The sequence below is a fragment of the Ctenopharyngodon idella genome, chromosome 8, assembly GCF_019924925.1.
Source record: "Ctenopharyngodon idella isolate HZGC_01 chromosome 8, HZGC01, whole genome shotgun sequence".
Lineage (NCBI taxonomy): Eukaryota > Metazoa > Chordata > Actinopteri > Cypriniformes > Xenocyprididae > Ctenopharyngodon > Ctenopharyngodon idella.
Genome location: NC_067227.1, coordinates 24263532 through 24703871, shown reverse-complemented (window position 1 = coordinate 24703871; position 440340 = coordinate 24263532). Strand labels below are relative to the sequence as shown.

Genomic DNA, 440340 nt, shown 5'->3' with positions numbered 1-440340 from the left:
ATTCTTCTCTGCTATGAAAGAAAGGTGTGACCAGACGTCCCGTTTTTCCCGGGACAGTCCCATATTTCAGCTCTATTTTTAGTGTCCCGACTTATTAAGAAAAAAATCATGTTTTGTCCCATATTTCATATCTTTCCTAAAAATTCATTACGACTAAGTGGTCATAGAAGAAGTAGTAGTGTTCTGTCACATGAGAACAGTCCAAACAATTAGTTGTAGAACAAAATTACCATCCAATCACAATTCGTCATTGATTAACTTGCCGTTAGTGAAGGCGGGATAGGCGGAATCGTGCTGAATGACTCCAAAATCCCTTTAACACAAGTCATTTCACTCGGCGGCCATCTTTGAAACGCCTTTCGGGCATTCAAGTGCAGCTCCTATCTCTTTGAATGGGGAAACATCAAATTCTCCAAAGCTGTTTGCCAAGGCTTTCGATTAAATTTCATATTTAAAATCACCAATGAAATCTGACAACAACAGTGACTCATAAATTTTGTTTCTAAACGCTCGAATCATGACAAAAAACGGTATTTTTCAGGCTGGATCAAGCTAATGCGCATGCGCAGTCCTAAATGCGCGTAGGGTGAATTCAGGTTGATTGGGACACTTTTTCCAAGTCATCTCAATGAAAATCAAGTCATCACCCTGAAATCTTAAGGTGCGTTCACGCCATATCGTAATTTCTGTAACTACGAGATTCTGGTTCGTAAAAAGTGTTCACGTCCTCGTAGAGCTTGTAATTACAGCTTGTAAGCTGGGAGTTTTCTGAAAGCTCCCACATGTATATCACGTGGCCGCTGTACCACCTGACCGCTGTTGATTCATTTAGGCGTTGATAGTGGTGCCATAGAAACGCATAATTCCCAGTCAAAGGTCGTGAACAGCTCTGAATATAACGACACGTGTTGTTATCTCAAGATTCCGGTAAATACGAGGTGGCCTGAACGCAGCATTATGTCTCATTTCGGATCTGACTGTTTCTATAGGAACCGGAGCTTCTAACGGCCGCTCCAGTGACTCGATGACTTTACCAGTCGGCGATTGGCTCTTATTTAGAAGACGGGACTTATTCCACCATATTGCGCGTTGCACTTTCTTCCATTCAAAACAATACAAGTGACGCATCTTGTGGTATTCTATAGCAAAGTCCCTTTAACACAAGTCATTTCACTCAGCGGCCATCTTTGAGACGCCTCTTGGGCATTCAAGTGCAGCTCCTATCTCTTTGAATGGGGAAACATCAAATTCTCTAAAGCTGTTTGCCAAGCTTTCGATTAAATTTCATATTTGAAATCACCAATGAAATCTGACAACTGTCTCATAAATTTTGTTTCTAAACACTCAAATCATGACGAAAAACTGTATTATTCAGGCTAGATCAAGCTAATGCGCATGAATCATTTTACATAAACTTATACATGTTAAATAAACCTACTTTATCTGAAAAACAAGTTTATTTAATTTGTATCTCTATTGTATTTGTCGCATTGTTTGTAATTTAATTTCTTTTTTATATAACAATAATTATATAAAAATAAAATTTCATATTGCCCACCCCTTGCTCACCTGTCCCGTATTCCACCATGAGAAATCTGGTCAGCCTAGGTGTACATTACACTTTTTGCAAATCACTTTGGGTGTTCCTGCACACACAGGAACCCTGCATCTTCCCTTTATGTCACGCATTATTTGCCAACGTGAGGTGTTGTCCAAGACATCCTTGAAAAGTACCCCTTATCGCACAGCATTGCCCCGAGGCAACAAAAAGAAAAACTGAATTTCTGAACGTGCAAAATAAAAAAATAAAACAACATAAAACCTGACAAAAGGCTTCCCTACACCTTCATACACACACACATATTTTTTTTATGTACAGTTCATATCATTTTAAATTTTGCCAGGCTGTTATTGGAAATAAGAACCTGTTCTTAATGACTTGCCTGGTTAAATAAAGGTTAAATAAAATAAAAATAAGATTACTAAAGCAAATATTCTTGCCTTCTTCTCACACCATGTGCTCCTGTGACCATGTGTCAGAAAAGGATGTCCCACCTTCAAATGGTACTTGATAGTGAGTCCCACACCTTACTGGACTGTTCTTTGATACTTTTTCCGACCTTTCTAATTGGTTGCAATCATTTAAAGAAAAATGTACTAAACATAGGGCTTAATAATACTGGATTGTTAGTTTAAAAGAAACGTCAGGAGAATAGGGCCATGGATCACAACTCCCCCACATGCTATATTGCCTATTGCTTACTGTGTTATCTAATTAATATACATTATATTGGATTTTCACTGTTCTTCGATGTCTTAAAAACACTTAGCCTATATTGTAAAATGTTTAGTCACAGGAACAGTATAAAAAGTCACAGTGCACCAATGACTGTTAAAACTTTAGCCTATCAAATTATGATCTTCTTAGAAACTCTCATTAAAAAAAAATTTCCCCTTGGATTGACAGAGTTTCGTGTTATTCCACTGTTATGTCCCCTGTCGTGTTATGACACTTTATCTATAATTCTGACTTTTTATCTCATAATTCTGACTATTTTTCTTGCAATTCTGAGAAAAAAGTCTGAATTACGAGATAAATTTGCTATTGCAAAGGAAAAAATCAGAATCGAAAGTTTATTTTTCAGAATTGCGACTTTATATCGCAATTCTGACTTTATAACTTGAAAAAAGTCATAATTGTGAGATAAAAAGTCGCAATTGCCTTTTTTATTTTTTTTATTTCATGGCAGAAACAAGCAATAATGCGATTTGTGTTTGCATTTTGGAGAACGTCAAATGTTTCTTTTTACAATGTGTTTTTGCAGCGATGAGCAATGTAGCCAATCACGTTTGTTGATCTCTTGAACAAAAACGGCAGAGTTTTTTTCAGTGCTGAGTTCTGTACGCTGGAATCCTCACGAAGTAGGCACAATGCAAGAGATTCATTGTGCAGATAACTTCTTTGGTCATAACAGAACTTTGTGAGATCGCGATGAAGTGAGATGAGCGACGGCTTTTTTGTGATTATAAATGGACCGGTCTTTGCATGCTTTCTAGGCTATATAATTAATTTCGAATATGAATAAAAGTTTTGTTTTTCGTGCTTCTAAGACCGACAGGTAATTCTATGCTGTTTCGGAAGTGACATCTACATAAATACGGGATTCACTCTCGACATAGTGACATAGCACGGGACAAAATATATCAAAATAGATACACATTAAGAGCGTAATAGATTAATAGAAAATATAAAAATTTTCTTATCAATATAATTCTATTCCAATTATTTTAATGACTTAAATCTTACATGTCTCACTGTACATTGCTTATTTTGGTGGAGCCTCATAAGAACCCTTAGTGATTTGATTTTGGAACCTGACCTGCCCTCGAGTCATTTTTATATGACTTTGGTGGACTTTAGAGGAATAAAGTACTGTTTTCTAGAGTAAGGAATGATTTGTAGTGCTGTGATGATATTACTGTAATTCAGTTCTCCATTCTCTATTATGTTCTATTAATGAGATGGTTTGATATATGATACGTTAATGATCATCAGTATGCAGCAGATGATATTTGATCATTTTATATGTAGTCATTTGATATTTCTGTCTGGGTTTGGCTGACACATCATGAATGACTTTTAGTGTGACTCATAAATCATAAAGCAATATACAGCACTGAGTTCAGATGTGTATAATTTTTTGTAAAAATAAAATAAAATACCATCTTACTCTGAAAATTTGGACATGACACTGAATGCTCATATCAAACAGTGACACTGAAACCTTTGGTCTTATGAAGATCAATAGGAGCATTAAAAAAAAACACCATACAGGCAGGCACTTTCATAAACTGATACAGCAGACAGTAAACCAGCATGGTGATGTATTATTTTTGATGCATTTGCTTTTAAACTCAGCCTCAGCAATTTATTACAGTGCATTAATTGATGAGAAATTCCGGGTTGCAATATATCAAACTCGCATTCAGTTCCCTTCGGTCTGCAGTGAGATGTCACTTAAGAAACCATCATAATCCATCATTTTTTTATTTATTTTTTATATTTATTATGGAAGCACAGTGACTGACATATTAAACAATGCTTATGATTTCTAAAAGTCTACCATGCCAAATGACAAAACAGAATCATTATTTTGGTAATCTAACAGTCAATTCTCACTCTATCACATGCATTGTCACTATATGGATCTCCATTTGTTGTCAGCGAGGTCATCGACACCATTAATTTCATGGCTTATGAGGGGCGGCGCAGGTGTCTTAGAATGAAAGGTTAGTAATGTGAACTGATTTCAGCATAGAAGGCACAGCCTATCCCAAACTGCCAGCATACGGCCTGGGTGTAAAAGATACCATCTTCTCTTCTAAAAATGGAATGCAATGTGGCAGAGCTTCTCACGGGAGCAGAGGTTTGCTGGAAGCTGTAATTTCGTCTGGAACTGTGGAACTGTGCGGAAATGGAAATACATCTTTTTTTGTATTTCATATATACATTTTTCAAATCTCACATCCTTTCTCAATCCTTCACTTTTCAGATTTATAACTGCTCTCAACCCTTTGATTATGTGAAAATGAGACATATTGATTTATGATCTATATATGTCTTGCTGTTTCGTTTTTCAAAGAATTGAATTCCACATCTGTGTGCACATGACGATTGATACCTCGAGTGTTGCTACAGAATGCTATTTTACAATTTCCATGCTTTCTCATCAATATCAATGTGTTTAAACCATTACTTTGAAAAATCATTAAACTTTTAGAAAGAAATGCAGCATGGTTTTTAGAGTTTAATTCATTTACTTAATTATTTTAGGTAAATATCTTGAATGAAGTTGGCATGATTTAAAATCTGCCATCATTGTAATAATTACCTTTATAGATTATAAAGAAGATTTCTTCAGTTGTCTTACGAGTTCTATGCAAATATTTTCCTTTATATTATTTACTGTAAATAGTTCAATATGTAAGCAATAAGGTAGGAGAGGCTGTGCTGTATTGTGAATAAGTAATGGCTGAAGGGCATTGTAGGCACGTGCCTGCAACCCCTTCAGCCGTGACTTATTCATGATAAAGCACTAGCCTCGAGTACCTTATTGCTTTTATAAAATGGTTACCACACAATACAAATATTAAAGCCAAAAATATGTAACAATGCAACTTTCATGAAGTAAACTCTTACTAAAAGCCTTCCTTCCGCCGGAAAAAATAGTCCCTGATCGTGAAAAGCAACAGAAGTTACATTATTACGCCATTAGATGGCGGCAAAGACTGTCTTTATGAGTGTGTCAGTCAGTAGCGAAGACTTTTACATTGAAAAGCCTGAATTGTAGTGAACACGGAACAAGACGCAACTGACAAATGCTTTGACTAGCTACTGTCAGTCACGGGAAAACCCCTTAACTGTTAAAAGGACAAGAAAATACATCGGACATTTAAAGAGATTTTTTATTATGAACATAGGAATTACCTGAAGGAAAATGCTAAATCTGAATGCAGGTAATAAACTCGCTCACTCGATCTCTTTCTCACAATGCTCTTCTATATAATACAGTAAGCTTCAATGAACAATATCAATTGAGAACATACAGTTTATGTTGCTAAGAGTGGTTGCTAAGGCAGGGTGTTGTGTAGTGATACACAGAACCGTTGGGTGAAGCGGTCATAGCCGTGTTTTATGGTGAATAAAACAAAGCTATTGACCAATCAGAATCAAGGACAGGAACTAACCGTTTTATAATATGTATTTAATTTCATGTTTTCTAAATGTTGAGGTAATAGAAAGTGGAAATACATGCATTAATCCAGCTCAATCATGTAAATGTTTGGTTATTCTTCAGCATTATTTTCTTGATCCAATCATTTTACATTGAATGCTCTGACTTGTATGTGGTTGTTTTGTCTGTGAAAACAAATTAATCAAAAGAAGCCAATGATCTGGAGTACCCAGGATGAAATTTGCTAATTTCCTTCATTGAGCGTGGGTGAAAATTAGAAAAGGGTAAAGGCATCTGATGGGGATTGATTCAGTGTTTGTTGTCATTGGAGACAAATGAGAATAAGATTTCGTTTACCTTTCTGTCTGCCTCATTAGCTAGTACATTTGATTAAATCACTCCTTGAGGCTGAGATTTGTGGCTGAGGCTGTGGTGACAGAAAGATAGTTGGTGATGTGTTTGGCATAAAATTAAAGCTTATCTGAATTAAATAGTCTTTCCTCTCTGATGAGGTCACAAACCGCTGCTCTTCCAGTGGATGGACAGATACAATTTCAGAAAGATCACGGAAGATTTGATTGCTGCTTTTTCTCTCTCTGTAATAAATGCAGCACTAGGCCTATTTCAGGAGTTTATTTAATAATTTGAAATACTAAACAGTTTTTATCACTGAAGGCAAACAGACAGCAAGAAATGTTTAACAAATAAATATAGATATAGCAAGGAATGAAAGTAGTCAAAGGATCTCACAGAACTTTATTAAACAAACAAGTAGGGGGGAAAAAACGTATTTCCAAAATTAGAGTATCAAAACCAAAAGGGAACAGATGACTCCTCCTGATATAATATATCCCTGTGATGGTCAGGCTGAATTTTTATCAGCTGTTATTAAAGTCTTCAGTGTCACATGGTGAAAAAAGAAATGTTAATTATTCCAAAGTTATGACCGGTAATGTAGCCTATAGTCTTTTTATACTTTGTCATTTTTCAGATCAATTCAAGCTTCAAAGGACCAGATTTCACCTTACTTTCTGAATGCCAATTTTCACATAAAACATTTACAGCATTTTAAAAAGTGGTAGATAAGTAATGGATTTTGATTCCATGCATTAATCATTAAAAGATTTCGCTCTAGCACCCAGCGCTGTCTATTAAACATTTCAAAAGTCTTCACAAACAGTCTTATCCACAACAATCCATAATTATTTCTGTGTTACAGTAACTCAAGTTATCAAGTACTGGGATGCAAGTTTATAATTTGGATAAACAGTGATGTCTAGGCCTAGAGTAAATCACCTTTTGAAAGTAACTTGTCATTCCGTTCAAATAAAGATTATATCAATTACATCGTTGCACAGTAGATGGCGACAAGTGACTGTTTAAAATGTATATTGAATCATTCGTTCAAAAGATTCGTTCAAAAACGTCTATAGGCTTGTACGAGATGCATCGGCACTGCGCAGACCGATCGGCGCATGACATCAAAGTACCGCGAGAGCGTTGTACTTTGATGTCATACGCCAATCGGTCTGCGCAGCGCCAATGCATCTCGAACAAGCCTTTTATGAGTGTGTCGTTGAATCATTATCAAACCGATACTTAAATAGACTGCAGCAATTAACATTTTAATAGAACTGCTGGTAAATTACTTGTTATTTTGATTAGTTTTCTATTCAGAATTGTGGGAGAATCGTTCACATTATTTTAAAAAAAAAATCGTGATTCTCAGTTTATCCAGAATCGTGCTCTAACTCTTACTACACTGTGGTGTAGACTACTACTGTAGTCTACACCACTACTCTGCTGCACCCCAGAAATGTTCAGGAATGTCTCCATGAATATCCCTGCGCAAGCTATTTTAAGATCCTGAAGCAGATGGAGCCAACCAAAACCCAACAAGTGTCTGGCCTTTTTACATGGCACCCTGAACAGATGAGCTGTCTCCTTATGAGACAGTGGTGATCACACAGAGAAGCAGGGGACACACTTTGTGAATGTTAATATATTCATAGCAATGAAGAAAGGCACTCACCCAGAGTTTTACAAGGTGAGCAATCCTAAAATTGTTTATCTAAGGGCACCTCAGAATAAACAGAGAATGGAGCAGGTGTCTGTCTTACCTGAGGAATTAATCCAAAGTTTTGTAGCCAAGCTTGGACTATATCTGGTCTCAATTTATCCATTTATTAGGCTACAGCTGATAGCTTCAGTGGAGAAAAATACCTCAAATTTCAATCAGGCTCTCAGATCAAACTGAATAGATAATATGTGAATATTCAAGATGGACCATTAATAAATAACTTTAGAGCAGTCATTTCATCCTGAAAAAAAAGTATCAATGTTTCCACAAAAAATATTAAGCAGCACAACTGTTTTCAACATTAGTAATAATAAGAAATGTTTCGTGAGCATCAAATCATCATTAGAATGATTTCTGAAGGGTCATGTGACACTGAAGACTGGAGTAATGATGCTGAAAAACACATGAATAAGTTACATTTTAAAATATATTAAAATGCAAAACAGTTATTTTAAAATGTAATAATATTTCACAATATTAGGCTATTGATTTTCCTGTGTTTTTGATCAAATAAATGTAGACTTCTTACTAAAGCATTACAAATGTTCACTTTTAAATGGTATCCTAGCCAACAATGGCTACACATAGCATACATTTCAAAAGCATTTTCAAATAACATTTCATTAAGTAGAAAGTGAGATTATTTGGTGAGTGTACGATAAATAGATGCCGGTCACATTCACCTAAAGAGTAGCTAATCATAGCAAGAGTAAGGTGCTATTCGCTTTTCGTATTTAATGGTACGATAAAAATTATATTAGCGTAATTATTTTTGTCTTTACAAAACATGATATTACAAGTAGGCTATACCAACAATTAGGTTCTGTTAAAAGTTTTTAAGATTTTTTGTTAAATTCGCTTGCATAATGCTGAAAATTATTGACGATTATTATTATTATAATTATAATTATAATTATTATATAAATTATTATACGAACTCTTTGAAAACAATCACACAGGCTGATACATTTTAAAAGTCGACATGAAACGGAAGTGATGTATATCAAAGTGAAAAAGGCTTCTTGAACAAAAAAAAAAAAAAATAGGGCGGCACTTCATTTTGTCCAATGGGTATTGGGCATGTTACTGTGATGTCATGTGATTGATAGGTTGTCTCATCCTCGCGCAGGTATCAGAGAAGAGAAGAGATGTCACTGCAAGAGGGAGGGGAGAGTTATTTTGATTAAAGATTATGAGGGCACATGAATTTAACAAAAAAATATTGACGTCCACGCATAAATCATTTATAATAAATACTGCAATATTCCAGTAAAACAAGAATTGTCAATTTGACATATATGCACATACAACTAGTTAAGAGACATACTGTATGTTGCTGATCTCTGTTTTTGCCTATTATATTCTTTTTTCAGTTATTTGCAAAAGCTGCATCTTAGATACTGTACTGTGTCTTGTTTTGGCTCTCGTCTGAACAAGCTGTGCCTGCAGTGCCACTGATATCACAAGCACCTTCAGTCCATTTATTCTAGCCCAACAGCATTCCACAGTTGGTGTCTATTCTTAGAGTTTGCTGCTCAGCAGTGTTTGCCAGAGGTGGAGGACTCGAGTCAGACAGAGTCGCAAATTTTAGGACTTGAGACTTGCTTGACAAATATTAATAAAAGACATGACTTTACTTTGACTTGACATTCATGACTTGAAACTTGACATTCATGACTTGAAACTTGACTCAGACTTGAGTTAAATGACTCAAAATAACTTGTCTGTTTTTAGAACGCACCACAACCTACCCAGACAGCAACATATTCTGGCCCAGATCCGGCCCACATCTGGTCCGCGTATAATCCACATGTACCAGATGTGGGCTGGATCTGTGCCGACACTATGTTGCTGTCAGGGTAACCATGTGACGCAGCAGGCAAGCAGGGAGAGCTAACGTAAGAGCATGGACAGTCGTGACTGAGCATTGAAGGCGCTACGCCAAGAATAATTAAGTTAAAAAAATAACGTTTTGGATATGTTAAGTGGTCTTTGAATTGGTTTTGATGATCACGCTCTTATTCATTCAAATGCTTTTAAACCATTTAAGCGCACCAAAAGAGAAACATTTTTAGCAGTTTTTGCCATTTCCAGACGTTGTACTTTAACAAACTCCTCCTAGAGCTTTAATCAGATCAACATCGTATTTGGTCAGTCTAATCTTAAGGCCTTAGTGATGTTGAATTTCGAAGATCTTGAGTTTTCGCTGAAGGGCATGTCTGTGGCAGCCTGACAAAGTTTGATGTTTCGCCATGAAAGAGGAAGCTGTTTTAACTCAGGCATACAGTGTCCGATCTGCCCCAAACTTCACATGTGTTATTAGAGTCCTGGCCTGAAGACATCTACATGCCAGTATTTGGTTAGTCATAGCGCCACCTGCTAGAAACATGCTTTGCACTGTAATTTACTCCTGGAAACACATTTGTATATGCCATGATGTACCAAACATGCTAGAAACACGTTAAATCATGCAACACTTGGTTAAGTGCTAATGTATGCGATTAATGCCACGAAACAGGAAGTTGTTTTAACTCAGGCATACAATGTCTGATCTGCTCCAAACTTCACATGTTTGATAATAGTCTTGGCTTGAAGACATCTATATGACAATATTCAGTTATAGTCAAAGCACCACCTGCTGGCAGCAGGAACTGTGGTGCATCAAAATGACTTTGCCATATTTCAAAGATATCTGTTTTATTTGGTTATGAGATTTCAGTGATGGCTGGTTTTGTTCGGTTACATCTCAATGTCGGTCAGTTTTGCTCCTTCACGAGATTTCAATGACAGTCGGTTTTCATTGTCAGTCAGTTTTGTTTATTTACGAGATCTCAACACAGTGTTTTGTTTCATGACAAGATTTCAGTGATGGTTGGTTTTGTTCCTTTGCGAGATCTCAGTGACGGTAGGTTTCGTTCTTTTACAAGATTTCAATGACAGTTGGTTTTATTTCTTTATAAGATTTTAATGACGGTCGGTTTTGTTCTATTATGAGATCTCGACGACGGTTGTTTTTTCCCCCCATTTTTTTCAGAAATTTCAATGATGCTTGATTTTGGTTCATTACTAGATCTCAGTGACAGTCAGTTTTGTTCCTTTATGAGATCTCAATGGTTGATGGTTTTGTTTTATTTGGTTATGAGATTTCAACAATGTCTGTTTTATTCAGTTATGAGATTTCAGTGAAGGTCATTTTTTTTTTGGTTACAAGATTTCAATGACGGTTCAATGAAAATTTACTTAATTTTTCTTTTGCAAGTTTTTGCACACATATTTTTTAAGCAAATTTCAAATATGGAATTAAGTAACTCTTCTTAACTAAGTTAAGTAAAATTAACAAAGAAAATACATAATTTTAACTTGGCCAGTAATAGGTTGAGTAACTTCTACTTTGTTGAGGTTTCTTTTGCAAAACATTTTACTCAAATAACATTGAATTAAACCACACTTCTAAAATGTATGCTTTGCTTAGAAACATCTAAATAAATAATACAATAGATATTGTATAGACACCCTATCTACATATGAGAAATAACACTGCACCTGAACACAGAGACCTCAGTACTTGGTGCACAATACACAATGACGGTAACATTTGATGGCTCATTTTTGAGTGTGAATGTGCCATTTTGAGTAGAAAATGTACTCCAAATGTCACAAAATGGCAAGTTACTAACCGTAACCACAAAAGCAATGATAAAACAGTGTAAATACAGCTGGAAAACAGTGAAAAATTAACCTCATTAATTATTCAAGGCCCAGTGCATGATGGGAACACCAGTATCAGAAAAGCTGAGTAGTTTTAATAATTTTAGTTTTATAATGTTGATATTTACGCTTTCATTTCTACAAGCGTAAATTGAGTGCTAATATAGAATTTACTTTTTTTATTCTTGCCTGAACCAACTTTTTCATGTAAAAATTACATTCGTTTTTTTTGATTACAAATAATTTTTTTACAGTCAGTGTATTATGAGATCTCGATGACGGTTGTTGTTTTTTTTTCATGGGTTTTTTTTTTTTCTTCTTCAGAAAATTCAGTGATGGTTGATTTTGGTCCAAGATTTTAATGATGGTCTTTTAAGAGATCTCAATGATGGTCAGTTTTTACAAAGTTTCAGTAACAGTTGGTTTTGTTCCAGAGAGAGTTTTTTTGTCCAAAAAATCCTCTATTGTGCGGTGTCATTACAATTATTTAACTGCTCCCCAAAGATTATTCAGGGTGAAAATCGGGGGTGAAAATCTGGCTTAAATGTTGATGTTGACAACTTGATGATGAAGAGGTTGTCATCATCTAGTGGTCTAAACCTACACAGAGTGTTTTTTTTTTATCATGTTGATGTAATGCAGTTAATTTCAACTTAATAATTGTATGTTATCGAATGCATTGCAGCATGAAGCATGTCACCATTGTTGAGATTTACATTTCTACATAAGAGGGTCTATGGTTGGAAGGATGTTTGACAAGCCCAACAGCATTTAACCTGAAGCTTTCACTTGCACACCCACTGAAGCTAAGCAAGGTTGAGCCTGGTCTCTTTCTGGACGGGATACCTCCTGGGCGTCTGGGTAGCTGTAGGGAGAGGTGTTAGAAAGGCCAGTGGGTCTGATCAACCTGTGGCCTGAGTGGGTCCTAATGCCCCAGTACAGTCGCAATAAGCTGTACTGTATGAAGGGTGTCACCCTGGTGTAAAATAGTCCATACAGCACGTCACATACTGCCCAATGCCCCAGTACAGTTGCCATAAACTGTATTGAATAAAGGGTGTAACCCTGGGGCAAAAATAATCCCTACATCTCATACCATGGTAGTTAGTTAGTTTCACATCACAAATGATATAGTACTTTGAGTTCTTACAACTTACATGGAAGCACTCTATTTTTTTCATCAATCATTTATTTATTTCTGTGATGCAAAGCTGAATTTTAATTACTCATTACTCCAGTCTTCAGTGTCACATGATCCTTCAGAAATCATTCTAATATGCTGATTTATTATCAGTGTTGGAAACAGTTGTGCTGCTTAATATTTTTTGGAACCTTTGATACTTTTTTCAGGATTCATTGATGAATAAACGGTTAAGAATAACAAAATTTATTCAAAATAGAAATATTTTCTAACAATATAAGCCTTTACTATCACTTGTAATCAGTTTAACACATCCTTACTGAATAAAATTATTAATTTTGCTTTCAAAAAAGCAAAAAAAAACACAAAAAAAACTTGTGAACAGTAGTGTATATTGGTACTATTGTTACTATTGTTGCTATTTTGGAAAGATTATATATTGTTACAAAATATTTCTAACCGCAGAAAGATTTCAATACACACCTGTGCAGTCTGAACCGCTCCTACCCCTGAACCCCTGAACGAAAAATGAAAAATCAAGCCGAATTCTTGTTTTTCGTTGTGTTTGGAAAAAAATGAAAAACGAAAAAGGTGCAGTTTTTAATTTTTCCGAATTCCATATTAAATCAAAAAACGAATGACCAAAAGATACACTGACCGAAATGAAATCTCGTCACAAAACAAAACCAACAGTTTCAAACTCAACTGTCATTGAAATCTCATAACAGAATAAAACTCGTAACAGAACAAAACCGACCATCATTGAAAACTGAGTCTTTGAAATCTCGTAACTGAACAAACCGACCGTCACTGAAATCTTGCAAAGAAACAAAACTGACCGTCATTGAAATCTCTTGATGAAACAAAACTGACAATCATTGAGATCTTGTAAAGGAATGAAAGTGACTGCTATTGAGATCTCCTAAAGGAACAAAACAGACCATCATTGAAATCTTGTAACTGAACAAAACAGACCGTCATTCAAATCTCGTCACAATACAAAACTAACAGTTTGAATTGTTTCAAACTCAACTGTCATTGAAATCTTGTAACGGAACAAAACCGAGCATCGTTGAAATCTCATAACCCAATGAATACAGACCATCATTTAAATCTCGTAATGCAACAAAACAGACCATCAATGAAATCTCACAAAGAAACAAAACCAACCATCAATGATATCTTGTAATGAAATGAAACCGATCGTTGTTGAAATCTTGTAACTGAACACAACTGACCATCATTGAAATCTTGTAATTAAACAAAACCGACAGTTTGATTTGTTTCAAATTCAACTGTCTTTGAAATCTCATAATGTAACAAAACTAAAACTGAAAACTGAAAATCTTTTCACAAAACCAACAGTTTGAATCGTTTCGAACTCAACTGTCATTGAAACCTCATAACAGAACAAAACCGACTGTCATTGAGATCTCGTAACAAAACTGACCATCAAATAAATCTTGTAGCGGAACAAAACCAACTGTCAATAAAATCTTGTTAAGGAACAAAGTCGACCGTCATTAAATCTCATTTGGGAACAAAACTGAGTGACTTTGAAATCTCGTAGATGAACAAAATCGACCGACCATCATTGAAATCTCATAACCCAGCAAACCAACAGTCATTAAAATCTCGTAAAAGAACAAAACATACTTTATTGATATCTCATAACTGAACAAACTGACTGACAATGAAAACCTACTGTCATTAAAATCTGGTAAAGGAACAAAACTGATTGTCATTGAAATCATGTAACCGAACAAAACAGACTGTCATTGAAATCTCGTAATGGAACAAAATTGACACTGAAAACCGACCGTTATTGAAATCTCGTCACAAAACAAAACCAACAGTTTGAATCGTTTCAAACTTAACTGTCATTGAAATCTCATAACAGAATAAAACTGACCATCATTAAGATCTCTTAATGGAACAAAACCGACCGTCATTGAAATCTTGTAAAGGAACAAAACTGAATGAACCGATTCGCAACTGAACAAAACCGACCGTCACTGAAATGTTAACTGATTACAGTGTGATCTCATGTTGCAGTAAAACAGGGTTTGTAATTCAAATGACATCTGTAATACATGCTATTTCACAATGATTAAAAAAACACATCAACTGATCGCATTTCAGCTTTATTTGCTACCACAAACATGTTTGACAAACTCACTGTCTCAGCAGTCAGTAAAGACAAACATATTTTAAGAGTTAAGCCCAATTAATGGAAACACCAATCACTATTATGGTGACTTCAAATGAAACAAACATTGGTGTTAAACTTCTGTTAATTCTCAATAAGAACTTCTATAGACGAATGACAGAAATAAAGTCAATCTGAGCTGTTTCCCAAAAGCATGGTAAGCCTAAGTTGATCACAGATCCATTGCCACAAAATGGAGCTACGATCAACTTAAACTTACGATGCTTTTGGGAAATGCAGCCCTGGTTTGTAATATATGAAGCTGTAATGCTGTTTGTGGAGTTGTTTAATCCTCCTCTGCTGAGATCTGGAGAGATTTAAAGTCTTCTTTTATCTTCAGTTGATTTCATCTAAGGCTGTGGCTGAAGTCAGTTATAGCTCTTGTGTTTCTATTTGTCTCTTTTTTTCTGTTCTCTTCTTCCCTTCAGTGATTCTGCTTGTTAAATAAATAAACACGTATATGTAGCTAACATAGGCTATAGGCTATGCATGTGTGCATTTTCACCTCCTCGGTGATGACATTCACTGTCTATAATTCACTTTGACACCGATCCCTTACGGCATCAATGCACTTTAGCTATGTTCGTTATTCACATACCTACTGTTCTCTTCTTTTTAAAGAACGTCAAAAGATGCGCTTGAACCGTTCCCGTTCTCTTTTGTCATTTTTTCAAGAAGGGGGATGCCATCCCCCCGCATCCCCCTTAAATCAAGCCCTGCTTATTAGACCAGTTACTGGAGTCTTAATAGATTTGTGATTGTTACAAATAATCACAGTAAGAGAAAAAAAGTTGGATTCTGTTATAAACTGGATTTAATCATTAAGTAAATCTAAGATATAAAAAGCAGACAGCTTATTGGGCTTGTTTTCCAACATATTTCACTGCATATGCAACAAATCAAAATGTGAAGGTTGCCTAAACCAGGGGTTTTCTATCCTGAGTGCTGCATTGCATATTTTGTATGTTTTCCTTATTAAACGCTTGATTCAGATCAGGCATTAAAGGCATAGTTCACCCAAAAATGAAAATTCTGTCATCATTTACTCACCCCCAGGTTGCTATAAATTTCTTTACAGGTTGTATAAATTTCTTTGTTCTGTTGAACACAAAGGACGATATTTTAAAGAATGTGGGAAACTGAACAGTTCTGGGGCACCATTGACTTCCATGGTAAAAAAAAGTTTCCCACATTCTTCAAAATATCTTATAATAAGCCTGTTTACAAACTTTCTTCAAAATACCTTCCTTTGTGTTCAACAGAACAAAGAAATTTATACAGGTTCGGAACAACTTCAGGGTGAGTAAATTATGACAGAATTTTCATTTTTGGGTGAACTATCACTTTAAGGCATGTTCATCAATTTACATTGGCATTAATAACAACACATTACTGCCATCAGGTGGTGAAATGCAAACGTTGGCACTTGGCATCCTCAGTAATTTAATAACATGCATTTCCACAGCTTGTGGTTAATATTCATTTTTTCAGTTTTATTTCATTTATTTCATTTTTGAAAGATCTGATATGTTAAAATTATGTATTACTTAATCCAATCAAATCAAAGTTAGTCGTTTGTTTACATATATTTTGGATCTTAAATAGGGTAAATGTAGTAGTCTTTTAAGATGAAACAATGCAACTAAACCAAAAACATTTGAGACGTCTAACCTTTGTTACTACATGATTTATATCTAGTTACATGGCCGCCAATCATTGTGGTTGCCACAAGGCCATACTGTACATAAATGCTTACAGAACAATTTCTTATTGTGTCGAGCAGCACAGGAGAATTTCAAAACACTGGCACATTGTTTTCTGCTGATTTACTTCGTTCTCAAGTGTTTTTCTGTGCCTTCCCAATGTCTCCTATTTTCCCACCAGTATTACGATATGTCCCACCTCCTGAGGTTGGATTGGCTTTTGGGAGATGATGACACGCAGCGATTGGGCAATTGAGGCGTCACTCATACAATGGACCGCCTCTGCGTGCGCAGTGTCCCACTGCTGATGGCGCTGTAAACACAGTGACGCGGCCGTTGCGTGGCCCATGCAAATCACAGATTGGTGTTGTATATGTGGACGAGTGCGAGAGACGCTATATTCACGTCCACAGCTTCATATGCAATCACATAAACAAAAGACACGCGAGGACTGCTCGTCGGAGGTGCAATGGCAAGGAAAAGTGCAATTCCTCCTTCATACTATGGTAAGAGAGCAGCAGTTTGTGAATCGCTTTTAATCAAGTTTTTGCAGTGAGACCAGTGACAAAGGGAACTGACCTAGCGGTGCTGCTGGTGTCAACTCGATTCTTTATTTTAAGTGTTTGGCTGTTCTCTCTCGCAGTTCATATTTTAAGAACCTCTATCCAGAACAAAAGGTCCACTGATATGTTTTCATCCTGATAGTTACTTTGTTGTTGCAAAACGGGATGATGTGCAGACAAAACATAGGTTCGAATTCTGAATTCGGAAAGGATTTAATTGTTACGTTATAGAAGTGAACTGGGAAGCAAGAATTGGGATAATGGAAAACATATATGATGTTTACTGAGATTTTTGTGTGTGTTTTTGTGCTGTGCAAGTCCTCATATTACGTGTGGTACTCTTATAGCTTAGTATACAACCAGTCAATGTGGAGTAAAACAACGTGATATATGGGTCAAAACACAAACAAGCCGAGACCTTGTATATATTGCAAATCATGGGAGTTGAACACATAAATAAATTAATGGCACTCTTAAGAAATATGATCAAATTATCCTACGCTCACATGAAATGAAGATAATAACGGTGACTATTTTAGCATCCACACCAACAGACGATAACGTTCTGTTTATTATAAAGTCTGTTGGATTCTGATTAGCCGTCAATGTTTTTATCTTAAAAAATCATTCTGAAAGTGATTCCAATGATATTGTTCCGTGTCGTTATTGTTATAGCTGTGTTGGAACTTCCCTATTCTCATAGAATTAGAACGATTATTAAAACTTTATAATCATAGTTATCGTCCTTGGTGTGAACAGCCCTTTATACATCTGTTTTATTCTACATGGAGTGGGTCGCCCCCTAATGATCGCCGCCATGTTGCCATCACATGACCAGTTGTTCTGCTGCTTTAAAAAACTTTAGCTCTTTAAAGTCGGCTGGATTCTGATTGTCTGTCAATTTTTTTACCGTTCATGAGCTAAAAAAAAACGTCCTGAAAGTGATTCTAATGATATTGTTCCTCTTTGTCATTAACGTTTTATGATGTGATTAAATTGCTGGAGTTGCTGTTTGTAATCTGCACATCATTTTTTTAGTCTGAATCCAAGAGTGTGTTATACACACATATATGAATGTGTTTATTATGAGACAGAGAAAAACAGATTAATAAAACTTAAGTGGCAGCAGTTAGTAAACAAATTTCATGCTCAATGATAGGTGTCATTTATGCAGTCCAAAGCCACTCTTTGAGAATGTAGTCGGTCTGGAGTCAGATTTACTTCACATTCCTCCATAGAGTACCTCAGGGATGACGTGTTTTTGTAGGCAAAACCCGGAAGCGAGTTAGCATTTTAGGACTTCCGTTTCCATCGCCCCGAAGTCAATGGGGTTTTTTAATGGGTTTTTGCTAAAGGTCTGTGGTTAACAAAGCCTCTAAATATTTTCACGTTTTGATCTATGACATAAAAACACACCAATTATAACCCACTTGTGATTTTTTTTTTTTTTTTTTTAAACCTTTATTGTGTCTTAAAAATGGTGGTTGCTAACAAGTTACTAAAAGGGACTACTTCCTTTGGTGGGGACTTTAGACATCATCATGACAAACAGGACATTTGGACAGCATTTCTCATGAAAAAGTGGATAAGTATTCATACACAGCGCAGATCATAATCAGTGAGCATATTTTCAAATAAAGTTGCTTTCTAAATAAAGTTTGAGGAAGCTTGGTGGTGGTGACGTTGATCCGCGATCATGGTGTGCTGTAGTCCGTTTATAGCCTATTGTTAGCTTTTTATATCTGACGACTTTATTTAGACTTCAAAATGTATAAATGTTGTGTTAACTTGATAGAAAAAATGTGTAAGTGTCATAACCCTTTGTTAAACACAGAGCTTATTTTTTGCGATTTTCCAAAAGTCTATGGGAAAAATGCATTGGCTTTCGATCGAGGGAACCCGTGCGCCGCTAACTTCCGGGTTGGCCTACAAAAACACGTCATCCCTGAGGTATTCTATTGTCATCAGATACCTTTCACATTGTTCTAAAAAAACAATCATTCAAAATCCCCCATGAGCTTGAGCAGAGCACTTATAGGCCCCCCTAGCCATTTAACACTACTGCGCTAAATATTTTTCAGAGGCAATCTGTCTAATTATAACGCATAATCATGCCAAAGGGATGCATCTGGTACGCCTACGCACCCACAGCCATTCAGCATAGCCATCCAAATAGAGTTGTAATTATTATCATGTGATATACTGCATCTGAAACTCTATTTTTAAAGCCTAGAAGGCTCACCATGGCAGTGCTGTTGAAGTGTCAAAGAACGAAGTTTTCTTTGTCACGTAAATTGTGCAGGGAGCAGCTGTTTCTTTGACTCGCTTGGGCAGGGTCAGGCTCTTTGGCCTTTGCCTCATGTATTGTTAAGTTCCCACGAGTCCCCTATCAATCACAACTATTGTCAGATAGAATTGCGAAATAGTCTGAGAGATATCCAAATCAAGGAAAAAAGCCATCAGATATGATGTGGAGGCATATGGTTGTTTCGAAGAGGCTTGTGTTTTTTGTCAGTGCATCAGTCTGGCATCTGGTTTCTTTCCAAATTTGAAAGGGGTTCTGGTATGTCTGTATTTTGTTTTTTTGTTCTTGTGTGGTTGTTATCATGGCAGTGGGAGTACTGTACTGAGATGATATACAAAGGCAGTTCATTTGAAGCTGAACTGTGTGGTTTCAAATGTCTATGGCAGTGGAGCATTTGGATGGGGTGGAGCTTTGGCTGACCTATGTTTGGGTCAACTGTTCTGTCTGTTTCCTTTAAATACACAACTCAATGCAAATGTACTTCCTGTGAAAACAGACATTTCTTATATTGTACAATGAATTAAAAAGATTAGGATCTATCTACAACAATGTGACAATATCATCGTAAAGGAATAGTTAACCCAAAAATCATGTTGTTCCAAACCCGTATGACTTTCTTTCGTCTCTGAAATACAGTTTAGAAAACTTTTAGTATACGTTTAGTATATAAAAATTCACCATAAAGGTATCATAATAGTTGTCCATCCATATGACTTATGTACAATTTTCCAAGTCTTCTGAAGTCATAAAATAGGTTTGTGTGAGGAACAGGCTGGTCATAATTCTTCTTTGCCATAACTGGATATAGTGCTGTTTTTCAGATGCCTTGTTGCGATAAACCCTTAATACTTAATATTTTGCTGTCGACAGATAATTCTAGTTAAGAAAGATTGAGCAAATTTGTCTTTTAAGCTCTCAGCAAGAAGTATAGAAGCCTCCCCCTGGATGTGGAAGGATCTTATTAACAGTTCCTCAACAGGACAATCTTCCCTTAAGGACTGAAAGCAAATTATATTCCTGCTTCAGAGGTTGCTACAAGAGGTACATTAAAGATGTCTGGAATTATGTAGCTAATAGAGAGGACAAGTCGGTGCATTCATGTGGGACCAGATAGTCTCTTGTTATCTCTTAAGAGTTTAACACAGAAGATTCTCTTTCATGTCCACTGCCTGTGGTACAAAGCAGCTCTCAGTGGCGCATGCCATAGTCCACCATAGTTCAGAATGAGCTCTCTACTGTGAGCCTGGGACATTAACAATGACAGATTCTACTGAAGCGCCACGCTAAGGGATGAATGGCTCATAATGGGTGTCATCTCCCTTTCCAGTGCCTTTATAAATGACTAGGAAGTTGTATAGGTTCTGCTAATGAAGCCTACATGAAAGACTGGACCTGTATGAAAGACTAGTTACAAAAAGCATCTTTTCTGGGTCTTGATCCAAGCTAATTTTGAATGGAACTTCCAAAAAAAAAAAAAAAAAAAAAACATTGTGTGTTAATTGTAGGTAGAAAGTTTTGTCAATGCTGTGGCAGAAATCACTCTTTAATGTCAGTCCAGTCTTTTTCTCACTGTTGTAAGGCTTCAAAACACTAGAAATAATTAATAAAGTGCACAAAGTGTAAAGACCACTTTTATGTGCCCTGTTTGAAGCTTGAAATCTTTAGTCCCCATTTATTGTAATTGCATGTAAAGAATGACCAGTCTTCAGAATTTTTTTTCTATAGAAGATAGAAGAAAATTGGTTACACTGCAAAAAAAAAAAAAAAAAAAAAAATTGCTGAAAAAAGCATTTATTGATTAACCATTTGTCTGTTTTGGATTTCTGTTTTACATTTGCACAAACTTGTTAGTGTGAACTTGTTTCGTAATTGATTAAGTTTGCAACATTGAAAGTTAATGAACAGAACTGAAACAACATTACACTAAATTGAGCTGAATTAAATTACACTATTGTCTTCTATAGGGCTGCGTTAAAGCTGAAATTGAAGTAGTTTCATAATTGATGGATTATACAATATTACAGCAATTATTTTCCTGTTTATTAATTTGAAGCTGAAACCTCAAAAAAAATTGCTGGATGATGTAGGGGTGTGTCAATATAGACATGATTAATTGGTAGAAATTTGTTAACCAGTTGAGATTTTGGACTATCGTCTCTATCACAGTTGCGCAGTCATGTGACGTTGTGCTGTGGCTTAACGAGAGCTCATCATTTGCATGCATTTTTAAGCATTGATGTTTAAAAACAAGTGATTTTAAACCGCTGAAGCACAATATGCAGCGAAAGAGAGCTCATTTCATTATATACATTTCTGAGCGCAGTCTGAGAGATGCGTGCACATAAAGCCGCTGCGCATACTTATATGTACTTTCTTTGAACATATGTACTTAATATTCTTTCTTTGCCGCCAAATTGGGCTTGAATGGTCATATACACACACTTATGTGTCAAAATGCCCGTCTTTGCGAGTATCACAGTAAACATAGTCATTTATGTCTTAAATGAATGTAAAGAGTTGAGAAAGAAAGTGACAGCAGCCTAATAAACCTGCTGCTGTCTGTGTCATTAATGTTAATCAAACAACAAAAGACAAAATGAAAATCACTCACTGCTTTTGATTGAATCACTTTTGTAACTTTAATAAGAATTTGTATTTAAGTTACACAGTGAAGACTGTGGTGTTTTTTGTACATTGAATTACTTTATACAATTTATGTAGAATTTTTTATTTCTGCTTGAATTTTTTCAGGTAGGTCCATTTCATTTGTGTCTTTGTTCTATTGTAGATTTGTCCTATTGCTTGTGATTTTGTTTCTTTGTTCTTATTTTATCACTGACTGTTTACTTGTTTTCAGTAAGCTTGAAAGTTTTTTTTTTTTTTATTTACTTGGGCTAGTATTAATTTTTTTTATGATATTGAAATTAGTGAGGAAAATTAAGAAATTTCAATGGTATCAATCATTTTGATATCATAACCTTATTTAAAGCAAAAGTAACTATATCATGATATATATATATAGCGAATTAAAATTCTCATATCGTAATATAAGAGTTCATATCGCCTCATGAGTTCATAGAAGGTCATATCACCCACCATTAGCATGATGCCTTTGGTTGTAAAGATGCAAATCACATTTCAGACAGTATCCAGGAGTCATATTCACACTCACACTGTCAATGTCTATACTGTCCGTCTGGTGCTCAAGGCTAAAGCTGGTGTCCTTGAGAGATATGCAACCAGTTTTACTCATTTGAACAGGCACTGGCAGGCACTGCATTACATTTACTTTGTGATAGGGACTAAGCAACAGAACAACATCTACATACATGTGACAGATTTTGATGTACTTTTGAGGCATTTTGCCTAATAAACAAACAGCCAATGTGACTTTCACCTTCTCTTTAGTACTTGACTTTTTACATAAAGGTGCCAGAATTACCTCCAATTAACTTAAATTGAAATGTAACTAAGTGTTGGTATTATCACACAGTAAATTATCAGAGTAGAAACAGCTGAAGTGCCGTCTCTGTTGTCATTAAGTAACAGCTCTCATTTGAATAACCAGTTTGGTGATAAATTAAGAACAGCTCTTTGATTAGACATAGTAATGAAGCAGCCACTTGAAAAGTAAAGCATTTAAACTCCAATCCTCTTATTTGAGTATAGGCAAGTGATAACCAGCATATATCAGCAAAACACAAGTCTAAAGGGAAGGGAGTTTCTTGCATCACCAATCTGCTCTGTCTGTCACTCTCTTCACTTTGCCCGTCCATCTGTCCCTGACGGTTTGCGTGTCTGTGTCGCTGTCTGTCACTCAGTGTTTGTGATGACATCCAAGTAAAGTTTGAGTCAGAGAAAGTATTTTATATATATATTTTATAGTGCATTTTTGTGTGCTCATTAATTAATAAAAAATATGTATATCATATTATTTTGATTATTATAAATAATATCAACATGACTACATGTATTCTTTTATTAGTACTAGTAGTATTTTTACTGATGTGTGTATAGTACAATAACTATTAAAGGGTTAGTTCACCCAAAAATGAAAATTGTCATTAATTACTCACCCTCATGTCGTTCCACACCTGTAAGACCTTCGTTCATCTTCGGAACACAAATTAAGATATTTTTGATAAAATCCGATGGCTCAGTTAGGCCTCCATTGACGGCAAGATAATTAACAATTTCAATGCCCAGAAAGCTCCTAAAGACATATTTAAAACAGTTCATGTGACTACAGTGGTTCATCCTTAATGTTATGAAGCAACGAGAATACTTTTTGTGTGCTAAAAAAACAAAATAACGACTTTATTCAACAATGTCTAGTGATGGGCGATTTCAAAACTCTGCTTTATGAAGCTTCGAAGCTTTACGAATCTTTTGTGTCATGAAGCTTCGAAGCTTCATGAAGCAGTGTTTTGAAATCGCCCATCACTAGATATTGTTGAATAAAGTCGTTATTTTTTTTATTTTTTGCCGCACAAAAAGTATTCTCGTCGCTTCATAACATTAAGGTTGAACCACTAGTCACATGGACCGTTTTAAATGTGTCTGTAGTAGTTTTCTGGGCATCTGAAAGTGTTAATTATCTTGCTGTCAATGCAGGCCTCACTGAGCCATTGGATTTTTCAAAAATATCTCAATTTGTGTTCCGAAGATGAACGAAGGTCTTATGGGTGTGGAACGACATGAGGGTGAGTAATAAATGACAGAATTTTCATTTTTGGGTGAACTAACCCTTTAAATATAAAATTAATATAGTTGAAATGTATTACTCATTTGTTAGTAGTGTTTTTTTCTTATTTAAACAGCAATGCTGAAATTATAAAATTATATAATTTTACAGATTTAATGACAGATTTAATGAAATGTGCTTAAAACCCATATATTGATCAACCGCCCATATTTTTCCTCTAGCTTTATGTTGTAACATTTGCACAAAATATTTATTTATTTTAATTATTTATCCATTTGTGTATTTAATTTATAGCAGTTTGTTAATAAATTTAAAACTGACAATTTTAAACCAATTCATTTGAGGTCATGATTGAGATGCAGCATATGTCAGGGACTTGTTTGTGACTTAATGCCATGAGGTGGGAACTCCATGTTCTGCTAGGAAGAAGAAAAAGTAACCACACAAGAGTTTCCATTAGACTAAACTCACACTGTCTGCACCTGCACGCCTTCCCAGGCTGTTCCTTATGGAGAAACACTGAAAGAGGCTTGTGTTATGCAGCAAGGCCTGCAAGACACTGCTCTCAGTGTGTGAACTCATGTGTGTGCATGGAAAAAAAGCTTAGTGGAAGTAGAGGATGAGAGGAAGAGTAATAGAGAGGGAGATGAGACTTCCAGAGACTTCACTGAGCAGTTCAAGGAATTACTGTACCCCGCTATATATATATATATATATATATATATATATAATGAAATTACACTGTTTAAACTGAAAGTTTATGTCAATCTTCATTTTTAAAAATACGAAATCAGACTGGAAGGATGTTTGTGATTGAAGGAGTCGTCACTGTTGGAATTAGTGTCACTGTCTGTGCCTGTCTCGCTTGGTGGTAAATGTAATTTAGTTTACCTGGGAAGGATTGACACCAGCTGTTCCTTAGTCACAGTTCAGCTGATGCAATTATGCCATGCAAACTGACTAAACACTCAGTCTGTTAAATGCCGGACAGATTATAAATGAGATGGAGAAGTAGGGATAAGCTGTTGATCTGCTTTCTGAGGCTGCTGTGATATGAGATGTGTCTCAGGGGACGGCCTGTTAGCTGAGTCAAGTTTATTGCCACTCTTCTCGTTACAGTCAATTTGAGTCTTGGGGTGGGGTGTTGTTGTTGTTGTTGTTGTTTTTATTCAGAAGTTAGACAAGACCAATAAATCTGTCCTTAAATTATTTGAGCTGACATTTTGTAGAAAGCTTTCATTTATTCTCTACTTAACCAAATGAAACACTTTTCCCTAAGTTCTGAAGATAATTACAAGATAGCTCTTTTTTCCCAAAATTAGCTGTATCTATCCATTCTTGAGACATTTTTGTGTCTTGCATTTGAGAGGCATATACTTCGAGAGCGTTCATGAGCACCCTTCTGAAACCTAAAGTCAGATGGGACGCCCTACAGACAAGCTTGCGATAGGGCAAGCAATGCTGACATTGTTTTTCCCATAATACCTCAGGGGCATTTTCCTGCTGTCCTGACCTGTTTGTCCACTGCTGCATGGCCACAGTGTCTTATTAATTCTTCATTCCTCTCTCTCTCTCTCTCTCTCTCTCTCTCTCTCTCTCTCTCTCTCTCTCTCTCTCTCTCTCTCTCTCTCTGTCTGTTCCTTTTTCTTCCTTCTCATTGTCTCTTTTGTCCATCACTCTCTACTTTTCACAATCATTTTTATTCTTTGAGTTTCTCACAGACTCATCATTCTTCTGACTGTAAGTGTAACTGTAGTAAGTAAAGGGTGGTCGGTAAGTATGATAAATTGGTATAAATTTGACAGCCAGTAGAAATGTTGGATTATCATCTCTGCGATGTTGCAATGTTGCGTCTTCATGCATGTTTATCCTTTGCATGCGTTTTTAAGCTTTGTCATTTTAAATTATCAAGCAATTTAAACCATTTAAGTGCAGTGAATATAAAAGAGAACTCAATTTGGTACTCACACTGTTCTGAACACAAAAAGCCATCCGTTAAACAGTGTGTAAATCCTGAAATGTCTTTTTTGCAATTTATTGTGCTTAAATAAAGGAAAAAAGTTGGGATAAAATCAGATGTGTGTCAGTATCATTTTTAAGCCTTGTAATTTTAAACATTCAAGCATTTTATTTTCCAAGCAGTAAAACATGAAAGATTTTTTACCTAAACTGGAAAACTGAAAAAGCTTTTTTCAGTTTTTCTTTTTTCAGTTTCCCTTTTTCTTTTTTTCTCTTGTATTTATTTGTTCTATTGCTTGTTAATTACATTAACTCTTCTTATTTTATTATGGACTGTTTACTTGCCTTCGATTACTTTTTACTGTACATTTAGTTAGGCTAGTATTAGTTTTTGTAACAAACTCATTTCCAGCAAAAATGTATTACTACTTCATGATAATGTTGTCATGAAATAAAATTACTCATATTGTGATATAAGAGTTTGGTCATATGGTCGATTTGGTCATATCACCTCATCCCTAAGTCAGTAGTTTGGAAGGAGTGGACATTCCTTAAATTCACACCATTAACAGCTCAAGATGTAGTTCAGCCCTCGTGATAATAGAGAGACAGAGAAGTGGAGCTGACTACTGCTTATTGGAGCTCATCCAAAATCCTGTGTGCATTGTACTTCTTTCTTCTTCTTTGCCAAGGTTAAGAGGTCCAGACTGTTTTTGCAAATGGTGGTTGTTGTATGAATGTGAAAGATCTTCTGTGGTTTCTCAGAGATGTGTTAACAGAGCTGTTATTTTTCCTATCTAAATGGCCACAAACTGAACCAATCAGAAGCTTCTCTGAAATGTTTGTTTAGTGGTAATGAGTGGGCATTAAAGCCCCACCCACTTGTGGGCAGAACAAATCTCGGTTACCATAGTTGCCCATTCATGTCTATAAGGAAAATTAATTGAAATGTTCAATATTTGTAATACTGAATAAGTCAATATGGCTATTTTTAGAAAGAAAAAAAAGTTTTGCTGTTGTTGTTTTTTTTTGCACAAAAATTACATATCGACTCTTTATTAATAAACCTTTTGGTGGTGTCAATGTTTTGGGAAATGTGATTTCCAAATAGAGAATCTCACATGCTTTTGACTGGAACTCAGCAGGACTTATTTAATAAATATGATGGAACTATTCATGAGGAGAAATATTTAATATCTGAATACTGAATTAGTCAATTTGGCTATTTTTAGAAAGAAAAACAAACTTTTTTTTAGCACAAAAACACATATTGATAGCGTGAAAATCTATATGTAATTTATAGTGCATTTAACATTGATATAAATCGTTTTCCACACAATATATAAAATACTATCATAAACAGCCATTCTTTTGCACATTGATGTTAAAAATTAAAAAAAAAGAAATAGATATAAATTTTTTTTATCCAATTAACTGAATAAATAATTGCCAGAGTAATCAATTATAAAAATGATTGCAAGTATATGTCTTTCCCTCTACTCTCGGCCTACTGATGCCTTCATAAACATCATAAAATTTTAACCAACCAAGCGGCTTAAATCAAGCTGGTTTGCTGGTCTTAGCTGGTTTCCCCAGCCTGGTCTTTTGGATGGTTTTAGAGGGGTTTGGGGACTTTTCAGATCAGCTGAAGACCAGTTTAAACCAGCTAAGGCTGTTTTTTTTTTTTTTTTTGTCTTCCAGAATGGCATCACTGTCTGATCTCCCAATTCAAGCCACCTAGGCATGCATCATCATATGTGACGCCTGACGTCTGTACACTCAGCTTACTGGCACTGATACTACCAGACTTACATGTTTGTTCTGTGCTGTCAAAACCTGCTTTAGACAGTCAGTCTATCCATTTAAATTTAAGGATTTTATCTATTAATTGTGTTAGTAGAACATCAGATGTTAATTAAACTGAGATCAGAAGTAATGGCATGTTTGGTGATGTACCAACAGCACTTTCTGAGTCTGTGTGTGCGCAAAGCTTTGAGCAGGTGGCTGCCATGCTGTTGTCTCATTGTGTTTGGTGTGTCAGTGGATGCTACCAATCTGAGCCGCGAGACACCAGTGCTGTTTCCTTTGTGAGCGTGAGCGAGAGAGAGAGAGGATAAGGAATGAGTGAAGGAGTGGATAGTGTGAGAGAGAGGCAGATGGAAGCAACGCAAACGCCCACCAGCCTGATTTCTCCTCCACCTCCTCTCGCAAACACGGCTTTGTGTGTAATGATTAACCGATTGCAGAAAGGCAAGAAGATACCGCCTCAGCCCTCATAGGAAGTGACACACGCACAGTAACATTATATAAACACACAGTGTCTTTGCTCAGAGAACAGTAAACATGACTGGACCGAAAGGAGGATACTACAAAGCAGAATTGGGTAGGAACTTATTGCAAATACTTTGACAAAGGGAAATGCTTTGTCTCAGAATTATTTGATGTGTTTTTTAAACTGTGGCAGGTACATGCTTTTGTTTGCCTGTGCTTTGTTATGGCTCAGATGCACTCCTAAGGAATTGTGGGGCTGTTCAGGCTACTTGATCGAGTGCTTTGTTTTCATGAGCGGCGGTGATGATCATTGTTTCAATGTGGGCTTGTTCTGATATCAGTTGATTTGTTTGCTCTTTGACCTGGTCAAAGCATGCCTATACATGGTTCGAGCTTCCTGATGAGAATAGCAAAAATATGAAATGCTTTTGGGGCGCTTGAGGTTTTGCAATTGTTATGTTCACTATTTGAATGTGATTGTGACACTTTGTTCTTGTGTTACAGGGGAGCCACACAAATTTGACCCCACATTCAGAGGACCCGTTCACAATAGGTAGAGTAAATCTTACTTTCTTTTGATGCTTTTTGGATTTTCGATTTCAGGCCGCATATATCACTTCATATGTCACTTCATGTACACGTATCCTTATTATTATTAGTAGTAGTAGTAGTAGTAGTATTGGTATATTGGTATTTTATTTATATATATATATATATATATATATATATATATATATATATATGTGTATATATGTATGTATGTATGTATACAGTCAAACCAAAATTTATTCAGACAACTTGAACATTTCATTCATTAATATAGTTTATTCACTATTGTTTAAAAAAAATGGTAATAAAATATGACAAGATCTCAGAGTTAAACTGTGTCAGAAAAAATTAATCTTAATTATGTCAGATAACACTTAAGCAAAACATGGTCAGGTTAAAGTGTCTGAATAATCTTTGGTTCCAAATTTTTATCAGTTTTACTGGTAGTCCACTGTATGAAGAATTTTTGGGTATAATATGTCACAGTTTACTTTATTTTGCTATCCTCACTTACATAAATGAACTATAGTGTCCTGCACCCACTAGTAAAAATATATAAAAAAAATGTCTAAATAATTTTTGGTTTGACTGTAAATATACTTATGTGTATGTGTGTGTGTGTGTGTGTGTGTGTGTGTGTGTGTATATATATATATATATTTAATTTCTTTCCAAAGGACAAAATAACAACAACTACTAACAGTTTTGTACATAAAAAATGCTTACATATCTAAATGGGGACTTCGTATTGACTTCCTATTGTTTTAAAATAGGCCAATTCTAACTACTGTAAGCGTACAACCCATCATCAAAAGTAACCCTAAAAAACAACTTTTGGTATTTATAGAAGTGAATAAAGCCATTATTTAGTCTTTGATGAATAATTTTTACTTTTAAGACCTCTACAAAGGAAGGTTATTTTCATATTTAGCTAACTTCTGGCAATATTTTGCAGCAATAATGCCCCCAAAACACACAAACACACACTCAATACGTTGTCCTTTTGTCTGTCCCTGATTTGCATGTGTCTGTTATTGATAAAAATATTGACTTCATTCATGGACCTGTCGCTCCGCTGGCCTGTTTCTCGCTCTGATCCAGAGCTGCTGGTGGATCAATGGTTAGTTCAGCAGTGATAGCGGACAGCACAGCTTTCACCCCACCGGAGCAGAGAAATCAATGACTGTTGCTCATATGTCTTGGGTTGTTGTGTCTCATTAACATGTGTGCTAAATAAGATTCAGAAGATTGTGAGGTAATTCTACTATTATTGGACAACAAGTCAAGGGTTTCAGTTTATTTTTGTTACTCTCTATACAAAGTGACCATCACAGTGTGCAGCTCAGCGTGTTTCTAATGGGGTTTTCCTGTGCTTAGTTTGTATTTGTAAGGCCTGGCTACTGCTAATTAGGGTTGACTGATGTAAAACGCTTAAGCTCTGTTGGGTTAGCACAGTGTGTGGAGCTTTTATTCAAAGTAGGGGTGCAACAGATCATAAAACACACAGTTTGGTTTATATTATGGTTTTTTGAGTCACAGATAGGATCATTTTTTGGATCAGCAAAAAGAAAAGAAAGAAAAAAAAAGGGGGGGGGGTGGGCAGATCTAACTTTGCTGTCCATTTATGATTGTAAAGCACTTTGGGTGCACAGTAGTACATAAGAAAAGTGTTATATAAATGCCTCATTCATATGTCCATTCAAGCATAAGGAGAAGTGAAAGAAGAATCAATTCAGCGTTCGTCCGCTGTCTGAAACGCGGCTTTCTTTGTGCGCTTTGAGTGTGTGTTCACAGAAAACAGTGTGAGTACATAGTTGAGTTCTCTTTTGCTTCTTCTTGCGCTTGAATGTTTCAAGTGGCAAGACTTAGAAACGTGTAAATGATAAACTTTCACTCTATGATAGTTAAATTTTACAACTATTCCATGATTCACATGCGTACTGAACCGTGGGGCCTGGTCCGTATGGATCACAGATCAACTACGATCTGTTACACCCCTAATTCAAAGTCCCATATTATGCTATTTTAAAGTTCTTAATTTTGCTTGGGGGTCTCCTACAATAGGTTTACATGCATCCAAGGTCAAAGAACACTTGAATTTTCTCATAATATACATTGCAGCATCACCTCTTTTCTTACAATGTCTGAAACGGTTCGATAATAATTCAGTCTCTGTAAAATCCTCCTTTCTGAGCTCTGATTGGTCAGATGGCAAAGGTCGGTTGTGATTGGTCTACTGCTTACAGCTCGTGTCAGAAACGAAACGCCCATTTCCATATCTAAATTTCACCTCTGGAGGCTTCCTCAGCACTTGCAAACACAGTGATATGAACAGGAACGATGACGTTTACCGTATCAATTTGAGCCCGAGTCCTCATCCTTTGTAAAAGCTTGCAAAGAGGATTTTCTTTCGCAGTGCAGAAAACAGTGTCTTCTCGACATGTCAACAACAGGAGGGCGCGTCAGATTAGACATTGTTCATGGGCAGCCAATGAAGACCACAGGCTGGCATTAAACAAATTTGTTACAAACCTACGTAGGTTTGTGCAGGAAGTAAGACTGGAATTACTGACAAATCATTTCAGCCAGTTCAGAATCAGGTTCTTTCTTTTGGGAGACAATAACTCCATTTATCGTGTACTTTGATCTTTGAAAATTTGCAGACCTTTTACATTCATACATCCGATAATCTTCTCCTCCAGTGCACAGAACTGCTGTGACTGGATCACTGAGAACCAGATCAGTTCGATCCAGTTAATTCTTTTCAATTTGTTCTTTTCGATCAACCTATAAATGATTTGTTCACAAATTATTATTGACTCGATCTGGTCACAGCAACTAATATTTGGTCTGTTCCTCACACAAAGTTATGATGTGACTTGCAATAAAGTGATATAGTCATGAGCGCTATTGTTATGGGTTTGTTTGTTTGTTTTTTCCTTTCATTTTTAGGTTTGCTCATAATGAACTGTCATTATATGAAAAAGAGTTGCATGAAGACTTGTGTTTTTGAACAAAATAAAACAAAAATAACAGCATTTAGGATTATTTTTGGGGGTAACTATACCTGTGACTAAGCTTTTTTTTTTTCCTGATTTATATTCTTAGTTGGCCAACTTTCCATCAGTCCATTAACAAAATCTCACCAAAAATATCGCCCAAGCTGTATTGCATTAAATGTCACTGACTCCCAGTAATGTGTCAGATCCACACCTTTGTGTGAAAGAGGCCCGACGGAACCGCCCACTCCCCGTCTGTGTTGAGTGGAATATAAATATAAATATAGCTCAGGAAACGCTTTTACAGGCGATACTGATGGAACTGTGGGTTTGTAGTTTACACATCAGACACATCACTCATTTCTACTGTCCTCCACATTAGCTGTCCACTCAAAGCTTCTGAGTACTGTGAGTTAGTGAGATTTGGTTTAGTAGAATCAGTACTAAAAGACTGAAGATGTCCCAGTTAGCATACGTATACTCTACACTACAAGTATGTACTTTACTGGTAATCCATGCTTTTGAGTGTGTGGTATTAGGACACATTACCACAACATAAAGTCTTGTCTAAGTTCTACAGACTTGTAGCGTAGCGTATTGTTTATATTAGCATCTAGATAACTCATTGGCTTAAAATTCACTATTACTTAAAGTAGGCATGAAACAGAAGTTGTGATAGTCTTTTCTTCTCTATTGTGACATATAACCGAGTGAAATATCTTCTTGAACAAGAAAAAATGTAGGGTGGGAATTGATTGAATAGTTGTGGTTTGCTATTGTTGTGATCTCATGTGAGTGACAGGTTGTCCTGCCCTCATGTGAAAAACATGTCATCAGAATGTGTGCGGATAAATCATTTGTAATAAACAGTGTTGGGGGTAACGCATTACAAGTAACTTGAGTTACGTATTCAGATTACTTTTTTCAAGTAACTAGTAAAGTAACGCATTACTTTTAAACTTACAACAAATTATCTGAGTTACTTTTTCAAATAAGTAACGCAAGTTACTTTGTTTTCCCATTTATAGACTGACACCTCTCCAGTCCCCATGTTGAGAGAAATCAGGAGTACAGAGGCGTTGTGTGCGCTGTGTGAACATGATGGTTATTCTAGACTAGTTCTAGACTAAATGTGAGCAAGCATATATTTATTTATTTACTTCTTCTCCTGCGTCCTATTCTTCTGCATTCCAGAATGGCAGCATCTATTCTGAGGCTTATTCATTTCACTTTTGGTGTGAAAGGGCTTTTACATTTGCCTAAAACAGAACAAAAATAAACAAACAGCCCAGCCGAGATGAGGAAAAGTAACGCAAAAGTAACGTGTAACATTACTTTCCATAAAAAGTAACTAAGTAACACAATTAGTTACTTTTTTAGGGAGTAATACAATATTGTAATGCATTACTTTTAAAAGTAACTTTCCCCAACACTGGTAATAAATACTGCAATATTGCATAAAAAACAAGACTTGGTTAATTTTTTTTTTTCAGTATATCTTCTAGGCATTTTTACCTAAGTATGTTTAGTGTACAATGATTTAGGATGCACCATCATTATAATTTTAGTATTATTTATATTCTATTATAGTATTTATTAATAATTCATTATTTTTTTATTTCAGTTTTATATTTAATAATATATATATATATATATATATATATATATATATATATATATATATATATATATATATATATATATATATAAAATATTTAATTTTATATAATATATTTAATAATATATAAAAACTTTTATGTGATTTTGTCTTTTTTTATTCTTTTCTTTTTAATTTCAATTTACCTACAATTTATTTTTTATATTTTATTTTATATTATTGTAGTCATTTTAGTACTTCAACTTAAACTTTTTTTTATTTCAGTTAGTTTCCAAGGCATCATTTCTCATTTTTATTTATTTTTATTTTCTTTTAAGTTTATCATCTAATTATTATATTTTATTTCAGCTTCATGTTGGTTAACAAAAACTATTTTTAATTAGCTTTAGTTTTAGTTAACATTAGTCATCCCCTGTGCACTACTTCATTACTTCCATACTATTTAGGCTGGATAATATGCGAATGCAGCACATCTGTTAATCTCTTCGTTGCCCTGCTGTGACCTCACCCTTGTTTCCTCTGTCTGCAAATCTGTTATATAGACCAGTTCTTTTCAACTAGTTGGTTGGCACTCAAAAATGGGTCACAAGTCTGATCTGTTGGGGTTACAGTCAGCATGGAAAAAACAATAGCAAATACAGTATATGTGTGCTGTGTATATATAGTTGTATTTTTTAACATTGTTGTAGATAAAAATGTTATTTTTTTCATAGATTGAGTGTTCACAATAGTTATAAGGTTTATTTTACAACATTTGATTAATTAAGAGATTATAATTCATTAAAATAATTATCAAAAATACTATTATGAATGTAAATATACTGTGATTTATTCATTCAGTGCTCTCATTCTCTCCCTTACATTCTGTCTTTCTCACATTCCCACTGCAGGGGCTGCACAGACGTGCTTTGCTGTGTGATCTTTGTCATCGTCATCCTCGGATACATCGTTCTGGGAACAGTGGGTGAGTTACACTCATTAATGTGTGCTTCAGCAGAGAGGGTTGCGTAATGCGGCTCATGAATCCAGTGCTATTAAGCAGCCAAATAGAAGCGACGGGGGAGCGTCAGTCGTAAACAGCAGCCTAATGCGGTGTCATTATGTTCAGTTACACTGCCCTCACCGTATGTGGCTGTTTTTATAAGGACAGTCATTTAATCCATTCTCAAAAAAAGCAAGAGAAGTCACACGAACCCATTCATTCACTGTGACGTTTGATAGCTTACATCATTCATGGTTTAAATGTGGAGTCTGTGGTTAAAACTGTCAGAGGCTCTTCTCTTGTGCCGTTTCTGGGAGACTCACAGCTTGCTGACTGTTGGATATGTCTGTTTTGGAAACATGCCACCGGTGTTATATATATACAGTGGCGCCCAAAGGTTTTGCATTGAAAATCTGGGATGCAACATCTAATTTTAAAACAACATTTTTAGTTTTTTAGAATTTTAAAATGGGATCATGTGACACTGAAGACTGGAGTAATGGCTGCTGAAACTTTAGCTTTGCCATCACAAGAATAAAAAGCATTTTAAAATACAAAACAAAAGTTATTTTAAATTGCAACTATATAAAGTTAAAGTGTATATTTAATATATATTTATTATATATAAAATAGTGTGTATGTATGATCAATTTCACAAATTTAATTTTTTATATATATATATATATATATATATATGGTTAGTTCCTGTCATTGATTCTGATTGGTCAATAGCTGTGTTTTTTTTTTTTTTTTTATTCACGATAAAACACGGCTATGACCGCTTCACCCAACGGTTCTGTGTATCACTACACAACACCCTTAGCAACCACTCTTAGCAATGTAAACTGTATGTTCTCAATTGATATTGTTCATTAAACTTACTGTATTATGTAGAAGAGTGTTGTGAGAAAACGATCGAGTGAGCGAGTTTATTACCTGCATTCAGATTTAGCATTTTCCTTTAGTCCTATGTTCATAATAAAAAATCTGTTTAAATGTCCGATGTATTATCTTGTCCTTTTAACAGTTAAGGGGTTTTCCCGTGACTGACAGCACTAGTCAAAGCATTTGTCAGTTGCGTCTTGTTCCGTGTTCACTACAATTCAGTCTTTTCAATGTAAAAGTCTTCACTACTGACTGACACACTCATAAAGACAGTCTTTGCCGCCATCTAATGGCGTAATAATGTAATTTCTGTTGCTTTTCACGGTCAGGGACTATTTTTTTTTCTCCGGCGGAAGGAAGGCTTTAGTGAAAGTTAACTTCATGAAAGTTGCATTGATACATATTTTTGGCGTTAATATTTGTATTGTGTGGTAACCGTAACCGTTTTATAACTCTGCTTCGCGTCATGCCTAACAACACCCTTTAGCCGTGGCTTATTCACGATACAGCACAGCCTCTCGTACCTTATTACATATATATATGAAGTAATAAGTGAATTTGTGAATTGATTTCCTTCCATTGAAGCACAGCGTTCTTTGGATCATTCTCAAATCATGCTAGATCACATGATCATTATGTTTTAACAAACTTGTGGAGTTCAAGCAGCTTGTGTGCTGCTGTGGTTATAGTAAATGGGACAAACCAAATACCAAGACATTCTGAAATTGAGGTTAATTTTTCAATTAGGCTTATTCATTCAAATTATGATACATATTCTTTAGTCGTCTCAGACTTTTGGACCCCTCTGTACATTTTGGGTCTGTGGAGTGTAAGGCTTGCTGTTTCTCCCAGTGCTTTTTCCTTTCTCACACTGATCTCATTCCACTTCTCTCTGATGCCTTATTGGTTTAATCCTGACTACGCTAAATTAATATGACTGGCTTTTCTGTTGCCCTTTGAAGTGCACTGACATCTCATGTGACCCTTTTAGACTTGAGGTGACATTCCATGACCCCTGAAGCTCAAATTCACTTTTCCATGCAGACTTAAGTGGAGACAATTAAATAATCAGGCAGAATCATTCTCCACAGAGCTGCAGTGTGTTCGATTCACTGTGCATTTGAATCGCTCATGTTAAATTACATAAAGAGCCTCTTGTGCTCTAAATTAAATATGGGGTTTCACTTTATTTTTAGTTTGTTTTTCAGGCATCTTTTCTTGTTTGTCCTCTTTGCTTGTGCCTCTTCCTGCTCAACAGGAACAGTGGGTGTAGTTTCAGTGCCATAAAATACTGAGGTTGCTGGTACAAAAAAATAAAAGACTGTTTTAAATGTGTTTTTTTAATTATAGAAATTATTTGAGATGCCTGATTTAGATGACATTGCTTGTGTTATATTTTTTTTAAGCTTGGATGCATGGGGATCCCCGGAAAGTGGTCTACCCGACAGACAGCTATGGGCAGTTCTGTGGACAGCGGGATACTCCTAATGCGTGAGTATGAGTCAGAGAGGAGTGTTAAAGCAATTATATTTTAATTAAAAAACTAACATTACATTATATTATATTATATTATATTATATTAGTCATTCATAAGACATTTAGGTTTCAAAGCTGGATTGAAACACCTTCTGTTTCTTCCCCACAGAAATAAAGCCATATTATTTTACTTCAATATTTTACAATGTGCCAATCCTACAGTCCTCATTAACCTCCAGTGCCCTACAACTCAGGTAATACAGACACTTTTGCAAACTGTCTGTCATTCTTTCTAAGCTAGATTGCTCTGTATTATAGCACGTCTTGTTTTATTTGTAGCTGATGTTTCTCTTCCTCTCTTGTTCACCTCAGCTGTGTGTATCCAAGTGCCCAGATAGATTTGCCACATACATTGACATGCAATACAACTATAGACGCAATAAGACCTACTGGGAATACTACAAGCAATTCTGCAAGCCGGGATTCAACAATCCTGATAAGGTACCATGTGGATATCCATAAGAACCAGAACTTCGTTTAAATTCAGAGATGATAGAACAAAAACATGCACACTGGCTTTTGATAAAAGTTTGAATATTCTTGAAAAAGTCATGGAATTTTAATATGTATTTTTCCCCCAAGCCATTGAAATGAATAAAATATTATTCATTCAAAGTCATAGACATATCTATAGTGAACATATATAGGCTATATATTTATATATTTTTCATGTTACTCTCTGCTCTAAAATATTTCTTTGTCTAAAAATTGCTAAAGTCTAAATGATTTATTAGCAAGTTGATCTGAATTTCACAAATGCTTGGAAAAGTCATGGAAATTTATTAGTTAAAAAGAGGGTGAGAACCATGTTATTTCTGGAGGAATTTGTATGCCTAATTATTGTCAGATACTTTAGCACTTGTGATGACGATGGTTCATCTTAGCAAGCCGATATGTCAGATGTATCCTCCAGCAGGCGCCACATTTCCTTTGCGTGTCAGTGCGTAAATGTACTAACGCAAACCGTCAATGGTCTAATTCTGCTGAGTCACTGGATTTTCACACATGCACATTTAGCCAGGCTTGACAGACTGGAGAGATATTGTAGAGAGCAGAATGCTGTATAAGGATTGTTTTATTAAAATATCTTATTTTTTTGTTTTCTATCGCATTTGGCAGGCGGTTTCTCAGGTGCTACGGGATGAAGATTGTCCCTCAATGATTGTGCCAAGCAGACCATGTGAGTTTTTATTTAAAAACAAATATTTTGGGAAGAATGCATAGTAAAAACAATGCTTTCTGTCCTAAAATGTTTTGTCTTGGTGCAAAATTTCATTCCAATAAATTTAAATGCACATCAGCACTAATAGTGTTTCAAGAGAATCTCAAAAGTTTGAGGAGTGAACTAGTTCCAGAACAAAGAAAACCCAACGTATATGTGTATAAGTGCGCTAAATTAATTCATTTTATATATATATATAATTTTTTTTTTTTTTTTTTTTTTAAATGTGTGTTCACATACACAGACATATATTAATCAATCTGACAGCTCTAATGTGAATATGAATAGAAACTTGTGCAGCAGGAGATCAAGAGTTTCAGTTCAGGCTACTGGACCTCTTTGAAGCCATCATACATGCTTCAATGTACACATTGTGAGTAATATAAGAGATTGAAAAAGAGACAATGTCTCTGGCAAGGCTGAGAAGGTCACTGTGTCCTCTCCATATCGGCAGAGGAGGCACAGAATGATACAAAACCCTGGGATAGCTGCTGCTTATCACCTCTTAGAAATTCAGGCCTTGAAGTCAGGGTGAAAACACAAGTGCAGACAGACACAAAGCATGTCCTCAAAACAACTTTTGAATACTGTATATAAATACTTAATGTTAATTTTGCTTTATTCTTTACTGTCTTTCAGTTCTCCAGAGGTGCTTTCCCGATTTCATCACCAGAAACGGGATGTTAACTGTTGCAAACCAAACAAGCTTCAAAGATGGACATGGTAAAACCAGAAGTGTCGTCGATCTGAGAGATGCGGCAAAGTAAGATTCACTTATTAGTAGGGCTTAGCATCACTCATTTAAGGTTATAGCCTTCTACCAGCCTGTTTAATAGCTATTGAACTGATGCTGCACTGTCTGTCTGGCTCCAAAATAGCTCTTATTCAGTGTAGGAAGACTAGTTAGGCATGTCAAAACAGCCATGCTGTGACATATGAGCTTAGTTATGACAGTGTATCTCTAATATCAACTTTAATAACACGTAACATTCTGTTGTCAAATATTGGTATATAATGACCGCTGAACTATATCATTTACATACGTTGTTATATTGCATATCATTTAAAAACTGCTAGTCTCCATTACCACTCCATGGTCTCCTTCTCACATACTCAACATTTCATGTCTATTTATGTATTTATTTGGTTAAGTTGCTGGGCTACAAGTGAAATAATATACAACTAGCTGGTCATTAACACACACACAAAAAAACCCACTTCACTTTACATCAGGGTCCTAATCACCCTGTCAGAGTTTATATGAGTCCGATTTTAAATGAGTGTACACTACTGTTCAAAAGTTTGGGGTCAGTGAGATTTTCTTCATATTTTTGAAAGACGCTTCTTATATGCCAAAGTCTGCATTTATTTGGTCAAAAATAGGTATTTTTATAAATATTAGTATAATTTAAAATAACAGTTTTCTATTTTAATATATTTTAAAATGTAATTTATTCCTTTGACGCAAAGCTGAATTTTTAGTACCAACACTCCAGTCTTCAGTGTCACATGATCCTTGAGAAATCATTCTAATATGCTGATTTGGTGACATTTCTTATTATTTTCAATGTTGAAAACAATTGTGCTGCTTAATATTTTTGTAGAAACAATTATACATTTTCTTCAAGGATTTTTTTCAGGATTCTATTTCAAATAAATGCTGTTTGAAAGTGTTAATTTCTCTCTCTAATAAATAAATAAATAAATAAATAAATAAAAAATAAAATAAAAAAGACTGATCCCAAAGATTTGAATGGAAGTGTGTTTAATATTGCATCTTGATGTTAAAAATATCTGCTTTTGTCTTGGTAGATACAACAGGTAAACAAATAATACAGTTATTTCTAACATTTGTTCCTAAATATACTATCTCTCCATCCAGGCAAGAGAGGACAGTTTTATCTGGGTATGACATTAGGCCTTACAAAGGTCAGAGAAAATCTGGCCTTTTAAGCCATGCAAATAAGTCAAGCTGTGCATGTTTGCATGAGTTCGCTGCTGCCATAATAGCACTGATGTAAATGCCTGGGGTGAAAGGTCACATGGGGTATATTCTTATTTTGGCAGGCAGGTTTCTTGTAACTAATAGACCACAGGACGTGTTCTACGTCTTTAGCCGTTGCTTTGCATCTTGCTACAATGTAAAATTTGTTAAAATATTTCCATCTAGCTGTTTTTGAATGCAAGAATGTGTCCTGTGTGAACAGGCTTTAACCAGTTATACTTTTGGATTGAGTTTCACTCACAAAAACAAGCACTTTTATGCTATAATCTGCTGATGCTTTTTACAACTCTTTACCTGATTGCAGAAAGCCACAGTTTTTGCTTCCCCTGTGTGTCTTTTGTAACATGCTCAATGCTTCTTTTTTGTAGCAAAGTTACAGCCATGCAGCAAGGAACAGAAAGGTCTTCATTTCTTGTCAGCTTTGAAACTTGACCTTGTCCTTCGCTTATCTTCAAACTAACCTCCCTCACCACACATTCTGCACCTGCAGCATCTCAAAGAATCTGTAGAACAGAAAAAACACCTCTCTCTGTTTTTTCCCGTCATCAGAACTGAGGTCATTGACAAAAGCTCACTGCCTTTCAGATGGCTGTCTGCTGAAAGAGCTTTTAAGAATATACAGTAGTTGCAAATGTAAAGAAGGAAGGAAGGTCGTTTTGCAATGAAACCAGATTGGTTGTTTTCGGCCATGCAATATTGAGCGTAGGAGTTTGAAATGCAGATGACACCAACTTTCTCTGCTGTTGAGAAAGAAACACACTTTTCATTAGCATTACTTGGTAATCTCTGTTACCCAGTGTTTGGAAGTGCCTAACTAAACCTAACTATATTTTTTAGTATGACAGTAGCAAGCAGCAAGCTACTTTTTCCAGCAAGTAGCGGTATGACATGACAAAATGCTGTGGGGTTTTTTTTTTCACACTCAGGTTTACAGCCAAATGAACTTCCACAGTCTCTCATATGAATCTTTCACATGATTCTTTGAGTCCATGTGCAGATGTTTGCACTGCATTTTATCGTAGCAATATACAGATATTCTAAGTTGTTTTACAACAATTATACAACATATTTAGCTAGCTAGCTAAGTGTAGACTACTGCATTTATAGTAGCTTCACTGTTGTTTAACTAAACTACTTTAAATTTAGTAGCTTGTAGCTTGACAAGCTAATAGCTTCCACAACACTGCTGCTATCCTTTTCAAAACTACCTTACTTCTGTACAAATCAATAAGCATCAAATATTCATGTAACTAGCTTACAAGTAATAAAATCAAATCCATTAAGTACACTACCATTCAAAAGTTTGGGTCGATTTTTGTTTTATGTTTTTTGAAAAAAAGTCTCTTCTGCTCACCAAGGCTACATTTATTTAAACCAAAAATACAGTAAAAACAGTAATATATTATTACAAATAAAAATAACTTTTCTATTTTATATATTGTAATTTATTCCTGTGATGGCAAAACTGAATTTTCAGCATCATTACTCTAGTCTTCAGTGTCACATGATCCTTCAGAAATCATTCTAATATACTGATCTGGTGCTCAAGAAACATTTCTTCATATTATCAATGTTAAAAACAGTTGTGCTGCTTAATATTTTTGTGGAAAATGTGATAATTTTTTTAGGATTCTTTGATGAATAGAAAGTTCACAAGATCAATATTTATTTGAAATAGAAATGTAACATTATACGGTAAATGTCTTTACTGTCACATTTGATCAATTTAATGCATCTTCGCTGAATAAAAGTATTCATTTCTTTAAAAAAAAAAAAACTAAAACTTTTGAATGGTAGTGTATATACAGACATACATAGAGTGTGATATATTAATTTTTATTTTGACCTGAATGAAATCGAGACTGTGATGGTTAGAAATAAAGTCCAGAGACTAAAAAAAAAAAATTTGAGAAAATTAGATGTGATCAATGACCTTTTAGACAGAACGGCTTATTGTACAGACTGTACTTCTGCCTCTCACAGCATCTTTTTCAGTTGTGTCAGATAAAATAAACAAAGTCTTAACCCTTGTCCTTCACTGTGCATGAAAAAAAAAGCCTTTTTTCATGAATGGAGGGCAATAGAACAAACTGATGTCTTCTTACACCGGTAACACTTGTGTGAAACATCTGGTAACACCTGTGTGAAACATCCACTTGACCCCTGTTGAACTGTAGTGTGTCTTTGCTTCTTAGTTTCATGAAAAATGGACAGTATGTGGCACGTTTATGAGAGAGAGACACAAACCTCCTCATATACTGCTCTGTACAGTCAATAAAGTTGAATGTGCAGTTTTTTGTTTTTTGATGGTTTTCTTGCTCTTTTACAGTGGCATCACCAGCCTGTTGGATGCAAAGGAAATCGGCATCAAGATCTTTGAGGATTTCGCCAGCTCTTGGTTTTGGATTCTAGTGTATGTATTACATTAGTGTTTGACCTTGAAACTAAATACAACAGATTATTTTGTTGTAGCTGATCTGTTTTTATGGTTGTTTTTAGTGGTCTGGTGATTAGCATGCTGGTCAGTCTGATCTTTATTCTGCTGCTGAGGTTCACCGCTGGCGTTCTCTTCTATATGGTCATCTTCGGGGTCATCGCGGCTGTGGGCTATGGTTGGTATTGACTATAGAACCCTACAGACCAAAACTCAAAACTAAACTAAACCTAACTCATATGAATCAAGCTGATTTTTCCAAGTCTTCTGAAGAAACACAATCACTTTATATAATGAACAAATTTAATTAAAAGTTTTATTCACATAAATAATATTATGTGAATATACATAGTGCACTCAAATATGGTAAAGGAAAGTTCAAGCATCCTTCCTTGACGTGCAAGAACCAATGAGGTTCTTTCTCGTGTGTTACCAGCACATTTTAGCTTCCACAAGAACCAATGAGGTTTGTTATTGCGCGTCATGCAAGTACGGTTTTGAAGCGTCAGAATTTGACAATGGAGGGACAGAAATCTCTCTGATTTCATAAAATATATCTTTATTTGTCTTCCAAAGTTAAAGGGTTAGTTCACCCAAAAATTAAAATAATGTCATTAATTACTCACCCTCATGTCGTTCTAAACCCGTAAGACCTTCATTCATCTTCAGAACACAAATTAAGATATTGTTGATAAAATCTGATGGCTCAGTGAGGCCTATTGAGAGTAAAGCCATTCAAACTCTCAAGGTCCATAAAGGTACTAAAAACATATTTGAAACAGTTCATGTGAGTTCAGTGGTTCTACCTTAATATTATAAAGCCACAAGAATACTTTTTGTGCCCCAAAAAAAACAAAATAACGACTTTTCAACAATATATATATGGGCCAATTTCAAAACACTGCTTTATGAATCTTTTGTTTCGAATTAGTGATTCGGATCTCCTATCAAACGGCTAAACTGCTGAAATCACATGACTTTGGTCCTCCGATCCACTGATTCGATTCGTAAAGCTCTGAAGCAGTGTTTTGAAATCGGCCCATATAGATATTGTTGAAAAGTCTTTATTTTGTTTTTTTGGTGCACAAAAAGTATTCTTGTCATTTTATAATATTAAGATAGAACCACTGAACTGTTTCGAATATGTTTTTAGTACCTTTATGGACCTTAAGAGTTTGAATGGCTTTGCTCTCAATAGAGGCCTCACTGAGCCATCGGATTTCATCAACAATATCTTAATTTGTGTTCGGAAGATGGACAAAGGTCTTACGGCTGTAGAACGACATGAAGGTGAGTAATAAATGACATTATTTTCATTTTTGGGTGAACTAACCCTTTAAACAAAAGTCTTATGGGTTTATAAAGACATGAGGGTGAGTAACTGATGACAGAATTTCATCATTTTTTTGTTGTTGAACTATCCCTTTAACTAAATGATTTGTTTGATAAGTGTGTGAATTTCTCTACACTATGGGTTCACCCACTGTGTCCTGACTGTCACTTACAGGAATATGGCATTGTTACTGGGAGTACAGTTCTCTCAAGGGGAAGCCGGACTCTGATATCACCATCTCAGACATTGGGTTCCAGACTGACTTTCGGGTGTACCTGCAGCTGAGTCAGACCTGGCTCATATTCAGTGAGATTTCTTCAGTTATTCCAGTAGACAAGTATTTGTAGTGCAGTTTAAATCAAATAATAAATCTCAAACCAAGCAATGCACCTGCACTGTCAAGTTGATGAAGGTTATGAAAAGTTCAGTTTGATGGAAGAATGACAGCTTGATATTTTACCGCAGTGATCTCCTTGGCTGTCATTGAAGCTTTCATCATCTTAGTGCTGATATTCCTGCGGAACAGAGTTCGTATTGCCATCGCTCTTCTGAAGGAGGGCAGCAAGTTAGTTTCTTTCTCTTTCTCTTGTTTAATGCCGGTGCATGTAAATGGATAGAATAGATAAACATCTGAAACAAAGCTGTCAAATGTTGTTTTGTTTGTTCTCATCTCTTTCTTTCCTACAGGGCGATTGGCTGCATCATGTCAACACTCTTCTATCCCATCATCACCTTTCTGCTGCTGGCTCTCTGTATCGCATACTGGGCTGTTACAGCTGTGTATCCAAATCTCAATTTAATTGAATGCTGGATTAAGATTAATATAAAATATCTTAGATATATTATATTATATTATATTATATTATATATATATATAATATTTTAAATGACAGCCTTCAGCTTTAACTTGTTTGTATTTTAGTCTCCTTAACCATAACTTTCAGGTTCCTGGCATCATCTGGCGATGCAGTCTATAAAGTAATGTCAACACTACCTGACTGCAAGTATACCAATCTCACCTGTGACCCAGAGGTAAGCACTAATCCTAATGTAAAGCAGTAATGTAACAGTCTGCTTAACCAGTGTACAGCTTTTTATTGTACTATGTTTGAGTATTGAGCCCATTTCTATTGATTCAGATCTGGTAACTGTGTCATATTGGTGATTGTCTGTGTCTCTTTGATGTGTTTCAGACCTTCAGTAAATCAAACGTGACTAAACTGTGTCCGGGCTCCCAGTGCACATTTGCTTTTTACGGTGGGGAGAGTTTGTACCACCGTTATATCTTTGTACTTCAGCTCTGCAATTTACTTGTCTTCCTCTGGCTGGTGAATTTCACCATCGCTCTGGGCCAGTGCACCCTCGCTGGGGCTTTTGCCTCATATTACTGGGCCTTGAGGAAGCCAGAAGACATCCCACCTTGCCCCTTGGCTTCATCATTTGGCAGGGCTTTAAGGTATGTTGCTATCGATGCTTTTAGAAGCTTGTAGGTGATTGTGTCTGTGAGTGTGAAGGGCTGTTGGACTGAAATGAAATGTTCACTTTAATCACATTACAATGTTATTCCAGGTATCACACGGGCTCTCTTGCATTTGGAGCTTTGATTCTTTCCATCGTACAGTTCATCCGGATTATTCTGGAGTATCTCGACCACAAACTGAAAGGTATAAAATTACATTCAAATTTTCATTTGTAACTGGTTTGGTGAAACTGTATTTTCTATATATATATATATATATATATATATATATATATATATATATATATATATATATATATATATATATATATATATATAATATATAATACAGCCTTGGTAAACATTAGAGATTTCTTTCATAAACATTAAAAAAATGACCCCGAACGGTATCAGTATAGAATACATTGTGAATAATGATGCTGCTCTTACTTCTGTCTTTGTCGCAGGTGCTCACAATGCATTTACACGCTTCCTGCTGTGCTGCCTCAAATGCTGTTTCTGGTGCCTTGAGCACTTCATCAAGTTCATGAACAGGAATGCTTACATTATGGTGAGTCATCCCACTTTTTCTAGGTGCAGGCATTTCATAACTTTATTCTATATATATATATATATATATATAAACTAAATGCCTTTTGAGTGCAGATACTTTTAAATAGTTTAATTTAAGCAGAAAAGGCAATGTTAAACCCGAGTTGTGGAGACAGACCGACTGATAGGTCTGTCATTTATTGTTCCTTCTCCTTTTATTCCTCAGATTTCAATATATGGGAAGAATTTCTGTGCCTCAGCGCGAGACGCTTTCTTCTTGTTAATGAGGAACGTTATGAGGTAAGACTGAGACATTCCTAATGTCATTGTCAAGGTGTGAAGCTGCAAGGACTTTCTTTTAAACACACCTGTGCAATAATTTGTTCCAGTTATTGTGACATTTCAGAGATGTTTTTAGAATGTTATTGTTGAAATGATTTTTGTTCTTGCTTCAGTATTATCAAAGGATTTTCAGTCAAATTTCAGTAAATGTTGCCTCCCTACCATAAAAGAAAGCATAATTGTGAAAAATGATTTCAACAATATTCGATTAATAAGTCAGACATGAAAAAAATAATTCTCACACAGCTTGTATTTGGATAAATATCAATTACATTGTGAATTGTTTAAATATTCCATATAATTAAGTATCTAATTTATGTAACAGTTCTAAGATTTTTTATTATTCTGTCTCTCTCTCTCTCTCTCTCTCTCTCTCTCTCTCTCTCTCTCTCTCTCTCTCTCTCTCTCTCTCTCTCTCTCTCTCTCTCTCTCTCTCTCTAGAGTTGCTGTTCTGGACAAGGTGACTGACTTCCTGCTGTTCTTGGGCAAACTGCTGATCTCAGGGAGTGTGGGTGAGTGACCCTTTTATCTGTATCATACAGACAGGGAAACATTAAGACTAACAAGAGTCTGAGGACTTTAAACCAACGCACACAGACACTGCATGGACCTACTGCCTACATATGCACATAAATTAAACTATAAACACACAAATTATTGATGATGTCACATTGTTTGCAGGATCTTTTTGTTTGCTGATGTTGTGAATGTTTTTCTGCAGGTGTTCTTGCGTTCTTTTTCTTCACCCGCCAAATACCAGTAATCCAGGAAGAGGTGCCGTCATTAAATTACCATTGGGTCCCTCTACTGGTGAGTGAAAGCATTACAGTATGCTTGTGTTGTGGAAATTATGATTTTATTTTTATAAAGATATTTCTCAGATTTCATTCTTCTGCAGTCTTTAAGACTGATTTATTTATATATATATATATATATATATATATATATATATATATATATATATATATATATATATATACAGGTGCTGGTCATATAATTAGAATATCATCAAAAAGTTCATTTTTTTATTATAAATTATTTTTAAAAATGAAACTTTCATATATTCTAGATTCCCTACATGTAAAGTAAAACATTTCAAAAGTTTTTTTTTTTTAATTTTGATGATTAGAGCGTACAGCTCATGAAAGTCCAAAATCCAGTATTTCAAAATATTAGAATATTTCCTAAAATCAATCAAAAAATGGATTTGCAAAACAGAAAAGTTAAAGTTCTTTAAAGTATGTTCTTTTGTGCACTCAATACTTGATCGGCAGGACATATTACAGCAAATGACTTGCTCCTAGCACAAATTACTGCATCAGTGAAGTGTGGCATGGAAGTGATCAGCCTGTGACACTGCTGAGGCACTATTGAGCCTTCAGATCATCTGTATATTGTTGGATCGACTGTTTCTCATCTTTCTCTTGAAAATATCCCATAGATTCAGGTCAGGCATATTGGCTGGCCAATAAAGCACAGTAATATCATGATCAGCAAACCACTTGGAAGTGGTTTTTGCACTGTGGGCAGGTGCTAAAGTCCTGCTGGAAAAGGAAATCAGCATCTCCATAAAGCTTGTCAGCAGATGGAAGCATAAAGTGCTTCAAAATCTCCTGGAAGATGGCTGCATTGACTTTGCACTTGATAAAACACAATGGACCAACACCAGCAGACGTCACGCCCCCCCCAAATCATTATTGACTTCAGAAACTTCACACTAGACTTCAAGCAGTTTGGATTCTGTGCCTCTCCAGTCTTCCTTCAGACTCTGGGACCATGATTTCAACATGAAATGCAAAATTTACTTTTATCTGAAAAGAGGACTTTCGACCACTGTTCACTGTCCAGTTCTTTTTCTCCTTAGCCCAGGTAAGATGCTTCTGACATTGTCTCTGGTTCAGAAGTGGCTTGGTAGTCCTTTTCCTGAAGATGTCTGAGTGTGGTGACTCTTGATGTGCTGACTCCGGCTTCATTCTACTCATTGTGAAGCTCTCCCAAGTGTTTGAATCGGCTTTACTTGACAGTATTGTCAAGCTTGCGGTCATCCCTGTTGCTTGTGCACCTTTGCCTACCCAATTTCTTCCTTCCAGTCAACTTTGCATTTAATATGCTTTGATATTTCACTCTGTAAACAGCCACCCCATTCAGTAATGACCTTCTGTGACTTACTCTCTTTGTGGAGGGTGTCAATGATTGTCTCCTGGACCATTGCCAAGTCAGCAGTCTTCCCCATTAGTGTGGTTTCAAAAAACAAAAGATACCCGGATTTTATACTGTAGGGATGGTCATTTAATGAAACTCAAATGTAAATATTCTAATATTTTGAGATACTGGATTTTGGACTTTCATTAGCTGTACGCTCTAATCAACAAATTTACAAAAAAAAACTTTTGAAATGTTTTACTTTACATGTAGGGAATCTAGAATATATGAAAGTTTCATTTTTTAAAATAATTTACAATAAAAAAATGAACTTTTTCACGATATTCTAATTATATGACCAGCACCTGTATATATATATATAAACACTGCAATTTTCCATTTAAAAAATAAAAAGCAAACAACAATTTTTCATTTTGATTTCATCGTGAATTTCTCTTGTAATCTTTTCTTTCTATACACAGACTGTGATATTTGGATCCTATATGATTGCACACGGATTCTTTAACGTCTATGCCATGTGTGTAGACACATTGTTCCTCTGCTTCTGTAAGTACACCTTATTAAATCTGCAATATTCACATACTGGTATGTGTGTTTGGTAATAAATGCTGAACATTATGATGTTTTCAACTTAAATACATATGCACTGGTCTTCCTTTACCTTTATTCTTCTTTTCTGCGCATGATCTTTTCTGTTCTCTATTTATAATCCTATTGTGATCTTTATGTAATTATTCTTTTCATATCTTCTTCTCAAACTGCAAGACTGCTCACTAACTCTTTCTTCTTTCTTTTATCTCTTTTCTCTTGCAACACTGTGTCTTTCCTCCTTCACTCTTCCATTCTTCCGTCGTCTGATATGCCGGGACACCCTTCAGGTGAAGATCTCGAAAGGAACGATGGTAGTCCTTCCAAACCGTATTACATGCCTCAAGGCCTGCACAGGATACTTAAAAAAAATGACCAAGCAGGCAAAAAGTATGCTGTGTCCTGAATCTGTTACCTCAGTGGGACGTGAAGAACAGTGGTAGTACTGTAGCACGCTGCATCTCTCCCGCTTCTGGGATATGGAATCAGGAGCCCATAGCATTTATAGAAGCGATCTCCTCTCTGCACTCTCTGCTGATACTGACTGGCTCTTGCTATACTTTTTTCCTGTACTTTTTCCCTTCCGTTTCTTTTTGCTGATATTCTGTCCATCATTGCCTTACACATTGTTTGTCTTCTGGAGCAAAGTAACTGATTTAAAGTCTGATAATATTCTAGGTAACCAATTATGAAAGCAAGTTATTCTATATATTTATTCTCTAATGAGAAAAGATCTTGTATCTTGCTGTATCATTGTCTTTCTATACAGCCGTTTGTTTTCGTGTCATTTCTGGTTTATAAGCTCATGCAGTACATAGTATGTGCATGTGGATGGATTGACTCTCAATCCATGGGCCACATGATTTTAATATTAACTTTGTGATAATCTAATGGCAAATGCTATTGTATTGAAGGAATCATAATAGATACAGTGTATATTCTCTTATAACCATGTTTTGATAGAATCTATGAATTTCCAGGTGTTCTGATGGCAGTATTTAGTAAATGTGCCTAGTTTAAAAGGAAGAGTACTGCTCTCCTTTGGTTTTTTTGCAATCAATCTGAAAGTTTTTCAAGTTCAATTTATAAAAGGAACATAAAAGCCATTTTTGTAATTTTGTAATGTACAGACAGTTTTGATGCTGCATCTACTCTGTGAAGTACAGTACAAGTTGTCTTTTAATGGGGGAAAGTTTTGTAAAAATGTTTTTTCCAATTAGAATAAAGCTGAACTAAATATTATTATTGGTTTTGATTTTTTTTTTTTTTTTTTTCATTACATTCTCAGTTTAAAATAATTATATATATATAATATATATATATATATATATATATATATATATATATATATATATATACACATACACACTACCAGTCAAAAGTTTGGAAACATTTTTGAACGAAGTCTCTTATGCTCATTAAGGCTACATTTATTTCATAATAAATACAGAAAAAACAATAATATTGTGAAATATTATTACAATTTAAAATTATGGTTTTCTATTTTAATATACTTTAAAATATAGTTTATTTCTGTGATGCAAAGCTGAATTTTCAGCATCATTACTCCAGTCTTCAGTGTCACATGATCCTTCAGAAATCATTCTAATATGCTGATTTGATACTCAGTTATTATCAATGTTGAAAACAGTTGTGTTGCTTAATATTTTTTTGGAACCTGTGATACTTTTTTCAGGATTCATTGATGAATAAAAGGTTAAAAAGAACAGCATTTATTCAAAATATAAATCTTTTCTAACAATATAAATCTTTACTATCACTTTTTATCAATTTAACACATCCGTGCTGAATAAAAGTATTAATTTCTTTCAAAAAAAAAGAGAGAAAAAAATTGACCCCAAACTTTTGAACGGTAGTGTATATTGTTACAAAAGATTTCTATTTTAAATAAATGCTGATATTTTTTTACTTTTTATTCATCAAAGAATCCTGAAAAAGTATCACAGGTTATAAAATAATAAGCAGCACAACTGTTTCCAACATTGATAATAAATCAGCATATTACGATTTCTGAAGGATCATGTGACACTGAAGACTGGAGTAATGATGCTGACAATTCAGCTTTGCATCACAGAAATAAATTATATTTTAAAGCATATTAAAATAGAAAACCATAACTTTAAATTGTAATAAAATTTCACAATATTATTGTTTTTTTCTGTATTTATTATGAAATAAATGCAGCCTTAATGAGCATAAGAGACTTTGTTCAAAAACATTAAAAATAGTAATGTTTCCAAACTTTTGACTGGTAGTGTGTGTGTGTATATATATATAATTTGTGTGTGTGTGATGTCCAGAGGGAATATTTGTTTTTAATAAGCCAACTTCGATTAAATCATCAAAATATGAGGAAAATATTTTGTAATTTTTTATGCCTTTTTCAGATATATAGTATAACTTTGTCCAATTAAGTTTTCCTTCTATCCAAATACCCAGCATTGCCTCTGATCGTCTCCAAAATCACATTAACAACTGGTTGGCATTAATATTGCTTGTGCTTCTGTTCTCAGTGCTTGATCTGGAGAAGAACAACGGCTCGGCAACCCGGCCGTATTACATGAGCAGCAGCCTGCGAGCCATCCTCAACAAGAAGAACCACAAGAGGCCAAAGGAGAAAAAGAAAGGCAGAAAATAAAAGGAGCAAGCAACAAAAAGGCACTGATCTGAAAAACAGACACTGCCGGTTGTTGTTCTGTTTGCTGACCATCAGCGTCCTAAATGGACTGCTTTAAGCAGTATTCAGTCATGTCCGTAGGCAGCCTTTGTGTTATAAATCTTATTAGAAGCCCAAAAATACAAATACAAGAGTCTTCGATCTGATCAGCATCTTTTTGTTATGTTTTCATTATGAAGGTAAATATAATTGACAATTATAATTGGCAACTAAATCAGCTGCGATTATTTCCTGTTTATAGGTGTGTGGAAGTGTCTTGCTTTCTATGCATTTTTATAGATTTAGTAATTTTTTAACCGATTCTTGTCTTTTATATGACCATTGCATTCTGTTAGCACCCATTTGGGGTGAAACTGCCACTTTTCTCATATTGAGAAAATGACCGGTAACACATTTTAATTGCTCTTCACTAGATGAATTTTCCTCAACTTTTATAAGTTGCTGATTGTAATTGCAGTTCAGCTGAAGTGCCTTACTCCAACACTCCGTTAACAGCTCTTTTAACCTCAACCACATGTTGATTTGAGCCCTTTTCTGCTGTGCAGAGCTTTAAACTCTTATTTATTCCTTCATTACTGCTCTTATTCATCCATCCAAACTGCATTTCTCATCAGATCGATTGCTCTCTAGCAGTAGGTTACAACCCTTGCTCCTTCAGAGTGATTTCATTTTGTCCGTTCACACTTCATTATAGCCAAGGAAGGACTTCAATTTATGTTAATAACACCTTGATATGAATATGTGTGCAGAATGTTAGTAGTTATTTTAGGTTGACTAATTTCTCCTCATATTTTGATGTTTTTTACAATGTTACAATGTACACATTTTTCCTCCTTATTTAAAAGGGATATTTCTTCAAATGTTTTAATCAAAATCCATTTTTTTACCAGTTTTATGTTAAGAACACTTGAATGTGAACGCTAATACAGTGAGTGCATGTGCTGAAATGTTATTCGGCTCTCATAATTCATTTAAATTGTATTTTTTTTTTTTTTTTTTTTTAACACTTGTCTTATCTTATTAGTATGTAACTTTATTTAATTCTCTTCTTTTACAGTGTGGTAAATGTTTTTATTATTTTTGTGACCATATATTGTGCTAATTTGTAATGCATAATAACACTATGGTGTAATCCACGTGCATGCAAGGTTAAATTCGGAAATAAAGTATTTCATATAAGTATTTCAGACATGACAAGGAGTTATTTTTACTTAGACCACATGGGTTAGGAACAAAACACATTAATAAATGAAAACATACAAATGAATACATTTAATACAAAGGTGTTAGTGGCATAATTATTGTTATAATAATTGGCACAACATTTACAACTGAATTGTAAAATGTTTAGCTGCTGCTGACTGGTAGGTGCGTTGATTGGTTGGACAGTAATGGCTGATAGAGTAGAGATGGAGTGTGAACTGGAGATAAAAGAGAAACAAATCCATTAACAAAAGCACAAACACACAGGAACAAAATTTATGTCATCTTGACACTAGATACCTTTTCCCAGTCATGTCACGTCTCAAGTCTTTTCTTCCAAGTCAAGTCTTTGCTTCCAAGTCAAGTCTCAAGTTTTTGAAGTCCAAGTCAAGTCTTCAAGGTCTAAGTCAAGTCTCAAGTCTTTGAAGTCCAAGTCAAGTCTTCAAGGTCAAAGTCAAGTTTCAAGTCTTTGAGGTCAAAGTGAAGTCTCAGGTCTTTGAGATCCAAGTCAAGTCTCAAGTCTTTGAGATCAAAGTCAAGTCTCAAGTCTTTGGGTCCATGTCAAGTCTCAAGTCTTCGAGATCAAAGTCAAGTCTCAATTCTTTTAGATCCAAGTCAAGTCTCAAGTCTTTGAGATCAAAGTCAAGTCTTAAGTCTTTGGGTCCATGTCAAGTCTCAAGTCTTCGAGATCAAAGTCAAGTCTCAATTCTTTTAGATCCAAGTCAAGTCTCAAGTCTTTGAGATCAAAGTCAAGTCTTAAGTCTTTGGGTCCAAGTCAAGTCTCAAGTCTTTGAGATCTAAGTCAAGTCTAAAGTCTTGGGTCCAAGTCAAGTTTCAAGTCTTTGAGATCAAAGTCAAGTCTTAAGTCTTTGGGTCCAAGTCAAGTCTCAAGTCTTTGTTCTATTTTTTAGTAATAGTTCTTTCAGCTAGTTATCGTAATTAACTGTATGAGGCAAAATCAGTTTTGAAATATTTGGATTAACTGATTGCTTTTCAAATTAAATGACACAAAGATTATCACAAGGTAAGACTTAACTACACTGTTATTGTTTTCGCACCATTCAATCTACAGCGCCCCAATCATTGAATCAGTGAGTTGTTGACTCAAGAACAGCTGCAGTCGGATCAGTCCGATTCTCAAATGAAATGTTCAGTGCTATTTGAGAACTAATTCAACAGGTTCATGGGAAATCTGCTCGTTCATCAATCTGACATTGCTATTGCATCTCAGATTGGGTATCGGGTGGCGATTTCTTCAGTTCGAAATGGGGAATGATATGTTTTTGCTTTTCCATTTGCAGTTTTCATTAATATTCATCAAAAACAGCAAATTATTCTAGTATTTCTGTTGTATCAGAATAGTTTTCCACACTAAAAACTGATAATGTACTATTTAAAGAAAATTTGGCTTATTGTACTACATTTCCTCAAATCTCACCATCGATGCAGATGCTGTGTAAGGCTGTAAGCATGGATGTGTCTGTATAATGCAGTTCATTTAGGTCGGAAACCGGCCGGAGTGATGACAGTCCTCCTGTCAATATTCCTGAATGAGGGGGAGAGATGTGCTTCTTATGACGGGCACGACAGTTTTGAAACCACACCTGACCAGAAAGAAATTATTTAGACAACATACGCATTCTCTGTCATATACGGTAGCAAATAGTAAACAATGGTAACGTTTTTAAGTTACAATTTATAACAGCTCAATTTAGGCACTTTAGAAATTGCTAAAGAAATGTAACCTGAATGACACGTCGGCTAAGCCCAGTCTGTTCAGCAAGTCTCTGAAGTGTCTGTGCATCTGGGTTATTGTCCTGAGCAAACTGAGCCTGCATAACCTGCAAGCCACAAACAGAGAAATAATGCCAGCAGGATCAGAGTCAGTAAGGCAGTGTGAAATCTGTACATTTTAATTTGAGTCACATTTTAATATGAGTCTCATTTTAAACCCCAGAAGTATGTGGGACATAGTGAACAGCGAGAGTGGTGTTTTTGTTTACCTGTAGCTGGTCTGAAGTGAAACTGGTACGTGCTCTTTTTGATGGCTTTTGATTTATCTCACAACCTGTAGGCAATGCACCGTCAAGACAAATGGTTTTCCCTTGTATAATAAAAGGTAAGGCACAGGCGTAATTATTTTTTCTGACCAAGCATGCTACAAACTAGAAGACAAAACCAGAAGCCCATCTATCAAAACCAAACAACTTTTTTCCCCCCGAAGATTTCTTGGGCTGTATTATTTTTACCAAAACTATGCAAATCATGTCTAATCCTGACATAATAATAGTCTGAAGAGTCTAATTTTTTAAATGGAACAGTTTAGAGAACCTTTAGACAAAATCTTTAAAAAAAAGTTTGCATATTTTATGTTTTTTGTCAAGTGTCTTATTTGATATATCAGGCCTTTATGGCTCATATAGTATAATATAGGAGAATATGGAGCTCATACTGAAAAAATGCCTAATTTTTATTCAGAGGCCCAAACTGAGCAAAAATATGGGATTTGGTGCAGTTGCTCATATGACCAAATAATATGAAATTCTGATAACTTGTAATGTAAATAAATTGGATCTTTAGCAGACTACTTGCATGAAATGCATTTAAATATCAGTTACTACTCTGTATCTTCTAATAATATTTCTTAGTAAAATTATATTGTTTTATGATCAAAACTCAACAGCTATTATGTGGGGGGCAAAGCTTATAATGCAATGTAATCCAATGATGATTCCTCAAAAGTCTGATGTACAACATCATATTTGATACTCACATTATAACATGATTTGTCTAGCAAGTATATATAACATGTATTATTATGTTTACTTTATAAAAATCAGTAAAGATTTCACAGCAAAAAGACACATGTACCACAACCTGAAGATGTACTTTTTTAGAATTATATTAAAAGGCCTTTTACTTGCTAAAAAGTATAAACTATCAGTCAGATGACAGAAGGCATGTAGAAGATTGTGTACAACAGTTTTTTCAGCAGCGTTTTGTTCATGTTGATCATTTAGAGGCCTTATAAATGTGTTTATCAAATATGACAGTAGGCTTTAGGGTTTTAAAGTATGTTGCCTGTATGCATGCAGGACTCACCTTTTTCAGAAGCCCCTTTGAGTTTGTCCAGCATGCTGTCATAATGGACTCGACACAACAATTTTTGCCCAACCAAAGCAAACTCCTCGCCTGTGGATAGCTGCCTCTTACAGGAGAAGCACAAGAAGCATGCCAGGTGGTAAACATTTCCCTTTGCCCTGCGTACCCAATCTGTGGAGTGAACCGTTTCCCCACAGCACGAGCACCATGTCCGATACCTCCTGTCAAACAACCATAATTATGTTTGAATTAGGTTAAATACATACTGAAACATCTTGTATGCATATACTGACAGAGTAAGTACCTGAAGTAATCTAGTTTGCAGAAGACCTCTCGCCCTCTAACATAGCAGGTTGTGTGTCCGCTCAGAGTGGTTTGGCACACACAGCATGAAAGGCATCGCACATGCCAGCACAAGTCATTTACCTGCATTCAACATACCATGGCGTAAGAAATTACATTACATTAGAATCATGCAGCATATAAAATTGTAAGTGCAATGAATAAACATTTTTAAAGGAAATAATCCTTCTCACCTTAAGGAGATGCCTGTCTAGGATGTCATCTCTACACCCCGTGCAAACTACTTTGCCTTGGAAAGCATCAGATGCCATTTTTTGGGGTAAAGCAGATGGAGAAGCGGGATCTAATAGGCCACTCACAAGTTCTGATGAACTCTGCAGAAACAGACATTATATTTTCAAACATACAGCAAATGTTATTGGTTCAACACAATTGAAAATTATATTTAAGCTTTGCACTTTTGTAATGCACAGTTTAGCACATTTGGGTAAGGGAAATACATATTTAAAAGTATAGCCTATTAAATGTCTAATGCGTTTAATTCATTTGGCTCTATTAAAATGTATACAATTAATATTTTAACACACATATCAAATGTAGCGCCTACATCTATGGTTTAATAGCATTTTCGATCAATATATCAGTAAAGAAAAAATCGCATTTTTACCGCCGAAAAAAAAAAATCCTAGCGTTCGCTTGAGGAGGTGACCATAACAACCGAGCTCTTGCCCTTATTTTGGGGATCTGTATCGTTACACCGGCAAAGCTAGGTAGGTTATTGGCATTATTTAACGGGTTATTATATTTTGTATATCACAAAACCTTTAAAAATAAGTATTTTAAGTATTTAAGGCCGCCAAAAAAACAAAAACAAAACAAAACAAAAAAAACGGTTTGCGAGAGCCGAACCTCAATGAATCAAGACAAAAAAATATGACCCTCTACATCCTCTATATGACACTGACTGAAAAAGGTTTATGGTTCATCGGTGGCTTCAGGTTATGTTTAAGCAAAATATATAGAAATATTTACCATACAAACGTCGCTTGTAACTTCTCTGCACTTGTTGGTAAAATCCTCACTGCGACCCGTAGACATGACTGTGGTGAATGCGCTCCGGATTTCCAGAGTCCTCACCGAAACAGCCTTTAAATGTACGCGCTCCATCCCATAAACATCATCCACTCTTCTCTTCACCATGACAACCGCAACAATTAGCCAACCAAAACTACATTTAGACTTTAAGAATTTCAATCACTATTAAAACACGTCCGACTCTTGGAGAAGGCTAATGGTTATCTGTGCAGTTTATTATGTACTTGAAATCAGCATTAGGGATTCGGAAACGGTTTACACACAATGCCTTAACCCCAAACGTATCAATTACGCATGCCAGTCAAAACCTCTGAAGAATCAGTGGAAGAAGAGAATTGATTTATTTAATAACAGCAATTAAAACCACACATTTGGCACAAACGCGCAACCAGAGCGACCCAAAGGTGAAGAGGTCTCATTAAACTCTTGACACTTAATTGCCGCGATTTCAAAGCGGGTTCTTTTCTTCTTCTGGTATAATTTAGGGGAAATGGTGGAAATATTTCTTCCGAACTGCATGGAGCACATCCCACCGGCACAAAAAAAAAAAAAAAAATCAATTTATCATTATGACATGTATAAAGCGCTTTCTAATTGTTTATTTGTAGGTATTCCAGAATTAAACAATAGGTGTTGGCCTAAAGCAATTTCCGGGAATTAAAAATGAGCTTTTTAATTTTAATTGTAGGCCTACCATGTAATTTTAAAGTCTTTATGCACCAGATGACAGACAGTTATTCTGCAAAACCTACACACTTTTTAGGACACTTTTTATCATTTGAATGTTTTTACTTTATGTTAACAGGTTACTTAATGACTTAAAAGACAATAATGTAAAATAACAATTATACTTAGTATTATATTATATTATATTAAGCTAAATTTTTTATATTATAATAGCCTACTTATTATTATGATTATTTTACTAAATAACAATAAGGGATAATAAGGATTATCTGTTCTTTAGTCAAATACTTAGCTACTTTCAAGTTTATGGGATCTCTTTTTATTAATTTTAACCAAATTTCAGCATCTGTGCTTAACGACTAATATCTATTTACTTCATCTACTTAATCACAGGCATTTAAACAGACAATGAAAACTATAATGAAAAAGATTTAAAAATATATTTGTAACTAAAAATATATTTGTAAATATAATTGTAAACTAAATCAGTGAGTTTGGCTTTTCCCAGACATAGCATCCATTTTCATATTATTTTCTTTTTTTTAATTTTTTTAATTTATTTTATTTTTTTTGAGAGAGAAAGAGGCACTCAGCCTGTAATGTTGTTTTAAGTTATGGGGTTCTGGGTGTCTCGGTGACACAATTTTTAACTTATTTAATTGTTTAAGTTTTATTATTTATATAATTTTTTACAAAGTGTGCCAATAGAAATTCTCATCTGTGCGCTCCGATGAGGCCTTCAGCCTGCGTGTTTTGAGTCAAGGGGTGTCGTGATTTCTTCAGGACTGCAGTGTCTGTCTGTCCAATCAGAGAGTCGTGGAAAAATGCTCTAATCAGGGAGTGATTGCCTTCTCCACAATCACAGCATAAATGTCCAATCTAACACTGATTGCACTTGCTGCAGTGCCACCCACTACACACCCAAACGCTACGACAATCCCACAGATGCCATCCGACACACACACACACACACACACATTCCATGTTTTATGGGGACTTTCCATAGACGTAATGATTTTTATATTGTACAAACTGTATATTCTATCCCCTACCCCTAAACCTACCTATCCCAGACAACTGTCTGCCTTTGTTCATTTTTCAAAAAGCATAATTCTGAATGATTTATAAGCTGTTTTTCTCTTGGAGACAAAAAAAAGAATGTCCTAACAAGTTCAAAAAATGACGTTACTATCTTTGTGGGGACATTTGGTCCCCACCAGGGCCATCACTAGTGGGACGAAAGGTGGTGACGATTCTAGGGGCCCTCAGCCTTGGGAGGCCCTCGATTTCAACCCCCGAAGCGCGATTTCAGCTGAGGGCGAGAGGGACCCCACCCCCAAAACCTCATATTTTAGACAAAATTTTTGTCAAAATGTTGGAAATTATGTCACCGCATTGAAATACTCTGAATATTTCTCTCTCTCTCTCTCTCTCTCTCTCTCTTTGGTTGATTCCTTCAAAAACTTGTAGAACATGGACAGACAATCTCCAGTGAAAACGCTAGAGGGCATCAATGTACAGTCTTAAGGCTCATTGTAACCTGACCTACATTAAATATCCCCACGTTTAGGTCTAATAAAACATTTTTACAAAACCATAACATCTAACAAAAGCAGTATGTTACATATATAGCTACACAATACATGACATAATGATTTTTCACCATTCAACTTTTCCATTTCAATCTAATAAGCCCTGTATTTTTTTATTGACATTACAGATATATTTTCACGTCAATTTGACTTTAAGACGTATCAATATAAACTTATTTATGTATTATAATATCGCATATAAACAAAGCGCAAAAGAATGCGTAGAGTTATTGGCATCGTCACGTGATTCACCATGGCAACGCTGGCTGTCATCAGTTCCGCGCGAGGAAAGGTGTTGAGTATTCAGAGCCGGGCAGGCGGGATGCACACATAGTTTTAATGCCCTCTGGATTAAAGAAAGCTCTAATATTATCGCTTGATTGCTTGATTCTTACCAAAGATCATTACGCGCCGACAAAATGAGTCATCTGAACCCAGGGTGAGTAACTAAGCTAGACCAACTTGCAGTGTTGACTGAAATGTAAAATGCTCCATCTAGCTGTCCTGTCTTAGACTGCTATTTGCATTACCAAGCAGTATGCATAATAATGATGAATTTTCATCTTTTTTTTTTTTTTTTTTTTTGGCAAGACACTATATGACTAAACGCTCCTGTTACTGTGGAGATGAAACAACAGCAATAGATCAACCACTCCACAAAGGACAGGCAATACTGTTCATGCATGACTTAAGTGAATGTTGTTTATTTCTTAAACATACTTCAAATAGCTAGCTGTCATACTAAACATATGTCTGAAATGATAATTAAGACACATTTAATTAGATTGAAGTCTAATTAGATTTATTCCATATGTTTAGGCTTGTCTTGCACCGACATCATGTTTTATTTCTGAACAGTTTTGAGAGGGATATGAATTCAGTGGGGGGCCATGGGTTAAGTGTGCTATCCATCCACACTCAATTCCAATAGAAACCAGACACCGGTAATGGTATCTACTTGGCCTGAGGATTGGTGTACAGGTTGTGTTGTCTTCTTTACAAACGCTCAGGGAAATCAAATCTGTATCGGAAAAAGCCAGGCAGACAAACAGTCGAGCATTTCCAAGACTACACTTGACACAGATGTAGAGTGTTCACCTCAAGCTGAAATCCTTGGCACTGCTGGCCTTGAGGATCACTGAATCATTCCATCAGCCTGGTCAGGCCCGTCCTTACATTACAACTCCATGATGCCTGGGATGAGTCATTATATGAATGTTTTAATGTGCCAGGTTAGGCTGGTTTCTACTGGGAGACTTTTTATGCATTGTCTTTTTCTATGTAGTCTTCTTTCAGCTTACAATAGCTTAACTGACAAACATCTGACTGGATACTTCAACAATGTGAGAATACGAAGACATCTTCAGAAAGTTGGGCTGGTAAGAGAGTCAAGCTAGAATATAATGATGTTATGTATATTCATTGGGACCTAGAGATTTGATAGTTGCAATATTTACAAACTAACATCTCTCATATGACTCAATCCCTGTTATATAAGTTAATTAAAGTAATTAGCATTCTCATAATGATCTCTTTACCTGTTAAAAGATGAAAGGAAAGCACTTTTATGTTATACAAGATCAGATGCTTCAGTCATTGAATGCAGGTGCATGTGCTTCAGATCACCCGGAGCGGACGGATTGTTCCCGATAAGGAGTACAGGCACAAGCTGATCCAGCGAGCGCATCAGAGACATGTGAGAGAGTGTCTGGCTCAGGCCATCTTTCACAAGGTGCTAGACATGGAGGTGAGAGCATTATGCAGTCCACAGGTGCATTATCAGAGGCTCTATAAGCCTAGACTGTTGTGTTGTGTCATAAAGTAAGGGTACTGCTAAAGTAAGATATCCTATTCACATAGTAGTCTACATACAGTACTGTATATTCATCTCATTGTATAAAAGTACATAAGACAAAAAACATTTGGATGTACACTGTTCTAGACCTTTGTACTACTCACATAATTAAATTAAATTTATTAAGTAATATTGTATAAATATGGATACAAAATATGTAAATAAATCCTGTACTAAAATAAAAAAAATAAAGATATTTCACTTTTCCACTGTTTATTCAGCGCCTTCATCAAACTGAGATCAAGAGAAAACTTGAAGAATTTGCACGGAGGGAACGAATCCACAAAATGAAGGTTTGTCATTTTTACAAAACTCAAACTGGCCTTGGTGACGTGGTAATAAACTACATTTTGTGATTTAACTTTTTGCACTTGATATTAGGCTGAGCGCTCCAAGAGATATGAAGATGAACCAGTGCTAATGCTGTCACCTCGGCCACCCACGGGGCCAAAGATCTCACACGCACGGCATTCTGGGCCGGAGGGAGAGCATTCTGAGTCAACAGAATCTGTAAGTGGCCCATATCAGTTAATAATGGGTGAAATAGCTTTACAAACTAACCATTTTCTTTCAGTTTACATAACATACAATTAACAGGTAACACCCACAATAAAGTGCACTTTACATTACTGTTCTCCTAGTGATGTGATATTCTGCCACTTCTGCAAAAAGATATTATGGATTTTATATCTGCTTTATGTTTATTCTAGATAGGTACCTGGCTAGTCCTAATGGTCGCTGAATTGTAGATTCAGATTATTTGTTTGCTCATCAGGCTCTGACATGTTTAACAGAGTGTGAAATGAAGTGGTGTGGTTGTTCCCATCATAAATGCTTGCCTGTTGACGTTTTAGGTGCCTGGAGAGTTACTGCTCCAGCAGATTGATGACACATGAGCTTTATTGTTTGCTCTGGTTTCTCTAGATACCTTTTTTCAAACCCATGTGTTAAGATCTCAGTTTTACTAGTTTAAGTTCTATTTAAAAATAGTAGCTTTCTATTTAAAAAAAGTAGTTTTTACTTAAATCATTATTTTTATAATTAAAGAGGCAATATTATTTCCTTTTACAAAGTCTTGATTTTGTTTTTGGGGTCTATAGAATAGTTTTTCATGCTTGAATGTTCAAAAACACATTATATTTCACATATTTTACATTATTGCAGCACCTCTTTTCCCAGTCTGTCAGTAACACTCTGTTTAGTTCCTGTCTCTATGAAGCCCCTCCTTCTGAAAAGCGCAGTGTGCTCTGATTGGTCGGCTGTGATTGGTTAACCGCTTTGAACGCGTTTTTGAAATGTCCCTTACCATAACCGCGAGTTTCAACACACTCAACCATGCCCCGCTCCTTTTTTGTGTGTGTGTGTGTGTCTTGGGTGGGAATTATTTACATGAGGAATATTGTGACTTTGTGCTTTGTAACTTTTCAGAACTTTTTCATGCCTAAACAGCAACATTACACACTAAAGAAAGCTGAAAATGTAAAAAAGCATAATAGGTCCTCTTAGATGCAATTTTGTGAAGAGAGTTTATATATATAAATATATATAATGCATAACAAGGGTTACATTAGTAGGACATGTCTATTCAGCATATTTAAAGTTTGGTAAGTGGGTTGTCTTACTCCTGTAGCCGAGTTCCTCAAGGCCCAACACAGCTCCAGGGAAGATGCAGAGGCCTGTTCGACTCAAGCCCCTGAACAGTAACAGTGCCACGGCCTCTCTGAAGAGAACCTCCCCTCGACACAGACCCCCGGAGCGGGACTCCTCTAATGACACCGATCAGCCCCTCAGTTATACGGTGAGAGCATCCTGAGGTCCTAATACTTAAATGCTTGCTTACAAACCCCTCATCATGTGTCATTTACAAATACAGTGCAAATCACATTCAGATAACTAATATTACTCATTTGCATACAGCTCCACTGGAGTATCGAAGACCAACGTTTGTGTGTGTTCCTGTAGGAAAGAAAAATCACAAATTAGATGTCTTTAATAGCTCTATGGTTACTTCTAGAGAGAAATAAGAATAAATGGTGAGCAAAAGTTTTTATCTTCAGAGGAAAAAGGCCCTAATAATCTCACTTGTATCTTGCCTAGTGTTTCAGAAAAGATCTCAACAGTGTCTGAAATTGTTCTCAGATTTGCAGAGATATTAACATTAGTTTTAAAACATTAAATCAATACTCAATTAATACTTTAATACTTTAAATCATTAAATTAATACTTTTATTCAGAAAGCACACATTAAATTGATCAAAAGTGACAGTAAAGTCATTTATTATAATATAATGTATAATTTATTTTTAAAAAATACACAAAACTATTAATCAGCACAACTGTATTTTTTACCAAATAAATGCAGCCTTGTTGAGAATAGGAGTCTTTATATATATATATATATATATATACAAACTTAAGTCTATGAAATCAAAATTTAGTCTAATATTAATATTAAATATAAATATTTCTCATACATTTCTCATACAATTATCAAAGGAATCTATGATATTTACATTAATTTTTTTGAACAATTTCACTTTAAGTCAACAATTTTCTCATTTGTTTGTTTATTTCTCCTACAGGTGCTGGTCATATAATTAGAATATCATCAAAAAGTTGATTTATTTCACTAATTCCATTCAAAAAGTGAAACTTGTATATTATATTAATTCATTACACACAGTCCGATATATTTCAAATGTTTATTTCTTTTAATTTTGATGATTATAACTGACAACTAAGGAAAATCCCAAATTCAGTATCTCAAAAAATTAGAATATTACTTAAGACCAATACAAAGGAAGGATTTTTAGAAATCTTGGCCAACTGAAAAGTATGAACATGAAAAGTATGAGCATGTACAGCACTCAATACTTAGTTGGGGCTCCTTTTGCCTGAATTACTGCAGCAATGTGGCGTGGCATGGAGTCGATCAGTCTGTGGCATTGCTCAGGTGTTATAAGAGCCCACGTTGCTCTGATAGTGGCCTTCAGCTCTTCTGCATTGTTAGGTCTGGCATATCGCATCTTCCTCTTCACAATACCCCATCGATTTTCTATGGGGTTAAGGTCAGGCGAGTTTGCTGGCCAATTAAGAACAGGGATACCATGGTCCTTAAACCAGGAACTGGTAGCTTTGGCACTGTGTGCAGGTGCCAAGTCCTGTTGGAAAATGAAATCTGCATCTCCATAAAGTTGGTCAGCAGCAGGAAGCATGAAGTGTTCTAAAACTTCCTGGTATACGGCTGCATTGACCTTGGACCTCAGAAAACACAGTGGACCAACACCAGCAGATGACATGCACCCCAAACCATCACTGACTGTGGAAACTTTACACTGGATCTCAAGCAACATGGATTGTGTGCCTCTCCTCTCTTCCTCCAGACTCTGGGACCCTGATTTCCAAAGGAAAAAAATTTACTTTCATCAGAGAACATAACTTTGGACCACTCAGCAGCAGTCCAGTCCTTTTTGTCTTTAGCCCAGGCGAGACGCTTCAGACGCTGTCTGTTGTTCAAGAGTGGCTTGACACAAGGAATGCGACAGCTGAAACCCATGTCTTGCATACGTCTGTGCGTAGTGGTTCTTGAAGCACTGACTCCAGCTGCAGTCCACTCTTTGTGAATCTCCCCCACATTTTTGAATGGGTTTTGTTTCACAATCCACTCCAGGGTGCGGTTATCCCTATTGCTTGTACACTTTTTTCTACCACATCTTTTCCTTCCCTTCGCCTCTCTATTAATGTGCTTAGCTAGCCTCTTTTGCAATGACCTTTTGTCTTGCCCTCCTTGTGCAAGGTGTCAATGGTCATCTTTTGGACAACTGTCAAGTCAGCAGTCTTCCCCGTGATTGTGTAGCCTACAGAACTAGACTGAGAGACCATTTAAAGGCCTTTGCAGGTGTTTTGAGTTAATTAGCTGATTAGAGTGTGGCACCAGGTGTCTTCAATATTGAACCTTTTCACAATATTCTAATTTTCTGAGATACTGAATTTTGGATTTTCCTTAGTTGTCAGTTATAATCATCAAAATTAAAAGAAATAAACATTTGAAATATATCAGTCTGTGTGTAATGAATGAATATAATATACAAGTTTCACTTTTTGAATGGAATTAATGAAATAAATCAACTTTTTGATGATATTCTAATTATATGACCAGCACCTGTATATAACTCCTAAAAAAACTAGACAAACATAACTATAAGAACTCCACTAGGTCTCCAGGGCTATAAACAAGCAACCTCAGCAATAACATTTTTGTCTCTCTGGGTTGTTTTATAGCTGGACAGAGACGCCATGAGACATTTGACCATGACAGACTGCTCTAGCACTGTCTCGCCCTACCGTCTTCCTGTCATTAACAACTATGTGACCCCTGTGCCACCCCTCACGAAGAAAAAAGAGAGAGGGCTGAGAGCAAACGGCACACTCAGGGGTCGAAAGTTAAGACCCACTACGGCACCAACAGCTGCTACAGAGGTCAGTATGTTGAAGATATTTACTGAGTATTCAGGGACATGAAGGTTGACATAGCCATTAAAATAAATCTTCGCTCACATATATTCTGCTATTATTCTGTCTGTAGCCGTCTTCTCTCCAGAGGACATCAGCCCAGAGTAAAGTGACAGTAAGCATGGTATACTTTGGGAAGAGTGTTCACCTGTCCCATGATTTGATGGACCTCAGAGATGAGGTCAAGGTCTTCCAGCAGCACTGTGGAGGAGAGAACCTGTGTGTCTACAAAGGGAAGCTGAGCGAGGGAGGTAGGTCTCTGTACACCTGTGCTTTGTAATTCATATCTTAAGGACACCATGCATTGAGTTACACTACTGATCTAGGGGCTTTTGATAATGAATGGCTCTTACCTGGCAGTGTTGCATATATTACAATATATTATGCATTTTTTATGTGATTCTCCTCTTTGATTTTAAGACTCACTCATCAAAAGCAAATCAAAATGAACTTTCTTTGATTACCCTTACTTGTAGAAGTGTTCCAATTTGTGTCAAGACGTCACCAAGGATTTCCCTTCAGTCTTACATTCTTCCTGAATGGCCTGCAAGTGGATCGGCTCAGCTCCTGCTGTGAGTTCAAACACAGGAAAGGCGCTCGGCTTGGGGGCAGACATGGACACTTTGGATTTTGTGGTGTGGAAGGAGCTTCTCCTTGCTACAAGTAATGATATTACATTTCTATAATGATATTTTTGTGTTTAATGTTAAAGGGATAGTTCACCCAAAAATGAAAATTGTGTCATCATTTACTCGCCCTGTATAAATTTCTTTGTTATGCTGAACACAAAGGAAGATATTTGGAAGAATGTTTGTAACCAAGCAGACCTCACCCCCCTTCATTACCATAGTAGTATATATATATATATATATATATATATATATATATTTACACTACCATTCAAAAGTTTGGGATCAGTATGATTTTTATCTTTTTGAAAAAAAAGAATACATTTATTCAGCAAGTTTTTACAATAAAGACATTTATAATAATACAATAATGATTTACAATTTATTAAACATTTATCCACAAAAACATTAAGCAGCACAATTGTTTTCAACATTGATAATAAGAAATAATTAAGCACCAAATAAGCATATCAGAATAATTTCTAAAGGATCATGTGACACTGAAGACTGGAGTAATGGCTGTTGATCATTCAGATTTGTAATCACAGGAATAAATTAGATTTTAAAATAGATTAAAATAGAAAAGTTATTTTAAACTGTAATGATATTTCACAATATTACTGTTTTTACCGTATTTTTGACTAAGCGGCAGCCTTGTTGAGGATAAGAGTCTTTTGTAAAAACATCTTACTGACCACAAACTTTTGAGAAGTAGCATTATATCGACCACCACACTCCTTATTTATCATTATTGATTTTGGTCGTTTAAAAAACCATATTGGTCCATCACTAATCAAGATGCATTATGGTTTTGTCTGATGTAATTCATCAGGTGTATTATTGCCATGGGCTTGGATAAAAAACCCACACCTCCTCAAAAAAGAGTGAAAGAGGAGCTGCCCACCTCTAAATCCCCTGATGCTAAGGAGGCCACGGATGTAGATGAAGACATAGACACACGTTCTAATGCAGAGCCTGACACACCTCAGGAAATGGAGACAGAGCCTAATGGAGAAACAACAGGGAAGAAAAAGACCAAAGATGGTACAAACTGCAAAAAACACAATCAACAACAAATATATTTGTGAAACAACTTGTAGTGATGTACATACTGTTTGATATATCTTTCTGTCCTCAAGACTCAACTAATTTCTGCAATTCTCCAGCTGTGATCCTTAGATAGTCTTTGGACACTCAAACTATCCATTATAGACATTATGCATTAAGACATTATAGACACAGATTCGTAACATCACCAGTTGATTGGAACTTCATAATTATTTATTGACTTGATGGTGAAAATGGGAATTTTCAATGTTTTAGCCATTTTGTAAAGCTCAACAATCTTTTGCTGCACATCAAAACTATGTTCTTTGGTTTTACTCATTGTGATGGCCTTTGCTTTACCTCATATTTACTCCTGTAAAACAGGTCATGGCTGGATAATTTCATGTTCCCAGTCACCCTTTGCGATGTTTTACTCTTGCTTTTATTTTACCCTAGAATTTCTAGGGGTATCAATAATTGTGGCTAATGTGTATTAGAGAAAATATTTATTTCATAATGATGTTTTCCCCCCACTTTTATTTTTTTACTTCAAAGAAAGGTTAAATTTTTGTGAAATTTTTTGAATGAAAAATCAAAAAGGATAAATGACGCAGATTTATTTTCACAGCCTTCTTTGATCATATTTACCAAGGGTGTCAATAATTCTGACCATGACTGTATATTGTTAAAATATATGTGTAATACATACCAAATAATTTTAAATGAAGGGTTTTTTTATATTGCATCTTTAAATGAATTGCTTAGACCATATTTACGCTATGCTTTCATATAGACTATGAGGAAGATTTTGAGGCAGATGATGAAGGGCCAGTTGAAGATGGTGATGAAGTAGAGGAAAAGCCATCTTCTGCTGCCAGTGGTGGAGAAAAAGAACCTGAGACCAGGGATGAAAATGACATAAATGAAGTGAAAAGCAACTCTGACAGTGATGACGCCAGTATGTCGAGTTAGTATTACTTTATGGTCGCTTTTTTCAGCAATATTTGTCAACACCTAATACAGACTGTTTGTGTTCTTAAACACCTAATACTCAGAGATTATTTGTCTTCTTCCTTCAGAGGTCAAAAGGTCATCATCTGTCTCATATGGACGAACATCCAGCTTGTCCAGCAGTGACAATGACAACAGTGAAAGAGAAATTGTGGAGGACACCAAAGAAGTCACCACTGCTAATGTTTCAGAGGAGAGCTTACATGCAGAGGAAGACCTCACCACAGCTGAGACCAAACCGGAGGAGACAGAGGTCACAGAGTCCAGCGACATTACATTACCTCAAGCTGCAGCGGAAGACTCTGGGACACAGGATAGTCCAGTGGATGGCATGGAGAAGAGCGACCTGGAAATGTCAGAAGACACAGACAAGAAAGAGGGAACTGAAGGTGAGCAATCTGGGGAGGATGCCAAACCTGAAGATAAGCCTCAAGAGAATGAGCCGGAGAGAGGTGAGTGTCTGCATGAAAACTAGTGCTGTGTGCCTGTCATCATCAGACATTTTGTTTATGCATGTTGGCTTTTTCAACATCAGAACTGGAGGGCCTGTTTTTTTATTCACAAATAAACTGTTTGATTGCTGCAAGATATACAAAGTGTTTAGTTACTTCACACAGCATTTTTAATTAAAGCTAAAGTGTAATTTGTTGGATGTTAAAATACTTTTCCCCGACTTAATAAGCAGAGTCATCTATTTTACATTTTTGTTTAGTGTCGCTAGTTGCACAGAAATTACACACTTGAACTTTAACCAGTTAGTAACTTTGGAAAACATGATATTTCCTGAAATAGTTTACTTACTTTCACTTGAGGTGAGGATAGTTTAGATGATGGCATGGTTTATTGCAAGTACATGACCCCACTAATGACTTTAGTTCTGATTGTGTTAAAAGCAGAACATGTGTTACATACTTCTGTGTGATTGTCAAGGCCCCTGAGAGCCCAGTTTGTTTAACTCTAGGGTCTTGCAAACATTGCATTGATTGGTTTTGTGTTTGCTCTGTGGCATTAAATGTGTTTTTGATTGCATGTTATTTGTGTTGCCGTAAGCATACTGCTCAGTATAAACCTCTGTCTTGACTTTCACAATCCATCAAGAAGGTTTAGACTTATTTTTTATATACTTCTTATATTTCAAAATTGGCCAAGACACTGCAAAACAACCACATCTATAAACAGTAGTATGCATTACGTGTTGGCTCTTGAGGATTTGCCAGTTTAATGACTGGGAATACAGAGCAGTGTTTTCTATTTGTGATTTTATGTTAAGTTTCTGATTTCAACATGTTTGAACCATTTAAAATGTGCATATAACCATTTTTGATGTGTTTTCTATTATACGTGGTTAAATACACTGTTTGGCCTAATTGGTACACTTTGAGATAATGTTGTGTAAAATCCATGTGTATTCCCATCAGAGATGGTTATGGATCCTTTTTTGGACACCTGTCCTGTGTGAAAGCATTTAAGTAATTTCTCCTGCATGCTGTGTTCCCAATCAATGTGTTTGCTGTGCTTTTAATAATAAACCTTTGAGCAATTGTTTTTGTGTTTCATTGTTTTTGTGTTTCATTGTTTTTGTGTTTCATTGCTTCTGTGTTTCATTTCTAAATACATTTAAAATTAAATTCATCCTACTGAGTATGTGACTGTTATTCATTTAGTTAATTTATTTTGCCATGGATGTCATATATCTGTCTCATTCCCCGTGACTATAAACAGCCAAGTCAATGCAAGAGAAGTTGGCTGAGGCCATTTTCAAGGAATCTCAATGTAGTTCAGAGCCAGAGTTTAGTGATACAAGCACAGAGGAAGATGAAGGCGCCTCAGTGAAGACCCAACAGGATGGCCAAGGTAAAAAAGTTGATGCCCTCTTTAATTGGGCAGTCTATAGATCATATAATGCAAATTACTTTTCTTTCATTTATTTATTTCCAAAATATCACTAGTAGAGACAACACACAACAGAGTAGTTCCTGCAGTGCTCAGACAAAAACATTAAAAGTTTTGTGTTTGTAAGTATGTATAAATCTGAAATGTTTTAATTGTAAATGCTCACTTTTACAGGAACAGAAATGGAGAGTTTCACTTCACCACAACCATCAAACACACAGGATGATATTCCAGAGAAAAGTGAAGCCAAGACCCGGGAGTCTGTATGTGAGGAAAGAGTACAGGAGGCTCATGTCCACACAGAAGAAGAAATAGGAGAGACGCAGGAGCCAACTTTAGACATAGAAGAAATGCAGAAGGAAGAACAAAGTGAGAGGACAAATGAAGTTGAACAACCAGATGAAAGAGAGGAAGTAAAAACTGAGACTGAGGACATGCAGGAGAAAGATAAGGACGGGGACAATACAAATGCAGAGGTTAATACAGAGTCTAATGAAGAAGAGAAAGACTCATTAGTGCAGGAACCAGAGACACATACTGAAATGCTGGACGCTGGAAATACAGACACTGAGTTTCCAGAGATGGAGGAGATGGATTTGGTATCTCATACAGAGAATGATACAGAAACAGGTGCAGATGACACTCAGAGGCAGCGAGACGCTGATGACGCAGATCAGAACATAGAGAGGAGGAGCGATGGACAGCCAGACAGAGATGAAAGAGAAGACCTATCAGATGAGGCTGGGGATGATAGGTCACCTGGGGAAATGGCACAGAAGACAGATGGCAAGGTGGATTGTGAGGGCTCTGTTGGTAAGGAGGAAGATGGTGAAAAATCCAGTGAAGAGAAAGATGAGACAAAGGTTGAGGATACAAGTGAAGATTTGGGAGTAGAGGAGTCAGAGAAACCTGGGAATGAAGAAATCCAAGTTGGCGAGAAAGAAAATGAGTTAGAGTGTAAGGAGGAAGATGGTGAAAAATCTATTGAAGCGAAAAATGAGACAAAGGTTGAGGATACAAGTGAAGATTTGGAAATAGAGGAGGCAGAGAAACCTGAGAATGAAGAGATCCAAGTTGGCGAGAAAGAAAACGAGTTAGAGGTTAAGGAGGAAGATGGTGAAAAATCTAGTGAAGAGAAATATGAGACAAAGGTTGAGGATTCAAGTGAAGATCTGGGAGTAGAGGAGGCAGAGAAACCTGGGAATGAAGAGATTCAAGTTGACGAGAAAGAAAACGAGTTAGAGGTTAAGGAGGAAGATGGTGAAAAATCTAGTGAAGAGAAATATGAGACAAAGGTTGAGGATTCAAGTGAAGATCTGGCAGTAGAGGAGGCAGAGAAACCTGGGAATGAAGAGATCCAAGTTGGCGAGAAAGAAAATGAGTTAGAGGGTGACCAAGAATCAAAAGTAGAAGATAAACAAAATAAGGACAGTACAGAAAAAGACAATGATGGTGTGAATGCTGACCATAAAGAAAATGAAGATGGAGAACTGTCTAGTGAGGCTCTAAATAGACTAAATGAGTCACGGGAAAGTCAAGATGTGAGGGCAGAGGGTAATGAAAAAGAGGATGATGGTGTGAATGATGAACAAAAAGAAACAGAAGATGGAGAACAGGTTAGAAACATACTTAGCGATGGAGCCGAGGAAGAAGGGCCAGAGAAAACGAACAGTGAGGTTGAGATTGAAGGAGAAATCAATAAAGGGAAGGATGAAAAGATGGAAGATAGGTCTCAGGAAGGGGAAGAAGAAGAGGACAGGAAGATGGATGAGATGGCAGAGGGAACAGATGGAAATTATGTAGAGAATGAGGCAAAAGACAAAGAGCATGAGGATGAGTTAGAAACAGGAGAAAAGTTGATAGAAGAGCCAGAGAAGGAGATGGCAGATATAAACGAGATTAGTGAGAATACATTAGAGGCAGGAGATGGTTCTGGTGAGAATACAGTCCAAAAATTAGAAGACATCTTTGAAGACCAAAATGAGGAATCAGTTTCACAGGAAGAACAAAATGAAATGGGTTCCAGCAGGGCGCCCAAGGATGACACAGAGGCCAGTACCAAGGAAGAACTAAGTGAACCTGCTGAGGTGAATAATGACCTGCAAGATAGTAACATAGATGCTGAAAATGGAGAGAAACAAGACGTCGGTCTTGAGGAGGCTGAGAAGGTGGAAGATTATCTCCAAGAGGAAACGCAAGATAAATCAGAGGGTGAGACAGGTGATAGTGCTCAAGAAGTTATAGATGACAATGAAAAGCCAGAGACTGATAAAGATATGAAAGAAGAAGAAAACGATAATGGCAAAGAGCATGAGATAGAAAACAAGTTGAATGCTGAAGTTATTCCCTCAGAAATAGAGTCTCAGTTGGGCGGTGAACATGAGGACCAGGGCAGTGACAACCAAAACGCTGACAAAGAGGATGACAAAGAAGAGGCTGACAAAGAATCAGAAACCTCTGCAACAACATTCATAGAAAACATAACTCCTCAGATAACACAGACGATAGTCAATAAGGATACAGAAAGTGAGATTGTCTCAGCAGAAACTAAAGTTACAGCAGAGGAACCAGAACTGAAGGGTACTGATGATGAACTGAGAAGTAGAGATGCTCCTGAAGGGATGGACAGTGAGACAGCGCAACCTTTGGATCTAGTGAGTAACTGGATTAACATACACCAAGAGTCAAAGTATTTTCAGACGTTCATCGAACCCCTCGATGAAGAGGGTCTCATCTCGGAAGAAACCGAGGAGAGACTAAACGGTGAAGTGTTAGATGCTACAGATGCACCACCAAGTACTGATATTGGGGGCCTTGATGAAACACTCAAGAGTAGAGATGAAACTGCAACTCCCATAAGGAACAACCTCAATGAGTACACAGAGTCTGTAGTCGAAAGCTTGAAATCAGAGACTAAAGTTGAGGCCGTAGAAGCAGATGCTTACAGTAATCACTCTAAAGACAGCATACAATCTTCAACCAAAGATGAAAGAGTCCAGGAGGCTGGAGATACTAGAGGTTCTTTGGTCACTTCCTGGTCTAGAGAGAGTAATAATGAAGACACCATTCAAAAAGACACTGCTAGACAGGAAACTTTGACATCAGGTGACGTCATAAACATGGGGACAACAGCAACATCTGAAGACATTCAAGACAAAGCCCCATCTGAAACAGAACAACAGAATGTATCTAGAATTGTCGACCTGAATGTAAAAGAGTCCGAACAATGTGATCAACAAAATATGACTGATGAAACCAAACATTTAGCCCAAACAGAGGAAGCAAGTAATAAAGAGACCTTGGAGAGTTTGGAAGACAATTTGAAACCTGAGCATGAACCTCAGTCAGAGAATATCGAGCCACAGAGTCCGACAATCACAGTAATTACAGACCTCACAATTGTCAATAAATCGGAAAATGGGAGCCAAGATGACACAGCAAGTGTAGACTTCCATTCCAGACAGTCAGATGGAAGCAGGAACGTGAATGGAAACAGGAGAACAAAAGTAAGTGATGGCCAATTCAAACAGACTCTAAGCACAGAGACCTTAAGCACTTTCTCATTGGATGACTCAAGATTTTTTGGGCCCGCAGGATATCCGAGATTAACGACTGCTCACACGGAGAACAGTTATTAGTACAATAGTAAATCCTTCACCTAACCAAGGGGTGTCCAGCCCTACTCCTGCAGGCTATTGTCTTGCAGAATTTAGGTCTAACCCCAGTTAAACACATTTGAACAAGTTAATCAAGGTCTTCAGGATTACTAGAAACTTCCAGACAGGTGTATTGGAAAAATCTGCAGGACATCAGCCCTCCGGGAGCAGGATTGGACACCCCTGCCTCAACCCATATTGATGGGATTGAAATAATGGCACTTCCTTTTCCTTATCAGAGAACCATAGTGAGTCCTGTGTGCTTGGTAGGGAAGCTATCAACATCCCACTGAAAATAGACACCGTAGAAAGCACGCAGCACAAATAATTTAATTATTCATGAAGTGGAGCCCTCCAGTTGGTTAGGCTGCACTAGCAGTATACCGACACACTTCAGACATGCATACCTTAACTAAAAGACTAATGCCTGCACTTTCCTCCGTGTTCCTAATTAATATCCGGAACACTTTAATTTGCGGTTGCACAGTGTGATGTGAATGACATGAACACCTTGCTGATTTCTGGCATTAGTTTAATGGTGTTCTCATGATTTTACACTGGATTAATCATCCATCATCAGTTCACATACATTGCTATGATACCTTCTTTCTTTCTATTTTTTTTCTTCTTTTATTATTGCTCATAATCATGCAGACCATGAGAGTTAGAATCAAAACTTTAGATGTTTCAAACCCAGAAGCAAGGCCAAATTGCTCTAATAGTGCCTGTGTTGTTAAGTGACATCAGTCGTTTAAATAACCTGTCAAGCTCCTGTTTCATTCGTTGGCTTTTTTGTCAAAAAATGGTTATTGCTTTTGAAATTAGAATAAAAATGCTGAAATACACGAATGTGTGTCCTGATCTGCCAGATATCACTTTAAACACATTACACATTAAAACACCAAACACAATATTAAAAAAAAAAAAAAAACATTGTACAAAATTTTTTGACTCTTTAAAATCCAAACTGAGATAATAGTGTGTATGCTGAATGTAACACCACATTATGCATTATTATTATACAAAAAAATAATCTAAATTGAACGTGTGTCCTTATACTATATGGATGTTCTTATGGTGTGGTCACGTCGGAATTACCGTAATTACAAGTTGACAATTCCGGGATTCTACTAAGAGCTGTTCACGCACTCTGACTTGGAATTATTAGTTTCTATGACAACAATTTCAATTTCAATTCAATTTCAATTTCTATGACAACACTCATCGCCTATATGACTCATTGTGAGGTTTTGATGTTGATTAACATTTGTCGTGCCATTTTGGTTGTTTAAATAGATAATGTCACAGTGGTTGAGTGGTAAAAGTCAGAGCTCTCAGAAAATTCTGAGTTTGACAACGACATGAATAGTGTTTTTTAAGTCAAAACTCATGATTATGGTAATTTAGACATGTCATGAATGCGAATATTTGTTTGCGTGTGATGTTCTTCAGAGAGTTGCTGCTTCTAGTTGCTGTCCTCAAAACTTCCATTGCTGCTGCATGAATGGAAACGCATGGTGCTCATGGGATCTGACACATACCCTGCGGGAATAGCACAGAACACAGTGACTGACACACACTCAAATGCAACCACCCACTTGTTGCACCATATGCTGAAAAACACGCACAGAGTGCTCTCATCTTTGTGAAAATGTAATTTTAACCTCAGAATGAATTTACATGGATTATATCAACATGATTGTTGCCATATTCCATGTGAATTAAAATGAAAAACAAAGTTGCCCCCCATTAAGCTGTTACATAAACAGATGAATCACACATTTGATAACTTCCAGTTGGACACAAACCGTTTCTGTCGATGGGTGGGAACTGCATGTTCCTCCTCAGCTCATCCAGAGACAAACCCTGTGAAGACCTCCGCCCAGAGCTGTCCAAAAAAAAAGAGAGGCTTGATTCAACAATGAGATTAGTATTGGTTTACGCTAAAGACCACAGAACAATCACGATTCTTCTGTGATATGAAATTTTAATGAATCTAAATAGGATACACTTCTGTTTCTTTGTTGTTGTTGTCATATCAGCTCAATGAGGCCTTGCAGGGTTTGTCCTGCTCAGATGATCCTCTATTGAATTTGTTTTCTCTTTATTCATTTACAGTGTCACTTTAGCCTGATTTATTGCTCATACCACCAAACTGCTTACATTGCTAGATCTAGTTACATAAAACATCATATTGCAAAGATTATGTCTAATTTAGGCTCCAAAGTCGGAGTCCCTTGTTGAAATTTCTTTGTTGGTGGGTTTGTTGACAGTTGCCAGGTTCCCCCACAACACACACACATTCATCACCACCCATAAAGAATTAAGAGGTGACCACCAGCAAAGGTTCTCAGTGTGAATGTCATGCAAGTTTCATTGCAGTCGCTTTCTTTTGTTTTCATGCCTCAGTTTCCAAGCAACAGTACTTTAGACTGTACAGAAGTGTTGTGGTTGGACTGCATGGCACTGACCAAACAAAAGTGCAAGGTGACCTGACTCCTCCATTAATGCATAGGTATGATGTAATGGCCTCTATTTGTTTTTTTTTCGGTAATGTCTCTATGTAGTTTGGCAGTAGGTTGGTGGATGGGCTCTTCTTTTTGCAATATCATGGTCTCATTCTTGAATAGTATGTATGTTTGTGGTAGACTTAGGGTGCCTGTGTGTTTGTATGTGTACTTCTGGGTCCAAAATGCATAGGCACGGGCATTGAGGGCGTATTCCAATTCGAAGCGTGAACGGAGGGCAGCCACGTGACTTCGTCCAGGACTGCCACGTGCTACAAGGCTGTCCATGGAGGATGAGGGTGAAAGAGAACCACTGCTGTTACTGGAGGCTGGAGACATAAGCTGGACACACATAGAAATGCATACGAATATGTATTGGACAAAGAGAACAATGTTGTATAGTGGATGAGTGTTACGTGTATGCAACCTACCTCCACGTTGCACAGACATTCCTCTAGTTTGGCAACCACCTCAGAAAACTCAGGTCTTTCCTGTCACAGAGAGTCAAAAATAGGGGATTTTCATCAGAGAGGTTTGTTTAAAGTACAGAAACATACTGTATCTCTGGCTATTCAAGCAGCTGCTCTGCTGAACAGCATATATAAACTGATGTTAAAAAGTTTGGGGTTAGTATTTTTTTTTTTTTTTCTAAATTAGGATTTAGAAAGGATTCATTAAATTGATCAAAAGTTACAGTGAGAGTGAGGATTTTTGCATTGTTACAAAAATCTATTTCAAATAGAATATAAATACTTTCTATTTATCAAAGAATAATATGAAAAAGTTTATTATGGTTTCTGCAAAGATAAAGCAGTAAAACTGTTTTCAACATTGATGTTAATAAGACATTTTCTCAAGCAGCAAATCAGCATATTAGAAAGATTTCTGAAGGATCGTGTGACACTAAAGACTGCAGTAACGATGCTGAAAATCCAGCTTTGTTATCACATGAATACATTTCATTTAAAAAATATTTCACAATATTACTGTTTTTACTGTGCGGAATGTCATGCACAACACAATGGGGCTGCAATGACGAATGACAAAATAATCTTATAAAATTCATACACTACACAGTTGAGTGTATAGCATAGTGTATTGTGCGTCATATGGGGCGCAACTTGTGTATTTATAGCCCTCAGTTTCAGTTGTTCTTGGTCCATTTTAGTCTGTGTTTAGTTGGTTCTAATTCACCTGCGTTCCAATATTCTCCTGTTGTCCTGTGTTTTTTTGTTTTTGTTTATTGTTAAATAAAGTGACAGCTGCGTATAGATCCTGCCTCACTACTATCCTTGCTGCAACCAACTGTGTCAATTCAGAAAATTTATATATATATATATATAGTACAAGCTGTAAAAATCCTGGCTCTTTTAATGTGTTGTTTAGCACAAGCTCTGTGATCTACAGAGAATAGTGTCAAGCTGCGCTTTGGACCAGGGCACATTCTTAATAAGCACGCTTGACACAGTTTCTGCCACGCACCTGAGGGACCAGCGCTGAGAGCATTGCAAAGACGCTGTACATGAGAAAACACCTGGCACAGGTTTGTTGTAGAGAGACATGGTAGGCTAGCAACTGGATGCTTATCAACAGGAATAGAAATACAACTTGTCCTGAGCTAATGAGATAAGGGGTATTCTGACTGATTATAAACAGACTCAGAGGCAGAGAGGTAGTTCATGAATGGATTTAATAGGGCCATATAAGGCAACAGAAAATAATTTGTTAAATTTTAATAAATTGAATATTCCTAAATTAGGTTAAGCTCATTATTTCAGCTTTGATTCTTTTTTTAAATAATATTTTATATAATTTTGTGCTTCTCACCACTCTCACCTCTTTACTTAAGAAGCAACTAAATTTGATAAAATACCAAATCACAGCTAATTAAAGTTCATAGTGAATGTGCATATCTTTTGACATGTGACCTCTTTTTTTTTTAGCATATTTATGCTAGATGTGGGTCCCTTACCTCTGGACAGACATTCCAGCCCCTCATCAGCAGTGTTGAGATGGGTTTGGGGATTGAGTATCCAATCGGAGGACGGACATGATGATACGCCATATCTGCAGCAGCTGCAGCTGTAAAAAATTCACACAGATTTGAGACATTTTTAATTAAAATGTAATCACAATTATATTAATATAATACTAATAACATTTTGTTTTGTAATTTCACTTGATTTTCAAACCATGACAATTCAGGTGAAAACTCATTTGCAATTCCAAGTTAAAGAAAGCTTGTATACCAGCTTTGGCTAATGTTCTCACAAGGTTCTCTCAAAGTTATAAACAAACGTTCTTCCAGTAACGTTAATAGAATGTTCGTTTAAAAGTTATCAGATATAAAAGTTATAATGTTCTCAAAATGTTAGCACAAAACATGAAGCATTGTTTTAGTTGGATGTTTGTCTAACATTTTTTAAATGTTGCTTTTTGTTTCAGAATGTTCAGAGAATTTTCAAAAGTAACATTCCCATAAACTTTGAAGAATGCTAAAATTATTTGCATAACCAAGAAAAAACATTTTTAAAACATTTTAAAAAACGGCGATTTAAATGTTCATTCAGAAATAACGTTTTCATAACTCATTGGGAATGTTAGCAAAACGTTCTTAGTACATGTTAGCTGGAAACCCGGTCTAAAGGGCATTGTGTGTCAGTATTAGCTATTACAGTAGTGAATAGAGAGGTGCAGTGCCTGGTTTGAGATGTGCAAATGGAATCTCGCCCGTGAGCAGCTCCCATAAGCAGAGGGCATAGCTGAACATGTCTGCTTTCACCGTGTAGCGTGTACATTGGGTAAACACCTCTGGGGCCATCCATCGCAGGTTCTGCACAGCATCAGGGAGCAAAATGACGAAAACAAAACAAAATGCCTGCTAACCCCAAAGGACAGGCACACATGCCTCCCTAAAGACACACTGACGTACTTAACGTGACGTACAAGAGAGCCAAAACCGCAGTGTAAGCACTAAGTAGTTAAAATTGCTTACAGAGGATTTGTAGGTAGCTATTAATGCATTACCTTTTTGAGGTGTTAATTAATAAACAGAATTAACCAAGAACACAGAATGCCTGTACCCCTGGTTGTTTAGTCATATTGTCCTCATCCACAGACAAAAGGAAGCGAGACTCTGCAGAACAATACAGAAGCATTTTCATTACATAAAAGTACATTTCATTCAAAAGTAGTTTTTTTTTTTGACTCAACTGTTTTTATTCTAACTAAATAAAGTGAGGTAAGACTTGGTTCAGGTGTCATGTTAAGTGTGTGTGGCTTTCTTTACCTCCAAAATCAGCCACCACAGCGTGTCCATCCTCATAGAGCAGAATATTATGACTGAAAAGATATCACTAGGTGAAGGGAGGTTTAAAACAAAGAGCTCAGAATACTGTTTCATCATCGCTGCCAGTATTGACAGTCTAAAAATATACTGATTATCATGTAATTGGATGGTTTTAACAAATGGACCGAGAAACGCCAAGGTTATTGAACGAAGCATGTGATGATGATGGTGACTAACCTGTTGAGATCTCTGTGAATGATTGGTTGGGTCAGATTGTGCAGATACTCCATGCCCTTGGCCACATCAATGGCAATGATGAGCTTGGACTGCAGATCAATGATTCTGGATGTAAAGACATCATTAAGTGAACACCTCCTTCCTGCCACTGATCAATGCACACTCCCATCGTTCCAACTCAAACAGATCAATGAGATGATGATCACCTTAAACTGCATATGGAGCACTAAGAAGAAATCAGACACTTATTGGCATTGATGCAGGTCTTAATGTATAAACAGATCTGGGATTGCTTCAAATTTCTCTTCTGGTCACATTTTATGGAAGCTTGTTTCCGCCACGAAATAAAACAATTTAAAAGGTAATTGTGACTTTTTATCTCAAAATCCTAATGACTTTTCTTCTTGCAATTGTGAGTTTACAACTTTTTTCTCAGAATTGCAAGATATTATAATGTCAGAATTGCAACTCACAATTGCGAGTTTATATCTTGCATTTCTGATTCCTTTTCTCAGAACTGTGAGATATAAACTCACAAATGTGAGTTATAAAGTCCAATTCTGAGGGTTAAAAAATAATGTCAGAATTGCAAGATACACATACGCATGTATATACGCATTTCTGACTTTTTTTCTTGCAATTCCGAGTTTATATCTCACAATTCGGACTTTTTTTTGCAATTCTGACTTTTTTCTCGCAATTGCGAGTTTATATTTCACATTTCTGATTTCTTTTCTCAGTATTGTGAGATAACTCACAATTGCGAGTTGTAAAATCCAATTCTGAGGGTAAAAAAAGACTTTTCTCAGAATCCCCAATTCTGACTTTATAACTCGCAATTGTCTGTTATAAAGTCCGAACTGCAAGATATAAACACGAAATTATGAGTAGAAAGAAGTCAAAATTGTTTATATCTCCCAATTCGGACTTTATAACTCGCAATTGCGAGTTTATATCACGCAATTCTGACTTTTTTTTGCAATTGCAAGTTTATATCTCACAATTCTGACCTTTTTTTGCCATTCTGACTTTTTTCTCACAATTTACGAGTTTATATCTTGCACTTCTGACTTTTCTCAGAATTGTGAGATATAAAGTCCAATTCTGAGGGTAAAAAAAAATGTCAGAATTGCAAGATATATATCGCAAAATATATTTCACATTTCTGATTTCTTTTCTCAGTATTGTGAGATAACTCACAATTGCGAGTTGTAAAATCCAATTCTGAGGGTAAAAAAAGACTTTTCTCAGAATCCCCAATTCTGACTTTATAACTCGCAATTGCATGTCATAAAGTCCGAACTGCAAGATATAAACTCGAAATTGTGAATTAGAAAAAAAGTCAGAATTGTTTAATTCTGACTCAATTCTGACTATAACTCGCAATTGCGAGTTTATATCTCCAAATTCGGACTTTATAACTCGCAATTGTAAGTTTATATCTCCAAATTCGGACTTTATAACTCACAATTGTAAGTTTATATCTCCCAATTCGGACTTTATAACTTGCAATTGTAAGTTTATATCTCCAAATTCCGACTTTATAACTCACAATTGTAAGTTTATATCTCCCAATTCGGACTTTATAACTTGCAATTGTAAGTTTATATCTCCCAATTCGGACTTTATAACTCGCTATTGTAAGTTTATATCTCCCAATTCGGACTTTATAACTCGCAATTGTAAGTTTATATCTCCCAATTCTGACTTTATAACTCGCAATTGCAAGTTTATATCTCGCAATTCTGACTTTATAACTCACAATTGCGAGTTTATATCACGCAATTCTAAGAAAAAGTCTGAATTGCGAGAAAAAAAAGTCTGAATATATATATTCTTAAAATTACCTCTTCTGCTCGTGCAACAGCGAGAACAGTGATCCTCCAGACACATATTGCGTTACAATGGCAAACTGACTAGGGTCGTCTAGACATGCCCCCACAAACTGGATCACACAGGGGTGGTTTAGACGACACAGGATGGAAACCTCCCGACAGAACATATCAGTGTCTGACTTTGAGCAGTACGTGTTTGCACGGTACCTGTGGAAAGTTACGAAGGTCATGCAGTTTGCTTTGTATACGTGATGTGGACAATTAAAAAAAAACAAGTAAAATGCTCTTACCGTTTAATTGCAACTATCTTATTGCGGCACCTTCCTTTGTAGACCTTTCCAAAGGAGCCTATGGTTGCAGTGTTTTAGTCGATTAGAGTTCAGTGGGGACTCATGGAGAGCTAATATTTATTATTAAATTGACATACCTGATCCAATAATCTCGTTAAACTCCAGTTCAGAGAGTTGAAGGTGGAAGTTTGATGGAAGACTTGCTCTCAGGAGAAGCACATCTGCCTTCTCTGAGGGGAAAAGAGGGTAAACAGGAGTTTGTTTTATATCCTCACATCAATCATTTTATGAAACTCTAATCATGTTTCATTTAGCTTATGTTGTTGACATATGCCGATGAGTAATGAAAGATGGGTTATGTTATTTGTAACATCTGTGGCAGATAAAAACTAAAGGCTTAAACTGTAGCAATCACGCAGTGGGAGGATGTTTGGAGACAGTTTCTGACTCACTGACTCTTGGAAGATTTTGGTGACTGTGGGTAGCAGTATTTCAGGACATAAAAATAGTATCATAGCAACAGTGATTCTGTGCGTCAGCTCTAAGTGTGTGTATGTGTGTTTGTTTTACCTTTAGTCATACTTTTGATCTTTCCCAAGGGAGAGGGGACAGAAACATAAGACCCATCTGCAACAGACACAACTAACAAAAATGAGCTTTTCTTTCTCATACTTTCCCAAAAATTCACAACAGCAACAGAATTTTCCTTATAGCTAATTCACAGTACAGATCTGTCAGGCCACATGTGGAGAGTGTTTCATACCCCCTCCTGGTTGAGAATACTCATTACAGGGGGAATCGTCTTGAGGCCGTTTGTAGTGTTTTAGCAGAGTAACAATGGCATCGTGGCCTAAAAAGAACATGCAGACATGGATCATAACATGTATAAAGTAAAATGTATATTTGTCAGTCACATACATGAATATCAAGGCTTTTTTTTCAGTTTTAGCCTTTAGAATTAGAAAATGTGATAGATCAAGAGCATAAATTAAATTGTGATAGATAGATAGATAGATAGATAGATAGATAGATAGATAGATAGATAGATAGATGATGGATGGATGGATGGATGGATGGGATAGGATGGATGGGATAAGATGTATAAGTATGTACCGAACTAACCTTTCTCATAGGCCCACATTAAGCATGTCTGTTCATCCTTTTCTCCACTGGAACGGCTGGGGTCACAAGCCACCAGATTCATATCTGCCCCATTGTCCAAAAGAAACTGGACCAGTCGGATGTGTCCATGGAAACAGGCACTATGCAGACCTGTTGTTTCAAAGGTCAATCAGAATACCAAAATAATTCACAACATACAACCTGAATTCTGAAAATTTTGGGACATTTTTTTAAATTTGAATAAAATGAAACCTAAAAGACTTTCTAATCACATGAGCCAATATTTTATTCACAATAGAACATAGATAACATAACAAATGTTTAAACGGAGAAAGTTTACACTTTTATCCACTAAATGAGCTCATTTCAAATTTGATGCCTGCTACAGGTCTCAAAAAAGTTGGCACGGGGGCAACAAATGGCTGAAAAAGGAAGAAATTTTGAAAAGATTCAGCTGGGAGAACATCTAACCACTAATTAAGTTAATTGATATCAGGTCTGTAACATGATTAGCTATAAAAAGGATGTCTTAGAGAAGCAGAGTCTCTCAGAAGTAAAGATGGGCAGAGGCTCTCCAATCTGTGAAAGAGTGCGTAAAAAGATTATGGAATACTTGAAAAACAATGTTCCTCAACGTCAAATTGCAAAGGCTTTGCAAATCTCATCATCTACAGTGCATAACATCATCAAAAGATTCAGAGAAACTGGAGAAATCTCTGTGCGTAAGGGACAAGGCCGAAGACCTTTATTGGATGCCTGTGGTTTTTTGGGCCCTCAGATGACACTGCATCACTCATCAGTATGATTGTGTCAATGATATTACTAAATGGGCCCAGGAATACTTCCAGAAACCACTGTCGGTAAACACAATCCGCCGTGCCATCTGCAGATGCCAACTAAAGCTCTATCATGCAAAAAGGAAGCCATTTGTGAACATGGTCCAGAAGCGCCGCCGTGTCCTGTGGGCCAAGGCTCATTTAAAATGGACTGTTTCAAAGTGGAAAAGTGTTCTATGGTCAGACGAGTCCAAATTTGACATTTGTTGGAAATCACGGACGCCGTGTCCTCCGGGCTAAAGAGGAGGGAGATCTTCCAGTGTGTCATCAGCGCTCAGTTCAAAAGCCAGCATCTCTGATGGTATGGGGGTGCATAAGTGCATACGGTATGGACAGCTTGCATGTTTTGGAAGGCACTATCAATGCTGAAAGGTATATAAAGGTTTTAGAGCAACATATGCTCCCCTCCAGATGACGTCTATTTCAGGGAAGGCCTTGTGTATTTCAGCAGGACAATGCAAAACCACATACTGCAGCTATTACAACAGCATGGCTTCGTCGTAGAAGAGTCCGGGTGCTGAATTGGCCTGCCTGCAGTCCAGATCTTTCACCTATAGAGAACATTTGGCGCATCATTAAACAAAAGATGACCACACACTCTTCAGCAGCTGGAAACCTATATCAGGTAAGAATGGGACCAAATTCCAACATCAAAACTCCAGAAACTCATAACCTCGATGCCCAGACGTCTTCAAACTGTTTTGAAAAGAAGAGGAGATGCTACACCATGGTAAACATGACCCCGTCCCAACTATTTTGAGACCTGTAGCAGGCATCAAATTTGAAATGAGCTCATTTTGTGCATAAAATTGTAAAAATTTCTTCATTTAAACATTTGTTATGTTATCTATGTTCTATTGTGAATAAAATATCGGCTCATGTGATTTGAAAGTCTTTTAGTTTTCATTTCATTCAAATTTAAAAAACGTTCCAACATTTCCGGAATTCGGGTTGCATAACACCTGTCTACAAACATGGAGATGTCAAGACAGATGATGAAAGCAGAAATATTTTCCAATTACTGTAATTATTACTGACGCAAAGCATAGATAACTGCTGTCATCCTACCTGTGTGTCCATCTCGCCCCTGATGGTTGATGCTCATGGCATTCTGACTGAGTAGGTACTTGACCATTTCCAAGTTCTTGCCGTAGGTGCACGCACTACAGAGTACAATTAGGCCTCGATTTAGTATGTGACAATAGGATCAACAGGGATCTAAACCTTATTACAGAGGTGTAATAATAGCAAAATAAACAAATAGAGCAAATAAACAGCAACATCTCTTCTCTGATGACGTGTTTACTGGCACGAGGGCAGGACAACCTCACATGAGATCAACCAATAGAAAACCACAACCATCCAATCAATTCCCCATGGACAAAATCAAGCCCCATCCTACATTTTTTCTTGTTCGAGAAGCCGTTTCACTCAGATATACGTCACAAATAAGGAAGAAAGAACTAATCGCAACTTCTGCTTCATGCTTTAAAAGTGGTTAATTAAAATGTGGAGGAAATTGAACAAACTGAGGTGTTCAGGATGAATGTTACCTGTGAAAAGCAGTTTCGCTGAAGATGTTCTCCTTAGACAGACTCTCAGTGCCAGACAACTGAATAATCTCTTTCACCGCTTCAAACTTTCCATTGTAGCAGGCTCTGAAAGGAATTATAACACTCAAATCAGAATCACTATGCTGTCTGAGTCACAGATGATTTGTTGAGTTTAACTGCCACCTTGTGTTGTGTGTGATTCACTTCTCAGGTGAACTCACAGGTGGAGAGGTGTGTCCCCGTAGATGTTGACAGAGTGTGGGTGTACGTCAAAGCTGCCCTGCAGTAAGAATCGGACAACCTCTTGGTGTCCAAATCGAGCACAGAAATGAAGGGGAACGTGGTCCTCGTTGTCTTGAGCATTGGCTGTATAGAGTCAAGATGTAAAATTCATCAATTATTAAAACAAGTTCTAAAGAAGGCAAAAGTGTCGTTATTCAGCTCCAGTCAGTTTAATGTTGATTCAATTCAGTTTTAGAGTACAATCAATAAGCTCTCACCATCAGTTTTGCTGCCATCATCCATCAACAGTTTGACAATGCCCAGAAAGCCTTTAGCTGCGGCCAGGTGGAGCGGCCTGTCCCCTACCTCTCCACTCGCATTGACATCAGCCCCAAACTTTATAAGAAGCTTGCACACCTGTCCCGCAAGAAAAAAAAAAGATCATGAGCAAGCCATTAAGTAGATCATGGACATTTATGATACAAAGAACATCCTGACCTGCTCATGGCCAAAGTATGCTGCAATATGCAGAGGGGTGAAGAACACTGCATCTTGGACGTTGACGTACGCCCCGTGTTGCAAGAGAATATCAACGGCCTTGAGAAAAAGTAGAGAACCTTTTCACTTCATCTTTTCAATAAAAGGCTTTAGCAAAAAATAAATCAGTAACAAATACAGTACAAATGATCTTTTAATTCACCATGAAACCAAAATTTACTATTCTTGTTTTTTTTTTTATGGAATATTGCAGTATTTATTATAAATATCACATCATTACATCTTTTTTTTTTTTTTTTTTTTTTTTTTCACGTGCCCTCCTAATCTTTAGCCCTCTGGTGCTGTTTGGTCATTTTTGACCAAAAAAAATTTACGTTTTTTTTTTTTTTTTTTTTTTGAATTTTTTACTTCATCGGAATGGTATGAAACCTGGTAAAGGTTTTGGCACTTGCTGTGTGAACACACACACAAAAATTATGGACATGATTCAAAAAAATTAAATGGTCCTGCAAAAAATAGTAACACTTATACACTCTTGTATTGTTCACAGTCAAAAATGACCGCACTGGAAATGAATGGGAGACGAATTTCATCTATTGGAAACGTTTGGTACTGCGCACAAACAAATTATTACTAAAAGCTAATTTTTTGAGATATAAACCTCAAATTTGGAACACTGCTTGTTTAGATTTATGGCTTTGATTTTCTCACAGTTTTAGAGTAAAATGTGCTTTAGAAAAAATATATTTTTCATATAAATATTGAAAATGGTATTTTTGTGCATTTTTTATAAAATTTTATAACTATTTTCAAGTTCACTTTTTTCATTTCAGCAATAATCTGCCAAGTGTCTTCTTTAAAAAGAGACCAAACTTAAGTCTGTGCTCCAAAGCATTCAAGATTTATGACAGTTTAAGTTGGAAATTTAATTTTCAGGTCCATGCTCAAAAAGTGAATAAATGGATTATAACTACTGCATAAATATAATTTAGCACCATAAAATCCCCTAAAAAAAACAAAATATTAATTAAAAAACATTAGTGAACTAAAATATAGTACAATGATTTAATTAAAATATTTCGAGAAGCGGTTTCGCTTGGATATACATCACAATTGGAAAAAAAAAAACTTACGCAACTTCTGTTTCATGTAAAGTTTAAACAGTTTGATCATCTGAGGCAGCTTTTTGGACATTTTAGTCTAAATGATAACTTTATTGTTCTCCCTTAGGTCTACTTAAAGAGGCAGTCCACACAAAAATTAAAAATCTGTCATCATTTACTCCCCCTCATGATGTTCCAAACACATAAGACTTTGTTTAATCTTCGAAAATACAAATTAAAATGTAAATAAAAGCATAAATTAATTCCGTTCATCATATAAACAATCATATCTCTTCACATGATTTGGATTAAACTGCTTAATTTTAGGTTGCCTGTATGACCTTTTTAGATCCTCTAAGTTTTGTTTACCTGGGCTTTCGATAGAGAGACAGAAACCTCTCAGGTTTCATAAAAAATATCTTTTTTTGTGTCTCTCCGATTAACCAAAGTCTTATACAGTAGGTTTGGAACAACATGAGGGGGAGTAAATGATGACAGAATTTTCATTTTTGGGTGAACCATCCCTTTAATCTTAACAATAGGCATAATTTAATTTCACATGACCATCGCACACGGTCTCTGACCTTTAGAATTAAACAAGCTGTTTCTGTTACTGCACCTTTAATACTTTATTGCATGCATTATTCAGCTTACTGAATGAGCGTTGATGTGTAAACATGGGCGGTCATATGTTAATGTGCTCATATGAAGTCATCATAACCATCAACATTTCTAAATGACCCTGTTTAAAACCCTATAGTTAATATGATTTAATTTTAGGTCCAGCACGCACCTCAAGATGGGCAGCCACAGTGGCTATATGTAGGGCCGTGAGAGCTCCGTACCCCACCTGCTGGATATCTGCTCCACCATGAAGCAGTGCGGTGACCAGTTCAGCATTATCCTACATCACAGAAAGAAATACCAAGTTATCACATCTTAAATCTTTATCATACACATTTTTAACATAATTAATTCCTAGCACACAGTATTTGGGATTATTTACAAGAGGAAAAGCATCCCAGAATCCCAAATTAACCCTTGAATGACCTTGAATGCAGCCAGGTGCAGAGCAGTGAATCCATTCCGAGTGAGTCTGGATGGACGCAAACCTTTCAGCATGAGGGTCCTGATGTGAGCTTTATTCCCTGGTAGTGGAAAAAGAAAAGCAATGAAATGTATGAAAGTACCATAACAATTGAATATAATGCATCAAGAAATTAAACAGTGGGAAATTAAGTAAAAAGTAAGTACAATATCCTTATTCAACACTAATATGTTAATCCAAAGGAAATGTCAGGTAGAATGAGTCATGTATAATGTTCTGTATAACTTTTTAACTTGTTTTGCTCTACCTCCACATATGCAGCAGAGATGCAGCAGCGACAGTCCACCCTCTGTGCGATAATTCAGGTTTACTTTATTGAATGCTTCATCTGAGCTGTATAAATTTGTTAAAAACACAGTGAAATCAGTAACTCTACATGCTCACAACAAGCTTAAACAGATCTTCACATTTACTTTCTCATTGTGGTAGTGTTATTATAAAAGTTCTGTCATGACAACTCTCAGTGTTTGGCATGGCAATGGATATACAATGTTATTATGTCTGGCCTAGGCGGAATAGATCTGCTACACTGCTACTGCTGTTGATTATTTCCGCTACTGCCAATACATACATGACACGCTGCTGTTAGTAAGACATGCTGCTGCTGTACATAGCATACATGAATTACCCATAGCAGATCTATACAGGTGGTGCTGGGGAAGGAGGAGGGTTTCTGAAAGCACGCTGCAACTGCTACAGCAAACGCTGACCAAGTATTTCAAAGTTGAGCTGCAAGCTCATTGGCTACTGAAACAGCAGGAACCAATCAGCTATGCCCTATAGAGAACGGTGCGATTGCAAGCAAATTGAGTTAAGGACCTATCAGCCTGCGCCATCCAGAGTTTCATGACAGAACTTTGTATATGTCCGCGCCTTAAGCCTTATTTGTGTACATTAATAATAGTTCACTACAGTGGAGTCACAGCTATTAGATTTAATCAGTCTCACCTGAAAACATGCTTGAGTTCCTTAAACTCCTCCTCTTTAATTTTCAAGTCCTCCTCCAGTCTCTCAATTATAACAGCGTATGACTCACTCACTTTCTTTTTCCACTCATCTAAAGCAAAACATTGAATCAAGACCGCAACAGTACATGAACACAATAAACACCCACTGCATATTCCAATGTTTCATACAGAACAATAATTACTCAGTCAATGGAGATTGTAAATGTCAAAAGGATTTAAAGACTGAAAATGTTAGTCTTAATCTATTCATGTTAACATTGACATGAATAGCATGAACAGAACTAATCAAACAGTCAATTAAAGAAGCTTAATGTTTACCTGTACAGGTTTGAGTGGGTCTTGATTTATAATTCCCCATTGGACAGGTTGGTTTGGACTTTTATATGCAGTTAGCAGAAGGGAAAGTCTCATGCAGTGGTAACACAATGCTTTGGCACAATAGAGGAGAGTCCGATAAGGGATCACAGCCCCTGCTAAAAATACATCAGCTTCAGTGCGGAATGTGTGACAACAATGACAGCTGACCTCTCTGAGGATCTGTACCTATTACAGGGTGAAGCCATGGCTGATTACTCGCTTCAGACAACAGCTGCATCAAGACTCCTCTATATATCTCATCGATATATCTTTCCCTCTCTGAACTTATATCTGACAAAACTACATGATGTTATGTTTTGTAAAGGAAATACGCTACACGTTTAAAAGTTTGGAGTCAGTAAGATTTTTTAAGATCTCAAACTTTTACTCAGCTTGTATGCATTAAATAGCTAAAAAGTGACAGTAAAGATATTTATGTTTTCCATTTCAAATAAATAAAAAGATTTCTATCTCAAATAAATGCTGTTCTTTTGAACTTTCTATTCATCAGATAATCCTAAAAAAAAAAATGTATCAGTTTCCAAAAAATATTAAGCAGCAAAACTGTTTTCAACATTCATAAAAATGTTTCTTGAGCACTAAATTGAACATATTAGAATGATTTCTGAAGGATCATGTGACACTGAAGCCTGGCTGCTGAAAATTCTGCTTTATTATCACAGGAATAAATGACATTTTAAAATATATTCAAATAGAAAACAGTTATTTGAATTGTAACAATATTTCACAATATTACTGTTTTTACTGTATTATTGACCCCAAACATTTGAATGGTAGTGTACATTCCAGATACATAGATTTACATTCAAAACATACATTTAAAATGAGCAACTTTAATGATGATTAAAGACCTTCTTTTGAGATTTCGTACCTGATAAACTTTGGCCTTCATAATAGTGTTTGGTGAAGACGCTTCAAGTAAGATGAAAATGTAAAACATAGTAGAAGCAATAACTCTGAACACACAACATTACAATGAGCTAACACAAATTTAAGGGGGTCACAAATTTAATTAGTGTCTAATGCTATTTTATGCATTCTGACTTATTTACCCTGTTAAAGAGTTGGATTCTCTTGCTAAACATGGCTAAAGTTCAAAAGTTATCCAGGGATAATGCAATGGTATATTGTGTGAGTTTAAATACATTTGTTTAGCTGACCATCTTCGCCCAAGGCACGCCTCCAGGAGCTCGGCTGTTTTCGGAAAGACTCGGTACAGCATATCTTTCTTTTATAAATCTGATAAAACTAAAGACTTTTTGGAAATATGAATAATGCTATACTACTCTATAGGTTCTCAAGATTAACATGAGATTGGCCGAAACTGTGTGTTATGTACCCTTTAATAAATAAACATTGTTCATATTTAGAGAAAACAGAGTGTGAAAACTGAAATCGAATCAATTAAAATTCAGTAAAACAAATCTGAAATCATTTTCTTTTTTCTCAGTATTACTGCACTTTGCCTTTTTGGCAGTTTACGTAATGAAATTAGTGATATTTCACGCACATATGCTCAAACAGAATTACTTAAATTTACCCTAAGAATGTCTTCATAAAGTTCCTTCCTAAATTTCAGCATTTCCTCCAGGTTCTTGTTCTGAAGAGTTTCCTGTAAAGAGGTCAATATGGTATTATTGGGAAGAGTGAATTTGGTTCCACTATCCAATGCCTTCACCATCCCCAGTGACATCACAAATGAATCCTTTAGATCGGAACACACTGGGAAAATGCAGGCGTTCCATAAACTGCACATAGATGTGTCTCCTGAGAACCTGATCTTTTCGAGACACAAGCCCCAGAGTCCAACGCAGTCCTCCAGATTAACCTTAAACAAACTCAGTGCTTTCATATCAGCAGGGTTGGATACATTTCTCTTTAGATCATCTTGAATACCAAAAACCACAGTCACAAAACCTGTTTTACCATCCAGGTTTACAGACAAAGAGTGCAAGAAAGTGTCACTCGGCACGTTTAGATCCGTGCCAATCCAGCATCCGCTGATGATAGAATTAGTACCGACTTTAACCTTAGCATCCAGTCTGGAGTATTCCACAACACTGCCCTGGGATACGGTCACAGTGGGATGCAGGATGCTATGCATCACGCAAGCTCTAGTTTTCTCTGATGGCTCCAAGTCACGCACGCTGAAAGCGGCAGAGAGAAGGCCGAGTTCTGCTCTGAGACAGGGGTCAGCGGTGAAGTGGAACAAGTATTCCTCTGTGGTGCCGACATGATAGAACTTGGAGTTGTTGAGCAGGATGACGTTAAGTGCAGTGCCTTTGAGACGACGGAAAATCTTTCTGCGAATCTCAACAAGACCTTTTTCCTTCTTTGTGACGTTGGCTGTGTTTTCTGTGTAATCCACAGTAGCTCTTTGTCCCAGGGCTTGAAGAAAGTCCCCATAAGCATCGATTTCACATGTCAGAGGGCCAATTTCACTAAACAAGGTCAGCAGTGTCATAGCGGTCCCGTAATCAACATAATAAGTGCTGTCGGTGTAAACAAACTCCTCTCCTTTCCGCTCGCATACTGCTTTGCATTTGCGCATCTTTTCGATGTTTGGCTTATGCAAAAATTGAGAGCAATTTCTGTATTCCATGTCACAGATTCTGGTCATCTCTGCTGGTTCTAGAACAAAAACTCCATGTGTGGTACCAACAGAAAGAGGGGAGGGATGTGCTAAGGCAGTAAAACCTGACTTATCAAACACAACATTCTCTTTGTCAGGAACACTATAGAGCTCTATATCATCAGCACAGGTTACCAGAATTCCTGGCTTCATGTGTGAAGGGAAATTCACATACATAGCAAGTTTAAGCTCCAGCATCTGATATAAAGGTTTTCCCAGGGGCAAAGCTGTAAATATTTTACCCAGGGCACTGGCATTGGGCAAACGTTGACTGAATCCTCCTGCATATGTAACAAAATGAATAGATAAATAAGTACATATAATACAATAATTCAAAGTGATTGTCCATTTATTTATTAAGTAAGTAGATGTGTATTTATAAAGCAAGATAATGTACAGTCAGCCAGTCATTATCACAGAATTAACCCCTTTTTAGGTTAATATACAAGACCCCTGTTTCATTTTGGGATTTATTTTGTCCTAACACCTACCGTACATTATCCTTTACAAACACAACCATTCAAAAGTTTAGGGTCAGTAAGATATTTTTTAATTAATGCTTTTATTCAGCATTAAATTGATTAAAGAATGACAGTAAAGACATATATAATGTTACAAAAGTTTTCTATTTTAAATAAATTCTGTTCTTTCTGAACTTTCTATTCAACAAAGAATCCTGAAAAAGGATTATTAGATAATAATTATAAGAAGAAATATACCTTGAGTGATGATGCTGAAAATTCCATCACACAAATAAAATACATTTTAAAATATTTTGAAATAGAAAAGAGTTACTTTAAATTGTAATAATATTTCACGATATTACCGTTTTTATTGTATTTTAGGTCAAATAAATGCAGCTTTGGTGACTTTCAAAAACATTAAAAAATTACTGATCTTAAACTTGTGAACGGTAGACCCATTAATGCTCATTAACAATCGACAAAACGCCAGAATGTGGGATGATAAATATGAAATAGAGTAATATAGTACCTGCATGAATAAGGATGACTTTAAATCCAGACAGGGACTTTCCATATTTATCATGAAGACACTGCAGTGAATGTAATGTGGACCCACCATTACCTGTATGGACAGATGAATAAACAGTTCTTAAAAATGTGCATGAAATACAATTTAAAAAAAACACGTTTTTATATATCGCACCAATCTTGCATCCTGAAGGATCAGCAAACACATGATAACTGATGCCAAGAGGCAGTTCTTTCCTCTCCAGTTTCTCAGTGATCTGAATTTCATAAGCAGACCTCTGGTCCTCGTCCACTGCAGTAATAACCACAAGATCCCAGAATTCATCAGTCTGAACTTCTGTACCTGTGGACAGAAACCCTCATGAGCAGCAGACAAGTGTCAATATTATCAGCAACACTAATAAAAATTTTTACAAAAAGTACTGAAAAAGGGATTGCAAAGAGTACCATGTAAAGTATATGAATAAAGCAACCACTCAGTAGCTATATCTAATAGAATCACTTTACCATGGTACCATCACCGTACAATAAAATCCAAACAGCTTTAAATTCTATATGGAAAAAGTAGTTTGAAGATATAATAGAAACTTTACCTCTCAATTGGTTGAATTTTTCAATTTTCTCTTTGGTGGATTTTTGCAGATGCACGTTTACGAACTCTGCCATTATGAGACCAGTCAAATACTGTCTGTATCACTACAATGAAATCTGAAACTTTAATAAACGACAAATATGAATCAACTGACGATCAATGATAACACATATATGGAAACATCTGTGAAAATAACGAGTTAATTACCGTGTTTAAAAGTCAGAGAATCTCACTTAACTTGTGTTTACACAGGCACTTCCGGGTTCCAGTCATGTGACAAACGAACTCTGACGTCTATGTTTTTTTTTCTCTCGCTCTCTTCATCAAAACCATTTACATTAAACTGAATTAATTATTCAAAATATTCAACTCTCCCCACTTAAAATTAATATTCATTTTATTTTATTTGTAATGTAGTGTGAGTGGTTTACAAGAAAATGTTTGGAGAAGATTCTTGTATTTCCAACCATTGTTGTCATAGCAACTTTTATCTTACATTCATTCAGCCAACAAAAGAGTACAATTGAGAGCCAGGCACACAACCATGGTAAGAACAAACTCAACAGCAGATTGAGATTTAAACAGTTTAATTTAAGTGAAACATGCAAATATGTATTTGGGAAAGTACTAACATCATGCAGTGTTGACAATAGGCCTAATTCAGGATGTTTTGTTTCCTTCAGAAAATGGAAAAGATATGAATTTCACAAAGATGTAAAAATGGATTCGCTGAAAGCACACTGGGCCTATTTGTTAAACTGCTCCCAGTCCCTGATACTGGATCATGGCTACTGGACATCAGAAGGTGAGAAAGACCCGAAGGATATTGTGATGGTCAGATTGAGCAGTTTGCTTTTAAAAAGTCTGGATCAGATTGGATCTTGCAGAGCACTGAGGATTTGCATCTTGGCTGACAACTTTCTGACTACGATCGAAGCTCTGATGGCATGCACTCACTTGGTGAAGTTAGATTTGAAAGGCAATCAGGTATTTACTTCATTTAATTGAACCCTGAATATTTGATTCACTTTATTTAAGAAGAACAAATCACTAATAATCATCTTTGTGCTCAGATCATTCAGCTCCCTGATGCTTCATATTGGAGTCATCTAAAAGAATTACAACTTCTTTATCTACATGACAACAACATATCAACCTGGAACAATATTAAAGGCCTGTCAGGCTGTTTAAACCTGACTGCTTTAACTCTCTATGACACCCCGCTCAGTTTAAAGAAGAACTTCAGGCACTGTCTGGTTAACAGCATATGGTCACTGAAGGCCTTAGATAACTTTGTTATCTCTGATGAGGAAATCATCCAAAACTGGTCCCTTCCCTTTCAATTCAAAGCAATGAAGCAACACTTTTGTGTCAATTTGTACCCATCTACAAAGCTGGTTAGTGCTCATTATTGTCTTCTTAGTTTGCTGTGTTTACTGTTGTGTCCAAATCATATTTTGATGTTTTCTTTTTCTTCAGAATTCATTTGAGACAGAGATGAAAGCGGTGTACAAGATAATCAGTGAAATAAACAGGATTCAGGCCATTTATTCTCCTACACTTATTATACAGCGCTGGATCCGAGGCCATTTAATTAGAAAAAGTCTTGGGTAAATATATTATGTGGCAGTGTTTTTGATATCTTGACATTTTCTATGTAACATTTTATGCTTCACTATAAAGTACAGAGAAATTACTTACAGGTAGAGATATTATTTGGGATATTTGATGTTCAGTGGGTCTAGAAGTTGGTTTTTAAGTGGAATTCTGCATTGTCAGACTTTGTAGTACAAAGAAACATAAAGCATCTGTGAAACCATTCATCAACCATTCATCAGAAAATGAGCAGGAACCATCTCAGTCTCAGAAAACCAAGAAGGAGGACACAGATGACAACCATGATCTAGTATGTGCTATATTTCACTGATGTACACTACCATTCAAATGTTTGGGGTCAGTAAGATGTCATAAGATGTTATATTTAATCATATATTTGATTAAAAAAACAGTAAAAACAGTAATATTGTGAAATATTAGTACAATTTAAAATAGCTATTTTCCCTTTGAATATATTAAAGTATAATTTATTTCTGTGATGGCAAAGCTGAATTTTTAGCATCATTATTCCAGTCTTCAGTGTCACATGATCCTTCAGAAATCATTCTAATATACTGATTTGCTGCTCAAGAAACATTTATTATTAATTTATTATGTGAAAACCATGATATATTTCCCCCCAATATTTTTTAATGAGTAGAAAGTAAAAAAAAAAAAAAAAAACCCATTAAACAAAATAGCATTAATTTCAAATGAAAATCTTTTGTAATATTATGAATGTCCTTATTGTCACTTTTGGACAAAAGTGCTGTATTCTAACATGTAGTTATGTTTCTTAGCCAAAGGAAAAGAATACAGAGATCAAAAGACTTCATGTTAACCTCAATACGCTGATGCAAACTATCTACCCAGAGGTAATGTGACAGCATAAGTATTAACACTGAACACTACAGTATATCTAAAATAGACCATTTAGTAATCATGCATTGGTCACTTTTACACAGGTTTTGTTGAAAATTGCTGAAACATTTGACAGTCAACAAGACATAGAAGTACCATACAACACCCCTGAATGCAGAAGTCTGAAATCTGAAGTCCAAATAAGCACATTCGACCAAGGTACAACAAAGTATTGGCTTTAATTAGCTCTCTTAAAGGGATAGTTCACCCAAAAATGAAAATTCTGTCATCATTTATTCACCCTCAAATTGTTCCAAACCTGTATGAATTTCCTTCTTCTGCTGAACACAAGAGAAAGTAAGTCAAAGAAAATAAGTAAAAAAAAATATATTTTGAAGAATGTCGGTAACCAAACAGTTGATGAGCCACAGTGACTTCCATAGTATAAAAAAAAAAAAAAAAAAAACTATGGAAGTCAATGGGGTCCATCAATTGTTTGGTTACTGACATTCTTCAAAATATCTTCTCTTGTGTTCAGCAGAAGAAATAAATTCATACAGGTTTGGAACAACTTGAGGGTGAGTAAATAATGATAGAATTTTAATTTTTGGGTATCTATCCATTAAATTAGATTCACCAAATGCCTCTGTTTTTTTATATTCAGATAATAATGTGACTGGTGACCTCTATATTGAAGAAATTGAGGAAGGAACCTTTCATGTTTTGGGACTGAAGGCTTTGGTTCACCAGAGTGAGCCATTGAGTGACATGTTGTGGTCCCGTAAAGCTGCGGGACAGGACATCCGCGAAGCCATCAGCCATTTTCACACTCAGAGACCTGGTCTACAGCCTCACTCACCTGCCATTACTTCAGGGAAGCATCTGATTGGTCATTGCCATGACAATATCAGTCTCACCCCCTTTAAAGTCATTGAAAGAGCCCATCATACATTTGACAAGGCCAGAATACAGAGAAACCTTGCAGAGAAGGTAACCGAGCGCCACATTGACCGTGAAGTAGCCAAAGGCCGCAGATCCGACTTCATGGAGGCTCGGAGGGCAGAAGTGCGTCTGCGTGAGGAGCGTGAAAGGGCGGATATGGAGAAAACTCTCACTCTACAGAGAGCCAGGCTAGAACAGGACGTCCATCATGCACGTCAGAAACATGCCCAGTTTCTGGAAGAGAAGAAGAGGAGGTTCCAGGAGCAAGAGATGGTTTGCAGTTTCAGCCAACAGCACAACTCTCTAGCGAGGGCCGTACTTAGATACAACACGTGGAAACGTGGTAACCAGCAATAGATGCATGTATGATTTTGATTATACTCAGTTTAACATGGAACATGACAATTGAATGTGTGTGTAAATTCAAAAGCAGACTTACTGTACTATAGTATAGAACAGTATAATATATTATAGTACTCACCAGAAGATGTCTGCAAAGATTATATATATAATAGATATTGAGATCTGCTCCTCTTTTCAATATCCAAAACATTACATAACAGGGATCCAAAAATACTCTCCTAATACACAACCACCCCCATCCGTCAGGCACAAGTCAAGAGCAACTAGTACTAAAGCCACAGTCTAACTTTACATAACAAATAATTCCACATTAACTGAGTCACCATTACACTCATTGAAATAGCACTTAAGAAATATGAATTGAATGGCATATTTTAGCAGGAGAACATAAGCAGAATTTTTGCTGTATTTCTCAACATTCATAGTATAACAGGAGGATCTTTAAATCATCTTTTAATGCCAAAGCCAGTTTCGCTTGAGAATGAATAAAGATGTACCACACTAAATTGCTACATGTAATAGTATTTATGAAAAAAAATCAAAAAGCATCCAGAATTCCAGCAATGTGAAATTCAGTGTTTTGTTCTGGCCTTACATAAAAAGATAGAATCTAACATTTGTAAATGACGACTGAAAATCTATGCAAACTTGATTGTGCATGTCACAGGAAGTACCACATATCGACCTTGCCACCTATTTGAAGTTTATTTGTTTTATTCTGAGTACTAAAGTCATTGAGAACGACAACAGTGCAATGTACTAGCTTAGTCTTCTGGTACAGGCATCTATAGAGATTTTTACAATTGCACATGACCCTGAATTCTAGCTTATAGTCTAGAAGGTGAAATATCTAAAAAAAAAAAATAGGATCTATTTTTTAAATAATATTAATACTCATCATGTCTACATCACAAAATAATTTCTACTATATTCACGATCTGGTGTTTTAACAGAAAAAGACTTCTGATAACAATGCTAATGCCTTTTTCTGAATTCATGAGTTTTATGAACCTACCAGTTCATGATCTTTTATACTGAAATCAAATGTAAATGTCTATGTCATCCCATTTCTACAGTGAAACCTTGACCCTAACCATTTTTTTCAGAAATGAAATCAATTTCTGAATAGCACAGAATGTCGACTTCAACTTCTCCCAGAGTTTTCTCGCAGGGTGGAGGTGGGCAGAGAAGCCAGGCTGTCTTTATTCCCCTCCAGGAAAGCGCTACATGAGGCAAAGGTGCGGTAGAAGCTGGAGGAAAGCCCAGCGATGTCAGTGGAGATATAGGGCAGCACGCCAGGAGTGGCCTGGTTGTAGTAAGAAATCTGAGAGAAATGCATACATAAGCACGTAAGCCAGACACACTTAACCTTTAGTACTTAATACACCTACGTGGCAGAACCAGGAACCACTCTAAACATGAGTTATTATGTACATGTATATTATTTCAGTTAAAGAGATTGTTATGTTTAAAGCTGTGTTAATTCTTGAACTTTGACTCATTCAGTCATTCATTATAAGTGTCCATTAGGCTTTCTGTGTATTTATTACCTTAGTGAAAGAGCTTTCCTCTTCCCAGATACTGAACCCAGCACAGAGCACCTCTCCTCTGTTGTAGTCTTCAGTAGGAGGGTGTGCAGGCAGGGTAACAGAGCGCAAGGCAATCAAGTAAGGGTCTCTGAAAAGGACAAAGATATAATAACTTATGTTATATTGTCCTTTGGAAAGACACAAGACAAAATACAGTCTTTAGGAATTTTGGGGTTTACCCAGAATCACAAGGGCACCTCCTAGAGGCCAGGAGGATGAATTCCTGGACTTTGCCTCCTTTAGTCACAGAGGGAGTGACAACACGGTAGATGGTGTCGTCTTCATGTGAGTCGGTTATCACTTCACACTCTCTGTATTAGAGCACATGTATTATGTAAGCAATAAGGTACGAGAGGCTGTGCTGTATCGTGACTTATTCATGATACAGCACTAGACTCGAGTACCTTATTGCTTTTATAAAACGGTTACCACACAATACAAATATTAAAGCCAAAAATATGTATTAATGCAACTTTCATGAAGTAAACTTTAACTAAAAGCCTTCCTTCCGCCAGAAAAAATAGTCCCTGACCGTGAACAGCAACAGAAGTTACATTATTACGCCATTAGATGGCGGCAAAGACTGTCTTTATGAGAGTGTCAGTCAGTAGCGAAGACTTTTACATTGAAAAGACTGAATTGTTGTGAACATGGAACAAGACGCAACTGACAAATGCTTTGACTAGCGCTGTCAGTCACGGGAAAACCCCTTAACTGTTAAAAGGACAAGATAATACATCGGACTTTTAAACAGATTATTTATTATGAACATAGGACTGACCTGAAGGAAAATGCTGAATCTGAATGCAGGTAATAAACTCGCTCACTCTATATAATATATATATATATATATATATATATATATATATATATATATATATTATATACTTTATATAATTCAATATTTTCTGTTCTGTACATTTTGGTTGTTTGGGAAGATGAATAATATAGTGAGAATGTGAGATGTAGTAATTGCAGATAATTCAAATGTTACATTAGTGAGCCATTCTCTTGAGATTCCTCACAGTCATGTTGATATAATTTACATTGTTGTTCTTCAAATTACAGAAAATGCATTTGACATACTGGTAGTGGTGATCCCATGCCTTCCTTCGCCTTAGATCAGAAAGTAACAGAAACACCTGCTCAGCTGCCACGGCCACATGGGTCTCCACCTTAAAGCACAACGTCTGGTTCTCCTCCAGTGTGTATAAACTCACCTGGGCACAAAGTTTCAGCTCATAAATTTCTCTCAATCCTCTACAGCATTTTTGACTGCTCAAGTCACCCATGTAATCTCAAAAGGACAAAATGAAAACTTTAAAAATAGGATTTACAAAGCGTATCCACCTTGTTTTTCTCTGAGGTTAAGACCCAGTTGGTCCGGGCAATTAGCATCTTTAGTGCCGAAACATTATTGTAACTGAGGTACATCTGCCAAGATATGGAATAGTCATATGATTCAGTAAAGTATTTTGATTATATCCATTACATTTATAGATCTTAGAACAGGTTAATGTACCTGGTTACTTGGGTCCCAGGGAACCGAGAGAGGAACCTCACTTTGCTTGCAGGATATTATGTACTTCCTGTAAGAGGAGAGCATACTCATGTGATCTAGTGTACCATGCTGGTCTGCATGCAGGAATTTTTATAGCTGTAAAGTAAACTTTGAATATGACATACAGCCAGAGCTTATAAATAGCACTTGATATCATAAGAATATGACAACATGTTATAATAGAGACAATCTACAGGATCCTACCTGTCAAGGCGAATTTTCTTTCTGGCTATGGCTTCCTGAAAGCGCCTCTTACCATCCTAAAAAGACAGGATGAGGAGATTAGATTTATATTTTAGATTAGAAATCATAATCTAAAAAACTCCATGTTTTTATGTCAAACAAGCACTTCAGTTCCAGCATTCATTCTGTTTCACCCTCTTGAACACATCCAACAATCTCCTCTGTCAACAAGTTTAACTCTTCCAACATACGAGGGATTATAAGAATGTTGCAGCGCTCACCACAGGCTCGGGCCGTATCCTTGGCAAAGTGCGTGGCTTCCTGTCATTGTCCAAGACCTCAAAGGTCATGAAGGCGGTGTTGATGTGTCGCAGGGGCTCTCCACCCTGATAGGCCTCTGCACACACTCCCACCTCCATACTGGAATAGCACACACAACATAACAGTTGTACAAGGATAATATATATATATATATATATATATATATATATATATATATAGCCTCGAGTACCTTATTGCTTTTATAAAACGATTACCACACAATACATATATTAAAGCCAAAAATATGTATCAATGCAACTTTAATGAACTTTCACTAAAACCCTTAACTGTTAAAAGGACAAGATAATACATTGGACAATTAAACAGATTTTTTATTATGAACATAGGGCTGACCTGAAGGAAAATGCTAAATCTAAATGCAGGTAATAAACTCGCTCACTCAATCTTTTTCTTGCAACACTCTTCTACATAATACAGTAAACTTCAATGAACAATATCAGTTGAGAACAAACAGTTTACGTTGCTAAGAGTGGTCGCTAAGGGTGTTGTGTAGTGATACACAGAACCGTTAGGTGAAGCAGTCATAGAAGTGTTTTATCATGAATAAAACACAGCTATTGACCAATCAGAATCAAGGACAGGAACTAACCGTTTTATATATATATATATAGTGAAATATTATTACAGTTTAAAGTAACTATTTTCTACTTCAATGTATTTTAAAATGTAATTTATTCCTGTGATGGCAAAACAGAATTTTCAGCATCATCACTCCAGTCTTCAGTGTCACATGATGCTTCAGAAATCAATCTGATATGTTTATTTGGTGCTTAAGAAACAATTCTTATTATTATCAATGTATGGTTGCTGCTTAATATTTTTTGTGATAGATTTTTTCAGGATTCTTTTATGAATAGAAAGTTCAAATTAACAGCATTTGTTTAAAACAGGACTTTTTGTAACAATGTAAAAGTCTTTCGTCAATCAATTTAATGCGTCCTTGCTGAATAAAAGTATTAATTTCTCTCCAAACAAAGCCTATTAACAGTGAACTTTGAATGTTTGGGGTTACTATATACAGGTGCTGGTCATATAATTAGAATATCATCAAAAAGTTGATTTATTTCACTAATTCCATTCAAAAAGTGAAACTTGTATATTATATTCATTCATTACACACAGACTGATATATTTCAAATGTTTATTTCTTTTAATTTTGATGATTATAACTGACAACTAAGGAAAATGCCAAATTCAGTATCTCAGAAAATTAGAATATTGTGAAAAGGTTCAATATTGAAGACACCTGGTGCCACACTCTAATCACCTAATTAACTCAAAACACCTGCAAAGGCCTTTAAATGGTCTCTCAGTCTAGTTCTGTAGGCTACACAATCATGGGGAAGACTGCTGACTTGACAGTTGCCCAAAAGATGACCATTGACACCTTGCACAAGCAGGGCAAGACACAAAAGGTCACTGCAAAAGAGGCTGGCTGTTCACAGATGAAAGTAAATTTTGCATTTCCTTTGGAAATCAGGGTCCCAGAGTCTGGAGGAAGAGAGGAGAGGCACACAATCCACGTTGCTTGAGGTCCAGTGTAAAGTTTCCACAGTCAGTGATGGTTTGGGGTGCCATGTCATCTGCTGGTGTTGGTCCACTGTGTTTTTTGAGGTCCAAGGTCAACACAGCCGTATACCAGGAAGTTTTAGAGCACTTCATGCTTCCTGCTGCTGACCAACTTTATGGAGATGCAGATTTCATTTTCCAACAGGACTTGGCACCTTGGCACAGTGCCAAAGCTACCAGTATCTGGTTTAAGGACCATGGTATCCCTGTTCTTAATTGGCCAGCAAACTCGCTTGACCTTAACCCCATAGAAAATCTATGGGGTATTGTGAAGAGGAAGATGCGATATGCCAGACCCAACAATGCAGAAGAGCTGAAGGCCACTATCAGAGCAACCTGGGCTCTTATAACACCTGAGCAGTGCCACAGACTGATCGACTCCATGCCACACCGCATTGCTGCAGTAATTCAGGCAAAAGGAGCCCCAACTAAGTATTGAGTGCTGTACATGCTCATACTTTTCATGTTCATACTTTTCAGTTGGCCAAGATTTCTAAAAATCCTTTCTTTGTATTGGTCTTAAGTAATATTCTAATTTTCTGAGATACTGAATTTGGGATTTTCCTTGGTTGTCAGTTATAATCATCAAAATTAAAAGAAATAAACATTTGAAATACATCAGTCTGTGTGTAATGAATGAATATAATATACAAGTTTCACTTTTTGAATGGAATTAGTGAAATAAATCAACTTTTTGATGATATTCTAATTATATGACCAGCACCTGTATAGCCATAACCATCCCAGTGGTCTGCTAATTTTTCTTCATATAGTGGTACCTTTTCTTGAAAGCATTGTTTACGATTGCCTTCAACACCAGTCTGTCTCCAATGTGGGAGGGGCCACGAAAGTGGAACATGTCTATGCTCCGCAGAGTTGGGTGAGCATTACACAAACGACTAGAGGAAAAAGCATACAAAGTATTATAGTACAAAACACCAATGATTTCTTTACTAATCTTTTTCTCTTTGACTGTAGTAGAATAGTGACTGTACACCTGGCAGAGATGGTGGCTACATTCTCCATCCAGGCCATGATTTGTCCACCGAAGGTGCTGACCTGGTGATTGGCATGAGGCGGGAGCACCAGCTCGACGCTTTCTACCCGAGTTCGCTCTGCAGGCACTGCATCCTGGTAATCAAGATCCTCGCTCACTTACAAACAAATAGAGCACCACTTATCAGAGCTAGTGCATCTTACAGTCTATTTATTCTACACACTTCAAACCACGTGACCCTTTATAAGCGAACGGTGAAGGTTTACTGCACACATATATGCTTAAATGAATGTTGGCGGAATACTTATGAAGAGACACCAAACAAACCGAATGACACCTTTAATCAGAACACAACTTCTGATTCATGACTCATTTCCTGTGGCCTCTCTTCAAAATCTTGGAAGCAAACAAACACACCTGGAGAAAGTGAGTGAGCAATGTCTCTGCTCACCTGTCTGAGAGGAGCAGCTGCTGAGGAGATCGATAATAGTCTCTGCATGGATTAGTCTCATCCTCCTGCGCTCGGCTGCGAGGCTGTACTCCATCTGCTCTGCCTGCGTGCGTGGATTCGCCTGCTTGAGCTGTACCTGTGCAAATCCAAAAATTGAACTGATGAATTACAACTCTAATAAGACAAGGACCAAATCCAAGATCTTCTTCACAGATCTGATTCAAAGGTGTGCCTAAAAAGTCTGCTCTGAATTGGTTTGACTTGATGTTTCTTACCTTTCCTGCTTCGGTACGACGGGCCACAAAGGTGGCGAAAGCGTGGCAGACCTTCCAATGTCTGTCACTAAAGAGATCTTCACAGCTCACAGAAATCCCAACCTGTGACAAAGACCGACATCATCAGTCTTAAGTTTAGTTTTATTAATTTAGCAGAAGCTTTTGTCCAAAGCGAATTACAAATCAGGAACACTGCAAGCAGTTTATCATAAGGGTCAACAATATTCGCAAGTTTCCAGTATAAACTACTGTAGATTAGCACACAAGCTAGAGAAGAAGTGAAATGCAGTGTTTTGGTTGTTTATTAGTCAATGACCAAAATTCTACATGTTAATAATATCAATAGATGTTTGATTTCACATAATAAAAAAATAATTGTGCGCACTAATTTGCAATAAATAGTCACCTTTATTTATATACTGCTTTATACAATACAAATTGTTTCTAAGCAGGTTTAGGGGCTGTTCAACACATTTTCCCATTCAACTGCGGTACTTTTACATTATTTTTCTATGTTAACACGCACTAGACAGACACGTTTGACCGTTGCGTTCGCGTCTTGCATCTTTTGCAGCATCTCACGCATGACAAAGTGTTCTAAAAACGCAGCGCTCAAGTTGAAGGGATAGTTCACCCAAAAATGAAAATTTTATATTTATCTGCTTACCCCCAGGGCATCCAAGATGTAGGTGACTTTGTTTCTTCAGTAGAACAAAAATTATGATTTTTACGCAACCGTTGCAGTCTGTCAGTCGTATAATGCTTGTCAATGGTAACTCCATCTATAAGAGTCAAAAAAACATGCACAGACAAAGCCAAATTAAACCCTGCGGCTCGTGACGACACATTAATGTCCTAAGACACGAAATGATCGGTTTGTGCGAGAAACCGAACAGTATTTATATCATTTTTCACCTCTAAAACACCACTATGCCCAACTGCCTTGCGCATCCGGTTGGTGAGGTCTGAAAACGCGTTCTGATGACGGAAGTGATGTCTCACGCTTATACTTCAATGAGTGCGAGACATCACTTCCATTGTCAGAGTGCGTTCAGACCTCACCAACCGGATGCGCAAGGCAGTTGGACATAGTGGTGTTTTAGAAGTAAAAAATGATATAAATACTGTTTGGTTTCTCACACAAACCGTTCGTTTCGTGTCTTAGGACATTAATGTGTCGTCACGAGCCGCAGGGTTTAATTTGGATTTGTCTGCACATGTTTTTTTGACTCTTATAGATGGAGTTCCCATTGACAAGCATTATACGACTGACAGACCGCAACGGTTGGAGTTAAAAATCATCATTTGTGTTCTACTGAAGAAACAAAGTCACCTACATCTTGGATGCCCTGGGGGTAAGCAGATAAACATCAAATTTTCATTTTTGGGTGAACTATCCCTTTAAAATCAGTTCAACTTTTAAAAAATGCATCTCAAAACCTTGCATTTTTCCCCATTCCACTGCCTGCGTCTTGCGTTTTTCAAAGCAAAAACGTGTTCTGTGTTAACCGGCTGACAGTCTAAACTGTGATAAACAGAATTAAATTCTTTTTAGAATTAAGAGAGGCCACAGGAAATGATGCAAACAGAATTAAATTCTGCTGTAAAGCAGCTCTAAAAAGACAAGAGTGTAATTGTTTAGCTGAAATCAGTTCAGTGTTGATTCAGTTTGGTTCAATAACTCTGTAAAGTTAATCCATTGTGAAATTAGTTCAATTAAGCTATAATGCAGCTCTGCAGAAAACAGTGGTGTCATCATCCAGCTCAGTTCAGTTCTCATCCAATAGTGTCAGTACAGTAAAATCAATAATATTGCTGAATAATATTAAGTGAATATTAAATAGTAGTAGATCCCACAAACCTCCATGCTGGATGTGAAGGCTCTGTTGACTTTAGCTGTAATGTTTACAACCTGTCCAACCCTGAAGAAACAGCAAAACATATAATTAAGCAAAAACATATTTCAATTTGAAGTAATTAGTTCCTGTAAATGTTTTACCCTATGGTTGTTTCAAAGTGAATGTCATCCACAGAAGCTGTGATACAGGAGCAACCAGCATGTCTCTCAGCTGGAAACAAGAGAGCAAATATTGATGATTAATAAATATTTACACCCAAAGAAAGTATTTAAACAGGTTCATCTGAAAAGCAAACATGCAAATAGGTAATTCAGAAGGATGAAAAAAGGTTCTGCGCTACCGAATGAAGAGACAACAAACAGGCCAGCACAGCTCATTTTGAGCAACATTAAGGGAAGCATGTAAAGCTGTTACCAACCACCATCTGTGCTTTTCACAGTGCAACAAAGGTTTAGCCACATTCTCAGAAGAAATGCTTTTGCCTTTTATCAGTTAAATATGATTAAAAATCATTCCAACTGCTATTAAACTTTCTCACCAGCCAGTTACTCTGTTTATTCACAGTAAGAGGATGGAAATCACAGTCTAAACTGTACAGACTCCTCCATCTGCGATGTCTAATGACACTTGGTACAAGCATATGGTGTGGGGGTGTTTACATGAATACTGGAGGTGACGGCAATGATTCAGAGTGAAATTAAAGCACCTTCAAAAATGTACTTGAAATAGTTTTACTGGATCATTGGCAGGGAACTGAAAATAAAATAAAATAAAATAGTCATGGTTTCATTCAAACAGTGACAGCAACTCAGTTTGTCTCTATCATTAACACCCCTAACGAACCAGACAGGCAGGCGGTGGAGTCCATCCACTTGAGCAGCTGCCCAGCACTGAGTTCGCCACAGTGGTTTGCATGGCAGGGAAGGACTATCTGGCTCATCTTTACTTCAGTTGGGTTCCTGTACATCTCCCCATTCTCCAGAATACACATGGCCTCTTCCAGCATCATAGGATCACTGGTCTCGCTCGCCATAACTAGGGCTCTGTTGGAGCAATTTATCTACATGTTAAGATGTTTATTTGTATCCACATTTGGTGGCAATTAAAATTATAGGCAAGAATATCACTGTTTTAAGTCATCACACAAGCTCATGCTTCTTTTTAAACCTTTCATATTATTATGTGATTCCAAATGCATGTTATACAATTCAGTGACTAAATGTGGCTTGTCCTTTTTGTTTGTTTGTTACTGTGGAATTTTGAGTCAGTTCAAAAAGGATTAGTCATACCAATTTAGTAAAAAAACACTTGCAACAAGTTTATAATCAGAGAAAAATCCTTTTGGAATTACTGCAGACCCTACGAGAACAGATTATGCTGCATGAATAAAAAATTCTAATGTAAATTATAGGAGATTTTTAAAAAACATCAAGAAACGTATTCTATCACCCAGGCTGTGTGTATTACGCTACACACTGAATTTCAGTTTATCTTCAGGTGAAATAACCTGCACACTAGTTAGCCAAACACTATCTTACAGGCTTTTTAAGATTTCCAACCTGTAATTCAATTTTTGTGTTCCATGAAACATTTGAAAAATAAACGTCTATACGTCTATGTAAAAACAAATTATTTAAAATTATTGGAAAAACAGTTGTGAACGTAAAAATAGCTCGCGCCATGTGCAATTATAACATCAAAACAACATGAAGTAGAAGAACTGGAGCCAGATCAGAAACAGGACAAAGCCGTTTTTGTCTGTAAAAAAACTACGTGCCATAAGCGATTAATACGCTAAACTCGTTTCTGTTTGTAGCCTGTTCACAGTCAAATAGTTCAGTTATTAAGAGACATATAACTACAGAACACGTTACAGCTGATATTCCGCAATAGTTTTCAGGTGGAATTTACAATTGAAAGCATAAAAACTTAACCAATCATATCAGTGTGCCGTTATCCAGTTCTTATATAAATACGGAGCACTTGTCATGTGTCAGAAAAAAGTGAGTCATGACCTCTAACAAAAACTGACTGGCGTAACCTGTTGACATAATTATGCTCATTCATAAATGGTTTTCATTGTTATTGAGGTTGAGACAAGATATGGCAGACTACATAAAGGTTTTAGCCGTTTTTTTTTTTTTTTTTTTTTGCCTAATTACCTATAGACTGTTATGCATCTTAATCTAATTTTTCTAATTCAAGAAAAAAAATAAAAAAAAATAAAAAAATAAACCCTGAATAGACACGATCTTTCACATAACATTAAGATGCATGCATTTATCTGCTGATTTTTATGCAAAGCATATTATTACGTTTTTCTAAAGTTTGCACAGGTTATTCTGTGTCATTTCAAATGCCAACTGCGTCTGAACTAAAACACCTCTTGGGCAACAGGCTGGTAATGAAAAAAAAAAAGAAATGAGCAAACTTACGTGAATAGATGTTAAACCACTCTCATTTGCACGAAGGTGTCTGTGTGGTGTCTGAATCTTTGCAAGATATATGAAGATAAATAAAAAGACATTCCTATTCCCAGTAAAAGTGCCCACACTGCGCTCGACTGTTCCCATAAGCCCTATGAAGTTCCAGTGACCACTGTGACGCCCGGAAACTTTTTAAGGTAGACTGATCCCATTACTCAAGATCAAATCTCTGACCTTATGGAATTAGGGTGAAACAATAGGCTAACTATATATATATATATATATATATATATATATATATATATATATATATATATATATATATATTGAGAAACAAATATAATCAGCTTACAGGGTTTTAATAAATTAGTTAATTTAAGAATTTGTAAACAGACCCGAAGCCAATACACATCTTTTTAGCCTATGTAATTACTTATAAAAGCATTTCTCAATCTAAATTTATTGCAAAGAGTGCAAATATGATTAGGCCACTCTCACTAATGTAAAATAGGCTATATAAATAGGCTAACTGAAGTTATATTAGAAAATATGTATAATAATGAATTTTACATTACATTTTAAGGCTATTTTCTTTTTTTTTAATTTACGTTATCTTAAGGCTATTTCAATTATTTCCAAGCCATACTAGTACTTATAAGTGAATGATTCAGCTTTATTCCATTGTTCGTGTTGCGATTTCTCACAGTTGTACTATCATAGCTCGCAACCCATTAAGTTAACAGAGTAAACAAATACAGAGCTAATTAATGTGGAGCGCCTAATGCAACCCATCTTTAAAGAATCACAGGAAATTGGAGGAAGGAACTTTGGTCGCCGAGCATACGTCACTGCGGGGGCATCACGCAAGAGAAATGGCGCCCTGCCATTGGCTACTTGCCCTTGTCAATCAAACAACACAATTCCCCCCCCCCCCGCCCCAGTGGTCAAGGTTGGTTGAGAAGGCGTCAGTGTGTTTAGTTTGTGCAGTCGAACCTGGAGCAGTGACAGATGAATTGTCGAAAATAGGGGAAAAGCGAACGCGGGCGAGTCTCCCGTGCACAAAAAAAAATCATGTTTCCTAAAGGCAAAAGCTCCGTCGTGCCATCGGATGGTCAAGCTCGGGAAAAGTAAGGTCTTTTGAACATCGCCCGTCGTGCGTGTGTTATTGTGTTGGATGTAGCCTATTGTTAGGGCAGTATAGGCACGACTGCATATGGAGCGTATGCTGCTGCTATAGGCTTGTCGTGAGAGCGTTGAATCGAAAGTGCCCGGCCGTGCGCCATTCTGGGGTCCCCCTATGGCACAGAGCTTTCGGCTCTGGTCATTGTGATGTGATCCAGAATAAAAACCGTGTCTTTTTAAATCACCTATTTGAAATAGTTTCTGCATGCGGGACGGGCGCTTCAGTGTTCCTCGTTTCATTTTGCCACAGACGCCAGTCTTGGAGGGGAGTGGGTCCCGTCTTTTGTTTAGTTTTTATGCATTTTGCATGTTCTTGAGGTGCAGCCTTGCTCAATGGTGGTTTATAAATAATAAAATTAACTTAAATAAATTTAGTAATGTATATTGTGAATATTTCTCTTATTTTTTTGTTAATATAATTATTATTTTTATAAGTAATATATATATATATATATATATTTACTATAAACACTGTTTTAGCGGAAACCAGAGAAGAGTGTGAGACAATATTGATTTCTTGGTTTTGTCCTCACTGACCATATTATTATTTATTTGTTAATTGTTGCTTTAATAACTTAATATTGTATTCTTTCTTTTTTATTGCAGGTTAGCTTTGTATGTTTATGAGTATTTGTTACACATTGGTGCTCAGAAGTCTGCGCAGACTTTCCTGTCAGAAGTAAGAACCAGAAGACCATACTTCAGATGTTTTTACCTCCACACACTTGCAAACATTAAAATTGGAATGTCTTGTACACTGAACCTTTAAAAGACACAATTATTTTCGAATCCATTCTAGATCCGATGGGAAAAGAACATCACGCTGGGAGACCCTCCTGGGTTCCTGCATTCCTGGTGGTGGTGAGTATTTTGAGTGTAATATGTATCTATAAAAAAAGGAGTATTTGACCCAAAAATAAAAATGACATTATTTACTCACCCTCATCTCGTTCCAAACCATGACTTTCTTAATTCCAAGGGACACAATGAGAGAAATTCTGAAGACTAAAGCTTCAAAAAAGATGCAGAAGTATCATAAAAAGTATCAAAAAAAAGTTTTATTTTGATTTTTTTTTTTAACCATATGATAGACTGAAATTTATTGTCCACTAAAATCTTTAGATTTTTTTCTCACACAAAGCTAATGTATTGTATGGTTCATTGTTATTGCACCGAAAACCATCTTTAAATTTTCCCTGTGGAAGCAAAAGTGATACAGGTTTGGAATGACATGAGGCTAAGTACTGTAAATGATGTGACTTGAATTGAATGAACAGTTCCTTTAAGTTGACCATTAGGCATATGCAGACTTATATGACTTTTTCTCTTTACCCCAGTGTCTTTTGGGACCTCTACTGTGCAGCTCCTGAGAGGAGAGACACATGTGAACATTCAAGCGAGGCCAAGGCTTTCCATGACTATGTGAGTATACGAAAACGTATGCAGATTCGAGGACAAAATTGCATTTCTTGTGCCTGTGACTTTGGAAGAGTCTCTGTGTTGTATAATAAGAAAATGTGTACAATGACCTGTGTAAAGGATGTAGTAATCATCCCTACAATAGCAATGATGTCAGCAGGGTTTTCTATGGAATCATCACTGTTTCTAGACGAAGATGCCATGTGCCTTGGACATGATGTTTGGCTGATTGGAAATCAAGGTCTGCGTGACCAAAGATTGAAGCTAGGAAAGCTCTTATTATTAATAGATATTACAAAATTGCACTTTTTAAAAATGGATTTGTAGAAAATGGCCTTTACAATGGAATGAAGTTACTAAGAAATCTAATAAAAGCATTTTTAGGGAAGTTGCACTGAGACCGATCAGTCCTAGTTTTGGATGACATAAATGAGACTGTAATAAGTGGGGAAAAACCCTTTGTCATAGTTTAGTTACAATTTAAAAATGTAAAACTTGTATTGTGGCATCTCTAATTGTCATTTCTCTGTGTTCCCGACAGCTAATCTAGAAATAGTCCGAATCTTAGGCCAAAATCTCCAGCTTTAGCTTCTTATAATTTATATATATTTTGAAATTGCACTTTTTTTAAAATAGATTTGTAGACCAATGCCCTTTACAATGGCATGAAATCACTATCAAATCTAACTAAATCATTTTAATGCAAGTTGCAGTGAGACTTATCAGTCCTAGTTTTGGATAACGAATGAGACTGTAATAAGTGGGGAAAAGTCTTTGGTATTGTTTAGTTACAGTTAATATGTAAAACTTGTATTGTGGCATTTCTAATTGTCGTTTCTCTATATTCCCAGCAGTTTGTGTGGGAATGATGCGACTCTTATGCGAAAACCTCCAGCTTTAGCCTTCTACCAATAATATATGGTTGCTGTTGTCTAGCAGCCAGCTTTAGTGAGGGGCCACAGGTCAGAGGTCATATGCAGAGAGTGTAAAAATCAAACCCTTGCTCTTCTGTCTAGACACCCTAATCTGAAAAGATGCTGCCGTACGGGACATATGAAACATGATCCGTCATTCGAAAATTAGCTGCATGTTCAGCATAGTTGGATCTGCAGGAGTGTTATAGGGCATTATGTTTTAAAGTCATCGTGTGATCGCCGCTGTCTCCTGCCTTTTGTGCCCAGCTATGGTTGGGACCGTGGCGTCAGGTCTGTCCTCTCTTATTCTCCAGAGGGTGGGGGAGGAGGCTGCGCCCTCTTTAAACAGTGGCCATGTTGTCTTCATGCTGTGTCAAGGGAAACACTCCCCCTCGGGCTGCGGTGGGGATGGAGAGTGATTGATGGCTGTCATGGAGCCTGTCGGTAGGCAGATTGAAAGGGAGGGAAGAGACAGATGGAACGAGGAGCATGGAAGCAAACTTGGAGCAAAAGGGAGGGATGAGCTGTAGAAAACAGGACTGTGTTGCATTATTTTAGGGCATTTTAGTGATATAATGTTGTTAGGTTGCTGATGGAGGGCTTTAGTCAGGGTGGGACAACCAGGAATGTTTGTTTCCCTGGCTTAACTCATCCACTGGTTATGAGAAATTTTGCTAATCCTAAAGCGGCATAAAATTCCCACCCATTTCACTTCTGTAATATGATTTTCTGAGTGGAACAAGACATTCAGCTGCAAAAATTGATTTCCCCCCCCCTTCATTGGGAATTGATTGGATCATGAAAAGTAGGCATTCTATTTCAGAGTTTCCTTTCATTTTGTTGGATTGCTTACCTTCCGAAACAGGAAATGGCAGCCTTGGTGACATCAGCCGAAATAGAAAAGTCATTTTGGGGGCGGAGCAAGTGATTGTGAAGTCAAACATTAGTTTTCTTTGGAATGACATACACTGCAGTGTTTTTTTTTTTTTTTAGTCATATTTGTATATTATTATACTATGTATTAATATTTAGCATTAATGTTTATTGTTAGATTTTCAGTTTTTCATTTTAATTTGAGTAATTTTGTGCTTTTTTTTTATTTTTTATTTATTTTTTTTTTTATTTATTTATTTTTTTTATAAATATTTCTATTTACTTAATAGGTTTAGGTAACTATAACCGCACTGATGCACTAATGAGCTGTGAATGATGTGTCCAGAAATATGTATTAGGATTTTGATTTCATGTGAATTTTAAAAATAAAAGTCCTGGCCCTTGAGCTGTGGACTTTAATAGTCTGAATGGAAAGCGTAGCTGCTCCATTGTTACGGATCAGTCTCGGTCTGACTCTTCCCATTGGCCTGTTCTGATCTGTGTTGCTCCATTAGGGTCAGCTGCTCTTTTTTTCTTTCTATCTCCTTCCTGTGGTATTTCACAGCGCACTCTGAAAAGCCTTGCTCGGTTAACTCGGGCTGAAGTGTGACAGGCAGCAGACCACACTGCTTTTTCCACTGCCATTATATGCATGATCAAATCCCTGTTGTGCTCTAAAACCTAGTTCTTTCCTCTTGGTTTTGTGGATTTTACACCAGTCAGTTGTGGCTGTGCCGTTAGCTTTATTGCTTGCTGGTAGAACACAGATTTATGAGTGCTAGAATGCATTAAGCTTAAGATTTATTCTGTTTTTCCTAGGAAAAAATCAGTGCTTAAGATGTACAGGTGTTTTTTTTTTTTTTTTCTTCTTCTCATCTAATGTATCCTAATCTTTTTTTTGTTTTGTTTTTGTTTTGTCCACAGAGTGCCGCAGCAGCCCCCAGTCCTGTTCTTGGGAACATGCCACCAGGAGATGGCATGCCAGGTGGACCCATGCCCCCTGGATTCTTCCAGGTTAGATCATCTCCTTTGATCCTTTTTTTTTTTTTTTTTTTTTAAGATGCCACTGATTATAACCTTACATAGACTACCAGTCAAAGGTTTGGACACAGTGAATTAATGTTTCTCATTATTTTAAAAAGTGTTGTTTTTATGCCTATGTACACACGTATACACAATCCTGGGCAAAAAAATGGGCTAAAATGGCCAAACGCTAAGCTTTTAATTGTCTTAACCACAAATTATTGGTCAGGAAATTAGCAAAATATAAGCAAATGCACTACTTAAAAAGCCATCGCCGTCTCAGAAACACATCAAAGACAGAATTAAGTTTTTGGCAGAATGTGGGAAGTTGAGTAGAGTGATGAATCGCAATGAAACACAAGTTGCATGGTGATGCTCCAGAGTGGTGCCTTTGAAAATCTGGTGAGAAATATAATAAAAAATGCATCTCTACCACAGTGAAGCATGGAGGAAGAGGTGTCATTGTGTGGGGAGCCTTTTTAGCTGCTGATATTGGTGAGCGACTTCACTGTGAAAAGTCATTTAATGCTTTGGAGTACAGGAGAATATTGCACAATGACTTGATTCCCACAATTGAAAAGAAGTTATCTAAAGAGGAATGATCATGATGTTATTTTTCAACAAGACAATTCTCCTGCCCAAAGTGCAAAGACAACCAAGAAGTAGCTTAAGAACAAGTCCATCAGGCTCATGTTTGGTCCTTCTTCAGAGTCCAGATTTGAACCCTATAGTGAATATTTGTCTCACATTAATGAATATTGGTCTCACGTTAAACTCAAACGAACTGGGAGACATTTTTCAACTACTCATGAACTGTTTGAAGCCATTAATATTGAGTGGAAAAACACTGACTGTTCTTCCTGTAAAAAGCTGTCTGCAAGTTTACTCACGGCTAAAAGTAAACAAAGGGAAAAGCTTATCTGTGCTAAGTTACTTTATCTACAGTATTTGTGCAATTCTTGCTTATTTCCTAAGCAGTGATTTGTGATTAAAATGGTTAAAGGGTTAGTTCACCCAAAAATGAAAATAATGTCATTTATTACTCACCCACATGCCGTTCCACACCTGTAAGACCTTCGTTAATCTTCGGAACGCAAATTATAGCCAGCAATGACATTTCCTCTCTCAAGATCCATTAATGTACTAAAAACATATTTAAATCAGTTCATGTGAGTACAGTTGTTCAATATTAATATTATAAAGCGACAAGAATATTTTTTGGTGCGCCAAAAAAACAAAATAACGACTTGTATAGTGATGGCCGATTTCAAAACACTGCTTCATGAAGCTTCGGAGCGTTATGAATCTTTTGTGTCGAATCAGCGGTTCGGAGCGCCAAAGTCACATGATTTCAGCAGTTTGGTGATTTGACACGCGAGCCGAATCATGATATTATATAATATCATGATTCGGATCATAATATTTTATAATATTAATATTGAACCACTGTACTCACGTGAACTGATTTAAATATGTTTTTAGTACATTAATGGATCTTGAGAGGAAATGTCATTGCTGGCTATGCAGGCCTCACTGAGCCATCGGATTTCAACAAAAATATCTTAATTTGTGTTCCAAAGATGAACGTAGGTCTTACGGGTGTAGAACGGCATGAGAGTGAGTAATAAATTATATTATTTTAATTTTTGGGTGAACTAACACTTTAAGACCATTAAAAGACCCTTTTTGTGTGTGTGTGTGTGTGGTTTTTTTTTCTTTTTCTAAAATAATATAATATTACTATTTTATAATTATTTTATGACATAAAATTATAAATTTTGTATATACATATATAAAATATACAATACATTATTTTATAATAATTCAGGGATGCAGTGATATGAAAATTCTGGGCCTAAACCGAAAATTCTGGATGCACTTGGCCAAAAACCGCAACCAAAAATGATTCATTAAAAATGATTTCTTATTTTAAATTGGCTTTTTTTTTTTTTTTTTGTATAATTGTATTAATATTAGACTTTTTTTTTTAATGAAATTCAATAATTTTAATGATACGGAGTTTAAAAAAAGCTAATAAAATAACCACACCTTTATTGAAAGTAACACTAAAATTGGTCAGAAAATATATTTAAAATAAAATATTAATATATTGTTCTTTGTTCAGTTCTAAGCAACAGAATCTGATTTAAGTTTTTTTTTTTTTTTTAACAATTAGCCAAATAATGTGTAGTCCTACAAAACTATTATCAGAGCATGTGAGCAGAACATAAGGGGAGCGGATCAGTGAACGAGAGAGTAGCGTCATTTTACCAGCGTTGCCCAGCATGGCTATACCACACCATGTTACAGCAGCACAGTAGGGTAAACAGAAACATGTATACCACTACATAGAAATTATGTCAGTGTGTTATTTGAGCAGACTAAACATGTCTTCGCTTTACCGATGAGCATGAGGGGTACATGAGTGGAGCATTCGCATGGGCCTTGAGCAGCTGAGCGGAGCGCACTTGCATAGAGCATAATATTGAGCGGAGCGTCGGTTAGCGGCATATATTTCGGGCGCTTTTCTCTTTCAGCCAAAAACCGAAAATGCCATTTTTGGCCGATAATTTTTGGCGGACAAAATTTCGGTGCATCCCTATAATAATTCTAAAAATAATTATTAATTCTATAGGATACTGTGGGAAAAGCAGCCAACAAGTTTCCAGTATTCTCGGTAACTCCTTCAAAATATACAAAGTTAGTAGTGAATACAAGTTTTAAAATGATGGCACAGCTCTGACTAGTCACTGTTGAGTCCAATGTTGGCTTTTCCTGTTGTATTCTTCATAAATGTTAACTTGTTCTCTTACTTGTTCACCCATTTCATTTGTTTGAACTTATCTGTAATGCTTTGCTCTTTGTGTGAGTTTAGCTGTTCAGCCACCATTCACTTGGTGAGAATCCAGAACACAGGATTCTCACTGTGTTCTGTGGTGTTGTTCTCTTTCCAGCCCTTTAAATAGCCTAATGAATCTCTTTTTTTTTTTTTTTTCTTTCTCTTCTGTCTGTCTCTCTCATTATCCCTGTTTCTCCAATGCCCTTTTTATCACTTGCTACATATCCCTTGCTTCGTCTCTCGCACCTGCTCTCCTCTCGTGTGGTCTCTTCACTTTCTTAGGGCCCTCCCGGCTCCCAGGCCTCCCCTCACGCTCCTCCTCCCCCTAACAGCATGATGGGACCCCACGGCCAGGTAGCGGCTCCTGTCTATTCACGGACTTTCATTTGACCGGTTCTGCCCTCTGTGTTGTTTCTCTCTCTCGCTGTTTTGCTGTTAACTTGCTCTGCTGAGCTGTGGATATCCCATGTTCTCGCAGGCATCCTTTTTGTCGCAACTTCATTGGATTCAGACAATATGTCAGTGTTACAGTTTTCTGACAAGTTGATTTGTTTTGCAGCCTTTCATGTCACCTCGCTTTGGTGGGGGTCCAAGACCCCCCATCAGAATGGGCAACCAGGTGAGTTCATCAACATGAAATTGGTGTCAGTTATTGTAGCTTAAATGAAAATGTCAAATTAAATGAATGTTAATTAAATTTGTATCTAAAATTTCCAGCCCCCCGGTGGAGTTCCAACTGCCCAGCCAATGCTCCCAAACATGGATCCCAGACTACAGGGTGAGCCTTCATCGCTTATGACATCTGAGGTATTTTAAAGCGGCAAGACAGCATTAACTTATTTGACTTCTCCTTTCCCTATCTAAAGGGCCGATGCAGAGGATGAATGTTCCTAGAGGAATGGGACCCATGGGCCCCGGCCCTCAGAGTTTTGGAGGAGGGATGAGACCACCACACAACTCAATGGGCCCTGGCATGCCAGGAGTGAATATGTAAGAGCTTTTGTGACAACATATTCTACCATTCAAAAATTTGGGCTCAGTAAGATTAAAAAAATGATATTAGCAAGGACACCTTAAAAGTGACAGTAAAGACATTTATAATATTAAAAAAGATTTCTATTTCAAATAAATGCTGTTCTTTTAAACCTTCTATTCATCAAAGAATCCCCAAAGAATCACATTTTCCACTGTTTTCAACATTGCCAATAAGAAAAATTTCTTGAGCTTCAAATCAGCGCATTAAAATGATTTCTGAAGGATCATGTGACACTGAAGACTGGAGTAACTGCTGCTGAAAATTCAGCTTTGCCATCACATGAATAAATTACTTTCTAAAATTTAATAAAAGAGAGAGTTCACACAAAAAATAAAGTTTTGTCATTACTTTCCCTCAAGTTGTTCCAAACCTGTATGAGTTTTTCTTTTTTGGAACACAAAAGAAGATATTTTAAAGAATATTGGTAACCAAGACAGTTGACGGCACCCATTGACTTCCATAGTAGGAAAAAAAAATACTATGGAAGTCAATGGGTGCCATCAACTGTATGGTTACCAACATTGTTTAAAATATCATTTTTGGATGAACTATCCCTTTAACATTAAAATCTTAACAATCCCAGACTTTTGAATGGTAGTATATCATGTAAATTATTGATTAAATTAAAACTGAATTCTAATACACATTATTTTATTTTATTCCAGGGGCCCTGGAAATGGCAGACCACCATGGCCAAATCCAAATGCCAACAATGTGAGTCAACTTTGTTTCTGTATTAGTCTAATTTTAAGTATTTTATCACAATTATTATATTTATTAATATAATGGAATGCTGCATGCCTAAACATACGTCTGTCTGTTTTGTTTTAGATGCCATATTCATCACCATCTCCTGGTGCATACGGGGTAAGAGAAGAATTCCCCATCTACTGTACATTTATTATAATTACCATAATAATACATGAAGACTTTGAAGTGTGAATCTAAAACTGTAATCCATTTGTTTCTCCAGGGTCCACAAGGAGGGGGGCCTCCGGGAACACCTGGAATTGTTCCTAGTCCAGCAGGTCTGTTTGAGAGCCTTTCATAACCTTCTTTATTGGATTTAGTTTATCTCTAATTTCCATAGATGTCAGATTTACCACAGGGTTTGCTTAAAGCAGAATATCTCCATCCTATTAATGAAAGATTTCTCACCCTCAGACTCCAACAATTCCAGTGAAAACCTGTACACCATGATAAACTCAGGAGGTGGAGGGCGCAACAGCGTAAGAGACAGACCTGCTGACTCATTTCTCAGAGGCACACTGCTCAGTAATTGCTTAGTGTAGTACATTAATGCAGCAGAAGTGCCTTTGGCTGTGTTCATGTTACCCTTTTTCATCTTTACTGTCTGATGACAGAACGTGTCTGTTTTTTTTAATTTCCACTGGTTTTGTCCAGTTTCCCATAGGCCCAGGCTCTGAGGGACCCCTAGGGGCCATGGCAGGAATGGACCCGATGCATATGAATGGAGGTAAAGCTACTGTAAATACCAGTGTTGGGCACGTTACTTTTAAAAAGTAATTAGTTATAGTTACCTGTTAATAGTAACTATAACTAACTAGTAAGTTGCATCATTATAAAAGTAACTAATTACCAGGGAAAGTAACTATTGCGTTATTTAAAAAAAAAAAAAAAACATATTAAATATAAGTCTAAAAATAAATTTTGCTTGATCCGACTCGTGACTCATGATCCGCTCTTGCTCACGACATGAAATTTCTCTGTACTGTACTACGTGTTGGTATTAGCCATTAAAGAAAATGTAGAATCAATTTTTATGTTTAAATATGTTATGTTTTAATTTCATCTATTTGATTATGAAAAGTGAACAGCATGAGTAAGATAGAATACATCATAAGATGTGCAATATATCGGGAAACATTGAGTGGGTCAGACATGATTTTGACCACTTCATTAAGTTTTGTTTTGTAAAAAGCCTTTCTTTAAAGTGAATTTCGTTTTGTAAAAATTGTATCTTAATTTTAATCAGTGTTTCCTCAACCAATTGCCTGGATTTAATAAATAAGAAGCAAATATAGCAGACAATTTAATCATGACATGGAGGCGCAGGCGCGATCACTTGCATGTGAACTGGAGCGCGTCTCATAGGCTAAATGAACCGAAACTCAGCGTATAGGCTGCTTGCCTCATAGACATGAGAAATATACTATCTATAGAAAGCTTGAAATGTCTTAAACAAAATAATTCAAAACGAAAAGAAGTAGGCTACTCAATGATTATGTAATCCGAATGAAATGCGCATTCTCTCTCTAGGCGCGTCCACTGCGGAGATGAGAGTCAGCAATGTCAACTTCATCTTTGCAGCCGACACTGATTCAGAAAACATTACTTTATTAATAAACAATTAAAATGTCTCCTTACTGTTTTTGTCACATTCATAATCATTACTTTTGCCGGTTATTTATGGCAAGCTTTATGTGTGCGCTTGAGTGCTATATAGCCTATATTACGTAAACGCTCATTATTATGGTTTATTCTCTCCAGTATATAAGAAATTAAATTAAAGGGATAGTTCACCCAAAAATGAAAATTTGATGTTTATCTGCTTACCCCCAGGTCATTCAAGATGTAGGTGACTTTGTTTCTTCAGTAGAACACAAATGATGATTTTTAACTCCAACCGTTGCCGTCTGTCAGTCGTATAATACTTGTCAATGGCAACACAATCTATAAGAGTCAAAAACATGCACAGACAAATCCAAATTAAACCCTGCGGCTCGTGACGACACATTGATGTCCTAAGACACAAAACGATCGGTTTGTACGAGAAACCGAACAGTATTTATATAATTTTTTACCTCTAAAACACCATGTCCAACTGCGTTGCGCATCCGGTTGGTGAGGTCTGAACGCGCTCTGACAACGGAAGTGATGTCACACTCATTGAAGTATACACAGACCTCACTAACCGGATGCGCAAGGCAGTTGGACATAGTGGTGTTTTAGAGGTAAAAAATTATATAAATACTGTTCGTTTTTCGCACAAACCGATCGTTTCGTGTCTTAGGACATCAATGTGTCGTCACGAGCCGCAGGGTTTAATTTGGATTTGTCTGTGCATGTTTTTGACTCTTATAGATTGTGTTGCCACTGACATGCATTATACAACTGACAGACGGCAACGGTTGGAGTTAAAAATCATCATTTGTGTTCTACTGAAGAAACAAAGTCACCTACATCTTGGATGCCCTGGGGGTAAGCAGATAAACATCAAATTTTCATTTTTGGGTGAACTATCCCTTTAATATAAATGTGATTAGTCAATTAATGGCTTAAATGAACAACTACTAGTCAACTAGAAAACTTATTTCACATATTTTCTATCCAGCATGTCACAAAGGGTATTCTGGTTGGAGCTCGCGCTCCACTCGCATGCTCTGACACAGATACACACACAGCATCGTACATTATTATCAGTTTAAAATTATATTTGTGTATGACTAACCTGTGCTATTTCTTTACAACAAAACGTTTTGCAGGTCTATCATCTCTAGTCACACACCAATCATCATCAGTTAGCCTATGTGTCCCACCCCAACACACACCCCAGAGAAAAAAACTTTGCAGGTCCTATGGCTGAGAAAGAGCCTACTCGGATGAAAACCGCTTCAGTGACCTCAATAGTAACGCCACATTTTTTTTTGTCAGTAATGGTAACAGCGTTGTAACGGGGGGAAAAAGTAATTCGTTTGATTACTGAAAAAAGTAACGCCATTAGTAACGCTGTTTATTTATAACGCCGTTATTCCCATCACTGGTAAATACACATATTTGAAAAAAAAAAAAAAAAAAAAGTTATATCCATTTGCAAACAAATTTATGCTTGTTTCTGTCTTTGTAGGTTCAGGAGACCTGGATGGACTTCCAAAGGTGATTATAATCTTTCTAATTGTATTATTTTTCCATCATTGTATTTGGGTCACAATGAGATGTATTTCAAATCTTGCTGTAAAAGACTGTTTAATAGAGTGCTGCAAGAATGGGTCCTAAAACCTGGAAACAAGTTAGCATTTTTGAACTTTCGCAGTTCCATCGTCCCAAAGTCAGTGGGTTTTTTAAACAGGTTTTTGGTTAAATGCCTGAAATTGTATTTAGGCTTCAAAATTCATAAACAATAAAGATTGTGTTAATTTGTGCAGATTATGTTGATAAACAAAACGTTTAAGAATCTTAAACTTTGGTTGGTCACAGAGCTTATTTTTTTACAAGAATCAAAAGCCAATGGAAAAGTGGCTTTTTGTCATTGGAAGGGAACCAGGGTAATGCTGTCTTCCAGATTGGCTTACAAAATGCGTCATCCCTGCAGCACTTCACTGCTTATTTAATTTGCCAACTACTGTACATCTCATCATCAGAATTCTCCTAACAATATGAGTGGCATGAGCAATCCACCCGGGACCCCTAGAGATGAAGATGTAGGAGGCAGCTACCTTCACTCCTTCCAGAATGAGAATGTAAGATTCATTAACTTTTACATTCCTTTACATTTATATACTGTATTATTGTTTTGAAAATACTTGCAATACATTTCTTCTTTTTATGTCCTTTGTTATAAAGTTTGCACAATCCAATACAACCTCCAAATCGGAACATGAGTTAAGCTAGCAGGATTTTAGACCAATGAGATCACTGGGCGGCCCCCCCCCCCCCCCCCCCAAAACAAATCTTTTTGGACAAACCTTAGCAACTTTCAAATGTCGTCAGTACTGCCCTGCGAGCGCGACAGCCTTGCTTTTCAGCTGCAGTCACACCAGGGTTGCCAGGTTATCACAAAATCAGCATTTTTGGTGGGGTTCCCCTGGGAAAGTTCACATTCCAGGGGCTAAATATCATGGTATTTGGGGTCGCTTCAACCCACGGACATGAAAAACAACCCGCGGCAACAGTGTAAAAGTAGCAACACTGAGTCTCACCTCTCTCTGTGTCTGCTCTGTTTAGTGAGTGGCTGAGGAGAGCAGCACTGACTGATATTGTTGTGACTTATGCGCTGTGACAACTTTCTCTCTGAATTATCATTTTACATGTAAATATAGCTGAAATCACAGCACAGTCACTGTCTTTAACGTACATGTATAGTGGTTTTGGCCGAGGACGTCGCGGTTATAAATCAGGAATTTTAGCAATGCAGTGGAAGTGACTGCTGATCTACGAATCCCTACATCATACTTTCCGTTGTCTGACAGAAAATACGTAAATGAGAACCGGGGGCGTTAGAAGAGAAAACAGATGTGAAGTACCGACATAAGGCTAGACATTTTGTGACTTTTAAAGCAGGCTTTAGCTACTTTCCACTTCCGTTGAAAATAGTTGGCAACACTGACAAAAACTCACTTTATCATTTTGCAACTAGTTAGGGGACAGTGTGAAGTGTATACATGGAGTGATTGTTTTTCTGTAATGTTTTGCTTCAGTTTTTGACCTTTTTAGGGTTTTTTTATTTTTGTATTTACAGCAGTACTCTCCTTCCATGACCATGAGCGTCTGATGCCAGTCTGTTTGCTCCGTTCTGGAAACTCCCAGTTGGCCACCGATGACATAGACAGAGTACATGTACAGGAAATGGAATTGGGTGGGACTGCCCTGCATCCTCACAAGTGGTCTCATGCAATATCAAAATGATTTTTGTTGTTCCTTTTTTTAAATGGCTAGCAAATCTTTACTCCTCTCTAAGATCAGAACATCTACATGTGACTCAATGCTCCTGGATTTTTTTTTTTTTTTTGGTTCTCGTTCCCCTCTGAGGCCATCTCTCATTAAGAAGCAAAGTATGGTTACTGCTGACATATTCGCTGGATGTGTATACGTTTTGTGCCGAAGAGGAATAATCTCAGTTCTCTCTCTCGAAATCCGACATCCACATCCAACTTCAGCATGGTTTACACGTACGAAACTTCCTCCGACTTTTTTGACACTGAACTCTCATACGTGGCCTTGAATTCTGTGAATATTTTATTGCCTTTCGATGACCTGTTTTTTATTTTTCTCCAGTGAAATGCATCAAGTGGTGAGGAAATTCTGTCTTTTCTGAACGAGGAAAGACTCGAAGTTGTATTTTACTCGTACACTGTCATTTTTGTCTTCAAGCATTATAAGCAGCTGCTTTAATGGAATAACTGCATTGATGGGTCCCATCCTGAAGATAACTTTTATTTGTTTTGTTTTCTGCACTGATTTCATGTTCTTATTTTTCTGAAATTTAACTGCTGTCTCAATCTTTGGTCAAAGACTGAATGATACGATGATCCTCTCAGATGCTGACCCTGACAAACATACTACCTATGAGACCTTCTCAGAGCTTCTCAGGCTGGGTGACTGGAATTCGCGCCTGGATGCGTCTCCCTGCAAAAATGTTTGGCCGTCATTGCGCTTGATTGTCATGATGAATTTGTGATGGTTAAAGATACCCATATCGTGTTTTTCTTTACTTTTTTTTTTAATATATGTAATTCCCTGCCATGTGCCTCTTGTTTTAGCTCTGAATGGGTTTCATCCCGAAAGGATGTGGCTTTTGTAAGCCAGACTCTAGTGTGTTTGGGTTTGTTTTGTATTAGGTTTCATTTGAGCGACATCAGACAAAGTCATAATACAGTTAGAATGGTAACTTATTCTATTTATACAGGCATTTGGTCATTGTTTTACATTTTAGTAGTTGTATTGCACGGCTTTTGTTAGCTTGTGCATCATACTTTTAACTGTGGGCTGAATAGGCTTGTTTGTATATTGACTACTAAATTATTTGGCTCCTTTCTGGGGATTTTTGTCTTATGTTTTTCAATCATTCATACTAATGCAAAACGGAAAGCAGCGTTTCTCCCCTACCTTCAGTTTCCAGCTAATCGCTTTTTAAGAGAAAAGGGAAAGCTCAATGTGAAATGATTTTAACTTTGGAAAATGATGTAAAGCTGTCGATGTTCCCCGACTTCTTTAGGGTAGCATCTCTTCAGAGGGCCAAGATCCAGCCATTTGATTTCCATGTAAATCATTATCTTTGAATCAGTGAACCAGTTTCGATGTAAGATAAAGTTGTTCCCAAATTGTCTTAAGCCTCTGTCTGTTTTCACTCATTGTACAGTGTATGTAATGTTTTTAACAGGGAGGGCATGGCATAAGAACCCATTTACGAAGCTCTTTACTCGCCTCTTCTGCAAAATGTCAAGCAGGGTCATAGTGGACAATGCTCAAACAGGCTGCAAGGGTGTCATGCACTACCTGTGAGGCAGAAGTGCTTCATAAGAGCTCTAAAGGTTTTGCCCAACCAGCTGGCACCTGGAGATGGGTGTGAGAGTGACGTTTGTGTAAAAGAACAGACTCAGCAAACCAATGATCATCCTTAAGAGTCTTCAGTTTTTCTTTCTCAGCAACTCTCAAATGGTATTATGAACCTTTCCCACAGAACATTTTTTTTTTTTTTTTTTTTTCTATTGTTTTTCAATGTAAACATGCATTAGATCAGTGGTTCTCAACCTTTTTGTATCCAAGGTCCCCCCCATGGACCCCAACAATATTTGAAGCCCCTACCCCCATGTAGGCTAATAGGTTTCCTCCGGTACACCTGCTGTAATTCATTCTATTTTGAAAACTATTTTTAATTTATAGAAATTAGAAGTGTTCAGAGATTTACAAAAATAATTTAAAGTTTCAGAATTCCAGAAGTTTTAAGAGCTGAATGTTTTTCAGTGACCCCACTCCTTAACCAATAATGAATTTACACAACTCTTCCAGTCATTCGTGATTTTTAAAAACTCAAATTCTACCTGATAAAAATATTTTAGAGCTGAGCTTAGCAAAAAAAAAAAAAAAAATTCTTTATAAATACCAATGGTGTTTTAAGATTTTATTAATTTATGACTTCTCCAGGTCTAAAAATCTAATAATCAAGCATTTTTTAAATTAGGTTTAGGATTTTTAAAATTAAGGTTTCCCAGACTGTAGGAACTCTGGTTCTTCAAAGGGTGAATAAAAATAAAAAATATCTTGATTTTTTTTTTTTTTTTTTAATATAAAGTTGTTTTAGCTTATTTTAATGCTTGTTTTGTCTTATTTTAAATTGTAAGTCATCTTGAGGTTCCCTTGGAAATTTGCTGAGGCAATTCTAGTGGGCCTTGGCCCCCCTGATTGAGAACCACTTCATTAGATGGATGTCTTTGACTGATTAACATCTTGCATCTTTTGTACTGCCTCATGTTTATTTATTTTTTTATTCCACTGCCCTGCATACTGGAGAGTCAGTGAGGAACCACAACAGGATCCTGACTGCCAAATACAACATGTGACATGAGTCCAAAGTACAAATGCAGTCATAAGGTTAAGGTCATTGTGGCTAAAGAATGGTGTTTATCATTCATGAATATCTAGTTTAATTGCTGAAGCCTGTATTACAGTTTACAGCCCATAGATTAGAATTAAAGTCACAGTTCCAATAACTTAGGACACTAAAGAGACCTTTCTACTGACTGAAATACAGGTGAAAGGTGTCCAGGGTCCCTGCTCTCCTTCATGAACATGTCATAGTCCTGCTGCAGGGAGGCATGAGGACTGCATGTGTGAACAGCAAAAAACTGCAATGTCCGTAATGTAAGACGCCTAAGACAGTGCTACAGGCAGAGAGAAAGGACAGCTGATCGTACTTGCAGTGTCAAGCTACGTGTAACACATGTCTCCTCAGATGTGTTTGAGAACTTGGTGGAAAAGTGGGGTAACATCTCACAGCAAGAAATGGCAAATCTGGTGCCATCCATGAGGATGAGATGCACTGTAGAACTTAAAACAGCTGGTGGACACTCGCCACATACTGACTGCTACTTATATATATATATATATGTTATATACAGTATATGCTGCTTATATACATGCATTTGTGATGTATCATGTAAGCATAGTCAGTAGTAGATGGCATCAGATTTTATATTTACATGTACTGTAGATTAGCAGTGTCCAAATGTAGACTAGGATTATTATTACTAGCAGTCATTTGAATAGCAGGTCAATAATAGATTTATCTGTGATCAGTTTGATGAGATCTACTGGATGAAAAGTTACTGAAGCTATTAAGTGTATACCTCAGCTACCATTTTTGTGAAGCTGTTATGTCTTTAATGGGTTCAGTGACTGCAGTGTGCAACATGTTCATACCTGCCCCAAAATGCAAACTATCCTTCCATGACTTGTTACAGTTCAAGATAAGGTTTTCACTGAAGGACAAGCACACAACACTGATATGAAACGAAGTAGTCATGCATTATATAATGGTATACAGATAAACCGACTCTTATATGATATATATTTTTATTTGAATAGTTGTTGAAAACACTGCTCCTTAATCGTGTTTAGAACAAGCGACTGAATCATCAGTTTACAGTTCACACTGTTTTAGCCTGTAAGCATCATTTACAGTCACATGTTCATAAAAACAATTAGAAAAGCACAGATGTCCTTTACAATCTCTGCTGACAGGCATTTATATGGTCTTTGAATACAATGCTGGTATGATAATCAAGTATTTGCAATAAAGTAGAAAATATATATATCAAATGTTTAACAAAATGTTTTGGTATACAGACAGGTTATATATTCCATAAAAAAATATGTTAATGATACGGTCTCTTACATTTTACATCCCCCTGTGTTTGAAACTTCAAGTTACAGAGACCAGCTGGTTTATTCTGTATCTGTCACAAGCAAACACGGGGACTTTTCAGAAAAGAAATTTCAGAATTTCAAATATATAAATGCAGTCAAGGATATAACTCTTCTTCCGCCTTTATTTAATTTTGTCCAGAACTTTTCGAACCTCTTCAGGGTTATACCCCCAAGGTCCGATGCCACCCTGTTAGGAACAATGAAAATGCGTGTGAAATACTGTGGACTTCCTGATGAATATATTTAGACACTGGCACTCAAAAATGCAACAAAAGCAAAATAACAGACCCAAGCGACTATAAAACCCTTTGCCCCATGCCGTTCAGCTCATTCCAAACCTTTCACCTCTATAAACTCGTGAAATCTCTTACTGCAAGAGGAAGAGTGTGTGTAAAAGTCTCTGGCCAAGGTTAAAATGTTCTAAAGGTTTCACTTGCAACTCTCTACTGCTCTCACGAGAGCTGTTATGAAGCTTTGGAGGTATTTCCTGAACTGTGTGCAGTTTGAAGCTTCTCCGCATTGCAAAACGCTCACCTGATAGAGAACTTTCCCACTCTGAATGACATAGAGCCGCTCTGGCAGGGCTCCGTATTTGCTGGCAGTGATGTTGGTCATCTCGTCCACAACCACAGGGCAGAGAGGGTCTTCTTTGACCAGGGTTCGGGCCGCAGCCAGTCTCTCCTCCAAGTTTTTGTGCACACTGATGTCGACATTGTTTACAAAGGCCCAACCATCTATAAAAAACAAAAGCATTTTGCTTATTGCGTAACATTTATCTCTCAATCATTTCTCTACATATGAATGCCTCTACAGTGCATCCGGGCAGAGGTTACATCAAACCATATTGTTAATGTCATATCAACACAATAGCAAATTTATTGAAATATTATTGTCATTACCAGTTGCATGTGCCTCAGCAAGGTAAACAACGAGGAAATCTGCCACATTACTAAAGTCCTTGACAAGCTGTTTAAACTCATCAAGTTTGTAGAGAAATGGGGGTCATGTGCAACTTCCAAAACTCAGAACCAGTGGACGGTTACCTGTGAAGAACCCAAATGAACAGACTGCATCAATAATAAGGCTCTATTCCAATAATAGTAATAATAATAACAATTCATTAATAAATAAATGATACTGGAACACAACCTTAGGACTGAGCAGTCAGATTAATTTTCCGGTAATAATAATTATTATTATACATTAATTAATTAATATATTAGTGTAATAGATCCTTAGGAATGGTCAGTCAGTTTAATTATTCCAATAATAATAATAATTTGTAAAATGTATTTACTGTACCTTTAAGAAAACGATGAATACTCGTTTTCTCTCCGTCCAGAGTGAATAAAGCTGTGTCTGGAGCTGCGTACCCCTCAAACGCTTCCAGGCCCAGCGAGCACCAGTTCACTGAGATCACGGTTTTAATGAACACCGGAGAAAAGAAAGATGGACCCCAGTCTTCATATTTGAATTTGGGATTTTGAGTCATCGTAAACTTCTCTCCCATTTTTAGATGGATTTTCTTCATCAGCCGCGGGGAAAAGATTGACAGGAGTTTCAATAGCGATATTTGCACGATCGCAAACAATATCATGGCCACAGCTGAAACATAAACAGAAACTTTTTTCAGCGCGTATCCCGCTGTGGTCCCCATCGTGAGAACGATTTATTAGTCCACGCGTCGTGGTGTCAACACAAAGCTACATAAACGACAACGACATCAAACTTTGCTTGTGTAGCAAAAGCGTACCACCCTCTAAAACAAAACGCCAGAATCCAGGATCGAATCTTACTAGGCTAAAGGCTTCGCTCATGATTATTAATTAGGACAAGCTTGCTTGGTAACCTTCCTCTAACTTAATATTCATTCATATTTTTCATAAGCCTTTCTCATAGGAGGATTCGTTGATTCGCCAGCTGACTAAATAATTACATACGAACCCTTCAACAAAACAGTTAGTTCTACTGGATAAACGTCGCCCTAATTAATTAATATTCATGAGCCACCTTCGCCATAGTAGGATTCTTAGCTTCACTTAGCTCTGTATTGATCATGTACATGTAAATAAAAACCTTCTATTGTAGAAGTAGGATCATAGTTGATCTATTTTCAATAAAAATATAAAAAAATAAAACACCATAAATACCACAATTATACATATATTAATATATAATAGGCCTACGAAAAGCTCCAGTGTTAGTTTCTAAAAATGTCCATAAGATGTCACTGTTGACATGTTTGATGACAACTTTTTTTTCTATTATTTTTGTCTTATCCTTTAAACAGAAAGTCATAAAAATATAAGCTATATATTTTTTTTCGTTACTGCCACATCGTCCTCTAGGTAATTCGCCAATGAAATATTGATCTGCCTATTCTTGATCTTGTTTTGTCTATAACATAATCCTGTGTGGTGATGGGTCTAATCTATGTCATAGCATCTTATAAGTTTAAAAGGTCCGTTTTAGTTGTGTAAATGCAAATTATTATTCCCAGCTTGGTGGCTCAAGATCAATTTCACCATTCACATCGCATCCATCCAGTTTGTTTCTGATTGGTCCCTCCCCTTTCAGCAGTGTATATTCATTGGCACCCCGAACTGTCAATCAAAGCATAGACGCATGTTTTGGTTTTCAGAATTGATGCTATAGAAAACTCATAAAATTGCAGCTGAAACGGGAGAGAGGATGCGGTCGGTAAGAACACATTTAACAGCCTGTTGGACGCAGAAGTTGACAGTCAACATTCAATCAAAATATCCTCTCTTTCTTGCTTTGGACGGTTTAAATAGGTATGTTTTACAATCTACTACAACATATGAAAACATCTAATTATTCATTGTGTTTTACTGTGTCATAGCTAAAGGTTTATTTGCTCTTTGTCTATCATGTTGCTTCAAAGTCATTTGAGAGCTAGCCTGTAAGAGTTTGTTCCTTCAATTTAAGCTCAAGTTCATGGTGTTATCCTTCTTCCCACAGGTAAAAGAAACGATAAAGGACTATTATTATACGTGGACTGACATGCACACTTGGAAGTCAGAGGTCCAGATGCAGAAACCTGCAGCGCTTTTTGGGATGGTCAGTCATCAAACAGATTTTACCGAGCTGACTTTCTCCATGTTCAGCAGTAAAACAGACATCTGCCCGAAACGCGTCTCTTCTGACGGCGGTGGCTCGAATCCCGCCTCGATACAGATGCGCTGCGGATCTGAAGATCTCAAACTCCACGCGCATCACACATCCAAACTTCACTGTTTCACCATGTCACCTGGAGATGGTATGTGAGCGTATTTTATCGTATTTTACAGATATTTTTTAAAAAATGGGATTGGAATTGCAGTCTTAATCTGTATGGATTAAAATCAAATCAACCGTGGTTGAGCATAATTAAGAATGCAAATATAAAATAGCAATAAAGCATTAAAATAAATTTAGTTTATATCGGCTTTAACTTCTAGGCTAATTGAACACAGATGCCAAATGTCAATCTGCACAACAGAGCCAAAAGCCGTTAGTTTTTGAAAACCTTTGACGGTTTTAAAACAGCCTATAGGCTATATTTAAAAAAAAAAAAAAAAAAAATTATAATAGGCCTACATATTTAATAAAAACAAATAGATTATAGCCTACTAAATAGATTAGAAATTAGGCTAATACATATACATAATATACAATTTGTATGGATGTATTCATTTATTTTGTTGCGTAACAACTAGATTGCCTAAAAATTGAAAATCAGACTCTTTTTTTCTTTACCTTACCTTACCTGTTTAAAAGTGACATTGATATATGGTCATACATTAGAGTGCGTAATAATATGTGGGCGTAATTTACAATATAGTCTATACGTCTAAGCGCAACCGTAAAACTGCACAGAACATCGTCTTGTAGCCTATTTTGACACATTTTGGGACAGTTCCTCATAGCTAGAGGTTATCGTGTCTTGGAGTGTGTTAAATGTTTCGCGGATACCAATGCGACCTTTAAAAAAAACTATTAAATAACAAAAAAGTTCATTTTCAGATTGTCGAGGATATATTAAACTCGCACGCGCAATCTTTTTTTTTTTTCACGTGACAAAATTGATAGCCTATATTATTTTATTATTACATACTTAAAGAGATAGTTCACCCACAAAGTAAAATCATGTCATCGTTCTCATCCTTATATTGTTGCAAACGTAACTTTCTGTGGAACACAAATGCGGTGGAATGTTAGGGATTTACAGTTTCAGTCACCATTCACTGTCATTGCATCTTTTTTCCATAAAATAAAAGTGAATGGTGACTGAGACTGTCATTCTCCCTAACATCTCTTTCTGTGTTCTATGACGAAAGAAAGTCTTACAGGTTTACACATACCACATGTGGGTGAGTAAATGACAACAGAATTTACATTTTTTTGGGTGCATTACGTGAATACCATCATGCATTGGGAGAACGATGTATGCAAAACATACAGAGTGATTCAGTAACCTCGTTCATTTAGTCATAAAAGCATCTTAATACTTACTAGTTTTCTTTGTAGAAGGAACACACATTCTATTGATTATGCTCTTCAGTATATGCATGCATATGTGTGTTTAGATTTGTGTGACACTCTTAATGCAAGCAGTGTTGAGCCATGCATCCCTCAGAAACCGGGCTCTCTGGTATTGGACTAGGGTGGTCACCCTGTTTAGATGATGCTACAATGGCGTGGGATTGCGGGGGCTGACACAGTTAACCGCTTACTTCAGCTTATGATTATACAAATTTGACTTATATTAGTAATCATACCTTGTCACAAAAGAGACTCAGAGGGTTTGATTATGATGTTTGCCTGACAAATTCAAACCAAATGTTTCTCGAATGTGTCTCAGCATTTATGAGACTTGGTTCCACTGCTCTCCCCCGTCCAAAGTGAATCATTTCAATGTCTATCAGATGCATTTGACAGATGGGAACACTAATGTTTTAGATTTGCTTATTTGAGCATCCTACTTTGCATGCTGGAAAGGAATGGAATGAGACTTTTCTGAAATGTTTTGAAGTAAGCATGTATTGTGTGTTGCGTGATCTTGTTTCTGAGAACGTGTTTGAGATATTATCTTAATCGTTTCACATGTGAAATTATTATTTTTTTTAAATGTTTGACTATTCTTTTTTTTTTTTTAGCATTGATTATTTGATTCTGCATTCATATGTGAGTATGTTGTGAGCGTAGGCTGTAACTTTAAGACAGAATTTCATCCGTTAAAAAAAATAATTGTTGATCATGTGCTCATTTCATTTCAACTGCAGTGGCAGAACATGCTTGATTGTACAGAAAATGAAGTGATATGGCAGAAAATGTAAAAAATATTTAACCTTACCTTAACTATAAAGTCTTTTTTTATATTTTTTTCTAAAGAAGCATTTTCTTTTTCTCTAATTATTCTTGCACATTTTTTAGAAGGAAAGTATTGCTGCAGTTAATTATCAGGGCTCAATTATAAGGATTTTTTTTTTTTTTTTTTTTTGTGCAGGCCAGTCAGATTTATACTTACCCTATATATAATTCTCTTTACAGATAGTAGATCATTTACCAGAATTCTAATTTACAGTAATACCTAAAAATATGCCATTTTTGCACTATAAGTATTTGCTTTCTAGTAAAAGTCAATTTGTAATCAAGCACATAACAAAATTTGATTGCATGTCATATGGCTAACTTACTGATTTTTGCTGAAACCCATATATGGCAAATGGTACAAAATGATACCGTTTTCGTTTTTTTTCCCAACCCATTTAAGTTTATGCTTCCAAGACATTTATTTAAATTATTTAACTGTTTTGTAGTAGTTTGTAGCTCTTGCCATTTTAACAAAACCTTGTGTAGATATGTTATCAAACAAGATAAAATTACCTGGGTGATGCCTTTATTACAGAAGCATTCATGTTGTACAGTTATAGTTATGTACAAAAGTCATGGCCATGCAACCAGTGAGTTGGCAAGGTTTCACACATGTACATGATGAACATCCTAAGAACGCAGCGCTAGAAAATCTCTCTAACATGGCTAATCAACTTGTTCTTTGGCTGGATAACTCAGTTACTGATTTGCGGTGCATTGGTAAATATAATCGGATCATTTTTCACATTTCTACTTTCTGAGCTGGAGTGCTTTTAATCGTCACAATGGTAACACTTTGGTTTGGGGAACACATATTCACTATTAACTACAACTTTTGCCTCAATAAACTCTTAATTTACTGCTTATTAATAGTTAGTAAGGTAGTTGTTGTAGCGTTTAAGTATAGGTATGGGGTAGGATTTAGGGATGTCGAATATGATCATGCAGAATAAGGCATTAATTACTATTATACTACGGGGCTGTTGAATGCTCGAATCTGATTGGTTGACCAACGTCAAAGTGTGCAGTTATTTTCAGGGAAACGCACGGCTAAAGTAGTTCTAGCAGGTCTTGACCACATTGCAGTTCCATATCACTTTGCCAGATGATTTCAGTTATTTCAATAGGTCCTACAACTGCAAAAGAACCAAACCTCCCAACGACACTGACCAAGCAAATAAATATAGTAAACAATAGGATGAAAACGACAAATTATCGTCATGGTTTTTGCCACAAAATACGTTTTGTGTCCTGAAAGCGCATACTCTCTTGCGCTCTCTCTCGCTCTCTTTCAAACGTACACATGTACTGTATAGTACGGACACGCATTCGCACAGAAACGTTTTGTTAGCGCTGCTCTGATGAATTAATTAGTAAAATAGTTTAGCATCTTAAAAGCTACATGACATTTTTCACCAGCGAGGTAATAACTGTGCAATTCTTGAGGTAGATAAACTTACAGTTTCGCTATTAGTAGAGACACTGCTGCCGTTAGAGAGATGCACAGACTCAGGTTAATTCACATATGCTTATTCTCTCTCTCTCTCTCTCTCTCTCTCTCTCTCTCTCTCTCTCTCAACTGTGTTAATAACTGTATCAGCTGTATTATTCTGCTATCAAGGCTCAAGCCTTTGTTACTCTGAAATGACATTTTGGAATTAGCAACGGAGGCTTGGGATGAGATGCGTAAGAAATTAGTCCCACACACAAGAGTGTTTTAAGGACAAAAACCTGACAAATGTCTTGAAATACAACATCGGAAGAGTGGCTTGAGGTGTGGTAACCGTAGTATAAGCGGAATAATTGACTCCGGGCCATTGAATTCTTAGAGAATAATGCACGCCTGCTTCGCGTCATGGCCGCATTTCCACCTCGGGTGTGCATTATTTTCTAAAAATTCAACGGCCCGTCGTCAATTATTCCTTACATAAACAGCCAATATGCAAGCTAATAAGCAACTAGTTAAAAGTGAGAATTGTTCCCCATACTAAAGTGTTACCATCGCAATGAATGATAATAAATCGAACATTCTGAAGTCGCCCTATTAAAATCTTCACAGTCATTTTTCAGCATATAAGATTATCATTATAAGTGTTGCTGTGATTGTCTGTGCTTGTGTTTTTCGAACACAAGGTAATACTTAGTATTCACAGACAAACTCCCACGTCGAAGTGTTGATTCAGCTCATGAAAAAATGAGTAATTGACTCTAAAGGGAGTCATTGCTATAGTGTTTCGGGTTTCTATGGTAATGGGTCTACTCCCACACACATATACAAACTCAGCACCGTTTGGTCACTCTAAAATGTGGCATTTGCACTCATAAGTTGAATTCCTTTAGCTTGATGAAGTTTCCTGTGCTTGCTAGGCTGATATTCTGTATGTCTCAGGATGTGTGGTGCTGCCATTATTAATTGTTATAAATGATTATAAACCCCCAGATTGATCAGATTCAGAAGTTCTCATTTAGGGGATTTATAGGTGGATGCTTTATATACAACATCTAGCTTTATTGGTTTCTGTAAACATGTGTTGTCCACAAGATTGCTTTGTTTTAGTTGCTGTGGCTGACTGCACTCGAGTTTAAAAAAATGTTGACGTCGGTGGTTGCATCACTGCTAAACTGCTGTGGACTTTTTGTACTGCACAATTACCTGCTCTCCCCTCAGCGTTTTCCATTCGTTTCTCTTGTCTTTTGGCTTTCTCTTTCACACTTACACACTTGATCTCTGTGCAGTTGTGCTCTCACTCCCACACATCCTACTCGACTGCGGCCCACGTCTTTTGGGGGAACTCCTATGACATCAGAATGAGGCATGGATAAATTGATTGTGTGGGGAAACTGTAATGTTTGCAGCTTGTTCCATTGATTCACAAAGTCCTCAGGATCATTGCGCAGTGCTATTTCATCCTGGTCGATGACATCACAGAGCAAACGTTTAACAAGTGAACATTTTTCAGCATCAGTCACCAAGAGTTTAAGAGCCAGCTTGCTGTAATGGAAGTCATTGAATCATTTCAGGTCTCTAGAGGACCTTCTCACGTGTTGATTCAGCTTAATTTGCCTGGGAGTTTACAAACGTATTTTTGAGAGAAAGATGCGGTCAATGAGGCATAATCTGAGGAAAGTTACGAAAAACATTTTATAATCTAATCGAGTAGCGTTTGATGAAAGACACTCTTGTGGTTTTAGAAGATTACAGCATCTGACACTCAATCATTATGGCCTGGGATCATTCCATTGTACTTTTTCAAATATTCTGTAAAACCTCAACGTACTTAATCAGTCCTGAGGTAAAACATTCAGATGTCGGCGACCTTTATTACTGGTTGGGTTGTGACTACAATTTAGGCTTTTTATGGCACCTGTGATGTCATAGCTCATGTCCAGTTTTGTTTTATTTATGCTTGTGGGATGCGTAATACTAAGCCAAAGAAATGGCCTGAATCATCCTTCATTTCAAGGGCACCCTCGTCCTGCCAATACAACCCTCAAACCAATAATTCTGTTAAAAAAATATTATCTGGTTTGAATAAGTGTCGAAATATCGCTGGAATACCAGAGGAAATGTGCTCTGGACCTGGGCTTAAACGGAGGAAAAACAAAATTGGCTCCGATGTGTCATCATAAAGTGTATTTTTAGCTTGGACCATGTCTTGAGAATCACTCATAAAAATGCACCCACACTCTCCAACCTTTTTTCCCTCTTGCTTTTTGATATAGGGGTCGAATTCCTGCCTCATGTGAAATGGATCTGATTGTTTTGCCTACTCGCTCTGTCTCCCTGACTCCGTACTGAGATGAAGGGGCTACTCGCTCTCGGCCTGTGCCAGGGGGACATGCCACAGCTAACCGCACATCTACATGGGCCGAATTACTCATGCATTTTTAGACGGCAGCAACTGTGTCTCCAGACTTCTCAGCGCGTGTGACCGAGCACGCGGGTGGTTTTTTGATTTACATTTCGACAGTGGCACTTGCTGTTCTTGGCCCCGTGCTTGTTTGCTTCATCAAAGAAAAATCCGCTCCGTGGCGGCGCTGATCGCAGTGCTTAAAGCGGACGTGCGGGCCCCGGCTTCCCGTAGCGGGACGCTGCAAGACGGCTAGGTGGCCATGACCCTTTGGATCCACTGTTGATTTAGTGTTAAAGGTGACGGATGGCAATCGACACCCCGCTGGTTTTTGTACCAATACAGCTGTTTTTCTGCTCCGCCCAGTTCACTTGCCTGTTTAATAGAACATAAATATGGATACCGAATCCAGTGCCAAGTTCCCTGGTGGGTCTTTTATTAGAAGAAGTATTATTCTTTTATATCGAGAAATACCACAAAGATTACAGCAGATTCTCGGTACAAACTAAATCTCTAATTTACACAGAGGACGTAGTGAATGTAGACAGATTCATAAGACGTTTTTTGCCAGTCGTTAGACCTTTATTTTTACAAGTCTGGGCGTCCAATCGAGCACTGGCTTCGTCCGAATGGTCGAAAACAAACGCACAAACATTTATTCCTTCATTAGCGGAGAGCAGAAATCATTCCAGTAGGCACGGTTATATCCTCTCTGTTGTTTAGCAATTTCACCGTGCCAGGAAGCTGCCATGGGGCAGTGCCCATTCAGTCTGTGATCTGATTGGCTGGAATGACCCTTGAGAACTATGAAATACATTATAAAGTCTAATAGTGCAGTTTATATACTTTATTGCTGGTTGTTAATAAAGCGCAGGGTTCTGGAAGAATTAGTTATTCTCTCGTCCTCTAGTGATCCAGCACCAACCGAGTGTAATATTACATTACGCTCAGGGATTTCTGAAGGCTAATAACCTGACATGGGCCCTGAATGCAGATTGTTTAGAATGAAAACACTTCACTTTTACGAACAGATCTGGATTATGTGATGGGAGCCATTCATCTTTAGAATCGTTGATGGCTGTAAATTTTATATATTTGTGGTGTTTGTGTGTAATGATGGTTGAGAAGGGAATGTTAGTAAGATGGAAAACCTTTGTGTATTTATTATTTTTCAATGCCTTTTTGTCTAGTGAATTTCTTCTATAGCCACTTGCAGAAATAACATTTCCCAGCTGAGCATGTGTCAAGTAAACTTGACCTTTTACAGTTCAAAGGCCAAAAAAAGGAACTGGCAGACATTAATAAATATTCTGAAAAACATTTCGCTGTGAGCACACAAAATACCACTAAAATATCATTTATGTCCTCATTTTCTTCAACAAAGCTAATATTTTTGTGAATACCAGACATAATAGACTTCATGGAGTAGAACTAATAATTTTGCCCTGTTACTTATCGTATTTTTGTCTGTCCATTGACAGTCCAATCAGATTCTTCTGACCTTAAGGGCTGGAAGTTTTTTCCAGGCATTTCAGAACAGTCTGCAGTCATGAATCGGTAAGCTTTGAGCATTCCTACTTCCTGTTTCTGTCATACTGCTGTTGGATTACTCGGATGGGAGACATGCTCAGAGCAAGGTTAAAAGAACACCGAACATTATTAAACTTTTCTCTGTCAGACAATTTTGTCGTCTCATCTCCACACAGTGCTCTGGGGTGTTTACTCAGATTTAAAGCATAAATTGAAATCAGCAGTTTGGCAGGTTAATATTTGGAGAAAAAGATGCCGGCGAACGATAAGAGGACACAATTTCCCACGACACAGACCGTCCCATCTGTTTTTTTTCCTGATCCTTCACTTCATTTTAATGTTATGGGAAAAATTTTATGCGAAAAACAAGAACTTTTGACCAATAATTGCTACGTGCCTTGTAAAAATTTAGGCCAGACTGCGTCTGCAGGGCACGAGTGTCACAGCAATGGCAGACCTGCATAGTGCTTTCACACTGACAGCGTATGTGCTGCATCTCTATACAGAAAATAAAGTGAATTTTATGTTACAAAACTGAGTATTTATTTTATTAATGGCCGTAAAAAAAACAGGAGCCATTTAGAATTATTATAAACTTGATTGTCACCAAGTCAAATTTAGTTCTTATTCAGAACAGAGTTTATTTTGCGTTAACACTATTTATTCAACTGAATGTACTGCACGAAACATACAGCTCATCCAGTGTAACCCTATTCCCGAACTAAAGTGTTTTTTGAGTTGATGATACAACAACGAATCGATTAATGCAGACGAATTAATTGCGCAACGATTAGTGTGCTGTGCCTTAAGGTGGCACCACTGTGTTCTGCGCACAGAGAGAAAATGCTTGAAGAAGAAGTTTAAAAATAAACATACAACATAACTACAGTGACTGGGTTCTGTCTGAATTTCTTTACGACAGATGTTGGGAAGATTATGCAGTGTAATCTTGTTCCTGAGCAAATAACTCGTATGTTCCGGTTCTTTTTAGTGAATCATAAACATACAGCGCAACCAATATAGTCCGATTTGCAAACAAATTACACAAATGACTCAAATGTGACTGTTCTTGCTAATAAATCAAACACAGACAGATTACAACTGACTGTGTAACCTAAATGTAGTTGTTGACTGGTTATTGGTATTGTTATTTGTGGTTAAGGATACACAATGCATTTTGTCAGTAGTATTTTATATATATATATAAATAATTAAATAAATGTTATCACATTTTTGTTTGTTTAGCTTTGATGTTTAGAATATTAATCAATTATTGGACTTGCATTAAAAAGTCTATAACAAACCTTTTGGAAGAACTTTTTAAATGAATTTATTTATTAGTGAAATTCTCTCATCAGTTGGAAATGGAATTGCATTTTTCCCAAAATAGTTATTACTTAAAACACTATTAGAATTCATAATGGATCATTAAATTCTTTACTATTCCCATCTCTCCCTGTCACTGCATGCAGAACTTGCATCATCTTTTTTTTTTTTTTTTTTTTTCAGAAAATGCTGATTAGTTCACTCCATTATTTTTTTTGTGTTGCTTCATAGAAGCCTTTATTGCAAAATATTGTGATTGATGTTTTGAGTGCATTTTCAATGTGTTTTCTGTGATTTCCACTCAGCGTTGAAACTACTCTCAGTGCTGGAGCACCGCGCTGTTCACGTGGTGAGTGCAGTTAACATGGATGCCTATGAAATACTGTAAATACGCAATTCAGATGTGGGATGTGTGACAGGCTTTACAGTTTAACGTATAAAGAGAACCAAAATCCCTAATAAAGCATTTGAGATATGGTTGCAATAGCTCATGAGAAAGCAGAGCATGAGAGGAGAGAGACTAATGCGTCCCGGCCCTTTAACAGGATAAGAGGAATCTGAGGAATGAATGTTGACTTCAGCTTTTTACAATTTGCACTGAGTTTGCTGACTTATCACCTACCACAAATATTTCCCCCACTATTTCACCCTTTAAGCCCTGACCGCAATCTCAGATGAGTTTTCCAGGGCCTGGCCTGTGCCAAACTTTCCATTGGAGTCACCCCTTTATGTGCATGTGTGTGTATGAGAACATACTCATCATGCTGCAGCAAATGTACCATAAAAGTTAAGATACTTCTCTAGTGTTGACATAGCATTAATTCCACTGTCAAACGTTCCATTAATATGAGAAATAAGACATCCCATTATGGCAGACTGCTCAATTTTTCTTTCAACCGGCCGTGCACTTCTAGAATGCACGAGAAACCCTTTCTTGGTGCATTTGGGTGCAAATCAGTTTGACTGTACATCACGTTAGGCACTTAAAATAGGCATGAAAGACAGTTTCTTCACTATTGTGACGTATATCCCTGTGAAACGGCTTCTCGAACAAGAACAAATGTAGGGCGGGACTTGATTTTGTCCGTTAGGAATTGATTGGATTTTTGTGATTTGCTATTGGTCTATCTCATGTGAGTGACAGGTTGTCCTATACCCTCGTGCCAGTAAATATGTCATCAGAGAAGAGATGTCTTTGCAAGTGGGAAGGGAAGTTAATTTAATTAAAGAACCCCTGTGGTGAAAATAAAATGTATAATGTTGTTTATATGTCTATGTGGTGTTTTTAATATGCTTTAAGACAAACCATGTGCAAAGTCATAAGTCAACACCATTGCTGAGTATTTTCTCTTTAAAACTGCGGTTTACCAGAGTCAGTCTCAAAAACGTGATTTGAAATCGCCCTTGTTCTCTGTCACAAATATTTTGTAATCAATCCCGTCAGTGTGCGGACGGGCTTTAGCATATCATTAACTATGCCAAGAAGCAGGGAGTTCTCAAGAGAAGCCAGGTTATCCCGCTATATTTTTCGGTTGATATGAAAAATCGGGTACATTTAGCAATATAATTATGTATATGATGTATAATACGATGTTATGATGAACAAGAAGTTCAAAGTATTTCTAAAGATACTGATTTTTAGAAGGCTGACTGAGATGGCGAACGGGAACGTTTGTGTAACATTAGCAACACATTATTAGCTGTTTGATAACAGTCAAACAAAAGTCTAATATTAATTACCATTATGTGTCTGACATTGTAGAGAGCGATACATAAAATGCATTACCATTCTAATACATCGACTTGTAGATGACCCTGTATAATTCACTGTTCCACTTCTACTTCTGAATCAGTTTCTGGTTAGATTTGTTACCTGAATAGTAAAATAAAGTAAAATAAACTTAAAATCTTTACATTGAGTTTTCTCTAATGATTGACTAAACCAACACTAAAATGTAAGTGAATTTAACTGAGTTTACAGTACTCATACTTATTGGTTTTAAAACTCAAATGGTTTACGGCAATCGGTTTCCTCAAATAGTTTGAGTTACCATAACTTATCGGGTTTTACAGCGTAAATGGCTGAATTAAACCAGTATTTCCACTTGCCATTGTGCAGTGTTTACTACAGTAAAGTTGACAGAGTGGATCAGGTATTCTGAGTGGGGACGGGGCTAATTTGCATATTCATGGTTCCTCTGCAATACCTCTAAAGCAAGGCTGCAGATACATTCAAGCAATTTTAAGGCATGAAGTTTTTTTTTTCCACAGGAATTTTTTTTTTAAATATGACATTTTGGTGATCTAAGATGAGTTTTAAGGGATAAAATTATTGACTACAGGGGGACTCTAAAGATTACGAGGGCACATGGATAAAAAAATAAGGATGTGCATGGATAAATCATTTATAATAAATACTGCAATATTCCATAAAAAATAAGAATTGTCAGTTTTTATTTCATGATGACTATAAAGATATCTAAGGGACGCTACTGTTGGCAGTCAGAGGTAGGAACGTAACCAGTGCTGATTGGAGAATCAGGAAGTACTCTCAGTGAGCTCCAGGTCACATTTGTAAGTGACGGAGCGAGGAATGCTTGTTGAGCGCATCTGTCACACGTAACCTTCATGTCTCCTGCACGTGTGTTTCTTATTGAACTAACACATGTGAGGGAGGTTATACATTGTTGGATCTTATGGAAATGTAAGCGATGAGTGTATGTGTGTGTGCTCAATATCTCCGTGGAGAAAGTGGAAACGAAAACAATCTCAGCCTAATCAGAACCAGGTCACTCTGTTGTCCAGGCCATGCTTGACATTTATGGCCTTCCCTTGGCTCCACGTTCGCGCTTTACAGCAGGGCCGGTCCACGAAGCTATGCTTCACCATATAACTGATTTGCTAGTGTTCCTAAATCTACACATAAAGCAATGCCTGACTTCACAAGGTTCCTATTTAAAGAAAAAAGATGACACAGGCAACAGGAAACAGTTGTTATATATCACTTGCAGTTTCTGACAAGAATATTCAGAGGAGAAAAAGAGAGAAATTCTGGCTGGAGCCACGGTATGTGTTTCGAGACACTCTCTCTCTCTCACTCTCGTTTTGTCCTTTTTTTTTGTTGTTTACTTGATTCTTGCCCTAAAAAAGTAAAATGTTGACTAACACTGAAAAAAAGTGAATTAGGTGCTTGTGTTGTGAATGACCTAACAGCTTTACTTTTTAAAAACTGAAATGAAGTAAGGCCGTTTGAAAGCTCTGACAGCCAGGTGCTGTGGACTTGGCCAGCGATTTTAGTTCTCAGGCCAGCTGGAAAATGAGTCCCAGAATTTATCTGCACCCTTTTCCCTTGACAAATTATTTTATTGTTCTCGCACAGTTGGTTTGCATTTATTCTTTTGGCTAATGATAGGTTAAGGCAGAGTGATCTGCTTTCGCTGTGTTACATGGCGAACGCACCCCAACTGGGCCTGTTCCCGCAATGACAAAGCATATTTGCTCTCCACACTGACAGAAAGATCGATTGGGAGTTTAATGCTCAGGAACTTGCGGCAGAAAGATTCATCAAAAGGGATTTTCTGATCTGCGACACAAAGAAATTGCATTATGATGCAAAAATCTTGCCTTGGGATACCTGAAAACCTAACCTTCATGCCTAAAGGTCACATCTTTTGCAGGGCTTAATTGGATTACAGGGCCGTTCATGTTGTAAGAATGTCCCTGCCCGCTGCAGATGGAGAGATATCAGCATTATAACTGTCTGCTTATTGCACTCTACCTGACCCGAGCACAGTAGACGAGAGCTAGCCCGCTAATCTTTTACAAATGCTGCTAGTCTCCAAGACCAGGCTTTCTCAAAGATGACCGAGTCAAAACAGACCCTGTTTCTCAATGAGCCTCCATTGAAAATATGTCTGAATCAAACAGTGACTAACACATACCTTCTGTCTGCAGGGTTACTTTGCGAATGAGAGCGAGCCTTACCGGAGACGTTCGCGCTCATCTGGAGGCTCTGGTTTCCCTTTAGAATCGGCACACTTATTTTCAAGGATGTTACAGAGTGGAGACAGTGGACTGCCTAGAGGATTGTATTGTCATAACAAGTCTGCGAGCCTTTACATTGATTGACGTTTCAGCCAAGTTAATGCGTGACGTCAAGAGCATTAGCTGGAGAAAGTTATACGTTAAAATTCCCGTTCATCATGGTTAATGGATGGGAATTTGAATTTTGTACATTTGAATTCTTGTCATGTGACATTTAACAGCATTTAATTTTTTGTGGGTTATTTTATAGTTTTAAAATAAAATTGTATAAATTTGAATTGTAAAAATGTGGCATTTAACAAAAATTGAACTGTTTTATGACATTTTATAGAATTGTATTTTTTGTTCTGAAGTTTTTGAGGTGAAATTAGCTGTAAATATTCAGATTATAGTTTTGCATAAAGAAGAAATACAAAACTTCAAGTTCAAAATTATAAAATTCATAATAAAAGTTGAACTAAAGTAAAGTTCTCTGGCTCTGTGAAACAACCTCAAATTTACAAAATTTAAATTCATATCTATAAAATATGCCACAAAAATCCAATTTTGTAAATGTCACATCTAATATTCTGGTTTACAAAATTACATTTCTATTATTTTGTAATTTTTGTAGCTCTATAAATGGCATGTTGAAGGATTTAAAAACAAATACATTTTGTTACAATACTCAGCTATGTTTTTCTGCCACTTAATAAAAAAACAAAAGGTAACTGCAACTTTTTATCTCAAATTCTGACTTTTTTTTTCAGAATTCTGAGAAATGAACTCGCAATTGCAAGAAAAAAGTCAGAATTGTGAGTTTATATCTCGCAATTGTTACTTTTCTGTCGCAATTGCGAGATAATATCACACAATTCAGATTTTTTTTTTTTCTCCGAATTGGGAGATAAACTCGCAACAGTAGTCAAACTCTTGAGGAACAAAAAAAAAGTCAGTTCATAATTCTGATATTTTCTCTTGCAATTGCAATTTATATCTTTCAGTTCTAAGAAAAAAGAATTGTTTATATCTTAAAGTTTATATTTCACAGTTCTGACTTTTTAACTTGTAATTGTGAGTTTATATCTCTTATAATTCTGGGAGTAAAAAGTATTATGAGATGTAAACTCGCAATTGTGAGAAAAAAAGTCAGAATTGTGCGATAAAAAGTTATGATTGCTTTTTTGGCGGAAACAAGCTCCCATAACCTTTGAATGTATGTCAACGAAGAAAGGTGAGTTTTTAGAACCAGATGGTGTAGTTACAGCCTCTACCAGCAGGGGCTGACATACTTACCAGATCTTGACTACTTGTATCCATATGGATCTTGACATTTACTTCAGTATTTATGCCAATTCAGTCATTAAACGAGCAATCCCGTCTTGTTACAACATGTTTTGAAAAACATCTTATCAGTGAAGCATATGGGGAGAAATGACGTTAGACACGCAGCTTAATTTCGAAGGACTTTTGGTTCTCCCACGCCCTCCTCCTCTGCCTTTTCGATTGGAAGCACGGAGGTTTCTAAACATGTTTCTCATTCCAATTCACCAGATCGCTGCCAACCACACATCTTGAAGAGGACTTTGAGTTGTATTTTCATATGTTCTCTTTGTTTACATGGGGTTAGCCACATCTTCAGATCACTTTGTGCCTTAATTGACTCCATATAGTTTGGATATAGTGACAAATAGAAGGATTGTCTTTGAGGATTACTTGATGGCAGAGAAATGTAGGGAAGCCAGCAAAAAAAGACTTGCGTAATAGCTTTCGATGTACATGTTGTACAATGCTTTCTCATCATTATCTCAGTGATTTGTTTTGCTTGCTTGTACTTTTTGATAAAACTTACATTACGTCAGAACGCTTAATGTTAAAAGCTGTTAAAATGATGAATGAGTGAGTCTTTGAGAGATGGATTTACAATGTGCGAGTGCTTGCAGGGTACAAGCTGTTAAGTGTGCCAATTTAATATTTTTAACTAGATGTTCCACTGTGAAATAAGTGCTTTCTTTCTTTTACTCTTTAAAAGTTAGTTTTAAAATCAAATTATGCACACAACCCTGACTGAACAAACAGCAGTCTACATAAAGGAAGTACATTACATACATACTTTTAGACCAAATATAATCATCCAAAAGGCAAAATGCGGTCAGCTATAGGAGGAATAACACTAAAAATTGTAAAATATCTAGGTTTGAAACATGTCATCAAGGCTTATTAGACTTGCCGAAAGACTGGCGATGCCCAGTTGACCACCAGCTGCACGTCAAATCACGTTTGTACAGCTTGTAGATGCCAGCTTTCTACAAGCCTCAAGAGTTCAGAAAGCAGAAATCAAGTCCAATAATTGGCTAGCAAATCATTAGGATATGTACACTACTGCTGGCCAAAACTCACTCGTTTAAGAGCACACAAAAAAGGCTGTAGGAACCCACCATGGACCCATTTTTAACATGTTTGTGTTAGCGATGATGTAAAATGGCAAGAATTCATATTTCGCCTCAAATTTTGCTTTAGAAAAAACACTTGAGTTTTTTTTTTTTTTTTTTTTTTTCTCGCAAAGGAAACAAATATTTGCATTTCAAAGCTCTTTCAGAGTGAAATAAAAAACAAACTCTTTATGGGTTTGGAGTCTTTTTTGGAAAAGTCTAGGGATGAAATGAATATGATTTATAGTTCATAAACGCAAGGCTAATGCCAGGTTGTGTGAAAATGCCGGTGTTAAGTCATGCTTACAGCCCTGAGAGGGAATAAAGATCCGCAAAACACTAGCTAACTGACTTTCAGCGATGTTTACGATATATTAGCAAAGCTCTGGATCAGGAATTGAACCGTGAACTTGTTAGTTGAGCCATAACTCAAGGCGTTTTGTTGTAATGACGTTGTTTACCACATGTAGTTAAGAAAAGATGGCTATCAAGCAAGCAGAGAAAACACCAGGGCCTGTGACCCGAGAATAGGTTTGCTCTTAAACCACGCTGACGGTGGGCCAGTCTTCTCAGCTGGATATGACTCGCTGTCTGCATAAATACCCTTTTATTTACCACCTTTCCCTAAACCCTATCGGTGGACTAAGATTGAAAGAATTTCCATTAAAATCACCCCATGATGCCCTGCTTTTTTATGCATGCCGCCCCTGCTCTCCCTTTGCCTTTTTTAGGTTCTTACAGCCCTCATTTCTCAAACCAGCAGCAGGCGTGTTATTCCTGACCAGGGGCTCCTGTGCTGACGGATGCCCTACCTTCTCTTCTCCTCTCTGGGGACGTCTGCATTGTGAGGGCCCCGTTTGATGTGTGATGATGTATATTGTCTGCTGATCTGTCCCCTCTCGGGTTACCAGGGGCCTGAGTGGGACAGCAGTTGTGGGGAAGCTATAAAAGGGGGTCAGTTTAGAATGATCCTGTGGTTTGTGAGGACGATACCCCACAAAACAAAAAGAGTCACATTGTTTTGCCCACTTCCGTTCAGGGATATGTGTGGTTTGAAACTCTATGCTGTTTGAGGGTGGTAAAAAAAATAGGCATCCTTTTGAATATTCTGAGAATATGAAATGTGTGTGTTGGGGCCCCCTGTCTTATTTCTAAACTTTGTATGTCAGTTCTTATACATATTGAACAGTCAGTTGTTTAATTAAACAAGAATATTTCCATATTAATATGCCTGTGTCATGTAAACACCATATTCCAAATATAGACTGTACAGAATATCGTTCAAAAGTAGGGGTTGGTAAGATTTTTTTGTTGTTGTTAAATGAAGTCTCTTATGCTCACCAAGGCTGCATTTATTTGATCAATTGTGAATATTATTACAATTTGAAAACATATGCTTTTTATTTTAATATTTTTAAAATTTGTATTTATTCCTGTGGTGGCAAAGCTGAATTTTCAGCAAGTCTTCAGTGTCACATGATCCTTCAGAAATCATTCTATATGCTGTATACTGAATATACTGTATATGATAGCTTAGAATAAACCCCGACAGGTCTTGCATCAGCCTGAAGAGGTTTATTCTGTGATAACAACTGGCTGGATGTACATTATCCCGCTTATTACACAGCCAGATAAGTAAATAATTAGACATGAAATATTGATACTAGCTCTTTAAACGCAAAGCCTTCGCGGAGAGAGCAGTTGCTAGCAAGCGGCAAGTTTAAGCTAGACGGACATTTAAGAGATACGGTAACGTTACAGTCATACCACATATTACACGGCATTTCGCCACATAAATAATTATGGGGATCAGAGATATTGATCAGAGATTAAACCGATTTTAAATCATACGTTTACTTACCTGTTTGTTGTCTTATAATCCATTACAGTGAACAAAACAATAGTCGCAAAATGGCAGCAGCTGCGTTTGTGTGAAACGAGAGAGCGAGTACGTGGTACCTGATGATATAACTGTACACAAAATATTGATTTGACTGTATTTTAATATTTTATTTAATATTTTATTAGCTCACCAAATGCAAAACTTCCACGAGGAAAAAACTTTCCTATAGCGCTACAGACTTCAGTTAGCCTATCTGTTTTTAGCGGTTGTTATCGGGGAATAAAGGTGCGTTCACGCCACCTCGTAATTCCTGTAGTTACGAGATTCTAGCTTGTAAAAAACATTCACGTCCTCGTAGAGCTCGTAATTACAGCTTTGTAAGCTGGGAGTTTTCTGAAAGCTCACAGGTGTACCACGTGGCCCCTATACCACCTGACCGCTGTAGATTCATTTAGGCGTTGATAGTGGTGCCATACGGTGTGTTTGACATTGGCTGTGGTTGGATGCAACCGATCGGTTAGAGTAGCCGGGAAGGAGCTGAAAACGGAAACGTGAAGTCGGACACTTTCTGCTTCTCGTAGTGACGTTAATAAATGCAATATTTGACAAATACACTGATGTTTCAGAGACATTTTCATTCAGTACTTTATGTACTGCTTACAGCGTCTGTTTTTACAAGAATAAAGTTCAACATAAGCATATATTATTTAAATACCAATGTAGTGGGGTCTATGTTTTTTATCGTTTTATTTTGATAAACATTACACAATATAACATCACGACTACATGAAAAGCTTTAACTGTTATAAAAATACAGATTTGTGAGCATTAGTAGAACTGAAGGTCATGCGGTGAATCCGGCCAATCGTGAAACAGCTGTGTCGTCATCAGAGCTCGTGCAGCTCCTCTTGAGAAACTGCACTGGCTGACTCAGGCGGCTGATCTCGAATTGCTCTCGCGGTACTTTGAAGCCATATGTCACAGTCACATGGCATCGGTGCTGTCTCAAGTTGGATGAAATATCTTACCGGCATGGACTGCTTCAAGCGTAACATACCGCTGGATGTTGCGATTGACCAATCAGAATCAGGTATTCCACAGAGCTGTGTAATAATCACTGCTTATCTTTGACTGGATCATTGAATCATTGAATCGTTGGATCAACTGATTCATTGAAAAGGTCCAACGTACAAGAATGATTCATTCACCAATCAGACAGCGCTACTTCACCCATTAATGTACTGTATGGCTTCAGAAGGGTCGTCTGGACCACTTTTCAGATGCATTTGTGGTGCTTTTTCCTTTTTTAAGCTTGTAAGCTTCATTGTAATTGCATAGAGAAGAGCATGGAAAATTGCCTTGAAATTTTCTCCTTTTGTGATCTGTGAGAAAAATTTTCATTTCTTAGTGAATTATTCCTTTGACCAAAATCTGGACCTTAATTGGAAAATTATGCTTTTGTAAACATGTTTATTTATTTTGAGCTCTCTATGATGCAATATTCATATTAGAAAGAATCAAGAATCAGCATGGACTCAATTTTGACAGTTCTATTTATTTGTGAAGTCACCTTGGGTTGAATTGCCCTATTGTGTTCTTCAAAGCCCGAAACAGTCTTAACCGTGGCTATGATGCTTGACTGAGAAAGAGCTTTGATAGCGACTAAGTTAGTTTACCATTGCGGAGTGCAGCCAGCTCAGTCATCTGCTGTGAATTTGCAGATAACATTTGTTTGAGGATATCAGCAGGGATTATGTTCTTGTTTCGGCTTGGACTGGTCATCTCCACACACTGTAATAGGAAAGCATGGAGCTTGAAGCGGGAAACATGAAACAAGATGAATAATCAAATAAAAATAAAAGCTTTTCCTTCTCTGCCCCTGTTGTCAAAGCAAATCATGACTCTTAAAAAAAGTCATGGAGCCAAGTCATTTCTTAATCACCAAGACTACTCAGTGTGTGAGCCTGGTAGTAAGATTTCATCCCGATCCCTGCCAGAGACTTCAAAGCCAAACCAATTATACCGAACGCTTTGAACATCTTATTCTGAAAGAAAGCTTCCATTATTTTATTTTTTTTTCCTCCACTAAAACAACCATAACAAAAAATAGGAAATGAAATATGATTCTCTGTTGTGTTCCTCATGTAACCATCTGGTTTTTCTATCTAATAACAAAGGATCCCTTAGAGAATTGCAGGCTGGGCTATGCTGCATATATAATGATATAATCATTCTCAAACATTGTTCTATTTATTTATGACACATTTACAAACTTCTCTCATTATGCTGTCAAGGGGGTTATACAGTATATTAAAAGTTTGATCAGTCTCTCAGTCTCATTTAATTGGTTAAAAATACAGTAATATCAGAAATATTGTGAAATATTATTACAATTTAAAATATCTATTTTCTGTTTTTATATATTTTAAAATGTCATTTATTCCTGTGATGGCAATGCTAAATTTTCAGCATCATTACTCCAGTCTTTAGTGTCACGTGATATATAATGTCACATGTATGCCTTAAACGGGTCTTTAACGACTCGGGACGTCATTCACTGCAGAACCTGATTTCACCAAGTGCAACGTGTTCCTGGATCAACATCTTTGTTGATCCTGGAACAACATTCTAATTAACCAGTCAGATTTGATGGACAAGTTTACGGTTTATGTCAAGTTTAGACTTACAATCAGGGTTTGGTGCTTCTACATCATTGTTATTCACCTATCATTTTTAGGGATAACTTATGAGTTGGGATATGGTTAGGATTAAATTTTTGGACAGGAATTTTGTTCCAGGATCAACAAAATATGCTGACCCTGGAATGTCTAACTCTGCAAAATCAGGATGTGCTCATTCACTATCCTCCCCCTCATTCATTTTTTAAAGTTAGATATCAACCTTTTATTCCTCATTCTATTCATTATAAACAATATGCAAGAAAAAAAAAAGTCTGTTTTCTAATTTTTTTTTTTTTTTGTAAAAAGTGTATAGGGTCACTAGCGACCTGAGGTATGTAATAGTGTAAGTATGTTTATTTCTGCGCAACAATAATTGAATATCTGATGCAAGTGCAAGTGCAATTCACCTTTATTTCTCAAGGTGGCAATGTCTGATACACAATGATGATGTGACGTTTCACTCATAATTACTGCAGGCATAAAACAAAAGAATACACAAGTATCTTCAGCAAAATTTGAAATGGCTCAGCAATTTACTGCAGAGTAAGCAATGTACACAATTAAATATTAGTTTCACTGTCACTTGATGGTAGATCTGGTGAAGACGCTGTCAGCGGTGGTAAAATAATGGTAAAAAATTAATTAAGCATCTGCTCAAATTGTACCTTTCCAAATTCCAAAAGTTAACAAAATATGCTTTATTTTATTCTTTTGTAATTGTTATTAAAATATCAAGAGAGTTTTATACTATTGCGGCATCCATGTTAGATCTGGGTCACTAAAGACCCGAATATGTAATAATTATTGACGAATCATTCATGCATGTAAGGGTTGAGAAACATTTCTTATTATTATCAATGTTAAAAAAATAGTTGTGCTGCTTAATATTTTTGTGGAAACGGAGATGATACAAAGTTCAAAAGAACATAATTTATTTGAAATTTGAATCTTCTGTAACATTATAAATGTCTTCATTGTCACTTTTGATCAATTTAATGTCTCTTTGCCTAATAGAAGTATTACTTTCTTTGAAATATTTTTTTTACTGAAGCCAAACTTTTGAATGGTACATAATGATGTATGTTTATAGTCTTCTTTAGCTTCAGACAAGTGTACTAGCATTTGCAAAGAGGATATGTGATGTGTGCTTGTGAGGTTCCTCTCATGTTTTGCGGTTGAATTTGGCCACTGTCATTTGAGTGGAACTTCCTGCCATCTGCATTCAATCGAATTCTCTCACAGTTTCAGGCTTGCTTGTAAATATTGGAAGCAGCCTAAAGTGAACGCCATACTCGGTTATGTGGGCCAATACAGTTGTGTACAGAGCGTGTTTTTGGCTGCAGGCAGCGACAGGACAGCCATCAACTCAGCATTGGTGGATTTGTGTGAAGGGCAGAGTGGATAATCTGACTTTTATTTCTAGTCAACTAAAATTAACTAGGCTGAAAGTGTACAGTAAAAAGTCCCTTCGTCACGTATTTATTGGAAATGGCGTGCTGACCATTAGCTGTCATACCTTAGGAATGCTTCAAATTAAAATATTAGCCTTGACTCATTCAGTACAGGAATTTGTGCTTAGAATGTTGGATACTGTACAAGACTGCATTTCACTTTTAATTACAAGAGCCAGTTTTCATAATAAGGATTATGCGAGAACTGTATTATTAAGTCACAACCCTGACAGCCTGATTTAGTGTGAAAAGATATTTTGCAAATGGAATTAATTTCACATAATCTTTGCAGGGAACACAAGAGAATTAAAATATGACATCAGAGGGCAAACAGAGAAACCGAAGCATTTTGCTCCAGAAGAAAAGCTCTATTTCTGTTCAAACATGGCCTGATTGTTTTGTCTCAAAGCTTAGAATAACTACTGAGACATATAGAAACAAAATAGTTGCATGTGCACATATTTCTACATCAGTTGTACGCATACACACACACAAAACAGAAACGGCATAATGCAACCCATACAGTTTCACTGTGGCAGTATCACAGGGCCTCAGATGTCCTGAAGTTCTTGTGTTTTTACAGAGCCCCAAAGAGCCGTCAAGATCCCATAAAAGCCAGAACAGCAGCCTGTGATGAGGAACCTTGAGTCTTAATGTTAAAGCTGTACGTTTTTACAGCACAAGACACAGGAATGTACCACAGCCCCATGCTACTGATGCATTTACATTGTAATCACCCCCAGTATTTTACACTCTATAGATTTCAGCGGGCCTGATATAAAATTGTTTCCAGTCACCTCATCCTGTATGTACATTGCAAAACAAGAGCTCTATTTATGAACCCGTTTCTTACTACTGTTCATTGTAAAACAACTTTCTTGCTTTATTTTTACAGTGCCTTATTTTGAAAGGGACATGACATGATTTAGTTTTAAATGGTAATATTGTGAAATAATATTACAATTTAAAATAACTGTTTTAATATATTTTAAAATGTAATTTATTCCTGTGATGCAAAGCTGAATTTTCAGCATCATTACTCTAGTCTTCAGTGTCACATGATCCTTCAGAAATCATTCTAATATGCTAATTTGGTGCTTAAAGGCACAATTTGTAAGATTTTTGGATTAAAATATCCAAAAACCACTAGAGCAATGTTATATATTTTGTTGACTTGTGGGCTTACATTATCCCAAATGTTTCCAAGAATGTTTAAATCCAGAGAAATAAGCAATTTTAACCAGGTCCGTGCGTTGCCTATCAATTACATCATACCCGCGTTACCCTTGATTTCCGGATTTATTTTGTAGAAACCATGGAAACACCAAAGATGCTTTAATATATTATGTGTTTTATTAGACAGGTGAGCAGCTGTTTGGATACATTCATCATCGACAGTAAACTAATCATGTTATATAGCTCAACACAGTAAGTCTTATTGTTTAAATCTCGTTTTCTTGATTTACAGCGAGTACCATGTTTTACCATGCCTAATATCTATCTAGCTTACTGCAGTGTGCAACAAGTATCTCATAGTTGCCGCCGAGTGAACGCAGAGTAGCACTATAACAACTTTCAACACACGAATGTATCTAAAGCCCAGAACACACCAAGTCAACGCCGACAAACTAGTGGCGATGAAAACAGACTGCGGGGTTGGCTTACGTCTGCAGCGTCTGGGTCCAAAGTTGCCCTGACACAAAACCGACACTCGACACCCGACGGCCAAGTAGCACATCCGTTCTGCGCCTGCGTAGGAGGAAATGCCTTTCCGTACCAGCAGGTGGCAGTAGCTGAACAACCAATCAAAATGATCAGATGGTCTGACTGACCGACGAGCTCCGACGCTGATTCAACAAGTCGAATCGGCTGAAAAAAAGCCGATGAGGACCAACTTCAGTCAACGGTGCGGAACACACTGAGAAAACTTAGTCGGCCGACAAACAAAAACTGCCCGACAGCCGACCGTCGGCTTGGTGTGTTCCGGGCTTTATATAATAAAACAGTGCTGCTTTACCCCACATATGCTTGACCGGAAGTAGCAGAAGCGGCGACTGCAGCATAATAAAAGTTCCGCTGCTCTCGAGACATGTTTCGCGCTCGTCTCTCATTATCAATCGCTCCAGCAGCCTCATTTCTGCTCGCACATCACTCTGCCCTGCTCTGCTTCATGCTACAGTAACAATAATAATCTCATCCATGAACATGATTTCTGCCCGAGTCCCGTCCCGATTCTTTTCCACCAGCTGTAGACATGAAGACAACACCTCCCATGATTCCCCGAAATCAAGGCTTCATCAAGCTACACTTTTGTTTTGAATAAGCGACCTCTAGCGGCGAAAATTTACATAGTGTGCCTTTTAAGAAACATTTCTTTTTTATCAATGTTGAAAACAGTTGTGCTGCTTAATGTAAACTGATGACAAAGTTCAAAACAACATAATTTATTTGAAATAGAAATATTTTGTAAGATTATAAATGTCTTTATTGTAAGTATTTCACATTCTTGATTTAAGTGGGCCTGATGTAATATCGTTTCCAGTAACTTTATCCTGTACTTAGAGTAAAATGAGAATTTATGTTATGATTTAGTTGTAAGACAATAGAATAGAAGACAGTGCAATGAAGCCATGTCTCATTGGACTCTAAAACTGTTTGACATGGCCATAGCTCTAAAAACAACCCCACATTTAAAAGTTAACCATCCTTGCTACTTGTGATGATGACGAACATTTTTTGATGATGATCATGCTCACAATGGCTGAAGATAATGATTATTATGGCAGCATTGAAGATGACTGTTGATTTTCAGCATCATTGAACATTGATTTTGAAGGATGATCTGAATGCTTGTGGCTTTGGAACGTTTTAAAAGCCAGTTAGATGGCAGGAGTTGCATTGTACCTTATTTGAACTGATGAGAGAATACGCATTACGAACTGAAAAGCTGGAGCCATGAACCCCATCCCTGGCACAATGGGCACCACCACAGCTATGCCAGGTTCTCCAGCACCACCCTGACCCAGCCTCACCCGCTGCTTACTGGAAATCGAAGCGATGGTGGTCCAGATCCACCCACGTCAGTCCACAGAGGACAGACTCGCAGGCTCCTCCAGTGACAGCCAGTCACCAGCAGGTGGTGACATGCCCAAGTGGAACCCAGTAATTACAATAAAGGTATGGAAGAACATCAACAATGATCATGATGTCTGGAAGCATGTCAAGAAGTTTGTCACTGGCCTGATCACAGACAGGACCGATCAAATTTTTTTTGTGCTAGGTGTGTGTGTGGGTTTGTGTATGGCTGATCCAGTTTTAAAATGGCCATGTAATGCTTTAATCACTGAGCGCCTTGATTTATAAGGTTCTCTTGTCCAAGCGTGCGGTTTAGGCATTGGACCGTAGGAGTAGTGCAGGCAGTGTTTTGTGTTTGTTTGTGTTCAGTAGTCTGCGGTCAGTTCGGACTGTTTTAGGAGCCGAGGCGATTACGAAATCAGTGGGCAGCTGCGTCTGTCCCTCTCACGAGCAAACAATTCTTCATCTTTTGTTTGATGAACTCTTGTGTAAAGTTTCAGCAGATCTTTAAGCAAATTATTTACCTTAATATATCTTAATTTTGTCTCTGCAACTGAAAGTAAAACCTTTCATGTGGTTGCAAAAGAGAAAATCCTACACAATGTGCTGTAAATAGTTTCTTAAAGGAATAGCTCACCCACAAATAAAAATTCTGTTATTATTTACTCAACATCCATATTGTTCCAAACCCATAAGCTATTTTTTTTGTCCATGGAATCTACTGTGCAGCTTTTTTGTATATGACAAATAATGACAAAAAATGACGAATAAACTACAAATAACTACTTTTATGATATTTCATTGTGCTTTTAATGTATTTTTTCCACTTGGAACTTGATAGACATTGTCATTATGAAATGTATGAAATTTCTCCTTTTGTTTACCACAAAAAAATAAAAGTATACAGAATATTAATTACCTTAGATTTTTAGATGACATTTTTCTACTAAATGTGGACTAAGTATTTTTTGCCATTGTTTTTTTTTTTTTTTATATAGTTTTACACCAAAAAAAATAAAAAATAAAATAAAATAAAATAATAATAATAAAAAGATTTATTCTAAATAAGGGTGGTTTCTTCATAAGATGGCCTTCATATTTTTTTCTTTGCTTTTCTTTTGACATGAATCATTAACTGAAGAATATATTTTTTGCTAAATATGACATTTTTGTCCTTACTAGTGAAACACAAACCAGGATTTGTCTTCATACAGAAACTGCCATAACAAACCAATTTCATCCTCATGAAAATCCTGGTCTGGTGGTACCAATAATCTAGCAAGAAAAACAAAGTCATTTCAGTCCCACATAATTTAATCAAGTTTTTTTTTTTTTCACTGCCATGCACCTGTTTAAGGGAACCTTTCTCCAGACTTTATTTTTCATTTTCTTGTGCCCTCAGGTTTTCAATCAAACCTTCATTACTAAGCAAACAAATAAGTTCCGGGTCTGTGTGGAGACACAAATATAGACATGAGTTATGAGATTTAAAGATGGAAAAGGCTCTTGTTGATAATATGCAACATCTGCACAGGACAGTGCAGCCGTGTTGAGGAGCGCAAGAGAATTCAGTATAATCCCACTGCTCAGGTGTCTGCTGACCTTGTCCCCTAAAGAAAAAAAGAGGAGAGGACCATGAAAGGGGAAAAAAAAAAAAAAAGTGAGAGAAGCTGAGAAATAAAATATGAAAAAGAAACTAGATTTTTATATATATAATGTCCTTGCACATGCAAAACTCACTGGCACTATAATAGACTGTTGTAGGTGGCTGCCAGGGTGTTGCTATGAGGTTGTTAGGGTGTTCTGGGTAGGACTGCAGCAAATAATCAATTAAAAAAAAAAAATTGTCAATTAATCGGGTATGTGCACCGGACACAGTAACTCGGCAGCATCAGTTTACAAAATGCATTTGTATAGAAAATACACATTTGAAAAATGGCGGATGGTCACAGAGTGAGTTTCTGTGGGAAAAGTGCACAATCCAATGAAGCATTTAATAAGGCCCTGCATCTGAGGCTTATAAGCACTTTCATGTTGGTTCCTGTCAGGTACGTGTGCTGTTTAATGTGCTTTAGATGTCCAGTTTATTTCCCCAGTGTATAGCTTATATTTGTTGGTTATATTCTTAAAGTATTAGCTCACTTTCAAATGAAAATTACCCTAAGCTTTACTCACCCTCAAGCCATCCTAGGTGTATATGACTTTCTTCTTTCTGATGAACACAATCGGAGAAATATTAATAAATATCCTGACGCATCCAAGCTTTATAATACAGTGAATCGGGGTCACGAGTATGAGCTGAAAAAATGCATCCATCCACATCTATCCATCATAAATGTGTACTCCACATGGTTCCGGGGGGTTAATAAAGGCCTTCTGAAGCAAAGCCATGCGTTTATCTAAAAAAAAAAAAATCCATATTTAACAAGTTATGAAGTAAAATATCTAGCTTCCGCTAGACCGCCTTCCGTATTCAAGTTACGAAGAAAGTGTAAACTGGCAGTTAAGTTTTTTTTTCTGTAAGTTGAATAGGGAAGGTGTAGGACGTACAGCATAAGCTTTTTGAACTGTGAGAGTTTTACACTTTCTTCGTACATTGAATACGGAAGGCGGTCTAGCGGAAGCTAGATATTTTACTTCACTTACTTGTTAAATATACACAACCACCCTATAATGGTAAAAAATTCACGCACTTCTTTTTTTAATCCTCATAAATCATAAGCAGTGTCTCAGAATAAGTCATTTGCAGTTTCTATGCAATGTGACGTCACATTGTACAGGTCCCGCCCACAACTGCTGATGGGCTCCGTCCTATTAGCATAGACCCTGAGTGAGCTGTACACAGTCCGCTATGTTTATCTCCTCGTCAGACCATTTAATAGCAGCATTCATGTAAGAAATGTATTATTAAAGCTACTAAAGTTATTCAGTCAAAAGCAGTGAGTGATTTTCTGTTTTTCTTTTGTTGTTTGATTATATTAACAGCATATATAGCAGTAAGTACTGTATATTATGCTGCTTTCACTTTAAAGGCTTAGTCCACTTTCAAATAAAATTTTCCTGATAATTTACTCACCCCCATATCATCCAAGATGTCCATGCCCTTCTTTCTTCAGTCGAAAAGAAATTAAGGTTTTTGATGAAAACATTCCAGGATTATTCTCCTTATAGTGGACTTCAATGGACTCCAAACGGTTGAAGGTCAAAATTAGTTTTAGTGCAGCTTCAAAGGGCTTTAAACGTGTAGGACATACAGCGTAAGCTTTTTGAAGAATACGGAAGGCGGAATGGCGGAAGCACTTGCAAGGTGATCATTTGTGTATATAAAGCATATACATTAGACTGATATGCTTTAAAACACATGCAGATAATAATCATGATGATGAATAACTGCAATGTCACGTGGGCGTGACCGCAATAGAGATGATAATCAAAACCAAACATGTTTTAGTTTTTGGCAGAGTATCTGAGGCACAAGCTGTGAAGGCTCCGCCCTCTTCTGGAAAGTGGGGTGGGGAGCAGCAGCTCATTTGCATTTAAAGATACATGCACAAAATTAATCCATTATCTAAATAATTGTTAGTTGCAGCTCTAGTAGGTTTCTAAGTGGTTTCCTCACCAAGTCTTTATGAGATTATATGATGTAAGTCTGTAGGATTTTGTTCTTTTTAGGTCCACCAGGCTAAACTGTAGAAAAATTGTCAGACCCCTTTGAAAAATAGAGCTTCTTTTCTCAACATGCTGCATGAAATGAGGTATCACAGATGTCAACGTTTAATCCCTAACCCGAAGTATGATGCCCACCTTAGCTAGCCCCACTAATGGGTTAATAAGGCAAAAAAGGCAAACAAATACAGGAAGAAGAGTGCATCAGAGAGTTTTGATCATTATTAACTATTTAAGTGTGGATGCTTTGATTTATGGTGCTAAAGTGGCCTGAGTAGAAATGTCACAGTGCATTTCCAGACGCATCTATCTTGTGGTTTGGCAGCTTGTTGTTCTGTAGACTCACATGTTTGACGTGCATTAGAGTTGATACACACATACGTGTGCCAGCACACACATGCATACGCGCACCCTTCTCCCATCCCCTCTCTGAAGCCCCCGTCTTGTTCTGCAGTATTACTGCATCTTCACACATCTGCTTTCCATTGCCAGCATCTCTGAAGACTTGAAAACATTAAATGCTGGCACAAGCTCGGTCTCACTCCAGCACTTAATGCTGCACTTAGGTGACTTGAAAGGCAGGAGGCGAGAATTGTAGAAAATGAAGTGTCACCGAAATAAAAAATCACCTGAGATTACCACCAATTACATTTAATAATGGCCGACCCATCTGCTGATCAGATGGAGGGAGTCCCCGTGGTCCAGTGGGGTGGGGGGTGGGGGGTTGCATTGTGTCTTCTCCTACTGTATAGTACTGTAAAGCAGCGATTCGTAACTGGTTTTACTTCACGATTCCAATATTATTTTGGGCATCAAGTGGGGCTTACACTAGTAAAAATAAAATTGTTTATCGTACAAAATGTCAACAAAAAATTCAAACACTGTCTACATACACAACGTTATTCCCTGATAACTATGACATTCAAGAAAAACATGTTTACATGAGATTTTAAATTATCAGGTTTTTCCCCAGTTTTGATGTCAGACATGTGCAAAAAGTAAAGTAATTGGAAAAGGTATTTAAACTACCATTCAAAAGTTTGAGGTCAGTACAGTTTTTTTTAATGTTTTTGAAAGAAGTGTCTTATGCTCACCATTTATATGATCAGAAATACAGTAAGTAATATTGAAATTTAATTACAAAAATTTTATTACAATTTAAAATTACTGTTTTCTATTTTAATATTATTGTTATCAATGTTGAAAACACCTGGGATGCTTAATATTTTTATTATTAATAATATTTTTAATACTTAATATTTTGGAAACTGTGATACTTTTTTGAGGATTCTTTGATGAATAGAAAGTTCAAAAGAACAGAATTTATTTGAAATTGAAATCTTTTGTAACATTATAAAAGTGAAGCTCTGTCATGAAACTCTAGATGCCGCAGGCTAATAGGTCCTTTAACTCAACCTGGTCGTAATCACATCGTTATCTATAGGGCACAGCTGATTGGTTCCTGCTGTATCAGTAGCCAATGAGCTCATGTGCTCAAACTTCAAATACATGGGTAGAATTTGCCTTAGCAGTGCAGCGCGCTTTCAGAAACCCTCCAAGTCCCCAGCACCACCTGTATAGATCTGCTATGGGTAACTCATGTACGCTATATTGTACAGCAGCAGCATGTCTTACTTGCTCACAGTATCGTCATGTATGTATTGGCAGTAGCAGCAGCAGCAATAAAAGCAGCAGCAGCATAGCAGATCTGTTCCGCCAAGACCAAACATATCAACATTGTCATACCCATTACCATGCCAAAGACTGACCTCAAAATTTTTTTCCTATCATTTATAACCTTAACTTGATAAAACAACACTGTTTAAGGGATTTACATGACCTTACACTTCAATGAAATGTATTAATATTACCATGATCTGCATAGACCTAAAGTATGCAAAATAATTAACATGACAAATAGACAGTTTTGTAAAAAGAAGTGTGATTTGCCAGTCCCGTATGTTATTAATTTCCAAATGATAGAGGAAGGTGTGCCAAATAATGTAGAACTTGATTGGAAGCTGAGACTTTGACGTCTACAACAAAAGATATGGCAAGTGTTTTCTCCGACTTTTAAAAAGTTGACTAGTCTGGATAAGATGGATATGTAGCATGAGAGTGTTTGCCATATAAAACAGTTTTGTTACTTGTTCAGAGTCCAAAAGCCTTATTCTTTTATATGTGTGAAACAAGAATGACAATGGAAGTGTTTTTCTCTCCTCGGTTGGGTTCTGCTCTGTGATTGTGTTCTTGTGTTTTTGTGAATGAAGCCAGCACCTCAGTCTGGTCTTCATCAAGGAGCTCTGCTTTACCCTCAGGTGTTATTGGCACAGCACGGCAGTGATCTCACACCCAAGATTGTCATTCCTTAATGGCTTCTGAATGCTTGCAAACCTGCTCCCTCCTTTACCCTCTCACATTTGGTCAAGGATCAGAGGTCTTCTGAGAGTGCTGGAGAAACATCTTTCTCTGTGTTCTGTCTGTCCTCCAGGTATAGACAAGAGCCAGTGTGTTGGAACCATCCTTTTCAGTTTGATTTTTTTCGTGACAAGGAAAGAAGCTCTTTTGAAGGTTTTTATTATATATATCAAGACTTTTATTTTTAAGTATCATGTCTGCATCTGGGTAGCTGACATAGCAGTGTTGTGCAATGCTGTGCTTTATCTAAAACTAATTTCAAGCAGCATATATTATATTATATTATATTATATTACATTATATTGTATTATATTATACAGTTACTTCTGGTCCTCGAATTTGATTGGCTGAGAGGTCTTTCCAGACATGCGATATCAGGAACCGTTTCACCGTTTGTATCACCCTGCTTGCAGCATTTCTCACAGTGAGTGTCATGATGGTGGACAAGCAAACCCACCATAATTTTACAAATACTACTGTTGTTGTGTCACAGAGTTTTGGGGCGAAAATGTAGTTGTTTAAACTTCAAACATGTGGTTTATTTATAAAGGTAGCGCCTATTTGAAAATTTGCATTTACGTTTTCGGAGATGAGAGCTTCTGGGTGTCAGCGGCCGTTCAACACTCATGTACCCCGCCGAGAACAGCCTTACCTCGGCCAGTTCTTCTGGAATTTGCCGCTGGTTCTGATGTCTCTATAGTGGTTAAACATGAGATATAATTAATTTTGGGTATATCTAATGTGCAAGCTTCTCATTAATCTATTATTTGTTCCAGAGCAAAAAGTTTAGGCTGAGGGCAAGGTTTCATAACTTTATATTTTTATATAACTTTAATGCTGTATCAGATTGCTGCCTTTGTACTTTTGACTGAATTGCTTAAAAACTTTTAAAATGGCTATCGTTATTTATTAAATATTATTCTTCAATAAATACTATTTTATATAAATAATAGTAGTATTTAATAGATTTGGTATTGAGAAACGGTCAATGTGTTAGTGATGGTGATTTTGACTTCATGGCAGGTTACATTGTTACGTCATTAAATGGTGAGATTAGATTAGTTACATTAGATTAGTTACATCTTTATGGGTTGAGTCAGTAGCAAAGGCTTTTATATTGAAAGGGACTGAAACAAGGTTGTAAACAAGAACATTATTTTTACTTTCAACAACACCATGTAAGACGGAACCAAACTGACCAGGGTTTTCATGGGAAATGCCCATAACCATTGAAAGTATTCTACGACAAAGATATCGCTTTCCTCAGCATATTATGAATATGAGATTGACCTGAAGAATGAATGCTATCAGATGCACTCGCTCATTCGATCTCTTTCTCATGCTACTCCACATAATAATTTTAGCATGTAGTTTATAGCATATAGCTTTAAAGTATTTTATGTAATAATTTGATATATTCGTTACTAGTTCTAAATTGATGTTTTCGAACAACTTGAGATTTGAATCCGTGGCGGAAAGAAGTAGCTGCACACACAAGAGTGTTTTTAAAACACACCGTTGTTGTTTCTCATTTATTTACACACGTGTGCCGTCGAACTGTTCTATAAACGTACGGCTTGGCCTGTGGCCTCGTGCCTATTGCCGAATCACAGCCATGCTAATATAAAGCCATATCTCACTCCTACTCATGTGATATTGCTCATATATTATATTATCTACGGTTACCTCTAATGTAATAGATTTTATTTTAATGGCACTTAAATAAAAAATACGTTTTTTTTTTTATTATTTTTGAGAAAGCAAATGTCAGAGCCTTGGCCTGCTCGTGTTGCAGATGTAGGTTTGAATCTGGCCTCCCCAATAATTTCCTTTCCACTGTCTCCATCAATAAAAAGTGGAATAAAACCCTAAAATAATACTTTAGAATACAAGAAAACATGAATTCCGTCATGTATCTGATGATACATGATGTTTTAGTACAAGTAGGTTGTGGATTCCACTGCTCTCTGAGAATTAAAATCTCTTTCTTTTTTTTCCTCTCTTTTGCTCTTTGTCCCAGCTTTCACAACGGGAGCTTTCACAGACTTCCACCTTCTGACCAAAACCCAGAGCAATACCCAACAGTGAATTACCATTGCAAATTCAATATAAATCCAATCTAACATTCTGTCCAAGTTTCCAAATGTGGAGAAGCTTCTCTTATGCAGCCTTGCCGTGACTAATTCTGTTAATGTAACAAAGCATCATATCTTTAAAGCTTTCCCATAGTTCTGTCCATATAGAGCAAGGCTTTTAGTGTGAACTTGGATCTGACTTGATGTAACTTGGCAGCACATTTTTGGAGTTAGACAATAATACATTAAAAGAAGCATATGGAGTGTGAAGTATTCTGATGCTGAGCCATTTGCCTCATCTTCTGCAGGTTGGATGTGCATTTTCTGTGTTGCACAAGAGTCTCAATTGGGGAGAATCATCTAAACTCCAATCATCACCTTGAGCAAAGGCATTTAACCTGCTATTCATGACTGTTGTTATGCATTTAATCAACAGTGCTCCAAAATTTCACCAGCTATTTCAAAAAATTTGTGTCTTCATTTCTTCATAGTTACTTAAAAAGCTATTTTGGGAGGTTAAAGGGTCTCAGCTAAAGGGCTAACAGCAAAATTGTTTTTACAAGCTGCCTCATGTGGCTAGAATTGCATCCCAGATATGATATTGAGCAATTTTGAAAATCTGTAAAACAGATTTGTGTTGAAAATTCCTGTGGCTTCTGGCTATATTCTCTCTGCACCTCACATCAGCAATATAGTTTACCTCTACTTGACTTTGTGGCATTTGAAGGCTTCTTGTAAAACCGATTATCAGTGTCACATATAGGGATCAAGTCTAAAATATGTTTTAAATACATCATTTCTATTTAAAATGAGGGCACAGCATAGTAGCTTACAAAGGAATGCAAGAATAGGAGGACGTAATTAAAAGAACGTTAGTTTTTGTGTGAAACAAACTATCCCAACGTCATTGACAAACCACTCAATCCTCTCCAGATGAAGCAAGAAAGCCCATGGCTTTAGCTCAGCGAGCATTGATGTTATACACAAACACAGTTTGACATTCCAACTGTGGGATTTTTAAGCCAAGAAAAAATGATCCAAGATTTAATAAACAACCATTATTATTCTTTGAATGGATGTGAAAAGTGTGTTTCTTCTGTTTATTGAGTTGAGTGGATCCAGCATGTGCTTTACAGGACCTGCGTGTCTTGTGACCTTCTGCTCCATCGTTTCTCTTTCTCTCATTCCTTCTCGCCTCTCAACACTCATTTCTTTGTTTGCCTCTCTTTTTTTTCCCCTTTGCTTTAAAGCAATTACTTGTCACCTTCTCGTTTTGTGTACTTGGAAACAATATCTTACCGAACCTCCTTTGTCTTTGGTTTGGCTTTATCCTCATGTTTAGATGCTGGTTTTGATCAGACTCCAAAGGGTGATGCATTATTAATATCATCATTGTGAGCAAATGAAATTTCTGAAATTGAGTTAATAAAAACTTGAAAGATGCGGTCACCCACACTGGAGTCAAAAAGAGTGTCGGCTTTCCTTCTGTGAATATTTCCAAACACTATGAAACCATATTTTATTTTGATTACATTTGCTATACACTCAGTTTCTCCTTGTGCAATGACACTGACTGTATCTCACTTACCAAATAAATAAATGGACATTATGTTGATTTGAGTTGAAAATACTGGCCAATCAAAATCAAATATTCCAGAAAGCCATGTAAATGGATTTAAAAGTTTGATAAATGGTTTAAAGATGTGTAATTGTTAATATACCTATTGTATTTCCCACCTGTTTCAGTGAATGGAGGATGTATCTCATTCTGTTCAGAGAAGGAGAGCGCTCCTGAATTGACAGCAGAAGAAGGAACCTTGCTGCGCTGTGGGCAGAACCTGCCAGTTCAGTCTGGAGCCCAGTACCACCACAGCAACCACTGTGAGCAGCCCGCACAGAGCCTTCACCTGCAGGAGAGCCCCCACCGAGACACCAGGTGAGACATCCCAGCACATTTGAGCACTTGGATTGGTCAACAAGAACAGTCGCTACAGTAAAACTTACTTTAATGACAAAACAGTAACTAAATGTGCTATTTAAAATGTTGTTTAAGTGAAGCATAATGTTATTTACATTTCAGTTTTGACTTAGAAGTTTGTAAATAATCCACTACAGATCTGATCTCCATTACACTGGCTGTTTATTTGTTTAAACAGTGAAAGATCATAGTAATTTTTTGTATAACCTAATTAATATTCATGAGTGAAGCATTGCCAATTTTGTGACATCACATCCAGTGACTGTGAATGCACCGCCTCCCACCTACACTACAATTTAATTGTTAAATTGATCAAAAGTGACAATAAATAAAAAGATTTATATTTCAAATAAATTCTGTTCTTTTGAGCTTTCCATTCATCAAAAAATCCGGGAAAAAATCCACATAAAATATTAAGAAGCACAAACGTTTTCAACATTTATAATACTAAGAAGTTTTTCTTGAGCACAAAATCAGAATATTAGAATTATTTCTGAAGGATTATGTGACACTGAAATTCAGCTTTGCCATTACAGGAATAAATTACATGTTAAAATATATTAAAATATAAAACTGTTATTTTATTCCTTTAGAAGCATTAAAGGCTTAGTTCACCCAAAAATGAAAATTATGTCATTAATTACTCACCCTCATGTTGTTCCACACCCGTAAGACCTTTGTTCATCTTCTGAACACAAATTAAGATATTTTTGATGAAATCCGATGGCTCAGTGAGGCCTGCATTGACAGCAAGATAATTAACACTTTCAGATGCCCAGAAAGGTACTAAAAAAATATTTATTACAGCTCATGTGAGTAGAGTGGTTCAACCTTAATGTTATGAAGCAACGAGAATACTTTTTGTAAAAAAAAAACAAAATAACGACTTTTCAACAATATCTAGTGATGGGCAATTTCAAAACACTGCTTCATGAAGCTTCAAAGCTTTACAAATCTTTTGTTTCAAATCAGTGGTTCGGAGCGCCAAAGTCTCTTGATTTCAGTAAACGAGGCTTCGTTACGTCATAAATGTTTAGAAATTTCAATGGTTCACCACTGGGGGGCGTGACTTTGGCAGTTTGATATGCGATCCGAACCACTGATTCGAAACAAAAGATTCGTAAAGCTTCGAAGCTTCATGAAGCAGTGTTTTGCAATCGGCCATCACTAGATATTGTTGAAAAGTCGTTATTTTGTTTTTTTGGTGCACAAAGAGTATTCTCGTTGCTTCATAACATTACGATTGAACCACTGTAGTCACATTTTAAATATGTCTTGAGTAGCTTTCTGGGCATTGAAAGTGTTAATTATCTTGCTGGCAATGCAGGCCTCACTGAGCCATCGGATTTTAGCAAAAATATCTTAATTTGTGTTCTGAAGATGAACAAAGGTCTTACGGGTCTGGAACGACATGAGGGTGAGTAATTAATGACAATAATTTTCATTTTTGGGTGAACTAACCCTTTAAAATAGTCTTACCAACCCTGAACTTTTGAGCGGTGGTGTATTAGCACTTTTTTTGTTTTAAACAAACTAAGCCAATACGCTGATCTAGTTTAATAAAAAAAAAAAAAAAAGTATTTGCTTTCGACTTTTAAAGAGAGTCTCTGCCATTTTATGGTGACATTATTTGTTATCTGCAAATCAAAAAATGTAGGTTGTTTTATTAAAGCTTAATGCAGTGTGGAACAAGTCAAACAAGCCCGTCAAACACTGCAGTACTGATGACGCTTCTTGGCTGCGTTTGTTTTTTAAACGGCTAGGAAAAGAGACTGCCGTCGGTTTCTGTTGGCTTCTGTGTAGCCACAGTACAGTTGAAACCCATCTTTTCAGTGAGGGATGCTTTCCAAAGTGCTTTCACTCAAACACGCCATCCAGCTCTCCCAATATTGTCGCTGAATGTCACTGCTCCAGCCAAACAGGAAGTGGTGAGCCTGAATGGACCGACTCATGACAAACTTGAGGCTTCAGTTCAGCCAGTGCGCTAGCATTAGCGGTTTCCCGCACCAAGTGAAAAGGGGACTTAGACAAAATCCTTCATAGGCTGCCGGGACAGAGGGCCCTTCTCACATCATTCCAGAGCTTTGCACACAAATCCATAATGAGCAAACTGACAGGAATTATTATGTGGAAGATCACAGCGACGCACTGGGAAATTTGACCCCCATTCAAGGGGGGCAAAGATTCCCACTATAATGGGGAGTATTGTAAACACAGAGCATTTAGAGGCCCACTATTATACCTCCAAAACCAGGTGACTTCGGTTTAGCCCACATGTAGGCTTCAGTTAACCCCTATTGTGTCATCAAAGCCTGTCATACGCTGAGCATGACAGCCTGCCTGTATTCATCTCTCTCTTTTCTTATTTTTAAATACCCATTCATAACTATAGTTCAGGCCAAATTTCCTGCTTCATTTATTCATGGAATTGCTCGGGAGCATTTGTGGTGGATCTAACCGGCGTTTAAAGTACACCGCAGTGGAAACCCATCAAATGTGACAGAGGGGAACATAAAAAGTAGCTTCTGATCAGCACAAACCAAACATTATAACCTAATAAGAATCTGTAAGAGTTTGCAAAATGAATCTCCAATCACACCGCTTTTGGTCAAACATTGTCAGTGTTAACAGAGATGTTTGAGAGTACAGGCTTGCCAGGACCGGAGCACAGAGCTTGTCTGTTTCCGTGGTGTCTGACAGTGCAGAGTTGGCAGCACTTTGAGAAACCCTGGCCTTTATCTTTCAACAAGCCGGGCCGCTAATAGTGTGCATATTCTTCCTGCTCCGTTCTGCCTAAACGCTCCTCATATTCCTCTGGGTGTGTTTCATTCTCCCGCAGGTCTGCTGGCTTTCAGACGGATCTCAGCTCGTCGTCTCTGTCCGGTGGCGTCAATGGGTGTCATGCTTTGCCATCGTACCCCATCAAACAGGAGGGCTACAAGCTGGGATCTGCCCTCAGCGACTTTTCAGGAGGGATGGGAGCAGGTCGCAGGGAATTGGACCGTCCGAACAGCAGTGATGGCGGCGATGACAGTAACTTAGCAACTGTTCTGTCGTTGTCAGCAATGGCGGTGACTGTGTATCCATTTAATAATGAAGATGGCTCCTCCCCACTGGCTTTGTCCCCGAGCTCGCGTCACTCAGCAAGGCCGAACGCGAGCGGACTGAAGAGACGCTGCCTCTTGGTGGCCTCCCAGTCAGCCTCAGAGGGAATCGATATTGCCGCCAACATCTGCTCCTCCCAGATGTCCTGCGTTAACGGCCTGCGCACCAATTCGTCGTCGCCTACCGCCACCACGTTCTCCCACAAGCCTCTCCCCGCACCCAGCCCTCAGCTGCCATCACCTTCCACCTCGTCCTGCCTCCTACCCCTGTCCTCCTCGTCGTCATCCTCCTCAGTGTCATCAGTGGAGCATTGTGAGGACGTAGCCTCCATGCAGCCGGGGCCCGGCGTGGTTAACGGCAACGGGCTTGGACTTCTCATACAGCCCGGTGCTCTGCTGGACAGCTGTACGGCGACGCTGAAACAGGAACCGGTGGATGATTTCTCTCCAAGTGAGGAGGAGCTCTTTCAGCATCACTATCACCATCTGACGAGCCGTGGAAGCCACTGCATTGGGCATTCCCACCATCACCACCACCACCACCACCACCAAACAGGCCCCCCACGGCCACCCATGCCCCCTCCCTACCACCTGCACCAGTACATGGGCTCCGGCCCAGGAGCTCTACTGCATCTTCAGAGCCAGCAACAGTCTCCACCCTCAGGCCTGCTGGCACAGCCCAAACCCACAGGCCTGGTCGAACAGCAGGTGAGCGACAGGGAGGACGTATTTAGCGATAAGCAGGTATGCCGCTGGATTGACTGCAGTGCGGCGTACGAGCAGCAGGAGGAACTGGTTAGGCATATCGAGAAGGTCCACATCGACCAGCGAAAGGGCGAGGACTTCACCTGCTTTTGGGCCGGATGTGTCCGTCGCTACAAACCCTTCAACGCCCGATACAAGTTGCTCATCCACATGAGAGTTCACTCTGGAGAGAAACCTAACAAATGCATGGTGAGTGTCCACAGTTTTTAACTGGCTGTCAAAAGTGCACAATTTTCAGCAGTTCCCCATAATGAAATTCATAGCGTCGTGATTATAACTGGCAGCTAAAATGGCCTTGAAAAGGCATAGGCAGTATTTTGGACTGAATTGTTTTAGTTGGAATCCTCGTTGACTTTAATTTGAGTGGAAAGTTCGTGAAACCGAATGCCGGTATAATTATTTTTAATTAAGAAGGTCAGTTTTAAAATCAGTTTTTAAGTATGTATTATCAGCAGAGGACAAATAATTCTTTCATTAAGCTTTATTAAATCAAATCTCTTTCTAAAGGCCCCACAAAAGTGTTTTCACAAATCCATTTTTATGTCAGTTTTATGCGAGAAATAGATTTGGAAGTTCTTTCCAAGCTTCATTTTTTGTAACAGCTTTCAATGGACCACCTATGCCTATTTTCCTCAGCATTTTTTTTCACAACCATATCACATGGCATGAGAAATTATGATTTCAACTGAAAGCGCAGCTAACTTTTCCACTGACGGGTTTGGGTATTTAATTGGACCTGTAGTCTAGCTGTAAAAATAGTGTTGTGGTGAAACCCAAGACATCCAGGTAAAACTCTCAAATTCCACAAGTCAACACACTAATCAATGTCAAAGTGCCTTTTCTAACATTCTCAGCTCAAGTGGAAAAATGGCTCCAGCTCCACCAATGCGCAAGTCCAAATACACAATTAGTCCACAATTTGTGTAGCGTGAAACTCTGTTTGTTTTCTTAAGATCTCTCTCTCTCTTTCTCTCTGTCTTTTCTTTTTTTTAAATGATTGAGATCTTAAAAAAAAACCTACACATCTGTTTAACATAACCAAATAATGCGTGCACTTGATCCCTTTAAATAGGAGGTTTAAACATTTAGCCATCCCACAAGTATTAAGCAAATTGGCTCTTTATCCAAACTAAACACTTGGAAAAATGTAGTAGTCTGTAAGAACGGAGCCGCAGAGATGACCAGCGAAATTCCCCTCTATTGCTCAATCGGAGAATCTTGGATTTCTTGTCAGATATATTCTGTTTCATATACAAGACTGTCCAAAATGGCTTTTATTTTACAGATACTTTAAAGTCGGCCTATTTCTCTAAATCCCAGGATACCTTTTTGTATCAAAATTTTCTGTTTAGCCGTGTCAATAGGAGACAGCTGTACACCAATATGTGGAGTATGTTACAAGGGCAACATTTATATTAGCTAGCATTAAGTAGTTCCGTTGAGGTTATTAATGACAAGTTTTGTTTATTCTCCAGAGGATGTTGGTTTACTCTGAGCTCACAGCAGCTGGACTGACAGATGTAATTAGATCATGTAAATTCCTTCTAAAACGTGCAACTACATTTTCAGCATTGCTGCGCACTCTGCGGCATGAAAGTGGTAGTTCTGGAAATCATTTTTGTGACTTGTTGCATTTGCTGTTGTATATGCATTATTGTTTTGTTGTTCATAATCTAATCTCACTTTTTCTGACTTGCTCATACTTGTACAATAGTGCTGTAGGGGTTCTGTTCTTACTCTCAAAACTCTGCCCGGAGTATGTGGCAAGACCAGCCTCGGTGTCACAGCCTGTCAGCACAAACAAACACTCATTTTATTTAGATCGATACTAAGCAGATGCTGAGATAGGAACAAACCCATGTATTGTTTTAAAATGGCTGGACATTGTTTCTGGATGTAGTGAGGGCCTCTCCCTGAGTCAACTCTGTCAAAGTTTAGTCTCTATTTTAAGGCAGTCCGGTGGCCTGTGCTAGAATCGCATTAGGAAAAAAGAAAAATTTAAGTAAAACGTCAACGTTTATTGAGTTATTCCCAACCCGCAGTACGTATAGCACGGGTGGTAATTAAGAAGATTTCAGGTCCTTGGAAAGATTTTGATTTTGTTTTGTTAAACCTATAAACAGTGTTGGGGGTAATGCATTACTAAGTAATTAATTACTTTTCACTTAGAGAAAGTAAAGTAAGGGATTACTTTTTCTGTAATTTCTTTACCGATACTTCTGATGTAATTGCATTAAATCCTGTATAGATTGTAGAACAATTCCATGTAAAACAATAGTGGATTTAACATCAAAATTTAATGTCTAATGTTAAAATGTATGTTTTTAATGTAACCTTCTCCTTTTAAATGCTTTGGTCAGTTCAAGAATAATTTATGCAATTTTAAATAATTTATTTAAAATAATTAAAAGAGCAGTTTCATGTCTATCCTTTTCTATATTGTTCAACTGGTCGAGGTTAATATGGGATTTAGAAAGTAATTAGCAATAAGTAATACAATACTTTTTAAAGGGAGTAATTAGTACAGTAGTACAGTAATTACACGGTAATTACACTGTAACTACACGGTTGAAGATGTAATTAGTAGCTAGTAATTAATTTTTTTATTACTTACCCACCACTGCCTATAAAACAGAAATTGCAACTTAGGGCTGTCAAATTTTAATTACTGACCTATTTAAATTAATGTTTTAACATGTTAACATGTTATGTTATGTGTTTGAGTTTGTGAGGATTTATTATACTGGGTGAGTCTATTTTGCACAGTTTTGATTGTTTTTTTATTTAAAAATGAATTTATACTAATGCTAAATTATATAATGTGATTTTGCCATTTTTATAAGATTTTAAATTAGACTCACACAAACAGAGTGGTTCTGAATGAAAACTCATCTTGATTCATTCAGTACCTTGTAAACACTAGAGAAATAAAAATGGATTTATTTATTTACACATATTGCCTAGTTGACCCTGCTCAGATTCTGATACATTCTCATTTTTTCCTCCGAATCGATGCCTTCCTGTGACCTCCGCAGGAAGCAGCTTTTGTCTGAAACATGTTGCATTTGTGGCCCTTGTGCAATATACAAAGACATTTTGGTATTCTAACTATTTGTGCAGAGGAAACCGATGAGACATTTTGATTTAGAAGCAAATGCTTCAGAAAACCCAGCTAATCCCTTTATTATCTTTCCAACTACAGATTCCTCAGAGAGCGCACGAGGCACGATTTCCCTGCATCCAAACACAACACTCCTTCATTCCTCTCTCTCTCTCTCTTTCTCTTTCTCCTTCTCTCCCTTGCTTTGTCTTCTCTCCCAGCTGTGCTGCATTTGATTTGTATCATGCAGCGCCTTGGCAGGAAAAAGTCATTATCACAAACATAGGACGGGGTTCTGACTCTCTGCTTTGTCACCGTCCATACCTGGACGCGGTTTTATGCCCCGGCACGTAAAAACGCAGCTACATCTGCAAGCACTGAGCACGGCAGACCTCTTAAAACCGCTCTGCGGAGTTTGAGAGGCTCATTTCGGTTCACCCTCTCCAATTAAAAAGCACCGCGGGCTGTTTTGTGGTAGTCGGACAGCAGAGGAGAAGGCATCTAAAAGGAAACAACATAATCTCACTGCAATATCCTGTTGTGTTTCATGCCTAATTCAAGTGTTGTTTTAGTTTATTGGTTTTTTGCCCTCCTTGTCTGCATTAATATTAAAAATTTATCCAGCGACTACTGCCCCGACACTGTCCCAGGGCTCTTATACGTCAGCGCTGTACTGGATTCAACTTTGTATTTCAGATCACCTATCCCAGCTCATGAAATTCATGTAAATGTTCATCAAAGCGTATCTGCTGATAATACTCATGTTGCTTATCCAGTTGATCATGTTTGATGAGCAGATCCATGCTACATCGTTGAACATTGCGGATTGTTTCTTTATTGAATTTCCTCTTGAATGTATTGGATTAATCCTATTACATTAATATATTGGCTTTGGTTTAGCGTGCTTGCATTCGACATGAGGTTTTCTTGCCATTTTCTGCAGTTTGTGCCTGCTGTGACAGGTTTAGTAAATGGGCTGTGCTCTGTTCTGTATTTTTATGTGGTTAGTGTTTACTACTGTACTAAACGGTCACTGAGTTCTCATAGTCATAATAACACTGTATTAATTCCTCTGACATTTTAGATTTTACTACTTTGGCTTTTCCTGCGTCATCTATGGTGACATTCATTCAGACATACTGTATGTCTGATGCAAATATGTCAGTGTATTTTGGAACCAGATTGTTTGTTCAGTCATTTCTTTCTTGCATTTTTTTGTCGTCTGTTTTTTTTTAAAGTGGTCTTCTCATGTCTTTTCATGTAGAGTTTAAAATATTAAATCAAACATTTTCCTCACCAATTTTTTTTTTGTTTAATCAGGGGTTGGAAAACTTTTTGCCGTATTCAGAAAATATGTTTTTTAATTATATTTGTAATAATAATAATAATAAATTATTAATAATTATTTAAAAATATAATTCAATTATTACTTTACTCTTATTGATAGTTTGCCCATTATTACCTCTGAGGTTGCCAACCCCTGTTTTAATGTTTTTCAGTTGTGAAATATTCAGGTCACATAGGTAGGGTTGCAGGTTTTTGCAATTAATTTTGTATTTGTGACTATGTTTCTGAGCAATACACACCCATTTGCTTGCATTTCTCATCTCTGTCGTTGTCACCATCACCAGACAGTTGGTCATTGAACATTTGGCTCACAAAAATATATGTATTTATTTTTAAATGACATTTGGTAATGTTAACAGATATTAGGATTTACTTCCTAAACCACTCCTTTTTGTTACCTCATCAAAATAATTGTGGAGCCACCCTTTCGACGCATTCGTTTCAAAGTTTGACCATACAGTCCTTTGCTTGAAGGAAAATTGGCTCAAACAACCTGCTGGAAAAAAAACATAGATCATGGAATTTCCTTTTCCCCCGTCTTTGCTAGTGTGAAACCGGCAAACGTATATATAAAGATTTATTAGACTGATTTTTGGATGGGTGCTCAAAATTCTCCAGCAGCAGACGGCCCAGACCTTTGCCAAAATTGCGTGTTTTGGAGTAAATGGAGGCTTTTGTGAGCAATCAACACAGATGCTGGAGATGAAACGAGTCACGCCATTAGCTAATTAAAACGCATGGCCTGTGCATGAGCTGACTTTTTCCTCTGAATGCACGGCGAAACCCGAGCTGTCTGGATTCTGCCCCAGCAAAGGCAGCAAGTGGCGTTGATACTAATGTGGATGTACTAGAATAAGCTGCTGACATTTCTGCCCTGTCTATTTAACTTAGCAACTGCCAACTCTCTAAGCTCCATTCTGCTAGCAGGTAGCGACAGTTACCTGCACTGAATCAGCAGGACTCGAGGACTGTTTCCTATCTGTTTCCACTTCATTTGCCAAAGCTTTGCATTCTAGGCGAATGGGATTTAAACAGTGGCTCGAGGAGGTTATGCTTTTTGGGATATTTAATGGGAAGGTGGATTGAATGATTCCAGTACAATCATTGTTCATATGAGTTTTCAGAAATGTCATAAATTTCACTTGAATCCAAGTTTCCAGATGGTACGGCAGAAGAATGCACGTGGTCAGAATCGTTTTTGCAATTACGGCTCACAATTTGCAACCTTCAACTCGCTAATGTTTCATCACATGAAAGTTACGGTTGAATTATATCTTTAATTTCAAGATCAACAAATCCAGCTCTTTTTTTTGCTTGCTGTCAGATCCAATCTGAGACTCGATTGTCTTTTTGTCATGCTAACAGCTAAGCAACGGAGACCATATGTGATACATATATTAGCATGATGAAACTGCTGGCATAAAATGTCTGAGATTTGTCAGGAGACTGATGTTTTGGCAATGGAATGAAAGGCCTGGGAATTGATGGATCGTGCTTGTTTTCCTTGTCAAATACGCCAGGCCAAGTTCTTGTCAAGCCGTAAAAGGTTTCCAGTCATTCTGTATAGTAATGCAATCCAGTCGCTACTCCTCTTCTCTCTCTTCCTGTCTTACATTCTGCCACTTAAACATTCTTAATAGCTACTTAACCCATAATCGTTGTCAAATATCTGGTAGCTTTTTTTTCCTGCTAAATAAACTTTTTTTAAGCTGGCATTATGGGACGCATTCACTTCATGGCTGTAGGGCTTTAAATGTGCATAACCAGCTATCAAAGAGTGAAATATCCATACATGTTTTGTGCTAATTACATTTGTCTGGAATGCTATATTTTGAGTAAGTAATTTCCCGACATTTAATTATATACCTGTAATGTGAGACAGACACTGATGGCCACATTATTTTTGCATTGTGTCATATCTGTCCCGAATCCAAGTGCTTAATCAGTTTAACCCTGCAAGTGGGGCGTATCGTCTACTAATACACTGAGGGGACCAAATACAGCTAATGGCCAAAATTTCCTCAGGCTTTTTGAGTGCTAGACCCTGCTAGACACAGTCCCTATGCTACATACATGTATGGCTTTCTACACAGGTGAATAGGCTTAATTTAGTCCCATCATCCTAACTATGGAGTAAAAGACTTGTCTTTCTTTAGTCATCTTATAATGGACTTTCCAGTAGAGTTGTGAAAGGTAATTTGAAATGATCTCCATTAAGTTAATATTTGGAGGTACTCCTTGTCAGAATTACTCCCGGGAATATCTCCATAAAAAGGTGGATTGTTGACTGAACTTTAATTTACTATTCCCTGATTCTAGCTTTGTAAGATATGAGAACATTTATTGCCCTTTTTTTGGTTTATTTACTGCACAAAGTTGTGGAAACACTCAAGTTTTTTTTATTACTATTGTCCTATTTTCCCTATAGTACTTTTAACTTATATTAGCGCCATATTGCTTTTATTATTCGATTTCAGTATTTTTATTAGCCCCATATAACCTCTGTCTGTATTTTCTGTAATTGTTTATTAGCATTGCAGCACAAACGTGTGTAAAATCAGTTGATTTAACATGATCCAGCCAGGTGACATTAAAAAAATCTGGTGGACAGTGTGCCAAGAAAATATCAAGCTGTTGTAAAGTGAAGTGTTGCTAGTTAAAGACAGATATTTGGCACTCAGTAGTAATGTTCCTGCACATTTGAGCTTATTTTATCTTTTAACTTTTTCCCCTCCCAGTGTTTTTTATTTTTTTTATTTTTTTTAAGTTGCCAACCAGCACCAGCATTTTTTTTATTTTATCATTTTCACAAAACTTTCATGGCCCCCAGAATATTAACACTTGAAGGTGGGTAGGTTTTATTAAAAAAAGCAACATTTTGAGCAAAAAGCTGAGAAAATCTTGTTTTTGTCAAAGACTATGTCCGGATCGGATTCAGAATGATGATCAAAACATAGATGGAGTAGATCATGTCCATCAACACCCCCAAAGCTTGCACAGTCCTATACCTCTTCCTGGGTTCAACATTTCATTTTGTAACGTTAGGCAGTTTTGATTTTATATGCTGTTTAATGTTTGATGTTTGTTTATTTTACATGCGCATAAGCAATGCTTCTATCGCTTGTTTCGGCTTTTTCTTCACCTGTGTTTTGATCCAGAGATCCTGTACTCTTCCAGAACTGTATAAGGGGCCGTTCACATATGTGACCCTGGACCACAAAACATAAGGGTCATAAGGGTCAATTTTTTGAAATTGAGATTTACACATCATCTGAAAGCTGAATAAATAAGCTTTCCATTGGTGTATGATTTGTTAGGACAATATTTGGCTGAGATACAACTATTTGGAAATCTGGAATCTGAGGTTGCAAAAAGATCAAAATATTGAGAAAAACGGCTTTAAAGTCGTTTAAATGAAGTCCTTAACAAAGCATATCCACTCACAAAAATAAATATTTGATATATATACGGTAGGAAATTTAAAAAATATCTTCATGGAACATGACCTTTACTTAATATCCTAATGATTTTTGGCATAAAAGAAAAATCGATAATTTTGACCCATACAATGTATTGTTGGCTATTGCTACAAATATACCCGTGCTACTTATGACTGGTTTTGTGGTCCAGGGTCACACATGTGAAGCTTATAATTTTACATGATTTCTTTTAGTGCATTTTTTGAGCTGTAAAATGGTTCTCATGATTTTTACAGTTGTTGTAGGCATAATATTATCATGGTGAAAAAGTTGTAAATTGTACTTTAGTTGTATCTTTCTACACTAAAAATAATGTTAACAGTTAGTATTTTAACATTTTTGAAAAAAACTTATATTAACTTATATTAAACCTAGAATATTCCTTTAATAAAAAAGGACATTTTTCTCTAACATTTTGGTCACAAGTAGGGTAATACATAGGTTTTATTAATTTTTCATGAAATGTAAGTGCTAAAAATGTTTTATAGTGCTTTTATTTCATTACTTACACATTAGAAATGTGGTAATAAATTTGAATAATGGTGATTTAATGTCTCAGTGCGGGCCCTCTATGGCCTAAATGTACACAGGGCCAGTCATAAATGTGTTTAATTTAGAGTACCTTCCTCATTGTCACTATAGAGAGCATGTTGACATGGAGCTGATGCCAGGTGCCATCTGCCAAACACTCCTTAGAATAAATAACAGTAGTCAGGGTGCTATTTACATCACACCCAGCCTTTCCGCAAACATTCGCCATAAACCCCATCATGTAAACAGAGCATGGACGGTTTTGAGTTAAGACTGAATATCCCAGTGTTCTTAGAATGGGTTTGTTGAGATACAGATGGGCCATGGGACTTAGCAGAACTGAGAGACATGTTAGGATCCCAAGTATCTCTCAAAACCAAACCAACCCAGTTAATAAACAGCCACATAACTAGAGGCTTTATGGTGCCCCTCTAGTCCGAAACCACGTCCCATCTGCGGTCTGAACAGAGCCCAAAACTAAGTGTGGGAGGCTTGTGACAGCTTCTCTCTTACAAACTTATGGGCTGTGACAGCGTTCTGTCTAATTTGTCATCTGCTGTCACTCACATAGATGTAACCAGAGCAACAACTTCACCAAAAGCCCTTTCCATAAAACCCCTCGCCACTGCGACCATTATGGGTGTGGGTATGCAGTAAGAATGTGGTGCGCTGGAAAGACGCTGTTTCGGTTCCACATTTCAAGTGGGGTGTTATATAGAGATCTGGCAGGACGTGGTGCGCTTTACTGCTGACTCACAGCTGGATTCAACAGTCCAATTAGAGCTCTTCCCATGAAACTATTCATACCCCGCCAGAAGAGCTGTCCACGCTTTCTCAAAGCGCTTGTCTGTTTATATTGTCAAGTTCCTACATTCATTTCTACTTTTGGTATATGGAGGTATGGCTCCATATACCAAATATGATAATAACAATTATTGATAATAACAGTAACTTCTACACTTCCTACAAACATGAACTTTAAAGGATTAGTTCACTTTCTAGCCCAAGCTTTACTCACCCTCAAGCCATCCTATGTGTATATGACTTTCTTCTTTCTGATAAACACAATCGGAGATATATTAATAAATATCCTGACGCATCCAAGCTTTATAATGGCAGTGAACTGGGGTCACGAGTATGAGCTGAAGAAAGTGCATCCATCTACATCTATCCATCATAAACGTACTCCACACGGCTCCGGGGGGTTAATAAAGGCCTTCTGAAGCGAAGCCATTGGTTTGTGTAAAAAAAATATCCATATTTAACAAGTTATGAAGTAAAATTTCTAGCTTCCGCCAGACCGCCTTCCGTATTCAACATACGAAGAAAGTGTAAAACTCTCACAGTTCAAAAATCTTACACTATGTCCTACGCCTTCCCTATTAAACTTACGGAAAAAGTGTAACTGACGTGACGCCAACACTTTCTTCGTAACTTGAATACGGAAGTCGGTCTGGCAGAAGCTAGATATTTTACTTAATAACTTATTAAATATTGATTTTTTTTTTTTACACAAACGCATCGCTTCGCTTCAGAAGGCCTTTATTAACCCCCCAGAGCCGTGTGGAGTACACGTTTATGATGGATAGATGTGGATGGATGCACTTTCTTCAGCTCATACTCATTACCCCTGTTCACTGCCATTATAAAGCTCAGATATCTTCGATTGTGTTCATCAGAAAGAAGAAAGTCATATACACCTAGGATGGCTTGAGGGTGAGTAAAGCTTGGGCTAATTTTCATTTAAAAAGTGAACTAATCCTTTAACCCTATTCTTTCAGCCAATATTACTTAATATTACCAGAATTACACTTTGACTTGTTAACATAGTTCTTTATTATAGCAAAGTGCATTCTCCAAATGTTTCTAATTCAATGACTAATTTAACTTTTTCACATTTTCCCAAGATCATTTATTTTCACTTTTTAATAATGTTAATATTTTTTCCTGCATGTGCCCATGAAAGTGTGGAAAAATGTTTCCACTTCAGAGGTAATTGTCATATAAAATTTAAAATAGGAAATAGTCACATTGTGAAGTATTTTGTTTGCTCTGAGGCTAAATAATTACATTTCACATCTACTCTGTCGTTCAAAAGTTTAAGGTCAGTATAATTTTTTGAAAGAAATTAAGCAAGGATTCTGCTCTTTTGAACTTTCTATTCAATAAAGAATCCTGAAATAATATGGTTTCATTTCAACATTTTAAGCAGAACAACTGTTTTCAACATTGATAATAGTTTGAAATATTTCTGGAGCACCAAACCAGCATATTAGAATGATTTCTGAAGGATCATGTGACACTGAAGACTGCAGTAATGATGTTGAAAATACAGCTTTGCCATCACAGGAATATATTAAATTGTATAATATATATTAAAATAGAAAACAGTTATTTTAAATTGTAATAATATTTCACAATATTACTGTTTGTACTGTGTTTTTGATTAAATGAGGCTTTGGTGAGCACAAAAGACATAAAAAAAAAAAATCTTACAGACCGCAAACTTTTGATCAATAGTGTACAATTTGCCAGACAGTATTATCCAAAGCAACTTGCATAGCATTTTTTAAATCAGTTTATGCACTCTTTGGGAATCAATCTTATGACCTTGGTGTCGCTGTTCCAACAGAAATGTTTCCATATTAAGGCTCCTGCTCCATTTGTGCCTGTGAGTTTTCATCTAGATAACATGCGGTCTGTTATTGTGTGCGGCTCATTGATGTGGATTCCCAAAGATCAGTAGCACAGACATACAACTCTTGTTTTGTTCATTTCGGTGACAAAACGCCAAAAACTTTTTTTCCAAACTATGATTTCATTCCTTTACTAAAGGTCTCATGGTCCATTCTGATAAATTCTACATGACCTCAAAGCCCATGGCTCATTAATTCACCCCTTAAATTTGATTTAAAATGACAGGTTTGTGAAGCTATAAAAGATTCAGTTTCTTAACGGACTTGAATGTGACCATAAAGAAACGCTCCAAATCTCTGTATAATATCCAGCCATTGTTTCCACAGTAGTGAAAAATTAAGAAAATAGCACGTTCTATGGCTCCTTGAAGGCTCAATATCCTCTTCAAAGCTTAAATACAACCAGAACAAGTGACACGGATGAGCCAAATTCATATTTCAGCATAGAAAAGCCAAGACTTAGATTAGGTCATGCACAATTTAATGCAAAGATGGAAAATGGATATTAGCGTCGAAAAAAACCACTGCTTTGTAATACCGTCAGCGTCTCACTTGCAAATACCAAGAGGGGAGCGAGAGCCAGACCTGGACTCATATTACTGCTAAGGTAAACAAGTACGTGATGAGAAATTTCAAGTTAAATACTCCATAAATATGAAAACGTTTACTGTGGAATATCACAGGACACTGAGACCTTGTTATGTGGGTCTTTTTTTCTCTCTCTCTCAATTGAGTTATTGATTTTCTGTGAGGTATTTGAATAAAATTTGGATACAAGTTCTTAATTTCTTTTCTTTTTTACTTTTTTCACAAATTTAGAATAGTTTATCTTACTGTTGCTCTGTTAAATTTCCATTTAATAATGACTTGGTCTTTGTAAGTATTACATATTATTTTTTTAGTGCAAAACATTGTGCCTCATATTCCACTGTGATTCCACATGATTTAATGTGCAGTCATACTGTATGACGTATCATTATTAATAATGTGTTTTGAAATATGACCTGATAAATTGCCCTTGCACTTGCACTTTTGAAGAGAAAATAACAAAACAAGAAAATACTGAAGGGGAAACGCAACATTCAGGCTCCCAAAAGACAACAATGCAAGCTCTCTCTATTGTAGTTAAATTTCATCACATTTCTGGAGGGCGTAAATGTTCTGCTTCTCAATCCAACTGTGCTAGATGTCACTCGACCTTTCTACATTGTCAACCAAAACTTAACAAATTTAACATGCCATCTTGACCTATTGTCCATTTGAATAGTTTTGTTTTGTTCATGAATCTGACAGAGCCTTTGACGCAGAGATGTTTGACTTGGCAGGCGCAAGGCACTCTGGGATGTGTATTTGTTGTCATGTCGGAGATATAGAGTAGCTTAGAGAGTGGGCATGAGACAGAGCCAGCTGTGTCAACTCTGAACATTATGCCAACAGGGTGGAGGGCGGAAAGTAAAGGCGAGAGAAAGACCGTCGGTCAGGAGAGTTTATAGTTTACATGTTCCTCACAATGTCATATAACGAGAGATGTTGTGAAATGTGGCCTTTTTTGGTATTTAGCCTAGAGTTTGGACGACGTTTGAACTTTAAGAAGTATGGCATGACCCTGACAGCCAACTTTTTCAAATAAAGAGCTCATATGTGAGAATTATGAGTTTGCGTGATGTCACTTAGAAAGTTCAGCAAGTGTAATCCCAATAAATCGAATGTAAAAGGCTAAACTCACACTCCAGCATATTAAAAGCTACGTGTATTACTAGTTAAAGAGGAAGATTCTGAGCAACTGCAGTCAAAGTATCTGTCATGTTACCCCATGTGTTGTGCCAGCGCTGCTGGGAACCGAACGCTAGCAGGTGTCAGTGAGTAGATGGGGACTGACGGTTAATGGACGCTGAGATCCTTCTGTGTGTCAAATGCTGGATTTGCCCCTTCACAGGCATGAACACGCTGCACATATCATGTTGAGGAGTTTCATTGCATCTCACTGTGTGCTGGTTCATGTTGCACGAAACGGGGAGATAATTGATGGCTCGGTGGTATTGTAAAGGCACCGGGGCGAGTGTAATACTCTCTAATTAGCTATTAGAGATACTTAGAATGAAGGGAGTGAGAGGCCGGTTACTGGAGTGACAGATTGTGCCTAGTGTCCATCAGCGCTTTGAGAGCTTTCACAGTGCGGCCAGAGAAACCGAGAATGCTGTTTGGTTTCTTTGGTGTTCGGTTTAACAAAGAAAACACGGATTAAATAAATTTGACACTAATTTAATGGTGCCAGGTCTTTAGGCCTGTAATATGTAGGGTAAAATGAGGGAAGATGGCCCACTTAAGAACAGTGTGCATTTACTACTAGTGATGTCTTTAGTATGTGCAGGATGCATCATGCAATATATTTTTAAGCAAAATAAATTGAAACTTTTGCTAATTTAGTTTTGATGGCACAAAATTAAAAATCAGTAATGGGGTAAATGACCCTCTTTCCGTGACACAACTATTTTTGCTGAATATGTATTATATAAATGTGTGTCTGCATCTGTGTGCATATAAATTATGTTTTTGCTAATGTACAAGACTAAATTAAAATTATTCTGTGTAAAATATTTTGACAGTTTAGTTAAATTTAAATCAAATAACAGAATCCAGTAGATGGGTCACTGTTCAAAAGTTTGGGGTCAGTAAGATTTTTATTCTTATCAAAGCTGCATTTATTTGATCAAATAAAACAGTAATATTGTAAAATATTACATTTTTTTTTTTCTATTTTAATATATTTAAAATATGATTTATTCCTGTGATGGCAAAGCTGAATTTTCAGCAGCTATTAATCCAGTCTTCAGTGTCACATGATTCTTCAGAAATCATTCAAATATGTTACCTTTCTTATTATCATCACATTTGAAAATCACAGATGTGCTGTTTAATGAAGTGTTGAAACCACAAGACTCTTAAAGGGGACCTATTATACCCTTTTCACAAGATGTAAAAGTCTCTGGTGTCCCCAGAATGTCCCCAGTCTGTGAAGTTTTAGTTCAGAATACCCCACAGATCATTTATTATAGCTTGTCAAATTTGCCCCTATTTGGGTGTGACCAAAAACACGCCGTTTTTGTGTGTGTCCTTTTAAATGCAAATGAGCTGCTGCTCCCGCCTGCTTTCCAGAAGAGGGCGGGGCTTTAACAGCTCGTGCTTCAGTTGCTCAACAACAACAAAGCAGGAGAATCTCACGCAGCCAAAATGACGATTGTCAGTAACGGTGTTCAGCCTTACATTGTTCACACCGGGGTCGGACACTGATGGAGAGACTCAGGAAGAAGTTACAGCTTTTAGAATGAAACTGGACGTTTCTGAATAGTTAGTGGATAAATTAATGTAGTTGCTGTGGAGTTGATTCAACTCATCAACTAGCATGTGCCGTCATTTTAAACTTTTGTGCAAATCCCGCATTGAATTGACTCTCGTTTGTGAAGCAGTCCGGTGTAAAATGACGGCATGGTAACAACACTGTACTACAACAACAACTTCCTCTTCTCTAAAGCAGCCCAACATGGCCTCACCCTCTTTGTTGCATGTTCCCGGGGACAGGGTTTATGTAAATCCTTGAAAAGCAATTTCTGTAAAAGAAAATATCTCCCTTTGCATTGAACTTTGAGCATCATAACTTTGCAGATGTTCTTTATGCTCAAACAGCAACATTACACACTAACTAAAGTTAAAATAGTGAAATCATAATCAAGGACCCCTTTAAGATTCTTTGATGAACAGAAAGTTAAAATTTATAGTATTTATTTGATATAGAAATCTTTTGTAACATTGTAAATGTCTTTACATTTATTTTTTATGGAAAGATTTACATTTAATTTACATTAATTTATTGTGTCCCTGCTGAATAAAAGTATTTTTGATAACTTTATTTCAAGAAAAAAAAATCATAGTGATCTCGAAGTTTTCAGTGAACAACGTTTTTTAGTGATCCCAAACTTTTTGCATGGTATTGAACTTCTGACTTTATAATTCTGTGAGTAATGTACAATCCTGTATTCTTAAATGAAGGGATGTCATGGCAACAGACTATGAATTCAGACTGAATGTTTTGAGAAGGGTGTAGCTGCAGCCTGGAGATCTCCAAATGGGGTGGGAGCTCCAAAACAGGGTGGGGCTTTCTCCTATTGACAGACAGAGACATCACGACACATATTTTTTTCCCAAACTAGTGGGGCTGCCCTGCAGCCGATTCCAAAGATTTCACTGGTCATGTCAATCACAGTGCTGATTTTCTACACAAATGCTACAACAAATACTAAGCCCTAACCCTAACCACACCCTAACCTTAACCAATGAAATTAGCTGCAGGGCAGGATTTGCACTGTAAAATGACAGTTCAGGAGGTAAGCAGTCAAGAAGATAATAGGCTCGTTCGGGATGCATCACCCCTGTGCAGATTGATTGGCGTATGACATCAAAGTACCGCTAGAGCGTTTGAAGAGCATATGACTCCTTATGCTTTTGAATTGCTCTCGCGGTACTTTGATGTCATACGCCGATCGATCTGCACAGCGGACTGCTGCCTTGCCGGACAGCAGGACCTTTTTAGTTGCGCCCAAGGCCACTGCCTCTCATACCTTGCGAGTCTCAAGTCCCTGGACGCCCCCTTTTCTTTGGCATTTAATTTACTAACTTTTATATAGAAATGTAAGTCAACGACATTTGGCAGAAGTGAAAGTCTTTGCATGTGGAGACTCCGCCCACTTTTGGAGTTCACGCTCCGTTTTGGAGATCTGCAGTCTGCAGCTATATCTACTTGAATTAATCAATTTGCTTGTAGGTCATGATGTTTGAAATCATCTGATTCATGGAATCATTGAGTAGTAACAATGAATTATTAAAAAAAAATATATCTGCCTCAATTCTGAGGGTGGCATCTTACCTTAACATTTTAAGGATCTTAATTTGAGATAAGATGTAGTGACATATATTGTGACAAGGAAAAGTAAAGGTAGGAGAGACGTCTTGCCTTGTGTTTGGGATTCAGGTTCCCTCTAGAGAAGATCCAGTATCCCAAGCTCATATTAAATAGCCAGCATCTTCACATTGTTTCAATAGAAGCTGGCATTTTAAAAGAAAAAATCCATTCAATAATAATTCCTTACATTTATATAGCGCTTTTTCTGGGTACTCAAAGCGCTACACATATGTGTGTGGTGATACGTGTGCAACGCCAACCACTTTTTTAAAATCAGAATGTATTGGTATGTAGCCTGAAACATGGCTATGCATTTCAGAAGAGTGCTTACAGGTGTATTAAATTATTTTTACTACACTAATCTGTTTTCAGGATGTATCAATGAGCATGCCACCCAGTCATAAATAAAAATTAATGCAGCAGGTGAGGGACGCCAGAGAAAGTTCGTGCTGGAGTTACAGGTTAAAGGCTTTTAGGAAGGAAGAGAACGTGTAGAAGCAACAGTTGACCTGGAAGAGGACCTTCACTCATTTCTCCCTCTGTAAATCTGAATAGGTCCAAAGAAGATCACAGCTAGTTTTGGTAGACACTATGTCTTCTGGCTGGTAACACTTTGACGGTGCGCCCCAGAACGACTCTGGGTTAAGTGCTCCCATAAAGACCCATATGTTTCCTGTATGTTCTCGTTCAGGATTCCCACATGTAGCATAAGTTGCTAATGTCTGACTTCCATAGCGGCGAGGTCAGAATCCATAATACACCTTCAATTCAATTTCCTTCAAAAACGTTGCTCAGAGTGGGGTGGGGGGTGCGTAATGACTATGCGAGAGGCCCAATTTAGTCATCATAGGTTGCTTCCTGTGAAGGTCCCATCTACAATCTACATGGGTTTCAATCTGGTTTAACCAGTGTTGCATGAGAACAAAAAAGGCTGTTCGGAGCAATTTTGCTAGTCATTTACATGACTACTTCCTCCACCGGTTTATCAGCCAAGCCTTCGATCCCATCTGGACAACATTTGTCAGCTGAGGATTTGTGTATGCATTACATTAGGTATGAATCAAATATTTTGAAATTTGAAAGTAACGGACGAAAGAGCAACAAAGAAAAATCAAAGATTCTTGAGAATAATTGAATGTGAATTCACTTCAGCGCCGTTCCAAAAGAGAGCGAGAGAGCGAGAGAAAGAGAAATTAACCAGATCTTTGATTCATATTAGGCCTCCTATTAGCAACAGATGAAGTTGGCTGCTAAAACGAGTGGCGTTTGGATGTGGAAATGATATGTGTAAACTATGTAATGTGAATGTTTTAGCTAAGCTGTGTTTAATTTTGTACCCTGATGAAGTGCATGAGAAACCTGTCTCCCCTTAGCTGTCTCATTGAATCATATGGATATAATTTCATCCATTTACGTTTTTCTGCTCTTTGCTGTGGTTGCCAGGGGGCATTTGGAAACAGGCAGATTAAAGGCACATGTTCACTTTCGCCTGTAGTTTTTAGCCACTCCGTCTGAGCTCCGCTGTTCTCCGTGCCGAAAGAAGTGTCGGCGGTTTCTCTTTTACAGGTCACAGTTACTCCAGGCGCTCAGCGGTAAACCTCGTAACACCTCTCGTTCTCCAACAGGAACCAGAATCGATTTCGTACAAGTGCTGATCACAGAACATCAACATAACAGACAGACCCTGTACTGCAAATCTGAGAGCTCTGAGGCAATTTGAATGTCACAATGAATTACAGAAATTGTGTCAGGCTGTTAGAAAAGAAGTCATGGTGCTCATTAAAATTTGCCTTTTAGCCCACTAATTACGAGTAATAATGTATTTAATGCTTGTTAGTTGCTAAAGGTTTTAATGTCTGAATAAACGCATGCCTGAGGGAAGGTGAGATTGGTAGTTACAGTATAATGGGGAAATATGTTTTATGTTTCAGAGCACCTCTGAATGTTAACGGGAACAGCAGTGGACCTTTGACTCCATGGGAAAGAATGTGGCCTGAATGTAATTCCCATAATAAGCACATTTTCTCTTCCTCTCAATCCAGGTCACTCCATCAGAGCTCTGTGTGACGTCATTAAGGGACACGACACTGCCATATTTTTGCGCAAAAAATGTGCCATAATGGCTGGCTTGTATTCTGCAGGTATTTAAGGGTATTAATGAACTGTTTTTTCTTCCGAGTGCTTGTGTACACTACGGGCTTTTAGTTGCCCGATGCCTCGTTGGACGTTTTCTGCCGCAATCACGTTTCATTTCCCATATAGTCATCAGGTTGGGGTTGAACGGCCTCCACCAGCCTCTGCGGCCCGCAATCATCCGTGATTGGCTCTGCGCCCCTGACACAAATGTCAGCCTGAACTGTCACTCTGTGTGTGTACAGCAGATCCTGAGGCCCACTTCGGAAAGATGGCGTCAGATGACTTACCACAATCCACTTTCAACGGTTATCACTCTGTTTACCCTCACACAGGCCTTCAGAGGGGAAAGCTAAACACGTTTATGCCAATTAATGTGATTAGCGTGCTAAACTGTTTTTGCAAATAAAATCAAAGAGTAGTTGAGACTTAGGAGCTGTCATGTTTGGTTTATAGCGGTTTAAAAATGCAACGTATATTTAGTGCTTTTGGAGTCTCACTTTTCTCTCTGATTTTTATGATAAACGTCTGTTTGTATCTCAGAAACTTCACATTCCTCGGTTTGCATTTGGGGATGTTTTGATAGATGTTGACGTCAGTTGTAAAACTGGTTGCATTAGAATTATTTGGAAAATAATGTTCTGTACTTGGCAAATACAGGTGCATTTTTGTGCTATTATATAAAAGAGAATGTTATTTTCTTATAAAGTTGAAAAATAAAATGCCAGAGACATTAAAAAAAAAAAGTGGAGAGACAATGAGAGACATTAAGAGAGAAAAAGAAATTCCTCCCAGTCAAATGGATTAAACTCTGGCAGATTGCTGTGTTTGCATGGCATCCCAGAATGCTTTGCTGTGTTTGCAAGGTATCCCAGCATGCTCCGTACCTCGCTCCATTGGCAGCCGATCCTCATGCTAATGGTGGGCCTTACACGATTAGCAGGCTTCTCTCTATGGACCTATAAATTCAATTTAGCCTGAAATTTGTATTACGTTAAAGAAAGCAGTGAAAGAATGATTATTTCCCCTATACATAAATACACACATTTTGGGACATACATAATCGCAGTGTTTATTTTGAAAACTCAAGTTTTCGAGACACATTTTAGGAGTCTGCACGGGGCATATATCTCTGGTGTGATATGTGAGTATGGCTTGCTTGGTTTTCGGAGACTTTAAGTTCTGTGTTGTGGGTATATTCAGAGATGTTTTCATGCTGTTGAGTAATGCAGGCACAAATTGATATTGTGGGGTCTGAATGTTTAAAAGCCCCAAGCGATTGTGTCTCAACCACTGCGCCGTTCCATTGTGTGAGCTGATTATTTGAATGTGTAAAAGTTTGTGGCCAGTTACAGTTTGAATTGATATTCCTCAGATATTCTGGTTAGTTTTTTCTAAACCCCAAACCCTAAGTATTAAACCTCTGCAATTAATTCTGCTTGAACTAAAAGAACTGAACTGAAGACCGGAGTAATGGCTGCTGAAAATGTCTTTTAGGAAGACAGGGCCGGATTATCCATAGACGGGATTGGGCGAGTGCCCTGAGGCACCAGTCAATACGGGGGCACCAAGTGATTAAGATTAGGGATGCACTGATCCGCCTTTTTCGCTTCCGATACCTGGGATTCAGTATCGGCTGATACCGATACCAATCCGATATTCAAGTAATAATAAAAAAAGTGCTAAATTACATAATAAACTGTATGCCTCACTGTGTGGAAGAAAGTGGGATCATTCTTTCGTGCAAGGTATCAGGCTTGACTTAAACATTACTTTCCTAACTTTGTAAAACAAAATAACAAGCAGACACAAATGTAGTGAATTATTTATTAAATAATTGTGCATCAGTGAAACAACTGTAAATAAACCAATAGCTTCACTAGCTTGGTAGACATTCAAAATAAACAGGAGTCCAGCTGATTCCTTCATCCATGACTCATGGCTTGTTTTTCATGAATGTTTGAGTCATACATGACATAAACTAAATATATTTATATAAATATAGGCTATACTATAAGATTAAAAGACATTTCTTTTAAATTTATAGCGGAGTTTTTTTAATGAGGCAGCAACATATGATAGATAGGACAGAACAAAAAAAATGCTATTAACAATCTTTCATTGCGCAAAAGTATTACAATATGAACGGCTCCCATACATAGCGGCACAAAGCCCTTATGCGCATCCCGTGTGCAGAATGATGCGCTTGAAGCATCATGGAGTCACAGCGCGCAGCGGCAGCGCTCCGCACTGAAAAGTTCAAAGCACAAAGTGAAGATATATTGATGCATATTGTATTACCGGTATCGTTGTCTACAGATGAAGTATAATAATAGAAACATTTATTCGTCTTGGAGAGAGTTTCATTGTGTTGACTGTCGTAACCGAACGCGACACGCAGTCTGAAAGCTGAATGGAGAATGACTGACAGCCGCAGCGGAGGGAGGCATTTACATGAACTTTAACTTAACGACTTAAATATTTATCTGTACCTCAAATTAAACTATGGAATGGCTTCAGAACACTTGGAATATAGTGCACGGAAACTTTATGGTGCTTTTTAATGTTTTGTATGCCTTTTGTGGAGCTTAACAATATCACAGAATAGTACAAGCACAATATCGGATTTGGATCGGTCCCATCCGGCCGATACCCGATCCGGCAAAAATGGAAGTATCGGAGCCGATACCTGATCTGAGTATCGGATCGGTGCATCCCTAATTAAGATAATGACTAGACCTTTAAAAAAAAATTCATGTTTTGTATATATATTATTTTGCTGGAAAGATACGGATACAAAATGAACAGTTAATGATATATACAGAGAGAATATAAAATATATGCATATAAAAAATTGCGATTGGGTCAGGTCACAGTGTATTTACCCCCTCCCAGTCAGAGTCAATCAAAATGGATAGGCAGCATCAGCTTAGCGGTTGTGCGAAATGTAAATTAAAAAAAAGAGAAAATATCACAACACATAGCCACCTTTAAAAAGTACATGCAATATCAAGTTTTTTGGAAAAATGGATGGGCTACAGACTACTTTCCCAAGTGTATTCGTTGCACTCAGACTGCTCTTTACCCCGTTGCCAACTGCGAGGGCGAGAGATCCTTCTCTCAACTTAAAAGAGTGAAGAATGAACTCAGGACAACCATGAGACAGAAGCGGCTATCTGCAAACTCCCTGCTGGCTATTGAATCCGAACTAGTCAGGGGACTTTGAGGATTGATGCCGCCTTTACGTGCTATCGGAAATTTCATAATTCCCATTTAAGAAGTCGTGTTTACACGATTGTTGCATTCTGTGCTTTGTTGTCAGAATGAACAGGACTCATGGAGGACACCAGGTTTATTCTTGCCTATTTATTGGGAAAATCTTATTAAAAACCAAAATTATAGGCCTATGTAGTATCCCATGCACTGACAACCATATAAACATTCACAGTGCTATCTAGATAGTCCGCTTGCTGACGATTCTGTAATTTCGGTCAAATGCAGGGGAGGGTGACCACATTTGAAGTGGCACTACACTGTGTTAATCCAGGCCTGCTTGGTGAGCATGTTTAATGTTCAAAAACATTTCAAAATTGTATTGACCCCAACATTTTGAATGATAGTGAATGTTTTTTTTTTTTTTTGAATGTCATTTTAGGATCGAAAGTCTGAGCCTGGCCTCACGGCAAAACGTCTCTGATGTTTATGAAGAACAAGTTTACCTCGGATACACTCTTTTTTTTATTATTTCTAGTGTATGTAAATGTGTGTGTGAAAGTGAAGTGTTTTTGCTTTTTTCCACCTTCTTTTAATGTGCCATGTAAGAATTCTGCACTCACAGATACACACACTGTATAATCCAGGTCACTTAATATATCCTGACCGTGGCAGTCTAAGGTTTCGCCCCGTATTAAATGGCCTGGACTCAATAGCAAGCCTTTTGCGAGTGATTGAAGGAGGCCAGAGCCCGAATGATGTTCTGAGGGCCCATTAGAAGAATGGAAGGCTCTTTCCTTCAGTGAAACTGGAGCTGCGATAGAAGCGGGGGCCTCAGTTAGAGGTCAGTGGACAATAGAGAGCAAAGCTGCCATGTCAGGTTTCACTCTCTCTGACACCTCCATAAGCCACCACTCTGTCCCATCCGAGGCTCCTCATTGGTGGGCTGTTGACGTTTTGGGGTGGAGCTAAGAGATAGGGTTGTATAGGATGTATGAGACATCGTGTACTATCAGTGTGTCCAATGCCTCATTACACAGATGCCTTACAGACAGATTGCAGAGGACCATCCTGTGATGACTTTAGAAGTAGGTGTGGCATAGTAGTCAGCTGGTCTGTAATTTTGAGGAATTCTGATTGGCCAGAATGAAAATGAACTACTGAATCTGAATTGCTTATTCTGATTCAATGTTTATCTGAATGCATTGTTCACACTTATGCACATATTAAAGTCAAGGCCTTATAAACCATCGTCCTCCGAGAAAGATGGCATTTCTGAAAAGTACATTTACTGTTGTTGTCTCTCTCTCTTAGTTTGAAGGGTGTAACAAAGCCTTCTCGCGGCTGGAGAATCTGAAGATTCACCTGCGGAGTCACACAGGAGAGAAGCCGTACCTGTGTCAGCACCCAGGCTGTCAGAAAGCATTCAGCAACTCTAGCGACAGGGCAAAGCACCAGCGCACACACCTGGACACTGTGAGTACATGAATATACCCCGACCTGATGCTGTATGTCATAGCTGAAACCAGAAAGACAAAACACAAGCACTGATCTTTACAGACACCATCCTGAATATAGAAATTAGCAGTGTTGGGGAAATACAAACTAGTAGTGATGCTACTGACTTTATTTAAATAAATTAAGTACAGGAAGTGCAACAGTTTAGTTTTCAGTTTTTAGTTAATCTTTTAATCTTAAAAGGTCCCAAAGTCCCTTTCAAGGAAAGTCTGTTCACTCGGCAGCCATATTTGCAATGCCTCTGGGCAGCTATTTCGGGCATCCAAGACCAAGTCCTATCTATTTGAATGGGGGAATCCTGAAATCTCAAAAACTGCTTGGCGAACTCACAATTAAATAACATATTTCAAATCAGCAACAAAATCTGACATGAACTGTCCCATAAATGTTGTTTCTTATGCTCAAATAGCGTTAAAAAAGCTTATTTTTCAGGCTAGATGGGCCAATGCACATGTGCAGTGACGCAATGCCTTTATCAATGAGCGATTGGCTCTTTTACTTAGAAGGCGGGACGTATTCCGCCGTATTGTGCGTTGCAGTTTCTCCCATTCAAACTAATAGGAGTGAACCGTCTTTCTATATCTATAGTCTTTGAAGGTCCTCACCCTCATATGTGGCTTTTTAAAAAGTTAATTCTAAACACTCCTCCGTCTTATATGAAAACCTTCATTGTTTTTTTTTTTGTTTTTTTTTTTTTTTTTTGCCAGAGAACTATTGCATAATTGGACATTTATATACAGTACTCAAAAAGATATTGCTCTCTTACATAGGTGATGTGATGCTCCCAATGTGTTTAGCTGCTTTTGTTAGTAGCTTGTAGTATTGCTAACTATTTTTCAAAAGATTATTCAGACTGTATAACTTTTTTAGCTTCTCTTAAACTAAACTAAAGGGAGATCCATGGGTAAAGGAGCTTTAAGTTCAGAGCAAAAGTCCCAACCACGTAAGTTCCCAACCAAATGGACCTTACATACAAACCTGTAAATGTGCTGTTTGCTGCCTTTCTTTGACCCAAATGTTAATTTTGCATGCACAAAACATACATACGGTTATGTCTCTATGGGTTGATGAGGGGAAACACGTTCTATCATACGCCGTTTAACACCATGCTCCGTTTGTGATAGCAACGAGACATGGCAGAGAGAAGCACGTACGTCTCGCATCCCACTCCAACAATGTGAGGAAAAATAAAAGTCAGGGAAAGCTTGAGTTAGTAATTTCTCACTAACTGGTAGAACCCTGTGCTGTATCACATCGCAGTACAGCTCCTGCGCTGCGCTACCGCCACACTGCCATGGCCAATTAGACCCTCGACCCCAGATGCCCAGTGCTACACATTAACTTGCCTATGCGCCCTGTCACAGCCTTCCACACGCCTCATATACAGTGAAAAAATCACTTCGACTGTAATGATATTTATTCTTGACGGCCTTTTTTCTTTTTTCCATTCCTAAGCTTTCTCGTTTTCTGTTTTTGGTGAGTTTAGACGGCAGGGGGATTATATGGCATTGCACAGTGAAAACAAATAAATGCACAGAGACGAGCTGCCCTGCGAGCGGCTTGTAAAAACAGTGTTATTTAGAGAATGAGGGAAGGTAGGAAAGGAGAGCTAATAAAGGAAGCCTATCCACTTTCACTTTAATGACTGCCTCTTTTTTAGAAAAAAGAGCAGTGTAAAATGCATGGGAGAAAATCACCTCTGCATGTTTTGGACCGTGAGAGTGTGTTTCAGTAAAGTTTACCAGTGAGAATTATGTGTACACTGATATATATCTTAAAATGTACGTTTAAACACTTCAGCGCTGATAAAATGTGCAAAATAACGTAAAACTGGCTCAGTAGTGTGTTAACTGTAAACCAGTTAATGAGTGTTTGTACAGTACCTGTATACCTGCACATTTACCGATCAATCTGTATTCTTCTTTCCTCTTCCTGTGTCCTCTCAGCTAAAAGGTAGGATACTGTCTTTCCTCTTGAACTTTGACTATTTATAAACTCTCAAAATAAACTTGTTATTGCACTTGTGTTTGTCCATTTACACTCAATTTGAAAGTGTAAATATTAAGGCTGAGTACAGAAAAGAAAATATGCAATGGGTTTCAAAGTCCACTTGTAAAAATGATTTTTTTTTTTCTCTAATTTAATGAAAAACTTTTAAATAAAGAACAGTATTTGTAACCTAGAAGTAGTTCAGAATATTAAATATTTGTATTCATTTTGCAAAATAATATTTCTTTGTTTTCATGTTTCCAAAAACCTTCTATTTATTTCCAAGTTTATATAAAAAAAGTTTATATTTAGAAACACATTTGTTTTATATTTAGAAATTTAATACAGAATTAGTATGGAAGCTTGTTTCCACCCTTGTTTCCACCCTGAAAAAAAAAGGTAGTTGCGACTTTCACAATTGCTTCATATCTCACAATTGCGAGATATAAAGTCAGAATTGCGAGTTATAAAGTCAGAATTGCGAGTTATAAAGTCAGAATAGCGTAATATAAAGTCAAAATTGCAAGTTATAAAGTCAGAATTGCAGGATATAAAGTCAGAATTGTGAGTTATAAAGTCAGAATTGCAGGATATAAAGTCAGAATTGCGTAATATAAAGTCAGAATTGCAGGATATAAAGTCAGAATTGCGTAATATAAAGTCAGAATTGCGAGTTATAAAGTCAGAATTGCGAGTTATAAAGTCAGAATTCTGAGTTATAAAGTCAGAATTCTGAGTTATAAAGTCAGAATTGCGAGATATAAAGTCAGAATTGCGAGATATAAAGTCAGAATTGTGAGTTATAAAGTCAGAATTGCGTAATATAAAGTCAGAATTGCGAGTTATAAAGTCAGAATTGCAGGATATAAAGTCAGAATTGCTTAATATAAAGTCAGAATTGCAAATTTTATAAAGTCAGAATTGCGAGTTATAGTCAGAATTGCAGGATGTAAAGTCAGAATTGTGAGTTATAAAGTCATAATTGCGTAATATAAAGTCAGAATTGCAAGTTATAAAGTCAGAATTGCGAGTTATAGTCAGAATTGCAGGTTATAAAGTCAGAATTGCAAGTTATAAAGTCAGAATTGCATAATATAAAGTCAGAATTGTGCGATAAAAAACTTGCAATTGCATGTTATAATGTGCAACTGTGAGGGGAAAAAAGACTTCTCAGAATTGCAAAAAACTTTTATTTCCTTAGAATTGCCAGTTTATATCTCACAATTCTGACTTTATAACTCACAATTGCATGTTATAAAGTCAGAATTGCGAGATATAAACTCACAGTTCTGAGAAAAAAAAGTTTATATCTCGCAATTCTGACTCTATATGATTCAATTGTGAGTTTATATCACGCAATTCTGACTATATAAGACGTAATTGTGAGTTTATCTCATGCATTTCTGACTATATATCATGCAATTCTGACTTTATAACTCGCAATTGTGAGTTTATATCTTGCAGTTCTGAGAAAAAAAAGTCAGAATTGTGAGATATAAAGTCAGAATTGCATGATTAAAAACTCACAATTGCAATGTCAGAATTGCGAGATAAAAACAAGCTTTGGAAACAAGCTTCCATAAATTAGTGACTAAATAGACTTTCAATTTTAAACCTGAACATTTATTTTGGGAGTTCAAAATAGTTGCTTGTCTACATTGTCATGTATTTTTAGTTTCCATGTCTGTTCATAAATGTTCTGCACTGTATTTAATGTCTCTTATAAACTATTATTATAGCTACTCAATTATGAATGCTGACATAATGTAATGATTAATGTCTTTATGTCCATAGCAGTGTGTTTCCATGTCCTCTTTGTGGCTGAACTGCATATAATTATGATTCTCAGACTCATTGTGCATTTCCTGTTTCAGAAACCATATGCGTGTCAGATCCCAGGCTGCACTAAACGCTACACAGACCCCAGTTCTCTACGCAAGCATGTGAAGATCCACTCTGCCAAAGAGCAGCAGGTGCGTAGGAAGGTAAGGATAAAAACAATCTCTTTTTTTAAACTTCCTCTGTACAGATCATCTCATCAGCACATCAGAGTCTAATTAGCTCTTTGGCTCTTGCCATCGGCCTTGAGAAACATTTCTAGTAGATATTTTTCATGGTCAATTGTGTCTTTTTCACGGCTTGGTGCAGTTGGTTCTACTTAGGATTGTCTTTTGAAAATCATTTCCCCAACAATAGATCAACTCTGACCACATTTCAGCATCTACATGGTGAAGAGTGCATTCCTCATTAAAGTGGGTAATTATAAGCAGAATGGCCTCATTGTTGCACTGGTCTAAACGACAGCTGACTGATGCGTTCTTCTTGCTTGCCGTTGTAAGCGGAAACACATGTGAGCGTGTACCATTGTTAATAAGCTGTGCAGCGCTATACCCCAGTGGCCAGATGTTGTGGGCTGATGTCAAACAAACACTCCCACTCCATCTATCGCGAGCGACGCCTATTATAGCAAGCTGCGGCAAAGCATCGAAGCTCCATTACGTTTGACGAATGGCTGGGAGTTTTACACAAAGATCTCAACTGGAAAACGTGTGGTTTGCACTCTTTTGTAATATTCGAGAACTGCAGCCCATTTGCGTGTAATTAAAAAGTGTTTGTTTTATTTCTAATTTGCAAGTTTGTGAGCTTTTATTTTGAAAATCTTAATTGCAGTGGAATTAAAATGACATAACACTTTCAAGTTGCATGTCACGGCTCATTTCGGGCTATTGTTTATTGCGATGTATCGTCTCCAGATTCAGTCCACTCATCACGAATTCATGTGACCGTAGATAATTTTCCAGTTAAACATAATTCCATGCTACAATCCTAGCTTTCAAAGTCAGTCCAATCGTCCTAAATACATATGACTTCCCAAACTCTAAACAAATGTCGCATATAACGCATGATTACTCCCAGAACTTTGATTTTGTTGCTTTATGAAGAGAAAAATCAGTCTTGCATGCTAGTCTCACCACCAAAAAAGACCTCTCCACCACTCTGCAGCTGATAACGTAGCGTCCCAACCTGTACTTTGGACGATGGATGTGAATGTGGGGTATGTCCTTCCCCCCATCCACTCATGTTTCCAATCAAAGGTTCCTGTTTGCGGTGAAAAACTGTTTCTCTCTAAGCTTTTCATTTCCTACGCTGGCCGATGGGGCATGTCACTATAGAATGATGTGTTTGTTTGTTTGTTTAAATTGAAGACTTTTGTTTCACACAGGTTTTTAATGTGATTCCCTCTTTTCAACATGGAGAGCATCATGCTTTGATATTTATATTCTAAATATTGCTAATCTTGCACTCTTTATATCTTTTTGATTGACAGCTAAGGGCCTGCCCCCATTTAGAATCAGATGCTCTGAGTGAATGTCTGTCAATCCAGCATCTGCATGGCCCTGCCCCTTCCCAGCATTCCCACTGCCCTGCCACCTCTCAGCACTCTCTGAATGGGAAAGAAGGCCGTTCCCCAGCACTCGGGCAGGAAATATACACAGGTATGGCTTACTTTATCCTCTATAACAGTGGTTATCAACCAGGTGGCCAGGGCTCACTAATGGGCCTCAGCAAACTTCCATGGGGGCCTCAAGATGATTTAAAATGATTTAAGTTAAGACAAAACACGCTTTAAAATTAGCTAAAACAACTAAAAATCAAGATATATCTTTATATTTATAGTATTTAGGTTATATGCACAGTACATCTTTCTAGTTATGCCAAGCTCTAAAATATTTGGTAACACTTTAGAACAAAGGTCCATCATTAAAGGGTTAGTTCACCCAAAAATGAAATTTCTTACATTATTTACTCACCCTCAGGTCGTTCCACATGCATAAGCCCTTCGTTCATCTTCGAAACACAAATTAAGATATTTTTCATAAAATCCGATGGCTCAGTGAGGCCTGCATTGCCAGCAAGACAGTTAACACTTTCAATGCCCAGAAAGCTACTAAAGACATATTTAAAACAGTTCATGTGACTACAGTGGTTCAACCTTAATGTTATGAAGCGACAAGAATACTTTTTGTGTGCCAAAAAAAACAAAATGACGACTTTATTCAGCAATATCTAGTGATGGGCGAGTTTAAAACACTGCTTCATGAAGCTTCGAAGCTTTACAAAACTTTTGTTTCGAATCAGTGGTTCGGAGCGTGTATCAAACTGCCAAAGTCACGCCCCCCAGTGGTGAACCATTGAAATTTTGAAACACTTCTGACATAACGAAGCCTCGTTTACTGAAATCACGTGACTTTGGCAGTTCGAAGCTTCATGAAGTAGTGTTTTGAACTCGCCCATCACTAGATATTGTTGAATAAAGTCGTTTTGTTTTTTTGGCGCACAAAAAGTATTATTGTCGCTTCATAACATTAAGGTTAAACCACTGTTAATTGTCTTGCTGTCAATGCAGGCCTCACTGAGCCATCGGATTTTATGAAAAATATCTTAATTTGTGTTCTGAAGATGAACGAAGTTCTTACGGGTGTGGAATGACATGAGGGTATTAAGTGAGTAATTAATGACAGAATTTTCATTTTTGGGTGAACTAACCCTTTAATAGGTAGCTATGCAGGAAGTAATGCAGGACAAATGTGTAGTACTACATTAACACTTCAGCTACTACTATTAACTAGTATAGTAATAAGCTTAAAGGGTTAGTTCACCCAAAAATGAAAATTCTGTCATTAAGTATTCACCCTCATGTCATTCCAAACCTGTAAGAACACAAATTAAGATATTTTTGATGATATCCAAGAGCTTTCTGACCTCCGATAGACTGCAACGTTATTACCACTTTCAAGGCCCAGAAAGGTAGTAAAGACATCGTTAAAATAGTCTATGTGACTACAGTGGTTCAACCTAAATGTTATGAAGTGATGAGAATACTTTTTGCGTGCAAAAAATAAAAAAATAACTTTATTCGACAATTTCTTCTCTTCCCTGTAAGTCTCCTATGCTAAACCCAGTGTAGCACTGCCAGGTTCTACGTCAGAATGTTATTGGCCGTCTCCTGCGTCAGCATCACACACATGCGTCGTGGTGCTCACTTGAACAGCATCAGCCAATATGAGCCGGTGTTCTGACGTAGAACCTGGAATCACTGCACTGTGTTTTTGCGCAGAAAAAATATTCTCATCACTTCATGACATTAAGGTTGAACCACTGTAGTCACATGGACTATTTTAATGATGTCTTTACTACCTTTCTGGGCCTTGAAAGTGGTAATATTGCAGTCTATCGGAGGCCAGAAAGCTCATGGATTTCATCTAAAATATCTTAACGAAGGTCTTACAGGTTTGGAACGATATGAGGGTGAGTAATTAATGACAGAAATTTCATTTTTGAGTGAACTAACCCTTTAACTAATCAGTAATTAATAGCAAACTTAGGACTGAGATAGTCCTTATTTGGTCATCAATAATTACTGAATAAGATTAGCCTTATTAACTAACTATTAACAGATTATAAAGAATCACCAATTGATTACTAATCACAACATTAACGTGTCTGAGATGTAATCAGTTGTCACTAGTAGTTCTTGAAGATTGTCTGTTTTACTCTGAACATGGTCATAAAATGCATCATAATTTCTCATAATAATTTCTCTGCAGGAACTACTAGTGATCTAGACCATTATTTTAAAGTGAAAATGGGGGGTCAAAAAGGTTGAGATCCACTGCTCTATATGCACTTGCACACTTTCTTTTGATAGCGATGTGGAGTGGGTGTGGCACAAAAGAAATTGGGTGGAACGGAGGAATGAATGTTTCAATCGTGGATTATAATTGTAATTAGTGGTGCTTGATAAAACAAGCATCCCTATTATTTTTGCTCATACCATGAGTATTAAACTTGGGTGCAGACTCTGTTTATACTACGACCACAATGATAAGTGGCTTGTTACTATTCCAGGTGATCAATTTTCGCCTGCTGAAAATCAGGCAAAAAATATCTCACAGATATGGGTCTCAGACTGCTGTTTTGACTGTGTCCTACACAAACCAGCCAGAAAACCTTAGCAAACACATAGCACACCCTAGCATTGTGATAGTTAGTTTTAGACAGTCACCACTCAAATTTTCTTCAGAATCTAGTTCTAGTTCCAAATATGTTTAAATAATCCTAATAATAATATTTTTAAAGTAATCTGAAATGTTTAAATAATTATACAAATGATTTTAAAGATTATGTTGATAGTAATTTTAGAATTTATCTTGGGAGATTAACTGGTGCTTTCCAAACCTTGAGAGAAATGATTGTATATCTTGGTCTATAGCATCCATTACTGCTTGTTTTTGTAGGAGCATATGTGCTGTCTAATTTATGTATCCTGGGATGTTTTGTAGAGATGGGTAGAGGACTGTTCCCTCCACCCTAGAATGTACCAAAACCCAGATGTGTTTAAGTGTACGTTCACTTGCAGAACCATTTATGTGATCCAAAACCAATAAGCTACGATTTAACAGCTCAAATGGACATGACAGAATAAAGGGGATTGTAATGTTATGAAGACCATATGCTATGATAATATTGCAAACAGCTGCAATGCACGATCTACGTTAGATGTGAATTTTCCCATGCTACTTCCAGTGTTATGCAATTCACGCTAAATCAGAGCTAGAGGACACTTACCTTAAAATACCCGGCTATAACTCTTGACTCTTTGATTTAGAGAGGGAGGTCAGAGGTGAAGGTTTTGCATGTTTTGTTTTGTGTTTTTGTGTTTGTTTTGCATTAGTTAAACCACAGTAGTTATAGTCCTCCCTGCAAGTAAATTTTCTTGTTCTTTGGCTTGTTCTTGTTCTTGCTGAACATACTGTGGTGCAATAGTTAGAAGAGGAGATTTCATGAAAAGCCAATACCTAGAAAACTAAAGGGATAGTTCACCCAAAAATGAAAATGTTGTTATCATTTACAAACCTTTGTCAACCCAAACCATTTTTTTCAATGATGGAACACAAAAGAAAACTTTCTGAAGTCTGTTGCTCTCTTTTTTCCATGCAATTACAATGAATGGGGACTGAAGATTTCAGTAATACCTACCTACAAACAAGCACAGCATACTTGGAGGTTTTTTTTCCTTCAAATATCACGTTTTAAATAGGCATTTTTATTAGAATCTCATTAGAATCACGACAAAGCTAAATGAACTGAACGTGTCCCCTCCTGGTTACCGTACATGGTGACAGAATTTTTGTGTGTGAACTATTCCTATAAGAGCAGTGATTCAGGCAAGACAAATGTAGAACAGACCCTAAATGTCTGTGTGAGAGTAATTTGAAGGACAATTGCAGAACTCACCATCATTAAAGCATCCTTGTACAAAACACACTTTGCACAGCAACAGCTTAAATCGCCCTCAACGTGTGCCAGGGAAAAATAGACGTCCTGGCTTACACCGTCTCTCATTCACTCAGTTCAAAGGGGATAAGTTGCTGCTTCAATGTGCAAATGTCTTTAGCCTGAAGGACCTGTTATGTTACTGTGGCTGTTTGTTCTTGTTTAGAGGAGAAGTTGTGGTTGGGTCTGGCCAAGATGCCTGCATTTAATGTTCCTGATGTTTCTGCCTCTCCTTATGCTTTGTTCCACGGCCAGTAGAAAAAGCAAAGCAAAGTGGAGAGCGGGTACCTCTGTCATTTTGTAATTTGCACATATAAAGTGCGCTCTAGTCCTGTGTTGCGTCTTTGTGTAGTTTTGCATCTGGCGGTTCCATACAATTTTGTGCATTCTCTGTGGCTGCTTGAACATATGCTAATCAGTTCTTAGTTATATAGTTATATATTGTGATAAGGTTGATCAAGGCTAACATTAATAATTTCTGTAATTTAATTTAATTTTTTTAAATGTTTTATTCTTAATTTATATATATATATATATATATATATATATATATTTGCACATATACATACTATTAAAATTATTTTATATTAATATAATTTTCATATATATTTGATATATTTTTGTTTCATTATATATTTATATTTCTCACTACAGATGATATCACAAATACACATATTCTTGAAATATAATGTATGTATGAATGTATGTGTGTGTATATATATATTAGTGCTGTCATTCGATTAAAAAATGAACTAATTAATAACAAATTTTTTCTGTAATAATTGCGATTAATCGAACCTAACATTATAGTTTTTAATATATTTTTAAATTGTAATAATTTCACATTTAATCTCCAAATTAATGTCGAAACAATATAAAGACAGTATATTTTAAATATTTGATCAAACAGGTAGGAAATCTGTATGCGGCCAGCTTGAATGAAGTGACTTTCTGTGCGCACAATTCATGTTTATGTCACACAGACAGGAGATTCACAGACAGCGTGTCAGTACAGATTTAAGTTCTTTTTTCCGTCTTATTACACTTGAATGGTTTAATAGCACTTGAATGAATGATAGCATGATCATATAATGTAACACTAGCTAAAAGATGACGAAAAAAGAACGAATGCTGTGTTAAATATTTTTAACGCGTTAAACTGAAAAAAATTAATCGGATGCGTTTACTTGCTCATTTTGACAGCACTAATATATATATATATATATATATATATATATATATAGAAATTCATGATTATTCTCAGCCATTAGAGTCTGATTCTGCCTCATGGTTGACTCCCCCTCCCATCTCTCCAGCAGATAACAACTAAAGCAATCATGGCCATTACTTGTTGAATGCTTCCCAGTCTGGTAGCAGATGTTAGGGCTAAAGGGGAAAGCATTTAAGGACTTTGATTGATGATTTTGAGTAATGAATCAAGTTTGTAACCAGTTCAGAAAACTGTCAGATAGGCCCCGCTTCCACTGTAAAGCAGTTGGAGAGGAACACAAAGAGAAGGGGTGCTGTGACGAGCCGATGAGGACTGTCGATGCACAGCCGTCCCCCCAGAGGGCTTCTGGGAAAACAATTACTGGGCAAATTCAGAGGAACACATTAACAGCCGGAGCAACCGGGATCAGTGTCCGCCTGTCAGTCTCACAGGCTGCACAAGAAGCCCGGGGACGGAAGAAGCCCCTTTACGGAACGAGCAACTATCATTTTCATCTGGCCTGGTTTGCATACAGTAGTATAATCTATGGTGGGATGACATTTGGACCAGTTGGATATCTGATCTATGTCTGTTACTTCCATTATAAACTGTGGATGGAGTTGATGTATCTTCTGTTTTTTTGCTTCAAGGTTTTGTGTCCTTGGCTAAAGATCCAGCCCACCTGTTCCATTCATTTCAATGCAAGTAGCTTATAGTAGATCTGTCTCTGCTTGTTATTTCTGCCGTTCCATTAATTTATCCGATCTGTCAAAGATATGTTCAAAATAGCAACAGTCAATCAAATCTATCCCGCACGGCAACATACATCATGTACAGTAAATTGCTAACAGCACAGAACATTTCATTTCATCCAAAGGGACTTGGTGAGTTTTTGTTGTCATAACAAGCACTTGTTGCCATTAAGGGCTGTTTTGTGGAGATTTAATTTGGTCAATGTGCTGTTCTTGAGGGCTCCTTGAGGTTTATCAGGCATGTTTTGAGCATTAGTTTTGTTTGTCTTCCAGGCCTGTACTCCGGCCCCAGCACGACACACAATGGTGCCCCACTTGAGTTGCTCTCTTCTGGACCTGACCTGCCCCCCAGGCAGCCCCGCATGGACCGCGACATTGGCAGCCCCCACCATCTCTCCCCACTGTCTGGCCTTGAGAACACCCGGGAAGGGTGAGTACCTATCCCACCAAGCCTCACGTTTACTCCCAATTGCTCTGACATGCACGTAGGTTGGATGAGATCAATGGAGATGATGTCAGAATGGATAAAGGTTGTCATCATAGTTACAGATATCACTGTAGTCATCGTTACACAAAATGGCTCTAATCCAGTTAGTACGCAGTGACAAAAAGGCTGTTCTGAACTCTTTTGACCGAATTCTAAGTCAGCATTGCATGGAGACAATCTCAAAAAGACAATCCCACAATGCATTGCAATATGCTCTGTGAGCAATCCATCCAAGATGCCTGACAAGTGAGAAAAATGATGATTATACTTTAATCTAATTAAAGATTACTATATAATGATTCACTCAGTAATCACTTTCTTTGTTCCCGAATGAATCAGTGTTTTTGAATGAATCAGTTGAGGGAATGATTCATTGACTTGCTCAAAAAAGAGCAAGTTACTTGTTTCTTTTCTGGAATTAATCATTGGCTGAATTCAGAATAATTAGCATACTGCTCTTCCTGTCTTTGCCATAAGATATAGTACAGATACTAAGTGGTATGCTGAATCCAGCCTGTTTTTGGTATGAGTGATTCATTGATTCACTCATAATGATTGTCACTTGTTTAATTACTGAATGAATCAGTTTTTGGAATGAATCATTTGAGTTGTATCATTGATTCACTAAAAAAGACAGGGTCACTTGTTTCTTTCTCGAATGAGTCAGTGGCCGAATTCAGAACAGCATACTAGCTTCTATTCTAGCCATATAAAGAGATAAGCAAGTAAGTAGTAATGCTAGTATGTTATTGCGAATTCAGCCACTGTTTTTGATTCATTCCTGAATGAATCAGGGTTTTTGAATGAATCATTGAATAAGTGATTAATTTGGCTCACTCATAAAGACACTCACTTGTGTTGTTCTGGAATAAATCATGCTGTGTCCCAATTCGCTTATTTGTACAGTGCCCTAAAAGTATATACTGTTTTCATGAAGAAAAATAAGTATTGTGCTAGCAACGCCACTTTTGTGGGTTCGATATGCAGGCAAAACAAAAACATGTATACTTTGATTCAATTTTCTGGCAGAAAAAAAGATTTACAGTGTTTTTGAACGAATCTGTTTAGTTGATTCATTTACTCACTTAAAGACAGTCATTTGTCGCCACCTACTGGTATAACAATGTAACCTGCAGAAAGAGTCTGAAAAATCTTCACTAATAATGCACAGACTGACTGTATGTCTGGAACACTGACAATAATTTGCAAATGAATAATGAGGAGTTTTTATTTTTAAGACCATCTTATTGCTTTGGAATAGCTAGTTAAGTCTGGGATCATGTTAATATTGCAATGCCGTGAGGTTTTCCTCACAACAGGAGATTATCTTTGGTAATGTGTTCCGTCTAATGTGTTTTTCACTGTGTGTAAGAACCATATTGATTTAGGGGCCTGGATTTATTTACTATCCAAAGCACCACCGCAGATTTTTCCCTTGTCCATACGGAACGCTTGTTTTCATTGTAACACTCTCCCAAAGCACACACCCTACGACGCATTTAATGCTCTTCCCTTGCTCTGACTTCAGTGTGTATTTATCCAGCAAATCTAAGTTGAACCAATGTCACCTTAACACAACATAAACCAGTTTTGAGGTGTCAGTGTAATTAAAGCAGGACTGTGTTCCCAAAAAGATTTTTTTCCTCCTGCTCCTCTCTGTCCTCAAGCTGTGTTTAGTGTTCTGGAACACTCAGAAAAGGAATACAAAGCCTAATATGTCCCCAACAGGACTGAGGCCTGTTTCCCATTAAAAAACCCTGATTTCCCCCTGGACCAGTCAAGTTGAGCTGTAAATCCAATGTGTCATCAAGATGCACAATGTGTATAGTGACAAACAGAGATGCTGGAAATGAGAGAAAATACATCTGTTGTTTTTAAGCACCAGATTTAAATGAGATTTTTCTGTTCTTTATCATAGTTAAATGAAAGCAAAAGTTCAGTGTTAAGTAAATTAACTAATTTCACCCACATCTGAGAATAGAAACTTATTCAAGAGCTTGTAAACAACATGACTCTATTGAAACAACAATGAGTTGTTCTCCTTCTCCTGTTCTTTTTCTCTTCCTGTTTGCTCAACTGGTAGCGCATTGCGCTAACAACGCCAAGGTTGTGGGTTCGATACCCAGGCAACACAAAATCATGTATACATTGGTTCACTTTTCTGTCAAAAAAAAAAAAAAGATTTACAAACATTAACAGTGCATTCAAAGTGATGTTTTTGCTAGCATAAGCCCATTGGATAAATCAGTTTCTAGCAAAAATACTTGAGCACCCATGATATGTGCCCAGGCAGCATTGAGTTGTCATGTTCTTTAAAATCCCTCTGGAAGGTGATCTGTTTTTCCAGGTCGCAGAAAGAGCGCAGAAAAAGCTCAAGAAAATTAGCGAGCCATTTTAAAGCTCCACAAATAATTACTGCTACTTGGAGAGGAATGAGAGCTGAACGAAACCGGCTCAGGGGATACTCATGTAACACTATACGCTATTGCATTGTAGATCATGATGACATATTCAAGGCTCTGCCTTTCACTGTTGCTGAAGGTCAAAGTCTGTGAAAACGTAGGATTATACACACCCTTCACACAAAGCATGAGATGAAGGTGGACGTGAACTTTGTTTTGGAAGTAGTGAGAGTATATGTGGAATTTGAAACGTAATAGTATTTTTATCCACCTAGTAAGTCAAGTGTCAGCTGTAATATAAGAGCTTCCTCATACAGGCGCGCTGACAACGCAGCATTAAGAAAATGGCCGCCGTCTTGTTTGCGGAAGTCATTAGAGTTTGGGTTCCTGATCAAAAATGTGTACGCACATATAGCACGCTTTATGCCGTCCATCTCTGCCAGGACCTACAACTAACCAGGTATGAAACGTCTACTTACATTTGAAGATGGAGCATTTTGATTTACATGTTTAAAGCCTAGAGTATACACTCGGCTGCCAAAGTCAACAGCAGCTGCCGCTCTTGTTTTTCCCAAATGGTTTAGCAGGACGTTAAACATTTTGACAAAATTATCTAACTTGCTTGACTCCACTGCTGCAGCCTCTGACCTCATTGCTAAATGTGTTTACCCTGGCTGAAATGGCCCATTTAGACTCCTTTTACTTCGCAAATACTAGTGTCATTTTCTGAAGCTAATATTAAAAAATATGCCAGTGAAAATACATCTAGTGGTCTCCGTTGTGTGGAGTTTGAGATGGAGGGAGGCAGAAGTGTTCGTAGCTGTGGAACGTGCTCACCAGCTTGGAGGGCCGAGGGGCTTAATGTGTGGCATCAGCACCTCAACGGCTTCATTTACATGTTTTGTAGGTGACAGTTTTACAGTAAAATTAAGAGCTGAACCTGGTGTTCCTTAATGGTAATGAGAAACAGGTTTGTATTAATGAGAGGATATAAAAAAATCAAAAATTTTTATGAGAGTATGTCTTACATACACTATCGTTAAAAACTTTGGGGTTGGTAAGATTTTTAATGTTTTTAAAAGAAGTCTTTTATGCTGACCAAAGCTGTATTTATTTCTGTCAAAAATACAGTACAAACAAACAGTAATACTGTGAAATATTATTACAATTTAAATGAACTTTCTTTTTTTAATATATTTTAAATTACGCCAGTCTTCAGTGTCATATGATCCTTTAGAAATCATTCTAATATGCTGATTTGGTGCTCAAAAAATATTTCTTCTCATTTTCAATGTTCAGTGCTGCTTAATATTTTTTTGGAAACCATGATACACTACCATTGAAAAGTTTGGAGTAAGTAAGATATATAAAAAAGGAAGAAATTAGCAATTTTATTCAGCAAGGATGCATTAAATTGACAAAGTGACAGTACAGGCATTTATATGACAATAAAATAAATACATTTTTCTATTTCAAATAAATTGTGGTCTTTTGAACTTTGTATTCAAAGAATCCTAAAAAATGTATTAAAGTTTTTACAAAAATATCAAGCAGCAAAAAGATCTATTACTAATAATTGAGCACCAATAATAATTGAGCACCAAACCAGCATATTAGAATGACTTTGCCATCACATGAATAAATACAATTAAAAAAAAATTTAAAATAGTATTTTTAACTGTATTTTTTATTAAAAAAAAATACAAATCCAAAATACAAAAATATTAATCCATAGGGTATACATACATAATCACCCTAGGGCTGTTGAGCAATTAAAATTTGTAATCTAATTAATTACACAATGTGCAGATTTATTAATCTAGTTAGGGCTGTCGATTTAATGCATTAATTTAATTAACTGGTTACGAAAAAAATAACTTGTTAAAATTATTAACGCACCCGCCCCACCCCAGACCTACGTAGGTCATCTGACATTTAGCAATATCACACGAGCAATGACTGGAATCGTGCAAATGTGATACTGATTTTATACAACAGTTCAATGAATAAGAAGTTAATATTGTGTTATATTTTAGACACACTATTGTCTGTTTTTGTTACCTATAAAGCCATAGTAGAACGATTGTTCCACAGCGGTGTTTGTGAATGAATTCGCGTTTTGAACGATTCAGGGGAAACAATGATTCAATGACCCATTCAGAGCCATTTACTTTATTCCTGAATGAATCAGCCATTTGAACGAATCGAATTAATGAATGACTCAATGGCCCTGTTTTTTTTTCCACCTGGCATTAAGATGTGTTTTGGTCAATCAGATCATAAGTAGACGACTCTAAATACAGGTGTAAATGGGGTCTAAAACATTTTGAGATTGTCCACTTTCGACCACTTCCAGATGTAGTCGAAAACGCATTCGACCGGAATACTTTCGTAGTGTAAATGCTCATGTGGTCGAATGTGTTCGAACAGTGAGTCACAAAAGTCTGCCTACTCTCCGCCTACTGACCTAATGTGTAAACATTATGGGAAGCGCGCTAACCAGAGAGGATTTAAACTTTGTCGGCTGAAGACCCAAGTTTGGTTTGAAGATGAAAAACATACCAAGCACAATGCGTTCTCACCATTCCTGATTTTCAGAACAGTGTTCAGCGTAGGAAAGTGGTTGAAAGTGGACAAAAGTGGATTAAAACACCAGGTGTAAACGATTGACCAAAACACATCTTAATACCAGGTGTAAACAGGGCCAATGACTTACTCATTTAGACATTTACCGCCACCTACTGGCAGTTTTAGTTTCTAATTTAGAATATTATTTCATAAAAAAAATTTCATATTCCTTATTTATATTTAAAAAAAAAAAAAAAAAAACATTAAAGGTATTTTATAAATGCTGTCATCATTTACTCACCCTCATGGCTGTTGTAGCCTAAATGTTTGTGTAATAAATTGTATGTTGAATCAAATATATTTCTTCTAAAGCTATATTTTGTAATGTCTATTTGATGCTTTTCTCATTTAACACAATAATGACTTTAAATTATCTTTTGGGGGTAATTGGTCAGCCAAATTTAATGTGTGATTAATTTGCAATTAGATTAATTAATTAGATTAATTCATTGCCACATTGTGTGACAGCCCTAATATAGTACATATATATATATATATATATATATATATATATAGTCAAGCCATAAAAAATCAAATTCCTTGAAGTTGAGTCCATTTCATTTTTAGTTTTCAGTATCACCCTATGATCTAAACAGTAGCTATACTGACACATTGTATCTTAAGCTAATTTCCCTGCCTGACTGCACATTGAGCATTTGAGCACTTTAGCTTTTGAGTGTTTAGAAACAAGCTGGAGGCTCGGATCAGTAAGGGCCTGATCTCTCACGAGTGGCTTTAGTTTGCTAACCAGAACCAGAAAGGTTCCCACCGACCCGTGCCAAGCCAGCGGCCAGTTCATTCTTCAATCAGAAGAGCTTACCGTGAGGCAACAGGGATATCCATGCTCGCTCATACACGCCGTCTCCCAGCGGAGCACAACCTGACAGGTGAGACAAGACAAACTGGGAACAGAGCACTCATCTTCATGAATCTTCATTCAAAAAGGATGTGAGGGAAAAAACTCCTATCTTGATCTCTTTTGTCTCTAGCCGACTCTAGAAGGATTTGTGTCTGTATGAGCATAAGGATTGCCTCACCTCTGAAACCAGCACCCCTGTTGCACGATTTGTAAGGTCTTTGACCCCTCTAACAGGGATTAAACTGGAACGTGACACTACAGGGTTTGCAAACGAGTCAACGACAGAGCTTTTCATGAAAATCGCAGCCTGCATTTAATAACAGTATTATTCCATCATCCAAAATGTAACGTTTCAGTGTGTGTAGGCAGTGTAAAATTTACTTCAAACTCCCAATGCTGGTTTGTTCACATCAATCTGTGATTTTTTTTTTTTTTTTGTGTGTGCGTGTGGTCAAGTTGCTATGTCCCACTTGGACCGCTTTTCTTTGATCCTTTTGGTGGTTACTTTCTGAGCCAGACGTAAAGTAACTGTGTTCTTTAACATGGAGCACGTCCAGTGAATCATATTCATGAAGAGTCACGTTCACTGAATCGTGTCTGCTGAGTAAGGACTTACTCATGTCAATTGAGTGAAGCTCTGGGATATTCACAGAAGTTCCCATGGAGTCACATTCACTGAATCACAGTCAGCATTAAACACTTTGCCTTTATTACTCAATCTTCTACTTTGAAGAAATACCATTTGTAAACACTTTGTTCACAAGCAAACTATTAAGGGTTTGGTCATTATGCTTTGAAGTCCCTGTGAAGTCGACTCATTGCTTTTTCTAGATAGTGGACCCAAGTTTCCTATATCCCATCACTCTTAACTCAAAACACCCCATTCAAAAAGTCCCAAAATCTGTGCTAAATGCAATTTTACTTTACACAATTGCCCATCTTGCTGGTTCTGAGTGTTGTGGAGGAAATGTTTATACTGTAATTTGTTTAATTACTGCTGCTGTGATCAATAGAAAATGTCAACATATAATTTTTATATATTTTTTTTTTTACATTTTATTTTAAACGTCAGTTGCATGAAAAGTGGTATGTTTGTGGTGAAAATAATAATAATTATTTAAGTATGCCTATTGTATACACTAAACCAGTGCTTGAAGGTGCCCTAGAATTGAAAATTGAATTTACCTTGGCATAGTTGAATAATAAGAGTTCTGTACATGGAAATGACATGCCATGGAAAAACAGGCAAATCTCAACATAACACCGACTGTGACGCAACAGTCGGGGTCATTACAATGTTCGCCCCCAACTTTTGCATATACCAGCCCATGTTCAAGGCAGTATTAATGTCGTGGAGCTGCACGGCTGAATCATCAGACGTTCTGCAGGTATCGTGAAGCATGCAAGCAATGACAATAGCGAAAATGGCAGATGGATCGATAATAACTGTTCATGATCCATGATATCATGATATATGTAGTGATATTTGTAAATTGTCTTTCTAAATGTTTTGTTAGCATGTTGCTAATGTACTGTTAAATGTGGTTAAAATTACCATTGTTTCTTACTGTATTCATGGAGACCAGAGCCATGTCGTTATTTTAATTTTTAACCCGAAAATGCTTGTAGTCTGTATAATTCATAACGCATCCTCATTCTTATCAAGTCTCTCCAACTGTGTGTAGCTTTAGCCCCGTTAGCCGTGCAGCACTATCAAACTCATTCAGAATCAAATGTTAGCAAACATCCACAAAATACATGCCATACTTACGTGTCAGTCGGTTTTGTTCCTTTGTTATTTTACGAGATTTCAAAGACATTTGGTTTTGTTTCGTCACAAGATTTCGATGACGATCGGTTTTATTCGGTTATGAGATCTCAATGATGTTCGTTTTTTAGTGATGCTCGGTTTTGTTCTGTCATGAGATTTCAAAGACAGTCGGTTTTGTTCCTTTGTTCTTTTACAAGATTTCAAAGACTGTCTTTTTTTTTGTTGTTGTTACGAGATTTCAATGACGGTCGGTTTTGTTCGGTTACGAGATCTCAGTGACAGTCAGTTTTCATTGTCAGTCAGTTTTGTTCTGTCATGAGATTTCAACAACGGTCGGTTTTATTCGGTTGTTCTTTCACGAGATTTCAAAGGCTGTAGATTTTTTTTTCGTTACAAGATTTCAATGATGTTCGGTTTTGTTCGGTTACAAGATTTCATTGACAGTCGGTTTTTAGTGTCAGTCGGTTTTGTTCTGTTATGAGATTTCAATGATGGATGGTTTTGTTCTGTCATGAGATTTCAAAGACGGTCGGGTTTGTTCCTTTGTTCTCTTACGAGATTTCAAAGACAGTCGGTTTTGTTTTGTTATGAAATTTCAATGGCGGTTGGTTTTCTTCAGTTACGAGATCTCAATGACGTTCGGTTTTCAGTGATGGTCGGTTTTGTTCTGTCATGAGATTTCAAAGACAGTCGGTTTTGTTACTTTGTTCTTTTATGAGATTTCAAAGACTGTCGTTTTTTTTTTTTTTGTTACGAGATTTCAATGATGGTCGGTTTTGTTCGGTTACGAGATCTCAATGACAGTCAGTTTTCATTGTCAGTCGGTTTTGTTCTGTCATGAGATTTCAAAGACGGTCAGTTTTGTTCCTTTGTTATTTTATGAGATTTCAAAGACAGTCGGTTTTGTTTCGTTGCGAGATTTCGATGACGATCTGTTTTGTTCGGTTGCGAGATCTCAGTGATGGTCAGTTTTCAGTGTCAGTTGGTTTCATTCTATGACGACATTTCAAAGACGGTCGGTTTTGTTCCTTTACGAGATTTCAAAGAAAGTCAGCTTTGTTCGGTTATGAGATCTCAATGACGGTTTTGTTCTGTCATGAGATTTCAAAGACAGTCGGTTTTGTTCCTTTGTTCTTTTACAATATTTCAAAAACAGTTGGTTTTGTTTCATTACGACATTTCAAAGACTGTCGATAATTTTTTGTTACGAGATTTCAATGACGGTTGGTTTTTTAGTGTCAGTCAGTTTTGTTCTGTCATGAGATTTCAAAGATGGTCAGTTTTGTTCCTTTGTTCTTTTACGAGATTTCAAAGACTGTCGTTTTTTTTGTTACGAGATTTCAATGACAGTTTCAATGACAGTTAGCTTTGTTCGGTTACAAGATCTCAATGACAGTTTTGTTTGGCTACGACATCTCAATGACAGTCGGTTTTCAGTGACAGCGCGCTTTGCTCTGTCATGAGTTTTCAAAGATGGTCGGTTTTGTTCCTTTGTTCTCTTATGAGATTTCAAAGACAGTCGGTTTTGTTTCGTTACGAGATTTCAATGACGGTCGGTTTTGTTTGGTTACAAGATTTCAGTGGCAGTCGGTTTTGCTGGGTTATGAAATTTCAATGGCGGACGGTTTTGATCCTTCACAAGATTTCAGTGACGGTCGGTGTTGTTCAGTTACGAGATCTCAATGACGGTCGTTTTTTTTCCTTTGTTCCTTTACGAGATTTCAAAGAAAGTCAGCTTTGTTCGGTTACGAGATCTCAATGACAGTTTTGTTCAGCTGCGACATCTCAATGACGGTTGGTTTTCAGTGACAGTCGGTTTTGTTCTGTTATGAGATTTCAATGATGGATGGTTTTGTTCTGTCATGAGATTTCAAAGATGGTCGGTTTTGTTCTGTCATGAGATTTCAAAGACAGTCGGTTTTGTTACTTTGTTCTTTTATGAGATTTCAAAGACTGTCGTTTTTTTTTTTTTTGTTACGAGATTTCAATGATGGTCGGTTTTGTTCGGTTACGAGATCTCAATGACAGTCAGTTTTCATTGTCAGTCGGTTTTGTTCTGTCATGAGATTTCAAAGACGGTCAGTTTTGTTCCTTTGTTATTTTATGAGATTTCAAAGACAGTCGGTTTTGTTTCGTTGCGAGATTTCGATGACGATCTGTTTTGTTCGGTTGCGAGATCTCAGTGATGGTCAGTTTTCAGTGTCAGTTGGTTTCATTCTATGACGACATTTCAAAGACGGTCGGTTTTGTTCCTTTACGAGATTTCAAAGAAAGTCAGCTTTGTTCGGTTATGAGATCTCAATGACGGTTTTGTTCTGTCATGAGATTTCAAAGACAGTCGGTTTTGTTCCTTTGTTCTTTTACAATATTTCAAAAACAGTTGGTTTTGTTTCATTACGACATTTCAAAGACTGTCGATAATTTTTTGTTACGAGATTTCAATGACGGTTGGTTTTTTAGTGTCAGTCAGTTTTGTTCTGTCATGAGATTTCAAAGATGGTCAGTTTTGTTCCTTTGTTCTTTTACGAGATTTCAAAGACTGTCGTTTTTTTTGTTACGAGATTTCAATGACAGTTTCAATGACAGTTAGCTTTGTTCGGTTACAAGATCTCAATGACAGTTTTGTTTGGCTACGACATCTCAATGACAGTCGGTTTTCAGTGACAGCGCGCTTTGCTCTGTCATGAGTTTTCAAAGATGGTCGGTTTTGTTCCTTTGTTCTCTTATGAGATTTCAAAGACAGTCGGTTTTGTTTCGTTACGAGATTTCAATGACGGTCGGTTTTGTTTGGTTACAAGATTTCAGTGGCAGTCGGTTTTGCTGGGTTATGAAATTTCAATGGCGGACGGTTTTGATCCTTCACAAGATTTCAGTGACGGTCGGTGTTGTTCAGTTACGAGATCTCAATGACGGTCGTTTTTTTTCCTTTGTTCCTTTACGAGATTTCAAAGAAAGTCAGCTTTGTTCGGTTACGAGATCTCAATGACAGTTTTGTTCAGCTGCGACATCTCAATGACGGTTGGTTTTCAGTGACAGTCGGTTTTGTTCTGTTATGAGATTTCAATGATGGATGGTTTTGTTCTGTCATGAGATTTCAAAGATGGTCGGTTTTGTTCCTTTGTTCTCTTACGAGATTTCAAAGACAGTCGGTTTTGTTTTGTTATGAAATTTCAATGGCGGTTGGTTTTCTTCGGTTACGAGATCTCAATGACGTTCGGTTTTCAGTGATGGTCGGTTTTGTTCTGTCATGAGATTTCAAAGACGGTCAGTTTTGTTCCTTTGTTCTTTTACGAGATTTCAAAGACTGTAGTTTGTTTTTTTTTTTGTTACGAGATGACAGTCATGGTGACAGACATGGTCTGTTTTTTTTTTGTTACGAGATGACAGTCATGGTGACAGACATGGTCGGTTTTGTTCTGTCATGAGATTTCAAAGACAGTCCATTTTGTTCCTTTGTTCTCTTACGAGATTTCAAAGACAGTCGGTTTTGTTTCGTTACGAGATTTCAATGACGGTCGGTTTTCTTCAGTTACGAGATGTCAATGACGGTCGGTTTTCAGTGATGGTCGGTTTTGTTCTGTCATGAGATTTCAAAGACAGTCCATTTTGTTCCTTTGTTCTTTTACGAGATATCAAAGACTGATGGGTTTTTTTTGTTACAAGATTTCAATGACGGTCGGTTTTCTTCAGTTACGAGATTTCAATGACGGTCGGTTTTGTTCGGTTATGAGATCTCAATGACGATCGGTTTTCATTGTCAGTTGGTTTTGTTCTGTCATGAGATTTCAATGACAATCGGTTTTGCTCCTTTACGAGATCTCAATGACAGTCAGTTTTCAGTGTCAGTTGGTTTTGTTCTGTTATGAGATTTCAAAGACAGTCAGTTTTGTTACTTTGTTCCTTTACGAGATTTCAAAGAAACTTAGCTTTGTTTGGTTACGAGATCTCAATGACAGTCGGTTTTCAGTGACAGTGGCTGCATCTGAAATCACGTACTGTTGAGTAGGTACTACATTTGAATTTAAATTTACTTCACGACCGTTGAAAAAGTACATTCTATAAAGTGCGAATGCGTTTAGTATGAATGAATTCGGACATACTACAGTACATCCGTCATTTTGTTATTGTCACATGACCTACCAGCGTCAGTTACATCCCTTCAACTTCATTCACAAATCCTCTCCCATGGCCTCATGGGATAGTAAAGTGTCCATCGTATGTGCACTTCAGAATCTTGCCGGAAGTAGTAAGTCATCCGGGTACTTTTCGCCTACTGTTTTTCGAATACTGTGAATTCGGACATACTACTCTGTTCGCATACTGCTTTTCACGTACTATATAGTAGAAAAGTATTCGATTTCGGACGCAGCATCAGCTTTCTATTTTTTTTTTATTTATTTTTTTTTTATTGCATAACAAGAACAGTAACAACATACATTTACAGAGGATCACAGTATATTCAACTATTATCTATTACATTCATAATAGCATCAAAGGAAACAAGCATCAGCTTTCTATGGGAACCTAACAGGAGCTGCAGTGACGCGATGATTTATCAATCAGCGATTGGCTCTTTTACTTAGAAGGCGGGATGTATTCCACCTTATTGCGCATTGCAGTTTCTCCCATTCATAACTAATAGGAGTGAACTAGGTTTTTGCAATACAAACACTGTGCTAAAGAGCTAGAAGTAATATTGTGAAATATTACAATTAAAAAAAATACTGTTTTTTTATATTAATATAAATGTAATTTATTCCTGTGATGGCAAAGCTGAATTTTCAGCAGTCATTACTCCAATCTTCAGTGTCACATGATCCTTCAGAAATCATTCTAATATGCTGATTTTTTTCAGGATTCTTTGATGAATTGAAAGTTCAAAACAACAGCATTTATTTGAAATAGAAATATTTTATAACAATGTAAAAGTCTTCCAGCATCAGTCCTCCACCTCAATTGGACTTTTCTTTTCTTATTTAAATCCAGGCAGGCACTATGAGGTTGACTTAAGTGCCAAATGCTTTTCTATCACTTTTGAAGATTAGGTGAACATGATTTTTTGGATGATCCATAGGTCAGCGGCCATATAAAGCTCTTATGACGTGAGAGACAGGCGGTATAGTCACAAAACGAGCCCACAGAGGTAAAAGCAGATGATCAGTGAAGGTAAATACCGAAGGGAGAGATTAATCCTACATATGAAAGATTCCCCTCATTCCTGGAGCCTTAGCGAGCTGCAGCTGGCAGTGATTATAGCATGATTCACTTTAGCTGCACATAGAGGCTGCTTGTAAAAATATGAACAGTATAACTGTTTCCTGAGCTTGTGCTGACAGCAGCTCCCAGGGGAACGCTGCCGCCGTGCTCTCGCAGAAACACATGGCCACACGTCAGATCACAGCCAGCGACTAGATCGGAACAGCTTTCCTGCATACAAACAAAAGCTAGCCCGCTAACGCTAATTCCTAAACGTATATGCTGCATGCCTTGTGAAATATGTTTGCGCAGATTTTGAGTCTGTGTGAGGAGAACCCTGTGACTCATAGGGTTACATCCGAGCACAGTTAAAACAATTTGTGGACTATTAATTTTTTTTAATGCACTTGTGATGAAACCGAGTCCTAGGAATGTGAATTTGGCTAACAGTGAAAAACGACATAATGGTCTAACATATGTAACAGCCAAGGAAGTCCTTATCAGATTCTGGGCAAATGAACAATGGGAAATATCACTCCCACATGAGGCCTGGAGCATAAATAAAAACGAATTATCATGTCATTGGAGTCCAAATTCTACATTAGCGTTTTGCTAGGTCTTAAATCTGTGGATGATAGTACAAAAGACAATTTAAATGCTATTTATTATGTGTCTGTTTAAATGCTTTACATGCATCAAAGGTGCACTCACTCAGTAAATTTCCTTTCTTTTACTTGTTTTATAATAGTAGTTTTAAAAAATGCTTAAAATCACTTAAATGAGATTGAAGACTCTCATCATATCATTGGCCTAATAAACATAGATTTTTTATATAGTTATTGTTTAGTGTGGATGGAGCATACTGAAAGGCCTGTGCCTTTTCTTTTAAAATAGCCACTAGTTAACGTCAAAGCAATGAACATAATTTGCTGCTTGCTAGTCAGTTGCACATGGTATTGGGGAAGGACATTCTCATTATAGAGAGCATTTTATTGGACAAAAATTGGTGTAGTGCAGGATGAGTCATCAGGTTCATTTTCCTAGATGAGAAAGACTGTAAATATTAATGTGTTCAATACTGTTCAAAAGTTTGGGGTGGGGGAGATTTTAATCTTAAAAAGTCTCTTATGCTCACCAATGTAGCATTTATTTGATCAAAAATGCAGTAAAACAGTAATATTGTGAAATATTATTTCAATTTCAAGTAACTGTTTTCTTCTTTTAATACATTTTAAAATGTAATTTATTTCTGTGATGCAAAGCTGAATTTTCAACATCATTACTTCAGTCTTCAGCGTCACATGATCCTTCAGAAATCATTCTAATTTGCTGATTTGGTGCTCAAGAAACATTTATTATTACTATCAATGTTGAAAACAGCTGTGCTGCTTAAATTTTTTGTGGAAGCTTTTTTAAAATCGATTTTTCACCGTGTAAATGTCTTTACAGTCACTTTTGATAAATTTATTGTGTAATTGCTGAATGAAAGTATTAATTCCTTTTTTTTTCTTTTTTTTTAATTTCACTGAGGTTTTAAACAGTAGTGTTTATCTTCTAAAAGTGAATTTTTTAAGTGTTTAGCAGTTGACTAGCATATACAGTAGATGTGTTTTAGCTTTAAGGAATAGTTCACCCAGAAAATTATCCCGTAATTTATCTCATAATCAGAAGGTGTTTATTAACGCACTGAAGTCGTATTGATTAATTTTATTATGGATGGATGTGCTTTTTGTAGCTTCAAAAACTCATTTTCAATGTTTTCACTGGCCAAATTATTTGCATTTAAACAAATTTTGATTTTGATGGCTGCAACACACTCCAAAAAAAGTTGTGACAGAGGCATGTTTACCACTGTGTCACATCACCTTTCCTTTTCCTTTCCCTTTTACATAATTTGGGAATTGAGGACAGTAATTGTTGCAACTGGAATTTTTGCCAGTCTCGTCAAGAAAAGACAGCTGCTCAACAGTCTGTGGTCGTCTTTGTCTGATTCTCCTTTTCATGTTGGGCCATACATTTTCAATAAGAGATGGATCTGGACTGCAGACAAGCCAAGCACATCCACTGTAGAGTGTCTATGAAACCACTCTGATGAAGCATGTGCAGAATAAGGCCTAGCCTTGTCTTGCTTCCCAGGAAAGATGTCATCTTGATGGCAGTATATGTCTCTGTACTATCCCAATATATGCCTTCACGTCAATGGTACCTTCACACATGCAAGTCACCCATGCCGTACTCCCATACCATGACAGATGTTTGCTTTTGCACCTTTCGCTGATGAATGTCTGGAGAGTCCCTTTTTCTTTGGGACTGAGAACTTGATGTCTGTATTTCCCAAAAACATGCTGAAACATGGACTCGTCTTACCACGGCACACATTTCCACTGTATAACTCTTTTTCTTAGTACTTTTGTCAGTTAAATAAAGGTTCATAAGAATTAACAAATCACAGATTCTTGATTATATTGCATTTTACTTTTCTGGAATTTATAAATACCGATCTCATATATTGTTAGCGAGACCGAACAGGCAGTAAAGTGCATTAATTTTTTATTTCTGTTCCTCCATGTCTTACATTACAGCTGTGCATGTCCTCATAATATCTCTCCATAACTGTATCATGACGGGCATCTGTTTGTCATACTTCTGTTTTAAAAGGCGATTCTTTGAGTTTGTTTTTGTTCTCTGTTCATTTCTGAAATTCAGAATATGACTCTTTGATGTGTGCACTAAAGGCAGAGGGCCTTGACTTAGGGGGGCAGGAACGACTTCACAGGGCCGTTGGTTGGCACTCCGTGTCTTGCTGCAACTCGGTTTTGCATATTTGAAGACTTGCTTGTGACAGCTGCATCTAATGGCACTAACAAAGCCTTTATTTGTTCCATTGTGTGCAAGCATGAACAAGCTATCATAACTTCCCCAGAGCCATCACAGTGTACAGTAAGTCAGGGGCATGTTATGGAGAAGTGGCATCTGGAGTGAAGAACAGGCTTGTACTCAATCAAAACCAGGCTCACGACTTTCCATTATAACAAGAATTGGAATAGGATGAAGCATGTTAGAGTAAATAAAAAATAAATGAATAAAATAAATAAATAATGTTTCACTTGAGGCTATGTGACTCTTTTTCTGAGGTAATCCTTTCAGATCTTTCTCAGGGTTAAAGGTAAGATGGGGTGAGGCTCTAAAGTTACTTTTAATAACATTCAGAAGACTCTTGTAATAAAAGTTGTATACTCCATATTAAATTTAATGGTATATTTTTTGGCCTGCTTATCTTCCACCATTAATCTTAATAGTTAGCGTTCACTTTCTGTCTTCCAGGTTATCTGGAGCTTTGTTGTCTCCAGGGATCAGTCTGCTGAAGGCTGCTACATCTCCTCCACCAACACTAGAGAAGCAACAGAACTCCTCTTCCAACCAGCAACACCTCCACACTCATCATAAACCCTATGCCACCTTCCACAACCTGCCTTCAAGTGAGGGTACGAGACCTTCTGTGTCATTTTCAGAGATTGTTTGATCTGATTTTACTGGCTGGTAGTCTTGTTCAAGTATTCACACCATTAATCACATTAAAAGTCCAGCACTTATTGATTTTTTGAGTATAATATTTGATACATCAGGCTTTTATTGCTCATATAATATGATATAGAGCTCATATTAGAGGAGGAAAAACACCTCAGTTTTATTCAGAGGCCCAAACTGAGCAAAAAATATGCAATTTGGTGCAGTTTTTAATATGGCCAATTTAGGCCAAATGTAGCTCAATGAGCTATTAATAACAGTATTGCAGGCAACTTGCATAAAATGCATATAAATATCAGTTGTCACTCTATATCACCCAATAATGTGTCTTTGTAAGATGATATTTAAATGCTAGTTTTATGATCAAAGCTCTATAGTTTTTATTGTGGTTGCAAAACATATAATACAATACAATGAGAGATGTTCAAATAAACGTTCCTCAAAAGCCTGATGGATCATATTTAGCCATGTTTCCAGCAAAATTACCCAGAACAATTTGTCCCAGGAACTTTTTCCCCCTAGACCTGTTGCTGACTGCGTTTCCATTGCAGTTTAAAGTACCGTGAAGATTAGTCCGGTGACGTAGGACAGCTCGCGACTTTCCAGTTCCCACTGGATTTCATCCTCGCCATATAAGCTTAATAATGCCTGAACCTCGTCGTCAGTCCATCGGTCGTATTTTTTAAACTCTATTGTTGATTCGAATGGCCAACAACTCTTACTGCACAGACCGCAACAGACTTTTAAAAATGGTGATTGAAATAAAATGCAGCATGGAGTCAACCAATCAAAATGCTGCGTGAAGTCAACCAATCAGCATGTTCAGCGTCCAAGTCCCACCCCCAAAAGTTCCTGAACTTTGAAAAAGTACTACCATGCGAGCAGGGACTTTCTGAGGGGAAATTTTTACACAGAGCTTCATTTATACCCTGATCCCTGCGGTCAAAACACACCAAGTACCACCCCAAAGCAGAGTCCTGCACGGGTCCTGTTTGATAAACCTGCTCCCACCCCGCACTCGCAGTTATTAACAGCACACCCGACCTGATATCCGACAGAAACACTAATTTTAGCCCGCACCCGACCCAACCCGTTTGACATAAAAACCGCGACCCGACCCGCACCCGCATTAAATCTCCTACATCAGGTAGACAAAACTATTTTTCTCATGTAGCCTAACACAAGCAATAAAACCAACATTAGGCATTATATGTCACTGCATCTAATTAAACATTGCATTAAACAACACAAGTAAAATAACAGAACAAAGAATGTTTTAGTAGGGCTATTTAACTGTAAGCTTAAATATTTTATCAGATTCACTCGGCATTTAAACACGGTTGTCTCTTCTAAAACTAAGCAGTGTTTACCTGGCCGCTGGTCCTCTTTGAAGCAGCGTCGAAAATATTCTAAAACTTTTATTCAATTTGTAAATAGCCTATATTAAATACATAAAGCGAGCAAAGCGCGCTCCCTTTAATAATCACTAGCTTTCAATCAGATGCCGCGCGACTGGCTACAATGCCCAGCACTGCAAATCCTGCTGTAATTAGAAGCCTTTAACGGTCTTCAGACAGAGCGTGAACACAAATAAGCACGGGACCATTTGAAAGCAGCTGTCAAATGCACCGAATTGAGTTGAAATAGTCTTGGCTATTGGACCCGCAGTCTACTCTTGCCTACCGCGCGTCCGACCCGCACCCGCACCCGCCCGCGTGCAGGACTCTGCCACAAAGTCCCTAGTTCCTGGGGAAAGTTCCTGCTGTGGAAACACAGCTTTTGGTGCACTTTAACGTGATTCAAAAATCATCAATGGATAATCAAGTAAACCTAAGTTGTTTCAGTCCAATAGGTGTTCGTCTTGAAATATTGCTAACACTATAAAAGTTCTTCTTACATTTACTTTATAAAAATCAGTAAAGATTTCACTGCAAAAAGACACATGTACCACAACCTGAAGGGGAATGTTTTTAGAATTATACTAAAAGGCCTTTTACTTGCTGAAAAAGTATCAATCAGACGACAGAAAGCATGTAGAAGATTGGGTAACACTTCATTTCAGTAGTCCACTTTAGACATTCTACCAACTATAAGTAACTTTGCAACTACATGTGAACTATCTCTCAGAGTATTAGCAGACTGTCTGCTTAATATCTGCTAACACTTTATTTTGATGGTCCCCAACAGACATTCTACTGAAACTTTGCAACTACATATCAACGTATTCTACTAACCTGAACCCTAACACCTAACCCTATAACCTAACAGTCTACTAATACTCTAAAGAGAGTTAGTGAACCATCGAAATAAAGTGTAACCGAAGAGTGTGTACAAAAGGTTTTGAACGTGTTGGTAATTTAGAGGCCTTAGACATGCGCATCAAATATGATACAGTAGGCTTTAAATTGTTAAAATGATGTGCACAGATAAATTATTTATAATACTATAAACACTGCAGTATTCCATAAAGAAAGAATTGTTTTCATGGTGACTCTATAAGCAAGTACCACTCACAGCACTCATCCCCTGCCTTTACTCCTGATATATTGAAATATACCTGTTTAAAATATTAGCACATGAGTATTTCATGTCAGAGAGAGCCACATCAGTATGAGAAGTGGCATAGTCTCTGCAGTGCTCTGTGTATTAGCCAGAACATGTGGGCTGAAAGAGACGCCTGGAACCACAAGAGGAAGCTTTTTGCTCTAAAACCACCCAGTCCAAAACAGCTAAGCTGTCTATCAAAAGAACTGCTCTGAAGGAGAAACGCTCGACTTCCCTGTCAGGACACAGATGTACATGTGTGTACCACCTCAAAACAAGACCCCCATCTGAGCAAGACTACTTGTTGAACACTTCTGGAAGCAAACTCGGAGAAAGAGGGAAAAGTCCAAAAATAGAAATACAAACGGGAATACAGGCTGTCTGTGGCTTTTGCTTTATTGCTAAAGAGCTATTTTAAGTTTTGAATCTAAAGCCACAATTGAATGACATTTCATTCAGATGCTCATGTATTGTGTTTGGATGTTTGTGCACAGATTACCGTGGCAACTTCCAGAGCTGTTTCCATTTTGGCGACAGCTACAGAATGGACCAGTCCATCAGCGGCGGTCATCAACCTGCAGAGTCTCACAGCTTCAACACAAACCCACACAATGGCTTCCACATGAGCTGTTCCACCAGCACCTCTTCCACAGGTATTTTGGTGAAATATCTTGGGCAAAAAAAGGCCCATTTTCTATTGCCAACAGTGTAGTGATGTGTAAAGCACATATCACAAAGAAATCACTTTCAAACTAAGCAGCTTTCTGTTGGACAACGCTGTAAATTCGTGTAAACAAACTTGAACCCATTGAGAAATAGTGGGGAAATCTTTCACCCTCACCTGAAATTCCTGATTGTGCAGATTATTATTGAAATGACAAGATTTCACCTGTGAAAATTTGCAGAACAATGCTAAATGCGACTGCACTTTTACCTCCACAAATCCTTTTATTATTATGCAATATCACAATAAAATGTGACTGCTAGAAAAATGTGAAATACTGTAATTCTGTGTATCACGCGCTGTCTGAGGCGTCTTTGTGCACACGCTTCGGATCTGTCAGTCAGCGCGAGTAAGATCGTTTTGTTTACATCAGCATGAGTTTGAAAATCACATTTCATTGGTTCGGACTCATGCCATCGAGAATTTGCTATGAATATTCACAAAGTTGGAATACTGCGCTTTACAACAATAGGAAAGTTACTCCTCTCAGAAAACATACAAATAAAGATACTTTTAGATGTTTAATTGCTATTTGGAGCATTGGGATCGCTAGATGAGGGCTTAATGAACTCATTTTTGTAAAAATTGACATTTTTCACTTGTTTTGCCTGTAGCTCGAAATTAGCCTGTGCGTATTCCAACTCATTTTGCCAGCATGGGTCAAAAATGAAGCACCACTGATATTGTCAACTATCATTATCCATTAGCGCACCAGAGATTCATTTCAGGACTAGTAATAGGCAACATGGTTAGAAACAGGTCAAGTGATCTGGGCTGTGTTTCTCAAAAGCATCGTGAGCTGGTGGCAACGGTTCTACAATCTACTTAAGCTTACAATGCTTTTCAGAAACGCTGCCTTTGCTAGTTGTTGTCTTCTAGTGTTACTCTTTCCTATGTTACTTAACTATTTGTCTCCAGTGTCACTACCCTAAAATTATTCTTGATATTAAACTAGAGTATTTAAAATGTGCAAAAACTGGGCAGTACCCTACCTTATCTACAAACAAAGGTTCTTTATTGGCATTGATGGTTCCATGAAGAACTTTTATCATCCATGGAACCATTGCATTCCACAAAACATTCTTTATAGTGGAAAAAGGTTCTTTAGATTATTACCTTCACATTTCAAGAACTGTTCACTGAAAACTTCTTAGGGTGACTCAAAATTGTTCTTCTATGGCATCACTGCAAAAACCCCTTTCAGAACCTATTAGTTTATATTAGTAGCATGATTAGAATAATTAGCATAGCAACTTTAGCATAATTTACTGAGTAAAGTACTAATATGCGCTCTTTAGGAGTAAATTTAGTGATTATATAATGGGACAATTTGTGCACGTTTTTTGAGAGCGTTTAATGAAAGTATAACACATTTTTTTTCATGTTCCCTTTTTCTAAAATGCAAAGGTTTCAGTTTGGTGCCAGACATCATCGGGTCGGGTTGCCAGTTCTCTCCGGGCACAGAGGAAAATGTTTTCTTTCAGGTGGGCGGCTTCGATCGCGGCTTGAGCCAAATGTCTTCAGTGTACACCGAGACGTAGAATCAGGTCATCCTGTTGGCCATCAACACAAATGTCTTCTTTCAGACCAGTCTTCTTTATTCTTTTCTTCCATCAACACAGTTTCAACCTGTCAGATTCCGTTTTTCTCCAAATTCAGTTTTTTTTTTTTATTATTATTAAATGTCCTTAAAATGCATTGTTGAATCACCTCATTGGACTGAAATATTATCTGCTTCCTCGATGACCCAAAAAGCTGCTATTCCATTACAATGAAGGTTAAATAATGAGGGCTCTGTGTTGTTGAGCGTGTTTATTTTTGTGGGATGTTATGAAATTGTGCTTTTTTCCTCAGTGTTTTGAAAGATATGTTCAAAGTCTCATGAGATACTCCCTTGTCGTCATCACGGCATCACTAGTCTTAATAAATCCAGCTGGTCAGCTCTGATCCAATTGTGATTTTGGAACAGTTTGATAGAAACTTCAGAACCACCACAGCTCATCAATGATGAGTTCCACATTTCCCTCTCAGAGCTCTTTTTCTGATTTGTTGGCTGTTGTGTTGGAAACAATTATTTAGTGTTGCTGTGTTTTGTCAGTGAATGTTTGCAAATGTTTGTATTGCTTTGTCATTTGGTTGTCATCATCCCAGATAAACAGAGTTCTTTATTTTGTAATGGTTGATGGCTTTAATATCTACCAAACTTTAAACGTATGTATAAAATGTACAGTTTGTTTAATATTAATAATGATGTCAATCTCTCAATCTCTGAAAATAAATGACTCTTGAATATTGCAGTCTAATGCTCATCGAGGTATGTTTTCAGTGTGGTAATGTTGAGAGCTTGACTAATCAATAATGGTGTTACTCACATTGAATATCATTAAATTATGTTTAAATACTATAAAATATACTGGGGACTCAAATAGCAAGACATTTTGCAATTTATGTGCATATGTTCCCTAAACTTCTTAAGTTTATTAGAAACTAGTCTCAAACATATGATGGACTGAGCAGAAAAAAAACTTAAGACTATTGCAGACTATTGTTAGGGGAAGTCTGCCCCCTTTTGGAGGGGATGAGGATTCATCACAGAAAATCAGTCACAATGTACACTTAAGTTGCAAATGTTTACTAAATATCAAAAGTAAATGAGGCAATACAGCAACCTAAAAGCCTGAGATGGTACATTTTATTGTTTCATGTAATCAGGGCTCTACTCTTATGCCCTTAAGATTCACATTCAAGATTGAATCACTTTATTGTACATGTACAAAATTTATTTTAGGCTATATTTAAATTGGACTCTCAAAAGATGAGCTAAAGTGACAGTTGAAATATATATATTGAAAGAAAAACAATAAATAGTAGTTAGTAAATAGTGTACTGTGCAAGGGATACAGTGACCGTACTTGGGTGTGTGAAAGTGCAATAAATTTTATTTTGTGCAAAATGCAGTATTTTTAGGGAAGTAGCCGATTAGGAAGTAATAATTCACACTGGTGACCTGAAGAATTTTTCACATTCATAGTCATTTTCAGCCTTAAATGCTTGTACTGTAGTGCCCTGGTTATATTGCTTGAGTCTATTTGCCTTTCCTGGCTTTGATCTTCCGGAGGTAGAACTCCAGCTCTTTCCCTTCCAAGATGTATCCGTCTGCTCTGCCGCACTGGCCGGGCCTGGACGCAATACAGGCTGAGGAAGCAGACCATTAAAAAGCAAACTTAGACAGAAGCACTGTGACTCTTTGACTAATTAAACAAAGATTTGGCCACTGGTTTTGTGCAACATGAAAAATAAACAGATGTCAAATGAGCACAAGAGAGCATAAAATGCTGATAGCGTGAGTTTCTTGGTCTTGTTTCTTGTTCTAATGGGACATGCCTCAAATGATCATAAAAATGAGAACATCCTGTGACATTACTAAATCAGTTGGTGAGGAGGACACATACTGTTATGTTTATTTGTTTTGGACTATGAATTGGATGGACTGGTGCGGATTGATGAGTGCTGTTGAAAAACAACTGTTGGCCATTGATCAGTTTAAGAAAATGGAGATGATCGTGAATGTCTCAAAGTGTCTCAAAGGATTCATGATGGAAAAAGTGTGGTAAACTCACCGAGAAGCTTTCCCTGCAGGAACTGATCCTCCAGCAAACTGCTAATCTTGCTCTTCTTCCTGCGGCCATCAATCTTCTTCTGAACCTTCTTTGACCGTTTCTTGTTCAACATCTCCTCTTCTTCTGGAGTCTGAGGGATGAAGATGCATATGTACATTTACAAAGGCAACTCATCCAGATACTTAGTTATCTCCCATTTCTGTTTATACAGTTAAAAGCTTCAAGAAGGTTTATCTGGGAAAGATTCTGATGTTGTACATGGTGTGGATTGTTGGATTAAGGCCCTGGTCTTTAATTGTATATCTGAATTTGAATATTAGAGCTAATTTCGAAAAGAATATTTATTTATTCTAGCTTAAGATCCCATATTAACCCACCTCTAATGTTGACAATTTTTAGTCTAATAGTGCGTTTACATTGACGTTGATTAAAGCGCTGCCGGTCTGTTAAAGGGTTAAGTTCACCCAAAAATGAAATTTCTGTCATTAATTACTCTCACTCATGTCGTTCCACACCTGTAAGACCTTTGTTCATCTTGGAACACAAATTAAGATCTTTTTCATAAAATCCAATGGCTCAGTGAGGCCTGCATTGACAGCAAGATAATTAACACTTTCAAATGCCCAGAAAGCTACTAAAGACATATTTAAAACAGTTCATGTGACTACAGTGGTTCAACCTTAATGTTATGAAGTGACGAGAATACTTTTTGTGCACCAAAAAAACTAAATAACAATGATTTAATGATTTCAAAACACTGCTTCATGAAGCTTCGAAGCTTTACAAATCTTTTGTTTCGAATCAGTGGTTCGGACCGTGTATCAAACTGCCAAAGTCACGTGATTTCAGTAAACGAGGCTTCGTTACATCATAAGTGTTTCGAAATGGTCCACCACTAGGGAGGCGTGACTTTGGCAGTTTGATACACGCTCCAAACCACTGATTCGAAATAAAAGATTTGTAAAGCTTCAAAACTTTATGAAGCAGTGTTTTGAAATTGCCCATCACTAGATATTGTTGAATCATTGTTTTTTTGGCACACAAAAATTATTCTCGTCACTTCATAACATTAAGGTTGAACCACTGTAGTCACATGAACTGTTTTAAATATGTCTTTAGTAGCTTTCTGGGCATCTAAAAGTGTTAATTGTCTTGCTGTCAATGGAGGCCTCACTGAGCCATCAGATTTTATCAAAAATATCTTAATTTGTGTTCCGAAGATGAACGAAGGTCTTACAGGTGTGGAACGACATGAGGGTGAGTAATTAATGACAGAAATTTCATTTTTGGGTGAACTAACCCTTTAAGGCTGTGACACACCAAGCCGATGAAAGCCATCTGTGTTGTCGCCTCATGTCAGCTGCATCTCAGAGAAAAGCTGCGCTTGAACGCACCAAAAAGGTTACAGGCAACTTTCAACTAGTACCTGCAGAACGTGCCTGTGTGTAAGGAAATAACTGTCTGTATCAATAGTCTATATTCATCATTCAAAAAGGGAAACCAAAAAAGTAGTGCAGATAGACAAACCGTAAACAAAGCAGCGCTTATTTACCATTTTGAATATCAATCATGCTGATCACTTTCTTCATTCCGGGCAGCTCATGTCGTTATGAAAATATTTGCGCATTTGGAATGTTCAGGTAAAATGGATGCTAGTAGGCGTCTGCAGTATTTTGATTTGGTACGCACATATGCATAATGTTGAACTCTGCTCAGCTCTGTTGCTTATGTCAACATTAAAACACCAATGCAATTACAAGCTCCTCAAAAGTTTGCATTGTAGCAACCGTGTAAATATAATATAGGAGCTGGTGGTTTTGGAAAAGCTCTTGTCATTTTTATGTGCAATATGCATTGCAGACAGTCCATGAATATTCTGAGGCTGAGACGCCTGAAACTCAAATAATAGATATGCTCATCTATTTATAATGTCAGCTATGAAATGAAAGCCTACCAGTTTCGCCCCTTTCTTGCGGCCCAGAGGGATGATGTAGTGAGCTTCATACCACTGCCTGTACGGTGTGCTGTCCACCAGAACAATGCAGTTCTTCACCAGGGTCTTGGTTCTCACAAGCTCATTGTTGGAGGCATTGTACACAACGTCAATGATTCTGGTTTTGCGAGTACAACCTGTGAGTTAGAGTGACAAAATTAGATGCAAGGCAAAAAAAGAAGAAAAAAGCCAGAGAACCTCCAGAGTAGGATTTTACCATGCAATGTCATGTTTAGATTTGGCCATAGAGAATAAATAATTCACATGGCATGATGAATGCCATGTGTAAAAACCGAAAAATGTCCATACAACCCAAGAGACAGACATTCAAGAACAGGTCAATTCAACAGTTTTCCCTGCTCAAGCAAATTGTTTTGTTTAACAGTAATGTGTTACATCAGAAACTTCACACAAAATTTATGAGAAAAGTTCCAGGCACCACTTCCATGATCTCAGTCTAAAGGAACCTCGTGGTTTTAATACTTCTAAATGCGCTGAAACACCAACTCAGTGTCCTGACAACAAATAAAAATATTAGTTAGCAAGACATTTGTAAAGCTACCGAAACCTGCCCCTAACTTGACCCGTATCCCACCTCAATAGCAGCAAAAGTGTTTTGCAATACAATACATTGTACTTATTTTTTTATGTAAGTACATAGTCAAGGACACCTAATAGAGAGAGAGAGAGAGAGAGAAGAAAGAAAGAAAGAAAGAAAGAAAGAAAGAAAGAAAGAAAGAAAGAAAAATGTTTTCTGATGAACAGAGATGTGCACTCACACTCAGAGCCCCAGGAGAAGTTCCCGCTGTCCAGTCTCAGCGCGCGGTACTTCTTATTGCCTCCCCGCACGCGCACTGTGTGAACACGGCGGGAACCGATCTAAAAAGTTTCCAAATAATTATTACAATTATTTATTTTTATACTGTTGTTAACAACATATTGTATAAGACCACTTTGTAATGTAGGCTGCGTATCTACAGTCCGCAAAACAAATCCATATGAAATTACGCACATATATCACGAAGCTAAAAAGACTAACGTTATAGTCTTTGATGCGCGTCAACTAAACTCTCGCACCTTCGTGTTTGCAGGAGGGCGACCCAATTCATACTTTCGTTTCTTATGGTAGGGCTTCCTTTTTCCTCCGGTTTTACGACGCTTGTGCCAGTGATCCCTGGAGATACCTGAAGAGAACAGATATAAAAAACCCAAACAAATTAATTTACAAAATTATAAATATCATTACTTCTAAGGCCTAAAATTCAACTTTCTTGCTGTAAATAAACTGCGCACGAACAATAACTACAAATCACCTGTCGCGAATATTGCGCGGCTTGATTTGAGAATATTTTTGTGCGTTCAATAACTTACTATTGTGATTTTGACCATTGTGTTTGTGGCGCAAAAGCAATACTTAACGAGCTACAGGTTAATACTGCTGACTTAGGCGATTATTAGTCATGAGCAGAAAGTTCCGCCGCCATAATGCCAGTCCTGAGCTGTTTATTCACGTTTCAAACACTTAATATATTCATATGTCCATATTGTGATTGTAAATTTATAGACCATATAGTGCTGACGAGGCTGAAGGACCTGAGTAATTGAGGTGATTCACTCCTTATAAATACTTACCCATTTCTGAGCCTTTGACACTTTCTGAGCGTATCGCGAGAATTCACGCGAGAACATCTACGCAGTCAAGTTACGTACATACTGTAGTGCCATCTAGTGCACTTCACTATTGTTAATAGATATATGATAGTACAAAGCTGTTTTTAGCACCTGATGCAAAACACAATTAATAAAGTTACATCCTAGAGTGACTTAAAATGAGATTACACTTTATTTACATTCAAGTTATATTTTATTTGATGACAAAGCGGGAGATTTCAATACACACATACAAAAAAAGACTAACAAGACATGTCACACCTCTACTAAACAAGTTATATTTACAACCCAAAATAGATATGAGGATACAAATCCTTTTAGTCCTGATGACTAAATGTTGCTGAGGCGATGGAAAAATAGTCTATCAAAATGTGGGTGATTCTGCTCCTCAGCATGTGGACTAGCTGTTAAGACTTCTTGCTCTTCCTGGTTATGTAACTCTGGTAGTAAAAGTTGCTGAAAAGTATGATGAGGCTGATGCAGTATGCAAACACAACTGCATTCATGGAATCAGGGAAGTCACACTCGGTGAAGAGGTTGTATCCAGTGTGAAGAGTCAGCAAGACAAACTGGACCTGTAATGAGAGGTTGTTCAACAGTCCTGCTGATGTGTTATGAATGTTTATTTACACTTATGGATCCTTAAGAAAGAAGTATCAAGTGGTAATTCACTAACAGGACATATCTATCTAATTTATTTTAAAAGAAAAACATGGGTTTAACAAAAATCTCTGTCTAAAAATCTTTTCAAATGACAAGATTAGCAATGCGTGTGTGTTTATGTGTATTTACCAGCTGCAGTGAGGTGAGGTAGCGCTTCCACCACAGATATTTCTGCATGTGAGGCCCCACGGCGGCCAGGCCATAGTAGGAATACATCACAATATGAACAAAAGTGTTCAGCAGCCCGATAAAAAATGCTGAATGAATAGGCGAAAAGGCACACAGTCAAATTTATAAAATACAAGGTATCCTGTTAAAAAAAATTACATGCATAACATAAATGTTAACATTTAATGGGTTTAAAAAAATAAAATCCAAAAGGCTAGGAAATGCACACACACACACACACATATACACATACACACACATATATATACACATATATATATATATATATATATATATATATTATATAATAGGAGTGCATATTAACTGTAATACTGATAAAACACTAATATTGATTTTTACACTGTAAAGAAAAAAAAATGGCAGCACAGGGTGCCAAACATTTACCATTAATGAAAATAACAGTTAAAAATAGTTAAAAAAGAAACAGTCAGAAGTGTCTGCCAAACAAAAACTGTAAAATTCAGGTAAAATATCCTACTTCATATCCTAATTTTCTTTAAAATAGGTATTTCTAGGATTGTTATTGTGAAACATTCTCTGTAAAATATAAATATCTTTCAGTTAACAATTAGGAAACAACAACACACACAAGCTGATATTACTATCACTGCATCAGCAACTACACAATTAATGCTTCTAAACAAAGCAACATACACCACAACATCAGTGTCTAAAGCACAGGCTGTACTCTTCAGCACAATGGTAACCTCAAAAAACTCAGACAACAGAAACAGAACATCAAAAACTAACAGATCTTTCTAGATCTCAGCATCTTCACTTATTACAAACCAGTCTGACTTTATTTCTTTCTTTCATTCAAAGCTTCTTATTAAGAATTAACTGATGTTTAGATGTTGATGTTTTATTGAAAATAAAGTTTGAAGTCACCGTTATGGAGGTAAGCGTTTGCTTTAGTTTAGCTCTTGACTCTTTAAACATTAATTTTTCTCTATCTACTGTAACTGTTTCTATAACAAAAGTTGCAAGACAAATAACTAAATGGATGACTAAGTTTTCATGAAGTGATCTGATTTACTGATCTCACCCAGAGTCTGATCTCTGAGAATATTTAGATTTAATAACTTCACATGATTGTAGCCCTAGTATATTACCACATAAAATCCTGTCCTGCATTAATATTTTGAACATTTTTAAGTCATTATGCAGAAATTATTTGAACAGGATCATGTCACAGACATAAAAAATCAGCGTATGAACCTCAACAATGGTGACAAAATTTTCAGATAAACAGATCAACTCTGAACATCACAAAACAAGCTGCTAAAGTCATAAAAAGCATTTTGTTATCACCATTGTTGAGGTTCATACGCTGATTCATGAAGTCTGTGTTAGTCTAAAAGACAGCTGAAAACACTTTCCATAATGAGTTTTAAAATATCTGATTTTTGTTTTTTTATCTGATAGTTTCATAGGCTACAAAACTAACAGCTAATATACTCAGACTCTGGATGAGATCAGTGGTTCAAGCCACATGATGACTGAATCATCATCAACAAGTAATCAACTTCATCTGACCAGAATTTCTCTTGCAATTTTACTAGAATAAATGTGCTTTAAAAATACATGGTTAAAAACAGCCAGAAAAAAAAAAAAAACTGATGTTATAAAGTCAAGGTTCAAGAGCCCAACTAAAGCAAATGTTTACCTCCATAATGGTGACTTCAAGCTTTATTTTCAGTAAGACATCAAACCTAAACCTCTGTTCATTCTCATTAGGATGTTTTGTATGAAAGAAATAAACAGTTGAAAAAAAGTTGTTAATTTAGAGATAATTTTACAGAGTTTTGACTACAATTTAAAATAAAAGAAAATAACCTGAAAAAATCAGTTATTTTCTGTAAAATTAGTTGTTTTTTTTTACAGTGTAGCTTTTTAACTGACTGAAACGTTAACATAGCATTAACCATTTATTAGTTCAATATTTTTGCATGTGTTTGTATTATTATTATTTATTAATCTGAAAAAAGTTCAGGTACATATTTTTGACTTACATTGACCTCCCGCCACAAATTTAACTCCTGCCCACCAGTTGAAGATCATCGTTCCATGATGATACACATGTAGAAATGTGAGTTGGCTAATCTTTTTTCTTAGGATGAAAAAGACCTGAATGTGTGAATTGAGAGAGAAGGCATCTTTTTGTATGCATGTCTACACTGGGTGTAATTATCTGCAATAATCATATTTGTTAAATTAGTAAAACTTACTGTATCACTAAGCTCAATGACTTTAGAGAAGAAGAACCACCAGCATACACTGGCCATCTAAAAAGATAAAATAAAATAAAGTAATGTTTAGGAAACAAATGCATCTTTATAGGAATTTAATTATGATTTGCAATACAGGAATTATTGATTATTAGCCAGACAACAGGGTTTCCTGAACACCAGACATAATCACCCTCATTCCCAGTGGACTGGGGCTGTAGTCCACAGGTTGACACAGATAACTGTAGTTTGCCAGCCAAGAGGTGACCAAGAACTGTGGAAAGAAAAAAAAATAAATACACTGGTGATAACAGCAGGTCATGAGCAGATGGATCTTTTTAAGATTTGATGACTTATTTGTCTTTAAACTGGTCTTTCAAAAAACTTTTTATAAAAATGCAACTAAATTGGATTGAACTATAATATACCTCATGGAACATGTAAACAGACAAAGCGACCATGGAAAAGTTGTACACAATAAGCACTGCTTTTAGGTTCACTGGTTCCTTGTGTTTCATAAGTTTGGGTCCAATCCAAAGAACACCAAGATAGCACAAAAATATACAGATGATCGGTACAGGAGAGTAAACTAGAAGCCATGGGTCCGTCCGCTTATCTGAAATAAAATAACAAAAAAAACACAAGAAGCTTTGCATATCAGTGCATTCTACAAATTATTATATTTTTATTTTATGATGTAAAGTTTTTATGTATTGTTATTATACAAATACTACTGCATGAAGATGGCAGCACAGTAAAAGAAACGACAATAAATCATAAATAAAAATGTAATTATAAATAAATGTAATAAATTATAAAAGTATAATAAATCACGCTCATAAAATATGAAATAAATCATACCCCCATTCTCTAGAATCCAGCGGTGCATGGATTCTACTCTCTGCCACGTGGTTTCCATAGAGGACACTAATATAGGATTGATCTATTACTAAAATGAAATTTCCAAGACTAGCATTAGACAGTGTAAGAGGGAAAACATATATTTCAAATTTTTTGCATCCTTCTACAATAGATCGAATTAGCGTAACATATCTTGTGTTTGTGCGTTATTAAGAAGATCTGATATAATGAAAATGCAAAGATTTGAATAACTTCCTTGTTGACGAAGACTGTTTGAACAGTGTTTTGAGTCATAACTTATCCAAAACGTTCTTGCAATTACTGCAACTTAATTTTATTGAAAAATTTTATTGAAAAAAATGAAATTTAAAGTGCATGGTGCGTTTTTATTATCTTCAATTATCGGGTTTTTTTTTTTGCCGTATATGGATTATTTTATATTTTGACAACAGTTTGCAATCAACATAAATTTACCGGTAAACTTACCCGAGGACAAATACAAATATCTCGCACTGTGTGGAAGAGTTGAGATCAAGCGCACGGTCAGATGGGAACTTTGAACTTTCACAAAATTATTTGAGTAACATGGGAAATAGTGTGTTATCAGCTGTTATGCAAAAGTGCACAGAACTATTGAAAGAAAAACTTTGGACTGCACCCAGTTTTAACAGCTCATATTTCACAGTTAAAAGCCCCACCGTTGGCGAGTAAAACAGACATATTAATATGAATTTTAAACAAATAGACCAAAGGATAAAACGTTAAACGTTCTGAAGCTGTAAAGCCTTTTTCACATATGTATTATATTATAAACAATAGCATGTTCGTTTTAAAAACATATGTCTTAACTCTTATTTTGACAAGCCAGTGTTAGACAGTGAAGCGCATTCAGGGCGCAGATAATGAAATGAACATGACCATGTTATTTAATTTACCTTTCTGAGTCTGGCTACAGGCTGGTAAATTTATAAAAAAAAAAAAAAGTATGCTGCAAAATTAGTCAATGTAGTGATTAATATAGTACATAAATATACTGTGAAATAAGGGCAGGTTTATTTAAAAACAGCTCAGTCTTTTACTCTGGATACCAATAAAAAAGAGACACTGTTTAAAATCAGGGTTATTATACATTTATTATTTACTTAAAAACATACCTCATAACAATGAATTAGCTCTTTAAAAATAAAACAGAGCTGCAGGTAATATGTGTTTATGTGACTCTCTTGACATGATGGCAAATTTACATGATAACCAGATTATACAATAATGAAAAATCCTATAACTTAATATACAGAGTAGTTTCTGTCAGCAGGTTTGGCTTTAAGCTGTTGCCTTTGAGGTAGAAAAGAATTTACTGAGGCAGAGTTGTTTGGGTCCTCCATTAGTTGGCTTTTTTAATTTGTTTGACCGTTTCTCAGGGCCGGATTTTCTCTTCTTTTCCTTAAAGAGTGTGAAATACCAGGACAGGACAAGAACATTTTTGAAATCAATACCAAACAGTGGAAAATATAAAGCACATGCAAACTCAGGAAAACATACCTTGGTGTCCACCTTGCTTGAAGATTCATAGAGCTTCATAATCTGTGTAATTAAATATACAAGATTTACATACATATGAATGACAGTAATAACAGCAAATATATAAATATACACATTTCTTGTACACACAAGTGAATTTAACTATCATTTGACAACTATTCCCAACAAACTCATTACAAAGTCTTTCATTGTCCTTCATCTAGCCTTATTTTAGTCTATCAGATCTTAGTGTAGAACTAAAAAAAAAACTTTTTTGAAAATTAAAACGGCCTCCTCCGGGTTAAGATTCAGTGTTATTTTAGTTTTATTTATATACTATAGTATTTATTAATATTTTTAATTAGCCTTTATTTTTATATTTTCAGTTCATTTTAAAGTTTTAGTAATTTTGTTCTGTCATTTTTATATTTCTATGTACCTTTATTTTTATCCCAGTTTATTTTTTGATAATTTTAATACTTCAATTTAACCTTTTTTTATTGCAGTTAGTTTTTTCAATCTAATATTTATATTTTATTTTATTTCATATTTATTTCAAATAGAAAAAGCTATTGCTATAGTTTTAGTTTACTATAACAACTCTGGCTAGTTTGGCTTTGCTGTGACACCCATAACAAAAAAAACACAAACCTTTTTAACCCCAGTGGATACAGCCGCCTCATGCAGAGCAGATTTACTGAGCCAGCAGGTCTTCTGCTCTCGCTCTCCTTCTGACCAGTCAGACACACGCACGGAAAAGACAATGTAGGTTTGATGGATGTGGGAGAAAATATGAACCACCTGACAGAGAACATGGAAGATATGGTAAATGTCAAATACGTGCATTGTAACAAGTGCACAACATGCCCAAAGATGTAAATCATCTTTAGTAAATTTTGATCAGTTTGAAACTAAGCACATACGATGGTGGGAAAACACCCACCTCTCCCACAAACTGCACTGAGTGAGTGTCCAGGGATGTTTCCAGAAGTTTTTGCAGCAGGTCACATATCAATCCTTTATATTTACTCTTAGGGACATCAGCTTCCAAGAGCATGCTGGGTAACTCCCACATCCCTGCCAAGAGTCCTGCAAGAGTCCAACAACATGCTGGTAACCCAAACTTGTGCATTTTTATTATATTTTCCTGGAAGAAATTAATCTCTTTCTAATTCATCCAGTTGAAACTTTCACCTTTGCTTGGTCTTTGAGTGAGCAGATATTCCATCCCTTCTCCGTCCCGCTTACGTTCCACTATACAGGTTAGGGTTTGCTCCGCACGTGGAGCCTTTTTAGCAGGCTTTCTTGGATAATTCTGCACCCCCAGCTGAGGGTCCCAGTCCTCTGATAGACACAAGTTACAGCTGCCAGCAGCCACTGTCAGAGAACATGAACACACATTAGACAGGGCTTTTAATTTGATGAGCTGATGTATGAATAAAGAGGATATACTTTCTTCAACAGAAAACTTACAACAATTCTCTATGTCAGGAACAGAGGTACTGAGATTTGAGGCAAGTTTACTCAGAAGTCTTTTGGAGTCAATCTCTTGTTTAATGCTCACCTACAATATAAAAAAGACAGAAAAACTGATAAATAATAGGTTATTTGACAGTTTTACAAGGAAGTATATTGGTGATAGCTGGTCAGCAGTACCGTCTTAAAGGCACGACAGTGGGTCTGAATGGGACACTGGCTGCAGAGAGGGGATTTCGGGGTGCAGACTCTGGCCCCTAACTCCATCATGGCCTGATTAAAATCTCCAGGTCTCTCTCGGTCAACAAGTGTATCAGCTATTTTCCTGAAATAGGCCAATAATCATCACAATTAAATCCAACATTTTACAACTTCAGGGCTCCAAACTAACATTTGAGAGCAGTGGCACCTGTGCCACTAAGATCTACAGAAGGTGGTGCTGGGCAGGGGGTTTAATCATAAAGGTAATTTAATCATATTACTATTGTTATGCATTAATAAGTGTAGTTATTTTTATTGGAAATGTGACAGTAAAAGCACTGGGCTTGAATTGAGATGTAGATAAAATTAACTTTTATTGACAAGAGTAACAGGCAAAAACTTTTTTTTATTAAATTAAATGTACCATACTGAACTGACTGACAGCTTCAGTGATTATAGAATGAGCGCTCTATACTTGCTTTCTGTGTAATTCAGTCAAAATTTGAATCAAAGTTTTTGTTTTTCATGAGACTTTGTGACTTTTCCTATTTTTTCCCCATATATTAGGGAGTGAAAATGGCTAATAAGCCAATAAGTGCTCCTCTGCCACCATCTACAGGTTATACTGGTAATTTCATGTCTTTTAAATAAAACTTTGTTTGCCACAAAGTGTTCCTTCATCTTTAAACTTTTAGTTTTACAAATAATCACATTAAAAATAACATTAAAATTAAATCATATTTAGAGATTTGAAGTGTTTGACAGTGCGACCTCTAACAAAATTTAGTTGCACCAGCAGGAAAAAAAGGTAGCATTTTAGTCGCAGTCTGGAGCCCTGAACTTAGATCTAGATTTGCTTAACAGTAAATCAACTTGATGGATCGTTTAGTACCATAAAGCATCGGTTACAGTGGGACTGCTGCTGTCTGCTCCTATGGCTCGAACGCGACACAGAACTCGAATGACATTTCCATCAACTGCACCAGTCACCTGCAGAACAACAAACACCATTGCAACAAAGGAACAAACATCATTTACAGCAAAATATCCACAGTGTTTAATACCCCGACAATCCAATGCTGCCCCAATGGATTTCAGTGGATCACACAAGTAAATAAATTCAATTAAGAACCACATTTGAAAGTGGTCAAAATCAGATGCATCAATTAAAAAAAAAAGGTACCTGTCCAAGTGCTATAGAACCAATCGCCCCGGCGGTGTAACGTCCGACCCCAGGCAGCTGTTTCAGTAGTCCCGCTGTGGTCTTTGGCATCTGTCCATTCAGTTCTGATACCACCTATTTTAATGAATTATGTATAAATTGTATTTGTAATATGTGCAGATTACATAAATATAAAAAGTAAAACATCTAAATTTTATCTAGATTCTGGATTACTATGTTTAAACCTACTTTCTGAGCACCTTCATGAAGCCTGCGTCCTCGAGAGTAATATCCAAGACCCGCCCACATTTGGTTCACTTCCTGCAGAGAGACAATAATGAATGCACCACTGTCAGATGCTCAATGTCTGTTTATTTTGTGTATGTCTATAGATTAGCCATCACCTCCAGAGTAGCTGCAGCAAGTTTTTCCACAGTCGGCCATCTCTAAAAATAAAGACGTAGAAACAGCATAAATATGTGGCAGCTGTGAGAGGAGAAATCACACCAAAGGAGCTTGCCTACCTTCATCCATCTGTTATAGTAGTCTATCACTGTAGCAACTTGAGTCTGTTGTAACATGATCTCTGAGACCCACACTGAGAATGGCATGAAAAAAAAAAAAAAGAATTAATAATAATAGTAAGGATTTAGGTTATGATCATCATGACATTAAAACCCTTAGTTTCATACCTGCATATGTCCTGATATTAACATCTGGTTCTGTCATAGCCTGTGTGGATTACAGCATAAGAACAAAACTGAGAAAAAAAATCCTAATCAAAATTCAAAGTTTTGCTGCTCCTTTTTAAAAAACAGTCAAGAATTGGTTTAATATTTAGAATGTTAGAATGCAATTAGACAATTTTAACATTTTGTAGTAGTGTTTGTAATGGTATTTCCTTGATTTTGAAGCATTAGTTAAGCCACTGACACAAGTTTTTAGCACTGCACCCCACAGCCAACATTTTGTGGAAAATGTTTCATATGCTAAACTTGAACTGAATAATAATTTACGTGGATTTATACATAGACAATTCCCACATATGTATGTTACATATTTTTATGCCTAGAATAATATTTTTTCCTGCAATGTGTAAATGTGCTTAAATATGAAAAATAAGTGCAGGTAGCTGTATATGATGGGCCCTTTATAAATATGTGTGGTCACGTGACTGAGAAAACTATGTACATCGTGTTAGATTATGGTTTACTATTTAAAAATTAATAATATTAGATGCCTTTACCAATGTTCTCCATGGAAGCTCTCTCTTATTTTGATCATACCACTGCAGAAGATGAGAGCGGAAAAGAGAGATTTCAGATGGATCATGGAAAAAGTGGCATGATGAAGGTTCAGTTTCAGACGGTTCCTCTGATGGGAATAAGAAATCAAGACAAACTCAAACATTACAAAATTTTAAAGGCAAACATGGCGTTGTCTATGTCTCTCAGTAGCACACAGATCATCACAACTCACCTTCTTTAACGATAGGCTTTGATTTCTTCTTATTGCTGGATTTGACCACCTCTGTATTTTCTAGAGCCGCTCTCTTCCCCTTCTGCACTGCTGATCTTAACCTGCTCATAGCGCCGAACGAATCTTTCACTAATGTTACTTAAAAACAACCGGTGGGACACTTAAAACTTCCTTAAAAATTCAAATTAAGATCAAGCACAAATTGATCAGCACATAGGTGCTATTACAGAAAAAAGTACATCGTTGTGTTAAAACGACATGTATAGTACCGCTGACAGTAAGTCTTTAGATAGATATACAGTAAGGGACGCAATCTTCCACAACATGCAGCATTACCGTTCCCGCCTTCTATTTCACTTCCTGAAGGGCGGGGCGTGTTTGAACCAATAGTTGATTCTAGAACGCCTCGTCACTGCATATTTAAGAAATGTGGGCGTGGTCAAAAGCCTGTGTGTGCTGACTGAATAATGAATCTTCACTTCAACCTTTTCTGGCCTTGGAACAACCCAGAACGACAGAGCGGGGTCCTCGTTACATACTGTATAAAAATGAGTGTTGCATTTCAACCCTAACTAATGACATGGATATAGTATCATATTAATTTGAATACTATCATTTGCATATTTTATAATGCTTACATCACATAGCCATTAAAATCTTATTATATATATATATATATATATAATGCATAAGTTTTGTAAAGAAATACAGAAGACTGTTTACTATTTTTGTGATCACTTTTATTGTTTTATGTATAAAAACACCATCATCAATAACAAAATACCACAAATAATTTTGTTCTTATTTTGAAGCTTGTTTCAAGCAGTGTTCAAGAATCTGAAATCTGTTCCTCAAGCACTGCAGAAAAATAAAGGGAAAATTAAAGGACATTGTGATATACAATAATTTTCAATGGCCAAACTTAAGCAAATGTGTTTTCTTCATTCAAATAATGATAAAAACATACAACCTAGCTTTCTCTCTCTTGTGATTTATCAACTCACCACATGAAATGTTTACTTTATTTGATCGTAAAATGTCAGCTTGAATGTCATCCATGTTTAAATGCAGTTCATCAGCATTGTGCTGTAAACGATATGAAGAAAAACACACACTTTAAACAAAGTAAATTATACTGACTCATGGTTTTTTAAAAGTGAAAATGACAAATTATATATATGGTCCCCGTGAGGAAAACAGCTTATAAATCATACTAAATTATGTTTTTTGTAAAAATGCAGAAAGCTTTCTGTGAGGGTTGTGTTTAGCGTTAGGGTATAGAATATACAGATTGTACAGTATAAAAATCATGTCTATGGAAAGTGTGTTTGTGGTTCATGTAAACCCTATGTTATGGGGACAAAATAGGCATTTTTGGTCCCCATGAGGAAAACAGCTTATAAATCATACTAAGTGATGTTTTTTGAAAATCTAAAAATGCAGAAAGTTTTCTTTTATGGGTAAGTTTAGGGGTAGGTTTAGGGTTAGGGGATAGAATATACAGTTTGTACAGTATAAAAATCATTACACCATGGTCTGACTGAATATTCTGATTGGCTGGAAGGTGTGCAATAAAACCATTTAATGCACAGGTAGTTCCAAGTCAGTTTAATCACCAATCGATATTAATGTGTTTATTGAAGCATATACGTCACTTGCAAACACAGAGATCGCGCTGCACACATGCAGAAACATTCAGGAACACTGAAACTTATCAACACTACCCCTCGACTTTTATTAATAAAATAGCTTTGCTACTGAATCGCTACATTATATTTCTCAGCAACGAGGGGGTAACATCACTGTTAAAGGAATTCGCCTCGGCGAATTCCTTTAAAGGAATTAAACTCACAGCTTCGATGTTAATAGAGAGGGATGCTGCACAGACTATAATCAATTTATATTTTAGGCGATAATTAATTCAAATAAATACTGTAATTCATTCATTCAAAAAATTTAACTACTTTATCTCTGTGTCTAATTCAAAGCGGGCAGAATGCTATCTAATGAGCCATAACTGATGAAAATAACCTTCATTTTCACACATCTGGTCAAATACTGTGCTGCAAACATCAATAACAGCTTTAAGTTGTCATTGTTGGCAAATGACCAGGGTATAAGTGGAATAATACATGGCTAGCTTTGTGTCAAGTGGTTCTTGAGCTCCTTGTTGTGTCAAGTGGTTCTTGAGCTCCACATTAAAATCGTTTAATGCACAGCTAGCCATGGATTATCCATTACTTATGTTTATGGAATGTTCCCATAAAACATGAAAACCCGTGTGTGTGAAACAGTAAAACAGGAAATGACCTCACCATAAAAGACTCAAACAGTGTGCTGCCCATTGCTCTGCGTACATGCTCTTCCACCACTGGATACATGCGCACAAAATGCTAAACAGACATTACACATTAATATCATATTCTTGCTCAATACTGCTATTTACTTATGTCTGATGCAGAATGAACATGTAAGTGAGTGTGGATGTTTTAATTGTACCTCCAAAGCCAGACTGGCTTGTTTCTGGGCATTTGCATGTTCCTGGTTACCCACTGCATACAGTAAGTGATGGATCACTCTGAGAGAGAGGAGTTCTTTAGATATCTCCTCACTTCTCTGTGCCAGAATCCTGTAACATGATGTCAATATAATGTACATAATAAACACACAGCATGCCTTATATAATATTTTGTATGCATTTTGTCTTGAATGTATCTATCTGTTTGAAGTTACTGATTTTACCTGATGGTTTTTGCAGAAGCTGCTTGCTGGAGGAGCACAGGGAATGAATCAGTCATTTTGGCCACCTCTGTACCTAACAAAACACTCAAACTGTTTCAGCTGAATGTCAAATACAACACAAGACTCTCAGGTTTATGACTCATGTCAGACAAATCAATAACTGAGAAAGATGTTAATTCAAGCCATAATCCATGTTTGTTTCTCATCTCGTCTGCATCTGCTCCTTATAAATTTACAAAGCCCAAAAGGTAACAATTGAGAGGTTTAATTCAGGACGTCTCCATGATGCAACGTGGTCATAATGCAAAGCAGTATTGTTATTGGAGAACCACTGTTTCAGTTGCAAACAACAAATACCCTGGGAGTTACACAAGTTTTATGCCTTGCTTTAATTAAGAGAAAATGAGCAACAGATCATACCCTCCAGGATCTTGTGTTTGGGGTTTCTCTCTTTAGCTGGTTTGAGAAAAGCCACCAGACCCCTGAGTAGAGCCGGCCTAACCTCTGATTGCATGAGCTCTGTTATCAGTTCTATGGCTGGAAGTAAAAATAAAAGTGAAAATGAAACTGTGAGCTTCACAGAAGGGTAGACAACAAATAATGCCAAATTTGAAATGTACACTTGCCTTCATATTGTACTTCTAAATGCAGGGACCTCAGCAGATTTAGTAAGGGTTCCACTATGCTATGATGGGCTGTTTTTATAATGGGCTGGACAAAAAATATATATATAAATGTTGATTTTAATATTGATGTTTGATAAAAAAAAAAGTTAATTTTACCTTAATACAAACATACAGTAGTGTCCAAAAGTGATGTCTGGCCTTTTATTCCAATATAATTAAAAAAGTGTTAAATATTTTATAAGCATATTGCATAGTTGCGTATTACGGAGCCCCGCACATGACATGCATGAAAAAAAATAGTAGACTAAATTCTGCGCATGCTTTACTAAGTTGTTCCCTTGATTTAAAAATCGTGCACACGATTTAATAATTCGTTCCCTTGATTTGCTAAATTGTGCACATGATTTAGCAAATCAAGGGAACTAAATAGTAAATCGTACACACTATTTACTTTTTTTTCTTGCATGTCAAGTGTGGGGCTCCGTACTCCGTACCGTAGTGTTTGGAGTCATTTGTTTTATTTGTGATAATGCAATGAAATATGCCAAATTGTGAAGGCATCTTTTTTTGGTCAGGCTGTCATACAAAGAAATTATGAACATATGCGAAAACAAGAGAGAAGCAACAAAATATTAATAACTGATTATGTTGCAAACAAAAGGATACCATGTTAGGATAGAAAGTGTTTCTGTTTTCTGGTGTTTGTGTATTTGCTTTATTTATTGAAAAGCTGTCATTTTGCATTATATTCGCCATTATTTTTCCCTTGTTTTGAAGTTTTACTGCTAAAGCCGAGCTTTTCATTGTGTACAGTAATGTAATGTACAGTATACTATAGGTAAACCATTATGGTTATTTTGACTGCAGTCAGTTAGTCTTGTACCTGCTATTGGCAGAGAGGAAAACGCCCAATGCTCTCAACTGAAAGTCTAGACACGTTCCAAACATGTAGCTGGAAACAAAAAATGTAAGGATGCATACATGGCATGACTGAAATCTCACAATTAAACCTGTTGAAGTTTTAGTCTGACATTCAGGAGGTATCTACTTTTTTTAGAGCACAGATAGGTTAAGCATGACCATATGTGTGTGGATACGTTAGTCATACAAAGAAATTATGAACATATGCAAAAACAAGAGAGAAGCAACAAAATATTAATAACTGATTATGTTGTAGTCAATGTACATGTATGCTTTTTCCTGTGAGCATTTGTTTGCATAGTAAAATAAAACCTGTAGATGTAGTTTGCCTTTTTTGCCAAATAATTTTGTCACATAAACACCTTAACCATGTTTATTGTTTTGTTCCTACCTCATATTTAAAATATTTAAAAAAAAATAAAATATTTTCTTCATATTTTGATGGTTTAATCAAACTTGTAGGGTCATAAAAAACAAATATCCCCTCCGGACATCACTTTTGGCCACTACTTCATATACATATATACAATAGTACACATTTTTTTTTTTTTTTTTTTATGATTAAAAAAAAATCCTCTGGTGTTGATTGCCATCCTGCGACACTGTTATACCTGAACTATACACAGGATCTGTAAAACAAGCTGCTGTGCTCTTGGTGAGGTGCAGGTCAGCAGGGCGATCAGGCCCTTGTACACCTGAATCTGGTATTTGGCGTTTCCATGGGCCAAAGACTCTAGCAAGGCGGCGGCCATCCCCTGAGTCCTCTCCATCTCAGACTTGGCCAAACATTCAGCTACGGCCTTCACACCTGTCAATCAGAGAAGAACAGATGCGAGAGATTAAATCAGTTCATGGGCCAGTATGTATAATGTGTGTGAGTGTGTGTGTGTAAAGATGTCAGAACTTGCCTGTCAAAATCCCCAACCTTCAAAACATATCCAGATTGGATCATGCAAGGTTTTAACCTCACAATATTTTATGGAAATGTTGCAAACTCTCATTCTTTAAAATGTCACTGAAAAATGAGCTGGAACTGTTTAACTTTTTTACTGTCAGTTTGTTATGTGTTTGTGCAGTGTGAGTACCGTAGCTTTCACAGATAAGCTCTTTATATTTCTGGCCCGAGTTGGCGATGATCTGGAGCAGGTGAAGAGCCTCGGCCTTATCCTCTTCTTTGAGTTTGTTTTGCCCGAGAATCTCAAGCAGGGTCAGCACTCCACCCACCTCCAGAAACTCAATCATGTACTGATGACTGATCATGCATGCAAACAAAAGGATACCATGTTAGGATAGAAAGTGTTTCTGTTTTCTGGTGTTTGTGTATTTGCTTTATTTATTGAAAAGCTGTCATTTTGCATTATATTCGCCATTATTTTTCCCTTGTTTTGAAGTTTTACTGCTAAAGCCGAGGTTTTCATTGTGTACAGTAATGTAATGTAAAGTATACTGTAGGTAAACCATTATGGTTATTTTGACTTTGCATATTTGAACTCTATATTCAGTGCATTCAGTGCATTCTTTTACCTGCTATTGGCAGAGAGGAATACGCCCAATGCTCTCAACTGAAGGTCTAGACACGTTCCAAACATGTAGCTGGAAACAAAAAATGTAAGGATGCATACATGGCATGACTGAAATCTCACAATTAAACCTGTTGAAGTTTTAGTCTGACATTCAGGAGGTATCTACATTTTTAGAGCCAGATAGGTTAAACATGACCATATGTGTGTGGATACGATAGTCTTATCCAGGCAGTGAGCCGAGCAAGGAACAAGCTGGCAACTTGAGCAAACTCAAGCTCCAGTTCAGGGCACGTCTTTCCTGTGTTCTTGGCCAGAAAGTCCCTCAGCATTCGACTACGCACCGTCTTACAGCCCTGGTCCCACTCATGGAGGAAACTCATCACCTGACTGATGGATGCCTGCTCTTTACTGCTAGACATGACTCAAGCATTTCACAGACTGTGGAGGACGATGAAAATATGAGCTAATGTAACATACAAACATATTTGTACTGTACTTTTGGAAATTGTAATTAATAGATTTAGAACATAGATTTGAGATATATTCATTTAATAATAAATTCAGACGTGTAAAAACATAAATACGCGACAACTTGCCCCCCAAAATAAGTCATTACGAGATACAATGTTTGTGAAAACTAGTTTCCCCCCCCCCAAAAAACAGTATAAGAAGACTGTACATTGTTTATGTCTAAATATAAAAAAAGATAATAAACGGAGAATTACGCCAAAAACCTCAGTTATCGCATAATGTCAATTTCTCCATTATTAGAAAGACGAGAACGTAATTACTTTGCCGGTATACATTTTCTTTACGGTAATAAAACAGCTTTCGTCTGATTGTGGTTGTTTCCCATTTGCTGTATAACGCACACTCGAAACAGAAAATTAAATTCATTACTTTAGTATACAAATCTTAACAGTTTTATATCAGTTTTGTTTACCAGGTAACGGCGTATTTACAAACCACGGCATGAAACCATCCTCACCTTCACTTACGCTGATGTTTGCGGTTTCCATGGTTACTTACGTTTACGGTGTCCGTTTGGGAACATTCGAGGTCAGAGGTGTGAAAATGTGATTCAATAATGTAGTTTATTTATAACAGAATCGGTGAAGAGATTATTCACTTTATTTCTTTCTCTTTTACATGAAATTGAGTGAATTAGTTCTCTTTGAGAAAAAAAGGGAACAGAGAATTAGGAAAAAGAAAAGATAAGGGAGAAATTCTTTAATATAATTTTAGTTTTATTTTATTATATTTTATTTTAGCTAAACCACTTGAACATTTTATATCCAACACAAATGTATAAACATGAAGGTGAATACATTTAAACCTGTTACCTGAGAATCAAACCTGCTGTAGTTTAGCTCTCTACAAAGATCACAAATATTGAAAAACAATAATTTCTCTATTATAGAACTAACATGCTGATGATAAACAATCTATTGTCATCAATACACTTACTCAACTCATTTTGGGTTACCATACAGTTTTCTCCCTTCATTATTCAAGGTGCAAACAGAGAGTTTAGAGGAGTCCTCAACTGAGAGTGAGATGTTTAACCCTTTAAGTGAACTTTCAGAGTCCACCATGAGAATTAACACTATAATTGCACCGTACAAGGCTGGAAAAAAGGCTTTGTGTCCTGTGTTGTCGGGCAAAAAGGTAAAAAGTGCCGCCTATCCTTTCCTATTTCTTGGCATCTTGCACCTTCTGAATTTCCTGTTGGAAAAAAACAACTCATTTTTGTTTATAAAATTAATAAAATGATGCATGTCAACAATCTTTTTACAGGGATGAAATAGTTTTACCTCAATAAGAACACTTTTGAGTTTCTCATAGGCTTCTTCCAGGTCATCATTAACGATCACAATATCGAAAACTCCAGGTTCTTTACCTGCAGAGGAGAAAATGACAAGGGGATAAAGGTCTTCTCTCAAACACAATTGATTTACTGAGAGTGTCACTTACTGAGCTCCATGTCAATCCTCGCGGCCTCCAGACGCTTCTGTAGACTGTCCTCTGTCTCTGTTTGTCTGTCCCTCAGACGCTTTTCCTGTACAAAAATATACTCTAAACCATCTTCCTGTATTTTATGACAATTTAAAAGCTGTATAAACCTGAGATCTTTTATCAACTTACCAGGATCTCCATTGAAGGTGGCTGAATGGAGATGTAAATGGGGTTTAGATCAGTCTTCTTAATGTTTTGTACTCCTTGTATGTCAACATCCAAGATGCAGATGAGGTTTTGTGCCTGAACGTCCTCTATGGATGATTTGCTGCAAGTGACGGTACATTTGATGAACAATAACATTTAATTTTTTGTTGTTATGAACAACACAAGTTTACTTACAGCATACATAAGCATACAGATGACAATTTCCAAAATAAAATGTACCTGGTTCCATACATATTCCCAGAAAACTCTGCATTCTCAATGAACTCGCCCTTGTCAATTCCCTCTTGCATGCTCTCTCTGGTGACAAAGTGGTAATCTGGGGTTGAGGACAGAAATAAATGAAGATTCACTGTAAAACTAACCAAATTATGACCGCCAATAAAACATACTTGCATTGTCAGTTGGTCTGTTGCTAGTTAGCCTATCAAATGACCTGAAAGTGTGTTTATTTGACATTCTAGATTATCAGGTACTAGCAAAGGTGACGTCTAAAGCATTTTCACAGCTAAACAACAAAACAACTTCTGTTATGGTCAGCAGGGGGCGCCAAATGTTTATTTCAGAATCTCCGTTCGTATGAAAATAGTATAGTATCTTACAAAATGGTGGGAGTAAAACTTCTAAAATATAATAATAGTTAGTTTCCCTCATGAAATATATTTATAATCTCTTTTTCTCTCTCTCTCTCACACACACACACACACACACACACACACACACACACAATCCTTCAAGTAAAGCCCATGAGAAAGCTCCAACGCTGCATGGTGCTGGATTCATACCATTCTGATGGTTTAACTCCACTACAGCACATCAGACGGGATCTAAAGCGGGACGGGAATGGTTCTGCAGACAACACAAGACAAACAATTCACAGCTACAGGAGGGTAAAACACTGACATCATCCGTGGCAGCACCCATTAGCATAACAAAGTCTGTGGAAAAACATCATAAGAATTACAAAACAATGAAATTAGCAATGGTTGGTTGTAGTTGCATAAAAAATCCTAGATTCTGCATATCTCTTTTCCACATTAAAGTCTCAAATAATAACATAATGTATTTTTATTTAAGCTATTTTTCATCTGTTGTTTTTCAGTATAGCTATCCTTTGCTAACACCCAGCTAACAAAAAATAAGTAGGGCCTACTAAGACGCTTCGCTAATGTTCATATTAAGTTATGAAAACGTTACTTAAATGTTATCTGAACATCCAGATTTTTTTAATGCTTTAAAAACGTTTTTCTTTCTTGGTTATACTAAGGTTAAAAACACATTCAATTTTATCATTTTGCAAACATTATGGAAACGCGTTCGTTTTACGTTCTTTGAACATTCTGAAACAACTAGGCTAGTAACATTTAAAAAACGTTAGATGAACGTAAAAAACTAAAACCTTTCAGAAAAAAAAATTTCCATGAACGATGAATAAATTGTTTTTATGCTGACGTTTTGAGATTTTTGTTCACAACTTGAATTAAACATGCCAGAACATTAGCCAAAAAGTTCTTAAAATTTTCCCTGATAGCTGGGGAAAATACAAGTAAATTTTAATAATTTACTTGTATTAAAATAATTACGCAGAGTTTGCCCAAGTGACATATTACAGATTTTATATAGGCTATATATTGTTATATTATTTCATTGTATATTTTTTATCTTCAGGTTACCAATTAGAATTGTTTGACTGTCGCAAAAAAATAATTTTAAGGTTCTGTTGTGATGCTAATGATTTGTCTCTGGGTATTTGTGCTGTGGGGAAGCGATGTCATAGTTATTCACATCACATGGAAAACCACTAGGGAACACAGGGGGCTATTTTCAAAGGCTTTTTACTCCAAAGTGCACATTCATGTCAAAGAGAACATGTGATGTTAACAATCATAGCTGTCATTTTTGCCTAAAATGTAATTGGTATACAAAGTTTTAGATTTGAGAAAGATGAAAGTAACCCCCATTACTCTCTCATCACATTAAATATGTGAATTATCAGTGATAACCAATTACGACCAATAATGCAAACCAAATCTACACCTTCAGATGTCTCAGAGGATAGGATGTCTGCTACAGGAAGTAATGTAGCCCCCAGAAGCAATGGGAGACAATTCAGCCCTATAGAGAAAACAACAAAGGCACATTGGGGAATAAAAAGAGAAATTTACCCCTGTGAAATGTGGTGATATGTTTGGAAATTAATCTAAACAGTTCACCTGGGAGTAAGAAGCAGCAAAGAAGTGTGAGTAAGACAGTTTTGGAATAGGGTAGAGGACTGTTCTAATTGAATGGGAATGTAGGAGGAAAGACTTTTTTTTTCACTGATAAAGCAAGCCTTTCAATTATTATACAGAAGTTGTGAAGTGGAAATCCTGCCCTACCTTTTCCATTTTCCTCTCCTGGCCGAGGATTTCTGGTGGTGTCTAGAAAAAAGGTGGTCAAGTTATCAAACTATTCGTTCAGAATCTTTGGCATCTGGTTACTTGTCTACTTTGTCTCTAATGCTGATACATACGAGAGACACTGAATCCAAAAACCCCTTCATATTCCTTCATGAGTCTCTTCAACAGGGTGCTTTTCCCAGCTCCTGATGGACCGCTCAGAACTACAGGCCTGGGTCCTGACATTTCTCTGCCAGAGAATCAGAACAGATGCATTTGTTTGTTAAAGTGCATGTGACATGTTGGCCGCTTACTGTATGATATGCTGACTTGATTTTTGGTCAATAAATACACAAAATTTCAATGAGCCACAATTCTAATAGGGTTATGGGAAAAACTTTTAAATGGTTTAAATATACACATTTTTTAATGCTTTTGAAAAAAGTCTCTCTAAGAAATATGAAATATGCTCATCAAGGCTGCACTTATTTGATCAAATATACAGTAAAAACAGTAATATTGTGGAATATTATTACAAAATAAAATATTTTAAAATGTAATTTATTCCTGTGATTACAAAGCTGAATTTTCAGCATCATTACTCCAGTCTTCAGTGTCACATGATCCTTCAGAAATCATTCTAATATGCTGATTTGGTTAATAAGAAATGTTAACAGATTAATAGTTTTGTGGAAACCCTGATATTATTATTACTCTTTGGTGAATATAAAGTTCATTTATTTGAAATAGAAGAGTATTGTAACATTATAAATGTCTTCCAAAAATAAAATAAATAATAAAAAATCTTACTGACCCCATATTTTTGAATTGTATATAGCATAATTAAATGCAACCAAATGCAAGCAATATTGCATAAACAGGACAGCAAAATAAAAAAGCATATCAACTTTTACAACTGAAGTGAAATGCTTCCCATATCTTTTGACGTCAAAAGCCATTTGTCCAATAAGACTCTACAGTATTTCGGTGTAAATCCATCTGTCACTACCAAGCAGCCAAATTAGATAGATGCCAACATGGACAGGTTGTGTGACGTGTCTTCATTGCCAAAAATGCAAACAAGTAAATGTTTAAATTTAAAAAATGTAAAATAGAATACATTAAATATGGGTTCTCTTTGCAAAGAGGATTTTGTGCTGTACATTTGACCATGAAACCATCAAAATTCAAGAAAGATATAGTTTATACTGTTATATAGTTATAGTGTAGCATGCTGCATTCTTACATTAAGTACTATAAAAGATGTATTCAAAAGTCATTTATACTTAAAGTATACATAAAAGTCTTTATTATTAAATCACATAAAAAAATAAAAAAAAACTTCCATATTGAACACGGATTAGGTCTAGCAGGAAGCTTTTGTCTTGGTGCCCAGCAGAGAGAGAGAGAGAGAGAGAGAGAGAGAGTGCTATAAGCTAGAGAAGCCGACATGGACAGACACTGAGCCTATTGCACGGCTGCGTTTCTCCAACAGAGAAGCTCAGGAACTAATCCACTGATCCAGGTGATTAGTGATTCTGTTTTGAGGTCTCTGGACTGGGCCTTGTAATGGAGAATAGGACACATCAAGTAAAACAAAAGACAATTTTCTAATTTCCAGACTAAAAACATTATTATTATTTTTTCTTTTTTTTTTTGCATAGTTTATGGAAACATGGAAGTTTTTAAAGTAATTCTAAAAATGTCAAATGTGCTGATGATGTTCTGGGCGCCTCAAAACAGATTTAAAAAAACCTGATATTTTGAAAATAATGCGTCTTTAATGCAATTTAGCAAAGCATTTACATGATAGCAAAGGATTTACATGTTCGTGTAAAGTACCATGAAAATGTCTTAATGAAGTCAGGTTAGGCCAATGAAGAGGATTACCCAGCATAAGCCAAATGACAAAGGCCCAGTGACCTGATGCCCATCTTAATTTTTTCTACAATGTCTGTCTGGAATCATGTCCGGTCCATTTTTTAGGGACTCTGCAGGAGACTAGACAAACCAAGTGGACACTCAATCTGATCTGGGAAAACACTAAAGCGACATACAGCGGTTCTCATGTTGACTGCTCTCTGTTTATTCTATCAAATATCCCTGTTATGGATCTCCTTGAGACTTGATATCATATTTTGGCTACTGTATGTAATGTTTCTGGCTCAAGCACACAAGTGTGCTTATATTTTCAAGGCAATATGAAATTTTAAAACTAAAGTTTACCATGATACACACACACACACACACATTTGATGGTGAATTTTAGTTTAGTTTTTTACGTTATTTTAATAATAATGTTCTTCTTTAAATTACAATCACAATAAACCAGAAATTTTGAACACCAGAAAAAAACCAAGACTGCTCTTACCTTGTCTGTGCAGGTTAGATGGTGAAGTGACTATGTGTGTGTTTCTAACTCACTGACTAACTGCCACAGCTTACTGCCAGCTACAATTACCACCTCCTCCGTTGACTCTCAGCCAATCAAATCGCAGGTCTTGTGTATCTGTTGTTATGAAAATAATGGTGGGTTACTAATCATACTAAACTTTGAAAAGCCTTTAATAGTTTAGTAATCCTTTGTTTTTTTCTGAGCAATAGTGAAAATGTTCAAAAGCTTTTTGCCAAATCCTGTTTCTATATTAACACCCAGCCTGAGAAATATTCTATATATGGCTAAATAAATATAAGTATATAAATAAATATATAACTAAGCCCAGTCTTGACTATAACGTATTAACCTAGAATTGTAATATACTGCAAGACATAAGACAAAACTCAAACGATATTATATAATTGTATAATATTATATAAATATTTGAATATGTGAATATAAAATTACATTATATTAAAAAAAACCCAGAAATTATGCCATAAAAGTGATTATTTAAAGTGTGCTTATATTTTTATGGAATTTTAAAACTTAAATTCAACAACCATTAAATTTATGAGTTCTGATCTATCAAAAAAAAAAAAACAATGTTAAATTATTATTATTAAAATTATATCAATATTAATATATATTAAATTATCCATAATATAAAAATGCATAGATAACTAAAACATTAGTTAGGGTTGCTGGGGCTCTAAGTGTAAATATCCCCAAACTTTGGATTTCTTTGTGTTTTTTGTCACATTAGGGAGTTTTGAGGTAAAACTCACTGCGATTGCAGCGCAGCAGGTAATTTCCTTTGCATTAGACACATGGCTGGGCTAATCCAATGCTAACCTAAATCCACACAGACGAGTGTCCGTATACTGCTGCTAATTAGAGATATGTCGGGACATCAGCCTCAGACATCCTTTTATGGGGTCATTCATTAAAGGCATCTTTAAGAATGCCTATAACGGACCGGCCAGGTGGTAAGATACTCGTGATGCTGATAAAAATAGACTGAAAGGCAAGAGGAAATGCTGAGGTTTTTCACCTGCTATAGCAATGCCATAATCATGGCTTTGATTTCCATGAATGCAATGTGAGTACTATAGCTTTGAATAAAAGCATCTGCCAAACGCTGTCATTAGGTCCAGTCACAGTGATGGTGAAAACCATTTTAGAGCACAGCAATGACATTTGGTAGACAATAACTTTAGTTTTTATTTTTTGTCAAAGAAAAACAGATGAGTCTATACAAAATACATAATCATAAAACAAAGCTGGTTTTGTGTTTCATTCTATTTCAGTTCTATCAAAAAGTGCTTTACGATCTTTCAGTTACCGGTTGTAACTTGACTAGAGAGTCAGAAGTAACAAAACTATTGCTAAAATACCACAAAGGAAACTCTTTTTCTGTTAGTTCTGATTTGAGTTCCTTGAGTGCTAATGTCATAGCCTATAATGACTCTGTCAGGAGACCTTTATTCTGCTTGGCAGTTGAGAGTGAGGGCTAAGCAGAGATCAACCTCAACGTCCATATACTGCATTAAGAATCAACTCGACTAAGGGAGGGGAGCTTCTTGATGCAACTCTGCTGTACATACAGTACAATACATATCAATACAAATATCAGTGTAATTCATTACAAGAATGTAGACAATTACATCTACACAGCATCTTAGATAAAAGTTGAAGTACAAGAGCAAAAAATGTGGAAAATATACAGGGAACTACCTCAACTCAGAGTATCTGTTGCTGAACCTTGTAGTAAAAATTTTTATTTTTTTATGCATGTGAACAGTTTGATAAAATTAGCACTTTTTGAATTTACAAACCTTGTGAGAATGGCTTTGTAATTTTGCATCATATTTAGTGTCTTGATTTCATACATGCTTAGAATAAGGGCATCAAAATTGCATGAAATAATGTTTTTTTAAATGCATGAAATAAACAATTACACTATATCACATGAAATGGCTGAAACGATAATCATATTTAAAATATCCCATTCACTATTAAATTACAGTTACCTAATTATGGAAAATAAATGTACAAGATTCATTGCTTTTTTTGCACATTCTACACAAAACACAGTTTATGAATGATTCAAATGTTAACTGTTAACCATTTTGAATATATCAACACTGCTAGATTCAAATTAGAAAAGAATTCTTCAGTGTAAACATTCACAAAACTATTGGACAGGTTGCTCTATGAGAATAACTTAACAATATTTTATAAAACAAGGTTTTGTACATATAAACAACTTTTTTTGTGAGCAGTTTTACTGTCCTTACAATATTGTTACAAGATTTATACTTCATCAAGAAATGAACACAGTGGTCTTCATGTAACCGGGTTGCATTCCGACAGGAACTTTTTAAATGATTCTTTTGGGCAAGACGTACTTTAAGTTTTGCATGGGCCCAGAAAGGTTCTTCTCAGTAAAAGAGATCCGTTTGTGTAGAGTGCAAACAGGCAGATGACAGGACAGCTATAACTCTTCATAAATACACTCGTCTCAGGTCCCCGGGTGAGGTGATAGTGTTGCACTGTGGACACAGTTTCTTTGCTCCCTGCGAGAAAAAGGGACCAATGAAGATAATTTAACAATCAAAAACAACTGATACTGACACACAGGGTTGACTTGTTCAAGTCACGTGGTTGTGCTGAAAATCTTTTGTTAAGTACAGTATAATACTGTTATTTATCTCACCAGGGTGCGAAGCCAGCATTCCTCACAGTGGACATGCCAGCACTGGATAGAGGTCAGAGGTACTGTGTAGGAGTCCTGAAAAAATCAGGGGGAAAAACTTACGTTTACACAATAAAATTACAGAAATAAGACAAATGTAAACTACATCATCTTAATCTTAAGTTATATTATTATGTTCATATAATTAGTGTAATAAAAGAGCTTTAATACATACTGTCTTAATTCTGAACAGTATATCTTTTTGATTTATTGATTAAAACAAAATATAATTGAAAAAAAAAATCACAAGTTCGTTTGCCCATGTAATCTTTAAGCTATTAAGGGTAAACGCATTTGGCTTGATGTCCCGCAGTGGAGGGGCTCGAGGAAGCAGCTTTAACTTGAGCTTAGATATGCCCCCCCAGTGGGACTACTAATGTTTGGAAGATGAGTATGGTAGCAAATTGCATAAATTATGTTGGTGGAGCTGGGGAGGTGGAGGGCTGCCAAAACAGCTGATGCCGGAGCAAGGTGAATGGCATTTAAAGGGTTAGTTCACCCAAAAATTAAAATTCTGTCATTAATTACTCACCCTCATGTCGTTCCAAACCCCTAAGACCTTCATATATCTTCAGAACACAAATTAAGATATTGCTGATGAAATCCGAGAGCTCTCTGACCCCTTAATAGACAGTAGAGACAGTGCAGCACTTCCGGATTCTATGTCAGAACGCCGACTCAGTATTGGTCGACGCCGTACACGTGAGCAGCACGAAGCATGTGTGTGATGCTGACGCAGGAGCTGGCCAATAATGAGTCGGTATTCTGACATAGAACCTGGAAGTGCTGCACTGTGTCTACAATGTTAACAGCGAATGTTGAATGAAGTCATTATTTTTGTTTTGTTTTTGCACACAAAAAGTATTCTCGTCGCTTCATAAAATTAAGGTTGAATCACTGTAGTCACGTCGACTATTTTAACTTTGTCTTTAGTACCTTTCTGGATCTTGAAAGTGGTAATTAAATTGCTGTCTATGGAGGGGTCAGAAAGCTCTCGGATTTCATCAAAAATATGTGTTTCGAAGATGAACGAAGGTCTTACGGGTTTGGAACGACATGAGGGTGAGTAATAAATGACAGAAATTTCACTTTTGGGTGAACTAACCCTTTAATTGAAAGATTAGATGGGTTCACTCCTCCCGGAATTACGTTTAGGAACGTCACTTATATGTAAAACTTATATGGTCAGTAAGAGTAAATACTTTAAAAGAAATTAATACTTTTGTTCAGCAAGGGTGGGTTCAGTTGACCAAGTGACAGTAGAGACTTTTACAAGGAATGTGGAAAAAATCTATCACAGTTTCCACAAAAACATTAAGCAGCACATATTTCTGAAGGATCATGTGACACTAAAGGCTGCTTAAAAAATCAGCATTGCTGTCACAGAAATAAATTAAATTTTAAAATATATTAAAATAGAAAACAATTATTTGTATTGTACTAATATTTCACAATATTACTGTTTTTTTTTAGTGAATTTTTGGTCAAATAAATGCAGCCTTGGTGAGTATAAGAGACTTCTTTCAAAAACATAAAAAAAATGTACCAACCCCCAACTTATGAACGGTAGTGTGTAAATAATTCATATAAAGTACACATATAATTAAATTATGAACATTTATCTGCAATTAGTTATTACTATGCTTTTAGTCCTTTTTGAATAAATATGTAAATAGCAGGTCAATCTTACCATGCAGATGAGACACTTGAATCTGTCCCCTCGTGTGAACTGCTTCTCTAGATCTCTGATCCGTGTTTTCAGGGCCTCCAGCGTACTGAGGGAGGGGTCATCCGATAAGCTAAACGAAACAAAGAACAAATCCATCAGAGATTGATTACAGAGTCACAGCATGCTGAGGGCTTTGTCGCTGAAGGCCACATGTTATGAATTCTAAATTACACATGAACGGTAATCAGAAGACAGATTGCATCATTAAATGAGGTGCATTCAGAAGCAAATTCAACATTGTAATACATGAGTGTGCACGTCCCTAGATTGTATTGCCACAGTAAAATATGAAGTGTGCAGACTGCATATGTGTATGTTTGCGTAATGGTTGCCAAATTTGATTGGTTAGCCACAAAAGAATGGCTAAAGTAAAAACAAAAACAACAGAAATTTGTAGTAACTTGTAGACCTAATAAAAGTATAATATAATTCCAAAAATAAAACTTTTAGTGTGGGCAAGAACAGCATAAGACGCCCCGTTCAAGATGCAGCACTTCCCACAGCAGGTGAGGGACTGACATGTCAACGCATTGTGCAAACATTGTCTCAGTGTAATTGCTTTATTAGCGTGTCCACACAGGGACGGGCTGCAAGCGCCCCGCGGCGCACTGTCATTTGTCAGGAACGGTCCTCCTTCCCGCCTCACTAACCCTTCCTCACTCAAGTGTTTCCACTTCCCCACAATTAAATAACACTCGCTCAGAGCCCCCTAATCCCCGGTAGGAACATCCTGGCCAACGCATCCCCATTTAATCAGCTCTCAGGAATTGAACTATGACAGCAGGGGGTTTAAGTGATCCATCAAAAATGCCTCATGTAATAGCCGCCAAATATAAGCATAATGAATGCTGGTTTTTCTCTTGTAGCTGTCTGGTGGAAATATGAAATAACTGCCCTCGTCCTCAGGCTAAATACCTATTGGAAAGTGGTGACGGATCAGGCACAAAAATATGCTGCAGACCAGAAATCTTACAGAAGCTTATGCCTTTTATATATATATATATATACACCAATCAGGCATAGCATTATGACCACCTTCCAAATATTGTGTTGGTTCCCCTTTTGCTGCCAAAACAGCCCTGACCCATCGAGGAATGGACTCCACTAGACCCCTGAAGGTGTGCTGTGGTATTTGGCACCAAGATGTTAGCAGCAGATCCTTTAAGTCCTGTAAGTTGCGAGGTGGAGCCTCCATGGATCGGACTTGTTTGTTCAGCACATCCCACAGATGCGCGATTGGATTGAGATGTGGGGAATTTGGAGGCCAAGTCAACACCTCAAACTCATTGTTGTGCTCCTCAAACCATTCCTGAACCATTTTTGCTTTGTGGCAGGGTGCATTATCCGGCTGAAAGAGGCCACAGCCACCAGGGGATACCGTTTCCATGAAAGGGTATACATGGTCTGCAACAATGCTCAGGTAGGTGGTACATGTGTCAAAGTAACATCCACATGGATGGCAGTACCCAAGGTTTCCCAGCAGAACATTACCCAAAGCATCACACTGCCTCCGCCGGCTTGCCTTCTTCCCATAGTGCATCCTGGTGCCATGTGTTCCTCAGGTAAGTGACGCACACGCACTCGGCCAGGGATTCAAAATGTGATTCATTAGACCAGGCCACTTTCTTCCATTGCTCCGTGGTCCAGTTCTGATGCTCACGTGCCACTGTTGGCACTTTCAGCGGTGGACAGGGGTCAGTATGGTCACCCTGACTGGTCTGCGGTTATGCCGCCCCATACGTAACAAACTGCGATGCACTGTGTATTCTGACACCTTTCTATCAAAACCAGCATTAACTTCTTGAGCAATTTGAGCTACAGTAGCTCGTTTGTTGGATCGGACCACATGGGCCAGCCTTCGCTCCCCACGTGCATCAATGAGCCTTGGCCGCCCATGACCCTGTTGTCAGTTCACTGTTCCTTCCTTGGACCTCTTTTGATAGATACTGGCCACTGCAGACCGGGAACACACCACAAAAGCTGCATTTTGGCCCTTGTCAAACTCACTCAAATCCTTACGCTTGCCCATTTTTCCTGCTTCTAACACATCAACTTTGAGGACAAAATGTTCACTTGCTGCCTAATATATCCCACCCACTAACAGGTGCCGTGATGAAGAGATAATCAGATAACTTAACCTGTCAGTGGTCATAATTTGTTATGCCTGATCGGTGTGTGTGTGTGTGTGTGTGTGTGTATATATATATATATATATATATATATAAAAATTTTTGGTGTGTGTGAGAGAGAGAGAGAGAGAGAGAGAGGCCTTGTTATTTTAATAGTGATGATGCAACATCTCTAACCTGAGGGTGTACATACAAATATGTAAAAAAAATCACTGCCATATAATACATTTATGATCATTTAAAAAAGTATTTCATAGTTTCCGTGCAATCTGACACTCCTCGACTGATAAATGGATCATTCAAGCTGATTAATGATTTACTCCGTAACATAAGTCAAACACGCTTCAGTGAACCTGCCAAAATGTAACTCCGCTGAGAAAGAACTGATTTGTGTGACTCTTATTGAATGGGTCAGCCATGTATAATTCCTCATGTGTCCCTTCCATGAGCAAACCTGACCTCAGTTGCACGATTAGTAATGTATAAAAATCTGTCCCAGCGCACACAGAGGGAGTTAAAATCTCTTATCCCAACAGGATTTAAGAAGTGCTGTATCATGATCCAGCAGAGATCTCTTCCAAGAAAATGACATGGATGTTGGAGAGTCTGGGAGGGAGGCGGAAAAAGGTGGAGGAGAGTGGGTGAAGGAACTTAAATGTACATCTCCCATATGTATATCTCCCATATGAGCATTACAGCTCAGTGTGTCTGAAATATGTTTACAAACCACTATGCCACAGCTCCAACAGCATTTGTATACCAATTCAATCAATTAGGATTGGTTTCAAACTATTTCCACTGATGTATACCCAAATAATGCACCTAAAAGTGTACATTAAAGCGATGAAATGGAAGTCAAATTCAAAAGTGAAGGCAGATTAACATGAGCTTGCAGGAGGGATTCAAGCAGACAAAGTAACTGGAGAAGTCCGGCATACGTCATTCGAGAAAAGTTCATTTTCACCAGAAGGTCCAGTTATGTTTACATTACATGGTAAAAAAAAAATAAAAAAAAAATACAAAAATGAAAAATGCATGGATGAATAGTTCACAACGAGATGTATAACATCCATTTAAATAATAGAGTGAATTTTCATTTCATGCCGATTTTAAGGTACACTTACATCTCTAACTCGCTGTTTTTACAGGTTCTTGGAGATGTTGTGCTTGTATTGTTGTCAAACTCTCCATTACTTGTAGTTGGAGCTTCTGCAGACAAGACAATGAACACCATTATTCATTTAATTTATGCAATATATGTAGCGTCTTATAGTGTGTGTGTGTTTGTGTGTGTGTATTCCGTACACACACACAAATATAAATATATATATATATATATATATATATATATATATATATAGTAGAACCAAAAAGAAGCAAACTACATTTACACCTGGCACAAAAGCAATAAAGATCTAAATTAGAGTGAAAACATCAACTACATCAACTACATCTCTTAGCTCACCTGAGTTTGCAGACTTGGCTTGTTCTGGAGATAACCTGCAGGCTGTCTCTCCACTTTCAAAGCAAAAAAACAAGAAACTTTATTACTTTATTGATAAAGTAGTTGAAAGCACTAATAAAATGTGTGCTGTTTGTGTCTGTACATACTTTAAAACCGCTCCTCTTAATGCCTGCCTCTCCTCTGCGTCTCTGGGTTCATTTCCTGAACAGGGAATTACATCTGCCTCTGTGTATCTGAGATCATTTGCTAAGGAAACATTTCTTATTATCAAAAAAGCTTTCACGAAAAAACAAAAGATCAATGCACTTCCTTGCTGTGCCACTCTGACAGCATTGAGGATACTGGGCTTTTCCATACTCCAAAGTATCATCACCATCCACGTCCAGATCCACATCACTGTCCTGGTGCTCTTTCAATGTACTGCCCACCAAACCTTAAAACATTTAAAATAAGCATTCATTAAATGATGGAAAACAATAAGCCTTAAGAGTGATATTACAAAACAAGAGCGCATTTCACATGCCAAAGGAATAGAGAGTGTGTACTTTAAAAATAGGTTACGATACAAATGAACTGCAAAGTGCTAATAAAATAAAAAAGTGTTTAAAAAGGACTGTATGACCTCTGATTTCTTTGTGATCGACTTTGTCTCTGTTTTTGACCCCTGGCTAAGGTCTTTTACAGTAATCTCCTTCTCAAGAGGTTAACACCACTCCCATTACCTCACGTGTCTGTTGTGAACTAATCACACACACACAAGCTCTGTTGCAAAACCAAGTGAGTTGCTTTGCTGCTTACATTTGCGGTCACTGAACCTCATAAGTGACAGATTTGGTACGCTGTGCATAGGCAATAACTCTACAGATCGACTTGACTTTTGCATTTAATTTCAAGACTGAACAGCACTTAAAGTGTAACTTTGCCGATTTTTACACTTAAAGTGTAAATTCGAACAATGTTTACTCATTCTCTGTGTTACCTAGACTGAGAAATTCATGTTTATTTGTCAGCAAAAGGACTTTTGACAGCTCAAGAGATTTTGTGTAAACTACAGATAATACATCGACATTTTTGTATCCCCGCCCACAGAGTAGTCGGATCAACAGAGGGTTATTAACAGAACAGTTATTGTAAGTGTAGGTTTATCACAAAAAAATTGTATCGTATTATGTCTACTCCTTAAACTGACAGAATGGCAGTTTCTTTCAGTTTTTCCCTCTGTTTAGCCTAAAAGACTGTGTTCGTGGTCATCCAGTTTGAAATGTTGACTACAAACACTGAGATTTTTCTGATTTTCCGTCACGGTGTTCTCTCCGTATTTACAGTCTTTGCAGCCTTTAGACTTGACTATTACTCTATTTTAGCATATCACTAAGCTTACTGCTAAATTCAAAGCATAAAAATATAGTACGCTTAGAGATTGGATAAAATAATCTGTTTTTATTTGCACTGATTTTTTAATGATACATTTTAGTATTGCATATTTTTTTCCCCATTGGGCTGACTTCTTTTTTGTAGGCAGTTTTAAAACACAGCAAGTCTCTTCTCTTATTTTATCAGTTTTTATTATTGTTTATTTTGCTATATATCCTAGTCATTGTTAACATGTATTCATTACTTCCATAAGCTCATTGTTACTACCTAAATTAATACATTGCTTAAATTAATACATTGTTAGCTAACTGTGTGATTTGTATATGTACATTTCTGAAATCACATAATTTGGACTGTCAACTCTGATAACAGATTGCTCTAAATTGTAATGTTGACATGCATTTTCTGTAAAGCTGCTTTGAAACGATATGTATTGTGAAAAGCGCTATACAAATAAATGTGAACTTAATTTTTTCTTATCTGATACCTAACTAAAATCTGACTACTTTTTTGAGACATTTGAGTATTTAGTGTGTAGTTCAATTGCTGTTCAGCGTTTGTGTGTGTTTTGTACCTCTGAAGCCTCTGAGAACAGAAACCATCTGTATTCTTCTCTGTTCGGCCCATTCAAACTCCCTCCCGGCTGACAGCATGGAGCCATCTTCAACAACACAAACACCATCTCTCTGTAGAAAACACACACATATCAGTATCTCTAGTGAAAATGTCTCCACCAGCCTCGAGACACCGCTTTCATCTGCTACCTGCCATGAATGCCCTCTTGGCTTTAGGTCACAGCTGAAAGAATCAGAAAATAAAAGGAAACAGACATTTCACATGCAGGTTTATAGTTTGTCTGATCCTTCTGGCCACATCTACCTGTCTTATACATCATACGGCTGACTTAGCAGAACAGGACAGCTGACGGCATGTCTTCTGCCGCCTGTCAGTCAAATACAGACATCGCAAACAGCCTGTGATCTGTCAGTGAAAGCAGATCTAGAGGAACTACAGACTACAGGGGAAGGAAGGTTAATTGTTTTGAATGAGACCTACAAACACATGCACAATGACAAATGAGCTGCATTTCCATCATACCTGATCTTCCTCTGCTTTCCGTCTTTTCAGTTTCCCAATGCGTGCTGTAAAAAAAACAACAAAAAAGCGGATTTTTATTGATGCATGGTACTTTTCATATTACCTTATCTGAAAAAATGAAGCATAAATCAATTGTTTTGATTTGTTTTTTCCCCACTGGCAGTTTTATGATGGAAATATATACGATCTCAAGCTGACATAAACTGATAAGACAGAAAGGCCTCTGTGGCCTACAAGAGATAAATAAATGGCAAGGGAATTGGACTGATCTGTTTATCTGATTATAAAATAAAGACAAATAAAAGATTTCTCTGCATCTCCTTCTCTCGAACACACACACACACACACACATAGAGGAAGTAAAATTCAGGATAGTGGAACGGTATCCACCACTCCATTAAAATCTCTGTTTTGCTGAGCTGCTAATGATGTTAAGGGACATTAATCTTTAGGAGCCTCTGCTCATAATATAGTCAAAAAGCACAGTAGAAACAGAGCTGAGCCTCTTACAATCACAGTGAAGTTGACCATAACGGAGAGAGGATCATTAATTAGAGAGAATCTGATCAATTAGCTTTGACCAATCGTCCAGTGCACCTTTTTTGGATGTTAATGAAATAACATAAAAATTAACAGTCCTGATAAATGATCAAAAATTCAACATGATAGAGTACCAATATTTCACAGTACAAAGACTTAATACTCTGAGTATTACCGTGCCAAGGGCGTAATATTGCATTAAATAGTATATAATTTTCACCATCTCATGATTCTACAATCATTTGCTCCTTGAAAGATTATTTTAAATCAGTGCTGTTTAGTATCCAGATAAAGCCTCTTTAAATACTGCAGTTGTGTGGCATGTATGGAGAATATCTTACCAGACAGTGGACAAGAAGATACATGTGGGAATCCATAGTCAGACCAAAGATGAATAGTTTTCACTTTCTGTTTGGCGTAGCACCTGCACCAGCAGAGCTCCTTAACTGTTAACATATCAAAAGATTAAAAAGGTCAATAATCTGCTCTGCTTGTGAGGGTGCTAGGTCAAAGGTCAGGGTGGTGCTTTAACTGTTTGAACTAAAGGCCATGACACACTAAGCCGACGTAAAAGAACTAGTGGCGATGAAAGCTGACTGTGTTGTCGTCTCGCTTCGGCTGCGTCTCGGCCAAAAAGCTGCGCTTGAACACACCACAAAGACTACAGCCAACTAGCATATGCGTTCTAAATAACTGTCTATATCAGTATCAATAGAACAGATTCGTCATTCAAAAAGGGAAACCGAAACTAGGACTGCAGATATACAAAATGTAAACAAAGCAGAGATTGCTTAACATTTTGAATATCAATCATGCTGATCACATTCTTCATTCCAGGTGGCTCATGTTGTAATGAAAATATTCACGCATTGAAATGCTCAGGTAAGATGACATAAGCCTTGACTTCTTTGCTTGATTTAATCCATTTTGCTTTTATTCTCTTTTGATTTTTAGACTCATTCACTAAGCTGAACAGCCAATCAGAGTGATCGCTCTCACTGACGGATGCTGATTCAACATACTCAATCAGCCAAAATGGCCCCAACGGGCTCTAACTATTGCAGATGGTGCGGAACACACCGCAAAAACTAGGCCGGTCGACGCTAAACAAAGGCCCGGCGTTGGTCAATGGCTGACCGCTGGCTTGGTGTGTCAGGGCCTTAAGACTGAAAGTGTACCAGTGCTGTCTGAGGACAATTTGTGATCATGAAAATCAGTTTCAAAGATAGATGAACATCTATTTATGGGATAAAACTGATTTTTTAATATAGAGAAATATGAATTTAGTCAGATCCAAGGTCTTAATGCATGTTTATAACCCTGCAAAGGCAATGACTGAAATGCAAAATAAAAAAGAGAGAATATTGTGAGATACTGAAAGTCATTGACAACATACCATTGAGTCTTGTTTGCCTGTTTGCTCGTACTCGCAAAAATGTCTGAAATGAAAAAGAGAGGAAGAAAAGAGGACACTTCAATATCCTTAATTTCAATATCATTACAATAAAGGGTTTAAAAAAAAAAATTTCACTGACGCTGCATTCACACGGGGCGTCAGCGTCAACGCCTGACGGAGGGCGTGTCTGAAGCTTGTGTTGACGCGACCATAATAGTGATAACAGCCAATCGCATTACTTTCTGGTGCAATTGGCTAGTGACTGCTCTAGAGTGTCTGCATAAGGCAATCTGATTGGCTGACGCCTGCGTTGGCGCTTGAAAAGTTGAGAAATCTTCAACTTCTGCTGCGAGCAACTCGAGTGAATCGACGCGACGGAACCCACGATTCAGTTCAGCAACGCATGACGTCACCCATTCAAAGTAAACGAGAAGCGTTAACGCCGACGCCCCGTGTGAATGCAGCGTGAATGTCCAGTTCTCAAATATTTCATGGTACAGAAGTAAATGGGTTATGAACAGCAATTCATGTAGACTTTAATATGTTTTGAAACTTTTTGATGCTAAGATATGATGATTCTCTGCAAACCTAAGATATAAAGACCAATTTATACAGTATTGTGCAAAAAAGGTAAAAATAGTAAGTGTAAAGACAACATTGTTTGAAAAATAATAATTCACTTTTATATTGTCATTCCACTAAAGCTAAATGAATTATAAAAATAATATGTGGACAATATTTACTTTGTTAGTTTTTTTCTCACTATTAGAGTATATTTAGAGTACCCTAAAACATTTTTAAACATTTTACATAATAATATTTTCCCAATAAAGTGAAATATTCAAAATTTCTAAGCAGCCCTTAGAAAGCAGAATAAAATTACAATGCACTTTTTTTCAGAACAGAAACATTATTTTAAATTCAATTAAAGTCCAGCAGATGGCAGCACTACACTGAGGGCTGTCTCAAACATTTAATTGACATGTAATCCTGGAATGGGTAAAGTCCACTCTTAAATTAGTTTGATTCAGCCTGTAATTAATTAAAGTTCAGTATGCTCCTCAAGAGAAGTAGACGTGTATATAACATGCATTTTGTACTCACCTGGTACCTGTCGGAGTGCACAGCCTCATCAGCAGGACGTGGAGAGGAGGCGGAAGAGGAACCCTCTCTCTTTATGTGCATAGAAAACAGAGACTGAGAGAGGTGGAGTGGTTATTATTGCCCGTAGAGATAAATAAATTGTATGTAACAAGTGTTGTGAAGTACATTGGAGAGAATGTACCTTGGGCGGCCCAGCAGCGAGACACTCCTTTTGTGCAGGACCCTGACTGTAAACAGTAGAGAGTGTTATTAACACATATTTCATCACCACAATCCCATTACCAACAAAACTCAGCCTTGTTTTAAACACAAAGTGTGAATCAGAATATGCAAACATGCTCAGAAACAAGGCATCAGGTTGCATACATTTCCCTCACAGTCAAATAAAAATAATATATTTATAAAGCTGTCCCCATTCAGGTTCTGTACAGCAGGAAGGCTCTAACACACCCTGGGGCCGAGTTCAATTTGACACAATTACTGTCCACAGCTCTGTCACTAAGCAGATTATGGCTATAATTTCTTTATTGGAGAAATCTTTCATGTGTTCAGAGTGGCTAATGTGCCGCCCTGCCTCGTCTGATGCTGATAGCAAACGTTGAGGAAACGCATTATTAGCTTGCTATGATTTTCGCGAGGACTGCCTTGAGCTTGACTGGCTGTGAAATGTCAGGAACAATGTAACAGCTTGTAATTTGTGATGTTGCAATGATGGAGGAGACAGGGAGAGGGGTGGAGGCATGGTGCACATGCCCAGAGGCTGTAGATAAATATGCCATCAAGACCTGGAAGCATTTAATGTGCCTTTGGAAGGGACAGGCTACAGGGTTTGTGTGCGTATGTGTGCGTTCATTGTCTCAATCTGCTTTAATTCTGCCCTTCCTCCATCTTTCCGGCTCTTGTCTCCAGTTTTGATTTCTTTACTATGGGCGGCGATGCATTTTCATGAGCCTGGATGAGATTTGAGTAAGAGTGACAGAAGAGCATGCTGACTGTCAGCGGCACTTTACTGTCTACATGTCCCGGCCGACACAAAGCGACTGAGGCAGTTCAAAAAAAATCAAATCAACCCTCGACTGATCGGCTGATGATCTCAGATTGAGCTGGACGGATGGAAAAACAAAAGAAGACATGAGCAAAGCAGAGGGAGGTTGATAGATTATTGATTGTCTCAGTCATTATATGGATTGTATCATGTTCATTACAAAGGAACATGACAGGTTTCATTTTTGCCCTCTCTATGAGAATAGCAGGGGGGGAAAAGTGTGATAGCAGACAGAATTGGGATACTCTGTTTATTTAATTACTCTACCTAAATAAAGTTTAAATAAAACTTTATTTATTATAAATAAAATAAAAATCATAAATAATAAATTATTTATTTATAAATTATTTATTTCTATATTAGTCTCCACCAACCCCATGAATGGAAGAATTTGTTTCTATATGATTTGTATAAATAAATAAATAACATTATTGTTTCATTTTTATTAGGATTTTGGACTATGGCAACAAAGTACATTCAAGAATCACAAAAACTGAGAGAGCACTGGGATATTCTATTTTATTTTCTTACTCTATTTAAAAAAAAAGGTACACAAAACTGTATTTTTTGTAAATAAAATAAAATAGAGTTGATTTTTTTTAGATATGGTTTGCATAAAAAAATAAATATTAGTATAAAAATATTTATTTCTATAATAGGCTCCACCACCCCCATGCCCCTACAGAGAATGGATGGATGAATTTATTTCAATATGGTATAAATAAATAAATAGCTTAATTTTATTTAGGATTTTGGACTATGGCAACAAAATACATTCAAAAGCCACAAAAAATTTTTTTTTATTACTCTATAAAAATTAAATGGTAAATAAAATTGTATTTATTATAAATAAAATAAAATAAAATATTATTTCTTTATTATAGTGTTTGAATGAAAAAAAAAAAAAAAGTAAAAAAAAAAAAAAATTTGTTTTTGTAAGGATTTTAAATTATGGCAACAACACATTCAAGAACCACTTCAAAATAAATGAGTAGAAATAATGGTTGTGAATCAGGAAATAAAAAGCAAATTTAAGAGAGTTTCAGGTGTGTACCTATTGTGCAGCTGCATTAGATGCTCCATTTCCTGCTCCATGTGTTCCTGCAGCTCTCCTGGCCGCAGCACTGCGTGACAGATCGGACACATGGGCGTCTGAGTGTCATACAGGCCCTTTATTTTACCTTGAGAGACAGATAAGAGATGGAAGCACAAAGACATGCTTTATTATTATAAACCTACAATGAGCAATAACGAGAATTCTTTTCGATGATAAAAATCATCTAGTCCAGGCAGATTCGTTATCTAAATAAAGCTCATCAATACAGTCATGACATCGAGTAGCAGTAACTGTCTCATAGCAAAGTCATCAAAGGCTAACAAGTGGCCAAATGAAAGCAAACAGATTTAAATAAAACATGGATCTGCACACAAGTGCTGCTTGGAGCCATGCCCTTGAGAAAGTGACAGTCGGGTGTGACAGTCTCTTTTAAAATTTCATCTACGGTACAGCTCAAATAAATTCACAGACAAGTACTAACTGCTTGCATCTCTGCCTAAAGGCAACCAACATCAGTAAACAATGAAATCCCAAGGCCCAAATTGAATTTATAACCACATTACCTGCACAGATAACGTCTGCAAATAACAAGATGATAAAAGGAATTTGATTTGAAATGTCTTTTTTCCCTCCTCCTGCTGGAGAGTCTCTCATGGGGGGCATTTGAGAGAAACTCCAAAATGATAATGTTAAACCTTAACATGGATACACTGTCTTAATTAATATACACAGAACAAAACCTAAACACCAAGGTGTAGCTTGAAACTGAAATCTAAAAATGAAAGAAATTACTGTATTAATTACTGATATTTTATTGTTGCATCATAAAAGCCTATATTGCTGAAGACTGGTAACAGTGCACAGTTAATAGTTATTTTTGGGAAATAATATTCTGAAAGTTTTTTAAATTAAATTAATTATTTTAATTTAGACTACCATTCCAAAGTTTGAGGCTGGTTTTTGAAAGAAGTCTCTCACCAAGGCTATATTATTTGATCAAAAATACAGTAATATTGTGAAATATTATTACAACTTGAAATAACTAATTATATTTCTGCAGAATTTTGAGCAACAATTACTCCACTGTTTGGTGTCACATGATCCTTTAAGAAATCATTCTAATATGCTGATGTTGAAAACAGCTGTGCTGCTTAATATTTTTGTGGATACTTTTACCATGATACTTTTTTTCCAGGATGGTTTGATAAATAAAGTTCGAAAGAACAGCATTTGTTTGAAAAAGAAATCTTTTGTAACATTATAGATGTCTTTACTGTCACTTTTGATCAATTTAATGCATTCTTTCTAAATAAAAGTATTCATTTCTTTAAAAAAAAAAATCTTACTGACCACGGTAAGATATGGATGGTCCCGTTTTTTCCCCAAGTTATAGGATGACTGCACATGCCAACATCCATATGACAACTGTCATCGTCATGATGGAAGATGAATTCTGAGACGGCCATGAACTGACCTTTCCAAAATGCCACATTTCATCCTGGCTTTCTGTCACATTACGACAATATGTCAGAGGCCCGAAAAAGACAATACTAGAGGCTTGTATTTCACAGAGCTGCATGCAAAGGGGTAAACAGTCATATTACTGGAGGCCAGATGAACGTGGCTCTCTCTGTAATTGATTGACGTGAACTGTATTGGTTGCAATGGCTTTTTCAAAATGTCATAATTTAAAATTCAGACAGCCAACGAGGTTTGAGACCACATACAGTATCAGTTTCTTACGTTCAGTAATCCATGTAGAATGTTTTAAATATGAAAAATTAAATTATATTCTAATAGAATAGAATAGAATGTGAAGTAGGGTTGTCAAAAGTACAGACTTAGGTACCAAGTCAGTACTGAAATTTTAGAAATGTGACAATACCAGCATTTTGTGTGCTGTTGAGCAGATTCTTAAACACTGATTGGCCATTGTGTTTGTGCACTCAACAGATGACTGTGATTGGCTACAATGATCAACGCTTCAAAAACATGTAAAAACATATATTTACAACATGTTTTTTAAGCGTTGATCATTGTAATTAATCCCAGACATATCTTTTGAGCGCGTGAACACAACAGCCAATCAGAGGTGTTTAAGAATCCGCTCAACAGCGCTCAAAATGCTAGGGGGAAATGCTGGTATCGTCACATTTTTTAAATTTTAGTACCGACTTGGTACCGAAGTCGGTACTTTCGACAACCCTAATGTGAAGTCAAGTAAAAGGAGGTCCCTTAATGGTTTCTGCCATGATTTTGCCTTTCAATAACTCCATAATGGGCGCGACCTTTCAGTAATCCGAGGGCATGCGAGAGGCAGGCGACTGGCAGGGGGCTTGTTCCCTGGCAGACTTTCTGAGGAGAGTGGCAGTTATAAAACAGAATTGGCCCACTCCACACCTGCCATGAAGCCCCGTCAAGTAGCCCGAACCCGTCTGGTTTGTGTTTAAGACATCAAATGTTTCATTTTATACAGGGGATTTCATCGTTCCTTCAATATGCTTTCTGAAGTGCAGGGGAGTATGCAAGCTCCAGTGAGTGTTTTTATTGAGGAAAATAATGGGCCATTGAAAAAGGCTATTTAATAGGCAACATAATAGGCAATGTAGCAACACATCTGCTGTGGAAAGTCATTTCCTTCATTTTCAAAGGTATTTTCTTGATTCAGACCTTCTTTCATTAATCAGCTTAGAAACAGCTTAATCACTCTGGCACTGGACCAGGTACACGTGGAAAAAAGTCCAAGTTTGCTGTTATTGAGGGTGATCAATGTCTGAAATGAAAGGCAGAGTGGAAATATTACCACGATAAATCCTACAGAGCTCGGCCGCAGTTGTAAGAGAGACGTCTTGCGTGTTCGATATTATAAAGCGACCTATTAGATTAAAGCGAAAATGGCTTCCATTAACATCCTTACTGTCAAGTCAATGAGCTCATTCTGTTCTGTTCCTGCCCGCATACTTTTACTGGCCAATCAGTGTCTCATTAATGAATATTTACTGAATATTCAAATATACCCCCGAAACAATTCCAGCCAAACAAAAATAATGGTACACATATATCAAAAGACTATAGAAATTAAAACTAACATGACTATGCAATAACAAACATACTGAAAGCAGCTAGTAAAGAGTACACAGAACTTGGAAATATCTGATTTAGATATAAATGTCTTCTCCAGGATATTATTAACGATACATATTATTTTAGTAAACATAAACAACAACAAAGCACACAAAAAACATGGAACTCTAGGCTGAGATACAGAGGAGAGTGATCAGTGTCTCTGAAATCCCTCCATCATAAATGTCCCCATAAAGATGAGGGATAGAGATCTATACAGCTGGCCGATAAAGCTGTGGCACTCATCACTCCAGAGAGCTGATTGCTGCCTTTAACTGTGTGCTGTGCCAAAGAGTTCAGCCCTGGAGAAACATTTAAGACCAGGTTCAGATCTACAGGAAGACAGGTAAGTGACAACAAATACAACTGATTCCCTGAGCTCAGACTCAAGTGAATCTCTTATGAAATCTCTTTGAATTTACACATTTAAAGCATAAAATATCATGAAATTTATCATGTAATTAAATAAAATCATGAAACTTATGTTTCCACCATGAGATAAGCATTAGCTTTTCTTCTATCCCAGCTAACCGGGAACATTCTCAGAACTTCCCAAATGTTCTAGCAAATTTCACTCAAAATTATGGATTATTGATTGGATGGAGGCAGATCGTCTGAATGTGAGCTCGGAGTGTTTTAAGAAAGGGGCAGGGTTTAAGCTAACTAAATGATTGGAGAAGACTGGCATACATCATGAGAAGTCTGCAGATTTACCAAAAGATGGAGCTTGATTCCAAATTATTAGGTAAAAAAAAAAAAAAAAAAATTATTAAATTCATTTAGAAAATAGTTTGGATGAATTTCCATTTCATGCCAACTTTAAGATAAAGGAAGGGGTTGAAAAGACAAATTACTGTATTTTCTGCCCAATATGTTATGTAATCTTAAAATAATTTAACACAACCAGACTTGATTGTGTGACCAATATCCTTTTGAGCGATCTTTTAACAAACCTCTGTAACCACCACTTCAATGCTCATCTCCAGAAAATCAATACAATGTGTCTGGTTTGTCAAGAAAAGCAGGTATTTAAGCATGAAATCCTTTTAAGATACTCAGGAGAGCTGACTACAGAGAACCATAGATAGATTTAAATCTCAAAATATGTAGATTTTTGTGAAGGACATTGTTACAAACTATTTTTATTTAAAGAAAGGGTTTTTACTTATAATTAAAGACATGATATATCTGTGCAGCTGCTACTAAAGAAATGTGCTGTAGATTTTTATTAGCAGGCACCTAGGCTACAGTGTGTCTTTTCAAAAGGTTATTTTGATAGTAATTGATATTGAGGGTGGGAATTATTCTCTAGATCTCCTCAACAGGCTTAATTAATGAGCATTCAGGGAATCTTAAATAACAGAGACAGTCAGATCAATAGTAGTGATGAACAAGAGACCACTATGTGAGAGAGTGTGTGTAAAAGACAACGAGAGAAAGACAACAAGAAAATAACACAGGGGAAAATGAATGGCGTTGTGTAAGGTCAGGCCTTTGGAGGAACAATTACGCAATACACACCGCAGCAATATGATGCAGTCAGCTTGATATTCTAATGACACTCATTAACCATCATCCATCCCATGTGTCATGACTCAAACTGTGGTGAGATGGTCATAGACTATCATTCCCTTCTGAGATAAACTCCCATTATTTGACGGGTGTGTGCTGCCTTTTTATGGTCTCCCCGAGAACTCATCAGCAGGAGTTACAGGGCTGTGAAGGCAGACACTTCAAATAAACCAAGTCTGAGAAACTGGCCAAATGAAGATGCACACCTGCAAACCAGAGGATAGGAGAGACAGTCTTGTCTGAGGTCCACACAGACAGAGTAACTAAAGTATCTGTACTACACCTGTGTGTGTGTGTGTGTGTGTGTGTGGGTGTGTAAACACATGGATACAAATGTGGAAATGAATGACTGAGTGCATATGTATGCACATACCTTCTTTGTGCAAATAAGGGAATGCAAGTGCATGTGTATTTATGTACAGGAGTATCATGTGACTTTTTTTTCTAGAATTTGTTTGTGTTTAAATCCTGACTTAATAAATAATTATATATTATATAAATAATAATTATATAAAAGAAGTTAAATCGTGACTGAAGTTGACAGCCATGAGATCACCATCGAAAAGAAGACATTTTAAATTTTGATAATAAAAAAAAGAATAATAGTAAATTTGTGGTTCACAGGGGGGAAAAGTTTTGAGATGGTGATGACAGAACTTTGAATTTAAAGAAAATCTGATTGAACTGACCAAATTTAAACATGTAAATGGATGATTTCTGCCACAGCGATTTAGATACTTTATTTTACCTACAATAATTGTGCAACTTAATTATCAAAGTACCACTTTGCAAAATTGTTCAATTTATTAACATTAGTTAAAGGGTTAGTTCACCCAAAAATTACCCCATAACTTACTCACCCTCAAGCCATCCTAGGTGTATATGACTTTCTTCTTTCAGCCAAACACAATCAGAGTTATATTAAATAACTCTTCCATGCTTTATAATGGGAGTGATTGGAGGATGCGTTTTTAAAGTCCAAAAAAGTCTTTCCATCGATCAAAAAACGTATTCCACGTGGCTCCAGGGGGTTAATAAAGGCCTTCTGAAGGGAATTGATGCATTTGCCTAAGACAAATATCCTTATTTAAAACTTTATAAAGTAAAATAACGAGCTTCCGGCATGACAGCCATAAGCACTCGACGTACGTCCAAAAAACGAAGTAGTACACAATAGGCTGCGCAGAACGATCACCATATGACATCAAAGTACCGTGAGAGCTCTTGGAGAACATACGACTCCTTATGCTTTTGAATCGTTCTCGTGGTACTTTAATGTCATACGCCGATCGGTCTACGCAGCACCGATGCATCTCGAACAAGCCTACTGACATGACGTATTATGTGTTATAACATAGGACATAGCGTAGTACGTCGTGTCGTAGCGTAGAACGTCATGGCATTGTGTACTACGTTTGGACGTATGTCGAATGCGTATGGCTGTTGCGCCGGAAGCTCGTTATTTTACTTTATAAAGTTTTAAATAAGGATATTTTTTCTTACACAAGTGCATCGATTAGCTTCAGAAGGCCTTTATTAACCCCCCGGAGTCATGTGGAGTACGTCTTATGATCTATGGAAGCACTTTTTTGGACTTCCTCTAATCACTTCCTTTATAAAGCTTGAATGAGCCAGGATATTTTTAATATAACTCTGATTGTGTTTGGCTGAAAGAAGAAAGTCATATACACCTAGGATGGCTTGAGGGTGAGTAAATTATGGGGTAATTTAAATTTTTGGGTGACCTAACCCTTTAATGCATTGGGTATCATGAACTAAAAACTATTTTAAAGCATTAATGGATGTAGGTTAAAGTTAATTTCTATAATAATAAATTTTTTACATATCAAGTGCCGTAAATTAACATTAATGTATGATCAATAATGAACAATGAACAATAATATACTTATAAATTAACATTAACATAGATCAATAAATACTGTAAAAAATCTATATATAAAAATGAGATATATAACTTTATAACTCGTATTAAAAAAAACATCAAAAATCTAAGCGTAACTCAATCCGAATGCTTCTGACTATGTATATTTGTGTATTCATTTGTGTAAGTGTGTGTGTGGGGCCAAACCCCAACTCTCCACCTGAGACAGCTCTGTCTGCACGGAGCGTAATGGGCCAGTCGGGAGTCAATGAAGTGACAGCTAACACCTCATAAACCTTGAGCTTGAGGGGCTGAGCTGCACTAAGCCTCACTGTAAAATACACGCACAAACAATTAGAAATGCACACACACAACCAAATACACAAACAAACATTCTTAAATACACACAGACCCATGTATCAATACACAAACATTTTTTTTTTTTTTTTTACATTTTTGTATCTTGCTGTTTATGGTTTGGCCACCAATCACACAGGTACGGTGCTAAGCTACACTGTATGTTGTTATTATTACAAATTCAGAATAACCATATGATTGTCAATATGCTACCTCAATATAAGTCTCACCCACCCTCATTCAATACATTCTTATGGAGCAGGTGTGAGCAGCTCAAACTAATGAGGCAGATAGACCATAATAATCCATTTGAATCTAATGCAACATACTCCCACATACATGCTGATAAGATCAGATAGCCTTGCACTCGCTGTGTCAAATACAGCTACCCTTACAAGGTAAAGAAAGCCTGTGATGCTTTGAAGAAGATCTTGTTTTGGAATAATACAGATTTTGTGACAGCTTTTGGAGGATGTGATCAGAGGATCCTCAAAGAGGGTAACAGGGCTTTCACAAAAGCCGGAAGCACTCTGAAAATTAATAATAACCCAAGGATGAAAGAGCAAAATTGATCACCCTGATTAAGCGCACCTGCAAGTTATCTGAATAACACCATTAGTGGACTTGATTAAAGGAATTGATTAAAGGGACTGAAAAATGAAAATCATTATTTACTCACCCACCCTCATGTCCCGTATGACACTTTCTTCTGTGGAAAACAAACTCTTTTCTATGCAGTGACAGTGGATGGTGACCAAGGGCTGCCAAGCTCCAAAAAAACATCATAAACAAAATTTAAAGGCTTAGTCCACTTTCAAATAAAAATTTCCTGATAATTTACTCACCCCCATGTCATCCAAGATGTCCATGTCATTCTTTCTTCAGTCGAAAAGAAATTAAGGTTTTTGAGGAAAACATTCCAGGATTATTCTCCTTATAGTGGACTTCAATTGGCCCCAAATGGTTGAAGGTCAAAATGACAGTTTCAGTGCAGCTTCAAAGGGCTTTAAACGATACCAGACGAGGAATAAGGGTCTTATCTAGGAAAACGATCTGTCATTTTCTAAAAAAAATTAAAAAATTATATACGTTTTAACCATAGAGACGCTCGTCTTGAACTTGCTCTCTTCTTCTTATTCTCTATTAGAATTCTGGCAGTGTAGACGCTGCTAAGTGTATTACTGCCCTCCACAGGTCAAAGTTTGAACTAAATTGTCATATACAATATGCTAGTGCAAGTATATAACAATTATAACTGCCAGAATTCTAATAGAGAAGAAGAAGAAGAGAGCTAGTTCAAGATGAGCATCTATGGTTAAAACATATATAATTTTTTATTTTTTTTTAGAAAATGACAGATCTTTTCGCTAGATAAGACCCTTATTCCTCGTCTGGTATTGTTTAAAGCCCTTTGAAGCTGCACTGAAACTGTAATTTTGACCTTCAACCGTTTGGGGCCAATTGAAGTCCACTATAAGGAGAATAATCCTAGAATGTTTTCATCAAAAACCTTAATTTCTTTTCGACTGAAGAAAGTCGAAACTTTTTATTTGAAAGTGGACTAATCCTTTAAGTGTTATATTCCAAGTCATGTGATAGCTTGAAATTAAAGTTATTCACTAAAAATCTCTATTCACTTTCATTGTATGGAAAGAAGCAGCTTGAACTTTCTACAATAAATACTTGCTATTGGAAAAGCCAAATGAAAGAAAAGGGGTGAGTAAATAAGATAATTTTCATTTTGGGTGACCTATCTCTTTAATGATTTCACTCTTTGAACAGTCAGATGAAATCTTTGGATCAACACAGCCATGCTGACACACATCCACACAGAGACAAGTGTATTTATCTGGCTGGCCTGTGGATGGTGGCACAGTGGTTGATTTTCTCATTTTATTGGCCACCGGGGTAGAACAGGCCTGTGCTTGTTCAGAGCCAGCCAGCGAGACACAGTCAGGCTAAGCACACAACTGCCTCACTGGAGTCTCTACCAGTGCCAAACACAGAGAGAGAGAAACTCTAACATTGGACAGGATGGTTGTAAGGTTGCCCTCCACAGAGGAAATAGCTGACAAAATGATTCAGAAATAATTGGGTGAAAGAAAGGAAATTTGGTCCATTTCATTTTGGTTTAAAGACACTGAAATATGTAATAAAGGGATATAGTCTTGGGTGTGCAAAATCCCAGGTAAGAAATAAATTACCTAAGAGTTTAAAATGAATTGCGAGGATGTGTTACCCAAGATCATATAATCAGATGCAAATAGTACTTCCTGAAAGGGATCACTGTATGTTCACAATTTGAAGAGGGAATGACCTTTCGAATAGCGCCCCCTACATGCAGTGACCTTCAAAGGTGTAAAAATGAATAAAAAAAAAAATGTCTATAGTTGCATGAAAACATGTGAAAGAAGCAAAGCAGTCTTGGTTGTTAACACAATTTCAACTGCTGAAATTCCCAGAACCTGACATTAGTTAAATCTGTACTATGTGCCTTTTTTCATGACGGAGGAAAAAACACAAACACTTTGTTATTAATGACAGTCCTCTGACCTTCGTTTAATAGCAATTCTTGGTTTCCACCTGCTGTGGAAGCTGTGGGAGGACTGGGCCACCCAGTCTGAAGAGAGTTTAACACAGACGAGCTCCTGCAGCACAGAAAAACATGACTTCATCTTGAACGTCTAGAAGCCCATTACGGGCTGAAATAGCATCTGTGTTTTGGACGGCATTCGACCATGTATGCTTGGGAATTCGGTTCTTAACTCAAACAGACAGTTTATGTAAGACATTATATGTCAGTAGGGCTTTGGCAGGTTTTTAATCCTAGAAGCACACTGACTGACAAATCTAGTTTATATATATATATATATATATTACATGCATTGTTGCAACAACATGCATCAAAACTATATATTCCTCTTCTAGTCTTTCTTCAACAAGGTCCAATCAGATTGCCAGAATCAATATGCAACTTTTGGGTTAGTTGCATCAAATTGCATCATGAGCAGAACTAAATACAGTATATATTAAAAAGGAAAGGAATTGCGGTTGGTCGCTTTACAAGGCCAAAATAAGCAGCGAATTGTAATAACTTTGATAAATTAAAAATTTAAATTAAACTTTTCATAGTAAGAATCTGACCTTACTGATACAGAATACTGATAGAGTATTTGTGTCTGTGGCTTGTCTGGGGAGCCAAACAAAAGCAACAAGAACCCAAACAAAAGCAACAAACCATCACCCTATAAAACTTCACTCTGCGAAAGGCCACAAAACAAAGCATAATTCAAGCAACCAATGGGAAAACGGCCACCAGGCAACCAATTCAGCACAACATCCTTAACCCCAGCCCACTAACATGCCCTGAGCTTGTTGCTCCACTAACGCTGCATTGTTCAGCTCATTAAGTAGCTAAAGGCTAATTAGACAGCTAACGAGTGGAGGGTAGCAGTGCAGAGTGGGGAGGGTGCAAGAGAATCACACTGCGTTGTCTTGGAGGCAGTAAAACCATGAAGATTGAGATGCAAGAGACTGAACAGTCACTGATGCAGCAAAGGTGAGAAAAATATATTAGGAATTTTTAGTACATTTTTTGTATATATATATATACACTATACACTATATTGCCAAAAGTATTGGGACACCCCTCCAAATCATTGAATTCAGGTGTTCCAATCACTTCCATGGCCTATCTGCAGAGTCAATAGCTATGGACCTCCAAACTTCGTGTGGCCTTCAGATTAGCTCAAGAACAGTGCGTAGAGAGCTTCATGGAATGGGTTTCCATGGCCGAGCAGCTGCATCCAAGCCTTACATCACCAAGTGCAATGCAAAGCGTCGGATGCAGTGGTGTAAAGCACGCCACCACTGGACTCTAGAGCAGTGGAGACGTGTTCTCTGGAGTGACGAATTACGCTTCTCTGTCTGGCAATCCGATGGACGAGTCCGGGTTTTGCGGTTGCCAGGAGAACGGTACTTGCCTGACTGCATTGTGTTAAGTGTAAAGTTTGGTGGAGGGGGGATTATGGTGTGGGGTTGTTTTTCAGGGGTTGGGCTTGGCCCCTTAGTTCCAGTGAAAGGAACTCTTAATGCTTCAGCATACCAAGACATTTTGGACAATTTCATGCTCCCAACTTTGTAGGAACAGTTTGGGGATGGCCCCTTCCTGTTCCAACATGACTGCGCACCAGTGCACAAAGCAAGGTCCATAAAGACATGGATGAGTGAGTTTGGTGTGGAGGAACTTGACTGGCCTGCACAGAATCCTGACCTCAACCCAACAGAACACCTTTGGGATGAATTAGAGCGGAGACTGCGAGCCAGGCCTTCTTGCCAACATCACTGCCTGAATTCACAAATGCGCTTCTAGAAGAATGGTCAAAAATTCCCATAAACACACTCCTAAACCTTGTGAAAAGCCTTCCCAGAAGAGTTGAAGCTGTTATAGCTGCAAAGGGTGGGCCAACTCCATATTAAACCCTACGGATTAAGAATGGGATGTCATTAAAGTTCATGTGCACGTAAAGGCAGGCGTCCCAAAACTTTTGGCAATATAGTGTGTGTGTGTGTATATATATATATATATATATATATATATATATATTATAAATAAGATCTATATCTTATTAAATGTTATTAGATTAGTTTTTATAAACTATTATTAAAAAATTATTTAAGTGTTTTTAACAATTAAAATCATTGAACAGCAATACCATTTTTGACAAAAAAATTAGCATAATATTTAGATGTGGTTCCATATTTAGCTTGTTATCACATAATATTCTCCCATTACAAAAAAAATTTAACATTCCCTAAAACTGTGACATCCAGGAAATGCCATTATTTGACATTTTCTACAGCATTATGGGACATTATGGGAAAAATCTTGTTTCTCAAATTTTACAATTATTATTGTGTTGACTACATTCATCAGGGTCAAGTTATTGTACAAAAATGTTCAAACAAATATATAAATATTTATAGATGATAAAAATGTGCAATATATAAAATATATTTTTTAATTTTACATATTTTGTATAATCAATTTTGATGTTTATGTAATGTTTACTGTAAACAACCTCATATAATGTGCAAACCTCATTTAAAATGAATAGAATAGTAAAACAGCTCATATAATATTTAGTTTGACTACCGAAATTGTCCTGAAGGTTAACTAGGCCTTTTGCTGAAAAAAGATTTTTTTTTTTTTTTTTTTAAAGAATTCATGCCTTACTATGTTGTACCATGTTATTTTTTAAAAAAGTGGCATTATATTGTACTTTAATAAGGTCCCATATGTCCCATTTTATAAACTGTCTGTCTACCTTTTTACATAGTAGTCAATGGGTGACATTATTTCAGGTCATGGCCAGACAGCGTCTCTGCCTTGTTCACCTAGCCAAGGATAACCAAACATACAGAGCCTTCAGACAGCCCTGAGTAAATACAATAGCCGATGCTCCTCATCTACCCAGCCTGCCAAAGTCATTCTCTGGGTGTTTACGTGTGTGTGCTCACCTCATCCTTCCCCCATCAATACCCCAGCAATCCCACGAGCCAATACTCCGTGTCTGCTAGCACAGAGGAACAAAGGCCACTGCCAGCTGAGCTGATATAGATCCACAGGTCTCTGTTCTTGTTCAATCAGGTCATGAAACAAATCAGCAGTAAGGGCACTTTGAGCTAAAAGTTCAATCTCCCATCTCATCTGCTCAGGACGCAGCTAGCGAATGCCCTCTTAGCATCCGGTAATGAGGCTAAATTCTCCTAATTTTGGACAAGGTCTTGCCCGAATGCCTACAGTAACAAAGCATAACTTTAAGACTTTCAAATACATTTCTGATTAAGAGTAATCAACACAAAACACGTTTAAGGAAGAAAACCACAGATATGCTCTGGATGGTGCGATGGCCTTTTCATTGCGCTAACTCATGGGAATTGTTGAGTCATAATGAGACTGAACCTTTTAATGCCACAGTGCTTGTGTGGTCCCATGGGCTAATTAGGCCAATTAGCATACTAATTGCCACATGCAAATCAGGGGCATCTCAAGCAACAGAAGCTGAAGAACACTGAAGCTTATGGACAGCAGCCATCTTTCAAGCTAATTCCCTGTCCACTCTGTGACATAGCCCCTCGTTAGTACCGCAGTAAAAACATAAGAGGCACATAAAACATTATATACTGCTTGACTGTTGTTTTCTTACCAATTAGCAAAGGACTGATTTATGGTTATGACACAAATCCCCAATAGATTTAAACTACATTTCCCCAGGCTCTTTCACGCTCCCATGCAAATACACACATATAACAAGGTGCACAGGGGTCAGTGATGAAATAAGACTTTGTAAACCAGTGAATCAAATATTTGGTGATATGAATACTTTGAAATCAGAGCCAATGTTTCAGAATGCTGAATATGGATTCTGAAAAGCATGCACTGATATAAAAAATAAGATTTTCAAGTTACAAGTAAATTTAGTCTTCACACAAATCTTGTTAATTTTGCACTTTACAAGAAGTAACACTTTACAATAAGGTCTCATTTGTTAACATTAACTAACATGAACTAACAGTGAGCAATACATTTCTTACAACATTCATTAATCTTTATTAATGTTAGTTAATAAAAATACAGTTGTCTGTGTTTGTTCATGTTAGTTCACAGTGCATTAACTAATCTTAACAAATAGAACTTTTGATTTTAAAAAATATATTAACGAATGTTGAAATTAGCATTAACTAAGATTAATAAATGCCGTAGAAGTATTGTTCATTGTTAGTTTATGTTAACTAATGTAGTTAAATGAAATCTTATTGTAAAGTGTTACCTTAATTTATTAGTGTTTTTCAAGATGTGACATCTGATGATGGAAAAGGTAATGTAAATGTAAAAATGGGGAAATGAGCATGCATAAATAAATATCCAATATTGGCAGACATTGGAAAAAACAATCTCTAATATCAGCAAATAACCAATATGGTAACAATAAATCATGCATTTCTACTTTTGGGGGGTTCAATCAAAGTAACTGGAAAAATATGAGCTTTATGAACACTGCATTCTTCTATTATATTAGAAATTCTCACAAACACTCTGTGCTTTATATTAAAACAGCATTGTTTTATGTGAAACCAATTCACTCATTACACACACAAGAAATGTGCCATGTGTCATCTTTTCGTAATATCGTCTAAACCTCTAAAACTCAGCTCAAGTGTGGTTTGCGGTGAGCCAGCTGTGTGTTTAGTGTGACTTGTGTAAAAAGGCTGAATAGCCATTTGGATATTATTACAAACATCAGCCAAGCATCAGTCACTAATGACAGCCCCAGATGTTAGAGGCCCTACAGGTGGACTGAGTTTCAAGGGTCATTCACAGAAACAACACTGTGCCCAAATCGGTGCTCTCTAAAGACCTCCACATACAGAAAAATGTCAGTCATGAACAAATCTAAAGTTGAATAGTATCAATCAAACCTGATTATCATTTTTAAACAGTCATGTCAATCGCTGCCTTAATGCAAGGCTATGCACATGCTCTTAAACTAAACGGCGTACGCATTTAAGAGATATACAGAAAGACAGGATGAGACGGAGAACACGGAGCAGTTGCCCGAGAGGCAGATGTCAAGCCATCGTCTGTCTGTTGTCTTTGACTCTGTCGGCCCTCTGTAATGACTATTTAAACCCACATTCTGCCCTTTCTGCCCTCTGCATTTGCTTGAGTGATTTGTGGGCTCACGGGACTTGAGATGTACTATTTTGTACTGAGCCAGCAATCGACAGACTTTGCTTCCCTCCCTCTCCACCTTGGCCTGCCCCACATGCTTCCAGTCTTCCTCCTGCCGGTCTTTGATGTGAGATCAGAGAGAGCCGCTTTGGCACACACAATGCTGGTCAATCAGGTGCAGGTGTCAAGAGCTGTCTATTGCCTAAATAAGTCCAAATTGCACTTAAACAGCATTTAATTAAGATTTTCTTTTGCCACACCACTGGATTAAAACACAGGCTGTTAACATTTTTTAAAAAGGTTGCCAGCCAGTATCATTTTCACATAAATTTTAATGGCCCACAGAATATTTCCTTGAATGAATATTTGAACATTCAATATATAAAAGAAAAAACAGAACCTCTGCTTTTAAATGACAACAACAGCAAAAAAAATATTCTAGTTTCATGCTTTCTTTTTTGATCAGCACTTCATAAATAAAGCAACATTTTGAACAAAAAAGCTGAGAAAATCACATTTTTATCAAAGACTACGTCCAAATCAGATTCAGAACGATGATCAAAACACAGATGGAGTAGATCGAGTCCACCAACACCCCCAAAGCTTGCACAGTCCTATACCTCTTCCTGGGTCAACATTTCATTCAGTAACGTTAGACAGTTTTGATTTATTTGTTGTTGAATGCTTGATGATCGCGTTAACTTACATGAACGCAAGCAATGCTTCTATCCCTTGTTTCTGCTTCTTTTTAACTTGTTTTTAGATCCAAAGGTTCTGTACACTTTCAGAAGATGCGTAATAGCGCCCCCTACCATATAACAGTGAAAACATGGATTGCTGGGAAATTCTGTCAATAGTGGGGAAGTGTTGTGTCATAAACAGTGTTGGAGAAAGAGCTGCCATTCTGAATTGCAGAAGAATAGGATGCAAGAGAAGAAAGTTCAACACTCTTGCTTCAGAAAAAACATCAGTTAATAAAGTGAGATTAAATACAAAGTATATTTGTGTAATTTAACATTTAATTATTGCAAGTTTTATTAATATTCTGAGTTTTCATTTCACTGTTTTTATTCCTTTTAGTGAATACTTAATCTGTTTTTGCATAAATGCATGCTCACATTTAGTCTAGAACTACAATAACCATCATGTTTACACAGCAAACACAATGCCTCCGCACTTACTCCTGTTTCTCTCAACATGGGGACAGAAGAGGTGTCAGTCAATAAATGAGAAAATAAAGTAACTTGAGTTACTTATTTTAAAAAGTAACTCAGATATTTTGTTGTAAATTTAAAAGTAATGCATTACATTACTAGTTAATTGATGAAAGTAATCTGATTACATACCCCCAACACTGGTCATAAATGACGGAAAATTCTGGTAATTGATTCATTACTCAGTATATTATTTAATTAATTAAAATGCAATCCAAATAAAAATGCAATAGGATTTGCATAGGATTACTTTAAAAAAAAGTGCAGAATTTTGTTTATAATGCCAGGCAAGAAGCTGTTATTGTAGCTCTGACTGAGCCTCCGGGGCTAAAGCCCCTATTTTATTTGTCTCACGTTCCCAATAACACATAAAAGCCCTGGGTGGAGTAGCGCTGCTTTAACAAGAGCCCCAAGAGTCTGTGAAGCCCTCAGACGACAAGCATGCTGATCCTGCCAGTAATGGGCCTACAACCCCCTTGTTTGGCATGTTAATGAATCTGATCTGCAGTCAAAAGCCAAAACAAAAAGAGATTTTTTTTTATACTGGAGGTTTAAGAGGGTACAACTATGATCTCTCAATGATAAAATATTTGTGGTAAGGTGTTTGTCTAATGCCAATAAAGAACATTATTAGGCTTGACGTACTGACATATTCAAGTTTAATAGCAGAATTGCTGTACACGAGCACAAAAGTTTGCACATCTGGTTACTGTTTGAACATACAAAACATCGCAATTGAAACCTATTAGGCATTCATAAACTCTGAAACTGAACTGGATGTAACAGTTATTGTGTTAAATATTTAAATTATCAAATAAACCTTACATCACCAAAAAAAAAAAAAAAAAAAAAGGAAATGCAGTAACTAAACAGCAACTAAGAAATAACTGAGCTGGGCTAATTGGAGTTTGTTTGAAGGCTGCTGTGATGTACAGTATGGGTGGTACACAGACCTCCCCTCTCATTCACATTCCTTCCATCCAGAGAAGATGAATTAGGAAGAAAACAAGAGAAGAACATCAAGCCTCCCGACCAGGATGAAAGCACTCCCACTTAAGAGAATATTAGGAGAGTAAACTACTTTAGCAGCAGGAGGTGAAATATCAAATTAGCCTCATTTAACATCAAACACAATAAGTGAAAGTAAATGACTACTTTTTTTTTGTTTCACCTGCAAAAATAAATTCCACACTTATGCTCACATGTACGTTATATATTACATAACATTATTATATTATGTAATTTATAAACACATAATAAATGTGTAATATAATATAATATAATATACTTTGTTGGACTTTTTTTGCAAAACCTGCTGGTCAAAATATATATTTTCCTCTTCAGAAAACAACTAAATAAACGGCCCTTGCAAACCTCTAACTTTAAGGACAGAAAGAGGATGAGAGGAACATTCAGCAGATCAATACAACACCGTGGCTGCCGGACAATCTCTCCAGATTTATGATCTTTATGGCAGCCAGTTGAATACAGTCCATCTGCAGTTCTCACAATGAGCCACATTTTATAGCATCTGCCAGCTGTAGCTCATACATATGCTCTTTTTTGTCCCATACAGGCACCCTTAATTAGGCCGCCCAATCACTTTACTTCATATGGGCTGTACTGCCATAGAGACAAGAATCAACCTCTCTTGGCACTCTCAGAATAGAAGGCAAAGCAGTGATAACATTTTTAGGGTCTGGACAGATTTATAATTTTACCCTCCCCTACCATTCAGGTTTGATCATGGGGATTAGAGATAGTACCTGCTGTGTGATAAGAAACAAAAGACTTAATATTTACAATGGAAAATTCAATTCACCACCCCAGGCAATAAAGTCAACCCACAACAGGGTAAGGTGATGTACACCTTCACCTTGGCCGTAGATTAGTTGGCTTCTTATTACGTCTCATCTGTACTAATAAGCAGCAATAAACAGGGGGTTATTCTGGTTATAAATTATTCTTGTTTTTAAGCACCAGTCAGTGGCGCTGTCCCACTGATAAGCTTTATATCTTCTGACTTTTGTTTGCCTCTGTCTCTCTCTTTGAATGAGGTGATCCATGTAATTTCCAACATCAATGAAAACCAGACATCTTACAGCAGCCTCTGGCACAGAGAGAATACACGACAAATAGCTTAAATAATAAAACTGTCATTCTGACTGCGAATCACCAAATCACTTGAGATAAACTGGCAGGATGGTCCAAACAACCAATTAGAACCGGAATTCCAAACACTGACAGCTCTGTCTCCCATGGTTTCTTGGGAAAACCCTCCAAAGTTCAACATATTATGGAATGGCACTCCTGTATTTCAATGGGAAATTTAACTTAAAGGCCATCTTGTTTATTCTATCTAGCGCAGATGTGTTTCTACCTGTTCTGCACATTCGCTGATCGCACGTCTAACAGAAGGGACAAATTCATACAGTCTGACTGGATCAGATCAACCCATATCTTCAACACATGTTTAGCTTTGAGGTAATTGATAGCAAGAACGTGAAACTCACTTTGTCAAGCTTATAATACTAAGGGTTTCTGCTTAAAGCCTGCTGATGACTTTGAGAGTTATTGATGCAAAACATATGATCCCAAACTAAACCTGAACATACTGCCATATACTGAAAACCTGATGTTTTTCACCATCACTGAATATTTTCTCTTTTGAGATAGATAGATAGATAGATACAGGACTTGCTACTGCCAATACATACATGACACGCTGCTGTGAGCAAGTAAGACATGCTGCTGCTGTACAATATAGCGTACATGAATTACGCGTAGCAGATCTATACAGAGCTGGGGAAGGTGAAGGGTTTCTGAAGGCATGCTGCACTGCTAAGGCAAATGCTACCCAAGTATTTGAAGGTTGAGCACGCAAGTTCATTGGCTACTGATACAGCAGGAACCAATCAGTTGAGTTAAAGGACCTATTAGCCTGTGCCATCTAGAGTTTCATGACAGAACCTTGTATATAGATAGATATATCTTTTTTACAGAGCTTGCAAATAAATTGTTACTCAGAAAGTAGAATATAAAGGGTTAGTTCACCCAAAAATGAAAATAATGTCATTTATTACTCACCCTCATGTCGTTCCACACCCGTAAGACCTTCGTTCATCTTTGGAACACAAATTAAGACATTTTTGATGAAATCCGATGGCTCAGTGAGGCCTCTCTTGCCAGCAAAATAATTAACACTTTCAGATGTCCAAAAAGGTACTAAAACATATTTAAAACAGTTCATGTGACTACAGTGGTTCAACCTTAATATTATAAAGCGACGAGAATAGCGACAATTTTTTTGGAATTGTGCGCCAAAAACAAACAAACAAAATAATGACTTTTCAACAATATCTAGTGATGGGCGATTTCAAAACACTGCTTCGGAGCTTTATGAATCTTTTGTTTCGAATCAGTGGTTTGGAGCGCCAAAGTCACGTGATTTCAGTAAACAAGGCTTTGTTACATCATAGGTGTTTCGCAATTCCAATAGGTCACATGACTTTGGCAGTTTGATACACGATCCGAACCACTGATTCAAAACAAATGATTCGTAAAGCTTCGAAGCAGTGTTTTGAAATCGCCCATCACTAGATATTGTTGAAAAGTCGTTATTTTGTTTTTTTGGCACGCAAAAAGTATTCTCGTTGCTTTATAATATTAAGGTCGAACCACTGTAGTCACATGAACTGTTTTAAATATGTTTTTAGGACATCTGAAAGTGTTAATTATCTTGCTGGCGATAGAGGCCTCACTGAGCCATCGGATTTCATCAAAAATATCTTAATTTGTGTTCCGAAGATGAACGAAGGTCTTACGGGTGTAGAACGACATGAGGGTGAGTAATTAATGACATAATTTTAATTTTTGGTTGAACTAACCCTTTAAGTGACGTTCATTACAAGAGGATTAGTTAAAACATTTCAAAATGCACTTGCATTGTTTTCCATTTTGTGACTTTCAGTCGAATAAAAGACTATTTTTCCAGTCATATATTTAGTCATTGAAGATTAGTGTTAAAAATGCTGTCTCGTCTCGTTCTCGTGAGACTTTGAGAATGGCATTAATATAGAAAAGTATTGCGGAAACCCAGGCACATTTAAGTAAAAAAAGTGAAAAGCTACTTGCACTAACATTCTGAGTCTGACCATGCAAATTTCACAAGTACACTGTCTGAGAAAGTTTATGCCAAGCACACACTGCCTAAGCCCAGAAAGCAGCAGGGCACAAGGCATTTACCCACACTTACTGTTACTCTTTCTTTCTCATCAGCTCTTGACCAAAAAATTTTAAAATGCCTCCCGAAAAAAAATAAACATGATTCGGCCCAGTGAAGACATCTGTCCTTCGAAAAGAATATAAAAGATCTAACTGTTTAAACAGCTGTGAGGATACTCTGTCCTTTTGAACATTTTTGAGAGACAAGCACTGAAATAACACAGTGCTTGAAGTCATGGCCCAAGGGTCAGATATTAGACAAATGACAAATCTCTTTCTGATGACACAACACAACCTGTGTGCAGGTTATCATGCCACATGAATCTAAACTCTGATTTAAAGTTCATGAACCTAAATTATTTCCCAAGCATAACACGCTTACTTACTAATTATGTTAGAAATAATTTGTTTTAAAACATATAGACTCTTAACGAAAATGATAAAATAAATAATTTATATACGTGTATATATGTGTATATATATCTTTTTTTTTCTTCTACATTTTCTGAAGAGACAATGTGGCCAATAGGCAACTGCATGTGTACACATACACAACCCAGTCTAATTTGGTGTATTGAGGTGTATGGATATGCACCCTATCCTCTGTCACGCTCAAAACAGAGTATGTCGGTAACCCACTTCTAGATGAGGCAAAAACTTTTCTAAAAGAACCTTGATGTGGTGCTCTTCTTCCCTACAATATCTCTTCTACCTGTCAAAGTCAGTCATTATTTTTCCTATTGACATTCATTTCTGATATAGCGTGTCTCATCAGCCACCTCTGTCGTATCTTTCATGTTGCAGGTTCTACCCCTCCGCCCCCACGAGGAGTTCTGATGTCCTACGAATTTAAGCTTGAGAGTTTTTTTTCCCCGTCCCGCCGCGCCACACGAACGTGGGGTCCTTCGCCTCGGCGGCCAATTACAGAGCAAGGTAATGAGCAGCCACGTTCTCCTTACAGCCCAGATTGACACTCTCTCCCACTCATTTGTCAACAAATCAGGATGGATGGCGTGGGGGCGATATTGAGCCGGAGGTGTCGCACTCAGAGACGCGGTTGCCGAGCAGCATCTCCTGCTCGTTATCATTGACAAGTTGTCTAGAGCTGAGAGATTTGCGGATCCTTCGCCTTTGTCATCTCAAGATCATTTGTTCGTGATTTGGTACTTATTCCATGCATAGCCTAACGGTTATAGCCTACTCAGTTAGACTAGACCTACTTTTGGCATTTGTCTGTGGACTGCATGGGACTTATATAACAAAATCAGGAGCTGTAAGTTACACTTAACACATACAAACAAAACTTAGTTTTACGAAAGTCTTGCTTGCAGATCTTTGTGTCCTCTCAGGCTGATCTGTATTAACCTGTATATTGTTTACAACACATTCCAATAGCACCAATAAATATTTATTTAAAAAAAAAAGTGGAACAGTGGGCTGTGCACATGCTCAGGATATATAAGGGCTCTTGGCTGCTGTCCCAATCCCATTCTCCCTTTCCTTTCTCACTGCTTTCCTATCTGCATGTTACTATCCTTTAAGAATAAAGGCAATAAGACCCCCAAATTTATTTAAAAATTTAGTTTTATTTTATATTATATAATTAATAATTATATATCATTGTATTTATTAAAATATAATACATATAATAATATCTAATTATTATATTATATATACACTATTTATTATATATTATAATTATATTTTAAAATACATATTTTTAATTTAATATTTTTGCAACATTAATAATGATACACTTTTTCCTTTTTTGGGGGGGGAGGGGCTTTTTGCCTTTATATATATATTTTAAAGCCTATATATATATATATATATATATATATATATATATAGATAGATAGATAGATATAGATATATACACACATAATCTGTAACTACACATGTGCTGTGCCACAAAATAACAATCTATTTGCATTTGAATCACAGACACTGTGATGTGAGATACTTACTTGGTTCTTTGTGCTCCTCTGGGCCAGATGAACCCTCTGCCAACAGCCCAGACAAGCCAAAGAGCTTCTTCCCAGCATCCTCAGCTACCTTCAGGGCATTTGGAGAACCAGCAGGGACATGAGCACCCCCAAAGTCAAAATCTTTCCCCTCTACATCTGTGTAGCGGAGGTGGGGTGATGCCTCTGGATCCAGACAGCCTTTCAAGCGCTTGGCAGGAAGGAAGGCAGACTGGTAAGCCCCTGCATCACGCTCCTCAGGTGGGGAGGAGAACGGTCGGAAGGCCCCCACGGCTCCATGGTTGAGCATACCCAGTGGTGAGCAGTCAAGGTTGGGTGGGGCAAACTGTGGGTGAAGGTGAAGCAGAGGGGTGGGAAAGTCTCGAGTGGGAAAGCCTCCTTGCCGATGGTACACGGAGGCAAAGGTGTATGAGCCGCTGGGGAACGGAAGGTGCATGTCCTTTTCCAAAGTGACTGGCACTCCAAACGGCCGAGGGGGCTGGCAGGGTACAGAGGCATCTCGTCCAGCCTCGGCTGTTGATGCCAGGACCATGAGGGCAGGGGAGGTCAGCGGATTGGGCATGTAGGAGGTGTTCTCCATCTTAAAGGCAGTCCGATGGAGGTCCATTTGAGCAGTGTAGTGTCCACCCAAACTCAGTGTAATGTGATGAAGAGGCCTAAAGGGCACTGGACTCAATGCTTACAATGCTTAAGCCTTACAGACCAGTCATTCTCTGACAGAAAGCTGTTGGGGGGAAAAAAGTCAGTATTATGATCCTGCAAACAACTTCAGGTGGTCAAAAGAAATATCTATATTTCAGAGCAATTTTTTTTTTTTTAAGATATGTCACATGACTGAGACACTTCATGGATAGAATAATTAGACTACAAATGAGTGTGTGCGGGAGGCATGTCATTGTGTGAACTTAAACAATGAGATGTTATTAACAGAAGTAGTCTATACTTTAATATTGCCTTAATGCCTTAAACAAAAATTGCAAAACAGATAAAGATAATGCAAAATAAATTATCTTGGTAAAATGCATTTTCATGCAGAAAATCACTAGGCCTACATATAATGATTTGTTTAATTATTTTTGTTTAAGTGTCTAGTGTATTAGAACTGCCATTCTGCGTTAATTAGCATTTATCAATTTTAAACATTCTGTGCTGTTCACGAAGAAAAAAAAAAATCACTTATGGTCATTTTTATTAATGTAAACTTCCGATATTACTCTTTATTATTTAATTGGTAATCACAAAGTTTTTACCTCGTTTTAACATTTTAAGATTAATGATGTTAGTGAACTTTTCGGATTGCTAATTTTAGTGGGAAAAAAAAATAACTAGACTTTATTAGGCTATAACAGTAAATTAAAAACCGAATACATTAATTTAAAGACCGAGATATTTATATACGGTCTCGGTCATTTGGAAATAATTTAAAGACAACACTAACAGCCCGTAATAATAATAGTAGGCCTAATAATAATAATATTTAAAACAAATATAAAATAATAAAAAAACTTATGAAGGTTTAGATTAAGTTAATTCAAATGGTAATTAATTAAACACATTGTTTTTATAATAGAAATAAAACAAATAAGAAACTTTTTTTTTTTTTTAACAACAGTTCGCATAACGTGAGTGATTTTCTTCAAAACAGTGAATAAGCTTTAAAATATTGCTTTTAAGACGTGATAATGAATCTGAAATCTGCTTTTGACTACATTCGATCTAAAAAGGCCTATTTCATTTCGGTTTCTGCCAGATTTTAAATTTACGTCAAAAGTTTAAGTGCAACCTTTAATTTAAGACTTTATAACTTGTTCAGGTCACAGGTGTTGTTCAGTTCAATGAAAGATGTATGCAGATGAATGAGATATCTCTCGCAAAAAAATAATAATAATAATAATAATGTCATAGGCTACAAGTTTCTTGAACACCGCGTAATTATTTGATGCATTTTACACTTAAAGTTTCAGAACACTCTGGAAAAGTTAACTAATGCTTAGCATACAACAACAACAAACAGTAATTGATCCTTATAAAACTAAGAATCTAGAATAACACAACAAAAACACTTGCGAAAACATAATGTCCACCCATATATCACATCAGTAAAATATAACAAAGAAGGACTCATTATAATACTCACAATGAAGTCAAACATCTTAACCATCTCAGTCGGACATTAAACTGTTGTTTTATCCAAGCTCAAGTCCAGATGATGTCAGTCAGAAGAGTTCGCAGATGACTGAAAGAAAAAAGCGCGAAAAGAAACGTTAGAAGCTTTTTTGTGTTTTTGAGAACAATCGCGGAGGTTTAAAGAGTTGAGCTGTTTAGCGGCCACCGCTGTGATATAGATTATGCAGATGCCCGTGATGTGTCAACATCCGATCCGCGCGCACTTCTGTTAATGCGCGCGAGCCACTCACTGTACCGCCACGCGCTCTCTCGTTCTCTCTCTCTCTCTCGTTCTCTCTCTCTCCACCCTGTCCCGCTCTGTTAACTTTAAATTTATCATCTTCCACCTCCCTGTCCGACTTGGATATTTTGTCAAATGTAGATCTCCATTCTGCGCCTCTACAGTGAATGATGTCTGTTCATCTGAGACATAAATTTGAACACCAAAAAATCCAATGCCTCAAACATACCTTTTTTCTATCTGTATTAGGCTATACGGACTCAAAACGCTACCACGGGTGTCCATCTGCTGGTTAAACATCATATCGCACCTTTAGTGGTAAGGTCATTCAATTCACTTAAGCTGGCATCCTTCAAACAAAGTGTAAACTGTGGCACAAATAAAGCTGTGAAAAAACTTGGCCTGTTGAGTGTAAGAATGCACAAATGCGTCTTTAATTATGTTATTTTAAGGGATGCCAACACACAGTGCTCTTCGGCCTCAGAACAAACGACCACCCAAAGTCACCCAGATTGGCCAGAATGTCACGTTGGTGAATCTGATCTGACATGATGCCCACATGAATCATGCATGCAAACCAGTGTAAATAAGACACACAAACAGCAAGCCAAATTATTACTACATTTTTCCTCATATCAAAAGTTCAATTGTTGAAAGATGTAGAAAATTTATGAGAAAACTTTCCTGTATCACTTCTGTTTTAGATCACTTTCTCATTTACATATAGCTACACTCTAAAAAATGCTGGGTTAAAAACAACCCAAGTTGGGTTGAAAATGGACAACCAGCGATTGGGTTGTTTTACCCAGCGGTTGGGTTAAATGTTTTTTTTTTTTTTTTTTTTAACTTAACCTAACTATTGTTTAAAAATTACCATATGGCTGGCTTAAAATGAACCCAAATCGGAAATTAAAAATCAGAAACATAATTAGAGTCAACAATAATAATTTAAAAGGTGAACATTTATTAATAAGCAATTTAATAAATGTTTATTGTTTAATTATTATTTGTTAAACTTATTAATAAATGTTCATTTATTAAACATATTAATGTTAATTTCCAACATACTTTGGGTTTATTTTAAACAAGCAATACAGTAATTTTTAAACAATAATTGAGTTACCCAGCAGATTGGGCAAACATTTAATCCAACCGCTAGGTTGGGTTGTTTTTAACCCAGCATTTTTTAGAGTGTACATTATAAATATAAATATTATAATTCTTTACATATATTTATTATATATAACAATATATATATAATTTGGTTAATGTACAGCATAAATAAAAACAAACACATTTGTTGGAGATATTGGCCAATGTCTCATATTGAGAAAAGGTATGGAGATGGAACATAAAATAATCCTAAAGTTACTCTCTTATAAACAACTAAGGTATTAGCTTGAGTAAATTAAATCACAGTTTAATAGAGGTTTCAGACTTGCTAATTATGACTTCCAAGATCATTAACAAAGTCTTTTAAGTCTCTTGCTTCATAATCCGAGTCCTTAAATGAAAATAAACGAATAAATCCGTATGCTAGAAGGCACGTTTTTGAATATTGAGTCTAACTCTTCTTTTTGAAATTCATTTATTCAGTGGTGAATCAAATTAGTTCAGTTAATTCTGCAAAGCCATGAACCTAATTGGAGTTTAATTGCCATTTTTAAGTTTTCAGGGACAAGCGAGAGAGTAGTGTGGGTAAAGAGGCTTCATATAACATCATGCACTGACAGAAAGCTTTATATCAATATTCGTTTTTATCAGTTTTGGAGGAGTTAAGAATGAAAATGTTCTTTTGTCATATATGTGTGTGTGTAGATAGATAGATAGATAGAAGACTGTAAAGGGAAAGAAAGAAAGAAAGAAAGAAAGAAAGAAAGAAAGAAAGAAAGAAAGAAAGAAAGAAAGAAAGAAAGAAAGAAAGAAAGACATTGGTGGCAGACTCAGGATGGAGAACTGTAGTGAGTGTCAAAGTGATGAGCTGTCTGCACTGCCTCACCATCTGTGCATATGTGTGCGCGTGAACCGAAGAACTCCCAAAACAGGCAGAAGGCTTGAGTGTGACAAGGAATACAGCGAGACGCATTATGGTGTCCATCATTGATCGCTTCCTCCCAGGAGTCTTGGCGCCTGCTACCAGGAAACAAAAGGTTAAAATATGATACTCCCCTGTTCTCTCCCCCTCAGTGTCCCAGCAACACCTCTGTTTACAAATTCACAGCGCATTCTCTTTCACTCAGAATATCCCGCCACCACATTTCCACAACAGATTCGAAACAATACAGTCTTAAAATCTGACATCATACACTCATAAAAATAAAGGTTCCAAAATGGGGTTTTGCAGTGATGCTAAAGAAGAACCATTTTTGCTTCTCCAAAGAACCTTTCAGTGAAGAGTTCTTAAAAGAACCATTTTTTTTTTAGTGTGAAGGGCATTTAAATAATCTAAAAAACCTTTTTTCCACTAGAAAGAACCTTTTGTGCAATGCAAATGTTCCATAGGTTCTAAAAGGGGGGGTTCACAGTGATGCTGTAGAAGAACCATTTTGGGTTCCCCAAAGAACTTTTCAGTGAATAGTTTCTAAAAGAATGTAGAGAACATTTTATTAATCTAAAGAACCTTTTTCCACTATAAAGAACCTTTTGAGCAATAGAAAGATTGGTGAAGATTCTTCATAGAACCCTTGATGCTAATAAAGAACTTTTATTTTTAAGAGTGTAGAGTATTTTCTAAACAAGAAAGACACTGGAAAAACAGTTTATTCTCATTCTGCACTGAAATAATTTATGCCAACATGCATAAGGGTTTCTAAAAAGGACAGCAAATCCTCATGTCTTTTTGGTCAAGGAAAACAGTCTGGGCACACAGAGCTTAGAGGGCTGATCAGGAGTGTATGGGCTGTGAAGTGAGTAACAGTGAGAGGCAATGACAGGCTGAGACCCCCAAACCCACTCCCTCCTCCTCCCCACCTCCCCTCTCTCCTCGCCACAGGGCTGACATTGACATGACACTCCCAAACTAATGATCAACAAACACTCCTTGCCTGAGCGCAAACGGTCTTCTCCCTTCCTCACAGTGTCAACAGTGATTAACAAAGACCCCGGCGTCACTACAGACAGAAACACCAAACGATGGTCTGAGGTTGAAGGTGTAATGCACCAAACAAACACAACATGACCAGCTTTCTCATAACGGGCTACTGAGTTACCGGAGGGACTAAAAGCAAAAATACACAAGACTATATATTGCTTTATTTCTCAAATGCAGGAGAAGTGTGTAGGAAAAGTCATTATCCTCACCCGTATTCATGTCTTCAAAAGCCCTACAGACATACCGGGCCGCACTTCTGTTCTCTGACGTTACTACATGTTACCTTTAGGACACAGAGAAGGAGAAAGAACGATATTATGTCCCTCCACAATTACCAAAGCTAAGCGAATATTAAAATGTCTGGCTCCATCAGTCGGGGCTATCGTGATTGGTATTTTAACCTTTGACTACAGTACAAAGGAACCAGCTCTTGGAACCAATATTGGAAGGACGGAATCTAATTCTGGAATGATCCTTAGTAATGAGGGGGCCGCCGTGGGGGCTAGATAATGCATATATGAGATATTATTTTGGGGCTGAAAGTGTTGGGGCAGAGGGGGCTCTCAGAGAGTTGAATAATCACAGGCAATGAGGTGTAGCCGCCGTGATAGAAACACCTTACTGTCTTGCCCGAGGACAGCACTCTTAAATCAAACACAAATGATTTTATCACATGCAAATACCCCTTAGGTTTTTTGTGCGTGTGTCGTGGGGCTTTATTTTCAGATTTTCAGTGCAGTGTGAATTTCTGTCTCTGACTTAAATGGATGGTCTGTCATTGAAGAGCTAAAAAAATAATAAAATCTTAAAGGTGATGTAACATTTTCAATGTTAAATACTTATAACCTTGATTCCTCTGAAAAGTATAATGTAGCGCTTACAAAAACATTGCACTGTTTGAGCACACCGACCAGTCTAATATAACAACATTGGGACACAGATATTATTTTGGGGGCTGATATTATCAATGGAATGAGTTGAATGAGGGATTTTTTGTTTGTCCAACCAATGGAAGACGGGATTATTTTTGCTGTTTCATTCAGTGTTCTTGTTAACTAAAATTAACTATTAAAACTTTTGAAAATCATTTTCATTGATAGAAATAAATCTGAAATAAAACATAATATAAATCTTAGATCAAAACATGAAAAACTTAAACTTAAAAATATTGCCTTGGCAAGCTGGCACAGATATGAAAATATCACTGTGGAAAAAATCATTATATATATATATATTTAAAATAATTAACATTGAAAAAAATAATATATTAATAATAATATTAAATAATAATAATAATAATATTTTTTTTAATTTTGGTATAAATTTTAGTAATTTTGTTTTTATTATATTTTTATGTATGTGTGTGTATAAATATATATATATATATATATAAATATAATAAAAATGACAAAAGCACAACAAAATTACTAAAACTTAAACCAAAATTAAAACTGAAAATATAAAAAGCTAATTTAAAATTTTAATAAATACTATAGTATTTAAATATTACTAAAACAATGCTAGTTCCATTTGGTGATGCTAATAGCTCATAAATTACTTTCACCTTTAATGTTTTGACACCTTTATTCACCCTCAGACAAATCAAATGATTGCTCAACACATGTATACAGACCCTAAATCAAATAGCAACACGTCAATAACATAAAAAACCTCATTGGTTATTGCATGTCACATAACTTATCGTCACGACACAAGCACCAACAGAAAGCCATACGAGTTTAAAAAGACATAAGGATGAGTAACTGATAAGAGAATTTTCATTTTTAAGTGAACTATCCCTTTAAAACTCAAGTCTCCCACGCCCGCTGTCCCAATTAAACAATTCCGGCTGTGTGAGTGACTGGCGGGGGCAGCGGAGACAGGTCTTGCTCTGTTAAAGCCACACTCGGCTAGTCTACCGTCGCCCAGGACCTTCGCCGGCTCTATTCCCGGCCCCTAATCAGTGTGTGAGCGTAATATCAGGCTGGGTTAGGTGTCACCATGTTAGAGGCGTTAATGGAAGAGCTCCATCCACTCAGCCGGGGGGACGGCATTACCGCGGGCTGTCACAGTCGGCTGAGGATTGGGACAGTATTACTGCTGGCTTTCATACAACGTTGGTCACTAAACTAATGGGGGCCCCAGCGGAGGAGACGAAGCTGGGAGAGATGGAGATGAGATGGAGAGGCGTGGGGGAGGAGGAGAGGAAATGAGAAGGGGGAGTGGTAAAAGAGAGGGAGATGGAAAGGAGGAGAGGGTAGTCTAGCACCTTCTCCTAATTTGCAGGCTCTAATGTAGAGTGGGAAAGCTCTAGATGCTGAGAGATTCAATCTGATGTGATTTAAGAGGGTGAATGAATAACTTTCTTGAGAGTGTCGAATCCCCGTAATGATAAATGTTAGGCCGAAGACACTTCAGAACAGCACTTACCCTAACGGTTCACAATTCGGCGGCATTGGCCTCTGTGAAAGATATCTCTATGCAGGGTACAGATATGCCAATTCATTTTGTGTCCAAAGATTTGACAAGCTAGACTGAGTCTGAACAGCGTCGGTCAAACGCTCCACTGCTGCCAATCTCTCTCTCTCTTCTCCTCCTCCTCTTCCACCATGACTCCTCAATCTTCTTTTCTCCAGAGATCCTTAAGCCGTTCGCCAAGAAATCGAAAAGTCAAGGCAGCAACAAAGACTGTAATATCGAAAAAAGAGCTAATACCATTTTAAGTATCTGGAATGAAATGAAAGCCTATATATGCAGCTTCGGAGCGAGAGATAACACCTTGAGAATGGGTGACATCGAGTGAAAAAGAACTGAGGTGGCGGGGGGATCAGTGGCCTAGGCTCAGAGTTGAGGAACTGACACTGTCTCTAATACAAGTGTTTAAATATTTGATGCACTGGGATAAAGAGGGCTCCCCTTTGAATGAAATTGAGTGTCTGCTGGAGAATCTATTACCTAGAGTCTGATGCAATTTGACAGTGGCAAAGCAGCCTGGGTGTTATTCTTCAATGGCTCCCCAATCTCCTTTCATTACTCCTCTTAAATGTTTCTCTGTCGTGCTTGACTTACTTCTGATTACAGCCTCTTTCAAGGAAGGAAAAGAGAAGGGGGGACGAAAAGGAGAAACAGAAAAGGGGGCCAGGAGGGCCCAATCTGGCATACACAGGGCTTGCGATTGCGTAGACTGATTCAATCATACAGAAGGGCAGACATTTGTAGTTGTATTATATTTTTGTGCACAACAGATCTTCTCTGCAGTGTACTGTTGACTGTATCTATGGGACAACAGATAAAATAAAACACCATTAAGCGTGAAGAGTCAGTTTATAGTGTACAAGACTTAAATATCACACGTTTATTAAAAAAGACACATTAAATTGGCCAAAAGTGACAGTAAATACATTTGTAATGTTAAAAAGGATTTCTATATTTCAAATAAATGCTGTTCTTTTGAACTTTTTATTTATTAAAGAATCCTATACAAATATTAAGCAATAAATTGTTATAATGTTTCACAATATTAATCAAATAAATACAGCTGTAAGGGTTATGTTAGTTCTGTAAATTCATTTAAGTTTTACATGACACCATTTTCAGTTAAAAACTGTAAAACTTTTTATGCATTTTGGCAGTTCATTTACAGGACAACGGCCTGAAAACAAACTTTTGAAAGGATTTCAAAGTGCAAATTTTAAAAACGATACTGTTATTGTCTCCATGTAAACTACAAAAAATCTAATTTGTGAAAACAGTGACATCACGTGCATGCATATTATGTGATCTGTCTATAGGTGCGTAGCACTTTTTTAAAAAGTGACATTGCCAACTACTGGCCTGGCAGCATAATACCGCTTTTTTTAGTAGTTGTGTAAACGTACTGTAAGTTTGGTTTTGTTCTGTTTGCCTGTGTTCCCAGTGATTGATTGTTTGCTATGGTTACCAATACGTTTTTTTATTAGTCCCACCTGTCTCTTGTTTAGTTCCTCCTCGTTATCCCCGAGTATTTCTAGCCCTCAGTTGTTTCAGTTCTTTGTCTTGCATTGCACTACAGTTAAGTGTTCTCCAGAGTCCTCTGGTGTGAATTATCTTCATTGTTTTGTGTTTATTTAAAAGAAGTACTGCAATAGATCCCTCTCCTCTTCATTTGTCTACCCAACTGTGACAACAGCCTGGTTAAGCATATACAAGAGACTAATTTCAACACTAAAACTCTTACCAACCCCAAACTTTTCAATGGTAGCGTAGATGCAAATACCATGTAATGTTTTATGCAGTTAGGTCAGTCACAAAAACAACAAACCATGTCAAACATTTGTAAAAGTTATTGTGTTTATGTGTGATCAGTATAGAAACCTGTTTCCACATCAGGGTAAATAAATAAATAAATAATTGCAATTTTATATTTTGCAATTGTGACTATATTAAACCTTATTTAATCTATAATTACCTTTGTATCTTATTTTTCACTCTGAAATGAAAATGGGCTTCCATAGATCAGTGTGACACATAAAAACAAACTGGCCATGAACATTCTAAGTAAAAAAACTCACCTCTTGACTTTCTGATGTCCTTTCCTAGATAGGTGAAAAAGCATGTCATGTCAGCTATACAAATACACTTTGGCTCATAAAAATAAAGGTATTCCCTCACATCACATAATTAGCCTTGTGGCTTCCCTGAAAAATATCAACACCGCAAAACAAGAAGCTGTTTGGTCTATTTGATTCAAAATATATTCTTAATCCTGCAGTCTCTTCATGTTGTGAATCTCTGGTGCTGTGAGTTGATGTGCACTATAACAAGCTGCTGCAATAAACATCAGTTTGGATTTCTCTCTATCACCCAGCAGCACCTGCTTTGGCAGTTGGCGTGCAGTCAAGCAGACTACCCAGGTGTGCATAAAAAGACAACGGCATCCTCCAGGACTGACACTGATGTATGGCTTGTTAACACCGCCGCTTTCTTGTATCCTTCCTGATACCCATTATGGCAGGCTTCACCCAGTGCTGGCGCGTGAGTTGCCTTTTCTTCAGCAGATCAATAGTTAATGGCACTTTGTTCCACAAACCAGGAAAAGCAATTAAAAGCCATTGATCATGTGCCACATCAGTGTCATTAATATGCATGTCTCCTTAACCTTCCATATGGAGGAGTTTAATCTGCTTCATCCTCCTCTTACCTTAACATGGTGATGCCAAGGACCTCCAAATAAGATGCTCACCTTGCAAGAACACAGACATATAAACAAAACTGAAAACTTGATTTTCACCACATGGGGTGTTTTTTTTGTGTGTGTTTGTTTTAGATGTATAAAACAAAAAAGGAAACATTTTCAATTAAATGCTAAATTATTTGTATAACACTTTTCACAAATATTATTTCAAAGCAGTTTTACAGAGAATATTGCCATACCAAATATTTGAAACAGCTGCTATGGCTGCCAATATAGGATAAAATAATCTTCATTAAAGCAGCAGTCTGTAAGTTTTGCCTCTTTGTCGCCATCTCTGTTTGAAACATGCAATTGCAGTTATTTGCGGAATTATCATCTTTACTTGGGTTGTGCATTGGCACGGCTCCTCAGCACGGATGAATCTAATGTTTTAAGGAGAATGTGTAGCTCACCGCACCAGTGTGGATACTGTACTTCAGAATCACAGATTGTAGTCTTGAAGTTTTGAACACTGGCTGGTTATGTACTTGCTCAAAAATTGATTTTGGATCATTTTTAACCAAAAAAAATTATGGACTGCAGCTTTAATCTCACATTTTTGAACCCGTTTTAAAAAGCTGAATGTAACCATAACACTATTGAAATAATAAATCAATAATTAAATAAAATTAAATATATAATAATATTAAATTAAAATATTACATTTAGTATATTGGTAAACATTATCACATTAAACATATTCAATTAATATCAAAATCTTATGTTAAATTTGGCAACAAAAAAAATTGTAACATATTTTGGTTTCACTCAACTCTTCTACAGACCCCTAGCACCCTTTCCCAGACTCCATTTAAAAAACCCATGGACTAATCTACAATAAAAGACTATACAAATTCTTACTGTTTGTCAACTTGATTTCTGCTTTGCACAGATGTGCTTCTCACATAAAAATGCACATCTGGGTTGGTACAATAAAGCAAGAATTGCACGTGTACACACAAAAATACAAGCACACACATTCTTGAATGCATAGTAGAGATCATGGGATCATGACTTTATAGATTGCATCCAGTTACATCCATACATATCTGTGGTAAATTACATTTACCAGCCTCTAAATTCCTCGCTGCTCTGAGGAGAGAGAGTGGTCAAAGCGGAGAAGGCCTCTGAACTGCAGCTTGCTACCTCTCAGCTTTGATTTCCTGCCTGGTGTCGCATCTGTTTTTACTGACGACAACGTTACAGGCGAGAGGTGGCAGGTAATCAGTGAAACAGGGCGAGAGGAGAGTCAGTGGTGGCCAGCAGTATTGCAGGAGGCAGGAGGATCAGATGTGAGGTGATCTAGAAGATTTAAATCCAACGGACCCAAAATATTTGAAATACATGAAAACAGACAAGGCGAATTATACGGTTCATTCAGCCATGCACAAAACAATGCCATGTGCATTATCTCCTTAGTGTGCAAATAGCTTTGGCAGTCCACTCTGATAAGTGAACCCTTAGCATGTTTAATTCATGTATAGAAAGACTGGCGGTGCGGTATGCCACAGCCATTTTTAACCTTTCCTCTCTTTGTGTGTGACTAATGTAGCAGACATCAGTCTGCTGCTCTTTTTCAGGCTTGTGTAAAATGTTAAGTGGGAGCATGCAGCACCTAAGGGGAAGCTATTCCTGCCTAATTACCGCAGTACTAAGGACATCTGCGTGTTAGCACATACAAGCTGCTGTGGCACATCACTTCACTGTCATGATGAGGCCCATGGCCTTTGCCAATGCTTGGCAAGGGCAGCCTCATTCCATGTCACCACGAATTAGTGGAGGCAAACTCTGACCCTTAAGGCAATGTCACAGAAGGGAGGGGGTTAAAAACGAGAACTGTCAGGAACCTTGTGGTGCACGTCATACTGACCTGTTATATGTGAAGATCATGCAAAACCTGGGTTTTGAAGTAGGTATCAAGACAACCAGGGGTGGAAAAGCACACATGTAAAATCAAATACAAATTGTTTCCTTCAGTGTAGCATATCAAATATAATTCTGACATTCATTAATACACAACTTTGCACAACTAATATTACATATTAGAAACTGAAATAAGTCACACTTACCAAATTGTCGTCATGTTCTTCTGCACTATTAGAACTATGATGAGTTTAGTTGGGCCGGAAGTATAGCCTGTAAGCAAAACAACCTGGGTTCAGTTCCGATTATGGGATAAAAAAAATTAGTTCATCCTTGTTTAATAATACAAGTAAAATTGCAATTATATGAATTTTCTCTCTAAAATTTGTAATGTTACTCTTTTGAAAAATCTGCAGTCAGTCCATTCTGCAGACACCTCACAAAACTGTTTGTGGTGCACTTGGTTACGTTTAGAAATTTCAGACGAAAAATTCGGGTATTAAAACTTGATTGGCTTTATATGAATTAAATGATGTATCTTACTGAAATACATAGTAGAATGAAAGATTTTCATTATTTAGGGGTCATTTAAGTCCACTTTTACAAGATGTAAAATAAGTCTCTGGTGTACCCAGAGTGTGTATGTGAAGTTTTAGCTCAAAATTCCCCACAGATCATTTTTTATAGCATGTTAAATTTGTCACTTTGTGAGAGTGAGCAAAAACACAAACGTTTTTGTCTGTGTCCCTTTAAATGCAAATGAGCTGCTGCTCTCAAGAAGAGGGCGGAGTTTCAAGAGCTCCTGTTAGCAGCGCTGATTACCTCAGACTCACTGAAAATGTCTGAAACTGTTCAGCCTTTTATGTTCAAACCAGAATCGGACAATGATGGAGAGACTCAAGAAGAATTGACAACATGTAGAATGCAACAGGACGTTTCTGAATGGTTAGTTGATGAATTTATGTAGCTGATGTGGAGTTAGCTATCTTAAAGTTATTGATTAGCATATTCTGTCATGATAATCTATAAATCACTCGTGTCACGTGTGGGAACTGTTGTAAGGTCCTACAGAGCCAGAGAATATATGCTGCATGAAGATAGAACAGGTATAGTTTAGTTTAATCACGGTTATAACTTGTGTTGGCATCTTGCTTTTATGACATGCTATTGCATTTGTGTTACTTACTGTATTGCAATAACATGACCTCACCCCTTTGTTGCGTGTTCTCAGGGGCAGGGTTTATGTAAATTTTAGGGTTAGTGATGTCACTAACCCGGGACGAAGCTCGTTGTAGTCCCTACCAAAATATCTCCCTTTGCATTGAACTTTAAAAAATCCACATCGTTTTATACATATTTTGTGAATTGTATATGATATCTGTATACTTTGGGGCAATGGTAATCTAGTAAGGCATACAAGTCTTAATACCCAGGGTTCCTTTTAAAATACATTATTGCAGGTCAATAATTTGACAGAATATTTTCTTTCTTTTTTACTCAGTGAAACATAATGGGGGATGTTTTTTTCTTACACACAAATATTTTAATCATAGCTTATTTTTAATTTTAAAAATAGCTTAATATTTTATATTTTATATGATTTACGTATCAACTGTATGACACATTTCCATCAAACTAAACTAAATAATCTCTAAAAAGGTGAAGTTGAATTTAGAATAAATGAATTTAATTAAAATTAATTAAAAATACGAACTTTTAAAACTTAGTTCTAAATAATACAATTAAATTGGAAAGCAACTACATTTGATTTGGCAATAATACAATAATACTTAACATATTTAAATAGATCAAATTTGTTTAAATATTATGTTTGACAGGACTGGCATTTAAACCCCTCTGCACCTTTTTCCTGCTACTGTTGAAAAAGCACAAGAAATGATTCCTCTTTCTGCCCTGTGGGTGTAATGCAAGTCATAACGGGCACCAAGAAATCCAGAACAGAGAGGAACACAGTGTCTCCTGTTATCCCGTGTCCAAGATAGGCGGCGGTTGAGGGGGAGGGCTGTGAGAGGCGGCGAGGCATCACATCTCCTCCATTTAATTGGCAAGGGAAATGAGTTGGGATATGGTTAGTATGAATCCAGTCAGTCAGTCACATAGTCTGTTACAGGCACACTGGCATTCCGAACTGGCTCTTACTGTCCTGATGGAGGTGTCAGGTCAGTGCCGAGCACGGCCCCCCTCTGGCTCTAACGCCTCTGTCCCGCTCTGTGCTGTCCAGGTGACGGTGATTGTCTCCTGGATTCTCATGGCGGGACGACTCACCTGTCACTAACTGGTCACAAAGCATTTACCTAGTGACAGAATTCCAATTAGACTGTGATAGAGGTGACACCGGAGAAAGAAGGGCGGAGGTGAGATGCAAAGGCGAATGCAGAAAAAGAGTGAGGGATGGAGGAGAGAGAGAGAGCTTATGTTTACACACTGAGAATGAATATCACACGTTACCCATTTCCCCAACATAAACTTTCAAAGGACTAAAGCAAAATATCATGAGCTGTATTGCAGTAATCCTGTCTCTCTCAAAACCATTGTTGACACAGCAACTAAATAATCCTTTGGGACTAAAGGTGGCAATGGAGGCAATCCCTGAAGAATGTTACCTCCATCTTTAATAGGCCTCCAGCAGCAGATGATGTTGATCCTCACCTCTAGAATGTTAAGACGTGTGTTGAGGTTTGTCGGGATATCGTCTGGCAGTAGTGTCAGAGGTGAGTGTGCCTCTGTGTTGTGGATGACTGCGCATATGCTCGTGACACAGTTCTAATTATTGTAGACAGGATGTCATCACCTCACACAGATAGGGTCGTTGTGGTGGATCATATGTTGATATAACTGCAACACATCTGTATTATTCTGTTGACCCATATTCTAGGAAAATGGCAAGCATGAATAAACAAGGACTTAAAGGGACAGTTCACACAACAATTTCAATTCTGTCATCGTTTACTCACCCTGAAGTCATTCCAAACAAATTTCTTCTGTGGAAGACAAAAAGAGAGAAGTTTATCAGCATGTTAACATTCTTTTACAAAGCGTCGACTTGTAAAAGAGGATCAGAAGGAAAAAAAAAAAAAATATATATATATATTGGCGGAATAGATCTGCTATGCTGCTGATGTAGATTATTGCTGTTGTTGTAGATTATTGCTGCTGCTGCAGAGCAAGTACAGGAACTTGCTACTGCCAATACATACGCCGATATGCTGGCTCGATCGTCTTTCATAGGCATACATGATAGAAAATGAGTTCGTAGTACTCGGTGTAGGAAAGAAGCTATTTCATTCAGTGTGTCATTTAAAAAAACTGGAAAAGCTGTACAGTTTCACAAAACCTTTATTTTCACAGAAGGAAAAAAAACATTAGCCTGTAACTCGCAATGTCCCTGAAATGACTGAAAATTAATAAATTAAGCTGGTCTTTAGACTAACGCACGAATGACTCCACAACATTTCACAAAATGAAAGTTGATTATCAACAGCAGAAGGGCCAGGTCTTCAGGTAGAGGAATGAATTATGAATTAAATGATTTCTGATTTATGACATTATTTCATGAGAAAGGAAATGAAAGGATGGACAGTATTGTTATCAGTATCATGACAAGACATACTTGTGAGAAGGTGTTATTGGTCATGCAGTTGTATAACTAAATGACACTGCCGTGATATTTTCTACATTGCAAAGCATAATATCAGACTTTTTGATACACTTTATTTAAGAAAAACAATGTGTTCCTCATTATTTTAAAGTGACGCCTGGAGTCTGTTGCTATAGTAATGAACTTTCACTCGCATCTGACTGACATAAACGCGTTTTTATTTCAGTGCTGTTGTTGTTAATGTTATGGTTATTTTAAACAGTTTTGTAAATTCAGCTTAACAGCATTAAGTGCACACATATTTTAGACACTTATGTTTTGCTAAGTCCATGCAATAAATGCACGTCCTTGAATAAGTGATGTTTTACTTCTGTTTCCGTTGCAGGTGTGGCCAAAATTAGATTGGAAAACATCACATTTTGACTCATTATATATATATATATATATATATATTTGAAACAAATTTGTAACATTATAAATGTCTTTACTGTCACTGACCCCAAATTTTTGAACATTTGAACAGAATATATAACTATTACAAGCAAAAATACTGAGCTCTGGTGTGAACCGGAGAGTTGATTCCAAAAGACACTTTGAGAGAAGGAGCTAGTATGCGGGATACAACATACTCTCTCCATCTCTTTTCTTCTGCCCTAGTTCGAGAACTGAACCATAACGGATACTCCATAACAACTGAAGAGAGAGAAGTAGCGCTCCATGTCCAGATCGATAGTGAATTAGCCAGTTCGCTCATCTCTTCAGTGGACTGTTTTGGTGGATCGATTTCTGGCTGCGTAGGGCAGCTGAGGTGACGCTGGCCAAGAGCATTGTAAAACTTTTTTGAACAACCCACTGGCTGCATCCTGACCTCACAAGTGAGGGGAGTACGTTTACATCCTATTCCAGTTTGAGGAGAAGGAGTTATAACGATTGCATCCGTCTCACCACACATGAATGGGAGCGTGAAAGTGAGCGAGTGTGACATTAAGCAATCCCTGCCGTTCTTCACTGGTTCCTGTGGTTTAGAAGCAAGCCAGGTGTGTGTGTTTGTGCTTGCATGTTGGTGGTTTGTGATGGATGAGCAGGAAGGGAACTGATGGATGAGTCAGTTCTCTGTTGGGACAATATGATGAAGACTATGAGCCTACATACCCCAAGAAAGAAGTCTCATCTCTGGCCCTTCCCACAGTCCATTACACACAAGCATGCACTCTCTCTGCCCACTGGTGATGGAATAATGATTCACTGAGATGTATTGACAGTATGCTGGTCTGAACTGATAAAGAACAAGACCTGTGACTGTACTCCTTGTATTAAAAATACCAAACCAATCATTTAATTAATATTAAGTAGTTAGGTAATAAATATTACAGACAGGTGTCCATACATATTTCCAAAATTCTAGGCAATTTAGATTCACAAGCTCTGGATTTGACTCATTTGGGTATTTTTCAGTTACAATGTCTCTGTTTCTTACAAACAAAAAACACACACATATACATATATACACTGCACCCCAAAAAAGTCGCTGTTTAGATTTAAATAGGCAGATGCTTGAGAGTCTATGACTGGATCATTATTGCAGTGATTATTGTTTCTAGCATGTTATATGTTTGGCAACAGTTCTTCTAACCCTAATTGATGGAGTGTGTAGCTTTTCATTTCTTAAACAACCATGTACGAAGACACATTATAGCCATATTCCAGGATGACAATGTCAAGATTCATTAGGCTCAAATTGTGAAGGAATGGTTGGGAGGGAGCATGAAGAAGCATAATTGTATGTTGTATTTGATTCACTAAAAATAACCTGTTCATAAGAATCATTTGTTTGTGAATTGGACTACACTGGCCATGTTTTATACTTTTGCAGGTGCAGGTTGTGAAGACAACTCAATAGAAAAAGGTTCCTTGCTATTATTTCATGGTACACTTTTTTGTTTTTATTGCATCCCATTCGATACAGACTTTAAACTCACATTCACAACTCTGGTAAAATATGATTTCTAGCGCTGTACAAATAAATTTTCACACAGCCACTGAAAAGAGAGTAAAAGATCAATCTTGATATTTTAACAATCAGGATCATTCAAATGAAAACTGTGATTAATAGAAAAATATTTTTTATTACTCAGCCCTATTAAACCTGCCTGAAATGTCAGCTATGATGTTCTTGCTCTGAATATGAGAATTTGAATGGCTTTGACTGGTAAAAGAAATCTGTTTTACACATACACGCACTCTGCGCAAATGCAAACAGTCAGATAAGCACTTTTATCTGTAGTGGTGATAATGGCTTTTACAAAATCCCTCTGCTGCCCTAGATTAAAAATCCCGACAGGAGAAGTGTTTGCTATCTTCCCTTTATCTCAGTCACCTCACTGTGTCTCATACCATCAGATTTCTCAGTGTCTTGGTGGCATCAGATTCCTCAGCCAATCTATTGTGGCCTCACAAGGGGAAGTGCGGGCCATTGTCCCATGTCGTTCTATCGCAGATTACTCTTCGCTGTATTGATCGAAATGCTTTCGGGTTGCTTGTCACCTTGGTGATAAATTATAAGTGTGTGTGTGTATATGTGCTATGTGTGTACATGCCCTTTATCTCTCTGAGAATTTGATAAAATGTGATTGATCTCTCTTGATGCTGCCAGAAGCTAAAGAGGCCCTAGGTGCAATTTTATCATCTCATAATCAGATGATTCGCAAAAAGCAAATCAGGGAATCTTTTATCCCTCAAGTAGAAAACTGGATTATTAGGGAGAACAAGAGAGGAAAGCCATACATTCGGCTATGTGGGACAGTCTAAACCTGTGGTTCTCAACCAGGGGACCAGGACCCACTAGGGGGCTTCAGCACACTTCCAAGGGGGCTGCAATATGTCTAAAAGGGATAGTTGACCCAAAAATGAAAATTACCCCATGATTTACTTACCCTCAAGCCATCCTAGGTGTATATGACTCTCTTCTTTCAGACGAACCCAATCGGAGTTATATTAAATAATGTCCTGGCTCTCCCAAGCTTTATAATGGCAGTAAATAGAGGATGAAATTTTGAAGCCCAAAAAAATGCAACCATCCATCATAAAAGTTAACCACACGGCTCTGGAGGGTTAAAAAAAAAGGCCTTCTGAAGTGAAGCGATGTGTTTGTGTAAGAAAAATATCCATATTTAAAACTTTAAAAACTTAAATAACTGGCTTCCGGCAGACAGCCATATGCACGTTGACTTACGCCAAAAGAGTAACCCCTGACGCAATGTAGGAGCAGCGTAAGCTTTGACGCCTCTCGCTGTTCAAACAAATAGGGCTGTGCAACAAACTCAAGCTCCTCTTCTCTTATAATTCGTGCCCAGTGTTTTGTTTTGCTCTCTCCCCTGCGATTCCACATTGATCAATACGTCATGCGTCTGGTCAGAGTTCACTCTTCCACCGTAAATCGATGTGCACGGCAGTCTGTCAGAAGCTAATTATTTTAGTTTTTAATGCTCTATTTACTGCCATTATGAAGCTTGGGAGAGCCAGGACATTATTTAAGATAACTCCAATTGTATTCGTCTGAAAGAAAAAAAAGGCATATACACCTAGGATGGCTTGAGGGTGAGTAAATCATGGGGTAATTTTCATTTGTGAGTGAACTAACCCTTTAAAATTATTTAAAATAAGATAAAACAACTAAAAATCAAGATAATCTAACATCATATTTTTTTTATTTTAATTAGTTCCATCAATGACTTTTTTATTCAAGAACCAGGGTTCTCATATACATTTTTCTAGTTATGTCAAGCTCTAAAATATTTTATCGGGTAAAAAATTCCTGTCAAGATCGACTGGAAAAGTCAATTAATTGGTAATAAAAAGTCTAAACGGTGAAGAACATTCAATTATTGAAACTGCTGGAATTATGGAACTTTTTATTATTTTCTTTAATAATTTCAATATATTGTTCTCCTAGTTTCTGTAAATAAATGTCATTAAAACAGGGTATTAATCCAAACTGGGTACAATTAATACTAAATAATTCTGTAGAGCATAGGTTACTGTAATGTAATTGTAAAATTCTAAAGCAGGCAACTAAAACAGATTCAGAGTGGCTCAGCAAAGCTAAACTTCACCAAAGTCGAGAGAAACTACACAAGTTTGGAGATGTCCTGAGCAGAAAACATTTTGTGATGCTCCTTAGACCACTGACTACCAAAAATAAAAATAGAGCCAATTACTGCAACATCCTCTCTGAGGGATGTCATGATAGGTTGTCAATAGGCAGGCTAAGTGAATGAGTTTGCATTGTCAGTGCAATGCATTCTAATTGACTCCATCTCCTCCTAGTGGCAGTCTGATACTGAAGTGGGCAGACTCGAGTTTCTCATTATAGTGCAAGTAATTGTGGTCTGAGTGGGTCTGTGGATTCAGTTCTGCAGCAGTCTGACAACCTCTGTGCGCTAGAATGAGTGTGTGCGTGTGTTTTGTGGGACAGATTGGCTCTTCTGCAACTGATTGTGGAAGTAAATGAGTCTTCATCTACTCGAGAATGTCTGTCCCTCAGCCAGAGTGATAGAGAAACAAGAGTGGTTAACTTTCCTCTCTCTGTTTGTTAAGTTTTAGGGCTCTGCAATGCAAATTGAAGCTTAAAATAAGCCATAGGAGATGTGCAGAACAGTGTAAAAAGTTAACTTTTTCAATATTTTGTCATACTTTGTGGGTATCAGCATGCATCTGTGTGACAAACAAGCACTCAACATGTTTATAAATGAAACGGACTTTAACCTAAAATCGCCATACAGCAATATTCCCCTCCAGAGGAGACAGAGACATTTTTTTAACAGTCCTAAATCATAAAAATCCAGCTCAAATCCAGCTATATTTCAATAAACCACAAGCCAGTTTCAGAAAAACACAGAAAAAGGCCTCCCACAAACTCATGGGAGATGACAATGAAGAAATAAATCAAATTCTCTCAAACAGCGTGCAAATGGCATCACACCACGGCATAACAATAAAGCCTGGGCATAGATGTTGTTCAGATGGGAGATGCTTATGGGGTATGGATGTGGGGAGCTTCTCGCTGCTGCCTCACGGCCGTGACTGTCATTTGGCTATTATTATGAAGAGTGAATGTAATGCCTGGCTGTATGAATAGGATTGTCGCGCTGATTGTGATGTATAGTTTTTCATTACCATTCCCTGGCCTTTGCCATCCAGCATGTAGGAAATCCTATTTATCCCCTAATTTGTAAGCCCCCCAACCTTGGCTGATAGCAATCAGAGCCTGTAATTGTGTGCGCCGCCGACGGACAACGTAAAGGGTGACAGCGCGAGAAGGCAGGGGAGGGGTGGTGAGAAAGAAATAGAAAAAGTGACAAAGAACGAGAAAAGAGACGGAAAGCTGACCTGAAAGCTCTTTTAAAGCATACATAACACTCTTCAAAACAGAAAAAAGGTCTACTCGAAAGCCCCTGTTGCTCACCACAGGACTGTTAGAATAAATATTAAAGAAATATGCAAAATTTACAGTTTATAAGTGTATTAAAGGGTTAGTTCACTGAAAAATGAAAATTCTGTCATTATTTACTCACCCTTATGTCATTCCAATTGTGTAGGTATTTCTTTTTTCTGTGGAACACAAAATAACATATTTGAAAAATGTGTTTTTTGGCCATACAATGAAAGTCAATGTGGACCAAAATAAGTATATTAGAAAATCTTCTTTTGTGTTCTGCAGAAGAAATAAAGTCATACATGGGGTGAGTGAATGATGATCATTTTTGGGTGAACTATCCCTATAAGTTGCTGAACACAGCCAGCCTTTAGTACCGTGCATTTAGCCAGTTTAAACGGTTTTTATTAGTAGCTTTTTAAGTTATCAAGACAAACACTTCATGCAGTTCACACTGCACTTACAGTCTGCCTGCGCCTCTAATGAATGCATAATTGACTCATTTCTATGCACTGTGCCAAAAGGGATCTTTGCATTAAATGTGTGATTGCGCCCTCTATTAGACGTCATTAAACTAATTCCAGATCTGTCTTAATAAGACTTTATGAGCCTTTCTTAAAGCTCTAATTCTCCTCTCTGCCCTCATTCACTACAAGTCAAATATTCAAAAATATGAAAATTGCAAATTATATACTTATTTTGTAATCATTTTGTAATAGCTTGATAATGGACTGTGAATGTTAAAGTATAAAGATGAAGACTTGCTTATGATGTTTCTATGAAAGCCCATTTCCGCCACATAAGAAAAAAAAAAATCAAAGTCATAATGAAAAAAAAATTAGATAAAAAGTCATAATTATGACAAAAAAAATAAAGATTGTGAGATAAAAAGTCATAATTATGACACATGTTAATTTTGGCATTTAATGACCTAGTATGCCTTCATTTTGACTATTTTTGTCATAATTATTATGATTTACCAAAGAATGATTTTTTTCTTATTTGACATAGGTTTAAGATGTTATATGAGAAGCATGCTAATATGCTATCCCAAACAATCATATACATCTAATTCAACATGTAAGGTTTGCCTTGTTAACTGTTATAAAGATGCTTTGGTAACACTTTATCTTAAAGTGACATAGTAACATGTTACTACATGCACTTACTATAGTAATAACACTAAATTATGCATAATTATAAGTAACTAACCCTAAACCAAACCCTAACCTTAAGCATAACTCTATAGTAAGTACATGTAAGTTCATTAATATAACTTGTCATAATAATATATATAATATGTACTTGTTTAAGTAAGTACAATGTAACAACGTCACCTTAAAATAAAGTGTAACCGATGCTTCAAACACAGCCTTATCCAAAACATGCACACACTGAATCTGATGTGCATTTTCAATGCATCTTTTCTTACTACAAGCACCCTGAGCTGTAATTAACCCCTCAGCTCAGGATTCAGGCTGAACGTATTGATTTTCTCACATAGGGAAGGACTGAAGATTACACTTTAGTGCCTTTAGTGAACAGATAAGTCAGCCTCGCTCACCTAAGGCTATGTCAACAACAATCTGTTTTTAAGAATAGAGGGAAAAGCAATTAATATCACTGAACTCAAAAATGAAATTCAAATGATGTTTCAGAGATATGACAAAGTCTTGACAAGAGGTACCAAAGTCTTGCATACTTTATGGCCCAAGCTTTATTCTTGGGTTTAATCTCTCGCTGAAATTGACAGCAGAGGAAGAGGCCTGTCATCCGTGATAGCTCAACAGCATCTTGGGGTTGAATCCTTTAAATCTGCCACTTTCCTTGGGCTTAGCCCTGCGATAACCTCTCTCAGTGTACACACGCAAAGCCTGTTTCAACCGCCAACTAAATTTCCACACACTTTGATGGCAAACGTAACCCTGGCTCAGGCATTTTTGGGATGTAATATGATGGTTCCTAAAATTAGCAGGCTAGGTTAGCAACTAGCATGAGTCGTTTTTACTTTCACTTCTTCTCACCACACTTCAGTGCTCCTCCGCTGTGGCATCAGCTGCAGGAGCTAATGAAACGTCAGTCTGATAATTGAGGCAGTGCTGGTCAAAGGGATGGAGCAGAATAACTACTCTCTGTCTTGCTCACAGCCATCTGGTTCATTGGCTTGGCTGCTAGATAGGACAGAAACAGCTTTCTCTCAATGAACTAAACAATGTTTTACTTAACAGTCTGAGTAAAAGCTTGTCAATGTCACTTTAAAAGCATTTCATTTATACTGTTAATACTTTCTAATGGTTAAGGTTCTTGTTTTCATATATTTGGATGCACCAATAATTATTTTCATGTTATGACCGGTAACTGATAAATGGCCAATATTAAAACTATAGATAAAATTATAAATTACCTAATATGAGTGAATTTTGGCATAACAACATTATAATCTATAGTATAAAAATGGATATTCATTTTGAGATTTGCTAAAGATTACATTTACCTGTTATGAAAATTCTGTCAATTAATTACTCACCCTCATGTCGTTCCACATCTGTAAGAACTTCGTTCATCTTTTCGGAACACAAATTAAGATATTTTTGATAAAGTCCGATGGCTCAGTGAGGCCTTCATTGACAACAAGATAATTAACACTTTCAAATGCCCAGAAAGCTACTAAAGACATATTTAAAACAGTTTATGTGACTACAGTGGTTCAATCTTAATTTTATGAAGTGACAAGATTTTTTTTGTGAGCCAAACAAAACAAAATAATGACTTTATTCAACAATATCTAGTGATGGGCGATTTCAAAACACTGCTTCATGAAGCTTCGAAGCTTTACGAATCTTTTGTTTCGAATCAGTGGTTCGGAGCATGTATCAAACTGTGAAAGTTACGTGATTTCAGTAAACAAGGCTTCGTTATGTCATAAGTGTTTCGAAACGTTTCGAAATTTCAATGGTTCACGTGACTTTGGCAGTTTGATACACGATCGGAGCACTGTACCACTGATTCGAAACAAAAGATTTGTAAAGCTTCGAAGCTTCATGAAGCAGTGTTTGAATTGTTGAATAAAGTCATTATTTTGTTCTTTTTGCCACACAAAAAGTATTCTCGTATCAGACCACACAATATACAGACTATTGTTCATAGGTTTGGGGTTGGAAATATTTTTTTATGTTTTTGAAAGGTCTTTTGAGCTCACCAAGGCTGCATTTTCTGTTATATGTAATTTGTTCCTTTGATGGCAAAGCTGAATTTTCAGCATCATTACTCCAGTCTTCAGTATCATATGATGCTTCAGAAATTATTATAATATGCTGATTTGGTGCTCAAGAAAAATTTCTTCTTATTATCAATGTTGAAAACAGTTGTATCACTTAATGTTTTTATAAAAACTGATTTTTTTTTTCATGATTGTTTCAAGCTCAAAAGAACAGCATTTATTTAAAACAGAAGACTATTGCAACATTATAAATGTCTTTACTGTGGCTTTTGATCAATTTAATGCGCCCTTGCTGAATAATAAAAAAAAAAAAAATCGAACATTCCTGCATGACATTCTAAGAGCATTACATCTGTCCACAGTTGTTTTCCCCTCATACCAAGAAGTCCATGTGAGCGAACAAGTTTTCTCCAGAGACACAGAGTGTCCCCTTTTAATCACCTTCATTTCTAACTGTCTTAGGGGCATGGATATGGAAACATTGTCCAAAGCAGACTGGGGGTGGTTAAAACTGGCCGAGAGCATGACTACTAACAGGTGACTGGGACAGTAACCTCATCTAATAGGTAAAAGGAAGCTGAAATGAGCTACACTGACCTTTCCCTGTAGACGTCCACTATTGCTTCTCAAATTTGAAGTCAGCAAGGTCCACTGTAACCGAGTGAAACTCAAATAAAGCATTTCATTATCTTTCCTGGAGATGAATTCACCTATGTTGATATTCAAAAAAGAAAAAAAAAAAAAAATGTAGAGATCAGACAATGATTGTTAAATGAGTTTCACCCTATCAGAACATGTACTTTGGAGTTCAATGAAAGCTCATTATCATCATCCGACTGTGATGGAGATCTATGCATTTTGATAGAGTGATGAAAACTGTATGAAGCCTCGCTCCCTCGATGACAGACCTCAAGTCGTCTTTTTCTTGACTAACTCTTCTCCATCATATCCCTAGCACATCTGCTTCTAGGCGTGCTCTCAGACAATGACATATAGCCACAATTAGCCCTGGAAAGACTTCAATTATGATAAAAACCCTTCACCCCTCTTAGGCCATGATTAAAAAGCTCTCCTCCACTCCAGTGCCTCTGATAAAGAGCTCTCGTTTCACACCATCACTTCTTCGTCGGGATAATAAACCACTCCGCCAGGGTTCTGCACGATGCCTTTTACCTCTTACGTCTGGTGTCCCACTGAGGAGGAATGCTCAGTCATTTACATTTTCACATTTGTAGCAATGCAATGACCCTGTTTGGGCTCCCAAAGACACATTAATGTGAACGTAAGCTGTTCAGCCTGCATTCAAGACAAAAATAAACAAGAAAAACGTTAAGATGAAAGACATGAGACTGCTCACATGACCTTCAGCCTCATCTGAGAATGACACAAATGCCCATACAAAATTTTGGAATGAGATTTGCTTAGTAACACGTTTGATAAATGGATTTGCTGTAATGAGATGGAGCCATCACAAAGTCATGAAAAGAAACCTAGAGGAAGAGAGAGGGGAAAAGAAGGATCATCTTTCGGCTGTGTTCTGTCAAGGGAGAAATTACACACTTACTGATTTTTTTTTCCCAAGGATGGCCACCATAGATCATACGTCAGGATTTACGATCCAATTTCCAACATGAAATATAGACACCAAGAATCAATTTTACCACTGTTTTTCACTTTCTCTCCTCTCAACAGATCACAGCTGCTAGCTTTCCTCAGGTACCATGGAAGCTGCTTTATCTACAGTCAGACAAGAAAGATAATTCCTTTCCAGTGGACACTACACTTACCTCTTGTTTAAAACAATGTTTAGTGAGCTTGTAAAATAACTAAAACAAACAAACAAAAAAAAATTGAATCCAGTTACTTACTCCCTTTAAGTCTGTGCGTAGCTTGGTAACCTGCAAGGCCTTATGCTTTGGCTTCTTTAGAAACTATTTTCATTGATGGAGACAAAAAAAACTAGGTAGTGCCTGAATTTTGCCATAATCTTACTCCATAATAACGTCTTGCTTATAACTGATATATAAAAGAAATATCACATTGCTAATAGTGAGTAACAGCTGTTGTAGTTTGTGTGATATTGCTTAAATTATACCTTAAACTATCAAGTTTTAATAACCGTTCTCTGAGAATAGGGAAGTCCACACCACAGCTATAACGATAAGCACACAGAGGAACGATATTGTTGGAATCACTTTCAGGACTATTTTTCCCCCGCTGATGAACAATAAGCTAACGTTAATCATGAAGTTAAAAACAAAACAAAAATACATTTGAATAAAATAGAGATAAACAAGCTAACTTCTAAATTAAAATATATTGTCTTCTAAAATAAGTTATAATAGCATTAATATTAATAAATAATTGTGTTCACACAGATATCTTGTTCCAAAGAAAAGGAAACCTTTCAGTCAGAAGGTCTTCCGATGTTACTGCCTGAGTTGAGAGGCTGACTACCGCTCTTTACTGTCTGGCATAAATATGTCACGGGTTATGCAGAGTTGACATGTAAATTATAAATGTTTCCTGTCATGTTCAATACTGTAATGAATTTACTGGAGATGTCTTTATCGCGGCGAATTCATGAAGTGGCGATGACGAGCGGCAGAGCTCGCGCTGTTCACGTTATTGATGCGCGCGCTTGACAGCTAATTTAAAACGCACCGAGTGCCTCACAAATGCGGAGCAAAATACCCGAATCTCACGAAACAAATCAGGGATATGTTTAGTCAATGCTGTCACCTTCATTGTCTTAGTCAAATGATGCTGAGAATTTTACCTTAGCTTAACGTTTTTAAAATTACATTTCTTGATCTAAACCAGTTCCTAACCTAATTATCAACAATATTACACCGAATCATGGTCACAAGACATTTATATTCTAACTACTAGATGAAAATCAATACCAAAAATTTCCCCTTTTCATTACACTAACAAATTAAAAAGGGAAACACTTGGGAAAAACATTTATTAAACACAAGGACATTTTACAGGTAATAAGCTCAATGTACAAGAGCATTGGTGAGACTGTTTATGACTCTTCTGAGAAAACACAGGATTGCAGATGAAAAACAGCACATCAGAATGGCAGACGTAAAGACAGCAGTTAGACAGCGACACCTCCAAAAAATGAAACATTTTTCCACAGCCTGCTGTTTCAAGACGCAGCCAAAAACAAACACCAGTTCAATAAATCCCCTAACAGGATCCAGACTCATACCATCTGTCCAGCATACGTTCATTTCAGACAGACAAGCAGACATTCTTTTTTCTCCCTCTACTTGCTTCTGTCTTGTCATGTGCCGATTAGCTCTCTCTGCCAATTTACAGTTCATCTGGGTTTGGTCTGCCTGGTTGGACAGAGGAGGTGGTATAATGGAATAGGTTGTCAAGGATGGTCTGTGTCATGGTACAGGTTTGGTCTGGAAAACGAAGAAAGGAGGGAAGCGGCTGGGATTGAGGGGTGGCGGACAGGGAGGGTAGTCATTGTGCTGAATACATTAACAAAGAGAGTGGTCATCAAAAGAGCAGATAACGGATGACCTACAACCACAAACTCAGCCTCTGACCCCAACCAAAACAGGCAATCACTTAGGAGAGCTCCAGACACCTCTCTCCCCTCTTCCAAAAATGTCCAATCGAGTTTACAAAGTCATTTATGTCACGGTTTCTTCACCTTCTTGATAGATGAGGAACTTGAAGCAGATTCTCTGCGTTTGCGCTGTGCAAAGAAGAACACGAAGAAAACCATATTCAAATAATTATGCTGTCAACACTGGAATTTTATGAAAGAATCATTGAAAAATGCTTGTCAATTTTTAATGTAAAAAACAAAAAAAACTTTTAATCAATGGATCAGTAGTTGGTCTATAGTATTTGTGAGTTTTAAGCTAGTATTTAAGCTAGTATTTATGTGAAAATAAATTAAGGTCTCATGATGTTTCTAAATATCTGAATGTGCATTAACTAATGATCTGATAAGCATTTTAATATTGGAAAATTATTGTGTTACCAGTCACATCAGGATTATTATAAGAATTCACAATAGATTCTATGTTCATGATAGTTTTTCTGTGTTGATTATTTTTAATATTTAAAAGTTGATCTAAAAACTGCATGATGATGCTTGTCGGGGTCTTTTATTAAAGTAGGCATATCATAAATTACCAATCCAACCATTTATTAATTCATGGCAATTTACAGAAAGGCATTTAAAGGAACTTCCCCTCTGAAAACTCACCGAATTTGGAGTGAGTGGAGCTCCAACCACATCAATAATCTGCTCTTTCGCTTCAGTTTTGATGTCATCAGCGCCAAGCCAGGATTGACTGTCAGGGGCTCCACCGCTCTCACTCTGTGGTGTGACGGCACCCCCTGCTTTTAGAAGTGCATCATAGCGGTGCCGCAACATCTGCTGCTCGTACTCACAGTTACTGTAGGCCTGCTTCAACTCGTACACCAGGACCAGGTCGCTGCGGAGTTCATTAAACATCTGCACTATCTCCTCTGTGGGCATAGGGTTGAGGTCTGTCATGGAAAGGGAAGGGATATGTTAGGAGACTTTCTAAACTGAACTGTAATAATAAGGGTTTGTTTCAACAATCCCAATATTGATTTAAAAGTTCTTAAGATCAATTGTTTACTCTATGCTAGTGTTTTTAGCACCATGGCAAAGAAGTCATATTTTACCCGAGTTATAAGTTCAAATTGAATGTCATGAAAATATGAAATAATGGACGAAAATACATCTTTCTATTGAGTCTGCATGCAATAGACAAGGTTCGTATACCAATAAATTTCCACGACATTTCCATGACTTTTAGTCAATATTTATAACCTAATGTTCCATGAAAGTCTACGCACACATGAACAATCAGAAAAAAAAAATCCATGTTCAAATTTATTGTAGCATATCTTAACTAAAAAATAATGACTATTAATGCTATTTGCTTGTTTATTTGTTTTAATAATAAGTACAAGTTGCGACTGGATGCCCGAATGCCATGTATTGTAGTTTATTTAACCAATTATCACCAATAACCATCATCAATTAAACACATTAGATTATACCGATATTCCTGAAACAAATTTCCATGACTTTTCCAAAACTTTTTTGGGTTTATTTATTTTTCCAAAACTTTTCAAAGCCTGGGAATTGCTTTTTTCCAGTTCCATGACTTTCATGTTTTCATGCCCGCACGAACCCTGAATAGCATACAGTATGAGCAGTGTAGTCCAAATCACAAATGACTCTTTCAAACCAGTTCTTTTTAGTGAATCAGTAACATACAGCGCAACCAGTGTAATACGATTCACAAACAAATAATCTGACCATATAATGCACATTATTGATTAAAAATGAATAAATCCCAAATTAATCTCAAAATCTCTTAAGTCTCAAATTTCTATACTAATTAATGGGATTTTTCATTAGTTTATCAATTAAAATAACTTTATACATGGTTATTATAATATTACAAGAAATATAAATGCAAGAATATTTCTTTAATATGCAAGTAAAATTGACATTACAACTGAAATTTGCCCAAATTACTCCAAATATAGTAGTCAACATTTGAAGTGGATCAAGTTGTCCTAAGAAGAAGGTTTTAGGACAACTTTGATGAACGGTTTTGATCCACTTCAAATGTTGACTACTGTAGAATTAAAATCAGAATTGAATCAAAAGCTTGTGAATCAGAATCAGTATCATTTTTAGATGGAAACCTGTTTATTACAGTCAAAACGACTAGAGAAACTATACGGTAGGTAGGAGGGCAGAAGAAATGCTACTTAAAACGCTACTCACCCACTCCTTGCTCTGTCAGGATCTGTTCAATTGCTTTTATTTTCTTCTGTCCAACTGAGCTGGGCAGCTTCATCTACACACAAATCCATTAGTTAACAAAATCTACAACTACAAATAAACTTTCAGTAAACTTAAGTTGTGCTTGTGTACTCGTGTCTGAATCTATGAGGTCTTTGGAACTCTAGATGGAACATTAACACCTTTAATCTCAGATGGCTACATGGCAGAAAAAAGTGGGAGCAATGGAATAAAAATGGGGTCATCTTTCATTCATAATACCCCTGGAATGCACTTCAGAGAGGGCAGATCAAAACATGTTTATGCACCCAAGTCTGACTAACAGATGACCAGCCACCTCTGAGTCATATACTACCCCAGTCCCATCCTTAATGCGTTTTATATAGAGCGACCTCCCTTCATTACTCTTTAAGAGGAATGCCTTCCTGTGGGTAGATTACTCTACCTATGACTGTGTGAATCAATCAACTCCTGGCTAATGAGAGAGAAGTTAAACGCCATGTATCATAATATTCTGCATAGATCGTATATTAAGAAACGGATCAGGGGTCAGTTTTGTCGAAGCGTGTAAGTTGATCTTACTCTCTGGCTCCGTAGTGAAACACCAGCAGATTTGAAGTCGGGGAATTTGATGCCTGCAGTTTCAGGAACAGCCTGCCATTGGACAGATGCATTAGTTGGACAGGGCATTAGAGGAGAAAGTGCTAGAAAGTTTTAAAGTTCACAAATTTTTTAAAATGAAAACTTCTTTCTAAAGAAATGCACGCAAAAAAAAAAAAAAAAAAAAAAGTGCAAAATTTGGATGACCGCTATTGAAAACGCTATTGGCAACTTTGAATTCAGACAGTTTGATGAGTATATAAAGAGAAAATTACAGGTTTTTCCATCTCTCGTTTCTGAGGCAACTTCTTCTTGGTGGCTTTGCGTTCAGCTCTGCGCATCTCGGTGGTCGTGTCAGCAGCTGTAATGAGCTTCTGGAGGTCCTGGGCCTTCTTCTCACGCTCCTTCTTACGTGTCTCAATCTTTCTCAACTCTTGGATCAGGTATTCCTCTTCTGCCACCTACAGGAAGGGAAAAAAGTACATATTCTAAATTAGAAAGCTTGTACTTAAAGGCTATATTCAGACTACCAACAAAAATCAGATTTTTTGCATATCCAGATTTTATACAGATGGGATTTTAAAAGTCTGGACAGCAAAAAAATAAACCTCATGAAATCAGATTTTTTTCAAATCTGATTCAAATCACATTGAGGCGGTTTGAAATGCGATTCCTATCAGATTTTTACAGATGTGTCTCAGTCTGGATGCTCTGGCTGCTCGAATTTCCAATTGCCTTTTACGTCACTCTTAATGCGACGCGATACCGTCAAAATCGGTGGCTGAAATGCTGGAAGTATTCATACGGTATGTCCTAAGATTTCAGCCAAGACTACAGCAAGGAACATCACAATATATACCAGTTCTGCACCGCGACTCGACAGGGTGCTTATTTGGAGAATGAGATGAGGCACTTCCATTTTGAAAGCCTCATCACATACGTGGGTACGCCTACGTTGTTACCAAAGCAACCCATGCAGATAGGTTGGTTATGTCTGGACACAAAAAACTTATTTGATCACTTGCAATTAATAGTGCAGACAGTCTGCCTGAAAATATCTGATTTGAAAAATAATCCAATTTGCCTGCAGTCTCAACATAGCCAAAGAGGCCATATTATACCCTTCTACAAAGTCTTGATTTTGTTTTTGGGGTCTACTAGAAGAGGTTTCATGCTCGAATGTTCATTGTTGCAGCCCCTCTCTTCCCAGTTTGCCAGTAACACTCTGTTTAGGTCCAGCCCCTCCTTCTGAACAACGCAATGTGCTCTCATTGGTCAGCTGGACCAGTGTGTTGTGATTGGTCAAGTGTTTTGAGCGTGTTTTGGAAAAGTCACGCTCCTTAACATAACCATGAGTTTCAAGACACTACTAATGCCACTCAACCAGTCCTGGCTTTTGTGTATGCCTTGGGCAGGAATTTTAACTAAAAAATATTGACATGTATGTTCCCACAAGAAAACTTAAGTATACAATCAAGGCGTTTCAGGGAGTTCAGAAACAGCGCTCACTGATATAGAGAATAACTCCCTTTGGAGTAGACCTTTTTCATGCTCAAACAACAATAAAGAATGTTGAAAGTGTAAAAAAAAGCATAATAGGTCCAATATATCACTCTTGTAATAATGGTTATGAAGATTGTGAAAAAGGTCGGTCTTGGTCTGAGCAGTCTCACCTGTTCTGGAGTGCGGCTGAAAAGTCTCTCAAGCTGCTCTTTCCTGCGTCTCTCATGACCAGCATCGAAGATGTAAATCTTGGGCTCTGTTCCTGTTCCAGCCCGAACCTTTGTTAGTTTGCCACAAATGCTGTAATAACGCTCTTTAAGATCCTCCACAGAGCGCTTCTACAATAATAACATTGAAATCAGTGAAGAAATGTGATTAGAAGGAAGCAAAATGTAACGTGGTCAAATTACTATTTTATTTTCAACAAAAAGCAAAATCATGAAGAGGAATTTACTCTGTACTGTTGGTGATCATAGCGATCATGGATAACAATAAACCGCAGGTCGAAACGTTTGCACAAGTCGAACAGGTGATCCGTTTCAGCTTTCGTCCATCCGTCGTCATGAAGATACATCTGATACTCCTGCTCTGAGTACACAGGCACCTGCACAGTCTTCAAACAGCAATACTAATTTTCAATAACATGCAGGGAGAGGAATTTCAAATTCAAAACAAGAACAATACACATCGCTTCTCTCTTTCCTCTACTAATATCATTTTCTCTTTTCTCCAACACTGTTCAACATTATCTTCTCTTTCTAACCTTGTTGAAGCGAGCAAATGGGTAGTCCTTTCCCTCCTCTGCTGCACGTCTCCAGTGATGGAAGATGGCTCCATCTTTTCTGGCTGGATTAGAAAACGGCATCCACTTCCAGGGCCGCACCTTCTTACAGCCCAATTTCGCTTTCACTGTCCGGTAGCCTTGCGTAGTATCACTCGGTAACAAGGGAGGGGCATCCCGACTGAAATAAGGAAAACGTTAATTATATGTTGTCATAATTTAATGTAAGAATATCAGCATCCATGGACAGCATACAGGGCTTTTGACAATAGCCTAGTTGGACCAGTACCATTTCCATAACACAACAAAACAAAATACATTTCATTTTTAGTAATATTTTTATGTGCAAGTCAAGATATATATACACTACTGTTCAAAAGTTTGGGGATTAGTAATTTTTTTTTTTAGCAAGGATGCATTAAATTGATCAAAAGTGACATTAAATACATTTATAAAAAAAAGATTTCAGTCCCACTTTATATTAAGTGTGTATAACTACTATGTAATAACATTTAAACATATCCATGCCACCAAACCAAATCTTTACCCATATCCCTCAGAAGTATTTTGCAGCACAACATGAACACTATAAGTACAGTGCACGCATTTTTTGATGCAAATACACAGTAGTTAAGACACCTAATATAAAGTGACAAAGATTTCTATTTCAATACTGTTCTTTTGAACATGCTATTTATCAAAGGACCCTAAAAAAAATGTATCACAGTTTCCACAAAATATTAATCAGGATAACCAAACCAGTTTTCAACCATGATAATAATAAGACTTTTTTTTGAGCACCAAATCAGCATATTAGAATGATTTCTGATGGATCATGTGACACTGAAGACTGGAGTAATGATGCTGAAAATTCAGCTTTGCCATCATAGGAATTAATTACATTTTAAATGTATTAAAATAAAAAAGTTATTTTAAATTTTAATAATAGTTCACAATATTTCTGTTTTACTGTATTTTTTATCAAATAAATACAGCCTTTGTAAGCATAAGAGACTTCTTTTAAAAAACATTACAAAACTTATGAACTGTAGTGTATATTTATTTAACAAAAATACATTTGATTTTTAATTTGCAATAGCTGAAAATAGCTATAAACTCATAACTTTTAATGCACAATTGATACAATGTAATATGATAGTCTTTTTTTCTGTCATTTTAGTAATTTCAACAAAACAATAACAATGATACATTCAAACAGCAACAGAACCTGTCACTACTTTGCCTTTTTTAGAGGGCAATGCAAATAAAATCTCATAATATGTCGAGGTGAAGAGGTTAAGCCGAGACAGCCATCTTACTTTTTGTCTGAATACAGCAAGGCATAAACTTCTCTGTGCATTCCTTCTGGTCTCTTGAAGGTTAATGTCTCTGTTACTTTCTTGGCTTTTTTCTACAAAGATAAACAGGATGAGAACAGTCTCAATACATTTGTCAAACTAACACCCATCTATTTGAATTCAATAGTTTGATGGTGGTGGTTCTCTGTGACAGGTTACCTTGTCTGAGTTGATGAAGTCCTTCTTGCTGATGGGTCCTGAATCATTGTCTCCTCCTGTCAGCTCCAGAATATCCCTCACGTCAGCACCGGTCGCCATGGTGAGGGACTAATAGATTAGACAGAATGATTAGCAAATAGATGCATATATAAAACACTTATACAATGAAGTGGTTGGTTTGCTTTTGAAAGCAGACAAATAAGCATCGTCTTTGTTATGAGAGCTGAATGAACCACTGGCAGCAGTACATCTGATAACTATCATTACCCCTCAAACACAGACAACACGTCAGGGTTAAATGTACAAACTTGTTTGTTGAGTCTGTGTGAGCAGGTAGATGATAAAATAATAAATGATAGCTTATTAACTGAGCGCTAATGAACTCGAACATCGGAATCAATGAGCTTACAGGCGGGAACCGTATTGAACTCATATAGTACTCGCAGAACGGCAATTACGGACTGTAAGGTTATTAAAAGTGATGTTTAATCTTACCTGAGAAAAAAAAAAGCAGTCTGTGTATCTAAAATATATATGCTTGTCTTTATTTGCGGCACAGTGCTAGCTAAAATGCTGTATTCATCGGCGGATGCAGATCTCCTCTTCGACGGTGGGCTCCTCTGTGCCTCATGACACAGTTGTGTAAATGATCGCCTCCTATCGGACAAAAGGATGCAGTGCATCTACAAGACTCTAGCTGAACCGCATACTAGCGTACTACTCTTACTACTTTTACCATATCTTTCTATGGCAGAAATAGGAAGAGTAGTATGCTAGCATGCGGTTGCGAATTCAGCATCTGTTACTGTCACTGTTCATAAAATGCCTTACTTATGGGTTAGTGTGTTTAAAAATATAAATCATCACTGTATAAATCCAAACTACAAAATAAGTTTTACAGTGTAATAAAACGTTTATTTTAAGTGCATGGAATTTTTGACAAAAAAAAAAAAAAAACTCACTGCAGAGGCAACTGCAATCCCTATATTATCCTTACCAGTCCAAAACCAATACAATCCTTATACATAAAGTAAAATTTGCATAAAAATGAGAAAAATATCTGAGTGATTAACAAAATATTGCTTTTAACCACATCACATATAATACAAGAAAGTTATCCCTGATAGAGTGGTGGCATATAATTTTATTAACACCAAAAAAGAAAAAAGAAAAAACAATATACTGCAATAACCTGTTCTACATCTTACATTCATTCATAGACAGAACGATAGATAGAACGATAGATAGATAGATAGATAGATAGATAGATAGATAGATAGATAGATAGATAGATAGATGTTTTCAGTAATTCAAGCTAAACATATCAAACACCTTTAAAACTGTTCAGAATATTGTATTATCACTTTTTGAACAATACACAGCTTGCATACGGAAAGCCATAATACGCATATATTTACACTATTGTAAAATAGTGTTTAAGTAATGCGTCACTGTTTGAATGATTACAAAGCAATAATTGAAGAAATGTCATGCAGATTGCCGGATTACACCTGTCGAAAAATGTTTTATCTAAAGAAATATAATTGATTATCATTAAAAAGCTTAAAAAAAAAAAAAAAAAAAAAACCTACAAAAGCATTTCACAGTTTCACACATCAATTTCAGCCTCCAAATATGTTCTGTCCCTTGAATTATGAGAGGGGCAGTTTAATTTTTGTGCGGACGTGATCTCGCTTGACCTCTCTTTCCCTGAGATAGGCCTGCAGCTTGTCTGCTGAAAAACAGACCACAGAGTCGGTGTGTTTGGAGGGAGGACGGTCTCCTTGTATCCAGGGGTTTTGGAGGCACTCTGCAGCTGTTGGTCTTGCCCTGATGAAACATAGAGCCACATCAAATACTGCCTACAGTACGTCTACATACTAACTGATTCAGTGTGAAACTGATGGAAAGTCATAAATATAATAATACTATTTTTATCTTATTAGTTGTTTGCCATTAAAGCATCATCAAAATATGACATGAAATCTCATTGTCTGTTATTTGGACATAAACACTCAAAATAAGGAAACATCGGTTGTGAGTCTATGAATTTTACCAGGCTTTGTTGCTCAGGGTGTTCTTCATGAAGTTGATGGCTCCCTCTGAGAGTCCTGGGTAACAACGACTGAACTGGATCTTTCCTTTTTTGATGTTTCGATCCCTCTCCCAATTTAAATCAGCATGAAAGGGACTGTCTGCACTCAACCTACATGGGGCAAGTAAAGAACACTGAGGAAATCAGTTGACAATGGCTAAACAATACGGATGCTCTAATGGCCCTGTAACTATTCCTTATTCGGTTACAGTTTTACTGAATTAAAGTACTTACATTATAAAAGCCAAAACACCAACAGCCCAGATATCAGTTTCGGGTCCAACTCCTTGTCCTTCTAAGATTTCAGGAGCTTTAGGAAGGACAATATAAACTAACAAACAGAACAGAAAATATTTTTTCATATACTAAATTGGTTTGTTTTTTTATAAGATACTTGACACTTTTTTCTTTTAAGATGCCAAGCACCTGAAAAAAAAGCATAACACACACACTACCATTCAAAAGTTTGAGGGTAGTAAGATTTTTTCAAAGAAAAGAAAGAAATTTGTACTTTTATTCTGCAAGGATTAATTAAATTAATCTAAAGTAACAGTAAAGACTTTGATAATGCTACAAAGACTTCTATTTTAAATAAATGCTGTTCTTTTGAACTTTATTCATGAGAATCCTGAAAAAAATGTAACAGTTTCTATAAAAATATTAAGCAGCACAACTACTGTACCTTGAACAATGAGAATAATAAGAAATGGTCCTTGAGCACCAAATCAGCATATTAGAATGATTTCTGAAGGATCATGTGACACTGAAGACTGGAGTAATGATGCTAAAAACTTAGCTTTGCCATCACAGGAATAAATTACATTTTAAAATGTATTAAAATAGAAAACAGTTATTTGAAATTGTAATAATATTTGACAATATTACTGTTTGTACTGTATAAGTGACTGAATAAATGTAGCCTTGGTGAGCATAAGAGACTTCTTTCAAAAACATTTAAAAAAATCTTCCCGACCCCAAACCTTTGAACGGTAGTGTATAATGATTGAATCAAAGCAAAATGACAATTTCTAGATACATATTTACCTTTATTATCTGTCATTTCTTTGATGTGTTCGATGTTCAGCGCATGTCCTGGAGTGAAGGGCTGAGCGGAGCCCAAATCCACAATCTTCACTACATTTCGGCCTGTCACAAGCATGTTGTCTGACTTTAGGTCCAGGTGTACAATGCGTCGGCTGTGCAGGTAATCCACAGCGCTCAGAATCTGCTCTAGTAGGTCTGTCACATGTGTTTCTGAATATAGATTCCTATACGCCATCAAGAGTAAATGGTAAGGTCAATTTTGATAATATAATTTACCAGAACTCTTTAAATAGTATTATAACTTTCACCTTTCTGCAAGGTTATAAAGAAGCTCTCGTCCTGAGCACAGCTCCTCTATAAGCACCAGGCAGGTGGGGGTGAGAATGGCCGACTGCAGCTGGACAATCCGAGGGTGACTCAGCCGGCGAAGCAGTTGATATTCCCTCAAAACCAATTGCCTCTGCTCTGGTCTGTAGGGGGTCATCTTGGCTGCCAACATCTGAGAGCTGCGGCTATCCTCACACTGCGTTACCACACTAAAACGGCCTCTGTCAAATGAAACACAAGATAGATTGTTTATTTACTTACTAATTGTATCTGTCTCTTTGGTGTCAATAATTATGTCTTAGTAAATGTTGTTAATGTAAATTAGCAACATAAAAGGATTGTACTGTAAATAATGTCAATCAATGTTCTGTAAGCAATTCAAATCTAAGGCTGATTCACACTGTCCCACCAAAAACCAAAAGGGTTAAAAACACACCGATCCAACTAAACCTAACTACAACTTTGGAAGTGTTTGGTGGATCAGTGTGATCTAGTTTAGATTGAGTTTACCCCATTGTTATCAAGAAGCTGCAAATGTTTAAATGCATATATTAATATGCAGTTAAGTACAGTACCTGTTGATTTCAGACAGGAAGCTATAAGACTTCTCAGTGCCAAGACCTCCAGGTACAGTGACCTTTGACCCAATAGATTCCATCTGAATGAGAGGATTGTGAGACTCTGCAAAAATAAAATAAAGTATTATGCCACCTTGATTTTAATTTCTTATTGAATGTATTATAATGCATATTCCACTATTTATAATAGAGAGACCACTGTAATCTTTAAACACAAAGGTTGCAGGTTCAATCCAAAGTTTGTGAGTGACCCAGAAATAGAACATTTACAGAGACCTGATTTAGGGTCTGGTAATAATTCATCACTCTAGATAAAAGTAAGAATTATTTTCAGAATGTTGTACCTTCATAAGGCGTGGCCATAAAAGCAGGTGGTGAAGGGTCACTGAAAGGTGCCAGCCCTGTCTTGGTGTTATAGGACACTCTGAATATATATCCCGGTCCTCTCGGAAGGGCATTAGCTGTGAAACAGCTGTCTGTGACATTCTCTGACAATGTTCTCCACTCCCCACCTAATATAAAGGAGAATAAATTCTTTAGGAGGTATCATGAAAATAAACATGCTGAACACAAATGCTCATTATATATAGGTTGAGTCTGATTTTAATCTCTTTTGCTGACGTTTAAAATATATTCTTACCATTTACACTATACTGAATACAATATGTGACAGGCTCTTTGGACGGCACAGGTTTCCAGAACACAAGAGCTCCACCCACTGATAGCTGAATGACATCTGGCCTGGATGGTTTGACTGGACTTTCTGGTAGAACATTGGAAAACAATTTTACAACTTTGTGAAATACACTACCATTCAAATGTGTGGAGTCAGTAAAAAAAAAAAAATATATATTTTTTTTTCTTTAAAGAAAGCTTATTAGCATGATTTCTGAAGGATAATGCGACACTGAAGACTGGAGTAATGGATGCTGATAATTCAGCTTTGCCGTCACAGGAAAAAACACAGCCTCGGAAAGCATAAGAAACTTCTTTCAAAAACTTTACCCCAAACCCAAACTTTTAAATAGTAGTGTATCTACCACAATTTATAATTATATGGAAAAATTTAGTGTTTTTTAATTGTATATATTGGTATTAATGATACACAACAAATGATTAAATCCAGATGACTAAATCACACAAAAAATATTACCTTTGGTTTTCTTAAATATCGGCACTTTCAGCGAGAACAATTTGGACTTCTTCTGAGGACTTTCAGATGAGGTGGCAGCAGGAACTGTGGCAGGGTGAGTCATTTTGTCTGGTATGACAGGTGAGGGGTTCTTCACAATTGGTCCTGTTAGAAAGAGTTTGAGTTTTAAATATTATACACAATCAAATGTTGTTTTGACAACTGAAGAGTGAAGTATCTGCTATCCGATATTATAAGTGTGTTCAAGCATTAAAAGTAGCCTACCGCCTTTCTTCTTCTCTATGTCATCCTTGCTGCACTGTCGGGTGAAGAGTTTTGTAATGCTAGATGCTGAAGCTCGCATCTTCTTCCTTAGATTTAGAAGAGGGGTCTTAGGCTGTGAGGATGCTCCTTCTCCTTGTTTCTTTTCCAAGCCCTCTAGCTGAGGAGAAGAATGGCTAGCCCATGAGTGCTTGCGGAAGATCTTCATGAATCCAGGCTTGGAAGATTTCCCACTAGGGGGTTTGTCTTGTAGAGCTGGGGCTGAGGCATGTCTTTGAAGCACCTCTTTGCTTTCTCGGCCTGCTACCGCAGCCTGGACAGGAAGTGCCGAAGAGCTTCTTCTTAGATGAATGTCACTCTTATTGCGCATCTCATTTAGTCCAGAGCTTGAACTGTTGGTGCGGCGTCTTGGCGGGGCTTGCGGGAGGTCTTGGCGAAGAGATCTCAGGACCCTCTCCATGTCTTCATCCTCAGAGTCCTGTAGAAGAGAGCATAGAGATGTTTTTCCAGAGGATCCAGCGATCAAGGTCTCATCATGGTGGTGTCTGTAAGAGAGTTCTTCATATGAGCCTACCCTGCTAGATGCCTCTGAAACGTGGTCAAGGGAGCATGCTAGCGAAAGCTGTGAGCCATCCATGCTCTCCTCATCACCCAAATGTGCTGCTTCTGTTTCCATGATCTGCAATTGGATGTCATCCTCACATGAACTTTTTAAGACTGGCTGATGTCCTTCTTCGGGCTCATGGACCTGCGCTCTCACCTTCCTCATAACAACTGGGCCCTTCTTCGACAAAAATGCAGAGCGACGGCAGAGTTTCCTTCTCACTTGGACTTCTTCAGTTTTTGCCTCCTCTTCATCAGTGGCATCTGGTTTCTGGCTAACTTCAACATCATGCTCGTCCTCTCCCTGCACCGTTGAAGCTGGAGAGCGTTGCATGTACACATCTAATGATCTGCTTCTTCTCTGCGTGTGTATGTTTGGATGGGCAGCACTCACTCCACTATCAAATGAGCTGGACTTGAGGATAGATGAATGCATTGAGCCTCTTCTTTGGTTACGATTAGCTTCTAAGTCTGGGGAATCTTCTACATACTCTATTAGGGGCTCGTTCAACCTGCCAGAGAGGCTGGCACGTAGGGGTTTACGGCCACGCTCTTGCTTTTTAGCTTGGATTTTATCCCGAAGTGTCATGTGACGAGCAGATATGGGCGAGAGCTGCTCAGAGCTGCAGTAAAACGTGCTCTTGATGAGGCTACGACGTGGTATGGGAGGCCCACCAGCCAATCCTTCCTCTCCTTCAGAGAGGTGAAGAGAGGGGCTACTGTCCCTTCGCTCCAAGCTTACCGGCTCTGTTAACGGTGTGTTCATTGGAATCACCAGCGGGCCACTGTGAACTCTGTCCTCACCAATAAGCACATCTTCCTCATCCCGTTTTAGAATTGTGGGTGTCTTTGACACATGAGCGTATGGGTCATATTCATCTTCTTCCTCCAAATCATCTTCATCCTCTTGGCTCATCTGCTGGAAGAAGTCCCAGGCATCTGCCTCATCATAATCTGAAGAGGATCCACTGCTTAGGGAGGTGCTGCTGGGCTCCTGGGGCTCCCTTGAAGCTGTAATCGAAACGTCACGCAGAGGAGCCTCTAACAACTCTGGGATTGGTCTCAGAGTCAGAACCGAGCCGAGACATGTTAAAGAACGCTGAGAGAAAAGGGAAGAAGCATGGAAAGAGTAGAAAGACATGAAAGAAGAACATTTTCCTGGACAATCAGTGGCAGAGGAAATCATTTAAAATCATACCTGCCATTTTCTTCTCGAAATAAAAGATTTTAAATTTTTGGTATTTATGTCCTCTGGTTCTTCATCTTCATAATAACCCTAAAAATAATTATATTTATTATTTATTTATTTGTGCACACTGCTTATTTTATGTTTGCCTGATGGTATAAACATATATGAAACCACTTACCTGAAACCACTCGTGACTCAAACACTCAGATGCAGATGGTCTCATTCTATGAAGGTGAAATAAAATAACTATCAACTGCTGCTCAGAAAAAAATTCAAATACACCCATCATGTAAGCAGATCTTACTCTGGGTCTGGCTGTAGAACCCTATGTAGGAAGTCCTGTGCCTCTACACTTCTGCTTGTGATCTCAGGTGTGTCCCAGTACAGCAAACCCTCAGCAACCTTCATCAGCGTGGCACGGTCGTTCTCACCGAAGAAAGGACAGTGGCATGTTAAGCTGCCCAGAAAAAAACAACATTATTTTCCACCAGTATAAATATTTATAACTTTCATTGCCACAAAAAATTGCAGCAAAACTAAAGGAAAATATCTGTTTTCAATGCACTCACCATAAGTAAGTAACCACACCAAGAGACCTGAAATAAATAAAATATCATTAACCAAGAAGTAAAAGACAGAACTGCATTTCTGAACATGACAAATTCTGTTCACCACAATTTGCAACAAACCACAAAAATTTGATACCAGATATCAGTGGCTACTGTCACAGGTTCTTGGTGAACAATTTCTGGAGCAACAAATTCAGGTGTCCCAAATGTGCTGTATTGATGTCTGGAGTTGTCAATTTCCTGGCAGAATCCAAAGTCACAGATTTTGATGTCTTCTGTAGCAGGGGACACCATTAGGATATTGTCTGTCTGCAGAGAAAATATTTTTTTTAAAGGTTAGACAGCATGTAAGAAGGATGTCAAAAGATGTCTTTACCATAAACACCAATTGGTTCAATTTTAGAAAAGGACTGTCAGTGACTGTAAAGTATGACTTTTAGTATCATATCAGTGAAACTTCTTGTAGTATATTGAATCTTTAATTAATGCCACTTAAAACAACTCTTATAAAGTCACTTACTTTGATATCCAGATGTAGAATGTTCATACTGTGTATATAGCCAATGCCCTCCAGAACCTGCTGAATATATAACTGGACCTAAAAACAATTAATGATCATTATAACTTGATCATTATAACTTCATTTCTGTGTGAAAGGGTGACTGAAATTCAGTGAATTATCTATATTACCTCCCTCTCTGTAACCGATCCCTTTAAAAACAAATGATCTAGTAACCCCTGTGTAGAACATCTGTGGGAGGGAAAAAAGAATGCTACATATTTGGCATATTTGATTCAATGAATGATTCCTAAAAATCAAAATGATAATTATTGACTAATTAAAAAAAGTAAGAAAATCTCACAATTCTACAACCAACACCAGGGTGCGTCTTGTGGAGAAAAAGTCCAAGAGGCATGCGAGTCTGCAGTGAGCTAGACGGGACAGTAGGTCTCTCTCCTGAAACGCTCTGGTCCGTGTGCTGCTTCTGAGTGGAAGGAACTTAGCAGCAAAACATTCGCCACTCGCCCTATGCGTTACTTTTTTAACCACTCCAAAAGTGCCCCTGGTTATCCAGAAAAAAGCGGATAAATGTTAATAAGGGCTGTAGCAGATGTCATAAAACAAATCAAATAATACATTTACCATTATGACATTTTGACAAAAAATGTTAATGTTAGATTACATGAACATCAGCTCAAGATTGTTATTCATTATAAATCAGTGGGCCTTTAATTCCTTGATTGAGGAAATTACCTTCCTATTTCTTCATAAACTTCATATACAGAATGTAGTTTCCGTCTTTTTCCAAACTCCACTTCTCTCTCCTCCTCAATTTCATCTGGACCTGCAAAGGAAACCGTTCATTTAAATTTGCTTAAACACATTTCTATGTGGTTTCAAAATACGGAAATGCATATTTAGTAGGGATGCACTGATACCATTTTTTAAGGACTGAGTATGAGTACCGATACTTTTTTCCTAGTACTCGCCGATACCGATACCGATGCCTATACGTTTATGCTCTCTCTCTCTCTCTCTCTCTCTTTTTTTTTGGTTTTCCAAGCACAACACAGTGAGACTAATGAATGTAGGACAGCTTCTTTATTATTACTCTAATGAAAAAAGTAATAATTTTTACGTGCTTGTCACAAACTTAAAGAACAGAAATTTCACAGTGTCCAATAACCTTCAAAGGGCATAATTACCAATATATATAATTGTTGTTATATAAAAAGAAATTTACAAACAAATTACAAACAATACAACAAATACTACAGAGATACAATAAACTTAAATAAACTTGTTTTTCAGATACAGTAGGTTTATTTACCATGTATACATTTATTTAACATATTTTGTTGTTTTATTAACATTAATGACAAATATAGGCTACGGTCCCTTTAAGACCGAATCCATGGATACTGACACATATCCTGTTTTCACCCAAATGTTTATGTCCACTTAAGCCATAACCTACTGTATTTACGTGAGATACTCCACACGATGGACATTTTGACAACTATGTGTGCATTTGACCATTCAGGTGCAAGGAGAACTGATCGCGCGCTGTCTGAGAGAACTGGGATTGCGCGCAAGAAAGAGAGAGAGCGCTTCTGGTCTGTGTCATTCAGCGCGATTCCGCAATCTCGGCTTCACTAATCGATAACGAATTGTGATTGAAAGCACGCATTTCGCAATGTGTGGGTTGTCATCAATTTTTAAGTATTTCCACACCTCTGAGGCTGACATTGTTTTTGCTGCTGCAGTCGGTGTCTCTGTGCACGGAAAATTCTGTCAGTTACGTCACGTGAGGTATAGGTCTTTGGTATCGGGGGTATTTTTACTTGTACAAGTACAAGTACATGAGCTTGGTATCGGTGCATCCCTAATAATTAGGATTTGTAAAGATAAAATGGAAGGAAATAATAAATCTCTGCAAATTACCTGCATCAACACTGAGTTTAGCTTGGCAAGACGCTTGTCCTGCACTGTTGCTAGCTATGCATGTGTAGGTGCCACAATCTTCTGTTTGAGTACCCAGCAAAGTGAGAGAGCAACGTGCACTACTTTGGACTATTTCTGTGTACTCATTGGATGAGATTTCCTTGTCATTCTGCAGGAAACCAAATAAGTGCATTCTAATGCAGTAAATACAAGTTAAGGATTATTATGTCCCATCACATCATAATTATATCAGTATGCATTGCTACTATTTTGTTCTTATAATACCTTAAACCATTGAATCTCTGGGGTGGGTTGGCCAGTAATAATTGCAGAGAATGTTGCAGGCTGACCAGGCCGGACTGTCAGGTCTTCAATGGCCACTTGCACAGCTGGAGGCTCTGAGAAAATAAATGATGGGTTGACAAATTTCTCTGGTGATAATTTTTCAGGCAAATTATTTAAAAACCACATACAGTCTTTACCTGTCAGCATCTCCTCCTCTGTGTTTGAGTAAAAGTGTTCCTCAGGCTCTATAGGTCCCTCTTCCTGTGCCGCCTGCGCCTGCCTCTCCACATCATCCTGTTCTTCAAGAGTTTGTGTATCTTCAACGCCAGCAGCAGGTCTTCAGAAGCACACATTTTGCCACAAGACATTAAAATGAGATTATCGATTATCATTCAAATATCACTGCTTATAGTACCATAGTGTACAGCATGTATGCAACTATATATAAAGGCAATGTTTACAGCCCATAGATAACACAGAGTGTACGCAAACTCACAGTTCACGATATCCAGGCTGAAAGAGTATATGAAACAGGTTCTTCACAAAGGAACTGGACCAACCTTCTGATTGGGGCTCTATTTGAAAACAATTAGGCTGTCAAACTCACTCTATTTGATTTTACATACACTAACATTCAAAAGTTTGCCAATACGATTTTTTAAAGAAATTAATATTTTTATTCAGCAAGGAAGCATAAAATTGATCAGAAGTTAAAAACAAAAAGTTTAAGACATTTACAAAGTTAAAAAAATTGCAGTATTTCAAATAAATGCTGTTCTTTTTATTAAAGAATCCTGAAAAAAATTAATCATGGTTTCCACAAAAAGTTAAGCAGCACATCTGCAATGTTCAACACTGATAATAAGAAATGTTCATTAAGCACCAAATCAGTATCTTAGAATGATTTTTGGTAGATCATGTGACAATGAAGACGGCCGTAATAGCTGCTAGTACAGCTTTGCCATCCATCACAGGGATAAATTATATTTTAAAACATTAATATAGAAAACAGTTATTTTAAAATTGTAAAAATATTTCACAATATTACTGTTCTTACTGTACAGTAAGAATTTAATTGCAAAATTAAATACATAATAAATAACTTAACTTAATGCAACCTAAAATAATTCTATAATTTAAAATCTTAAAAATCACTTATTTAATTAATCACTAAGGTCTGTGGTGGTACAGTCAGCTTCAAATAAGGAATGTAGTGGGATATTTGTTTGCATTTCTTCTCTAAACTCAATTGTGAAATAAGAGAATCACTTACCGTTAAAATGACAGGTATAAAAACAGAGCAAGACGTGTCATTGCCTTTCCCAACCAGTGTTTTAAGTCACAGATCACATGTATAAACAGTCACATTGCCTCACAGGCAGTGCAAAGGGACACTTGGCCCTATCTGCAGCAAGGCTTGAGTCTTAGCACATAACCAGCTTTGAAGATGGACATGGCATGTTAGCGGACGAGGAAACCGTGAGAACATGTATATAAACAGATATGAGGAATGGACAAGGAGAAGAACAGAGACAGAGAAAGCAAAAATGGGAGAGTACCATACATGCAAAATGTTGGGGCATCTTGGTGAAGACACTTACATGATGATTTTGATCAGATCTTTAGTCTCCTGCTCTGTGACTAAAAAGGAAATGGGATGGAAAGTGTGGTGTTAAACAGGATATGAAAATGCACATGATTGATAAGTGTTCAAAACCGGCTTATGAACCACTTAAAGTATGTGGCATAAATGAAAACATATGACCACATAGGTATGATATAGTAAAGAATGCTTTATGATATACGTATGATATATGAAGTAGCGTGCAGTTTCATTTAATCTCAAATGAATTAAAGACAAATAAAATTAAACCATACTGTTCAAAAGTTTGGGGTCAGTAACACTTGTTTTTATGGTTTTTATACTTTTGTTCAGCAAGGACACATTAAATTGATCAAAAGTCAACAGTCAAGACATTTACAATGTTACAAAAATTTCTTACCAACCTCAAACTTTTGAAGTAGTGTTTTGAAGTACACTAAAAATGTAATATTATAATGTAAGTAGATGTTTCCAATGACACAATGCAATGTAGATGCCTCTATGAAGATGTCTGATGATGTTTTTGATAGTTTGAGTGATCCCCTCAAATGTTTCTTCCAGACCAAGAATCTCTTGAATATGGGAAACAAGTGGTTAAGTATATTTTATTAAATATATGATTTTGATTTGCTAATGGTCTCCAGACCACAGAGCTAGTTGTTAGAGTGGAATGGACATTTAGAAGATCTGGAGTTCAAGTGACGGAACATGAGGAATGGGTGGGAACGAGGGAAGTTGGAGGTGATTGTGGTATGTGTTCCTTCAAAGCCTACTGGTGCCCACCAGTCTTTGCGGGTAAATGCTTGCCTTCTCTGCCTTAAACAATTGCTGTTCACCTTCCCCTTCGTCCTACCTGGAGTTGGGGTGGTTTGTGATTGTTTTTGGGTGCTGACTGTCACAGCTAATGGTGTTGGAGGGCAGAGTTCAGCTTTACACTTGGCACTGCCCACTTCATTCAGTAGCTGTATCATATAGACAAAGAAAGAGTATTTGGATTCATACTCTATATAACATGAAGAAGTCACTGAAAAGTAGTAAAAGACTCTGGTACCTCACACTGGTATTGACCCAGATCTGCCTCTTCCGCTGTCTTTATGGTGAGAGTAAGAATTCCTGTCTGGACATCAGATTGAATCTGATGTTTCTTGGTGTTTTCAAGCTGAATGCCATCCTTAAACCACCTGTACATATAGATTTTGTGAGCTCTTTTATAACTATATACATGCCATTACATTCATTTGAGTGGCTGGAACGAGGTTTACCTAATTGACGGTAAAGGATCAGATTGTGTGGAGCACTTGAACTGCACATCTTGTCCCTTTACAAGCACTGAGTTTTGTAGTCTGGTTGTGAAACTTGGAGGCACTTTGGGAAACAAAAACAACATGCTTTTTATTTAATTTTTGGTGACAAATTCTTTTTACTACATTATACATTACATTACATTACATTGAACATTAGCGTTCAAATGTTTGGGGTCAGGGAGATTTATTAATATTTTTGAAAGTCTCTTACGCTCACCTTTATTTGATCAAAAATACAGTAAAAACAGTAAAATTGTGAAATATTATTACAAGTTCAAATAGCTGCTTACTATTTTAATATATTTGAAAATGTAATTTTCAACAGCCATTACTCCAGTCTTCAGTGTCACATGATCCTTCAGAAATCATTCTAATATGCTGATTTGGTGCTCAAGAAACATTTGTTATTATTATTCATGTTGAAAACTTTTTAATAAACTTAACTTTTTTTAAACTTAATATTTTTGTGGAAACAGTGATACATTTTTTAAAGATTTTTTTAATGAACAAAGTTCACAGCATTTTTTAAAAATAAAGATCTTCTCTAACAATGTAAAAGTCTTTGCGCTCACTTTTGATCAAATGCTGCATGATTGCTGATTAAAAGAATTCATTTATTTTTTTTTTAAAATCTTACTGACCCCAAACTTTTGAACAGTAGTGCATATGTCAGACATGGCGATAATAACCATTTCTCAAAAACATACCATCAATCATGACATTAGCCAGAGTGCTTGCATTCCCTGCAGGATTGGTTGCATAACACATGTATTGACCTGAGTCCAACACTGTGACAGCAGTCAGTACAAGATAACAAGCACCCAACTGTCCTTCTGATGTAATGTGATGTTCGTCATCCTTCACAGAATGACCATCTGAGGAAAGCACATCAGCAGAACCCGTTTATATATTAAATGTAAATTGCCTATATTTATACACACACATACATAGCATTATTTACCTTTATACCACTTTATTACTGGTTTTGGTGTGCCAGTGACCTTGCAGACTAGTTTTACAGTTTGTCCAAGCTTTGCTGGATAGTCAGTAAGATGCTGCTCAAAGCACGGGGCACCTGTAAAAATAAACAAAGAGGTGTTGCAAAAATGCAGTGAAAACTGATTTATTCATAAGTGTGCTCTCTTGCGTCCTAACTTACTCCAAGCGGGCTGTTTGCTGCGCTGCTGCAGGTCTCTCAGATCTTTGAGCCAGGAGAGGCGGAGGAGGATGGATCGAGCTTGCAGAATGATTTTTCTCACCATTCCCCGGTGCTCGTGCCAAAGACCAAATGACCTGTCATCTCCTTCCACTGTATCCTTTACATCAATATCACTCAACTGTGGAGAAAGCAAATGTGTTTGGAATGGATGTGAAATGGACTGCAGTGATTAGTGCTGCCATAATATACATGATATTACATATGCAGTGTACTGTACATGAGTCTTCAAATGCAAGGTAAACTTGCATGTAGCATGTAGAATAGACTGTAAGACTTCTTCGTTACTAAAAATTCTGTACTAATAAATGTATATTTGATTAAACCTTCATTTTATTCTTAAATATGTAGGCCTCAGTGTATGTGCCAAGTTCTCTCTTTGGCTTGCAGAATACAATACAGTCTTTGAAGAGAAAGACATGGCGGTGATGTCCTCTCAGAGAGATTTTGACCTCAGGAATCTCCTCCCATACTATAAAATGGCCCTGTAAAAAAACATATGACACTATCATTAGCAGAATGATACCTTCTATTCTTACTGACGCTTGTCATCTTGTCAACCTGCAAATGAAGACGTTCAGAATATGATGAGACAGTACCTGTCTAATGGGTTCTCCAAGCCCCTTGAGAGGTGCTGGGTAATTCTCAATCATAGACAGATGATGCAAGTTCTCTGCATGCCAAGGCAAGCTGGAAACCATGGCAAAGGCGTCCTCTAACAGGCAACAATTCTGTCCGCTTTTTGCTTTGTTCCTGATAAGCTCCTAAAAAGACAGAAATGGAAGATAATTATATGCTGTATTGAAAGCAATAATTTTGGCTGATCTTTATATATATATATATATATATATATATACACACACACTACCGTTCAAATTTTTGGGGTCAGTAAGATTTTTTTTTATAGAAATGAATACTTTTTTTAAAAAGGATGCTTTAAATTGAGAGTAACATTTATAATGTTACAAAAAGATTTCTATTTCAAATAAATGCTTTTCTTTTTAACTTTGTATTCATCAAATAATCCTAAAAAAGTATTGTTTTCCACAAAAATATTAAGCACCACAACTGTTTTCAACATTGATAATAATAAGAAATGTTTCTTGAGCACCAAATCAGCATATAAAAATGATTATGTGACACAGAAGACTAGAGTAATGGCTGCTGAAAATCCAGCTTTGCCACCAAAGGAATAAAATACATTAAAATAGTTATTTTAAATTGTAATAATATTTCTCAGTATTACTGTTTTTACTGTATTTTTGATTAATAAATGCAGCCTTGGTGAGCATAAGAGACTTCTTTAAACATTAAAACAAACATTTGAACGGTTGTAGAATATATATAAATCATATTATATACTGTGTGTGAAAGAAAATGATAAAGCTATCACACCTTAAGTACTGTCTTGTATGTTTGAATTCTTTCCATTGGTCTCTGCAAATACGTGCTAACATTAAAGACCTGGGTATCCAAATGTGCCAACTCTGTGTTTGCATATTGCTGGAACACAGTAGAAGAAGAATTGTTGTTTATTTACTTCACATCATTTAAAAGAAGGAGCACTTTCTGCCAGACTGAAAACCATATATCCTCTTGCCTTGAAGAAATGCTGTGTGTTTTTGTCTGAGATGCAGGCCTCAGCTTGGGGCAGGCCTGTAATGAACTGGAGATACATCTCAAAGTCTGGTGCATAACTGACAAAACACTGGGCTACATCATCATCTGAGAAGCACATCTCCAGCTTGGGGAGAATACAACTGTGATGGAGAGACAGAGGGACAAATAAGTTAAACCACAATGTGAATGCATATTGTATTGTATTGTATTGTGTTGTATTGTGTTGTGTTGTATTGTATTGTATATTATATATAAAAAAAAGAGATGTCTTCACCATTCATGGAAACTTGCAATATCCCTGATATTACGGAATATGTACTCTTTTTGACTGAGTATGGTGAGAGGAACTTGAGAGCTCGTCTCTAAGTACTGCAAATGGTGCTCCACAAAGAAGTTCATTTCCTGCACAAAACAGTTCTCACCATCAAGGAGTCCCTTGATCAACCGACTGGAAGTAAAAAAGAGTCAAGATAGACAATTTATCTTTTTACAAAAAAATGTAGCTTTTTAAAATTTTTACTTTTTAAAATAGACAAAGTCATTTATCTGTGAAAGTGTTGTTATTGTTAATTAAAATGAAAACTATTTAAAATCATTTTCAGTCATTGAAATAAAGCTGAAATAAAATTAAACAGATGAAAAACCTAAACTTAAAATACTTAAATATTAGAAATGTTGCCTAACTCAAATAAAATAATTTTAAGTTGAAGTGCTAAAATTACTAAAAATAAAAAAATTGAATAATAAATATATTAAAGCTAGCTAGAAATATAAAAAACTAATAAAAAATAACAAAAGCACATAAAATGAAAATAAAAAAATGAAAATATAAAAATAATAAAGATATATGAATACTATAATAGTACTACTCAAAATATTAATAAATACTATAATAGTATATAAATAATACAAACACTGGTGGTTTCTGGCACATTCTCAAATTCACAATATGTTTATGTTGTAATGCTCTCTAGTGGTGTTTGATAAACTTCAGGTTGACATTGCCACATTCTAGAACTTTGTGTATTCTACTCAGTTCCTGAACAGAAACACTTCAATAACACTTTATGTACATAATATTGACAATGAAAACATCAAATAATGTCTTTTAAATGATTTTGTATGTATTACATTACACAATAATTATGTTACATTATACATAAAAAATGAAAACTTTGGTAGCTGAGGCAAAGGATATTCCATTTATTGGTCTATAGTTTTATTTACCTTTGGATCAAGCCATGCTCATCCTTTGAGAACATTTTTTTGCCTTTCTCAGGGGATTCTCTTGTTTCTGCTTCATAGGCCAATGAAAACATTTCCTTTGAGAAAACAAATTGAAAGATTATTACAATAATCAAACAACTTTTTACACCAATTCATTGCTATTTCAACTATACACACACACACACACACACACACACACACACACACACACACACACACACACACACTCACTCACCTTTGTTTTCTTTTCTAGGTATGCCGGGGATACCCAACCCTGACGGGATGGTGTGATCTTGGTTGGCTTTGTGCGGACAAGCCACCTCACAGGATGGGATGAGTCCAGGACCTCCACAAACTGGCCTTCCTTTAGTACAAAAGCTTCTTTGTTTCCTCCCAGAGGATGACAATCGGTTTTGGCCACATAAATATCAAATATCTGCAGAATGTACTGTATTTCAGTGTTTTTTCCCACTTGTTTCTAAAGCAATCTGAGCTACAACATGCATAAAAAGTGCCTATAAATGAAGTTTATTATTATTATTGTTAGTTTATTATTAAGAGACTGAGTTAATACCTCTCCTCTGTCATCATCTCCATCTGACTCAGAGAACGACTCATTATTTGCAGAGGACTTGTAGGAATGTATGCGTTTGGGAGACGGTGTGTGACTCAGTGAATCACAACCTATGCCAAATACAAATGCAACAATACAGTAAAACAGTAATCTTCTTAAAATGCTCTTGAGTGCATATTATTTAATTATCTCTGGACTAACAAACAAACCAAGCACCTTGCAGCACCAAGAGAACTGACCTTTCCCTTTCAGCTGGTCTGTAGTCTTTGGAGGTTGTAAACTAACACTTCTTTCGTCTTCAGAAGTCTGAGTAGTAGGAGCCTCATGTTTTGACTTCTCTGCCTCTTTTCTCCTGTTTGAGAACATATTAAATACATTGCAAAGTATTATCCCAAAGTACAGAAAAAGGGATAATGCTTCTTAGCTGCCATCTTTCTTTATAAGTAAGAGTACTTGAAAGGTCTTCACAATGTTAAACTTACCTAGATTGGTATTCTGTCTCAGCATCAGGGGCTGTGTCATAATCTGAGTAACATGATACTAGAGAGGGGAAAGAATTAAGTTCAGCTACTATTGATGTACACATATTTCGGTTATCTGCAGGTATTAAAGGCTTTATCAGCTTCAGTCAATATTAGCTATATTCCTCTGTTTTTATGTTGATATTACTTTTGCAGTCATCTAACATTACAGTTAATCTTTAAGAAAAACTTTTTTTGCAAATCTGTTATCATTTTTTTCATACTGCAAATTATAATGTTGTAATGCCTTAATTTACTTATAGCATTTAAAATGAATTATTTTTGTTTTTAGTGTTTAACTTTTACTTCATTTAGGTTTTTCAGTTAGTTGGCATTAATCGGTTATCTGTCATAATATGAAATAATTATACTTTTATTGGTCTCAGCCAGAATTTAATATCAGTGCAGCCTACTATTGCTACTATTATCTAGAATGATAAACATTTTGAAAGAGACTGATACATAGCAACTCACTGGAGCTGACTGAAATTAGACTTCTCCTTTTCTCCTGGATCTTGCTGTAGGTGTCATCTGCCGGTAGGTCATAGACGAGCCTCAACGACTCCTCTTCGGTGTTTAGGACTGGAGCAATCTCTTTATCAGAGACAATTTCTGTACCTGGTGTTTGTGCAGTCTGAATTGTTTGTGATGGCTTCTGAGGTTTACCCACCATCACATTCCCATTGTAACTAATTGCTCCAAACTTGTTTGCAACTTCACATGTGTAGATTCCAGCATCTTTGTTTGTAACCCTAGAAATTTCCAGAAAACACCTACCATCTGCATTATGGGTGATTCTGTACCTTTTCCCAGGCCTCAGATCTACTCCATCTTTAAGCCAGCGCACAGTGTCGATTTTACCTTCCACAACACACTCCAGGAATGCAGTACCACCAAGATCAAGATTCTGGTTCTTGAACACTTCTTTGAAGACTAGACGCATGTCTTTCCTAGTTTTGTAACCTTTGAAAGCAGCTTGTATCTTAATGGCAGCCTCACGCATCTCTGGCTCATCCACAAAATCTATGTCTATACCAGGAGTGTCCACATTATCATGCTCAACTTGAGAACTCTTCTGTTTGTCAGTATCCACACTTGTGATCTCCTCAGGTTGAATTACAGATTCCCCAGAAACGACCTGCTTTACATCTTTCTGATCTCCATTATCTATGTGTGGTAAGTTTGGTTCAACTTTGGGTGACACCTTCTGCACATCCTTAAAGGACACTGTTGTAGCTTTCTCTGCAGGAATTATTTCTTCTTTTAATTTCTGGCTTGTAATGGCAATATTTGTTGCTTTTCCTGTAACATTCTTTGGTATTTTTCCATGATGTTCTTCCACAACCTGCTTGACATTTTTCAGATCTCCACTATCAATGTCTGGTATATTCGGTTCAGCTACCTGTGAATCTCTCTGCACATCCCTAATAGACATTGTTGTGGTTTTCTCTGCAGGAATGATTTCTTCTTTTAATTTCTGGCTTGTAATGGCAATATTTGTTGCTTTTCCTGTAACATTCTTTGGTATTTTTCCATGATGTTCTTCCACAACCTGCTTGACATTTTTCAGATCTCCACTATCAATGTCTGGTATATTCAGTTCAGCTACCTGTGAATCTCTCTGCACATCCCTAACAGACATTGTTGTGGTTTTCTCTGCAGGAATGATTTCTTCTTTTAATTTCTGGCTTGTAATGGCAATATTTGTTGCTTTTCCTGTAACATTCTTTGGTATTTTTCCATGATGTTCTTCCACAACCTGCTTGACATTTTTCAGATCTCCACTATCAATGTCTGGTATATTCAGTTCAGCTACCTGTGAATCTCTCTGCACATCCCTAACAGACATTGTTGTGGTTTTCTCTGCAGGAATGATTTCTTCTTTTAATTTCTGGCTTGTAATGGCAATATTTGTTGCTTTTCCTGTAACATTCTTTGGTATTTTTCCATGATGTTCTTCCACGATCTGCTTGACATTTTTCAGATCTCCACTATCAATGTCTGGTAAATTCGGTTCAGCTACCTGTGAATCTCTCTGCACATCCCTAACAGACATTGTTATGGTTTTCTCTGCAGAAATTATTTCTTCTTTGAATTTCTGGCTTGTAATGGCAATATTTGTTGCTTTTCCTTTAATATGCTTTGGTATTTTTCCATGATGTTCTTCCACAACCTGCTTGACATTTTTCAGATCTCCACTATCAGTGTCTGGTAAATTCGGTTCACCTACCTGCGAATCTCTCTGCACATCCCTAACAGACATTGTTGTAGCTTTCTCTGCAGGAATTATTTCTTCTTTGAATTTCTGGCTTGCAGTGGCAGTATTTGTAGCTTTTTCAGTAACATGCTTTGGTACTTTTCCATGATGTTCATCCACAACCTGCTTGACATTTTTCAGTTCTCCACTCAATGTTGTGGTTTTCTGTACAAGACTTATTTGTTCTTTGGGTTTTTGGCCTGTAATGGCAATACTTGGTGATTTTTCTTTAACATTCTTTGTTATTTTTCCATGATGTTCATCCTTGGATTGAACCTTTTCAATTTCTGGTCCCAATTCAGATTGGACATTTTGCTTCTCGTGCATTTCATTTTTATCCAATGATTTCTTTTTCGGTTCCTTCTTTTCATTCGTATGGTTGGGATATTCATCAACCTCTGATGGCTTATAGATGATGTCCACAATTGTCTCTTTCTTTGATTCCTTATTTACAGTTGAATCCAATTTAAAATACTCGTTCTTTTCCTTTAAATTACATGGTTGTTCTTGAGATGTTTTGAAGACTGGTTGATCTAAGCCATAATCTGGTATATTTAAAGTGGTATCTACAGTTTGTTTTATGTCCATATCTTGGTTCTTTGCTTCTAAAACATGTGGCTGGTAAACCTTCTCCTTGGAGAGAGATAGTGTTAGGTCAGCATGTTTTGATGCCTCTTTGGTCTCCACAGTCGGCTCCATGACAATATCTTGTTTCTTGCCCTTCTTGTCAACATTTGGATCTTTAACATTCTGGTTGTTTGCTTCAAAAACACTGCACTGGTCTTGGAGTGAAACATCTGGATGTGCGGCCTTACTCTTTGACCGTGGTGGAGGCTGGGGAACGTTTCTAGGCGGTTCCTTGCTCTGTTTATTTGTATCTATGCTTGGCGTTTTCTTCTGAACATGCCCTGAGATCTTTTCATTGTGCTGGTCCACAGAAATCTCAGTAACCTCTTTGGAACCAGTGTCCACCACTTTTTTTCTCTGTTCTTCAGGTGCATCGGTTGTAAGAGAAGTAATTTCAGGTTCTTCCATGGTGCGACTAGACACGTTAACCATTTTGGAACTCACATCTTCTCCCGTTTGTCTCGCCAATGATTTGATCTTGACGTCCTGGTCATCTGTCAGTTTCTCACAGAGATCCTGGAAGTGAACCTCTGATGGCTCTAAGATAGAGATGTCTGATTCGTCAATGACCACAGTCTGTTTCTTATGCACTAGACCACTGTGCGTTTCTTCTATAATGTTTTTCCCTTTTGATCTCAGTGGGGCTTGAGGGATGTCTTTACTTCTAGGGGAAGCTTTTGGTGTAAATAATAGACATGCAACATTACTTAATTATTTTGATTTTTAATTACTTACTTATTGTTAAAATATTGAAATAAATGTACCTTTTATAACAAGAGAAGCTGTTGTCTCCATCCTAGCAGCACAGCATTTGTAGACACCACTGTCCAGACATGTTAGATCATGGATTTGAAGGTGTAATTTAGAGCCATCTTGTTTCATCTCATACTTGTTTCCTGGTTCTAGCAACACTGTTCCCTTTTTCCACTCTACAGGAACTCCAGCTTTAGAGAGCTCACAGGTCAAGAGCGCTGTTTCACCTTCCTCAGCTTCAAGGCTTTGAAGGATTTTGCAGAAGTATATAGGTTGCTCTGTACATGCAGATGTAAAAGTTTGGGTTATTCAATGTGAAGTTCTACATGGACAAAGCATTAGAAACTGCAGATGTTTCACTAAAATAAGCTCTGTACCTTTCACTGTAATTGAACCATTAGTCACCAGGCTACCAGCACAACATTTGTAGGCCCCACTGTCCTGAGCTGTTACTTCATGGATATGAAGCTGTAGTTGACGGCCATCCTGTTTAATCACATATTTTTTACCAGGCTTAAGTATCACTGCTCCCTTTTTCCACTGCACTGAAACTCCAGGTTTAGAGAGCTCACAGCGCAATATGACTGTGTTGCCCTCCTCTGCTTCTTGGTTTTGGAGCTCCTCAGAGAAGAATAAAGGATGTTCTGGAGAGGGAAAACAAAAATGTTAATGGACACATGAACAGATTAATGAATTGATTCCTCTATAAAAAAGAAAAAGAAAGAAAGATGGAAAATGACATTTAAATTAATTCCCTTACCCTTTACTATGAGAGAAGCAGTCGTCACCATGCTACCAGCAAAACATTTATAAGAGCCACTATCTTCAATTTTCAGGTCATATATCTGAAGCTGCAGTAGACAACCATCTTGTTTCATCTCATACTTGTTTCCAGGTTTTAGCAACACTGTTCCCTTCTTCCACTGCACTGCAACTCCAGGTTTAGAAAGCTCACAGGTCAGGGTGGTCGTCTCACCTTCCTCAGCTTCAAGGCTTTGGAGGCTCTTGCAGAAAAATATAGGTTGCTCTGGACATGGGAAAATTAAAATACATTGGTAACACTTTACAATAAGGTCTCATTTGTTAACATTAGTTAATGTATTAACTAACATGGACTAACAATGAGCAATACATCTGTTACAGTATTTATTAATCTTTTTTTAATCTTAGTCAATAAAAATACAGTTGTTCATTGTTTGTTCATGTTAGTTCACAGTGCATTAACTAATCTTAACAAATACAACATTTGATTTTAATAATGTATTTGTAAATGTTAAAATAAATGCTGTAGAAGTATTGTTCATATTTAGTTCACATTAACTAAAGTAGTTAACTAATGTTAGCTAATGAAACCTTATTGTAAAGTGTTACCAATACATTTTATGCTTTTTAAATTTGTGGCTTTATTCACAAAACATGCTCTTAATGAATTATTAGCATATGCTGGTTCAATACCAAGCAATGTTGTCAGAGTAGTACATGGAAAGAGTATTAGGAAATTCAGAAGTTTCTCTAAAACACGTTCCAAACCTTTCACAGTAACAGAGCAAGTAGTCACCAGGCTCCCAGCACAACATTTGTAAGTCCCACTGTCCTGAGCTGTAAGTTCATGTATATAAAGCTGAAGTTGACGACCATCCTGTTTCATCTCATATTTTTTACTTGGCTTCAAAAGCACCGTTCCTTTCTTCCACTGAACAGAAACTTCAGGTTTAGAGAGCTCACAGCACAATATTGCTGTCTTGCCCTCTTCTGCTTGTTGGTTTTGGAGCTCCTCAGAGAAGAACAATGGCTTTTCTGGAGAGGGAAAACAAAAACATATATGCCTTTACATGTTCATCAAAAAACAAATAGACACACATGAACAGATTAATGAATTAATTCTTATGTCGAAGTTCAAAATATAGAAAAATGGCATTTGAAATATTAATTTTCCTCAGTGAATCTTAACCTTTTTGACCCCCCCATTCCACCCACCCATTGTACATAACAATATTTGAAGGGCCCCCCACTCACAATTTCTACCCAATAAATTATTTTAGAGCTTGGCATAACTAGAAAGAGGTAGATTTGTTACAAAAAATAAAAATTAAAAAAAAAAATACTAAAAATATCTTGATTTTTAGTTGTTTTAGCTTATTTTAACAGGCCTATTTGTTTTGTCTTATTTTAAATTATTTAAGTCATCTTGAGGCCCCCTTGGAAGTTTGTTGAGGCCCCCTGATTGAGAACCACTGACTTACCTTTCACCACAAGAGAAGCAGTTGTGACCAGGCTTCCAGCACAACATTTGTAGGCCCCACTGTCCTGAGCTGTTAACTCATGGATCTGAAGCTGTAGTTGACGGCCATCCTGTTTCATCTCATATTTTTTACTAGGCTTCAAAAGCATGGTTCCCTTTCTCCACTGCACTAAAACTTCAGGTTTAGAGAGCTCACAGCACAATATTGCTGTCTTGCCCTCCTCTGCTTGTTGGTTTTGTAGCTCCTCGGAGAAGAACAATGGCTTTTCTGGAGAGGGAAAACAAAAACATATGCCTTTACATGTTCATCAAAAAACAAATGGACACATGAACAGATTAATGAATGAATACTTGTCAAAGATTAAAATGTGGAAAAATGCCATTTGAATAATTCACTTACCTTTTATCACAAGAGAAGCAGTTGTGACCAGACTACCAGCACAACATTTGTAGGCCCCACTGTCCTGAGCTGTTATTTCATGGATATGAAGCTGTAGTTGACGGCCATCCTGTTTCATCTCATATTTTTTACTAGGCTTAAGTATCACTGCTCCCTTCTTCCACTGCACTGAATCTCCAGGTTTAGAGAGCTCACAGCGCAATATGACTGTCTTACCCTCCTCTGCTTCTTGGTTTTGGAGCTCCTCAGAGAAGAACAATGGCTGTTCTGGAGAGGGAAAAAAAAGAATACGTATATATTTACATGTTCAGAAAAAAAAAAAAAAACTGGACACATGAACAGATTCCCTGCAAACATGCCCCTGCGGGGCCCATGCTGGCTTTTTGCAGGCACAGTGGGCTAGGGCCAGCCCACACCAAACCTAAACAGGCTCAGTGCGGGCTTGCCCAGGTGAGGCCCACAGCTTTGGGCTCACTGCAGGCTCTCTGTGAGCAGTCCACACTAACGAACTGCCCACATTAAGCCCATGATGGCCCAGTGTGGGTCAGCCCCTTCAGGCCTAGAGAAACTTTTGTACCTTTGGGCCCATGCAGGTTTTGTGTAGGCTGCCCACTTTCGTTTCCCATGCTCTGTTTGGCTGTGTTTTTATACAGTATTTTCTGTTTTCTTAAATTACATACAAATGTATGTAAAATTACAAAAATAATCTGTAATTAATACAATAACAAAACAGTTAGATGATAAAACAGTCAAATGACTGGCAGTAAAGTAAAATCTCTTTATTTAAATAAGCTGAAAATACTGTCACATGACCAGCAGCAACAGAACATTAAACACCAACAGATCTGTCTAGATCTCAGCATCTTTACTTATTACAATCCAGTTTGACTATTTCTTTCATACAAAACTTTTAGATGTTGATGTTTAATTGAAAATAGTCCATTTTAAAGTCACCGTTATGGAGGTGAGCGTTTGCTTTAGTTGGGCTCTTGACCCTTGACTTTTCAACATCAGTTGTTCTCTGACTACTATAATTGTGTGTTTCTGAAACACATTTGTTTTAGCAAAACTTGCAAGAGAAATTCTGGTTAGATGAAGTTGATTACTTATTGATGATTCAACCATCGTGTAGTGATCAGAATCAAAGAGATATGCATTTTACAGAGTATGATTTAGAGAATAGTTGAGTGGCAGATGCCACAGTCAGTCATTGATCATTTCTTTTTTTAACGATCATTAACTGTTATTTTTATTAATGATAAATGTGTGGTCCCCTGTGTTGCCAGATTTATTGTTGTAGATTAATAGTGCAGGCCCTGTGTGGGCCCAGTGAGGGATTCCTGGGGGCTAAGTGAGGGCTGCCCGCGCAGGGCCAGCGCTAAGGGGCCAACGTTTTGCCAATGAGCAAATTCTCAGGGGCCCGTAAAGGGCCAGTGCAGGCTTGTTTGCAGGGTTAATTATTTCCAAATTCATTTGTATGTTAAAGGTCAAAATGTGGGAAAATGGCATTTGAATAATTGACTTACCTTTTACCACAAGAGAAGCAGTTGTGACCAGGCTTCCAGCACAACATTTGTAGGCCCCACTGTCCTGAGCTGTTACTTCATGGATCTCAAGCTGTAATTGACGGCCATCCTGTTTCATCTCATATTTCTTACTTGGCTTCAAAAGGACTGTTCCTTTCTTCCACTGAACAGAAACTTCAGGTTTAGAGAGCTCACAGCACAATATTGCTGTCTTGCCCTCTTCTGCTTGTTGGTTTTGGAGCTCCTCAGAGAAGAACAATGGCTTTTCTGGAGAAGGAAAACAAAAACATATATGCCTTTACATGTTCATCAAAAAACAAATGGACACATGAACAGATTAATGAATGAATTTTTCTCAAAGATTAAAATGTGGAAAAATGCCATTTGAATAATTCACTTACCTTTTATCACAAGAGAAGCAGTTGTAACCAGGCTACCAGCACAACATTTGTAGGCCCCACTGTCCTGAGCTGTTACTTCATGGATATGAAGCTGTAGTTGACGGCCATCCTGTTTAATCTCATATTTTTTACTAGGCTTAAGTATCACTGCTCCCTTCTTCCACTGCACTGAATCTCCAGGTTTAGAGAGCTCACAGCGTAATATGACTGTCTTACCCTCCTCTGCTTCTTGGTTTTGGAGCTCCTCAGAGAAGAACAATGGCTGTTCTGGAGAGGGAAAAAAAGAATACGTATATATTTACATGCTAAAAAAAATAAAAAAATTGGACACATGAACAGATTAATTATTTTCAAATTCATTTGTATGTTAAAGGTCAAAATGTGGGAAAATGGCATTTGAATAATTGACTTACCTTTTACCACAAGAGAAGCAGTTGTGACCAGGCTTCCAGCACAACATTTGTAGGCCCCACTGTCCTGAGCTGTTACTTCATGGATCTCAAGCTGTAGTTGACGGCCATCCTGTTTCATCTCATATTTTTTACTAGGCTTCAAAAGGACTGTTCCTTTCTTCCACTGAACAGAAACTTCAGGTTTAGAGAGCTCACAGCACAATATTGCTGTCTTGCCCTCTTCTGCTTGTTGGTTTTGGAGCTCCTCAGAGAAGAACAATGGCTTTTCTGGAGAAGGAAAACAAAAACATATATGCCTTTACATGTTCATCAAAAAACAAATGGACACATGAACAGATTAATGAATGACTTCTTATGTTAAAGATTAAAATGTGGAAAAATGCCATTTGAATAATTCACTTACCTTTAATCACAAGAGAAGCAGTTGTAATCAGGCTACCAGCACAACATTTGTAGGCCCCACTGTCCTGAGCTGTTACTTCATGGATATGAAGCTGTAGTTGACGGCCATCCTGTTTAATCTCATATTTTTTACTAGGCTTAAGTATCACTGCTCCCTTCTTCCACTGCACTGAATCTCCAGGTTTAGAGAGCTCACAGCGCAATATGACTGTGTTGCCCTCCTCTGCTTTTTGGTTTTGGAGCTCCTCAGAGAAGAACAATGGATGTTCTAGTGAGGGGAAAATAAAAAAATAATTCAATAATAATATCCAACTGAAATTTTAACAATTTCATTTCGTAAAAATACACACCTTTCACGTCAAGAGATGCTGTGGTCACCAAGCTACCAGCACAGCATTTGTAGATGCCACTGTCCTGACTGTTCACCTCATGTATTAGAAGCTGTAATTTACAGCCATCTTGCTTCATCTCATATTTGTTTCCTGGTCGAAGCAACAACATTCCCTTCTTCCACTGCACTTCCACTCCAGTTTTAGAGATCTCACAGCTCAGTATGGCAGTCTCACCTTCTTCTATTTCTTGTCTTTGGAGCTCCTCACAGAAATACAGAGGTTGTTCTGAATGCAGAAAATATAATGTTAATGTTAATTAATGTGCATTCTAACAACTCATCTACATTGAATATACTATACCTTTCACTTCCAGAGATGCTGAGGTCACTAGACTACCAACACAGCATGTGTAGACACCACTGTCCTGGCTTGTGAGCTCATGGATCTGAAGCTGCAGTTCACCACCATTCTGATTTATTTCATACTTTCTTCCAGGTTTTAGGAGCACAGATCCCTTCTTCCAATTTATGCCAGCCCCAGGTTTTGAAAGCTCGCAGCAAAGAAAGGCAGTTTCCCCTTCCTCTGCTTCTTGACACTCAAGCATCTTGATGAAGTACAAAGGTTGTTCTGAAAGCAAATATAAATACAGTATGTATACAGTAAGTTCATTTTTTTTTTAAATACATATTTTATTATTGTGCTTTCTGTCCATGAAGGGTCACTTGAATGCATTCATAGGTTTTCATCAAAGACCTGATGACATTCAGTCTAAAAATACAGAAAATCAGAAGGGGACCCTCTAATGTCACGACTCTCACCTTTGACTACAACTGATGCTGTGGTAACCAGGTTTCCAGAGCAGCACTTGTATGTGCCACTATCCTGACATGTCAGGTCATGGATCTGTAGCTGTGCTTTGCAGCCATCTTGTTTCATCTCATATTTGTTTCCTGGTCTCAGTCGTATTGCCCCCTTCTTCCACTGCACATCAACTCCAGGTTTAGAGAGCTCACAGCAAAGGAAGGCTGTCTCACCCTCCTCTGCCTCCTGGTTATGGAGTTCCTCACAGAAGAAAAGAGGTTGCTCTGAAAAGGAAGGGCAAATTGAGGTTAACCAACTTTGCAGGAAACTGTTTGCATCTCTTACATACAGCATACATATAGATATTCAATATCGACTGATATTGGTAAATTTAAATATAAACCATAACTGTTATGGTATACTGTGCATACCTACCTTTGACAGCAACATTAGCCCGTGTTTCTAGGGTGCCAGCCCAGCATCTGTAGATGCCACTGTCTTGACTTGTGAGGTCATGAATCTGAAGTTGTACTTCATTGCCCTCTTGCGTCATTTCATACTTCTGTCCATTCTTCAGGAGCATTGCCCCCTTCTTCCACTGTACTGGTACTCCAGGTTTAGAGAGCTCACAGCACAAGAAAGCTGTTTCACCTTCCTCTACTTCTTGGTTTTGAAGCTCTTCGCGGAAAAACAAAGGGCGCTCTGTGGTATAAGAGGAGAAGAAACAGTGGTAAAAAAAATAAATGATCATTATGCATAAAAATGCTTGTATTTAATGAATGTATGAAATGAATTCCTCTTATAAAGTGCCACTGAATATTTTCACTCATTTATTGACATTAAAATCCTCAACATCAAATAAAAAATATATAGACAAGCAATTATTTTGGTTCATACCTTTCACAGTAATACTGGCCCTTGTCTCAATGCCATCAGCACAACACCTGTAGGCCCCACTGTCCTGACTTGTGAGGTCTTTGATCTGTAGCTGTAGCTCACATCCATCCTGCTTCATCTCATATTTGTTACCCGGTCTAAGCAGAACTGCTCCCTTCTTCCACTCAACTGCAACTCCAGGTTGAGACAACTCACAGCACAAGAAAGTAGTCTCACCCTCTTCTGCTTCTTGGTTTTGGAGCTCCCCGCAGAAAAACAAAGGACGCTCTGAAATGTAGTAAGCCAAGAGCCCTTAAGTATATGTGCCATTTCCAATAAATATTGCACAAATACACTTTGTATACTGATTTGTACAGAGTCAAGTTGAATAAGCAGTAACACTTTACACTAAGGTTTTATTCGTTAACATTAGTTTATGCATTAGATAACATGAACTATGAGCAAGATATTTTTACAGCATTTATTAACCTTTGTTAATGTTAGTTAATAAAAATCAATAGTTCATTGTTCATGTTAGTTCACAGTTCATTAATGTTAACATACACAATTTTGATTTTAAAAATGTATTAGTAAAAGAGAAGTATTTTTCATTTTTAGTTCATGTTAATAAATGAAACCTTATTGTAAAGCATTATCTAATAAACATTTCAACAGGTAAATCTACCATAACAAATTCCATCTCTGAAAAATATTTTTGTGACTGACAACAACTGAAATATGGTGGACTAGGAGTGCCAATTAAAAATAAAAATAAGGAATTATCAATTTATTAATTAAAAAATAAAAATTTAAATAAATCACATTTTAAAAATATGAAAATGCATACAAAAATTAAATACTGTTAAATACTGTTAAGTGTATCAAATATTATTATTATTATTATTATTATTAATATAATAATAAATTATTGTTAATGTTTTTATTAAAATATGTCTAACGTTTAAATGGTCATACATCAGGTTTAAAAAATCTATCTATCTATCTATCTATCTATCTATACATATACACTATATTACACTATATATACACTATATACACTATATTGCCAAAAGTTTTGGGACGCCTGCCTTTATGTGCAAATAAACTTTAATGACATCCCATTCTTAATCGGTAGAATTTAATATGGAGTTGGCCCACCCTTTGCAGCTATAACAGCTTCAACTCTTCTGGGAAGGCTTTCCACAAGGTTTAGGAGTGTGTTTATGGGAATTTTTGACCATTCTTCTAGAAGCGTATTTGTGAGGTCAGGCAGTGATGTTGGCGAGAAGGCCTGGCTCGCAGTCTCCACTCTAATTCATCCCAAAGGTGTTCTATCGGGTTGAGGTCAGGACTCTGTGCAGGCCAGTCAAGTTCCTCCACACCAAACTCGCTCATCCATGTCTTTATGGACCTTGCTTTGTGCACTGGTGCGCAGTCATGTTGGAACAGGAAGGGGCCATCCCTAAACTGTTCCCACAAAGTTGGGAGCATGAAATTGTCCAAAATGTCTTGGTATGCTAAAGCATTAAGAGTTCCTTTCACTGGAACTAAGGGGCCAAGCCCAACCCCTGAAAAACAACCCCACACCATAACCCTACTCCACCAAACTTTACACTTGGCAAAATGCAGTCAGGCAAGTACCGTTCTCCCGACAACCACCAAACCCAGACTCGTCCATCGGATTGCCAGACAGAGAAGCGTGATTCGTCACTCCAGAGAACACGTCTCCACTGCTCTAGAGTCCAGTAGCGGCGTGCTTTACACCACTGCATCCAACGCTTTGCATTGCACTTGGTGATGTAAGGCTTAGATGCAGCTGCTCGGCCATGGAAACCCATTCCATGAAGCTCTCTACGCACTGTTCTTGAGCTAATCTGAAGGCCACACGAAGTTTGGAGGTCTGTAGCTACTGAATCTGCAGAAAGTTGGTGACTTCTGCACACTGTGCGCCTCAGCATGCGCTGATCCCGCTCTGTGATTTTACATGGCTTACCACTTCGCGGCTGAGTTGCTGTTGTTCCCAATTGCTTCAACTTTGTTATGACACCACTAACAGTTGACCGTGGAATATTTAGTAGTGAGGAAATTTCACAAATGGACTTATTGCACAGGTGGCAACCTATCACGGTACCACACTTGAATTCACTGAGCTCCTGAGAGCGACCCATTCTTTCACAAATGTTTGTAGAAGCAGTCTGCATGCCTGGGTGCTTAATTTTTTTACACCCTGTGGTCATGGAAGTGATTGGAACACCTGAATTCAATGATTTGGAGGGGTGTCCCAATACTTTTGGCAATATAGTGTGTATATATATATATATATATATACACACACACACACATATATATATATATATAAAGTTAGAATTTTCTAGTCTTTATAGTTAGAACAAATGTGTTTCAGGCAGTTCCTACCTTTGACTGTAAGAGTAGCACTACTCTGCATGTCTCCTGTATTGCACATGTAAATCCCAGCATCCTCTTTTCTGACTTTGTGAATTAGAAGAATATTACGCTTCCCGTGTTTCAGAGGTTCATACTTTTCCCCAGGGAGCAGAGTTACATTATTTCGCTTCCAGGTTACAGATGTGGAGGAGTCAGAAGTCACACAACACAGGGTGGCAGAATCTCCCTCAAAAATGGTCATGTCTTTCAGGTTTTCCTCAATGAAAACTATAAATAGAGAATGCACTTTACAGTATGAAGTTGAAAGAATACATTGCATTTGATATACAGTACTTTTCTATATCAATACTGTATGTCTGCTGTTTAATAATAAAATTAAATGAAATTGTTTGCAATGAGGATCCTTACACTCACCTTTAGGTTTGCTGTTTACGCGCAGATGAGCAGAAGTCTTTTCATTTCCCACCACAAAGGACACAACACCTGACTCTTCTGGTGTGGTCATAGTGAGCACCAGTTGGTGTTCTTTGCCACATATACTCATCTGATTCATCTCATTCTCCTGCAGTACATTGGAACCAAGCCACCAAACCCCGTCAAGGATGTTCTCGTGAGAAAGCTCACACACAAAGCGGGCGCTCTCGCCTGCAGTAACCGTCAAGTCACGCAGTCCTTTCACAATCCTCACACGCTCTGTAAAGGAAACATTAACCAAATAAAGGAATGCACAGGAGTCCTTGTAGTTCATTTGTGTTTGAAAGCAAACTTAATTTTATTGTTAAAATTATGTAGGCTTATTATGATTTACTGTACCTATCACTCTGAGGGTTGCAGAGGTCTTCTTGCCTCTGACGCTGCATGTGTACACGCCTGCGTCCTCCACTCTTAGTTTCCTGATTTCGAGCTCCTGAGTGGCACCTTTACGGTGGAGGGTGTATCGCCCACCCTGTGTGATCTGATTTGCATCTTTTCTCCAGGTCACTGGGGCATTGTCGCTAGAGAGTAAACAACTAAACAGGACAGATTCCCCTTCTATTGCTTCTTGACTCTCAAGCTCTTTCTCAAAGAACACAGAGGCAGCAGCTGTGAGAGATGTGAGGAGAAGTATGATCTCAGCTCAAAAGTATTTAGAGTATTTTGCAAATTAGAAATTGTTTATTGGTAGAAAATGTTTATTGCTAGTGTTTATGATATGAAATGATGCGTGTATGACCCTGTGATTCATGAAGGGTATCATACAGGGTTCATGAAAGGATCATGAGGGTATCAACAGTGTTGGAAATGGCCGAGATGCAGTTGGAGGACCATAAATGAGGAGACAGGGGGGATTTGAAGATTTTTTTCCATCATTCTAGGGCAGTTTTAGATGACCAGATTCTATTCAAATGGAAATATACATACAGTACATTACCATTCAAAAGTTTGGGGTCAGTAAGATTTTTTAAATGTTTTTGAAAGAACTGTCTTAGGCTCACCAAGGCTGCATTTATCAAAAATACAGTAAAAACATGAAAGTACAGTAATATAGTGAAATATTATTTACAACTGGAGCCATTGCTCCAGTCTTCAGTGTCACATGATCCTTCACAAATCATTCTAATTTGCTGATTTGGTGCTCAAGAAACATTTCTTATTATTATCAATTTTGAAAACAGTTGTGCTGCTTAATATTTTTGTGAAAACAGTAATATTTTTACAAAGTTCAAAAGAGCATTTATTTGAAATAGAAAGCTTTTGTAACATAATAAATGCCTTTACTGGCACCTTTGTTGAATTTAATGCATCTTACTGACCCAAAGCTTTTGAAAGGTAGTGTACATATCCCCCCCTACCCCCACCGCGATGATTTGTCCGCTCCACCCCCCACCCCGGAACTCGATTTTAACCAAAACGCGATCTAAACCAAACACGATTTCAACTGAAGCAGACAAACTCATTTCCAGCCCTGGGTATCATATAGTGTTTACAGCACTGTAAAAATGTTGTCAAGATATTTGGTATAGACACAATGTTAGCATGTATGTAAGGACAAAACTATTCTATGCATGGTTTCTTTGTTTAAAATTTTGATTTGGCGGAATTATTATTCAAAATTCAGAACAACCCTGTGTGAACTCAATGAGAAGGTCATTAAAGTGGCACTGGACCTACCCCTAACATTAACTTCAGCTGTTGTCTTCTGGTCTCCAACAATGCAGCTGTATTCCCCAACATCCACAGGAAGGGCGTTTTTAATGTGTAATTCGGCAACCAATCCCTCCTGCTTGATCTTGTATTTAGTTCCATTGCTAAGCTCCTCATCACCTCTCAACCATGTTACTGGTACCCCAGCCTTGGACAGCTCACAATGCAGAATAACAACACCTCCTTCAGGAGCCTCTTGGTTCTTCAGGTTTTGTTTGAATGTTACTGGCGTGGCTGAAGAGTAGCACATTAGCATGTTAGCTCATAGTGAGCTCAAGCGATATTAAAAGCTCATTTTTCTTTAAAACCTTCATCCATACCGAACACTCTGACCGTGGCTTTGGTCTTCTGCTCCCCACAAATGCAACTGTAGACTCCACTGTCTTCAGGTATGGCTTTCATGACGATCAGCTGCCTTGTAACATCACATTCCCTGATTTGATACTTATACCCAGACCTGAGGAGCTCTTCCCCCTTCCTCCATTCAACAGGACATCCAGCTTTTGAGAGCTCACAGTGTAATACGAGTGTATTTTCTTCCTCAACTTCCTGATTTTTCAACTTGACTTTAAAAGTGATAGGTGGAACTGGAAGCGTCAACCAAAAAACATATGCCTGATTATTTCACAACAAAACCATGCAGGCCCTCAAAGCACAGCGAAGCAGAAGACTACAGCACAAGAAGCAATAAAAAAATCATAACAGCAAGCCAAAAAAGCCCAAAATGTGCCAAGACGCCTCTGCAAAAAGTCTGCATGCCTTACCCTTAACGGTTAGCTCAGCAGTTGACTCAGAATCCTTTGTTTTACATGAATAGCTCCCAGCATCACTTGCTTCAACATTACGTATGACCAATTTGGTGAATGTTCCCTCTTGCTTCATTTCATACTTGTCATTGGGTTTGAGAATAACTCTTCCCTTTCTCCAGTCGACTTGAGTGCCAGGTTTGGAGAGCTCACAGCTTAACACAGCTTGCCCACCTTCTTTAGTTACTTCATTTTGGAGTTCTCGTTTAAAAGTGACAGGTAGAGCTATGAAAACCATGAAAAATGTGTTCAAATTAAGTTTGAGAATGATTCGAAGAGAGTAGTCAATCAATATTTGGTCTTGCAGTAGTAGAGCGTACCCTTGACTTTGACTTCTGCTGTCGTCTTTTCCTTTCCCATAGTGCAGCTGTAGGAGCCGACATCTTCAGAGTTGACATTCTTGATGAGTAGTTCAGCAATCCTTCCCTCGGTCCTCATCTGGTACTTTTCTCCTACTTCCAGCATCTCTTCACCCCTCCACCATTTCACCGCAGCGCCCGGTTTGGAAAGCTCGCAACGCAAAACAACAGTGTTGCCCTCCACCACTTCTTGATTTCTCAAGTTTTGTTTGAACGTGATTGGGAGAGCTAAGAAATTGTAAATATATATTGTGTCACCTAAGCAGAATATTTGACAAAATTGGCAATTATTTAATCGCTTGCTTGAGTTTCGTACCATTGATTTTAACCGTTGCTTTGGATGTCTGATCGGGGCATACACAAAAGTAGACTCCACTGTCTTCAGGTACAGCTTTCCTGATAACAAGCTCCATTTTAGTTGCAATCTGTCTCATCTGGTATTTTTCTCCAGGCTTAAGAACTTCCTCTCCCTTCAACCACTCCACATCAGCACTGGCCTTTGACAGTTCACAGCGCAAGGTGATGTTGTTCCCTTCTTCACCCTCTTGATTCATAAGTTCTTGTTTGAAAGTGATGGGTAGAGCTATACAAAGCAAATGTTGCATATCTGATAATGTGTCTTATAAAAAATTTTCATAGCTTATTTTTAGCAAAAATTAGCTAATGCTCAATTACAGGAACTTGCATTTGAAAACTTCCTGGAACACATTCATACCATTAACTTTGATGGTGGCTTCAGTCTTTTGATCTCCGCATACACAGCAATAAACTCCACTGTCTTCTGGTTGTGCCTTCCTTATTAGCAGTTCTGCTTTTGCTTCTTTGTGTCTCAATTGATATTTTTCTCCAGTCTTGAGCATTTCTTTTCCTTTCCACCACTCTACTTGAACTCCTGCCTTAGAAAGTTCACAGTGCAAAGTGACACTGTTCCCCTCCTGAGCTTCCTGGTTCTTTAGAGCTGCTTTAAAGGTAGCAGGGAGTCCTTCAGAAAGCCAAGAATTGAGAAAGCCTGTATTCATGTATTGAAAGTCATAGGATCTTCAAATGTGTGAATGTTGTGTCTTCCCACCGAAGTATAACCAAAAACTTACCAGTGGACACTTTTTGTGCTCAATGAACTTTAATAATTATCAGGTAAAGTCCTAAATAAATGCAATTTATTGGGGTTCATTTTATTACTTCATAACCACCCCATGCTGTAACGAATTGGGCAAGATCAAGATAAAAGCTACATTTCTACGTTACAGTTTTAATCAACCAATAATATATGAAGGGATTTCTGATAACACGACTCTTCTGATGTCAAATATGGAGTGTAATTAGAGGGTATGATTTAAAAATCATAATGTAATGAAAATCCAACAGTGATTTATATCACTGTTGAGAGATTAATTAAACCTGTGCAGTGGGCTTATGTAATGCCATGACAGCATTCTATAGACCTTAATCAGGGTAACGCCACATTTAATTTTAGACAGGAATAAAAACAAGGCTGTGAGGGAAAGAAGTATAGTGCGTTTAATGAATTGTACTGCTGTCATACTGATTGTTCAGCTGACAAAACGTCTTTCAGAAAAACGCCATAAAACAGTTTTAAAAAGTTGTGAAAATTACAAGATCTAGGGCCTTTTTACAGTGCTTGCCAATGTAAAGACTCTAAGTCCATCCCTCACAGCCTCGATTTCACAGCCTTGTTAAATTCAATATGGCATTAAACCTGACTATGGACAATAGTAGCTGTGGAGGAAATGGACATTTTAAATGAAATGGAAGAACTTGATCACTCAGTGCTAGAAAAAAGTCACATGGTCATGAAAATGAAATGCATATGAAAACCATAATGTCAAAAATTCAGCAGTAATTTGGATATTACCTTGAACCAACAATTCTGCTGTTGATTGTGAATCTTTGGTTTTGCAGGTGTAATTTCCTGCATCACCCTCAACAAGGTTATTTATCACCAGTTTGGTTAATCGTCCCTCCAGTTTCAGGTGATATTTGGCTCCGGCTTTCAGAATTACTCTACCTTTCCTCCATTCGACTGGAGCACCAGGCTTTGAAAGCTCACAGGTAAATACTGCACTCTCACCCTCTATAGACACCTGGTTCTGAAGCTCTCGCTTGAATGTAATTGGAAGAGCTGAGAAAATATTGTCATTTTTGTTCTTTTAATATGAACCATTACCTCACAGGCAGAAATCATATGATATATACTCCATTGTTCAAAAGTTTGGGGTCTGTAAGATTTATGGTGTGTTCACACTTGTAGTTCAGTTCTTGGTTCTTTTGGTCCAGACCAAAAAAAAAAAAAAACATTAAGTCCTGGTTCTCTTAGCGTTCACACTGTAATTTTTAACACTGAACTGAAAGATACAAGGCTTTTATAATGTATGTTTTGCGACGGAACTTACTGAAAATCCAAAACAATGCTGTATGCTGGGCTAAATGCGCTTGTTATATGTGCGTACGTAAGATGGTATTTTTACCAGCTGAGAACTCTTGAAGAACTTATAAAATGTGTAATTGTTTATATGTCTTTGGTCCGTGTTTATATTATAATTGAACTGCACCAGAGTTTGTTGGGAAGTGGCCCTTTTCAGGGGTCTCGGTCCACTTGTTTGGTGCGCACCGGTGTTCGAATGGCAGCGTTCACACATATTCAAATGAACCGCACTAACAGAGCAATCGCACTAGAGTTAGTTTTAATCAAACCAAAACTGCCAAGTGTGAGCATACCCTAAAATGTCTCTTATGCTCATAAAGCCTGCTTTATTTGATAAAAAAAAAAAACAATAAAAACTGTAATATTGTGAAATATTATTGCAATTTAAAACTCTAAGTTTGACCCCAAACATTTGAATGGTAGTGTATTGGGGTGTAACAATATATCGTGTCACAATATATCGCAATATAAAAATGCCACAATATGTATTGTGGATAGTGACAATATGTACTGTGTATAGTTCGCCCAAAATGAAAATTACTGTATGAGAAAAAATTCAAGTTTACAGAGTTTTAGTGTCAGTTCTACATTGAACTACTATATGTAATGTTGAATATAATGTATAATAATGCAATGGGGGAATATTTGTGGGTCCTGACAATGCCAAATGTCTTATGTTACCAGTAAAAGTGGCCTCCATTATTTTAAATAAATCTAGTCAATGACAGAGTGCAAGCATATTCATATTTTTCTGTATTTTCAGCTTAAGAATCATGAATATTTTGTTAAATTCAATGTGACATTTAACCCTACCTTTGACTTTCACTTCAGCTGTGGTCTTTTGTCCTCCAGTCACACAGCTGTATATTCCAGCATCTTCAGGGAAAATATTAGATATTTCCAATTCAGCCGTCCTTCCATTCAGCCTCATCTGGTACCGTGGCCCTGAAAGGAGCGGTTTATCTCCCCTCCACCATTCCACAGGTACTCCAGCTTTGGAGAGCTCACAGTGTAAGGTTATAGATTCCCCTTCCAGAGCTTCTTGGTTCTTAAGATTTTGTTTAAAAGTTGCAGGAGCACCTGGGCAACCACCATACGTGTTTTTATAATAACATCAATTTTGTATTAATAACAAAAACTCAATGAAGCAAAACCTTACCAACAATTTTGATTGTAGCTTTGGTCTTTTGGTCTCCACAGACACATCTGTAGACTCCACTGTCTTCAGGCACGGCCTCACAGATGATCATCTCAACTGATGTGTCTCGTTCTCTCATCTTATACTTCTCTCCAGCCTGGAGCAGCTCATCTCCATTCCACCATTCGACTGGGACACCGGTTTTGGAAAGCTCACAATGCAATGTTATCATCTTCCCTTCTTCTGCTACCAGGTTTTTCAGCTTCTCTTTGAAAGTGACAGGTTGAGCTACAGAACAAAAAGTAACAAATAATTACATCCTTATTTTTATTATTATTTTTTTGTCCTTTCTACTTTGGCAAACGAACAGGCGGAAGAGAGTTTCGGGCCAGCTGACTGTACAGTCACTTGTATATATATGTATATATATGTGTATATATTTCTACATATATTTTACTTAATATAAAAATTCATTGCTAAATGATCATTATTTTGTTCTGGGACCAGTAAAAAATTGGCAGGTCGAGTAACAGAACTATTGGCCTGACTGGTCAAGTATATAAAAAAAAAAAATCCTTATTTTGGATGATTGACTTGTGAACTAGCTTACCACAAACAGTAATGTTGGCTGATGTCTGGGCAGTTTCACTTGTACAGCTATAGACTCCACTATCCTCTTGGGTCAAATTGAAAATCTTCAGCTCCAGCATGCAGCCTCTCTGCCTGATCTTGTACTTCTCTCCAGACTTGAGCAGGTTGTTCCCCTTTCTCCATTCAACAGGGGTGTCTGGTTTGGATATCTCACAATGTAAGATTATACTGTTTCCCACCTCAGCTATTTGATTTCTCAACTTCTGTTTGAACGTGATGGGTTGAGCTAAGGAAATATAAAAGAATATATAAGCTCCATTTTTAGCATTCAGATCACTGAAGAAGAAAAATCTTCATATTCAATATCTTGTCTTACTTCGTATGTTGATAATGGCTTTGGTCCTTTGATCTTCACACACACAGATGTACGTTCCACTGTCCTCAGGCACTGGATTTCTGATTACCAGCTCTAGTATGGTGACTATGTGTCTCATCTGATACTTTTCGCCAGGACAGAGAGTTTGTTCATCTTTCAACCATTCCACAGGGATTCCAGCTTTAGAAAGCTCACAGCGTAATGTCACATTTTTACCCTCCTCTGTCTCTTGGTTCTTGAGCTCTTTAACAAATGATATAGGAACCGCTGGAAAAAAGGGGATGGTACAAGTGAAGCCACAAGATAGCTGATTATCAAAGACAAATGTTATGAATTCATTTTCATAGTAATCAGTACCATTGACTATAACTGTAGCCATAGTTTTTTGTTCTCTGCAAATGCATATGTAATTCCCAGAGTCTTCCGGCTTCAGATTGTGTATTGTAAGAGAAATGCAAGATTTCCTCTGTCTCATGTAGTACTTCTCACTAGACTTTAGCGTCTCAGGTCCTTTGCGCCAAACAAACTGAACGCCGGGTATAGAGTATTCGCACGTCAGCGTCACACTCTCTCCCTCTTTGACCTCCTGGTTCTGAAGCGCTTTTGTAAACTCAGCAGGGATAACTAACGTAAAACAAACATAAAGATGATGTAATTTTAGAAAAAGTAGTAAAACTAAAACTTCCCACATGGTAGATTGTGGAAAAGAGACATCTGAAATACCTTTAACAGTCAAAGTGGCTTTACTGCTGACCGATCCTGCATCGCACTCGTACACCCCTGCGTCGCTGTCTTTCACATCACGGATGGCCAGCCTGGCCTCATTTCCAGATCGACTCATTAAGTACTTTGAGGAATTCCAGATTAAACAGCCATCTTTGTACCAAACAATATGACATGGCTTTGAGGTCTTGCATAACAGCATCAAACTTCCTCCTTCAATTGCTTCTGTGTCCTCCAATGCTTTAGTTATCGTGGGGCGTCTCTCTGTTATTCAAAATGTTTGTATTACAAAGACATATTTCAGATTTATGTTTTACATTATTCTAATCTGCGTTGTATTTTCTTATGTTTCACATTTTTCGTTTTATGATAGACAACATACAAGACAAAAAAAGTTTACACATAAGCCTCTTTGAAACTCCTTTTTTGTTATAAACCTCAAAATTATATATTTTATATAACATTATATATAAGAAATTATATATATCATTACCTATTTATAATATCAAAGCAGTAAAAGACTAGTTTCATCTCAAAATGCCTTCTTTTGAGCATTTTTAACGGCAATCCACGATTTCAAGCTTATATGCCACATGCATCTGGTCAAGTGTCATGATTTATAATAGTTACCCCTGACTAGTAGTGACGCGTATGATCTTTTGTCCCCAGCCTCAAAGGAGATGGTGCCAGTGTCTTTACGTGCAAGCTGTTTGAAGGTAAGAGTGTGGTAGCCACCAGGCATCATCTTGATTTCATTAAGATCATTAGTGTAGAGTAAGGTCTCATCCAGGTACCATTTAACGTCAGCGTAGTCACTAGGGCAGATTCGGCACTTGAAGACGATGGTATCTCCTTCTAGACACTCTTTATCTTCTAGCTCATCCACAATGACCACTTTTTGACCTAAGGGCCAGATTCATATAAAAAAATTCCATAGATCCATAAAAACTTTTACAATTCATAAAGTGACTATAAAATAGTGTCCAAATACTTTATTCTAGTAAAGCATCTCAGATTAACTTTTTTTAAAAGTATATAATTCTGAAAGCATTTTAAACCATTTGTTGTTTGGCTACCTTGAACAGTAAGTAATGCTCTGCTCTGCATTGTTCCAACATCACAGGTGTAGACCGCACTGTCACTCTTCTCCAGACTGAAGATGGTCAGAGTAAGGACAACATCCTTTTTCTTCATTATGTACTTTTGTCCCGAGCTGAGCACCGTCAGGCCTTTTAACCAGGTCACGGTAGTGGCGGGCCTTCTGGTTTCACACTCCATGATCACTAAGCCTTTTTCCTCAGCACGCAAATCCTTCAGTTCCTTCGCAAATGTATGTTGCAAGTCTAAATGCATAAAGACAAAAGAGAGAATAACAGCGTAAATGACATTCAGCAGAATGAACTGAACTTGCAAGAGCAGTGGCACTGGGAAAAATTAATAAAGAAGTGTATAAAATGTGACTTTATAATAGGGAATAAGGAAGTACTTACCTCTGACATCTAATCTTGCCCTTGTAGCAATCCCATCAGCCTCACAGCAGTACTCTCCTGAGTCCCTTATGGCTGCATTATGTATAATGAGCTTCACCAAATAATCCTTTTGGATAATTTCATATTTTGGGCTGACTCTAATTAATCGCCCATTTTTCAGCCATTTAACTGTCGCATCAGGTTTGGTGATCTCACAGCTGAGCTCTGGATCTTCACCGGGTGTCGCTTTAACATTTAGCATATCCCTAAACACTCTCACAGGCTTCTCTGAGAAAACAGAAGAAGCAGAGAGTAAGCAATGCTGAACTTGGAAACTTAAATTATTTGTGATATTTAAAATATCACCTTTGACGAACAACATAGTCCTGCAACTGAGATCTTTGATGGTAAAGACCACTTCGCCGGCATCAGATATAATAACTTCCTGAATGCTCATTGTGTATTTGCGCCCCTTGTTAGTGACTATGATCCGTCCATTGCTGACAATCAGTTGGCCATTCAAGATCCACAATGCTTCATCGATGATATCATGGGACAGGACACACTCAAAACTGCAGTTTTCCCCTTCCAGCACAGTTGTTGTCCGTATGCGTTTGGTAATGGTAATGCGCAGGTCTGAAAAAAGTCCCTCAGTTTAAATAAAATGTATTTTTTTGTAAATTATTTCAATTAGAGATTATGAAACTTACCACGAACTATGACTTTCGCTTTAGTTTGGCTGCAGCCAATATCACAGCTGTACTCCCCTCCATCGTCCTTTCTCAGCTTGCGAATTATAAGAGTCAATGACTTTCCCACATGGAGAATCTCATACTTCTCATTGGCAGTCAGAGTTTCACCATCTTTCCTCCAGACAGGAGTTACAGATGGCTTGGAAACCTCACACTGCAGAAGGACTTCACCACGCTCCTCACCAGCTACATCCTCCAGTGACCTGAGGAAGACTGCTGGCTTCTCTAAGAGACACATTAATGGCCGATATTAGAAATTTACAACAAAGAAAATTAACACTCACTATTGCATGCTAGTGAATTTAGGCATCACAACATTATAATGTACAATAAGAAAAACTGATTTTTTTTGCTATAGAACCTGAAAAAAAATATCATAATAATAGAGGAGGGATGCTACGGAGCTCCGAAAGGGACATGGTGATAGAAAAAAACATGCGATGGAAGTAAATGTACATGTGTCTGAATGTAGAGAAGTTGGACATCAGATTATTCGAAAATCCTGTTCTCTTAGTCCCATGGTAACTGAAAACCTCACCTCTGACTCTGAGGAACGCAGACTCGCTGATATCAAAGGTTTTGAATGTTACACGGCTCTCTTGAGGAGCGAGTCGCTTTAGAATCAGACTGTACACTTTTCCAGAATTCTGGATTTTGTTGATGTGGTTGGTGTATAGTATTCGGTCATTGAGAAGCCACTGGACACTGGGTGACTCGTGACTCAGTTCACAACTGAATACTGCAGACCCATCTTCCTCAGTCTCTACTTGCTCCAGGTGTCTTATGATCTTTAACCTTTTAACTGCAGGAAAAGAAAAAATATTTCTAATGTACTGAATGTGTCTTATCTGTGCTCTAAAGATGCTTCACGAAAAGCTACTCGTGCATATGGAAGACTATATCAGAGAGTGCAGATTGTGTCTTATTTTGATGGTGTGAGTAAAATTTGCAGGTATATTAAACTCCCTTATATTGCATCTAAAAGCAGGTACCTTCAACACTGATTCTTCCTCTTGTCTCTGAGCCACCGGCCAGACAGCGATACTCTCCTGAATCTATTGCTTTCACACCCAGGATGGTCATCTCAACCCGGTTCTTTTCTCGCTTCATTGTGTACTTATTGGAGGCAAACAGGGGGGTTCTACCCTTGAACCAGCGCACCACTCTGGGGGACGGACAGAACTCACAGCTGAGAGTAACTGACCTGTTCTCCTTCACCTCCACATCTGAAATGGGCTGTTTGACTATCAAAGGCCGCTCTATTAGGAAAGTGTAAGCAAGAAGGCACATGATTCACAAGCCATATAATACAAATGCATGGCTCTATGCTCTAATTTAGGGATGCACTGATATTAAATTCCTGATAAGCAGAAAATGATATTTTAATATGTTATGGCCGATTAACGATAAATGGCTAATATTAAAATAAATGACTAGTTTAAATTAATTCAAAATAACACTAAAAACTAAAATTAATCATTTTAAATTCTACAGGTGAATTTAATCACAATATTATTATGGGTATCCGTTTTGAGACCTGTTAAAGATTACATTTAACAGTATTATTAAATTATTAGTTAATTTAAGGATTAAAGTTAAAGCATTACATGACTGCAAAAGTCTTCATGCACAGATCTGATCTTTTGACCGATTTCTTTGTACCGTCTGGTTACATTCACTTTAGAAACGACTGGTATCCGAGATCTGTGTTTACATTATTCCCCACCCAAAACAATTCTGTTGGTGATCGATTTACTATGCGACATGGTTGACCCTCCGGTTTTGAATGGTTGTACTAAAATTATTTATGTAATTCACGTCGAGTGGCCATAATTATTTGCCAGCATGGATAAGTTTACAGCTGTCGTGGATGATTTAAAACCACATTTAGAAGTGGCTCGTAATGGATGCGAAAAAATTTGGATTTTTGTGTTTACACGTGTGCAACAAATTCCGATTCGTGTCAGATGTGAGTAAAAAATAAAAAATTTTGTGCCAGTGTAAACGCAGCCTAAATGCAAAAATACTGGACAATTAAATGACCAATACTATAATAATAAAAAACTTGTAATATTGGCCGAATAACTAATATGGCACCAATTTATTGTGTACCCCTACACTGAATATTTGAGATTGACAAGATAATTACCTGTAACTGTGAGTTGAGCTTCTGACTTGCTCTTCCCCGAGGAGAACTGCACAGTGCCACACATGCTACTGTCAGTTTGGGTGAAAATAAGTCTGTTCGAGGTTCCTTGTCTCTCAATCCTGATTTCTGGACAGGGAAATAGTATCTGCCCATTCAGGGTCCATTTTGGTGCCCTCTCTAATTTAATACTGGTTTCTACTTTAAAACGAGCCTCCTTAGGTTCCATGACTTCCACAGAACTGAGTCCTTTTAAAATGCTGATGGCCTGCTCTGTAAAAATAGATCAAATATCCAGTGGGAAAAAATCTTAGCTAACATTTCAAAGGGATAGACTAACTTGCATGAATTAAAAGTAGACTAAGAATGATTCTGTTAAATCAATGATAATATTGAAACTGGATAAGTGAATTGTATTTAAATTATGCTCAAATTTACTTTAGGGAAAAAAAATACTTCTCACCCTCTACAAACAGTTGGCAGGAAGTCCTCTCATCAACAGCATCACAGACAAAAGTGTCTTCATCTGAGGAGCCCACATCATCTATGATGAGTTGTCGGTACACACCTTCACTGATAGTTTGGTACTTCCTATTAGGCACAATTTCATGGTTTCTTCTGTACCATTTAACCACAGCATTGGCACGGGAGACCTGACACTCCAGCAAGGCACGGTGTTTGTACATGGCAATCTTCACTCTCAGGGGCTTCAAAAAATGAACTGGAAGCTCTGCAATGATCATCCTTATTAAATTTGAATACTATTGAAGAAAACGGATAAAATGTAATGCTTTTTTTTACCTTTGACTCGTAGTGTTGCTGTTGAAGAGACCCTCTCAGCAGTGAATCTGATTTCACCAGCATCTTCTGGTTTGACTGATTTATAGGTCAGGGAGTGTATTTTACCTGTTTGTATGATTTGAAGAATTTGTGAGAATTTGAAAGACCAACTGAAAATTACATTTTAAACTTTAAAGGCAAAAGACTTTTTGGTCATTCTCAAAAAAATAGTCATATTCTGCCTTAAATTGTTTTGAAATTTTAAACAATATAACTCCAATAACTAATTTAAATTAACTACATGAAAAATATATATATAATATAAAGATAAATATGGTAAATATGGTTTTCAATATGGTGCACAGCTACATACACAGCTTTTTTATTTTCAAAATATTGTATTTTCAAAAGTTTTTAACATTGAAAACATCAATGGAAAGAAATCAAGGGACAAGTTTTTTTATAATTATTTACTTATTTTGTTTTGCTTTTTTTTGCAAACTTGTTCTACTGTGCAGTAATGCTTAAATAATTTTTTTAAAATAATGCTTTTTTATGCTTTCATATGAAGTTTGAAATGTCTTTTTCATGACTGAAAAGCCAGGTGAAATGGTTTTACCATATTTTGAGAATGACTCTGTTATGAACATAATGACATCCACCAGAAATCAAAGTGTCACAAAACCTTTCACACATACCCTCACATCTTATTTTAACATTGTCTCCAGCTCTCAACCGGCTGTCGTCCTTATACCACTTCCCATCCACATCTTCCCAGTTGACCTCACAGATAAATGTCACACTCTCCCTCTCAGACACACTGGCATTCTGAAGATCCTTCACAATCTTTATATCCCTGGCTGAGAGAAAGGAGACATGATAGTAGCAAACTGCTATCACAGGCAGATTGCTTGGTAACATTTAAAATGACAAAGACCACTTCTCTACTGTAAATGTACATTTAAAACTATCCAAAACATTTGAGATCTGAGGCGTCCCACCCATTATCATTATTAGCCCTTTATATGACATGAACCCTCTAAAGCAGGGGTGTCCAGACTCGGTCCTGAAGGGCCACTGTCCTGCAGAGTTTCACTCCAACCAGCTCCAAAACACCGGCCTGTAAGCTTCTAGTATGCCTAGTTAGACCTTGATTAGCTGGTTCAGGTGTGTTTAATTGGGGTTGAAGCTAAACTCTGCAGGGACAGTGGCCCTCCAGGACCGAGTTTGGACACCCCTGCTCTAAAGCCTACTGTATCATATTTTATATGCAAATTTCTAAGGCCTTTAAATCAACATTATCGAAACTTTGTAAAATTTACTACATGCTTTCTGTCATCTTTTTTAGCAAGTAAAAAGGCATTTTAGTATAATTCTCAAAAGTCCGGCTTCAGGAATCTTTATTGATTTTTATAAAGCAAACTTAAATAACATTTAAATTTTTCTTAATATTTCAAGATGAACACTTGTTGGACTGAAGCAACTTAGGTTTTACTTGATTATCCCTACATCATTTTTTTTTTAGAAAAATCAAGTTAATATAGGCTATGAGTATGATACTGTACATCAAATATGATACTATAAGTCTTTTGAGGAATGTTTATTTGTACATTTCTCAATCATGTTGCATTGCATTGTTTTGCTCCCCTCACTAAAAACTACAGAGCTTAGTTCAGAAAACTAAGCTAATTTTATAAACATTATATATATATATATGTGTGTGTGTGTTTCTTAAGGTTCAATAAACTGTTCTATTTTTTAAAAAATCGATTTTTCTTACTAATATTTCATATGTCAGGAGTTACAGGGTTAAATACAGGGTTTGGTGGTACCTTTGACTGTCAGCATAGCAGAGCTTTCAATCCCTTCAGCCTTGAAGCTGATGACGCCCATGTCAGCAACCGTGACCCGCGTCAACGTGAGTGTGTGTTTTTTCCCCTGCGTGGCAATTCGACACACAGGCCTGGATTTAAATGGGACTCCATCCCTGGTCCATTCACCCTTGACGTACGCATGACTGAGGACCACCTCAAATGTACAGGCTTCCTTCTCACACAGCGTCACATCCTCTAGCCCTTTCACCAACTGAATTCTATTCACTTTAGACAAAAATAGAGGAATTGTGAGTGTTTCTTTAGTGCGTTACCACGGAGCCCCTAAAGTGACATTTGCGGGGGAAGATTATAAACTTGCGCGCGAGCACGACAAACTGTCGCGGTCTCCTGTTATCTAGCTTTGCTGCATCGTGCTCGCGCCAAAACACAAACTGAGTTGTGCTCACGTTAATGTCTCAGCTTCCCACGAATGTCACTTTAGGGACCTCGTACCCTGCTAGTATAAAATACAGCATGATGATATAAAAATATTCAAAATGCTTAATTAAGAAATGATTCTTACATGCCATGTTTAGGAACTTGTACTCTCACGAGCCTGGCCAGCAACTTCAAGATTACTACTCCAGTTGAACTCTAAAAAAAGTGTCATTTGTTACTCATCGACAATATAAAGACTGAAAAAGAACTATGCTTATTATTATTTCCACGTTCATAATTTCTGTATTAATTTAGTACTTAAAATGCATTGATGGGTTTAATTTTATGTCAAAAACACTTGTGTAACAGAAAGAGATCTCAATAGTGAATGCAACCTGTGGCTGCTCTTATTATAAGAAATATGAAACTAACTGACAGAAATAATGTTCCCTTACACTCTGTGTAATTAGTTAATAACTTGGCATGCACTGATGTCTCTGCCACTCTATCTTATATGGACATGTTATGTCCATATGTGCAGATACAACTAAATCAAACAAAGACAGACAAATCTAAATCAAAAAGACAGAAATCAAAATCTAAATCAAGACAGACAAACTCCCTGCACACTTCTTTCTCACATTACTAACAAACAAACGCCTCTCCCGGTTGTCCCATTGGTATGTCACAATTCTTCAATTAATAGTTGGCCTCAAGTGTATAATGCTTTGAAACATGACACCCTCCTTGCATCCTTGAGATTAAAAACATCAAATAAGTCATGAATTTCTTAGTTTTTTGTATTAATCAGTCTATAGTTAAATCAAAACAATTGGGAATTTATAAAACTGGAGATATTACATACTTTAAGACTTCAGTATCAAATCTTTTTTGTTGTTGTTGATGATCATGCACCAGAAAACTAGGTATTTAAACAACAACTTTAAATCAGTCATGAGAAAATCATGCATGACCAGACTTTTAGAGAAGAACAAACAAATCTTCCATTCCACTCACCATTAGCTGAATTTGACATTTCCCTCACATTAAAGTCCATAAAAAACACTTCAAACCATAATATTTGAAACTAGTTACAAAAATACCAGAAAACATCAGTCCGCACAGGATTTTCTGTAGTTCACGTAAATTCCTTGAAGATTATCCCCCAAACTTTGACCAAAGATACCCAGGTCAGTGTGCTATCCCGTTTCCCTTGGCAGACAAGCAGCTGAAAGTGTTTTTCTTTTTTTCAGCTTTCCCAAAGGCTAATACCAAACAGCTGACATATCTCCAAAATAGCTGTGCGTCATTATACATAAAGATAGAAACATCTTGGCTACATGGAGCAAGTCCTGCCTGCTAGCATTGTTTTCATCCACCACAGATAACTGATCATCTACCTTTCTCAAATGATGCTTTGGTTCATTAGCCTATTTATCATGGCCTGGTTTCACAGACAGGGTTTAGATTAAGCTAAGATTAGGTCTTAGTTTAATTAGGACATTTAAGTAGCTTTTATAAACTTGCCTTAAAAAAAAAACAAAAAACATTACTGGTGTGCATCTTGAGACAAAACAATGGCACTGACATATTTCAAGATATGTCAGTGCAAGTTGCTTTCAGTTAAAACAGCTCAAACATGCATTTTAGTCTGGGCTTAAACCTTGTCTATGAAACCGGTGGAAAATCTCTTAATTGACTATATATCCCTTAACAAATTCTCAGGCTTGATTCAGAGTTGATTCCCAGTGAATGAATGCTTCTTTTCATTGATTAATGTTGTGCTGACCTGAAGTTATTCACAGTAGCACAGGTTCCTTAGTTCATGAATCACTCTGAGAGATGCCAATACAACTGAGTTGGAAAGGTCATGGGAGATTAAAAGATACTGTCATTCAGATGTGAAATTACTTGTTAGATCTGAATGCCAATTCTGCAAGACTGTCCAGTGTCTTTGGTAAGAAGCATTTAAGCTGTCATGCGAAAAGAACAGGATTCATTCTGACAACTAAAGCAGTCTCAACATGCATATGCTCTATTGCCAATTCAAAAATTATTTGAGATTTAAAACATCTTTTTTGTAATTTTGTCAATTAAGCACATCACATTATCAAATTTGAACATCACTGACATAAACTGCACAGATTTGTCCTGAGTTATCTTGATGCATGATGTTCATAGTGAAATGTGCCATTTTTATGTTACTAGCAGCATCAAACAGAATTGATTTGATTGACAGTCCAACTGGCTGGACATAATAATTAGCTCAACCAATGGCATGAGTTTGGGGGAGAAACTACTTGTTTCGCATTCCCATTTCAACTGAATAAACCTTGGAAGTCTGTTGCATTTTGCAGGTGCAAAGTCTGTCAAACGAGTTGCAGACATCCACCATGCATGTGTACAAGTAGTTACAACTCAAAGTGACAGGGATGCGATATCACTGATGGCCCGAAGACACCGTATAAATAGTAATTTGTTAACGAAACAGAACCATGCGAGGACGTGTTAGGTGAAATTTGAACTTGACAAAACAGCTGAACACTTCACCTAAGCTCGCAGGGCCTTGTTTGGAGCCCATCTCTGCAAGTTTCACATGTCCTTTGGTTTTGTCTCTCTCCACCCTGCTGACAACAGATTTATCGAGAGCCATAAATCAACTTTGCACTTCATTTGCACACATACCATTTGAATTAATGTAAATAGAGACAATCAATTTTATAGACACATAAATAACTTGCAACAGTGTTTTTTAATCATGCTTTAGAAATATATATAAACGTAAAGTGATTTGGCTAAATTCAATCCATAGTACCCATGATGACACAGTTGGCACGTGAGTGTAACTAGAGAGAGAGAGCGAAAACAGCATGACCTTCAGGATATCAATGATGTTGATGCTATTGTGCAACTTGTTCCTGCTTTGCATTAAAATCATAAGTAAAATGAAGCACCAAACCTTAATTTTAACTTTGTGAAATCACATAAGTTCTACTTCAATGAAATATGCAGATCTACATGTTTACCAGCACTGAGTTACGCTGCTTTGACAGAGTGGCTGTCCATTTGTTGATCTGAAATAATCCTTTAAACCCTAGTCTGGGGGCTGTCTCAGTTTCAGCCCAGACCAATCACAGATCCACATGTCTAACTGGGGCTACAAAATCCCCTTCTCCCATTAGTTGTCCTTGACACATCTGAAGCACATACTGTCTTTTCACCTCTATGTATGGACCCCAACATCGCACAGCAGACACGAGGAAGAATTCTTATGCAGGGAAACCTCTTAGCTTCACTTAAAATACATAAATAAATCACAAATACATTTTTAGCAGGCTGGTGCACTTGCAGAGGTCTTGCCAGCAAAGTGCAGCTTGAATATCTATAGAATACTTGAATTAAGATTGTATAGGTATGCACACTACCGTTCAGAAGTAAGTGTGTTTGTTTTTTGTATTTTTATTCAGCATGGATGGATTACATTGAAAGTAAAGAATTTTAAATGGCTACAAAAACATTCAATTTCAAATAAATCCTGTTCTTTCTGAACTTTCTATTCATCAAAGAATCCAGACAAAATGTATCACGGTTTCCAGAAAATATTAAGCAGCACAACTGTTTTCAACATTGATAATAATGAGAAATTATTCTTGGGCACGAAATCAGCATATTAGATTTCTTAAGGATCATGTGACTGAAGACTAGAGTAAAGGCTGCTGAAAATTCAGCTTTGTCATCACAGGAAAAAAAAAAAAAAAAAAATGACATTTTAAAATAGAAATCGGTTATTTTAAATTGTAATAATATTTCACAATAATACTGTTTTCACTGTTTGTTTTTTATTCTAATACAGAGACTTACCAGCCCCAAACTTTTGAACGTTAGTGTATTATCCCTTTAGATATAAATTTGCAGGACAGATTGTGCTTTACTAATGAAGACTAATGAAGAGATGGACCACCAAAATGGAAGCCATGTAAAGGTTTGTAGTTACATTGGCCATTTTCAACCGACCACAATACGAATTTTACTCATTACAATTACTGAATCTAAATTTATCCTGAGATCCACATTTTAGCCGCCATCATATATCTGATTGTTATATCAGAATAATGTATCATCATTACTTTGCTTTTGAGGCTTAAGCTAGCATTTACACTTTTTGACAGTTACAAAACTGTGCAGGCTTTATGCAAGTTTGTTAAGGGCGGAGAAGTACGTGTTAGATACGACAAGCCCTCTGATCATGTTTTTCACACTGTGGTTTACATGCTCTTAAATGGAGGATGGTATCTGTGTATTTATAGAACCACAAACCCTGTTGTGCCACCTCCTCAATTTGGATTTGGGAACAAAAAAAATATGTATACTGTCATAAGATAATGATGGCATAAGCAAATCAATACATTTATTGGTCAAGGCAGGGAAATATGCTACTGTGGTTGATCATGTTAACATTTATATTGTTACTTTTTTCCTTTCTTCTTGCCGCCTTTGCCTCCTGTTTTTGGGGACTCTTCATCACCCTCTTTCCCTGAGGCAGCTTTAATTCTCTTCCTTCCAAGGGGAGTCTTGGCATACCAGTTCTGTGGGGGAAAAAAATGCAAAAGAGAAGACTGAAAATAAAATGAATATCATGAGGGTACTTTCCCTCTCAGGTTGAGTCTATAAACCAAAATCTTTTTGTCAAGTGAGCTATCAACTTCAGTGTGCAGTGAGAAGCCATGCTTTCAGACATTTGAGATATTTTACTTACTTTTAGTGCCTCTTCTTCTTCCTGAAACACAGGGTCAATTCTAGCAAGTGGAGGCACAAACTCTGAAGCAGTTAGTGGACGTTTAGGCAATTGCTGAATACGCCGTACAGTCACGATGCTACGCACCACCTGCACCATGTGACCCTGTGTGTAGCCATCAGAGATCTTTGCCAGAGAACTGAGGTCCAGGTCGCTGGTCATTTCTCCTCCATTCTTTTGTATCAGCTCTTTCCACATTACTGTGAAAATATGTAGATGCATGATTGCAAACACTGCAATTTTGCTTATTATTCTTTTATATATACAGTATTTTTTAGATTTACAATACTTTGGGGTCAGCCAGATTTGTTTTTTTAAAGAAATTAACACTTTTATTCAGCTATGCATTAAATTGATCAAAAGTGACAGTAAGGACATTTATAAAGTTACAAATGATTTCTATTTCAAATTTGAACTTTCTATTCAGAATCCTGAAAAAATGTATCACGGTTTCCACAAAAATATTAAGCAGCACAACTGTTTTCAACATTGAAAATAGTAAGAAATGTTTTTTTGAGCATCAAAACAGCATATTAGAAGCCGGATTTTACAATCATGTGACACTGAAGACTGAAGTAATGGCTGCTGAAAATTTAGGTTTGCCATCACAGGAATAAATTACATTATTACAGTTTTTAATGTTTTTATTTTTGATCAAATAAATGCAGCCTTGGTGAGCATATATAGACTTCTTTCAAAAACACATATACTGTACTGTATACACACACACACACACACACACACACACACACATCTCATAATATATAATTACAATTGCTGACAAAATCTACAAAATTAGCCTACCATATCTTGATGCATAGTCTGGTCGAGGTATGAGTATGATCTTATTGTAGAATTTGCACAAGGATTTCAGGTCTGCACTGTGTGGATCATTTGTCGTTCCTACGATTAAAACACAATCTTCTCCTTTGATGGACTTGAGGATTTTGGGCAAATCTTTCTTCAGACGTTTCGGATCTAACTGTGTATGTACCAGAATGAAACAGCTCATTAGTTGTCATTTCACCACTAAACAGATCATAAGTAGGTTACACTCTTTACCTCCTTTTCATCTTTTGGTACTTTTTTGTAAAACATCTTTTCAGCATCTCCAATCCATATTACAGAGGGCTGCATCAATCTGGCAACCTGCAACGAATAGAGTCAAAACACATGAAAATATCAATACTTAGCAGGCCAGTTTCACAGATTTAGGCCAATATCAAACTAAACTTTACCTTAAACACCAGATGCAGCATCATCTGCAATCCACTCTTGCCAGGATATTTTCCAGCCACGTTTAAAGGTGAAAGGTCGAACAGATTGGCCCCTGTCTCCTGGCAGATGGCATGGACCAACATTTTCTTACCCACCCCTGATGGCCCTACTAGCAGGATAGTCTTCACCAGGGGAGCCTTCTCATGAACTGCTTGAGAACCTAGTACAGAACAAGGAAATGTTTTCAGCTGTCCATATATAGCCAACATATAAAGAAATTTATGTTGAAGTGGCATTTCTGAAGTAAAAATATGTAAATCCTGAGCGATTCATTCACTCACCTAATGGTAAGACAGCATAAAGTGCTACAACTTGCCGAACATCAGATAACGATGGCATAGGCTCAATGTCAGACTGTCGTAGAGTTGTGCCAAGGTAGCTATAGTCCCCTTTAATAACAGAGCAGATGTGTCCAGATGTGTTATAATGGTTGTGAATATGATTATTAAATTGTATATACATGGATATACATTTTTGAACCCATTTAAACTTCTGAAAGGGTCAAACTAGCATTAGAAGTGTTTGCTTTTTTCACCATAAACTAAATTACCTAGATAATCTTTTAGTTTAACATTATCTGCCTTTTTCAGCAATTCCTGTTCAACCAGCTCTTCAAACAGTGACTCGGTTGTCCTAAAAAAAAAAAAGTTAACAGAGTTCAATATACACTACCATTCAAAAGTTTGGTGGCGGTAAGATTTTTTAAAATGTTTTTATATTATCTTTTTAAGCTTACCAAGGCTTTGATCAAAAATACAGTAAAAAGTAAATATAATTTAATTAATAATTACAATTAACTGTTTTCTATTTTAATATATTTTAAAATGTAATTTATTCCTGTGATTGCAAAGCTGAATTTTCAGCAGCATTTACTCCATTCATCAGTGTCACATGATTCTTCAGAAATCATTCTAAAATGCTGCGTATTATTTAACATTTAAAGGGAAAGTTCACCCAAAAATGAAAATTCTATCATTATTTACTTATGTACTCATACTCATGTAACCTGTACGTATACTTTCTTTCTTCTGTGGAACACAAAATGTGAATTTCTGAGAAATATTCTGGACCACGTTTATGGTGCTTTTGTGTGTTCTTTGAAGTTTGAAAGCCTTAGTCATCTTTTATGGCATAAAAATAAACATCCGATACAATTATTTGAATTTTATCCTTCTGTGTTTCATGTAAGAAAGAAAGTCAAGTCAGGTTTGAAACATCATGTAGTAATTAAAGTCATGAACTATCCCTTTAACAGTAGAGAATTCCAAACTTCCAAATAAAAACTTCCAAACAACTAAAACAATAACTAAAAAACCTATCCGCTGTAAGGTCTTTATCCTTCTTCTTCTTTCCACTTTTTGATGCCTTCTTTTTCTGCATAGACAGAAACAAAATGTGCGTAAAGACAGTATAATGACTGCTGCAGGCAGAGGCAACATCATTTTCAGTTTCTTCATTTATAATATGTAACGTAAGACATCCAGTCAATCTCTCTGATGTTCAATAAATCCTTGTAAACAGTAAAGTGATTTACTGTACCTTTGCAGCACCCTTGACCTTTCCGCTTTTTTCTTTATCCACAGCCAGCTTCCAATTAGCCAGCTCCTGTCTCATCAGTTCATCCACCTGAACAAGCAACAAAAACCAATGTCTCTAAAAGCTAGGATTAACATTAATAAAAATGAGAAAAAATTGTCAGGGACATGTGGCCTTCAATGTTTGATCATAAGGAAGCTCTGAAAAGAAAAACGGCAGCAAATGAAAAACAGCACGTACGCAAAGAACAGTTCAACATCAGTAGCTATCTTTTACAACAAGCTATAAGACATTCAATCAGTCACCTGTTTTCTTATTTCCACCTCAATCTCTTTTCTCTTCTCTTCTTTTATCAGCTCCAGCTCGTGCCTTTGACTAAAATTCTTGGACTCGTTTCTGTTTTGCCAAACCTCTGCAGATCAGATGAGATAGTCACACCCTTTCTTTTGACACTGATATGTTGGTATTGTAAATTTTTCATTCTTCAATTTTCCTTGCCAGAAAATGTCTTGTGTTCCGTCTTAAGATCTGCCAGATAGGCAGAAGGAAGCATCTTCAGTCCAGGCTCTTCCTCCTGTGACAATAAAGTTTTATGTGAAATAACAGGAAAAACAAGGGAAACTACACTCAATGAGAAATACAGTATAGATACTTGGCACTCATACTGTATTCAGTGATGTTCTTTTCAGTGTTTTCCTGTTTAGAATTTTTTCATTGGTTTTCTGTCACTTTAAGTGAAAGTCCTCTCCTCAATTCTTACCTCGTCTTCGATATTCCCTTTCTTTCCTTTTTCTTTTATCTCCTCCTTGCCCTTTGGCTTTTTGTTGGCATCTTCCTCCTCTTTTGCTGCCAGCTCTTCTGCCAGCTTTAATCCAGACATTGACATGACAGATTTTGTCAATGAAAACATGACAAACACTTCATGCTGTAAATTCCAACTTCATTTTATCATAATCATAAGAATACTGAACAGGATGGAAGAACATCCCAAAAATATATACAGTGCTCAGCGTAAATGAGTACACCCCCTTTGAAAAGTAACATTTTAAACAATATCTCAATGAACACAAAAACAATTTCCAAAATGTTGACAAGACTAAGTTTAAGATAACATCTGTTTAACTTATAACATTAAAAGTAAGGTTAATAATATAACTTAGATTACACATTTTTCAGTTTTACTCAAATTAGGGTGATGCAAAAATGAGTACACCCCACAACAAAAACTACTACATCTAGTATTTTGTATGGCCTCCATGATTTTTAATGACAGTACCAAGTCTTCTAACCAGGGAATGAACAAGTCGCTGACATTTTTCAACATCTATCTTTTTCCATTCTTCAAGAATAACCTCTTTTAGAGAATATGGAGGCTGATGCCCCATAAGTGTTCAATTGGGTTCAGATCAGGAGCCACTAAATCACTTTCATCCTGTTCTTCTTAGAAAAATCCAACAGTGATCTTAGATGTGTGTTTAGGATCATTGTCATGTTGGAAAAGAGCACGACGACCAAGGGCACGGAGTGATGGTAGCATCTTCTCTTTCAGTATAGAGCAGTACATCTGTGAATTCATGATGCCATCAATGAAATGCAGCTCCCCGACACCAGCAGCACTCATGCAGTCCCACATAAGGACACCACCATGTTTCACTGTAGGCACCATGCATTTTTCTTTGTATTCCTCACCTTTGCGACGCCATACAGTTTTGAAGCCATCAGTTCCAAAAACATTTATCTTGATCTCATCACTCCAGAGTACAGAGTCCAAGTAGTCTTCATCTTTGTCAGCATGGGCCCTGGCAAATTCTAGGCTGGCTTTTTTGTGCCTGGGCTTTAGGAGAGGCTTCTTTCATGGACGGCACCCATGCATGCCATTCCTCTGCAGTGTACGCCGTACTCTGTCACGGGAAATAGTCACTCCAGTTTGGCTTTCTACTTCTTTAGATAACTGCAGTGAACTTGCATGACGATTTTCTTCACTCCTTCTCATCAGAAGACGCTCCTGTCGAGGTGTTAACTTCCGTGGATGACCTGGACGTCTCTGTGAGATGGTTGCAGTTCCATTTTTTTTAAAATTTTTCTACCACTTTTGCTACAGTATTCTGACTGATAAGTAAAACTTTGCTGATCTTCTTGTAGCCTTCACATTTCTAGTGTAAAGAAATTATTTTCTTTCTCAGGTCTTGTGACATTTCTCTTCCATGTGGTGCCATTGCTGACAGCATGAAATGGGAAGGGGTTTGAACACCCTTTTATAGTCAACTGTCTGCTGGACACCTGTGTAATGAATAATTAGACTCACCTGTGGTTGAATTCTTGTTAAATTAGACATTTGTAATCTAAAATTTAGCTTTGCTCCAGAAACTTTCAGTGGGGTGTACTCATTTTTGCATCACCCTAATTTGAGTAAAACTGAAAATTTTGTTCTCTAAGTTATATTATTAACCTTACTTTCATGTTATAGTTAAACAGATGTTATCTTAAACTTAGTCTTGTCAACATTTTGGAAATTGTTTTTGTGTTCATTGAGATATTGTTTAAAATGTTACTTTTCAAAGGGGGTGTACTCATTTACACTGAGCACTGTAATTATTCTGAGCCTTTTCTATATAGAGTTTTTGGTCAAAGATAAACATGTATTGACATATATTACTAATTATGTGAACACATTTACCTCCTCAGGTGTTTTTTCTGCGAATATAAGAGCTGAACCTCCATCCTCCTCCTCTGGGTAGTCAGGAAATGAGCCTGTTGCATCACTATTCACAAGGACTCATGTTACATGTTGGTAAAAGATGCTCAGTAAAACACTAAGGTAATGGGTGTTATGTGTAACAAACTTCCATATTCTTTAAAACAGGCTTCAGGTCATTTGTATGTGCTTTGTTAAATATAGAGCTGTTTTACTCAAGATGCCTTCAAAGGAGCTACCAAAGATAAGCATAACCAATGTACATTGTATATACAGATTGATATCTAAAAGTTTTTTATCTTTCTTCTTCTCACTAACATTCAGATATTAAAATTGATTAAAACAGCTAGATTAACTGATTACCTTAAAAGTCCATAAATATTACCGTCAGTTCAAACTGCTATTTACACTTTCTCCAACAACAATGATATAATCAGACCTGTTTTCCTGTTTGTTCCTGTTTGTGATGCTCAACATAAAGCCTATATGATTTTTATGGTGATTCATGGTTGTGTGCAGCCATTGGCACGAGATCCCACTCACCGGCACTCTATGAACCACTGTCGAATCTGATCTTTCATGGTCTCCTTCATTTCTGGGCCCTCCACCTCCCTGAGCTGATAAATAACGGATCCGATGGACTTCTGATAGTCATCCTCATGTTCCTCTTGCCTGGTCCGCCTGTTGGCCTTGTTGTTCTGGGCAGCCAGCTCGTTTTGGGATGGATAGGACAGTTTTGGATCCATGGCCTGAAGATGGCACAGCCACAGAATCACATGAAACAGTATTAGAGTTCCATCTACTGGTTGCAACATGGTGGTGAATCAAATCAAACATATGTTTGATGTATTTATGACTATTAATACAAAGCACATACTTTTGTTAATGTACTTTTCATGTAATACATTGAATTGATCAAAAGTGACCGTAAAAACTTTTAAATTGTTACAAAAAATCTATTTCAAATAAATGCTGTTCTATTCACCTATTCATCAAAGAATCTTGAATATATATATACATACATGTCATGGTTTCTACAAAAATATTAAAGAAATAGTTTACCCAAAAATGAAAATTCTAGTGTCATCATTTACTCACCCGAAAACATTTATTTTAAATTGTAATAATATTTCACAATATTACTGTTCTTACTGTATTTTTGATCTCATATATACAGCAAAAATATTTAAAAAATCGTATTAACCCCAAACGTATGAACAGTAGCATACACAATTTATCTTACCATTCCAAGGAATATCATTTCCTCCTCACGCAGCCTTTTTGTCTTTTTCCTTTGCATGAAGCCTCTCCACACCTTAACAGAGATTTTAATTAGTTTAAGAAATGTACTGTATTCCTAATAGTTATTAACTAAAATACAACTATTTTGTGTGGACATAATAGTATATTATACCTTCTGGATACAAACTGCAGCCTGGTCAGTGGTAACTGCCTCTTGTTCGTCAGCTTTCTTCTGTCTCTCAGAGTCTTTATGGATCTCTCTCATGAATTTTGCCCTCAGTCGGCCTTGCCGTGCTCTTTCAGCCACTTGGATGACTTTAATGGCCCTCTCCAGAGTCAACATACGCATTACATGAGGCTGGGAGAGGCAAGAGAAGTCATGTTAGAGTATGAAACAATCTAACTATTGTCATTTATGATGAAACACAAGCAATTTAACTCACTCCTGTCTTTTCTGTAACATCCATTTGGTTTAATATAGCAGCAAACATTCTTTCTCTGTCCTGCAGCACTTCGTTCCGCTCACAAATGAAATACCTGGGAATTGGGATCTCAAGGTCCTCCTTTGACAAACATGAGATTTAAATGAAGATTTATTAAATACACTTCTAAATCTTTACAGCATAAATTACGCTCTAGCCAAACTCACAGGGGTTAATTTCAGGTCCTGGATGATGTCATCCATATAGTGGTACTCTGAAAATTCCTTTTCCACCATTTCGTTCTTGAGCTCCAGAACACGTCCCATCACACTGTCCAGCACCTGCCTAATCACACGCCTCTTTTGGGGGTGAACGCTTTGGTCATAGGCCTCTTCCAGCTGCCTGAAGATCTGAACATAGCGGACGTACAAGGTGGCGAGCCTTTGGAAGAACACCACTCTGTCTCTCTCAGGACGGAGAGGTTCTTCTGGGAGTTCTTGGGCCAGCAAACAGCTGAGCTCCTCATGAGCTTCAAACCAGAGTTTATTGTATGTGCTGCTGGAGACAAACCGTGTCTTACTCATTGGATTGTTGTGAACAAGCTAAGCTATTAATAACTTAATAAAATTAAACAATAACTTAACATTAGATTAAACATAAAGGGACTGTATGTTTAAAAATATTAAGAATTTCTGACACAGAGATTTTACAAGATTTAGTGCTAAATAAATCCATAGCAAGACTGCGACAATTTACAGTTTTTTTTTTTTAAAAAAAACACTATTTCCTTGAAATGACATTTGAAAGCACTTTTGCTGTGACTTCAGCCTACAAACCTGTGCGACATCGTTTGATAAAACTCGCTAAACGGTTCCTTTGAATCGCAGGAGTCACAACATGTTCTCTGGACGTCTAATACAGATAAGAGTCTGTAGCTGTAGTTAAAACATCCACTTTTCTTAGGTAAAGATGAAGTTAATGGCTAGAACGACACTTCCGAAAACAAGCAATGTGAATCTTAAATGAAACATTTCTACAGCAGACAGTCCTAAGCATGTCTGGCTAACTTGGCTGAAAGTTGTTGTCAACTTGTTTCTACGGTAACGCTTACGCAGATCGGAAGAAGATCAAATGTCGGTGATTGAATTACGTCAACGTTTTACCTGACAAGCATCATTCCTGTTCACATGATGTTGACATTTACATAAAATTAAAAATAAATGAAAAAATAAATAAATAAATAAAATAAAGATGATCAGTTAAAATATAGTTTTTATAGTTTGCTGTATCTGTATTTATTCATTCCCCTTATATAATATAATAATATATAATAACCTATATATATATATATATATATATATATATATATATAATTGGGTAAAAAGGTAAACGCCATATTATGAGACAACACTTTACGGAGAGTTTACGGCCTGCCTTCAAGTGAAAGAACAAGAGGTGGGACCAAAAATTAACAGTAGAGGTACAAACTAATTTAGTTACTTAGCCCCAAATGTTAACGAGGCGACTTGAGAAACACCTTACGAAGGGCAGGTTGCAAAAAAAATCAGACTTCTCGATTTAAATAGGCATTTAACATGCATATAGTGTTAATAAACAACTACGGGCTCTGTTCGTACTCCGCTGTTTAAAACTGTATGAACCATCCATCCAAGACAAAACAAACAAAAACCGTTTTAGACCTACTGCAATAGAATATCATACTGTATTGCAAAAATCAGTTAAACGATTAAAGTTTAAAAAACGAGCCTAAAATGAAGGACTATAACGACAAACACAGATACGATAAATCACCGTATAAATCTCAACAATGGTGAGAACAAAATATTCAGACAATCAGATCAACTCTGGACATCACAAAAAGCTACTAAAAGACAGAACAAAAACCACACTAAAAAATAAAAGCAAGTAGTTAGAATTAAAGAAAATAATAGGACAATTCAGCTGCATAATTTATTCATGCTGTGATGCATGCTGGGAGTTTTGTACTATTGTTCCCAGCATGCATTGTGGCATGACACTTTTGATTGTCACCATTGTTGAGATTCATGTGCTGATTCTTGATGTCTTTGTGTGTCATGTTGGAATAGTGGTTGTGTTGTTCTTGTTTTTTAATTTTTTGATTGGTTTGTTCCATTATGATATATTTCAATGATGGTTGAGTTTGAAATAGTTCGAACTAGTTATGAGATGTCAATGATGGTCAGCTTTGTCCAGTGATGAGATTTCAACAACACATTTTGTTCTATTAAAAGATTTCAATGACAGTTGGTTTTGAAACAGTTCAAATGGTCAGTTTTGTTCTGTTACGAGATATCGATGATGGTTGTTTTTGGGGTTTTTTCCATAACGAGATTTCAGAGGTGGTCAATTTTGTTTTGTTACAAGATTTCAAAGATAGTAGGTTTTGTTCTGTTATGAGATTTCAATGATGGTTGGTTTTGCTCCTTTACAAGACTTTAAAGACAGTTTGTTTCCACGATGAGACTTCAAAGATGGTCAGTTCTGTTCTGTTATGAGATCTCAGTGATTGCAGGTTTTGTTTTGTTATGAATTTTCAATGACAGTCGGTTTTGTTTCTTTGCAAGATTTCAAAGACGGACGGTTTTGTTCTGTTACAAGATTTTAATGATGGTGGGTTTTGTTCCTTTACGAGATTTTAAAGAGAGTCGGTTTGTTTCCATTACAGGATTTCAATGATGGTTAATTTTGTTCCTTTGTGAGATTTCATATTTACATATTTTTATGAATTGTGTTGTGAAAATGAAATGTGAATACATATTTCCATGAAATTTTGTTCCGATACCAAATATTTTGACAATCAGATACACATATACACTTCTGGTGATGCATGAATTAGTGTTTTATTATTATTTATCTATTTATATTTTATTATTTTTTGTAAAAAGTGTTTTCATGCATGTTTGGCGGGAGTTTTTGTTGCATTTACGCTGTTCTGACCAGCAGTAATGGCTGATTAAAATTCAGTTTTGGATCACAGAAATAAATATTATTTTAAAATATATTAAAATAGAAGACCATTATTTTAAATTGTTCATGGTTTTTATTTTTAATCTTCTGATTTCTGAATTTGGATTGTCACAAATTTGTTATCTGGGAAGTGTCATTTGGAGCTTATTTATTATGGATGTTGTTGATGATGTTTAAACACTTTGGTGCCCTCCAAAGGCACCATTTTAGGTAGTCTATATAAAGGGATGGATTGTGTGTGTGATAGAGAGAGTGAGTCTGGTGGTCACTACAATACTACAATGATATAAATAATTCAATGATTAATGCCTATTTTACTACTCTTTAAACCAATAAATAAACATGTTTAAGGCACAGTAGCCCCAACCTCCTCGCCGATGACCACACCACACATGTTTTTGTTTGTTTGTTTGTTTGTTTGTTTTTACAATTCTACCTCTGTGTATAGGCCTATATGTGAGGAGAAGCCATAGGCTATCACATGTAGTAATAGAACACACCGCTTGATGGCGCCAAGCACAATATTTTTATACCCGGCGGGCCGCGAGGGGAGTTCATGAGGGATTATACATCATACCAGGGGCGTAGCAGCCCAACTTTTAGATAAAGGTGATTCAGTCACTTTTTTGGCACACCCTGCACGTGTTCTCTGGTATTAGTAACTTACATTTTAGTAAACTAACATTCAGCCAATCACAAGTAAGTGTCATGAGGCGAACCATCTCTCGTGAGCGTCTGCTTGAGGTTCAAATTTCCCGCCGGGCAATAATCAGTGTTACTTTCTTGATTCTTTCTTACTCATTGCCTTTTTTTTATTTGGCAGGCAGGGAACTTGACGCTAAATGCACTGCACACAAAAAAACAGTGGATAATGCTTCTTTCAAACACATAGTGAAAGTATGTATTTAGTGTACAAGGACGATCCTATGGTGGTAAGTGGACTACCGCATTCCAATAATCATGTTTTAGGTATTAGGATAAAGGGTATATCAGGGCACTGATCACTTGCGCAATTTTGCCGAAAATGCAGCATTCCATTGTCACGAGCAAATAATATGTAAAGGTAAAAGGTTAATTTAAAAGTAAAGCATAGCTTAAAATGTACTCATGCCAATGTGACATTCAAGTAACTGAAGATTATTTTTTATGTTCCTAATGTTAGCATGAAGCCAGTTTGCATCTTGATGTCACGAGGGGGAAATGGCCGCTTCCTTCAAATTCCCATATGAGAAGCAGGTTCAGTGACATCCCTGTAAGAGCAGCAAGAGCTGTGTGAAATTGTGTCTTCTGTTCCAAACCTGTATAAATTTCTTTCTTCTGCTGAACAAAAAGGACGATATTTTGGAGAATATGGGTAACCACACAGTTGTGGGGCACCATGGTATTTTTTTCTCCAAACTATGGAAGTTGATGGGTCCCATCAACTGTTTGGTTACAATCAATCTTCAAAATATCTTCTTTTGTGTTCAGCAGAAGAAAAAAAATCATACAGGTTTGGAAAAACCTGAGAGTAAGTAAATGATGACAGAATTTTCATTTTTGGGTGAACTATCCCTTTAATGGCACCAATCTAGTTTAAAAGGCTATATTATAACAGCTTTAAACTATTTTAGTGCCTGTTTGGTTGTTGTTGTTGTTGTTTAATTTTGATCATTTTTATATTTTTAGGCTATAATACATAATTGCAGTCTGAATTATTATTTATAATGAATAAAATTAATGATTTTTTGCAAATGAGAAATGACAGTCAACATTTTAGAATTTAGATTTAACTATTTCTTATTATTTTTATACTTTGCAATTAATAAGCCAAGGTTCATTCAGCTTTCCTCCCGAAAGTGTAAAATGTCATTACCATCACACACTACATCAAACTTGAATGCTGGCCAGATTTCCAGGACATGACCCCTACAGGACCTTCACAGACCCCTGGGGGGTGGGGGGGGACCCTGTCTACAGAGAAATATTAAGAAGCTTAAAGAAATAATCAAGGTTCGAGTGCATGAGAACAAGTTGAGATAATATGACAATTCATAAAATATTTAAATGCTTAATATAGTTCCAATTAGACTACTGATCTGCGTTTACTTGTAATGAGACACAAAAGTTAAGAACCCTGGAATTTATGCGTTAAGCGTGTAATACTAGCACAAGTGCAAACTAGAGTTGGGAGGTGGAAACAAGCGGGGCTTACCAGGATAGCGCGCTTAGTGCAGTCACAAGACCCGGCCATCCATGAACAAAAACATCCAGGCGTTAATTTCAGAGCTCAGCTACATTTAAGCAAGTATATTCGGATATATGGATACTTGAGGTTCCCCATCATTTCCCAGGGGGACGTGGCGCGATGGATATCTCCAAGAACATTTACGCGTCCAGCCCTCTGCCAGCTATGATTCTTTTAATAAACCTCAGAGAGGAGTTTTGAGACACTTTTTATAGTTATCTGAACTTCTGTAATGAATTTAAAACGAAAGGAGGGGCGAATGTCAAAGGAACTGACCACGAGTTGAGGAAAAAAAAAACCTAAGAGAAAGATGTCTACATTTGCCACCCACCCGAAATCGATTGTATTACATTCAAGAAGCTTCGCACTTGACGTATAAAAACAAGACGCATGTTCTCAAGAAAGACACGAGACAACAGGAACTGTTGGAAGATATATTTTTCTCTGACAACTTTGCGTCCGCATCATTAGAGGTACAAGCACCTACCAATATATAATCGCGTAAGTTGCTATTTATTTTGCTTATGTGAGTACAAACTGTATGATTATAGTGAAGTGAATTCTCTGATTTCAAAGTTTAAACATGTAGACAGTGCAAAATAGTTGAATGTAGGTCATTTAATGTACATTTAGACGGCGTTTAATTAAAAACTAGGGGAGTTTTATTTATTTACTTAGGCTTTATTTCCAGTGTATCAGGTCGTGACTTGTAGGTCGGACTCGAATCTGGGTGTAATATGTACTGCGTAAACACAGGACCACTGCGCCACTACTTTTCCGTCTGAATGCGTGTTTTACGCACGTAGCAGAACTTTTAGTACGAGGATGTAATGACAATGTTTGCTTGTTTTGTTCGTTTATCAGGCTGGAAAGCCATGCGGGCTGAGAAGAGATGGCACATATTGTTGAGTATGATTCTTTTGCTCATCACCTCCAGCCAGTGCATGGACAGCAAGGAGGTAAAGGAGACGGAAAGGAAAACTCTGCTTAATCTAATCCTGCAAGTGATCGGGGACAAACCCGCGTCCAGACGCATCACCAGTGGCCTCTACTCTGTATCTCAAGATGTTAAGTTTTCCTCGCGTGAAAAGACTGCACATTTGTCCAAGCCGGACAACAGCAGACCAATAGGTAAGCTGATTTGAGATCAGGTGATGATACAAATGTAATCCTGGGCATTAACTACTTCCTGTTAGTGGGAGTTTTTGCCTGCATATCAACTGCACTTTTAATGCTTTAATCGCTTAATGCATGGACAGCTGTTCATATTTTGTCTTGCATAGTCTTGATTGCATTGCAATGACAGCAGCATATAACCTGTATTATTTGGGGTCATTGTGAAAAATCCAGTAAAAATGATATGAAATTGGATTAGGGGACACTCTTTTGATCTGCAGAGGGTAGAAACATGAATGGTCATGGTCTTATTAGACAGATCACATAATGCTCAAATCATCGGTGTAGATCTAAGGACTATTCAAAGACAAGTTTAAAAGCTTGAGAAATCATGTGTGCCATTAGAATACTGTGCTGATGACCTGCATTCTGTGGGGAAAAACCTGATTTTAGCTGTGTAAGAATATTTTGTCTGCCTAAAATTTGCCTCATGCATAACACCTATATTAACTGGTTTATTTATTAAGTCAAAAATATATCTATATATATATATATATATTACATGACTTAATCAACCGGACTACATTAGGTTACGCCAAAAAAAAAAAAAAAAAAAAAAGAGGCATTGGGTAAAAATGATAATTGCATGTTACAAATACAGTGTATTTTGAAATATGACTATTTAGTACTTATTTGGCATTTAGAAGTCTTTGTTTATAATTACTGTTATGTTCTGTAGCCCCTTAGCATATGTTGCTGGTGATATTGTAAAACATGTGCAGTCACATCTATGTAAATAACTTTCTTGCAATTACACATGCAATAATTTCATAAGAGTGACCCCCATAACATTAAAGAGCCCCATCTGCATCTCTAATGTTTAACATGGTGAGGTTGTGTAGTTTTTTTAAATGAGAGAAGCCAGTGTTAGAGAAGAGAATTGTCACATGACTCTCCAGGGTCAATTGTGAAAGGGTTTGATTATAATAACTTTGTTACACTTTTCAAAAAAAAAAAAAAAAAAAAGAAGCAAATATACCAGAATTATGTGAAGACATTATATTTGATACCTTTGAAATTGATTACTTGTGCCTTTAAATTTTATGTAATGGAAGCTGTGCATGCTGGAATAATAATACTTGAAGTACTCATTGGTGTAATTGCTTAAAGAGTGTTACCATTTGTGCTGTGAAGCCTGGACTAGTAAATACCATGTTCATTTAGTAGATCTTTATTCAGCAACTACTGAATGTTCTATCTCATGTTATAGTAGCTGACCAGTTTTGTGATGTGTTAAGAGGCATTTTATAATTTCTGATACCTTTGAGAATAGTTAATTATACTCAAACACAGACTAGCTTGTTTATGTGTTGTTCTATTACATGGTTTCTTCACTGCCCTGAAACTCCATTACTTAGTTTGACTATAAAACAAATTTCATGAAATGTTGACAGTGAGTCTTCTGGTTGGGCTGAACCAGAATTGTCTATTTAAATGTCTTAGCTATAAAAAAAAAAAAAAATAGATATTGATTGACTTGCGTTGTTACTCAAAAGTCTTGTGCCAAAGAAAAAAAAATACACCCATAAACATCTGCTATTGCTGATCTGGATGACCTTTGATTGATTTTGCTGCCTTTAAAGTTTTCCAGTGAGTTTTCCAAAATTCATTTAATCCAGTGAAGATTGATGCTGAAGTTGATGTTGATATCATGGCCCTTATAATCCAAACAGTCATCACACTGTACTGCACTGTAGATCTTCTGAATAGAACAGCCCATTAGTATAGGCAGATAGTCATCTTATGTAAGACTCATGTGCAACAACATGCGTATGGACGCTTAATTATATTAATAGGTGTTTGATAATGCATCATCTCCGTCTTATTAAAAATGGGTGGAAAAATGACCCACAATAGAAGAATCAGTAGGCATCATAGATGTAGAAAAATCACTGTATTTTGAATGAAAGAGGAACTCATTCATAACTCAGTGTTGGTTATCCTATGTTCTGAGACAGGTTAAAATTAGCTGCTGCATGGATTTGTGGATATGACATTGATAGGCATTACAACTTTGCATGCAATAATCTCCTTACTCCAATAGGCTGGAAGTGATATAGACTGCATGTGGGGACAGTATCCCAGGGTCGGGCGGGCCACAGATTGTACATAATTAGCAAGGACCCCAAGCCTCCAGCAGATTTACTGAGTGCTGAATTATCAATCTGGGATTTATTTTACATGTATATTTTGAATGGGGCTGTCCATCTTTCTTACATCAAGCATGTTGTCACCACAGACAAACACATGACTGTAATCAGTTATATCAAGGGGAAGTTTTCCAAGAGGTTGTTGCATGTTTGTACACTACAAGCTTTTAGGAGTTTGAGATCTGACAGATTATTAATCTGAGACTATTAGCAGGACTGTCTGTAAAATACAATTTATTGTGGACTGCTGCAAATTAAAGTTTTCAGTTTTGCAAACGTTTTGGGGAGGTCGTCAATAAGACGAATGGTTTATTAAGAAAGTCTTTATTAAATTTACTAATAATAGAAGTGGGATGTCTCTTTATAGATAGCTAAGTAAGCAGGCTTGTACAATGACTTTATGCCATGTGCTAGACAGTGTATTCAGTGAAAGAGCTGGACGCAAGGTGATGACATAATCATTCCCAGACTAAATACACTGAATCACATCTGTTGATATAACACTGCAGTGTTTTTTTTTTCTATTTATATTCATGTCAGAAAAAATCATTATCTTCTGCCTGAATTTACAATAAATGCTTACTGTATATTAACTTTGTAAATAAACTTTTTTTAATATACACAATTAATTCAAAATGGAAATCTCAAGGGTTAATATATCAGCAATAACGTCTTTTCATTTTCCATGTGAGTTGTGATGAATAGCAAACATATGTTATAGTTGGCAGAGACTTTGTGTTGTTTAACTCATTTAACACTTACCCAAAGGGATACTTAAGCAGTTTCCATGCGGTACTTGGAAAATTTAAGTTTTGTTTTGTTAAACCTATAAAACAGACTTTAAAATTACTACTGTAAAATCAAAAGATATGTAGGCTGTCAAAGATTAAATTAATGAAAATGCAATAACAGCATCTATGTTTCTCAAACTGCTTCAGTTTGAGAGGAAGCTACTTGGTGAGTCTGTTTTTTCACCCACAGTATCAATTGCTTAACTCAGTTCAGTTCAAAATGGTCAAATTGCTAAATAATATCTAGTATTATATGAGTTAAATGAACACATTTCTGGTTTTGTGTCGATGAAGGGTTATATGGAGTGATACATTAACACAAAAACATTTACACTGTCTTTTTGTCTGTCTGTTTCAGATATTGTCCCAAGAGACATAAGCATGAAAGACAAATTTATAGAACATTTTACAGGTAAACAAAAACCCATTTCAATTTATTTCATTTTTTTTTTTTTCAAGCAGCCCTGTTGCATCCAGCTCTGTTCAGAACAGCATACTAACATATTACTCTTACTGTTTCTGCAGTGTATATAGTATGTATACGGTGCATGCACAGGATTTTCCTTGTCATATGACCTGCTACATTTGCCTCACGTTTACTTTGTGGAATATTGTATCCCACAATGCAGTGCACTCGACCTGACCTTCCATTTCCGGTGTCAAATATAAAACCAAAACAATCGTTTTCTTGACTCATCTTTTGATTGGACTGGCAAATGTTTAGGCCATTTTTACACAAAATTTCACAAAAATTTCCAAGATAATAACTAGACATCAATCATTGACCATTGGCTATCATTCATTCCTGATTTCTTACACACACTCACTGTGTTCGGCATGGTCTTGCAGCTATCAGAGCAGAAACGAAAGCTGATGCTCTCTATGTGTTTTCTGTCATCTCCAGGCGTGTTCATAAGTGAATTGCGCAAGCTTATTTTGTCCATTCGATCAAAAGTTCTGAAAAAAACCCATACATTTACCCACACATAGACCCTCCCCTTGAAGAAATTAGGACAGACGTGGTTGAAAAGAGACGGATAAGAGTGGACAAAAGAGACGGATTAAAACACTGGGTGTAAACGAGTATGTGTCTCCGTTAAATACTTGTGATCCATTCGACCAAAACGCATCTTAATACAAGGTGGAAACAGGGCCATTGACTCGCATGCAACTTGATAAGGGCATGTGACAAATGTAGCCGGGTCATGTGACAACAATGTAGCATACTACTGTTAAAAATAATCATTGTGAAATAATACTTCTGTTCACTTGCTATTTTTAAAAAGTAGTAGGCAGTATATAGTGTATTCTGTGCAGTATTCAGTACATCTTTATTTATTCGCATTAGAGGCTTGTTTTTACTTTTTTATCATTAGAAATGCATTTTTCCTCATGTAAAACATAAACCCAGTCAAATGTTACGTCTGCAGTAGGTTAACTTAGGTAAATTGTTTTAAAGCCTCTGGGTTGTGAAATAGATTTCTTACTCCAGCCAAATGTTGTTAGGAAAAGCGCATTTAAGATGATTATTCATTGCAGAATCTTTGTTCTCCTACGATAATTACTGTTTAAAATCTGTTATCCGGAAGCTTATACAATGAAACTTTGTAAGAGCTTTGCCAGAATCAGAATCATTAAGTCTCTGCCCTTGTGATGGCATGTCAAGCGTTAGCATGCACTAATTCTCCCTCTGTACACGTGAAAAAGTGACTCAGATACAGCACCTTTACCATCTTCTTCGTTACAAGTTTGTAAGATTAGGCATAATGCTTGAATAGACATTTTGAGATTAAAATCTGAATGATTTTATTCACCAGGCCAACTAATTTATAAAATCTATCATGACTGAAACTTTTTTTCCCCAAGCAGGACCAGTCAAATTTCCATCTGAATGCAGGACACATTTCCATAGAATTTATCACAACACAAGGGAATGTTCCAGACCGACATGTATGTATATCTTTAATATTCACCCAAAAATGAAAATTCATTGTTTACCCTCATGTCATATCAAACCTGGATGATTATTTTCTGCTACGGAACACAAAAGAAGATAATTTGCCTCAGTTTTTCTTTGTCCATACTATGGAAGTCAGTGGGGTCCAGTGTTGTTTGGACACCAACGTTCTTCAAATATCTTTTGTTATATGCAGAAGAAAAAAATGCGTACATGTTTGGAATGAACATGAGTAAATGATAACAGAATCTTCATTTTGGGTTGAACAATTCCTGTAAAGACATTAAATGTTTCCCTGCAGATAAGAATTTTGTTGTCATGATCTTAATTGAATATGTTGTATTATGCTGTATACATTATAAAAATATATTTTTAAAAGTAGTAAATAAAACAAAGATTATTGGAGTTTTGCAGTTTTTCTGCTTCAAAATTTTGCGTTAATTGTGTTACTTGCAGTTTCTTCAGTGTCTACAAATTTGTTTGATTGTATATGTATGAAATGAAATGCTGCCTACTCCTACTCTTCTATTTCACTGAAGTAAAACAAAACGTTTTGACAGGGCGTTACACCACAACGAAAATGCTCCTCCACCCTTAGTCCTTATGGACTTTGTGGCGTTCAGGAGAGGTTTGATTCTTCCAATAAATAATGCTTATCTAATGGTCTATCTAAAGTGTTACTCTGTATAGAGAGCGTAAATGTCAAAACCAATCAGATCCCTTTTTCTTTAACTATACTACATTTTATATTTCACAAAAAAAGAGACAAGCTAGTTGCCCAGAGTGATGATCAGATTTATATTCTGGGTCATGACAGTTGCCTTACTTCCCCTAGACATTGGCTGTATAAGTGTTTTGTTATATTTTTCTTAAGTAAAAACACTTGTGTGTTAGTGGTCAGAGATGCTTTGTGAACTAGCTCCATGACCCTCCTCTGTTGTTCTCCATAGAGAAAGAAGGGTTGTGAAATTCAGCCTTAGATATTGTGGATATTCCTTTAAAAAAAAAAAAAAAAAAAAAAAAAAAAAAAAGGGATCTATGAATTATTGCAAGTAGTAGTAAAGAAAGTGCAGCATGTGTATAACAATGAGATATTATTTGGTATGGTGAGCTTTGTAAACAAGTTCATGCATAACCAACCAGCTGTATTTGAGCACTTGGCAGCTGTGAGGAACACTGGGAATGGAAAAAGCATAATAATTCATTGTGAAATCAGAGATTCTGTCTTCCAAAGCATTTTTATGACTTAATGCTTCCTAAACTGCAGCAAACTTGAAATATAAGTTTTCATGTATGGCAACAGTAAATCTAAAACCTTTCCAATGCCATATCCTTTCAAGATACTTAGTAGTGTTTGAGTTCTACTTTGAAAATGTCACTTTTAAATGAGAGGGATTGAAACGTGGCAGTACCTTAAGAGAAAATGACGGCAACGGTGCTTGGAACAGGACAGCAATGGGATGTTCAGACTTCACAAACACCATTAAGGGTGGAAGCATGTGGTGCTTGAACCCACACAGTCATTTTAGGCCATCAAGTACATTACTGGGGCAGAGATGAAGCTATTTAGAGGGATCCATCTAACCCTTAGCCATGTTCATATACTCTATACGTCATCCCGTGATGGTATGAGAGCCCCACTTAAAACTGATATTCATCAGTGCGTTTGAAGTGGTGACGTTTGCTTCATGTCACAGCACAAGCCAGAGTGTCACTAACTATGTTTTCATCCACCTATTTTTATACGCATTTTGGGATATCGCATATAAAACACTGGATGTAAATGCCGAGATGTGCATAAATTCTAAAAATGTGCATAGAAAAATTTAAGTGCTCAATTGAGGTGGACATTTTTTTTATCCAATAAGAAGACATCCACATAAACTATGATGGGAACACATTTACTGAATAAATCCCTCGATGCACAACAATGTGCACAGTGGATGTGATTGGATAACTAGACTAATCAGCGGACCCGTTTCATTGCACAGCATCTCAAAAGTTGGTTTGATCATTCTGAAATGCCTGAGCCAAAGTCTGTCATCAGAATGATTTGGTGTAATGACCTCCCAGAAGCATCTCACATGATTGTGTTTCCAATGAGTGTGTGTTAGAAATTAGGAATAGTGAGAGAACACCATGCTTGGTAAGTTTTTTGTCTTCAAACCAAACTTGGATCTTCAGCTGACAAAGTTTAAATCCTGTCTGTTTTAGACCCCGTTTACATCTGTATTTAGCGTCGTCCACTTGTGATCCGATCGACCAAAACGCATCTTAATACCAGGTGTAAACAGGGCCTAAGAGAAACTACTCTGAAAAGCTGAAAAAACAGTTTTCAGCCAACAACCCTGCATCAGGCCTGAAAGACATCACCACCCAGCACTGTGTCGAATCAACAAATCGTTGATGACCTGAACGAGTTTTATTGCAGATTTGAAGATCACACCCCACACCCGTTCTGACATTCTCTCCATGCATTCATCAACACCTCCAGCAACCCCACTCTCAATCCCTCCTGCACTTGCGATCTGTAAAGAGTATGTGTTCAGGGTCTTCCAGAAACAGAAGACAGGGAAAGAACCTGGCCCAGACGGTGTTTCTTCAGCATGAAGTCATTTGCAAGACTGGTCCTGGCCCACCTAAAGAACATCACTGGACCCTTGCTGGACCCCCTGCAGTTTTCTTATCAGGCAGACAGGTCTGTGGATTCAACACCATCATCCCAACACTCCTCCAGACCAAACTAACCCAACTCTCTGTTCCTACCCGCATCTTTCAATGGATTACCAGCTTACAGCTAGGCAACAGCTAGTAAGACTGGGAAAATTCAAGTCCAACACAGCACTGGCGTCCCCCAGGGATGTGTGCTCTCCCCACTGCTCTTCTCCCTCTACACCAGTGACTGCACTGCAAAAGACCCCTGTGTCAAGCTCCTGCGGACGAAACTACACTCATCCAGGACAGTGACGAGTCTGGTTACAGGTTTAAAAGCTGGCTGTCTGGTGCAATTGTAACAACCTGGAGCTGAACATGCTCAAAAGAGTGGAGATGATAGTGGACTTCAGGAGAAACCCCCCACTCACCATCATGAACAGCACTGTGGCAACAGTGGAGTCATTCAGGTTCCTGGGCACTACCATCTCTCAGGACCTGAAATAGGACACTCACATAAGCCGCGTTTCCACCGCAGGAACTTTCCCCAGGATCTAGGGACTTTGGGGTGGTACTCAGTGTGTTTTGACCACAGGGGCCAGGGTCTAAATGAAGTTCCGGGTAAAAATTTAGCCCTCAGAAAGTCCCTGCTCGCTAGGTAGTACTTGTTCAAAGTTCAGGAACTTTCGGAGATGGGACTTGGGTGCTGAACATGCTGATTGGTTGAGGTCACGCAGCATTTTGATTGGTTGACTCCACACAGTATTTTATTTCAACCACCAATTCTAAAAGTCTGTCGCGGTGCGTGCAGCAAGAGTTGTTTGCTATTTAAATCAACAATGGAGTTTAAAAATTACGACCAATGGACCGACGACGAGATTCAGGCTTTATATGCGGAGGACAAAATCCAGTGGGAACTGGAAAGTCGCCCGCAGGCCTACGTCACCGGACTAATCTTCACAGTACTTTAGACCACGATGGAAACGTAGACAGCAACAGGTCTGGGGGAAAAAAGTTGCCGGGACAAATTGTTCTGGGTAATTTCAGTGGAAATTAGGCTATAGGCTCCATTGTGAAAAAGCCCCAGCAAAGGTTGTATTTCCTCCGCCAGCTGAGGAAGTTCAACCTGCCACAGGAGCTGCTTCTGCGGTCAATAGAGTCCGTCCTCTGCAACTGTCTGGTTCAGCTCGGCTACTAAATCTACAGCAGATAGTCCGGACTGCTGGGAGAATCATCGGTACACCCCTTCCCACTCTCTGAGGAAAAGAAAGGGTTGGCAAAATCACTCTGGACCCCTCACATCTAGGTGACTTTCTTTTTGAACGGTTGCCGTCTGGTCGGCGCTACCGAGCACCAGAACAGCCAGGCACAAGAAAAGTTTCTTTCCACAGGCCATCTACCTCCTGAACAGTTAAATGCCTCCACTGGCCAATAAACATGTGCAATAAACAACACTATTCATCATTATTAATTTAGCATACCATACCTCTTTTTCACATTCCCTTGCATTTGTATATAACATACCTGGACATACATATTTTGTATATTGTGTATTTTTATGTATTTATCTTAACTTTATTATCTGTCTTGTCACTGTCATTCTGCCTATGCACTGTAAGCTTCTGTCACCAAGACAAATTCTTTGTATGTGTAAGCATACTTGGCAATAAAGCTCATTCTGATTCAGTAGGAAAAAAGAGCCACAGTGGCTTCCCCGATTACAGCAACTTCCATTTTTATTACAGATATTTTGCGCCAATTTCCCAGGAAGTGACAGTTTTGTTCTCTTGAACATTAGATGGAAATGCTGCTTTATTCGCAAATGTTTTATGTGATATTCCAATTTTGTGCACAAGTTAAATTCGCAACTTTGAATGCAAACATAGCTAATGTCTGTTTAACGTTCTGAAAGTGAAAATTCCTTGTTTTCTTTTTCTTGTCCTCGACAGATTATAAAAGATGTGCACGATTGCTAACAAGGCTAGCTATGAGTCCCCTTTGCACACAATCATAGAAACTGCATGTAAGTACAAAGATTTTTAGCTGTTTTTAACTAGCTATGTTTAAGCAGGGTAAGGTTTTTTGTGGAATGTATTTGGTTCTAAGCACTAAAATCTGTTAAATATCTTACTTTATATAATCCATATCATTTTGACATGGTCATGCATTTTAAAAATATTTATGTAAAAGTAATGTAATGTATAATAATATTATGAAGAATTATATGGATGCATGTAACATTATTTATTTTCTGAAACAGGACAACAGCAACATTTGTAATATGATAGTCAAGCCTGCTCCCAGTTACTGTTGGAAACATTTTGCATGCTTCTTTAACTGAAACCTTAGAAGAAATATTGAGTAAGATGTAATGTCAGTTTAATCATGGCCATATGGTGCATTTTGAGGCATGCAGTTAATGTACAGTTCACACAGACAGAAAACAACTTCCAGATATCTTCCACTTCCAAATTTGCTTTGTAACACACATTCCTAGTTGAACCAACCACTTTGAAGAAATTTTACACAAAGTGATGTGACAAAGTCTCTCAAGAGTCTATCTTCTGGCAATTAAAATGCCAATTAAATGTATAACGACTTAAAGAAACTGATTTTTGTCTTTATGTCTGTATTGATAAAAAGCAGTGCACTTGGATCTAGCCGATGTTTCCTGTCTTGTGTTGCAATTGCTTAAATCATTTTTTTCCTGGTACATTATACAATTTAATAATTGTATATTAGATTGTATAATAAAATTATGAAATAACAATCTTGACAGTCAGTCAGAGCTCATGTGTAAAAGAATCAAACATTATTCATTCAATTCCTAGAAACATATTCAAAATAGTTCAAGACCAAACTGTGACGCTAGAATCAGTCAGTCAGTCTGAGACATTTAAAGAACCTGTTAGTGAAAGGTGAAAGAATCCATTACCAATCTGAATGTCAAATGATGTGGCTGGTGAATTACGGTGTTTTATTAGGTTATGATTACTCTTGCTCAGACTGGTTTTCCTTTGAATCAATTAGAAATGGTTAAATTGGCTTTTATGATGTGAATAAGTGATTTCCATTCAAGTGGAGAGAAATTCATTCAAGTCTGAAGTTCATTGTTTCTGTGTATGACAGGTTGAGTTGCTGGAACTTAATTTCGTATGCCGTCTTCTTCATACACCTTTCTAACTGTAACTGTATTTTAAAAGTATTGATTTAAATGAAAAGTAAAAATTAATGTGATTAAATATTTGACGCATAATTCTTTATGTGCCACAGGTCCTGAGGATATAAAAGAAGAAACTCCAGAGATGTTGGAGTAAATTATTTTTTCCAAGGAAGTGCCTTCAAATCACTGCAATTAACTGTCATTGTTTTCATTTTCTGTTATTTCCATTTCCAAAGTATAATTGTTCTGTAATAATACAATATTTTTTGCTCTTTACCATAATTTGTTTGGTAATGCTTTTAAATATAGTTTTGTTTATTAGCTTTGCTTTTTATATTATGAGTTTTAAAGAAAGTATTATTTATCATTGCAGCCTATTATTTATTTAAATGACATGTAAATATTCTGTCCTAATTACAAGAGAGGATGTTTGAATATGTATCTCATTAAGCCATTATTACTCTTAAATATATTTCTGTTCCAAATGTATTGTTTCAAATGCAAATCTTAAAATATTTCATCCCTTACACTTAAAAAATATTTGTGTAGGCTATATGAAAGTTTCTTTCCATGCTGTCATTTTCATGATATCTACCATTGGCACTTATAGAAATTAAAATGATGAATTATTTCAAATTACGAAAACACATTGTTTGTTTTATAACAATGGTAATATTGCACTGATGCTTTGAACGAATAAAAACATTCAAGCACAATCATTGTTTTTCTTATTTTTTTATTTTTCATGAATTCAAATTTTTTATAAAAATGTTTGATCTGATGATCCATTTCTCTAAAGCATTCCCATGGCTGATGACAAATGATGTGAGCATGAAAACATATTTTTGGGTCTCTTTTAGCTGCTATTGGTGAATGATTGATTGGGAATTATGAAATCTGCTCCATTCCAGCAACTGAGCAGATTTCATAATAGCTGACAATCCATTTATTCGGTTTCAGGGGAAACATAAGATCATAAATCTCTCACATTATTATTCATCATTCATACATCCCAACAACCTTAAATGTTTCGCTCAATTGCTCGCATGCTTGTATTGCACATCTTTATATGTGCTGTCATGCATTTTGATTGCACTTTCCCTTTATTTATTTATTTATTTTTACAGAAAAAGAACAGTTTGGAGTTATAGTTCTGTAATTGTTTAGCAGGATTTCAAAATCAGCTTGTCTTGATTTTGCCTTGGATTAAAGTAACGTATCTTTTTTTTTTTTCAGCAGCTATGCAGATAAAACTCTAAAGTGTGTGTGTCTTTTTAGCACTGGAGTAAGATTACATCTGAGAAAGTCTTAAAGAAAACCACACAAACCAGTGTGGACTTTGCTTTAAATGAGCAAATAAACAGAGACTATTCACTCTTGAAGATCCTGTTCTTATATTAGGAATGACAAACATTTTGACTTCCCCTTATGTGTGTTTTGCTAAAACAATGCAAATTAGATGCGTTCGGGGTCAACTAAAACTGTAGCTTTATCTCTATCTCCATCATAATCAAATATTTACCTCATCTGATCTGGATGGTTATTAACACAAACATGAAATATGGCCCTGAGCTGAGTTTAATTGTTGTTTAGAGTGTGACACAAACATACTGAAGCATCCACTTGAAAACTGCGCCAGAACTCACAGTGCTACAAGTTCTCACGCCAGAATGTCTCTGAAAACTTATCAAAATAATTAGTATTGTAAATGCCTCACATAATCTTGCTTATCAGACATATTTTTCTTTCATACACATCTCTAGCCTGTTCGAAGGGGTCATATCATACACCATATCATTCATTTTTTTTTTTTTTAACAGTTATTTCTGTTCCCTGAGGTCTGTCTATATATATATATATATATATATATATATATATATATATATATATATCTATATATATATATATATATATATATATATATATAGTCACAATTTTCCACTCTTTCTCTGACCCTTAGAACATAAACAGGTAAAAAAAAAATGCTGCTGTGACTCCTCTAAACACAATTCATTGCATGTGCAATAAGTAGCAGCAGACCTCATTGACATGTAAATATATTAATTTAAACAACAGTTCTTTCTGGTTCTCGAATCTGATTGGCTGAGAGGTCTTTCCAGCCATACGATATTCTACCAGTATCGCCACGGGAACCGTTTCACCGTTTGAATCACTCCGCTGTCAGCATTCTTCTCACAGCGAGTGTAATGGCGGACGAGCAAACCCACCATATTTTTATAGATACTACTGTTATTTTGTAACAGAATATAATTTTAAGAGTTTTTTAGACAAGAATATAGTTGTTTAGACCTCAGATATGCGATTTATATGTAAACATGGCGCCTGTTTGAAAACTTGTTTAGATGCTTTAAACATCTACGAGACGCAACTGACAAGTGCATTGACTAGCGCTGTCATGGGAGTGTCTTCAATGTTAAAAGGACAAAGAAATCGCTTTCCTCAGTGGACATTCAAACTGATTTTCTGATTATAAATATTGACCTGAAGAATATCGGCTAGATGCAGGTAATACACTCGCTCAGGCGATATCTCGCTCTCATAATACTCTACATATTACAATGAGTTTAAATGAAGCGACTCAACGTTCCTTCGTTACTAGTTCTAAAGTGACGTTTTAGAATTAGTAACAGAGTCTTGGGCTCAACTGTTAAACTGTCAACTTGAGATTTGAATCCGTGGCGGAAGGAAGTAGTTACTCACAAAAGAGGGTTTTTAAAGACACTTCGTTGTTGTTCTTATTTATTTACACACTCGTGCCATCGAACTGTTGTATAAACGAAATATCACACTCGTAGCCGTGCGATATGGCTGTATATCAGCACGCTGTGATTGCATATGCTGTGCTGATATACAGCCATATCGCACGGCTACTGGTGTGATATTGCACATATATACGACAACAAAACTTTTTTTGCAGCTTAGTGTCAATTGTCTTTTTTTCACTGTGGAGGAAGTTATGAATGTTTTAAAATTGCAATCAAAAGATCTAGTTCAAAAGATCAATGACTTTTCGATTCTTCATGACATGACCCCTTTTTAAATGTTTATGATAAACCAAAAATTAGCTGGCACCACCAGCTTTTTGTGAAGAGGGGATTCTTGCTTCAGCGCTCTACAGTGAAAATCTGGGAAAGTAATATCAGGAAATAATTTTCCTTCACCATTCATCACTGTTATCTCGTGTGACATGGTTTGAGTGGTTTTTAGAGCCTTCTTTGAAATAGGCTAGCTGTTGGCTTTACTGGTCTAAGGGAACATAAAACTTTAAATGTCTGGCAACAAACAATTCACCAAAAATATATCTGCACCCCTCGCTCATTGATGGCTTGCATCTTAATTAAGACTCTGTCTGAAAGCATCAATACATCACTTCAGACTGAGATGATTATGGAGTCAAAATGACAGGTATCTTGGGCTTTCACAAACGGTCTAATCAGATTCCGGCGCAATAAATAAGGTGGGGTCCACCGGGCCACTGCAGAGCCTTCTTCTCATCAGGTGGGCATAAACAATCTACCGTGATCGAAATGGGATATCACTTATCACAGAGACAAACAGCAGAGATTAAGGGACTAGACAGAAGACGCACAGGGGAGGATATGTGGGAGGGTGCTAACACAATTACACCCATACACACAATCCTCCAGTTACCGGCAAGCTGCCCAGTGCCCGGAGATAAGTTTAACAAAGGCAGGTCATTCCCTTATTCAGAGTTCTTCATCATTGAACCGAAGAGCCCTGGCTCCATTCATGAAGTGATGAATTGGAGAGACTTTGTCCAATAGTTTACCTAGTCATGATTCTCTTGACCGCATCCTCGGTGACTCACCAGAGAGTGATGTGGATGTGCCTATTAAAAGCAAGACCCAGACCTTTTGACTTCACAGATTCGTTTTTGTGTAAGTAAATCTATACTTCTAAATCGCACATGCTTTAAATGTGTAATGTAGTGCATTTACTGGCAAAAATTATGCATGTTCAGTAAGTGTATGAGACATTTTCCACAAATACAATGTTTGGCCTAAAATAGTACTTTTAAAATGAAGTAGCCTATTATTTTCAACAACTGGTCAGTGATAAATTATGCTTAAAGGGTTAGTTCACCCAAAAATGACATTTCTGTCATTAAGTACTCACCCTCATGTCATTCCAAACCAGTAAGATCTTCGTAGGTGACGAGAATACTTTTTGTGCGCAAAAACAAAACAAAAGTAACGACTTTATTCAACAATTTCTTTTCTACCCTGTCAGTCTCCTACGCACTTGACACAGTGGCTTCTGTGTTTACGTCCAAACGCCGGCTCAGTATTGGCTGACGCTGTTCCAGTGTTAATTTAAACGTTAACGAAAACTATGACGAAAAATGTTCGTTGACGACCTTTTTTTTCCATGACTAAGACTAGACGAAGAGAGACGACACCAATGTCATTAAACGATAACTGTGACTAAATATCGTTGACGAAAAAAGACAACTGATATGTGGTTAAAAGACTAAAAACTTTACCAAAATCACTCTTTTGAAATCACTTTTTGTTTTTGTCACATAAAGGAGACAAAACATTAGACTGTTTTTATGAGCGTTCATGCTTACTGTTGCCAGATTTCTAGAATTTAAACCCCCAATCAGAGCTTTTCTGTTAAAAGAACATGTTTTACTTAAAGGATTAGTTCACTTTCATATAAAAATTTCCTTTAAACGATACCAGACGAGGAATAAGGGTCTTATCTAGCGAAACGATCTGTCATTTTCGAAAAAAATGTAAATGTATATGCTTTATATAAACAAATGATCACCTTCCAAGTTCAAAGCCAAAACCGTACTTTCGTATTCTTCAAAAAGCTTACGCTGTATGTCCTACACCTCCCCTATTCAACTTACGGAACGAACGCAGCACCAGTTACATTTTTTCCATAAGTAGAATAGGGAGGCGTAGGACATACGGCGTAAGCTTTTTGAAGAATACGAAAGTACGGTTTTGGCAGAAGCACTTAGAAGGCGATCATTTGTTTATATAAAGCATATACATCTACATTTTTTTTCAAAAATGACAGATTGTTTTGCTAGATAACACCCTTATTCCTCGTCTGGTATATCGGGGCCTTAAAACCACGGCTCTGCTTAAAACTAAATAAAAAATGGCTGCCAAAATTAACACTGCGCTGTTCATGTGAGCAGGTCGCATTTGATGGCTGCATACATCATCGAGGCGGTCTCATTTAAGAAAAGTAACCGTTAGATAACCATTAGAACTGCAAAGTAAGAAAGAAATTACAGTATTTTACACCTCACAAGGAATAACAGTCAATTTTATTATGGTTACTTTTCTTAAATAAGACATCCTTGATGACGTAACACGGAAGCTCTGCAGTGTGTCAGCTCTGTATATTTCTATGGCATAGCTGTCGAAGAGTAATTGGCTGGTGAAGTGGATTTACTAATTATCATGAGCATTGTACTGGTTGAAGCGGATGTCATAACAAATGTCTGTAGACTGGGAAGATTTTAAAACGAGAGGTTCTTTCATAAATCTGGAAAATCACATGCTGTGGAAATACAAACTGGAAGACAGAACACAACGAGCACGAGCGCAGCGCTGAAAAGGGGCAGGGCTACATAAGGTCTATAAATGTACATCAGGGGTGTCCAATCCTGTTCCTGGGAGGCCACTGTCCTGGAGAGTTTAGCTCCAACCCCAATTAAACACACCTGAACCAGCTAATCAAGGTTTTTAGGCATACAGGAAACTTCCAGACAGGTGTGTTGTGGTAAGTTGGAGCTAAACTCTGCAGGACAGTGGCCCTCCAGGCCCGAGTTTGGACACCCCTGATGTACATCAAGCAAAATTTGTAGCTGGGGCTAGCTAGTTTGAGATCAGATGTTCCTTTGTAGTTATATATTTCCCATAAATTAAATTAAATATTTGTTACAATAACAAGGTTAAATGGTTGATCTTGATGAATGCAATAAATCATATTTTTTGTAAACTAATTCATACTTTTATTCAGAAAGGATGCATTGAATTGATCAAAAGTGACAGTAAAGACTTTTGCATTGTTACAAAATGATGTTCTATTGAACTTTCTATTCATCAAAAAATCCTGAATAAATTCTATTACTGTTTATTAAGCAGCATGGCCATTTTTAATATTGATAATAATAAGAAATGTTTCTTGAGCACCAAATCAGCATATTAGAAGGATTTCTGTATCAGGGGAAACATAACTGGAGTAATGTTGATAATTCAGCTTTGCCATTACATTTTAAAATATATTAAAATAAAACACATTTTAAAATTTAAAAAAATAATCACAATATTACTGTTTTTACTGTATTTTTGAGCAAATAAACGCAGCCTTAGATGGCATAAGAGACTTCTTTCAAAAACATTAAAAGAAAATCGTACCCACTCCAAACTTTTGAAAAGATCCTATAAATACTAGCATGGGTTATGAAAAAACATCTCAGATTCAAGACTGAAAAAAAAAAAAAAAAACTGAACTGTTGTGTTCTAACAACTATTGCATTCTCAATAATGATAAGAGAAATGAAAGAGAAAAAAAGTCTGGCAAAAAAAAAGATTCTTCAGGAAAAGGATGAGGAAAGGATGCTTGTACTAAAATGAAACATGACGTACACCATAATTTTGCCTCTGAGGCAACACTCTGCAAAGTAAACATTTTAATCCCATTAGACGATCCTGAGGGGCCCTGTCCTGTTATTTATAGCTATATTCCATATTCTTTTTAAACCCACACATCTCCTTCTGAAAGACCCTTGATCTATTTTGTGTGGTCTAACGATTTATGGTTCATACATCACTGGGGGGGAGGGGTATGGCAAGTTTTGTCTTTGCCAGTTTATGACTAACACCAATTTAAGAAGAAAATACAAAACATGAATATGAATTAACTGACATTCAAACCAATAGCACCCATACAAACACTTTGACATGTGAAGTGGAAGATCATACAGACAGTTTGTCTCTTAATTAATTCAGGACTTACTCAACTCGACTTGCCATTCTGTGGCATTAGCATTTAAACTCTTTTTGATGTTCAATAAGGGCCTCAGATTCTATTGGCCCCAAACTCCATCCACGTGACTATGGAAAATGCTGTTCTCCTCAGGAAATGTGTTATTTGTCAGGTTTCCAGATCTTCTCGTCCTCCTTCCTGACACGTCACACGGGAATCTTTCACCACCTCCACTCATTTTGTGCCTGTTGGCTTGTGATACTCAGGCATGAATGAAATGAGACAGGTGATGTCAGTATTCTACATCCATGAAGACATTATGGCGACTGAGGAAGCAAGTTTGGGAGCAAAGTCTTAATATATATATGCCTTCTAAAATGCTAAATTTGAATATAACATAATACATAGGGAAGAGAAAATGCTCTCCAACGTCGATAATTGATGAAAACAGAACCCGTAAAAGTGAGTCCATCGCTGACAGGAAGCAACGTCAGAGCAGCACAACGGCTAACTAGATTCTTTTCCGCATCTAAATGATGTCTATTGAGTAATATATGATATATCCCCATGGTGGGTTAATGACCGATACTTTCTGTATTTATGACATCACCATGTGTGGGTGGAAATTGTTCCATTATCAGGGCCCTAAAAATAAAACACCAGATGGCCCTATAAAATGATTGGGAGCATCGGATAGGAGACTCGCGTATGATAACATCAGGACCTCGTCTGAGATGTCAGTCTGTATGTTGTAGTTGAGCACAAAATGTAAAACTGAGCTTTATCTGTCATTAATTCACAAAAAAAGTGAATATAAAATACTGTTGTCACACAAAAGAATTGACTGATTACAATTATTTTCACAAAATTCACTTCCTTTCCATACAAGCATTTATTTCATTTGTGATCGAAATTGAATTCATAGCACAACAGAGGCACCCTGAGGACAGTTTGAGTACTGTGATACACACACATACACTCTGAACTCAGTGTGGTTGATTTAAATTTGTGTCAGTTAGTGAAGGACGCTAAATTGGTCTTTCTAACATGGCCTTTTATGAGTTTCATTTGTAACAGAAAAATTAGAATATGATATTTACACTTATTTGAGTTCACTTTCAGCTGTGGGATGGAAAGTAATTGTATGTTCCACAGCAATATTTTGGCATGGAGTGATGCAATTTAGCTGTGAGGAAGGAAAAGACAGATCAAAGTGAATGAGTTAGTGATCAGAGTCAGATGTTTTAAAAGTATGATATACTTTTGCCAGGAAATCTACTTCCTTTCAAATTCATGTCTATTTACAAGATGTGAGATGCTTGTGTTGCAATATACGCTTGATTGGTGAAAAAACAACTTTAATATTTTCATGTTTACGTTTGTGTTATCAGTCCAGTTCTACTATGCTGTAAGCATATCTCAAATTCCAGGGATGTGTGCAATACAGCATCAAAACTCACAATCCCACAGCCAATCCAACTATGAGACCCTGAGTGAGCGCTGGGGTTCAGGTCAGTTCCACAACTGTGGTCCCAGGCAGAACAAAGATCAGAGATACTCTGACTAAGAGTTCACCTCAGGGCTTTGGCAGTGGCTAGATAACATGCTAAGAGGTTCAGCCAGAGGGCCCAGAAGGCCTATTCAAGGCATTTTTATGTGCTCAGCTTTTAATGTGTGCCATATTAAGTCTTTACAGGAAAAAGGCTTAATTATTTAGGCCTTCAATATATGGGATCATGTGGGTCATCAACTGCTTCAATCTGTTTTTGCAGGTTTTCAATTAAACCTTCTGTGTTGCATCAATAGAGAACCATGTAGACATTGTTTTTGTATTGACTTCAAACATGATTAATGATCAAGCAAACATCTTGTAACGTGAGTTATAATATTAATCAACTAATGTTATGAATGTTAAAGCCTACGCTTTGTCATGCATAATGTATAAATTAGGCTACTATTGTTCAGTCCAGTTTGTTGCTACAGGGCTGTGGTGTAACATTTGAAGTCAGTTGCATTTCTGAATGAAGAATTACACTCCTAAATAACAATGACTAACTGAGTATACACATGATAACATAATAGGATAGAAATACTACAGCAGATGTTCCATGTTAGGCTAATAATAAATGATCAAACAGAACATAGAAATCTTAAAGGGGACCCATTATGCTGTTTTCAAAAGTCTTGATTTTATTTTATTAGTGTTTCGGAAATGTCACGCTTCTTACCATTTGTGCATGCCTTGGGTGGGAATTATGTAAAAGAGGAATATTGTTCGGCTGCATCCGAAATCACATACTCTCTAGAGTAGGTACTTAATTTGATTAAGTAATTACTTCACAACCACTAAAAAAGTATGTAATATAGTACGAATGTAATCCGGATGTACTACATTCGCCATGATGTCATTATCATGTGTGACATTACACACTAAAAAAGTTGAAAATGATAATAGGATTCATAATAGGACCCCTTTAAGAGGCGGGTCGGCAATCTTATGGCATGCGGAAGGATAATCACAGAAGTGCACACCCCCAGTCGTGTGAACGGATTGTTGGACCTGGTTAAAATCTCACACTTTAATAGTATTTATAGCACCTAATTTAATAAAACATGCTGTGTTATTATGAGGAATGCTTACCTCAAAATATACGTGTGTATGCAAATTCAAGACTTTATTTAAATTAAATACCTCTTTAGCTATTGTTAGTCACGTGCCAGTGATTATCTTTATAGGCCATTGGTTGCCAATCCCATTCAGAGTAGATTCAATATCTGAAAAGCATTTCTTTTGACATTTTAGTAAGCTAAAGCAGGGCCATAATCACCATCATTGAGGACATCATTGATTTTCATCAATCATTTTGAATTGAAAATATGCTATTATCTTCATGATTCATGTACATCTTTACATAATTCATGTACATCAACTGAATTTGACTACATTTTTTTGCATTTGTTATATTAGACATATGAATAAGAGTGAATGTGTGCAAAAAAAAAAAAAAAGTATTATTTGAAAATAGTATACTTCATACCTGCAACAGACTTACCGTTCTCATTTCTTTTTCTTTATTTCCTTAAATCCTTTTTTTAATCCTTTAATTGTTTGATTCCTTTAAACCAGGGGTGTCCAAACCTGGTCCTGGAGGGCCACTGTCCTGCAGAGTTCAGCTCTAATCAGAATTAAACACATCTTCCAGGCAGTTGTGTTGAGGCAAAATGGAGCTAAACTCTGCAGGAAAGTGGCCCTCCAGGACAGACTTTGGACACACCTGCTTTAAATAAACCAATAATTGCTTATTGGTTTATTTAAATAAACTGTTTGGTTGCCAACATTCTTCAAACTATCTTCTTTTGTGTTCCTCAGACAAAAATAAGTCATACAAGTCATAATCTCTATTATAATTCATTTAATCATGATTTAAATAAGAACAAGTAAGGACAGTTTTAATGCTATACTGTCAATGTGACATTGTGAGAGATAAAGTAATTGCAAACAATTGTATAAAATGAGCTAGAGAGAACAGGGACATAGATCTTGGTTTAAATTGGTGAGGGGAGCAGCAAACAAGATATCTTTCATATAATATTGATTGACAATATTGAGAATTTGTTGATCTATAACCCTGGAGTAAGGCATTTGTCTTATAAATACACTTCTGTGTTTATACTTCTGTAATCACATACAAAAACAACATAAAACTAAGAAAAAGAAGCAGAATTATGAAAATAATATTAAGTTTGTTAAGAATGGCAGCCAAAAAGCTTATCATATAAGACAAAATAAATACTAAACGCATGCATTTTTAAATATAAAACCTAATGAAAATTTGTTTACACTAGATAAAATCATACCGGGGTCACAGAAAGAAAAATCTCTTTTTACATGCATTATCAAAGAATGGGATCTGTATCATTCCAGCTGACCACTGCATTTCGCCATCTGTAAAACATATTTGAAGCATTCATATCGCCACATTTGTATTTCACAATATCAAAATGACATGTTATAGAAAATATTTTGATAAACAACACTGATAGACCTCTAAGCACTGATGAAATAAGAGACTTACTTGGTTCTGATGCAGAGCTCCAGTGGAGGAATGAGATCACTGTCTGCGTTGTCACTCTGAGCAGCCTCTGCAGCACAATGTGGATCTGTCCAGAGACACAGAATACAGAAGACCTTTTAATACTGACTTATTATAAATCCTAATTATGAAGCAAGTGTGCAAAGGTTGTGTTTATTTTGTTGTTCTCAAATACTACGGATAATACAATCAGTGTTTGTTTTGTGTGTGTGTGACCCAAAGGAGAAGACTTACAGACTGTTAATCTAATTGGTTCCTGCTGGTTGGCCAGCCCATCATAATAGTACAAGTCGAACTCTTCCTCTTTGCAGTGATCGGTTGCCAGGTCTTCAGAGGGACAAAAGAGCACGCTGAAATGGCTCTCACTGCACACAACCCATATTGGAAACTTAGGAGTTTTCAGGTGAGATCCAACCTTTAAAAAGAGAGAAATCGGGATATAGCAAACTTGGATATAATATCTAAGTCTATGTTAGAGTGTTTAAAGCCTTCTTACCTTACATATATTATAGTGCTCAAATAAAGACAGCAGCCCAATGTTACAACGTGCTTTGATTCCCTTAAGAAGTGTAAAATTTCCATTTCCAGAATCAAGCTTCATTTCATCATCAAAGACGTTTGAAACTGCCCGTCCACAAAGCAAAAGATTTACCAATTCCTTATGAAAAATGAAAGGGAAATTATAAGACTTAATGACTTAATCATATCAGAACACTGTTCACACTGAAGCTATACAAAAAACAGCCAATATAATTATTTTATTCAAATGGTGACACCGAGTCATTGTTTTTAGTAGGAGCACAATAAAACATGCTCTCTTTTGTGTATTGTATTTGATGTTTAGATAAGGACTGCAAAGTGTTAATACGGCAAACCTGTGTGCAGTAGCCATGAGCTCCAATCAAAGTGGAGGTTGGCACATCCATATCACTTTGTATACTAAAACACAAAGTACCAATTTATTAGCTCAGTGAATATATGAACATAAACAGTCTGTACTGAGTGGAGGTGGAAACTCACGTTGCAATAGTTCTGGAAAGAATGGCAGAGATGGTAAGTAGAATACAGCCAAAGGGACCAGACTCAAACTAAAAGGAAGCAAGAAAATTGCTACTAATTACCATCGTCAATGACATAAGGAGCTATTAAACAGGTGATGTTTGCCTTAAATGGTTCAAGACTATCAATGGATGTGCTCAGATACAAACATTGCTTATAACTTGAGCAAATTTAATTATAAATAAATATAAAACTAAAATATAATAAATAAATATTATAAACAACTATTATACATATTATAAAAAATAATAACAACAATATATAAATAATACATAATACTGTACATAATAATAAATATAAAATAATATTTGTTAAACATTTTTAGAAAATATATATTCTACAAAGAATAGAAATCAGGTATACAGGATGTGTCAGAAGGTATTTAAGCACAGACTTACCTGTCTCACATGCTTCTCAAGAACTAAAGTGAGATCATCTAAGGTCTCAACAGTGACGTATGTTATCTATGTGTAATATAAAAAAGAATTAACAAAAGAGAAATATGTAGTCATCAAAAGAAGTAATTAGTAGGTAATTTAAGGGACAAAGACAACTTACCATTTCTAGACTACTGTCTGATTTGTAGCGTCCGATCGGGGTGAAAAGACTTCTTCCTGTGTTTCTGTAGGGGCAGATACTTTATTACAGTTACAAAATGAACAATAATTTTGTAAATATAAGTGATAATTCTAAATGTGTGACACTTACATTGCAACTGTGGCTCTCTTCATATTCCCAGCTCTCCACAGGATGTCAGCCAAAGCCAGAGATAGACATTTTGTCCTCAAAACGTTTGATACCTCCAGTCTCCTGGTGATATTTAACAAATTAAGTTTAAGACAACTGATTGAGACATAACCTATAACCCAAAATATTCACTAGTAAAAAAAAAAAATCAAAAGGAAAAATGATACCATAATGATTGAATGGTTTTAAAATACTAAAGGTAAAAAATAATATCTGATCTTATTTGACAGAAAAATTAGCAAAAATATGACTTATGCTTGGTACACACTCATCCAATGAGTCACTGCTCGATTCTTCAAACAGAAGCTTCTGTAAAACACAAGCCTGAACTGCTGCAAGGACACCACAGGGTCCTCCCTGATAAAACAATCCCAGAACATCTCATGACGCAAAAGTTTACACATTAAAACTACAGTAAATCATGAGGTTGTCTGAAATACTGTACCTTCTTTTGTACAATCCCATACTTCAAACCTGGAGTATCTGAAAAGGTAAAATTCTGTTGTTTCCACTCCTCAGTGAAACAAGCCATAGGAGAACCAAAGATGATCTCCTTCAGAGCCTGAGGTAGAAATGAAAACAGCAATATCATATCAGACTGGGCTGACATCACATAGATTATGGTTCTAGGAAGTTGAAATAATAATATACTTACAGTGGCAGTCATCTGGTCCATGGGAGTCTTGTCCAAACTCAGTTTTGGCATGGGTGTTCTAGAAACATCACACAAGCTCTCCTCATTCTCTATGTCATCTGTAAGATTGAAAAAGATTTAGAAGGAATTTCAAAACAATAGCATTTTTATTAACAAGTTATTTTAAAGCAAAGGATTTAAAAAATGTAGGGTTAGGTAAACAAATATTCAAAGTGGACAACTATACAAACATTTAATGTGGACAAAATAGCACTTGAGTTATATTAAAGCAATACAATAGATGCTAGTGTATTCTTCAGTTGACTTGGCTATGATACAAAATGTAATCTGCTGAAGATTTGAGGTGCACTACCCAAAACCATTTCCAACACATGGAGTCCATCCAGTTTTGGGCTGGGTGCCGAATTCTTTCTGGAGAGGAAACAATAAAAGTTAATAATCACATATTTGACATATTGCAGCTGTGAATAAATACCAACAGTCTCTTTTTACCATCCTAAATTGGAGCTTCTTAGAGACATATTGTCTAATGCATATTCTTGTATTTTATTCATAATAAATTAATGCATACATTCAAGGCCGTGGCTAGAAATTCTGAGCCCCTTTTTAAATATAAAATTCAGTTTAGGTTGTGGGTCCCCCTGGACCTGTGTGGCCCTAGAATCGTTCCCAGCTTTCACCTCACTAGTTATGGTCCTCTCTATGTTTCTGGGATTCAACTGGTATTACTGTTTTAGCCACTCAAAAATAAAGATTTTGACATTTTTAAATAAATGAAAGTCAAGATAAAATATTAAGAGTAGGTTTCTCAGACACAGGTTAAGTAACTGCACTTTCAACAGTAAAAAAAAAAAAAAAAAAAAATCTAGATCAGTATTTTATCCGTATCTTGTTTTCCAGTCCAAATATCTAAAACATACATTTAAAGGGTTAGTTCACCCAAAAATTAAAAAGTACTAAAGACATCGTTAAAATAGTCAATGTGACTACAGTGGTTCGACCGTAATGTTATGAAGCACAGCATCACGCATGGATCGTGGTGCTCACGTGAACAACGTCAGCCAATACTGAGCTGGCGTTCTTACGTAAACACGGAAGCGCTGAACTGCATTCACAGCGTCAAATGAGTACGAGTCTGACAGGGTAGAGAAGAAATTGTTGAATAAAGTCGTTATTTTTGTTTTGTTTCTGCGCACAAAAAGTATTCTTGTCGCTTCATAACATTAAGGTTGAACCACTGTAGTCGCATTGACTATTTTAACGATGTCTTTACTACCTTTCTGGACCTGAAATGACGGTAATTACATTGCTTTCTATTGAGGATAAAAAAAACTTCTTGGATTTCATTGAAAATATCTTAATTTGTGTTCCGAAGATGAATGACGGTCTTACGGGTTTGGAACGACATGAGGGTGAGTAATTAATGACAGAAATTTCATTTTTCGGTGAACTAACGCTTTAAGGTTCTTGATAAGCAAAATGACATACATTTTTTAGAAAACAATTGAAATTAAGTGAGTTTTTGCTTTAAATAAGAAAAAATATCTGACAGTGGGGTAAGAAAAACAATCATGTTTTCCCCTTGAATTAAAGGGATAGTTCACCCAAAAATGAAAATTTTGTCATTACTTGCTCACCCTCAAGTTATTCCAAACCTGTATGAGTTTCTTTCTTCAGCTGAACACAAAAGATGATATTTTAAAGAATGTTGGTAACCAGACAGTTGACGGCACCCATTGACTTCCATAGTAGGAAAAAAAAAATACTATGGAAGTCAATGGGTGCCGTCAATTGTCCAAATTTTGGGTGAACTGTCCCTTTAAGGTTATCTTTCCTATTCCATTGGAAGATGTTTTTATGCATAAACTCACTTAATTCTGATAGATTTTTCAGAACACAAGAATTAATATCTTAAGTAATATTGCTTATCAAGTAAATGTATTTAGATATTTGTACTGGAAAATCCTGCTCCGTCTCAGGCTAATTCTAATCAGTGCCTGGAAAAACAACAGATTGAAACAAACTCACAAGCGATGCTTGACTTCCGACATCCTCTCATGTCCATTGTGGTCTATGATTCCTTTATGTAAATTAGAAAACATGTTGCTCTCCTCTTCAAGAGCGGCTGATGGTTTAGACTTTGTATTTGTAGTATTGAGGCCACTTGTCCAGTTTGCCGATTCTCTAAAATCCTCTGCTGTTGCTGTAACAGATGAAGGCGCTTTTCGGGCTGGACGTTTTCTGTTACTCTCCTACAGAAAATTAAATCCTTGTCAATGCAATGCTGTAATGGAGGAGTAATGTGGAATCAAATCTTAGTAAAAATTAATAAAATAAACATGTAACATTATTAATCACTGGATTTTAATTTTTAATAGATTCATTTTAGTTTAATGAATCACCATTCATTACCTGCAACGAGCTGGCAATGGGACCCGCCATAATGCCTCGTCTTATCCTGCTGCTTCTGTTTTTCTGGCTATCAGTGTCTAGGATCTTTTTCTCAGAGAAAAATCCCTCTTTTGATGACACTGTTAGGGGATCATGGCTAGATGACAAACAGTACACACTTCTCTCACTCTCCGGGTGAACAGCAAAGCTCTTTTTTCGTGTCTTCTCAGAAGATGTTTGGGAAGGCGCAATAAGCTGTGACACAGTGCTGCTTTCAGATAACCTGTGAAAAAGGTGAATGTTTATTCCTCTCAACAGATCTTGAAAGTCTCAAACAAATGAATATACTGGATTTTTGTAAGCTAAATCAATAAATAAATACCTTGGACTGTCACACCACAGACTTTCGATACAACCTTGATCTCTTTTAACACTCATGTCTATGGAAGAGCTGGACATGGTTTGTTCCAGGGGATGTGCTTGATTGTCACCATGATGGTGTAGTTTGGTTTTGTCACCTTCACTCATTCTGTCCTTCACAATAATCTCCAACATTGACTTTAAAGGACATTCTTCAGCCTAAATACAAATGCATTTTATGACCTCTGCTTTTCCAACATTCTTGATATTTTATAAAATACAGTTGTTTTTCACTTTGATACCTTATTCTGTTTGTAAAGGCCCTCAAGGTGAAGCATTCTGCGCAGATCTGATCTGTTATTAATGCTTGAATTAGTTCGTGGAAGCTCCTCATCCATGCACGCTATCGTTTTCTTCAGGCCCTGTAAGTACATTTCATCATCCAAATAGAGCAATCTCTGAGAGAATACAGAGAAAAGCTATCTTTAAAGCACCTTAAACATACAGTATGTATATCACACCTGGTAAACATGTTTAAAAATCTCTTACATGCTGCTTTGAGTGGTACAGGATAGTTAGCTTTTGTATCAAAGTACCATGTTTACATTTCTTCCAAGAAAATGATCCGTCACCCACCTTTCGACTGAGATATTCCCGTACTAGAGACGCGGACACTTCCTGCACATCTTTGCCCATCATGTATCACAATAACACAGCTGTAATAAATATGGGACTGAGATAGCAAGTTGGCTAGTTCGGTGTAAACAGCCCCAAACTTCACACACCTTGAATACTGTTGGTCGACATACGACATATTTTCATCTACACACCGTTAACGCATTTTCAGCATGGTATTTAAGGTTTAGTGATTTGTTTGGGGGGGGGAAATGAGGTAAGGATAGTTCCAGAGGCTTGCTACTAGCTAGCGGTCTAGCTTTTCTCCTTGTTGCTATAGTTACCACTAGAACGTTGTTGATAGAGCGTGCGGTTCTTCTGAGTGCGTGGATTAATGACACAGCTGCGCCTCCCTGCGGATGCAACATGTATTACTTTGTTTAAGTTTGCAAAGAAGGAAATATTTTTGAAGCTTTAAAGTGACGGCACAAATGAGTGCAGTATTGCTGTAAGGTTGGAAAGTATCCTGCTCTTTTGACAGGTGGGTAGAAGACTACGGTTTTATGTTAATACGTTTGAATAATAAACCATCAAGATACCTCTATCTTAGTGTTTACTGTTCTATGTAATCAGAATAGCTCTGAAGGGAAGCTATTCTGGGAAGCTGTGTCAGACATGGCCTGAAGTTTGTGAAAATACACCGAAAATGTTTAGCATAACTGTCTCCATTGAGTATGAAGTCTTGTTTGTTGACAGAAAATCAAATATTTGTCCATATTTGAGCTGGTTGAGGAGAAGAGTGGTCTGTTATGAGAACCGCAAATGATTTGCCACTGACACTTTTCATAATACAGTAAACTTTGTCTATTGCAAAATGTCACTTGAACCAGAGCCTTTCTATTTTTATTTTAATATCTATTTCTATTTTGTCTGTTATTTTGTCATTTAGGCATGTACAGCCTGTAAGCCTTTTAAAGACTTTTTAAACTATTTTCTAAAATATTTTTGTCAAGCTGTCTTGAGAACATTGATTTTGTGCTTAAAAACTACAGTATGATTTTCGTCGTTTTTCACTTCCTTTTAATTATACATTCAAATTCAATTTAGGAAAGGTTTCATACCAATTTGCATTAAAGGGGACCCATTATGCCCCTTTTCACAAGATGTCTCTGGTGTCCCCAGAATGTGTCTGTGAAGTTTCAGCTCAAAATACCCCACAGATCAATTATTATAGCTTGTCAAATTTGCCCCATTTGGGTGTGAGCAAAAACACGCCGTTTTTTGTGTGTGTCCCTTTAAATGCAAATGAGCTGCTGCTCCGTCAGTAATGGTGTTCAGCCTCAACTGATGCGACGTCAGTTACGCTTTTTTCGTAAGTTGAATACGGAAGGCGGTCTTGCGAAAGCTAGATGTTTCACTTTATAAACATGTTAAATATGGATATTTTTCTTACACAAACGCATCGCTTTGCTTCAGAAGGCCTTTATTTAACCCCCGGAGCCGTGTGGAGTACGTTTATGATGGATGGATGCACTTTCTTGAGCTTCAAATTCGTTGGCCGTTCACTGCTATTATAAAGCTGGATATTTATTAATATAACAATGATTGTGTTCATCAGAAAGTCATATACACCTAGGATGGCTTGAGGGTGAGTAAATCTTGTGGTAATTTTCATTTTAAAGTGAACTAATCTTTTAAAAATTTGAAATCATAACCAAGAACCCCTTTAAATCAAAGAATGGCATTATAGGCAATTACTCTATTCTACATGAAACTGTAATCAGATGAATCCACCAGGCCAGTCTCCTAAAATGTAAATAAAGTATTAGTTTATAAAAACAGCCAACAACACATCAGTTTCATTAATTTTATTATAATTTTATACATTACACAAATATTCTGCCTAAAACCTAAAATCACCTCTTGCTAACCTACATACACTGTCCATACATTTCATTTACTCACTACACTTTAACATAGAAACATCTGGGGATATGAAAGCTTCATGTGTACATTTTTAGTCAAAACTTTCAATACTCAGATCACAAAGTGAAAAAAAAAACCCATCTGAGCCTGAACAGAGGTGCTTATAGGAATTTAACAAAGAGAAAATGCAACCACAGCCCCTTTTACAGATACTGAATCAAACTCTCAAGTAACGTCTCATTCATTCAGTGACATGGGTATGAAATCCTTCCTCAGTGTCATAGTGGGTATATGTTGAACTAAAATGTATTTAATTAACTAGATTTCTTTTTCATCTACGCTATGTATTTATTCTAGAAGATCATGGGAACGGTATCTGTGTTTTGGCACAAATTCATCCCAGAAATGGAGGTTTTTTGTTTTGTTAACTGTGAGTGCAGCATCTAATGTAAACAACAGATTGCACTTCATCATTGAGTGTATCTTCAGGAGGAATGGAAGAAAAAAAAATACCGCTCCTTCCTCCTCGGTTTTTGGCCCTACCGTGAGAAATGAACTTTCATAAAGGAAAAAAAATAAAAGTCTGGGAAAGTTCCAGAGAAGGAGAGCATCAGTAATCCTCAGCTGGAAAGAGAAAGACAAGGAGACAGAGAGACACAGTTTGATTAACAAGAAGAAGAAGAACCGAGTGGAAGTGGAGCGTGCGATCCATTTGAGTTTAGTGACGCCATAAGAAATCTCAGCATGCAGGTGGTTAGTAGAGACAGGAGGCGGCTTACTTTCAATTGTGAGAATGCAGGTGCTGGCGGCAGTGCCTCGGCTGTTGACGGCTTTGCACATGTACTCTCCTTCGTCCTCGGGGAAAGTTTCCGGCAGGTACAGGCAGTAGGTCTCGCCTCTCTCGATGTACTGATAGTCTTCAGAGTCTGGCAGCAGCTCACCCTCAAACCACCAGGTGACCTCTGGTTTGGGTTCTCCCGTGATCTTCACTGTGAACCGCACAGGCTCTGCGTCAACCACCGACTGGTTTTTCAGGGGCTTTTTAAACCACGGAGCGCCTGACCTGGCATGGTCCTCTTCATCCTCGTAGGCGGCGGAGCCATTAATGATGCTACCCTCTTCCTCCTCCTCTTCTTCCCTTTTCTGACAAGACACATGACAAAGTGTTTCACACTCGGAAAAAAACAACAGAAATCACACGCATGCAGCTCTGTCATGCATTAGTGTTGACATCAGATCCAGGCATTTCCGCCATTTAGCTCTTAAACAAAGCAGCCCAGGAGAGGTTTACTTTTTGGAGAGCAGCATCAATCTCCTGTTGTTCAAATTGCATCCTCTGTAATTTCTGCTCTTCGATCTTCCTCTTCTGCTCCTCTTCTCTGGCCTTCGCCATTTGTTCGAACCGTGCTCGCATGTCCACTTTCTGTCTGAACGGGACGTCCTCTGCTTTAGTTGGAGTTGTTTTGTCCTCATCTTCATCCTGTGGAAGAAATGAGCAAAATTCTCCATTTCAAAGTTCTTTAGCTGGAATGAAAAATTAGAAATTGCCTCGTTCTTTCACCTCCTGACAGCGCTCTGCCTCTCTCTCCTTGATTTTCTCATCAATTTCTTTCCTTCTTGCTCGTTCCTCCTCGATCTTCTTCTGGATTTCCTCCTCTGTGAGCTGCTTGATCTTCTCAAACTTGGATTTCAGGCTTTTGGCCTGGATGGAGCCAGTCCGCTTCAGCTTTGTTAGCTCCTCGTACTCTGTGCTCACCACCTCAGAGCTTTCATTGATCTCATCCTGAATCAAACCCACAAAACATGTAAATAAGTGAACATGTGATGAAATTGGAAATTGAATGATCATTTTAGTGGCATGTGAAGCTGACCTCGCCCATCTCTTGTCGCATCTGTTCAAACTCTTTCTTCTCCATCTCCATTTTCTGGCGTCTGGCCTCCGCCTTGCGCTTCCGCTCTGCCTCCTCTTTCATCTTCAGCATCTCCTCAAAGTTGATTTCTAGTTTCCCTGGGTGCATTGCTTCCTGTGACTCTGTCCGCACCAGAGTTCCATCATCATCCTGCACCTGTCACAAAAATGGGATACGCACATCTCAATTGATTTTAATTACTTATGGACATAGATTTTTATACGTCTTGTGCAAGTCTTGTGTTTTTCTTTGAATTTAATCCAAATCCCAAAGGTAGTTGAATTGGAATAAGTAATAGGAAATGAAGTGTCCTTCTTCCCTAATTGGTCTGTCTGTTTCAACTAAAATCTAAATGGCACACAGCCCTGTTACTCCAACAGACAAAATCAGTTAACATCAAAACAATGCCAAGTGTAAAAAGAGCTATATATTATCACACAGTTTGTGACTTGTTATGTATGTTATTTTGCTGTGCTTCACATAGGCAGCCATGTTTGAACAGTGTTAAGATCTGGACCCCCTAATTCAGTTTTGTACTAGTACGTAAAGGATTAGTTCACTTCAGAATTAAAATTCAGAAAAAAAAATTAAGGTTTTTGAGGTAAACATTCCAGGATTTTTCTCCATATAGTGGACTTCAACAGTTACCAATGGGTTGAAGGTCCAAATTGCAGTTTCAGTGCAGCTTCAAAGGGCTCTACACGATCCCAGCCGAAGGAATAAGGGTCTTATCAGTCATTTTCAAAAAAAAAAAAAAAACGTGTATATACTTTTTAACCACAAGTGCTTGTCTTGCACTAGCTCTGCTATGCTCCACGCATTACATAATCACGTTGGAAAGGTCACGTGTGATATAGGCGAAAGTACTGTGGTAGGGCGAAAAACTCCATCTCATTTTCTCCTCCAACTTCAAAATCATCCGACATTGTTGTTTTGGGGGGGGGTTTTTTGTGTAAAGGCCATTTGACTTAGTCTTTGCACATTCGTGATTACATAATTCATGGTGCATTGCAGAGCTAGTGCAAGACGAGCATTTGTAGTTGAAAAGTATGTATTTTTTATTTTTTAAGAAAATGACTGGTCGTTTCACTAGATTAGCACCTTATTCCTCGGCTGAGATCGTGTAGAGCCCTTTGTAGCGATATTGAAACTGCAATTTGGACCTTCAAACCCATTGGTAACTGTTAAAGTCCACTATATGGAGAAAAATCCTGGAATGTTTTCCTCAAAAATCTTAATTTCTTTTCGACTGAAGAAAGAAAGACCTGGATGACATGGGGGTGAGTAAATTATCAGGAAAATTTAAATTCTGAAGTGAACTAATTCTTTAAAACATTAGAATATTCCTATTTACTACACTGCAAAGAATCATATATTGATAACTTTTTTTCTTATTTACCCATAAAAATTTTAAATATCTTTTAAAGAAAACAGATTTGTTTGAGAAGCAAAAGTATACGAGATATTCAAAGGTGTCATATCATAAGGAATCAAATTTTTCTTTTTAAAGGAACACTCCACTTTTTTTGAAAATAGGCTCATTTTCCAATTCCCCTAGAGTTAAACATTTGAGTTTTACCGTTTTCGAATCCATTCAGCCGATCTCCGGGTCTGGCGGTACCACTTTTAGCATAGCTTAGCATAGTTCATTGAATCTGATTAGACCGTTAGCATCTCGTTAAAAAATGACCAAAGAGTTTCAATATTTGTCCTATTTAAAACTTGACTCTTCTGTAGTTACATCGTGTACTAAGACCGACAGAAAATGAAAAGTTGTGATTTTCTAGGCCGATATGGCTAGGAACTATACTCTCATTCCGGCGTAATAATCAAGGAACTTTGCTTCCGTACCATGGCTGCAGCAGGCGCAATGATATTATGCAGCGCCTGTGACCCCCTGCTTGCACAGGGAGCGTGCCTTGCAACCATGGAGACATTTGTGAGAGACGCTGCGTAATATCATTGCGCCTGCTGCAGCCATGGTACGGCAGCAAAGTTCCTTGATCATTACGCCGGAATGACAGTATAGTTCCTAGTCATATCGGCCTAGAAAATCGCAACTTTTAATTTTCCTTCGGTCTTAGTACACGATGTAACTACAGAAGAGTCAAGTTTTAAATAGGAAAAATATTGAAACTCTTTGGTCATTTTTTAACGAGATGCTAACGGTCTAATCAGATTCAATGAACTATGCTAAGCTAAAAGTGGTACCGCCAGACCCGGAGATCGGCTGAATGGATTTGAAAATGGTAAAACTCAACTGTTTAACTCTAGGGGAGTTGGAAAATGAGCCTATTTTCAAAAAAAGTGGAGTGTTCCTTTAAGCTTTTGATATAAAACAGTTTATTGTAGTATAAAAACATGCAATAACATTCATAAGTCAACATTTTAACCCAAAATGTTCTTTAGCCCAAAAAGACAAGCTGCAATTTATTCTAAAACCTGAAGTATTAACATTAAACATACACTTGACTAATACTGTGAAACTCGAGGGGAAAAATACCTAAATTGAAATGAATTATATGTATATGACAACCCTTTAAAGGTGCAATATGTAAGATTTTTGCAGTAAAATATTCAAAAACCACTAGGCCAGTGTTATATATTTTGTTCACTTGAGTACTTACAATATCCCAAATGTTTCCAACTATTTGTAAATTGTGAGAAAATTGCAATTTTAACCAAGGCTCCGGGACGTGTGAGGAGTCGCCTGTCAATTGTGTCATACCCGCGTTACCCTGGGTTTCCGGTTTTATTTTGTAGAAACCATGGAAACACCAAAGACGCTTTAATATATTACACGTTTTAATAGACAAGAGAACAACTGTTTTGATATATTTATAGACCGAAAACTAATTGTTGTTATATAGCTCAACACGTTTAGTCTTATTGTTTAAATCTAATTTTCTTGATTTTTTTTTATTATTTTTTTTGCAAGTACCATGCTTTACCATGCCTCAGAGAAAAACACTATTTTGTGAAGTAGCTAACACAGCATAATCAGATGCAGCTTTATTTTTAGTAACAGTAATACAGCATTTTCTCCATCATACAATACGTTTTAAAATTAATTGCATGCCATTTATCAACACAAGCCATCCAGCATTTAATATGATATTCTAAAATTGATCTAGCTTACTGCAGAGTGTCTCAAACAAGTGCCTCACAGCAGCCGCCGAGCGAACGCACAGAGTAACGTCATAACATCATTTTCAACACACTCAAATGTATCTAATATGATAAACAGAGCTGCGTTACCTCATACTCATGACCAGAAAAGCGGAAGCGGCGCTGCTCGTTCAGCTCCAACAACACTCGGTCCTGCTCTGCTTCATACTACAATAACGTTAATAATCGCATCCATGAACATGATTTCTTCCCGAGTCTTATCCCTATTTTTTTTGCACCGTCTGTTGAGGTGAAGACCACATGTCCCAATATTCCGCGCTCAAACTTGGCGTAATCAAGCTACGCCTTTGTTTTGAATAGGCCTCTAGCGACCTCTAGCGGATAGAAATCCTACATGCTGCACCTTTAAGACTTGTTTTCTGAGAAAATTGTTTTCTTGGATATATGTTTATTTTTGTCTAGCTTCACTGAATGTACATTATTTTATTTCTTGATTTCGAAAAGTTTTTTTTTTGTAATCAATCATTGTGGCAATGCTTCGCTTTAGCAGGGTAGCGGTTTCTGTTTAAAAAAAGTTTCTTACTTCTTTATCTTCATATCCAGTCAAATTATCCTGATCCAGTCCAGGGCTCTTAAAGACACAATTTGAAAAGCATAACAGACAAGCATTGCAGCATGTATACCATTTGAGCACACTGGAGATTTGGACATGTTGTATTTACATTTGCAACTGAATTAATTGTTTTAGATTGAATTAGAGACCTTTAAAGTAGGCCAATGTATTGAAATTGACACTGGTTAACAGTTGTTAGCTGAGTGACAACATGTGCTCAGATGATATAAATATAATGAGCAGATTGCATTACAATTAACATGCAGCATGAAGTATGTTTATGCTATATTATTAATAACCAGAACAGCAGTTAAGTAGTTTTCTGAATATATCGCATTAATGGACTTTTTGTTGTTGTTGTTTAAGATGTACTTTTGCTGGTCACATCAATTAGTGCAGGCAAACACATGCTGTTCATGTGCAAATACAGTATGTTGCATCTCATGCACGGACCTACCATGTTCTTGCGAGCTTCTGCGAAAAGTTTTTTCTCCTCTTCCAGGCGTCGCTTGGCCTCCTCTTCTTTCTTTTTCTGCTCCTCTTCACGTCTCTGTCTTTCCAGATCCTCAAAGCTGATGGCCAGCTTCCCGGGTTTGGCCCCGTCTGAGTTTATCATGGCCAGAAGGATTTCATCGTCACTATTTACAACCTGCAAGTGAATAGATTAGGTTTGGGGAAAACGAGTTAGTCAGCAGTTAAAGTTTGATCTGACATCCAGCTGACATGTTCAACTGTGGCAAGTCCGAAAACCCTTATCTCTGTCTGATTTTAGATCGTAGGCATTATATTTCAAGATATAAGTCATAAACTATGACCTTTTGTAACAATAGTGAGCATTTTATGTGTATTAAATATTGTGTAATGCCTCCCTAACAAAGTATCAGAAGTTCACACTGTGATATATAGTACTATCACAGAATATCATGGTTACTATAGTACATAAAAAAACAAACAAACATGATTTTCACAAGCATACAAACTGACCATGCTCTTTCTGGCCTCGGCAAAGGCCTTTCTCTCTTCTTCGATGCGTCTCTTCCTTTCTTCCTCCACTCTCTTTTGTTCCTCTTCCAGCCTCTGTCTTTCCAGCTCTTCAAAGCTGAGTCGAAGTTTACCAGGTCTGAATTCTTCCTTCTCTCCTTGTGTATCTTGAGTGTCCTCATCATCCAGGGCCTGTCATAAAGAGTACATTATCACTCATACATTATTCGTGTTTGGAGACTTTTGGGCACTTAAGTCACACTAAAAAATTTTATTGCATTAAAGACAAAATATTGAACCAAGTTGCATCTGCAAACAAATGTTGCTAGAGCTTTCTTCAGAACTAACTAAACTTTTCTGAGCTACTTTTTCTTATTTTTAACCAACTTGTCTTGAGGGTGTGATTTGATTTGACTTGAGGGGAATCATGTGTCTTGAGGCCATTTTTTATGGATATATTAAGTAGTTTCTCCTTAAGTTCACATGGGGTCCTTGCAAAATAACCTCCAGTGTAGCTCACTATATTATCTATAAATATGTTGCACAAAATTTTACAACCAGAACATATCCTAGAATGTTTTTTCTTCATTTTGAATAATATATTTATTGTTTCATATTTTGTAACCTAACAAACTTAATGTTTTGATTGAAAAGCGTACATATACTATATTTTTTAAAATAACATTGTTTAAAATGCCATGTTTTTATATTTTATTTCTATACTGCAAATACTGTTTATGCATGCATTTTTAATTCACGCTTAAATTTCCATATAGTAAAAAATGTGTTTACTGTATGGATATGTGAAAGAATATATCTACTGGTTGTTGAAAATATACCCACCATGCCCAGCTTGGCCTCTTCAAAAGCTTTTTTTTCTTCTTCCAGTCTGCGACGGGCTTCCTCCTCTGCCTGTTTTCTTTGCTGCTCCTGTCGCTCTTTTTCCTGTTCTTCAAAGGTCAGACGTAGTTTACCAGGGGTCATCTGCTCCTTCTCTTTGGGTTGAGACTCTACATCGTCCAACTTTTTTAAAGAAATTTTTTTTGTTGTCAATATATTTCCAAAATTAACAAAACTTTTTTTTTCTTTTACAGATTATATGTGACCCTGGTCACATATAAATTTGTTGAAATTGAGATTTATACATCATCTGAAAGAGGAATAAATAAGCTTAGGATAGGACAATATTTGGCCAAGATGCAACTATTTGAAAATCTGGAATCTGAGGGTTGCAAAAAAATCAAAATATTGAGAAATTCGCCTTTAAAGGTGTCCAAATGAAGTCCTTAGCAACGCATATATTTACGGTTGGAAATTCACAAAATATCTTCGTGGAACATGATCTTTACTTAATAACCTAATGATTTTTGGCATAAAAGAAAAATTGATAATTTTGACCCATACAATGTATTTTTGGCTATTGCTACAAATATACCCGTGCTACTTATGACTGCTTTTGTTGTCCAGGGACACATATTGATCTTTAAAAGCAGAATCTTCACCTGTTCAACCATGGAGCGACGCTTGGCCTCTCGGAAGGACAGCCGGTTCTCATCGTATCTCTTCTTCTTCTCCTCCTCAGTTCGCTTCTTTAGTTCCTCTTCTCGGCTCTTCTCCATGTCCTCAAAATTGATCTTGATCTTTCCTGGATGTTTCTGTGATTTTGCAGGCACTACTCGTACCAAAAGGCTGTCATCACCTTCCTGTGATGAAGAAGTGAAGACGTTACCCAAACAGATTAAATAGCAGTTTTAACATTGGAATTATAAAGGTATGATGAAATGTTAACTTCCTGTTTTTTATTTTAAAAAATCAGAAACAAATGTGAGGTCTAATCTAAAGCAATAACAAATTGTTTTTTAAATTTATACTGCTTTGTCTTGCAACATTTCTGCAGTCATGGACAAGCATCCAGACAAGTTTCAGATAAGGCTTGACAGCAAAAAAAACCACATTCTTCTGGCACAGTTGCCTTCATTTGTGTCATACTAGGCAGAGATATGAGACAGCTAATTCAGTCAGAGAGCACGGCCTACAAGTGCTGTGGGAAACAGTTGCCAGTCACATGTTGTCCATGCTTGTTAACTCTGGCTCCAGAAAGTGTGGCATTTTCCTAAATTTAACACCCAGTGCTATGTTGTATATGAACTGTTATGTCTTTGTAAGGGACAGTGGGCCATTTGGCCATCATTGCACATATTTCACAAATAATTTTGCAATTTTTATATTATACACTGCCGTTCAAGAATTTGGGGACGCCAAGTATTTTATTATTTTATTTTATTTTATTTATTTTATTACAATTTAGAATCATTGTTTTCAATTATAAAATAATTTATTCCTGTAATGAAAAGGCTGAATTTTCAGCAGCCCTACAAATTATATAAGTTATTACTTATATCCCTCCTGAATAAAAGTATTACTTCCTCTATCTATCTATCTAAAATACAGTATATAAAACACAATATTTATATTAAATGTATATATTTAAACAATTAAAATAAATATATATAATTAGATATTATATATTTATGTATTATAATTATTACTATATAATTATTTAATTCAACTTATGGTTTATGAATCCACTGTATTAATAATGTTTAACTTTGGTTGGTGAAGGAATGTCTTACCTTGCCTGTCACTATTATTGCAATGTAGCACATTGCTCTATACTATCAATCCATTCCATGATTTGATTTCACTTACATATATTGCTAGGTTTTAAAATAGTACTTTAGATTATATCAGAGGATTACCTGAGTGATTACATATACTTTGCTGGAGATTTTCTAATAGTAGACCTGATAAAGCAGCCGACTGCCAAGTCGCATTAAAAGCACCCTTCTAGTGCCTGCGGCCACAGTCTGTTATCATGACACACTGACTCACCTCCTCAGCTTTCTTGGCCAGCTCTTTCTGAATCTTGGCCTTCTCTATGGCCTCCTGTGCAGCTCGCTTCTTTCTCTCCTCTTCTGTTCTTTTCCTCTCCTCCTCCTGCCTCTGTTTCTCCATCTCTGCAAACTTCCCCTTCACGCTGCCTGTGAATGGACAGAAAGCCGACAGTTGGCGTCTATAACAGGATTAAAGTGCTGTTACAATGATTACGTTGGTTCAGTCCAAAAAATCAAATATAAAAATCCCTCCATTTGTCTCATTTTGCCCTACCTGTAATTTTGGGAACATATGATTTTTCTTTCTTCGTCGGCTTCACCTCTTCCTCTTCATCACTAGAGGCGAGGAGTTCCTTTATCTGTGAAGGATCCGACAGTTGTTGTGAGGTTAGGCGTTTTATCCAGGATCAGAAACCATGCTGGTCGTAGCAAGCCAAGCAGACCTTAATCCTTGTAAGACAGGCACATATGACCTACAGGGGCGGATGCTGATTGGGCCGTCAATTGTGACATGGGCAGGGGATCAGTAGAGTGTGCATGCAGCAAGCAGGCATCACAGATACTGGGGTGTTTTACTGATTAAAAGCTTTTTTGTAAGAAGGTTTGTGTATATCCTTTTAAATACCTGGAATCGGGTATTGATGCATGCCTAATCTTACGCAAACACTGAGTACCCAGCAAGCAGTATCTTTATTAACCTCAAGACAAAATCTTCTACTATGCGTTGTTAGTGTCAAAGAGATGAGGCAGTGCAGTCAGTGGATGAAGTGACACAACAAGGTGCTGATGGGCAGGTTTCTCTACTGACCATTTGCTTCCTGCGACTGTACTCTCTCTCTTTAACGTACTGCTCTCTGCGTTTCTTTTGCTCTTCCTCACTTCTCTTTTGGTTTCTCTCTTCTCTAGCTTTCTGCATGGCCTCAAACTTATTCTTCACATCTTCTTTCCCCAACTTGGGAACATAACTTCTCTGTATAGGCTTAGATGTTTTAAGCAGTTTCTTCAGAAGAAAGAGAAAATGAGGTATGAGAGATTGTTAGTAAAAGAGAAATGGGAAATTTGTTAATTAGTTTTATATTTTCTTTTGCAGAGAGTAATGATTATATGATTACAAATTACATAAAACATTATAGTTGGTTATTTTTCCATTTTATAAATGATCATGTTATATATACAGCTTATATCTATTTCCATAATTATGTATAATTATGTTTTTCTAAATGTGTGTGTGTATGTATGTCTGTATATATATATATATATATATATATATATATATATATATATATATATGTGTGTGTACTTATGAGCAGAACTGTATATATGTATGTTAATTAATGAAATTTGTATTTCATATCACAATTATTTTAAAATATTTATTTACTTATGTATATTATTATAACTCCATCATACTATACCTCTTGTTTTAGTGCCACATCTGATATATTTGTCATATTTGTATTATGTGATGCATCAGCCTCTTCATCGTTTTCCTCATTCGTTTTTGGAACCCTCTCTCTTTTTCTCGCCCTGCCGGTGGTCTTTGTCTCCTGTTTGGGGTCTTCCTCCTCTGGTAACTTGGTCTTCTTTGGTTCTTCTGCGGCACTGTTCATTTCCACCTCTTCAGTCATGCAACTCGTGTCATGTGTTTCCTCTTTATGGTTTTCATCATTGATTGTGTTCTCTGTATCATTAGCATCAGCAATATCATTCAGGTCGTCTGTGTTTTTTAAATGTGTCATGTCTGTTGACACATCCGCCATGCTCATCACTTCAGTCATGTTGCTGTTTCTCAAACACACCGACAGGGCCTGTTGCAAGATACGTCAGATGAAGCTGACATTGGGAGAAAGACACAATGACCACAAGACTGCAGTGCAAAATAACTATATTTTTTTACATGGCTATTTTAGATTTTTAGTAACTGCAATTTTTATTAAAGTGCCCCTATTATGCTATTTTAAAGGTTCCTAATTTTGTTTTGGAGGTCCTCTACAGTAGGTTTACATCCATCCAAGGTCAAAAAACATTTTAATTTTCTTACAATACACATTGCACATCACCTCATTTTTCAAAGATTCTGAAAATGGTTTGTTCGAAGATTAAGTCTCTCTAAAACTCTCCTTTCCGCGAGCCTCCTCTGCTCTGATTGGTCAGACAGCCAAGTCTGTTGTGATTGGTCTACCGCTTACAGCACATATCAGAAACACCTATTACCATATCTGAATTTCAGCTCCAGAGGCTTCCTCAGTGCTTAATACACAGTGATATCAAGAGGAACGTTGGCATCAGTTTTTCCGTATCAATTCCAGAGTGAGTCCTCATCTTTTGAAGTGGATTTGCAATACCGAAAACAGCATCTTCTCAACATGTCAACAACACGAACCAGACTTCTCCAGGCCTCAACAACTGCAGTGTTTGAGGGCGGGTCACAGTAAACATTGTTCGTGGGCAGCCAGTGAAGACCATATGCTGACATTATGCAAATTTGTTACATTGTTACGTAGGTATGTAACAGGAATTGAGACAGGAATAGTGGCGGCTCATTTCGGCACTTCAAAATAGATTCTTTCTTTTAGGGGACAATAACTTTCTGTCATGACAACTCTCGGAGAGATGGGCATGGTAATGGATATGGCAATGTAATGTATTTGGTCTTGGCGGAATAGATCTGCTACGCTGCGGCTGCTGATTATTGCTGCTGCTGAGCAAGTACAGAGACTTGCTACTGCCAATACATTCACAGACATTGCTGTGAGCATGTAAGACATGCTGCTACTGCACATATAACAGTACATGAAATAAACCCTGTAGCAGATCTATACAGTTGGAGCTGGAGAAGGTGGAGGGTTTCTGAAAGTGCGCTGCAGACTGCTAACAGCAAACAATGCCAAGTATTTGAATGATTGAGCTGCAAGCTCATTGGCCGCTGATACCACAGCAACCAATCAGCTGCGCTATGTAGATAATGATTTGATCGCTACCAAATGAGTTAAGGACCTATGAGTCAGCACTATTTAGAGTTTCATGCCAGAACTTTGATCTTTGCAGACATTTTACATTCACAAACAGCTATTACAGCATGAAAGGTAATATTCGAGAAAACATAATGGGGCACTTTAATTATTATAACACAGATTTAAGATTTTTATAATTTATTTTGTTTTCTTTAAAAGGTAAAGAAATGTCTTGTAAGTGTTAGTTGGTGGCCTACAAAAGAACAGATGAGCTGAATGTGTGTGGGACCTCCACTTGGAGCCTTATGCAGGCCCTAATTTTAACCCCAGTCTGGGTTCAGCCATGTGATTGAGGCTATTTTTACCTGGAGATACAAGTCTAAGAAGAGGTCAGCACCCAGATGGCACACATGAGACCCTTGACTAAATGACTAAGTTCTAGATGTTTCTTTACATAAAATGTGTTGTGAAAGTAAATAATGAATGTATTTATTTAGTTGTTTATCTATTTATTCATTCATTTATTTATTTATGTGTGTGTTTTTTACACTATGTAGACCTACATTTTAAATTGTATCTTTGCATTTCACAGGTTCTGCATCTGACATACTTTATCCAAACTACAATAATCCCAGAAAAACTGCAACATTAAACCATGCAGCACAGAAAAACACAATTTTACGCATGACTCACGTGTAATTTTATATACCTGTAATGATCTAAATTTCAATGCATAGTCACTCTCCTTTGCTATTCATAATGACATAAACCCCTCACACAACTGGTGTTTTGGTGATTAGAACTCACACCTCACTTTTAGAAGATGACAAAGACAATATGGCCCCCCAAACAACGTCACCATTTGAAAGCATTGTTCCCGCCACATTTCCAATTTATGTATTAAAAAAATTTATATGAATTTATGCTGTCCACTAATCTTTATAATGTCTTTAATCTTAAATCCATTCCTCACAAAATATGTTAATACACTGTTAGACTGCTATCTTTATTAGATTTAATCATTACTGGTTTCAGAGTTGGATGCTGAGAATACATGTTTTCTTATCTATTTAATAGCATTTAGCTAAACACAAATATTCAAAAGAATAAAAGTGTCAAAAGAATATTTTAGTTCATTCAATAATGTGTTCAACATACTTGAATACATGTATTTTTATCCTCTGGCTAAACAATAGTTTATTAAAATTTCTCAGAAATTTTAGAATTTCCCACATAGGTTCTATAAAGATCTTTAGCTTTTTGTTTTTCTGTATAAAACCTTAAGTTTTCCCCATTAAACATTATATTCTCAGTGAGTAAAGTATATGAGGTCGACTATGTAATACAGGCCCTCATCCGCTTGTGGACTTGACGGTTGGAAATTTTTTGTCCTCCACATGCTTTGTTAAATTCTTAATACTTCATAAACGATAACTTAAAAATATCTTACCTTCTTTAGAGTGATATGCTCCCTTTGTTTTTCATAAGATTTTTTAAGTGTAGTTCACGTTGGCTTCGATAGTGCTAAAATCAAAACTAAATCCCCAAGCACAGGTTTAGCCTTCTCCTCCCGTGCGACTGAGAGTCAAATGAGCGCAGTCGGTTATCGGTGGGCGCTATCCATAAAAATATCCGTGCCCCTCTCCATCTACCGCATTCCACACGCGCCACCGGCTGACGGCCTCAGCTGTCGCTCCACATGTCTCCTTATCTCCGAGTCTGAGGGGCTTTAACACGACGACTTTATAATCGTTTTGTCACTATGATCGTTATATTCACTTTGTTAACGTCACGAATTGCCTGTAAGTTATTATTAAGTCATTTGTTTATTCATTTAGGCCTATGTATTTTTTTAAATGGCATAAACACTTTAAAAAAAAAAAAAAAAATCATGTTAAATTTATGTTTTCAGCGTTTAATGCATACTGGAAACGTTTTTTGTTTGTATATTTTACTAATGTACTAAATGTTGTTAATAGCATTAACAATTTTGTACCATATAGGTCTATAATAGCCTACCATAATTTTACAGGTGTTAAATTAGGTCACGTGATAAATTAACATTACATTGACATTAACAAACGCCCTATAATGTATGATAATGTGTAATGTATATAAAAAATAACATTTAAATAAAATATGATTAAATGTTATGCACCATGCTGGAACTTCTCTGCATATCTCTTTAAAAAGCCTAAATTGTAAGAAGACGTTTTTGTAAAAAACATTTTACCAATACTGTAAATTTATTGTTAAATGCAATAATCTACAGTAAAAATTACAGGTATTGTCTTTTTGGAAGATTTTTGCTGTAAATTATATGGTAATTCATAACATTTCCATTTCCATAGCAAAGAAAAATTTAATTTTACAGTATTTACCTTCCCTTTTTTTCCATCATTTAGCGTTCATTTTCCTTTGCAGTGTATTCCAGTCATCCACATTGGAGATGGGTTTTGTATATAGACGTTTTACGTAAGCACCTATCAGGTTTGTTTGTTTTCTTTAATATTTTCCACGCAAGCATCAGCTTGTTTACGTGGAAAGCTATTGTTAGCTGTTGGAGCCAGTAGGCTTTATCTTGAGGGTCTGTGGTTTGTCCAGTCAATTCTGACCCACTTATCACAGTCACATAGCCTAGAGGTGTGTGTGAAAACCCAGTTATCTCAATTGATCACAGAATTCAAGCATCACAGTGTATAACATACATAATTAATTATAGAAAGTAAGTAGAAAAATATAATATACTATGAACACATTTTGGGTGCAGTATGGACAGGAAGAGTGTGTGTGTGTGTGTGTGTGTGTGTGTGTGTGTGTGTGTGTGTGTGTGTGTGTGTGTGTGTGTGTGTGTGTGAATTTTTGGATGCTAAGTATTGTCCATTTTGATGTTATTAAAGGGATAGTTCACCAAAAATGAAAATTCTGTCATCATTTACTCACCCTTGTTGTTTCAAACCTGTGTGAGTTTCTTGAACACAAAAGAATATATTTTGAAGAATGTTGGAAACCAGACAGTTGATGCTAGCTAGCCATTGACTTCCATAGTATTTTTTTTTCCCTACTATGGAAGTCAATGGCTATCGTCAACTGTCTGGTTTCCAACATTCTTAAAAATATCTTCTTTTTAGTTCAACAGAAGAAAGCAGGGTTTGGAACAAGATAAAGGTGAGTAAATGATGACAGAAATTTCATTTTTGGGTGAACTAACCTTTTAAACGATTTAGTCAAGTCAAGTCACCTTTATTTATATAGCGCTTTTTACAATGCAGATTGTGTCAAAGCTTTACAGTGATACTGGTATATAATTTTGGTTGCACAGCAGCTCTTAAAGAAAATGGTGTCAATGCAGGCAGATGCAAAGCACTGTTGAATATCAAATGTCAAGTGTCCCCAACTAAGCAAGCCAAAGGCAACAGCGGCAAGGAACCCAAACTCCAACAGGTGACATCAGGTGGCAAACAGGTGGCAAATAGGTGTTAAAATGGAGAAAAAAACCTTGGGAGAAACTAGGCTTGGTCGGGGGGCCAGTTCTCCTCTGGTGAACAGTGCTTTGTTACGATTCAGGTAGCTATCATAAGATTTATTCAGCAAGTGTTCCACAAAATGAGCTGGAAACCCCCCTTAGCCTGAAGGACAGCACTGTCATCTGTAACTTGAGCTCATACCCAGCATGCATCTCTCTCCCTTCAGACTGCAACACCATTGGTAGCTACTGGAAGACTCATACTCAGGGTTAAAGGGGTTTAACCAGCAGCTTTGAGGAGCATCCAAATGCTTTAGAAGGAGGACGCTTGCGTGAGATGTTTGCAGTGTCGTGCAAGAGGCTGTCTCCTACCAGAAAACAAAAAGAATAGATAGACCATAGTTACTGTACAGTTCCAGCTCTATTTTATAAAGATATATGAACCTTTAAAAAAAACTGTTAGAACCTCTGAAAGTTAATTTTCTTCAAATTCAAAGGCTAAAGTGCTATGCCCACAGCTCTACTCTGGAAGACCAACAGGGGACAGCCTGAAATAGCGTCCCACCTGTGGGCAGAAATCAGAGCTATGGAGACAGCTAGCTTGCTAAAACTCACTGCTATTGAGCACCACTGAGAATGTGTTAATGTAGTTGTTTCTCTGATCTGAACATGGAGATTTAAGCAGACTGCATTCTACTTTTTTGAAGTGTTTTTTTTTTTTTTTTTTTTTCCATTTATTTCATTATTTTCATTCATTCATGTCATTTTTTTATTTTGCCCATTTTGGTACTGTTTGTTCAGGTGAGATTCACAACAATTAAAGACTTTAAGATGGAGAAAAGGCTTGTTAAACACTGCAATAGAGGTGGTATAAATAGCTTATTACTTCAAGTGTGGCGAACGGTGCTACAGTAAGACTTCTCTGTACAGGTGGAGCGGAGGCAGTCTGGCACTTCCTCAACTTGTGACCCGTGACACTTATTGGCCAGCTGCCCTTTGAAATGGATTGTTATGGTGGAAATGAGAACAGATCCAGCAGCAGTAAAAAGAAGCAACGTTTTTCATTTGTTTACACTGAATCAAAACCTTGATTAACATTCACTGTTCAAATTTTGGGAATGATTTTAGTCTCCATTTATAGGCATTCCTTGTCTTTTGTGTGTGAAACTTTGGCGGGAACTTTGATCTGTCCATCGGTTGCTGATTAGATGGGGGCAAATCTGAATGTGAGATTGTAAATAGGGGCGGGGTTTAGGCAGACAAA

The 440340-nt window shown here is 36.9% G+C and overlaps 24 protein-coding genes across 60 annotated transcripts; 6 read left to right on the top strand and 18 right to left on the bottom strand.

Annotated features, from left to right (window-relative positions):
* The first annotated feature begins 16843 nt into the window (after window positions 1-16843).
* Window positions 16844-52926, top strand: slc44a5b (solute carrier family 44 member 5b). Of its 5 annotated transcripts, none has more exons than XM_051903643.1 (23): window positions 16844-17082; window positions 28884-28932; window positions 34436-34509; window positions 36819-36903; window positions 37058-37142; window positions 37261-37389; window positions 38068-38128; window positions 38810-38933; window positions 40544-40576; window positions 42505-42588; window positions 42675-42787; window positions 44117-44248; window positions 44408-44507; window positions 44630-44722; window positions 44887-44974; window positions 45136-45398; window positions 45512-45606; window positions 45869-45972; window positions 46180-46253; window positions 46737-46807; window positions 47017-47105; window positions 48920-49004; window positions 51581-52926. In XM_051903643.1, the coding sequence occupies exons 1-23, from the start codon at window positions 17046-17048 to the stop codon at window positions 51703-51705; spliced, it is 2193 nt and encodes a 730-aa protein (XP_051759603.1). In that variant the 5' UTR covers window positions 16844-17045; the 3' UTR covers window positions 51706-52926. The 5 variants fall into 5 exon arrangements, with proteins under 5 accessions (XP_051759603.1, XP_051759604.1, XP_051759606.1 ...); XM_051903644.1 differs by lacking the exons at window positions 16844-17082; window positions 51581-52926 and adding exons at window positions 28348-28491; window positions 49337-50288; XM_051903642.1 differs by lacking the exon at window positions 16844-17082 and adding an exon at window positions 28360-28491.
* LOC127517672 (LIM/homeobox protein Lhx8) lies at window positions 52721-58159 on the bottom strand. 2 transcript variants are annotated; one of them, XM_051903647.1, is made up of 8 exons: window positions 57385-58159; window positions 56586-56726; window positions 56354-56475; window positions 56050-56270; window positions 54951-55051; window positions 54693-54788; window positions 54386-54551; window positions 52721-53165 (listed from the first exon to the last, which is right to left on the bottom strand). In XM_051903647.1, exons 1-8 carry the CDS (start codon window positions 57550-57552, stop codon window positions 53092-53094), a joined length of 1089 nt encoding a protein of 362 aa, XP_051759607.1. In that variant the 5' UTR covers window positions 57553-58159; the 3' UTR covers window positions 52721-53091. The 2 variants fall into 2 exon arrangements, with proteins under 2 accessions (XP_051759607.1, XP_051759609.1); XM_051903649.1 differs by having other exon boundaries at window positions 54951-55015.
* A 1815-nt stretch (window positions 58160-59974) lies between these two features.
* On the top strand, window positions 59975-75174 carry erich3 (glutamate-rich 3). Of its 4 annotated transcripts, none has more exons than XM_051903179.1 (14): window positions 59975-60165; window positions 61012-61105; window positions 61348-61473; window positions 61803-61874; window positions 61963-62091; window positions 63212-63379; window positions 65863-66060; window positions 66167-66344; window positions 66570-66756; window positions 67555-67766; window positions 68563-68727; window positions 68849-69232; window positions 70503-70634; window positions 70848-75174. In XM_051903179.1, the coding sequence occupies exons 1-14, from the start codon at window positions 60146-60148 to the stop codon at window positions 74309-74311; spliced, it is 5529 nt and encodes a 1842-aa protein (XP_051759139.1). In that variant the 5' UTR covers window positions 59975-60145; the 3' UTR covers window positions 74312-75174. The 4 variants fall into 4 exon arrangements, with proteins under 4 accessions (XP_051759139.1, XP_051759138.1, XP_051759140.1 ...); XM_051903178.1 differs by having other exon boundaries at window positions 59976-60165; window positions 68563-68736; XM_051903180.1 differs by lacking the exon at window positions 70503-70634 and having other exon boundaries at window positions 59976-60165; window positions 68563-68736.
* tnni3k (TNNI3 interacting kinase) lies at window positions 74845-90372 on the bottom strand. The gene is made up of 25 exons (XM_051903182.1): window positions 90216-90372; window positions 89878-89986; window positions 89177-89262; window positions 88872-88969; window positions 88615-88725; window positions 86719-86817; window positions 86499-86637; window positions 86220-86364; window positions 85999-86103; window positions 85514-85608; window positions 83610-83759; window positions 83251-83337; window positions 83058-83114; window positions 82625-82717; window positions 82488-82545; window positions 82210-82404; window positions 80363-80467; window positions 80126-80178; window positions 79920-79972; window positions 79537-79669; window positions 78809-78918; window positions 77268-77327; window positions 77009-77178; window positions 76138-76217; window positions 74845-75871 (listed from the first exon to the last, which is right to left on the bottom strand). Exons 1-25 carry the CDS (start codon window positions 90253-90255, stop codon window positions 75795-75797), a joined length of 2508 nt encoding a protein of 835 aa, XP_051759142.1. The 5' UTR covers window positions 90256-90372; the 3' UTR covers window positions 74845-75794.
* A 537-nt stretch (window positions 90373-90909) lies between these two features.
* On the bottom strand, window positions 90910-94783 carry fpgt (fucose-1-phosphate guanylyltransferase). 4 transcript variants are annotated; one of them, XM_051903187.1, is made up of 5 exons: window positions 94699-94783; window positions 94493-94607; window positions 94075-94242; window positions 93901-93993; window positions 90910-93188 (listed from the first exon to the last, which is right to left on the bottom strand). In XM_051903187.1, the coding sequence occupies exons 2-5, from the start codon at window positions 94563-94565 to the stop codon at window positions 91792-91794; spliced, it is 1731 nt and encodes a 576-aa protein (XP_051759147.1). In that variant the 5' UTR covers window positions 94566-94607; window positions 94699-94783; the 3' UTR covers window positions 90910-91791. The 4 variants fall into 4 exon arrangements, with proteins under 4 accessions (XP_051759147.1, XP_051759145.1, XP_051759148.1 ...); XM_051903185.1 differs by having other exon boundaries at window positions 94493-94613; window positions 94699-94773; XM_051903188.1 differs by having other exon boundaries at window positions 94493-94595; window positions 94699-94762.
* On the top strand, window positions 94779-98565 carry lrriq3 (leucine rich repeats and IQ motif containing 3). Of its 6 annotated transcripts, XM_051903189.1 has the most exons (7): window positions 94786-95478; window positions 95565-95888; window positions 95971-96101; window positions 96271-96397; window positions 96888-96962; window positions 97053-97167; window positions 97613-98565. In XM_051903189.1, the coding sequence occupies exons 1-7, from the start codon at window positions 95212-95214 to the stop codon at window positions 98245-98247; spliced, it is 1674 nt and encodes a 557-aa protein (XP_051759149.1). In that variant the 5' UTR covers window positions 94786-95211; the 3' UTR covers window positions 98248-98565. The 6 variants fall into 6 exon arrangements, with proteins under 6 accessions (XP_051759152.1, XP_051759155.1, XP_051759151.1 ...); XM_051903191.1 differs by lacking the exon at window positions 97613-98565 and having other exon boundaries at window positions 94782-95478; window positions 97053-97375; XM_051903192.1 differs by lacking the exon at window positions 97613-98565 and having other exon boundaries at window positions 94779-95478; window positions 96888-97192.
* Window positions 98566-98935: 370 nt separating this feature from the next.
* On the bottom strand, window positions 98936-109670 carry acot11b (acyl-CoA thioesterase 11b). The gene is made up of 16 exons (XM_051903183.1): window positions 109515-109670; window positions 107923-108122; window positions 107220-107289; window positions 107082-107142; window positions 105221-105322; window positions 104946-105081; window positions 104495-104651; window positions 104277-104396; window positions 101868-102006; window positions 101608-101663; window positions 101365-101431; window positions 101193-101276; window positions 100929-101062; window positions 100022-100153; window positions 99804-99930; window positions 98936-99577 (listed from the first exon to the last, which is right to left on the bottom strand). Exons 2-16 carry the CDS (start codon window positions 108110-108112, stop codon window positions 99398-99400), a joined length of 1755 nt encoding a protein of 584 aa, XP_051759143.1. The 5' UTR covers window positions 108113-108122; window positions 109515-109670; the 3' UTR covers window positions 98936-99397.
* Window positions 109671-110442: 772 nt separating this feature from the next.
* On the top strand, window positions 110443-125856 carry ssbp3b (single stranded DNA binding protein 3b). 4 transcript variants are annotated; one of them, XM_051902558.1, is made up of 17 exons: window positions 110443-110632; window positions 111294-111366; window positions 111487-111548; window positions 112025-112109; window positions 114818-114907; window positions 118038-118109; window positions 118315-118374; window positions 118473-118533; window positions 118622-118745; window positions 119457-119505; window positions 119623-119658; window positions 119765-119819; window positions 119956-120020; window positions 120196-120268; window positions 122660-122688; window positions 123174-123272; window positions 124274-125856. In XM_051902558.1, exons 1-17 carry the CDS (start codon window positions 110577-110579, stop codon window positions 124301-124303), a joined length of 1119 nt encoding a protein of 372 aa, XP_051758518.1. In that variant the 5' UTR covers window positions 110443-110576; the 3' UTR covers window positions 124304-125856. The 4 variants fall into 4 exon arrangements, with proteins under 4 accessions (XP_051758518.1, XP_051758517.1, XP_051758520.1 ...); XM_051902557.1 differs by having other exon boundaries at window positions 124271-125856; XM_051902560.1 differs by lacking the exon at window positions 118038-118109.
* A 2230-nt stretch (window positions 125857-128086) lies between these two features.
* dio1 (iodothyronine deiodinase 1) lies at window positions 128087-130266 on the bottom strand. The gene is made up of 4 exons (XM_051902561.1): window positions 129760-130266; window positions 129357-129500; window positions 128992-129191; window positions 128087-128644 (listed from the first exon to the last, which is right to left on the bottom strand). The coding sequence occupies exons 1-4, from the start codon at window positions 130112-130114 to the stop codon at window positions 128579-128581; spliced, it is 765 nt and encodes a 254-aa protein (XP_051758521.1). The 5' UTR covers window positions 130115-130266; the 3' UTR covers window positions 128087-128578.
* A 436-nt stretch (window positions 130267-130702) lies between these two features.
* Window positions 130703-226750, top strand: LOC127517228 (zinc finger protein GLIS1). Of its 3 annotated transcripts, none has more exons than XM_051902554.1 (11): window positions 130703-131252; window positions 131440-131737; window positions 165951-166140; window positions 169022-170240; window positions 192822-192983; window positions 196889-196987; window positions 198343-198511; window positions 204588-204744; window positions 220982-221142; window positions 224224-224382; window positions 225861-226750. In XM_051902554.1, the coding sequence occupies exons 2-11, from the start codon at window positions 131482-131484 to the stop codon at window positions 225992-225994; spliced, it is 2706 nt and encodes a 901-aa protein (XP_051758514.1). In that variant the 5' UTR covers window positions 130703-131252; window positions 131440-131481; the 3' UTR covers window positions 225995-226750. The 3 variants fall into 3 exon arrangements, with proteins under 3 accessions (XP_051758514.1, XP_051758513.1, XP_051758515.1); XM_051902553.1 differs by having other exon boundaries at window positions 130705-131252; window positions 196889-196999; XM_051902555.1 differs by having other exon boundaries at window positions 130706-131252; window positions 165981-166140; window positions 196889-196999.
* A 373-nt stretch (window positions 226751-227123) lies between these two features.
* On the bottom strand, window positions 227124-231762 carry rps8b (ribosomal protein S8b). Its single transcript, XM_051902562.1, has 6 exons — window positions 231699-231762; window positions 231144-231250; window positions 230846-230945; window positions 230028-230203; window positions 228074-228203; window positions 227124-227648 (listed from the first exon to the last, which is right to left on the bottom strand). The coding sequence occupies exons 1-6, from the start codon at window positions 231700-231702 to the stop codon at window positions 227539-227541; spliced, it is 627 nt and encodes a 208-aa protein (XP_051758522.1). The 5' UTR covers window positions 231703-231762; the 3' UTR covers window positions 227124-227538.
* A 128-nt stretch (window positions 231763-231890) lies between these two features.
* On the bottom strand, window positions 231891-236342 carry elovl8b (ELOVL fatty acid elongase 8b). Of its 2 annotated transcripts, none has more exons than XM_051904219.1 (8): window positions 236165-236342; window positions 235679-235766; window positions 235246-235433; window positions 235011-235091; window positions 234818-234874; window positions 234602-234716; window positions 232530-232657; window positions 231891-232312 (listed from the first exon to the last, which is right to left on the bottom strand). In XM_051904219.1, exons 2-8 carry the CDS (start codon window positions 235734-235736, stop codon window positions 232145-232147), a joined length of 795 nt encoding a protein of 264 aa, XP_051760179.1. In that variant the 5' UTR covers window positions 235737-235766; window positions 236165-236342; the 3' UTR covers window positions 231891-232144. The 2 variants fall into 2 exon arrangements, with proteins under 2 accessions (XP_051760179.1, XP_051760180.1); XM_051904220.1 differs by having other exon boundaries at window positions 235679-235744; window positions 236165-236271.
* A 443-nt stretch (window positions 236343-236785) lies between these two features.
* mutyh (mutY DNA glycosylase) lies at window positions 236786-241910 on the bottom strand. The gene is made up of 15 exons (XM_051904218.1): window positions 241515-241910; window positions 241282-241409; window positions 240728-240767; window positions 240560-240633; window positions 240440-240481; window positions 240285-240356; window positions 240057-240170; window positions 239766-239863; window positions 238853-238997; window positions 238670-238760; window positions 238391-238573; window positions 238140-238285; window positions 237848-237997; window positions 237218-237259; window positions 236786-237118 (listed from the first exon to the last, which is right to left on the bottom strand). Exons 1-15 carry the CDS (start codon window positions 241621-241623, stop codon window positions 236999-237001), a joined length of 1554 nt encoding a protein of 517 aa, XP_051760178.1. The 5' UTR covers window positions 241624-241910; the 3' UTR covers window positions 236786-236998.
* Window positions 241911-242232: 322 nt separating this feature from the next.
* Window positions 242233-248342, bottom strand: armh1 (armadillo like helical domain containing 1). Of its 4 annotated transcripts, XM_051903274.1 has the most exons (12): window positions 248270-248318; window positions 247540-247764; window positions 247328-247396; window positions 246889-247055; window positions 246415-246611; window positions 244883-244967; window positions 244677-244793; window positions 244257-244329; window positions 244014-244143; window positions 243830-243907; window positions 242519-242600; window positions 242233-242372 (listed from the first exon to the last, which is right to left on the bottom strand). In XM_051903274.1, exons 2-12 carry the CDS (start codon window positions 247743-247745, stop codon window positions 242344-242346), a joined length of 1233 nt encoding a protein of 410 aa, XP_051759234.1. In that variant the 5' UTR covers window positions 247746-247764; window positions 248270-248318; the 3' UTR covers window positions 242233-242343. The 4 variants fall into 4 exon arrangements, with proteins under 4 accessions (XP_051759234.1, XP_051759233.1, XP_051759232.1 ...); XM_051903273.1 differs by lacking the exon at window positions 242233-242372 and having other exon boundaries at window positions 242385-242600; window positions 244257-244323; XM_051903272.1 differs by lacking the exon at window positions 242233-242372 and having other exon boundaries at window positions 242386-242600; window positions 248315-248342.
* A 210-nt stretch (window positions 248343-248552) lies between these two features.
* guk1b (guanylate kinase 1b) lies at window positions 248553-254335 on the bottom strand. 2 transcript variants are annotated; one of them, XM_051904579.1, is made up of 8 exons: window positions 254257-254335; window positions 252020-252135; window positions 251886-251927; window positions 249730-249826; window positions 249472-249610; window positions 249301-249385; window positions 249141-249226; window positions 248553-249051 (listed from the first exon to the last, which is right to left on the bottom strand). In XM_051904579.1, exons 2-8 carry the CDS (start codon window positions 252129-252131, stop codon window positions 249019-249021), a joined length of 594 nt encoding a protein of 197 aa, XP_051760539.1. In that variant the 5' UTR covers window positions 252132-252135; window positions 254257-254335; the 3' UTR covers window positions 248553-249018. The 2 variants fall into 2 exon arrangements, with proteins under 2 accessions (XP_051760539.1, XP_051760541.1); XM_051904581.1 differs by lacking the exons at window positions 251886-251927; window positions 252020-252135; window positions 254257-254335 and adding an exon at window positions 249900-250255.
* A 1154-nt stretch (window positions 254336-255489) lies between these two features.
* Window positions 255490-294637, bottom strand: rnf220b (ring finger protein 220b). 2 transcript variants are annotated; one of them, XM_051904501.1, is made up of 16 exons: window positions 294187-294637; window positions 292032-292773; window positions 269955-270081; window positions 268037-268082; window positions 267856-267948; window positions 266752-266794; window positions 265697-265801; window positions 264816-264859; window positions 264292-264403; window positions 262686-262776; window positions 262490-262576; window positions 262344-262396; window positions 262003-262087; window positions 258711-258819; window positions 256982-257056; window positions 255490-256841 (listed from the first exon to the last, which is right to left on the bottom strand). In XM_051904501.1, exons 2-16 carry the CDS (start codon window positions 292654-292656, stop codon window positions 256770-256772), a joined length of 1767 nt encoding a protein of 588 aa, XP_051760461.1. In that variant the 5' UTR covers window positions 292657-292773; window positions 294187-294637; the 3' UTR covers window positions 255490-256769. The 2 variants fall into 2 exon arrangements, with proteins under 2 accessions (XP_051760461.1, XP_051760462.1); XM_051904502.1 differs by lacking the exon at window positions 265697-265801.
* A 25207-nt stretch (window positions 294638-319844) lies between these two features.
* dmap1 (DNA methyltransferase 1 associated protein 1) lies at window positions 319845-327772 on the bottom strand. The gene is made up of 11 exons (XM_051904017.1): window positions 327619-327772; window positions 327124-327231; window positions 326926-327017; window positions 325589-325787; window positions 325280-325438; window positions 324996-325163; window positions 323598-323783; window positions 323305-323376; window positions 322705-322777; window positions 321136-321422; window positions 319845-320616 (listed from the first exon to the last, which is right to left on the bottom strand). Exons 2-11 carry the CDS (start codon window positions 327220-327222, stop codon window positions 320557-320559), a joined length of 1395 nt encoding a protein of 464 aa, XP_051759977.1. The 5' UTR covers window positions 327223-327231; window positions 327619-327772; the 3' UTR covers window positions 319845-320556.
* Window positions 327773-327940: 168 nt separating this feature from the next.
* LOC127517801 (obscurin-like) lies at window positions 327941-344350 on the bottom strand. The gene is made up of 35 exons (XM_051903893.1): window positions 344331-344350; window positions 343691-343864; window positions 343397-343556; window positions 343192-343299; window positions 342396-342560; window positions 342123-342281; window positions 341740-341917; window positions 341542-341655; window positions 341288-341455; window positions 340539-340641; window positions 340328-340457; window positions 340130-340238; window positions 338170-338248; window positions 337871-338010; window positions 337674-337786; window positions 337389-337557; window positions 336198-336288; window positions 335806-336006; window positions 335633-335693; window positions 335463-335540; window positions 335079-335251; window positions 334943-334969; window positions 334678-334830; window positions 334552-334597; window positions 334383-334460; window positions 332585-334283; window positions 332321-332464; window positions 331808-331930; window positions 331512-331679; window positions 331165-331270; window positions 330571-330810; window positions 330263-330486; window positions 329453-329549; window positions 329180-329329; window positions 327941-328953 (listed from the first exon to the last, which is right to left on the bottom strand). The coding sequence occupies exons 1-35, from the start codon at window positions 344348-344350 to the stop codon at window positions 328776-328778; spliced, it is 6126 nt and encodes a 2041-aa protein (XP_051759853.1). The 3' UTR covers window positions 327941-328775.
* A 365-nt stretch (window positions 344351-344715) lies between these two features.
* On the bottom strand, window positions 344716-348612 carry LOC127517800 (titin homolog). The gene is made up of 6 exons (XM_051903892.1): window positions 346213-348612; window positions 345700-345757; window positions 345457-345569; window positions 345218-345327; window positions 344860-345079; window positions 344716-344738 (listed from the first exon to the last, which is right to left on the bottom strand). Exons 1-6 carry the CDS (start codon window positions 348581-348583, stop codon window positions 344716-344718), a joined length of 2895 nt encoding a protein of 964 aa, XP_051759852.1. The 5' UTR covers window positions 348584-348612.
* A 13350-nt stretch (window positions 348613-361962) lies between these two features.
* Window positions 361963-367912, bottom strand: LOC127517798 (obscurin-like). The gene is made up of 10 exons (XM_051903888.1): window positions 367826-367912; window positions 367429-367597; window positions 367072-367338; window positions 366715-366981; window positions 366126-366392; window positions 365780-366046; window positions 363239-363505; window positions 362840-363106; window positions 362485-362751; window positions 361963-362389 (listed from the first exon to the last, which is right to left on the bottom strand). Exons 1-10 carry the CDS (start codon window positions 367910-367912, stop codon window positions 362055-362057), a joined length of 2460 nt encoding a protein of 819 aa, XP_051759848.1. The 3' UTR covers window positions 361963-362054.
* A 10014-nt stretch (window positions 367913-377926) lies between these two features.
* Window positions 377927-392502, bottom strand: zgc:153738 (uncharacterized protein LOC558115 homolog). 3 transcript variants are annotated; one of them, XM_051904303.1, is made up of 20 exons: window positions 392365-392502; window positions 392026-392123; window positions 387389-387716; window positions 387183-387302; window positions 386912-387097; window positions 386741-386812; window positions 386041-386246; window positions 385480-385564; window positions 383563-383667; window positions 383301-383376; window positions 383108-383214; window positions 382806-382892; window positions 382582-382640; window positions 381817-381899; window positions 381548-381655; window positions 381227-381426; window positions 381051-381137; window positions 380793-380970; window positions 379950-380188; window positions 377927-379779 (listed from the first exon to the last, which is right to left on the bottom strand). In XM_051904303.1, exons 3-20 carry the CDS (start codon window positions 387485-387487, stop codon window positions 379660-379662), a joined length of 2217 nt encoding a protein of 738 aa, XP_051760263.1. In that variant the 5' UTR covers window positions 387488-387716; window positions 392026-392123; window positions 392365-392502; the 3' UTR covers window positions 377927-379659. The 3 variants fall into 3 exon arrangements, with proteins under 3 accessions (XP_051760263.1, XP_051760264.1, XP_051760262.1); XM_051904304.1 differs by lacking the exon at window positions 392026-392123 and having other exon boundaries at window positions 392365-392491; XM_051904302.1 differs by lacking the exons at window positions 392026-392123; window positions 392365-392502 and adding an exon at window positions 387998-388368.
* Window positions 392503-392662: 160 nt separating this feature from the next.
* alkal1 (ALK and LTK ligand 1) lies at window positions 392663-405002 on the top strand. 2 transcript variants are annotated; one of them, XM_051904305.1, is made up of 6 exons: window positions 392663-392898; window positions 393262-393528; window positions 396873-396926; window positions 398381-398464; window positions 403073-403146; window positions 404397-405002. In XM_051904305.1, exons 2-5 carry the CDS (start codon window positions 393273-393275, stop codon window positions 403135-403137), a joined length of 459 nt encoding a protein of 152 aa, XP_051760265.1. In that variant the 5' UTR covers window positions 392663-392898; window positions 393262-393272; the 3' UTR covers window positions 403138-403146; window positions 404397-405002. The 2 variants fall into 2 exon arrangements, with proteins under 2 accessions (XP_051760265.1, XP_051760267.1); XM_051904307.1 differs by having other exon boundaries at window positions 392729-392870.
* Window positions 405003-414680: 9678 nt separating this feature from the next.
* On the bottom strand, window positions 414681-421616 carry mindy4 (MINDY lysine 48 deubiquitinase 4). 2 transcript variants are annotated; one of them, XM_051904047.1, is made up of 18 exons: window positions 421225-421616; window positions 420891-421010; window positions 420611-420807; window positions 420250-420511; window positions 419866-420089; window positions 418190-418248; window positions 417838-417935; window positions 417628-417744; window positions 417451-417539; window positions 417144-417245; window positions 416994-417057; window positions 416834-416899; window positions 416397-416464; window positions 416252-416315; window positions 415873-416034; window positions 415611-415791; window positions 415359-415443; window positions 414681-415228 (listed from the first exon to the last, which is right to left on the bottom strand). In XM_051904047.1, exons 1-18 carry the CDS (start codon window positions 421285-421287, stop codon window positions 415180-415182), a joined length of 2070 nt encoding a protein of 689 aa, XP_051760007.1. In that variant the 5' UTR covers window positions 421288-421616; the 3' UTR covers window positions 414681-415179. The 2 variants fall into 2 exon arrangements, with proteins under 2 accessions (XP_051760007.1, XP_051760006.1); XM_051904046.1 differs by having other exon boundaries at window positions 420891-421046; window positions 421225-421615.
* A 1440-nt stretch (window positions 421617-423056) lies between these two features.
* On the bottom strand, window positions 423057-438156 carry nexn (nexilin (F actin binding protein)). 6 transcript variants are annotated; one of them, XM_051904041.1, is made up of 15 exons: window positions 437992-438156; window positions 434072-434489; window positions 433465-433656; window positions 432931-433015; window positions 432655-432803; window positions 431265-431465; window positions 430606-430785; window positions 429766-429954; window positions 429239-429430; window positions 428752-428799; window positions 425001-425195; window positions 424691-424912; window positions 424421-424609; window positions 423909-424272; window positions 423057-423753 (listed from the first exon to the last, which is right to left on the bottom strand). In XM_051904041.1, exons 2-15 carry the CDS (start codon window positions 434432-434434, stop codon window positions 423740-423742), a joined length of 2583 nt encoding a protein of 860 aa, XP_051760001.1. In that variant the 5' UTR covers window positions 434435-434489; window positions 437992-438156; the 3' UTR covers window positions 423057-423739. The 6 variants fall into 6 exon arrangements, with proteins under 6 accessions (XP_051760001.1, XP_051760002.1, XP_051759999.1 ...); XM_051904042.1 differs by having other exon boundaries at window positions 434072-434464; window positions 437992-438147; XM_051904039.1 differs by lacking the exon at window positions 437992-438156 and adding an exon at window positions 437061-437267.
* Between the last annotated feature and the right edge of the window lie 2184 nt (window positions 438157-440340).

Bases quoted from the DNA above. Each gene is read 5' to 3' on its own strand.
- tnni3k (XM_051903182.1), bottom strand. From the start codon at position 90,255: ATGGGGAATTATAAATCAAGACCCACTCAAACCTGTACAG. The intron at 89,263-89,877 runs GTGAGACTGATT...AAATTTATACAG, and splicing joins GAACTCAAGCATGTTTTCAG to CTCAGATGAAGCATTCAATA. The intron at 85,609-85,998 runs GTAACATTCATC...TGTACTCTGTAG, and splicing joins AGCGAAACTGCTTTTCACAG to TGCGTGCACCTACGGCAAGA.
- LOC127517228 (XM_051902553.1), top strand. From the start codon at position 131,482: ATGCACACTTGGAAGTCAGAGGTCCAGATGCAGAAACCTGCAGCGCTT. The intron at 170,241-192,821 runs GTGAGTGTCCAC...TCTCTCTCTTAG, and splicing joins AGAAACCTAACAAATGCATG to TTTGAAGGGTGTAACAAAGC. The intron at 198,512-204,587 runs GTATGGCTTACT...TTTGTCTTCCAG, and splicing joins CGGGCAGGAAATATACACAG to GCCTGTACTCCGGCCCCAGC.
- mutyh (XM_051904218.1), bottom strand. From the start codon at position 241,623: ATGAGCAGGTTAAGATCAGCAGTGCAGAAGGGGAAGAGAGCGGCTCTA. The intron at 239,864-240,056 runs GTACCTTTTTTT...GTTGTTCTGCAG, and splicing joins GTTCTATAGCACTTGGACAG to GTGACTGGTGCAGTTGATGG. The intron at 237,998-238,139 runs GTGGGTGTTTTC...GTTCTCTGTCAG, and splicing joins CAGTGCAGTTTGTGGGAGAG to GTGGTTCATATTTTCTCCCA.
- nexn (XM_051904041.1), bottom strand. From the start codon at position 434,434: ATGACTGAAGTGATGAGCATGGCGGATGTGTCAACAGACATGACACAT. The intron at 428,800-429,238 runs GTAGGTCCGTGC...TGTGTCTTTAAG, and splicing joins CAGAAGCTCGCAAGAACATG to AGCCCTGGACTGGATCAGGA. The intron at 425,196-428,751 runs GTAAGAAACTTT...TTTTTGTGACAG, and splicing joins CTGGATATGAAGATAAAGAA to GTGCAGGATGATGATGGAAC.
- guk1b (XM_051904579.1), bottom strand. From the start codon at position 252,131: ATGTCAGGACCCAGGCCTGTAGTTCTGAGCGGTCCATCAGGAGCTGGG. The intron at 251,928-252,019 runs GTATGTATCAGC...CCTTTTTTCTAG, and splicing joins TTTTGGATTCAGTGTCTCTC to ACACCACCAGAAATCCTCGG. The intron at 249,386-249,471 runs GTAAGTTGATAA...ATTTTTGTACAG, and splicing joins CACCTTCAATGGAGATCCTG to GAAAAGCGTCTGAGGGACAG.
- LOC127517672 (XM_051903647.1), bottom strand. From the start codon at position 57,552: ATGGTGAAGAGAAGAGTGGATGATGTTTATGGGATGGAGCGCGTACAT. The intron at 56,476-56,585 runs GTGAGAAGGATT...TGTTGAATGCAG, and splicing joins TAGACAGGCATCTCCTTAAG to GTAAATGACTTGTGCTGGCA. The intron at 54,789-54,950 runs GTAAACAAAAAC...TGTGGCTTGCAG, and splicing joins TCACTTCAGACCAGCTACAG to GTTATGCAGGCTCAGTTTGC.
- elovl8b (XM_051904219.1), bottom strand. From the start codon at position 235,736: ATGGAAACCACGTGGCAGAGAGTAGAATCCATGCACCGCTGGATTCTA. The intron at 235,092-235,245 runs GTATATTATAGT...TTCTTTCCACAG, and splicing joins CTGTTTACATGTTCCATGAG to TTCTTGGTCACCTCTTGGCT. The intron at 234,875-235,010 runs GTGATTATGTCT...TTATCTTTTTAG, and splicing joins CCAGTCCACTGGGAATGAGG to ATGGCCAGTGTATGCTGGTG.
- mindy4 (XM_051904046.1), bottom strand. From the start codon at position 421,287: ATGATGGGCAAAGATGTGCAGGAAGTGTCCGCGTCTCTAGTACGGGAA. The intron at 420,808-420,890 runs GTATCAAAGTGA...ATTTGTATTTAG, and splicing joins GCCTTTACAAACAGAATAAG to GCTGAAGAATGTCCTTTAAA. The intron at 416,900-416,993 runs GTAAGTTGTCTT...TATTACACATAG, and splicing joins CAGACAGTAGTCTAGAAATG to ATAACATACGTCACTGTTGA.
- rps8b (XM_051902562.1), bottom strand. The intron at 230,946-231,143 runs GTGCGAGAGTTT...GAAACTTTTTAG, and splicing joins GCCCTCCTGCAAACACGAAG to ATCGGTTCCCGCCGTGTTCA. The intron at 227,649-228,073 runs GTGAGTTTACCA...CTGCTTCCTCAG, and splicing joins CCTGCAGGGAAAGCTTCTCG to CCTGTATTGCGTCCAGGCCC.
- alkal1 (XM_051904305.1), top strand. From the start codon at position 393,273: ATGCGGGCTGAGAAGAGATGGCACATATTGTTGAGTATGATTCTTTTG. The intron at 396,927-398,380 runs GTAAACAAAAAC...TTTTTCCCCAAG, and splicing joins ATTTATAGAACATTTTACAG to CAGGACCAGTCAAATTTCCA. The intron at 398,465-403,072 runs GTATGTATATCT...TGTCCTCGACAG, and splicing joins GGAATGTTCCAGACCGACAT to ATTATAAAAGATGTGCACGA.
- LOC127517800 (XM_051903892.1), bottom strand. From the start codon at position 348,583: ATGGACATAAAACAAACTGTAGATACCACTTTAAATATACCAGATTAT. The intron at 345,570-345,699 runs GTAAGTTTAACA...GTTCTCAAACAG, and splicing joins GAGACAGAATACCAATCTAG to GAGAAAAGAGGCAGAGAAGT. The intron at 345,080-345,217 runs GTATTAACTCAG...TACATTCTGCAG, and splicing joins GAGATGATGACAGAGGAGAG to ATATTTGATATTTATGTGGC.
- erich3 (XM_051903178.1), top strand. From the start codon at position 60,146: ATGAGTCATCTGAACCCAGG. The intron at 61,106-61,347 runs GTAAGAGAGTCA...CATGTGCTTCAG, and splicing joins ATCTTCAGAAAGTTGGGCTG to ATCACCCGGAGCGGACGGAT. The intron at 61,875-61,962 runs GTTTGTCATTTT...ACTTGATATTAG, and splicing joins AACGAATCCACAAAATGAAG to GCTGAGCGCTCCAAGAGATA.
- acot11b (XM_051903183.1), bottom strand. From the start codon at position 108,112: ATGGCGAGCGAGACCAGTGATCCTATGATGCTGGAAGAGGCCATGTGT. The intron at 107,143-107,219 runs GTAAAACATTTA...CTGTTTCTTCAG, and splicing joins CACTTTGAAACAACCATAGG to GGTTGGACAGGTTGTAAACA. The intron at 105,082-105,220 runs GTAAGAAACATC...GGATTTGCACAG, and splicing joins GTCGTACCGAAGCAGGAAAG to GTACAGCTCAAGCAGGCGAA.
- dmap1 (XM_051904017.1), bottom strand. From the start codon at position 327,222: ATGGCGACCGGTGCTGACGTGAGGGATATTCTGGAGCTGACAGGAGGA. The intron at 325,439-325,588 runs GTTAGAAAGAGA...TGCTGTTTGAAG, and splicing joins CATTTGCTCGCTTCAACAAG to ACTGTGCAGGTGCCTGTGTA. The intron at 321,423-322,704 runs GTGAGTAGCGTT...TTTCCATGACAG, and splicing joins CCTGACAGAGCAAGGAGTGG to ACCTCAACCCTATGCCCACA.
- LOC127517798 (XM_051903888.1), bottom strand. From the start codon at position 367,912: ATGAGTCGATCTGGAAATGAGGCCAGGCTGGCCATCCGTGATGTGAAA. The intron at 367,598-367,825 runs GTCAGCAGTAAA...CCCGGCGTTCAG, and splicing joins ACGAGTGCGATGCAGGATCG to TTTGTTTGGCGCAAAGGACC. The intron at 363,506-365,779 runs GTAGGGTTAAAT...GGCTTTCTGAAG, and splicing joins AGCTGAAGTGAAAGTCAAAG to GACTCCCTGCTACCTTTAAA.
- zgc:153738 (XM_051904302.1), bottom strand. The intron at 386,247-386,740 runs GTAAGATAAATT...TGCCATCTTCAG, and splicing joins AAATGATATTCCTTGGAATG to GCCATGGATCCAAAACTGTC. The intron at 381,656-381,816 runs GTAATTTAGTTT...CTGTTATTAAAG, and splicing joins TAAACTAAAAGATTATCTAG to GGGACTATAGCTACCTTGGC.
- LOC127517801 (XM_051903893.1), bottom strand. From the start codon at position 344,350: ATGTGCCAGAAACCACCAGT. The intron at 343,300-343,396 runs GCAAGAGGATAT...ACTGTGTTCCAG, and splicing joins ACACACAGCATTTCTTCAAG to CAATATGCAAACACAGAGTT. The intron at 335,252-335,462 runs GTAAGTGACTTT...TTTTCTCTGCAG, and splicing joins TTCTACATCTGGATATCAAA to ACAGACAATATCCTAATGGT.
- ssbp3b (XM_051902557.1), top strand. From the start codon at position 110,577: ATGTTTCCTAAAGGCAAAAGCTCCGTCGTGCCATCGGATGGTCAAGCT. The intron at 118,110-118,314 runs GTAGCGGCTCCT...TTTGTTTTGCAG, and splicing joins TGATGGGACCCCACGGCCAG to CCTTTCATGTCACCTCGCTT. The intron at 122,689-123,173 runs GTGATTATAATC...TCTCATCATCAG, and splicing joins ACCTGGATGGACTTCCAAAG to AATTCTCCTAACAATATGAG.
- rnf220b (XM_051904501.1), bottom strand. From the start codon at position 292,656: ATGGACCTCCATCGGACTGCCTTTAAGATGGAGAACACCTCCTACATG. The intron at 270,082-292,031 runs GTAAGTATCTCA...CTGTCTCTCAAG, and splicing joins AGAGGAGCACAAAGAACCAA to GTAAAATAAAGGGCCTGTAT. The intron at 264,860-265,696 runs GTAAGATATTCT...TTTTTTTTACAG, and splicing joins ATCTTCTTGTCCACTGTCTG to CACGCATTGGGAAACTGAAA.
- slc44a5b (XM_051903642.1), top strand. From the start codon at position 28,452: ATGACTGGACCGAAAGGAGGATACTACAAAGCAGAATTGG. The intron at 45,607-45,868 runs GTATAAAATTAC...TCTTTGTCGCAG, and splicing joins TCTCGACCACAAACTGAAAG to GTGCTCACAATGCATTTACA. The intron at 46,808-47,016 runs GTGAGTGACCCT...GTTTTTCTGCAG, and splicing joins GCTGATCTCAGGGAGTGTGG to GTGTTCTTGCGTTCTTTTTC.
- lrriq3 (XM_051903189.1), top strand. From the start codon at position 95,212: ATGGATTCGCTGAAAGCACACTGGGCCTATTTGTTAAACTGCTCCCAG. The intron at 96,102-96,270 runs GTAAATATATTA...CTGCATTGTCAG, and splicing joins TTAATTAGAAAAAGTCTTGG to ACTTTGTAGTACAAAGAAAC. The intron at 96,963-97,052 runs GTAATGTGACAG...ACTTTTACACAG, and splicing joins TGCAAACTATCTACCCAGAG to GTTTTGTTGAAAATTGCTGA.
- fpgt (XM_051903187.1), bottom strand. From the start codon at position 94,565: ATGGCAGAGTTCGTAAACGTGCATCTGCAAAAATCCACCAAAGAGAAA. The intron at 94,243-94,492 runs GTAAAGTTTCTA...TTCTGTCCACAG, and splicing joins AAAATTCAACCAATTGAGAG to GTACAGAAGTTCAGACTGAT. The intron at 93,994-94,074 runs GTGCGATATATA...CTGTCCATACAG, and splicing joins TCCTTCAGGATGCAAGATTG to GTAATGGTGGGTCCACATTA.
- armh1 (XM_051903272.1), bottom strand. From the start codon at position 247,745: ATGTCTAGCAGTAAAGAGCAGGCATCCATCAGTCAGGTGATGAGTTTC. The intron at 244,144-244,256 runs GTAAAATCAGTA...ATCATGTTACAG, and splicing joins GCTTCTGCAAAAACCATCAG to GATTCTGGCACAGAGAAGTG. The intron at 243,908-244,013 runs GTACAATTAAAA...ATGTCTGTTTAG, and splicing joins AAGCCAGTCTGGCTTTGGAG to CATTTTGTGCGCATGTATCC.